This window comes from Pseudorca crassidens, chromosome 16, assembly GCF_039906515.1.
Source record: "Pseudorca crassidens isolate mPseCra1 chromosome 16, mPseCra1.hap1, whole genome shotgun sequence".
Classification (NCBI taxonomy): domain Eukaryota; kingdom Metazoa; phylum Chordata; class Mammalia; order Artiodactyla; family Delphinidae; genus Pseudorca; species Pseudorca crassidens.
Genome location: NC_090311.1, coordinates 71,840,194 through 72,382,467, shown reverse-complemented (window position 1 = coordinate 72,382,467; position 542,274 = coordinate 71,840,194). Strand labels below are relative to the sequence as shown.

General features: G+C 40.8%; 1 protein-coding gene, 1 non-coding gene and 2 pseudogenes across 16 annotated transcripts; 1 reads left to right on the top strand and 3 right to left on the bottom strand.

Moving 5' to 3' along the window:
- The first annotated feature begins 3,534 nt into the window (after nucleotides 1–3,534).
- On the top strand, nucleotides 3,535–3,607 carry TRNAD-GUC (transfer RNA aspartic acid (anticodon GUC)). The gene has a single exon. It is a non-coding gene; the product is annotated as a tRNA-Asp (tRNA).
- A 109,321-nt stretch (nucleotides 3,608–112,928) lies between these two features.
- ANK3 (ankyrin 3) lies at nucleotides 112,929–445,359 on the bottom strand. 15 transcript variants are annotated; one of them, XM_067710879.1, is made up of 49 exons: nucleotides 444,667–445,357; nucleotides 337,160–337,261; nucleotides 336,591–336,689; nucleotides 336,284–336,382; nucleotides 328,434–328,532; nucleotides 322,722–322,907; nucleotides 322,036–322,059; nucleotides 320,761–320,859; nucleotides 298,486–298,584; nucleotides 277,413–277,511; nucleotides 272,210–272,407; nucleotides 270,251–270,349; nucleotides 267,656–267,754; nucleotides 264,928–265,026; nucleotides 261,678–261,875; nucleotides 259,993–260,091; nucleotides 259,608–259,706; nucleotides 253,672–253,869; nucleotides 248,864–248,962; nucleotides 241,333–241,431; nucleotides 241,147–241,245; nucleotides 240,311–240,406; nucleotides 236,237–236,309; nucleotides 236,013–236,075; nucleotides 216,729–216,852; nucleotides 211,490–211,592; nucleotides 195,985–196,091; nucleotides 190,449–190,673; nucleotides 187,575–187,729; nucleotides 171,501–171,712; nucleotides 169,539–169,746; nucleotides 168,161–168,257; nucleotides 167,326–167,554; nucleotides 166,525–166,650; nucleotides 165,634–165,756; nucleotides 165,168–165,194; nucleotides 164,011–164,092; nucleotides 151,970–159,769; nucleotides 151,267–151,341; nucleotides 147,614–147,745; nucleotides 146,548–146,691; nucleotides 143,227–143,317; nucleotides 140,370–140,748; nucleotides 138,536–138,586; nucleotides 136,475–136,561; nucleotides 129,861–129,944; nucleotides 129,677–129,736; nucleotides 128,161–128,251; nucleotides 112,929–114,346 (listed from the first exon to the last, which is right to left on the bottom strand). In XM_067710879.1, the coding sequence occupies exons 1-48, from the start codon at nucleotides 444,778–444,780 to the stop codon at nucleotides 128,183–128,185; spliced, it is 13,428 nt and encodes a 4,475-aa protein (XP_067566980.1). In that variant the 5' UTR covers nucleotides 444,781–445,357; the 3' UTR covers nucleotides 112,929–114,346; nucleotides 128,161–128,182. The 15 variants fall into 15 exon arrangements, with proteins under 15 accessions (XP_067566980.1, XP_067566984.1, XP_067566981.1 ...); XM_067710883.1 differs by lacking the exon at nucleotides 129,677–129,736 and having other exon boundaries at nucleotides 128,174–128,251; nucleotides 444,667–445,359; XM_067710880.1 differs by lacking the exon at nucleotides 129,677–129,736.
- Nucleotides 117,600–123,180, bottom strand: LOC137209324 (non-histone chromosomal protein HMG-17 pseudogene; annotated as a pseudogene).
- Nucleotides 317,834–320,183, bottom strand: LOC137209483 (SWI/SNF-related matrix-associated actin-dependent regulator of chromatin subfamily D member 2-like; annotated as a pseudogene).
- Nucleotides 445,360–542,274: the final 96,915 nt, after the last annotated feature.

Genomic DNA, 542,274 nt, shown 5'->3' with positions numbered 1-542,274 from the left:
AGGGTGGGCCTCCCAGCCCCCTGACCTAAGCCCGAGGCCGCCCATCCTCTTCCGGGCTCAAGCCAGCTCCTGGGAGAAGGAAACCTAACGCCCCACTAGCCTCGCAGGTGCTGGGGACACGTGGAAAGGTCAGCCCGGCTCTGGCATCCAGCCCCGGCCGAGCCCGTGGCCCCATCTTCCGGCGACAGTGTGTGCTCCTGTCTCCCTCTGTCTGTTTCAGACATACACGCAGCCCTTTTAGTTTGATCTCTGTGAGCTTGCCTGGGAAGCTTCGGATAGCGCTCACAGAACAGAAAGTTACCCTGCAAGGAGCCGAGTAGGGCGAGGCGACAGCAGCCACAGGTTAACCTCGTTAAGAAAAAATTTGCAGAAGAGACACGCCGCCCTCTCTACTCCTCCTCCTCCTAATCTGGTAAAGCACACTGCGCGCAATTGTTTAAACAAGGTGCAATTTTTTTTCTCTCTCTGCATCTTGCAGACAATGCCAGGACCTGTAGCGCAATAGGATTAAGACAGTAACATTTATCTAATCCCAAAAGAAAAAAAGAGAAACACTTTCTGTGGATTAAAACATCTCTTTTAAGTGCCAATTTTCCAAAGTAACTGCAGACAGAGCATTCGGCTATACTAATAGTGGTGATTAAGTGGGAATACAACATAACCATCATTCTTCTTTACGATCATTTAGCCCACTTCTAGGAAAGTTTAGTAGGTCAAAAATAAAACAGAGTAATTATGCTACTGTGGTCTAATTCAGGGTTCTAGTTTTGAAAAGCATAAGAAATTCAAAATCAAAACTTGTATTTCCCCTCTCCCCTCCCAAACAAAGGCTTACAGGAAATTGGCCCAGCAGGTGAGATGATTCTAAACACTTTACACGGTTGACACAAAACAGCTTTCACTTATGTATAAAAATCAGAAAATGAAACTGACCAGACTAGTTTTATTATCCAAGCTTAGCCAACGGAAGAACAAACACATGGAAACAAAAAATAGGAAAAAATAAAGTGTAAAACTTTTTCTATTGCTTTGAACTCTGGGGAAAGTTTATAAAGTGTTAGGAAGAATAAAGAAGTGGCTTTAATGATTTTTATTCCAACTCCTCCATTATCTTTAAACCTAAACTTGACTTAATGATTACACTGTTATTCAATGGCTAATGAAAACTGGTACCCGGGAGTAAACTGAAACCTCCAAGTGTTCCAAATGACATCGTCTTTTACCAAGATGGCTGCTTCTAGCAGACAGCTCCAAAATGCCAACTGCAATTAAGCCCCCAATTTCTCCTAATTATTTTTTAGTTTAGTACTAGAGGACTTCTGGACTTAGTCACTGTTGCTGTAGCAGGAACAAAAAGAAAACTAGAGAGCTGGCTTTACTCTTCAGAAGCATACAACCAATGTAAATAATTCTGTTAGAAGTGATCCAGTTTAATTTTCACTGAAACTGACTCCTCTCGCTGACTTTTCCTTTTGGGGATCTGCTACATGAGACAAGCAGCTCGTTAAATTGGAAACGGCTTCTGGAAAACTCACTTGCTGGGTGAAATGGAGGAGCAATGCTAGCAGGGAGCAGTGCCACAAGGCGAAACTCAGACTTAACAGCATTCTTTCCACTTTATCCAGCACCATGATAGAATCTTAAGAGCCAGTCTGGCTTCCATACTTCACAAGTTTCCATTGTTCCCTATCCCACAGTATCTTAAAGCTTCCACTTTTCAAGCGTACTTAGAAACATTCCTTCCAGGCAAAGCAGGGGGCAAGCTGGCTCTCAGCTTTATCACCAACTGCCTCAGAAAGAGAACCTACTGCTACAAGTCAGCAGAGGGGTGGGGTTTAAAGTGCCTGACTTTCTTAAAGGGCCCACGGTTATGGTAACTTAAAATGGATTGGTCTTGAACAGGATCTGGAGGAAAACAGCATTCTGACCTGGTACTCACAGGCAGTAACTGTGTTTAGAAGACTTTAGGGAGAAAGCCATCTTCTAAAGCTTCCCTGCTGATACAGATGGGAATAAACTGGAGAATATTTTTTCACTGTGCTTTTTTATTGTTATTGCAAAGCAGAAGCGTGTCTAATTTTCTACTTGTAGAAGTGGTTCCCCTTATAAACAGACCATTTATCACAACACTGGTTCAGTAATAGCATTACAATGAAAACACTAGTTAGAAAACCAATAATATCATAAAACTTCTTCCCAGCTTTCCAGGGGAAATGAATCAGAAGACTAAATGGTAGTCTGTGTTGCCTGGAGGAAGAAGAGACAAATGTAGATCGTCACGTCCATTGGAGAAATAACAAAATTTTCTTTTGTCCTAAATTCAAGCTGCAAAAATATGACAACAAAGATAAAGAATACCTATAGTCTAATTACAAAGCACAACATCGAAATCTGTCCGAGTCCATTTGTGCGGCTGATTTACTCCATGGCCTTGGAACTTTCAATAATAAAGTTAAAATAAGGGCATAAATCATAGGCGATTTTTGTTGTTTAATTTTTAGTGGCTCTAAATAAATTGCTGTACGTATCTAATTACATTAGTGTGAGATACAAGTGATTTCATTCAAACTCTGAAAGGATTTAGTGGTTGCAGAACCCACCATTGCAGTTTTAAAAAGAACTGGAGTAAGCCAAGTATGAGATGGTTATCACAGATTATCAGAATTTGGATAGAATCGTAGAATGTGCCACTGGGGTGCTATCATTTCTTGAAAGGTAATTGATAGTGTTTATTTAAATATATCTTGATTTAGAGGCTAAGTCTAGTCCCTAAGTCTGGTACAGAGTTTCTCACCCTCAGCACTATTAACACTTGGAGCCAGAAAATTCTTTTTTTTTAAATTGAAGTATAGTTGATTTACAATGTCATGTTACTTTCAGGTGTACAGCACAGTGATTCAGTTATATATATATATATATATATATATATATATATATATATTCTTTTTCAGATTCTTTTCCCATATGGGTTATTACAAAATAGTATAGTTCCCTGTGCTATTGCTCTACAGTAGGTCCTTGTTTGTTATCTATTTTACATATACTAATGTGTGTCTGTTAATCCCATCCTCCTAATTTCTCCCTCCCCACCTTCCCCTTGAGTTACCATAAATTTGTTTCCTATGTCTGTGGGTCTATTTCTGTTTTGTAAATAAGTTCATTTGTATCCTTTTTTTTTCAGATTCTACATATAAGTGATATCATATGATATTTGTCTTTTTCCATCTGGCTTACTTCACTTAGTATGATAATCTCTAGGTCCATTGGAAAATTCTTCACTGGGGGCATGGGTAGAGGGGCTGTCCCGTGCATTCCCAGCCTCTACCCACTAGACACCAATAGCGTGCTGACCAAGTGTCTCCAGAAGTTGCAAAATTGCCCAAGGTTGAGAACCACTGATCTAGTAGAACAATTACTTTTGCAGGGCAAAAGCAGGCCCACTTTGGAGTGGCTCTTCAGGCAACATATTGATAACATACCAGTGAGCCATTAAGAGAGGCTCCCTCTCATTTCAGATTCCCAGTGTCTGGGTATTCCCTGGTGGTCCAGTGGTTAGGACTCTGTGCTGTCACTGCCGAGGGCCCAGGTTCAGTCCCTGGTTGGGGAACTAAGATCCCACAAGCCGCATGGCGCTACAGAAAAAAAAAAAAAAAAAACGAACCAATTCCCAGTGTCAACTAGCCAGGAGATCCTGGACCCAAACAGTCACATCCACACTTACACTTCTTACTATTGTTTGTCTTCAATCACCCATTTCTTTAACATGCCTTTTCAATATTTACACTGATTAACATTTAACTACCCTTGCATATGCAGTATCCAACCCAGGCAAGAGATAAAGCCTACAAGATTAATTACATATCTCATCTCTACCCTCCCACATGTGTTTGCTCACTATTTGTTTACAGGAATCAAAACCATTTCTACCAACAGCAGTCTGAAGAACTGTCATCAGTAAATCAAGTGAGAATCAAGATTTTCAACAAAAAATGAAATATATGACTTACATGTCTGAAAATCTGGCAGTCTGAAAAACCTAAAACATATCTTGACACAGATCATACAGAACTGCTGAGCAGGAAATGCTTTTTAAATCCTACTAAATACACAGCAGAGCTTGAAAGAAAGAAAGGGAAATCCCAGGCTCCAAAAGCAAAGAGGAAAGCTGGAAACAAACCAAATGTCCACCTACAATATAAATCCTGTTATATTCATGCAGTGAAATAATATACAACAATGAGAATAAACAAACTACAACTCCAAGAAACAATACGAGTGAACCTCAGAAATACAATGATAAGCAAAGGAAGCCAGATTCAAAAGGATGTATGCTGTGATTGCATTTATACAAAGTTCAAAGGTAGGCAAAATTAATCTATGATGCTAGAAGTCAGAATAATGATTCTTCTTGGGAGGAAATAGTGTTTGGAAAGGATATTAGGAGATTTCTAGTAATGTTCTTTTTCTTTATCTGGGTACATGTTACATAGGTATGTTCACTTGTGAAAAGATATTGAGTTATATATTTATAATCTGTGTGCTTTTCTATATGTATGTTATACTTCAATAAAATGTATGAATCAAAAAGGGAAGGGGCAGCGTACTAGAAACCAGAGCAGTAACCTGGTAGCTGAAACAGGAGCAGTAGACTTGTGAGTCTTCCTAACCATGACATTTGAGTTTAATGCCCACCAGGGACAGGACTTTGAGGCCTTGGGGCCATATAAGGCAGGAAGATGTATCTAAGATACCTACAAAATACCAGACTGTCAAAGAGCTACACCACACTGAAAGGCTGGATTGGAGGGGAATGTCTTCCTACCAGTAAACAGGAAGATAACAAGAAAGATTGTTTTCCTTAAACTGGGTTCAGAGTTTAAAAGAAAATCTCTTTGGAAAAGTTACAATCTAGACCCAACCCTCATGGTGTTAAGGGCTTCACATATATACCTCATACTAGCTACCTGGTCCAGACATCCCCAAAATGATATAATATCTTAAAAGTTGGGCTGGCATGGGAACTCTTTGGGTGATGCAGTGTTCTATATCTTGACTGTGGTGATGGTTCCACAAATGTATACATTTGTCAGATCTCATCAAACATACTTTAAAAGGGTGTTTGTACTCTGTGTAAAATCCAACTAAAAAAATAAACTGACAAAAAATAGTTGGCATAGGGATGGTAATATCCCTAGTGCACCTGGCAGAAACAAATACAAATTTACTCTGGAAGCAGTCTCAAAATGAAGATGGGATTACAACTGAAAATTATAAAACACACAGAGAAAGAATCCACCTTGAACAAAAATTAGCAAACAATAAACAACAGGATGGTATCACTATCCCTAGAACTTTAATTAAGACCAGTGTTGGACAGAGTTGGATTGGATAAAATTAAGTATGTTTAAAATAACTAGAGCCACAAAGGAAGGAATAGAAAGCATAAGACAGAAAAAAACACAATCAGAATTGAAGACAGAACAATCAGAATCACAAAATTATTAAATAGAACATTTAGAACTTAAAAACATCGTATGGTAAAACCCATTAACCAAAGACTAGGAACACACCTGCAGTCAAAAAAAACTAGCTTCATCTAGCTTGCTATAGCAAAGGAGAATGTACACCAGAGCAGTTGTTGGAGGGCTTTATTATAGAATTTGTACTTGAACTTGGTGAACTAAGCAGGGTTTAAGAAAGCAGGTGTTGGTTCTATATCTGATGTTGTTGAGGAGCGGAGGAAATCTGGTGATTGAATATCTTGATAATTTTTATGTAAAAAGCAGGAGTATTAAAGCATGGCTGGAGTTATAATTGTCAAAGAAGCAGTAGTCACTCACATTAGTTAAGGGTACTATGTTTAATTATTCTTATGGCTGCAGAGTGTACTTCTTTCTGTCTTGTTCCAAACACCTAGATGGAGGGGTGTTATCTGGTCATTGTTTTTACTCTGTTAGCATTGTCGTTTTTCAATTATAAACACCTGAACGTCCACCTGATCAGTTTTTTATTTTATTAAGTGATTAACTTTTAAAACCCTCAAGGAGTTAAATTATTTAGCAGATTGATATAGCTGAAGAGAGAATTAGCAAAGTAGAAAATAAATCTGAGGATATTAGAATGCAGCATAGAGACATACAGTGTCATACAGACATACAGAGCAGATAGGAGACTTAGAGGATAGAATGACAAGGTCTAGCATACATACTATAGATATTTAGGATGGAGATGCAATATTCAAAGTGATAATAGCTGAGAACTTTCCATAATTGTTAGAAAATACGAATGGTCATATTCAGGAGGTAAAATGATAATGGCATAGGATAAATAAAAATAAAGCTATATCAAGAGAAATTCACACATATACTAGTAAAAATTCTGGAGACCAAGTGCAAAAAAAATAAAAACGATCTTATGTAAAACCAGAGAGAAAAAAGAAAACAGGGATTACCTATAAAGGACAACTACCTAAAATTAGAGTGTCAACATATTTCTGGGTTCTTTTCTTTTCTGTTTTTTGGGCCATGCTGCACAGCTTGCAGGATCTTAGTTCCCTGACCAGGGATCAAACCCAGGCCCCCGCAGTGAAAGCGCCAAATCCTAAACACTGGACCACCAGGGAATTCCCGTCAACAGATTTCTTAATAGCAACAATAAAATACAGAAGACAGTACAATAATAACATCAAAACGCTAAGAGAAAATAACTGTACTATGATTCTATGCACAGCTATACAGCTATCTAACAATAAGACTCAATTAAAGACACTTTAAGGCAAATACAATACCACTAACAAAGTCCAGCTGAAAGAATTTCTAGGTGTTCTACTGGAAGGAACAAGATACAAGAAAGATCCATGAGCAAAGAAACCTGGAAGGAAGTGGATAAATTTAAATAAATACTATCTACACAAATATATAATAATAATAATGATGAATAATGGGAGTTAAAAAACCAACAATAATAATAATTACTATTTTAGGGAGAACTAAAATACTGGACAACAACAACAAATTAGTAGAGAGGAATTAGAGTTAAGGCGTTCTAAAAACTTAATGTTTAACAGGAGAGTAGAGATAATGACTCATGTTTTTGTTAAGTTGAATAATGCATGTAAAAAATTTAAAGTAAACCATTAAAGGAATAGAAATGGAATTTTTAACTTCCAAATCAATCAAGGGGAATAAAAGAGAACAGCAAATGCTGATCAATCCACTAGGAGGTTTAAAAAAATAAAAGGAGGGCTTCCCTGGCGGCACAGTGGTTGACAGTCCGCCTGCCAATGCAGGGGACACGGGTTCGTGCCCCGGTCCGGGAAGATCCCACATGCCGCGGAGCGGCTGGGCCCGTGAGCCATGGCCGCTGAGCCTGCGCGTCCAGAGCCTGTGCTCCGCAACGGGAGAGGCCACAGCAGTGAGAAGCCCGCGTACCGCAAAATAAATAAATAAATAAATAAATATAAATAAAAGGAGAAAAGAGAACAGAGAAAATCAGAATGAATAGAAATCACACACATGAACACAAAAATTAGAGAAATTTATGCAAACATATGAGAAAGCATGATAACTGTAATTGACCCTACCTATAAAAACGTAGCAATAATCAGATTGGGAAAAAAGAAAGAAAAATTCAGCCTTTTTAAAATAAGACATTAAAACTAAGGAGTTAAAAATATTAAAAGAATGAAAAAAGGTATATTATACAAAAACTTACCAAAACTGAAGAAACCATATTAAAATAAGCCCCTCAAAGAACTCAAAAGCGCTATAAGCAGTATAAACTATAACAGAAAGGAGACACCTAATAACTAAAGAAACAAATAGAAAGGAAAATTTAACAAAGTGTTAATGCACCTAGTAATATAGCCTCATGTACGTGTATTAAAAATTAACAGATTATAAATATAAATTGACAAATCCACCATCATTGTATGTGATCATAGCACATATCTCTGTTGTAAGATTAAGCAAATGAAAAATTAAAAAGAATGTGGAAGATTTGAACACAATTAACAACCTTGATCAAATGTGTGTGTGTGTGTGTGTGTGTGTGTGTGTATACCTGCACCTGACATTAATAGAACAAACATTCTATTCAGGCACACAATTTACCAAAACTGACAATAAACTAGGTCTCAAAGCAAGTCTCAACACATAATATCTCATATTTATTAGGCGCTTACTCTGTGCGAGGCACTGGCTAAATGCTTCAGTGCTTCACACGTATTAACTTGTTTAACCCTCACAATAACCCTACTGGAGTAGGTATTATTATTATCCCCATGTTAAAGATGAGGAAACTCAGGATAAAAAGAAATAAAGAAAATTGCCTGAACTCATCAACTGATAAATTGGACTGCTGTTCAAACTAATGTCGTCTGCAGATATGCACTTTTTTTTTGTTCAGAGAGAAAGTTTTAAAAGATAGGTGCAAGTACATGTTCTAATCACCCTGAATTGATAAGTTTTGGCATTTGGTCATATATCTTCTAGTATTTTCCTTTTTTCAAAAAGACATAGAACCCTTATAGTTAAGTCCCCTTTAACAACCATTAACAGTTCGATTTCCAACCTCTTCTCCATGATATATATGAATCCTCCCAGTTTTATGTGTACTTTATATATTTATAACAGCCAATGTGTCACCATTAAAAATGTTTAATATTGGTATTGGTGACCATGTATGTGCAAATGTGCACATATACATGGACATCAATTTTAACAGTTACATGGAGAAGGTACAGCAGGGCATCCTGAGTGGGAAAAAAAAAAAATAGCTTATCCTGTAGGAAATACATCAGAACTGTTGTCTTTTTCTTTCTAAGGAGGAGGTGTTTATCCTAAAGTAAAACAGAGACATCATAATGCTTCACTCCAAATAATTTTCCTACATACCACAAAACAATGATTATCCCTAATAAAATTAACTGTGATTCCCTTAATATCATATAATACTGTATCAATATCAAAATTTCCCAGTTGTCTCCAGCATGTCATTTACTGCTGGCTTATTCAAATTAAGATTTAATCAAAGATCACACATTGCATTGCACTTGGGGCTTTTCTGTCTCTTCAGTCTCTTTTATCTTAATAAAGGCCTCCCATCACTTTTTCGTGTCATTAAAATACTGAAGATAATTGTAGAGTATCCCACTTCTAGGTTTGCCCAATTTTTTCTTTAGATATTGTTTTAACTTTTTTCTCTGCCCTTTGTATATCCTGTAAACCAGAATTTAGGTCTAAAGCTTGTTTAGATTCAGGCTAAATATTTTTAGTGCGAATACTTCATACGTGAGTCTATGTGCTTCACATCACAATACATTAGGAAGCGCATAATGTCTGATTGTTGACTAAAAATGGATGGTAAGATTAATAACTGAGTTAAAGAGATGACACTCAGGTTCCACCATTGCAGTGCTATGGTTTACCTTTTTTTCCCAGCAAATAGTTGGTGGGGTGGTATTTTGGCAATGGGTACGTTGTCATCCTGTCTCCCATCATCACTTGACCTAATGGTTTCAACATTCATGGATGACCTAGGTTCAAAGAGTCATTTCTTTAAGGGTTCCAAAATGGTTATTTTCCAGTTCTGTCCTTTCTTCTACATCTATATTAGCTGTCATTCTTTTTTTTTTTTTAATTCATTTTTGGCTGCGTTGGGTCTTCGTTGCTGCCCAGGCTTTCTCTAGTTGTGGCGAGCAGGGGCTACTCTTCATTGCAGTGCGTGTGCTTGTGGCTTCTCTTGTTGCGGCGCACAGGCTCTAGGTGCGCGGACTTCAGCAGTTGTGGCGCACAGGTTTAGTTGCTCTGTGGCCTGTGAGATCTTCCTGGACCAGGGATCGAACCCGTGTCCCCTGCATTAAGCGGGCGGATTCTTAACCACTGTGCCACCAGGGAAGCCCAAGGGCATATACTCTTAACAGCCATGATCTCTTGCTTCTCCAAAGAATCAGTAGCAAGGTTTCTGATCATAATGCAATTAAAAGAGAATTATTAATAAAATATGATGAAAATAATATGTATATTTAGAAATTTAAAATAGTTTCTAAATAATTGTGGGTCAGAAGTGAATTAAATGTAAAAATTAAGACATTTATAACAATGATAACTTAAAATCTACCCATCAAACATGTGGGATGCTGTTAAGGCCGCAAAATAACAGAGGAACAGATAGTAAGATTCAGCAAGGAAAAAAGATAAGGGGCAAATACCTATAAGCAATTTTATGGCAAGAAATAAAAAATTTAGACAAAAGGTACATTTTTGTAGGAAAAAAATAGCTTGCCAAGAACAAATAGAAAACCTGAATGTAAACATTTAACAAATTGAGTCAGAAGTTTAAAATGTTCCCCCCAGAAAACTCTCCCCTGTCGTCTGAAAGGTTTATAAGAAAATGCTACCAATCAAAGAACAAATAAGCCCTGTCTTATACAAAGTGTTCCAGAAAGTAGAAAAACAAGGAAACAACCCACAACTATTTTATGAGGATTATAAACCTGATACTAAAACCAGACGAGGGTAGTACATAAAAAAAAAAAGAAAGAAAGAAAGTGAAATGCTATTAGACTGCTAAGTATTCACCAAAATTGTTCATATCTCCCAACTTCCCTTGCAGTTAGGTGTAGGTATATGACAATGTTCCCGAAGTGGAATATAAGTGTAAGTGATATATGCCACCACCACATGGAGACTTAAAAATTTCAAGCACAAGCTTTCATGTTTTTTTCCTTTATGACTAACTGTAATGATGACCTCCAGGTCTACCGTAAAGAACACAAATTCAAGATGGCAGAGCCCCTGTCAGCCTCCATCCCTGAAAGACTACATATAGCAGATAAGATATTTGCATCTCATATGCAAAGGATTAGTATCAGAATACAGAAACAACTCCTATAAGTGGATAAGAAAAAGACAAACAATCCATTAAGAAAAAAAAGGCAAAAGCTATTGATCGGACAATTCAGCAGAAGTACAAAACCAAATTGCCAATAAACAAAGGACAAAATGCTCAATCTCACTAGTAATAAGTGAAATCCGAAATAATATTACAGTAAGATACCCTTGCATAACCTTCAAATTGGCAACAAAATTTAAATCTAACAATAGCAAGCGTTGGTGAGAACATGAGGCAGTGACAACTGTCTCATTCATTGCTGACAGAAGCATAAAAAGGAGAAAAATTTGGGAATAACCAATCAAGTTGAAAATGCACATTTCTTATAATCCACCAATTCCATTCCTTAATATACATTCTAGAAAACAATTGCATGCAAACACAAAGAGACATTAACAGAATCTTTGCAAAGAGCAAAGAGCTCTTTGTGAAAGAGCAAAACATAAGAATAAATAAATGTTCATCAGCAGGAAAGATGAACGCATTCTATGCAGCAAGAAAACTAAATTCTCTAGGACAATATGTATCAACAAGGATAATTCTCCAAAACATGTTAAGGGGAAACAAAACAAGTAGCAGAGACATAGTACATATGATATGATTTACATACAATTCAAAAGTAGGCAAAACAATGACCATTTGTGAATACTTACATATGTAGTAAATATAAACAGTAAATATACAAAAGCTATATATAATGATAAACACCAAATTCAGGATAGTGGTTGCCTCTAGGAAGGGAGAGAAAATAACAGAGGGCTTCAACTGTGTCTGTAATAATTTATTTCCTTAAAAAAAAAGTATAGAAAGGATTAGATGTAAATGTAAGAAAATGTTAAGATTTGATAGATCCTGCGTGCCAGGCTGCTCAATATTTTTCTGTACATTTAAAATACAATTGACCATATGCTTATGAATTTGCCTACTCCCTAAAATTTATCTGTAATTCCCAGATCAATACACACATGGGGCTTTTTTGGTCACTGGAAGGCATGCACAGTGTCAAACAACTTGAGTCACTTGATACCCATATTCCCAGCTGCGGCAGAAGGCAGCACTGCCTTACAAAGTCCTTTTTGTGGTCTGTTTAGTGTTTCGTGTTTTGCATTTTTGTGGTTTTTGTTGATGGTTTCACTACTTAAAATGGCCCTCAAGTGTATAAGAAAGCTGTGCGGCCTAGTGTGTTAGATTTGGTGCCTGCAGGCATGTTATATATAGTGGTGTTGGCCCTGAGTTCAGTGTTAGTGAATGAACAATTATATATTGTTCATTAAACGAGGTGTCTTTAAAAAGAAGCACACATAGGGCTTCCCTGGTGGCGCAGTGGTTGAGAGTCCGCCTGCTGATGCAGGGGACACGGATTCGTGCCCCTGTCCGGGAAGATCCCACATGCCGCAGAGCAGCTGGGCCCATGAGCCATGGCCGCTGAGCCTGCGCGTCCGGAGCCTGTGCTCCACAACGGGAGAGGCCACAGCGGTGAGAGGCCCGCGTACCGCAAAAAAAAAAAAAAAAGAAAAAAAAAAAGAAAAAAGAAAAGAAACACAGAGCAAGCTTATGTATTGATAGGTTGATGAAAAATTGTGACCAGAAATTCACAGGAACCTAACCTTGTTCTTGTGAAGCAATGACTCATAATTCAATGTTTGCTAATTTGCTATGTCGGGGACAGGGAAATTTCCCTCCTACCTCCCTTGAGTTCTTCCGACTGATTTAATAATTAAATTGACACAAGACAGATAAACAGGAAAACAAACAAACAAACAAACTGGAGAGCTCATAGAAATGGGAGTCCTGAACTGACCAAAGCAGGCTGTCTATATATCATTTTTAGATAATTATTTGTGAAGATTTAATAAAGGTCCTTGTGCTTAGGGTAGCAGACTAATGAAGAAGTAACAAAGTTTGTTTATACATCTTTCTTAGTCTTGAATTCCATAACTCTGGTAATAAGGATACTTTCTATCCTCCTGTTATAGGAAAGATACTTTCGCATGGGAGATTTATTTCCTGCTTTCAGGGAGAAAGAGTGGGGTCAGGATGTTTTTCTATATCAATTTTTTTCCACCAGCTGTTTCTCAAGTAACTTTAAATCAAAATAATCAATATACTATTGGGCCGTATCTTGGGGTGATCTGCTCTGAGCCCCAACAGCTGATTATTCAGCATTTGCAGAGAGAGTATAGACCATAATTACCATGAATAACAAGAATCAACTGTATTTAATTTAAAATATTACAGCATATATTTCCATGAAAGGTGCAAGCTGTGGTATCTCCCTGCAATTCCACTCCTAGGCGTACACCCAAAAGGACTGAAAATATACGTTCCTACAGAAATGTGGATGCAAATGTTCGCAGCAACATTATTCACAATGGCCAGAAATAACCCAAATGTCTATGAACTGATAAATGGATAAATTAATGTGATATACTCATACAATGAATATCATTCAGCCATTAGAAGGAATAAGACAGGCTACAACATACATGAACCTTGAAAACTTTATGCTGAGTGAAAGAAGCCGGACATAAAAGGCACATTGTATGACTCCATTTTCATGAAATGTCCAGAATAGAGAGATCTATAGAGACAGACAGTAAATTAGTGGCTTCCAAGGACTTGGGGAAGGGAGATATGAGGGTTGACTGCTAATGGGTATTGTTCAAGGCTACATACACAAAAAGGAAGGCTTCACAGTTCATTAGTTTTTAAAATGCATGTTCTCATATGATGAACCAGTGATCACAAAGCAGGGTCTGCTGAGCCTGAATGACCATCTCATCCAGGTTTGTTATTCTTTTCTTTCCTTCCTTCCTCTGTCCCTCCCTTCCTTCCTTCCATTTTGAACTTTCCACTGTGGAAGTTTTACCACAGGTTCAAAATAGACTCTATAATGGACTTCCTATTCATTTAGAGAGTATAGTGGAGGGTCAGACAGATCCATCACCTACCCTCAACAATTATTACATGGCCGATTTTTTTTAAATCTACAGCCCCATTTGTTCTTGTGTTAGGTTTGGTACTCTGACAAATAACTGTGAAGACGGGATAAAATGACCAAAAGATTTACTGGGGAAAATACTTGAGGGAAAAGGGGAAGAGAGCCAGAGAAGGCTAGGAGAGCTGCCAGACTGCAGCACAAGCAGTGGCACTGTGGAGAAGAGAAAGGAGGTGGGGTAGGAAAAGTCTTAGACCTCAGTGCAATTTTAAGAAATTTTCAGCAAAGTGAATTTTTGAGCCAAGGTGACATGTCAGATGAGTCCCCATCTCCTAGGAATGGGCCTGCCTTAGATCTCTGCTGCACTCAGTCATTGGCCAGGAATAGTTCATGAGAAGCATGGCCTTAGTGTAAACTGGTAATGTCAGAGTACAGTTCAGCTGGGTGCAGTTTCCTACATTCACCTAATGTTTTCACAGACAAAATTGCACATAAATTCAAAGTTTGCATTATGCTCAATAATTTCTTAATAAATCAATTGCATGGAATATTGCATGGAAAATTCTCATTTTCAATACAAGTGTTACAGTAAAACTGACAGAATGGCAAAGGGTATTTCCACGTCCCCTTCAAGTAACACTGAAAACATACATTGAAAAAAAAGGGGAGGGCTTCCCTGGTGGCGCAGTGGTTGACAGTCCGCCTGCCGATGCAGGGGACACGGGTTCGTGCCCCGGTCCGGTCCTGGAAGATCCCACATGCCGCGGAGTGGCTGGGCCCGTGAGCCATGGCCGCTGAGCCTGCACGTCCGAAGCCTGTGCGCCGCAACAGGAGAGGCCACAGTGAGAGGCCCGCGTACCGCCAAAAAAAAAAAAAAAAGAAAAGAAAAAAATGGGGAGCCTGGCAGGTCACCAACTCACTTCCACTCCAGAAAAATTATGGGCTGGAGTTCAATCTTATATCTTTGATGTGCATGTATTTATTTCTACATGTTTGTCAGAAAGAATGAGGTATACTCAAACATGCATTTGAAACTATTTGGAGACATTTATATATCACCTGGAGAATTACCTTTAATCCTTTGATTTTTCAGGTTGTTCACTGTGAACACGTTATTTTTTCTTTCCTTTCTCTTTCCCCCAAAGTTTGTCAATTTTAAAAGAAATTTTTCTTTTAAAGTTTCTCTGAATGGTTCACCACTTAGGAATATATTTCTTTTGTCCAGAAAAGTACTAATTAAAAATTTTAAGGGGCTTCCTTGAATTCCCTATTCCCCAGAGGCAAAAAAAAAAAATAATGAAACATATGATGTTGGCAATATCAGTACAGTAACAAATTTATAAGGAAAGTTTTCTTCATATTTCTGTAATTTGGGAACGAATGGGGCAGTAGAAGAAATGATATCAAATGGATATAGGAGATTGAGTTACATAGGTTTTGTTTTTATTTTACTGTGATATATTCATAATTCCAATCCCCACAACATTCTCTGGAATGACTATTTATTGGAGCCTACTCAAAAATAAATTTTATTTTTAAATTCTCCCAAGTTCTCCCTTTTCCATGTTAAACAGTTATGGTTCCTCCAGCCATTTCTCATTTGGTACAATTTTAAGTTCTTTCACTACCATCTTTGTATTTCTTTTGGAGAAGCTTCTGTGCCTTAGTGGCCCAGAGCTCCTCAGTCTTGGAACTATTAACATTTTAAATCAGATAATTCTCTGCTGTGGGAGACTGTTCTGTGCTCCACACGTAGTATAGCAGCATCCCTGGCCTTTAAGAACTAGATGCCAGTCATACAACCCCTCCCTCCCCTAGTTGTGACAAACAACATTGTCTACAAATGTTCCCTGGGGACAAAATTGCCCTTGGTTGAGAACTACTGGTCTAGCCATTGAAGAACAAAGAAGAAATTCCGAATGTAACAAAGACTTTACACTTTCTATTTGAAAAACAAAAGGCCCTCGCACTTTGGGAGGAGCAGATCGCTCTCCAGAGTAAAGAAGTATTATTTGTAGTTTAGAAAGGACAGGATGAGGAGAGCAGGGAGAAGAAGCTCACCCCTGGGAAAGTCTTAATGTTTTCCTGCCTGAAGGCATGTCAGTATAGAAATGTCTCATATGTGATTATACCATGCTTACTCTGTTACAGATCTCCGTAAATTTTACTATATCCTGGAAAGCTTTGGGTCAGATTGTATGATTTGTGAACTTAAGAAAGGGACTCAGTTCCTCATCTGGGTTGATCTAGTGCAAAATACAAATACTTTGTGCGCAATAGGAGCCTGGAGACTGTGGAATCTACAGAACTCTCCTTTGACCTTCCTTGAGATGTGGACTCAAATTTTATCAGGTTCTTAAGAACCTGTTCAATTCCAGCTGACATCTGTGTATTATGTGCATCTTAACCATCAGAGCAGAAGAGGTCTGTAAGCTCTCTTGTTTTGGACACCTATTAATATGAAACTGAAACAGGAGGGAAGGGGGCAGGGCATCACCTTTAAAAGAATGACTTAGCTGTTGAGGACACGACATAAACTGGTTAGAATCAACTAGGTCCAAGATGGTGGGAGATTCAACTTCCAGTGGACCTTGAGCCTCATTATACGCTCATTGTAATACAATAGCTAAATGACTCACCCACAGGTGCCACGACACTTCTGAGGCCAACCATAAAAGGCCAAGAAGTAGACGTGGGCAGTGGTCCAATTCCTGGAAATTCCCTCACTTTTCCTGAAATAGTTGGAATAATTCGCCCACTCATTAGCCTATGAAATTACCCAGCCCATAAAAGCTAACCACCCCGTATTTCAGGGCCTCTTGCTTTCTGAGATGGCCCACACTCTGCCTGTAGAGTGTGTTTCTCCCATGCCACTCTCACTTTCCGAGATGACCCCGTGCCCTGGGGCCACTCTCGCCTTTTGAGACGGACCACATTCTGTCTATGGAATCTGTCTCTCTCTAAATAAATCCGGTTCTTACCTCTCGCTTTGTCTCTCACCGAATTCATTCTGTGCTGAGACATAAAGAACCTGAACTTCAGTAGGTCTTGAGACCAGGTGTGTAATTATAATTAAAAGACAGTGGGTTCAAATCCCAGTCTGGGTTTTAGCTGGGTTCGGGTCCCAGCCTGTGGGTTCAAGTCCCATCTTAGTTGTGCAGTTTCAAAACCAAGTGCCTCTGCCAAGTTCATGATTAACCTCTCTATCCAGAACGCTGTTCCCTTTCTGGTTCCACACGTGTTGCCCTCAGGACCGAGGAGTATCAAAGAAAGGAGGGGATTGAAACTGAGCAGCACCCTGTGCGGCCCTCCTGGGCACAAAAGCCTTACCATGTCCCCCATTTCTTTATTTTTTAAGTTAATTAATTAATTTATTTATTTTTGGCTGCGTGGGGTCTTCGTTACCACGCCCGGGCTTTCTCTAGCTGTGGCGAGCGGGGACTTCTCTTGCTGCGGAGCACGGGCTCTAGGCACGCGGGCCTCTGTAGCTGTGGCACGTGGGCTCAGTAGTGGCTCGTGGGCTCTAGGGCACAGGCTCAGTAGTTGTGGCACATGGGCTTACTTGCTCTGCCGCATGTGGGATCGTCCCAGACCAGGGATCGAACCTGTGTCCCCTGCATTTGGCAGGCGGATTCTTAACCACTGCACCACCAAGGAAGTTCATCCCCCATTTCTTGTTTGTAGGAAAAAGGTTTCAGCCTCCTAGACTTTCACTGAGTTCCTAAGGGCAGATTCAAATAGTTACTAATTAGCAGAGTGAGGGAATGCAGGAACAGAGGAAAGGCAGTCAAGAAACAATAGTGCAGCAATGGGGCAGCATCCTGGTTCCTCAAGGGATACACATAACAATCGGATACATCTCTGAGCTCTTCTATAGGAACTAAGGCCCCCAGACAGGCTGGAACCAGAAGACTAATGACTGAAAATTCCTGGAGCACCACCTTGTTACCTCCTCACCAAGCAATCAGAGGAAGGTCACATGCCCTGCAGACCTCTCCCCACATTTTACCTATAAAAACTCTTCCCCTAAACCTATTGAGGAGTTAGGAGTTTTTTCTTTGCATTACGCGGGCCTCTACACTGTTGTGGCCTCTCCCGTTGCGGAGCACAGGCTCCAGACGCGCAGGCTCAGCGGCCATGGCTCACGGGCCCAGCCGATCTGCGGCATGTGGGATCTTCCCGGACCGGGGCACGAACCCGTGTCCCCTGCATCGGCAGGCGGACTCCCAACCGCTGCGCCACCAGGGAAGCCCTATCTGCACTTTTCTTCACCACAACCCCGTGTCAGTAGATTGGCTTTATTGTGCACAGGTGTGTGGACCTAGTTTGGTTTGGTGACAAATATACTCTAGTATTTTTCTCCCAGACACATTGCAGTGATGATTGCTTTATATGTGTGTGTGTGTGTGTGTGTGTGAAGTATTATTTAGAAGCTAAGAGCATTGACTCTAGAGTTGGACTCCTTGAATTCAAATCATGGCATTGTCACTTTACCTCTACCACTATGCTATGCTGTCTTTAAACTTCAATGTCCTCGCACTCCAAAATAGGGATAATAATATTATTTGTCTCATGGGGCTACTTGAGAGGATTAAATGAGCTTGTGTGCAGAGCACGTAGCAGAATCTGAAAAGGTGTTAGCCTTTGACAAATGTTGGCTAGAATTATTTATTCCTAACTCACCTTTATATACGTTTTCTTTCATAGGTGCTAACTCTCATAATTGTCCCATCATGGGCTTATGTCTTTGTTGTTGCTTGGCTCTAAGTGCAGGAATTTACATTCATCTCTCATTAATCTCATCTTGATGACAGCATGGCACTCAGAATCAGATAACTTTGGTTTCGATTTCAACTCTACTTACATCTTACCAGAATTATGAAAATTAAATCAAAACTGTATGTGGCGGGCTTCCCTGGTGGCGCAGTGGTTGAGAGTCCGCCTGCCGATGCAGGGGACACGGGTTCGTGCCCCGGTCCGGGAAGATCCCACATGCCGCGGAGCGGCTGGGCCCGTGAGCCATGGCCGCTGAGCCTGCGCGTCCGGAGCCTGTGCTCCTCAACGGGAGAGGCCATAGCAGTGAGAGGCCCGCGTACTGCAAAAAAAAAGAAAAAAAGAAAGAAAGAAAGAAAACAATATGTGGCAAAAGACTAAATCAGTGGTTCTTAACCAGGGGTGATTTTTGCCTCCCAGGTGACACTTGGTGTTGCCGAAATTTGGCCTCTGTACACCTGTGCCGGATTAAATCTCGCAGACAGAGTTTTGGGTGAAGTAGGAAGAAATAGCTTTATTGCTTTGCCAGGCAAAGGGGGCCACAGGAGGCTAATGCCCTCCAAACTGTGTGTCCCACCCTGGAGGGGGCAGTGAGGAGTCTTATAGTGTTCAGGGAGTAGGGCGTGATCAGCTCGTGGACATTCTTCTGATTGGTTGGTGGTGAGGTAATTGGGAGTCAGCATCACCAACTTTCTGATTCCAACTGGTCTGGGGTCCACGTGCTGTGGGCAGCATACAGTTAATTTCTTCCAGCTGGTGGGGTTTTTAGTATCTGCAAAACAGCTCAAAAAACATAGCTCAGAATATTATCTACAGCCCTTGAGGAAAAATTAAAGGTCTTTGACTTTGTTTAATGGCTCAAGTTTTATTATTTTGTCTTGCTTGACTGTTTTCGTTTCTTTCTGCATTTTCTCACTTCTCTGATTAAATTTATTCTTTGACTAAAGTTTTTCTACAGACAAAAGGCAGTCGGAGGACATGGGTTGGGGTACTGTGGGAAGGTCTCATAGGGTCCTGCTCAGTTACATTGGCAGTGTTTGGAGACATTTTTGGTTGTCACAACTGGAGGCTCTTACTAGCATGTAGTGGGTAGAGGCCAGGGATGCTGCTACACCACTGCTACACATCTTATAGTGCGCAGGACAGATCCTCGCAACAAACAATTATCCAGTTCCAAATGTTAACAGCACTGAGGTTGAAAAGCCCTGCATCAAACTGAAAATGTCAGCTGTTATCTCTTCTAGCACCAACAAAATCTGTTGAAATAACTTTGAACCCCGACGACCTTTCTAAAACTTTAGCTCCTCCTCCCTGCTTTAGATTATGCTTAAATTTGATCAGTACACCATCTATACCTTTATCCAAAAAAATTTTTTTCTTTTTTGGCTGCACTGCACAGCTTGTGGAATCTTAGTTCCCCAACCAGGGATTGAATCCCAGCTTTCAGCAGTGAGAGCTTGGAGTCCTAACAATTGGACCGCCAGGGAATTCCTGTATCCAAATTATTAATAAAAATTGATAGTGTATAAGGATGGAGTGCTCCAGTTGCGTTACTGTTGAGGCAGCATGCATGGGAGTTAAGTGCACTGATAGGAATTTGTTAGTGTTCAATTCCCATCTCTATTGGTTACTAGCTGTGTGACTGTGGAAGTTATTTAACTCATGTGTGCCTCAGCTTCCTAATTTGTAAAACAGAGAAAGAATAATAAACCCACAGGGTCTCAGGGAGGATTAAATGGGATTAAAGCAGGTAAAGCATCAGGTGACGAGCCCATAGGAAGTATTCAGTGTTAACCAATCCCCATCTGCTAACTGAGTATCCTTCAGGTGCACTTGTTCAAGGAGTTATATATTCCGTGCTCTGTACCCCAGTCCACACCACATTCATCATTTTGTCAAAATAACATTATGATAATATTTATACGATTTGTTGACATCCTCTCATCATACACATTTTATAAAGATATTAGCTCCAATGAACGTCCTTCCTTCTTTCCTTCACTCCCTCCCTCTCCATCTCTCTCTCTTTTTTCTAAGACCACTGTTAGTATTGCAGAAACCTGAGCTCTGATTACCATAAATTCTCCCTTTGAAATCAGTTAAAAATTTATTTATTTGGTTGTGTTGGGTCTTCGTTACTGCGCGTGGGCTTTTCTCTAGTTGTGGTGATCAGGAGCCACTCTTCCTCACAGTGCACGCGGTCTTCTCATTGCGGTGGCTTCTCTTGTTGCAGTGCACAGGCTCTAGGTGCACAGGCTTCAGTAGTTGTGGCACGCGGGCTCGGTAGCTGTGGCTCTTGGGCTCTAGAGCACAGGCTCAGTAGTTGTGGTGCACGGGCTTAGTTGCTCCGCGGCACGTGGGATCTTCCCGGACCCGGGCTCGAACCCGTGTCCTCTGCATCAGCAGGCAGATTCTTTTTTTTTTTTTTTTGCGTTACGCGGGCCTCTCACTGTTGTGGCCTCTCCCGTTGCGGAGCACAGGCTCCAGACGCGCAGGCGCAGCGGCCATGGCTCACGGGCCCAGCCGCTCCGCGGCATGCGGGATCCTCCCAGACCGCTGCACGAACCCGTGTCCCCTGCACCCGCAGGCGGACTCCCAATCACCGCGCCACCAGGGAAGCCCAGCAGGCGGATTCTTAACCACTGCGCCACCAGGGAAGTCTCGATGTAGATGCTTTCTAATTTGTTAGTTAAAATTCTGTTACAAATTTAATGAGACAATGCATGTAAATCACTTATCGCCATGCTTGCCACATCCAAAGCTCTAAAAAATGTTAAGAGTCCTTTATGAAAGCAGCCAGGGAATCCAAGGCGAGGCTAAGGTGATGGAGGGGAAGGGCCCTTATCAAGGAATGGGGTTTGGATGATGTAGAAAGATGGGGCTGGCCTCGGTGCCCTGGGGCCTAAATTAGGAGGCCTAGGCAATATAAGAAAAGAGAGAGGCCCACGCCAGAGCAAGATTACAAGAGGCGTCCTCTGGATCCCGCTGGAGGCATAGTGGTACCAGTGAGGCAGGGCAGAGAGCCGCGCAGGCGCAGTGCAAAGTGGGACGACCTCTCCCAGAAGGCACCGCCTCTCCCAGAAGGCACCGCAACTGAGAGGACGCCGGGAAGGAAGCCTTTGCTCCTGCAGGCTCCAGTGTTCCACAGGCGACCTGCTTGCTTTCTCCTGGCTGCTGGGTCAGAAATGGTGAGTCAATACATGAATGAATGTGTGTACAAGTAAATAAACACGCAGGGCTCATACTCAAAGTCCAGGCACATCCCCTGAGGCCGTGCAGAGAGGGGCGTGGCTGGCCTCAGGCCACTGACTCTGCCCACCTGGATCTCTGAGGTGCAGGTGGGATTTGGGGCCTGGGCAGTGGAAGCCTCCGGGCCCTGTGAAGTTTACATGCCTCGTTCTAGCTGCTTGAAGAGCCCAATTTGTGTATGTATGTACGTACATATATATATATGTATTTATTTATTTATTTTTTCGGTACGCGGGCCTCTCACTGCTGCGGCCTCTCCCGTTGCGGAGCACAGGCTCCGGACGCTCAGGCTCAGCAGCCATGGCTCACAGGCCCAGCCGCTCCGCGGCATGTGGGATCTTCCCGGACCGGGGCACGAACCCGTGTCCCCTGCATCGGCAGGCGGACTCTCAACCACTGCGCCACCAGGGAAGCCCTATATATATATATTTTTTTTTTTTCCAATTTGTATTTTATTTTTTTATTGTGGGAAAATACACATGACATAAAACTTACCTTTCTAACCGCTTTAAAGCGTACATTTCAGTGTCATTAAGTATATTTACCACCAATTTTCATTTGTGACAATCAACTTTAATAACAAAGAGCATTTCTTGAACTCTTACCATGTTGTAGTGCAGCACTAAGAATAAAATTCAGAGTTCTTATTGTGGCCGACAGGTGAGTTGCTTTGACCTTCAGGAAGGATTGGATGCAGTCGTTCTTTAAGTAATTATATACGTTGATCACCAGTTGGTCTAAGTGCGACGGGGAGCATATCAGTCAGCCCAGGGGAAGGATGAGAGTGCCTTTTTACAAAGGACAGTTCCATCTCATCAGGTAGAAGTCACTAGATGGAAGTTCCCATCCACATAGTTATACATGGATGAGTAGCTGAGGGGCGAACAGTGCGGACCTTTAAAACTATGACTCAGCAGCCAGTTTGTAGAAAACTCAAAGGGCTGATTATTTCATTCTTGCCATATGTTGGTAATCAGCGAAACCAGGCTGTAGGAAACTCTATAAAGACCTGAGGGAGACAGGGAACATGCTTGCCAGGGGGAATATCCTGGGGGATGGGGGTGGGGGAGCACGCCTTCCAGGCAGAGGAAACAAATGCAGAGGCTCCAAGACAGGAACATCCTGATGTTTTTGAGAGATAGCTAGGAGATAATGTGACAGGAGAGGGTAGAGGGGTGAGGGAGACTGAGAACCCTTGAATGCCACCGAGAGGAGTTTGGATTTTATTTTGAATAAGATAGGATGGCACTGGGGGGGTTGAATGAGCGTTCCAGTGTTGGGGAGAGAAAATGGATGGTGATCAAGATGGAACAAGAAGGGCCGTGCAGGGCTTCCCTGGTGGCGCAGTGATTGAGAGTCTGCCTGCCGATGCAGGGGACACGGGTTCATGCCCCAGTCCGGGAAGATCCCACATGCCGCGGAGCGGCTGGGCTCGTGAGCCATGGCCGCTGAGCCTGCGCGTCCGGAGCCTGTGTTCCACAATGGGAGAGGCCTCAGCAGTGAGAGGCCCGCGTACCCAAAAAAAAAAAGAACGGCCGTGCATTGAAAACTGTTGAAGCTGAGTAGGTTCGGGGTTACATTATGCTGTTCTCCCTTTTGCATTTGTTGAAAACTTTCCATAATGAAAAATAAAACAAACAAGAACCCTTCAGCTGCTGTTTAATAAGTAGTTGGAAGGGGGCAAATGTAGAAGCAAAGGGGATCAGTTAGAAGGCTCCTATACTTGCCGAGGAGAGAACCGATGGTGGCTTTGGATGGTTACCGTGAAGGTAATGAGAAGTGGTGGGTTCTGGATATGTTATTAAGGGAGATTAGAAAGGATTGGTTAATGGATTTGGATGTGGAGTGAGAGAGAAACAAGAATCAAGGATGACTGAACAAGTGGAAAAAAGTTGTTATCAACTGAGATGGAAAAGGATGAGGGATGCGAGGAAGACCAAAGTTCAGTTTTAGTCTTGTAAAGTTTTAGATGCATTATTAAAGTGTAGATAAAGAGTTGGATATAAGAATCTGAGGTTCAGGGAGAGGTCAGGGCTAGAGATATGAATTTGGAACTAGCAATGTATAGACAGCATTTAAAGCCATGAGGCTGGATGAGATCACCAAATCTAATTCTCTAATATTCTGGGATTCTTCTGGAAAACAGACCTTTCTCCTACAAAGCTCACACGCTCGCAGGTTGGTTCTCTGAATGTAGAAACAAACAGACTATCTGAAAAATGACTGTACTCAGAACTCTGAGTGCACATATATTAATCACTTTTGTGAGGCCTTCCAAGTGTCATTTAATAAATTGTATGGTCCTCGGCCACACTAAGTGGAGTCCACTTGTTCTGGCAGCATGAAAAGAAATAATTTTACATCTTGAAGCGTACAATGGAAGATAAATTAAGTCATTCTCTTTTTCAATGTCAGTAATCTCAGTGGTTTTATTGAATATAAATTGTTTAGTTTATTAATATGCTAGTCACCCTTCTAATAATCTGTCAGTGAAAGTGCCAATAATTATTTAAGCCAGAAACCCTGTGTGAGGGGTAAAGGAGTAAGATTGTGGTTTCTCAGGGAACACTCTTGCACTGCTGGTGGGAATGTGAATTGGTACAGCCACTATGGAGAACAGTATGGAGGTTCCTTAAAAAACTACAAATAGAACTACCATATGACCCAGCCATCCCACTACTGGGCATATACCCTGAGAAAACCATAATTCAAAAAGAGTCATGTACCAAAATGTTCGCTGCAGCTCTGTTTACAGTAGCCCGGAGATGGAAGCAACCTAGGTGTCCATCATTGGATGAATGGATGGAGAGGATGTGGCACATATATACAATGGAATATTACTCAGCCATAAAAAGAAACGAAATTGAGTTATTTGTAATGAGGTGGATGGACCTAGAGTCTGTCATACAGAGTGAAGTAAGTCAGAAAGAGAAGGACAAATACCGTATGCTAACACATATATATGGAATTTAAGAAAAAAAAATGTCATGAAGAACCTAGGGGTAAGACAGGAATAAAGACACAGACCTACTAGAGCATGGACTTGAGGATATGGGGAGGGGGAAGGGTAAGCTGTGACAAAGCGAGAGAGTGGCATGGACATATATACACTACCAAATGTAAAATAGATAGCTAGTAGGAAGCAGCCGCATAGCACAGGGAGATCAGCTCGGTGCTTTGTGACCACCTAGAGGGGTGGGATAGGGAGGGTGGGAGAGAAGGAGACGCAAGAGGGAAGAGATATGGGAACATATGTATATGTATAACTGATTCACTTTGTTATAAAGCAGAAACTAACACACCATTGTAAAAAAATAAAAATAATTAATTAATTAAAAAAAAAAAGATTGTGGTTTCTCAGTCCAGGCCTGCTAAGCATCGTGTTCCATGGGTATTCTAGGTTATTCCCCACAGATATTTATAGTGTTTTCCAAACTGGCTGATCATTGTAATCACTGGAGGTGATTTTTGGGCCCAGCCCTTAGGTTCTCTGAGTCAATATGTCTGGGGTGGAGCTCAGGAATTTGTATATTTAACTAGTGCCCACGTTTGGGAAATACAGTACTTCTAAGCAAACAGTTACAAGAAGCATTTGATTTCTTCTTACTCTACAAATGTGCTTCCCATGCCCCATTTTCCTGCCTTAATATAATGTATTTTTAATATCTGCTTCCCTTTTGCAGTTGGCCGCAGGGAACCAGCCTCTGGGGTGTGTTGCAGTAGACTGTGGATGTGCTGGGTTCAAGTTGTGGGGACTCTTCTTACCCTGACCCCAAAGTCACTCTCAATCTGGTCACTTTACCTACGGCGGGGTTTGTCTTTGAATCTGAGCCTTTTAAGTTAGTAGGCCTCCAGCAGGGATTAGATTTAAACACTATCTTAAGGGGAAAACCAGCAAAGGAAGAACCTGCCTATGAGGTTGGGAATCCTGCGACTATGGCACTCCGAAACCAGAGAGGATATTTCAAAAAGAAGAATTGGAGGATAGACAAAATAGAGCCGTTTTGAGATTTTTACTTCTTTAAGTGGCTGGGCCAGGTAGTTTTCTCCCATTCAAGGTAACGAACCCCCTGAATTGTATTTGTGGACTTCTTGGGAGTGTGTCTGGACCTCTTCACCTCTTATTGGGAATCTTTGCTCTTAGTGTTCTCCACGGTGAAGCCAGATTAAAAATTTAGAACATACAGATCAAACCTGTTAAAACCCTTCAGCATCTTCCTGCTCTTTAAGGCCAAATTCTTTTGACATCCTTCTTCCCCAAAGCCCTCCACGATGTGTCCCAGGCCCATGGCTTCAACGGCATCTCCTAACTCTCTACCTCTCACCATGCTATAAGAGCCACACTGGCCTTCTTTCTGTATTCGTTTAAGGGTTTGTTTGGGTTTTTTTTCCCTACTCTTCTCTGTACTTGCAGTATCTTCCCTCAGTCTTCACTGGGCTGATTTTATCTTCACAGTTTAATCTCAGGTATAATATTGCCCTCTTTTTTTCTGTATAACATTTATTACTAGCTAGTGTTTTTCTATTTATCGATTTGTTTACTGTTTTATTGTGGGTCTTCTTTCACTACAGTGTAACCCATGGAAACAGAGATCTTATCAGATTTAAATACCAGTGAAACAGCTATGTTTAGAATAGTGCCTGGCCCAAGATGCCCACTCGGTAGATATTTGCTGAATCAGTAAATGAATAAGCAAGAGAGAAATTGGCAGGGCTGATGAGGACCAAATCCATAAAGGTGGTTGTCTCAGGGGAGGGGTTGTTGAGATTGGAGGCAGGGAGGAAAAGGCTTGCGTGTTTTACTTTATACTCTTTCCCACCGTAAAAGGAGAAAAATGACTATGGGTAATTTTAAGTTTCCCTTTTGTGTTTTTATGTTTTTTTCAAATTTTCTAAAATAAACATGTTTTACTTAGAAATCAGAAAAGTGACATAAACCATAAATAGTGATTATAGTTACTTGCCAAGATTTGCACTTTCAGGGAACCCTGGCCTCCACATTCTTGCATAAACACCATTGCTTTTGTTTTCTACAGAGGACCTAGTCATCTATTGGTGTAAAGCCATATATTCGAATATTTTCTGAAAAGGTATTCTGTCTGGGTTTTCTTGGACATCACTAAGGAAAAGCATGAATTAGAGGGTCTCCATGGTAACTAATTCAGAGCCAAGACTGATCCTTGAGGATAACAGCAATGGATGTCCTAGCACTAGAAAATGTTTTGGATGTCCCCCAGGTTGGGTAGCACCTTGTGTTTTTAGTTATCTGAGTACCAGTCTCAGGAACCTTCTTTAGCCAAAGACTTTCCTTTACAAATGTGATCTGAACACAAACTGGGAAAGAGCCTTCTGGGTTGAAGCTGCTTCCTCTGTCTGTAAGATCCTGCCCCCACTATACAGGTCTCCTCCTGTCACAATCTTACTCATCCCTTACTGCTCAGGTAAAAAGTTATCTCCTGGATGAAGTGAAACTTGAATCCTGTATACCCATCATTAGCCCTATTTTATTCTGCTTTATAAATATGATCTTTACATGTCTATTCTTCTGAAATATTGATGGCAAAGACCAACACAGACAGGCAAACGTTAATTAATATGATAGTTAACTTTATGTGTCAACTTGATTGGGCCACAGGGTGCCCAGGTATTTGGTTAAACATTATTTGGGTGTTTCTGTGAGGGTGTTTTTGCATGACTTTAACAGTTGAATGGTAAACTGAGTAACGCAGATTACTGTCTCTAATGTGGGTGGACCTCATTCTATCAGTTGAAGGCCCAAATAGAACTGAGTGAGAGGGAACTCCTCCTCCCTGAGGGCTTTCAAGGTAGTATATCCATTCTTTCCTGTCTTTAGACTTAAATTGAAACATGGCTCTTCCTGGGTTTTAAGCCTGTTGGCATTTGGTTTAGAGCGATGTATGTCTTGGTCCTTCTTAGGCTTCTGGACTCCACCATCAGCTTTCCTGTCTGCAGCTATGTAGGTGTGTGTGTGAGTGTGGGTGTATGTATGTATGTATGTAGATATAGCTATAGATACAGATATAAATAGATATAGCTATATTCCTATTGGTTCTGCTTCAATGGAGACTCCTGACTAATATAAATAAGATCCTATTATGTGTCAGGTCCTGGGCTAGGATTTGGGTTCCCCAGCTCTCCAGCTTAAAAGAGATGATAGACTAACTTCAATATGATAAGTGATCTAGTTGAGTTACATACCTACAAAATGCTGTGAGACCAGAAAAGGAGCACCTAATGGCATAAGGAGTTAAGAGGGATTCACTTAAGAGTTGACATGATCAGGGTTGTGAAAAATGACACCAGATTAGAAGATTGAAGAAATTGAACTACTGGTGTATCCAACAACATAGATGAATCTCACAGTCATAATTTTTAGTGGAATAAAAACCAGACAACAAAAGAGGGCATATGAATAAAGGTTCTGTGGACATCCTTAAAAAACAAGCTCTTTGACAATGAACTTGGGAGGAAAATATCCAATATCTCATTGTTCAGTGTGGTGGTAACAGTGCTAAGGGTATATGACACCCCAAGAGGATCATTTGTTAATGTCCCTCTCCTCTCTATGACAAAATTATTTTCAACAATAATAATGAAATAATTAGTAAAAATAATTATTTTCTTGATTTGTTGTTTAGGTTAAAAACAATGAGCAGTTAAAAAAGAATACATTTCAGTTTTATAGATATTATTAAAATTCAGCAAAATATTTCACAAATGAACTAAAATTTACTCTTAAAATCTTTACACTGAACAGTTCACACTATTTCATGGTTTTAAATTTTAAACAAACAAAAGCTCCACGTGGTCACATAGAATTACAGAATTGAAGTAACTTGAGTTCTGTTTGTCTTTATGATCACTATTCTGTCATTTTATTTTGAATCCACTGTTTGAAAGTAGGAATGTGTAGTGCTACAGGAGTGGAGATAAGAACTATGCATGAAGTAAGCTTGAATGATTCTGAATTGAGAATTTACTCTCTGAAATGGATGCATGTAGCTGAGTCTGTGTGTAGTGAGCTAACTGTAAGAAGTGAAGTTCTTTGAATGAACTTCCACACAGAATAAATGCTTGTTACAGAGAAAGTAATAAAGATGTGCTAATTTGATCCTTAAATGTATTACTAAAATTCAACAATAATAGCAGCAGTTGTTTAGAACAGCAGTGCTCAGACCTTTTAGTCTCAGGACTTCACTGCACTCTTACAAATTTTTGAGCTCTTTGCTTTTGTTTATGTGAGTTATATCTATTGATATTTACCTTATTAGAAATTAAAACAGAAAAAATTATTTTAAAAGCAAATTTCCATCTTAAAATTACATGATCAATTCATTGAATATTAACATACATAATAAACATTTATAAAAGTAATTAATTTTCCAAAACAAAGGAAAATTTAATGATGAGAGTGACATCATTTTACATTTATGAAGCTGGAGTCTCATAGATGCTTCTGAATCCAATCTGTTGCAATATGTTAAAGTATATGAAAAGTATATGAAAAGAATATGAAAAAGTTAAAGTATATGAAAAGAATCTGGCCTTAAAAAAAAATATGTAGTTAGAAAAGAGGGCATTTTAATACGCTTTAAAAATAGTGTAGGTATTCTTCTTCGATACTGTACCAAAACTTGACAAAGGAAGTAGTTTCTTACAGGTTAGTTGTGTGTTCTGAAACCACATAAATGAACTTTTCATACTCTGTTATGTTAAAACCTGTTGGTCTTCCTTACATTCTGAATAAATCTTTTTACTCATGCTTGACTTTGTAGCATTATGTGTTGGTGATTTGGAAAATATTACTTCCCAGGGTTAATGCAACTTTTCTAAATGTTCACACATTAAGGTTTTTTTTGGACACATTTAGTTTTATAATAGCAAAAACATTGTTTGTTAATCTCACCACTGATCTTATCAGGAGAGTCTGTAAATGCACAGAAGCTTTCAAGCTCACAGTGTTTCTGACATTCAGTTTTGGTTTGAAAGCTCAAATTTTAGGTAGCAAATATTTAAATTGTTTTCCCTGAAATGCCAGCTCACTTTGTTCATTTTCGAGAAAATGCCTGCTGAATAACCAGGTCTGAATAACTATAGTCTTTCAGTTGTTTTTTCAAGTCAGAATGGTGTTTTCATTAAAAAGGTGGATAGATCAGCTCACAATTCAAATAATCACTAAAGTGCTTTCCCTTCAGATAGCAGAAATGCTTTATTTTCCATTTCATTACCCAAAAAATATGGGTGCTCAAGGGTTGAGATTTAGTAAAATGTTTACTGTTTTATTAGGGATATTTTTCAGTAAGGCTAGGTTTCTGTTATTGTTGTTAATTGTGTGTAGCGGTAAAGAATACAGTGTGTACCGGTACAATCTGTGCCCCTGCCCTGACTCATGCTCCCGGGTGCGCAGTTTTACTCACTATTGTTTCTGGACCATCAGTGCACATACTTAACAAAGTGAGAAAGCAAATAATGTTTTATATTATTATGACAATATGTTTACCCCATAGACTCTCTGAAAAGATCTTAGGTTACTCCAGGTCTTTGGATCATACTTTAAGTTCAGAACTTACACCCACAAAAGATGTTTTCTCTAGATGAGTATTTTATGATGACATTGTTTGGAATTTCCAGTGCATGGTAATAATGTGTAGACCGACTTTTAGTCAGTTTAATTATTGCTTTTACATTCTCCACAGACAATATGCCATTTTATTGTCTGTACCCAGGGCAGACTTTTCCACTGCTCTGCCCATGGTATACCACTGGATGTTTTTTATATATACACACATACGTGTGTTTTATATACGTCTATATGGTAGGTATATATATATGTATTTTTTTAAAGAATTGAGTTCTTTATTAGATGTATTTATTGCAGATATTTTTTCCCAGTCAGTGTTTTGTCTTTTCCTTCCCTCAATGGTATCTTTTTTTTTAAAATGGTGTCTTTTGATGAACAGAAATTAAAATAAAAATGTTCAATTTTAGAATGGCTGTAGATTTACAGAAAAGTTGTACAGCTAGTACAGAGAGTCCCTGTATATCTCTCACCCAGGTTCCCCTAACACTAACATCTCACATTGCCATGGTGAGTTTGTCACAACTGGCAAACCAACATCGATACGTTACAATTAACTAAATTCCAGAATCATTCAAATTTCAATCATTTTTCCACTAATGTCTTTTATTCTGTTTCAGAATTCCATTCAGGATACCCAATTGCATTTAGTCATCCTGTCTCCTGGTACCCTCTGTTCCATGACAATTTCTTAGTCTTTCTGTGTTTTGGATGACTGACAGTTTTGAGGAATACTAATCAGATATTTTGTAGACTGTCATTCAATTTCAGATTGTATGATGTTTTTCTCATAGATTGGAGTTATGGGTTTGATGAGGAAGGTCACAAAGGTGAAGTGCCCTTCTCATCACATCATACCAGGGCTATATGATATCAGCATGATTTATCAATGGTGATGTTAACCTTGATCACTGGGCGAGGTAGTATTGCCAGGTTAAAATTACTCAATGGTGTATTTATACATTTGTAGTATGGTCAGTTCTTGCTTTGTACATTTCTTTATATATTTCATGTCATGCGTACAGTATTGAGATTATTGTATCTTCCTAATTAATTGAACCTTTTGTCATTACATAGTAACTATTTCTAGCGATCTTTAAAAATTTTAAATTTATATGTTTGCTATTAATGTCAGTACACTGGTTTTTATTAGGGCTAGTTTATTTCCCCATAGTACATCTTTTCATTGTTTGTTTTTCGTCTTTTTTAGTGTTTTTGTTTTAATTGAGCTATAATTGACATATAACATTATGTTAGTTTCAGGTGTACAGCATAATGATAGGATATTTTTATATGTTGCAAAACGAGCACCACAATAAATCTAGTTAATATCCATTAACATACATGGTTACAGTTTTTTTTCTTGTGATGAGAACTTTTAAGATCTACTCTCTTAGCAACTTTCAAATATACAGTACAGTGTTATTAACTATACCCGCCATGCTGTAAAACATACAGCAGGACTTACATACATCCCTATGACTTATTTTATAACTGGAAGTTTGTACCTTTTGACCCTCTTCACCCATTTTGCCCCCCTCCCTAACCACCACCTCTGGCAGCCACCAGTCAGTTTTCTGTATCTATATGTATAAGCTTGGTGGGTTTTAAAATTTTTTTATTTTTTAAAATTTAGATTCCACATATAAGTGAGATGATACAGTATTTGTCTTTCTCTGTCTGACTTATTTCACTTAGGATAATGCCCTCAAGGTCCAAACATGTTGTCACAAATGGCAAGATTTTCTTTATCCGTTCTTCCATTGACGGATCCCTGGGTTGTTTCCATATCTTGGCTATTGTAAATAATGCTGCAGTGAACCTGAGAGTGCAGATATCTCTTCTAGTTAGTGTTTTCATTTTCTTTGAATAAATACCGAGAGGCTGGATCATGTGGATTTGTATCCTGGTCATTTTTCATTTTCTGAGGAACCTCCATACTGTTTCCCGTAGTGGCTGCACCAGTTTACATTCCCACCAACAGTGCACAAAGGTTCCCTTTTCTCTACATCCTTGCCACAATTGTTATTTCTTTTTTCTACAGAAATTCTTTAATTTTAGTGGTCTAATTTAAGTCTTTTATAGTTTGTGCTTTTTATGCTTATTCCAAGATTACATTCCTGGCATAAATTCCACTTGGTCATAATATATTATCCTTTTTACATAAAGGAGAAAACCCATATAATCATCTCAACAGAGGCAGAAAAATATTTTTGATACAATTTAACAATTCTTCATAAACTCTCAGTAATCCAGTGATAGAATGAAGCTCCAAGGTTATGCTAATCTTATAAAATGAGTTGGAGAATATTCCTCTTCTCTAGTCTCTGGGCGAGTTTATTTTTGTTTGTTTTTTTGTAAGATTGGTTTTATTTTTTTCCTTAAAAGTGTTCTGAAGAATTTACCACAAGCTGTTTTGAAGTTTTCTTTCTGGGAAGGTTTTTTCTTAAGGATGTATGTCATTGATATTTAATTTCATTCAGATTTTCTATTTCTTCTTTTTTTAAGATTTTTATTTATTTTATTTAAGTATAGTTGATTTACAATGTTGTGCCATCTCTGCTGGAAAGTGACTCAGTGATACACATATAGACATTCCTTTTTTTATATACTTTTCCATTATGGTTTGTCACAGGATATTGAATATAGTTCCCTGTGCTATACAGTAGGACCTCGTCGTTTATCCATGCTGTATATAATAGTTTACATCTGCTAACCCCAAACTCCCAGTTCATCCCTCTCTCACCTCACTCCCCCTTGGCAACCACAAGTCTGTTCTCTATGTTTGTGAGTCTGTTTCTGTTTTCTAGATAGGTTCATTTGTGCCATATTTCAGATTGCACATATAAGAGATATCATATGGTATTTGTCTTTCTTTTTCTGACTTACTTCACATAGTTTGATAACCTCTAGGTGCATCTGTGTTGCCACAAATGGCGTTATTTCGTTCTTTTTTTATGACTGAGTAGTATTCCGTTGTATATATGTATCACATCTTCTTTATCCATTCACCTGTCGATGGACATTTAGGTTGTCTCCATGTTTTGGCTATTGTGAATAGTGCTACTATGAACGTAGGGGTGCACGTATCTTTTTGAATTATAGTTTTGTCCGGGTATACACCCGGATTGCTGGATCATATGGCAATTCTATTTTTAGTTTTCTGAGGTACCTCCATACTGTTTTCCATAGTGGCTGCACCAATTTACATTCCTACCAACAGTGTAGCAGGGATCCCTTTTCTCCACACCCTCTCCAACATTTATTTATAGACTTTTTAATAATGGCCATTATGACTGGTGTGAGGTGGTACCTCACTGTAGTTTTGATTGGCATTTCTCTAATAATTACATATATTGAGCATCTTTTCATGTGCCTACTGGCCATCTGTATGTCTTCTTTGGAGAAATGTCTATTAAGGTCTTCTGCCCATTTTTCCATTGGGTTGTTTGTTTTTTGTTGTTGAATTGCATGTGCTGTTTGTATATTTTGGAGATTAAGCCCTTGTCTGTAGCATCATTTGCAAATATTTTCTCCCATTCTGTAGGTTGTCTTTTCATTTTTTTATGGTTTCCTTTACTGTGCAAATGCTTGTAAGTTTGATTAGGTCCCATTTGTTTGTTTTTGTTTTTACTTTTATATTGCCTTGGGAGACTGACCTAAGAAAACATTGGTACAATTTATGTCAGAAAATGTTTTGTCTATGCTTTCTTCTAGGAGTTTTATGGTGTCATGTTTTAAGATTAAGTGTTTAAGCCATTTTGAGTTTTTTTTTTTACATGGTGTGAGGGTGTGTTCTAACTTTATTGATTTACATGCAGCTGTCCAATTTTCCCAGCACCACCTGCTGAAGAGACTGTCTCTTTCCCATTTTATATTCTTACCTCCTGTAAGAAGGTGGTAATTGACTGTAGGTGTGTGAGTTTATTCCTGGGCTCTCTATTCTGTTCCATTGATCTGTATGTCTGTTTTTGTACCAATACCACACTGTTTTGTTTTGTTTTGTTTTCTACATATTTATTGGAGCACAATTGCTTCACAATGGTGTGTTAGTTTCCGCTTTACAACAAAGTGAATCAGTTATACATATACATATGTTCCCATATCTCTTCCCTCTTGCGTCTCCCTCCCTCCCACCCTCCCTATCCCACCTTTCTAGGTGGTCACAAAGCACCAAATTGATCTCCCTGTGCTATGCGGCTGCTTCCCACTAGCTATCTATTTTACGTTTGGTAGTGTATATATGTCCATGCCACTCTCTCACTTTGTCACATCTTACCCTTCCCCCTCCCCATATCCTCAAGTCCATTCTCTAGTAGGTCTGTGTCTTTATTCCTGTCTTACCCCTAGGTTCTTCATGACATTTTTTTTCCTTAAATTCCATATATATGTGTTAGCATACGGTATTTGTCCTTCTGTTTCTGAGTTACTTCACACTGTATGACAGACTCTAGGTCCATCCACCTCACTACAAATAACTCAATTTCGTTTCTTTTTATGGCTGAGTAATATTCCATTGTATATATTGTGCCACATCTTCTTTATCCTTTCATCCGATGATGGACACTTAGGTTGTTTCCATCTCCTGGCTATTGTAAACAGAGCTGCAGTGAACATTTTGGTACATGACTCTTTTTGAATTATGGTTTTCTCAGGGTATATGCCCAGTAGTGGGATGGCTGGGTCATATGGTAGTTCTATTTGTAGTTTTTTAAGGAACCTCCATACTGTTCTCCATAGTGGCTGTACTAATTCACATTCCTACCAGCAATGCAAGAGTGTTCCCTTTTCACCACACCCTATCCAGCATTTATTGTTTCTAGATTTTTTGATGATGGCCATTCTGACTGGTGTGAGATGATATCTCATTGTAGTTTTGATTTGCATTTCTCTAATGATTAATGATGTTGAGCATTCTTACATGTGTTTGTTGGCAGTCTGTATATCTTCTTTGGAGAAATGTCTATTTAGGTTTTCTGCCCATTATTGGATTGGGTTATTTGTTTTCTTGTTATTGAGCTGCATGAGCTGCTTGTAAATTTTGGAGATTAATTCTTTGTCAGTTGCCTCATTTGCAAATATTTTCTCCCATTCTGAGGGTTGTCTTTTGGTCTTGTTTATGGTTTCCTGTGCTGTGCAAAAGCTTTGAAGTTTCATTAGGTCCCATTTGTTTATTTTCGTTTTTATTTCCATATCTCTAGGAGGTGGGTCAAAAAGGATCTTGCTGCGATTTCTGTCATAGAGTGTTCTGCCTAAGTTTTCCTCTAAGAGTTTGATAGTTTCTGGCCTTACATTTAGGTCTTTAATCCATTTTGAGCTTATTTTTGTGTATGGTGTTAGGGAGTGTTCTAATCTCATACTTTTACATGTACCTGTCCAGTTTTCCCAGCACCACTTATTGAAGAGGCTGTCCTTTCTCCACTGTACATTCCTGCCTTCTTTATCAAAGATAAGGTGACCATATGTGCATGGGTTTATCTCTGGGCTTTCTATCCTATTCCATTGATCTATATTTCTGTTTTTGTGCGAGTACCATACTGTCTTGATTACTGTAGCTTTGTAGTATAGTCTGAAGTCAGGACTCCTGATTCTTCCAGCTCAGTTTTTTGTTCTCAAGATTGCTTTGGCTATTCGGGTTCTTTTGTGTTTCCATACAAATTGTGAAATTTTTGTTCTAGTTCTGTGGAAAATGCCAGTGGTAGTTTGATAGGGATTGCATTGAATCTGTAGATTGCTTTGGGCAGTAGAGTCATTTTCACAATGTTGATTCTTCCAATTCAAGAACATGGTATATCTCTCCATCTCTTTGTATTGTCTTTAATTTCTTTCATCAGTGTCTTATAATTTTCTGCATACAGGTCTTTTGTCTCCGTAGGTAGGTTTATTCCTAGATATTTTATTCTTTTTGTTGCAATGGTAAATGGGAGTATTTTCTTGATTTCACTTTCAGATTTTTCTTCATTAGTGTATAGGCATGCCAGAGATTTCTATGCATTAATTTTGTATCCTGCTACTTTACCAAATTCATTGATTAGCTCTAGTAGTTTTCTGGTGGCATCTTTAGGATTCTCTATGTATAGTATCATCTCATCTGCAAACAGTGACAGCTTTACTTCTCCTTTTCCAATTTGGATTCCTTTTCTTCTCTGATTGCTGTGGCTAAAACTTCCAAAACTATGTTGAATAAGAGTGGTGAGAGTGGGCAACCTTGTCTTGGTCCTGATCTTAGTGGAAATGCTTTCAGTTTTTCACATTGAGGACGATGTTGGCTGTGGGTTTGTCATATATGGCCTTTATTATGTTGAGGAAAGTTCCCTCTATGCCTACTTTCTGGAGGGTTTTTATCATAAATGGGTGTTGAATTTTGTCGAAAGCTTTCTCTGCATCTATTGAGATGACCACATGGTTTTTCTCCTTCAATTTGTTAATATGGTGTATCACACTGATTGATTTGCATATATTGAAGAATCCTTGCATTCCTGGAATAAACCCCACTTGATCATGGTGTATGATCCTTTTAATGTGCTGTTGGATTCTGTTTGCTAGTATTTTGTTGAGGATTTTTGCATCTATGTTCATCAGTGATATTGGCCTGTAGTTTTCTTTCTTTGTGACATCCTTGTCTGGTTTTGGTATCAGGGTGATGGTGGCCTCGTAGAATGAGTTTGGGAGTGTTCCTCCCTCTGCTATATTTTGGAAGAGTTTGAGAAGGATAGGTGTTAGCTCTTCTCTAAATGTTTGATAGAATTCGCCAGTGAAGCCATCTGGTCCTGGGCTTTTGTTTGTTGGAAGATTTTTAATCACAGTTTCAATTTCAGTGCTTGTGATTGATCTGTTCATATTTTCTATTTCTTCCTGATTCAGTCTTGGCAGGTTTTGCATTTCTAAGAATTTGTCCATTTCTTCCAGATTGTCCATTTTATTGGCATAGAGTTGCTTGTAGTAATCGCTCATGATCTTTTGTATTTCTGCAGTGTCAGTTGTTACTTCTCCCTTTTCATTTCTAATTGTATTGATTTGAGTCTTCTCCCTTTTTTTCTTGATGAGTCTGGCTATTGGTTTATCAATTTTGTTTAGCTTCTCAAAGAACCAGCTTTTAGTTTTGTTGATCTTTGCTATCGTTTCCTTTATTTCTTTTTCATTTATTTCTGATCTGATCTTTATGATTTCTCTCCTTCTGCTAACATTGGGTTTTTTTTGTTCTTCTTTCTCTAATTGCTTTAGGTGCAAGGTTAGGTTGTTTATTTAAGATGTTTCCTGTTTCTTAAGGTAGGATTGTATTGCTATAAACTTCCCTCTTAGAACTGCTTTTGCTGCATCCCATAGGTTTTGGGTCATTGTGTCTCCATTGTCATTTGTTTCTAGGTATTTTTTGATTTCCTCTTTGATTTATTCAGTGATCACTTCGTTATTAAGTAGTGTATTGTTTAGCCTCTGTGTGTTTGTATTTTTTACAGATCTTTTCCTGTAATTGATATCTAGTCTCATAGTGTTGTGGTCCGAAAAGATACTTGATACAATTTCTATTTTCTTAAATTTACCAAGGCTTGATTTGTGATCCATGATATGATCTATCCTGGAGAATGTTCCATGAGCACTTGAGAAAAATGTATATTCTGTTGTTTTTGGATGGAATGTCCTATAAATATCAAGTCCATCTTGTTTAATGTATCATTTAAAGCTTGTGTTTTGTTATTTATTTTCATTTTGGATGATCTGTCCATTGGTGAAAGTGAGGTGTTAAAGTCCCCTACTATGAATGTGTTCCTGTCGATTTCCCCTTTTATGGCTGTTAGTATTTGCCTTATGTATTGAGGTGCTCCTATGTTGGGTGCATAAATATTTACAATTGTTATATCTTCTTCTTGGATTGATCCCTTTATCATTATGTAGTGTCCTTCTTTGTCTCTTCTAATAGTCTTTATTTTAAAGTCTATTTTGTCTGATATGAGAATTGCTACTCCAGCTTTCTTTTGGTTTCCATTTGCATGGAATATCCTTTTCCTTCCCCTCACTTTCAGTCTGTATGTGTCTCCAGGTCTGAAGTGGGTCTCTTGTACACAGCATATATATGGGTCTTGTTTTTGTATCATTCAGCCAGTCTGTGTCTTTTGGTTGGAGCATTTAATCCATTTACATTTAAGGTAATTATTGATATGTATGTTCCCATTCCCATTTTCTTAATTGTTTTTTGTTTGTTATTGTAGGTCTTTTCCTTCTCTTGGCGTTTCTTGCCTAGAGAAGATCCTTTAGCATTTGTTGTAAAGCTGGTTTGGTGGTGCTGAACTCTCTCAGCTTTTGCTTGTCTGTAAAGGTTTTAATTTCTCCATCAAATCTGAATGAGATCCTTGCTGGGTAGAGTAATCTTGGTTGTAGGTTTTTCTCCTTCATCACTTTAAATATGTCCTGCCAGTCCCTTCTGGCTTGCAGAATTCTGCTGAAAGATCAGCTGTTAACCTTACGGGGATTCCCTTGTGTGTTATTTGTTGTTTTTCCCTTGCTGCTTTTAATATGTTTTCTTTGTATTTAATTTTTGACAGTTTAATTAATATGTGTCTTGGCGTGTTTCTCCTTGGATTTACCCTGTATGGGACTCTCTGTGCTTCCTGGACTTGATTAACTATTTCCTTTTCCATATTAGGGAAGTTTTCAACTATAATCTCTTCAAAAATTTTTTCAGTCCCTTTCTTTTTCTCTTCTTCTTCTGGAACCCCTATAATTCAAATGTTGGTGCGTTTAATGTTGTCCCAGAAGTGTGTGAGACTGTCCTCAGTTCTTTTCATTTCTTTTCTTTATTCTGCTCTGCAGTAGTTGTTTCCACTATTTTATCTTCCAGGTCACTTATCCGTTCTTCTGCCTCAGTTATGCTATTGATCCCTTCTAGAGTACTTTTAATTTCATTTATTGTGTTGTTCATCGTTGCTTGTTTCATCTTTAGTTCTTCTAGGTCCTTGTTAAATGTTTCTTGCATTTTGTCTATTCTATTTCCAAGATTTTGGATCATCTTTATTATCATTATTCTGAATTCTTTTTCAGGTATTTCCTCTTCATTTGTTAGGTCTGGTGGGTTTTTATCTTGCTCCTTCATCTGCTGTGTGCTTTTCTGTCTTCTCATTTTGCTTATCTTACTGTGTTTGGGGTCTCCTTTTTTCAGGCTGCAGGTTCGTAGTTCCCATTGTTTCTTGTGTCTCTCCCCAGTGGCTAAAGTTGGTTCAGTGGGTTGTGTAGGCTTCCTGGTGGAGGGGACTAGTGCCTGTGTTCTGGTGGATGGGGCTGGATCTTGTCTCTCTGGTGGGCAGGTCCAAGTCTGGTGGTGTGTTTTGGAGTGTCTGTGGACTTATTATGATTTTAGGTATCCTCTCTGCTAATGGGTGGGGTTGTGTTCCTGTCTCGCTAGTTGTTTGGCATAGGGTGTCCAGCACTGTAGCTTGCTGGTCATTGAGTGAAGCTGGGTGTTGGTGTTGAGATGGAGATCTCTGGGAGATTTTTGCCGTTTGATATTACGTGGAGCTGGGATGTCTCTTGTGGACCAGTGTCCTGAAGTTGGCTCTCCCATCTCAGAGGCACAGCCCTGACTCCTGGCTGCAGCGCCAAGAGCCTTTCATCCACAGGGCTCAGAAAAAAAGGGACAAAAAGTAGAAAGAAAGAAAGAAAGAAAGAGGATAAAAGAAAATAAAATAAGATAAAGTTATTAAAATAAAAAATAATTATTAACAAAAAAATTTTTTTTAAGTAAAGAAAAAGAAAACGGACGGATAGAACCCTAGGACAAATGGTGAAAGCAAAGCTATGCAGACAAAATCTCACACAGAAGCATAACCATACACACTCACAAAAAGAGGAAAAGGGGAAAAATTAATGAATCTTGCTCAATTTGGGATGATTCATTGTCTATTCAGGTATTCCACAGATGCAGGGTACATCAGGTTGATTGTGTAGATTTAATCCGCTGCTCCTGAGGCTGCTGGGAGAGATTTCCCTTTCTCTTCTTTGTTCGCACAGCTCCCAGGGGCTCAGCTTTGGGTTTGGCCCCGCCTCTGAGTGTAGGTCGCTGGAGGGCATCTGTTCTTCGCTCAGACAGGACGGGGTTAAAGGAGCCGCTGATTCAGAGGCTCTGGCTCACTCAGGCCGGGGGGAGGGAGGGGTACGGATGCGCGGCGAGCCTGCGGCAGCAGAGGCCAACGTGACGTTGCACCAGCCTGAGGCGCGCTGTGCGTTCTTCCGGGGAAGTTGTCCCTGGATCCCGGGACCCTGGCAGTGGTGGGCTGCACAGGCTCCCCGGAAGGGAGGTGTGGATAGTGACCTGTGTTTGCACGCTGGCTTCTTGGTGGCGGCAGCAGCAGTCTTAGCGTCTCAGGCCCGTGTCTGGGGTCCGCGCTGTTAGCCGTGGCTCGCACCCGTCTCTGGAGCTCCTTTAAGTAGCGCTCTTAATCCCCTCTTCTCGAGCACCAGGAAACAGAGGGAAGAAAAAGTCTCTTGCCTCTTCGGCAGGTCCAGACTTTTTCCTGGACTCCCTCCCGGCTACCTGTGGTGCACTAACGTCTTCAGGCTGTGTTCACGCTGCCAGTCCTCTCCCTGCGCTCCCACCCCGAGCCTCAGCTCCCAGCCCCGCCCGCCCCGGCGGGTGAGCAGACAAGCCTCTCGGGCTGGTGAGTGCTGGTCGGCACTGATCCTCTGTGAGGGAATCTCTCCGCTTTGCCCTCCACACCCCTGCTGCTGCGCTCTCCTCCGCGGCTCTGAAGCTTCCGCGCTCCGCCACCCACAATCTCCACCCATGAAGGGGCTTCCTAGTGTGTGGAAACCTTTCCTCCTTCACAGCTCCCTCCCACTGGTGCAGGTCCCGTCCCTATTTTTTTGGTCTCTGTTTATTCTTTTTTCTTTTGCCCTACACAGGTACTTGGGGGAGTTTCTTGCCTTTTGGGAGGTCTCAGGTCTTCTGCCAGTGTTCAGTAGGTGTTCTGTAGGAGTTGTTCCACGTGTAGATGTATTTCTGATGTATCTCAGAGCGGCTGCGCTACCGTGGGCCTGCTCGGTGGACACTGCAACCGCGCCGGCTCCTCCATCACCTTGTTTTGATTACTGTAGCTTTGTAGTATTGTCTGAAGTCTGGGAGAGTTATGCCTCCTGCTTTGTTTCTTTTCCTTTGGATTGCTTTGGCAATTCTGGATCATTTATGGTTCCATATACATTTTTGGATTATTTTTTCTAGTTTTTTGGAAAATTTCATGGGTATTTTGATAAGGATCACATTAATTCTGTAGATTGCTTTGGTTAGTATGGGCATTTTAACAAGATTAATTCTTCCACTCCAAGAGCATGGGATATCTTTCCACTTCTTTGAATCCTCTTTAATTTTCTCTTTAATTAATAAAATGTGTTATAGTTCTCAAACTATAAGTCTTTCACCTCCTTGGTCAGGTTTATTCGTAGGTATTTTATTTTTGGGGGGGGTGCTATTTTATTTTTATTATTTATTTAAGAAGAATATTGCTATTTTAAAAATATTTATTTGGCTGTGTTGGGTCTTAGTTGCGGCACGTGGGATCTTCACTGCTGTGTGCAGGATCTTCATTGCCACGTGCGGGATCTTTAGTGGCGGCGTGTGGGATATTTTAGTTGTGGCATGTGAACTCTTAATTGTGGCATTTGGGATCTAGTTCCCTGACCAGGGATCAAACCTGGGCCACCTCTGTTGGGAATGTGGAGTCTTAGCCACTGGACCACCAGGGAAGTCCCTGGGATGCTATTTTAAAAGGTATTATTTCTTTACATTCCCTTTCTGATATTCATTGTTAGTGTAAAGAAATGCAACCGATTTTTGAATGTTAATCTCGTATCCTGCTACTTTGCTGAATTAACTTACTAGATCTAGTAGTTTTTGTGTGGAGTCCTTAGGGTTTTCTATATATAGTGTTATGTCATCTGCGTATAGTAACAATTTTGTGTATTAGAGTTGGTAAGTTGCCTTTTTCAAGGAATTTATCCATTTCATCTGTATTTTTCACAACTTTATTGAGATTATAATTAACATGCCATAAAATTCTCCCATTTAAAGCGTGTAATTTTTTTAAAAGTATATTCTCAAAGTTGTGCAACTATTACCACAGTCTAATTTTAGAACATTTCCATTACTCCAAAGAGAAGTTTCATGCCTATTTGCAAGCACTCCCATTTCCATCCCCAGGCCTAGGTAACCACTAATTTACTTTCTGCCTCCAAAGATTTGCCTTTTCAAAATATTTCATATAAATGGAATTAAATAATGTGTGGTGTTTTATGTATGACTTCTTTCAGTGTAATTTTTTTTTTTCGCGGTACACAGAACTCTTACTGTTGTGGCCTCGCCCGTTGCGGTGCACAGGCTCCAGATGCGCAGGCTCAGTAGCCATGGCTCACGGGCCCAGCCGCTCCGCGGCATGTGGCATCTTCCCAGACCGGGACACGAACCCGTGTCCCCTGCATCGGCAGGCGGACTCTCAACCACTGCGCCACCAGGGAAGCCCAGTGTATTTTTTTTTGACTGCTGTCTTTTATTTTTTTAATAAATTTATTTATTTGTTTTTGGCTGCATTGGGTCTTCATTGCTGTGTGCAGGCTTTCTCTAGTTGTGGCGAGAGGGGGCTACTCTTCATTGTGGTGCGCGGGCTTCTCATTGTGGTGGCTTCTCTTGTGGCAGAGCATGGACTCTAGGTGCGCAGGCTTCAGTAATTGTGGCAGGCAGGTTCAGTAGTTGTGGCTCGCGGGCTCTGGAGTGCAGGCTCAGTAGTTGTGGTGCACAGGCTTAGTTGCTCCATAGCATGTGGGATCTTCCTGGACCAGGGCTCGAACCTGTGTCCCCTGCATTGGCAGCTGGATTCTTAACCACTGCGCCACCAGGGAAATCCCAACAGTGTATTTTTTAAAAGATTTTATTTTTTAGAGGAAGTTTTAGGTTCACAACATAACCGAGAGGAAGATAGAGTTTTCCCATATACCTCTCACCCCCATACATGCCTAGCTTCCCCCCATTATCAACATTACTCACCAGAATGGTACATTGTTACCAAGGATAGACCTACATTGACGCATAATCACCCATAGCCCTTAGTTTACCTTATAGGTTCACTTTTGGTGCTGTACGTTCTGTGGGTTTGGACAAATGTATACTGACATATATCCATCATTATAATATCATTCAGAGAATTTTCACTGCCCTAAAAATCTACTTTTTCCTTATTACTGCTGAATGGTGTTTTATTGTGTAGATATATGCTGCGTTTTGTTTATCCATTCACCAGTTGATAGGCATTTGGATTGTTTTCACTTTTTGGCTATTATGAATAACGCTGCTGTGAGCAAATTTAAGTACAAGTCTTTGTATGGAACATTCATGTCTCTTGTGTTGATACCTAGGAATGGAATTGCTGAGTCATATAGAAACTCTACATTTAACGTTTTGTGAATCTGTTTTCAAAAGTGGCTTGTACCATTTTACATTGCTCCTAGCAATATATGATGGCTCTAATTTCTCAAGAATTTTGCCCACGCTTGTTATTTTGTTATTATTATTTTTTAAATTTTAGCCATCCTAGCATTTGTGAAGTGGTATCCCATTGCAGTTTTGATTTGTGTTTCCTTAATCACTAATGATGTTGAGCATTTTTTTGTGTTTATTAACTATTTGCATGTTCTTCTTTGGAGAAATGTCTGTTGAAATCTGTTCCCTATTTTCTTTTTCTAATTTCTCAAAGTGAATTGATTAGATCTCTTGGTTGCATATGACAGAAAGCACCTCTACCTATCTTAAATAAAAGAACAGAATTTATTTTGAGGATGGTGTGGGGGAGAGAGATTCCTCGTATCCAAGGGCAGCAATACAGTGAAGCACAGCAAAGACTGGACACAAACACTGGATACTGTAGAACACCCAGGAAATCCCCTATACTCTGTTAATATCTCCTTCTTAGTGGCTTCATTCTTACTGCTCATCAAGTTCTGGTCTTCCATTTTCAGGCCACATGGCAGGACACAGTTACTGCTGATTATTCTTAGGTTCCCTCTCTTCATTTTAAAAAAGCAATCAGATATTTCTTAGTCATATTCTAATTTCCTATGGAAAACATTCTGCTTGTCACAACTTGGGTTATATACCCACCTCGAGACCAAATATTGTGGCCAAAGGAGTGGTAACCCATATGATAACCGTGTAGATCCAGGACAGATATTGGCAACTATGGCCCTCCAGCACACAGACCATTGAGCAAAGAATGTTTTTTGCATTTGTAAAGAACTGAAAAAAAAAATAGCAAAAAAAGAAGAATGTGTGATAGGGACGTATATGGCCAGAAAAGTAAAATATTTATTCTCTGACCCTTTACAGAAGAAGGTTGGTTATCCCGATCTAGGGGGAGGGGGAGCAGTTCCTGCAAAAGAAGGGTGAGATGAACTGGTGTGGCACTGTAAAAGAAATCTGCAGATCACCAACTCTACAGGATATTAACAAATGACCCCATACTCAATATGCTTGGGGAGCTGGATGGAAAATGTAAAAGGACTTCTGTATTGAAGGATTTCTCAAGTATTTGATATGCTAGAAAACAGTGGGAATCTTCAAGAATCTTTAAGAGGAAGATATAGTACGTTCTGTTTCTCAAACTTATTTGACCACAGAACTGTATTTCCTCCCACCTCCAAGGAAGTACCATTTCGTGGAACACACTTTGGGAAGACTGTTATATGTGAGCTCTCACATATAACTAATATGGGCTTTATTTCCAGTCTTCCTTGAAATTGAATTCAGCAATGACTATGTGCCAGGCTTGTGGTGCTATGTGTAATAGAGGCCCACAATGAATAAAACAAATCTCTGTCTTCAGGGAGTTTTAAATCTGGTGAGGGAGACCAATTTAAAAAAACAACAGCAAGCTGTTATAAGGGTATGACCAATGATGTAAAGGGTAACATATCGAATCAAGAAACACAGAGAAGGAACACCTCGTCAGCTTTGTGGGGTAGGAGTGGAAACATCAAGGAAGGCTTTCATGAAGACATGATGCCTGAACCTTAAAGGTCAACCAGTAGAAGTTAGCCAGGTGAAAAGCGAGAACAAAAGATGAACTTTTGCATAGAAGCACATAGAGGAGTGGCATTGTGGATCATTCTGAGTGTAACTGAAGTAGGACTCAGTGATTGGATATAGGAGATGAGAGAGGAGAAGGGACAGAAGATAACTCTCGAGATTATGAGTTGGACAATTTGATGGGGCCCCATAATCAATTTGGGATCTATACGTTTCTTTGTCCCACAGGATATCCTACTGGAGGTGTCCTGCAAGGTTGGACATACGAGGCTCAAAAGAGTGATCTGGACTGGAGATACAGATGAAAGGAGTCATTATCATACAGAAGGTAGTTGAAACTGTTCGCCTACTTTTAAATTCGATTATTTGTCTTCTTAATATTGAGTTATAAGATTTCTTTATGTTTTCTGGATACAAGCCCCTTATCAGATATAGTTTTGCAAATATTTTCTCCCAGTCTGTGAATTCTATTTCACTTTCTTTAATGGTGTTGTTTGAAGCCCCAAACCAGATTTCTGTGGTTTCTATGAGTCTGGCTAATGCTATTTCTATTATCTACTGTATGATTCTGTGTAATTTTGAAATTTAAGGAGGTTAAGTTCCTTTAATGGGCCCATGGCAAAATGCTTGCTACTGGCTCCTGGATTCCTGGTAAGGGTTCTTATTTTTGCTCCTCTGCTCTATGTTTTGTGGACAGAACCGGTGGGAAGTAATTTTATATTAGGAAGAGTTTTATAGTCCATCTTAGCTTTTTGTTGGAATAGGAACAACTTTAAAGTCATAGCTGTTTATATGCAGATTATGCCCGGATTTATACATCCAGTATTTACTGTTCATCAAAATCAGCTGGGGATTCTCGCAAGCCCTAATGTCAAGGCTGCAGCCAAAACCAATTTAATCAGAACAGCGGGGAAGGAGAGGGTGTAACCCAGGCATCAGTGGCTTTGAAAGCTATCCAGATGAGTTCAGTATTTAGTTAAAGTTGAGAACCGTGGTGGTTAGAGTCTCCTGCTGGACTTCACTTCATTTATTCATTAATTCAATGAATATTACTTGAAAGCTGGCTGTGTTCTAGGCACACTGGCAGTCAGGGGCTGGGTATTTAGTGATCAGTAAGAAAAATAAGTTCTGTTCAAAATCTAGCTGAGAAAGGCAGATGCTAAACAAAACATTATGTAAGTATTTATTTAATTGCAGTTGTGAGCTCAGTGCCTAGTAGATACCTCCATGCAGATTTCCTCAAGTTCATTGTTTCAAAAACTGAACTCTTAATCACTCCCACCAAATCATTTCATCCTTCCATAATTTCTAAGTTGGTTAATGGCCATTTCAGTCATCTAAGCCTTGTTGTTTGCCTTACTCCTTTATGTTTCCCATCTAATCAGTAACTAGGCATCCTGTTTCTGCCCACACATAATGTCCTGTCACTGCTCTTTCCTCTCAGTCCCCATTGTTGTTGTCTCAGGGCAGGTCCTCGTCATCTCTTGCCTAGATTACTGCAGTTATCTATGACTGGTAACTCTCATTCTGGACTGGTTCCCTTCTAATCCAGTCTCCATAATACTGTCGGAATGATTGTTCAAGAGTGCAAGTATTTAATGGTCCCTCAAGACTAATTAGATAAAAATCCAAGCTCTTTACGTGGCCCTCCAGGATCTGCCAATTTTTCTAGTTTTATGTCCCAACGTGAAACTCACTCTCCTCCAATGGGAAGTATTTTGATTATCTGTTGCTACATAACAAATCATCTCAAAACTTAGTGGCATAAAACAACAACCATTTATGACCTAAGAACCCCAGAACATCATTTCTGTTGCATTTTATTGATTAGACAAGTCACGAAGGCCAGTCCATGGGAGAGGCATTAGACCCCACCTCTCACTAGGATGAGTAGGAAAGAATGTGTGTGTGTCTCTAATTTACCACACCAAGTAGACCACATCTGTTGAACCATAGGTCTAGTTTCTTTCTAGTATCGATACTATCCCATTTGCATCTTCTGCACATCCTTGGCTTGGCGGCTTCAGGCTCTGCTAGACTTAACTCCGGTGTCACAAAGCCTAGCTTGAGTAGGAGGGCAACTGCATGCTGTTTTTTTCTGTGACTTAGCATTTACTGAATGCCCTAAAAAAGAATAACCCAAGCTCTGGCTGATGGGCTAGGAACCATCCAAGCAGAGTTGATCATTCTCTCTTTTGTGCTGTGACTGTATATTGTATTTATGCCTACATTATGTTTTTGCAGTTATTTGTGCATATGATTGCTCCGCTACTAAATTGACCTCATATCCTCTGATTTCATCTAAATTCTCTCAGTTGCAGGTGGCTAAAATCAGTGTAAGAGAAAACGAAAAGTGTGCGTGGGAGGAGGGCAAGATTTATTGCCTCAAGATCATGTGATTTAAAAAAAATTTTTTTTAATTAATTATTTATTTATTTTGGCTGCACCGGGTCTTAGTTGCGGCACGTGGGATCTTTAGTTGCAGCATGCATGCTGGCTCTAGTTCCCTGACGAGACATCAAACCTGGACCCTCTGCACTGGGAGTGCAGAGTCTTACCCACTGGACCACCAGGGAAATCCCAAGATCATGTGATTTTAAAAGAGCAGGGGCAGTACTGATGTTTAGCATGACCGGCAGCAAACAATGCCCAGTGGTCTCCCTCTTACCCTCCTTCCACTCCCTCTCTCTCCTCCTCTGCTTTCCTCCCTCCCTTTGCTTCAGTCTTTGTGCTGCCTTCCTTCACTCCCACTGCAGACATTGTTTCTCCACAAGATGGATAATTTGGCCATCATGGTACTAGGCTTCCAGAAAGGTGTCCCCAGAGGCAAATGGCAGTCTTTCCTATTCGTCCCAGATAAAAATTCCTGAGAGGATGGCCTCTGACTGAGGCCAGGGGCATGGAGCCCTGTGGTTGGCCAACCCTGCAGTTCTGGGGAAGGGTTTGTCTGTTATCAGAAAGGTGGTGGGGAATTGTCCCAGGTCAAAAACCATAGGATACACTGTATTTGTCTGTTTCCCCATACCTCTCCTGAGTTACTGGCACATTACAGGAACTTCCTAAATGTTTATTAAAGGAAATGAATGAATGATGAATCTTTTTTTTTTTCTTTTTTTTTTTTTCCTTTTTTCCTTTTTCTCCTTTGCGGCGTGCGGGCCCCTCACTGCTGTGGCCTCTCCCGTTGTGGGGCACAGGCTCCGGACGCGCAGGCCCAGCGGCCATGGCCCATGGGCCCAGCCGCTCCGCGGCATGTGGGATCCTCCCAGACCGGGGCACGAACCCGCGTCCTCTGCATTGGCAGGCGGACTCCCAACCACTGTGCCACCAGGGAAGCCCAATGATGAATCTTTGCCGTGAAATGTCTCCCTCTCCACGCAGAAGTCCTGACCCTATGACGCTCAAACATTTCTCACTGACTACAGAAGTCAGGGATTTTGCTGTTTGACTACTTCATGGCCACTCTTTGTGAGTCTACCTTAAAGTACTGACACATGAAAACATGATTCAAATGCTAAATCCCTACGCTTTTTGGTTTCATCTTCAGTCTGGGTTAGGCCAAGAAAGGTTTAGTAAGTATGGGTGTCCTCGTGAAAGATCTTTCAGGAAGTCAGAGAGCTTCAAGGTGAGTTAGTGCTGAAATGCAGATTCGAGTCTCAGCAGCTCCTCATTACCGGCAGCCTGGGCTTGCCTTGAAAGCTCTGTTAGTTTTTATGGACTTTAACCCTTAACGCAGGCAGTGGTTAATCCACAATTCCTCCCAAAGGCTGGTCAGTGAGCGGAAAAGCTTTGTGAAGAATTTTCCTGAGATCTTTCATTCACATTCAGTGTGTTCAGAGAGATGAGAGAATTTCAAAGACCCTCCATCATTTCATTCTCACCAGCGGTTATTTCTTTTGTCATCGGTAAGAAGAAACAGTCAGAATCTTATGGAGAAAGAGAAAGAAAGGCTAAATGATTTTTGCAGCTCTCACACCTTCCCAGAGTAATTCTAAGCCCATCAGCCAGGGCTTAGTTCGTTCCCTTTTAAGATTTGTTCAGTCATAGAAAAAACATGTAATACTCTCCTATTCAAAGAAACACTGTACCACTGTCACTGCCACTGGGTTATCACCCCAAGGGATCATTCAGGACACTAGATAGTGATAAATAAACCAAGCTTCTGAATTTAGTGACCTTTTTTTTCTGATGGAGGACACAATCAAACTTAAAAACAAATACTTGGAAACAAATAGTTTCAGTTTATGGTAAATGTTATAAATGTTTCTTACAATGTGTTAAATGTGACAGGATTTAGGATAGATTTTAGGGATGCTGGCTAAAGAAGCCTCTCTGCAGAGGTGAAATTTGAGCAGAAACCTGAATGAGAAGAAGGAGTTGATTATGTAAGGATCCATGGAAGAGGGATCAGCAAATACCAGAGAGAGTGAACCTGGTGTATTTGAGGCACTCACTGGATTTGACTTGTGGCTGGAGTGTATTGAACTAGGGAGAGAAGGCAGGCAGGGCCCAGGCCATGAGGGACCTTGTGGGCCAGGCAGGGAATTTGTATTTTATTTAACTGCAGTGGAAGATTTCAAGCAGATAAATTGTGTGATTCTACTAGTGTTATTTATCTGTGCTGTCCAATATGGTAGCCCCTAGTGTCATACGGCTCCTCAAGTTTAAATTAATTAAAATTAACTAAAATTTAATTCCTCAGTTGCACCAGACAAATTTCAAATAGCTACATATGGCTAATGGCAACCATATTGGACAGCGTACATATGCAATGTTTCCAGGACTGCAGAAAGTTCTGTTGGACAGTATTACTATAGACAGTGGAGGCAGAGAGACCAGTTCTAGTTCAAGTGAGAGACAAGGGGCTGTCGCAGTAGAGATGGTGAGAAGTGTTTGCACTTAGGGTAGAGTTTGAAGGCAAGGGCAAACAGGACTTGCTGATGAATTGTTCATGAGGGAATGAAGGAAAGAGATGCATTAGTTATGTTTGCAGTTCTACTTCTGGGAGGTAGAAGGATTAGAAGTGTTTACGCGCAGAAGAAATAGATCTCTGTTGGCTCAATGGGATAGAACGCATCCTTTACCTGTAAAAGAGCAAGAAACTTTAAAAATAACTGAGATACATTCATGACCAAAAAAATGCCTGCAGGAGTTGGTGGGGAACTGGTAGATTGGGGAACTTGTAAATACCTGTGATTGACAGGTCAGTGGAGGTCTATCACTAAAAGGTGGTGGGAATCATTCTGAGAAAATTTTGGTCACTGCTGAATCAGGCACATGGATACCCCGCCAGTCTCATTTCTGATGTCACAGAGAAGGTCATCTTTTTCAAGTCTCCTCCAAGGAAACTATTTTCTTTGTCATTAAAAAAAATTACTTTTTCTCAAGTTGACATGTTCAGCTTGAATCTGCAGGTACTGAAGGTTATCAACAGGAAAGACTTGGGCACTGGGAGGCTGATTGTGCACTTTGGTGGGAAGTTGGTAATTTGAAAACTTCATCTGGAGCAAATATTCCACTGTTGTCCCTTGCTCCTGTTCATGAACGGATTTACTTGGGGAAAATAGTTGTGCATTGGAGAACGATTCACAAGGTCGAATCTTAAATGCTCAGTTGACTCCTTAGGGACTCTTGTGATATTGGACAAACCATTTACCATCTCTGGGCCTTCAGTTCCTCATCTGTGAAATGAGATTAGAAATCCCTGCTCTGGCTGCCTTATATAAATATTTTGAGCTTTAAACTAGATGAAGATAATAATGATAACACCATTTGCCATTTATTAAGTACTTATTAGGTGCCAGGCACTGTGCTAAGTAGTATGATGAAGCTAAGACAGATGCTGGGCTACACTTAGTGACTTAAAACAACAACCATTTTATTTACTCACCATTCTGTGAGTTAGCAATTTGGGCTCATCTCATCTGGATGGCTTTTCTGCTTTTCTTGCCTGTGGTCATGCATGTGGCTGCAAATTATCTGGCCGCTCTAATGGCCTAAGTTGTCCCCTTTCGTGTGTCTGGCACTTGGTGGTAGCTGTTAGCTGGTCAGTGTAAGGGGTCCTCAACTGGGACAGCTTGTGTCTTCTCCATTGACCTTTCATCCTCTAGTAGGCTAGCCCGGGCTTCTTCACATGGGATTTTCAGGGAAGAATTCCAAGTGGTGAGAGCAGAAGCCACAAGGCTGGTTAAGTTCTAGGCTTAGAAGTCCCAACATCACTTCTACCGTATTCTATTGGTCAAAGCAAGTCATAGGTACAACCCAGATCCAAGGGCAGGGAAATAAACTTTACCTTTTTATGGGAAGAGTGGAAAAATCACATTGCAGATGGGCAGGTGCACAAGGATAGGTTATCATGGTCATTGTGTGAGCACTTTTTGTGCTTATCAGTGTATAATCTCACCTAATCTGCACAGAAACCTTGTTATCCTCATTGGACAGGAGAGGAAACGGAGGCACAATGAAGTAGAATAACTTGCTCAAAGTCATATAGTCAGTAAGTGTCTAAGCTGGGATATGAACTCAGGCAGCCTGTGTTCTAGAGGCCATGCTCTTTTCTTATGGTCTTCAAAGTGGAAATCACATTATGATAGAGGTTAATTGCATTTGCTATGTCCAGTTCTCTCCTTGTGAGGCACTTCCCACCCCTTGCAGTTTAGTTGGGGCCATGTAACTGGTTCTGGGTCGATGGAGGTGTTTAACAGCAGGTGTAAATTCCTCATTCTCTTTCATCCCCTACCTCTGTGACCCTAGAAACGGAGGGTTGAAATGATGGAACTCTAAGATAGAAGTAGACTTGATTGCTGAGTTACCATTCAAAAGGAAACTTTCCTGTAGAGCTGCCAGATCTCCAGCAGAAAAGAAATATAAGAGCATGTGTTAAACCACTGAGATTTGGGGATTTGTTATTGTAGTGAAGCCAGTTCTCTCCTGATTAATACACTGTATTTTTCTACTTACAAAGTGAATTAATACACTGATTAATACACTGTATTTTTCTACCTACAAAGTGAATTCATAATCTTATAAAGTTTTTAATTAAACTTTAATTAGAAAGAATAAAGAAAAATTTTAAAATCACTCCAAATCCTACAATCCAGGGTCAACAATTCTAAGTCTTTTGGTGAATATCATGCCAGGTAATTCTCTGTGTTTAAAAATGCACACATAGTTCGTGTAAATAGGTTCACACTCTCCAGATTTGCTGGTAGCGTCGTTTTGTCGTCAAACAATATAGTTTCAAAATCATTCTAGGGCAAGTAAATAGAGACCTATGTAGGAAGCGCTTTGACATATATAATATATAAAAGGAAGGTTTTTGAGAACATACAGTAGAGGTGTTAAGAATATGGGTTCTGCATCTGAGTACTTGAATTCAAATCCTCACCCCATCACTGACTTTGAGAAAGTTACCTAATCTTTTTATGCCTCTATTTCTTCAACTGTAAAAGGGGGATAATGATAGTACTTACTTCACAGTAAGGATTAAATAAAATAAGGTTTAAAGCACTTTGGAGGGCAGACAGCAGAAGCAAGAAGAACTACAATTCTGCAGCCTGTGGAAGCAAAACCACATTCACAGAAAGATAGACAAAATGAAAAGTCAGAGGACTTTGTACCAAATGAAGGAACAAGATAAAACCCCAGAAAAACAACTACATGAAGTGGAGATAGGCAACCTTCCAGAAAAAGAATTCAGAATAATGATAGTGAAGATGATCCAGGACCTTGGAAAAAGCATGGAGGCAAAGATCGAGAAGATACAAGAAATGTTTAACAAAGACCTAGAAGAATTAAAGAACAAACAAACAGAGATGAACAATACAATAACTGAAATGAAAAATACAGTAGAAAGAATCAATAGCAGAATAACTGAGGCAGAAGAACGGATAAGTGACGTGGAAGACAGAACGGTGAAATTCACTGCCGCGGAACAGAATAAAGAAAAAAGAATGAAAAGAAATGAAGACAGCCTAAGAGACCTCTGGGACAACATTAAAAGCAACAACATTCACATTATAGGGGTCCAAGAAGGAGGAGAGAGAGAAACGACCCGAGAAAATATTTGAAGAGATTATAGTCGAAAACTTCCCTAACATGGGAAAGGAAATAGCCATCCAAGTCCAGGAAGCGCAGAGAGTCCCAGGTAGGATAAACCAAAGGAGAAACATGCCAAGACACATAGTAATCAAATTGACAAAAATTAACGACAAAGAAAAATTATTGAAAGCAACAAGGGAAAAACGACAAATAACATACAAGGGAACTCCCATAAGGTTAACAGCTGATTTCTCCGCAGAAACTCTACGAGCTAGAAGGGAGTGGCAGGATATACTTAAAGTGATGAAAGGGAAGAACCTACAACCAAGATTACTCTAACCGGCAAGGATCTCATTCAGATTCGACGGAGAAATCAAAAGTGTTACAGACAAGCAAAAATTAAGAGAATTCAGCACCACCAAACCAGCTCTACAACAAATGCTAAAGGCACTTCTCTAAGTGTGAAACACAAGAGAAGAAAAGGACATACAAAAACAAATCCGTAAGAATTAAGAAAATGGTAAAAGGAACATACATATCAATAATTACCTTAAATGTAAATGGATTAAATGCTCCAACCAAAAGACACAGGCTCGCTGAATGGATACAAAAACAAGACCCACATATATGCTGTCTACAAGAGACCCACTTCAGACCTAGGGACACACACAGACTGAAAGGGAGGGGATGGAAAAAGATACTCCATGCAAATGGAAATCAAAAGAAAGCTGGAGTAGCAATACTCATATCAGATAAAATAGACTTTAAAATAAAGAATGTTACAAGAGACAAGGAAGGACACTACATAATGATCAAGGGATCAATCCAAGAAGAAGATATAACAATTATAAATATATGTGCACTCAACATAGGAGCACCTCAGTGCATAAGGCAACTGGTAACAGCTATAAAAGAGGAAATTGACGGTAACACAATAATAGTGGGAGACTTTAACACCTCACTTACACCAATGGACAGGTTATCCAGACAGAAAATTAATAAGAAAACACAAGCTTTAAATGACATAATAGACCAGATAAATTTTCTTTTAAATTTTCTTTTATTTATTGTTTTTACAGCAGGCTCTTATTAGTTATCTATTTTATACATATTAGTGTATATATGTCAATCCCAGTCTCCCAATTCATCACACCACCACCACCCCTGCCACTTTCCCCCCTTGGTGTCCATATGTTTGTTCTCTACATCTGTGTCTCTATTTCTGCCCTGCAAACCCGTTCATAGACCAGATAGATTTAATTGATATTTATAGGACATTCCATCCAAAAACAGCAGATTACACTTTCTTCTCAAGTGCACATAGAACATTCTCCAGGATAGATCATATCTTGGGTCACAAATCAAGCCTCGGTAAATTTAAGAAAATTGAAATCATATCAAGCATTTTTTCTGACCACAACGCTATAGAGATTAGAAATCAATTACAGGGAAAAAAACATAAAAAACACAAACACATGGAGGCTAAACAATACATTTCTAAATAACCAAGAGATCACTGAAGAAATCAAAGAGGAAATCAAAAAATACCTAGAGACAAATTACAATGAAAACACAATGACCCGAAACCTATGGGATGCAGCAAAAGCAGTCCTAAGAGGGAAGTTTATAGCAATAAAAGGCTACCTCAAGAAACAAGAAGAATCTTAAACAATCTAACATTTCACCTAAAGGAACTAGAGAAAGAAGAACAAACAAAAAGCAAAGTTAGTAGAAGGAAAGAAATCATAAAGATCAGAGCAGAAATAAATGAAATAGAAACAAAGAAAACGATAAAAAAGATCAATAAAACTAACAGCTGGTTCTTTGAGCTTTTGCTAAAAGCTTGATAAAAGCTTGATAAGATTTTGATAAAAGCTGATCAATAAAAATTGATAAAACTTTAACCAGGGCTTCCCTGGTGGCGCAGTGGTTGAGAGTCCGCCTGCTGATGCAGGGGACACGGGTTCGTGCCCCGGTCTGGGAAGATCCCACATGCTGCGGAGCGGCTGGGCCCATGAGCCATGGCCACTGAGCCTGTGCGTCCAGAGCCTGAGCTCCACAGCAGGAGAGGCCGCAGCAGTGAGAGGCCTGTGTAACGCAAAAAAAACAAAAACAAAAACAAAAAACTTTAACCAGACTCATCAAGAAAAAGAGGGGTAGGACTCAAATCAATGAAATTAGAAATGAAAAAGGAGAAGTTACAACAGACACTGCAGAAATACAAAGCATCCTAAGAGACTACTACAAGCAACTCTTTGCCAGTAAAATGGACAACCTGGAAGAAATGGACAAATTGTTAGAAAGGTATAACCTTCCAAGAGTGAACCAGGAAGAAATAGAAAATATGAACAGACTGATCACAAGTAATGAAATTGAAACTGTGATTAAAAATCTTCCAACAAACAAAAGTCCAGGACCAGATGGCTTCACAGGTGAATTCTATCAAACATTTAGAGAAGAGCTAACACCCATCCTTCTCAAACTCTTCCGAAGAATTGCAGAGGAAGGAACACTCCCAAACTCATTCTATGAGGCCACCATCACCCTGATACCAAAACCAGACAAAGATACTACAAAAAAAAGAAAACTACAGACCAATATCACTGATGAATATAGATGCAGAAATACTCAACAAAATACTAGCAAACAGAATCCAACAACACATTAAAAGGATCATCCACCATGATCAAGTGGGATTTATCCCAGGGATGCAAGGATTCTTCAATATACGCAAATCAGTCAAGGTGATACACCATATTAACAAATTGAAGAATATAAACCATTGATCATCTCCATAGATGCAGAAAAAGCTTTTGACAAAATTCAACACCCATTTATGAAAAAAACTCTCCAGAAAGTGGGCATAGAGGGAACCTACCTCAACATAATAAAGGCCACATATGACAAACCCACAGCCAACATCGTCCTCAATGGTGAAAAACTGAGAGCATTTCCTCTAAAATGAGGAACAAGACAAGGATGTCCACTCTCACCACTATTATTCAGCATAGTTTTGGAAGTCGTAGCTATGGCAGTCAGAAAAGAAAAAGAAATAAAAGGAATCCAAGTTGGAAAAGCAGAAGTAAAACTGTCACTGTTTGCAATTGACATCATACTATACATAGAGAATCCTAAAGGTGCCACCAGAAAACTACTAGAGCTAATCAATGAATTTGGTAAAGTTGCAGAATACAAAATTAATGCACAGAAATCTCTTGCATTCCTGTACACTAACAACAAAAGATCAGAAAGAGAAATTAAGGAAACAATCCCATTCACCATTGCAACAAAAAGAATAAAATACCTAATAAACCTACCTAAGGAGGTAAAAGACCTGTACTCAGAAAACTATAAGATGCTGATGAAAGAAATTAAAGATGACACAAACAGATGGAGAGATATACCATGTTCTTGGATTGGAAGAATCAATTTTGTGAAAATGACTGTACTACAGAAAGCAATGTACAGATTCAATGCAATGCTTATCAAATTACCAGTGGCATTTTTTATACAACTAGAACAAAAAATTTTAAAATTTGTATAGAGACACAAAAGACCCCAAATATCCAAAGCAGTCTTGAGGGAAAAAAAACGGAGCTGGAGGAATCAGACTCCCTGATTTCAAACTATACTACAAAGTTACAGTCATCAAGACAATATGGTACTGGCACAAAAACAGAAATACAGATCAATGGAACAGGATAGAAAGTCCAGAGATAAACCCACGCATCTATGGTCAACTAATCTATGACAAAGGAGGCAAGGACATACAATGCAGAAAAGACAATTTCTTCAGTAAGTGGTGCTGGGAAGACTGGGCAGATACATGGAAAAGAATGAAATTAGAGCACTCCCTAACACCATGCACAAAAATAAACTCAAAATGGGTTAGAGACCCAAATGTAATACCAGACACTATAAAACTCTTAGAGGAAAATACAGGAAGAACACTCTTTGGCATAAATCACAGCAAGATCTTTTTTGATCCACCTCCTAGAGTAATGGAAATAAAAACAAAAATAAAGAAATGGGACCTAATGAAACTTAAAAGCTTTTGCAAAGCAAAGGAAACTACAAACAAGACGAAAAGACAACCCTCAGAATGGGAGAAAATATTTGCAAATGAATCAACAGACAAAGGATTAATCTCCAAAATATATAAACAGCTCATGCAGCTCAATATTAAAAAAAAAACCCAATCAAAAAATGGGCAGAAGACCTAAATAGATATTTCTCCAAAGAAGACATACAGATGGCCAAGAAGCACATGAAAAGCTGCTCAACATCACTAATTATTAGAGAAATGGAAATCAAAACTACAATGAGGGATCACCTCACACCAGTTAGAATGGCATCATCAGAAAATCTACAAACAGCAAATGCTGGAGAGGGTGTGGAGAAAAGGGAACTCTCTTGCACTGTTGGTGGGAATGTAAATTGATACAACCACTATGGAGAACTGTATGGAGGTTCCTTAAAAAACTAAAAATAGGGCTTCCCTGGTGGCGCAGTTGTTGAGAGTCCGCCTGCCGATGCAGGGGACACGGGTTCGTGCCCCGGTCCGGGAAGATCCCACATGCCGCAGAGCGACTGGGCCCGGGAGCCATAGCCGCTGAGCCTGCGCATCCGGAGCCTGTGCTCCGCAACGGGAGAAGTCACAACAGTGGGAAGCCCGCATACCGCAAAAAAAAAAAAAAAAAAAAAAAAAAAAAACTAAAAATAGAATTACCATATGACCCAGCAATCCCACTACTGGGCATATACCCAGAGAAAACCATAATTCAAAAAGATACATGCGGCCTCCCTGGCTCAGTAGTTAAGAATCCGCCTGCCAATGCAGGGGACACAGGTTCGAGCCCTGGTCCAGGAAGATCCTACATGCTGAGAAGCAACTAAGCCCGTGTGCCAGAACTACTGAAGCCTGCATGCCTAGAGCCCATGCTCTGCAACAAGAGAAGCCACCGCAATGAGAAGCCTGCTCACCGCAACGAAGAGTGGCCCCCACTTGCCGAAAGCCCTCGTGCAGCAACGAACACCCAATGTGGCCAAAAAATGAACAAATAAATCAGTAAAAAAAAAAAAACAAATTAGAGGGAGTTCCCTGGTGGCGCAGTGGTTAAGAATCCACCTGCCAATGCAGGTGACATGGGTTTGAGCCCTGGTCCAGGGAGAGCCCCCATGCTGCAGAGCAACAAAACCCGTGTGCCACAACTGCTGAGCCTGTGCTCTAGAGCCCACGAGCCACAACTACTGAGCACACGTGCCGGAACTACTGAAGCCCCCATGCCTAGAGCCCATGCTCTGCAACGAGAGAAGGCACCGCAATGAGAAGCCTGCGCACCGCAACAAAGAGTAGCCCCGCTCACTGCAACCAGAGAAAGCCCACACGCAGCAATGAAGACCCAATGTAGCCAAAAATAAATTAAAAAAAAAAAAAACCACATGTGTCCCAATGTTCATTGCAGCACTATTTACAATAGCCAGGTCATGGAAGCAACCTAATTGCCATTGACAGACACATGGATAAAGAAGTTGTTGTACATATATACAATGGAATATTACTCAGCCATAAAAAGGAACGAAATTGGGTCATTTGTAGAGACGTGGATGGACCTAGAGACTGTCATACAGAGTGAAGTAAGTCAGAAAGAGAAAAACAAATATTGTATATTAATGCACATATGTGGAACCTAGAAAAATGGTATAGATGAACCGTTTTGCAGTGCAGAAATAGAGACACAGATGTAGAGAACAGACGTATGGACACCAAGAGGGAAGTGGTGGGTTGGGTGGTGGTGGTGGTGTGATGAATCGGGAGATTTTGATTGACATGTATACACTAATATGTATAAAATAGATAATAAGAACCTGCTGTATAAAAATAAAATAAAATTCAAAAAAATAAAACACTTTGCACAGTACCAGGCATGTAGTAACACTCAAATGTTAGCTACAATACCAAGGTAGCAAATATATACATTCTACCAGATGTGCAAAGAAAATGGAGCTTCTTTACATCCTATAAGTGATCTCTTAAAACCCCTTGCTAAACAGCAGAGGACTGCTCTTGGGGGTGGCGGGGGGAGAAACCATGTTACCTTCTGGTTTTAAAACACTACTAAGGAAATATTGTCAGTCGAAAGTCTATCTTCATAATGGGGCAGTTGGCCCCTGCCCTTATCTTTTTCCCCAAAGATGGTGTAAAGAAAACCTCAGTCTTCCTCCTATGTAGTATCTCTTTTATTCTCATGACACTTTTTTTTTTTTTAATATTTATTTACTTATTTGGTTGCATTGGGTCGTAGTTGAGGCAGGTGGACTCCTTAGTTTCGGTTCGCCAGCTTCTTAGTTGTGATACGTGAACTCTTAGTTGCGGCGTGCATGTGGGATCTAGTTCCCAGACCAGGGACCGAACTCAGGCCCCTACATTGGGAGCACAGAGTCTTACCACTGAGCCACAGGGAAGTCCCTACTCTCACAACACTTCTGACAACAGATGTGTGTGGATTTTCCCCCACCAAGCAATTGTCTGCAACATCATATGGGTGTCCTACAATTCTATCATCATCTACCTGGAGATAGCATCAGATCCTACAGGTTAAGGGCTCAGCCCCACAAGACTGTGCTCACCTTACTTTAGATGCCAGTTGCAAGTCCAGGTTGTCACCTGTGCTTCTGTCCTATCGGCTATAAATCAGAGGTTCTTGTGACTCCTTTTTTTGGTTTGATTAATTTGGAAGAGTGGCTCACAGGAACCAGGAAAAGAGTTTACTTGCTGCTTACCAGTTTATTGTAAAAGGATATGATGAAGGGTACAGGTGAACGTCCATATGGGAGAGATGCACGAGTAAGGCAAGGTGTGTGGGAAGGGCACAGAGCTTCCACGCCCTCTCTAGCCTGCTACTCTCCCAGCACCTTCATGTGTTCACCAACATGGAAACTCTCTGAACTCCATACTTTTGAGATTTCTATGGAGGCTTCATCTTGTAGGCAATGATCAATCATTAACTCCATTTCCAGCCACTCTCCCCCTTGGAGAGTGGGAGTTGGGACTGAAAATTCCAAGCTTCTCATAATGGCTTGGTCTTTCTGGTGACCAGCTTCCATTCAGGGACCCACTTAGAGTCACCTCATTAGGAGAAAAGACACTGCTATCACCCGGAAAATTCCAGGGGATTTAGGAGCCCTGTGTCAGGAGCTGGGGTCAGAAACCAATATATAATTTTTCTATTATCTCACAGATGGGTTTCTCTGTGTAGGGGAAAAGCTTATGAGGTCTCCTGGTGACAGAGGAAGTTTATATGTTATCTGTCTTAACTTGTCTTGCCGTGGGGTGGGTGGTTTAGTCTGCACTGACATCCATTGCAGGAAAACTAGTTCCATTTGACCTTTTGGTGAACAGTGGTATCCACTGCTGTCTGTTGGTAACTTGACATTGCCGCCTGTCATTGAAGGTCTTTTCCCAACTCCAGGCCTCTGCCAGTCTCACGGTCCTTCCAGCCTCTCTCCAGACCCTCACCAGGGCACACGGGAGCTTCCTGTGCACACTGCGCACAGGCCATAGGGAGCAAAGGGCACTGCCTCTCTTCCTTTTGCCCAGCCCGTTCACCCTAACCTCTCACCAGTGGCTGGCAGAGTTCCTTGCATAGATGCCTCATTCCAGGATCCCAGACGGGGAGTGGGTCAAAACCTCCTCTGATTTTGGTCTTTTATTCAAACCTATGTAATAATCCTCTGCCCTGTTCATCAGTCAGTTCATGTGTCAGACAGCTTACTTCCCCTCTTCTCCCTAACCCTGCCTAACCATGATTTCCAGGTGCCGAATGGGGCAGGTTTTCTCCTTCATCTTGTCCGCACGGGCTTCTCTTATACCAGTAAACTTCATTGCTCAACTTTAATGACAGAGAGGTAAAAATCTCTACGCGAGAAAGAAACTACATGGCTCTTGATATGAGAGCTACAAGTCAATTAGGAACTAGAGTTAACCATAAATACAAATACATTTATTTAATCTTCTCAGATGTTGGCTCATTATAGTATATAATCATTATTATTATCATCAGCATGTAGGAAGTGCTTATTTCTCCCTCAGTGCCCCTCCACCTTTCTCTTGGATGTACATTGCTAGATTCAGGAATTCCTAGCAGCTTTGCCTGTTAAAAGGCAGTGGGAAGGCAGTCCACCTGCCCTTTGCCTAGCATGCAGGAAATGAGCATCATATCATATGGGCTCTTCAACACCCACCTGAGCCACAAGGAGCAGATCCTCTGGCAGCTGTGGGCCAGGCACCGCGGGGGTGGCTGCTTTGCTTGGGAATAATGCATTTAAAAAATCTTTTTAGGGCTTCCCTGGTGGCGCAGTGGTTGAGAGTCCGCCTGCCAATGCAGGGGACACGGGTTCGTGCCCCGGTCTGGGCAGATCCCACATGCCGCGGAGCGGCTGGGCCCGTGAGCCATGGCCGCTGAGCCTGCGCGTCTGGAGCCTGTGCTCCGCAATGGGAGAGGCCACAACAGTGAGAGGCCCGCGTACCGCAAAAAAAAAAAAAAAAAAATCTTTTTAATTACATTTTTGTCCCACTGATACAAAATTAAATTTTTGGTCTTTCTATTGTCTATAAACTGACCTGGGATCTCTCTCCCTCTCTGTCTGATTGTCCATTCTACACATAGCCTACAGATGACCAATACATGTTATGTCAGTGGCAGCTGCATAATTAACACTGTCAACCAGCAGAGCTAACCTTACGTAGAGTGAATAAAAGACCTGTCTAGGTGTGAGGGCAGAGGCTGCCACTAAGACCTCTCCTAACTATGTGCTAAAGCCCCAAACATCACATTTTGGTGTTTATTTCTTTGAATTTAGACACTGTTTTTGTACCTTTATGTCAACGGATTTATCAGACCATATAAGAACTCAACGGGTCTGGGTGAATCTTACTTTTAACCAGCACGGCAGGTAATTAATATGATCAACTTCAACTGCAATTCTTTCTTGATGACTGCATATTATTTAAAAACAAAAACGAAACTTGTTATTCATTTGCTTCTTCTTTCAGGTTAAATGATCTCAGGTGAGTCCAGTTAAGGAGCCCTCATGTGGTATCCCTTTAAGCTGTGGCTGACAAGATCCAACAAGGTCCTATGGCATTTTTGAGCTCTTTTCCCTGACTTAACTGTATTTGAAGTTTTGCCAAAATAAAAAAATTAGGCCCTGTGCCTTGGGGCAGAGCTATAGAACTAGAACATGACTCTTGGTTTTCATTTAAGAAGGCCTGAACTTCCCTGGAGGTCCGGTGGTTAAGATTCCGTGGTTCCAATGCAGGGGGTATGGGTTCAATCCCTCGTCTGGGAACTAGGATCCCACATGCCCCTCTGAGGGGGACAAATAAACGGAAATCAATGTATGCCTGCCCTCACGCATGAATTAAGCACACAGGTGGGAGTGCGTGGGCAGCACAGGGAACTTGCCCCTCCTCCTCGCCCTGCAATCCCAGGTGAGATGTGTTTTGCTGGTGTGATCCCCACTGCTGGGATTTCTGCGTCTCTCCTCCGGGACTTGAAGAGAGCTGCCTCAGGATGCAAGTTCCAAGATAGGATTTATCTACTTTCTTTTAAATTGGTGAGGACTGTATTGAGAACTGGAGTTAGACTGTTTCTGACTTCAGGAGAGCCAGTTCTGCACTGTCCATGTTGATAGCGAACGTGGATACTGACTTTCCATGGAGGAAAATCAACAAAAACAGCGGTGCTGGAGACAGTGCTTTGGCTTAAACACGCGTGAGTGCTGATACTACTTTCTTACCCTTAAGTTTTTCTCTGTGTTTAAAGTCAGCTATTCCTTCTTTCAAATGGTGCTTGTGCAGTAGTTTTTTGGTTACTATGTTATGAGAGATGAACATGGTGATTGGAAAACAAGTGTCAAGCTGCAGTTCCAATAACCAAGTCTCATTTGGGGCTGCTAGCAATGCCTCTGCTGTGCAGTTTATTTTTTAATTTTTATTTATTTTTAACATCTTTATTGGAGTATAATTGCTTTACAATGGTGTGTTAGTTTCTGCTCTATAACAAAGTGAATCAGCTATACATATACATATATCCCCGTATCTCCTCCCTGTTGCATCTCCCTCCCTCCCACCCTCCCTATCCCACCCCTCTAGGTGGTCACAAAGCACAGAGCTGATCTCCCTGTGCTATGTGGCTGCTTCCCACTAGCTATCTGTTTCACCTTTGGTAGTGTGTGTATGTCCATGCCACTCTCTCACTTCGTCCCAGCTTACCCTTCCCCCTCCCCGTGTCCTCAAGTCCATTCTCTACATCTGCGTCTTTATTCCTGTCCTGCCCCTAGGTTCTTCAGAACCTTTTTTTTTTTTTTTTTGAAGCAGGGGCTTCTAACCTCATAATGTTAAGCCAAGTCTTGGGGTCATCAGAAAAGAGGAGTGAGTATGTGTGACTGTGTTTGCGCATGTAGGGAGGGGAAGTGTCTCCCTCTACTCCTCTCCAGTTCTGCTGGCCGGACTAGTAAACTGGACTCATAGATTGACACAGACAGATTAACAGGAGAAAAAGAAACATTTTAATTTGTGAGCATAGAGGCCTCATAGAAATAAGACCCAGGAAGTGGCCAGAGAGGCAGCTTTTATATTTTTTAGGCAAAGAAACAATGAATTTGTGAAGAATTGAGGGGACAAAGAAACTAATTGAGCTTTGAGTGCTCAATTAGTGAAGCATCTAAACAGAATTTAGACTTTGGGTGGAAAATTCAAGAAGTAACAAGGTTTGTTTATACAGGCTTCTGGGCCTCAATTCCCCAGCTCTGGCGATAAGAGTGTCCTTCTACCTGCAGATGCAGGGAGTGTGCCTTTCGCATGACAGATTTATTTCCAGCTTTCAGGGAGACAGAAAGGAGGGTCAGAGTGTCCCTCTGGCATTGGCTGTTTCTTAAGTAACTTTCATTGAAAATAACCACTCTGCCATTGTGGCATATTTTGGAGCGGCCTGCCCTGAGCCCCAGCAGGGCATTGTGGCAGCTCTAGACTGGCAGAGGCTAGAGGAAGAACAAAACGATAGATGCTGCAAAGTGCAAAGAGCTGTTTCTTTCTTTTTTTAAAAATTAATTTTTATTGGAGTATAGTTGATTTACAATGTTGTGTTAGTTTTAGGTGTACAGCAAAGTGAATCAGTTATACATATACATATATCCACTCTTTTTTTAGATTCTTTCCCCATATAGGCCATTACAGAGTACTGAGTAGAGTACCCTGTGCTATACAGTAGGTTCTTATTAGTTTTTGGTTTTGTATATAGTAATGTGTATATGTCAATCCCAGTCTCCCAATTTATCCCCCCCCCACCCCTTTCCCCCTTGGTAACCGTAAGTTCAAAGAGGCATTTCTTGTTTAAAGTCTCCCCACCTCCTCAAGTTTGTCATTCTCCATCTCAGTTCCTTGTGTGTTTCTTCAGGGACTTAATGTAATTTTCTATTATTACATTCATTATATATATTAGTTTAATTTAATTAACTGTTTATTAGTCTGTCCCGTCTTGTTCCACTTCTGAAAGTGTATGTTCCCAGAGAGGGCAAGGACCTCACTTATCTTTATTCACCACTGAATTTCTAACTCCTAACAGGTGCTCAATAAAAATTTGCTGAATGAATGGTGGGTTGAATGCACTCAGCCCTTCACATATATTACCTCTCCATAACCTACGGTGTAGAATAATTTGAACTGGAAATAGTTTTGCTTTTTTAACCTGCCATTTTTTTTTTGTTGCTGTTTTATATACTTAACAAGAAAAACCTGTGGGTGAATAGTTTAAATCCAGGAGTTTATAGTTATATGATCATTATATCACTAGGTATGTGGCACCTTTCCATTACTTTTATGAAGTCTACATACATTTCTCTGATAAGTAAGCAAGGAGTTGGAAACCGTCCCTCAAGTTTGCATCCAGTCTATTTTAGGACTGCTGGTCTCTGCAGTCTGACCACACTGTTTAACGTGTCTGTCATTTCACTCTTCATTGTCCTAAGTCTAGCCCAGAGCTGCTTCTCATTCTTGGCAGAATTCCAAAGTTAAAGAGGGTTCCGGAGCCCACGTCAAGGGCCACATAGCCCTCCTCAGCCTGTTAGCTGCTTCCGCAGTAACGCACCCTGGAGTTTTACAGCTTGGATACAAGGTTCAAACCTTGGAAGAGAGAAGGTAGTGCATCAAGCATCAGAAACACATGGGATATTTTTAGATAATATCGGTTCATAAATTTTTGAATCCCTCTTCTATGTAACTCAGTAAAACCTCTCAAAGGAAATGTCTAGGTTTTTCCCTCTCTGATGTTCATTTTCTGTTACAGTTTTGTCTTTTATAAAGTACACCCTCCATTTTTGGAAGAGTATAAAATGACAAATTTGCATCCTTGTTTTAATACCCTGTGAAACCAGAGTCCTTATTGGTAAGATAGCACGTCCATGCAAAATTACATTCTCCTGTATAGGTTATGGTGTCTAAAAGAGGGAAAGGAATTATAAATAGTGTAGGTTAATAATGTTAATTTTCAAGAGATTTAGAAATAGAAAATCTACATATTTACAAGGTTTTATTTTTGTCTCCTTTCTTTGGTCTTAATTATTCTCTTTCTGAAATTCAGATTTTAATTTATATGGTGTCCACTAAGTGGTAACATGCTATACATGTTACATAAGAAAAGAAAAATAAGATAATACCAAAGACAGGATTTCCTATATTATAAGGAAACGTCCATACACATATGCCCACACTTGCTGACGGTGGGGTAACTCAGGAAAATTCTTTGGGTTATTTTACATAAAACACAGCAAGAGCTGTTCATAGATTTTTGACCCAGAAATCCCACTTTTCATTGTAGCACTATTCATAATATATTTGGGAAAAAAATGTCCAACAACTGGAGAATATAAATTAGGTGTATCATGTAAGTTATATATCTACTGGAAGGAATAGAATGATTAAATTAAATTTATGTGTATAGTTATATACATACCTATTAAATTATATTAATATTTATGAAGATCAAGCATCGAGAAAAACTTTTTATTAATATAAGTGAAAAACAAAAAGATAAAGTTACATCACTGTGATTTCACCTGTGGAAAAATATGAATACATTAGATACAAACTGGAAGGAAATACTTGTTTTAGAAAGGTAGAATTAAACAAGGTCTTTTTAAAAATATAGTTTTTTCCCTTTTGTAATACAATGTAAAAAAAATTGGGAAGATCATGCAATTTCTAGGAAATGCCAATTGAAATAAAATGGGCAAAAGTCTTAACTAAAAACCTGAAATGAAACAAACAAATGCTCACTGGTTACACAAAATATTCCACTGTTCAACTTCACTTACTCTACCAAAGCAAATATTAGCAACCCAGCTTTTGTGACCTTCACAGTGTATCTCTGCTATTTTCAAAAGCTACTAAAAAATATTTGGAATTATATTTAGTACAGTTCAAGGTGTATCCAGCAACACGGAAGGAAAATGAGGCCCAGTTACACAACTAGTAAGGGGTGCTGCATTTACCCCTCATAGGCCAACTCCAGAGAGAGAAACTAATCCGGGGACACTGGCCAGTGTCACTCCTGGAGTTGCCCTTGGGACAAAGCCTTGGGGTAGAGTGGTCAAAACTCAAGGAAACCAGGTGGAAATATGCTGAGTGATCAGGGAGAAGACAATGAGCAAACACATCTGGGAGCGGGTCAGCGACTGAAGCTGTATTAGGGCTCTTGTTTATAAGGGACAGACCCCCCACAATTCAGAGTATATTAAACACAAGGAGACTGGCTTATATAACTAGGAAGTATATAACTTCTAGGAGCTCAAATGACTTCATCAGAATCCCCCCCACCCCGCTCTATTTCATTGTCCATCTTTCAAATCAGCTTCTCTTTCAGTGTTGGCCTCCCTCTCTCCTACTTCAATTGGCCTTCCTCCAGGGCTCAGGCTTTGCTACTGACTGTCTCAGGCATACGTCATCCATCATAGAGGTGGATGCGAACGGTGGCTAGGGTCTCGTACACGTGGTGGCTGTGAATTGTGCTTACAAGTTAATGTGTCTTGCTGAGGATGCTGTGCCTAGGATGCTGACTACCCGTCATGGTTGATGAAGTCAGAGCACCTTTCTGTCTCTGATTAAAATGCTGATATTAAGAATCATATCATTATTGAAAAATTAGCCCGAAAGTAATAGAGTATTATTGCCAAAGCTCCCGTTAGAAGTAGTTGTCTTTTTCAAAAGTCCTGCTTGCTAATCGTGGCCCTCCAAAATTCTAAAATCAGGCAGTAATACAGAGTTCATGCTTGGGAAGACAAGCTGTTCTTTTCTCAGTTTCTTCCCTTTTATTTTGAACCCCCTGATTTTCTAAAACCTTCAGTTTTCTTTCCCCATTCCTGCCCCTAGTGGTTTCCATGGCAATAGCAGCTTGCTGGGTTGGGGCTGGGGAAGGGAAGTGGTGTGTGTCTGGGTCATTTGTAAGCAGAGTGTTTATAAGGTGGGAACTGTCTGTACTGCATTAGTCATTTGTATCTCAGGTTTTAAGTAGGTCAGCTGTCTCTTCTCTAATGAGGAAGTATGCGTTCTCTTAACATTCTGGCAAGCTTGTTTGTTTATTCTCTTTCTCATCCAAGACATATAGATGAATATGTCCTAGGCTTTTGCTTCTCAGGAAGTATATGGAGTGAAAGGAAACCTTGTGGATAGAAAAGGGGAACAAGTGGGAGTAGCAAGAGTAGCCAGTGTCTGTAAGAATGTTAGTAATTCTGAAACGATTCAGTGATGCAGGGTAAACTGTCATGACAGTGAGCATTATCCACCCCTCAGTCAGGTTCTGTATGAAAGAACAAACATCTGATGGCCCACTCTACTAAAAGTTCTTCCCGTCAGACTGTCAGTGGGCCTTGACACCCTCATTAGTTGTATTCCTTGGGATAAGGCACGGACGATTTCTTTTTGAAAAGGCAAAAGTACAGGGTGGAGGTCACATTTGATTCATTTTCGTATCTCCTACACCAGCTCCAGTGCACAATAAATATTTAGTACATGACATGACCAACGTGATCTTCTAAGAATGGTTCACATTCAATATTTTTAGCAGATTAATTCCAGTCATTCATTTAATCGTCTGTGTAGCACATATTTTCTAATGATGAAGATAATAAAATGTGCATGTACCATAAGTTAGGCAATGAGCTAAGTGTTTTATGTTCATTATGTAAATAATCATAACAGCCCTATGAGATAAATTACCATTTTACAAGTAAGGAAGCCTAAGCTTGACTATATGTCTCTCTGATACTTAAAGTCTGTACTTTATCCCAATGCTGTTGAGTGTTAGGGGATAATTCTCTATGGTTATCTTGCATTTTCTTCTTGAAATTTCTTTGTTAAAGAAACTGGGATGTTTGTCCTGTAAATCCGGAGTCTGGGTTTTCTGATTGCATTCCTGAGATATCATTTAATGTTTTCATCTTTCTTCTTTATTTTTTGTGAACTGGTAGTTGGTTGTAGAAGCTTGATCAGATTGAAGCTCAAAGTTTTGGGCAGACCTGCTAAAATCAGCGTTGTCGTCTTCTTCCATGTGCCAGAAGACATGTAACACGATTGTCTCTCTATAATTTTAGCAGCCATTCATATTGAATATCTGGTTCAACTAGTTTTTTAGAGGTTGCAAAATAGTGATTTTCTATTATATTGATTATATATATGTGTATATGTAGAGTGTGTTTGTGTTTGTAAACCTCTTATTGGCTAGGATACTTCTGTAAAGAGTATTCTCATCCATTATTTGGTTATTTAACAGTATACTTTGTTCAGGATGAATGTTTGAATCTTTCCCTTATACATTTTCAAAATAATGAGTTGGTTCCCAAGCGTCTTCCATGGTGATCAGTTAATTGTTTTTATTATGATTATGGACTCACAAATTTAAATACGTTTGATGTTTTTTTAATCCATTGCAGTTGTTCTTGTTGTTGATAAAATCATTGCACGTTATCTGTCTGAACTTCTTCAAGTTTCTCCTGAGTCATCTGATACTACCTTCAGTAGTCTTTGGTAACTTCTTTCCTATCTTGTATGAAAAGATGTTCCAGCTCATCTTTTAAAATTGCCTGCCCAAACTTGGAATTGTCTGTTTCTCCAAAGAATCCTGGTTTTCCTAAGTGGAAAATGATATCTGGAGACTCCTGGATTTTACATTGGTGACTAATATTTTTTAAAAAAAGTCTCCTGCCTGGATTCAGCTTGTGGATAGTCTATTGCTTACCTCTGGCCAGATGTAAGCAATACAGTGAGAATTAAGAGAAAAGGTGGATGATGGTGGTTTTTTCCCCCCAATTTTTTATTGTGATAAAGTACACATAACATAAAATTTACTGTCTTAACTATTTTTAAAGTGTACAGTTCAGTGGTATTAAGTACATTAATAATGTGTTGTGTACCCATATATCCATAAATAATAACTCCCCATTCCTCCCGCTCTCCTGCCCTTGACAGCCACCATTCTACTTTATATCTGTATGATTTTGACTAATTTACTTATAAGTGGAATCATGCAGTATGGCAGTATTTGTCTGTTTGTGACTGGTTTATTGCACTTAGTATAGTGTCCTCAAGGTTCATCCATGTCGTAGCGTATGTCAGAATTTTCTTCATTTTTAAAGCTGAATAATATTCCATTGTGTGTGTTATATCACATCTTGCTTATCCATTCGTCCTTCAGTGGACACTTGGGTTGCTTCCACATTTTAGCTATTGTGAGTAATTCTGCTGTGAGTGTGAGACTACCAATATCTCTTTGAGACCCTGATTTCAGTCCTTTTGGGTATATACCTGGAAGTGGAATTGCTGGGTCATATGATAATTCTATTTTTAACTTTTTGAGGAATCTTCATACAGTTTTCCACAGTGGCTGTACTGTTTTATATTGCCACCAAGAATGCAGAAGGGTCCCATTTCTCCACATCCACACCAATACTTATTTTATTTTTTGGCCGTGCCACGTGGCGTGCAGACTCTTAGATTCCTGACCAGGGATATAACCTGTGCCCCATGCAGTGGAAGGGCGGACTCCTAACCACTGGACCGCCAGGGAATTCCCAACACTTGTTGTTTTTGTTTGTTTGTTTTTGGATAGTAGCCAAAAAGTATTGACAGAGTGAGATGGTTTCTTATTGTACTTTTGATGTGAATATCCCTCATGATTAGTGATGTTGAACATCTTTTCGTGTGCTTATTGGTCATTTTTTATATCTTCCTTGGAGAAATGTCTATTCAAGGCCTTTGCCCATTTTTAAATGGGATCATTTTTGTTATTAAGGTTTAGGAGTTCTCTATATATTCTGGAAATTAATCCCTTAGCAGATATATAATTTGCAAACGTTCTCTTGTTCTGTGGGTTGCCTTTATACTCTGTTCATATTGTCTTTTGATGCATAACATTTAAAAATTTTTAAGTTCAGTTTATTTCTCCTTTCTGCCTGTGCCTTTGGTGTCATATCCAAGAAATCATTGCTACATCCAATGTCATGAAGCTTTTCCCCTGTGTTTTATTCTAAGAGTTTGATAGTCTTAGGTCTTACATTTAGGTCTTTGATTCATTTTGAGTTAATTTTTGTATATGTTGTTGGGTTGAGGGACCAGCTTCATTGTTTGGCATGTGGCTATCAAGTTTTTCAGCACCCATTTCTTGAAAAGATTGTCCTTTCCCCATTGAATGCTCTTGACATCCTTGTCAAAAAGCATATAATCATACATGCAAGAGTTTATTTCTGGGCTCTTTATTCTATTGGTGTGTGTGCACTGTTTTGATTACTTTAGCCTTGTAGTAAGTTTTGAAATCCAGAAGTAGGGGTCCTCAAGCCTTGTTCTTTTTGATTATTTTGGCCATTAGGAGTCCCTTGAAATTCTTACGAATTTTAGGATGGGTTTTTCTATTTTTGTAAAAAATACAGTTGAGATTTTGGTAGGGGTTGCATTGAATCTATAGATTGCTTTGGCTATTATTGACATATTAACAATATTAAGTCTTCCAATACATGAACGTGTGATGTATTTCCATTTATCTTTGTCTTGTTCAATGAAATGTTTTGTAATTTGCATTGTTCAAATTTTTCACGTCTTTGGTTAATTCCTAAGTATTTTATTCTTTTTGATGCTATTTCAAGTGGAATTATTTTTGTATTTCCTTTTTAGATTTTTCACTGTTAGTGTAAAGAAATGCAACTGACTTACGTGTTGGCTTTATTTCCTACTTTGCTGAATTCATTTATTAGTTGTAAGAATTTTTTTGTGAAATCTTTAGGTTTTTAATTTTTTTAACATATAAGATCATGTCATCTGTGAACAGAGATCATTTTACTTCTTATTTTCCCATTTGGATGCCTTTTATTTCTATTTCTTGCCTAATTGCTTTGCGTAGAACTGCCAGTACTATGTTGAATAGAAGTGGCTAAAGTGGCAATCAAAGTCTTTTACTGATAGTAGAGGAAAAGTTTTCAGTCTTTCCCCATTGATGTTTGCTCTGGGTTTTTCAAATATGGGTTTTATTATGTTGAGGTAGTTCCCTTCTATTCCTAATGTTTTGAGTGTTTTTTTAAATTTTTATTTATTTTTGGCCACATCACATGGCATGTAGGATCTTAATCCCCTGAGCAAGGATCATACCCTTGCCTCCTGCAATGGAAGCATGGAGTCTTAACCACTGGACCACCAGGAAAATCCTTGAGTGTTTTTTAAAATTTGATTTTTATTTTATATTGGAGTATAGTTGGCTTACAGTGTTGTGTTAGGTTCAGGTGTACAGCAAAGTGATTCAGTTATACACATACATATATCCATTCTTTTTCAGATTCTTTTCCCATATAGGTTATTACAGAATATTGAGTAGAGCTCCTGGTGCTATACAGTAGGTCCTTGTTGATTATCTATTTTATATATAGTAGTGTGTATCTGTTAATCCCAACTTGTTAATTTATCCCTCCCCCAACAACCTTTCCCTATCAGTAACCAGAACTTTGTTTTCAAAGTCTGTGAGTCAGTTTCTGTTTGTAAATAAGTTCATTTGTATCATTTTTAAAGATTCCACATATAAGTGATATCATATGATATTTGTCTTTCTCTGTCTGACTTACTTCACTTAGTATGATAATCTCTAGATCCATCTATGTTACTGCAAATGGCATTATTTCATTCTTTTTTTATGGCTGAGTAATACTTCATTGTATATATGTACCATACCCTCTTTATCCATTCATCTGTTGATGGACATTTAGGTTGCTTCCATGGCTTGGCTATTGTTAGTGCTGCAGTGAACATTGGGGTGCATGTATCTTTTTTTTTTTTAACATTAACTCAAACTATATTTAAACTGCTTATAAATAATCCCAGATCAATTGACAAGTAAACAATATAGAATATAGAAAACATATAGAAAAATAATTCCATGACGTTGAGGTATACAAAGATTTCTTATACAGTGAACAAAAAACTAACCATAAAATAATTTGGAAATAGGATTTCTTGAAAATTAAGATGTTTTGTTCATCAAAAGATGCCATTAAGAGACTTAAAGATAAGCCATAGACTGGAAGAAAATATTTGTGTTACATATCTTTGGCATATTACTCAAAATCAGAATATAAAAAGAACTTCTACTAATTAACACTGGGGAACAAGTACAACAACAAAAAGATGTGTAAAAACTCATGGAAAAAGCTATCAACATAGATTTTACACAGTTGAAAGCATGCTTAACATTGTTAGCCAATTAAAATCCTAGTAAAATACCACCATACATACTAAAGAAAGGTTCAAATTAAAATGCTTGGTAAAATCAAGTCTTAGTGAGGATGTGGAGCAATTGGCGCTCCCTTCATACATTCTTATGGGAGTGTAAATTGGTACAACCCCTATGGAAAACTTTTTAGAGGATCTGATATACTATGAAAATGCTTTTCCTGTGACCCAACAATTCTAGTTTGATGTGTATGACACAGGTAAATGACCACCAAAAGATTGGTGCAGAAATAATCACAGCAGCTTTAGCGTGTATCTTTTTGAATTACGGTTTTCTCCAGATATATGCCCAGGAGTGGGATTGCTGGGTCATATGGTAGCCCTATTTTTAGTTTTCTTGAGGAGCCTCCATACTGTTCTCCATAGTGGCTGCACCAACTTACATTCCCACCAAAAGTGTAGGAGGGTTCCCTTCTCTCCACACCCTCACCAGCATTTATTGTTTGTAGACTTTTCCATGATGGCCATTCTAACTGGTGTGAGGTTATACCTCATTGTAGTTTTGATTTGCATTTTTCTAATAATTAGTGATGTTGATCATCTTTTCATGTGCCACTTGGCCATCTGTATGTCTTCTTTGCAGAAATGTTTATTTAGGTCTTCTGCTCATTTTTTGATTGGGTTTTTTTTGCTTTTTGTTTAGCTATTCAGCCGTATGAATTGTTTGTAAATTTTGGAGATTAATCCCTTGTCGCTCACATCATTTGCAAATATTTTCTCCCATTCTGTGGGTTGTCTTTTGCTTTTGTTTATGGTTCCCTTTGCTGTGCAAAAGCTTTTAAGTTTAGTTAGGTTCCATTTGTTTATTTTTGTTTTCATTTTCATTGCTCTAGGAGGTGGATCCAAAAAGATACTGCTGCGATTTACGTCAAAGAGTGTTCTGCCTGTTTCCCTCTAAGGGTTTTATAGTATCCGGTCTTACATATAGGTCTTTAATCCATTTTGAGTTTATTTTTGTGTATGGTATTAGAGAATGTTCTAATTTCATTCTTTTTTTTAAAAATTTATTTTTGGCTGCATTGGATCCTCATTGCTGTGTGGGCTTTCTCCAGTTGTGGCGAGCGGGGGGGCCGCTCTTCCTTGCAGTGCACAGGCTTCTCATTGCAGTGGCTTCTCTTGTTGCAGAGCACGGGCTCGAGGCACGCAGGCCTCAGCAGCCATGGCACGTGGGCTTCAGTAGCTGTGGCTCGCGGGCTCTAGAGTGCAGGCTCAGCAGCTGTGGCGCACGGGCCTAGCTGCTCTGTGGCATGTGGAATCCTCCCAGAAAGGGCTCGAACCCGTGTCCCCTGCATTGGCAGGCGGATTCCCAACCACTGCACCACGAGGGAAGCCCCTAATTTCATTATTTTGCATGTAGCTGTCCAGTTTTCTGAGCACCACTTGTTGAAGAGACTGTCTTTTCTTTGTTGTATATTCTTGCCTCCTTTGTCATAGATTCAGTGACCACAGGTGTGTGGGTTTATTTTTCTGGGCTTTCTATCCTGTTCCATTGATTTATATTTCTGTTTTTGTGCCAGTACCATACCATTTTCATGGCTGTAGCTTTGTAGTATAGTCTGAAGTCAGGGAACCTGATTCTTCCAGCTCCCTTTTTCTTTCTCAGGATTGCTTTGGCTATTTGGGTTTTTTTATGTTTACAGAGAAATTAAAAATTTTTTTGTTCTCGTTCTGTGAAAAATGCCATTGATAATTTGATAGGGATTGCATTGTACCTGTAGATTGCCTAGGGTAGTCTAGTAATTTTGACAATATTGATTCTTCCAATCCAAGAATATGGTATATCTTTCCATCTGTTTGTATCATCTTTGATTTCTTTCAGCAGCATCTTATAGTTTTCAGAGTACAGGTCTTTTGCCTCTTTAGATAGGTTTATTCCTAGGTATTTTATTCTTTTTGATACCATGGTAATTGGGATTATTTCCTTAATATCGCTTTCTGATCTTTCATTGTTATTGTATAGGCATGCAAGAGATTTCTGTGTATTAATTTTGTATCCTGCAACTTTACCAGATTCATTAATGAGCTCTAGTAGTTTTCTGGTAGCATCTGTAGGATTCTCCATGTATAATATCATGTCATCTGCAAACAGTGACAGTTTTACTTCTTCTTTTCCAACTCGGATTCCTTTTATTTCTTTTTCTTCTCTGATTGCCGTGGCTAGGACTTCCAAAACTATGTTGAAAGTGGCAAGAGTGGACATCCTGGTCTTGTTTCTGATCTTAGAGGGAATGTTTTCAGCTTTTCACCATTGAGTATGATATTAGCTGTGGCTTTGTCATATATGGCCTTTATTTTGTTGAGGTAGGTTCCCTCTATGCCCACTTTCAGGAGAGTTTTTATCATAAATGGGTGTTGAATTTTGTCAAAAGTTTTTTCTGGGCTTCCCTGCTGGCGCAGTGGTTGAGAGTCCGTCTGCCAATGCAGGGGACACAGGTTCATGCCCCGGTCTGGGAAGATCCCACATGCTGCGAAGCGGCTAGGCCCATGAGCCATGGCCGCTGAGCCTGCACCTCCGGAGCCTGTGCTCCACAACGGGAGAGGCCACAACAGTGAGAGGTCTGCGTACCGCAAAAAAAAAAAAAAAAAAAGTTTTTTCTGCATCTGTTGAGATGATCATATGGTTTTTATTCTTCAATTTGTTAATGTGGTGTATCACGCTGATTGATTTGCAGATATTGAAAAATCCTTGCATCTCTGGGACAAATCCCAGTTGATCAAGGTGTATGAGCCTTTTAATGTATTGTTGGATTTGGTTTGCTAGCATTTTGTTGATGATTTTTGTGTCTATGTTCATCAGTGGTATTGCCTGTAGTTTTCCTCTTTTTTATTTTTGGTATCTTTGGCTGGTTTTGGTATCCGGGTGATGGTAGCCTCATGGAATGAGTTTGGGAGTGTTCCTTCCTTTACAATTTTTTGGAATAGTTTCAAAAGGATAGGTGTTAACTCTTCTTTAAATATTTGATAGAATTCGCCTCTGAAGCCATCTGGTCCTGGACTTCTGTTTGTTGGAAGTTTTTAAATCACTGTTTTCAATTTAGTACTTGTGATTGGTCTCTTTGTCTTTTCTATTTCTTCCTGATTGTCTTGGAAGATTGTACCATTCTAAGAATTTGTCCATTTCTTCTAGAGTGTCCATTTTACTGGCGTATAGTTGCTTGTAGTAGTCTCCTATGATCCTTTGCATTTCTGTGGCATCATTTGTAACTTCTCATTTTTCATTGATAATTTTATTGATTGGAGCCCTCTCCTTTTCTTTCTTGATGAGTCTGGCTAAAGGTTTCTCAATTTTATCTTTTCAAAGAACGAGCTTTTAGTTTCATTGATCTTTTCTGTTGTTTTCTTTGTCTCTATTTCATTAATTTCTCCTCTGATCTTTATGATTTCTTTCCTTCTACTAACATTGGGTTTTGTTTGTTCTTCTTTCTCTACTTGCTTTAGGTGTGTGGTTAGGTTATTTGAGATCTTTCTTGTTTCCTAAGTTAAGATTGTATTGCTATAAATTTCCCTCTTAGAACTGCTTTTGCTGCATCCCATAGGTTTTGGATCATCATGTTTTCATTGTCAACTGTCTCTAGGTAATTTTTGATTTCCTCTTTCATTTCTTCAGTGATCCATTGGTTGTTTAGTATCATGTTGTTTAGCCTACACATGTTTGTGTTTTTTAGGTTTTTTTTTTTTTTTTGTAGTTGATTTCTAATCTCATAGCATTGTGGTCAGCAAAGATGCTTGATATGATTTCAGTTTTCTTAAATTTACCAAGGCTTGATTTGTGGCCCAGTATGTGATCTATCCTGGAGAATCTTCCATGTGCTCTTGAAAGGAAAGAGTATTCTGCTGCTTTGGGATGGAATGTTTTGTAAATATCAATTAAGTCCATCTGGTCTAATGTGTCATTTAAGGCCTGTGTTTTCTTATTGATTTTCTGTCTGGATGATCTGTCCATTGATGAAAGTGGGGTATTAATGTCCCCCACTATTATTGTGTTACTGTCAATTTCTCCTTTTATGGCTCTTAATATTTGTCTTATATATTGAGGTGCTCCTATTTTGGGTGCATACATATTTACAATTGTTATATCTTCTTCTTGGGTTGATCCCTTGATCATTATGTGGTGTCCTTCTTTGTCTCTTGTAACAGTCTTTACTTGAAAGTCTATTTTGTCTGATATGAGTATTGCTACTCCAGGTTTCTTTTGATTTCCATTTGCATGGAATATCTTTTTCCATCCCCTCACTTTCAGTCTGTATGTGTCCCTAGGTCTGAAGTGGGTTTCTTGTAGATAGCATATATGTGGGTCTTGTTTTTGTATACATTCAGTGAGCCTGTGTCTTTTGGTTGGAGCATTTAATCCGTTTACATTACAAGGTAATTACTGATATGTATGTTCTTACTGCCATTTTGTGAATTGTTTTCAATTTTTCTTTTAGGTCTTTTTTCTTTCCTTCCTCTTTTGTCCTCTTCTCTTGTGATTTGATGACCATATTTAATGTTGTGTTTGGATTGCTTTTTCTTTTTTTTTTTTTGTCTCTATTGTAGATTTTTGGTTTTCAGTTCCCATGAGGTTTTGATATAGCAGTCTGTTATATAAAGCCTTGTTTTAAGTTGCTGGTCTCTTAATTTCAAATGCATTTCCAGTATCCTGCGTTTGTACTGTCCTTTTCTCAAGATTGCTAGTTTTGATATAATTGTTTTCAGGTGATTTCCTTCCTTTACTGTATGTTTGCCTTTACCAGTGAGCTTTCCCATTTGTAATTTTCTTATTTTTACTTGTGGTCTTTTCTTTTCTGCCTAGAGAAGTTCCTTTAGCATTTGTTGTAAATCTGGTTCAGTGGTGCTGAATTCTCTTAGCTTTTGCTTCTCTGTAAAGCTTTTATTTCTGTGTCTAATCTGAATGAGAGCCTTGTTCAGTGGAGTATTCTTGGTTGTAGCTTTTCCCCTTTCATCACTTTAAATATATCGTGGCATTCCCTTTTGGTCTGCAGAGTTCCTCCTGAAAAGTCAGCTGATAACCTTATGGGGATTCTGTTGTATGTTATTTGTTGTTTTTCCCTTGTTGCTTTTAATATTTTCTCTTTGTCTTTAATTTTTGTCAATTTGATTAACATGTGTCTTGGCCTGTTCCTCCTTGGGTTTATCCTGCATGGGGCTCTCTGTGTTTCTTAGAGTTAGGTGACTGTTTCCTTTCCCATGTTAGGGACATTTTCAGATATTATCTCTTCAAATATTTCCTCAGGCCCTTTCTCTCTCTCTCTTCTTCTGGGATCCCTATAATGTGAATGTTGGTGCATTTAATGTTGTCCCAGAAATCTCTTAGACTGTCCTCACTTCATTCTTTATTCTATTCCGTGGCAGTGATTTCCACCAATCTGTCTTCCAGTTAACTTAGTTGTTCTGCCTCATTATCCTGCTGTTGATTCCTTCTAGTGTATTTTTTCATGTCAGTTATTGTATTGTTCATCTCTGTTTGTTTGTTCTTTAAATCTTCTAGCTCTTTGTTAAACATTTCTTGTATCTTTTGATCTGTGCCTCCATTCTTTTTCTGAGATCTTGGATCATCTTTACTGTCATTACTCTGAATTCTTTTTCATGCAGATTGCCTGTCTCCACTTCACTTAATTCTTGTGAGGTTTTATCTTGTTTCTTTATCTGGAACATACTTCTCTGCTGTCTTATTTTGTCTAACTTCCTGTGTTTGTGGTCTCTGTTCCACAGGCTGAAGGGTTGTAGTTCCTTTTGCTTCTGGTGTCTCCTCCCTGGTGGGTGAGGTTGATCCAGAGACTTGCACAGGCCTCCTGATGGGAGGGACTGGTGCCTGCCCACTGGTTGGTGGAGCTGTGTATTGTCCGTCTGGTGGGAAGGGCCATGTTAACTAGTGTGCTTAGAGGGCTGTGGGCTCAGGAAGACTTTAGGCAGCCTGTCTGATGATGAGTGGGGCTCTGTTCCCACTCTGTTGGTTGTTTCACCTGAGGCATCTCAACACTGGAGCCTGTAGGTTCCTGGGTGGGGCCAGGTCTCGATGCCATGATGACCTCCAGGAGAGCTCATGCCAATGGATATTCCCTCAGGACTCTGCCACCAGTGTCCTTGTCCCTCAGCGAGCAACAGCTGACCCCTGCCTCCCCAGGAGACACACAGATTGTTTTGGCCCAGGCTCCTATGGAATCACTGCTTTGCCCTGGCTTCCAGTGCATGTGAAACCTATGTGCACCCTACAGGAATGGAGTCCTCATTTGCTCAGTCCTGCAGAGCTCCTGCACTCAAGCCCTGCTGGCCTTCAAAGCCAAATGCTCTGGGAGCTCCTTCTCCTGATGCCAAATATCCAGGATGGGGAGCCTCACATGGGGCTCAAAACTCTCACTCCTGTGGGAGAACCTCTGAGATATAATTATTTTCGTGTTTGTGGGTCTCCCACGTGGAGGGTATGGGGTTTGATTATATTGCAAAAGCGCCACTCATACCATCTTGTTGTGGCTGCTTCTTTGTCTTTGGACGTAGAATATCTTTTTTTTCCACTAGTTTCCAGTCTCTTTTGTCGATGTTTGTTCAGCAATTAGTTCTCATTTTGGTGTTTTTGTGAGGGGAGGTGAGCTCAAGTTCTTCTACTTCGCCATCTTGTCTCCTCCATAAGTTTTTTAGTGTTTTTAATTGTAAAATGGTGTTGAATTTTGTCAAATGCTTTTTCTGCATCAGTAGAGGTGATTATGTAGTTTTTTTTCAAATTTATTTATTTATGCTGCGTTGGGTCTTTGTTGCTGCACGTGGGCTTTCTCTAGTTGCAGTGAGTGGGGGCTGCTCTTTGTTGCAGTGCACAGGCTTCTCATTGCGGTGGCTTCTCTTATTGTGGAGCATGGGCTCTAGGTGTGTGGGCTTCAGTAGTTGCAGCACGTGGGCTCAGTAGTTGCGGCACGTGGGCTCTAGTGTGTGCGGGTTTCAGTCACTGTGGCATGCGGGCTCAGTAGTTGTGGCTCGCAGGTTCTAGAGCGCAGGCTCAGCACTTGTGACACACGAGCTTAGTTGCTCTGTGACACGTTGGATTTTCCTGGATCAGGGATTGAACTCGTGTCTCCTGCATTGGCAGGTGGATTCTTAACCATTGTGTCACCCGGGAAGTCCCAATCATGTAGTTTTTCCATCTACTCTGTTAATATGGTGTATTACATTGATTGAGTTTTGTATGTTGAACCATCTTTGCATTCCAGGAATACATCTCACTTGATCATGGTACATAGTCCCTTCAATATGCTGCTGAATTTCATTTGCCAGTATTTTATTGAGGATTTTTGCCTCAGTGTTTATAAGAGATATTAGTCTATATTTTTTGTACTTATTATTTCTTGTAGTGTCTTTGGTATCAGAGTAATTCTGGTCTCATAGAATGAGTTAGGGAGTATTCTTTCTTTTTTAATTTTTTGGGAATTTGAGAAGGATTGGTGTTAGTTCTTCTTTAAATATTTGGTAGAATTCATCATGAAGCCATCAGGTTCATGGCTTTTTTATTGTTGTTGGGAGATTTTTGAGTACTGACTGAATCTCCTTACTAGTTATAGGTCAATTCAGATTTTCTGTTTCTTTGTGATTAGTCTGGATAGGTTTGTGTTTCCAGGAATTTGTCCATTTCATCTGGGTTATCAAATTTGTTGGCATACAGTTGTTCATAGCACTTTCTTATCATTTTTATTTCTGAAGAATTGGTAATGTCCTCACTTTCATTTCTGATTCTAATCATTTGAGTCTTCTCTTTTCCTTAGTCCATCTGGCTAAAAGTTTATCGATTTTGTTGATCTTTTCAAAGAACCTAGTTTTGATTCTCAATGATTTTCTGTATATTTCATTCTGTTTCATTTATCTCTGCTCTAATCTTTATTTCCTTCCTTCTACTACCTTTGGGTTTAGTTTGTTCTTTTTCTAGTTTCTTAAGTCAGATTGTTAACTTTAGATTATTAATTTGAACAAAAAATTTTTGAAATGTAAGCTTTTATAGCTATGAATTTCCTCTTTAACACTACTTTTGCTGCATCATATAAGTTTTGGTATGTTCTGTTTTTGTTTTCATTAGTCTCTCAGTATATTCTTATATCCTTTGATATTTTTTCTTTGATCCATTGGTTGTTCGTGTTGTTCAGTTCCCACAAATTTGTAAATTTGCCAGATTTGCTTCTGTTCCTGAATTCTAATTTCATCTGTTGTAGTCAGAAACTATACTCTTTATGATAGCTGTCTTTTAAAATCTATTGAGACTTAATTTGTGGCCTCATGTATAGAGTCTTCTGGAAAAATGTTCCATGTGCACTTGAGAAGAATAGGTATGCTGTTGTTGTTGGGGAGAGTGCTATGTCTGTCAGATCAGGTTTTTTTTTTTTTTTTTTTTTTTTTGTGGTACGCGGGCCTCTCACTGCTGCAGCCTCTCCCGTTGCGGAGCACAGGCTCCGGACGTGCAGGCTCAGCGGCCATGGCTCAAGGGCCCAGCCACTCCACGGCATGTAGGACCGGGGCACGAACCCGTGTCCCCTGCATCGGCAGGTGGACTCTCAACCACTGCGCCACTAGGGAAGCCCGTCAGGTTGGTTTTTATCTTGTTTAAGTTATCTGTTTTCTTATTTATCTTCTGTCTGGTTGTTCTATTTATTGCTCACATTGGAGTGTTGAAGTCTCTATTATTGTAGAATGGTCTATCTCTCCCTTTAATTCTGTCAGTTTTTGCTCCATATAATTTGATTGTTTGTTGTTTGTTGTGTACATGTTTATAATTGTTATGTCTTCTTGCTGTATTGAAGCTTTTCATAACATATAATGTCCTCCTTTGTCTCATGTAAACTGTTTTGACTTAATGTCTGTTTTGTCTAATATTAGTGTAGCCACTCCTTCTCTCTACTGTTTACATGGAATATCTTTTTCTATTTTTTCACTTTCAATATATTTTTGTCTTTGGCTGTAATATGAGTTTCTTGTAGACAGCATATAATTAGATTATATGTTTTATATTCATTCTGCCAATCTTTTTTTTCATAGGAGAGTTTAATCCATTTACATTTTCCATAATTACTCATAAAGAAAGACTTCTGTCACTTTGTTTTCTATTTGCCTTATAGCTTTTTTGTTCCTTATTTCCTTCATTACTGTCTTCTTTTTGTAGTTGGTTTTTTTTTTTGTAGTGAAATTCCTTTCCCATTTCTCTAGTTACTTTCTTTGTGGTTACCATGGGGATATTATTGTAGTGAAATTCTTTTCCCATTTCTCTAGTTATTTTCTTTGTGGTTACTGTGGGATTCCATTTAACATCCTAATGTTGTAACACTCTAATTTGAATTTAAACCAGCTTAACTTTAATAACGTATAAAATCTCTGTTCTTTTACGGCTCTCACCCCCACCTCATTCAGTTGTTGATGTCACAGAATTACATGTTTACACATGTATGCCCCAAAACATAAACTGGTAATTCTTTTTTTAAAAATAAATTTACTTATTTATTTATTTGTTTATTTATGGCTGTGTTGGGTCTTCGTTGCTGCATGCAGGCTTTCTCTAGTTGTGGTGAGCAGGGGCTACTCTTCATTGCAGTGTGTGGGCTTCTCATTGCAGTGGCTTCTCTTGTTGTGGGCCATGGACTCTAGGGACATGGGCTTCAGTAATTGTGGCCCGCGGGCTCAGTAGTTGTGGGTCACAGGCTCTAGAATGCAGGCTCAGTAGTTGTGGCGCATGGGCTTAGTTGTTCTGCGGCATGTGGGGTCTTCCTGGACCAGGTATTGAACCCATGTCCCCTGCATTGGCAGGTGGACTCTTAACCACGGCGCCACCAGGAAGGTCCCTAAACTGGTAATTCTTTTAAATGCTTTAATCACTTAAATTATGTAGAAAACAAAATGTGGGTTACAAACCAAAGTTACAATAATATTAGCTTTTATAATTGCCCATGTATTTACCTTTGTTGAGATCTTTATTTTTTCATACTGCTTCAGGTTACTGTCTAGTGTCCTTTCATTTTATTTTGCAGGAGTCCCTTGAGCATATCTTACTGGGCAGCTCTGGTGATAACAAACACCCTCAAGTTTTGTTTACCTGTGAAAGTCTTAATTTCTCCTTCACTTTTGAAGGGCAGTTTTCCCAGATATTGGATTTTTGGTTGACTTTTTTTTTTTTCAAGCACTTTGAATATATCAGCTCACTGCCTCCTGGCCGCCAAAGTTTCTGATAATAAATCTGTTGATAATCGTATAGAGGATCGCTTGTATGTGATGGGTTGCTTCTCTCTTGCTGATTTCAAGGTTCTCTCTGTCTTTGTTTTCTCAAAGTTCAGTTATAATATGTCTCAGTGAGAGTCTCTTTGAGTTTATCTTATTTGGAGTTCATTAAACTCTTGGATGTTTATATTCATTCATTTCATCAAATTTGGGAAGTTTTCAGCTGTTATTTTTTGAGATATTCTCTCTGCCTTTTTCTCTGTCTTCTTCTTCTGGCTCTCCCACAATACACACGTTAGTTTGTTGGTGGTGTCCAAAAGGTCCTTCGGGTTCTGTTTGCTTTTCTTTAAACCTTTTTGTTTCTGTGATCATTTCCATTGCTGTATCTTCAAGTTCACTGATACTTTCTTCTGACTGCTCAGATCTGCCTTTGAATCCCTCTAGTTTTGTTTTTTTTTTACTTCAGTTATCATACTTTTCAACTGCAGAATTTCTGTTTCATTTCATCTTAGGTTTTCTCTTTATTGATATTTCCATTTAATTCATTTTCGTCATTTACATCACATTCTTGACTTTCTCCATGTCTTCCTTTAGCTGTTTAAGCATCTTGTAGACAGCTCTTTTAAAGTCTTTGTCTAGTAGATCAGCTGTCAGGTCTTTTTCAGGGAGAGTTTCTGTTGATGTTTATTTTTCCTTTGAATGGGCCATACTCCCCTGGTTTTTGTTGTTGTTTGTATGCCTTGTGTGCGTGTGTGTGTGTGTGTGTGTGTGGAAAACTGGACATTTGAATCTAATAATGTGGTGACTCTGAAAATCAGATGCTCCCTCTTCCCCAAAGCTTGCTGTTTTTGTCATTGTTTTTGTTGTTTTGATTGTTGTAGGCTCTCTTTGTGCCAAGGATCCATCTGAGGTATAAACTTAAGAAGGTCTTTCTGACCCTGTACCTTTTGCTGGGCATGTGCAGTCACTTTCTAATTTTCTCTATATATGCTATTGTTTTTGAATGTCCTTATCTTCAGTGTCTGCCTCCCAAAAGAGGAAAAAGAAAAAAAATGAAGGGGAGGGGAAAGTGTGCCAGCCCTTTAAATTTGCTGGCTGTCATTTCATCTAAGGGGGAGAGGCTTGCAACAATGGAGAAAGGTACAACAACAATTCTCACTTGCCTCTTTGTCTACTCTTCTGTGGTATGAAACAGCAGTCAGTGTTTAGAGCACAGATCCCTGATCGTTGGAGAACAGGATCCTTTATGTCCACCCTGACTCCTGAAAGCTGTGTGCAAGCTGTTCTGGGAACACGTGCATGGCTCCCTGCCATGGGTAGCTGCTACTGTGGTAGCAGCTACTGTGGTAGCAGCTGAAATTGACCAAAATTACCATAATTTACAGTTTAAGCCTTCCCCTTGAAATTGCAAGTCTTCGATAGGATCCAGAGTCCCAGAATTGTTACATCAGACAAATTCTGCCAGCACAATTGTTGTCTAGGTGGGGAGACAGATTTCTGATGCTTCCTACTCTGCCATCTTCCCAGAATCCTCTGATAAAGATATTTTGCATTTGGATATGTGGGAAGGAAAGCACATTCAATGTTTCAAATGAGAAGATTCTGGTTTTTGTTAAAGCTATCATTGCTTGAACCTTAAGATGTGTACTTAATGCATTACATACACTATTTAATTTAATCCTTGTAATAACATTGAAAGAGAGGTATTATTATTCATTTTAATAGGTGAAAAAATTGGGCAGAGAGCAGAGGAGTTCTGTCTGTGTAGTATGTCACTTCTGAAGAGGTCTTCTTATACTTTCTCTTCTTGCCCATACTACTTAGAATATTGGTTTGACTATAGAGTCAAAATATCAGAGGCTCAATCAGGATTAACATTTCTTTCTCTTTCTCTGTGATACAGTGGTAGGCCTATGGTCCTGGGTTTGTAGGCAGTTTTGTTCCTTGAGGACATCCAGAGACCCAAGTTCCTTCTATTTTGTTGTTCCTCCATTCCCTGGGGTTTTACCCTCATCCATATATTTGAAACTGGCTTACCAGCACCCATGGAAGGGGAAAATGGAAGGGAGACCAAGTGACTCGTTTTAAGAAGTGAAGATGTTTTGAGAAGTTGCATACATCACTCCTGCTCATATCCTATCTGCCAGTACTTTGCTCAGTCACATGGCCATGGTGAGGTGGAAGGAATGCTCTGGTCTGTAATCTATAGCTGGGCAGAGGAGTTATATTACAAAAATACAGAGAGAGCAAATGGTTATTGGGGAGATATTTAGCAATATCTTTCACTCTTCCAATTCACACCTCTCCCCTCTCAAAAACATGTCATAGCATTCTCTCTACTTTAAGGGAGAAGTGAATCTTTTTTGAACAAAAACAGAGAGCCACATCAGACTCTGCAGGGAGGCAGTGTTGGTCGTCGTGGTGTAGTTTTGATGGTGAACTTCCTTGGAACAGTACGTCACTCCTAGGAACATACCTGGAGGCAGGGAAGGTAGGTAAGCTGGAGAGGTACTGACAGCAAAATTTGGCTGCTTTACAAAGCATTGCCAAGGGTAAATGCTTTGTCTCAGCCCTGGTTTAACTGACTTTAGGCCTAAAAACTATTCTGCCAAAACCCTTTTTGTTTTCTTTCTAAGATTATAAACACTTGAAGTCAGTGCAAATGTCCTTATGATGCAGGGATGAGTGCATTTTTTACAGATGACGTTGTTACTTGGAAAGCAAGTTCTACTCCAATGTCTGCCTAAGTAAATAGTTCAGTTATTAGAAATAAAGAGCCAGTATATCTCACCTTTAAGTGAAGTAAGCTGAAATTCCTTTGTTCTTGCCAGGACACTGATGTACTTTCAACTGCTTTTCTGTGCTCTTGATATTAGTGTGTGCAAGTCTTCAAACTTGTTTACTCTTGCCAGTGAAATCTGAAGCAATCAGGCACATTAGTCTTCTGTATTAATCTTTCACATATGGGGAGAGCAAGATATCTAGTGAACATTTTTACTTCCTGGGAGCTTTATTTCTAGATTCCTTTTGTTCTGTCTGAATGAATGGTCTTTGGTTTCCTCTCCATCAAAAAGAACCAAAGCAAGAAGTTTTGTAAAGGATTTAAATGCTACTGAAGCTGTGTTTTTGGCCTGCAAAAAGGGGAAATAGCACTCACTGGCCTGTGTTTGATTCTGACTTTGCTGCTTAGTAATTGTGTAAATTTGGGTTAATCACTTGAGCTCTTTGACGCCTATATTCCTTGTCCAAAAAGTAGGGAAAATTCTCTGTACCCCATTGCATTATTATTAGAATTAGATCATAGTTACACTACTTACTAACTGTATGGCCTTAGTCAAGTTACTAAAACTTCCTGTGTCTCAATTTCTTCATCTGTAAAATGGGGTAATAATAGTAACTACTATATAGGGTTTTTGAGAAGTAACATGCTTAGAATAGTGCCTGGCACCACAGTAAACTCTATGTAAATGGTAGCTGTTGTGGCTGTTCTATGAATATGTAATAGCCTCCTGTGTTCATTGGCCTTGGTTGGGACATTGACAAGATAGAAAAAGGAGTCAGTCTCCAGCCTGGTTGTCCAGTGCAGTCTGGTATTCTTATGAGCTCCTGTATTTGCAGGGAGCAGTATAGAGCCTGCTCAGAGGCCAAAACTATGCTAACCTTTTAAAACTGCTGGGGATGCATCTGAGAGAACCTAGTACCACATGGTTTTGCTGAAAAAGGGAAAAAAAAAATCTTAAAATGAAAATGTCTTCTTAGGGGCAAAATGCCATAAATGTGTAAATGGGAGCAATCCCAGAAATAGATTGTGGTGAAATCCATTCAGTGATAAATTTTATTTCTTTAAAAAAACTCTTTAATTATTTTATTTGAGTTTTATTTCTTGTAATCCTTAGTAATATGAGCTCCATCCTCCTCCTCGTGTGCATGATTTATTTTCCTTTATCTATGAAAACCCTTCTGTGATGATATTACAGTGATGTAGTTCTGTGTGTTAACAGAGTATAGCAGATAAAATATTTCATAGGGAACTCTTATCAAAGAGTCTACCTCAGGAAGATTCCACTCAATAGGCTGCCCAGATATGCTCAGTTCTTCTACTCACTCCCAACCCTATTTCCCCTACTTTTCAAATTAGGCGTTTTCAAGGACGTTGATTTCAAGAAATGGGGGCAGCATCTGATTTTGGAAAACATACATTTTTAGCTCACAAAATGTGTTGTCATTTCCATTTTAGCTTTCTGTAGCTCCTTCCTTGATCCTTGAAGAAGGTGGAGATTTACAGTCACATTTTATTGGTACTTTTCTCCATCACACAGATGATAAATTATTGAGAAGCCATTTGGTCTATAAAAATGAAATACACAGCCCATCCTCTTCCAGCATGCTGCTTGGACTGACTCCAGCTGCTGTGAACGGCTAGGGCTCTGTATTCAGAAAAGCAAAGCAAATCCCTTATACATTTTGGGCTTGCTCCTTTGTTGGTGGATAGAGAGGGACAATGACCTGATGGATTATTGGCTCTCTGGATGTTACTAAGGGCCACAGACAGAGTCAGCTCTTTTATTGCTCCAGAAAGATCCTTTGTGCTGATTGTTGGCATTCAGAGATTTTGTACCTATATTTTTGCTAGTTCTTGTTTTGGACTGCAGTCAAAGATGGTCAGAGCTTCCAGTAATGGACAGGGTTTAAATGTTTTTCTCATACTTTACTACAATTAATCTTAACCCTTGTTTGGGTCACATACTGCTTTGAGAATCTGATATCATAAACTCCCTTTCCTCTCCTCCCACCAACTGCACTTATGCACAAACACAGAAAAGACTTCAGAGTGCTTATGAACCCCCGACCACCAACTGTTCAACTCTTTACAGTTCCGTGAATCTCTCTTTTGAGATTAAAATTTCTCTGTGGTTTTCAAAAGCATATGTTTGATAATATTATAATTTATTTTTCTCTAGAAATAGAAGGTTCATTATTTCACTGTGACCTTGTTTTTTGTGTGATTGTAAAATCAGCTGAAGTTTTAACTTTAATTTTATTGTTTTTCAGTAAATGATTCATTTATTTGATGAAAATTGCATAGCTGTTATAATTATTTTCAGAAAACTTCTCAAGATAAAATGTTAAAAACAGTAATAAAAACTGTATCTTTATTTTTTTAAAAAGTCAGTGCAATGGGCTTCCCTGGTGGCGCAGTGGTTAAGAATCCACCTGCCAATACAGGAGACACAGGTTCGAGCCCTGGTCTGGAAAGATCCCAGATGTCGTGGAGCAGCTAAGCCTGTGCGCCACAACTACTGAGCCTGCACTCTAGAGCCTGCGAGCCACAACTATTGAAGCCCGCGCAAGTAGAGCCTGTGCTCCACAACAAGAGAAGCCACTGCAACGAGAATCCTGTGCACTGCAATGAAGAGTAGCCCCTGCTCACTGCAACTAGAGAAAGCCCGCACACAGCAATGAAGACCCAATGCAGCCAAAAAGAAAATAAATAAAATAAATTTATAAAAAAATAGAAGCAAGTGGAATAAGCGAAAATCACCATTTTTATTATATTTATTTAAATATAGATAAATTTGATCACAGTAAAAATGATTAATAGTATTTTATTTATTTACTTTTAAATTTTATGGAGTGTAGTTGATTTACAATGTTGTGTTAGGCTCAGGTGTGCAGCAAAGTGATTCAGTTATACATATACATATATTCATTCTTTTTCAGGTTCTTTTCTCATATAGGTTATCACAGAATATTGAGTAGAGTTCTCTGTGCTATACAGTAGGTCCTTGTTTGTTATCTATCTTATGTATAGTAGTGTGTGTATGTTAATCCCAAGCTCTTGATTTATTCCTTCCCCCACCACATTTCCCCTTTGGTAACCATGAGTTTTTTTTGATATCAGTAAGTCTGTCTCTGTTTTGTAAATAGGTTCATTTGTAACATTTAAAAAATTAGGGGACTTCCCTTGGGCGCAGCAGTTAAGAATCTGCCTGCCAATGCAGGGGACACGGGTTTGAGCCCTGGTCCAGGAAGATCCCACATGCCGTGGAGCAACTAAGCCTGCGAGCCACAACTACTGAGCCCACGTGCCACAGCTGCTGAAGCCTGTGCACCCTAGAGCCCGCGAACCACAACTGCTGAGCCCTTGTGCTGCAACTACCAAAGCCCGCATGCCTAGAGCCTGTGCTCCGCAACAAGAGAAGCCACCACAATGAGAAGCCCTCACACCACAACGAAGAGTAGCCCCCACTCGCTGCAACTAGAGGAAGCCCACGCGCAGCAATGAAGACCCAACGCAGCCAAAAATAAATAAATAAATTTATTTTAAAAAAGAAGAAAAAAAGAGTAGCCTCCACTAGCCACAATTAGAGAGAAAAAACTGCCTGCAGCAATGAAGACCCAACACAGCCAAAACATTAATAAATAAATAAATAAAATGAAAAATAAAATTATCATATATTAGGGAAAAAATTTAGATTCCTCATATGAGTGATATTGTATGATATTTGTCTTTGTCTGAATTACTTCACTTAGTATGATAATCTCTAGGTCCATCCATGTTATGGAAAATGGCATTACTTCATTCCTTTTTATGGCTGAGTAATAATATTCCATTGTATATATGTACCACATCTTCTTCTTCTTTTTTTTCAATATTTATTTATTTAGGCTGCACTGGGTCTTAGTTGCGGCAGGTGGAATCTTTGTTGCAGCATGTGGGATCTTTAGTTGAGGGACGCAGGCTTCTTAGTTGTGGCATGCAGACTCTTAGTTGCGGCATGTGAACTCTTTGTTGCGGCATGCAGGTGGGATCTAGTTCCCTGACCAGGGATTGAACCCAAGTCCCCTGCATTAGGGGTGCAGAATCTTACCCACTGGACAACGAGGGAAGTCTCTGTACCACATCTTCTTTATCCACTCCTCTGCTGATGGACATTTAGTTGCTTCCATGTCTTGGCTATTGTAAATAGTGCCACAGTGAACATTGGAGTGCATGTATCTTTTTGAATTATGGTTTTCTCTGGATATATGTCCAGGATTAGGATTGTTGGATCATGTGGTGGTTCTATTTTTAGTTTTTTAAGGCAACTCTATACTGTTCTCCATAGTGGTTGTACCAATTTACATTCCCGCTAATAGTGTAGGAGGGTTCCCTTTTCTTCACACCCTCTGCAGCATTTATTGATTGTAGACTTTTTCATGATGGCCATTCTGACTGGTGTGAGATTATACAACTACCATTGTAGTTTTTTTAAAGATTTTCTTTTGATGTGGACCATTTTTAGAGTCTTTACTGAATTTGTTACAATATTGCTTCTGTTTTATATTTTTTTCTTTGTCTTTTGGCCACGAGGCATGTGGGATCTTAACTCCCCAACCAGGGATCGAACCCACACCCCCTGCATTGGAAGGCGAAGGCTTAACCACTGGACCGCCAGGGAAGCCCCACCACCAGGGAAGCCCCACCACCATTGTAGTTTTGATGTGCATTTCTCTGATAATTAGTGATGTTGAGCATCTTTTCATGTGCTTTTTGGCCATCTCTGTGTCTTCTTTGGAGAAATGTCTATTTAGATCTTCTGCCCATTTTTTGATTGGGTTATTTCTTTTGTTGATATTGAGCTGCATGTGCTGTTTGTATATTTTGGAGATTAATCCCTTGTCAGTGACTTCATTTACAAATATTTTCTCCCATTCTGTGGCTTGTCTTTTGGTTTTGTTTATGGTTTCCTTTGCTGTGCAGACACTTAAGTTTAATTAGGTCCCATTTGTTTATTTTTATTTTCATTACTCTAGGGAGTGGATCAAGGAAGATTTGCTGCAATTTATGTCAAAGAGTGTTCTGCTTGTATTTTTCTCTAAGAGTTTTATAGTGTCCAGCCTTACTTTTAGGCCCTTGATCCATTTTGAGTTTATTTTTGTATATGGTGTTAGGGAATGTTCTAGTTTCATTCCTTTACATGTAGCTGTCCAGTTTTCTGAGCACCACTTACTGAAGAGACTGTCTTTTCTCCATTGTATATTCTTACCTCCTTTGTCATAGATTAGGTGACCATAGATGAGTGGGTTTATCTCTGGATTTTCTATCCTGTTCCATTGATCTATATTTTTGTTTTTGTGCCAGTACCATACTGTTTTCATGACTGTAGCTTTGTAGTATAGTCTGAAGTCAGGAAGCCTGATTCTTCCAGCTCCCTTTTTCTTTCTCAAGATTGCTTTGGCTATTCGGGTTCTTTTGTGTTTCTGTACAAAATGTAAGAATTTTTTGTTCTAATTCTGTGAAAAATGCTATTGATAATTCAATAGGGACTACATTGAATCTGTAGATTACTTTGGGTAATATAGTCATTTTGACAATATTGATTCTTCCAGCTGTAACACCAAATAATTCTCGGTATTAAGCTCACGTTACCTCTCTTGCTGGGTTATTCTAGGATTAGAGAGAGTATCTGTAAAACACATGTTCATTACTTAATAAATGGTAACTGTTCTTGCTATGACCTTCTAGCCATAATCCATATCTCTGAAAAGCTAAAGGGAACCAAAGGTTTTTCTGTTTGATTTGCATAGATGTAAACTAGCAGAATATTTGATGTTGGGCTGGGAGAGCCTGTCATGGTAAGTGAGACAGAAAGAAGACAAGGGCCGGTGCCAACTGCAAATGCAGTTCTCATTTTAGAACAGTGCCTCCTTGGAAGTGCACAGTATAGACTTCTAAAACATAGATCATCCAAGGTGAAAGCTTCTGTTACTTAGAAAAAAATTCAGGTAACGTGAGGAGATCATTAGCTACAAGTAGGAATTCTCACTGGTTTAAAAGAAACAAACAACTCCAATCAAATTGTACCTGTGAGTGCAAATAGATCGCCTATGGTAATTACAGTAAGGGAGAAGATTATTTTTTAATATTTTGCAGCTTTACAGAAGACTTAAGAAAGATGGATATTTAGTTTTAAGGAGTTAAAAAAAAAAACAACGTAATACTGTTATCTCAGTGTTGCTCTAATTGAGGTTTAGGTGAATTACTTGGTCCTTGAGACCCTACTCTGCTTTGGGGAGATAGAAACAATTTCTGTACTTCTCACATGAGCTTGATTATAGCAAAGACCTGTGTCTAGGCCTCGTTGACACACTGTTCATATCTTGAAGGGTAGACTCAATATCAGGCCTTGGAAAGATTTTGGGCATTTCTTATCTGAAGTTGCATATGAGCAAGCTGTGTGAACCTGTTTTTACTGTGTCGCATGTCTGGAAGAGAAAGGGGCACCGTGGAATCTGAGGGTTTAAAAAAGCCTCTAAACTCTGACTCTGCTGCACATTTAAATTAGGTCTACCTGGTTTTTAATATAAATTGGCTCAATAACACTATTGCCAAAAATCTAGGTGCCTTCTTGAGGAACAGCTGTTTTATTTGGTGTTTGCTTAACTTAGTCCCCTTGGGAAGGAGAATGGTACAGGGGCTCAGACCGGGATGGACTGTTGAGTTAACCTTGACAGGGAACCCTTCCCCACACTCAGTTCAGAGGACCAGGACAAGGTGGTTTCACACAGGCAGCTCAGCTCATTTCTGAACAACTGAAATGCTAAGGGCTTTTGCTGTCCAAGCTATTGCAAATGGCTTCTTTCATTCTCAGCCTGCTCTGTAGCTGACAAAGGTGCAAAGCCTTTCTGTAATTAAGAGTCCAGGATGCCAATGTCAATTAGCTCATTAGTGAGTATCTGCCAGGATCTTTGCATATGGCTATGCAGGTTGAACAGTGTTTGCTGCCCTTGGAGTTGAGTGCTGCATGGCTTGTACGACTGTGATAAAGGAGCCCTGATCACCCATTTTGAATGCAGAGTGGCAGGGGTTTGGAATTCCCTTTCTTATGGGTAATTGCTTTTCCAGCATTGGCTTCTTTGGCAGAGAAGGGTGGTCTGGTCCGTGAGCTCCTGCTGAATAGCAGCAGTCAGGAGTCCTGGCTCTAAGAATTCTAGGAAATGTACTATATCTCTTTCTTCAGTGCTGGGTTCCAGAAACCTTGTTCCATCAGTAATAGTATGGTCCAGACTCAGGACGAACTGCTCCTCAATGAACCTGCAGGAGTTGGATGATAAGGCCTCCAAAGTACGAGCTGATGGAGGGGCGGATGAAGCTTACTTGGAGATCTGTGATCAGAGCTGGCCCCAGGCAAGGCTGTGCTGGAACTGGCTTGCTTCCAACACCTCTCCACCTGCTGTTTCACATGGGGCTCTTTAGGTTAGAGGAGACAGAAAACCACCTTAAGTGGATTAAATAAAAATAAACAGGCTCTATTGGCTCATTTTACTGAAAAGTGTGTGAGTATAGTTGGCTTCAGGTGATCAAATGATGACTTTAGAATCTAGTCTCTTTCTCTCTCTCTCTCCTCCCCTGTCCCTCTCTGCATCTCTCAGTTCTCCTTTCCTTTGTGTTGGCCTTGTCCCTAGGCAGGCTTTCTGCATTTGATGATCTCCAGCATCTCCAGGCATATATCCCACAGGCTTAGTAGTTCCGGAAGAAAGGAGCCCCAAAGCTCTAAAACAAGCAAATAAACAAGCACACCCAACTGACACCAAACCAAACCAAAAATGTAAAAACAAGACCAGACACACAAAAACAGCAATGCACTGTGTCTCCATGTTCTAGTTTGTGTTATGGGTAATGTCTGAATCAGTTGCTGTAGCCAAGGGACTGGAACCCTCTGATTGACCAGGCTAGGGTCATGTGTTCATACAGCTTAGGGAATGCCCACCCTCAGCCAGGTAGGTTCTGGGAGATGGAGGATTAGTTCTCCAAAGAAAAATCAAGGTGATGTCATTAGGAGGAGGAGGAGTGTTTGGGTGGCAAAACAAGAGCCATCAGATAGGCCTTTTCACCTCTCCCTTCCTGCATCTACCGTACAGGGCTGTGGGGCTAGGCTCTTCACAATGGCCTTACTTTTCTGAGATGTATTTATTTCTCTGTTTTGGTGTAACCCTTAACATTTATTAAAACTGCTTATACTGCATTTACCAAAATGTCTAAAAGCCTTAGAGACATCAAACCTTTACAAAAATGTTTCTATTCCTGACTTACATAGCTTTTCGTAACATTTTAATCTGTTGACATCCATTTCTGTTTAAAACTGTCTCCTCTGTCCACCTTTATGACACTGTGGCCTCCTTGTTCTCTTCCTACCTCCCTGATCCTCAGAGATCTCTTTCAGTGGCAACACACTAGGTTAATGCACAGATTTCTTAAACCACTAACATTTCTCTGCCCTACTTCCTGGGTAGTCCTTCAATCTAGCATCTCTCCATCTTCACGGTCCCTTCAGTTAGGGCCTCCTCATCTCTCATCTGTGATGCTGCCATCCCTTCTCCTAACTCTCTTTGCTTGCAGTTTTATACTTCTCAAATCTGTCCACCTGACTCCTTCCAGATCCTCCCTGTTCACTGTTTGAATCCCCTGTGTTGTTTCCCACTTGCCCATAGATGGTCACAAGAGGCCCTCCATTCATTGTCCCTAGCGCCTGGCTCTAGTCTTCATTTCTTTCTTGATTCCCTCTGGATTTCCATCACTTCAAACGTCTTGTGGATCCCATTATGCACTGAATGTTTCAGTCCTGCATACTTTTCCACATGATATTAACTTTGCCTGAGATGCCCTTCTCCCAACTAATCTGCCTGGGAATCTCCTATTGGTCTTTCAAAACCCTCTTCAGGCATCATGTTCTCTTGGAAACTTTCTGTAATACCCTTACCACCCCACGCTTGGCAGAACAAATCACTTTCAATTCTGTATTAATATGTACATACTTTATTGCATTCAGTGTCCTGTATTTTGCTTATTTATTTATATTCATGCCTTTTTTTTTTTTTTTAACGTTTTGGTTTTGTTGGCCATGAGGCATGTGGGACCTTAGCTCCCTGACCAGAGATCGCACCCGCAACCCCCTGCATTGGAAGGCGAAGTCTTAACCACTGGACTGCCAGGGAAGTCCCGCCTTCTTTTTTAAATAAACAGACTGAATGCCTTTTTTCTTTGGAATCACCTTTAATAAACATCTTTGGTAGGTTCTGTAGTAACTGTGCTCACAGGATGAGGCAACATTTTTCTGTTATCCTTGTATGCATTTTGAAAACAATTACAAAACAACCTAGAAGTCAAATCAAGATAGAAAAGGTACACAGAAAATTTGCGCCTGATTCTCCACAGTGTAATTTGTATACAAGTCAATATTTATACAAGCTGTATTGTTACATGGGTATATTATTTGATCCTGAATATTTTATCATGATTCTGAAGTCTTCTCAACGGCAAATGATAAAACATATGAAAAGTATTTGGGGCCAAAGAATTTATCATTATGACATTATGTACTGACCAGAGTCCTGAAACAGTGTTTTTTGAAGGCCTAATTCGAGGACTTAGGTGTCTTGTGCACATTTATATTGACAATAGCACTCCTTAAAATAAAGTAAAAATAAGTTTACAAATATTCCCTTTTCTTAGTGCTGGGTTTCTTAGATTAGGTGACCCATACCAACCTTTTAATCATTATGGTAAACATTCCTGGGATGCCCTTAGAAGAATTTTTTAAATTTTTATTTTATATTGGAGTATAGTTGATTAACAATGTTGTTTGTTTCAGGTGTACACCAAAGTGATTCAGTTACACATATACATGTATCTATTCTTTTTCGAATTCTTTTCTCATTTAGGTTATTACAGAATATTGAGCAGAGTTCCCTGTGCTATACAGTAGGTCCTTGTTGTTTATCTATCTTATATACTAGTGTGTACATGTCAGTCCCAAACTCCCAGTCTATCCCTTCCTACCACCCTTCCTGCTGCTAACCATAAGTTCGTAAATTTGGTCTCTAAGTCTGAGTGTCTGTTTCTGTTTTGTAAATAAGTTCATTTGTATCATTTTTTTCCGACTCTGCATATAGGCGATATCGTATGATATTTGTCTTTCCTCTGTCTTACTTATTTCACTTAGTATGATAATCTCCAGGTCCATCTATGTTGCTGCCAATGGCATTATTTCATTCTTTTTTATGACTGAGTACTTTTCCATTATATATGTGTACCACATCTTTATCCATTCATCTGTCAATGGACATTTAGGTTTCTTCTATGTCTTGGCTATTGTAAACAGCACTGCAGTGAACATTGCGTGCATGTATCCTTTCGAACCATGTTTTTCTCTGGATATATGCCCAGGAGTGGGATTGCTGGATCACATACTAGTTCTAGTTTTAGTTTCTTAAGGAACCTCCATACTGTTCTCCATAGTGGCTACACCAATTTACATTCCTACCAACAGTATAGGAGGGTTCCCTTCTCTCCACACCCTCACCAGCATTTATTGTTTGTAGACTTTTTCATGATGGCCGTTCTCACTGGTGTGAGGTGATACCTCATTGTAGTTTTGATTTGCATTTCTCTAATAATTAGTGATGTTGAGCATCTTTTCATGTGCCTCTTGGCCATCTGTATGTCTTCTTTGCAGAAATGTCTATTTAGGTCTTCTGCTCATTTTTTGATTGGGTTTTGTTGTTGTTGTTTGTTTTTGGGTTTTTTTGCTGTACGCGGGCGTCTCACTGTTGTGGCCTCTCCCATTGCAGAGCACAGGCTCCGGATGCACAGGCTTAGCGGCCATGGCTCACGGGCCCAGCCGCTCCGCGGCATGTGGGATCTTCCCGGACCGGGGCATGAACCCGTATCCCCTGCATTGGCAGGCGGACTCTCAAGCATTGCGCCACCAGGGAAGCCCTGTTTTTTGTTTTGATATTCAGCCGCATGAGTTGTTTGTAAATTTTGGAGATTAATCCCTTGTCGGTCACATCATTTGCAAATATTTTCTCCCATTCTGTGGGTTGTCTTTTGGTTTTGTTTATGGTTCCGTTTGCTGTGCAAAAGTTTTTAAGTTTAATTAGGATCCATTTGTTTATTTTTGTTTTTATTTTCATTGCTCTAGGAGGTGGATCCAAAAAGATACTGCTGTGATTTATGGCAAAGAGTGTTCCGCCTATGTTTCCCTCTAAGAATTTTATAGTATCTGGTCTTACATGTAGGTCTTTAATCCATTTTGAGTTTATTTTTGTGTATGGTATTAGAGAATGTTCTAATTTCATTCTTTTGCATGTAGCTGTCCAGTTTTCCAAGCACCACTTGTTGAAGAGACTGTCTTTTCTTCATTGTATATTCTTGCCTCCTTTGTCATAGATTAGGTGACCATAGGTGCGTGGGTTTATTTTTCTGGGCTTTCTATCCTGTTCCATTGATCTATATTTCTGTTTTTGTGCAAGTACCATACTGTTTTCATGGCTGTAGCTTTGTAGTATAGTCTGAAGTCAGGGAGCCTGATTCCTTTAGCTCCTTTTTCTTTCTCAGGATTGCTTTGGCTATTTGGGGTCTTTTATGTTTACAGAGAAATTTAAAATTTTTTTGTTCTCATTCTGTGAAAAATGCCATTGATAATTTGATAGGGATTGCATCGTATCTGTAGATTGCCCTGGGTAGTATAGTAATTTTGACAATATTGATTCTTCCAATCCAAGAATATGGTATATCTTTCCATCTGTTTGTGTCATCTTCGATTTCTTCCGTCACCGTTTTATAGTTTTCGAAGTACAGGTCTTTTGCCTCCTTAGGTAGGTTTATTTCTAGATATTATGTTCTTTTCAATGTGGTGGTAAATGTGATTGTTTCTTTAATATCTCTTTCTGATCTTTCATTGTTAATGTATAGAAATGCAATAGATTTCTCTGTGTTTCAGACTGAATGCCTTTGGGTAGGACTTGCACACAGCCAGTCTCCATCCCACAACACTGTTAGAAAAATGGCTGTTTCACAATTTCTGTTACTTTCCTGGCCACTGAAGGCATTTGAGTTTCTGTCCAAACCATAAATACACTTTTAGTATATAAACTTCAGGGTAGTAACCTTTGTGTCTTATTCACTATGATTATCACACAGTAAGTTCTCAGTGAATAAATAGATGGATGAATGGATAAACAAATCCATAGGGTTGTTCAGAAGCACTTCAGCTTTCGTGTGTATAGTCTCTGTCACTGCAGCTGCTCTGAGCACTGAGATGGATGTTAGGTGGTTTCCTGTGGTCATCTCACCTCTAAGGCAAAACCTTGGACTAGAATATGGTTTTTTTCCATGACTCAGGCTTAGGCTTATCTCATCATAGCACTCGAACTCAGTCACTCATCATTTTTTGGAGAGATTCGGAGAATTTTTCTTTTAAAACTGTGGCCAGTAACATGATAAGATTTCAACATCGTATACTAGTAATCCTTTATGTCTAAATCTCAAACAAATCCAGGATAACTGAAGAACAAGTTCTAGAAATCCTATGGATTGGGAGAGGCTTTTTATACCTTTTCACACTACTGAGAATGAAAGAAATTGCATAGGAGGAGGAAGAGAGAAAAACATAGGAAGAATGTAAGGGAAAAGAGTAACAGAAATAATAGAAACCATTTTTTTCTTTCTACTTCTAGCACCTCTTTGCCCCAATCTCCTGTGGCCTTTCTGGTCTTTTTCCATGGCTTCTAAATTCCTGTCCTTTTTTTCTTTTCCCCACACATCCATTGAATCTGTGCCTTTTATCGTTAGCCTCTTTAGGTGTTTTCTGAAGGTAGAGTATATAAACCATGAACACAAAAGAATACTTCTGTGGGGAACCTTTATGTTTTGGGGGCGCTACCCGATATCCAAGCCTCCTCCTGTTTGATGAGGCTGGTAGGAGGTGGAAAACGCCAATTGTGGAAATTGAAAAGGCCGTATCCTTTTGACTCCTGGGCACTAGGACCACCTGAGCTCAGCCTATCTGATCATCCCATGCAAGACTTTGTGTCTGGAGTGAGTGTCACAAAGAAGCAAAGACAGTTTTGGGTCCAAGCCACTGCCAGCAGTGGTGGCTTTGAGTGTCCTTGACAAGTTGCAGGGTCTCCCTAAGCAGGCTTCTCTTGTGACATGACATTGGCTCCAGTTCCAGCCTCCCAGCTTCCCTTGATTTGTGTTCATTTTTCCAAAGCTCTAACCTTTCCCTGGATTCTGTGAGCTGCTTGACATTCTTTCAGTAAACTCCTTTTTGCTCAAGTTAGCCAGGTGGATTTCCTTCGTTTTCAACTAAGAACCCTGACTGGTAACCTTTCCTTATCAGCATTAGAAAAGTACAGAGAAGAAATATGCAGGGAGTCCCCTGGTGGTCTAGTGGTTAGGATTCGGTACTTTCACTGCAGTGGCCGGGGTTCAATCCCTAGTCAGGGAATTAAGATCCCACCAGCAGCACAGCTTGGCCAAAATTAAAAAAAAAAAAAAAAATGCAGTCTTATTGTGTGACAGTTCTTACCTAAGTCCCCCTCACTCTTTGATTTTATTCTTTTTTTTTTTATCCTTCTCTTTCTTCTTGTCATTCCATAGCTATCAATGCCTCCTTTCAACTCTATTTCAGTTCAAGCTAGTGGATTAATCATGCCAGATGCTTGTGTTATATCTGAATCCTGAATAATCAGCTTTCTTCTGTGTGAGATTGGCAAGTGTGAAAAATACTGGAAATCTCTTTGTATAGAATACAAACACACCTAATATTTGATGGTCAGGGAATGTATTTCCATGACAACAGGATACTTAGGATTTTAGACAAATAAAGGGATGCAAATGTACTTAAAACCATTTTCCCCCCTACATACAGGCAATAAGCATAACTCTGATCTAATACTGGCCTGTAGAACTCATTTTAGAAGTCAAGAAAATGTGCTTATTAACAAGGTATCTTAATCATTATACATTTTCTAAGACAAAAACAAATTTCTCTCTTTTTTCTCCCCTCTTTGGGGGAGGAGGTAAAGGTAGACATTTTCAATTCTATCTGTCAAGAATTGAAAGATCGCTCTCTTTTTTTTTTAATAATTCATTTTCTCCATAAACAATGTGAAACATATGTCTTTAGTACAGTTTTCAGAGCAATTACAATGAGACACATTTAAAGATAGAGCATGTTTTTGACTCACGATCCGTTTACTTCCTGCCCCTCACGTACCGCTTCCTTTCATTCCTACCCAACCATGCTGTGCTCCTGCCACAGCACAAAGAACCTTTAAAATGACTCATTTGCTATGTCTGCAGTGTTCAGCTGGATTCTCTTAGTGCCCTGGTAACTTAATTCCTGGTCAACATTTTGCTGTGATTAAAATGATAATAGCTACCATTACTGGACAAGGACTTATACATAAACGATCTTAAATCCTTAAACACCCTTGCCAGGAGGGGTTAGTATCCCATCTGCACATAGAAAGATAATTTGCCCAAGATCACAGAGTGAGAATGTGAACCCAGGTCTGTCACACTGAGAAGCCTGTGCCTCTACCACTTCTGCATTTTGTCTCTTCTCGCTTGATGTCTTCAGGAGAATTTTTTTGGAGATATAATTGACAGAAAACATTACACTAGTTTCAGGTGTACAGCATAATGATTTAATATTTGTATATATTGCAAAATGGTTGTAATAAGTCTAGTAAACATCCATCACCACACGTAGTTACAAATTTTTTTTTCTTGTGAGAAGAACTTTTTAAGATGTATTCTTTTAGCAACTTTCAAATATACATACAGTATTGTTTAACTATAGTCTCCATGCTGTATACTACATCCCCAGGACTTATTTTATAACTGGAAGTTTGTACCTTTTGACCCCTTTCACCCATTTTGCCCATGCCGCTCCCCCCCGACCTCTGTCAACTGCCAGTCTATTCTCTATTTATGAGTTTGTTTTTTCTTTCTTTTTAAAGATTTCACATATATTTGAAATCATATGATATTTATCTTTCTCCTTCCTTCATGCTCCATCCATGCTGTCACAAATGGCAGGATTTCCTTCTTTTTTCTGGCTGAATAATACTCCATTGTATATATACCATGTTTTCTTCACCATTCATCCATCAGTGGACACTTAGGTTATTTCCATATCTTGGCTATTATAAACAATGCTGCAATGAAGATGAGTACAGATATCTTTTTGAGTTAGTGTTTTCATTTTTTTTTTTCAGTTAAATGCCCAGAAGTGGGATTGCTGGATCATATGGTAGTTCTATTTTTAATTTTCTGAGGAACCTCTATACTGTTGTCCATAGTGGTTGTACCCATTTACAGTCCTACCAACAGTGCATGAGGGTTTCCTTTTCTCCACATTCTCACCAGCCCTTGTTAGCTCGTTTTTTTGTTAATTAGCCATTCTAACAGTTGTGAGGTGATGTCTCATTGTGGTTTTGATTTGCATTTCCCTGATAGGTAGTGATGTTGAGCTCATTTTTATGTACCTATCAGCCGTTTGTATGTCGTCTTTGGAAAATGTCTGTTCAGATCTGACCATTTTAAAATTGGATTGTGTTTTTGCTGTTGAATTACATGATTTCTTTATATATTTTGGATATTAACCCTGTATCAGATATATGAATTGCAAATATTTTCTGATATTCCTTAGGTCGTCTTTTTTTTAAATTTATTTATTTATTTTAACATCTTTATTGGAGTATAATTGCTTTACAATGGTGTGTTAGTTTCTGCTTTATAACAAAGTGAATCAGTTATACATATACATATATCCCCATATCTCTTCCCTCTTGCGTCTCCCTCCCTCCCTCCCACCCTCCCTATCCCACCCCTCTAGGTGGTCACAAAGCACCAAGCTGATCTCCCTGTGCTATGCGGCTGCTTCCCACTAGCTATCTGTTTTACATTTGGTGGTGTATATATGTCCATGCCACTCTCTCACTTTGTCCCACCTTCCCCTTCCCCCTCCCCGTATCCTCAAGCCCATTCTCTAGTAGGTCTGTGTCTTTATTCCCCTCTTGCCCCTAGGTTCTTCATGACCATTTTTTTTTTTTTAGATTCCATATATATGTGTTAGCGTACAGTATTTGTTTTTCTCTTTCTGACTTATTTCATTCTGTATGACAGACTCTAGGTCCATCCACCTCACTACAAATAACTCAGTTTCATTTCTTTTTATGACTGAGTAATATTCCATTGTATATTTGTGCCACATCTTCTTTATCCATTCATCTGTTGATGGACACTTAGGTTGCTTCCATGTCCTGGCTATGGTAAACAGAGCTACAATGAACATTGTGGTATATGACTCTTTTCCTTAGGTCATCTTTTCATTTTGTTGATGGTTTCCTTTGCTGTGCAGGAGAATTTTATGACAAAAGGACAAGTTCCCTTTAACTAGTACTTACATTTTATCACTCTGCTGCCTTTTTTTTTTTTTTTTTTTTTTGTGGTACGCGGGCCCCTCACTGTTGTGGCCTCTCCCGTTGTGGAGCACAGGCTCCGGATGTGCAGGCTCAGCAGCCATGGCTCACGGGCCTAGCTGCTCCGTGGTATGCAGGATCCTCCCAGACCGGGGCACGAACCCATGTCCCCTGCATTGGCAGGTGGACTCCCAACCACTGCGCCACCAGGGAAGCCCTGCTGCTTTTAAACAGACTAAAAAACAAGGAAAATTTACAATACCTGGAAAGCTAGAGAAATCAGGAGAAAATAAGTCTTTAGAGCCTAGTGCTTTCTTGTTCCTGTTGGCTACACAGGAGCAAAGAAATAAAAGCAACAATGCCTTGAAATTAAGAATGCCTCCTCCCTGGGCCAAGATAATAGAACAGACACTTGTGAAAAGCAAATAGGCTCTGAATGATTTCTGATGAATCAGCCACCGTTCAGTGTTCACTAGCAATACCATTGAAAACAACCTGTGTTGCTGAGGTACTTTGTACTTTGCAAGGGACTTGTGTCTGAAGCGTGTGGTGCCTTTAAGTTGCCTCTGGATCGAAAGCTGCCACATTTGAAGGTGGTGTAACAGAAATAGGCTCAGGTAACAGGGAAGGCATTAGACAACAATCCTGAATCCGGTTTTTCCTGACTCACCTTCTATCCCAACTGCTTGGTTGCCAAACTCAGCTTGGCCTCTAGGTTATTGCTTTCAACAGCCTCCCAGTGTCCTCATGAGAACGTGCATCTCCAGTCCTGACTGTGGCCCTGACTTTGGACCCGTGATCCTGGATCCTTAGTGTGGCATTGTCTCTCATACCTGGAAGTCATCATGCTTCCATTGTGGACCCCTGCCCAGGCTGTACACAGTAGAGGCAGCTCTCCATTTGAATATCTGATTTGCTTTTGGCAGGGAGTTCACTCTCATTATGACTTGGTAAGCTGTGAACTTTAGTACTATTTTGGATGATCAAGAGGTAGTTAAATCATCCAAGCATCAGAATCTTTTCATTTTAATCTTTTGGTGTAATTGTGGGCCCAACTCATAAAAAATCGTGTCTGGTTACAAGTGTCCCATGAGTCCGCCTTCACTCCTCACCCCAGATACCCACACATTTTACGCCTCTGTGAACAACAACAGAAAAACACTTCTCTTTTCTTGTGGTGTAGAGGAAATGGATTTGGAGAAACAAGAATGAGACTGGAGAGCTTCCCTGGTGGCGCAGTGGTTGAGAGTCCGCCTGCCGATGCAGGGGACACGGGTTCGTGCCCCAGTCCGCGAAGATCCCACATGCCGCGGAGCGGCTGGGCCCGTGAGCCATGGCCACTGAGCCTGTGCGTCCGGAGCCTGTGCTCCGCAACGGGAGAGGCCACAGCAGTGAGAGGCCCACATACCGCAAAAAAAAAAAAAAAAAAAAAAGAAGAATGAGACTGGAGACTATTGTGTCAAGAGTGGACCTTCCTTCTTTCAAGAAGGAGTTAGTGACTAACTTTAGAGAGGGGTGGGGCTGCGTGGTGGGGACAGAGTGGGTGTTTCTAGCAGGATGCTCCCTTCTGGCCTCTGAGCTGGGTACGCAGGCCCATTTGTCCAGGGGCAAGGGTGGGAGCGAGGGGACTGCTGGAGCCCTGAGGCCTTGGTAGGCAGTGGGGAAGGGCTGGATTATAAGTCCCTGAATGGACGTCCCCTGGCCTCTGTAGCAGCGGGTAGCATCCTAGAGCGTAAAAGATTGTGTCACAGGTCTCATATCAGCACCACTGCTCACCAACCGGAGAGGCCCAAGTCAGGCACTTCCTTCTGTTTTACCTCTCCATATATAATAAACCACCACAAGTCACAACAAGTAGGCTTCCCAGATGAAGAAATATAAAGGTTAAGTGTAATGCCCAAGGTCATTATAACTAGTACAGCATGATGTAAACTACATAAAAGCATGTATGCACATGAAACTCTGTTCCCTGTTTTAAATACCTAAAATTTGGGCCTGCTTTTGAAAACTAGTTTCACTTTTGGCTGAGTAGTCATTTATGCAATCTAGAAGGCTGTGCAGAGCAGGCTTTACATGGAGTTCAAGCGTCTACTGTGATCCACCTGGTGTCTTGAGTAGCATTCAAGGCTGTCCATAGTGAGTTGCTCTTTCCATCCTTGCCTCCTGTTCTTTCTCCTGAAGTTCTGACCAGAACAGAGTTTGTGCATGCTTTTGGATGCCTTTATCCTTCTAGCTTCTTTGTTCCTTTTGCCTAGGCCTCCTTTCTTCACAATGTTAAAATCCTTCTTATTTCTCAAGTCCCAGCTCAAATGCTGCTCTTTCACCAAGCATTCATTCATTCAGCTAGTGTTTATTAAATACCTAATATGTGCAAGACTCTCAGCTAGGCCTTCTCCAGTTCACTGTGTCAGGAGTAATCCTGAGATCATGATTGTAATACAATCAACAATGGTAGCCAACACATGTAGGATTTACTTTGTGTCAGGACTGTTTTGTGCTTTATACACATAGACTTATTTAATACACAGCACTCCCCATATTGTCTTATGTTCTATTTATTTAAGAGCATGTCTTGGTTTTCTGATAAGATTAAAGCTTTTCGAGTCCATGAGTCTCAGCTCTTATTCCTTTTTACTTTTAATAAACAGCTGTGTCTAGGACATATATACATGCCTAGGACAGTGACTTGGACATAGTATGAACTAAATAAATAGCATTTGAGTTGAATTTTATGTATATCCATACTCATCTGCATCCATACCCCACCTTCATCCCTTCTTACAGATTTCCAGTGTCTCTTGAAAAATCAGAAGAGCTGACAATTTCTGGGCTTGCATTCTTGCATTATAATATTTTGTTAGAGCTAGCTAACCACTGTGGTTTTAGTTGAGGCACATGCTCTCAGGTTTTCCACAGTCCCTACTACTCTTTAATGCCTTGCACCAGGCCCTGTACCATCTGATTTTTGACTCTTGTGAAGCCAAAGGAGAATTTAGATTCCAGCTGCAGGTTGCCCCCTCAGTGTAGGAAGAGTTGCAGCAATTATACAATGTAGCCACTTAGTCTCTCTGTTCTGTTAGTAGTCCACCAGCAAGATTTTTGTTTCAGCCAGAAAGATGGCTCTTTTTTTTTTTGCGGTACGCGGGCCTCTCACTGTTGTGGCCCCTCCCGTTGCGGAGCACGGGCTCTGGACGCGCAGGCTCAGTGGCCAAGGCTCACGGGCCCAGCCGCTCCGCGGCATGTGGGATCTGCTCAGACTGGGGCATGAACCCGTGTCCCCTGCATCGGCAGGCAGACTCTCAACCACTGCGCCCCCAGAGAAGCCCAAGATGGCTCATATTTTAAGCACCAGTTTAGCAGGGGCTGGGCTGCCTTTGGGTGATTCAAAGAGTCATTTGAAGCTCTGCTGTGACACATACCAGATGATTTTAACAACCTTCCCATCACGTGGCCTCGGTGCAAGATGGAAAAACACCACAATGATACCTGACAGTCAGTAACAAAGCTCTCGCAGGAGGCTGTGGAGGGGGAGTTGCATTCTAAAGCTCTTCTCAGCAAGTCTGCACCGGGGGTGGGAGCTCAGCAGCCCTCCCAGGAAAATGAAATCTTTTTGATAGTTGACAATGAGTCACTGAAGATGTTGCTGTTCTTCCTTGGCGTTCACAGATATGTGGCCTAAGCCATACTTGTCTGTGCTTTCCTCCACCCCTCATTCATTTGTTCAACAAATGCGGAGTGCCTACTAGTACCAGGCCTGTGCTAGAGGCTTTGGATATAGCAGTGAATAAGGAGGAGAGTAAACGAGTGTACAAATAAACAAAAAGGATGATTCTAGTGATAAATGCTATGAAGCGAATAAGTAAAGTGGTGTGACAGAGAATTCTAGGGGTGGGTGTCAGGCTGCTTTGGAGAGGGTGTGCCGGGAAGGCCTGAGGAGGGGACATTTGGAGATTGAGATGAGAGTTCCTCTGGCAGAGGGTAAGTACAAATAGGAATGAGATGAGGAGGAACTTGGCATTATTTGAGGAACACAAAGGAAGCTAGTATGGCTACAACTGTGCTATGCAGAGTTCTGCACAAGATAAGGAACAGTCTGCGACAGGATAAGGAGCTTGCACCAGATTGTAAGTCTGTGCACCCTTTCCTTCTCAAGAAAGACTTACTATATTAAAAAAAAAAGTTAAATAAAGAACATGCTTAGTAACACAGTTGCTTTAAAATCCGGATCAGGTTTTTTTTTTTAAAATTTATTTGTTTTTGGCTGCGTTGGTTCTAAGTTGCTGCGCATAGGCTTTCTCTAGTTGCGGCAAGCGGGAGGTATTCTTCGTTGCGGTGCTCGGGCTTCTCATTGCAGTGGCTTTTCTTGTTTTGGAGCACAGGCTCTAGGCACGTGGGCTTCAGTAGTTGTGGTGCACAGGCTCAGTAGTTATGGCTCGCGGGCTCTAGAGCGCAGGATCAGTAGTTGTGGCGCATGGGCTTAGTTGCTCCACAGCATGTGGGATCTTCCCGGACCAGGGATCAAACCCATGCCCCCTGCATCGGCAGGCGGATTCTTAACCCCTGCGCCACCAGGGAAGTCCCTGGGTCAGGTTTTTTATCTCATTGCAACAGGCAACAAAAAAATCCTCAGACTAAGACCAGTCCATGGACTACACTTTATCACTGGTTTGGAGTGTAGTGAGAGAGAAGGGCAGCATGGGAGGGTTTGGTTATAGAGGTGGGCAGAGCCACATTAGGCCCAGGTGGACAAGTGAAGGTCAACTCTTCACTAAAATGCAATAAAATGCATGTAAAAAAGTCAAGTGACTTCTTCAGACACTTAATGAGAGTTTCAGCGTTTGAAATGGTACTTAGAGAACAACCACGCTGTCATCCATCAGCTGACTCAGGAATTCAGACATTTGCTTATGCATGCCAGCTTCAGACTGTGTAATTCAGAATCACATCTCAGGAGGTGTGTATAGCATGATCCAGGCGTGTGTGCATTCTGCAAATGCCAAGAGCCAGTGGCTGAGGTGGAACACCAGTAGCCCATGTTTTGTTTGATCCACACAACATTACTGGGTAAAAAAATCAAATTAACTGCCAACGTTTAAAAAACTTGACAGCTGGGCTTGTATTCCCACAAGGGAGACTCTTAGAAGGGGAATGGGCTTACCCAGTACCTGCCACCACTTCGTATCTTCTGCCTGACTTGTATGTTAATTGTGGGTTATGCTATACTAACGAATGACTGAAGAATCTCAGTGGCTGACTAGAAAGGTTCATTTCTGGCTCACACTGCATGCCCAGTGTGGGTCGACTGAGGTTCGTCTTCACTGCAGGCCAGGGAGCATTCCCTCTGTGGAGCAACTCTGGTGTTGAAGTAAGAGGAAAGGGAGCATGAAGAAAAGTACACTATCTACATGGCCTTGAATGGGTTACAGTTTCACAGGCTTTTCCTTAGATGCTCATTATTTACTTGCTTTCAGCTCCACCTGGCAAGGCGCACCAACCACGACGGCAGCGTTAGTGAGCCAGGCTGGGAGGCAGCTCTAGCACTGCTCTTTATTGCACTCAAGCATTGACTTCCAGAGGGTGGGATGTATGCCCAGACTGCGCATCAGTGTGTATTGCAGCATCACTGGGTTCTGGCAAGACGACCATAAAGAACAATAAGTGATGAGGCCTGTGAAAGGTATTTATTATACCCTCTATGCATCCAGCTTTGCTCTTGGGACTGTGGAAAACACAGTCCTTGTTCTTGGAAGTGCCAGATGCCCAGAGGAACCATCAAGGATGTAGACTCAATGAGTGCTGGGTACTCACGGGGTACTCGTTTAGTTCACCTGAGCTACCAGCGTGGGTTGGCATCAGCGGGGGAGGCTTGGTGAGGCCGTCAGAATTAGGGGGGACTTGACGTAGGGAAGGTAAAGAACACGGAACATGAGTTGAAAGTTTCAACTGTTTTCACCTAAATTTAGAATCTTTGGAAGCAAGATGGCTTGTATTCTCTTGTAGAGTTTTAAAAATACCTTTGAAATGTTTTAAAGTTTTCTACCGAAATTGATACTTTTGTCAGGCTGGAGTCTCACTTAACTGTGAAGAGCAGGTGTGCGCAGGGGCTGCCTGAGCAGCATGGGCCGTTCCTCTCCATCCGTCACGGCCTGCCCTGTTCTCCGGCATGCACTGTTGCGGAGGGGCTGCTAGGAGTTTTGTTTCCACAAGTCATTCCAGGGCTTCCTTTCCCGAGGAGCCCTAGATTTAGATTTCACACAGAAGCTACTTATGTCCTCCTCATTTTGAAGGCAGTGGGCAGGAAATTGATGTATCCTGTCCCCAGGAGAGCACCTGAAAAGTGGCAGGCAGTGACTACACGTTGTTGAATGAGATGGATGGGTGGATTTGGAGAAGCACATGATTCATCTTCCTCTTCCCAGTCACTCAGTCTTCTATTCCATCTTCTTATTGGCCCTGAGACAGGATGAAAATGAGGTAGATGTTTGGCTTGCCGTAAAGAAGGAAGAATTTAAACAGGCTCTCATCAATTTGCCTTCTTCTCCTTCCTCCCATTAGCTCAGAGACTGGGGATAGAAATGAATAAAGTAGATTGAGTTTTAGAAGCTATAGGGTAAGGAGGGACGGTGGTGAACAGTAAAACACAGGTTGTCCAAAGGAGGCAGGCGTGGTTCAGCTCTACCTGGTTGTTGTCCTAAGGCATTTCAGGAACAGCATTGTCACTTCTTCAGATCTTAAAAAGAAGCTGAAATCCCCTTTTCATCTACAGTCTCCTGATTTTTTAAAAATGTTGGTTTTTTTCAAACTCTTTGTGGTCCAAACAAAGCATTGCTGTAGGCTGGATTTGGTCCAGGGGCTTCTAGGGTGTCATTTCTGGACCTCCGGTCCTTTACGGGCCTAACGCTTAGCAACGCTGAGGTGGAGCTCTTGAGGTGGTCAGACTTTTTAAAACTTTTGGATATTATGTCTGAAAGAGAGGAGGCTCAGCTGACTTTTTTAATAGAGACGAGGGTTCATGATGGGTTCTCCACTCTCTCGCCTGGTTTCTCAGTGGCCTGTCAGTGAGGAGGACTAAAGCCCGTGGCCGTGGGAGAGATGCTAATTCAGCAGTGTGTCGGACATGCTGTTTGCTTACGAGGTAAACCCAGGTATTTAAGACTTTGTGGCTAACAAGGGGATTGTGCACCTGGAAAGGGCTAGTGCAGGACGGTGACACAAGTCAGTCCTTGGTGAGTTAAGTCATTAGAATCAACAACAGTGTTTTCTTTTGATTCACAGCTTGCTTGAACCTGTAAAGGAAGTGGTGCACAAGATGGTGCCCAGAGTAACATTTCCCATTTACTGTTCCTTGCCCTTTGACATTCGTCGATGGATTCATTCATGTACTCAGTGCGTGTTTTTTGAGTACCTATGTATGAGGTGTCAGGCAGTATTCTAGGTTTTGTGGATACAGCAGAGAACAAAACAAAGTCCCTCCCTTCAGAGTGCTGTGCAGTGTGGTGTGAGGACCTGGTGGTGTGCCTCACATGCTGGAACTCTTTTGAAAAGCTGGCAAATCATCATTCCTTCCCAGCTCTCAGAATTACGCCCTTGCTTGAGTTAGATGTCAGGAGAAAAGTGGCAGTTGAGGATGGCGGGGGAAATTAGGCCAGGAGATCACCTGTTTTTCTGGATGTCTACAAGATGTTCTAAGGTGGTCCTGGAGAAAAAGCCCTAATAGTCCTTGCGTCTGGGGTGCCTCCTGTGGCCCAGTGGTTCCTCACTCCTTTCGAACCCCCTGAGGGTATTCATCTCTGCTGTGCTTGGGAACACCTCTGGAATTGGTGAGGAGTCTCAGGATGTCCTGTTGGAAATGCAGCCCTCAGGGTGTTTATTCCTTAACACAGGAAGCACCAAGGGATAATTTCTTCACTGCAGGTTCACCTAGTTGTCGTTATCATTCGTAGCCGTCAGTCATTGAGTGTAGCAGATATAATGGCAAATTTCTTTTTGCTCCTATGTTGAACTGTCTGCATTTAATTCTCTTGAAAAAAGGGAAAGCTATTGGGCCTGTTACTAAGAATGCTCGTCCGAGACCACTCTGTTATTTATTGACTGATTTTGTATTGGTGCATGGTTAGCCGGATAACCTTTTGTCTCTGTTATTGAAAGAACTCTTGTAAAGTTGGCCTCGAATCCCAGGGTTGGAAATGTTTACTTATGGCCTGTTTGATGATTAATTCGTGAAAGAGAAGCAGTACCATATGACCAGGAAACCACACACCTTTTAATATGCCAGGGCCTCTTTAACAGATCAAGAGCATCCACAAGCAGACAACTTTCTCTGTTTGTTTATTTGCCCTGGAAAAAAACACGTCTTGATGGGATCCCAGGATGGTACCAAAATGAACATGGTGGAACATCAGGAGGCCAAGGCAGAATTTATTAATAGAAGGCTGGCTGCTTGTGTGTTCAGTGAAGTAGATCCCTCTTAGAAATGGTGAAATAACCCTGCACAGTATATTGCCATAACTTGGCAATACAATAATGATAATACCTTTAAATGTAAGAAACTCAGGAGTTTGGTAGGATTATAAAATTGAAAAACACAGCAAATATCAGAATCTGTCAATCACAGTTCATTTTTTTTAACAGCAATGTAAATCAAGGAAAGCTAAAATACATTTTCATAAGCTAGCAGGCTGAAGACTGTATACAACGCATGCCCGCATTCAGTCCATGCACACATATATAAATATATACATATACCTATGTATATGCAAATAAAATCGTGATTATCCTACTTTGGATACTTCCCTTTTTGAGTAAATTTATGAACTTTTTGCTTGGCCTGAAGTTTAGCCCATCACGTGTCCCTAAAGTCAAATTTTCAGGTATATAAACATAACAACCATTTAATACCCAAACAAGTACACTTCACTGAATTTCTAGTTCAGGGTAAATACCTTTCTGTCAAGGACTGTGAGTCAGAAATTCATAACACTTAGATGGGAAGTTAGGATACCTGGATTTTAAAAAATCTTCCTGGGGTCTCGGTTTGCTCATCATAAGATGATTTTGATGCTGGGCTGAGGGCGCCCAATGAATATCTTTTTATTGGGGATGCCGTGCAAATGCAGTCTAGCCCCATTCTTTACGCACAGTGGATTCCCTATACATGTGTTCTGCATTGATACTGAAACCTGACTGGGAACAACTTGTCCCGTTTGGCAATAATCCTAAATGACAGAAAACCTGTGACATTGCTGGATGGCTCTAAGCACCCACTGAATATTTATACAGGGACGATTACTATCAAAGACAGTATCTACTTCATAAAGTTGTTATGAGGACTGAGTTAATAAACGCAACATACTTAGAATCGTCTGGCATTCTGTGAGCATTCCAGTTGCAGCAATGGTGATGACAGTTGCTCCTACCACCATGACTATATGCCAGGCTCTGGGCTAGAATAAAAATGAAAACAGACACGGTCTCCGCCTTGTTGAGTTCATCATGTAGTGTGTGATCACAGACTCCAGCACCTACAGGCCAGCCAGGGCATCACAGTGTGAGAAGTGGGGACGGGACTGGGTGCCTGGAGACCCCAGGCCTGGCTGGAGCGGGCAGGGGCAGTGTGGCCCAGCAGGTTGGGCCTTCTGGCAGTGAGACTTGTGGTTGCTAAATCTTGCTTTTCAAGAGAAGTTAGAAATTTGGGTTATTATGTGAAATCTCCCAGCTCACAAGCACGGACAGTGAATGTCAATTTAAAAACGATTGCTTTATGGGCTACAGACAACTGCTGTCTGAATGGTTCCTGGAAGTGCTCTTTTACAACTTCTGTACGTGCCAGCTGTTACAGCCCCAATTCTCCACGTTTTGGGGGGGCAGCTCATACCAGCTGTGGGCAAAGATCACTTGTCAGTCAGTCTGTAATTGTTGGCTTCTCAATGAAATGCACAGAATTTGTGTTAAGTTGGGAGTTGGCAGGGCAGGACTGAATGTTGGGGACTATCTCTTTAGTGACCACAGAGGCAGAGGCACGAAACGGGCTGGTGAGGAAGACGGCTGCGGCCAAGTGACAAGCAGTTAAAACAATTACCTTTTGCCAGAGAACACAAGGACACTGTAGAGCACAGATAGGTGAAGAGTTTAACACAATTTATTTTATGCTTAAATAATCGACTAGGTCATCCAGTGTATGGTTTCTCATACATATGTCATTAGAGCTATGTGTCAATAAATGCTGATTTTATATGAATATAATCAACAAATTAAAGAATTTCACCAAAACCCAAATAAAAATGCCCTTTAAAACACAGCAGCCTTATTAACCTAATATGACATGGCTAGAATGGTTACAAATGATTGGCTTACTGAAAGGTGTCTACATCTTACAGCCAGTACACGATACAGGAATAAGTTTACAGCGTGCTGCCATTCTACTAGCTAAGAATTTCTGTGCAGTCCACTGAAAATACCCCTGACAGGGGCCTCTTATGAGCACCATCCACCTCTAAAGCGGCAAGCATTACCCTTTTAAGCACTACCAGCACCCCCCTCCCCCTAAAGCAACTACCGTATAGGGTTTTTTTTTCATTTTTAGGTCATTTCATTGAAAAATTGGCAATAGCAACAAATATTAGATGAAGGGCTTTGTGTTTACAGATAAAATCTTCTGTGTTGCAGTATACTGTAGTGTTTGCAAAATTGGAAAAGATTTAATCAAAATAAGGTGATACACATGCATCAAAATATTAGTATTCTGAAGAAAAATTTTTTTCACAGAACTACAGAATTCCTCATTTTGGGAATTATTTAAATTTGCAGCAGATTTTAAAGATTTGTTTTTTTAAAATCAAGCTAGCAGTTTTGCGTATACAAACATTATAATTGCTAATATACAAGAATCGGTGAAGATCCCCCTACCCATCACCCCTCCTCCTTCTTTTGGGGTGAAGTCACTTGAGACCCCCGTTATGTTAAATGCATCTGCAATATTCTCTTTGTGTTCTAAGAGGCAGTGCCTTATTGACATTTATTCCATTTTTTCTGTTAGAATTTATACAGTGTTATTATTTACAGCAAAACTATAGATGTTTTAAAAAAGAAACAAATAGTGTTTATACCCTGACAGTTTGGGTCCAAGAAAAATAAGGCGAGCTGTTGTGGATTTTTAGTAATTTTAGTGTTTCTCCATGATTTGATCATTCCATCTCCTTCTGTCTCTTCTGGCGGCAGGAATTTCTTCCTTTTGTAAATGACACCAAATTACTTGAGATAAACTGGTAACAGCATGGCTTCTCGTATATACACTGCATTGCTAATTGCACACGTGCCAATCCTGGGAATGAAAGTGAATTTTCATGCTCTGTAAATTGGCTCATGCTAAATTAAAATGTGGGTGGTTTTCTTTTCCTTTTTTTCTTTGTGCATAAAAAAAAAATCATGCCATTAATGTGTGGAAGCAGCAAACACACACACCCTTCTCCGTAAATTTTTACTTCCTGCTGACTTATCTTCCATGAATTTCTCAATACTGGCAATAAAAACAATATGATCCTGTGGATAGAGAAACAATAGGTGGTGAGTTTAGCTTTTTCCCCCCCTTCCTTTTATTTATTTATTTATTTTAAAGAACTTGCCAAAATCTTCCTTGCCATTCAGCAGAAATGCCTCAGAGAATGGGGGCCCTCAATTTCTTAATGGCGTGGTTTAACATACTTTTGACTGAGGCGATTTGCTAGATGCCTCAGGGAACAAAGCCCTGAAGTGTGCTAGAAAGCTCTTGGAAGGCAATGACCTTCTCTGGGTGACCCTGTCCCCTCCACAGAAGATCGTTTCCCGTATTAGGGGTTTCAGGGATGGAGTCGGAAAGATCCTCTTCTAGTTCTGAAGTCTCTGACGCTCAGGTCACTCACTCAGGTACTGGGGAAAGCCATTTGCAGACCTCTGGGCCTCAGTCTTATCTGTGAAGTAAGGAGGCTGACAAAGGTGCTCTGAGATTTCCATCCAAATGTCTGGGGTTTTCAAGGGCACACGGGGCCAGGGGTACGGAGTCAGGATGCAGCATCTCGGTCATGCCTCTGTGTTGTATAATAAACCTCTCACCCTGCAAAATGCAGCCTTTCAAGAAGGGAGAACAGTGTCCTTACTTCATTTACTATGAAATTGCTTTTCCATATGCAAATTCAAATGAAAGACTATCTTCTGCCATTGCAAAGAATACCTTCCCTTCTCCTGCCTCATGTCAGTCATGACAGGATAAATCAATTTTATTTGAGCTTTTTCATGGACACTCCACTAAGAACATCTTGCCCTACTGGATAATACCTGCATAAAGTTATCAGTGTTTCAGAGCCAGTCTTAATAAGTCAAAATAAATCAACATCCTTTGGCAGAGGTTTTCATACTCTTGTGCAGTATTGTTCTTGGTAGGAACTCCTCCTCCATAAAACAAAGTTCTTCCTTCGTATGTCCCTTCCTCCCCAGCAGTGTGAAAGGGTGACACCTGAATGCCTGCCCGAGAACAAGACATAGGCCCTAGAGAAAAGGCGAGTCAGGCAAGATGAATTTTGGGAACAACCCTGTTCACTCCCATACATGCAACAGACTATTTTTGCAGGTCCAGGAGAACCTCTAGAATTCTGCTTCTGTTGGGGCCTAAAAGTGTTCTCAGTGACCTTGAGGTTGCTTACTTACCCCAGACAAGTTTCTTTCCCTTTAGGTGGGTCACCCAGGCTACCTTGGCTTCTGTAAACATGTTAGTACAGCACTTCCTCTGTCTGCCCCACCGTGGTCCTGCCTTCCTTTTTTGTATTAAAAGTGGCACTGACCTCCATGCCCCAGGTCACTAAAGCTTGGAGCCAAGAATATCAAAGTATCAATTCCTTCTGGGGTGATTTCAACACCTGCCCCACTCCCATGACTCTGCAGAGGTTCCAGAGAAGGAAAGTGACTCATTTGGGCAGGCCATGTCCCAGAGAATGTGCAAATCCGAGTAAGAAGATCAGGATTTTCTCACCTCTGCTTTCACCATCTATTCCTAACCTTCCAGGCACCAGGCTTCTCAGACGCTCCTATGATAATGTTACCCTGGTGATCTCACTTTGTTTTCTTAGCGAGAATTCTTAGCAATTTTTTTCTAATTGACCCTCCCCCCAACTTTTTACAGCTTAACTGATACATCATTTATATACCATATCATTCATCTATTATATATAGCTTGATAATTTTTAGTAAATGTATATAGATGTGCAGTCATCACTACAGCCCAGTTGAACTTTTTTTGTTTTGCTTCATCTTCCAAAAACCAGTCCAGCTTCCCAATTAATCTTGCAATAAGAAGCAAGGTCTTTCTCTTAGCACCTCAATGCACGCGAACATTATCTTTCTAGAAATAGTGGATATGTTTCTATAATTAAAAAAAACTATTATGCCCATTTATATTCAGGTATAATGTGGGTGATAGTTTAAAAGGTTGGGTGTTACTTGCCCTTATAAATCTCTCTTGTTCTTGGTCACGCAATCAGGGTGTGTAGGCCCCAGCTACACGGGGTGCAGGAAGGTTATTCACTGGGCAAAAGCCTATACCAAGTACAGTGTTGCACAAAAAGCATGAGCGCTTTGGCTGACTGGCTGTGGACCTGTTACAGAATACTGACAGTGTATAAACTGTGATGAGATTGCCATCTGATGGAAAGGTGCAAGGGCAGGATCCATCAAGATGACATTTCAGAAATAGAATTTGAGTCATCTTCTCTTTCCGGGTTTAGACAGTGGATCTGAGAGAGAAGCATTTGCATGGAGGAATCTGTCTGTCCTTGGGTTTTCATGCTTTTCAAACCCAAATGTAGTGGAAAACAAGGCAGAAAACCAATCGTTCCATTTAGTCATTTCACTATACATTTTTTAAAATTTTAAGAAACATTTAAAATATAGAAAAACAGCTATTCATCGGATTCTCATGGTTATATTTCAGGTTATATTTCACAGATGAATGTTGTACTTTCCATGTCACATTTTCAAGTCAGGAATATATTTAGGTTAAAACCAACCTTTCCTCTATAGGTTCACATACTGGTGGTATTTAGCCCCTAGTGGCTAGCTAAAACAAACCCACCAACAACCCCCCCCCCCCGCTCCACACACACCCCCTTACGCCTTTAGCGCTCTGCAGTTCATCCCAATAAACCTTTTCATGCTTAATGACCATACTCTCCACTGAAAAGCACTGTTTGACAATCTCCACTGCTTCTCAAACTTGGGTACACATTAGAATTATCTGGGGAGATTTAAAAAATCCCAGTGTCCAGGCCACTTCCCTTACCAGTTTATTTAGAATTTCTTGGGGTGGTGCCCAGCATCAAACACTTAAAAAAGAAAACCAAAAAACCTCTGTAGATGATTCCGATGTTCGGCCAAGATTAAGGGCCAGTGATACATTCTGGAGCAGCACTTCCCAAAGCTTAAAGTGCATACGTATCACCCCGGGATCTTCAAATGTGGATGCTGGTCGAGGAGTCAGGGTGAGCCCAGAGATGCTGCGTTTCTAACAAGACTCCCAGGTGATGGCGATACTGCTGGTCCACAGACCATACTGGAGGGTCTAGAGGATCTAGACTACAGGCCAGTCATCAGCCCGTTGGTTTCTAACTTCCTTTTCTTTGCTCATGATTTCATTATCCACTTATAATCCCCTGCTGTCATCTTCATTTACCTCTAACTTCTCTTTACTCTTCAGGTGTGTTTCAAATGCCATCTCCTTGAAAGTGTGGTCTATCTTCTCCCTAGTGAGATCCACCTTTGCAGGCTCTTTTTTTTTTTTTTAATATTTATTTATTTATTTGGCTGTACTGGCATGCAGGATCTTTAGTTGCATGCAGCATGTGGGCTCTACTTCCCTGACCAGAGATCAAACCCAGTCCCCCTGCATTGGGAGCGCAGAGTCTTAGCCACTGGACCACCAGGGAAGTCCCTGTAGGCTCACTCTTACTCATCTTTAAAGACTTAGCTGTGTTATGCCCTAAGGAAAGTCTTTTCTGATATGCCTTCCCTATAGCCCACTGAGAACAGAGAATTTGTTATTCTAGTTCTCTTCCTAACCCACCTCTCTCTTTCCTTTCCTTCTCCTTTTCTCTCTCTCTTCTTAAGGAAGTCATGGAGCTAAAAACATTTTTTCCTAAGCATTAATTCTAACTACTTTATGTAATCATAATAAACTACTGCACCATTTAAAAATAATTCCCAGTTTGTGTAGATTTGTTCTTCAACTAATACCAATAAGTGGGACTTAATTTTTGTTTGTTCTTTTCTAGTGACTTGTGATTAAAAAAATATCTGAGGTCACAGGGCCAGTTTTACAAAAATGAAAAGTAATTACTGGTAAAGTACTGATGTACATGTTGGCTATAGAAGAAAAATATAACCCTAATAAAGTATAGTTAACTTAGTAGTACAACTAATAATGTTGTTATTATTAACAGGCACTGTTCTAAGGTGGAACTCATTTAATCCTAATAACAGCGAGGTACTATCTCTTCCATTTTACAAATAAGAAAATAGAGCCATACAGCTATTATACTGGTGGCACATTTAGTACATGGGCGAGCCAGAATTGGAAGTCAAGCCACCTGGCTCTAGACCCCTGCTTTTGGTTAATTAGGGATTTTTTTAAAGGGAAAGAAAAATGAAAAACGCTACATAAAAACATTATCTACTTCAGATGGATTCTGGAAAAGATTCTGGAGGGCAGGGTCCTGAATCTGGAGTGAAGCAATGCAGACCATAGTTCTGACTTCCTGGAAGCAGAATCAGGAGGTCTAGGTCACAAACCGAACATGTCATTTATTAACTATAGCTTCGGCGATTTTGCTCTCTCTCCTTAGTAAAGAGGAATGAGAATACCTATTTTAATGATTTCCCAGGGCTACTGTGAGAAACGAGTCATAGGAAATAATTGAAAGTGTTCTGAATTATAAACCGACGTGACACGCAGAGGACTTCAGCGATGCTGCTGTCCCGACCTCTCCCACTGTTGTGCTCTAGCACACCTGGCGGCTGCTGCTCTGTCCACTGGCCTCCTGAATCCAGGCTCTTCGGGTGCTAGTCTCGGCTCTTGTCTCACCTCTCTCTTTTTAAAAAATCTACATCATTTTTAAAGAATTGAAGTAGAGTTGATTTACAATCTTGTGTCAGTTTCACGTGTACAGCACAGTGATTCAGTTATATATACACATATATTCTTTTTCAGATTCTCTTCCATTGCAGGTTATGACAAGCTATTAAGTAGAGTTCCCTGTGCTATGCAGTAGGTCCTTGTTGTTTACCTGTTTTATATACAGTGGTGTGTATATGTTCATCCCAAGCTCCTGATTTATCTTCCTGCCCCCACCTCTTAGCACTACTAATAATAGCTGAATTTACTGAGGGCTTACTATGGGCTTGCCAGTCACTGTTAAGTGATTTACATGGATTCACTTGTTTAATTCTAACGACAGTTCTGTGAGATATGTTACTCTTATCCTAATAGAGGTGAGGAAATTAAGGCACAGAAGTGAAATAAGCTGGCTAAGCTTACACAGCTAGTAAGCGTGTGATTTACGTTCACTCAGGCCACTTCTGTAACCACGTTAAGATTGCTAGCCCAGATTTCTCTTCCTCATCACTGACAAATATTTAAGGCACTACAGATTGACCTATTTCAGTCCCGAATTTTGTTTTCCTTTTCTTAGCTTCTATATTTTTGTTAGTAGTTACACACAGGATCACAACCCTCACTCCCTCTGTGGAATTAATCTGGTTGTTATACTTCTGAAATGTCCCTCACATCAGCCCTCTCCTTTCTGTCGTCTCTGCCCAGGATCAGGCCCTCATCCTGTCTCATAACTGGGGTCCTCGTGTTCAAACTCTCCTCACCACTAACTCCCTCTCCTACCACTAGGGTTACCTAAATCCCAACTGACTGTATTATTCTCCTTCGACAACACTTCCAGTGGTACCTTACTGTCTCTGGGATAAAGGCCAAACTCCTGAGCATAGCACATATCACACTGCCCAGTCTTAAATCCTACCCTTTCTTCAAAAGCCAGTTCAAATATGCACTTCAAGAAGCTTTGCAAGATCTCCTCCATTGGTGTTTACTACATCTTCCAGTGGATTCTCCTAGCGATATTTTTATATCTTTTATCATAGCTCTGTGCTTTGATTTGTGTAACTTACTATCATGTTTGCCTCTTGGACTAGACTGTACAGTTATATACCCTCAAGTGAGTGGTGATGCTGGGGATAATGTCTTTTTTTTTTTTTTAATATATTTTTAAAAATTGAAGTAGAGTTGATTAACAATGTTGTGTTAGATTCAGGTGTACAGCAAAGTGATTTAGTTATATGTATATGTATTCTTCTTCAGATTCTCTTCCCTTATAGGTTATTACAAAATATTGAGTATAGTTCCAGGTTCTATACAGTAGGTCCTTGTTGATTATCTATTTTATATCCAGTAGTGTGTATATATCAATCCCAACCTCCTAATTTGTCCCTCCCCCTCTCCTCCCTTTGGTAACCATATGCTTGTTTTCTATGTCTGTGAGTCTCTGTCTTGGAAATAAGTTCATTTGTATCTTTTTTTTTTTTTTTTTTAAGAGTTCACATGTAAGTGATATCATATGATATTTATCTTTGTCTGGCTTACTTCACTTAATATGATCATCTCTAGGTCCATCCATGTTGCTGCAAATGGCATTATTTCATTCTTTTTTTAATGGCTGAGTAATATTAGGATAATGTCTTCAATGCTGGACTCCCCCGACCACCTACACAGTGTGTGTCACAAACTAAGAAGTAAAGGGGCTCTAAATGTGCATGGTCAGTTATTTACAAAAGCTTATCAGCTAATCTGCATTATAGGAAAGTTTCTTTCATCCACTGATACTAAACTGCATGGATTAAAATATTTTGGGTAAAACCAAACAAATATACTAGAGGACCAGGGGCACAGGGGAAAAAATGAGCAAGAACCAGCAGAAACAGTCCTGCACTGGGTTCCAATTTAGAATTATTATACACAGAATATGAGAGAACTACATTTATAATGCATAAAGGAATAAAAGTAAGATTAGAAATATCTTCAGAAAAGAATATGCTATGAAAAAAATTTAAAAGTATATACTAGAGGGCCGAGGCTGAATATGATTATAGATTAGAGGAGCTAGCACAGCTTGGAGATCTCTAGGAAGGAAGAGGTCAGAGGCAACCCTTTACAGCTCTCTATTCCTCTTCAAAATGTTGTTCTTTGGGGCTCGATCCTGAGCCCCTTCTTTGCTCACTTTCACTTTCTCCCTAGGTAATCACACCTATTCTCTGGTGTTCCCTTTCTCTGATATTCAGTATTCACCTCTTTAGTGATAACACTCACATTTTTATACGCCTAGTCCAACCTTTCCTCAAAGCTCCAGACTTGTGTATCGACAAAAGCCTGAGTGCTTGATATTCTTCTTAAAACCCATCCTGTTTCTTTTTCCACCGCCCACCTGCTTACCCTTGAAACCTTGAGTCAAGGCATCATCCTTGACTCAACCCTTCTTCTCCATCCTAACCCCAAGCCATCAGATACTGTTGACTTTCCTAAAACTGCTGCCCAGGTCCTAGCCCTGCCACCATGGTGGCCTAGCTGGACTACAGCAATAACCTCCTAGCTCACCTCCTTCAGTTTATTCTTGTTTTCCCTCCAATCCTTCTCTACATAGCTGGTGTGCTTAAAAAAATAAGTAAAACATCAGGTCAGACTCTTGCTTGAAATCTTTCAAAGGCTTCACATTTTTTTTAGAATGAAATCCAAATCCTATATTCTGGCCTATGATGAGGCATTTCTCACTTCATCATGGGCCTGCCTCACCCCCCACCAGCTCATCAGGCTCTGTTACACTAATCTTCTTTCATTTCCTCAAACGTGTTAGGCCTTTTCCTGCCTCAGGGCTCTTGCACACTTTGTACTCTCTGCTGGAGTCCTCTTCTCCTTCTCCCCATTCTTTACATTGTTGGCACCACCTACGAGGTCTTAGCATAAATGTCATGACTTCCGAGGGACTTTCCCCAGCCCCCAAGTCTAAATATGTTTCTGTGCTACTCTTCCATTGGATCTTGGAGTTTGCATTTTTAGCCCTTAAACAATTCATGTTCCATCTCTTTCCCCCTTGCATGCTGAGAGATGCAGAAGGGCAGGGGCCGTGGAGGTTTTATTCACCACTGTATATTATTACTAGCCTTTTCGCTCTAAACAAGGTGGAAGGTCAAGTCCTTTTTTTTTTTCCAAACTGTATCCAGCTTTATTAAAGATACTTTTCATAAACAATCGTGGTATTTCAGGCAGGACATGGGCAGACAATCGTTAACAGTATACAACAACTTTCAAACTCCCTTTTGCAATGGACTACCAAAATCAGAAAGCCACTATAAAACCCCATGAAGTCTTCATGTGATGCTCTGAACAGGGAAAGTTTAGAGTGAGGGTTGACACTTCACATTTAGTATGTTGTTTAACAACTTTTCACAAGCCGACCCTGACTTTCAGGAAATGGAAATGAAAATGGCAAAAGTATCAATCTGAAGATCCACAATCTAAAGAAGGAGCCGCTGCTCTTTTGAGGGACGCTATCTCAGTGGTGACAATGCAAAGTCCAGATTGCCTGACATACTGGTAACCAACTTTGGGAGGTCAGGTTCCAACAGGTCTCTGGGTTTAAGAGAGTCAAGTCTATGCTGAAGGTGGAGAGGGAGAAGAGGACATAAAAACTAATTTTAGTTTTTCCACACCACAAGGCGTTTGTGCCAAGGTGGCTACTGTGTGTCAACATCAAGGAACCCCTCCTTCCTGGGAACCAGGAGGAAGTCTCTCAAAACCAGATGGGAAAGGTGTTTCTTTCCCATGTCAATCCAGCTTCAGAGACAATCTATTAGTGACATGTGCTCTTCCCCCAAAAAACAACAACGAAGTGTTCTGTATGCTAACAACATAGCTTAAAAGAAAAAAAAGTAAAACAAAATTCTGCATTTTTATAAAACTTGATTAAAAAATAGTATTTCAAACTGTACAGTCACCAGAAGTACACAGTTGTCAAAAATGCACACTTGGCCTCTCCAGCACCCTCAGCTTTCTGTGCCTGGTCTGTTTTGGCATCTCCGTTTTCTGCAGGGTTATTCCCATCCTTGCCAGCATCAGCTTTCCCCCTTTTCCTTTTGGGTACTTTCTCTCCCTTCTTTGCAGGGGTCTTTTTAGGCTTGGGCTCTGGCTTTGGAGGAGCAGGTTTAGCAGATAACCTTGCAGGTCTTCTCTGTGGTTCATCCTTCACCTTGGTTTTATCTCGTTTAGCATCCCCTTCAGCCTTTCTCTTGGGCATGGTGGTGACGGCGGCGGGACGTAGGTGCTGGACACGGGGATGCAGTGGCGCGCGGCTTTGGCCAGTGCAGGGGTCGCTCTCGCCTCTTCTTCACACTGCTGGCCAAGTCCTTTTTAGAAGGCGTGAATGAAATGAGTCAACTTTTTGGCCTCAGATAAAGTGTTTCCCCCGGCAAGCCTCGTGCTGTTGCTGCTGCTCTTGGCTTCCATGTGGCTGTGAGATCCTGAGCATTTCCCTAAAAGAGGTTTACAATACAGCTGTTCCAGTCTTTTCCAACGTGTGTCTGGGGTACCTCCGTTGTCACAGCCTCACTAATCAGCTAATGGTATTTTTGAAGGTTATGGCTATGAAGTTTTGCTTTATTTAAAAAAACTAAACCAAAAAACTGAGTACTTTCACTGTGTATTGTATGAAGAAATTAACTACAGTTTGCGTTTGTACGTACATTTGATTCAAAATTTGCTTTTAGGTTTCTGATAATCATCAAGTACTATTCAACTATTAATATGAGTAATAGTTAAGAGCTAGGCTCTGGTTAAGTTAAAATTTTATCCTTTTGCTCATTAACTATAGGACCTTGGGTAACTCATTTAATTCTTCTAAGCTTCAGTTTCCTTGTTTATTAAAAAAGAGATAATAGTACTTACGTTATAGCATTGTTTTGGGGACTATATGAGGTAATGTATGTAATGATCTTACCTAGTACCTGGCATACAGTAATCTTTTATAGAATATGACTATTATTATTATTATTCTAACTAATTTTAGAAAGACAGCTTAGTGGAATCGGACACTAGGTGAAGTGTCAATAATCTTGAGGCCAAGTCCTAGTTCTTCCAGTCACAGCTGTTTGAAAGAAGAAATGTCAGATGACCTCTCCAAGCCATAGTATCCTCATCTGTAAAAGGTAGCAATCAAAATCGGTCTCCTCTTCCTGGAGGCTTGTTTGAAGGATTAAATAAGACAAAAATGTAAATGCGTTTTATAAACTATAAATCACTATATATTACGTATAAATTTTATACTTATTTTAAGCCATCAGCTTTTCCCTTACATTAAAAATAGGATGGCTGTGACTCAGTATTAAAGAAAAGCAGGTATAGGGTTCAGATAGCTCAAAATTCAACTGGTTACAAAATGCAGAATAAAAATTTTGATGTCACCATCTGAGACTCAGTGAAACTGGGTCACATTCCATGTGCTTAGTTGTTCTTTAAAAAAAAAAGACAGCAGGGCCATAAGAACTTTCAATATACTTGCAAATTGATTTTTCCAGAGCACACATTCAGTGTCCTGGAATTCCAGGCAGTCTTCTTGGACTCATTTCCTAAATTCACTTATGAAAGGCAAATACCACCCTGGAGAGTAAAATGAGGCTTGCAGTCAAATCGCTGTTCTTTCCATCTGACACATTAAGTTTGCTTTATGCTGAAGCTATTTTCACATTCATATGAATTCTCCTAGTGAGTTTCTCTGTCCTTTGAGTGGTGTAGCAAGTGAGCCAAGGCCCTGCCAACTGCTTTACAGGGTGGATTATTTATCATCTTAAAGTCTCTTGTACATTTAGTGACCTAGTCATTTCTGTATTAATTCACTCTAAAGGCCCCTGGAAGCACAGCACTGTCATATATTTTTTGGTATCATTTATTCATAGATATTAGGTATATATTACTCTAGAAAAATGGCTCAGCTGGTGTCAATAACCTTTTTGGTTCTGTCCCACCCAGAGTCTGAGTCTATTACTGAACAAGTTGCTAAACTTTTAGGGGCATACTAAAGCTGACTGAAGTCTCTTCTAGGTTTTTTTTTTTTTTTTTTTGCGTTATGCAGGCCTCTCACTGTTGTGGCCTCTCCCATTGCGGAGCACAGGCTCTGGATGTGCAGGCTCAGCGGCCATGGCTCACGGGCCTAGCCGCTCTGTGGCGTGTGGGATCTTCCCGGACCAGGGCACGAACCCGTGTCCCCTGCATTGGCAGGTGGACTCTCAACTACTGCGCCACCAGGGAAGCCCTCTTCTAGTTTAATTTATCAGAATTGCTTAAACAGCAATTTAAGACTGCAAAATCATGCTTAGTGTTTTATTAATCTGCTGTATAGCCAAAGCAGTCTTGAGAAAGAAGGACAGAGCTAGAGTTATCATGCTCCCTGACCAGACTATACTACAAAGCTACAGTAATCAAAACAGTATGGAACTGGCACAAAAACAGACACATGGATCAATGCAACAGAATAGAGACCCCAGAAATAAACCCACACACTTATGCTCAGTTAATCTATGACAAAGCAGGCAAGAATATACAATGGAGAAAAGACAGTCTCTTCAATAAATGATGTTGGTAAAACTGGACAGCTACATGTAAAAGAATAATATTAGAACATTTTCTCACAACATATTAAAAAAAAACCCTAAAAATAGATTAAAGACCTAAAAGTAAGACTGGAAACCATAAAAGTCCTAGAAGAAAATATAGAATACTCTTTGACATAAATTGTAGCAATAGTTTTTTGGATCTGTCTCCTAAGGCAGAGGAAACAAAAGCAAAAATAAACAAATGGAACAGAGGAGTGGATAAAAAAAGATGTGGTACATATATACAATGGAATATTACTCAGCCATTAAAAATGAAATTCTGCCATTTTCAACAACATGGATGGACCTGGAGGGTATTATGCTTAGTGAAAGAAGTCAGAGAAAGACAAATACTCTGTTATTACTTATATGTAGAATCTAAAACATATCCAAATGAATATAACAAAACAGAAATAGACTCACAGATATAGAGAACAAACCAGTGGTTAACCAGTGGGGAGAGGGAAGGCAGGAGGGGCAAGACACGGGTAGGGGATTAAGAGGTGCAAACTACTATGTATAAAATAAATAAGCTACAAGCATATATTGTATAGCACAGGGAAATATAGCCAATATTTTATAACAACTTTAAATGGAGTATAATCTATAAAAATTTTGAATCACTGTGTTGTACATCTGAAACTAATATTATAAATCGTCTACACCTCAATTTAAAAAAAATCTTGTATATGTCTTTTACCAGATTCAGCTGTAAGACACGCATAATGGGTGGGTTCATTCTAGATATTGCTACACTGATGTCATCCTTAATTTTCTCATCTCTCACCCTTGTCATCTGACAAAAAGCAATTCATGTCGCTATCTCTCGAGTCAGCCTACCTCTTACCATCCTTACTGCCCAAGCCAGCATCTTCAGTAGTTTAATAGGTTTTCTGCTCATCCATTATTGCCACCTCCAATTCATTCTGTGCCCTGCAGCTAGAGTGTGTGATGAGAACCTAAACTTTTAGTGAAAAAAGGCTTATGAGGCCCGGATATTCCGATTTTTCCTACCTCTCCAGACACAATGACAAAACCTTCTGCAGGCTACACCGACCTGTTCTCCTTTCTTGTTTCTTCCCAGTTCTGGCCTTTGCAGAACGCTAGAGCCTGTGCCTAGGAGGCTACCCCAAACACCATCAAATTTCCTCCCCTTCATCCAGATGAATCCTGTTCATCCTTTAAAACTAATCTCAAGCATCATTTTCTTAAGGAAACCTTCCCTGTCACCCTCAGACCAGGTCAGATCTCCAGTTAACAGGGTTGAGTGTGTGGGCTCCAGAGGCAGCCTGTTAGGGTTTGTATCCTGTTTCTGCCACTTTTTATTTAGGTGACCTTGGGCAATTTGGGGCCTGTTAAATGGGGATGATAAAGGCACCGATCCAAGTGAATTAAATGAAGAGTACACCTGAAACACTGGAAGAGTACGTATGGATAGCAAATACTGTTACTTCCAGAGCACTCTGCAGTTCTTAGGAGTTTTCTCAATGCCTTAAATACTGAAGTGACTGACTACCGTTAAATCTCCAAAACGTAAGGTCAGCGAGGGCCAGTACCTCCCTAGTGCTGTTTACCAATGATTTCCCAGTGCCTAGGCAGAAAGCGTCACAGAGAGGAAGGGAAATAAATCTTTAAGTGAATAAATAAAGAAGAAGCTGTTTTTGGAGGTGGAGGGATTAAGAATTTCTTTGGGCCTTAGTTACAGTTACCTTGCATACAAAATTTGGGGCAGTGAGACTCCGTGATTTCTCAATTCCTTACAGCAGCACTCCAAGTACCAGGATTCTGGTAACTGGGGAACAGTTGATGAGTGAAAGTGGAAACTGGGATCTGTTTGCTTTGTTACTTGGGGCTAGGAGAACTGTTGGTGAGCAGCCCTAAAGGACTCATCCTGCTTTACCTCACAGACTTACACAGAGCTTTTCAAAGCTCTATCAATGGGCTTTTGAATTGTAGCTACATAGAAAGAAACAGCACAAAGTTCAGAAAACAGTGTTAGAGGAAAATATCCTTCTCCGTGAAGAAAAGTTCAGACAACCTTAAACAAAGCTCACTAAACATTTTAACTTAGAAAACATAGTAGTGCCATTAACCTCCTATTTCATTTGCTTTGGTTTATACAGAATATCTGAAGTAGGATATAGGGATTTTGCTCATTTAAGCTTGGCAACCACTGTATTTCAACCAAAATTATATTCTTAGGTGCTGTTGTGGTAAAATGGTGAAAAGCTGGTCAATACAAATCTCCAAATACATTTGTATGAACTGTTTGTTGCCAAATAGTCTTCCTGTTAGAGTGAATAATGTTACTGCACTTCATACTGAGCCTTCGCTCTTAAGAGAAGACTCAAGATCACTATTTACATTTGCTTCTGCAACCATCATTTATATTTAAATTCCTAATTTGTGAAGAGGTTTATGGACTGTGAGCTAGAGGCCTTGGTTTTCGTGTGCAGATGTACGTGTACATGAGCATGAAAATGACCACCAACTGCTTGTTGGATATTCAAAGCTGCAATTCAGTGAAAAAGAGAGGAAGGGGGTGGCGGGGGGATGGAATCACTTATTTGGTGAAATTAGAAGTTTCACAGGAAGTTACGTCTTACTGTTGTTGATAAGAGCACACTTACCACCTTGACTGACCATTTACTGTTATGAGTGACTCTTCTTTTCCACATGCCGGATTTCTTTCTTCGTCTTCATCTTATAACCTTCTCCCTGCTTTGAAAGGAGTGTACACGTTAAGATTTCATGGTGAAAGGGTTTTCGTTAAAAAGCAGTTTCCATTCTGGTCCCTTGAGGCTGGATTAGGATAAGCGAAACACAGTTTCAAGTACTTTGTCACTTCACGTCCCCAGATATAATCTATTTGCCTCAACCACACAGCTCAGCAGCATCAGGGCGAGTGGGAGAGCACCGTCAGAAGGAATACGTAACTGTACTTCACAATAATTCAGTAGGTTAGTGATCAGTCAAACAACTGGACAGCCTGTCCAGTTCCTGTAAAACTAGAAGAAATCATCACTAAAACTCTCAAGGCACTCAAACCCCAATTATAAAAATATTAGTAAGTTATAATTTATGCCTTTTTAAGCCAGCAGAATGTTAAATAATCTGTTGTAATGAGACTGAAATTTCTCAGTAAAGCACTAATCATGAACTAAAGACCATGGAAATGCTGTTGAGCTGAGAGACTTTTTCTTTTTTAATTTGTGGAATTACCAAGCCTGTCCTCTTACTCCAGACCAAGCAGGCATCCCTTTTCCATAAAATAAGACCTGTCTTCACCAAGCACCAAGGACACACTTCTCTGAGAGCAAAGTGGTTCCACAGATACTCAGCTTTTACCCTTTACCCTCTTTATAATGGAAAACACAGTAGCCTTTCCAATTTTCTGATTTACTCCTTCTGAGAAATTTTCAGTTTACTTTTTTCTTATGTAAACACTGGCTATTGAAGTTTCTGTTTTTTAAATGAAAAGGGTAAAGGTCTGAGAAAGGGAAAGAAATGAAAAATAACCAGAGATGTTTTCTGTGGGAGCTAGAGATTCACTTGCTGAGTTACACTGCTCAGTGATGACTTTAGTTCTTTAACTGGCACATTGGAAATGGGCTGTTATTAACCCAGAGAGGAGAATCCTCCTCAGGTTAAGATGGGGGAATTCACATTTCCCTGTAGAATATACTGGAAAGAGAAAATGTATAGATTAGATGTAAGGATTTTGAGACGAGCTTTTTGTCATTCTAACTTTTAATTAAACCCTGTGCATTGGCTGGAAACAAGTGCTCTCTCTCTGGGTCCGAAGTAGGCTGCAGGTAAAGCACTGGGCAGGGGTGGGGCATGGCCGAGGGGTTTGGTGGTGGCAGAGGGTTTTAAATTTTGTCTCCCATGCTCGAACCGGCATGTTGCAACCTCCATGAATGAAATGATCTCTGTGAAAACTCTGAAGATAGTAAGAGTATATACTGTTAAAGAATGTTAGGAAGGAAAATCTTTTTCTTTGACCCTGATCAAATGCACAAGATGTCAAAAGCAGCAAATGCTTCAAGCTGCCACACTGCAGACGCCAGCCTGTTAGCAGCCTATTCTAGAGAGTTCACAAAGCTTTTATTCTCTACTTTCTTTACGACAGTCCCTCTCCATTACCACGTCATCATATTTTCTCTCTTGTGGGATAACAATTCGTCTTAGTACTTTCCGAGTGATCTGTAGGAAGCAATAGTGAAAAGGAGAGATTTTCCTGTTTTCTATTTTAAGAGGTGACACTACAGCAAACAAATAGTAGAAAATCTAAACCCCAAGAGAAGCATGAAACCCCAGTGATGATTACTTTTCTGGTGATGAGGTTGCCTTCTTCATCAGTAAACTGTTCTTCTGTGACTGATTCACCAGGAAGGTTTTTTGCTTCCTCTCCCTAAAGGATGTGGCATAGAGATTAGCAACATACTAGATGGATAGATCTCCACATCACTCCATACACCACACACATGCTCTGTGGCATTTTAGAAAAAGAAAGTATAAACTCTACTTGCAATTCCAGGGCCAGGGGAAAAGGCTGACTCCATGGATGGTTATTTAGCAGTCAACAACATTCAAAGCATTAAACCTCAAGTATGTACAAGAATGATGGTTAGCAACAAACTCCAAGAAGGAAGAATTTGAAAATATGTAATCACAGAATACAGTTATACATAGACAGACAAACAAAAAGGTTTCATTTGTTGAAAAAAGATTTAGCTAACCATTAGAGCTCTAATTAGATCATTTCACTTTGGATAATGTTTCTTCATTAGTCCTACGAAATCTCTCATTTTGGTGGATTTCCTTTTGTCTGATTTGAATTGAGGTAGCACCTTAGTTGGGGTGTTAATCACCCTTTGTTAGTTTGTTAAATTTAAAAATTCCTTACTAAAGGCAATATTTTTTCAAATACTATGAGAAAAGTTCAGAGTACAGAGAAAACCTTATTTTTTTCAGACTGAGCCTTTCATAAGTTGTAAATGAGAATAATTAATGTCTGATGAAGTACATAGTTTCAGAATATTATCAAGTGAATGAGTCTTATGTGATGACTGATTAATTACTAAAGGAATGTAAGACGACAGCCTTTCAGTTAGTGACTGCTATCTGATTTAGAAGGGGAAACTGTCAAGGATCTTCCTCTGGTGAGTTAACAAAAAAATGGGATAAATTCTTAACTTGCCAAGTGGCATCATATTTTCCTGCTAATAGGCAGGTCAGTAGATTTAGATGGCTCCTTAATGTCTATTAGCTCTATGATTGTAGGATAAGAAAAACCACTGAGAGAGCAGACATAGGGCTTTATTTGTAACACATTACCTTCTTCACTGGTGTCAACTTTAGGTCAGTCTCACTTACAGTTTTGGGGAACAAGGACAAACATCTTAAGTGCAGACCCATTCTAGAGACCTACTGACTTGTTAGTCATACTTCTTTTGTTGAAGAGGTGAACTGTACAGTGCTATAGTACTGTGTACTATAGTTACTGTACACCTGTAGGTTTTTTAGGAAAAATGGCAAATCACAAAGAAGACAGCTGCATTTCTGGGAGAGCCAGGATTCTAACCCTTTCAGTGTTATCGTCATGGGAAAGGTAGTAGCTCTGTTAATTTTGTCAGTGCCAGCCAATGGTGAGAAAATTCTATGATTGTTTTATGTCACAACCAGTAGAAAGGCAGTTGTGGTTTAAAATAACAGAGTAGAGACTGAAACACTACCTTGTTTTGCTAACAAAATTCTGTTTTTGTTCTTTTTTCTTTCTACAAAGTGACTTTGTATTCTTATAGATTGTGGGCTCATAGGTCCTGGGTGGGATATTTGACTCATTTTACCTCACTGTGGTATAAAGATGAGATGAAAATAAAACACGATGTTTCTCGCTGCTCTTGTTTGCTTCAAGGTTCACCTTGAACCTTGCCTATGATTAGTTTCAATTAGCACAGTTAAGCGAGGGAAGGAAATTGGAAAAATGTAGAGGTCTCCTGCCTGAATGCACTAAAATCTGCAACACGTTCTTATGGGAGTGTTATTTATGTTTCCTATGGTTGATTTCATATACCTGGAAAAGAAATAATTTCATTTTATTTTACAAGTAAAGGCTTAAAGACAGCAGAAAAGCCAAAAAAAGGGTCATGAAAAGTTTCACTATAGTTTAAACATGTATAAGTGAGATATGTTTGAACTAACTCTTGCACATGTCTAGCTCTTTGAGTGTTAAGACAATTCCAGGATCCCAGGAAAATCCATTAAAATAGCATACTATTACGAATGTTATAAATTGACCCTTTGGTGGGGAAAGATGCCAATTAATTTGCAGACAGTCTCTGAAATGTGAAGTAGGTATTTTTATAAGCATAGCGAATACATTTAAGTACATTGATTTATATTACTAGCCTTAGAAAAAAGCAAAGCCCTAGTTATAAATAACAAGCCATATAGGTTGTTGAGATCTGCTGTGGTATGTGGGCATTTTCATTATTTCCTACTGAAAATTCATACTGCTTATGTATAATTAAAGGTGAAGATACTTCTCTTAGTCTTAATGGGCACTAACTATAGTCAACTAGTGCTTTACATAAGGTCAAAATAAGATATATGATTATGTAGAAACTCACTAAACTGAGGGAGTGGATTAGATAGTAGTTGACTGGATAGATAGGAAAGTTCGTAAGGAGTCACAAAGTACATTAAAAAAAATTTCATCCATCTTTAATTCTGTCAGGTACATTGGAGATCAGGTGTTACCAAGGAGAGGTCTTTAGGGCCTCTCTTTAATGAGAGAAAATAATCTCTAATTAGTTTCTAAGGTTCTTGAAAACCTTTGTACTTTTAAGTAAATAAAATTTCCCCGCTAGTTTTGGTGATGGTATTATTTTTGGCAACACCTACCCGCACTTTTTTTCTTTCCTATTTCAAAGGAAAATTACAGTACGTATGGTGTCACAGTATCATTCCTGGTGGCCACCTTTGTGAAGACTACTGTACTTTTCCTTTGGACCCCTGCTGGAAACATAGCATTTTATAATTTTTATTCCTCTCTCCTTCTTGAATAAAATGAAAAAATAACATGAAATGTACCAATTTCCTTCGATGTACACAACATTAAAACTTGAACTTTCAAAAAAATGAGATGAGAGAAACTATATACATAAACTTAGCAGATTACTAAGCAATATGTATTCTGAGAAACCCACTTGCTGGGGATGTATGTGTATATGTATATAGCACATGTATATTCTATATACACATACATATTGGTATATGTATATAAAACGATCTGAAGCTTGTGAACAATAGTTACCTTGTTCCATAACAATGGTTATCTGAAGCTTGTGAACAATGGGAAGTGGAATGGATAGATTGAACTTTTTGTACTTTTGAGTTGTTTGATGGGGGGAAACATACACGTAAACCCTTATTTTGAAAGTCAGTAAAAACGCTCAAAAGTAGAAATAAAAATATAGTTGAGGGCTTCCCTGGTGGCACAGTGGTTGAGAGTCTGCCTGCCGATGCAGGGGACACGGGTTCGTGCCCCGGTCCGGGAAGATCCCACATGCCGCGGAGCGGCTAGGCCCGTGAGCCATGGCCGCTGAGCCTGCGCGTCCGGAGCCTGTGCTCCACAACGGGAGAGGCCACAACAGTGAGAGGCCCGTGTACCGCAAAAAAAAAAAAAAAAAAAATATATATATATATAGTTGAACTATATAGTAAAAATTCAGTTATTTGAATCTAATCAAACTTCACAATGGTTTGAGTTAGTTTAAAGTTTTTACCTTTGTAATCACTGCATTTGCTAAGCAAATAATGTAAACAAGCTCATAGGGACTGGTCAATTTAAACTGCTTCCAAGCATTTGAAACCACTGTGATATTATCATATTATATAGACATAAATGAATATGCTTATAAAATTTAAAAATACGCAAGCAAATGGGAGAGTTTGTTAACTTGACTCATTTCTTAAAGGACTTGAAAATATTAAATGTAAAAATATAAAAACATAAAAAAGAATGAATCCACATGTGAAATTAAAGAGAAAAATCATAAAATTCTACTTTCACTCCATTTATTATACTAGTTGAATGGCTAAGAACACAGATTTGCCTAGACTTGTGATAATGGAATCCTGAATATATCTACTGCTTTCATTGACATTTCCTGGCCAAAGCTAGCTCTGGGAAGGATGGAATAACCACCAAATAGTTTTCTGCTCTAGGATTCTAAGTGCTAGGGGAATTACTGTGGCTGGTTCAGTGCAAGGCTGGACAGCCTCCATGAAGTAGGTCAAATTCCTAGCATTCTAGCCCCATCAAATAGTTTCCAGGAAAGATAGCTCAATGCTGCCTTCTCCTATGCCACCGGAAAAGTCTCAATGGCCAAGTGCCTAATTTAGTCCAGGAAAAGTTATTCCTTTTTAGTTTGTTCTGGACGAGACGGAATACAGTATCGTGGAAAACGCAGGTAGAAGGCACTCCTCTAGAGGACCAGGGGTTAGGTTCTGGTCTCAGAACTGTTACTGCCCAGCTGTGTGGTTTTGGGAAAATCAATTCATCTCCTATCCTTGGTTTTTGTCATCTAGGAAAAGAAGTAATTTTAGTCTCAATGACTCCTTTAGGTCCTAACACTCTCATTTTATGTGTTTTGACAGAGATGGATCCCATGTCACATTTACCGCGTAGTACTGCAGTCTCGAGCTCTTTTACATTAAAAAGGTACCAACATATGGAATAAAGAGAAAAGGCAACAGAAATGTGATCTTTTTCAACTGCCCCCAAAATCTGAACAGAAAAATATTAACCAGAAAGACTTCTATGTATGTAATTGACAAAGATTTTTTCTTACACCTATAGCTTCCAATTATAATTGTAGCTATCCTTTAGCTTTTGGTTTCTCTGTCACATACGAAAGACATTTCTCAAAGCTTGTTTAAGTGATTCCATTGTTTATACAATGCCCTCCCCACTTATGAAACCCGTTCTCTGATGATTCCACTCAGCCTCCCTAAAATTACACTGACTTCAAGTGAAGATTTGAAGAGAACACAGTCTCCTCTGTTTTATGAAGCCTATAACATCAGTGTATTTCAGTCTTTTAAACTTAAGCTCTTAATAAAAATGTTAATATATATAATTATATGTTAAGCTTAAATATATAAATAACTCATTCTAACAAAATTACTTTAAAGCTAACTTGCTAATGCATGTTCTAGAATTATAGGAGACCAAAAGATATAACCCTCATTGACCTAGGGAGGGGGTTGATGCTTCTGCTGTTTTGTTTTAGTATTCCCCAGAGTAAAACTTCTCTACGCTTTCTCCCACTGCCTATGCAGGATTATGTTTATTTTCTTCTGTCATATACAGAGGAGTCAACTTCTACACTGGGCGGCTATTAGAAAGAAATGAGGTGAAGTTGATGCAACATGAGTATGTCATATGTTAAGCATAAAAAGCAAGTTGCAAGACAGTATGTCTGGTGTGCTTTTTCTAGATGTTTCACTTTAGTGTCTTCAAGAAGTAATATTTTAATCATGGGACTAGCAAAGCCTGAACAGAGTTTGGCTTTAACATGTTCAGAAAAACCAAATTAAAGATTTCTTCCCCCTAATCCCAGCAAATGTGTGGGAGGTGACTGATTATGAGGACTTCATAAATAGGCCAAATGCTTGCAAATATGCTAGATAACAGTAAGTAATGTGGATTGCCCATGTGGAATTTTCAAAGTGATTCATACTTTTTTTTCATGGCCCCTATTGAGCTTAAGGTTGATTTGTGGATAATTTAGGATTTAGACAAGGACTTATTTTCTTCCCTAATGTTTCCAGAGTCTTAGAAAAACTATACTAGAGCAGATTTGGCAGATTTTCTTCTCTTCTTTCATCTGATCTACAAGAAAAGTACAAGCAGCAGGATTAAGAAGTTTTGGATACCTAAGCCAACTTCCCTACATCTCTGGTTTGGTGTCCTGACACTTTGGAAATGGGTGATAAGTTTGATAAATGGTTTTCAATAGATATTTCCTTTCCTTTCTTTCTCTTCAGAACTGCCAACCAAGGAGCCTCAGGTTATTTGGACCACATTCAAAGGACTGTGTATTGAAAATGGCTTCCTAGTTCTCTGCACTCAATTATTCCAACATCAAGAAAGATCTCTCTAAAGGCAGAGTAATGGAGACAAGCAGCAGACTGCAAGAAGCAGTCCGTAGGACCTCCCATACGTCAGGTCGGTGCTTCAAAAGGCCTTTGTGGGGGAAATCAGGATTTATTCATAGTATTCAACTGTGCTGTAACAGGGGAGAATTACATTTTTCACTTCCAGTAAGAGTTGCTTCCTCTAGTTAAAAATACAGCCTTAGAAAAAACCAGCCTGATTTTTTGTATGTCAGTCAAGTTAAAAACCTATTTCAGAAGTTTTTGCTTGGTTTGCATTATGTCATATACATCCATGCCAGGCTATAACACTGAATTCTTAGTCATTGATTGATAATGAAAAACTGGTTTTCACTTAAAAACTGTTAAGGCTGAGAAGGGAGCCTTTTAATTCTTTCACTCTCTTTCGTCTTTATCTTACCTCATACTTCATTACAGCCTCTGGGGTTTCAGTTGAACATTTCATTGGATATGAACTATTCTCTCACCAAGGTAGAATCTTTGTTCACACATAGAACACTTCTCCAAGGAAAGCAGTATACAAATGCCAAGAATTCTCGGGTAAAATTACAACTGCCACATGTCAAACACAGGCCTAGACAGCATACTCACTACCATGCAACGTGAGTTTTTCCTCTGGTGGTTGTTTTTATAAGTTTTCAAATGTGCAAAGAAACATACAGAGCCATTTAGTTACCAAGCATGCTGAATTTTCCAAACCACAAGAAAGGTTCTAATAATACAGCGTTGCCCCATACTGATCTGGCTTCGGGATACCTTTATAATCAAACGCCGGCGAATAACTCGGGTAGTGACTCTCCGTTCTTCCTCTGAGCTTGAATCACTCTCACTGCCTTTCAAGTCCTGAGTAAATGCATTTTTAGTAGAATTTTACCATCACATTTAAAATAAAAGACATTCTGAGAAGGGAAATCAAGAAAGAATTTTTTACTTGCTGGTTCCCCGCACTTAAGGAAAATCATGATGTATATTTGCGGAAATCTTAAAAAAAATTTAAGTGGAAGAAAGTTTTGAGCAGAATTCTAAATGAAATTACTCTGTATTTATATGTATATATGTGTATATAAATATATATAAATTATACATAAATAATATATATAATTACCTTGATCTTTACCTGCATATGTATATGCATATATATACTTATGTGTATATATAAATGCAATGCATATGTAAATGCATAAGTATATATATGCAGGTAAAGATCAAGACAATAAAATTGTAAATTATTAAAAATAACAATGGTGGAGACTTTGGCATCAGAAACTACATACATGCTACTAATTATTAGTTTGGGGAAATAATATAGATTTAAAGCTAGTTTAAAAATAAATATTATACATTTGACATGAATGTATAACCTTACAGTTACAGGCCATCTTTCACTTGATCTACAGAAAGAGGCACAGTATTTCTGACTTATATGATATTTTGGTCAGATTTGACAACTTTATCAAAAGCTATTTTGAACTTTATGAAAAGTATACAGTTTATATCAGCATAATTTGCCAGGAGATTTTTATCAGCATAATTCATACCTAATACATAATTGGAACTCAGTAGGAGTTTATTCAAATGAGGAATGTAGAAGATTTGAAAGCCTGAGGTCTTATTTTAAAGAACTGATATGAAATTAGAATAGAAACAACATTGCACAGACAAGAATATAGTACAGGTAAGAATACAGTAATTACACAAAGTATTACTTTTTAGGAAATAAGGATAGGAATAAGGAAAAACTACCAAGTGATAAACAGTTCATAAGTCAAAGGGAAAATTATCTTCAGCTTCTACTTAAATATCATGGTCAAGAGTATACACTGAATAATTTCATTTCTAAATTTTAGTGGTGGAGTTCTGAAAACAATTCTAGTATTTTATTTTCTAAGTGTACTAGTTACCCCAAATCTGACAGTCCCAGAGATAGAAACTGTAGTTAATATCCATTGGAAAAATCAATGGCAGAATTGGTAAAAATAGGAAAAAAAAAAGGTAAAATTGTTACAGGAGGTGTAAGTGTTAGCAAAAATTATTAATGAAATGTTAGTCAAATAGATAATAAAGTAGGCCATTCTTCACCAAAGGTAAACTTACCAAATATTTTTAAATGTTATAGTAATATCAACCTTAACTTTGTAGGAAATTTCATCTGAACAAAATGCCTTACTGAATAATATGGTATCAAAAGGAAATAGTTTTCAAGTTTCTTACTCCTTGCAAAGATACTGGCTACTAAATTCCCCATTACTTTAAAATTTTTTTAGAAAAGGACCATAAATTCAGGACACTTAGAATGACCTAAATATTGTGAAAGGAGGCCCTACAATGGCTCAGAAAAGCAGAAAAAAGTAAGACGAATTCAGATTGCAAAAGAACTACTAATCAGCATTTAGCAATTAATAGATTAGATGAGGCAGAAGAGAAAATTCAATCTGAATTATCCATACCCAGAATCTTAGACTGGGGAAAGTTTTTCACTTGAAACATTTAAAAGCAGAAGAACATATGTAATGCAAACACTGACAACAAACCTAGATGTCAATTATAATCCTATCAAGAATCATCTGAGACCAGCCCCTCACATAAAGAAAAAGTGGCCATTTGGCTAATGTTTGTTTCCATTTTCTCCATGGAGTCTCGCCAGTCTTAAGGTGAAGGGTAGAGAGAAGATGGTAGCAGAATCTCGACCAGGATTCCTTTTAGAGAATTCTCTTTGCAATGGCACAGAGGGTAACTAGGAGACCAAATGGAATTTTCTCAGTACTTCTTGCCATGGGTTGCGGCATGTAAAGAGGTGGAAAGCAGCAGGATTTTTACCTTGTAACAGCAGGCAGTCATCCGTTTAAGAGCTGCACCCGGACTTTTGACCTGATTTTTCAGGGGACAAAAAGGGGGCTGTTTTCTGAGATCATACATCCGACGACCTAGTTGATTACTATTGTACTATGGTCTAGCCATACATCCTGGACATCTTCGAATTTCTTGTGAGGTCAGACTTTTATGTTCCAGAAGCTTTAACTTCACTATGAATTGCTATGCTCCTGAAGCCTTTATGCATTTGAGTAGGACCAGTGACCAATGCGAAAGGCACAAACTCATTTATAAGAAATCTCGAAAACATTTTCTAACAACTAATTATTTTCCATTACTGATGAATTCAGCTGCATTTCCATTCAGGGTTAAGACTTTCTTTTTCAAATCCTCTTTATGCCTTCTCCAAGCTTCCCCAATGGGCAATATGTAGGCACATGTATGCCGTCGAAATGCTTACTTACATATTTCAGAACTTCCCTATCGATTTTTAATAGGTTTTTGCACAATACATTTTCATAGTTAAAACATCACTATGTTACTGCTCCTCCCTATATTTTGCAGGCTCATTTTAAAAGGGAACATTCCACCCAAAGTCATATTGCTTAAACATGCTAGGAGTTAACTAAAAGGCAGAAAGCAATACTCAAAACAGACTTGTCGGGAAGGAAATGAAAGAGAGTCCTGAGGATTTTATTTCCTCTCACTTTCCCTCCTAACAAGCAGGAAAGTGATCCAAAAAATAGCCTGCAGGAGGGAAAAGGAAAGGATATGATTAGTTAATAAGCTGATAATTAGCTCCTGAGGGATTAGGAGTTTACTAAATTTTCCTAAACCTCAAATTAGTCACGGGCTCATTATTTTACAAAAGATTTGTTTCTTTTTTTTTTCTACCCAAAACACTGTAGAAGAGCTTAAGTAAACTAGATGCTTTAGGGAAAACTTCAAGTACTACTATTCCAAAGATGTATAACTCTCAGTCTATTTCTACTGCATAGTTCATGAAAAGACACAAAAATTGAGAGAGCAAAAAGCAGTCAAAAATATAGGAAACAGAACTGATCTTAATTTTCTTATATCCATCTATGAATCATAATTTCAATTAAAAATTTTTTAATATCTAAAAATGTTTACCCTCAAAGAATAATGAAATCTATTAGATGGTAGCACAAAAACATATAAGTACAAAAAGCAAGCAAATAATTATATGACAGTAAGGTTTTTTAAATTATTAAAAACAAATATTAAGATAATTATCAACTTAGATATAAAAATAATTAAAATGATACTTTTAATGTTGCATTTCTAAATGCCGTCAACCAACAGTAGTATACCCACCTCATTTTAGGCTTGGGAACTGTGTTTCTTCAATTTTTAAAACACCCTTTCAGGCAACAGACCTTATAGGATAGAACTCTTAGATGGGTCAATGCTAGTGACTCTTTAAATTGTGCAAAGGAACCAGAAAGGGTCAGGATAATTATCCTCCATCCTCAAGAAAGAAGACTAGGTTGGGAGTGAGGAAACCTAAATCCCAGACCAAATTAAAACTGGACCTTAAGCTACTTACTTAACATCGCTGTATTCTTTTCCCTCCTGAAAAACGGCTAAGAAGATGTTTATTCCTTTTTTCTACCCAATGAAAGAAGGGATGACAAATAGCATATATTTTACTCATTACTTTCTTTACCCCCATTATTAGTATTACAATTTTCAATCACACATTGATAATCTGGAAGTAGTAACGAACACTGGGCCCAGTGCTACAAGATTATAAAAGAATCGAAGCGTCAGTACTTTCAGCTTAAATGACAGCACAGTGGAAAACTAGATGACGTACCTTTTGCTCAGACCCATTGGATCCCTCTTCTTCATGGAGGTTAAGCCTTGGCTTGCCATCTGCAGGAGTAGTCCTACTCATCTTTTTCATACTGACAGGCACACAGGGTTTAGGCTCTTCTATGACAAACTTGCTGGTTTCTTCTAGAGCTTTCTGATATGCCGCTAGTGATGATGCTGGTTCATCAACACGACCAGAACCTTGTATTTTTGGTTTCAGAGTTTCCTTTGTACTCTGTTTCCCTATATCATTTTGGGATTCTGAAAAGTAAGATTTTGTCTTTGCTTCTGGAGTGACTTCTGCATGGCTTCCATTTGCTTCAAATCTTCCAGGTTCCCCTTTGAGATACGAGGTAATGGAATCTCTACACTGGTCAGGGCTGCAATAGAGAAGATGTGGAAATTTATAATGGTAACATATGGCTGCAAATGGGCTTCAGAAGCTCTAAATTTTCAACAGCCGTGTTTTTAACTACTTTTAAAGACATACAGTAGAAACGCATGAAAAACCTGGTCATCAGATTTCAAACTGTGAGGGCCTGTTATGGGTGTGGGTGTGGGGTGAGGAGATGATACACAGGCTCCAGGCATCCTCTTCACTCCAGCTCCCAAACTAGCTGGCTGGCTATGCTGTCACTGTTTTTCTTTTGTTTTGTTTAATTGTACTGATACAGTTCCTTGGATTCTGTATCTTTTAAAAAGTAATCCTGAGAGGTTCATGGACATACCCAGAGTTCCAGACCCACCAATCTAAAAGAGGAGGAGATCTCAAAATGCTTTTCTAGTGCCAGTGAAAAAACTGATGACAAAGAACAAAATGAATTCCTGTGATGAGAGCTCTGGCATCCTCAAGAACCCTACGTTCCAGTCTTTGGATGTGTTTCCAATCGTGAATCCTACCGTCATGCTTTTCCCACCGTGGAAGAACCGTGAGAACCTTCCTTGGGTTCTCATCTTTCTCCACTCCTGCCCTCTGCTGACTCTCTCTGGTGATAAGGGTATGGATGCTCACCTGCTGCTTCTACTACCTGTGAGGACTGTTTTCCTTTTGACTCTTAAAAACCTTTCTCTTCCATTACTTTCTTTTAAATTGGTCTCTAATTTTTACTAGTTTCAATATAGACTTTTACTTTATTTTATAGTTTGTATATTGGGTTTTTTTGTATATTGTTTTTATTAGCACCTTTGCTTATTACCTGTAGAATTCCGAAGGCAATGAAACTAGTGCAATGTTTTCTATGTACAATATATGTACTATGTATATGTATGTGCGTATCCTTATAAATCAAATTTTGATTAAACACCTTTATCAAAAAATATTAATAGCACATCCTATTCCAGATGTTTAAGGACAAACAGTCCCAGCATACTGTGAAGACCCTGTACGATAACTATAACTCCTAGCTATATCTAATTTCCTGTTATGCAACTATAAATTATGCGATTCTATCTGAACCTAGACATCAAAATTAGTACTATTTCTTGTCTCCATACTCTATTCTGTAGGCTGAACATAGAATTCACTGATGCTCCCATTCTTCAAAGGGAGTTTTGTGAACTCTTTGCAAATGTTGTCACCTCCCTCTTTGGGAATTTTCATTGAGCAAGAAGCTTATCAGCAATATGAAAATATTAAACATGGTTATAAAATAAGTTGTATGAAAAGAACTGAGGTTTATCACTAGTTACCACTGAAGTAAAATATATTTTATGTGTGCATAAATAAAATAATGCCAGCTATCACTGAGATACTGTTTGTACCAGTCATTGGGTAGGCATGCTACAGGCTTTCTTTTTCAATCTATAAACCTGTTTGAAGAAAGTAGTAGTATTCTTATTTTTAAAGGCAATTACAGTGGCATCCTTAGAGCTTAGAAATTAATCAAGTCGAAAAGTGCAAACCTAATGGTGGTGGGGTTTGAACCAGTGTCTCAAGGACACTAGCTCTTACCCTCCTAGAGGAAGATCACTGTAAAAAGAACCAGATTCATGATTAGGGAATTATTTTGGTTATAAACAAATTTCTATCATGCCCATATTATTTGGGGGTAAAGAATTACATATGCCATATTGCAAATTATATAAAATATTCATGTAGAAAAAAGGAAGGATATATAAAGTGTTAGTTGTTTTTCTTAGTATGATAAGGATAGATGACTTTTTTGCTTCTCTGCATTTTTCTGTGACATTTAAAAACACGTATGTAAAAGAAATTCACCAGAATTTTAGTGGTGGTTATTGCTAGATGATGGCATTGTATTGATTTTTTAAATCTGTATTTTAAAATTTTGTATAATAAGCACATTTATGTTTGAAGTCAGGAAATAATAGAAATGCTTATATTTCTAAACGACAGAATTATATTTATTACATTATTTTAAATGAGCATTAATTTCTGGCTATGTGAAAAGAATACTACTACAGGTAATAAAGTAGAAAAGAGTAACCTTCTAAAGTAAAGAAAATGTATTAATCTTTAGCATGTGTATAACTTTTTGCATTTTACTTCAGCTAATTATCAGTAGTTTTAAGAATTATATTTGAGTTTAATGTAACTTTCCCTCTCCAGATTAGCAGAATGAACTAACCTTTAAAGCATGTATTATCCTGAAATTGGAATGGTAATTTAGAAAAACAGTAATTGCTAAAAAGCATATATTTAAAACAAACTAGTGGAATTCCCTGGCAGTCCAGTGGTTAGGACTCCATGCTTTCACTGCCAAGGGCCCAGGTTCGATCCCTGGTCTGGGAACTAAGATCCCACAAGCTGTGTGGCGCAGCCAAAAAATAAAGAAAGAAAACAAACTATTAACATGTAACCTGCATTTCACGTTCCTTTTTCTGACCCAGAGCCATACCTGTCATCCAGTCGATCTAGTAACCCACCAGTTATTCTTCGAGCTTGAGCAGGGGACTCTAGGTTTCCACTTGATGTCTCATTCTGCCAACCTGTAATTGAAGACATTTCCAGTTCTGCTTGCTGAACACGTTTAAGAATAGCCTGTACTTTTTCTTCTGTCATCTCCTCAGACTCTACTCCTTCTTCAAGTTGAATATCCTCAAATAGAGATTTGAGTTTTTCTTCCGTCATCTCCTCATCAGGACCAGATTTTCCTTTCTCTTGCTGCTCAGGGCTCACTCCTACTTTTCTAGTCTGTTCCAATGGCTCTGCTGGTTTAACATCTTTTGGGACCCCAGCCATCCTTCCGAGGTATTGAGGATACTCACTCAGACATACATTCTCCAACTGGCTCTCATGTACATCCACTGCTTCAGGTATTTCTGTCAAAGGCATTGAGTCTTCAAGTCTGCTCTCTTCCAAGGACGTGTCTTCTGCAGTTACGACTGGAGGTCCGTCTGCTGAATGCTCTACGTTTCCCTGGGAAGGCACTACCCCATCACTCAGTCTACTGGGGGTTCTAAGGGGAGATTCTATGCTAGAGAGATCACTAAAATAATCATCTTGCTGGAAAGGGGTGGGTGGTGTGTACTGCAACCCTGTGGGAGTTTCCAGTTCCACTTGAAGGGGAGGATAACCTATGGAAGACAGTACATTTGGACTGACTGGAATGAATTAGAGCACATCAAACAAAAACACATGGAATGACTTAAATTATATTAGGTATGAAAATGTGTGATGAATTACAGAATAATGTTGATAAATTTATTGGTGTAGTTCAAGTATATGTAATACAATGAAATAAAAGACTAGTGCAAACTACAATAAAATAGAATACTAGTTAATTAAGATATAAATTGTTTATCGATTTTGGTAATTTTAATACAGTAACTTAAATACACAAGTTTGATCCAATATAAAGTTAGCTGTCATTACGTAAGATACATTTATTGCATGGCCAAATTAATATCTTTCTACTTTTAGCATGCAAAATCCACACTGTGGTGGACTGAATACAGCAAGCCACAAGAAACCAATTTTTATAATTAATTACTTATAACTTATTTTAAGAACCGTACATAAGAGTGATGCTACCCAACTCTTAATTCTTAACTTATTTCACTTGAAATTTACAGCAAAGAAAAATGAATTTAATCTTTGGAAAGAAATGACCATTAGATTTTAGAGCAGTAGTACTGGGAAAAAAATCTAAAAAGATGTTAGGAAAAGGATTTAAAAAGCAGATAAAGTAGAAAAGACTCCATGTAAACTCTTCAGGTGTCATAATGTGACAGAGATGAAAGGGTTGTGTACGCATGAAAGTCTTGGTGAACTTGGTGGTAGGGGTCCACTCAGAAGCATGAATCAAATAAAGAGAAAAAAGAAATGATACACAACAGAGACGGGAGGAAGGCCATTCACAGAGAGCTCTCTGAATAGTCATGACAGTGCTATGAGACAGCAGAAGTTTACTAACCAGCCTACACAAAGGGGAAGGAGGGAGAAATTGCCTCGTTTTAAACTTTGCTGCGTGGACTAAGGGAGTTATTTTTCTCCTTCAGCAGAGAGAAAAGTCAACAATGGTCTGGTCATGGTGAGGAAAGGAAGTTTCACAAAAGTTCAACGAAGAGGAGAGACCGGAACAAAAAGGCAACCAGGCACACTTTCTGACTTATTGGTCTAAAAAACTAAAGCCTAATTTTTCCATCAGTCCAAGATAAATACCAACTTAGCTTTGGTTGTAAATTCAAATTACTATAGGTACGTGAACATTTTTCTGTTATGGTCACCCATAAACCAGAATGTTGAAAATTTGTCTAAGACTACATGAGGTTTATAATCTGCACAAGTAAAATTTACTTCATAAACATAAATTTCCCTAAGAATTTTAAAAATAGAGAATATAAAATATTAAGATGTAGCAACAAAAAGCCCTTGTGGATTTATTTAATGATACTCTGATTTTAAAATGTTAAATGAAACTTTCAATTCCATTGACTACTTCCATTCCTTTCTGATCATCTTGTTTGTTAAAACTACTTTTCTTAAAAAAGTTTCCCAGTAAAGAATATTAAAATATTCTATAAACTTGGCAAAAACCCAAAATTTGATATAATAGTGGTCTGTCTTTATCTTGTGCACAGAGAGTTTGGTCATCAATATATGGCCTCACATATAAGACAGGGCCTTGAAGAGAGCATTTTTCCAGGTTCTGTGATACTTATAAGCTTAAAAAGAAACCACTTTTGACATTATTACCCACATGTTTATGTTATGGGGATAACAAGGTACACTTTAAATTTTCTGTTGACTTTAGTAAGCAGAAACTTTCTAAGAATTTGAGATGTTTTGTCACATATGCAGAATTATAAGTTATTGATTATTGGTGGTCTAACTTTGCTGTTTAAAAATAGAAAAAAAATCACCATATTTAAAAAAAATTGAAATAGTAGAAAAATATCCCTAGCTCCTCTTCTTGCCTCCATAGCATCAACATTTTTGTACTCAAAATTCATTATAGGAATAAATTTCCATTTATGAACATCTTGAAAAACATAGTAAGATATTTGTCATACTTTTCTTAATACTTTGTTGAAAAAAGCCCCAATTTACATAATGAAGGAAAAATGACACCATTATCATATAAATTAAGCTAATGTAAAAGAGGAATTATTATATTAGTGACATGTATGCTCATTGAATTAGAAATTATGCTACCTTTTATATACGATGGGTCAAGTAGTGTTTTTCCAAACAAAAAAATGGCAGCATATGAAGTTAAAATAATGCTAAATAACGAAAACACCTGTTTGAGTGATACATTCGTCTCTTTCAGTACATGCTTAAATACTTGTTCTCAAAACAGTAATTAACCATTTTACTTAACAATTTGTATAATAGCCCACAATTTGGTTTTACCTAAATAGGAATAAAAGAGTTCCCTAGTTTTTTAGGTTAATATAAAAATGACAAAAGCAACGTATTCTCTAGATATTAAATTTTCTTCCATTTGGTCATATAAAACATTTGAGATACCAACTCTTTCAGTTAACTTATGCCTTTATATACTTCATTATCTGTATTTTATATAACAGAGACATTTATCAAGTTTGTTCTATCAGGGTGTTTGTTGGCAGACTCTGGCAGAGAATATGCCGTGAAAATGAGAAATTAAGTCAAGCAAATCATAATTTAGTTGGTTTTACGTGACTGCCTTGTCCTACTGCACTTTCAAATTTTATCAAATGATTAAGTAAATATGAACACTAAATTCAGTTACCATCCACAGGGTCATGGAAAACACTGTTCTCATCTGCAAAACTTCTGGTGCCTGAAATATTTCCATAATCAAATATTGGTCCTTCTAGCAGAGTCACTATATCTATTCGATTAATTTTTGTCAAGACCGCAGTTAAGGCATCAGCTGAAAGAGGAGGGAAAAAAAAAGGTTGAAAACCCAATTAAATGATTTTCTTCTAAGTCATCACAATACCCACACAAAGGCATGGCTCTCTTGACCCTCCTAGCGTCTTAGTCCCGCCTCACTGCACCTCTGCAACATTCACTACCCAGAGGGCTCAGAAAGCTCGCTGCTCCAGGGAAGATACGTTAGGGTCTTAAGAATCATTTTGTGAAGCCCTGTGTGATGACAGCCACATTCGTTCCGTCTCTGTAAGGCGCAGAGCAGATAGGCCTCAAGACAGCGAGACTCCCGTTAGTTATAAGGGGATCTAATAAACACATTCCTCTCCTGTTAGACTGTCAAAATATATATATATGTCACCCTTATATTTGATGCTTAGCATTAATGACTTACTAAGGTCAGGCCGACCCAGGCAAACCCCCAGTAACTGATTCCACATCGTTATGGGTTGGCATTTGTCACAGTATAGCACCACTCCCCTACCACCACCTAAACCACACAAAACCCAGGAGTACTGGGGAGTGCTCTGCCATCACAGACCAGGCTGGATAAAATGGTTTGATCTTATCCTTTTCTCTATTATCTCCCTGCACATCCATTTCTGGCCATAGCAGTAACTTCACATTGTTTCCCACTACCGCCCCATGACTGAACAGCTAGAATTATATTTTCATTTTTGATGGTCACAGAGAAAAATGCAAAAAATGCAAATATAGACAAAATGCCCAAAAGCCCCTACTACTTGCTTCCTAAAAAGCTTCCTAAAGACAGAAATTTAGAATATTAGCACAAAATTAAACAAGTATAACTTCAAAAGGCTTGTCATTACTTTATGATCACTGTGATTTTATTAACAGTAGGCTTATCTGAAATATTAGACATATGCAATTTTGCAAGTTAAAGTAATATAATTTCAGCATACTTGTAGCATTTTTTCCATCTCTGGTAACCCATTTTTTTAATAACATGAAGCTTTGAGAAATTAAAGAATTTGGATTTTCCACACGTATTTGATTGATTTCATCCACTGAAAAATTCAGTTCCCTTGCCAGTTCTGTAGAAAAGAAAAGGAGTTACTAAGATTTCATATTGTAATTTTATCACATATATTTCATAAAAGTAATGCTCAACTGCCCCCCCCCCCCCCATAAAAGGGAAAGGATTTTATAGTAAAACCCAGGTACAGCCTTGGGCATTAATCTTTATATACTTGATTTCACAGGAAAATACTGATAATATACAAGCTGTGACTTATCTCTCCTAAGATAATTCCTTGGTTATAATCAGATTCCCTTTGGAGATTATTTTATAAAGATTCTTGCTCTGTTCAAAGAGGATGTTGCTAGGTTCTTTTAACTCAGCCAAATTATTGTCTGCAATTTGAGCAAACTTCATACAAGATAGGTAGGGATATACAATTCATAAACATGGCACAAGAGGAGCCGGTAGAGTTTTCTCTCGGCAACCTCCATGAAGTAGATCTTTTACTCACATAATACTCTATTCTATATGCCTTCAAGTTTCATCAGAGCCACTTGGGAGGTTAAATGATGACTCCAAGCCAGATCATTGTCTATGAGATGCTGTCACTTGTGTAAAAAATAAAAGGGAGATAAGCTTTCTGTCCAGCTAAGTGTTCTATAACCACACACTCAATCTTGTAAGTGCAGAGTGTGTCTTTGGAAGGATACATATGATATGCGTAGTTGCCTTGGGAGAGTTAAACTTGGGAGTCAAAGGTGAGAAGGAGACTTACTTTTCACTGTATATTTTTTGTACATTTAAAAAAGATGTGTCAGGTGTTTATTACCTTAAATGATTATAAAAAGTAAGAAATGGGAAAAAAATCCATGGAAAAGGAATTGGACGATTCTATCCTCCTTAAGTACCATTTCCAGCAGTTTGGCAAAATATATTCAGAGGCTCAAAAAAGTCTGTATCCTTTGACCAACTGATTTCACTCCTAGAAATCTATGGTGACAGTACACAGGGTTGTACACAATTATTTACATACATGAATGCTCACTGTAGGCTTGTACTACTGAAAAATTGAAAACAAAGCATGTGTTGAACAAAAGGAGAGAAGTTAATGTAATGCAGTGGCTGGCAAAGTGATCACAGCCCACAGTTAGAAATACATTGTATATCGTGATGCTTATATAAATGAAACCACATCTTTATGGAGCAAAACAACCTTACTATATGTCATAGACATTTTCTTTTCCCTTTAAAAACAAAAACAAAGCATGAATTGATTTCATGACTCACTAGTGCATTGTGACCAACAGCAAAACACCATTGTAAAGTATGGCTATTGGATGTTATTTGTCCATTAAAACCAAGATCAGAAAGTAAATAAAAAAGCAGAAAATTACATTGTGTATATAACATTTTACAAGCTTTTTATTTTAAAAAAAAAAACCAAAGTACATTAAGTTGCTTGTTAACAGCGGTTCTGAGGGATGGATTTAAATTTTGTTTTTCTAAATGCTAATTTTCCTAATAATCTTCATTGAGCATATAGTAATTCGAATTAGAAAAGTTAATTTTTTTTAAGTGCCTTATCTCTTTGTGTTTTAAGGGCAGTAATCCTTCCTGCCCTCGTGACCAAACCATATCCTTTGTCTAGAGACTCAGTGAAGAGCAAAGACACATTGTCACTAAGAATTTTACAGTTGTATGACTTTGTCTCGCTATTCTTTTTTTTTTTCCGGTACGCGGGCCTCTCACTGTTGTGGCCGCTCCCATTGCGGAGCACAGGCTCCGGACGCGCAGGCTCAGCGGCCATGGCTCACGGGCCCAGCCGCTCCGTGGCATGTGGGAACCTCCCTGACCGGGGCACGAACCCGTGTTCCCTGCATCGGCAGGAGGACTCTCAACCACTGCGCCACCAGGGAAGCCCTCTCGCTATTCTTATGTCACATATTCTCCAAGAGTTTACTCTGACAAACTAAGGACTGGTTTTGCTTAAAGAAAATAATCCAATAGTTATGGGTAAATAATACACAAAATCAACATTAGCTCCAGGCTATTTTCAGATTACAGTGTCCACTGTTAAAATATAATACTATTATTAATTTTATGTGCAGAAATACTTATACATAATGAATTACTGTTAACTCTCAACAGTCTGCAAAGGATTACTCAGACCCACTGTTTCTTAAGAGCTCCACTAGGCCAGGTCAGTAGCAGTGTGCCTGAGGGCAGGGCTGGGCGGAAGGAGAGAGGAGGCCTTAATACGGAGGGTGGGGAAGGCCTGGGATTCAGGGCATTCGAAGGAAATAAATGTAAATGACCTTTTGTGCCATGATCTAGTTTCATGTTGTCCATTTTGATAGCCTAGGTAATTGTTTCCCTGAGTAGAGAATGTATGTCGCTGATAGTACGCAAGATGACTTTAAATAGGACAATAATTAACGTTTATTTATATTTAACTGTTGTTTTTTGGCTGTGCATTAAAAAAAAATACACTCAACCTATAAAACTTAAAATTTCTCTGATTCATGTGAAGTAGGATTTGGGGGGCCCAGTTAACATCAAAACTACAAAGCAGGGGCTTCCCTGGTGGCGCAGTGGTTGAGAGTCCGCCTGCCAATGCAGGGGATACGGGTTCGTGCCCCGGTCCGGGGGGATCCCACATGCCGCGGAGTGGCTAGGCCTGTGAGCCATGGCCGCTGAGCCTGCACGTCCGGAGACTGTGCTCCACAACGGGAGAGGGAGGCCACAACAGTGAGAGGCCCGCGTTCCGCAAAAAAAACCAAAAAAAAACTACAAAGCAGTATTGTCCAGTTGACACAGAGCCTTATCTTCATCTTTAATGAAGTGAAATCAAGCCCCAAATTCCTCTTCTACACCCTGATTATAAAAAGTATCATTCATTTCACAGAGCTCCACTATTTTTGTAAATTGAATAGATTCATTCACCTGTATCCTATTTTTTCAATTTTAATTCAAAATTTAAGCTTAACGCTCATCCTTTGTTTTCTTGTTTATATAGTTATTGAACATGATCCTTGTTTTCCATTATCAAAATGACGTAAGATTTCCTTTTAAATAAATCTTTGAGCGTAAAAGTGAGCCCGCTTAAAAGTATCAGCTCAATAAGCATGCAAATAATACGTGTATATCGTAAAAATTGTGACAGTGACTCATGAATGATTAAGATTTTTGAAACCTAGGCATGGATTAGTTGGACTATTGCCTAAGAGAGCTGATCTAAGGGCATAAACCATAGCTAAAATTTTTGGATTATTTGAAAACCATAGGCCCTAGCTACGTTTTCCTATATGCCACAAAATAAATTTGCTATTAGGTAAAAGGTTATCCCATATTACCAGAAATGGCATTGTGAAGAAAGTGCTTAAATTTAAGGTAAAATAAGATTTAAATGTCTATTCTTTAGGGTATGTGCCTAGAAAAGTTTTGAAAAACACAGTATACTATAATTAACTCTGGGTAGATAGAATTACAAGTGATAAAAATGTTTTTTACTCATTGCTTTTTGTTTTTAATAATAAACTGCTTGTGAAAAAGACAAATTAAGAAACTGTTTCATTCAGGTGTATACACACTTACCTGTCCAACTAAGTCCCAGGTGGTCGGCTACTATTGCCATCCTGATATCTGTCCGTTCACATGGACTCTGTGGACCTACGATTTACAATTTCTTAATTAAAATAATCATCAAGAAAGACACGATACTGGAAAATTGCTTTTAGCAGTATTCAGATTTTACAGAGAGACTACTGCTAACACTGTACACTTAAATGTGTCCTAATCACCTACATGAACACTGCTCTTTTCACATGACTCACTTGATTTTCACCTGCATCAGGCCAAATGTCAGACTACATGGATGCTCAATGTAATGGAATTCAACATGCCGACAAGCTAGCTACTTTAAGTAGTTACAGAAGTGTCGTGTTGGTGAAAACACCACGATGGCATTTCAACATCTGTGCTTTTACTTTGACAGAATCATATCCATTAGCACACTGAAAAAAAAAAAAAAGTTGCTCATCTTGAATGACACCGATATCTTCAGCATGCTTCCCTAGCTGTCTACAGTGTCGTTGGGTTAAGAGGAAGAAAGAAGAGTATATAGACAGCACGTACAGATGACAATGACAGAATGAGAAACTACGGTTAAGTCACTCCACAGGCAATCACAACAGTTCATGCACTAGGGTCTACGAGTTGGAAAGTGTTTACAAACTATGCTCGTTCTCCAGGATGTGAGCAAAGAGTGCTCGAGAGACCTGACTGCCTTCATTCTCACCAGTCCTCCTACTGCTCCATTTCTCACTGCCGGCCTTTTCACTCTTTGATTTTAAAGGTGCTGCCTCTGTTTTCTTATCTCTAGCAGACTTCGCTGTAACCGAAGGCTGGCCACCCCGGGAAGTCTCGGACAACGACGTGTTTCTCGAGGTACTGTCTTCCTCATCGGACAACTCGGACTGCATCTTTTTGTCTTCTTCCGAGAGGCGGTCCACAAGCTTTAAGGTCTCACCACTAATTCCCTTAAAATATTCAATGGAGTGTTTACATACTTCCTTAAGCTGACTTTTCCTAACTTTAACTGTGGTGGTGGTGGTGGTGGTGGTGACGGTGGTGACACAGGTGGATCTTACCTTTACTGGCAACTTGGATGGAAGCTGTTTGGCCTTGCCTCTGTCTGGCTGCCCCTGCTTTTGTGTAGCACACGGTTTTCTAACTGAACCTGTGTTTTCCCTGTGTGTATTCTTCACTGGAATTCTGGACTTTACATCTACACGTGAAGAAGCAGTAAGGGTTTTGGTTTTCTCAGATTGACTAACCTGCTTCATTTTACTCACATGAATGTTTGGCATATGATCTGGTGGGAAGAGATCTTTTGGTGAAGTGGCCTTTATGGGAAGTTTGGATTTTCGCCTAATCCCTATTGATTCCTTTGTCTTTTGCTGCTCTCCGAGAACTTTCTGTTTCTCTCTCACACAGTGTCCTTGCAGTACCCCTGTCCTTTTTCCTGATGAGCTTTTCACTGGGTTAGCTCTCTCTGTGGTACAAGTGGGTGCAGAATGTTCTGTCAGAACTACGTGACTTGTAATGTTATCTGTCTGTATAGTGGAAGAATCCAAATTGTTGTTGTTATTAAAGTTATCTTTTTGAAAATCATGTTTTTCTTGGGGCCTAACGCCCATGTGGCTATCGGCTGTATTTGAAATCACTGTTACAGGTTCATTCTCTAATCCCTGACCACTGGTCATCACAGCTTCTATCTTATCTGTCACTTCTCCAGGGCCTTCTTTCTTCAAGGTCATGGTGGACGCAGAAATTCCCATCTTTATAGGCGTGCGCAACTTGGGGTCAAGTTTAGAGGTGTTAGTGGCCGCTGCTGCTGCTTTCTCCTGGGAGCCGCTACCGGATGTGCCTTCCTGACACTCTCCGCTGGTCGGGATGCTGGGGTTAGGTTCCACTGTAGGTGCCTCTACATTTCCCTCTAGATTGGTTTCTACAGTGGTGTCCCCTGCCTGTGGCTGTGGTATGGCAGTGACTGTACTTTTATCCCCTTCCCCCGGGTCCCCTGACTTCCCTTCAGAAGTATGCTCACCAATCTGGAAAAATTGGAGCCTCTCTTCCACAAAATCCCTCTTGCTCATGTCAATTGCACCACTGCGAGTCATCTCAAACATTTTTCCTTCATGAAATGGGAAGGGGTTAGGCTCACTAGTAGGGGTACTTTCGTCAGTTGGCGTTCGGGCTGGCGTTGTATCAGGGGTGGTGGCTGGAGAGCGGTCTTCCACAGCCAGACCAAATGGCTTAGTTTCGTCTTCCCGTGATTTACTGTCATAAACGTCATCATCCCCTCGGTTATTAGACCAGGGGTCAAAATCTAGACCTTTGGTAGCTACCGTCTTAAAAGGAGTGGCAAATTCTTCATCTACTTTGTAACTGAAATAAGTATCAGGAAACACTGATCTGTCAGGATGTCTGCCTTCTAGTGTGAAAAACTGGGCCCCCGACTTCTGATCAGTCTTAGCGGGAGTCTTTTCAGATGAAGGGCTTTTGGAAGGTGGCTTCTCTTCATCTGGCCCCACCCTTCCCTCCTCCTCCTGGATAACTTCCAACTTGCTTTGGCTAAAGGAGCGATCAGCTGGCTTCAGAATGCCCTCCGTGTTCCAGACATCTTTCTTCAGCTCCAGGGTTTGACTTGGGAATTTAGAATCACTCTCTGTCAAGCCGTCATCTTCATCTTGCAGGTCGTAGCCGTCCAGAGAGTCGATCTCTGTGGCATCTGTATCGTGAGAAAACTCTGCCGTGGTGGCAATGGAACACTCTGTGATGGACTGGTCGTTGTTCCCATTCTGGGCCGTTTCATTCTGAGGTGAATCAAGGCCAAGGCCAAATTCAGTATCTTTTCCAGATCCATTCATTTCTGATTCTCTCTGGGTGGAAGCCTTTTCAGCGGAGGCTTTGGATTTTGTCACTTCTTTTTGTTCGTCGTCGACCTCTTTTAACTTGAAGGTGTATTTTTTGACCGGGACTGGTTGATAAAGGGATTCGTCATCGCTGGAGTCACTGATGTCCGCCCCAGGAGGAACTGGGGAAGGCGGCTGCACCCTGATGACTGGTTCCGCCAGCCGGTACTTGTCATGCTCGTCTTGCAGACTGACTTCAATCATGTCAACCTCTCTTTCAGGGAGGTAAGGATGTTTCTTATCGGACTCCATCTGGTCTGCATCCAGCGGTGGAGGAGGGGGAAATTCAATGTAGGCAACCCTGTTAGCTCTGAGTCTTTGGTTAGAGTCTGTGCTCACACTGCTAGGCGTGTGGCGCCCGACTGCTGCCGTCTCCTCCACTGCAGTCTGCTGTAAGGAGGCTGACCTGGCCTGTCCCTCCTCCTCAGATTCCTCCGAAACCTCGGGAATTGGGCTGGGTTTGCCTGGTATATAAGCTATAAGCGAGTCGGGTGTCTTAGATGTAAATTCATAACTCACTTCCTCTGAACTGGGCGTCTCTGGGGTTAAAGGGCTTTTCCCAGAGCTGTCTAGAAAGGACACTTGCTCTAGAGTATCATCTTCGGGACTAGCCTGGGGAGAAGGGGGTTGCTTTTGCTGTCTAGTTGTATAAAAGGTCCCCCTGGTCTCTTGTACCGTCTTACATTCCTGACTTATGATTTTTTTTACACCTCCTTGTTGTATCTCCTTTTCATACTGCTTCCCCACCTGTACAAAACTGACATAAACAGGTAAAGTTTTTATCTCTTTCCCTCCCTCCGTCTGGGCCAGTGGTGCAACTTTTTCCAATCCATCAATGGGACTGTGGTCGAGTACATCACTAGAGGGCGATTCCTTTCCTGGGCTAAACTCTAGAGAATCAGGAGACTTGGTCGGGGAGAGCTCGGTTTCATTGAGAGGCGGGCATAAGCCTACGTAACTCTGACGTTTGGAAACTTTGCTGATTTCTGAATAGGTAACTTTTTCATCTTCTGTAGCATTAAAGTGCTGTGTCTCAGCTGTCTCTTTACTCATACTTGAGTGGGATAACTTTTGTGATAGTTCATGTTTTGGAAATGTCGACTGCTTGCAAAAACCATCGAGAATGTCAGAAGACGGCGTCCTCCTTTCCTCCGCAGCCCTGACTGGGATGTGCGACACTGCCGAGCTCTCACTTCTCCTGGAAGGTTGGTCAAGAGATCCACCTGGATGTTCCCCGTCTTTAACACCGTATTCCCTGTATAAGACTTTTTTGGAGGGAGATTTTACAGTCATTTCCTTAATTTCTGAGAGAGAGCCATTTGTTAACAATTTGTGTTCTCTCTCAGTCACAGACAGAAATTCATCCCTCTGATCAACAGTTTTACTCTCAGGGTGACCAACGTGATTCTCTCTTACATCATGAACAAGTACATGCGAAAGTTTCTCTTTCTGCGACTTATTGTTAGTGGCTCCAGGACTTTCCCACGTTCTAAAGACCTTTTTGTCCCATGGTCCCTTGGTTGCTAATTCTGCGGTTACGTGACATGCCAAGTCCTTAGGCTGTTGCTCAGAAAAATAGTCAGGCATTGCTTTACTTGAGATTTCAGTTCTCTGTTTTTTCACATCATCAGAGCCAAAATCATTTACAACCGTTTCATGGCTCTGAACATGCTCATCTTTAGCTCTGAATACCGTAAGATCTTTTTGCATAGGGACACTTTCATCCAAAGGGTCTATGGCCTTCTGCTGTTTCTCTCTAGTGAACACTTGGTAGACAGGTAGCTTGCTCTCCTGGATTTTTTTAACTGGGATTCTGGATTGGCCATCCGGCTTTGTGTCTTCTTGAGAAACGTCCTTACTTTTGGCCTGCGCGCCTTGTTCAAATTTTAATCTAATGGAACTGAGTTTCGATTGTTTGAGCTGAAACCCAGACTGGGGCCCTTCTGATTCTTTGCTCTGTGAACGACTTCCTTTGGCTTCCTCTGTGGACTTGCTATCCTCAGTCTGTTGGGAAGGAACCACCTCCGGGCTGCTGGGCAGACTGGCTGTGTCCTTCTCGTCGGCTCTGGGGAAGCCTTGTCTGTCACAGCCACGCTGCCTCGCCTTGACCCACTCGTCACTGTTGGCCAGCAGTTCTGTCAGCAGTGCTTTCTCAGGGCTGCTACCGGTAGAGCTTTGAGATGAGTATTCTTTGCCATTCCTAGGGTGTGGCTTTTTCTCTGGGGACTGCAGTTCATCATTGAGCTTTTCGGTTCTGTCACGAAAAAACTGTGACACTTCAGTCAGTTTTTCTTCAGCTTCCTTCACGGTCCTGTCCACCCTATCTTCGTATATCAACTTCTCTCTACCTCTGTCTAATCTGTCCTCAGCAAAGCGCATCCACATGGCATGTTTTGGACTACTAACATCGCCAGAATAGTGCAACACTGTCACTTTATCAAAATGCTCATCCTTAGACACTTTACCTACACCATTTTCAGACACATCTTTATAGATTTTGGAGAGAATTTCTTTTTTGGGGGCAGTGACTACTTTTTCTCTGGCCCGCTTATCAGACCCCTGTAACTCTGAGCTAGGGGGTCCCGCATGGTCTGTAACTGATTCCTCGGTATCAGAATGAGACACATCTAGCTTTTCTGACAGAAGCATTTTCTCAGCAAACCTGTAAGATTCCCCTCTTAGTTCTGACAACTCATCGTCATGGTATTCTATTGAGTGCTGACTCCAAAGCTTCAGTGTTTTATAAGAGTCATCAGATATGAGCTGAGCAGAACTAGGGCGACTATCTTCTTCTTGGGACACGGGAGTGTTTACTCTGGAAGACTCCAGATAAGAAGGCAACGACTCTTCAGCAGTGAGTTCTTCTTCTTCTTGCTGACCCTGTTCCTCTGAACAAGGAAAAGCATCGTGTTTTTCTGGCAGAAAATCTTTTAGGTTAATATCTCCCCGGGATAAGTCTTTCTGATATACATACATTTCCTTTTCGGGATGCTTTTTGGTTTCTCTAATAATGACTTCAGTGGGCTCAGCTTGGTTACCTTTTTCGATGTGGACTTCTATTATACGCTCCAGTTTGGGTTTCATTTGGTTGTCCTTCTCTGCGTGCTGGGCTGAGGTTTCAGCAGCAGACTTGTGAACGTCTGGGGACACTGCCGACTTATGTTCAAACAGACCTGCCAGCTCTTTGGAAGGGTCTCGCCCGGACTGAAAGGCCTTCATGATGTCGTGGACTGACATGGTTTCTTCAATTCTCTCAGAGGCGCCTTCACTGCCTGGTGGAGAATGATAAACCATTCTGGTGGTCGTGGTTATGTGAGTCTCTTCTTTAACACGCATGCCTTTGCCCAGAACGTGACTGTGGTCGTCTTCTTCGCTACTGGTTTTCATTTGAAACGCTTTGACTTTTTCTTTAATACTAGAAGCGGTGGGCTTTGGTTCCAGCTCCATAAACGTAGGTGACGGTTTGGGTGACATGGGCTCCTCTGGTTGGGACGGGGGAGCCTCTCCAGCTGAGGGCTCATAGCTCCTGATAACGTGAACCACTTCAGTTCTCGTTTCTGTAATGACCGGAGGGATGGGGACTTCCTGAAAAAGTGGTTTGGGACCAGTGCTTTCAGCGCTTTGTGGGGCTGAAGGTGTTTTCTCACTTCTTGTTTCAAAGCCACTGTCAGACAAGGGACTTTTATCTTGGTCATGTTGAGAAAAGTCATCTGGAGACTCTAAAATAGTATCTGTTCCAAAGAAGGAATCGGCCATCTTACATAACTCCTTCTCGGAGGTGGAAGACCTCATGGAGGCTGGAGGCATTTTGAGTTTGTGTTCCTGCAGGGCGATTGCTGGTTTTAAAATTCGTTTCTGTCTCTCTTCACCATCCTTCTTGGCATCCTCAAACTTGTACTTGAAGTTCGTCAGTGAACTACTCCCGATATCATTTGTTAGGTAATCGATAACTTGGGTCAAGTTATAATCCTTGTCGGAGGCAGCCTTTGCCTTAACTTGCGCTCTCTCTGGCGGAGATGGAGAATGGCTCGCAGCAGCCTGTTGTCTTGCCTCTCTTATTTCTTCTGAACTGAATTCTGTCCAGTCGTCTTCGGGAGAATGTCCGTTGTCACTCTTTGGTGATTTGGGTGGTCCCTTGTTATCCACACAGACATCCTTTTTAAGGATTTCACTAACTTTCACTAAGTCTTCCTTCACTTTCTCGACAATTTTGAAAGGTTCTTCGTCGTCGATTCTCCCTTCTTTGGGGAGCTCAGGTTGGAATGGCTTCTCCTCAGGCACGTCTGTTTGGAGTATTGCAGTCATCCGCATTAGGTCCTCCTTCATTTCAGCCACGTCTTTTAGTATCTCCTGACTGGAAGACAGAGAAGATGGCGTAGACAGCTTGAGGGCAGATGGTGCAAGGAACAAAGATGACTTAACTGGAGATGAAGTTCGATTGAAATGGGGCTGAGGAAGTGTCTCCGTAGTCAATGTTTTAATGGGCGACAGCAAGGCTGCTGCTGATTTTGTAAGTGAATTAGAGTCTGGAAGTTTCTTTAATGCTGGTTCCGGCAAAACATTGACTACAGAGTATACTGGCACTGTTATTACTGATGAAGTTACAGATGAGGTAGTTGCAGATATCGACGACCCGAGGGATGTATAGAGTGCACTTGCAGAAGGAGTTCTTAGAGACTGAAAAGCTGATGGTGCTGGAGAAACATATGACCTGAGTGGGGAAAACGGCATTGCTGTGGTGGTCGGGAACACTTTCTCAACTGCATCAGTGGCTCCATTAACCACAGAGCTCACAGAGTGTGTAGCTGTAGCAATTTTTTCCTGTAACGTGGCAGTGGCTTTGCATCCGTTAATTAAAGTTGAAGATGATGGGTATTTCAGAGGGGAAATAGATCCGTTGACTAATGCTACCTCTGCGTGTCCAGGCATCTGTTTCACGGGTGATGAGAGAGAAGAGGCCATCGTAACTTTAGCTGATGAAATGATATCAGCTGTTGATTTAGCTGGAGACACCACTGACATTAAAGGTGAAGATATTAGCGGTGCTGTGGATGTGATAATTGACTTAAATGGCAGACTCGAGGAATACATATTAATGTTTGATTTGGGGGAAGCAGGGGGTGTCATGGTAATGGACGACCTCTCCAAAAGAGATCCTGCTGTAGTCACCGGGGACGTTCGAGAGGAAAACGTAGAATTGGATGCCAGCCCCTTTAAAGGCGAGGCCTCCGTGACTGTGGGAGCTCTAACCAGGGTACCAGAGGAAACTTGGATATTGTATGGAGACTGTGACACCACTGTTTTTATTGGCGAAGAAATTGTCCGAAAGGATCTAATTGGAGATGCCACATCACTAATGGATTTAACCGAAGATGTAGTTGATGCGCCTAACGTGGATTTGATTGGAGAAGGAGTCGAAACAGACCATATTGATTTTAATGGAGAAGCTGATGGTGTATTAGAGGAGGAACTTGATAAGGAAGTGAAGCCTGACGTGGCCGGCCCGGGCACTGTCATCGGAGCTGCTGTGCAGGACTGGTATGCTCTTGCAGAAAAGAATGGCTTGTATGAGTAAGTGGTGGGGAGGGATCTCGTTGGTCCTGCGCTCCGTTCAACTGTTTCTTAAATTTTAAAATGAAATCAAACACAAAAATCAACAAAAATGGTTGAGAAACAGAGAGACCAGAGAAAAAAATTGGTCAGTAAACTTTGAAATATTACAAAAGCAAGTACAATTGTTTGCATGATTTAGAATGGAAGAGGCAAAAGGAACAATTAAGAGGAAAAAAAAATTGCTACAGACATAACTAATCCAAAGTTAAAAACAAAACTAAGTAAAACACAGAGCAGTGTGAAATGAAAAGACAGAAAAAGCACGTTGCAACCAAATAGGCCAACAGTGAAAAAAAACAAAGAAAACAAAAAACACAAGGAAACGATGATGAGAAAAATAACCACAATGGAAAAACTATTCCCTTACTTCCTATTGACTTTCTTATGTGCTGGTTTTGAAATATCAGTAGCCGTTCTGTTTTGCCCGTATAGGTACATGTTTGTTTCGTGCAACCATGTAACTCTCATTTTAGTAAGTTCTAATGTTCCATCTCCTTGGACCTCTCGGTGATACAGATTGCACCTACTTAGAACCACATCAATGTGCGTAGCTATACATGAAATGTCTAAAACTCTTATTTTAGAAAACCACTCAAGCCTATTTCATGCAGGATCCAAAATAACTTTTAAGTGACAGGCAACTGATGTGCAAACTGTGAAGCCACTGGATTTTAAATCTGTATCTTCCATGCACAACTCGGTTATGCTTCACACCCGTAAAAAGCCAATAAGAGCAAGAAGTTTTCTGAGTCAGAATTTTAAAAGAAAAAAAAAAACAAAAGGAATGTTTGCATTTATCTTTTCCATGCAGTATATTCCTTTTGGTGAGGAAAAAAGGAACGTAACATGAAATGATTTTAGAATGCATGTGTACGCACACACAAAGGGGGGAAAGAAAACCAGAAATATGGTTCATGGTTACCATAAGCAAGCAAAGCAACTGAAAACATTTTCTCATGCGCGATATATCACGGCAAACGAGCCAAAGAAGTAATACAATTTTTATGCCATATTATGCACAATGTGTAAACTTTAAAAACACTTTCACAAGAGTATTTAGAAAGAAGAGTACACTTTTTCCATGAGATGTGAAGTCTTGGTACCTTTTGAGATTTTTTTTTTTTTTTTTTTTTGGCCGCCCCTCGCAACTTGTGGGATCTTTAGTTCCCTGACCAGGGATCAAACTCGTGCCCCGTAAAGTGGAAGTGCGGAGTCTTTTAACCATAGGACCGCCAGGGAAGTCCCCTTTTGAGATTTTTTAGGAAAATATTTAATACTGCATATGAAAAATCCATCTGCAACTGAATATATCCATGTCTGGTGTTGTCTTCATTACAGATAAAAGCACATAGTTTATCTCAGATATTTTTCCTAATCCATTTACTTCTAATTCTCAAAAGGTATCATGGGGGAAATCTTAAAAGCAGTCATATTTTTAACACCCCCTATTTAACTCTCTACAGTAGGATACGGTATATATCCGTGTATATATTTTATCGATAGCAAAGGGACCAATTCTGGTTCCTTCCCAGAATATTCATGGGACTCATGGATACCTCGAACACTGGCGCAACCATGAGGCAGACCTACCACCAGGAAGGATGGATTTAGTACCAGCATTCTTCTGGCAATGGGATAAGAAACATACGAATGAGGTAAGCACCCTCGCTGGGGGAGAGCAAGCACACACTGAGTCCTCTCTACTTCTACAGTTCTAGGAAACAAACTGAGCTGGTCACAGAGGTTCGGAATGCCTGCCAAGGGCTAACGTTCTATGTCAAAGTTGAGTAGAGTTTCGCTTCCAGAAAGCACTGGTGTTCAGAATAAGAGTGAAACTCGAAGAGGAAATGAGAATCTGCTTCATCTTTACGCTCTTCATGCTGTGCTCGTGCCATTGCTACAATCCAGTCCTTGGATTAACAGCGACTCCCACAAGGGTGAAGATTTTCATTCCTGGTGTACATTTAAATTCAAACATTCAGAACATATCCTTTTCTAGGCTTACATATTATTCTAAAGAAAAGTGGAAGAACTAAGGAAAAAACTCACCCATTCATTACCCCTCCTAGTCACAATTCTCCACATTGGCTTAATTTTGGAAACACCACACTGCAAATGGAAGGTTTGGGGATTCCTTCAATTCAGTGATTTGGGCTCCGTTTAATGGCTCAAGAGAACTTATTTTTATAACTACCAGAAACTGGCAAAGCATCTCTCCTTTACCACTGAAGTCTGGCTTCACCAAGCAGAACAGTCTTCTGAACCACATCTAGGGTTTTATACTTTGCACGAAGCAACCCATTTACTGATTAGTTACATATTTTATGCTTTAATGATACATATTTTGTGATACCCTTTATAACAAAGGGAATTCTGGGTGTCAGGCACTGAATTACAGCAGAATCTTTTTTCTGGAGGGGGGCGTCGGAAAGGACAGGGTAGTACAGGAAAAGCTGCCTTCACTTGGAGTTCTAACACCAATTCAGGGGCCATAACATTTCCTTAGGTTTTCTTTTAGTCCTTTCTTAGTTCTTCCCATTCTTCTGTCCACCATTATGCTCCCTCTCGTAAAACAGAGAGAAAAGTACCCTCTTCCTTCTATCAAAAGTCAAGGAAGACAAACTACATTTACCTTAACTGAAGCTAACCAAGAAGTAGCAACCCTTTCAGAGGTGGGAAAAATTCAATTGTCTCAGCACACACACCTGACCTTACAACTCATATATTCCTCAAACAAATACCTTAGGGACCAAAATCGGATAGGAGCTTGCCTGCCCAGAGGTACCCCAACCTCAAGTAGCTGGTCCATGGAGACTGTCCAAAGCTCAAGGCTACTGCCTGGCAGTGCCAAGCATCCACACCATGAGAACCTTAGCTTTGGGGCAAAAGAGTATCCCAAGGAAAACTTCCACCCAGGAGATTCAGTTGTATAGAAAAACCATCTAGTTACATACACACATACGTTCCCTGCTTTGTAGCATAATGGGAGTTAATTTCAGCTCTTATGGTTTTGGAAAGATTTAGACATTTATGCTAGAGGAAAAAAGAGATCTGGAAGAACATTCATGAGAGTGGTTGGGTTTCCTTTCTCTTATGCTCCCCATTTGGTGTCTGAATATAAAAGCTTCCCTAGTATGTACTCCAGGAGCTAGACTGCAACAGATTATGCTAAGACCACCTGAGCGAAGTAGTAGAGTAGTTTCCTGCTGCACATTTAATATGCTATGTTGGCCCACAGAAACAAGAATTCAGGAAAGATGGGAAAAACCAGAGTTGTGGTTCTTACTGGTAAATTTCCAATCCTCCCTGAATTCAAGTAATTGTGAGTAATGGGAAGCAGCTAGAAATGATTCACTAATTTAAAAATAATTTTTGTATAAATCCTCCTCTGATGGTTCAAGTGGCACCATGCTACATCGGTCAAACACACTGCTGCTCTCAGCACTCTTAGTTCCTGTTGGTGGAGAGGATTATCTTGAAGGCAGTGATCACCAGAGGTGATAAACATAAGGATGAGGGAAACACAGGGAGGGGGGAGGGAGACAGAGAGAACGAACGAATATGACTGAATGAACCTATGCCTTGATACTTGCAAGCCAGTTAACAATGGACCAAAACAATCACTGAGAGAAGAAAAGGGTTTAACCCGTCTAGTGAAGGCCAGCCTTAGAGCTGATATTTAATAAAGAGCAGAGGGAAGGGGAGAGAGAGAGGGAGGGAGGAAACATAAATCAGTAAACAAGTGCTACCTCAAGAAGGTAGGAAAATATAATTCTTGCCAACTGGGACAAAAAGGAATCAGGACTAAGATATAATGACCTACATATATTAAGAAAAATGAGATGACCAGAGTTACTTTATCATCCTTTATACTGTCCCACATGGATGAAAGTAAATATTTTCTCTTTTGAGCACGGATTTAAAGCAACCTTGGTACAACATTATCTCCTAACACAGTTAACTACCAAGGTAAAATCAAGGTTTTCAAATTCAAGTGATAGATGTTTCTAATTTAAAAAAAAATAGCTACTGGCTTAAAAACACTTTTAAAGCTACGATCTGGGGGTGTTTGTACCTCACATCTCCAACTATATACAATATATTACTTAGATCTCATGATAAAGTTTTCCCACCGGCAATTTTCTTCTGCCATTGGGTTTTCACATGACCCCAAAGTTCAGTTAGTATAGAAAAAATGTCTCTTCTTATAAAAATCCACATAGATTAGTAAGTGTGTTAGGAAACTCACTCATTCCAGGCTCAGTCAAGTAGCTGTAGCGCTTACGTAAAGCCAACGATGCAAAGCTCTGTCGTCTATCCGTTTTCTCGTTCTGGAAAAGAAAAAAAAGAGGAAGATTATGTTCCACTTCCTTGTGACATTTTCATCATTTTGAAACATTCTGTAGAATGGCATGTTGATATCTTGTTTATCCTTATTTTTCTTCTTACGGATTTTCCTCAGGGAAATGCTAATTTCCTACTGTGGTTCTACAACCCCACCCCAATTCTTAGCCAAATAACCATCATTTAGCAAAATATAAGAGCACCAACACAGCAGACTACAGGGAACTACAAATAAAAGACAAGCACTACAGAGACTTCTGATGCTGAGCAGTAAATTTTCCCAAATTTGTTCGTATTGAAAGCACATATATCATGATGTACACTCACTCGTTGTGAGTACATTCAAGGAAAAAAAGGCACACAAAGTTTATTATTATGATTACTGCTGTTGTTTCTATATGTTAATAGGCATAAAATGTAGACGAGGAGATTAAAAAGAGGTTAATGGTTTTACTGAAGTAATGTTACTGAGTCTTAAGGCTACTGATTCTATTTATTATTACTGAGGTGTGAGTTTTAAAAATCCAGTGGTCTGATAACTTGGAGAAATACTAGGAGATAACTTATAAGAAAAAGTTTATTTAAAATTTAATTGAACAATTATACTCTTAAAAAATGGCCAAGATAAATTTCTTTAAATAGAATATCAAATATTTGTCAATAGCCACTGAGCGCATATTTTATAGTACATAAAACATGTAAAATGTCATACATTATCATCATCTTTGATTTAAAAGTTATAACAGTGGATACTAGGTGAAAATATGCACAAACGTATATTTATCCATGCCAATCTATCACATTTAAAAAATGCTTAAAGAACTTTAGCTCCTCTTTTTAAGTCATTAGCTGGATTTTAATTCTATTGATTGTACTAAAGTACTCTTCTGTACATGTGGAAGAGTAAATTATTCTTTAAGGAAAAGTATGCTTTACCTCATTTAAGCTAAGATCTGCAAAAATATAATACATTTCCCACACTTCAGCCCTCTGCAACTTCTTTTATACAGTTCCATTTCTATTCTATCTCCGGTAGAGTAAAAGCAGAAGTGTTCATATTACCTCATCCTCTTGATCTGACTCTGTCTCCTTTTGGTTCCAAGATGCATTGCAGAGACAAGGAATATTATAATGGACAGCAGGGAAAAGAATATCAGGATATGAAAAGGACTGAGTAGGGAGCACAAAATGCAAGCTGCTTTAGAAAGCAAAGCAAACCAAAAGAAGCCAACAAAAAATATCAAAGCTATACATCCATGGCAAATTAATGTGTGACATTATTTGAAAACAAACAAAATCTATGAACTACCAGCAGAAGCAGAAGCAATAAACAGAGGACTCAATCGTACAAACCATAAGAATCTGACACCACAGTTACAAGACTTAGTCAGTCTACACAAAGAGACTAATAAAACTTGAGTTTCAAGAGCTTTAATCATGTTACAAAGCATTCCTTAATTGCATACCAAGGGCCCCCTTCTTCAAGGCCAGGGAAAGAAAGTTAAAATAAGCCAGTATTAAAAGATACCTTTTTATGTGCGGGCAGAGTGATGTTTAAGTTGCAAACAGCTGTTTGAGGCAGTCCTTTTGTTGTCTTTGGTTCTTTCAGAAAAGACAGACGACCGCAGGGCTCTTGGCTGGTGTCTCTAATCTAGAAGAATTTAGGTAGTTGACAGTTACAGAAAGAGACTTTTCTGAGGATTGCCCATCTGCACAAGAGTTAAGCGTGTTTGTTTTATGGAGCCCTTCGAGAACCAGGAATAGTAAACGGAAAAGGTGATAACAATTACAGCTCAGCCGACATAGTCACATTTAAACCTGGCAAGATTTAGAATGCCCAATTCCTAGTCCAAACACAGGAATGTTACGTCTGCTGGTCTCATCCTGACAATCCAGTGTATAGTCTGAGTTATATGTATTTTCTTCCTGTCTAATCATTTCTTTCTTTCAAAGCCTCAGTTTTAGCAACCATAACAGCAGCAAATAGTAATAACAATAAAACAATTCTCCTGTGTCCTCTGGTTCTCTGAGGAGGAAGACGGTCTCTCCAGAATGTCCCCGGGTTCCACCAGAAATAAAGATGAAACTTGAACAATCAATTTGGATTTCATCCATTATTTGATTACTGGGCAGTCCAGATAGGATGCATTTTGTTATTCTAGATTGCTTGGTCTCACAAACATTTGCCTACATATAAATGATCATTTAGCTGTTTAAAAGGTAGAGACTCTTTTTACTAATTATAAAGCTTTCCTGGCTCTAAAGTACACTCAGGTAGAACTAGGACAAAAATCTGACTTTCTTCCTATGAATTTAAGTTTGGTGGGATATTTCCAACTGAATAAATCATTAGAATCTTTTTTATTCTTTAAGAGCATTTAAAAGAAAATCCACAGAGTCTCTCTTGAAGGTGATTTACCTTGATGGAGAATGGCAGTCTATTTTCTTTGAAAGCATAAAAGTTAAAAACAAGTTGCTGTCCTCCTTTGGTAAGTGCGGCCAGGTTTCCATAACAATCAACATAAATAGGCTTTCCTTCCAGAACCTTTTGGAGTAAAAGAAATACATAATTTAATGGTAAATGGAAAGAATTCTGAGATTTTAAGTCATATAACCTTAAAAGACCGACATGTTTCTATGTCACGTTTGTCTTGTAATTGGGAAATTACTTCTGGTGGTGCTATTTGCCACAAAAATAACTCTATCGGTTCACAATTAGTAACTGCGATTGGAAACTGCAACATGGACATGTACAAGACAGAATTATAGATTTATTTCTATTCTACCAAATATAAATCTAGATTTATTTCTATTCTACCAACTTTAAACATATTTGAGAAAGTGCCTGATATCAACCACTTACCCATAGAGTTTGAAAGTTTTTTTGGACTCTTAGATACTTATCCAGTGATTGAAAAAGGAAAATCATGGTGATGTGTCTAGACAGTGAACATGAAAATAACTCAAGTGGCCACAGGAAAATCGCAACCATGACCTAGATTCGTTGGTACTACATTTTAACCAACTAAGATAACCTCGAAGACATTTAAAATCATTTGAGAGTGAATCTGTATCACATTTTAAAACAAAAACTAAAATCAATAATGTATTTGATATTTATAGTACATGCTGTATTAGGACCTCAAAAGAAAACTCAATGTCTGGAGAATGTAACCGAAAGTGCTGTAACTGTTTACAGCACTTGCTGTAAACAAGGTACCTCAATATCTTTGCTTCTTGCAACTTCCTCAAAATTCTCTTGCTGCTCTAAAGTTTTGTCCACTTTATCATCTGTCATGCAGAAACATCGCAGAGAGGATTCTACAGGATCATTCATTTTGGCAAAAACAACAAACTTGGCCATATATGGAACACATATTAATTCTCTGTACAGTTGTGTGGCTAACCCCACAGTTTCTAAAACTTGATGGCAGTCTGCAAGCCAAAATCTGAGGGAGACAAAAACAAAATATCCAAAGTATAAAAATAAGGAGATGTCAAAGCCAAATCTTAAAAAGATTCACCATTAAAACAAAGAGTATATAAAGGAACTAAACCAAAACATTAACTTGTTCATTTGAACAAACAGCAAAGATATTTACTCTGTTTATAAAATACAGAAACCCTACTTTTATTACTTGTTATGCTTTTGCTAAGAAAATGCTAAGAATTTTTCTCCTCTATTTTCTTTTCCATAAAATTCTTTTTCCCCTCTTAACACATAACCCACGACAAGCCTTCCTTTCTACTCCTGCTTCAGAGTTTATTACTTCACCTCTGGAAGGAACAAGAATTTTATGGGGGAAAATGGGAGAGAAAGGAAGATCCTATCCGTTTTTATGAATTGCTAAGAAGCAAGTTTACTACCTTATAGGCTCCCTGTGAGAACCGGATAAAATGACATCCAAGTGAATTTAAAATTTCTGAGTTAGGCCCAACTTCACCATCAGCATTTTACAGAACAATTATACTGGTATTAAGCACAACAATTTTTACTTTCCAAAAGGTAATAAAAATAATTCCTAGTACTTTTTGGAATCCTTTTATTTCCATACCTGGCAGAAACATTGGTTGTAAAAGAGACACAATCCTTTATAAACGTCAAAGGAGTAGTTCCTGTGATGTCTTCCCACTGAGCAGGCGATGTGCCCCCTGAGAGAACAACACCAGATATGTGACTTTATTATGGGAGATGCTCCTTGTAAAATTTTTAATGTCATCCTGTTCTTTCTGTATAGCCAGTAACTCGCAAAACTTCAGCACTTTCATTAATGACACGTACGAAAGACAGTTCTCCTCTCTACTCTCCTTTCATACTTTGACCAGCCTATAGTGACCTCCTTGTAAGATAATATTAGGTTAGGAAAAAAATCACCTTTCTGTTTGTCTGGATACTAATGAATGGCTTAAACTTGGGGCACACAAGTTTAAGCCATTCATTTTAAGCCACAATTTACATGTGCAAAGATTTGTTGTTGCAGATAGTATAATTCTTTTATTTTTTATTTATTATTATTATTATTTTTTTTGGCAGTACGCGGGCCTCTCACTGCTGTGGCCTCTCCCGTTGCGGAGCACAGGCTCCGGACACGCAGGCTCAGGGGCCGTGGCTCACGGGCCCAGCCGCTCTGCGGCATGTGGGATCCTCCCAGACCGGGGCACGAACCCGCATCCCCTGCATCAGCAGGCGGACTCTCAACCACTGCGCCACCAGGGAAGCCCATTCTTTTATTTTTTAAAGAAGTCAAGAACTATCAGGAAAGTTAAAATGAAAGTCATTTTATACTTCCTGAATCATTTAACTTTCCAGGCTATAAGGGGAACCAGCCATTAAAAATACTCTTCAGAAAAAACAAACAAACAGGAAAACCTATCTTTAAGTTATAAACTCAGGTTAATCAAATGATGAATTAGCTCTGGACTCCGGGTGCTTATCACAAAATGTGTTCACCTAAGTCCTGCATATTTAGTCTATTGGATTACACTTGTGAATAGAGTAGGTGAGAAGAATCATATACTCACTTGGCTCTTCCCTACTCCTGGCGCTCTGTGGGAGCCTCTGTTTCCCCCAAAGTCCATGCAATTTCCTATAGCCTAAAGGGTGTTGCTAGGTCTGTTACCTCAGTCACCGAGAGATTACCTAGATGCTCCAGTAGATTCAATAATACCTCAATCACCTTAAAAACGCACTACTATTAACACTAAACTTAATAGGAAAAATGATACCACTGAAAAATGTCATGCTATCAGCATCTTAAAGAAATAATTACAGGGATAATAGAGAAGAGGTGATGGACAAGTAAAATGTTTTATTCTTTTTTTTTTGCTACTCTTATAATGTTGGCAGGGATGTTCAAAGGCTTTCCATCTTTGTACAGAATCATTGCGAATGCTAGAGCATTAATAGCAAAAACAGCAACAACTTAACCAAACCTGTAATGCTACAGAGAAGGCGCAGATTGGGTGTGGTGTCTCCCTTGTACCCATTGGAGACACCTTCTCCGGAGGCCGGGGGCACTGGAATGGTCATTGTGATAGGCTTATGGAATTTCCTTCTTCTGGGTTCCACAGTGACAATTGGGCTAAATGTTGCTTTGTTTCCAAGGATCTTTTTCACAGTTTCATCTGGAACAGGCTGGGCCTAGAGACAAGAGAAAGGACCTTAAATGAAAGTGGACATTTTGCTCTTATCAGAAAGTGGACTTTTTAACTGAGGAGAAAAAACCCAAAAACGACCACCAAAAAAATGTCTTTCTTCTGCTATTAACATTCTTGTGTATGCCTTCTGATGGCCACATGTATGGGTTTCTGGTAGTTATATATCTAAGAGCCAAATTGCTATTTGGTACACATATGACCACCATTACGACATAATTGCCAAAATGTTTTCCAAAATGCTCGTTGCGGTACCAGTTTTTATTCTCATCAGCAGATGTGAGTGTCCTAGTTGTTCTTCTACGTATTTGCCAACACTTGGTATTTTCAGTCTTTTTTTATGTTAGATATTTTATTGAGTCAAGTTTAACATTTTAATATGTTTATCAGTATTTGGAAATGGAAGAGAACATAACTTTCCAGAAATTTTGTTATTTTAAAGAAATCTTTTAAAAAATTTTATGGGGCAAAAAAAAAATCGTTCTTTTTCATCCTTTCTCACTATTTCAGGAAGGCATAAAGCAAAAACAAAAACAACCTAACACTGTAGCAGGACCTACAGCTAGAGTATGTTCCCAGTAGAACACAGACGGCATGGGCTTGCATGAAAGAGACAGGATGTCAGATCTCATGGCAGAGAAACCGCTCAGTCTAATCCAAAGGACAACAAATATTGAGTCCAGTATTTTTTTTTTTTTTTTTGCGGTATGCGGGCCTCTCACTGTTGTGGCCTCTCCCGTTGTGGAGCACAGGCTCCGGACGCGCAGGCTCAGCGGCCATGGCTCACGGGCCCAGCCACTCCGCGGCATGTGGGATCCTCCCGGACCGGGGCACGAACCCGCGTCCCCTGCATCTGCAGGCGGACCCTCAAACACTGCGCCACCAGGGAAGCCCGAGTCCAGTATTTTTTAAATCTATGCAGGGCGTTCAGTAAAACGTTACAAAGGCAACTTGTACCCTCAATTTTTATTGAGGTTTCTAGAGTTAAGTAACAAAAAGGCGTACAAGATTTCAAAGGATATCAGTTCTAGTCTAACAATTCTTTTCATTTCTTTGCAATTTGGTAGAATATTCAATGTGGGAGACAGTTGCAGGGAACGTCATACTACTGAAATGTAAGGTGGTATCTTTAGCTCCAAATGTTTACTGAACTTTCAGTTAAACTATTAATTACTATATTAAGTAACAACACAAATTAAGTTATTTCAGGTTATTTTCCTTATTCAATAAGAAAAAAAAGTACTGGTTAAGTTCTAACAGAAATGAATAAATGGAAGAAAGACCATTCTTGCCAAGATTTTCAGCCAGCTTTCCAAACCAAAACAAGTTCCAACTGGTTTGGTTAAAACCCAGCATTTATGATTTACTTGAACTAAAATCTGAAAGCTTGCAAGTTTCACTATTATAGATTTTTATGATGTGGCATATTATAAACCAAATCTAATATACTTTGTTTCTTTAATGGTATATGTGCTGTTTGGTGCTTTGTTGCTCCACACACTGAGACCAATAACCTGTGGTTAAAAAAACCCTAAAATATGTCCCTTTTTTCTATAAGCCAGTACGCTAACTTCATACGTAATACTTTTTATTTAAAACAGGTTAATCATTCCCAAAATGGCCCAAATGCTTCGATTAGCAATATATCATAAGGATGAGTCATGACAACAGTTTTCAGAGCAGAACATGCTCACATGCTCTCTCCACGTACCAAGGAGAACAACTTTTTGTGAACATTACCTGGAGGCCCACTCGAATTCTTTTGGTTAAAGCACCCTCTGGGAAAGAAGCTTGGACGAGGGGCACGGTGGTACTGCTCAGAATTCCACCTTCAGGACCAATCTGATTGCTTTCCTGCTTAATCCGTGAAACCACTGCGAAGTACTGGGGGAAATCCTTAGTGATAATCCTGCAGATACGCTTTTTCCCTAACTCTTCTGGGCTATCAAGTTCTGAAAAGAAAAAAGAATGAAAAAGCCATGAGAATAAGCCTATCTACCCAATACCTTGAGACAAACTGATGTGTAATATTGACAGTTAAAATTATTTAGATTCAGTAGTATAAACAGTTTTATGATAAAGAGAAAACTATAGTGACCTTAAAATAATACCAAGCTTTGCAAAAATATTATAAAGCTATTCATGCACAGTATTTGTAGAAAAATATTTCTACTGCAGAGGAATAAACATTTTCAAAAACTGGCATTTTACCACATATGGACAAATTTCTACTCTTCGAGAAGGGATACCTTAATTCTGTGCTTCTTTACAATAACCTGCCCTCAAGATGCCCAAAGTGAGAATGAGTCAGAAAAAAGTAAGGCCTCATAAGACAGTAAGGAAAAAAAAAAAAGAAGAAAGTAAGCACTTCAGTATGTGTGAAAGGCTCTAGAACTTTATTTGAAAACCTCTTTAAAATATTTTAAAATTACCCAAATGATTTGTATCATCATCACCAATTTCTGTCTGCTCATCAATGGCCCTCATACATCAAGCTCAACCTATTTACAAGTGGACACATCTTCTTCCCTTCTGTCCACCTGCAGACCTACTTCTTGCCTTGTAGTCCTAACTCTGGTCGATTTATTTTACACTTTGCCCAGTCCTCCAGTCCAATAGCTTTGACTGACTGACTTTACACTTCACATCCAAAGGTCAAAGTCCCGTTGATTCTGTCTTGGAAAGGGCTTGCTCTCCTGCCACCCCTCGTTCAGACGCCGTTTCGACTTGCGTAGATTACCGGCACCACCGCTTAGCCTGTCTCCCTGTCACTCGCCTCCCCTTTGCTCCAGTCTACCTCCCGTGGTGCAGCCAGATGGGTTTCTTTCAAAAGCCCAGCTTTATGCAGAATTCTGGTAGGTTTAATTGAAATAAACCATTAAAAAAAATCGTATGCAATAATATTTGAGAGTAACCGAGAGTATTTTGGAAAAGTAGATTTGTGAGGGGGAATTTATAAGATTTGAAAACTTAACCTATAAGTATCACAATAAAACAGATATAGAGAGAAATATAAGAATATAAGAAATAGATAATAATAGACAAATAGGTCAGGGGGACAAAAACAGAGAATCAAGAAATAGATTCAACTTTATCAGGACTTCTCTGGTGGCGCAGTGGTTAAGAATCCGCCTGCCAGTGCAGGGGACGTGGGTTCAAACCCTGGTCTTGGAAGTACCCACTTAGTTGCTTAGCAAAGCAACTAAGCCCGTGCGTCACAACTGCTGAGCCTGCGCTCTAGAGCCTGCGAGCCACAACTACTGAAGCCCGTGCGCCTAGAGCCCGTGCTCCGCAACGAGAAGCAAGTGCACTGCAATGAAGAGTAGCCCCTGCTCACCGCAACTAGAGAAACGCCCACGAAGACCCAACGTGCCCAAAATAAATAATTTTTTAAAAAGAAATTCAACTTTATATATGTGTATACATAAACACATATACATATATATAGTATATGTGTAAGTCATATATATGTACTTTTATATATATATTATGTATTTAGTATATTTAAATCAAAGTCATATTTAAACTTCAGTTCAGTGGGGGAAAGATAGTTTATTTAAAGGACAGTGTTAACATAATCAAACATCTATGTGGAAGAACAACGCTAAATCACTATATATCTTATCGTATATTAATACAAATTCCAGCTGGACAAGAGACTTAACTACTTAAAAAATTAAAATATTATCAAAAAAATCAAGAGAATACCTTTTAGCCTTCAATAGGAGAAACTTTCCTACTCAAAACTGGATACCCAGAGGCCTAAAAGTCAGTTCTGACTATATAAAAATGTAAAGCTTTCTATGACAAGAATAATAAACTTGAATGACAAAAGGTAGACTGGGAAAGGTAATAGCCACACGTGACAAATGAAGAACTAATATGCTCAATATCAACGGCAGCTACAAGTTGATAAGATGACAGAGAAGCCAACGGAAACTAGCAAAATGTTATAAACAGGCGATTCACAGAAAACGGCCAATAAACTTTGTTACAATATTCAAACTCGGTAATTTACGTGGAAATACCAATTCCAACAAGATACAATCTCCTGCTACAAACAAGATACAATCTCCTGCTACAGAGAAAACTGGGGGAAAACAGATGCTTTTAGTCATTGCTGGTGGGTGTGAATGGCAATAATCTTTTGACAGTGTAACTGGGCATCTTCTACTCAAAATGAAAACGCATCTACCCTTGGACCCAGCAATCCCATTCTCTGACGTCTTTCTTACAAAAGCACAGGCAAAGCGGCATTGCTTGTAATGACTAAAGCTTGAAAGAGCCTGCGTGCCCATCAGTAAGGGCTTGGTTAGATAGGTCACGGTTCATTCACACTTGCAGCACTCCTGCAACGAGTGACGAGGAGGATTCAGATTCGTCCATTTACCAAATATTTACTGAGGACCCACTATGTGCAGGCACTCGTCTAGTCACCAGGGATACAGCAGAGAGCAAACTAAAGTCACCGCTTACAGGGAGATTACATTCTAATGGGGGGAAGGGGGGAAGGGCACACACCACTGAGCACATAGGAAGAAAAAAAAATCAAGGGGAGGAAATAGAATGTGATGGGGGGGGTGGGGGTGGGGGTGGGGAGGGTCAGGAAACACCTCTCTGAGGAGGTGACAGGAAAGGTGAGCTCGGAGGGAGGGAGGGAGCCAGGCAGGTAGTGGTTGACATGTATAAAGTCAGGAAGGAAGCAGCAGGCAGAGCAACGTGCACAGTGTGATCCTTTTTAGAGGAAAAGTGTAATCTGTATGTTTATATATATATATTTTTAAATTTATTTATTTTAGGCTGCGTTGGGTCTTCGTTGCTGCGCACGGGCTTTCTCTAGTTGCGGCAAGCGGGGGCTACTCTTCGTTGCGGTGCGCGGGCTTCTCATCCTTTTTAGAGGAAAAGTGTAATCTGTATGTTTGTGTATATATATGTTTTAATTTATTTATTTAATTTATTTTAGGCTGTGTTGGGTCTTCGTTGCTGCACATGGGCTTTCTCTAATTGCGGCAAGCGGGGGCTACTCTTTGTTGCAGTGCGCAGGCTTCTCATTGTGGTGGCTTCTCTTGTTGTGGAGCACGGGCTCTAGGCACTCAGGCTTCAGTAGTTGTGGCACGCGGGCTCAGTAGTTGTGGCACGCAGGCTCTAGAGTGCAGGCTCAGTAGTTGTGGCACACAGGCTTAGTTGCTCCGCGGCACGTGGGATCTTCCAGGACCAGGGCTCGAACTCGTGTCCCCAGCATTGGCAGGTGGATTCTTAACCACTGCACCACCAGGGAAGTCCCTGTTTGTATGTTTTTATAAGAGAAATTTGCAGAAGAAACCTTCTACGCTATTAACACTGAGAACTGGAGTTGGAGGTGAGAATAGGGTGGGAAATAATACAGCATTACCTTTGGGTTTATGTAGCTGGGGTGGTTTTAGTTGCTACAAAACAAAGGGGAGATTTCCACACTTCAAGGAGGGGTGTTGGTTTTACTTTTGTTGTTTGCTACTCACAGAAGCCTCTTTTCATTCCTCTGATACCTACAGCACATGCCTACCGTCCCTCCACTACGAACACGTTTGCCGCCTCTGTTAGACACAGGGCTGAGATAGCGGCATATTCCACACAGAAATGTGCAGAATGGTAAAATGGATGGTTAGCTAATTGGATCAGAGACATCTTCTCATTTTACAGATTAACCACCACCAAATTAATTGTCAACTAGGAGAGAAATAGGGTTCACCCCAGATCAAATATGGAACTGGAATCTTGGTCCTTTTTGTTTTCTAACCATCTCCTTCCCCCCTGCTCTGTCAAAACCTAAATACTGAGTCTCTAGTGAAGGAAAAGAAAACAAAGGTAAAGAATTAAAAAAAAAACAAAAAAGCTAGTATAGAAAAACAGGAAGAAATCAAAGTTTGCTCAGGAAAATATTCTGGGGAAGTTTTCACCTATTCACCAATTGATAAAGAATAAAAGTTTTCCATACAGAGCAGGTATATTTCCTTTCCCATGATTTGGCTTATTTTAAAAAGTCTGGGGCTTCCCTGGTGGCACAGTGGTTGAGAATCTGCCTGCCAGTGCAGGGGACACGGGTTCGAGCCCTGGTCTGGGAAGATCCCACATGCCGCGGAGCAACTAGGCCCGTGAGCCACAACTACTGAGCCTGCGCGTCTGGAGCCTGTGCTCCGCAACAAGAGAGACCGCGACAGTGAGAGGCCCGTGCACCGCGATGAAGAGTGGCCCCCGCTCGCCACAACTAGAGAAAGCCCTTGCACAGAAACGAAGACCCAACACAGCCAAAAATAAATAAATAAAATTTAAAATGTAGTGTCAAATCAGTTTATTAAAAAAAAAAAAAAAGTCTGAATTTCCGAAGTTCATAACTCATGCTGCAACTGAAAAAGTTCTGATAATTTGTAACTGCTGTGCAACTCATCACCATCAGCTAAGTAGATACTTTTTTAATTTCAGCTGCAAACCTGTGATTATGTTCTCCTTTAGAAAAGACTTAGGACTCCACACAGTGCAAGCAGTTTACATGGACTCTGCCATGAAATTATACCCTTCAACCAAGACAGATTTCCTAACTCTGCCTGTAACAAGCGTGTATCCTGTGAGTATTAAGTTTACTCAAGATTATTCTGGACGTACCGGTGGGAGTGAGGCATCTTTCGGAGGAATTGTGATAATGTGCACTTCTCAGCTGCTTGTGTGTGTGTTTGGGTGTGTGCACATACATCTGTGCGGAGTTAAGGTAGAGACAGATGTCTCACCCCTGGAAACTAACAGCAGTGGATTGGGAAGAACTACAGTTGGCGTAGTAGAGGTCGCTTGGCCACACTTATGCCGTCTTACCTTGGATGAAGCATTAAGGCCACCCCACACAGAAGGTGAGGGGGTACCCCTCAGATGCAGCAGATGAGTGGTAAATGGAGAAGCTCAGATTTCTAAGTCCACACTGAATTTCTGACGTCTTTCAGGATTTGCCAGTGACTCAGGGACCCTCTGTGTTGTACTCTATTTTGAAGCTTTTAGCAATTCCTCTGTCACCATTAAAACTTGCATAATTATTGACCTTCAATGTGTATTTTAACGGGTACTTTAAAGATAAGGCTTAACGTAGTGGAATAACTAACGTGTGGATATCAGGCACTGGCGTCTCCATGCCCCATTTTTTAAGTAGAATCATACACCTTCTTGAATTACTCATATTCCCAGGCCTCTGCATGATGAAATGGAGAAAAGATATCTTCCCTTAACCAGATTACATTCTGTATGTATGTCTACTTAAAATATTTTTAACTTTTTTCCTCTGAGAATAAAAGTTAATAGAAGTATAAAAATACTAATACTAAATATTGGTTTATAATCTTTTCAAGAGCTACAGTTGAAGGCTGGGCCATTACACTCTAGGATATCTGCACAAATAAGAAAGTAAATGATGTGGATAAGTAGGTAAATGTGAGGAGGGAAGAGGAAGAGGTGAAACCAGTAAAGTCACTACAGGATGCTTACGGCCTGGACGCCTACCACAAGATTTTATTGGCTATCGTAGAACAGAAGTTAGATAAATTATGATATATTCATACTACGGTATACTGTGCTATATTGCTATTTGTAAACTAAAAAGGCGTATCAAAAAAAGTCAGATTTCCAGGCAAATAGGAATGAAGTTTGATCATGTAAAAACGAACAACGCCACTGTTCTGTCCAGGACTGAATTTAATCGGAGTTTAAAATGGTCTATTACTTAGACCAGAGAAGCAGGAAGATATTACCAAGAATCTTTGCTTTGTTCCCACCCTTTACATACAGAGATAAACTCAACCAAGTAATGCGCACCACAAACATGGTGCCTGGATCATATTCCTACCCACAGAGAACCTAGCTCCCAGAGGAGTGTGCCCCAGACTGGCCAGATCAGAAGCAACACCGGTGCTACCTATTAAAAGCAGAGATTCCTAGCCTTCTCTCATGGAGATTCTGAGTTGGTAGGCCAGGGGTGGAACCTGAAATTTCCATACTCAACTCAGGTGACTTTATGACTTGACACATTTGAGAAGCGAGGTCTTAGTAGACTCTCACCCTGTATCTGTCCTTAAAAATCCAGAACCCAAATTATTAAAAATATGACAACAGGATCCCATGAAAAACAACTCAAGGATGTTTCAATATGAGAAGAGGAGCTTATGGGGCAACAATAAATATCTACTAGTTTAAAATAGTTTTATTTTTAAAAGGATATACTAAACCACTCCATAGCTATAGAATTAAAGGAGGCAAGGGCATAAAAAAATATTAAGAGCTTTTTACCTTTCAGGGTGATTCATAGTGCGTAGACTATGAAAGAACCCTGGATCCCTCTCTCTTTCTCTTTTTAATTTGTTACTAGCAAAGTTTCCTCTCTCTCTCTCTCTCTCACACACACACACATCACAGGGAAAAGAGAGAGGTGAGTTCTGAAATAGGTTTGGCCAGGAAGAAGGTTAAAATTTACACTTACTGCATGTCTACTTTGTGGCGGGTCAATTACTATTTTGCCCACATAGCATTTTGGTAAAGTAAGTGTCTGAAATTCAGAGAGGTTAAGTGACTTACCCAAACTGACTTAGCTGGTCTGCTTTAGAGCTGAGATTAGAACCTAAGACCAGGCTGGGGGAACGGATGAAATCACACAGACATGGACTCCAACCACCGTTTAACACAGTGTCTTTGCAGACTACCTGGCATGTGTGTAGTGGTTGATAAACAGATGAGTAATGGATGGATGTGCAAACACCCTGGTCCAAAAGGTGACATGACTTCGTACTGGCCCCACTCCAGGAGCACAAAGCTCTCATGATAGTGGCGCTTTCTGCTGCATAAGAAATGGAAGCTGATGTTCTGCAGCATTCTTGCCTCGCTGATGAATGATAAATGTCTTAAGTACCTTGTAACTCCTTTAGTTTATTTGTAAAAGCTGGGACAGCATTCTCTGTAACAGGTTTTGCAACAGAGCAAGAAGGATCATAAAATGCTTTGCAAATATGAATGGGTGTGAAGGTCATAATACAGTGAATCCTAAATAACAGGATTGAAATCATGTTCCCACAAAATGAGTTTTTCTTAAAGCATTCAAATGATCACAGTGATTAGTTCTGCCTCACTCTTACATGCACTAAATGTCTTGATAACATGGTCCAATGGGGCCATGACTCTCTTTCCTGTATGGAATTTGTTTTCTGAAGGCTGTTTGTGATCTGGTCAGGTTTGAGTGTGAACAGTCTATAGAAGGAATACAACCTCGAGTTTTCACAAAGGATGATTTCTTTTTTTTTTTTCTTTTTTTTTTTGCGGTACACGGGCCTCTCACTGTTGTGGCCTCTCCCGTTGCGGAGCACAGGCTCCGACGCGCAGGCCCAGCGGCCATGGCTCACGGGCCCAGCCGCTCCGCGGCATGTGGGATCTTCCCGGACCGGGGCACGAACCCGCGTCCCCTGCATCGGCAGGCGGACTCTCAACCACTGTGCCACCAGGGAAGCCCAGGATAATTTCTTTATCTAGGGTTTCATTTCGGGTCATGTGAATGTTCTCTCAGCTTGCTCTTCTACGAATGGAGTACTTGATACTGAGCGGTGGGAAAAAACGGGAGTCTTAGAATGTCAGAATTCAAAACGGCATGCTAGCTAGTATGGGTCTGTGGAAAGTCTTTGTAGACAGGTACCTTCGGTTCAAATCCAGTTCTCAAACCAGTGAGCTTGGATCTTGGAGGAGTTCCTTAACGCTGAGCCCTATGTAACTTGTTTATAAGATCAGGATAAGAAAAGTTACCTCTGGGGTGGATATGACAAATAAATGATACAAATCCGCCAGCACAGATCTGTTGACATAATAATTTAGATTACGTATTCTTTCCAAGGTCATACAACCTTGGAGATAGAGGAGAGCCATAGAGCCAGCCTGTGGCAGATCTAAGGTTGGACTGTTTTTTTTAAAATCACACTGTCTCTGTTTTGCATCTCTACAAGTATATAAATCGGAACTGCTATCATTTTAATTTCATTCAATTTTTAAGGGAAAACATCACCAATCATAGAAAATTAAGTAGCAGATAAATTGGGGGAAATGAAGGCAACAAAAGATAAATTTATAATATTTAACTCTGGCTGTAGAATATGTGGAACAATAGAAGAGTTGTAATATATTCACTGAAATATTTCAGAAAATTATAGACATTCATTTCTTTGGAATTAAAGTTCAGCTCCACCTAAAATGCAACTTTTGGAACAAGCCCACCCGTGGATGTTACAGGAAAAAACCCTCAAATGGTATACTTGACCCTTCTTCCTCAACATAAACACAGCAGGAAACTTTTCAATTTTTACTTTGAAATAATTAGATTCATGGAAAGTTGCAAAGACAGTACAGAAAGGTCCCATCATTTTAGTAATTTAACTCATATTCTTATTGAATTCTGGCATCTGCTATATGTGTGTCTGGATCAGCATTATTTTACATCTTTAACTACCCAAGGTAGGGACCTTCTTTGTTATTCAGATTTGCACAAATAACTGAGTGCTAATGATGCAGAATGTCTGGAAACAATGATATACCTGTTTGTTTTTCCCTCCAGTTTTTGCAATCCGTATAATTGCTGACAATCATATATCTTAAAGTTATTTTTAGAAAACTAATTCCTAATCATTATGTGCCCTTCTCCGGCTTCCCAGACCTCCTCTCCCCATTTGTTTGTGGCATCTGTTCTTTTAGAAAGTTGCTTCCTGTCTTGGGTATGGGTCACTGAATTACTGAGGAAATGTATTGTCAAGAGTGGCAGCACATGCCGGGATACAACTCATTCATTTCTTCATTTCTTCAACAAATTACGATGAAGTGACAACACTGCTAAGGGCTGTTATATTCATTGGGCATAATGACTGTCACCAGTCAGAGCCATTCCTTGCCCTCATGGACTTTACAGTCCACTAAGGAAGAGAGCAAAGTTCAAAACTGCTTGTTACAGAAGACGACAGGCGAGGTGCGATAGAAGTATTTACCAAGTGTATCTAACTTAGACTGGGGTTTAGGGAAGGCTTCCTGGAAACAGAGAAGTGAGAAGAGGGTGTGTTTGGCCATGCTGGAATAATCATTCTAAGGTTTTCCTCCATGATTGCAGAAGCCTTGTATTCTTTGCATCTGCTTCTCTCTGTTATTTTCCAGAAGAATGTTCTTCCACATCTGCTTACTTTTCCACTTGTGCAAATGAAAAGGCTTTCAGGCAATTAGCCCCCTTACAAACTTTCTTCAACCCTTCGTTTAACCATCGGTACTATATCCAGACAAGAAACAATTTATATAATCCTATCTTCAAAATCAGGATCGTATATAATGTCTTAAAGCTAAACACCATCGATCCGTAACCCGGCCTATGCAGCAAACACAGAAGCGCACTGAGCTCTAAGGGGCCTAGACCTGCCGTGTCTGGCACATGGGCCTCTATTCACATCGACACTAAAGGTGACGGAAGCTAACACCCGGTCTCTCAGACCCCTTCACTGTCCCTGGAGCGCACAGAGCTCCACTCTGTCTGACACATGGGACAGGGTGTCTCATGTCATTTTTTGACCCACTAATGTTTCATAAAGACATGTAATTGCAAGAAGTACATTACACAGACATATATAAAACCTGGCATTATTAATGTTCATCTGCTTCGGTCCCATTTTCATTTCCTGACTAGTAGGCGTGAGGGAACTGTTCTGGCCCAGTTATGCACCGGGTGGGCATCGCTGAATCCACTTAAAAGTAAGTTTTCTGGCAGTGGACTGAAAGCAGATTAGCATCTTGTTATGGTTTAATTAATAGTTTGGGGCTTTTTCGCTTTTTCTCTTTTTTTCTTACACCCCAACCACAGTCCTGATTTGGTTAAGTTCAATTTTTCCTTTTTCCTCCAGAATTTTTCAAAATTGTTAATCGATTTCCCCAACAGATGGTGCTGTGTACAACGTGAAACTACATATTTCACTTTTCAGTGCTCAACTACTTCTATAAGCAGTTCTTAAGATCTCAAAGGAGGAAGGATTCTTCTACTAGTAAATAGCATATTCTTTTCCATGATGGCTTATCATAGGATATTGAATATGGTTCCATGTGCTATACAGTAGGACCTCATTGTTTATCTGTTCTATGTATAGTAGTTTGTATCTGCTAATCCCAAACTCCCAATCCAACCCTCCCCCGTCCCCGTTTCCCCCCCGCCCCCGGCAGGCACAATTTTAAACATGTTGAACTGAACTTTGTGAGTTTAACTCAAGTAAGGTTTTAATTAAACTTACAAAGTGGATTCAATTTGGTGCATTTTAAAGATGATGTTTTTGTGGGGAGCAGAATGAGTATTTTTTTGTTTTGCGATATCTTTCTCTCCTGAGAAAACACGAACGAACAAGTGCTAGAACAAGATCTATGTCTGCTGCCAAAGAGAAAAGTTGCTCCTGCCACATGATACCTCAGTGGTAACAACAGGTTCTTCACACCCAGACCAACTGTCCTCTGTGTAATTCTAGCCTGTTATTTCAATAGAGCTGCTCTAACACACCTGCTTCATTAGCATAACCACTGATGCCTTTATCTCTGAGGTTGCTAGTGCCACAAATAACTCTTGATTCTACCCTATTCTGCAATGAGTTTTTCCTGAATACATGCCATGTCCTTTGGAGTCATACAAGAACTAGGAGGGTACCTTGATTCATAATGGAAAATTTAAGTAGCAGCTGACATTCATGTCACCTTTTGTTCCACACAAAGCACTTTCATAGGCATCCTTCATTTGAGAAGATACAGAGGCAAGGGAGTATTGTAGAAAAAGGACTAGATTTGGAGTCAGAAGTCTAGATTTTGGAGGTCTAGATCTGTCTGCTTACTATTTCCTGACTGGGTGGTAGTCATGGGGTAATCATCATCAACTGTGACCAGGGATTCCACTAGCCCTGGAGGTGTCCTCGTGGGATCTGGAAAAGCGTCCATGTGGAGTGGACACAGCCCTGTAGGCAACTAGAGAGTCGCTTTGAAAACATTAGATAAAGGTGCCCCTTTGTCCTGAAGGCCAGTGTCAGAGCAGATGGCTTGGAAAGTGGAATAGGCAAGATGTCTGCCCCCCCCCCCCCCCCCCCCGCTCTCCTGCACAGCTGTACGTGGCAGCCGTGGCTATGGCTGACTTTGAGAGTGGTTCTCATGTGTCAGACATCATGCTGAGAAATTCATACATATTAGCTCGTCTATTTCCCATTAGTTCTCTATGAGCTTAGAGAGATCAAGGGCTTTCTTGGAGTCGCACAGCTAGTAAGCCGTGGAGCCAGGATGGGAATTCCAGTCTGTGTGACATCCACAGGTCGTGATCCTCACGACCACACCACGTTGGGCAAACTATCCTCCTCCTTGGACTTGTCTTTCCCTGGAGTTACAATTTGTTTTTTTGTTTGTTTGTTTTTGGCGGTACGCGGGCCTCTCACTGCTGTGGCCTCTCCCGCTGCGGAGCACAGGCTCCGGACGCGCAGGCTCAGCGGCCATGGCTCACGGGCCCAGCCGCTCCGTGGCATGTGGGATCTTCCCGGAGCGGGGCGCGAACCCGTGTCCCCTGAATCGGCAGGCGGACTCTTAACCACTGCGCCACCAGGGAAGCCCTGGAGTTACAATTTGATTGTGCACATGGAAAGGCTTTGCAAGTTTTAAAATACTATAGAACCATAGTCTAATCTTTACAATTGTGTTGTTCAGTAAAAAAATCACTGATCAAAATACTGGCTAAGATGCTTTCTAAACACTTGGGTTTTAAGATTTTCAGAGAAGACGGTACAACAGGACTAGTTATGAAAGTAGAATACAGATTACTTATAAAGTAACACATTGAGTTCATTTACGGAAAAGAGGGTTAAAATGAGACATTTATAATAAGACAGGTATTATCAAGGGTCACTTGCCATAGATGGCAGATAAGGCTTAATTGTTATGAACTGGGTAAACCGATACGGTAAATAAAATAATAGTAGAATGATTTATTTCTCTTTTTCTTTAAGGAAGTCTTGAGTGATCTGGTCACTGGCTTATTTTATGTACTATTTTTATCTTGCTAATTAACAGCTATCCAGGGGCACAGAGTGGTGAGGGTAGAAATAACATGAAACCTCCTAAACCATGCTTATGCTTCTCTCCCCACAAGAAGTTTGACTGGTTGGACCTTGAAGGAAAAAGAAGGGTTGGATTTTTAGAGACAGATTGATTTTTATTTTTGCCTGTCTGCTTTTAGAGGAGGGATGTTCCAATAAGAGCTAAGTTTCTCTGGGGACAGGACAAGAGTGGTGGTTAGTGGTGCTTGAGCTTGGCGTGAAATCTGATTAACTGAGCTTCAGTTATAAAATGTGTGTCTTGGTTCCTTCATTATCATTGCTTTTATAGATTTAATATATGAAGAAAACCATGGTGCCTTGAAAATTTAGTCCTCAGTTTTCCTTTTGTGGCCTCCAGTGCTTGATTCTTTAAACTTGGAAGTATTTGCATTTCCTTTTAATTGTCTAAAATGGAACCAAACTTTATCTGGTCTTAAAAAATGCAGCAAAGAAACTCTATCCACTATTTCCAAGATAACATGTAGAATCCAGGATAGGGCTATATCATCATTTCTTTAAAACATCGGACAGATGCCCCTAGTGTGGCAGTGTCTGGGGCATCATTTGTCTAAGCAAAGATAGGACTAACTTCCTATTTGAAAATTGGCTTATTAAAAACAAAATGAAAGAAAAAAACCCAAAAAAACAAACAAACAAAAAACCCCAAAATAAAGACATGTCAGTATGAAATCATGGAAATCCATTCCATAAATAAACCTTAAAATTAAAAAAAAATCTGCCTGTGCCTGATACTATAATCTGTGCTCAAAAATGAAGAACATATTATTAGAATGCAGTGTTTTTGTCAGAACTGCGGTGTCTAATGAGATGGCCACTGGCCACAGGTGACTATTTGAAATTAATTATACAAAATTAAAAATTACCTTCCTCGCTTGCACTAGTCACATTTCAAGTGCTCAAGAGTCTCCGGTGACTAGTGATGGCTGTTGGACCACACAGGTATGGAATATTTCCATCACCATAGAAAGTGCTATTGGACAACACTCTCTTAGAATATTCAGTATTCTTCCTAAAACATTAATGAAGTCTGGGGGAGAAGAAACAGACTAACAAGAGCTTTCTTCCAGACAGCTATATATTATTTTTTTAATTTGAATTTTATTTTATTCATTTATTTTTATGCAGCAGGTTCTTATTAGTTATCTATTTTGTCCATATTAGTGTATATATGTCAATCCCAATCTCCCAGTTCATCCCCCCACCCCCCCCAGAGCTATATATTATCATGAGGTTCCTCCTTCTGCCTACTCTCCAGGATTGGGTGAGTGTCCGAATCAGCACTGTGCCCGATACTGGTGACTCAAAAGCGATTAAGACACGTACTCTGCCCTCAGCTACTTACAATATCAAGGTAGCTATTGGTTAAAAAAAAAAAGAAATCCTTGTGGAGAGGATGCTGCATTAAAAAACTAGTAATCTACAATAGTATTTAAGAAATACTGGATACATGAAAATATCTTTATACCTTATTTTCCTTAAAACAGGAAAAAAAAACCTATCCTCTGGAAAACCCATTTATCTTATTCTCTCTATTTTATATTCTCAATCATCCATATTCTTTTACTCTTTTCAAAATGCGAATTCAGTTCTTTCCCTTAGGATTTATTCATTTTAAAACTTTTGATTATGTTTTCTTATAAATTTCCTTATAAAAAACTATATTTCATGCTTTATAATAAATTAAGGTAATAACAATTAGAAATCTAAATTGCCAGTGGAAGTTCCCATCCATCAGAAATTATCTGAAGTTCTGGATGGTACGGGATATACATGTCAGTATTATGTATAAACATTTAATGTATACTCATTACATGTATAACATTTAAAATGACTCTTCTGGATCTTGAAATCTAGAGGTTTGTAGGAATTTTCTTCTCTAGGTTTATTTTCTTCTCCACAGGACACATATTTCTAAAGTAAGTGGGATAGTTAAAAGTTTTTGAGAACAGGTAGAACGAGATTTCAGCCCCTGTGCTGCTACTGAGTTGGGGGTAACCTTTTGACTTGTTTGAACTTCAGTTCCCCCATCTATAAAGTGGGATTAAAACTACCTACTTCGCAGTACTATGCTTTCATTTTAAATTTCCATACATAGAGGCATTTATCAGTGCCTCACGAATGCTAGACTCTCAGCAATGATTAGGTTCCCCCTACCCTGCTGTAAAGACATCTTTAAATCCTTGGTTGGCTGTGATTCGCTGTGTCTTATACAATACCTTTGGCATGACAGTTTTTTCTATGGAATGAATATAATAGTGGATATTTATCAAGGGCTTAATTTGTAACAAGGGCTGTCTCTGAAAAGCGCCTCACATAATGACTTTATTTCTTCTCAACAGCAACCCTATGAAGTGAGGAAGGTAATCTCCATTTTATAGAAGTAACAGAGGCTCACGGGGATCCAAGAGCTTGTCCGAGGTCGTCCCTCAAACACCCTCGAGTCTGTCTAGCTCCTTTGTCCACACTTCACAACCAGTAGAGACTATGCTAGATGCATTCCAAAAGCTGGTGAGCTAAATGCTAAGAGAGTGAATTTTATGGTATGTGAATAATTTCTCCAGTAAAGCTGTTATATAAAACAGTTGCTGGGCTTCCCTGGTGGCGCAGTGGTTGAGAGTCCGCCTGCCGATGCAGGGGACATGGGTTCGAGCCCTGGTCTGGGAAGATCCCACATGCCGCGGAGCAACTGGGCCCGTGAGCCACAATTACTGAGCCTGCGCCGAGCCTGTGCTCCGCAACAAGAGAGGCCGCGATACTGAGAGGCCCGCGCACCGCGCACCGCGATGAAGAGTGGCCCCCGCTTGCCACAACTAGAGAAAGCCCTCGCACAGAAACAAAGACCCAACACAGCCATAAATAAATAAATAAAATAAAAACAAAAACAAAAAACAGTTGCTGGATTTGTAGTGATTAGCAACTCAGTATAAAGATTAGCTTTATTTTATGATGAGCTCGCTCTCTTTTTTTTTTTTTTTACATTTTTAAAGGAAAACGCTGCACCACGTACCCACTCTCAAAACAAGTCTATTCCCAATATCTACCAAGAAAAACAGCTACGACTCTAAGGGTCAGACAGCCTGAAGAAGGTGTGTATGAGAGAGTGACATGCTCGCTATAGGCCAGTCTTACCAGGTCAAAGAATAAGACACTGGAAGCACCACAGACTCCCCAATCATTAGCCTGAAACCTATTTTTTAAAAAAACTGATTAGAACCCAGGAGAAATTAAAAATCCATAAGAATACTGAAATAATCTGCGAGAAGACTGAGATAAAAGAAGGGGCACGAAAATAATGATTCCAAAAATAAAAAGTGAACATATTTTCTTAAAAATGCTCTGCATGCTTTGCATACCTTGCATTATTATTTCACTCCCTCCTTACACATTTTTGACTTAGAAAACTTTCTTAAGCTTTGGAAAGATTGATACAGTTGATTTAAGACAGAGAAATATCAGAAGGTTTATACATTAATATGGGGGGGCGGAGTTTGTTAGATTAAATGGAACTTCATGCCTTAGACGCAGAAAACAATAAATGCTGAGGAACCCGATTCCCAGTTTCAAATACAAACGTGTGAAATTCAAGTACTGTTTCCTTTAGTCTAGCCATCCCTTTGATTTCTTCCTGCAGACATTCAGAGAAACAGGGAGTCACTGTAATTACCTTCATCCATGCCATTAAGTAATTCGGTTAAATCTTCACTTTTACTGTCAAATTGATGCTCCTTCCACGTTTCACCATTTTCACTTCGAAGAACAATGAGTTCTCTCTCTTTTCCTCTCATAGACCCAAAGTGAGGGATTTCCACTATGACAGGGCTGGAAAAAAAAAGCCACATTATTTTGGTATCAAAGGAAATAGGTTTATAGTTTCATACTTTTAAAAGTGTTTCATTGACAGTATTCATTTGAAAATCAGAGGTGCCACTAAGGTTGGGAATGATTTCAAAGCTGCAGAATCATTTGCTAATTAAATAATATATTAGAAACCTGAAAACATGCCATCATTCATTCATTCACAAACAATTCTTGGGGGCCTATCATATGTTAGGCATTTGATTGAATAGGGGGAAAATATTCAGCACACATAAGTAATCGAGGAATTGAAAGTTATTAAAATAGACCATAAGAAAGAAAGTTGGTCCATTTTTTAAAACACAATAGTGTATTGTATTATACAAAATGCTCATGATTTAAAAGGACACAGTCGTTTCTTTAAAAAAGAAATTCTGTAAATTGCCTATTTTGAAAGATTACTGACTTTTTTTCCCTTAGCAAGAAAACAATCTAACAATCCACTCCTTCCAACGGTCAGTTTTCATAACTTTCATGGCCTGTATAGTCAAGACATTACTTTGATTTTTACGTCGTGAAATGGGCAGCGTAATTTCCTAGCTCTCGTAGGACTGCATAGGAATTAGACTTTCTGAAAAAGCATTACTGGTTTGAAACTGTCATATAATGATCTAGTAATTTTTGACAGTGTCCTTTTGCAAAAGAAGGCGAAAAAATGGCTGCAGATTGAAGACAGCCAATCAAGCACAGGAATAATTTTGTTAAATTTTGAAGTAGGATAAATGCTAAAAAGGATGAATGGGAGTAAGCAGACCACAATCACACACAGTTTATGGAGTTGGATTGTGCAGCTTTATTTTATGACATTTAAGTAGACAGTATCATTATTCTCCTACAGAGGTTGTATATAACCTCACCTCTTAGCCTGTGTGTTTTTATGTACGTGTGGTGACAGAAGATACAGGCTTAAATAGGTAATGGCATGAAAAAGGAGAGTAGTTGTAATGACCAAACGACATAAATAAAAACATTAATATTTGATTTATTACAAAAGCATTCACTTAAAACGGGATGATAAATATGAAAATTTTACTTTGGGCAAAATAATTATAATTAATTCAAATTAAGGGTTTGAAAAATTTTTTATAATCCCTTTATTTTTCAGTGGGTAAGAACAAAATCAACTATTCCTAATAGTGTTAGTAATTTCAAGAGTTAGTAAGATGTTCACCTTAGTTTTTAACCACACCTGGTGATCAGACATTAAATTTTTCTTTTTTTGAAAACTAGATACAATCTTTGCAGGTTAATGCATCAGATACTGTCACTCTAAATATTTCAGGAATGTGGCTTTGTGTATGACATTCAACAGTATTGGAGAGGAGAAATGAACAAGGGTCTGGGACCAAGGTGAAAGCCAAGCATAACTTTTCATAACAGGTTTCTTCATGCAGACTGCCAATGCAAACACACCAATCAGAGAGATAAGCAGACAGACAAATACCAACACATTTCAGCTTAAACAGAACAAAACAAAACAATTTAATAACTTTAGTAGAATATGCTACCTGCTGCCTATTGGATTTTCTTTAAATATCTTGTATTCCCAACATTTTTTCAAAATCAGTTTACTTATTGATGACTTGTCCTTCTCACAGCCCATAAGTACTTTTTTAAAAAAATGCAACTCCACACACATACATATATATATACAGGTGTATATATATATATATACACATATATATCATTTACAGCAAATGTTGATTCAAAGCCTGCATATATCTTCTTTTACACTGGGTTAAAATTAGACTATCAGTCTGTCTTAAAAACTATCAGCGTCAGTTGAAACATTTCAAATTAAAGCAAGGTTTACAGAAGCACAGAGTTATGAAAGCAGAATGCTCGCAGTGAATTCCACATGCTTGAAAAGCACAAGAGAGGTAGCGGTGCTGCATTACGTCAAGCCACTATGATTTTTTTTTCTTCTTTCAGTGACACACATCAACTGAAAGCATTAAAAACCAAAAATAAAATTAAGACAAGAATAAGACCATGGGTGTGACAGAAAAAAATTGAAAATGGAAAAAGAATTGTAGACATTCTGTATCTTGTCTATAAAGATCCTACCCAATAAATTTTGTTCCTTGAGGCCCAAGCTGCAGGATTCGGCTAACCAAGCTCTCACCCTCATTTACAGGGGGAGGATTGGTAGGAAGATGCAGTTTACTGAATAACATCCATGCAGCAGGAAGAGAAACAAGAAGGGGAAACTGTGAACAAACTGTCCGTCACGACAGAGCCTGCCTGATTTGCACCCAAGTGCCACCTCAGAAAATAAATGCATTTTTTCCTTTTGTAAAATACAATATCACAATGGATTGTTCCCCAAAAAATGATCATTAAAAAGACATGTACCCAAAATAGCCATTTATTCAACGTGGGATATATAAGAGTGGTGCCTTGACTTCCACAGGGGCCGCTGGGGTTCCGTGCACTCACTGAGCAGAGAACATGCTTCTCGGTTAGTAAAACCTTTGGCCAGCAAACTGAGTTAAGGAAGTACCAGCCTACCAGCTTTTCAGAGAATTACACAGCTTTGTGACCTCTGATACTACATGAAGGCTGTACTGGACTGAAATGGTCCAACTCAACAGATTTAACTGTTAACTACTTGAGCTGACAAGGGTAAAGAAAATCAGAGATGTGGTACGAGGGCCAAGATGAAAACTGACAAATGACTTACCCTAAAAACTGTGCCCCTGCAGGACCCATTTCTACCAGCCTACTGGCTAATCCCTCTCCTTCCACCATGGGGGGTGGGTTGGCCAGTTTATGTCTCTTTACCAAACGGCAGGTGATACGGGTGGGGGCAGTGCACTTGCGAGGAGGAATGATGATTCTCATCCCGTGGTGCCGGCTTCCCCTCATGGAGCCGCCTCTTGCATCCACCATAAAGCTAACCAGAAACCTGCAGGGGGGAAGATCAGAGGCCAAATCAAGGAGAGACAGAAGCCGTTTTCACAGCAAGTTTGGAAACTGAATGTTAAAGTGACAGACAAGGTAGCTATCATTCCCCCTCTTTAAGAATACATTGGAAGTAAATACAGTGGAGTCACATCAAACATGCATTTGACTTGTGAACTGAGCAAAAAAGTACAACACGACACTTTATTTTTTGATGGCTCGTGGCCTCCGAACAGAAGCCAACCACCGTCAGATGCTCAAACTGAAGGAAGAGTGACTGTTTCAAAGTTGGGATAAAAACTGGCTATTAAACGACTGTCTTGCATTTAAAAACAAACCCACCATATGTGGTCCCTGTGGGTGGTTTAAGTTTACATTCAAGGGTCATTTTAACTATCAATGGTTTTAGCCATGTGCTGACTATGGAATCTCTCCCCCTCAACAAGTAAGATGAAACTCCACAGTATGTCTTAAACATGTACAACTCATAAAATGAATGTATCTTTAATCATACCAACACTCTAATTTTTACTATTCTCACAAAGCAGAAAATAAGAATAAAAGCAGAAGGTGACTAAAGTTTTACTAAGGCAATTTTGATGGAAAGGGGTTTAATCTTTTCAATATCAATTTGGCTTAAAAACTGTTTAAAATAGCCTACATTTGAGTATCTGTATAGCAATACAAAAATGATTGAACAGACTTTTTAGAAAATATCTCTAAGTTATATAATTCTGTCATTGGCTGTTACATTAAAGCTAGGGAGGAAAAATTATTTGTCTGCATGTAGCTATGAAGATGTAAAGAATTAACTGTGTCATATTTGGGTAATATCTTTTAAAAAAATTTTATTGACGTATAGTTGATTTACAATGTTGCATAAATTTCTGCTGTATAGCAAACTGATTCAGTTATACATATATATATTCTTTTTCATATTCTTTTCCATTATGGTTTATTACAGGATATTAAATATAGTTCCCTGTGTTATACAGTAGGTAGGACCTTGTTGTTCATCCCTCCCATGTATAACAGTTTGCATCTGCTAACCCCAAACTTATTTGGGTAATATCTTGATTCCTATCATGTGTTCATGAAAAAAAGACCTCCGTGACTCCTCCCACCACTGTCACCGTGTTGTAAAGCACTCTGATGAATGTAAACCAATGAGCCCAACATATGGAAGAGTGCAAGTCAGAGACTGGGGAACAGAAACATGTATTTTTGCATTCTAATTTTCACATGTGAAAATATGCTTATTAGTGGAAGAGCACCAAATGTTGATATTTAGAAAATTGAATACCTACAGGATTTGAGCGGGGGTGGGGGGGGCGCGGAAGGGGGATAATCCCATCCATCAAAATCCTCTACTATTTACTCTTCTAAAAAACAGTTCTAACATCCTACAAATAGATTTCAGACCTTGCTTGGCGGTCCTAGCTGGAGACCCTTTCCTAAAGAGTGATGCCTCCTGACCTCGGAACAGTAACCTCTTCAACAAAGCAAATGGACCCACCATCCCCATGGAGAGAATCAAGAGCATGGGGATCACTTTTCGGCCTATCAGATTTTCAGAACCAACTCTGGTCATCAGTGAGGTGGAATCAACTTCACACCCTTTTGCTCATTTTGGATTTAGCTGTTCTCCTCTGGATTAATTAATGGTTTCATACGTTTTTGATATCATTATACATACTTTGAGAGACCAGAACTACTAGGATATTCAAAGTATGAGGGCAAGAGACTGAATCTCTCAAAAACAAAACAAAACAAAAATCACTCCTCCCTAGTGAAAGACAAAGATACTTGTTCACTTGTACAAGTGTCCAGATGAATTGTCTCCAGTGTTGAATGATAAAAGGGTCACTTGAAACTGCTTTGGGGAGCCTATACTTTTTTAGACATATACATACTTAACAACTACTTTTATTCAGTAATAAAGACAATGTGGCATATTATAAGGAAGCCCAACACAAAAATCTCATCTTTCCCAGCTTCCAGTAGTTAAAAATCAACTCGTGCTTGGGACTAAGAGTAACAGAATGAATTACAAATGATTCAAGATAAACTCTGGGTTTGAAAATGCAGTTGTATTAGTATTGATACAGATAAACACTGGAGTGTTTACACTGAGAGGGCTGTGTTTGCCCTGGCAACAAACAGCTGAGTCTCACTAATACAGATAATAATTCAGATCAGGTTTTGTCTCGTTCACTGCTTAACCTACAGAGCTGAGCACAGTTCCCATACATAAACAGCACACAGTAAATGTTTATTGAATAAACCAATGAACAAAACCATTTTGTTAAGTGTGCTCAGAAACTGCCTAGGTCAGACTCGGTTACTAACACTGAAAAAAAATATATACATATATAAATATTATATATATATAAAGTCTATATATATAAAGTGAAGGTAGTGTAAGAAGGTTACCAGTGTCAATATAAAAATATCCCAGCTACAAAGAATATCAGAACCAAATGGAAAAACCATGGCTTAGAAGATTTTAATAAAATTGGAAGAATCTCTTTGTGTTCTGTGTAGCAACCAGTGCATAGTTGGTGATCATTACTGATTATTTGTTGTTCTATGGTTTTCAGTTTTATAGAGCGAAAAGACTGAGGAAAGATGGGAGTAGATGTTTAAGCCTGATATTGAGTCCTGTTACTCAACAGCATTATGAAATACAGTGATTTGTTTTCTAAACTCATCCCTTACATATTGTATGCAAAATAAAATTTCATGCAATATAATTTATAGAAACAAATGAAAAGGTGATATTTAATCATATTCATTGTATCTTATTAACATTTAAACTAAAGCAGGAATTCTACAAATGATCCTAAAACTAACACATGAATGAATGTTTCTAGCTTTAGGAACAGCAGGATGACAAATGCTGATACACTACAGACACTGACACAATCTAACTGTGGGAAAAATTCACATAAATTAAAAATACAAAAAGGGATGGTTCACATAAAAGACACAGTTATCACCTTGAATCATACTGAGGAAGTGGAGAAGAATAGCTGCAAAATAATTTAGAAAGCAAATGGGAAAAATTAATGTAAGATAATTAGAAGCAAGCAACAGAAAATGTCAATGATAAGCAAAGGAAAAATAAAAACCATCAGAAAATGAAACCAAGGCATTTGGCATTTGTGGGACAACTTGGAAAAAGATTTGCCTTAAATGGCTATATATAAGCTACACCATAGACCTGGCATTAGTGAACTATTTCCAAGTGTATACCAAGTGTATATTTTCCTTTTCAAATAAGCCCAATTAGCTGCCATTACTTTTCCTTTCCTGCAAAAGTCTACTGTCTTCAGTGAATTCAGAGGGAAGGAGACATTAGTTGCCTATTCACATACTACACTGCCTCCAGTGCAGGGGAAAGCTCGTTTCTGATTTTCTTATCCTATGATCCCTCACCTTCTCAATTTACTAAATTAAACCCTAGTGCTTTTCTTTCCTATGTAGACTACGAAGTGCTGGTTCTAGATTGTTGTCACATGGTGGCAATTCACCAAGTTTGGTTCAAAAAACTCTTCAGTATGTTTGCCCACTTAATGAATGTATTCTGGGTGTTTTTGTTTTTTAATTTATTTAATTAATTAATTTATCTTTGGCTGCGTTGGGTCTTCGTTGCTGTGCGTGGGCTTTCTCTAGTTGCGGGGAGCAGGGGCTACTCTTCACTGCGGTGCATGAACTTCTCATTTCAGTGGCTTCCCTTGCTGTGGAGCACAGGCTCTAGGTGCGCGGGCTTCAGTAGTTGTGGCACACAGGCTCAGTAGTTGTGGCTTGTGGACTCTAGAGCATAGGCTCAGCAGTTGTGGCGCATGGGCTTAGTTGCTCCGCAGCATGTGGGATCTTCCCGGACCAGGGCTTGAACCCGTGTCCCCTGCAATGGCAGGTGGATTCTTAACCACTGTACCACTAGGGAAGCCCTGTTCTGGGTGTTTTATATTTTCCTTCTCAACTTTTTTTTTTTTGGTTTGTTTTTTGCTCTTGCAATTTTAGACCCAAATACATCTACTATAAATCGTGTAACTATTTTAAGCAGTTTAAAATGTAATATTACTATAATTAAAGCTTTTTCTAACTGAATTAAAGAAATGTAATATTAATGATTCAAAGACCACCATGTAGTTTATAGTTTATAAGGCACTTTCATGTGAATTATTTCCATTTAAATGACATTGCAGTGACTTGTTTTTCACAATTGTGGTGTTACAAGCCACAATTGTGTAAGAATACTTTAAATAACCTGCAGCATTACTTGGAGTCTAGGACTTTTCCTCTGTAAAATGGGGATAATGAGTAAAGCCTATCTCAGTGTCATTTTAAGGTTCAAATAAATATTAAATAAGATAATACATGTAAAAGATTTAGCACAATGCCAGATACATGAAAAGCACTAGGTAGGTTAGCCATTACAATTTATTGTAATTAAAAGCAGCAAAAAATACTTCATAAAATATATAAGGCACTTCACAAATGTTAATTATTGTTAATTTATTTAATTCAGAATTAAATAAATTGAATCTGCACTTGTCCTGGATCACAACTAATTTATGGCCTAAATGTCAATTTCAGAGGTGAAAATACTTTGAAATTTTTATCATCTTAATGAATTATTTCGATTCCATTTGTATGCGAATCAATTATCCCACGTTTAATTACCTATAATAGGCTAAGAATCCAATATCTAAAAATACAATAATTATCAATTCAGCAATTGAAGCAGGTCACCTTTTAGCTGCCTGCCTCAAATTTGCTGACTAACAGGGCAGCAACAAGGAGCCTGTTTGATGTGGTTTTTACTATAGCACTTCCAGGGTACACACATTGGTACATTCACTTTTTCTTTTCTTTTAAAAATTCATTTATTTAAAAAAATTTTTAATTTAATACAGCTTCATTATAATTTTATTTCAGGAAAATCAGATACTCAGAAAAAAACTTCATTTGAATAAAGTAAAATTAAGAGAAATGACTATATTAAAATTTTTTTTATTGAAAAGGAAAATTAGAGAGCTAAAAGTAGTGCCAGAATAGCCAGGAAATGGTTGTGCACCTTATTAACTTCCTTTCTAACACGGTGCTTTTACCAATAAAAATAGAAATGCAGATTTGTTTAGCAAAAATATTTACTAATGACTTACAAATATATACCACATATACTCACTAATGAAGTCCTTTAGAAGATCAATATCTCATACATGTGGAGCTTGTCAATATGAATTTATAACTGCAAATAGTAAGTGCAATGTTAATTTAATAGGAAAAGTGACTTTTTGGTTACTTACCCAGAATGAACAGGACTTGAGACAAGATTGACATTGTCCAAGGTGTCTGCAGCCCAGCTGTAATGTCTAAGAGAATCTGAATCAAATTCTCTTGTGAATGTTAGATGCTGAAAAATAAAACGATATATTGTGTCAACAACCCATCCAAGACAGTGGTTTCTCTGTACGTACAAAATACACCTGTATGTCTCCATAGTCCAGATAGTCTAACATTCAAAGTAAGCATATATATATATATATATATTTTTACAGTTGCCCCTTCGTATCCTCGGGTGATCAGTTCCAGGACACCCCCCGCCCACCCATCCCCGTGGATACCAAAATCCGGAGATGCTCAAGTACCTCATATAAAATAACTAGTGTCATTGGCCCTCTGCATCCATGGGCCTGACTGTACATTCCTCCACAGGTCTACATTGAAGTTTCAAGAATTAGAAATAAAGTTCATTGATATGCTGTATTATCTCAATCTTTTAAGAAACCATCTTGAGTAACTGGCATGGCACAAGGAATATCACAGAAGTAATGCTAATCATGATTTTAAGTACTTCAACAATCTCTAAATTAATCTGACAATTGTAAATTTCTTTTCCGAATCTCAAAATAAAAATAAAAAAATTCAGTCTTGATGACTTCTGTTTCCAAGTGGGGTGGAGAAGCCAGCAGCAGCCTAGTGCTGTGCTAAGCACAACAGATAAGTGTGGAAATCATCTCTGCGGGCAGCAGAGAACAACTGAGGTGCAAAACTGAGGAGCTATATTTGGAGAGGTGGTTACCTGGAAGAGTTGAGTTTTTTGTTGCCATTTTTAACTTGGGGGCATTTGTCAATTACCAGTGCAGACAGAATTTGGGCTTTGTGCCTACAGGGGCTACCTGCTGGGGAACAGAAAAACCAAGGGAGTTTTGGTGGAGAGTTGGGTGGCCTCAGGCATGTTACAGATTTCCATTCAGAACATTTGCTAAATGCTGGGGCTGGGGCTTCCCTGGTGGCCCAGTGGTTAAGAATCTGCCTGTCAGTGCAGGGGACATGGGTTCAAGCCCTGGTCCGGGAAGATCCCACGTGCCACGGAGCAACTAACCCCGCGAGCCACAACTACTGAGCCCGCGAGCCACAACTACTGAAGCCCGCGCGCCTAGAGCCCACGCTCCACAACAAGAGAAGCCACCGCAATGAGAAGCCCATGCACCGAAACGAAGAGTAGCCCCCGCTCGCTGTAACTAGAGAAAACCTGAGTGCAGCAACGAACGAAGACCCAACACAGCCAAAAATTAAAATAAATAAATAAAATTAAACTAAAAATAAATAAACAAACTCTGGAGCTGTGCAGAACAGGAAGCTAAAAAACTAACCAGAAAATCTCTGTAAAGCATAACAGAGCTTTTGGGCAGTTTCATGAGAAAAAGATTTAGAGTGTGAGACTTGGAAGGGGAGGGGACCCGAAGATCATACCAGAATTTCAAATAAGGACCCTGAAGGGCCAGGGACAGACCAGAGGTAGCCTGAGATTTACCAGGGCTGCGAACCAGCCTCATTTCAGCAAAATCTTGATTGGATGAGAAGAATCAGCCACCACTCTTTGCCTGGCAGAGGGATGGTGAATCCTCTTTGAAGGAATATTATCATCACTGGGTGTGGCGTGTCTACAAACTTGTTTTTATACATCATGTCCAGCATGCAATGAAAGCATGGCCAGAGCACGTGAGCAAAAACAAAAACAAAACAAACCCAGATACTATAAACAGACTCCCAAGTGATCCTACATTTTGAAGGAAGTTAATAAGAACTTTGATTATAGTTATCATAATAACTATGATTAGTATGTTTAAGAAAATAGGAAAAAAGATAGAGAAGAGAAATGAAAAGGTGGATGATTCAACAGAGGACTGGAACATACGTAAGAAAATCAAATGGGCCTTTGTTCAGTTCTAAGTATAATGTCAGTTCTTAAACACAATAGGAAAACAGGGTTAATATATGGAAGTGTTAATGGAAAAATATAAAAAATGAAGGGCAGATTTAAAAAAAATTTTTGTTTTATATTGGACTATAGTTGATTAACAATGTTGTGCTAGTTTCAGGTGTACGGCAAAGTGATTCAGTTATACGTGTACATATATCCATTCTTTTTCAAATTCTTTTCCCATTTAGGTTGCTACAGAATACTGAGCAGAGTTCCCTGTGCTCTACAGTAGGTCCTTCCTGGTTATCCATTTTAAATATAGTGGTGTGTATATGTCAAGCGTAGATTTTTTTAAAGAATGGAAAATACAGAAAATAGTATGAGACGTAGAACACAGTGAAAGGTTTTAACGTGTGTGTAACTGGACTCTCGGAAGTAGAAGAGGAGAATAAGGTAGGGGCTATGTTTGAAGAGAGAATGGCTAAGAACGTTCCAAATCTGATGAGAGATGTTGGCTCACACACCAAAAACGAAATCAATCTCAATTTTCGTCCTTCTAAAGATCTGCTTTCTACTGAAACCCCAGTAAAATGACAGTCAAGAATTCACACACACACACACACACACACACACACACACACACACAGGCAAAGAGAATAAGAGAAGACATCAACAGAAAAACAAGGATTGGTTGAAAGTCTCTCTAAAAAGGGATCTGATCTCCATAATCCCCTCACTGATTTATCAATTGCCAAATAACTTACCCCCCATCAACCCTGGCAGAAATCTAGAGGCACAGAAACCAGAGGCAGAAGATTAGAGGGTCAGAGGCACCATAATGAAAATGGAGATTAACTGAAAGTTTATGTAATGAATGTTCAGACCCAGCCTTCTACCTTTACTGGTCTCCCAGACAGACAGTTAGGGACAGAGCCTTGAGGCAGAAAATGGGGAGTCTTCTCTGGGATTTTCCAGTGAAACGTCCCAGACTTATTACTTCAGTGGAAATCACAGGTGCTAAGCCCTGAACCATGCAGAGAGCATCCCATAAGCTTAGTACTCAGTCATCAAAAGCTACCCCGAGCAATTGTCTCTGGAGAGGAGAAGTTGGGGGCTGAAGGTGTACGTGGGGATGCTCTTTTTAATCCTATTGAGTATGTCTTGTAAAAGAACATGACTTTTTTTGTTTCTTTCCCAAATGGAGAAGGACCTTTATTTGAACGGTTAATTCTCACGTGTTGCAACAGCCAAAGATCACCCGGCAAAGAATATTCTTTGCCCAGAGTGTTGCAGACAGGGGAAATCTTCATGTGCCTCTTTCCTTTTAAACACCAGATCCTATGGCCAGGCCAAGATATTTGGAAGCAAATTGTGAGCCCGTGTGCCAGCTGGGGGCCTGCTGAGACAAAGGGAAGATGCTCGCTGGCCAGAAGACCCTTAATCCAGTCGGAGCGACTTTAACACATTCATTTCCACGCTGCTTGGATCTTTCCTTGAAGATGCTACTCCAAAAAGATCTTTCCTGCTTGCTATCAGCTTAGTCACAGTTTTAGATTGAGCTATAGCTCATAGGTTGTATAAATCTAGGCCAGCTGAGGGGAGAATCTCCACAGGGTTCCGTCTAAGGTATAAATAAAGAGGTGATGACTTTTTATTCGTGTGTGTAAGGTTCATAATAAGAAAACTTAAATTTTAAAAATTACTGTGAATTACAAAGATTAAAAAAATAGCCCTGGGCTTCCCTGGTGGCGCAGTGGTTGAGAGTCTGCCTGCCGATGCGGGGGACACGGGTTCGTGCCCCGGTCTGGGAAGATCCCACATGCCGCGGAGCGGCTGGGCCCGTGAGCCATGGCCACTGGGCCTGCGCGTCCGGAGCCTGTGTTCCGCAATGGGAGAGGCCACGGCAGTGAGAGGCCCGCGTACCACAAAAAAAAAAAAAAAGCCCTGAGATCAAATGGAACAATAATTTGCAGAGCACTTATGTGTAAGTCACTGTCCTGCCTAGATCCTAGGAAAATGCGAAAATGAATGAGGAGCAGCCGTCTGTGCCTTCGGTGAGAGAGGACACATCTGGTGGATGGGTATGCGATCAATGGCGTTAACAAGAGTTTACAGAACTAGGGTCCTAACCCCCAAAGATGAATACGTCACTTCAGAAAGTTCCCAAATTCTTTATGGGTTAACCAAAGATTAGGTGTTGGTTTCATCTGGCCTTATTTACCAATTTTACTGACTTTTTTTTTTTTTTTTTGCGGTACGCGGGCCTCTCACTGCTGTGGCCTCTCCCGTTGCGGAGCACAGGCTCCAGACGCGCAGGCTCAGCGGCCATGGCTCACGGGCCCAGCCGCTCCGCAGCATGTGGGATCTTCCCGGACTGGGGCACGAACCCGTGTCCCCTGCATCGGCAGGCGGACTCTCAACCACTGTGCCACTAGGGAAGCCCCCAATTTTACTGACTTTTAAAGACCCCAACCAACCCACCCTCAGAGTGGGGCAAAATATGTAATATAAAGTAGGCGGTGCTGCTCACTTTATTTTTCAGCAAACTGCAATTCCTCCATTTGGGGCAGCCCTAAGGCTATTTTCCAAAAGACCTATTCTTTTTCAAGTTCTAAGCAATAAATAATATCACTCCTCTTTGGTAATTACAGTAAATTATTTACCTTTGGTGCTCTTAGAAACATGCACTGGCGACATTAATTATTGAAACAATGAATTGTATCCCACAAAAAGGTATGGTCGCCGTCATGTAATATTTATCGAGGCTGGGGTGTGCCAGCACATGGGGATCCCTTTGACTCCTTTCTAACTCCCCGACTCTCACACCTCCTAGTCACTCACAGGAACTTTGTCATAACACAAATGAGCAAATGTAGAATCCATTAAAAGACTTGTTCAAAGCAATGAGCCATAGGTCCCGATATTTGTCCCAGTTTTTCTTTTTTTCCATAGAGTTTTGCAGAGGCTGATGGGCAGGCCTAGCAATTTTAATAACCTAAATATAGACAAATAAAATGCTCTTCCTACAATGCATCCACCGAGACACAAAAATAAGGCACTCCATCTGAGCCTATGATCTTTAGAGAGATGAAGTGGTAGCTTCGTTTGCAAGCTACCTGTCTCTGAACACTCTTTTCTACAGACTAATGTTTACTTAAAACAGAAACGTGCCGTTTGAACTGCTTACTTATTGTAGTCAACAATATGAATTTCAAGATGTTGTGACACGTCATTGTACCTGGTACCATGGTACCAGGAGAAGCTCTTCTTCTGTTTGGTTACTGAACCAATAGACATTTAAAATGATAAAAAGGTCACTACGTGTGATGATGGTTAAAAAAGATGAACTAGAGATGGCTCTTAAACTTCCCACAGCAAGTAGGGGTGCTCCCAGGGCTTCATGGAAAAGACTGGCTTTAGACCTGAGGCAAAGACTTGGATTTGAAAACTGCCTTTGCCATTTGTGAATAGAGAGCACTTCTTTCCCACTCCTAAGCTTTCCATCTTAGAAAGGCAACTCAATTGTGTCACTGTGGGCCTCGCCCTGTCCCTTAATGTTCAGGAAATGTGATTTCTTTATCTAAGTGGTAGATTTGGGAAAGGTAGCTGGGAAGGCTCCTCTCAGATCCAATTTTCACTCTCACGGGCCTGAGCTTGGTCACAGAGGGCAGACATCCCCCTTCTGCTCCCCTAAACAGACCTCCGTGAGGGGGCTGCCTGCCCTGGGTCACTGATGCTGGCCACTGGGTAGGGGGTCTGCTCACTTCAGGGGTTCAGTTACCAAGCCCACTTGGCTCAGACACTCAGCCAGCCCTCAACCTGGCCTCCATCAGGAATAAAGGAGGTATTTTGCCTTTGACTGTTCTTTTTCTTTATGTATTAAAAGCCCCCTTGGAGATGCCCCAACATTACTTACTGCTTTTATGATCCTTAGAATGTCTCTTAACTTTTCTCAGTCTCAGTTTCCTCATTTTCAAATTGATGATTGGTTGATAGGAAGATTAAATGAGAACGTACACCAGAAGTCTGGCACCACGGCCAGGGCTGGCAGGCTGTGGTCGCTTCTACTTTTCAAAGGATTTTCAAAGGACATAAGTATGATCGCTTCTATTTTTCTTTTTTTTTTTTTCAGTGGCTCCTACTTTTCAAAGGACTTTTATTTATGTGAGCTCATTTGTTAAAATCTGATAATTTGTGGAGAAAGCAGAGCAAAAACAAACATATCCAGGGCCAGCACTGGTCCTTTACAGTTATATACACAGGATGCCTATATGAAATCAACACAGCCCGTTCAGTTAGAAGGACGCACCTTCTAAATGCCTAAGTCTTATTTATTGACTCAAAACCATTTAAATGTCTATATTAACAGCAATACTGCAACCTACTCTGTCAACTCAATGTCAGGGACTATCCTAGGCCTTTACATTACTTTGTTCTTTGACTCTTCAGGACGGAGTGGCCTTGGGAGATAATATACCATTTTACAAATGAGGAAACTGAAGTTCAGAGAGAGACTTGAAACATTTGACAACACAAAGTGAATACCCGGTGCTGCGTGGCTTTAGTAGGACACTACGTTAAGGAAAAGTTCACACTGACTTAAGAAGACCTTTTACTCCCAAGTCAAAAATGATTATGAATAAGCACATCATTTTTCATCTTGGAAGTGATATCAAGGATACTATTAAAATCAAAATGCACATTACTCAATAGAGTCCAACGCCTGACTAATGATGATATCACTGTCTCCAAGAGGTTCATACTTTCCCAAAATAGTTTCTCACTAGCCCTGTTCATCAGAGAAAAGAGGAGAGCAAGTACACACTGACCTCACCAATGAGGACACACCCAAATGCCCAGGACTGGAAATAAATGTCCAGGCACAGAAGAAAAGAGGTAGAAGGCAAGAAAGTACTTGCAAGGAAAAGAAAAAGAAATCCAGTTCATTCCAGTATCAGCTAATTCTCCAGGCTGCTGACTGTCAACCTCCAGTGCTGGATGACACCAGTTAAGGTCCTTGTCTGTCCGCTTGGCTACCCCTGGCAGAAGGTGGTCCTGCGGATGAACTGGTGGTCTTGATATTGCTAATGTTACCGGCCCCAGGTAAAACTCACAGCAACAGGTCCCACGGAGAATGAAGTGCATCTAATCTGAAAAACTGTAAACACGATCTAGTTGGGAAACAGCTGGATGATGTAACCAGACTGGGAGCCCAGGAGAGCAAAGGCTTCTCAAAGTCAATACCCAGCACTCGGTGGCTTTAGTAGTTATCCTTGTCAAGGATAACTTGAGCCTGTGGCCACACATCGGACAGGGCCAGGGCAGGGGGACCCATGTGGGTGTCAGATCCCCTAGACAGTTGGGCTGCATCACTTCATAGACCAGTGACTGGAAGGTCAAAAAACCTCACTGAAAAAAACCTCATTTCTGCATATGAGTAATGGGTGGATAATGTTAACTGCCCCAACTCACCATAAGAATGGAATGACCCAAGGAATATGAAAATTCTAAATTGCTATGCAAACAGAATCACAGATAATAATAATAATCTTGACGCTCCCAGATGTTTTATAATTGAACTTATTTCTTAAATTTATATAACACTGTGGCCCCGTATATAGCTTTTTAGGATGGTGTATGTTTGATCAGAGTATAGGGAGTAGCCTGCTGGATTAACAAATGATAGTGGCCTTTTGGCCGTGACAAAATACTTGTCTAAACGCTGACTCTTCCAGCTGAATATGCTTCACTCAGGCTGCCGTACTTTGCTTATGAGAGTGGCACTGCAGCCTAGGGCAGCAGCAGAATGGGTTCAAGCAGCCATCAGACCTAAGTTTTATTCTCAGCTGCACCACCAAATGTCACCTAATGTGACAATGGACAAGTAAAACACTCGGTCCCAGGCTCTTTTGTCTGTGAAGTGGTACTGATAATACCTAGTCCGTAAGGTGGCTGAAAGCACAGAGTGAGATGATCCGTTTAATAAAATGTATGACAGGTGCTGCCCTGAGTACTATAATTATCATGATCTATAGCAGATACTGAGTGAAATGGCAAACTGCTGCTGAAATAGACAGTAGGTCTGTCTGGACATCCACCACAACTATCTGGAAATATTCTTTTAAGAAATGGATTCCATCTTAAAAGAAAAAAAAGTCTAATTCATAGTAACAGAGAATAGAATGGTGGTTACCGTAGGCTGGGGGGTGGAGGAAAAGAGGAGATATGGATCAAAGGGGACACACTTTCAGTTATAAGATGAAGAAATTCTGGAAACCTGATGCACGGCACGGTGACTGCAATGAATAAAAATGTATTCTATACTTGCAATTTGCTAAGAGAGTAGATCTCAAGTGTTCTCACTACACTCCCAAAAATGGTAATTATGGGAGGTGACTGATGTGTTAGTTAGCTTGACCATGGACATAATTTCACAATGAAGACATATTTCAAAACATCATGTGTACCTTAAATTCCATAAAAGAAAACCTCATTCAAGTAGCAAAATAAAATACAAATTAAGAGCTTACTAAAGCAGGTCTTTTCTTCCCCTAAAGTATTTCTTTTCTTGAAATCAACTCTTATAACCCCCAAGACTTATTTGAGACCAGAATACAAACCAAAATGAAGTTACGTTCTGGAGATTTCCAAATCGGATTGATTTCAAGATAATTTAGCTACTAACTTCAACAAGAGAAGGTGAATCAAGGTCAGCATAGAAGCTGAGAGCGTTAACACATCAGCATCCGGCTCAAGACATCCACACGAACTGTACTACCTTAAGTTACAACACAAACCTCTCTGCATTTAAAAAAAAAAAAAAAAAAATCTGTAATCTTGATGACCAATCTGTGAGAGGTGTTGAGTGGATCACCTAAGTAATGCTGGCAAAGCACCTTGAAGAGGAAAAAGCAGGATATTAAATATCACTAGTCAAAGGTGCTTATCTTCCAAGCGACTATCTCTAGAAAATCTTTAATCCCAGGCTGGTGACCTTCTGCCACCATGCACATTTCTGAGAGCCCTTTAGAAATTAGCTTCAAGGAAAGAAAAAGGAAAGTTAATCTGCCGATGGAGGGGGAAGGGGGCGGGCAGGGGTGGAACGGGGTTGGCAGGGACAGGAGGAAGGATTATTAGCATAACCAGCCTGTTGGGTTGTTCATTCCTCTCCTTTTCTATTACTGAGGTCATGGGAAAGGGCGGGTCTTGAAAAAATAAACATGAATTTCTCCCAAAGAGCTCTCCAATTTGCACATTCCTTGCTAATATACCAAGTATTAGTACACAGCACAATACGTAAGTAAATATACATGAGAGCATCCTTAGCCTGCCAAAAGGCCAAGTCCAGCCCAAAGGATCTGGAATCCTAGACTGGGAGATAAATGCGAAGAGTTAGGGGTGGTAACAGTTAGGGGTAACAGCTGCTTGAGGTACAGGGAGGCCATCAAGAGGCCTCCACTACTGGCTCCAGAATGATCTCCACTATTACCCAAGAGCCAGTGCAACTGTTCACACACTAGTTTAGTTACATCTTCCAAACTGGTCACCGTTGGAAGCCCCGCGACTAGTCCCCTTAGGCACAAACCACGTGGGCGAATCTGTTCCGAAAAGGGAAGTCTGAAAGATGAAAGCAACCTAACGAGAGAGGGACAGGGCCCCACAGCTGCCCCGTTTTCTCTCTTTTTGTAGACACATGGCATGTATGTCAACAGAACTGAAAGGCAATGGAAGATCCTCATTCCTTAGTGATCAACTGGTAAAGAATGCCTTTCTAGATATTTTTGCTGGGAAACACCCAGGTTGCTAGCTATTAAATCACAGCTCATTTTTTAAAATATATTATTTTTCTTTATTCTTTTTTTTTTTTTGAGCTGTGCCACACAGCTTGCGGGATCTTAGTTCCCTGACCAGGGATCAAACCCGGGAGCCCAGCAGTGGAAGCATGGAGTTCTAACCACTGGACTGCCAGGGAGTTCCCTCATTTTCTTTGTATTTAGGTAAAATTAGATTTATTCCTAGAGAGAAAGCATAAACTTACAGAATCTCAAGGTTGAACTGTACTTTGAGATTCTAGAAGACTTTCTACATTGCCCTTGATAGGTGGTTGTTCAGGCCAGGTTTGACCACCACCAAGAACAAGCATATTAGTGAGGACAGAAGCCCAAATTAAACTGGCTTAAGACACCCCAGGGGTGGGGGCAGGTTGAGATTAATGTACTGGCTTATATAGTGGGAAAGTCTGGGGGGTGCAACTTCAGGCATGGCTGCATCCAGCCATGGCTCAGAGATGGTAGGAATTCTTTGTCTTCATGCTCTATCCCCAGGAGCTTTGGGTTTACATCACCTTTACAGCTTAGCAACCCCGAAGGCTAGACAAAATCTCATTAGGCTGGCTGAGATTTTATATCTCACCTCAATGTAATCACTATAACCCAGGACAAGGAATCCTCTGAATGGCCAGGTTTGAGGCCCATCCTTGGGGAAGAGGAGAGGGAGGGGTTCAGCCCCTTCTAAACTACACTGACTTGAGAAAAGAGTGGGTGTAGGGGTTTGCGCATCAGATCCTGTCACTGCCACCTAAAGAAGGTGGGATGGGTGTCTGCAGGTGAAAACCCAGGTCCCTAAGTGATTTCTGCTCTTCTCCCATCTTTGAGTAACTGCCAGAAATGATACTGAATTAAATGTTTCTGCCCACAGTACACATCCCAATGACTTGTGGGGTCATACAAGGGAAGTGTAATTAACTGGGTAGCCTGCACAGTATTTTTAGAGCCCCAGTACACCTTCTACTTCATATCTATGTAAAGGCCAACTATTTCCACTCCTTTAAAGATGGCTTCTATGCCATAATTTTTAGTGTAATAATTTTCTCCATGATTTTCATAACTTGCTGCTGAATATAAGCTGTAACTGTTGTCAGTTCCTTTTAAAGCACATTCAATAAGAACTTAGAAACAAGCATAATGAAGAACATGTGTCTAAATATAAGCTTTCATGCTAACAAAAGGGATACAGAGGATGGTACCGCCCCATGTTAAGAATACTAACAAGCCTGAGATCCTGGAGGGCAGAGTGTGAAGTTCTCCGCTGGCTCCCTTCTCACGCTGAATCATGCAGATAGAGAGTGGAGTGGTGTGAAAATATACATGTATAACTGAGTCACGCTGCTCTACAGAAGACATTAACACAACGTTGTAAAGCAGCTATACTTCAATAAAATTTTTTTAAAAAAGGAGGCAAAAAGGAGGCCACCTAGAGCCATATGGCCAGTGATTACCTGCCACTTACCAGCTGTGTCCCCTGGGGTGAGTTACTTCAGCTGTCTGTACCTCAGTTTCTTCATCTTTTTAATGGAGCAGAGAAATTATCTCATAGGGGTTTTTGTGCAACGTAAATGAGTTCATTCTAAACTATGCAGTACTAATTCTAAAACACTTAGAATAGTGCCTGGCACATAGTAGGAGCTGTTTTCAGCACCATCACCACAAGCATCACCACCTTATCTCCCGATGCCACGGCATCTAATGAACAGTATTCCATTTATGTCAATGGGGACTGACTGACCTGGATCATAACACGGCAATTACAAGAGCCACACCAGACAGTTGCTTTCAATAGTTATGTCAGAAGAAATGAAAGAACCTGTCTATTATACTCATCCTCGACAACCAGACTTCACTTGAGAGTAAACCCTGTTCTTTATTACCTCCTATCGGGAAAGGAATGTTTCTTAGAGCAACAGATGTTACTCTAAGACATCCTGACACACACAAATCTCAGCTTATAAAACAAATACGTTAGAGGTTGACTGACCAATATACAAAAAGATCCCAGCCACAGTTGCTTTCAGGCAGTGGTTCCTAACTAAAGGTGCATCCCAGTATCATCTGTGGAATTCTGAAAAACACATGTGCCCAAGAACCCAGCCAGGGAGACTCCAATTCGGTGCACATCTTAATCTCCAAAGAGCCACTTGGGGATTCCAATGTGTGCCCTCAACTAAGAACTCTGACTAGGAATCAGGGGCTTTCGACTCTGGGTGCATTTAAAAATTTCATGACAAGGCCCCCAGGGCCCCGGAATGAGGAACTGAACAATCATGACCTTAAAGGTTCTCTGGGTGGTTCTTGGGAGCAATTGGGGCTGAGTGTTCCTGCCTTAAATAATAAAACCTTCTGACAAATGCAAGACATGATTTGTTTACGTACACATTTTCAGAAGCACATCTACAGGTGATTCCTGATTACAAGGTAAAGGGAAGGTAAAGGGAAACAGAGTTCATGGATAATCCAATGTCACAGTACAAACATGTCAACTCTTAATATCCATGGGGGAATTAAGTAGTTTACAAACTAATCATGACTAAGGCCCAGCAAGGAATGGGGATGGGCTTCCTTCTCTCAGCCTTACTCCCCAGCTCTGGCCTCCACACCTCTGGCCTCCACACCGGCCTTCAAACCAGCACAGGTTCTTAGGAACATGGGGGTGGCAGGCCTAACCACCCTGGACCTCAACTGTACTTTAACTGTGGTTAATGTGCAAACGGATTAATCAGAAGCAGAATAATAAAGAGGCAACTCTGCTTTGTATGGGTGAACTCTACTCTTGTTAAAAAAAAAAACAAGACTCACGCTAAGTTAATTTTTATTCATTTTTCACCTTTTCTTGTCAAAGCAACTTTAACTGGGCAATGACAAGGCAGTTTTAAATCGGACAGTAAGTCATATATCATTGCTAAATTTAGGAATTTTAAATATTTCAGATTTCTTGCATGCTTTCAGACAAAATCAATACTGCGGACAAACTCCATTTTGAAATTTATCCATGCAGATTTTGAGACATGATAGACATCAACTAATAATTTTTTGTCACTTAATTCTAACATAAAGTGTTTAAATGCACTTCTGAAATAAATGCTTCTCATGAGTCATGCCCAGTGTAACTAGACTCTTCCCTCTTAAAGCCTCTCTTTTGAGGAATTAGCCTTTTTGCTCTCTTCTATGATAAATGAGATATGGGATGAAATAAGTTAATACACCTCTTTCAGAATTTGTTTTCCCCTTTCCTCCAAGTTTTAATTTTAATTTAATTTAACACAAAATAAAAAAGTTGAAAAAGCTGTATATGGAATATTCATATACACTCAGCCTAGATTCAACAATTAACATTTGGCCATATTTGATTTTTTTCTCTCACTCCATGCATACACTTCTGGCTGAACCATCTGAAAATAAATAGCTGACAGAGATTACTTCATTCCTGAAAAATTCAGCATGCATACCCCTGGAAGAGAGATATTCCCTGTATACCTTCAATACTATTATCACTGTTCGGAAGATGAACAATAATTTCCTAACAGTATAGCTTGTACATTTTCAAATGCCCCCCAACTGTCCCTAAAATGTCTTTATGATAGTCGTATCTTTTTTCCCAAGTCTCCGGTGAATTTATCATGGAGTCATGCGATGTGCTCATTAAACGTGCTCGTTCCATGAGAAATGCCTGTCAGACCACGGATTCTCTGTGGCCATTAAAGAAAGCAGCTTCCTGCTTCTGCAGTTATCAACTTAAGATTTATCTGTACAGCTTTCAAGGTGTCCTAAGCTCTCCTTTCTTCTGACTGGCCTACGGAGGGTTTGTGATGTCCACAGAGGTATTTTTGAAATTGGAGCAGGAACAAACTATACAAAAGAACATCAGCTTTACCTCAGACGTTCTCTCTAGCCTTCATTTCTTTTCACGAATCCTTCATTCTGAGTAAACATTGCCCTGCCATTCTACCTGAGTAAGTAGGTCTCGGCGGTAGCTGACAGGTAATGGTGTGAGAACGCTCAGAAGCCTGTTTGTAACCTTGTAGCATCGCAAGCGTGTATATTTTACTTTAAGGTGGGTGTGCAGAAATCGAGAGGCTGCGTAACTATGGTGGTAAACGTGGTGGAGATGGTGGTGCAGGTGATGGTGGCAGTGGAGGTGAGGTCACGGCGATAATGGTGGTGGCGGCCTCCATTTCAGGCCCTTGCCCCCCAAACAAGTATATATTCAGAAATATAAACCATGATTAGGGTCAACTGACAATCTGCTACTCCATTACAATAATAGCAGAATGTTCAAGGAATCTCCTTTTACTTGCAGGTGTGTAAGTTTTGTGGGGTTCCCTTAGAGCACAGAGAATTTCACGTATTTCTACACTTTTAAGTGTTAGCAATATATCCACTAACACTTCATTTCAGTTGGGAACATAAAGAGATCAGGATTACCCAAATGGGATAATGACCACGGCCAACCAAGCGGAGAGTTCCTCAGAAAATCTCAACCAATACCTGGGCAACACTTTACACCCAAGAACTTAGCTTCATCATTTGAGATAAGTGCTTTCTCTGGTGCTAACCCCCATTTAAACCACGGCATGTACCTATAATCATTCTACAGAGGGTGTTTTTTGACCAAACACTGAAGAGTCACTGCAGTCAGCTCTGTAAGAGCTGCTTGCTAAGAATGTTCCAGAGAGTATAAAGCATTAACATACGTATTGTAGGTCCTTACGAAGTACAACATACATCTGTGTGTCTGGAAGTCGGCATCTCCAGACAGATGGGAACCCTCAAGGTGTGACGACCCACGGCTTAACCTCTAACCTGGTGATGATAAGTGTTCATCACTTATTCATCTGCCCCAATTTACCTTCATTATGTAGTGAATCAATAAGTCCAGCATAATTTCACCATTTACATTGTTTAAATATTATAGGCCACTTTCAAAATTAGTTTTATGGTCCAGTTTCATCCATCACCAGCTCCTGACTGTGCACATTTAACAGCAGGTATTGTGTGAATCTAGAATAATGACCCATCCTGAGCCCCTACGCAGCAGGACTCTGTTACTGCGTCTTCCTGTAACAAACCAGTATCTATTCAACCACAGTTAACGGAAAGAAGAAATTGCATAAACACCAAATGAACCTAGCAGAGGTTCTAGTAGAAAGCAAAACGCTGGCACGCCTTGAGAAGGCCCATCCCAGGCAGCTTTGAAGCTAAGGGACCAAAAACATGACCAATCTAATCTTTAACTTGCTAAAAACAATTTCAGCAAATTCCAACATGCATACGTAGTCTGTTGAGCAAAACCTAACCTTCATGTGGATAATGTCAGCAACTTTAGCTACCAATTACTATTACCTCTCTTTTATTTACTTATTTATTTTTGGCCTCGCTGCACGGCTTGTGGGATCTTAGTTCCCTGGCCAGGGGTTGAAGCTGGGCCCTCAGCAGTGAGAGTGCGGAGTCCTAACCACTGGACCCCCAGGGAATTCCCATAACTGTCTTTTTTAAAAACTGCAAGATTTGGCCAAGAAATGAGAAAGGTATCCATGCCTTTCCTAGAACTTTTCTAAGTTCCTCTTTGTGGGATGAGATTGATATGCAGAAGAGAGGGATATTTCGATTTATGGTACAATTGATTTTTTCTTTAACTGGCAGTACAGGAAGACTTACAAATGCAAAACCAAACATGCAGAAACAGAGTTTCTGTCATGCGACAAAGAACGTGATTCCATCATACAAATGAAAGTTTAATGACGGAAGAAGATTTGACAAAAGAACGCATACCTGCTCTTTGGACGGCACCAGGAGTTCTTCAATCGTCATGCTGTCCCGCGCGAAGGAGCTTCTGTTCAAGGTGTAAGACCTATCCGAACTGAAGGAGCGGAGGCTGTTGTAGTTACAGTTAACCATTCAAGAGTGGGAGATGACGATGAGATGGATAAAAGAACGTTAATGCATGCAACTTGAAGAACAGGCAAGATGGCCAAAAACATCAACCAAAGTCGTTCTTGAAAAGACATCATCAAAAATAAAATCCCTTATACTTTAGGAAATTTCTTAAGCTTAGACAACCTCACGATGAGGTTTTGTTTAAAATTAGGCGGGTTGGTGTTCAATCTTTGAGAAGGTGAAATGTGTGAAAACTTGGATATTTCACTATGACAGTCAGACCAACATGACTCCAGATGACTGCAGATAATTTGATAACTAGAGAGATTTTTCTTGGTTAAGACTTTCTTTTAGAGTCTCCTCCCTTTCTGGTCCATATTTGTCTATCTCGCACTACTGAATGGAATTATGGTGCTGTAAATGTATCCGTTAATAAGGCTTTGGGAACTAGATGTGAATTTAACCTATTGAGAGCTCTGGTTTATAGTGGCTTCTCATGGAAAACGTGAAGAGGGAAGGAGGGTTATGAATACACCTTACATTATCTTCATTGCCATCTCTCTGGCCTGGAAAAATTCAAATTCCATGTATGGTTATCTTGTCTTTCCTTACTGTATGCTTTTTTTCTTTGCTTCTTCTCTTCTCCTTTCTAGCCTCTCTCAGATCCTCTACACAGGCTTTGAACTTCCCAGAATGCAGGAGTCCTGACGTCCTGAAGTACCACTCACCACCTTGACCTCTAAACTAAATACCAAGAGGGCTTGGGGGATGGGCAAAACGGGTGAAGGTGGTCAAAACGTATAACCTTCCAGTTATAAAATGTGAATACTTCACATTTAGTTACTTGCTTATTTTCATTTTCTCAAATCACATTTTATTTTACGTGACTTCCAGTTGTAAGTCCTGAGGATTTAATGTACAGCATGCTGCCCATCGTTTATAATACTGTTTTGTATGTTTGAAAGTTGCTAAGAGAGATTTTTGTTTTGGCCGTGCCACGCAGCATGTGGGATCTTAGTTCCCCGACCAGGGATCGAACCCGTGGCCCCTGCAGTGGAAGTGCAGAGTCTCAACCATGGGACCGCCAGGGAATTCCCGAGAGTAAATCTTAAAAGTTCTCATCATAATAAAAAAAAAAAGTGTAATTATGAATGGTGATGAATGTTAACTAGACTTATTGTGATGACAGTTTTGCAATATATATGTATATTGAATCATGTTATGTACCTGAAACTAACATAATGTTATATGTCAATTATATCTCAATTTAAAAAAAAAGAGACCAATAGAGTCAGGGACGCTGGTAACCCTGCAGATATCCACAAAGGGCACACAGGCAGGCTGGAGTGGCAGCTCATCTGAGCCTTGGCGGAACCCCCGTGATCCTTCAAGAACAAAGAGGACGGAGGCTGGTGAGCTGCTCCGAGGCCATCTTCCACTCGCCTCCCTACCAGGTAGGCTGTCGTGAGGTAGCTTTTCACTGCCTCCCATTTTGAAAGAGGTCTGAGGCTTCCTGCCATGCCCTCCTTGGAAGAGAGCGGTCTGGAATTGGCTCCTTAGCAATGGGGCAGCCCACAGCTAGTGTGGTAGACACACAGCCCCTTTGGTTTTGGTGTCATCCTCTCTGGTGTGGAAGACAAGGGCCACAGGAAGTTAGCCCCGCCTAGGAAGTAATCAACTGTCTGAATTTAAACGTGGCTGCTCGAATCTTCACCAGCCGAATCTGGCAGACTTTGGCCTGGCCGTGCCTTTGTCTGTGCTTGACAGGGGAGAGAGCAAAGGAGAGGTAACTAAGGAATGATTCTGTGCTTGCACAAAATGATTTCTTCCCCCACTGCCTACATTAAAGGCATATATGGATATATTTTAGAGACACCAAAGAGTATCCAAAAGTGGGGATTTTTATATCAAGATACAGAGGCCCCCAAATGACAGACATAATTCTAAGTGTCTACACAAATGGCTAGGTACATGCTTCTAGGATGAGAGCCTTACTTTCTCCAAAATAACCATCATTCTACAGAGTCATTATCTGATGTATTAAGCAAATACTTACTAAGTGACTATTATGAGAGGGACACAATATCAGAAAATGGATATAGAAGCAAAAAAAAAAGAGCATTATCCCTGCATAGAGCTTACCCAGTAAGCCATGTGACTCTGACCTCTTGCACCGTTGGGCCTCCAGTGCCCAATCATGTATGACCCATCACTCTTTTTTTTTTTCCTATTTTTGTTGCAAACTTTTGTTACTCCTGTTTCTAGCCCCATCCCTTCTCTCAGATGCAATATAAGCTTCCTAAAAGCAGGAATTCTCTTTCTACTTTCTAACTCAACACCATCCAACAGAACTTTCTTTTCCAACAGAATGATGGACACGTACTCCATCTGCTCTGTCCAATACACTGAGCACCTGAAGTGCGGCTAGCGTGACAGAAGAGCTGCATTTAATTTTATTTAATTTTAATTCATTTTAATTTAGATAATCCTATGTGCCTGGCAGCTAGACCATTAGATAGTGCAACTTCTACGTACTCATAGCAAGACTCCATTTTGCCCCCGTGATGTGATTTGAGAGGCACAGGAAGTTCCACACTCTGCATCAGATATTCATTTCTTCAAATTTTGGTTCCCATGGCACGTGGTAATATTGGTGGTACGTGAGAACAGTTGTTTTATTGTATATGTGAACAAACACAAGTTTTTTTAAAATGATGACATTCATTTTAACTTTAGTTTTTAAACATATCTAAGATGTGTTTTGTTTTTTTTTTAAAACATCCTTTCTTTCTTTTAACTTACGTAGGAGTGCCAACGAAAGAACAGAGCCTAGAATTGGGAGCTACCAATGGAAAAGTCTAAAGATGTCCTCATTTTACATAATGTCACTTGACATAATTCCTACTCCTGACTAATTTACATTAGGCAGAGGGAGCTGATTAACGGCATCGAGCTGCACTCTGAATCCTTAATATATTGAAGTATTGATACTTTCAGCTACTAAAATGAGAGATTATTTGCATGGGGGTCTGGAAGGCATTAAGTTGTTTTTCCCTGAGGTCAACGATATTATTTGCAGCCATCAGTATACCCTAAGTGTTAAACAGGGGAAATGTTAGAAAAACACATGCTTCAGGTTTCTGAAGTTATACTGAAGTACCTAGCACAGCTTAGAACAGAACCCAGCAAACAAACAGCCCTTCCGATCAAGACTTTTCCTTTAAACCCAGTGCAATTTCTCCAGTTACTTCATGCACTATACAACTTCGTTAAGAGAAATAAATTCCTCACGTATTCAGTCAACTTTGCGTAAGTAAACATTACTTGTCATACATTTAGTTACTTGCTTATTTTCTCAAATCACAAAACCGATTTTCTAAAGCTGAGCAGAGAAATAAAAAAGAAAAAGCACATGGCAGCACAGCATAGCACAGCACGATGCTGGAGAAAATAAAGATGAGAAAATGAGTCAAGGAAGAGCAGAGAAACACTGTCAAGGTGCCGTATTTTCTTACCTGATCTTGGGACTATTTTTAAGTATTTTTAGAAAAAACAGAAGAAGTAGAAAGCAAAAAAATCAGACAGGGAAAAAAAGAAAAATAAATGTTATGGTTGAATGAGTTACACATTTAATGTATCCCTTTTTAAATGTTACACTCAGAATATTATACTTGGTAACAGTTTAACAGTACTTTAAGAAACATATCGGCTTTATAGATAATTCGCCTCTGAGCATAACATCAGTTGCAATGTAAAAAAATGAGTTACATATAATAGCAACAAATAAGAATGGTGCAATCCAAACTACAAGTATGGAAGCCTCAGAAATGTCTGGTGGAAAATTTATAAGAGACAATATACTGGTTTCAACTCTCACTGGAGGTCAGCTGCTACAATTCCCTATATACAAATGATTGAGTCATGAAATGTAGCTTTTATATATTATCTGAGGAAGAGAATCAGCTAGTTATTGGATTACAAAAGCTCTTCAATCTCTAAATAGACTTTTCCCTTGAGGTCCCTTAAGATTCTGCAATATTTTCAGTTGTAACTTGTTATCTGTGATTACCTGAAATAAGACATGTTTTTAAAAACTTATTTTCCCCTTCTTATTAATGACACCTGCTACAATAAGATTTTAAGGCCTTTTATAAATATATATATAAAGCCAAAATTCTAATAAGTTACATGAGGCTCCAAATTCTATTAAACAAAAAAAGATTAACTCAAAGAAAAATCAATTCAGTGTCTAAACTGGCCACATCAACAGAGCTGAGAATAAACTCCCAGGTTTACTTTGAGGGAAGTGCTGTTTACTATTAGACAATGAAACTTTTAACAACAGATCCTTAAACTATAGGAAAATGTCCCCAGGGCGCTAGCTTAGAAGGTTTAATTATTAGCTTAAAATAACTTGACTGTCAGCAAACAGGCTGTTAACCCAACCAGGGAAAAGAAGTCCCCAAATTCTGGACAAGGTTCTGTTTCTTTCAACCAGTGTCAGGCTGGAGCCAAAGCTTTCCACATACAAAAGCTGTAGCTTCAGTTTTCAGAGCTGAATTTGCTACCATTCTACCTGTAACTTTTGGTTAAGTCACTATTTCACTCTTAACATGTCCCTTCTAAACAAAGTAATGGCATACTTTTCAAAGAGATACTCAGTTGACAGACAATTCCAATAAACAATACATCATTTTTTCCCAAGAATGCTCTTTTAAGTCTCAATCATAAATTGTTCTTTCAGTCACGAAGAGAGAATAGTGAACAATCAACACAATATTTCTTACTTATTGGAAAAGAGGATCTTTCTTTCACTATGGAACAAAACTTAATTTTAAAACATGTGGCCTAGATTGGTTCTCTCCGTTTTGCCAGTGAGCTCTTTTGCTATTATGCTTGAAGCACTACTGCCACGTGGGGGAAAAAAGAACAAACGATTAACACATTCAATTGCATAAAATTAAGGACTGAAAACCACAAAAGAAGACAGCAGAGCATGTGTGCATTTCACCAAATTCACATCCTTATCCAAAGAGCAAACTTGGGGATAATGTGAAAAATGAAAATGATTTCGGTTTATGACACATCATGGTTGTTTTAAATTAACTGTGAGAAAAGAGCAACGATAAAATACCTGGCAGAGCGGGCCCCCAGACTGAAGCCCACGTAGCCCTCTGCGGGCAGAGAATCATCGCCCAATTCCTTAAGGTCTTGTGGCCCAAGATACTTGTCCGTGTCGCCTGTCATTGCATCTTCACCTGCGGATGCACAAAGCAAGCCCAAATCAGAAGCTTCCCTTTTGAAAATGTGTCTGTTGGGGAGAAACCTGTTCCTCCGGTCATTGGCCAATCACCCATTTCTCTCATGTTCATTTCCCCTCATCCCCCCCGGATAATATTTGAAACTGCCATTAGAAGGAAAAAGTATAGGTAGAGGTTAGTTCATCACTTCAATAGTGAATTTATTGTGACCACCTAGAGGGGTGGGATACGGAGGGTGGGAGGGAGACGCAAGAGGGAGGCGATATAGGGATATAAGTATATGTATAGCTGATCCACTTTGTTATAAAGCAGACACTAACACACCATTGTAAAGCAATTATACTCCAATAAAGATGTTAAAAAAAAATAGTGAATTTAAGCAGCAGAAAGAGCTCCTGGCATTAGGTACCAATTTTAAACCATTTCTGTATCTCCTTCCTCCCTGCCTCAAGCCCCAGCTGACTAGAAAGGTTGATCTCTTCTGTCAGCTAGAGTTTTCCTGGCGCAACCATGATGAGGGCAGCTTGTTTGAATGGACCTGGATTGCAAAATAAGAGGCATCTCTTCATTACTGTTCTGCAAATTGTATGTGGGAAGGGAACCGACTTTATTTTAAATGTTCTTCTCACACCCAGGATTTCAATTTGGGGTTTATGTAAAAAACTAGCAAGTTATTTAATCTGAAACTACAACTGCTCAACTGGGGAACCTTGAAACACATCCATTTTGAACTGTTTCAAAATCTATCAAATTAACAACTCAGTCCAGCTGCCCCAGTGCTTGAACCCTGCTTGGAAAGCAGCTCTACCTTCAATAGAGATCAAATGGGGGCTTCAGTAGTTGTAAAGAAGGATGAAATAAATTGCTCTTGAACCACCTATACAAAGAGTTAATTGCCTAAAATACTTTTACTAGCTACACACGTACAACATGACCTCACACGGGAATAAACCACATTCCAGGGGTGACAGGGCAGGTTTTCCAGATGGCTTTTGCCCTCTGGGACATTTCCCATCCTTCTCAAAATGCAGCACGGGCTGTGGAAAAGTTCCTTTCACAAACAGGCAAACCCTATCTCCTTTTTCTGACTCTTGTTCTACTGGATACAAGCGTGGCTGGCCGAGCCAGATTTCAAAGGAGTACATGTTATGTTTTCTCAAAGGTAAGCGATTTCACCCACTCCAGCTCTATTTTCCAGTCCTTCATTCAGCACTGTTTATAATTGCCATTCATTTAAACTCGGGAAACCACAAGAGCTCAGCTTTTAAGCTACCAATCAAGTCTAAAAATCCAATAGCAACTACTGTTTTCGCCAGTGTAAAAACCAAACAGATCAACTTTCCATAGCTACCCGGCTACCCGGTACCAAGAGATTATTTTCAGTAACTATTTACAGCTGGGCTGCTTGCACACTCACTACATAGGAAACAAAAACAGCACAGGCCAAGTGCGACTTAAAGAAAGATCTTACTCTGTGGCAAAGCCATTTCCACCGGGCTGGGCTGATCAAATGTTTTCCTGATGTTTCCGGGAATCCCTGAAGCAGCGATTTGGGCTCTAGCTCCAAATCAGCCCAAACCAGTCCCTGGGTTGGATCCACTGTCTTCACCACTTCCTCCAAGTTCCTCTCAGCATCTTCGTCTCCTCGCCAGCCACTGAAGAATTACACATCTTTTCCTGCCCATCAGTGTTCAAAGATTTTCAATATTTTAGATGAAAAAAAAACAAACCAAACCCCCAATCTGGCTACATTTCATTGAGATCAAGATCCTTTTTGATCACTCCGCAGACATCCTTTTAAAACTCCTTCTGATTGGATTAAAAACTGCTCTGGCAAGCCTCTAGCAGGATCGAATGGTGACAGAAATGCAAGCCCCTGAGTTATTTGTATGTTAATATGAGGACTGCTCCAGTGTAGACTTTCGGTAATTTGATACCGATGCCCGGTGCCTAACCGGGTAGCCGAGGCAGCCTGAAATCTAGGGAGGGCCGGCGAGTGAGCCACTGCATTTAATTAGGAGGCGACTCTTCTCCAACCTGAAGGAAGAAACGGCCAACCCAGGTAGAGAGGAAAAACAGGAGAAGAAAACAAAGACGCGGCCCAGGCAGGGAGTGGCAGAGAGCTCCAGGCAAACTTTAACTTTGTTCTCAGCTGGGAGCCTGGGTTATTTATGGTCCCTGTCAGGTGGAAGGAGGGGAAAAAAAAAAGAGAGAGAGGGAGGAAGGGAGGGAGGGAGGGAGGGCGGACCTGCCCTCGGGTTGAGGTTGGGAAACTGTGGGGCAGAGGGAAGCGGCCGGGATCCTCAGAACTCTCCCAGAAGCCCTGGAGAACGAGCCCATCACCGCTGCTTTCGATCCAGGCTGCAGGAAAGGAGAAGGGAGACCAGCCGGGAAAATGGAGTGGATATTGTCTTAACTTCAGCACAAGCTCTTTCAACTCTCTGATCCGATTAAAGTCACTAACTGGTCCTCCCTCCTTGAGGGGTCCCTGGCGAGGGGGAGAGGAGGAGGAACCGGGGTTGGCTGGGGAGGTCTCGGCTGCGAGGGGCTGCAGGCGGCCAAGGAGGCGCTTCTGTCACTGCGCTGTTCCGCTGCTTCCCTCTCTCTGGGGCTCCTGGCCTCCCTTCCCAGCTGTTCCACCCTGTTTTTGTTGGCAGTAGAGGGAAAAGCTAGCCGGACTTCTGCATCCTCCATCTGGGTACACAGGAGAGGCAATTTCAATTGCTTTTTCTCAGAAGAGCTGGAGCGTCGGCCTAGAAAGGGTCAAGGGTTTGGACATGATCTTGAAGGAAGTGGTCTGCAGCACTTTTGCATATATTGCATCTATCTCTTCGACTGTTACCTAAATATACAGAAATGTGAATCTGTAGAACTGAGGAGGTGGGGTACAGATTTGTGGTTCCTGGATCAATGCATAAATAATGACTCATCTAATATTCAGACGATACGACACCTGGTGCTTTAATTTGATCCGCCCGGCTATAATCGACACTGAAAATACCCAGAAAGTGAAGGGAAGCCATTTATACTGCCTGGTACATATGGAAAAATATTCCCCCCAATAATAATATAAACAAAAAGAATCATTTCCAACTCTTTAAAGAATGGAAGGGGAAGTCATGGGTGACATGGAGAAAATGTCTGAAGGTCAATCTGTTTTCCACAAGTGCACTTAAAATCCAAACTACTGGGACTTCCCTGGCGTCCAGTGGTTAAGACTCCGCGCTTCCACTGCAGGGGGCACGGGTTTGATCCCTGGTCGGGGAACTGAGATCCCGCATGCCACATGGTACGGCCAAAGAAAAGAAAAGAAAAGAAAAATCCGGGCTTCCCTGGTGGCGCAGTGGTTGAGAATCTGTCTGCTAATGCAGGGGACACCGGTTCGAGCCCTGGTCTGGGAGGATCCCACATGCCACGGAGCAACTAGGCCCGTGAGCCACAACTACTGAGCCTGCGCGTCTGGAGCCTGTGCTCCGCAACAAGAGAGGCCGCGACAGTGAGAGGCCCGCGCACAGCGACGAAGAGCGGCCCCCGCTTGCCACAACTAGAGAAAGCCCTCACACAGAAACGAAGACCCAACACAGCAAAAATTAATTAATTAATTAATAAACTCCTACCCCAACATCTAAAAAAAAAAACAAAAAAAACCACAGATGCGATGCCTCAATCAAATATATGAATGAAAAAAAAGAAAAGAAAAGAAAAATCCAAACTACTTAGCAAAGCCTGATTCAACGGTGCTCGCTCATTCAAGCTTCCTAACAAGACCTGCAAAGAAAGGTTCCTTCCTCATGACTTCTTGGCCAGCTTCTCTCCGGCCACGCCTACACACCCATCCTGCCCTTCTGTTACATATAATTCTTTCAGTCCCTAGAATTCCTGAAACTCTTTAGACTTTGAACCACTACATAGGGTGTACTCCCTTGATGGAATCTTTACCCCTCTTCTTCTCCTGAGTAGTTTCTCCAATCTTGGACTCTTTCTAGAACACCTCCCATCCTCTACTCACCATCCTAAGTTCGGTGTCCCTCATGTGGGCTTCCCATATCAGAGTGTATTGGCGGGAAAAACACCTGCTTGGTCCCTCCCATGGAAGAGTGAGATGAGAACCCCAAAACCAGAACCCAGGTTTTCCTGGACCTGCCATATTGTAAGTGCCCCATCAGTATCTTTGGAATTCATGATTGCTTTTATTAAAGAGGTTGGTGGTTTTGCTTTTTTTCCCATCTACATGCCACAGCAACTTCGTATTCATTTGGCATGCCAAGCTTGACGACTGGTATACAGTAAAATTTCAATAAAATTAAGTTTCTATTCTTTCTCTATATATCCTTCTTAGACTTCAGAAATGGTCTCTATGAAACCAGAAGAAGCCCAGAGTTGGGATGGGGTTGGGAGGTGTTAATACATTTGGCCAAAGATTAAAGCAGTCTTATGACTATTAAGTAATAGTAATTAAGTAATTATGCATTTACCATTTTAGAATGATGAAAACATTTCTTACAAGGCACGGAATTTAGAGGTAAAGGCAATGGTCTTATTTTAATGCAATTTTGCATAGTAGGCGGTGCCTGGATTCAACTTCAAGCTTCATCACTTACTGATTAGGTGAACTCTGGGATACTGTTTACTCTGAGTCATAGTTTCAACCTCTACCAAACTGGGATAACAACTCTGCCTCTATCCTAAGACCTCTTGGGGGGATTAAATGAAATAATGCACAAAGAAAGGGTTTAGTCAGCACTAACTGTGAGTAGTATTCAGTAACACAGCTTTCTCTAGTGTTCAAACATCTGAATGCATGAACTCATATAGTTAGCATTTAAAATGCTACTATTCATACTGCTTGGGGCAAAATCTAACCATAGCACCAAGCCTCCCTGCTCTGCATTGCCTAACACAGGGCCAGGTTCATCATAGATACTCAACAAATACCTGTTGATTGAATGAATGGAGGAACAATATTAATACAACTAACTCTCATTTCAATAAACAAAATATTCTATAATTATTGTATAGTACGACACACTAATATACCAAAGATTAGAAAGGAATGAGATGAACTCTATTGAGTATCTTGTTAACTGCCTCTAATCCATTCTATAATCCCAAAGTATTTTGATTAGTAACAGCTTCTGACCAACAGGTACAAATAATTATATCTGTAATATAACAAAAGTAATATTTCTATGAATGAACAACACTGATACAATATCAGATATATTTAGTTACAATATATGTATTACCAGAACCCACAAATTTTCACTTACTAAATACTCGTGTGGGTTTGTGTTTCCTAGAAGCGTTTGGTGCAGTGGCATAACCGTTGTGTTGAAGATAAATCTGACTATTTTCTAGCAAAGAAGGTGTGGTAGCTAGTGTTTAAAAACGCCCTCTCTACCCCATCCAATGAACCAACTCTCCTTGTATCCATGCCTGTGTACTGCCCTTGTTTACATCTGAACTGGCTCAATCTTTGAACACTAAAATGCAGGGGAAGTGATGTTACATGACTTTGGACTTTGAGTTCAAGGATACCTTGCAGTTTCTGCCTGAGTCTCTTTGGAGTACTTGTTCCAAAGGGGAAGTGATTCCGAAGGCAAGAAATTTGACGACCATGAGGCCACCTCGTGTAAAGGTGTAAAGAAAGTCAAGGTAGCCAAGTGGAGAGAGATGCCAGTCAGCTCTCAGCTGTTCCAGCCATCCCGGCCGAGGTGACAGACCCTCGAACGATGACGTCACATTGAACGTCTGGCCATGTGACTCCCACCTTAGCTACCGTCTGACTGCAAACTCCTGAAGGCTGTCTAGAGCCCAGTTGAGCCCTGTTAACTCACACGACCACGGGAGACGATGATAATAAATTAAACCACTGAGCTCAGAGGTAGTAAGTAGTGGGAACAGAGGGGAATGAAAAATAACAAGGTCCAAAGGTAAGGCAAAGTGGTCACAGACAGGGTGCCTAATGCACCCCTAATCAATTAGAGTGAGCTCTGCAGTGCGTTCTACGATTAGTGTATACAAAGTCTGGGGGAAGCACACGGGTGAGTGCCACCAGAGGAGGCCTCACCTATATGGAAGGGACTTTATACCTTTCAAAATCGTGAGCACTGATGTTTTTACTAATCCATTTCTGACAATAAAATACCAGAGGCTGGAAAATGCTTAAAGAAAAACCCAAGGCTGCCCTGGTGGCGCAGTGGTTGGGAGTCCGCCTGCTGATGCAGGGGACGTGGGTTCGTGCCCCGGTCCGGGAGGATCCCACATGCCGCGGAGCAGCTGGGCCCGTGAGCCATGGCCGCTGAGCCTGCGCGTCCGGAGCCTGTGCTCCGCAACGGGAGAGGCCACAACAGTGAAAGGCCCGCGTACCGCAAAAAAAAAAAAAAAAAGAAAAACCCAAACACCCCAAATCTACCTTGATCTCACCATTCCCCAAATAATAAAAGCTGTTCAGAGGCATTTCACTTCAATTTCGCAGCTACCCCTTCCTCCCAGTCCTATGATGACTAGGTTCAGAGAACAGGTTTCCTGTACTACAGTCAATCCTCCAAAGATTCATACACTCTGTCTACGAGGAAATAATACCAAATAGAATCAGGGGCAAAGGAGAGAAAGAGAATATATTAAATGGTTATCAGGACTGTGGGTGGTCACGTAGCTGTGCCTCATTCCCTTTTAGAATTCAACTCACTGGTCCAGAATCAGTACATGGGGGAATATACCTAACCCAACTTCCTTGCAATCTTTCATTATGCCCGCTAATGATTTTTCATGGTGAATAAATGAAACAGTTCTTGTCTTATTATTTAAGTGTTTTCATGCCCTAGGAGTTCTTCTCTTCTCTTTCTTTTTTTTTTTTTTTGCATGTAATTTTCTTCTATTCTTTTCCATCTTAAAACCACTACCGAGGAATACTTTTGTTGCTTTTCCAGCGGTTGAAAGTTGATTTCCCATCTGGCTGGAGACTAGAATCACAAAGAATATTCCTTAACATAACTATATCAAATTATATTGTCAGAAACTTTGCTCAGAAGTGTTTAATCCCTCTGATGCAAAATGCAGAATCTCCCCAAGGAATGTACTTTGTAACATTATGAAGCTGAAAATAATGGTACAAAACACCTCCAAATGAAATAATAGAAAATCTCCAAATTACATGGGATTTTAAAAAAAGCTAGATTAAAAAGAATAGAGGAACACAGTCTCTATGCTCTAGTGACTGATTAGGAGTTGATTACTTCATAGAACTCAGTAAATAGCCTAACTGAGAAGCAGTTAATGATCAGAATTGAGAAGACAAATTTACTGTGCTTGTTCTGAAAAAAGTGTGTTTTTTGATCATCACATAGCAAAGAGAGGAAATGTAAGCTACTGGGAAAATAAATCCTTTAGCCATTTCTAGTCTACGTTATAGAACAGTAGAATGAGATCACATCATTATAATCAACATCTATATTTATTGAGCATTTACTATGTTCTAGGCACTGTTTGGTGCTTTATAAGTATTATCTCAAGTAATTCTCACAACAACCTTATAGATTAGAATTGTTATCTCCATTTCAAGATAAAGAAAACCCAGTTCACAGTGGTAGAATAAACAGCTAAGATTACTTAGAACATGGGGAAAATTGGATTCAAAATTAGTTGGTTTGACTACAGAGCCCTACTTTTAACTACTGCCAAACTCTATGCTATTGAACAAATACAATAAGAAATCAGTAACCAAAACATCAGCTCCATGGAGGCAGGGGTTTTTGTCTTCTCCTTCCATATCCAGTGCCCAGAACAATGCCTGGCACATATTAGGTGCTCAATAAATGTGTGAGATGAAAGGTCAGTGATTGCTGTTGGAGAAAGGAACTCTATTACTGGAGCAAGAAGGAGGGAGACTTACTTTTCACCGTAAACTCTTGTACCTTGGGAATTTTATACCATGTGCGTCTATCACCTATTCAAAAAATGAATAAAATTAACAAAATAAAACAAAATACAGGGACTGCAGATAAGTCATCTGTGTGTTCCATACACCAGAAAAGGTATTTTGACAAATGTCAGTCTGCCAGGTAGACATTAAGATGTGTATGTGCACCAGCAAGTATCCGGCAAAGAGGAAACGATACGTACGACATTTGACCTTACTTGTCTCTTTAAGACATGGAAGAGAAGAAATGAAATGAAACAAGGCAGGAAGAAGGGGATGCACGATATTAATGTGGTACTTCTGGTAGCTTCCCGGGGTTCTAAAGCAGTGGTTCCCAACCTGAAGGATGCATTAGAATCACCTGAAAACTCGCATTTCTGACAAGTTCCCAAGTGAATCCGATGTTGCTGGTCCAGGGACCACACTTTGAGAACCACGGGTCTCAAAGGTCCTTACAAATGACAGTGATCTAATGGCAGTACTGATTCTATAGCACTCAGTGTCTGTTTTCCTAGTGGCTATTATGAGTATAATTAAAGTACCAGCTCAGCAAGTGAATTGAAGGAATGAGCGCAGTGTTTCTCAAATTTCAAGGGATGTATTTTATCAGCTGGGGACCTTGTGAAAATGCAGATGCTGATTCCACAGGTCTAGGGTAGGCCCTGAGATTCTGCATGGGTAACAAGTCCCCAGGTGACCTGCTCTACTGTGTAACCACTTTGAGACGGCAGACAGTGGAGCGCTGGGCTAGGACCTATGTTAGGAGTAAAGCCAACTACTGCCTTTGAGGCATTTAGCCTCTAGTAAAGAAGCTGACACCAGGACACAAACCATGATACAAATACTGTACTCCTAATGCTGCTGGTTCCTACTGAGATCATGCCTTGTATGTGCTACAGGCTGTGCTTGCTAACTGAGCACTTTACATGCACGTCTCGCTTAATCCGCAACCCTGGGAAGCAGGTACTAGTATTTCCAGTTTATAGATGAAGAAACAGATTCAGAGTTATTTGTCAAAACTCACACATCTAGTTAGCGGAGGAGCCTGGATTAGAACCCAGGCAGTCGGGTTGCAGAGACCAGGCGCTTCCCCACCTCGCCACCAGGACAGAAGGTGTGTGCGTGGTTACAAAGTATTACAAGAGCACAAAGGAAGAGGGCAGCACGTGGGACTGTAGACGTGGCGGATGCTGAACGGAGAGTGTGTGAGTACAGGCAGGGAGAGAGGGGTGGAAACGGGAAGTTGGCCATCCCAGGCCACAGGATGCAGCCCAGAGGGACAGAACGGGAATGCTGGAGACCAGCGAGCAGCCGGCTTTACTGAAGTTACAGGCAACTGACTTGTAGGAAATGGGCCGGTTGGGTTGGATTTTTAGGGCCCTTGAAATTGGATTATAGACTAACCATTGCCATCCGAGTGACAAGCACCCCCCCATTAGTGGGGGGCAATGCAATGACTTTGTCGCCCCACATTGCTTTCGTTTTTGTTTTAACTGAAGACTTAAACACTCAAAGCGCTCTCTCTTCCTCTCGTGCTGTCCTGGCCTAATTCTAATCCTAGAGCAGGAAACAGGATACATAGACAGTCGAATCCATCTGATTAAGGAAAAGGAAGGACAGCCATTTTTTGAGCATCTACTGTACGCTGGTCACTGTTCTAAGTGCTTTATGTGTATATTATTTCTTTTCATCATCTCAGCAACTCCATGGTATTATTAACCTGTTTAGAGACAAATAAAGGCAAATAAGACTCAGCCTATTTTATTTTTTGGAAGGTTCAAATAAGGAACATAAAAATCCGGATAATTTTGAAGAGAAAATCTTTTCCATAAATTCAAAACTTTATGTCTAGCTCCCCTAATGTTTAGACAGTAAGTTTTCATCATGAAGAATCCAAATGACTCTATTTGCTCATGTCTTTTCCCTCAATCTTCCGATATTTGCATTGTCAGAAGAGCAAGGAAGCAAGAGTAAGAGGGAGGGGCTTCCCTGGTGGCGCAGTGGTTGGGAGTCCGCCTGCCAATGCAGGGGACGCGGGTTCGTGCCCTGGTCCGGGAAGATCCCACATGCCGCGGAGCGGCTGGGCCCGTGAGCCATGGCCGCTGCGCCTGCGCGTCCGGAGCCTGTGCTCCACAACGGGAGAGGCCACAACAGTGAGAGGCCCGCGTACCGCAAAAAACAAACAACAACAAAAAAAGAGGAAGAGGGAAGAGGAATATGATAGTATGAGGATGCTGACCCGCTCAAACTTTAGTTCCTTCTTTTCTTTTCTTTTTTTTTGGTTGCACCGCGTGGCTTGTGGGATCTTAGTTCCTGGACCAGGGACCGAACCCATGCCCCCTGCAGTGGAAGCACAGAGTCTTAACTACTGGACCGCCAGGGAATTCCCAAACTTTAGTTCTAAAAGTCTAATTCTAACCTAGAGTCACACAATAAATAAGGGAAAAGTTACTTAGGTTCCAGATGCTCATGCATTTCACTTTTCGTTTTGCAGTTTGCAAGGACTCCTCTTCTGAGAGGCTGATAAAAGGAAGGAGATGGCGTGTCGACAGTGGAGGGGCTATGCCACCCACTTCCCGAGGTCCCCGTGTGTGGCACAGGCACTTCTGGGTCAGGCTGGAGGACTAGTGGATGCTTGGGACTCCATTATCTTCTGGGATGGAAGGAGGCTCAGGGCGAGGCTGCCCAAGCCCAAGGTAGAGAATGCGGTGAGCTCTCTCTCCTGCACCCTCCCCTCCCCAGCTGCCTCCTCCGTCAGGAAGGAGCAGATGCTGGGTCTTTTGCTTCAACCTTTTGTTTTCCAGCATCTTCTAGCAGCAGTGGTTGTCCTTTCAAATCAGAAAGTAAGTTCTAGAATATACTGTTTTCTTGCTTTCCTTCTCAAAAGATGTGAGAGCAATGGGGTAAGTTGAGACAATGGTTAGATGAGCAATGGGTGACATAGGTGGTCTTAAGAAGTGCGTGTCGGGCTTCCCTGGTGGCGCAGTGGTTAAGAATCCACCTGCCGATGCAGGGGACACGGGTTCGAGCCCTGGTCCGGGAAGATCCCACATGCCGCGGAGCAACGAAGCCCGTACACCACAACTACTGAGCCTGCGCGCCACAACTACTGAGCCCACGGGCACAACTACTGGAGCCTGGGCTCTGCAACAAGAGAGGCCACCGCAATGAGAAGCCCGCACACCGCAACAAACAGTAGCCCCTGCTCGCTGCAACTAGAGAGAGCTCATGCGCAGCAATGAAGACCCAACATGCACCCCCCCAAAAAAAGAAGTGCGTATCATTTTAAGGGATTCGTGTATCTCTCACGGGAGGGCCACCCACTGTCTTCTTTCTTTATTTCCCTAACTCCAGGTGCCGGTAAGATCCTGGCTTCATAGATGGTCAAAAAGGAATCAGACTTAAACAGCAAAGTCTGCACATCTCTTAAGCAACGACAAGAACAAGTAGCCGTTATCCCACAGAACAAATGACTCTTTTCTGCTCAGGATGATTTTTTTTTTTTTAAGAGTTCAAAGTCAATTTGACTCTTTCCTCTTAAACATTATTCTGTTCTTCGTGGCTGGATGTACCTCTTTTTAAAAACTGTATTGCAGTTTACTATTCCTTAATCCAGGCTAGATATAGTTTCTAAAGTAAGCACGCATGACTCAGTGTTGGAACCTTTCCAGATGTAGCAATGAAAAACGTCCCCTGTGATCTTGGTTGGGTTAATAAACAAACCATCCCAGAAAGGAAAAAGAATTCTGTGTCTTTCCTGTAAAGAGCCAGAAAAAGACAGTGTTGGGACAGACACTGTAATTTTTTCCTATTTTTATCAGTACTCCTTAACCCTAATCCAGAAATTACCCTCAGTCACCTAAGTAAGATTAGATGTTATACTGACTTGGTCAAACAGACACCGAAGAAGAGAGATGGAATGCAGGTGGGAAAGTTACTTGCACTGTTCTCATTACCTAAAACCTATGCCCCTTTTAAAGAAGACTAGAAAATGAATAAATTACTAGCCACAAACTAGCCCTGTGAAATCAGGCACTAAAATGGTTCTTATGTACAGAGAAATTCGGTTGCTACATTCAGAGTGGCCGTGTCATGCCCTTTGGTTCCTTCTGTTCAGTCTTTCTCAGCTATTTGTCTAGACTCAACCCCACATCCAGAGCTCACTGGTCTTGGCTCTTCATTACTTGGGTGTATGAGGACCGTGTGTGCAAAACAGGAAGACGCTCACTGCCCCCAGGTATAAAGCAGTGCCTGCATCATGTGCCTGTTGTGCGCAAGGATCTGGCCTCTTCCTTCTCTTACACCCAAAGTGCTTTTTTTTTAAAAAAAAATTTTATTTATTTATTTATTTTGGGGGGGCTGCATTCGGTCTTTGTTGCTGCATGCGGGCTTTCTCTAGTTGCGGCGAGCGGGGGCTACTCTTCATTGCGGTGCGCAGGCTTCTCATTGCTGCAGAGCACAGGCTCTAGGCACATGGGCTTCAGTAGTTGTGACACGTGGGCTCAGTAGTTGCAGCTCGCGGGCTCTAGGTGCGCGGGCTTCAGTAGTTGTGGCGTGTGGGCTCTAGATCGCAGGCTCAGTAGTTGTGGTGCACGGGCTTAGTTGCTCCGTGGCATGTCGGATCTTCCTGGACCCGGGCTCGAACCCGCGTCCCCTGCACTGGCAGGCGGATTCTTAACCACTGCGCCACCAGGGAAGCCCCACCCAAACTGCTTTTCACCATGCAGGGCAACAAGCACCTGTTATTGGTTTGTTTTCTGTCTCCTACCTCTACCTACAGGGTGTGCACATACAAGGTAAAGACAGGCCAGGCCTGTTGTCAACTCTCATCCTCAGTGCGCTTCTGGCCCAGGTGCTCGGACCACCCCTTCCCATGTGTTCACATCTTCCCTTGGTTCTCTAACCCCTCCTGTTCCAGACCCTCTGCCCACCATCCTGCCTGCCCCCAGCCAATCATTTTCGGTGCTGATGTTCCGTGGTGTCACCCTCCACTCTCTTCTTTCTCTGTAGTAAGAATCCCAGTGTCGGGGGCGGGGGTACGGGTGGCCAGGTGAGATCCCACTTCCCCATGAAGCAGGTCAAACGTTCTGGGTAGATGGGCAGGGACTAAAAGAACTGGGGGTGTGGGGGAAATTTTATTCAAAATTACAACTTGTTGGGCTTCGCTGGTGGCGCAGTGGTTGAGAATCCACCTGCCGATGCAGGGGACACGGGTTTGAGCCCGGGTCCGGGAAAGTCCCACATGCCGCGGACCAACGAAGCCCGTGCACCACAACTACTGAGCCCGTGTGTCACAGCTACTGTAGCCCACGTGTCTCAGAGCCCGTGCTCCACAAGACAAGCCACCACAATGAGAAGCCCACGTGCCGCAACTAGAGAAAAGCCCACGCGCAGCAACGAAGACCCAATGCAGCCAAAAATAAATAAATTTATTAAAAAAACAAAATTACAACCTGTTTTGGGCAAATGAAGAAACCACCTATTGACCTTAGTCAATAAACATGCTAATTCCCTGACAGCTCTTCAACAATTCCTGTTCCCCCTCGTGCCACAGGCTGCTACAGCTGCTCATCTGTCACAGCTTCTTGAGGAGAAAAAAATACACTACATGAGAGCTACTTATTCTGGGTCTGAATCCACGAAGTCCTGGACGTGGCAGTTGCTGAGGTCAGCAGGGATTCCCAAATGGCCTGTGCTCATCTGACTGGACCTTCCCAGGCAAGTTTCTCCCAGGGCGTCTGCTGGAACTCACTCGTCTGGTTTCTCTCTCCATTGTTCACCACTCTCTCTCCATATCCTCTGGCACTCCTCTTCCTCTTTTTTTTTTTTTTTTTGTGGTACGCGGGCCTCTCACTGGTGTGGCCTCTCCCATTGCGGAGCACAGGCTCCGGACGCGCAGGCTCAGCGGCCATGGCTCACGGGCGCAGCCGCTCTGCGGCATGTGGGATCTTCCCGGACCGGGGCACGAACCCGTGTCCCCCCCATCGGCAGGCGGACTCTCAACCACTGTGCTACCAGGGAAGCCCGAGCTGGAAATTCTTTTAAATTCACCAACTATTCTTTGAGATGCAGACACCCCTTGGGAGAGTCATTAGAAAGCTGTTTATCGAGTCAATACGTAGCCTAGGGCTGTCTCAGTGAGAAGGGGTATAACGGCAGGAAAAGGGAGCAAGGAAGCAAATTCTCTCCATCTTGCCTGTTCTCAGAAACCTGCAAGACTATCCTTTCCTTTCAGTCTCCCTCCTCTTGGACACAGCTGTGCAAACACATATTGAAGAGCTGCTGTGTGCAAGGTCCTGTACTAGGTTCTGGGGATACACCAGAGACTAAGATTAGGTCTGTGCGTCTGGTATTTCATTTTGACTTTATGCCGAGAGTAGCACGCAACTATGTAATGTCTGTTTGAAAGGTCAATTGTAAGCAGAGAGATATCAGGCAAAAGGCTGGCTGGATGTTAGGATTTAACAGGTATTTGTAAAATGATAAAATTTCAGGTGAACGACATATTCTGCGTAACAGTCACTGCTCCCTTGGAGGACCTGGAGGCAAGGTAATCTCCAAGGCTTCTTTCCAGATCCGTAAAGCTAAAAACATAATAGTCCAATTTATTTATTATGATGACCAGAAGATCAGGATAGTCCAAAGCATTCGGTGAGAAGAGGTCCTATAGGACATTTCCCCCAATAAAAAAAATTCACTCTTGGGTTCTATATATAAGAACACAGGTCACGTTCAAGTAGCTATGAAAGAGGTGACCTAATTCCACAGACTTTCACATCTGTCTTCTTGTCCCACTCTGCCACTAACCTGGTTGGGGAAGTCACTCAACATTTATTTGGGCTTTACTTTCTCATCAGGATAATGGAGAGCTTGGACTACAGGTTCCTAACCTGCCCTTTGAGTTCTCTAAAATCTGTGGATTTCACTTTGCTGGGGCTTCCATTAGGCACAGATTTGGGTACAAAGCTGAGGTGAGCTTGACTCTCTCAAGATATCTGATGAAACGTTAGTGCTTTATTATACCTCAAACCTATACCTACTGACAATTTTAATTTTTTTAGAATTTTTAAAATACGTTTTTATAAATAATGTATCCGAAGATTTTGACCCACTACATAAAGTAAGAATCTCACTCTTTAAGAAAAATACACAGATTTTGATGAAGAATTTAAATTCTGAGAGGCTCAGGCCTTAAGATTTCTACCGCTCCAATTCCAAAGGACCTGTGGATAGCAATCTTAGTGCACATAATTAGTTTTTTCCTGGGTCAGACAGCTTTTTTCCGCTTCATTAACCCCTTCTGTGCTCCTTGATGGGTACTGGAATCTGGTTTCCAGATTTTGGGATTTCCTTTCATAGGAAACTTCACAATCTGGTAGACTGTGGTATACCTAACTGACAGTTATATCTAAGTGTACTTAGACTCTTACTTTTTTCTTTTAATATTTAGTGTCTACATTTGATCCTGAAAGAGCTTCTATAGTCCTATCAGAATTGTAAGAAGCTAAGAATTAAATAATTCTTCCCAGCAAGGGTTGTGTCACCCAGTTATTTCGTAAACCTGTTCAGTGGAGTCCTATTTCACAGAGCTGCCTTTTGGGTTTTTACTTTCCATGGCTTAATTCCAGTTCTCATTATGTCCCATCTATAGTTCTTTAAATCTATTACTATAACCCAATCCACTAGAATCCTGCAAGCTAAAATAACAGTATTATACATTTTTTTAATTGACAAAATACATTTTATAGGAATTTACAATGTAAAATCATTGTTGAACCAAAGCCAGTGGTGAAGTCCCCTGGGAGGGAGACTCAAATTAGAAGACAACTAGAATCTTAATCGCAATTTTCTTCTCTTTTTCCTTTTTTCCTTCCTCCCGCTCTCCCTCCTTTCTCTCTCCCTTCTCCTTCTTCCCTCCCTCCCTCCCTCTGCTCTCTCCCAATTTCCTTGTTTCTTTCTTTTTAGTTACAAACTGAATTGCAAAACGTAAGACTCTAAGCGGTACTAGAATCAACAATAATTTTGCATGTGTATTAATTTTATATGCGTGTCACATACTTTCTGGGAAAGAAGAAAGTAGAGCATTAAGGTATTTGCGAATCAGTCTGGCCCTCTGAGGAGCTCTGTTTACCCCTTACCTGTAGAACATGCGGCCTTACCACCTGCTTTATCTCTGCTGTGCTGACACTTCAACCTCTGTTCTACTCTGTAACTTGGCTCCATTGTTCCCTTAGGCCATTAACTGACAACATTTTTAGCCTTATTTTTCTGAAAATTATTTTTTGAGAAATTAATCTAAGTGTTTTTTTTACCTGTACTAATTTCTCATAGTGGATCAGAGAGAAGAGAAGGAGAAAGCAAAGATAAAAGAAAAGAGGAAGGAGGAGGAAAAGAGACTGCCTTTGGCACTCTTCTCCTAATATTCCACTCAACTTTTATAATTTAGGATTAAAATTACATTTTCCCATGTTACAAACTCATTCTTCTTTTCTTAAGAAAAATCGGCAGCATATATTGCTTATTATTTTTATTTGCTTTTAAAAGCCGCTGATGTTCTTAGCACCTGGGATACCTCAAGAACTTACTAGTTCGTATGTAGAGAGATTCACAACATGCCGTGGTTTCACAGAAATAAACATTCGCCTCCGTCCATAAGGGCTTAATGAAACAGGAAGCAAACAGCCTACAGTGGCAAAGCCCCGGCAAGACTAAAGTTGTAGGGATCCTTTTAGAATTTCACTTTCAAAATGATTTGTTGCAGGATTTGGAGTAAAACAGAAATGCTAGTTCATGCAGCAGAGAATGATACAAATATGTGATAAAGGGCTACTGTGGCTTACTAGACCTCATGAAAGCAAAACTTAGGGACATTAGCCGATGATAATATTAATAGGAGTCAATTAAGTATATATTATAACCCTGGAAATAGCTTCATCTTCAATCATAGATTTTTAGTATTTATCATCTACGGACAAAGCAATAGCCCTGTATACTCTGCTTTGCTCAGACTATACCTCGAACATGGTGTTCGGCTCTGGCCGCCTCAGTGTGAGATGGATACAGACACGATGAAATGTACATAGGAGATTGACCACGATGGTATGGGAACAGGGGAAGGAAGTGTCAATAGTACGCCCAGAGGAAGAAACACTGAGAAGAAATACGAAAAGCATTTTTAAATATCAGAAGTATTGTTACATGAATGAGGCAGATTTTGTTGTCAATAGTGCTAAAGAAAAAAAAAAGAAAAAAAAAATAGTGCTAAAGAGATCAGAGCCTGGATCACTGAGTTAAAGCCTGAATCGGTGACAAGGATGCTCCCTAAAATGAAGAATTTTTAAAGTCAGAGTTGTTCACATGGAATAGGCAGTCTGGGAATTAGGCAATTCCCATCATGGAGGCATTTGGGCACAGGATCTCGTAACAGAGGTAATTCCAGCACTGGGTGACGGTTGTTCAGACTGAGTGACCTTTAACCAACTCCCTTTCAACATTAAACGCTACAACGTTATGAAGTCAAGAGCCCTTTTCTTCCAACAGCCCCCGGACACATCCATAAAGCAAGGGCTGAGTTTAAAGAAAGATGGATAAAATGAGAATGAAAATTTGCTTATTCATTTCAAATTCCCAAGCTGAGATCAATCTAAAGGAAATGATGGTCATTTCCAGTTAAACAGCTAAATGAAATATCTTCAAATGAAGAGATTCAAAATTTCTTCTTTTTGGAAATGAGTTATCCACATGTATAAGGTTGTTACATGGTCCATTCAAACTTGGCCTCTCATCAATGCAGCTATTTGGGGATATCCTGTTAGACACTAGCAAATTTTTAGGTCTGTGACTGTCATATTATATCTCATAATAATTTCATTTGACACCATATTTTGTGAGTGTATGCATCTTTGTGAGACCATCATTTTCCTTTTATCTTCTGCACAGGTGAAATTACTCTGAAAATGTTGCATAAGAAAGCAGCGAAATATAATATGACAGTAAGGCATGTTACTCGTAGAGTCCTAACGATGATGCAAATATTATCCACTGGGGGATAAACAGAGGTAAACATATAGTTGATGGTTTACAGAAAAAGAAAGAAAAATGATGAGTAGAAGCCTTTCATATTTATCAAAACAACATTTACAAACAATGAGACAGGTACTTTCAGGTCCCTGAATGACCAACAAGACATTAGCTCTCCTAGGCGGGCAATCCTTGGCTACAACGCACTTACACTTGGCAGTCACTGGAACTGAAAAAGCTAAAGTGACTTTGGATCAGGGAGGCTTTCCCACTATTTAGGTTTCCAACGAAATCCGGACAAATCAAAGAAGGAACCGGTAATTACAAAAGAGACAACCCAGAGGCAGAGAAAGACTAGCTGCACGAAGACTGACCCGAGAGAAAAATACAACATGAGAGACGGAAAACGGAGAAGCAATCAGGACACTGGGAGAGTCAAGTGACGCAGAAAAGAAACATAAATATAATATAAATTCTACTCTAAACATTTCATTATTGCAGTAAAAAGGCCAAAAATCTGCCATCTTTGTCATATTTATTTACTGTCAAAATGCTAGTTTTCCAAAGAACAATACGGATGTCATTCATTAATATAACTCCATAACATGACCTGGTCATACGCACTGATTTTTTAAGTAAGGCAGAAAACTAGTAGTTTCTTTTAAGCACATGAAGGATAGTGACAGTCATCTATAATTTGTCTCTTTCATGAAATCAATATTGAAAACTTACATTTTGAAAGCAGTTTTGTTCGGGTTGAGGTTTCATTATGAGTTCAAGTTCAAAAGCAACTTTCACTGCAAAGCTTAGAGTACATCTTAGAATGGGCATTTGATCCCTTCCCTTATAAACCCTCTCTTATTAAAAAAAATATTTTCGATATGAATATTAATCAGATTTTACTTTCTAGGTTTTCAAATGTAAACAATAAAAACAATTTTTATGCTTAATAGAAACAAATAGTAAGAAAGTAATCCAGATAGTTAGTAACACTTGCATTTTCAAATTGAAAAATGCGTTCAAGGAGAGGGGATTCAAAGAGACTAAAAGAAGACAGTCAGTGATACCAAATACATGTTGTTTAAATGATACATTAATTAATAATTGCAAGATAAAATGAAAAGTTAGTAACTCAAGGAAGGGTTACATTTCAAAGATAAGAAATGGAAGATAAAGCTGGTAGTTAAATTTTATCACAATAAAAATTCACAAATACCTTCTTCAACATCTGAGATATATTCGCCATCACTGAGCATCTCAGGGGCGTTGGCTTTACGAACTGCATGATTTAAGTGAACAATGTAAGTGTGAAAAATGCATGCTCTTGACACTACAACGAAACATATTAATGCTTCTAAAAACATTTTGCAGTGAATTTTCTTCAGGAAAAAAATACAAAGTCACTCTTCGTTACTACGAACTCAAAGGAGGTTTTCATACCTTCATCATCAGACATGTCAAGAACTTCATTCATCGTTTCTGGAACATTCATTTTGTGCTTCTCTATGACAGTCTAGTAACAAAGAAAGCAGTCATTTTAGTATGAGCAGACAGGACATTTTACTGAGACTATTCATTGCTTCCTAAATTAATCTGTTGGTTTACTGTGGGATTTGTGTGTTGAATATCTTGAAGGCCCCCTCATACAAAATGACATCAAAATTATGCCTTCACAGCACTAAGTTCCTCATCATATACATGGCAGAGAACGAATACAAGGTGAAAGAATTCTAGTGGCCAAAGCGCACCAGCTTAAAAGCTTTAGGTCCGCAATAAAGCTTTTCAAAGGAAAAAAAGGAGAGAGATACTGCCTCCTTTAGTTCATTGCTATACTTCTTCACGGTCTTCATGGATCTGCCACCCCGTTCCACTAAAAGTCTTAGCTGATGATAAGGCAAATGATTGGCAAGAAGCCTGTCTTTATTGCTTGTGCCAAGCCAGCCCCTTCTCGTTTTCCCTTCCTAGGTGTATGTTTCAATTTCTAGAATAAATCACAATATTGAGATTCCAATAACTTTTACAACCATGTGTTTGCAGAAAATATTTTAGAGGTAATGCATTTGCAGGATAATTTTAACTGCCACAGAATTTTCAAGAATGGTATACAGTATGACAGAGCAAAGGCTATACTGAATCTTTTAATTGCTCTTTGATGACTTTTCGCCTAGATAAATTGTATCCATCCAAAGAACACTGACAGTATTACTTGTTTGAAAATATTAATGACTTAATATGTTTTAGTTTTAAAATGAATCCTCTTTTAATCTGAGCGTATAAAAGACTAATGGTACAAGTCATGTTGAAGTAAAGCATTATTTTGCATTTTTTCCAGCATGTAATACTGTAATTGAACATTTACCAAAAATAAATATTTTATATTAGAACAGTTTTAGATTTACAGAAAAATTGCGAGGATAGTAGAGAGTGTTCACCCAGTTTTCCCTATGATTAACACATATTAGCATGGTACCTTTGTCACAATTCATGAACCAATATTGATTTATTATTATTAATTAAAGTTATATTCGATTCAGATATCCTCAGCTTTTGCCCAATATCCTTTTTCAGTGCTAGCATCCCATCCAGGGTACCGTGTTATCTTTTGTTGTCAATCTCCTTAGGCCCCTATGGCTAAGTTTCTCAGACTTTCCTTGTTTTTAGTGACCTTGACAGTTTTGGGGTGAACTGGTCAGGTATTTTGTAGAATGTCCCTTAATTGAGATTCGTCTCATGTTTTTCTCATTGATTAGACTGGGGTTATATGTTTTGGGGAGGAAGACCACTGCGGTAAAATGTCATTTTCGTTACATCACATCAAGGGCATATACTGTCAACATGATTCACCAGGGTTGACGCTGTACTCGGTCATGTGGCTGAAGCAGTGTTGGTCAGCTTTCTCCCGTAATCTACTCTATTTCCCCTGCTCTCCACACTGTTTTCTTGCGAGGGAAGTTACTACACTCAGACACACTTGAGCAATGGGGAATCGTGAGCCACCTCTTGGAGGGGAAAGTATTTTCATAAATTATTCGGAATTCTTTTGCCTGAGAAATCTGCCTCTTCCTCCATAGTCATTCAATCATTTATCCGTATCAGTAATGAACTCATGGATATATATTTTATACTTTGCACTATACCCCGATACTATTTTATTTCTTTTGTTCAAATTGTTCTGGCTTTGGCCATTGGGAAGTCTTTCAGTGGCTTCCCGTGTCCCTTTAACACGTCCCATCATTTTGTGTATGTATGTTTATTTATTTATTTACGGGGAGGGCCTTACTTTTTGGCACTACCAGAGGTTGCAGGCTCATCTTGTGTATTTCCTGCCCCAGTTGTAGATTTTGTCATTTCTCCAAGGAGCCCTGGTTCCCTCCATTAGAGAAGGCTGTTAGAAACCAACATCTGAGTGATAGAAGTACTCTGCTCGTTGCTACTGAGGGAATTTTAAACAATGCAATTTAAATAGCTTAATGCGTATCTTTTGGATATCCGCTTCTAGCCACTCAGTTTCCTACTCTGCCGTGATTGTAATGTCATTAACTAAAGCATCTTTCTCCGAATTGCCATATCCAATAAGGCACTCCTAGCAAAGATGCAGTATTCTTTTTAAGGCTGCTGAAGGCTCTTTTTAAGAGCCTTAAGGAGACAATGGTCGCTGGGGCTTCCATAACATCTGAACAGAGACCCACCTGCGGGCTGCTGCAATGTGCTTAGTTAGCTTAAGGGCACACACCCCACCCTGAATCCCGTCAGTCCTCTCTGAGCTAGATGACAGGCAACTGCAAAGGCAGGGCTGACAAGGTGGTGTCTCAGCTTGAAATAAAGTCTCAAATACCACAGGGCTGGACTAGGTCTTAGGGACTTCAGTGGCCTCTTTTCCAGTCAATGTGAGCGTTTCATTTGGCGGAAGCCTCATTTACTTCACCAGGCAAACTGGACCTTCCTGTTAGCATGAGTAATCTTTTCTCTCTGGCAGAAAGTCACCTACCAAGTCAGCTGATGATGTTGAGTGAGAAATGGCATGACTGCCGTGCACATTCTTTCACTAGGAGCTGGAGCCCTAAAACCCTTTTCTCTGTCCATTTCCCGAGGCTGTAACTGCACTTCCCCGTCTGTAACTTTGTCTCCTCCTAAAGCTCTTTCTCTTTTGATATCAAAGAAACATTTTGCACTTTCCTAACAGGTGAGAAAATCATTGACATTTAATCAAATAAGATTTATACTTTGAACCATTATACCATCTTCAATTCCCTAACATTGAAACAGAAGTTTCACATATTTATTTCAGTGACTTCAAGTCTTTTATAGCATGGTGACACTTGCTTGTTATTTAATACCTTGTCCTCTCCTTTCCTACTCTCAAGAGAGTTACATGGCGTATCTATAAAATTAAGGTTAATAAACATTACTTATTTAAACTCTTTTCTCGAGAATTTAATGATAGATTTTAAGATGATGAAATACTCAAGAGGTATATGAAAGCAACAGGTAGGAATTTATTTCTATTCCAGCTATATCTTAAAGTTAGAAACGTGCCCTGGTTGACAACCATTGCTCTAGTCCATTAAAGCTACTGTTTCCGCTTTTGCAAATTACAACATTTCTCTTTTGTGATCAGCAGGCTGAAGTTTTAGTTTCTAAAACCTGTACACAGCCAAATAACTCAACCGGCAGGTAGCAACAGAGTCCTTCAAGCCATGGTGTTTTGTACGAAGCACTGTATATCCAGACTGCAGACGTGAACTATGCCTTCTTCGTGTTGGAAGGTGGCATATGAGAAAAGGAAGCACAGCTGATACTTCCAAGTGCTGCAGAGTCCTAAACTGACACTGTACGGACTCAATCTCAGGCCTGTGTGTTGAGTCATGCAGTCAGGAATAACTCAAGTAAACCTCTGACATGGGGCAATATCTGCTATTGATTCCAAAGTTACCAAATCCTGATGGAGTTCAAAGGCACCAGACGGGGTTCCAAAGAAGTGATTGTTTTTCCTAGGAAAACTCCAATAGGTGAATGGAAGAGAAGCGAGCGTGGTGGGAAAAACTGACTTGGAACCCACCTCTAATGTTTCTCTAACAAGGCAAAAATATTTTTACAATAATGATGACAATGTACCCATTATCATTTGTGAGTTAAAATATTTTAAAGAACCAACTTAGAGTTTTCATCTTTCTTGCACTGTCAAAGAAGGATGTCAAAACATCTCATTAAAAAAATTTTTTATATCAAAATAAAGAAATACATTCAGCTTTCTATGGGACTAAAATCTCTGTAGCTTTTTGAAAGGTATAACTTTTGAAAAGGTATTTTTAGTGTTTTGAATTTTTCTTCCCATCAGAAATGAGAGTTTTGCTTTGCTGACTGCCATTAAGGAGGTGACAGCATTTGGAAATACGGTGCTTAGTTTCTGAATGGAGGAAAAAAGGTTCATCTCCCCAAAGCCTGGAAAAATCTACAATCTGAGAACTGGCTCTTGGGGTAATGGGGTTACAAGGTCTGGCATCCACTACTCACAGTTGTGGTCACAGTCTCTTCAGTTACCACCTTCAGGGTGTCCACCACTGAGATGTAGCCAAGCCTCCGGGCAATGGCCAGGGCAGTGTTCCCATTCTGGGAAGAGGGAAACATGGTCAAGGAATTACAGGTCATTCCACGTGTCTCAGCGCCTGTGTGTTTCCACACGTTTGCCTTTACAAACGTAAGGTGAGTGTCTCACCAGTCCTTTCCCACTGTCACACCCAAAACGCTGTTTCATTAAAGACATACCTTGCACAAAACACACCTAACCTGTCCCTACTCGTACAGCAGAGTCTGGGCTGCTACACATGGAACCCGAGAGGCTTTTTAATGTTTTATGTAATCAAGGAAACAAACACGTGCTTCTTCTTATGTTTGTACTCCCTACTGGGTAGCAGTGGGTTTGTAGGTTTTTTTTTTTTCTTTCCTGTACGCGGGCCTCTCACTGCTGTGGCCTCTCCCGCTGCGGAGCACAGGCTCCGGACGCGCAGGCTCAGCGGCCATGGCTCACGGGCCCAGCCGCTCCGCGGCATGTGGGATCTTCCAGGACCGGGGCACGAACCCACGTCCCCTGCATCGGCAGGTGGACTCTCAACCACTGCGCCACCAGGGAAGCCCGGTTTGTAGTTTTTAAGTGGGAAACATTAATCACATCTCTCTCTCTGGACAACTCGCAACAATACAGTTATTGTCCTTTTCCCTTCATTCTACTGAATGCTCTGTTTATGCCTACTAAACACAGAACGTCAAAAAGTAACCCTGTCCAATAAAAATGTAAGAAGACACCAGCACCCAGCTCCCACCTCATCATTTAGCTGGCCCTTTGCTCTTACCACAGTGAGTTCATTGGGGGAGGCATTGTTCTGAAGCAAGACATTGATTATATGCGTGTGTCCCTGTTGAGCTGCTTGGTGTAACGGCGTATACCCATTCTGTAGAAGGAAGATGGAAGAAAAGACTCTTACTTCCTTGGACACGAGATCAATGACTTGGTAGATACAAAGGAGAAAGGAGTTTACCTTTGTTTTGGCATTCACTTTTGCAGAATGCTGGAGCAGGAAGTTAACAATCTTGATGTTTCCATAGTGGCAGCCCACATGTAGCGGTGTGTATCCCATCTGTAATTATATATATATATATATATATATATATAAACTTTATTAAGAAATAATCTTTCTTAACGAGGCAGAAAGAGTTTTTTTTCCCCTATATAAAACAAATGCCATTGATAATTCTCAGAGCTAATCTAAGGTATAAATAACAATACCACCTCACATGGAGATAGTTACTAAACGTCCCAAAGTGCTCGCTCTAGCATCGGCTCATTTTATTTCCGTAACAACTTTTCAAGATAGGACGAAAGGATGGAACAACAGACAGCCTAGACAGAAGGATCCAGTGGCTTCTCGCAGAGGGTCAGAAGCGTGCTCAATGGACAGACTTGGACTAGCATTTATTCAACGCTCTACTCTCTCAAAGCATAAAATTGAGGTTAAAAATGTGAAGTGGTTAAGTGATCACGAAAGCGGTAGATGATGATCAGAATGCGTGACGGAGATACGAAGGACAGAAACACTGAAGCGGGAGAGGCTGGTGTGAGTTCAGGAGGTCTGCGATGTATGAACTTGACCTAGGAATAGATGCTCTCGTTAAAGTCTTCTGCCTACCTAGCTACAGCCCCACACTTTGAAAACCACTCATTTAGACAAAGCAATGGATTTCTTCTCCAATTAATATCCACTGACCCTTGAGGGGCTATAAATTCCATCTATTAAAAAATATATCGTGTGTGTATGTATGTGTATGTATATATAGATACACACACACACATATATTCTAGATAATTATTTTTTTAAAAAAGGATATTCCAGGTATTTTTTCTAGATGGCCATAATGTAACAGACTCCACCACACAATTTCAGTGTCCATGGCCAATCTCTGTTTATGATGACACTGGCAGCACCAGAACACTGAAAGGGAGAGCACAGACTTTTAATATTTCTAAATGGGCATGGGTCAGGGGTCCATGTTTTCAAGTGTCTGCATCTCATATGTGATGGCATTAATGTGTCTTTATGGTGACTCTGTGCTACAGACTGAATGTTTGTATCCCCTAAAAGTTGTCTGCTGAAACCCTAATCCCAGTGTAATGGTATTTAGAGATGGAACCTTTGGCAGGTAATTTGGTCATGAGGGTGGAGCCCTCATGAATGGGATTAGTGCCCTTATAAGAAGAGAAAGGAGACAGCCTGACTCTTCTCTTTTCTACCTGCTACCAGCACCGTGATCTTGGACTTCCCAACCTCCAGAACTCTGAGAAAAAAAGGTTTGTCCAGGCTATAGTATTCTTGTTATAGCAGCCTAAACTAACTAAGACACTCCAGCAAATGGGTGTATTTGAATTTGAAAAGGGGACGTCCAGAACACAGCCGATTGTGGAAGGTGAAGACACCTCAGCAGGGATGTGCTGCCCTAAAGAACTGACTCTGGTTAGATTCTATTCCATGACCTGAACTGTAAGTGCAGCCACACTGACCAGACCCTGCTGATAAGCTCACCGTAACCACATGTATATGAGTCTGACTTAGGACCCCTAAAGCTGCTTCATGCACGATGAAGGGTATCCCATTTTGGGGACCAGAATTCACCTGCCTGCTTTGCAGGGTTCTTTCTTGGTACTGAGGAACTCAGGATACTGTGTTAGGAATCAGAATGCTGCTTAGGGAGGGAGGCATGAAAACAGTTTTCTCCTACCAGTTCTCAGTACAATTAGCTTAATCGACTGAAGTAACATTATTCCCAGTGTTAGTGGCAGAGGACTGATCCCAAACCAAAAGATTACGGAAAATATTTTAAAATTTTAAATATTAAGGAACTCTTCAAGTTTCTGGTCAACATGCCTAAGCAATGATGCAACACTTTCCAATGGCTACTGTGCTACTGTATTGATCAGATTTTTAAAAGAAATTGAATTATTCTAAGTACCTTAATGTACAGTTTCTTCTCATCCTCATAGCTTCACTGTCACTCCTAGTAAAACCCTAAGTCATTACAGTGGACTGTTAGGACACGGTTGGTCTGGACCCTGCTCTCCGCCTCCCATCTATTACATCTCTGAGCTCGTCTCCTACAAGTCTCTCCCTTGTTCACGCTGCTCTAAGACATTGGTCTTCTTGCTGCTCCACAAATACTACAGTATTTTCTTAAAAATACATATGCATGCCAGGAAGATTTAGTTTTCATCCAGAGAAACCAAAATTGGGGCTCCTCCATTCATTGAGGGCCACAAAGTTCCCATGGTAAATGGCACCTTGCACATGCCCAGAGAGATGTGATTTGGGAAATTCCCTTCAACTAGTGGCAATACATTTTGGAAAGACCAACTCTTCTTTCTTTAATAACTAAGGAACAGTCATAGTTCAGATAACTGAGCAGTCTTTGCTTGCTTTTTTCACTGTTGCCTACTTATACCATCATTATAAGCTGAAGTTAAGTCATCTTCTTTAGGCAATACTGAAAGGGTGTATTTGTGTAGGAAGAGCAAACAGGTACAGATGGAATATTCAGGCTGCTGTTTCTGATCTATGGTACGTGAGCATAAGATCTTACTGAGCAGTAGTTAGGTGCCTCCCTATGCAACATGGTTTGAGAAAGCGGGAGCAGGAAATCCACACTATTTCCTCACCTCCTAAACCTGTGCTCTCTCGGGTCTGTCTTTGGCCTTCCTTGCACTTGTCATAGTCTTCCTCAGTGAACACACCCACTCACAACTACAATTATTCCCTGATTTTATTTCAGTTAAATTTTTTGTTTTCAAATTTTTTTATGTTGATACTATTGTTTTAGGGAATACCTTTCTCTTGTCACATGTTACACTAAATATTACTTAATAATATGGCAGGCTGTAAGATATTTCTATAAATAGCTTTTTCATAATTTTACTTCAATAAAACTGATTGAGATTGAAAAGTTGCATTTAGTAACAGACAGAGATTTTTCCTTTAGAAAACAAACTCTAAAAATAAACTCTCAGTATCTCATTTCCTGAAGGTGCTACAGTTGAACGTCTTAGCACGCTAAAAAGGGAAAAAAAGTTGAGAAAATTTCTCCTGTGAATTTTTTACTTTATTGTTCACCTCCAAAATTAGTGTGGGGTTAAAATGGAAAACAAAACAAAGATCCTCTCAGGGACTACAGAAGAGTCAAAGATTATGAAAGAGTATTTCCGTAATGATAGAAGAAAAATAAGGCAATTTTCATCTCCATCCCTAACACAGCCTATCCCACTTCTGACATCCCTTATAACTTCTTTGACCATTTCTCTTTCTACTGGCACCTTCCTCTTAGCCTACTAACATACTGCCATACTTCCAAACTTGGAAACAATAATCACTCCTTTCAAATATTTCTCTCCTTTCCTGGGTCTATATTCTCTTAAAGCTTCTTGAAAAAAAAAAAAAAACCCATTTTTATTCACCATTCCCTTCCATTTTCCCCATATCTCACCACCTCCACTACTCCAGTGAAACTGCCTTCTAATAACCCCGGTGCCACTCCAGTGCACGTGTTTTAGTGTTTTCTCTTCTGTGTCACACTCTCCTTGACAGTCTTCAGTTACTTGGCATCCATGTCATATTCTTTCCTGATTTCCCTCCTGCCCTCAGTCAGGCCTGCTTCCTTCCACCTCCTCCAACCACTTTAAAATATCGTTGATCCTAGGGATTTTGTCTTTGATTTCCTCCACACTGTTCCTCAACGATCACGTCCACATTCACAGTTTCAACGGATACATTTATTCTGACCACGTCCAAATCGGTATCTTTAGTCCAGACGCCCCTCCTGTATCCCAGACCAAAGCTTTAGTCATTTACTAGCTGTCTCTACCTAGAGAGCCCCTAGGTCATGTAAGACTCAACACACCCAATACAGAACTCAGGGTGCTGTTTCTCCAACCAGCTTCTTCTCCTTCACTTCCTGTCTCACTGAATGGGACTTGTGATCACCTGGTTACAGGGCCACATCCTCAGATTCGTCCTGAATTTCTCACTTTTCCTTAGTCCCTATATACACATGGTCTCAAGTCTTATTGTTTGTACTTGTTAAGTATTTCTTCAATTTCTCTCTTGTTTACCAACATCCCATCCGCCCCTTACTTGAGGCCTTCTCTATTCTTCATCTGGACCTCAGCAATTGCCTTCTAACGGCCCCTGCTCCAAGCTCTTTTACCAACTCGTTCTTTGCATTGTCTCCTAGGATCTTTCTAAACCAGATATCTGATCTTATCATCTTCTGTTTACAACCTCTCAAGGCTTCCCAGTACAAACTGGATTAAAAACTTAAGCGTGGCACATCAAGGCCCTCTGAGATCATCTTAATTATCTAGCAGTATCTTGGGGTGTGCCCCCAATTTTTTCTCATGTTCCTGTGATGCTGAACCAGCTACAGACCCCTTCTATACTCCCACCTTTGTAAATAACTCAGTTAACGCCAATAACTCTGAATTTATTTATTTATACATGGGGTCAAAATCAGGCTTTGGACCAGCTAGCTATGTTACCTTACATGAGCAATTCCTTTTCTGTGCCTCAGTTTCTGTAGAATAGGGATACTAATTTTACCAACCTTATAAGATAGTCATAAGGATTCAACAAATTAATGAGGGTAAATGCTTAGAACAGTATCTGACACAGAGAAAATGAGTAGTAAGTTTTGCTATTATTATTACATTTTTATTGTTGTGTCTCCCTCTCTAGACTGTGAATCCTGTGAGGACACGGAACGTATCACTCAGGTAAGAATCGAACAACTAGAAAGAGCTCTAGAAACAAATGTGAAGAGTATGTATCAAATAAACGTTTTTCATGATTTTACACACATTAAAAGAAAGCTAATTTAACTATTTACTTGCTAATCAGTACCTCCGAGAATCAGTGCTTTGGTGTGCTTTGGGGTGGTCTAAATAAAATGCTTCCAGAGATTCTCCTTTTAAAAAGCAAAACAGGGCTTCCCTGGTGGCGCAGTGGTTGAGAGTCCGCCTGCCGATGCAGGGGACACGGGTTCGTGCCCCGGTCTGGGAAGATCCCACGTGCCGCGGAGCGGCTGGGCCCGTGAGCCATGGCCGCTGAGCCTGCACGTCCGGAGCCTGTGCTCCGCAACGGGAGAGACCACAACAGTGAGAGGCCCACGCACCGCAAAAAAAAAAAAAAAAAAAAAAGCGAAAGAAGTGGCTTCATTTCAGCTGTACGACACTGAGCATTAGACCCCGTGGCCAGCCACACAATTTAGTCTGAACTGATTTGGTGAACTTCAAATACAAAGTGAGGTGGAGATATGGTGGGTCAGCAGGCCAGTGGGAAGGCTGCACGGCTGTAACCAGGATGTTCTGGTCTCTTCCCCACAAGAGAAAAGAGCTCCTGATAATTTAATTATTACTATTTTAAAATTGAAGCCAGTGACTCAAATGGTACCATACATTCTACCTGTCGGCTGCTTGGGGATGTCATCTTTACCAGGAAGAGTTTGGAAGCTCATGGGATACAATCAACTCCTTACTTTCAAGGCTAGGAAGCAAATCCAAGCAACCCACGTCTTTGCACTCCTGCTCTACTCAACTACGGGACAATCATAGCCTCACTTCTTTTTGGTGCTGTGATCTTTGCTGAGAAGAAAAAGGATGAGAGAGTGATTTTTTTTTGTCTCTAATTTTTTTAAGAGACAGAGAGATGCTTTCTGAACTACATCACTTGTAAAGGGCAGGAAAAGGTACATGCTTCAGAAATATTATACTGAGTACAAAAATGATTACAGACTGTGACCTGAGTTGGACAGGGTTAGAAGGAAACCCTGGTGGAGACCCAATACTCTTAAACCGTGGGGTAGCTTTTGCAAATCTAGAACAGAAGCCTCATGGTACCATTTCTTGTCCTCCCAACCTGCCCTTGAGAATCACTGCCTTAATCCCTGACTGAATTTTGCTGGTGTATATGTTGGATGTGTTGAGATAAAAAGTACTGAGAAACAGAACCCTGTTATTGCCTTCTCAAATTTTTAATTTATAAAGGGAGAGGGAACCAAATAAAATGTTTATAGGTCCGTGTGTGTATGTGTGTGTGTGTGTCAACAGAACAACACAGGGTGAATCTACTTACCATGAAGTTGCAAATTTCTAAAGTAAAGATTTCTTTTCTGATGAAAGTGTACAAGCACAGTAAAGAATATAAGCTAAATCCAGTCTGAGCTTTTCAGATTGAAAAATGCTTGTATTTTCATGGAAAGTAACAAGAAACCATTCAGCCACTACTGTTGCCTTTACTGGTTTCTCTGTTAAACATTCAGCTATCTAGGAAGGCATTCGGGGCTAAAGGGTTCTTTTAGAATGAAAAATTTGGAAAGAAACAGAATAGAGGGAACTGGGCACTTAGGCTACCAAAGAGGCCATGGGGACTCGAAGGGCACGAGGCATTTCAGAAACGGGAGTGAGGGAGGCTACCTGGGTCACAGCTCTATCTAAGACTACCCCAGCCAGGGACCATTATATTTGCTTCACTATTTTAATACAGAGTTTAAAAAGCATAAAGGATCTTGCCTGGTCACGTCTCTTTTGGGCAGATTCTTTCTCATAGAATGCAGTATGGGTGGAGAAGCCACAGCCCTAGAGGGTCAGAACACGGTGCAAAGGGTGTAGTCTACTCAGGGCTGCCTCCTGTGCTCGTCCCGTAAATCCAGCCTGACTCTGGCGTCTGCAATACCTTTTTACCTGGCTAATTCCTGGTGACCCTTCTATGTTATTAATATCTTCAACATCTGTCCACACACCTCAGAATCCATCTATATTATACACAGAAATGTTCGTATTCACAGTATAATAGGTAACAAGTATTCATTTTTGTGTCAAAAATGTGACACACAGAAACAAAGTTACATTTTGAAGTAGACACAAGTTTGATATGAAGAGTAACAAAATTAAGTGCTGAAAGAAAATATCCAGAGAAAGACTGATATGAAGTCCTATCTTTGATGATGACACAAAACACCCATGCGTCTTATGTGAGTTTGAAATGGTGGCATTCTATGAGATTAATCAGAAATTTCTTTTTGAAAAGATAACTATTTTGGCTGAGAAAGGGAAGGAGTTGCTAGCGATCATATACACCATAAGAAATTTAGCAAGTGAGTAGTAGTTGAATAAAACTTAATGTATCCTCGACAACTTTTTCGGTATGCATTTCTTAAAACTCAGTCACAAAAATTAAAAAAGGTACAAGTTTCACACTCTGCCCTTGATGGGCAGATGTGTTGTAACAAGGATTAATAAACTGCATTAACACAGGAGGCAGCAATATGCAGCTACATAAAGTATTCAGGCCAGTAAAGGTCAAAGCACCTGGGACACCACAACCAGAGACACTGGTGTCCCTTGTACAGATACACGTTTGAAATAACGAGTACAAAAGATATGACGGAAGATTTATTTTTGCCCCTAGAGAATTGTACTTGTTCCATACAAGGAGTCACAATGACACTCCGGATGGGCACCATCTTTTTGTGTACCTTTGTCTGGACGTCCACGTGTGCCCCCTGGTTTACTAGGACTTCGGCCACATTCACTCTGTCTTCTTGAGCAGCCAGATGGAGTGGGGTCAGGCCACTCTGCAAAAGATGAAAGTGGTCATCTCACAGGAGGGATGGAGGACACACAGGCGTGCTGGAGAAACAATTTAGGACTTCAAGAAGAGTAAGTCTACAATTTCTATGTTTAAAAAATTCTATAGGGGCTTCCCTGGTGGCGCAGTGGCTGAGGGTCCGCCTGCCGATGCAGGGGACACGGGTTCGTGCCCCAGTCAGGGAAGATCCCACGTGCCGCGGAGCGGCTGGGCCCGTGAGCCATGGCTGCTGAGCCTGCGCGTCTGGAGCCTGTGCTCCGCAACGGGAGAGGCCACAACAGTGAGAGGCCCGCGTACCGCAAAAAAAAAAAAAAAAATTCTATAGAGTAAGTTTATATACTAGCATGTGACAACATGGTTATCTGCAGGCTTAATGAAAAATTTCAAACATCCTCAAAAGTGGAGGGAATGGGCTGAACCTTGTGTACTGATCACAGATGCAGCAATTATCAAGGTTTTCCTCCGTTTGCTTCATCCAGCCCTACCTCCTGTTTGTTCTTTGCTTTGCGGAAGTATTTTAAAGCAAATCCCAGACATTATATCATTTTCCTCTTATGTATTTCAGTGTTCACTTTTTTAAAATAGAGTCTTTTTATTTTTTTACAAAATTATGCAAGAGTTCTAACGCACTACCAACGCATGACTAGCTTTAGAAAAATTTATTAAAATAAAAACTGTTAATAAATTGAATACTGACATACGATGATATCATTTTCTCCATTAAATATTAATACCCAAGGCTGACAAATATTTTCTTTATGTTGCTTCTGGGTAGGAAAAATGGTCTGTGAAATGTTATATAAATGCTGTCTCATGAGAATGTAATATGAAGGCTATCTCGTGAAAATTTCCAGGTCATTTAATGAGACCAGATACTTGAAATTGACTCTACCACAGAATGGACAGGCGATGTGGTTATCCCAATGGCCAAGAAAAGAATCACCAAGACTGCACCCTGGTTTAAAAGTCCTCTGTAGCTGCATTTTTCATAAATAACATTTAAGAGAACGTAAGCTGGTGTAAGTGCGTCCAGATTCTTTTCTTTCATCCATTATGAGCATACAAGTTAATGTCCTGAGTCCTAACGGCCTCTTTCTCCTCCTCTGCATCTGCGTAGCAAGGCCATCAACCTGTCCTATTTGTCAGAGGAAAGGCGTGAACCAAAAGCAGCACCAGGAAGGGCACAGAACCCTCGAGATGCTGAACAGTATTCATTTAGGAGCTGCTATTCCATCAAACTAATGACAGGACTCAGGAAGAGTCATTCACTCTTGACTTTCTAATACTCTTTACAGACTTTCGGAAGAAGCTCACCCAAACTGGATAAAAGGGGAAACAGGAAAAGGAGGACTGGTGCCTTCACTTGAAATCCAAGAAAAATAAGCCTGGGGCCAAAACTGCCACCACCCAAACACTGACAGAATCATAGAACAATGTTCCACGTTCCACTTTAGAGGCACAGATATTTGCAGCTGTAACATTCTGTAAAAGTGTCACAATCCCCTACTCTAAGTTTGAGACTTTCCAAACCTTCTGAAGAACTTTACTGAGTGGTTCTCAGCACAGCTGGGGGAATGTACTGTGGCTGGTGCCCTACTTTCTCGCGTTCCCCCGTGGACATTCGTGCTGTCCACTCTACCTTTGGCCTGGAGTCACCTCCAGCTTTCCTGGGCTTCCCTCTCTCTCCCTTGGTCTCGAAAAAGGCTTCACTGTTATTATTTATGTGCGAACCACCTGCGTGCTCAGTTCTGTCGAGAGCATCATAATCCCGCATTTAAACTCTCTTCTCGTCTGTATTCCTCAAACCACCGTGAGCTTCTTGAGGCAACTACTGTACCTTTAATCCTTGTATAACCAGTCGAGTATCTAGCGTTTAATCCACCCACTAATCGACTGAGTCAGAGGAAAAAGCAAGCATCTTTCGGTAACATAGTATAAATTAAATGAAGAAAAAATTATTTTTACATTCGTGATTTAAAAAACAAAATGTGATGGTTAAAACAGCCCTGTGTGAGTTCAGAAGTTATCTGTTAACCTTTGATAAAGGTTTTGAGCATTGGCTCATTTTAAAAGTGGCATTTATTGGGCACAGAGAGAACACCACCAACTTGGAAGAGCAACAGCTCTGCTTCGTATTCTATTGGCTGTGTAAAGAAATACAGCTACTTGTGGTCTGCAGAATTCGTGTGGGAAAGTGGGAACGTCAAAAGCAAAATTGCACCAGATCAAACGCTAGTACTTCGGCAGGAACGTAGGTTCATGGGCTCTTTTTCTTAAAAACCCGGGAACTGCTGGTGAATAGCAGGAAGAGAAATAAGTGAAAACCATCAAGTGTTTGGTTCAATCATACTTTTCACGAAAGCTAAATCTTTCTTTTAATATTCATTGTTTAGCAAGTGTGAAATGGGGAAGCGGGATGGGGAAGGGGGAAGGGGTGGAGGGAGAGTAACTGATGTTTAAAACTCTGGCAGCTCAGGAAACATGGACAGAAAACCTGTCAGAGTCCTTATTGAATAGAGCTCTGCGGATTTTCTCTTTTCACACTGGAACTTATTTAATACTTGATACAGAAAATGACTCCTGAGAAAGGAAGCAAAGACTTACAAATGCCTTCTTATTAGACCATTTCTAGGTACTGTGAAGTGCTTGAAAGTTCCTTAAGCGCAGTGTGCTAATGGGAATTTCCTTGGTGATATATTTGCTCATGTAGAGTTTGTCAGGAAGGTGGCTGGGCATTTCCAGGCTTTCTTCCTTTGCTATGTCTTTTGGTCCTCAGAATTCCCTTGGCTGATCTAGCCTACCGAAGCAGACACTGGGAAATTCTTTCTGAAGTGTTCTCAGCCTAAATTTTTTAAAAATGATTTTAAGGTGGATTCAAGGCTAAATACGTATATTGCCACGGGTTAGCTAAAGGAATTTAAAGGAAAAAAAATGTTTATTACACAGTACTTTGGTGTCAGACCTATAGAAAATGTTCACCTGTTAACCAATTGTTCAGGTCTGTATTGTCTCTGGGAGAATTAATGAGATATAATATTCTGGGCTCCTGAGAATAAATACACTGATGGATGCCAGAATGTGCTTCAATTTGAGAAGGCCACGTCCTCCATCTCATTAAGACAGGTTGAATTTTCCAGCAAACTATTATAAGGCTGGTCTATATATTAGTGTATGAACCTTAGAAATACAACAGCTCAAACAAATCCTGATTATAATGACTACTTGAAATTGCTTCGTGATTCCCATTAATGCCGAGGCATACATTCCAAAGGGATGTTTAAAAAGAAAGATATGAGAAAAGCAAATCAGTACACGAGAAAAAAAAAAGAAAATTGTGTTTGGTTTGCAATGATCACAAAGGATTTTCAAGATACTAAAACTGAAAAAGGTTTTCCTATTCTTTTACGTATGTCTTTTGGTTCATAGAATTTGTTAAATTACCACCTTGGGAATTCAGATTAGTGCAGAGTAACCTTTTCCCCAAACTGTGAAAAGTCTAAAATTAAGACAACTATTCTTTTTCCACTTAGAAGAAGGTGCTGAATGTTAGTCATCTTCCTGACATTTCTGGGAAGTAAAGACTGTTGTCTTTGTTTATTAGAGAATGAAAGTGAGGCTCAGAGATGTCATATAACTTGTCCAATCAAGTTACACGTCAAGTAGGAGTCAGATTTCGGATTCATACCCAGGAAATTCAAAGCCTCTGTGATCACAAAACACAGGCCACATATATTAAAATATTTAAACTATTTATTATTCATTGCCATAAAACTACTGCTATCTTGAAACTCTACTCCAATATCTGAGCTATGGCTGAGAAATGTCATAGCTGTGCCATCACCACCCTGTAGAGGAGAAGCTAAATAACAGGGAGTTTGGATTATCGGGAATTTGGGGACACTCTTGCAGGTTTTTTTAAATCTGAAGACTAAGGAATATCTGTCTTGTATTTTGGGCAGATCTCAGACTCAGGTATTAATAAGCAGGTCAGCAAACCCAAATTCTCTGCTATACACAGTGGAGGCAGTGACCTCCTTAACATGTCTCTGGGTAACTGTGGGCTGGACTTTCACAGAGCTCTTCACTAACCATGGGGATGTCGAATGTGAGGTCAGGGGAGTCTGAAGACTTCTGGGAACAGAGACTTAAAAAGTTCCCTGGCACTGCCAGTTTACCTACAGAGACTAACCTTTTGCTCTATGGAGTAAGACACCTACTCTAAATTTCTGTTATTAAAATGAACTCTCTGAAGGCAGACCTGTTTCCAGTTTCTTTTTGTAACCTAGGACTTAAAACTGGGACAGGCAGTAGGTACCCCCCAAATATCTGTGGCATAGATCAACTTACAACTTTTTATTTACAACCTACAACTTCTTATTTACTATGTTCTGGTTGCCCTTTGACTTTACATTATAACAAAACTTCACGTTACTAGAACAATTTTGTGGACCTCATGTTTATGGCTCTGTTACTCACCAGTATGACTTTGCAGTTATTGACTTAACATTCTCTTATTGTTTAAACGGATTGTTTTCAAGGTCTTCCTACGATAAATGACATGTTGGTACATACTTCTGTGCATACTACACTTTGCACTCTCTATTTGACCTGAATTTTTCATGACTTCTTAGCGATCTTTTGAAGGTGAGGTTTTGTTGCGCTGGATGCTTCGCAGAGGAAAAGAAAGAAGGTTACCTTATTGCTCAGGTTCACGTTAGCATTCCTGCTGAGGAGCAGTGACACCATGTCCACATGTCCTTCCTGAGCTGCAAGATGGACAGAAGCAATTCCTTGCCGGGTAACTGCGTTTGCATCAGCACCATATTCCAGCAGAGTTGTCGCTATGTCCATCTGGTTCTTTTTGGCAGTAATGTGCAGTGGTGTATAACCATTCTGTCAACAGAAATCACTTGGTCACATGCCCAGTCACAAGATAAAAATGTGTGCAGGGCATTTTCAAATAGTATGCTTCCCTTTCTAGTGATTTTCTTTGATGGTTTAAAAAAATCATTAGCAAGTAAGCAAACACTGAGGAATCAAGAAGTGCTAGTAACATAGTGCCCTCATACCTCCCACTTTCCTAAATAGGGGAAACGTACTATAGAGAGTGTAATGCAAAAGAGTCAGAGTACCAGTGGTTTTACAAATGGATGGTAGCTCCCTAGCACAGGTAGTTGTGTTAGTAGGTGCTCAATAATTACTTGCCTTATATATCAGGAATGAGAGGAAACCCAACTAGGAAACAAACAAATGGTACCACCGGGGCAGGTTCAGAGCCATTAGTCAACCTTTAAAATCCCTTTACTAGCCTATTGCTTACAAGTGGAAATTTTTAATTTTCATGGTAGTCAAGATACTGTAATCTACTCCCATTTGCCATTCTGATTGCCTCTTTTATGAAACTCCAGTCATGCTTCAGCTAGACTGGTCCCCAAACAACATATGGCTCATGTTTCTGTCTTGCCTTACTCTACCAAGAATGCTTTTCTCCAACATGCCCTTGGGACCAGCATCTTTCATTTGAAGGTTCAGCTCAAGGGTCACACCCCCATGAAGTGTTTCACCTCCCCTTCCACTCTTTTTTTTTTTTGCGGTACGCGGGCCTCTCACGGTTGTGGCCTCTCCCGTTGCGGAGCACAGGCTCCGGAGGCGCAGGCTCAGCGGCCATGGCTCACGGGCCCAGCCGCTCCGCGGCATGTGGGATCTTCCCGGACCGGGGCACGAACCCGTGTCCCCTGCATCGGCAGGCAGACTCTCAACCACTGTGCCACCAGGGAAGCCCCTCCCCTTCCACTCTTATACCTGCCCCTCACCTGGCTGACTCCAGTCAAAATCCTGGAGATGTTTAGTGGCACTCTTCTTCATATATCTGTCTCCTCCTACTAAAATGCAGATTTGTTAAGGGCAAGTACTGTGCCACATTTGTCTTTGTATCTCTATAGCCGGGCAATGACTGGCAAATCCTTAGATTTGAGTCAAGCTTACTAGAGCTTTCAGAACATTCTGGGATCCTTCTCTTGGTTGACTTCTGATGCTCAGAGGTGGAAGGAACAAAAATCCCTTTGACAAATTGTTAATGAGCTGCTTCAGGAGCCCTTGTCCTAAGAAAAAAGGTCCCCTGCCTTAGGGAACCCTGTCCTGACTCACAGTCATTTAAGAGGAATGCAAGATTACATTTTGACATGGGCCTGAATCTAATTACATAAAAAATGCCAATGAAAAACTAGAATTTTTTTTTTTTTTTGGTATAGACAAGAGGATTTAGAGAAAGAAAAAAGAATAATTAGAATTTATAAAATACAAATAGGATTTAGATTTGGGAATATGATCCAAATCTGGACAACAGATCAGTCACAATCTTTCCAAGCCATAAGGATGGGTCAGAAACAACTCAGAGGGCAGTGGGGGGCTACTGGTCGACCAGCCTACTGTAATTAACCCTCATGTTTATGTCAGTGGTATGTTCTACTGTGACAGCATTGCTCCCTTGACAAACATTCTTTCTATATCTCATTCTAGAAGATTTAAGGTTGCTGGATATCAACTGAAGAAAGTGCAAATGCCACTTCTAGACTCTTATGAAACCAGCCTCTGCTGAACAGGATGGGCCAGGGTAGAAGATTTTACGTTCCTATTTTTAGTTTTGACCTATTGCCATCTGGAAACCCCAGCTGACCTCAGAAGCATTTGGCCCTCTGCTCAGACACACCCTAAAGAGATCGTCTTCAGAGCCTAATGTAGCTCTCTGGATTGAGCCCGACTCTACAGTGAGTGACAGGAGGGGGTGATCTGTTTTACTACCATCCCCACCCCTGAATAAAAGGGAAAATTCACAAAGCAGTGCTAGGAAACCTGATTAGTCAAGACTCTTAACACGAACTAATTAGAGTGGTAAAGGCAAGATAAAGTCAGAGCAGCTTCTAATCATGCATCTTATCAGTCAGGAACTTCTCAACCTCTAAAGGTAAGTCAGTATCCTCTGAGAGGTGACAATCCTCTCGATTACTTTTAATTCCACCAAGAAATCACTGACTCTTAAAAAACAGAGAAGCTCTGACATCTGTGTAATGCATGCCAATTCCAGACAAGCTACTCATTATCACTGAGGGGTTTATTCTGAGCTCCTTACCTGAGATACAAAGGAAAGTATAAAGCAAGGGAAAAACAATTTAGGGTATTATTTTAGAATGGCTAGTTCATCTCAGAAAGGCTTAAGAAATATTTCGAATAAGAAACAAGTAGTTTATCTTGAGACCTATGATAAAATTTTCTAAATTTCCTAACTTCTTTCTAATTTCTAGAAAGTTAAAGGATTCTTACTTGCCATACAAAAGGAGACAGATACATTTATCAGAAGAGACATAAAGTAGTGAGAGACTGAACTAGAGAATAATCTCAATCAACACTTTTTTCCTCTTGATGTAGAGGACAAAGTGCATGCCATGTGTCCTTTTGCATTTCAAGATTAAAAACAAGAGCAGATGTAATTTTAAATGATTAAAAGTAATATATTTACACTGTACTTTATGTTTTTCCCCCAAACCTTCACAATCTCTACTGATCCATGCCAACAGATATACTGTACAGCTTATGAAAGAGAAATCTGACAACTAGTAAGTTAAGGCTCACTAACCCTTCCACAACCTGTGCCCAGGTTATTCCTGAACTCAAGCCAATCCTCTTTCCAGCACAGTGTCCTGCCTCAGGAAATAGATCTGGCTAAAATGGATTAGAGAAGCCCATCTAGTTTTTCAGCGCCCTCCTTCCTCTTCCATTAGCTCAAGTCACATCGTGTTTCTAGGGCACATGTGGGTAAGAAAATATGCCCTCAATTCTACAAAAGGGAAGAAAGGGCAACAAGAAAGCATCATGTACTCCAAGAAGAAAGGATGTGAATAAGGAAGAGGTAGCATGGAAAGCACGGCTGTCTGTCATATCCATATGCATGCTTAGCTCTGTTGAGTTTCTGTCCCTCCTTTCTCACCACTACCTGAATTCAGAAATGCTGTAGCCTCCCTAGAGGAAAGAAGGTTATTTGCCTAGCCTATATCCATTCGCCTTCCTTCCTTAATAAAAGAACCTTTGGTGTTGTGCCCTGCTGAAAACTACATTTCCCAGCTTCCCTTGCAGAAAGAAGTGGCCAATGAGATGTAAGGAGAAATGGCTGGGTGGAGCTTCTGGCAATGCCCTGCTGTCGGACTTTCTTTCTTCTTCTTCTTTCTTTATTTTTTTAATGTTGTGTTTTCTCAATCCATCCTACTGGTGATTAGGGTACTTAATACCACGTTATGAGGGCACATTTATCAGTCTGCTTTTCAAATGTTACTCTTCTACCTTCTTCCAACCCACTGTTCCTCTTTTGCGATGTCCTATTCAGTTTAAAGAAATCAGAAAAAAATGACAAAACAAATTTAATTTTGTTTAAAAAAGTTTAGTCCCTATGAAAACCCATCCTACCTATATGTGACAGGCCCTCCAAGGGGGCCTGCCTGAACAGTAAGAGCTGCCCCTGTGGGCTACCTGTGTCTGACTTTCTTTACTACCTGGCAGCCTGAGCAACAAGAGCTGGAAGAAAGACCCAGAAAAATCACAGGAAATTTTCTTTACACTCTGGAAACACTGAACCAGCGACAACACCTGCCTACCTCCAGACTGGTTATGACAAGAGAACAAACAGAACCTCATCAGTTTAATCCACCATAGCTACGTCTTTTTTCTACCAGGTGAACCAAACCCTAACTGATAGAACTGGCTTTGCTCAGGATCAAAGACTAGAAAAAGCTCCTGACCAGGACCACAGCCTCAGAAAGTGGGGATGGTTGGACATGTGTCAGACATGGCATACAGAGACTCTTACGGAGGCAACTGCACTATGGGAGTGTGAATGAATGTCCTCTTAGAAAAGCCTGTGTTCAGTTGACTGTAAAAGATATGCTGAAGGCTAAAGGGCTGTTAAAGAACTGCTTTTCGACTCTTTGTCAAAGATGTTTTGCAGATAGGGAACCGTGAAGTCTTGTTGGACAAATACGAAGCTGAAAATCAACTACAAATAGATCAACTATTGGCCTTTTTCAGAGTTATTTGTGGATGAAAAGGTGGACTGGACTCATTTTGTTTCACTTATTTATGACTTTTGTCAATTCTAAACTACTTAGCACTAGTTATGACAAAATTATTACTCTCATGTGAGGAATGAATAGTTCACTTATTAATTATTTACTGGTTGCCTGCCATGAGCCTGAGGGTGCTTATAACAGAAGAAAAGTGGCCCAGGCTTAAAGGGATAGGAAAATAAACAAATGAAGTGGACAACTATTAAATTTCATTGTAAATTTTTCTCAGTTTAAAACTTGTGGTAAAATATACATTACATAAAACTTGGCATTTAAGTGTACAGTCAGTGGCGTGAAGTACATTCACAATGTTCTCTGTTCATTGCCACCATCCATCTCTAAACTGAAACTCTACCCATTCAACACTAACTCCCCATTCTTTCCTTCACTCGGCCCCTGGCAACCAGCTTTCTACACTGTGTTTCCACAGGAACTCATACAGTATTTGTCCTTTGATGGCTTATGTCATTCAGCATAGTATCTCTGAGGTTCATTTATGTCGTAGCACGTGTCAGAATTCCCTTCCTTTTTAAGACTGAATAATATTCCATTGCATGTATAGACTGCATTTGGTTTATCCATTCATGCTTCCATGGACACGTGGGTTGCTTCTACACTTTGGCTATTGTGAATAATGCTGCTATTCCTTTTTTTTTAAATAAAGTTTTTTCAAAAGTCAAGGGATGGCTTTATGATAGAAAGAATGTCAGGGCTAGAAATTATGGGAAAAAGCTGCTCTTAGATGAAAAGCAAGTTTGGGGGCTTGATTTTGAATTGTAGATTTCACTGGGTACAATTCTGAAGATGATGGGGCAGGAGATGACTGAGAAATACAGGAAAAAAGGTTCTGAAGAGAAATAACTTTCAAAGATCACATACTCTCTAAATGGAGAAAGTACCTGAAAACTTTATCTCTGAAAGTATCCAAAGTAACTTAGAATAGCCCAAATTCTTTGATTTGTGTGTACAAGAGATTTGATCTAAACACTAAGTTTAAAGGAGAACACTACAGCTGCCCCCAAATGGAAGAGCTAAACAAATATAAAAAGCCGGAGGGATGCTAAAAGTTCCTTCAACCAACGGTATTTAGGAAAAGAATGGGAAAGCATTTTAAATTGTGCTCTGTATCATTCCAGTGTTCTCTGATCATAACTACCTGCTCAACAATAGCGAACTCATTAAACCAACAGCACTATGCTAACCTATCTTTAAATAAACTCTTTATGATTTGCTTCTCAAGTCGGAATACCAGAGTCATAAGAAAGCCATTCACTCTAAGTACCTCTTTTCTGAGAAATCTGTTATCTACCGGTCAAAAATGACCTAACGGGGCTTCCCTGGTGGCGCAGTGGTTGAGAGTCCACCTGCCGATGCAGGGCACATGGGCTCGTGCCCCGGTCCGGGAAGATCCCATCTTTAAGGGATGCCTAAACTAGGAGGGTGATACAGACGAAGCCAAAGTAAATATACATATAGAGACTGCCCGTCAGTCTCCTCATGCTGTCACAGTACAGGTACCTTTGCAGCCGCGTGGGGTGAGGCTCCTTGGTCCAGAAGCAGAAGGGCCACTTTCTGATTATCGTAATGTGCAGCTACATGCAGTGGAGTTAGCCCGCTCTGAAAACACGTGCAGAAACAACAACCAGTGTCAAAGCGCCTTAACGTCAGAGGCCTAGATTTAGGAGATGGGATTACATTGGATACAACACACATGTAGTTTACATTCCAGTTTCCACAACACTTGGACCCCAGCTTTCACCTCCTATTTCTGCAGTCATCTTCATCCTATGAGACCTAAATATGGATTAGTTATAATTTAGGTGGCTGTTGGTGAATGTTAGCAAGCGCTAGTTTTTTGTTGCCATGGGAGTGGCCTGTTACAAGTTGGCCGATGACCCCATACCTTCCCAGCAGCATCCGGAGATGCACTTTTCTGTAGCAGGAGACTGGCTACTTCAAGCTTCCCGTACTTTGCTGCCACATGAAGGGGAGTAAATCCTTTCTGAAACGATAAACATAAAAATAATGAGTAATAGAAACGATACAAAGGCATCACTCTTCTAGAACTGAGGCATTATTCTAATGGTGAAGAGCAGTTAAGCCTGTACTTAAGGACCAAGACTGGTAGATAACAGTTAAAGAGTCCCCTTTTCAACAGATGAGCAGCATATTTAATCTTTCTCTTTCTGTTGGCTCGGCCACGAGACACTAATCCTGGGGACTAGTCAGGTACCTGACGAGGATGAAGTTGGAAAGCTGGATCTGGGGCTTATTCTAGGGCCATTTGGGGATTTCACATTGTGGGAAGAATAGGTTATAGGGTCCAGGCCCAATTTGGATTTGGAGGGCTTGGAAAAATCTAGGACAAGTCTGGACCTCCCATAACCTCCCACAGCACCAGACTGGAGCCTTTCTCTTCCCCTTTCTTTATTGCCACACGTATACACACGTCTGTATGTGTGACCCAGTCCTTAGGGGTAGGAGTCAGAGATTCTCACACTTTAGCCACCACAGGTGAACTGAACAATAACACAGGGTTCTATCTCAATAAATAGGCGAGAGTTGGATACTGAGAGTTGAGCAGCTCCTTCTTCTTGCTTCCAACTCTTACAAGGATCTGGGTATCGACTGGTCAGTCACCATGCACAGCTAGGGCCCCAAGCACGAGGCAGGGATTAGAGGGCTGTCAACATATTTGACCCCACGGGACTATAGCCAGTTAGAGTAAGTGGGCAGCTCGTATGGTGGAAAGGCCAGGACACTCAAAACCCTATCACCCATTCCTCTGTTTAACATGTTAAATGAGATCCAGGAACTTGCATGTCTACTGAGGAGCCTAGAGAATCGCAGGGGTCGAATTCTGAGAAAGTCATCATTTGTTCAGATAGTTTCCCAAGTATTTGTAATCACTGTAATTATCTTCTGCATTGATTACACATGAATGCTTCTTCTCTGCATCTCAAAAAGGGTGTAACACCAATTTCTAGCTTTCTAAGACATGCCGTGGGCCAGTTCATCTTGCTATCACACTTGCTAGTTTATGTAGGATCCAAGAAAAATGAGCTCTAAATTTTGCATTCTGCACTTGAAAAGCAACTGGGTGGTGGGTCATTACTGTAAGGCATCAGAGCTGAGATTAAAAAACAAAAACCTATAAATCAGAAAAGAAAGCAACAACAAAAAAAGCAGCATCAACAAACCAAGAAAAAAAATACACCTCCTGCTTTGTAAGTATTATAAACGCATTAACCAACTGAGCTTTGATAAAGTGGTTTGTATACCTGGCCTCAGCAACAGAAATCTGTGGCTGTGTTTTTCAAGCACCCTTTAAATATGTCAAACAACTTGCAAGAAATATCTGACTCCAGACATCAATAAGGTTTCATCAGAAGATAATGTACTGAGAAACGTAAGATATACACACACACCAAATCACCCTGCCCCACCCCAGGGCTTTGCGGGCCAAGTTAATCCTGGGATCCAAGTAGAGTTGCTGTTGTACACCTTTTGTACCTATTACCTCGCAGGAAACTGTAAAGAGAATGTTTTTTGGGGGACACAGCAGGATTCTAAGACTGGCTTTCATACCTTTGTTGTTATAGATAAAGATGCGCCATGATCCAAAAGGAAGGCGGCTACGTCCTCATGCCCCTCTCGGGCTGCAAGGTGGAGTGGGGTGTACCCAGAAGTCGTGGCTGCATTTGGAGATGCTCCTTGCTGTAACAGCTGTTGTACTATATCTGCTTTCCCCAATCGCGCAGAAATGTGGAGTGGGGTTTGGTCATCCTATAGGACAAGTAAAAGTTCAGGGCTGATGAGCTGAGGACAATGGTGCCACTGTGAAAAATACAGGAAACTTCACTGCTTGGTATCAGAGGCTACATTCAACTCTTTGATTCAATACTAAAAAGAACCTCATTTATCTTTTTCTTTAAGTTTCAGAAAGGTGGGGATGGCAGATCTAAGCACCTTAAACAGCCTGTGAGTAACCTATCAGCATGAGAATTGTGAAAGGCAGTTCTATCTAGAAATTATCCCCACTCCGTCCTGCTATACTTTAGCAATTTTTAAACCTCTGATGACTCCTTTTTGGGGGAGATAAGGGAATGTATCCTGGGAAAACGGAAATACCTGGGAGGGATATTATACCTCCACATGAGTACATGAGTTCTCATGTACTCATATGTAATGAATTATTGTATTGGTGCTGCCTTCCCACAGTCAAAAGTGGGAGGAGGGGAGAGGGCAGTGTAGGATGGTTGAGGAAGGTTCCCAGCTAAGATGGGGGCTGACAGCCAGCCCATCCTCTGCTTGCCGAGCTGTCATCCAGGCTGCATCTGCCTGGAGTGGAAGGCACCTTATGACAGTTCACCCAAGGACACAAGGCACTCCTAAGTCCTGCACCCTGAGGGCCTTATCCCCACGTTGGAGAGGTATCTTTTCCTTGTTTGCCCAAAGATGCCCTCTGGAGAGAAATCCCCTACCGAGATGTGAAAAAGTCCAGGTAAATACTTTATGTAGGGCAAGTAGAGAGAAGAGGCTGGAGCACAGGGCACTGCTGTGCAAAGGTCAAGATCAAAGCAAGAGGGTCTGTGTAACTAGTAGGAAGTGTGAGAAGTTAGGGGAGATGCCACTGGCTATGGAAGTCAGACTCTTAACAATGACACATACTATCTCTTTAATGAGATAACTATACATCTTATGGTCAATTTCAGCTTGTGGGTGAAACCATTTCCTAGATGAAATGCTTCTTATGTAACAACACTCAAAAATGTGAGGTTTCTTGTAATGGTAGAGTACAGCCTCTCTTAACCAATCTACTTAACTGATTAACCAACATCCTCTAGATCAGGGATCAGAACAGTAAAATCCAGGGGCCAAATCCAGCTGCCACCTGTGTTTGCAAATGAAGTTTTATTGGAACACAGTCATGTCCATTTGCTGATGTATTAAATTATGTACTATTGCTGTTTTCACTCTGTAATGACAGAGCTGAGAGTTTGTGGACAAAGACAGTATCCTGTGAAGCCTAAAATACTGATGATCAGGCCCTTTCCAGAAAACGTTTGCGGAGCTCTGTTTCTAGGTCCTCTGTAAAATCTACCAGCTGGTACCACGATACACCGGACACTTAAGGTTTACAGTCTGCTGACTAGAATGTTACCACTACCTTTGTACCCACCTGTGGATTTTATGTTTACAAAGACCTAGTTGTGTTTGTTCCCACACTAATGTGTTTATACTAGTACTTTTCTAGCTTGTACTATGTTTACACTAATTATATGACATAATATGTTAACAGGTAAAATATGAATACCGAAGGAAAGGCTTTAAGGACACTGTTAAAAGCCTTGGAGAGCCTTGGTAGACGGTGATGAAAAACCAACTATGGGGGCTTCCCTGGTGGTGCAGTGGTTGAGAGTCGCCTGCCGATGCAGGGGATGCGGGTTCGTGCCCCGGTCCGGGAGGATCCCACATGCCGCGGAGCGGCTGGGCCCGTGAGCCACGGCTGCTGAACCTGCGCGTCCGGAGCCTGCGCTCCGCAACGGGAGAGGCCACAGCAGTGAGAGGCCCGCGTACCGCAAAAAAAAAACAAAAAACAAAAAACAACTATGGGACTTCCCCGGTGGTCCAGTGGTTAAGACTGCATGCTTCCAATGCAGGGGGCACAAGTTCAATCCCTGCTTGGGGAAGTTCTGAATGCCACACAGCCAAAAAAGAAAAAAAAGAGAAAAAAAAACAAAACCAAAAAGCCAACTATGGTCAAACTACATATGGGTAGGAGAGCTGAATAGACTGGGGGAAAATTATAAAAGTTGAGAAATATCCTGTACTCAAACTGCTTTGCAAATGCCTCAGTCTTCTCTTCTTTTAACCCTAAACTAGAAACTACAAAGTATGTAATTAAATGACAAATAAATGTACATTTGTATATTGAAGGGCTAAAATTAAATGGTTGAGGTATTTACATATCTATTTACGATTCTTGACCTAAACTGCCATTTAAAAAAAAAAATTGGTAAATTATAGTTTATTCATGCACTGAAAAAAAATCATTAAAAAAAAGCTAAACATCACTAAATAAACAACAAATTTTAAACTGCCATTTTGATAACCAGACCAACTACCATCAAGACGGTGACAGATAGTGAGTCTCTTCTGGAGGGTAAATGCCAGGCAGAGAATGACGCATTCAGACTCAGCCCTTGGACTTCCCCAGCTGTCCAGTGGTTAAGGCTCCACCTTCCAATGCAGGGAGCGTGGGTTCGAACCCTGGTCTGGGAACTAAGATCCCACATGCCGCAAGGGGCGGCCCCAAACAAACAAACAGACAAACGAGCTCATCCCTGACGTTCTTCTATATTCTATGTTCCATGAACAACTCTGACCAAGTCTCAGGGTTTATGGTCTCACAACTTGCAGAGAAAAAGTTCAAACTCCCTTTTTCCTTTTGTGGCTCTGACAGCTGACATCTAGGTCAACCAAAAGAACTCAATTATGCTTCCAAACTGTGCTTGTTTTAGAAGCTTTGTGCATGAGCCCTTCTCCATAGAGTGCAAACAACTGTGGGCCAATTCTAGGTTTGTTTCCTAAGCCACTGGGATGAGCAATGTGCCAAGGACACAAAGTTCTTGTTCTATTTCATTTTGTTAAATAATTGAGTAGATACACATACAGGGAAGGGATGTTTTCAATATCCCTTGGGTAGAGACTTTTGTCATTGGTGGTGGTTCATTACTTTAAAAGAGTGATCCTGGAAGAAAGCATGCCTATGTTTAAAGGTTTTATTGAAATCATTTCTTCTCTCGAAGCAAACACTTCCACGCTCGGCACATACCTTAGCTTTAGCTTCTACCTGAGCGCCGTCTTGCACCAGATACCGCACGACTTCGGCCTGGCCGGACCGAGCTGCCATGTGCAGCGCTGTTTCTCCTCTCTGGGGAACAGGAGCCGTTAGGTAACTTAAGGTAACTTAACGGCAGCTCTAAAGAAGACTGGCCTATTTGCTTTGCATACAGTTGATGATGGAGGGTTTTTTTTTTTTTAAATAAAAAGTAGTTCCAAGCACTTCCTTATTGAAAATAGGAAAGATAGGAAATCAAACACACAAGAATTTCCCAGGAACCTGGTCCATGATGGAAGACATCAGTGTAAGCCCAGAGCGCACGGCAGGATCAGAAGCCGTGCTCAATAATCTACAGTGTAGCCTCACTGGGGGTTCAAAGGCAAATGCTATGGGGCCAAGCAGGAGGGTAGGCGAGTGAAGCGGGCAGGTGGGGGAATGCTCCTGGAGACAGGCCAGGCCTTCTCCTGGCTGGGGGAGGCGCTGCTAGCTGGCGTCAGCGGGCTACTCCAGTAACTCTTTGCAATGCCAGCCGTATCATGCCATACCTTCCTATTTTTCAAACACAGCGGCAGTTTGGATATTTGTGGATATTTCTTGAATGCTGGTCAAAAAATCAAGAGTTCAAAACAAAAGAAAACCAAAAATGCTGCACAGGCAACACAAAACACACCCAAGGGCCAGACGTGGCTTGCCCTTGGTTTGCATTTCCTGCTTTATCTCAACAGGTCATTATCCTTTGGGGCATTATCCCAAGGGGTTATTTTCTTTGCCACTGGACTTCCCCCGCCTCTGCTGCTTTTCACCAAATGGACTTTAATTCAGATGATCTTTTCGTTTATGTAATAATAAAAAAAGGAAAACAACATAGAAAACACATATGGATTGAAATGTAAAAAGTGATAAAAATCAAATATATTCTCCCCCACACAAGTGATGCCCACCTTTATTTTTTATTTTAAAATTATATATTTATTTATTTATTTTTGGCTGCGTTGGGTCTTCGTTGCTGTGCACAGGCTTTCTCTAGGTGTGGCGAGCAGGGGTTACTCTTTGTTGCGGAGCGCGGGCTTCTCATTGTGGTGGCGTCTCTTGTTGTGGAGCATGGGCTCTAGGCATGTGGGCTTCAGTAGCTGTGGTGCGCGGGTTTCAGTAGTCGTGGCTCGTGGGCTCTAGAGCACAGGCTCAGTAGTTGTGGCGCACGGGCTTAGCTGCTCCGCGGCATGTGGGGTCTTCCCGGACCAGGGCTCGAACCCATGTCCCCTGCATCGGCAGGTGGATTCTTAACCACTGCGCCACCAGGGAAGTGCCAGTGCCCACCTTTAAATTACTTTTTATAGATATCGCTTTGCTTTATAGGACATCCACCTCCATGGAAGGATATGCAGAGATACAGTTCACACGAAACTTGTTGCTATGTTTCCTGGAAAGGTGCTGAGGACGTAGGTGACCATGTTACCCAGTGTTCTCTTTGTAAAGGAAAACCTTCTCTCCTGGCGTTAGTACCAGGAAAGACTGCATTTCAGCTGAGAGCTGGTCTGACGTGGATATGCTGACTCAAGCTGTTGGAAGACACAGAGTCTTTCGGGGGCCTACCCTCAGGGTGAGGACGCAGGACCTTATGGTTTGCCCTTTCTGTGCCAGAATGTTCCTTGTTTTATTTTTATTTCTTTGGTGCTCATGAGTCCAACAAGTGTTCTTATGCTTGTGGTCTGGGTGCTAAGATTGTTATGCTGCTAAACTTAAAATTCTGTAAAGCAATGTCAAAGGCCACATGCGGATGGAGGGTGGTAAGTTACTCCTCTGACATTTACTATGAAGTGGGTCTCATGGTTCTGCAGAGCAATGCTCAGTGTGGGAAAACAACAACATCCAATAATGAACTGAGTTCCATGGGTTTGTGATAACATTGTCAAGCACACTGAAGAGAAATTACTTTGAAGTTACTTGAAATCACAATAAGGAGAGTGTTGGAACCACCTTCTCAACATGCAACACTTATTTTTAAAAAGATTTTATTCAAGTATAGTTGATTTACAATGTTGTGTTAATTTCTGCTATATAGCTAAGGGACTCAGTTATACATATATATTCATTTTCATATTCTTTTCCATTATGGTTTATCACAGGATATTGAATATAGTTCCCTGTGCTACACAGTAAGACCTTGTTGTTTATCCATCCTCTATATACTAGTTAGCATCTGCTAATCCCAAACTCCCAATCCATTCCTCCCCCAACCCCCTCCCCCTTGGCAACCACAAGTCTGTTCTCTATGTCTGTGAGTCTGTTTCTGTTTTGTAGATAAGTTCATTTGTGTCACATTTTAGATTCCACATGTAAGCGATATCATACAGCATTTTTTTCTTTCTGCCTTACTTTGCTTAGTATGATAATCTCTAGGTCCATCATGCATGCAACATAATGCTTCTGTTGAAAAAAAACTCTCCCCGTCCACAAAACTTTATTTTCTAAAGCATAATATTCAGTAGTAATATACACAGTCCCTAAGTCTCAGCAATCTGTGACCAGCTAGTGATCGAATGGATCTTGCCTTTGAAATAAAGGAAACCACAGGTATTTTCAAAATTCTGCCCTTTTCTAAGTACTCAAGTTAAATGGGAATTAATGTACCTATAACAAAAATAAGTAGATTGAGAGCAATCGTTTCCAGTTTCATAAATGCTCACAATTAGACCTAGTTTGTTCAAAGGATACTTACCACGTTGGTGGTATTTGGTGAGGCTCCATGATGCATTAGTTGTGACACGATATTTACATGCCCCATGAAGGCAGCAACATGGATTGGGGTAAGGCCCGACTGGGGAAAAAGAGAGAGATGTCAGTTTGTTGGCTTATTTTAAAAAGGGTTTGTCTGCCTGCCCGCCTGCCTACTTGCCATCCACCCATCCAGGCTAAGATAACCAATTTATTGATCAGATCAGAAAACATCAAGACATCACCATGATGTCATAGATTTTATAAGGCAAACGTATCAATATTCATCATGTCTCTAAAGCACATTCCGTGATTATGAAAGGCCTATGTCATAACCATTAAAGAAGAAAGATTTATTTCACACATTCTATATAGCTCTATAAAAAATATTTAGAGAAATACCTTGAAGGTTCTTTCCCTTTGCTACTAAGCCTTCCTTATCCATATGACTCTGTGTGTGTGTGTGTGTGTGTGTGTGTGTGTGTGTGTGTGTGTAGGGGGGACACTTGTGTGATTACATACACAATAGCAAAAATTCAACTTGTATTTCAGATCCTGTTCTGGCCTTTTAATAAGGACTCCCATGCTCTCAGAATCACTGATTATATTACACGTGAAAGAGCAGGGTGGAAATACAAAGCCATCCCTCTAAGAAATGAGCAGATCAGCATTAACTGTCCCAATCATTAAATTTTTATCTTTCTGCCTATTATAAATCAAGGTGATATAATTAAGGCAAATAGAACAATGGTCACTAGACCTTAATTTTCATGTGTGCTTCAAAGTCCCCCTCACACACCCCCCCCCACCACCACTGGTACTTCTGGCATAAAATGATTGCATTTTCAATTTTTAAGAATTTAATCCCACTTATACCATGAACATCATAATTTGGAAAAAAATACTTAATATGGCTAGAAAAAGCTGAGAGAGAAGGAGACAACTAATTTCAACAGAAATTTGAGTAATGTCAAAAAATTTGTTAAAGGAATTCTATACAATGAAAGTAAGAAAGAAAACAGAAGAGGTAGAATTTTGGTTGCCCAGACTTCAAATAGTGGGAACTGAGGAAAACAGGGGGAAGGAGAATTTTGTTATAATTCGGCACCTTTTCCCATCAGCAGGGGGAGTTGTGAGGACATGGTCTGCGCTGCCTTTCCGAGGGAGTACAGGGCTGGCCGTGGCAACTTCCCATCACAGGCTGGCATCTCTGGACACTTATTCAGACGCCAGTGAAAAATCTTTGATTTCAGAGCCCATTTTGATCTTTAAAAAGGGCTGCCACGCACTGAGAATAAACTTACTATTTTATAATGAAAATAACTGGATGCCTACCATAAAGCCAGAAGACTCAGAAAAGAGCAAATCGGTATTAATATTTTCTATCATTTAGTATTTCGAAGTTGTAAGTGTTAGAAGTCAAGGCAAATATTTCATGTGCAGATGAGAAACTGAGGCAAAGCAACAATGACTGGACTAGACCTTAGTTTTTACGTTAGCTTCGAATCCTAGAGTCTTCATGGTTGCATTCAACAAAACTACTGAAGGATCTAACTATGGCATCTACTGTGTTGCGGGTATATTAACACCAGTAAGACTCTGGCCTGCCTTGGTGGAGCCTGTAGGTTTGGGGCGGGGTGGAGGGGAGTGGCTGGGTCATAAGTAAGCCAGCTGGACAAGAGCTTTGACGGAAATATGCACGGGATGTGCCAATGGTCCCAAGGAGGAGCTCCTGGCCCAGGCCGAGGGTTACGGGAGGATTCCCGGAGAAGGCAGCCCCAGATCTGGTCCTGAAAGACATACAGGACTAGCCTGGAAAGGGAGGGACGTGACGCGTGGAGGGTGTAGAGATATGGAGTAAACCAAAGGGAGTGCAGCCCAAGGAAGTGGATGCCAGGCTTGGTTTGAGTGTTGCAGGCTCAGCCCTGATCCCAATAAGTCACTTCTCTGAGTTCTATGTCAGTTTGCACGAAAGAAACCGAGAGCTACCCTTTTCCTAACTTCAGCAACTCTGTGCTCCGTTAATTCTGTTTCCTGAGAGCAATCCTCACTTCATCAGTATGCAGAGGTTATGTCGTGCAGGGGTTCTCAACCGTGGCACACGTGACATTTTGAGCCAGTTAATTCTTTGTTGTTGGAGGCTGGGCTGTACGCCGTAGAATGTTTAGTAGCATCTCTGGCCTCTGTCCACTAGATGCCAGTAGCACCATCCAGTTGTGACAACTAGAAATACTTCCAGACACGAACAAATGCCTCGCAGCGGGCAAAACCACCCCTAAGCACCGCATTACAGGATTTGAGGAGCAGAGCATGAATGGATTTCATGTAAATTACGCTTGGAGTGATGGCATCCCCCGTCCCCCCGCCTGCCTTGAGCACGACACACGTGTTTGGGTTATGCTTCTCGTCATGGTGATGTATTTGCACTCTCCTCCCACTCTCGTCTGCTCTCCTAAGCACTGGCAGCCCCTCGGGTGAAGGGTTCAGAAAGTAGCAGGACACCCGCACACAGCAAAACTAGCTGGTCGTCAGGGAGGGCACCGGGCCTCTGCCTGCTGAGGCTATCCACGGGGAACCCCAGAAATCCTCCTCTTCTCACCTCGGTTACAGCTTGGATGGACGCACCATGTTTCAGAAGGAGTTCCATTACTTTAATTCGATTCTTCTTGCAGGCGATGTGGAGAGGGGTAAAGCCATTCTGCAAGGGAAAGAGACGCAGACCTACTGGATTACGTTCCGTTGAGATCTACTTCCACTGTGTATGGTAAAATATTTTTGCCAAAGTGACGTTGTGTAAAGATTTGGAGATGAGCGGCAACAGCGAGGGGTTAAACCGAATACAGATTCTTTTCTGGAAGCACAGGTAGTCTCCCTGCTCCCAGGAACCCAAGGTGCCCTGCTAATCACGAACAGGAAGCAAATTTTTGTCATAATCTCCTGGTAGTTAAGGCAAAACGGTCATGCGTCTTCTTAGACTATTTTATTCTGGAATTTATTTTCCAAATATGTCCCTCCTCTACCTCATTTCAAAGACAGACTAAAAACATCTCGGCCAAAATTGGTCCTCACAGCCATAACTTCACCACTGCCCACTGTGACTTCTCTGCTGCATTTAAAAACAACTTCAAGACCTGTTCTGAAATGTTTTTATTTCTTCCAAGTTTTAAGATTCAAGTAGGTGCTTACTCCAAGGAAGCAGAAAGTTAAACAACCCAACATTAGTTGGATCATTTGGTTTCATATTTAATCTAGTACAAGAACCTGCTTTTTAAACAAATTACTTACCAAACTGTACTGCCCGCTAAGTGAGAGAGACCACGGAGCACATTTTTGTCGCCACAGAGAACTACAGAATATCAGGGCCCACCATGCAAGCTTAGGTCAGAGTCACCGCGAGTGCTTCTATGGAGGTTTTGAGACCATTTACCAGGCCTTAGTCCATCCAGGGGTGACTGCCCACAACCTCCAGAACCTCCTAATGTTGTGAAATCTTCAGTCAGAGGAAAATGAGGATGAGAGCCCACACCCTGTCGTAAGGCTTTTTTTCTTGTGTGGAAAAATAAGTCATGACTGCTCATTTCTTTTCCTCCCTTCTCAGAATTCAAAGATATGCTTGCTATCTTGGGCCAGTCAACAGCTCCTTAAAATGCTGCTCCAGGAAAAGCATTTAGAATTACGATGGTGATGGAGCTGCCTGGGGTCTGGAGGGCTCCTCTCTGCCCATCCGTTACTGCCCACTCCAAATCTCAGGGCCCACAGAGTGCCAGAGGTGACCATATGAGCCACAAGGGAACAGAGACCCTTCCTAAAATGGTTGATCAGATGACAGCCTTTACTGCAAAATTGCTAGTAAACGCACACGTTTTCCCTAGCACTTGGTGACATATTTTTTTTCCTAAACATGAGTGCTTCTTCTGAGCTAAATTTAAACAGCTTACTAACTTGGGATCATTTATTTTTCTAAAGACAACAAACACCATCTCCTTGTGAAAACCAAACTATATAGCAAAGCTCAAGGTTAAAGCAGCATGGCATTCTAGGAGTTAAGACTACAAACTAGACCAAATTTTTGATTTGCAACTTGAGGAAACAATGACAGGTGATATTTCATTACCTTACATGGTTAACATCCTCACATCGAATTTCTGCTCACAAATTCCTAGACCTTTCATGTTTAAGATGAAGTTTTCTGATCATTTTGCCTCGTATTTTTAGATCTCACAAAAAACTTTTAATTCACAGTTATCACTTTACCTACCAGAAGATAAGCTGACCAGCTCAGTCCTTTTGTACTTGTACAGTCTTTGGGTTTATTTATGTAAGAGAATCATGAGTGTGACCATAAAGAAGTTAATGATTTAGCCTCACCAGTCTTGCTAATGTTGGAAATAGAAGGGTTTACAGATTTTCCAGAAGGCCATTTGAAGGTTGACAAGAAGTACACTTTACTTAACTAGACCTTCCATTTTCACCTCCTGAAAAGGAATCCCTTTACATGCAGGGGTAGCACGTGGTCAGCAAGACAACACAGGCTGGACTTGTGAGCTAAGCTACTCACCAGGGCTTTGGCGTTGGGGTTAGCCTTCTTGTCCAAGAGAACCTTGGCGACTTTGTAATGGCCACAGTGGGCAGCCACGTGCAGGGCAGTCAGGTAGTCATTGGTGACGTCGTCCACAGGCACGTTATGCTGGAGGAGAAGCTGGACGCAGTTTAAATGATCCCCCTGTGTAGCCATGTGCAGTGGAGACAATCCATTCTGGAACACAGAAGACAAGCAGAGTTTATTGTTTTACCTTTCAAATGCGAATATGCCCAACATAAAATACAGTACAAATGTGAACAGATGAAAACCCTAGATCTGCACACGGAAATGCCTTCTCTTTTTAAAAGGTTTTGTGGCAACTGTTTTGAACTGCAGCTACTTTCCAAACTAGTCCTCCTACTTCTTAAATCAATCAAAAATAAATTTTCAACGATAATTTCTTTTTCTGATTTAAAAAACAGTGTGAATTGCACCAAGGTCCACAACTGATTGCATTTCCAGTGAATCTGAATTCTTAACACTTAAGACTGAAAACTGGAAATCAACTACACTTCAATAAAAAAAGTACTGATAACAACAACAAAAGACTGAAAAGGATAAAACACAGGCAGAAACAGAATGGTATTCACTAGACGGGTTTTTATTTTGTGCTCCTGTGTTATTAATGCTTGATACTGAATATTATATTGATCAATTTTTAGAAAAAAGGTCTGAATACAACACGTTTCATCTCACATCAACGTAGAAAGGAAAACGTTGCCCTTTTCCATCAATCTGGTGCCCCCGTGTGTCTATGGCGAGGAAAGGCAAGACTGTGACGAACTCATTAACTAATTAATGCTTGCCTCAGTCTAAATCAATTGGGCTCAATGACAGGTCCTCATCTGCAATACGGATAAGTAAGAAATTCATTTAGAGAGCTGAGAGAAGGCATGAGTGGGGTCAAAGGTAACTAAAACCATTAAGAAGATTGGAGTGACATTTAGCATTCAACACACGTTTTCTAATGAAGGCAAAAACAAGGTATTAAGATATCAGTCTTTCCAGGCACGCTTCCTTTAAATATGCAGACAAAGTGTTGGAGCCTGGGAAGTTCCTAGAGAATCCAGTTATCAAGAGAGGCTCTAGTAATTACTGTAACCTAGTTTAACCTACGTGGGAGGGAAAAGTGATGGTAAATTCAGTTTCCAAAAAAATCAACATCACTGAACTTTGAAAATAATGATATACTAAGTACACACCAAGGAACTAGGCATTTCTGAATCCTCCGGGCCAAGTTAAATTCCCCTAATTTATCTGAATGACATAAAACAAGAGTTCAAGGGGGGAAAATAGCAAGCCTTCCTTTGGCCACTTTCATGGCATCATTCACTCACCATGTCATGTATTTCAGCTATTTTTGTTTCTTGAAAACAGGAGGTTCATGGGTTATAATTTCCCCATATTGCCCAGCAGAGAGCCTTGTATATATAGAAAGAGCTCCATAAATAATTATGTAAATTTAAAGCCTTCATACACTGCCACTCAAGCAGAATATTTCTGCCTAAAAAATGCCACTCTAACATTTTGCACCAAAGTAGAAACTAAGGTGCAGGAAAGGAGGGGAACATTTCTCATTTGAGATACTGCCACCCACTAGCATATGCACTTGTTTATTTCCTGCCAAAACATTCCTCCGCTTTATGTTTTGATACAGTCTTAGAGGAAAACACAAAGTAAACAAAGAAACAAAATGTGAGAGAACAAATGACTCAGTGGAGAGTAGAAATGGGAGGCTGTGTCAATAAAAGAAGGAGATTCTCTAATGATACACAAAACAACCACATATGAGTGGGTAACTTATAGGTCACTGGGGAAGGACCAGAAGAAAGGAAAGATTATCTGCCGTGTGGCGAGGGGTTATATTATGTACGGCATTGTCATCAAGCTAAAAACATGAATCCCGTGTGACGGCTCTTCTTAGCTCAGAAAGATGAAAGTCTTGAAGAATTAGACAGACGGTCTTAAAGTTCAGAATGCCTTCATTCGCTTACTATTCATTCAGGAAGGTCTCCTATGTGCCAGGTGCTGATTTAGGTCCTTGGGGTACTGCCCTGAATAAGACAAAGTTCTTGTTTTCATTTCACTGAAGAGACAGCAAACAGGTAAAGAAACTAAGAAGGCCTCTCTGAGAAGATGACATTTGAGTTGAGAAACGTGTGAAGACTGCAGAGCTCTGGGACAGACTGAGAGAGGTCAGTCTGAGGGAATGGGAAATGAGAACAAACTTGGTGTATTCTAGGAAGTGAAAGGAGGCTGCTCGGCTAGAAGAAGGTAAGGACCAGAAGGAGAGATGAGGCAGAGAGGTGGTCAGATTCTGGTAAGGAATTCTCAGTGCAGTGGGCGGGGCAACTTCCAGATAAACATGGTAGATGTGACATGCGTGTTTATCCATCCTTTCACAAACGCCACTAAAAAACATGAACGGAATTGAAAAGGTAAAACCCACAGGGCATGCACACCCACACACTCACACAACATGGCAAAGGAAACAAAAACAGATGTGTGATGTCTATAAACTTTGGAATATGAGAAAAGATTTTAAGTGTTACCTCATCCAGCAGAGAGGAAAAGGCTGACACCTAAGTGCCTGTTGGGGGGTATAATCCGTGGTGTGCTGGTAAATGTTTCACAATAGCTCTTTAAAGAACAGCCCTGAGATATGGCACTTGCCAATTTCCAAGGTGTAAAGACCTCTATGCTATGACCGATTTCAAGCTATCAACATGATGTTACTGAATATGGAACTGGAAAGAGATGTACACAACAGGCTCCAGTATATCACGGGGTATAATACAGAAAACGGATTTACCTCTCAGATGCCCCAAAGGCAGACAATATGGAAACATAGTACCTTGGAGGATAAAGATGAAGCTTGGGGCCAAAAGCAGGATTGGTTTAGCTGCCTATGGAGTGGTCAGGTCTCCAAGCCCTTCCAACCCGGCAAAGCCAGATGACTGCCCCCTCATAACTTGCAGGAAACCAGGAATTTAATTTCTGGAGATTCTGGATGTGGAGGCTGGGGCAGAGCGGAGGGCAGTGGTTAGGCTCTGGACTGAGAACAGGTGTTCACAGAAGAAGGAAGGACAGCATAGGTGTTAAGAGTAGGATCTCTAGACTAAGACTGCCTGGGTTCAAATCCTTGGTCTGCCACTAGCTGAGACATCTCGAGAAAGTTACTTTCTCTCTTCGGATCTCAGTTTCCTCATCTATAAAAAGGGCATAATAGTAAAATCAGTACCTCATCGAGTTGTTGTGGGGAGTAACTGGGTTAATATATGTGAAGTGCTTAGAGCCTGGTATGTAGTAAACACTATGTAAATGTTGTTATCATTGTTATGATTAAGGTATGCACAGAGGACCAGGAGAATGACAGCTCCTTTTCCTTTTCCCTACTCAATGTATTCATCTGGATGTACACGGCAAAAGGTGAGAGGACTCATCCCTCAAAAAAAACCGAACCTTCCAGAGAAAAGGGCAATTTATCCTGACGTTAGGGACGCCTCCAACCCACCACCACCTGATACACCTGAGAGAAGCCCTGCCCACACTCTCACGGAGCTTCCACTCAAAGGTGAGTGCTTGACACGGTCAGGTACAGACATTCGTGGGCAACCCCCATCATGAGAAAGAGAGCCAAAGCCAACAAAGAGAAAAAAAGGAAATCTGAGGAGTTAGGGACAGATGAGGGGCAGAAAGAATTTTAAAGAAATGTCACCTTGAATGTTCTCCAAAAGGCAACAGGATGTATAGCATCCATAAAACAAGAACTGGATGCTTTGAGAAAAGAAGCTCTCAGAGGACAAGAAAATGTTCTTGCATATTAAAAGCATCAAAGAAAAAAGTCAAGGAGATTTCTCAGGAAAAAAAGCCAAATAGATACTGAGATGAACACTAGGAGAAGAATGACGAGACAATGATTTGCTTTTAATTGTGCTTATACTGCTTTGATAAAATAAAAATTAATTTTAAAGAGAACGACGGGAATTACTTGGAGGCTTTTTAGGCAAGAGGTTGACATGATGTGGTTGACAGTTTATATGGCCACTCTGACTGCAAAATGGGAACTGGATTGGAAAGGAGCAGGTGAGGAAGTGGGGGACCAGTAAGGAAGTGATTATGATGGTTCAGGAAGATGATGTAGCTCAAAGATAGCAGGGGGATGGAGAGAAGATAGATATGGACTATGTGAAAGGAAGAATAACAAATAGAATGGTTTAGATGAGAAGCATTCAAAAGTCCAAGATGTCATCATGTGCAATGAAAAATGGTGGCTGCTTAATTCTGTTGGATAACATCTCCACCAGCTCACCGATCTAAACCTGCGTTTCAAATGAGTGATGGAATTGTTCAGACCACCTTGACCCTGTCCATCTTCACTAGAGCTGTTGAGTAAACACCGATCAGAGTACAAACAGGAGTACTACGTGCTTTTGGGGGTTTTTTTGGTTAATATTTAGAAATTAGGGCTCCTGATAAAGCTTAACATAGCTTCAAAAAATCACTGGTTTGATTTAAAAAAAAACAGTAATGACTCTGAGGTAGTTTTTATATGTCCCCAAATTTATTCACAAATATTCTCTTTTTCAAATACTGTCAAATGGTTTTATCATTTAAAAATCCAGAAGACACTTAGTAAAACATTATTTTTTTTCAGGCCATCATCATGTATTCCCTTCACATATGTCAACTTTTCCAAAGGCCCAAGCAAGGTATAGTCTTTCCAAAGTTTCCAGTCTTTTTCAGTTAAATGATATCTTGGCCCTTTTAATAGTCTGTGAACTCTCAAAAAATAAACTGAAGGGCTGGAGAAAGTGCACCAGCACCCAGACTTTAGACTGTAGATCTTTCAGTCTTTCTTTCCCCAACAAGCAATCATTTCTGAGCTATGAAAGTTTCATACAATAAAATCAAGCAGTAAGTGTTCCTGAAACAAAACAAAATAAAAACAAAAGCAACACACGCGCAAATGACTTGGTGATAGAGGGCATGCATCTGAAGGCCTCATAAACCCAAACTGAATCTTGAGGGTCACCAAAGATTGGGTGCACAGAGCCACGCTAATTGCTAAATTCAAACTATGGCATTTTCTATGTGATTGAAAGGCTGGGTGAAATAACCAGTCAAGGGATTCAAAGCTCAATACAGTGTGATGACCAAACACCTGGGGAGAAATTACCTTGGTTTTTGAGAGAATGGGGGCAGCTCGATCAAGCAGCATCTCCACCACCTGCTCATGGCCACTCCTCGCTCCACAGTGCAGTGGCGTCAGCCCATCCTATCAAACAAGGCAACATCTTCAGTCACAGTTGATGGGAAATTCTATAAATGAGTGCATTTGGTCAAGAGTCGGCGCGGCATCCAATGTGCTGTGGGCCAGCGAGCTTCAAACGTTTACACATGTATCTCATAAAACAATTTTATATTTTCAACTAGAGGACAGAATTTTTCATAAGTTTAAGTAGTTGCCAAGTGTGTGATTCCACACAAAACTGACATTTAAAAATATAACTGTCCCACTACCCTTTCGACTATTCAATGGAATCTAAACACTATAAGTAATTTGATATCCACCACTTAAAAAAATACACAAGTCTTTAAAATAGGAATTTGTAACAGAAATTTTACATTGGTCCTTTTTGCTCCTGCGTGTCTATTTCCATTCCACTTCCCCCATATAATTTTATCTTCATGTAATATAATTTTATGCTTGAGTGTTTTTTATTGATTATGGTATCATATTTCCCTGCTGCAAAAATACATACATTTACTTTTTAAAAAGGTTTAACGATTTCCTGAGAACATAAGCCTTTATTTAAGGATCAAAAATAAATCTCCTGATTGGCATTATAATTATTCAAACACAATGGATCAAAACAGCAAAAATATATTACACATTTTATGATTATTAAGCAAGAGTAACAATTTATTAAAAATTCCTCTCTGCATGAGATGTATTTTTTTCACAACTAGTTCATGGATCTGCTAATGAGTATTATTTATTGCTAGGATGAGACAGGGTTCAGCATCAATACTTCCCTCATTTTTGTTTTTATAAATGCTAGCGCTAAGACATCTTGCCTGCATAAATAAGTAGCTGGACTTTTGTTTGGGCAGTGCCGCTAATTCTCTAAACGCCTGAATGACATGCCAAAAGTCACTTAATAAACTTTCATCAAAGATGTCTTCCCATGATCCATCATAAGACATAAGGACCATTAGGTCCTTCCTTGTTGTTGGGAGCAATAGGACTTCTAAGCATTTGATATGCAGAGGATTGCTTATCTAATCACCAGACTCATGAGTTCTTAATAGGACACCAGGATTTTCAACTCTTCCCTTTTCCCCCTCTCCATCTCCCCTTCCCCTCAGAGGTTTTGCTCCCTGGGGCCTTGTCGCTCAGAGTTAGACTCAGGCCTTTCCTTCGGAATAGCGAACTAGCGAGAAGGGCTATTGTATTACAACATAGGTGGGATAGCAGAATTAACAGGGAGATGAAGAAGTGGAAATTTATTCACTTAAAACTATCTAAGTGGCTCCAAATCGTATGGAGAAGTGTTCACACACCCTGGCTTATGTGTTCCCCGACTTGAAGATTCCTGCCGTTGACACTTAATACCTACCCTAAGGATGGTCACATTTTACAATACATCAAAAGTTGATTTAATGTATTCAAATCACTTTCTAGATTGTGTGAGCAGATCTTGAAAGTAAGCCTAATTATCCTAATATATAATCAATAAGGTCCAATCTCATTTCTAAACTACTAGCTAAATCTCAGTAGAATTAAAATTCCTTGAAAAATGAGATATGAATTGCAAATATGACATGAGCTGGTTTGTATATTTTGAGCGTGTTTAAATATTCTACCTTTTATGTTGATTTAAAACATTTGCTCTTCTAAAGCAAGGTTAAGCAATATAACTGTCTTTCAAGTGGAAACAGCATTTTCTTAATAAAATAGAATAAAATAAAATCTGAGAATAAATGAAAAGTATACCCTGAAGGCCAAATGTCTTCCCAGTAATGTAAAACCTGAAAATATCTGAAGGAGAAATAATACAATCATCGCATCTACCTTGCAACACACAAAAAATGTCACATTCTCCGAATGTGATTGCCTTTTATGAACTAAAAGGTCAACTTTAATTCTCTCATTTTCGCATAAGTAGACTCTACGATATAAGGGGTGACAATATGTATAGGCATTTTCAAACTATGGTCACAGACATAAAATTATTTATCTTTGAAAACTCATTCATCTTTGAAAATGATCTTCCCCCAAGCAAAATCCTACATACTGAATAACAAAGTGCTTGGCTATCTAAGAGTAAAATCTATCTCAACTCCTTAATCCTTTGAAGTACACTGTTCCTTACAGACATATATTTTTGCTGACTTCATCTTTTTAAAAAAGTTTTGATTATGAAAAACTTCAAACATATTTCAGACTAAAGTAGACTGTACAGTGTAATGAACGTCTAGGTACCTGGTGGACAGCATCGATACATGTCACCTTAGGATCCACCTTGATTCATCTATATCCTGACCTCTTCTCCTTTCTTATATTGTTTTGAGGCAAATCCACAATATTCGATCACTGTATTCTCACAACTACCTTTATACGGAAGGTACAATCTTCTTTTTGTAAATGAAGACTCTGAGGCTCAGAGAGGTTAAATGACTCATCCAGGGTTCCACGGGCTGAACTCAGAATGAGGCCACTGCTGACTGCAGGGCAAATAAGGCATATCTTGGGAGGAGTTATTAAGACAAAGCCCCTCTGCTCAAACTTTTAGCCACTCAGCGCCTTCTTCTCCCTACATTCTGCAGCTGCTACCTCTGATCTCTGGTGTTTATTTATTAAAAACTTATAGAATCTGGAGACTCAGCCAGGAAAGGTGACTTTTTCCTGCAGTGTCAGAGCTGGGAAGGGCTTTCCATTCTAGCCACTCCTCCTTTCATCACCTCATTTCAATGATACAGTCCGCGAGTTCCCCAAGAAAGGCCTCATCATCCTTGCTCAACTGCAAAGAACTCCCTGAAGCATAGCTCTTTCCATTGGAGTTTTACTTGCAGTGTTTTAAACACTGATTGCAAATGGCTGACTCCTTCAGATCTTCTGCAAATTTGCTTTGAAACTTTTCAAAGGTGCGTGGCTCTTCAAATAGCCAGAAGCCTGGCAGGAGAGAGCCCTTCCAGCAGGAAGCTCTACGAGATGTCACGACTATCTGGTTGCACAGACAGTGCCAGCCTGGCTGCTGGGACAGTCACAGGTCAGTGGAAAACTAGTGCCTAGAGTTAATGTAAGATCTTTAATTAGCACCACAGTTTCTACAGTCACGAAGACCAACACAACCAGCTAAACCACAGGGAGCTGGAAAAGGATCTGCCATTCACAGTTCAGTTAAAAAAAAAAAAAGCAGGCACTGACATTACTTAATACCAATTTTGTGGGTGGGGGGGAAGTAAACATTTAAATTTCGAACTAATTTCTTTGGCTTTGAAATAGGTGTGGCTTACCATTCATGTTCCTGATGGACTGTTCTGATCATGATACCCCTGTGTTCAACAAGATCTTTCATAACTGTCATCATTCCTCAGTCAAGTCTGAATTCCTCAGGTTAGCATTCAAAGCCTTCCAGTCAGTCGCTGCTACACTTGACTCTCCCCTAATTCCCTTCTCTTCTACCTCAGTTAAACTCTTCGCAGTTCTTGGAGAAAGCCTCTCATATTCTACTTTCTCTGCTTTGCACACACTACTTCATGTACCTTGAAGTTCCCTTTCTACTTTTGCCAAGATCCAAATCCTTATCGTTTAAAGTACAGTTTTTCGTTGAAGACTTTCCCAAAGCTAGACATACCCATTCTACCATCAGGATTCCCCTCATATTTTATCTGAACCTCTTTGGGGGAACCTAAGACTTTTTACTTGGTATTTTAGTCTTTGTGAGCTTGAATTATCATTCCAATGAGTCTGTTTCTGACGACAAAGTGACTAGCTTAAAAGGGGTACTTGAATCTCACAGATACAGTAACTCAGTATCATGTTGGTGAAAGTTGCTTACTAAAAATGACTGAGTGAATGAATGAATGAGTGGGCGAATGAATGGGTTTTGGGGCTAGTCTTCTAAAAACGTTTTCTAGTTAGTTGCTTAATAATTCCTTTCCTTCTTATCCTTTATGTTTAAGACTAGACTGATTTTGTGTGTCAGAAGTGCTATTATAATACCTTATTGTCCCAGAAAAAATAAAATGTTCAATAGATAAGTGACTTATAAATTGGAATTACACTGAAGAATATGCCTCAGTCTTCTTAGCACTAAGAATAAGAAAGTAAGACAATAAAAAAAGAACGACATAATGCCATTTGCAGCAACATGCATGGAACTCGAGACTATCATTCTAAGTGAAGTAAGTCAGAAAGAGAAAGACAAATACCTTATGATATCACTTATACGTGGAATCTAAAATACAATACAAAGGAACTCATCTACGAGATAGAAAGAGACTCACAGACATAGAGAACAGACTTGTGGTTGCCAAGGGCGAGGAGGGGTGGGGGAGGGATGGAGTGGGGGTTTGAGATTAGCAGCTGCAAACTATCATATATAGAATGAATAAACAACAAAGCCCTACTGTATAGCACAGGGAACAATATTCAATATCCTGTGATAAACCATAATGGAGAAGAATGTGAAAAAGAATATATATATAGAATATATATATTATATATAAACTGAATCACTTGGCTGTAGAGCAGAAATTAACACAACACTGAAATCAACTATACTTCAATAAAAAAAGAATACGAAAGTAAGAGAAATATGAGAATACTTGCTCTAAGATTTTTTCCTCTTTGTAATTCAGAACATTGTAAGCTTAAAAAAGCTATTGTGGATATTGTGTTTTGCAACAGTAGTGAACTGGTTTACATAGCAGAGAACTCCTTTCCTTAAAATTAGAGGAATGCTTTTTCCAATACAAAATAAGGATTCTTACCTGCTCCCAATTCCTGGAAATTTACAATTAATGTACAGTGTCACTTTGAATGGGTCCTAGGCTAAAAAGCAGTTCTTCAACCATATAGGACAGTATATAGCTTTGACCTCCAGTTGAAAAATGCTTGACAAAGGCAATTCTTGAGGCTCTAGGGAGGCTGCCTCAAGAAAGGCAGCATATGCAGTTGGACAGGAGAGAAGGAGAGAGGATGTGGAGTTGCCATAGTAACATTATGGGAAGGAAATGAAACTGCATGGGGTTAGTGATTTTTTTTTTTTTTTCCAATTCCCCTGATTTCTAAAGCGCTAACATAATGAACAAGTATTCCCTTGGGCAGAATTCTGAAGCAACACAAACTGGTGAGTCTAGATCTCATATTTCATTTCAGTGACAGTAATCTTATTAGTGAGGTGGGGAACTGCACTTTATTGGCTGGAAAAAAGGCTCTTTTGCACAAAGAGCAAAATCCTGCACACTCGAAGGTCAAAAAGATTTTCTTTCGAGCCTGGTTTTTCTGAAAAGCATGGAGCGGGACATTAAACCATCATACTTAGGAATAATGAACCCAGAATACGTCCTTAACAGGTTGAATTTGCCCGAAGCCAATACTGAAATGACACAAATTCATGACTTGGGAAATACTTTCAGAAAGAAACATAGTTTATTTTGATTACTATCCTCTAGATTTCTTTCTATTCTTCCTTTTAAGCAAAAAACATACTCAATAGAAGGAAAAGGAAATCAAGCAGAGAGAACTCTGTGGATATATACTTTTTTCTATGTCATGGATACAAAACAGGATGTGATATTTAACTGAAGATTGAAAACAATGAAAGAGAAGGCAGGTAGTGCTCACAAGACGACAGTTATAATGATAGCCAGAGATCAATTAAAAGGCACCAATTACGTTCAATAGCAAAGCTATTCTCATGTCTGCATTTTTCTCTAAAAATTCTGTGTCCCCATTTTGTGCATGTTCGGTAATTGTAGATTTGGCCTGAGAGAAAGTGAAATAACATTTTGAAACCCCTCTGCTGTCACAGGCACTTTGTATTTGTGATCTTAGTGAATTTTTATAACAACTCATGAGAAAGGCATCAGAAGTTCCATTTATAGATGAGACTGCTGCTCCACAGGATTAACGTAACTACCCAAGGTCACAGGCAAGTTAATGGTTCGCATTAGAACTGACACTCAGGGTTGCCTCTGTCAGAGGGACTGGATTTCTTCTACTCTACCAAGCAATCTCCTTTTAAGATCAAGAATTCATTTCTGCCATTTATACATAGGAGAGAAAAAAATCTCTTTCTAATGCTCTTCCTTGCTGTCATGCCATACATTCTACATGTTTTGAGTTAAACTAAAATAAGGTAAAATCCTTCTGTTGTTCTTTCTCCTTGGAAAACTAGAGCTTTCTCTCTGAGCCTAGAACACACCTGTATACTATTTGTTGTGTATTTCTCCAGTCTGCTCTTTGTGTTTTTTTTTTTGTTTTGTTTTGTTTTTGCTGTATGCGGGCCTCTCATTGTTGTGGCCTCTCCCGTTGCGGAGCACAGGCTCCGGACACGCAGGCTCAGCGGCCATGGCTCACGGGCACAGCCGCTCCGCAGCACGTGGGATCCTCCCGGACCGGGGCACGAACCCATGTCCCCTGCATCGGCAGGTAGACTCTCAACCACTGCGCCACCAGGGAAGACCCCTCTTTGTGTTTTTTGATCCTTCTTTCTTATCTTCTTTTGGGTTAACTGAGTATTATTTAGTATTCTAGTGATTGATTCATCATATATATCATTGACTATCTCTTCCTTTGGCTTTTTAACTAAACTCTTTTTTCTTTTCTTTCCTTTTTTTCTCTAGTGGTGGTTCTAGAGATTAAAATATGTATCCTTGGACTTCCCTGGTGGCACAGTAGTTAAGAATCTGCCTGCCAATACAGGGGACCCGGGTTCGAGCCCTGGTCTGGGAAGATCCCACATGCTGCAGAGCAACTAAGCCCGTGTGCCACAACTACTGAGCCTGCACGCCACAACTACTGAGCCCGCGTGCCACAACTACTGAAGCCCGTGCACCTACAGCCCGTGCACCCCAACAAGAGAAGCTACCACCATGAGAAGCCCACACACTGCGGCAAAGAGTAGCCCCCGCTCGCCACAACTAGAGAAAGCCCACGAGCAGCAAAGAAGACCCAACGCAGCCAAAAATAAATAAATAAATAAATTTATATTAAAAAAAATGTATCCTTATCACAGTCTAAATAATATTATTAATTATATAGTTACAGTATTTATATATTATGTATTGAACCGATACTATTCTCATGCATGAGAATTCTGCAATAATTCCATTTACATTAGTAGTTTCATCTTTTGTGCTATAAAGATATATTTAACTTTTACATGGATTATAAACCTCATAACAGCTATTACTTAAACAATCAACTTTTTAAAAATTTAAGAAAAGAATTCTTAATCTGTTTATGACTTCTAACTCATCTCTACTTTATTTAGATCCACATTTCCACCTAGTATCATTTCCCTTCAGAATGAAGAACTTCCTTTAGTATTTCTTTTAGTATGGGTTTGATGGTAACAAGTTATCTCAGCTTTTGTTTACCTGAAACTGTCTTTATTTTATTTTTATTATGGAAATATACTTGTACTGGATATAAATTCTAGGTTAACAGATATTTTTTATTCAGCACCTTAAAGATATTTCACTGTCTTCTGACCCCCAGTGTTTCTGATAAGGAGTCAGATAACATCCTCATCATTGTTTTGCCATTTATAAAGCATCTTTTCCTCTGGCTGCTTAAAAAATTTCCTATTTTTGACATCCAGCAGTTTCAGTATGATGTACCTCTTGTGTGGTTTTCTTTGGATTTATCCTCCTTGGTTTGCTAAGTTTCCTGGGTTTGCAGTTTATGATTTAATTTGGAGATATATATATATATATATATTTTTTTCTTTCCTACCCCATTCTCTTTCTCCTCTACCTCTTAGACTCTATTGTATGTATTTAGTTGGCTTGCTATTATTCCACAGATTGTTGATATGGTGTTAATTTGATGTTTAATCTTTTTGCTTTCTCTTCTTCAGTTTGGATGATTTTTATGGCTTGTCTTCATATTCACCGACGCTTTCTTTCTTTATACTCAATCAGCTGTTTATCTCATCCGATGACTTAAAAAAATTCAGATATTGTGTTTTTCTATTGTAGGATTTCTATCTGATTCTTCTTAAATTTTCTTAAAGGTTTCCTTATTTCTCCTGAAATTCTTCTTTTCTTCACCCATTATATCTTTTTCCTTCAGATTATTTAACATGTTTAATGTATAATAATTTTTTTTTTTTTTTTTTTTGCGGTACGCGGGCCTCTCCCATTGCAGAGCACAGGCTCCGGACGCGCAGGCTCAGCGGCCATGGCTCACAGGCCCAGCCGCTCTGTGGCATGTGGGATCTTCCCGGACTGGAGCACGAACCCATGTCCCCTGCAGCGGCAGGCGGACTCTCAACCACTGCGCCACCAGGGAAGCCCTATAATAATTTTAAAATTATATACTGGGTATTGTGAATTGTATGTTATAGCAACTCTGGAACTTGTGGTGACTTGCATTTTGGCTTTCAACAATAGGTCTATTTCAGTTTTGTCCTTATTCCCAGAGTGATTCCTTTAGTCCTGGGCCAAAGATGTTTAGCAAGCCTCTCTGATGTGGTAATTCTGTCTCCTGTGTAGCAGGTAGCTGCTGAAGTTTCTTTGAAGGTTTCAATCTTTTAGCTGTTATTTTCCTCTGACCACCTTGGAGTTTTACCCTGCACATGCATAGTTCAGGGGTCAACCAAGGATTGTGGAGAGTTACATGTTGATTTCCCCTCCTTTGTGGTTTCCTTCTTTCAGGGATTTCCCCACTAAATGTCCAGCCACTCTTATAGCCCCAAACTTGACCCTCTGTCCTCAAGACAATAAAACTGACTTTCTCCATGAACTGTCATAGTACGCTGTACTGAATAGTGAGGGCTGCCATGTAAATACAGATCTCCTCCTGTGTTATTTAGTTCTTTCAAAAGTTGAATTCACTCCAATTTATTCCTGCTGTCGATGCTTTTCAATGTCTCCAAACATGTTTCTTTTATTTTTATTATTTTTTTATAAATTTATTTATTTATTTGTTTTTGTCTGCGTTGGGTCTTCGTTGCTGAGTGCGGGCTTTCTCTAGTTGTGGCGAGCGGGGGCTACTCTTTGTTCTGATGCGTGGGCTTCTCATTGCGGTGGCTTCTCTTGTTGCAGAGCACAGGCTCTAGATGCGCGGGCTTCAGTAGTTGTGGCGCACAGGCTTAGCTGCTCTGCAGCATGTGGGATCTTCCCGGACCAGGGCTCAAACCTGTGTCCCCTGCATTGGCAGGTGGATTCTTAACCACTGTGCCACCAGGGAAGCCCTCCAAACATGTTTCTTAAAAATATTTTTCCAGGGACTTCCCTGGTGGCGCAGTGGTTAAGAATCTGCCTGTGAATCTACAGATTCAATACAATACCTGTCAAACTACCAATGGCGTTTTTCACAGAACTAGAACAAAAAATTTCACAATTTGTATGGAAACACAAAAGACCCCGAGTAGCCAAAGCAATCTTGAGAAACAAAAACAGAGCTGGAGGAATCAGGCTCCCGGACTTCAGACAATACTACAAAGCTACAGTAATCAAGATAGTATGGTACTGGCACAAAAACAGAAATATAGATCAATGCAACAGGATAGAAAGCCCACAGATAAACCCACACACATATGGTCACCTTATTTTTGATAACGGAGGCAAGCATATACAATGGAGAAAAGACAGCCTCTTCCATAAGTGGTGCTGGGAAAACTGGACAGCTACATGTAAAAGAATGAAATTAGAACACTCCCTAACACCAGACACAAAAATAAACTCAAAATGGATTAAAGACCTAAATGTAAGGCCAGACACTATAAAACTCTTAGAGGAATACATAGGCAGAACACTCTATGACATAAATCACAGCAAGATCCTTTTAGACCCACCTCCTAGAGAAATGGAAATAGAAACAAAAATAAACAAATGGGACCTAATGAAACTTCAAAGATTTTGCACAGCAAAGGAAACCATAGACAAGACAAAAACACAACCCTCAGAATGGGAGAAAATATTTGCAAATGAAGCAACTGACAAAGGATTAATCTCCAAAGTTTATAAGCAGCTCATGCAGCTCAATATCAAAAAAAACAAATAACCCAATTCAAAAATGGGCAGAAGACCTAAATAGACATTTCTGCAAAGAAGACATACAGTAGGCCAGGAAGCACATGAAAGGATGCTCAACATCACTAATCATCAGAGAAATGCAAATCAAAACTACAATGAGGTATCACCTTACACCAGTCAGAATGGCCATCATCAAAAAATCTAGAAACAATAAATGCTGGAGAGGGTGTGGAGAAAAGGAAACCCTCTTCACTGTTGGTGGGAATGTAAATTGATACAGCCACTATGGAGAACAGGATGGAGGTTCCTTAAAAAACTAAAAATAGAACTACCACATGACCTAGCAATCCCACTACTGGGCCTATACCCTGAGAAAACCATAATTCAAAAAGAGTCACGTACCACAATGTTCACTGCAGCTCTATTTACAATAGCCAGGACATAGAAGCAACCTAAGTGTCCATCGACAGATGAATGGATAAAGAAGATGTGGCACATATATACAGTGGAATATTACTCAGCCATGAAAAGAAATGAAATAGAGTTATTTGTAGTGAGGTGGATGGATATAGAGTCTGTCACACAGAGTGAAGTAAGTCACAAAGAGAAAAACAAATACCGTATGCTAACACATATATATGGAATCTAAAAAAAAAAAAAAAAAAAAAAAAAGGTTAAGAAGAACCTAGGGGCAGGACAGGAATAAAGACGCAGATGTAGAGAATGGACTTGAGGACACAGGGAGGGGGAAGTGTAAGCTGGGACAAAGTGAGAGAGTGGCATGGACATACATACAATACCAAGTGTAAAATAGATAGCCAGTGGGAATCATCTGCATAACACAGGGAGACCAGCTCGGTGCTTTGTGACCACCTAGAGGGGTGGGATACGGAGGATGGAAGGGAGACGCAAGAGGGAGGACATATGGGGGTATATGTATATGTATAGCTGATTCACTTTGTTATAAAGCAGAAACTAACACATCATTGTAAAGCAATTATACTTCAATAAAGATGTTATTAAAAAAAAAAACGAACCTGCCTGCCAATGCAGGGGATGCGGGTTCGATCCCTGGTCCAGGAAGATCCCACATGCCTCGGAGCAACTAAGCCCATGTGCTACAACTACTGAGCCTTGCTCTAGAGCCCATGAGCCACAACTACTGAGCCCACACGCCGCAACTACTGAAGCCCACACACCTAGAGCCCATGCTCTGCAACAAGAGAAGCCACTGCAGTGAGAAGCCCGTGCACCGCAATGAAGAGTAGCCCCTGCTCGCCACAACTGGAAAGTCCATGCACAGCAACAAAGGCCCAATGCAGACAAAAATTAAAAAAAATAAATAAATCAATAAATATTTTTCCAGAGTTTATGATTTTTATCAGCATGAGGCTCAGTTGAATACAAACTACTCTATCATTATTTAAAGTCAGAACTTTGCATTTGAGAAAAAACATGAATATGTGGCTTCTACACACTATACTATCAGAGTTTGTTTTTGTTTTGATCATACACTACTTCAGGAATATTCCTTCTATATAGATGAGAGAATTCTTGAATTTTCAGTAAACAGAAACTGAATAACTGATTATAAAATATAATTTTAAATATGTAAAGTTGCTTTTTATAAAGTTCTTAGAAGATGTTACATGGGGAAAAAAACAATTCAAATTAAGATTCCCAATTTTAAAAAACCCCAATCATGACATTTATTGTATCTCTCCATTAAGGAAGGAAGGTAACTGGAAGACGTTTATAGTGGATAACTGTAGAGTGCTTGTGTGCCTAATAGATATAGAGTTATTTAAAAGAAATAGGATGTGAACATTACCAACATACATCCAGGGAAAACAGGAGAAATAGTAGATTACTTTCTGAGCACCAGCACTCGGAACCATATAGCAGTTAACTAAAATAATAACTGTCCTGGGCTTCCCTGGTGGCGCAGTGGTTAAGAATCCGCCTGCCAATGCAGAGGACATGGGTTGGAGCCCTGGCCCGAGAAGATCCCACATGCTGCAGAGCAACTAAGCCCGTGTGCCACAACTGCTGAGCCTGTGCTCTAGAGCCTGTGAGCCACAACTACTGAGCCCGTGCTCCGCAACAGGGGAAGCCACCGCAATGAGAAGCCCTCGCACCACAACGAAGAGTGGCTCCCGCTCGCCGCAACTAGAGAAAGCCCGCGCGCAGCAATGAAGACCCAACGCAGCCAAAAATAAATAAATAAATTAATTAAATAAATTTATAAAAAAATATAAAATAAAATAATAACTGTCCTGAGGCTGCTTTGTAGATTCTTCAAGAGAGCCAGGCTTCAGTGGCACACGGAAGTTATCCAATTCTTTCAGGTCTCTAATTTGGTAAGGCAAATGAGGGTTCCAACATGGTGTAAAATCATTAGGAAAGAGAGAAAGGGAAGAAAAAAGATGCCTCTGTCATGTTCTCAGAACTCTTTGCAACTCTCAAAAACATTCTTTCCTTCAAAGAGATTTTCATGTTTGGAAGCTAAGAGAATTTCATGATTACTTGTTCGTTCTTTATTTTTTTATTAAGACTTTATTTTTCTTAGAGCAATTTAAGTTTTATAGCACAATTTGAGGAGGGTGCCCTTGTCTTTCTGTGAATCCAAATAAATACTTTCAATTAACTTTTAATATTTATGATATAAAAATTAAAAATGAATGTAGTTTTGAATGACATAAAGAAATATTTTCAAATTAGTCTTGACTAATGTAGAAACCCAGAGTCTTCTGCATTATTTCAAATGTTCTTGTCAACATGTCTATGTTAGAACTCAAGGAGCAAGTATTGTAGTAGAATTTTCTCTTTGACAGAGATTATTTTATGACTATGAAATATTTAATATTTTCTTTAAGGATTTATTTTTAACCAAGGCAATCACACTCTGCAAATACAATAAAAGCAAAACTCAATACCAATATTTATTTTTCCTTCATATTTAACCTGAGAAATATAACCAGTTGCACTTCTGGGAAAAGATAAGCTAAAACTACAGGACATCTAAGTGACTCCTGACACCTTCCCAGAACAGTAAAAATTTAACAACTGACAGATTTGGGATACTCTGAAAACACTTTATCTACCTTTGCACACATACCTTTATTCTTATAAAACCACTGGATGCCATTAACTTCAGGGAGCAAAATTACATTATCGCAGGACCAATATAAAGTCAAATAAAGTAAGACCTTTTGGCAAATGTAACATTAAGAAGTGTGTCTTATTTATATACTCAGCAAATATGTATTAAACATCTAGTATGTGCCAGGAGGTGTGCTAAGTGCTAGAGATATTAAGATGGATGTGTGCTGCTGGGTGTTAGGGTGTAGCTTTGGATGTAATATTGTAGTAATGGGATTCTATGGGGATGTGGGCAGCGGCACCTTGCTAGAAAGGCTGGAAGTTGGAAGAGGAATGGTTAGAGCAGCGTTCTGGGAATCAGAGTAGTATTATTAGGAACTCTACCTGGAACTCCTGAATGTTCTCTGAAGCACTAAATAAAAGCACAGCTGCCTTTATTATTGGATGGAGAAGAGTCAGTGAAAGGAGATGGAGAACTCAGAAGTTGTCACAAAGTCTTAACCTGGTTCTAATTTAGGGTCCATACTGAGCCTCTGATTTGGCTGTGAATTGATGCAAATAATCAATAAAGGAGAATAAAAACGACAAGAGACCACTCATTGCAAAGTATCTTCCTTCAAAAAGGATACAAATACACATGCTAGCTTTGCAGAGAGAGAGTTAAATTGGAAGAAATAGCGGCTACCGTAAGTAGTCATTCTTATCAAAGCATTTCTATAAAGAAACAAACTAGGATGCTGCATATAGACCAGATTGAAGCATTTGCCTTGACGTGTGTATATATCTTGGCACATTTGCCACCACTATTGCCTCATAAATTATGTTGTTATGGTGAAAATATGAAAGCTCTGCTCTCACAGCAACGTTCGAGTGTACAATACAGTATCATTAAGGGTACAATACAGTAGTGTTAACTACAGTCACCATGATGTACCTTAGATCCTTGAACCTATTCATCTTATAACTGATATTCTGTATGGTCTGACCAACGTTTCCCTATTTCCCCCATCTCTCAGCCCCTGGCGACCATTCCATTCTCTGTTCTATGAGTTCCATGGTTTCAGATTCCACATCTAAGTGATATCACAGAGTGGTTGTCCTTCTCTGTCTGACTTATTTCACTCAGCATAACGCTCTCAAGGCCCATCCATGTGGTTGCAAACGGCAGGCTGGATTTCCTTTCATTTTTATGGTTGAGTAACATTCCATATATATTGACCACTGATGTCATGGATGGATACTTAGGTTGTTTCCATGTCTAGGCAATTGTGAATAATGTTGCAATGAACATGGGAGTGCAGGTATCTCTTCAAGATAGTGATTTCATTTCCTTTGGATATATACCCCGAAGTGGGATTGCTGACCTTTATTGAAATGTTCCAAAATACCTTTTGGAAATGCAAATGCTATATTGAAGCTTTATCAGTTAATCAATAAAGCTCTAGTGGGTTTTTTTCCCCATAAAACCAGTGGGTGTTTTAATAATTTAAAAAACCCCTCCAATTCCTATATTTCAGGCGCACCACCTTCTTTGTCTAGTCTCCTCCCCTGCTGACTCCCAATAACTTCCCAGATTTGAGGGTGGTGTCATCAATCTAATTTACTGATTAAGTCATCCGTGATTCTCTCTCTTCTTCTGGGACTCTCATGATGGGTAGATTGTTTTCACTTAATAGTGTCCTGTAAGTCCTGTAGGTTTTCTTCATTCCTTTTTTAAAAAAATATTTATTTATTTATTTCGGCTGCGTCAGGTCTTAGTTGTGGCATGCGGGATCTTCATTGCAGCATGTGGGATCTTTAGTTGTGGCATGCAGACTCTTTAGTTGTAGCATGCAAACTCTTAGTTGTGGCATGCAGGGCCTAGTTCTCCAAACAGGGTTCGAACCCAGGCCCCCTGCATTGGGAGTGCGGAGTCTTACCCACTGGCCCACCAGGGAAGTCCCTTCTTCATTCCTTTTTATTCCTTTTTCTTTGGTTCTTCTGATTGGATAGGTTCAGATGTTCTTTCTTCTACTTGGTCCAGTCTGCTGTTGAAGCTCTCTACTGGATTCTTCATTTCAGTCACTATAATCTCTAGCTCCAAAATTTCTGTTTGGTTGTTTTTTTATGTTTTCTATCTCTGTATCGGACTTCTCATTTTGTTCTTGTATTTTTCCCGATTTTGTTGAACTGTTTACCTGTGTTTTCTTGCAGCTCTCTGAGCATCTTAAGAACAGTTATTTTGAATCCTTTGTTAGGCAATCCTAATATCTCCATTTCTCCATTTCTCTCGGTTGCTGAGAGCTTACTGCGTTCCTTTGGCGGTGTCATGTTCCCCTGATCCTTTACGATCCTTGCAGCCTTGAACAGATGCTGTGCATTTAAAGAAGCAGTCGCCTCTTCCAGACTTCATGGGTTGACTTTGGTATGGAAAGACCTTCACCTGCAGGTGGGAGCATGCTCTGACCTTGGGTCTACTGGTGCGGGGTGCCAAATGCAGAATTGGGCAGTGGGGGTGATGTCTCATCCGCTCAGGCCACTGGGGTCCACAGCACTGACCACAGTGACTGCAAGGGCTGTTGGAGACCTCAGTGGCACCACAGGTCCAGTGGCTTGGGATTTGGGCAGGCACTGGTGGTGGCTGGAATTGGTGGTGTGTACAGACTCGGTTGCAGGGGCCAACTGCAGGTACCTATGTAGTGCCAAGTGCTCGTTTAAGACACACACATAGAGACGGGGGCGAGCGCCAGCTGCGAGGGTCTGGGCTAACCGCAGGCCCACTGGCAGCCGTGGGGGCCCTTGGCTGTCAGCATTCATTACTGTGGCTGCAAGATCACACCATGGGTGCACTGCAGTGGAGGCTGGTATCGGGAGTCAGGCTGGAGGCATGCAGGTACACAGCTGGAGGGGCCCACTGTAGGTGAGCCTGGTGGTGCAGGCCAGTAACAGGAGATAGAGCCAGGTCTGGCCCAGAAGAGCCATGGGGGCCCTGGCTATTGGTGTGCACTCCTGTGGCTTCAGGGTCTCCCCAGGGGAGTGCATGGCAGCGGAGGCACGAGGGTCTGGTCGGGAGCATGCAGGTGCACAGCTGGGGGGTTAGCTGCACACGTGCTAAGTGGTGGAGGCCAGTGACCAGAGCCAGAGCCAAGTTCAGGTCCACGAGCAGCTGCGAGGGCCTTGGTAGTTGGCCTGCCCTTCCGTGGCTGCAGGGTCTCGCCACGGGTGTGCTCACAGCCGTAGAAGCCTGTGATGAGGGTCAGGCCGGCAGTGTGCAAGGGCACAGCTGGAGGGGCCTGCCCCAAGCACATGCACAGAAGTGAGGGTCACCCACGGGGGTCCAGGCTGGCGTCTTGTACTTGTGCGGCTGCAGAGGCCTGGGCTGGCTGCTGGTGGGGATGCTGGGCCCCAGCAGGGCAGTGGGAGGTAAAGAACAGGGAGGGGCCCAGGTGGCTGGTGTCTGCGAATGTGAGTGTCTGTGGGGCAAAAACCAGTGACATCTGCAGGGGCTCTGTGGCCGCTGTGCTGGCCATCAGTTACTTTGGCGGCAAAAGGTGCTGGGGTCTGCAGAGCACGTCACAGGGAACCACAGTCATTTCTGCTACGTGGCTGACGCTGGGAGCCCTGGCTCTTTTTCCTTGTTTCTCCCCATCTCTATTCATCTCAGCTTTGCCAGTCTCTGGGTGGGTCCTTTGCTCAGTGCCCCAAAAGGCTGGGGAAGCTGGCGGTTCACCCCACTGTCCCTTTCTTGGTGAGGGGAACTCCTTCTAACTGGGGAGGCTCACTCTTGGCCCTGAGCAGTGCTGGCCTGGGGGATGGGATGACGCAGGCAAAATGAAGCCCTTCTTCCTTCCCTTTTTGTGCAGTATTCTCAGGTTTTTTGCTCCACTGTGTTGCTGGAGTTTCTTAAATGGACTCCTGAGCTCTCTTTGATCGTGGATCACTGTCTAATTGTTGATCTTCCTGGGTGATGGGGGCTGGGGTCTCCTACTTCGCCATCTTGGTCACATCACCCCAACATACACCACCATCTTGACTTTCACTATAACTAATTATTCTTAAAGTTGCAGCATCCAGTGCCCCAGTAGCTGGGAGAGCTTGGGAAATCACTGGGAACAACCCACTAACTGTACTGAGATGGAAACTAAGACTCAGGAGGACCAACTTTCCTCAGTTCATGATCTCACTTGCTAGTCACACTTAAGACTAGAGATCAGGCACTAGGGTAAAAAAAAAATTCACTCTCATCCTGCTTTTCCAGCTGGTCAGATCCCACTTAAATTACTCTGACCACAATTCACATTTATTTCGCTGATTGAAAGGGCACTAAGAAGCATCTGCTTTTAAACTGAATCCTTTATTAGGTCGGTAAGGCGTGCAAGGGGACAGAGCAAGCCAACAAGGTCCCTTCGAGCGTGCTGGCCCCTCAGGTGAAACCCAGATTCGTTTTCCTGTCCCTAAACCCAAGGGGATCGGTGTGCAGCAGGTCAGATGGCTGATGCAACAAGGTAGCTACAAAAGTAGGAAGTACCTGGCAGGAGGTAGATGGGTAGAGAACAATATTTATTTTCTAAAGAGCTACTGGATTGAGTCATTAGAACTTGCATTTATAAAAAAATTTGCTTTCCATTTTGAGGCTTGTTCCCAGGCTTTCTGACACTTTATGGCTCTCTCCCTTTCACCCACAAACCCAGTCACTACTCAGCAAGAGAGCAGGGAAGCTCTGATGGGGAGAACATAAAATAGCTGACATATGTGGGGTATGTACTATGCTTTCTTCCATAGGGTCTGCCAGGAATTCAGTCTGTGCCCGAGTGACACCCCCCACCCCGTGCAGGACAACAATAGAAGAATGACAGGCTTTTCTGTTCTCGGTTTTCTAAGGCTCCTTCACATCCACGTGGCACTCATATAACACAGAAGAAAAGTAACGCCACGTTGAAACCGAATGGATGGTGAAAAGAAGTCTACATCTTGTTTAACATAAGACAGCCTTTCAGAACAGGGAGGCAAAAAGGGCAGAGAAACTAAGTGTATACTGAATTCGCCTATGTCCAGTATTCCGTAGGTCTGATGCTTTGACCCAGAAGTGCTTGTATGTTTTCACCCTGGTCCGCCCCTGTGACACCACGTGCCCCTTTAAGATGGGACCTGAATCTCCTATATGCTGTCCTCCTCCCGCTGTACCAAATACAGCAAGTAAGTGTTTGATAAACGATGCAAGATGACTGACAGGCAATTTTGCTGTGCTGGTGATTGATGATTGTATCAAAAGAGGGAGAAATAAGGTCATTTCTAATCCACACACTCAGTTAAACCCCAGCTGGATATCCAGGTACAGCCCCCCAAGCTTCTCTGTTTGCCTTGGCTCGAGTACCCCTCTTTGCTCGTCACAAAAATTCTCCCTATTCACAAGTGACCCGTTAGCTCTATTGGTAACCAAGTGGCATAAGCAACGATTCTCTAACTTTTATTGTTACAACTACTTTAAGCAGCCTGTACTCAGTGGAAGACCCCTGCCATTTAAAACAACAGTTCTAGCATACCGGCGATGGTTTCTTAGCAAATAATACCAAGACAATGCAATGAGACCTCTCTTCAATTTACTTCCCCGGTCAGACAGTCTTGCATGGGGTCAACCTTCAACTTCCTTCATTCCTCCTCTCCAGGAAGCTTGTTTCTTTTACACTACATACATGTTTTTCAGGTTTAATAGTTACCAAGAAAAAGAAGTCCGGGTCTCCTGCTAAATACTCATGGCTGGGCTGTCTTTGGGTCACAGCACACAGCAGACAAATTACCCATCGGCTTCACGAGGGTAGGGGAAGCGTCTTGCTGTCTTGCTCTGTTAATCAGCTATGTCTGGCCCACAGTGGGCACTCAATAATCATTTACTGATTGAGGGAATACATGCAGGGGATAATAAAGTAGTGAATCCAGGAGCTACGGGAATCAAGTTCAGGTGACTGGGCCGGTTTTAGAAACATGGAGATCAGGATTCTTGGAAAGAGGAACCAGAGGATTGTGGGAGATACAATTACAGGACAGGGAAAACTCTTCGAAACCCTTAGAGAGGAGGATGTTTATGAGACCACATTTTGCTCTTACATGAAATGCTGAAAAAGAAAATCCCTGGCTAGAAGTTTAATGTTAATTGGAGCTCTGAGTTATACAGGCACACCTCATTTTATTGTTCTTCGCTTTATTGCTCTTTGCAGATATTGCTTTTTTTTTTTTTACAAATTGAAGACCGGTGGCAACCCTGCATCAGGCAAGACTATTGGCACCATTTTTCCAACAGCCTTTGCTCACTTTGTGTCTCTGTGTCACATTTTGGTAATTCTCGCAACATTTCAAACTTTTTCATTATTGTTTTATTTGTTATGGTGATCTCTGGTCAGTGATTTTTACGTTACTATTGCAAAAAGATTATGACTTGCTAAAGGCTCAGATGATGGTTAGCATTTTTAAGCAGTGAAGTATTTTTTAAATTTAAAGTATGTACATTTAAAAGAGGTAATGCTGTTGCACACTTAATGGACTATAGTATAAACATAACTTTTATATATACTGGGAAACAAAAAAATTCCTGTGACTCACATTTTCAATATTCGCTTTATTGCAGGGATCTAGAACTGAACCTGCAATATATCTGAGGTGTGCCTCTACTAGTAATGGCTGAGATTATTTCTGGTCTACTTTACGTCAACACAGTTTACAAACAATAGCTTGATCACTGCAACAACCCTTCAAGGTGGCCATTGATTGTATTTTCAGATAGAGAAATTACATGCAGAAGGTTACATCGCCGACCTAAGTCAACCAGCTAAGCTCACCATCCGGGATTCCCACTTGATTCTAAGTTTCACTTCTTTCCCCTCCCCACACAGTGCATCACACAGAACAAGCAACATGTCAAACACCAGGCTAGACTGATCTGTGTTTAAAAAAAATTTTTTTTTAAATTGTGGTAAAAAAAACACACTGTAAAATTTACTTTCTTAACCACTTTTAAGTGTACAGTTTAGTGGTGTTAACTGTATTCACACTGTTGTGTAACATCTCTAGAACTTTCATCTTGCAATATTACACTCTATCCCATTAAACAACAACTCCTCATTTCCCTGTCCCCCAAACCTCAGGCAACCACCATTCTACTTCTATTCTACTTCTATGATTGTCTACTCTTGATACCTCCTGTAAGTGGGATCATACAGTATTTGTTCTTTCGTGTCTGGCTTCCGTCACTTAGCTTAATGTCCTCAAGACTCATTCATGTTGCAGAATGTGACAGGATTTTCTTATAAGGCTGAATGATATTCCACTGTACATACACGGCACATTTTCTTTATCCATTTATCTGTCGATGGATAGGTGGGTTGCTTCCACCTCTTAGCTATTGGGAATAATGCTTCAATGAACCTGGTTGTGCAAATATGGCTTCAAGATACTGCTTTCAATTCTTTGGGGGTATATACCCCAAAGTAGAATTGCTGGATCATACAGTAGCTCTATTTTTACTTTTCTGAGGAACCTCCTTACTGTTTTCCATAGTGGCTGCACAATTTTACATTCCCACCAGCAATGTGCAAAGGGGTACAGATTTGTTTTTAAATAGAATAACCGTCAGTCTTAATATCAAACTGGCCCAACAGCCCTGCCTGCAATATCAAGTAGTGATTAACTGCTTAAAAATTTAACTCAACTAAAACTCTGGACATAGGTCTCAGTTTCTATAATTAAAGCCAGGTACTATTTAAACGTGTATTAAAGATTTATAAATAAGGATCATTATCCCATTGTACGAAGAATCAACTTAGCAGTCATTTTTTAAAGAGACTACAACAAAGGACATAAAGACTTAAGCCAGGGCTGCACTAGCAACAAAAGTACTAGGAGAAGTATTCCTGCTTCCTGAAAATAAGCGTAAGCAGGCACATAAGTTGCACTCTTACCCTTGTTTTGGCATCAATTTTAGCTCCTCGATCAAGCAATAGTTTTACCATATTGGCGTTTCCTCGTTTTGATGCAACATGTAAAGGAGTGATGTCATTCTGTGGAAGAACAGAGAAAAAAGTACAGTGTTACCTGAGTTTAACCAAAACGTTGCTTCCTAAACCTTCCCCAACACATCCTCACACTTTTCTTACCTTTTTAAAAAAATATCCATCGTGAATAGAATACTTCCCAACGTCTCTATCTGACGGTAATTTTACTCAGAAGGAGACCTCAAAAAGGGATGAATTTTAAGGGACACACTCTGTGGCGTAGGGTCCAAGTTTATTTCATTTGATTGACATTATTGATGGATGACATGGTGATAGTTTTTGTTCTAACGTCCTGCACATTTAAGTCAACATGTTTTCCTATCACTGTGTGTGATGCACACTGGCTACTGAATGGTTGACTCAGTGGCTGATTAGTCAGCTGAGACTTACTGAAAGGAGTGTCATGTTACTCAGAGCCTGCTCTGGGTCATCTGAGTACAAGTTGTCAAGGAGAGACAAGAGGAACTCAAACTGGGAAGTCTGTCAGTGCCCTACCCGGTCACAGGGCTTCCCATGCGCGATGGGCTAAAAAGCGTTCACAGGCATTTATTAGCAATTGCACAGAAAAATGACTGTGTTGCTTTTCTTTTTTTTTAAACTACTGTTGAGGGCTTCCCTGGTGGCGCGGTGGTTGAGAGTCTGCCTGCCGATGCAGGGGACACAGGTTCGTGCCCCGGTCCGGGAAGATCCCACATGCCGCGGAGCGGCTGGGCCCGTGAGCCATGGCCGCTGGGCCTGCGCATCCGGAGCCTGTGCTCCGCAACGGGAGAGGCCACAACAGTGAGAGGCCCGCGTACCAAAAAAAAAAAAAAAAAAAATTACTGTTGAGGAATAGACATATGGTCAGGACAATCTGACATTCCAATCAAGATCCCCTGGATACCACAGTCCTTTCCTCCACTCATCTGACAGGTGCTGTGATTATGTCCAGACTGTCAAGGAAATACGTGCACATAGTGAAAACAGTCTCTATTTTGGCTCCTTCTTCTTGTGTAGCAACAACATGGGTTTAAGGTCTGCAGTTCACAAAAGTCAATTACACGATAAACGAACGAGGCTCATGAGGGGTTACATTCTTGCCATGTGACGGCAGATACAATATAACAGCTACCGCGTATTGATTCACGTCCTGTGAGTTACGCTGCACTGCCTTAAACTCTTTACTATCTCACTTAGTTTTCACAATCCTCACAATGTCACGTACAATCTGAATCACGATGACCATCTTACAGGTTAGAAACAGCAGGCAAAACCAAGATTCAAATTAAAATATGACTCTTAAACTTATGCTTTTGACAAAAACGCTTTCAAATGAAAATTTTCAAACAGACACAAAGTTTGAGAGAAAGCCATAATGAGCTTCACGTACTCATCACTCTGGTTCAATAATTGTCAAACCTTGCCAATATCATTTCTTCTATACTCCCTACTATTTTTTCTGCCTGCAGAAGTTTAAGAGGAGAAGGAAAATCCTAGGCACCATATTATTTCACCCCCAATTACTGCAACTTAATTATCTCTAACAGATAAGGATATTTGTAAACAAATAATAACAATATCATTAATTTTATCTAAGTAAAAATAATTCTTTCAAAAAGCCAAGATCTGTCAGTGTTTTTACATTCTCCCATTATCCCCAATTTTCTCAGTACAGTGGTTCAGATTAGAATATCCACAACTTGCATTAGGTTGAAATGTCCCTTAAATCTCTTTTAAAATCTCCACAGATGCCCTATTCCACCTTCTTTTTTCCATGCCCATATATTTATTGATTAAACTGGGGAATTTACTGTGTAGTTGCATCCTCATGGAGAGCTGTTTAACACATTCTTTTGTGTTTTCTATAAGCTTTTCTAGTTAAATGCTTTTAGTCATTATACATTCTCCCATGTGAACAACTCTTTACCTCATTATTCTTAGGTGCTAAAGTATAAATCAGTCCCACAATAATTAGTTCGTTAAGTCAAAGAAGGAGAAAGAGATCTGAGTAAAAGAGATATGCCTTAGTCATGCTGGTGGGGAGTGGACAGGGCTAGTATCATTGCTCTAGACCAAGTGGTAGGCATACTTTTTCTGCAAAGGGCCAGATATCAAGTATTTCTGGCTTTGCAGGCCATACCATCTTCATTGCAATTTGTCAGTGCTGCCTTTGTAGCGATAAAGCAGCCCCACGTGACATGCACAGAAACGGGAGTGTCTGTGTTCCAATAAAACTTTATTTACAAAAACAGCTGGTGGGCTGGATTTGGCCTGTGGGCAGTAGTTGGTTGATCTCTGCTCTAGACCTATCAGCTTGTGGCTGATGGTTTCAACGGTGTGTAACAGGTGACAAAAGAGGAATTAAAACTATAGAGGCTGTGCATTGTATATGCTTTGGCCCTCTTTGGGGTGGATGATTTTGCGTATGAATGAAAGCTGGCAGAAAGAAACTTTCTGATGGTCTTGCTTGTCTCCGTTGTCTGAGTGCAAGTATGTAAATGAGCCAAGCAGCACTACGGATGAATTCTAGGCCTGAGACAGCAGATGCAGCATCAGATTAGGTCTATAGGAAACACAGTCCAACAGGAGAGCTTACCGAGCTCAGAGTGGGATACGACACAAAGACCTCATCACTCCCCAGCGTGAGTCAGGGCTGCCATGCTATTTCCCTTTAAAGATGTGCTCTTGCCTGGTGGAGAAGGACTTAATTAACCTTTATCACAAGTAGGCTAATTTTAGTGAGAGGAAAGAGCTCCATTTCTAATTTTGCTCTCTTCCATATTCATGGACTCTATCTTACGGTGATGTGTAGATGTCAAAAGAGTGCCTTGAAATTCAAACTCCCACATTTTTCTACACCGCTCTGACCCCTCCTAGAGTACTACTTTCTATTTCTACAGCACTTAATAAGTGTTGTAAATTACTTATGTAATTTCATTTTATCTTCACAACAATCTACTGAAGTAAGATATATATCATTAATCCCATTTGATCAATCAACTAAGGGATAGAACTGATCAGTAATCTGTATATTAAGAGACAACTAATGAGAGGCAGAATCAGCATCAGAATTCAGTTTTCTAGATCCTCGGGGTAGGGGGTGTGTGTGTGGTATTTCCAGTCAGGGATCATAAAGGCTTTGCCTAAAGACTAGGCTTCTCATGTTCGTCAAATGGAGCTTCTGAGTGAAACACATACTTTTGTATTCCCGAATCAGGTAGCGACTGCTTCCATCAATTAGGAAGAAGTCAAAATCAAAGTGGGACCTTTGGACCGGTCAACAGGACATTTCTATTTAGATTCCTCAGTTAACCAATAAAAATCTTTTATGCTCTACTAGGTACCAGGTCCACTGCTGCATTTCCATTATACAAGCGGGTCACAAAATTATGGAATCCCACCGAATCAAGAGTCCAATGATGTTAAAGACAAAAAGGCTTGTTTAGGAGAACCTCATTAGCCGCTCAGGACGCGCAAATGTGTGTCTGCTTTCTGGGATGCAGTTTGGCAGTATATATGAGGAACCTCCAAATCTACAACTGAGACAGGAGATAGATGGGCCCCAGGCTGGGCAGCTGGAGTTTGTCCCCTGTGGATAGATACTCCAAGATGAACATAATACAGGAGGGAGGAGAACCTGAGCCATGCCCAGGTAAAAGAGACCACATATTCCTCATTCTTGAGGTCAAGGAGACCTTCCCAACTACACGTGTGCAGAAAGCCTCCTAGGGGACCAAAAAGGGAGGGGGCACATCAGAGTAGGTGATGTCAACCTTCCCACAGGCCTCTGGGCTAATATCCAACTTGGCTAACAGATGCATGCGCACATAGGGTAGGACCCTGAGTTAAACCCAATACAGACTCAGAGCCAGGAAAAGCAAGATGCTTGGCCAGAGGAAACCCGGCAGAAATGCCCCATAAAAGTGATACAAACTACCACAAAGGCACGACTCTCTCTCTGAGTCTGCCCATGTGTGTCTATTCACACGTACTCTTTTTCCTCCTAATATGCAATTGACTTGTTTCACTACTTTCCGTCTCTCTGTGGAAACTCCTTTCTACAAAGCTGATGGGCCAGGGCCTTGTCATTGGCTACTGGCCCTCGTGACCTAGCGGCTAGGGTCCAGCACGCTCACTGCCGCGGCCTGACTTCAATCTCTGCCCAGATTGAAGTCCGGCTTCAAGCCGCTGCAGGCCGAGGCCACCCGAGATCACAACCACGTATACCAGGCAGAGGTTGGCTGCCGTGGTAGAAAGGGCGAGAGTGCTGAGACAGACCCAGATCCGAGGCCTAGGCATACTCCCTACGACTGAAGCGGATCCAGAATGAAAGACCCCTCAGCCCCAGCCTAACGTAACAAGCAACTGTAGCCGGCTCCTGAGGTCGGGCAGGAGCTTGGTGAGAGAGAGACTCTGTGCTACAGGGATACAGGTAGAGCTGAGCGGGGGAAGCGCACCAACCAGGGAGAATCTCTGACGGCTGGCCCTCACCCTCAGCGTAAGGCGGTGCAGCCCCGTCTAGAGGAACGTGAAACCTGTGCTGCAAACAAAATGGAAACTCAGCTCAGCTCTGGACTCAACCGGCTTGGGCTTCCACATGTACAGCCTGACAGGAGAAGAAAGACACATGCCGCTTCCAAGCAGGGATACTATTTTCCTCAGTGTCTGCAGTCTATCTAGTGGAACAGGGGAACGACATGCAACAAAGGTTAGGGAGTTTAGGTCAAACGGAAACACTTGATAAGAAAACCACACTGTCAGAAATGAAGCATTCCCAACCTAAATGTCTGTCAACAGAGGAATGGATAAAGAAGATGTGGTACATATATACAATGGAGTATTACTCAGCCATAAGAAAATGAAGTAATGCATTTGCAGCAACATGGATGGACCTAGAGATTATCATACTAAGTGAAATCAGACAAAGACAAATATCATATGATATCAGTTATACGTGGAATTAAAAAAATTGATATAAATGAACTTACTTACAAAACAGAAACAGACTCACAGACATAGAAAACAAACTTATGATTACCAAAGGGGAAAGGTTGGGGGGAGGGATAAATTAGGAGTTTGGGATTAACATATATACACTACTGTATATAAAATAGATAATCAACAAGGACCTAATGCATAGCACAGGGAAGTCTACTCAATATTCTGTAATAACCTATATAAGAAAAGAATCTGAAAAAGAGGGAATATATATATATATGTATAACTGAATCACTTTGCTGTACACTTGAAACTATCACAATATTGTAAATCAACTATACTCCAATATAAAATAAAAATTAAATAAAAATATAAAGTAAAAGTGAAAAAAAAACGAAATGAAGCATTCCTTTGATGGGCTCATCAGTAGACTTCACAGAGCTGAGGAGAGAATCAGTGAACTGAAAGATACACCAGTATGAATGATCCAAACTGAAACACAAAGAAAAAAGAAAAAAGAATGGAAAGAAAGAACAGAGCACCCAAGAGCTGTGGGATGATATAAAATAGCTGATTGGAGATGCATAAGCAAAAGAGAGAAAATAGGGCAGAAGAAATATTTGAAGAGATCATGGTAGGGAATTATCTCAAAATAGTGAAATATACCAAACCACACCTCTATGGACTTATATTCTCATCTGTATAATGGACATAATACCTCCAGTGCCTCCATCACAGGACTGCCAAGGGGAGAGATGAGATTAATTCAAAAAGAGAAAGGAAACTCACAGGCATTCCGTAACTCTTATCTCATTTAACCCACTCAACAACCCTAATAAGGGGTACTATCTATTTTCTTTCTTTATGTTACAGATGAGGAGAGTAAAACTCAAACAAATCAAAATAACTTGTTGGGCTTCCCTGGTGGCGCAGTGGTTGAGAGTCCGCCTGCCGATGCAGGGGACACGGGTTCGTGCCCCGGTCCGGGAGGATCCCACATGCCGCGGAGCGGCTGGGCCCGTGAGCCATGGCTGCTGGGCCTGCATGTCCGGAGCCTGTGCTCCGCAACGGGAGAGGCCACAACAGTGAGAGGCCCGCGTACCGCCAAAAAAAAAAAAAAAAAAAAAATTTAATTATTTAAAATGAGTTAATCTAATGATATAGATTTCCTGTAATCTTTCTAATGAATGCTGTAACTTTAATAACAGTCTATATTTTTTCTAACAGTCTACTAGTAAAATTCCTTACAAACAAAAAAATGAAGGTGGTTTATAGTTATAAATTTTCCACACTCATATCATTTCTAATAAATCTGAAATTAAATTAATCTCTGTGCTGAATACTTTTCTTTCCCCTCCAGAAAATAAATCATTCTTTCAGGCTTTGGAGATGTCAGTGAACTTGAAACTGTTAGTCTCTCAAGTATCCTACCCTCACTTGGCCTTCCAATAAATTAGATTCTTGCTGAAGTTTCAAACACGTCAAAAATGAAAATAATGTCTTTGAAGTTTCTAAAGAAAGATGGTTTGGAAAGAAATAAAGCCAGTCTAGTGCAAATGGCTTTATCTGTGTGCAGTATACTCGTTCTAAGGAGATGGAGCTCCTCCAGGGACCAGCAAGACCACAGCTACCCAGGGGCCAACATCCCGGCCTCAGCTTCCATCTGGCACTGCTGCTGGGGGCTGACGGTCACACACTGAGACATAAAAAATGAGTTAGAGGGTCTGGACGCACATCCTTGTTCTTCCATCTTACTCTCAGTAGGATCTGGGACAAAGGACTTCTTGGGATCTCAGTTCTCATCTGTAAAACTATCTATTCTTGTGGGTCTCAAATGATGCACTGTACATAAAAGTATTCTGTAAGCCAGGGGTCCCCAACCCCCGAGATCTGATGCCTGATGATCTGAGGAGGAGCTGATGTAATAATAATAGAAATAAAGTGCACAATAAATGTAATGCTCTTGAATCATCCCCAAACCATACCCCCCCCCGCCGCCCCCAAGTCCGTGGAAAAACTATCTTCCACGAAACCAGTCCCTGGTGCCAAAAAGGGTGGGGACCGCTGCTGTAAGCTGTAGATATGCTGTAAATTCAAGGTTATATTATTATGGGCTTATAAACATAAAGGTAGTTTTTACAAGCAAAAAACTTTTTGCGATTTCTGTGACTCAACTTTAGACAATTTATATGGAGACAAGATTTTCATAGCACGGCCTCAGTCAATGTTTTCTAATAGGCTCGATCAGAAGAATCACCTGAGGAACTTGTTAAAAAAACACAGATTGCGAGGCCCCATCCCTGAAGCACTGAATCCCGGTCCAGGGGAATGGGAAGATGCTGGCCAGCTAGGGAAAACCGGCTGCAAGGCCGGTTGGAGGCTATGAGAAAATGGTTTTTCATTTTCAAACTCAGAGGGACGTGCTCCTTGGACAAGCCTGCCTTGTATTTCTTACCAGAAAACGTACATGATACCTTTTCGTCATAAAGCCATTACGTTTCTAAATATCGAGAGTCCATTTCAAAGCATGATCGTTAGGGGTTCAAAAATGCAGGACTGATAGAGATAATAAATAACATGTAGTGGCAATATGAATGCATTGCCTTTTAGAATGAATTTGATCATGTGTCAGTTTTTTTAAGTTTGCTCATCTTTCAATTAAAACGTCCTTAAATGCGAGATGGGATTTCGTAGTGAGTTAAAAACAAAGAAACCTTTAAAATCTTGAAAAATGTATTTAATTCATTTTGCAACTGGTGCAGGCAGCAAACGAGTAGCCAGCTGGTCGAAGAGAGACTACTGGCAGTTCTGGTTTTCCTGGGATGACCCTGGATTAAGTCCAAAGCCCGGTACACACTCCCTCTGACGTTAGAATATCATGAACTACACAGTCTGAATGTCGTTTATTTTACGTGCTTGTTTTTATTGTCTTATTTTACTTGACTGATTTACTTTGCTGTTCTTAGCTCAAGCTCTGCCACCTTGAAGCCGTACAGTTTAATTGAAACACAAGTTATTTAACTTCTCGCTCCCTGGTGTAAAATGGAACTCATACCCACATCTCACGGGATAACTGTGAAGAATAAAGGAAATAATGTATAGGAAACTTACTGGAGTACGTAGTCATAAATGAAAGCCATTTCCTAAATTAGTTTGAATTTTGGATAAGTTTTTTCCACCTCCTATTTCAAAGTCTCAGTAGTAAGAGCGGAAAGGACCCTCAGGGTCTTCCAGTCCAACCAACTCTGAGGGGTGCATCATGGGGGAAGCTTGCTGCCCGCTGCAGAGCAGTCCCAGAGTGAACACGAACTGCCCGGCCCTTCTTTCCCATCTGGGGACGTTCCCATCTCTCCATCTCTTGGCTGTAAAGAGATGATCAATCCAGCAATGCTGTCTCAGAGGGGGCACCACTGGCATTCTGGTTGGGACACTGTCACTGGCATGAGGATGTCCCACGCACTGAAGGGGGTTTAGCTATCCCAGCCCTGCCCCATTACATGCCAGCCATCATTCCACTTCTCCATTTAAAGACCTGTAAGAACAGAGAGTCGAATGGCGGTGACCAGGGGCTGCGGGGTAGTGGATGAGTTGGGGAGATGTCGTTTAGGGGTACAAACTTGCAAATAGTAGATAAATAAGTTGTGGAGATCTAATCTACAGCATAATGATTATAGTCAACAAGACTGTATTATCAACTTCAAAGTTGCTAAGAGACTAGATCTTAACCTTTCTCACCCCAAAAAAGAAATGATAATTATATATGTTAGAGTTATTAGCTAACAAAAACTGTAGTAATCATATTGCAATATACAAATATATCAAACCAACACACTGTATACCTCAAACTTATACAGTGTATCATGTCAATTACCTCAAAAACAAACAAACAAACCAAAAATGCTGCAATTACTCCCTTCTACCTGCAGGATCCAGGCCAGTGCCCTCAGCCCAGCCAGGGGTTCGGGGAGTCCCTCCCCACAGGCTTGGACTCGCCATTCATCTCCAGCCTCATTTCACATGTGCAAATGGGCCTCAGCCTCCACTTCCTGGAGCTGAGTCTAATCCTTTCATGTCCATCACAGCTTAGCTTTTCAATTTTTTTTTTCAACTATGATAGTCCATGCTGATCTCCTCCCTGAACTTGTTTTCTTGGAACCTACCGCTTTGACTTGTGAGAGAGCCAATAAAGGATCGCGCATGTGTCCCCAATTCACCTCTCTGCAACGTTTGGTTCTTCAAAGTCCTAAACGCTTCGCTCTAGGTGCCCCTTCGCCCTTCCTGTATATGCTTCAAACCACCAGAGGAACAAGAGCAAGATTTTCTCATGAAAGAACTAAGATGCCCAGGAGGGGACCAGGGTGCATCTGAGCTCATCCAAGTGCACCTTCTGACAACAGGAAGTGTGAACAATGGTCCGAATGTTCAGTGGAGGGCCGCAGTGGAGGAAATGAAAATTCTACAGCTAATGAATTATTCCCTTTTAAAGTGCAAATGAATAAAGCGAGCACTGCCAACTCCTAACTTAATAGAACTTTATTTCACGGAATTTCAAAATAGGATTTATTCGGGTCATTTAAACATGTTCTCAGAGCAACAATTCTAGAGCTGTACTGCAGGAAGCAGGGCATATATTCAAAGACGAAAAGTGAAACAAAGGGAAATATGTACCTTCCAATTTCTATGATCTTTTTTTACTGGCGTTCTTACTGTCTCAAACAACGTCATGTTAATCATTTGGTAAAGGCTGCCCTTCTCATGCTGACAGACACAACACAAACACTGTAACTCCAACATTCTGGGACGCACCATGTCTGACCAGCTCCAGAAGTACTCTCGAGAGCTGACGTGATGCCACTTGCTTGACATGTGTCACGCTTGACAGGTGACTGTGTCTTACACTGATGGGTCTCCTCCCAGATGTAAGCATTAATCACCACCACCAGCACAAACATGGCTAGGACCCTGGCCCACACGCTAAGCAATTCATATGGACTATTTCGTGCGGTCACAATGATGCTATGCATTGGGTACTATTTTCGGACCCATTTTACGGGTGACAAAGCTGAAGAAGCATGAATAACTTGCCCAGGAGCACAGAAAGTAAGCCACAGTACCAGTGTGGAACTCCAGCAGCCTGACTGCCTTGCTGTTTGCTTTGACACTGTACTATACCTACTCTCTTCTGCGAAAGGCCTCCATCCCTGTCAGATAAGGTGGTCAGGCAGAAGGGAAGGGCTTGTGGTTGATTGATCTCTCTCCTATCTGGCTAATAAGAAAAACGCAGGGCTTCGCTGGTGGCGCAGTGGTTAAGAATCCGTCTGCCGATGCAGGGGACGTGGGTTCGAGCCCTGGTCCGGGAAGATCCCACATGCCGCGGAGCAACTAAGCCCATGCACCACAACTACTGAGCCCGCGTGCTGCAACTACTGAAGTCCACATGCCTAGAGCCCGTGCTCCGCAACAAGAGAAACCACCGCAATGAGAAGCCCGTGCACTGCAAGGAAGAGTAGCCCCCGCTCGCCACAACTAGAGAAGGTCCATGTGCAGCAATGAAGGCCCAACACAGCCAAAAATAAATAAATAAAATAAATAAATTTTTTAAAAAAAAGAAAAGAAAAATGCAGCCTACATGATGAAGAGGCTTGCCCTGGACCACATCAGTGATCGATGACACAGCCAGGATGAGAGCCAGGGCTCCAGCATGCATCTGAGAACTTTCCTCCTCAGTCTAGGCTGCTACAGCTTAGAAACTTCAGCTCCTCAGACAACAACACACATCCCATACCACAGGGTAGGATGTTAATAAGCTCCAATGTACTCATGGGTTTAAGACAAAAACATTCCCTTAAAAAATTATATAGGAGATTCTCCTTTGATGTGGCATTCAGGGGATTAAATGAAAAAGGCAGGAACAAGATTGCATGGCATGCAGAGAGCAATTCTCTAGAAAAGGTCTATCTCTCACCACTCTGGCCTCCGCTTACTTACTGGTTTTGTTCTTCCTGAGATGTTAATATCACCATGGTAACAAGAATATGGGTAATGCAGTAACCACACTGAGACTTCTCCATAACTCACATTTCTTTGCTAAAGGCTCCCAAATCTCCATTTTCATTCCAAAGGAGGTTTATATAACCCATTAAAAATGTCTTTACAGGAATAAAGACATAGACCTACTAGAGAACGGACTTGAGGATATGAGGAGGGGGAAGGGTAAGCTGTGACAAAGCGAGAGAGAGGCATGGACATATATACACTACCAAACGTAAGGTAGATAGCTAGTGGGAAGCAGCCGCATGGCACAGGGAGATCAGCTCGGTGCTTTGTGACCGCCTGGAGGGGTGGGATAGGGAGGGTGGGAGGGAGGGAGACGCAAGAGGGAAGAGATATGGGAACACATGTATACGTATAACTGTTTCACTTTGTTATAAAGCAGAAACTAACACACCATTGTAAAGCAATTATACTCCAATAAAGATGTAAAAAAAAGTGTCTTTAATGCTGTTGAACCTATACTAGGAGATAAACATAACTTATTTTATATTTGAAAACACGTATCAATAAAAATGAATGAGTACGTGTGTGTGTGCGTGTGTGTGTGTATGTGTGTGTGTGTTTGGGCTTTATAAGGACAGACATCTAAACGTTAACAAAATAGGACCCTTATGGGCGGTTTTTCTTTTCTTTCTTTTGCTTTGTTGTATTTTATTTTAAAAATAAATTGTATAATGCAGGGAAAATATTTTTTTTTAATGTGTTTGCAATGGCATCGCCACACAAACTACAGTAGCGTCTCCGGAAGCCCTGGACCCTTATGAAAACACTACAAAAGTCACCCTCCTGCTGAAGCGATGCTCACCTCTTCTCCACGTTTGAGTGGCTGATGATCTAGCACTGGCTGGTGGTGGCCTTGATTGGGCTTTGATAGCTCAGAAACGGAGGCTCTGCTTCAAACACCCTTAACTGAACGAAGCCGGGCAGCAGACCTTGGTGACTAGCCCTTTGTTCTAGGCGTGTCTTCCAAGGTCCGCTACGCTGCTGAATCGCAAGACTCGTGGCTGCTCAAATCAACTTGCCTCTCAGCGTCTGACATTCAATACTTGGGTTCGGTGCACTTGCCTCTACCCCTCTAACAGAATCCTGTGGATTTCCCATCCCCCTTCATGCAGCTCACATCAGTTTGGGAAGTGGGTCCCTAACACCAAGTGAGGCTCAGCCTGAAATTCTGATAGACCAGGGAGAGGACTGGGGCTTGAGGAAAGCAGGTTTGAATAGGTACTGGGTGCCCAGGAATAGTGGATAAGGAGGCCTGGAAGTTATCTGTTGATTCATTCTTGAATTCAACAAATATATATCGAGTCCTTCCCAGTGCTAGGTAGTGGGTTACACTCCAGGGATCCCCAAATGTGTAATAACACGTAGGTCTGCCCTCGAGGAACTCAGAGTCCTGCAGGGGAGGTGAAGCACAGGGTGTGTGGGGCGTATTTCACGACACCTCTACTTTAGCCTGAATAGGACTGTTCCGCTCATGCACGCACAATGCTTAACAAGGAAGCTGGGACTTACTAAACACTCAAATCACGACTATTTTATATCATGATTACTACACATTTTTACCTACAGAAGAAAGGAAGAAAATGAGCATCTGCTGAGCACTTATTCTGCAGCAGGCAACGTCCTGGATGCTTTCATGGTACCACCCTCTGGCTTAATGGAATGCAGCTCCGTCAGTACGTGAAAGGTACCACTCAGGGAGGCAGATCAAGGGCTGCCAGGCAGCAAAAATACAGGTCCTGCCTGCCCCCAGTACCTTGAGGAATGGTTCTCTGAAATAAAATGCCTACCTCTCTTACAAAATCTACATGGCAAGAGACACATTCTCCACGGCTGAGTCCTTCACCGGAGGATTGAAAAGAAGAAGTTCACGTTAAAGTCATTATCACAGAGGCAGGAATGTGGTAAGCATTTGGAAAGAGGATATTTACCAGGTGAGGAAAGATGTCCCGTGGAGGAGCTGGGGATAGAGGGTGAATAAGGCATCTCAGCCTGCAAGGGGCTTAGGTAATAAACACAGTGTGCAAGACAAACACTCGCACAGAATTAAGTTTCAAGGCCAATCACGGGACAGGACCAACAGGGCACGATGAGCACACACACTGGGGCAAGGAGGGGAGTGACCTATTGTAGGGGGTCAGAGAAAGCGTCTTTGAGGAACGGGATACAAGCATCTTTTACCCAGATTAAAAAACAGAGGCTCACAGAAGTAACTGCGGCATTAATCTCTGGCAATTGGAGACCTCTCTTGAGACCTATCTCAATCTCTGATATTTCTGAACTCTCCATGGCATGAACTGGGGAGAAATGACTATGTTCAAGTTGCCAGCAGTATTTTTAGTCCTCTTTGGAAGAAGATTTCAGTTTTATTGCTGTTGGTGGTCACGGCGGTCTCTGCTTACATGATGGGAAAGGCGGCAATCTGCTTTTGGAGCCGAAAGGGGCGAGTCTATTAGGAGTAAAACTGCTCCTGCTGAAAGCATCACTTTCCTTGGAGGGGAAGGTGGCATTTAGAGATAATTATGACGCCGAAGGGAAGGAGGCCTGAGCCTGATGGTGTCTCAGCTCTGCTCGAAAGAACTTTCTGTGATGATGGAAATGTTACGTATACAGTGTTAATACAATGGCTGCTAGCCACACGTGGAAACTGGGCACCCGAAATGTGGTTCTGGGGAATGAGGCATAGAAGTTTACATTTAATTTAAATGAAAGTTAGTACTCAGTTGTTAGTGGCTACTGAATTAAGAGAGCCCAGGTGTAGAGGAAATGGGGTTCCCCCTCTCTCTGGGACCAGAGACTAGGTTAAGGGGCTTAGACTCTGACCAGAAGAGACATAGTGTTTGGTAAAAGGGGTTCTCGCTAAGGGAAGTAAGAGAGACTCTCCAACACAGTGGCTTCAGGGGGCTCACAAGGGAGCCCTTTCTTGAGGAAGGGGTCATAGCCCACGGACTTTGGGGACAGTGTTATCCAGAACAGGTCCTTCAGCTCTGCCTTTTTTTTTAAATCTCATTTTTAAAAATTAATTTTTACTGGCATATAGTTTCTTTACAATGTTGTGTTAGTTTCTGCCTACAGCAAAGTGAATCAGTTACACGTATACATATATCCACTCTTTTTAAAATTTCCTTTCCACTTAGGTCACCAGAGAGCACTGAGTTCCCTGTGCTATACAGTAGATTCTCATTAGTTATCTATTTTATATATAATAGTGTATATATGTCAATCCTAATCACCCATTTCATCCCTCCCCCTCCCCCCCGTAACCATAAGTTTCTGCTCTACGTCTGTGACTCTATTTCTGCTTTGCAAATAAGTTCATCTGTACCATTTTTCTAGAGTCCACATATATGTGATTATTATATGATACTTGCTTTTCTCTTTCTGACTTACTTCACTCTGTATGACAATCTCCAGGTCCATCCATGTCTCTGCAAATGGCACTATTTCATTCCTTTATATGCCTGAGTAATAAGCTCTGCCTTTCTGTTCTGAACTCCCTTCATCAATCCCAAAGTTTTTAGAGAAGTCTTGTTGGGTACTAGAGCCAAGACTTAGTTGTGCTTTGGGGAATTAAGAGAGAGAGACTTTTTGGTATGGTTGAGCACATGGGGGCCTCAACAAATTAGTAGCGTCAGGTCAGTGGCTTACTTGAGTCTGGACTTCCAGGTCTAGCTTACAGGGGAAGTTCTTTAATATTTGCTAGAATGAATTTAACTGAGAAAGGAAGTCTCCAGATAATGTTTATCCATGGACGTCGTTTTGCTTATGCATGTGCTGACCCCGTGTCGACCTCTTATTTGGGCAGAACGTAAAACCTGACACTTGTATGTTTCCATCAACAGGTTTAGGAGTTCAACTGTCTAAAAACACTGCTCTCCCTTTAACAAAAAGAACTTTAGATAAAGTAGCCTTTATCTAAGAACTTTAGATAAAGTAGCCTTTCTTATGACATAATTGAGTTCCAAATGTGGCCGAGCCCCTGCTAAAGCTTTGTTCAAAACAACTGCTATTTGAGAAAGGCAGTCCAGTTGCACATGTTAACTAGTCACAGATCTGTGGCACACGTGCCAAGTTCTATCACACGCAATTAGAGCATCACACAGCTAAGTACCTGGGCCATAGTGTCTCTGCCTCCCTGGGCAAGGCGCCTTCACAGATGGAGACTTAGGCAGTATGGGGTAGTAGGAATGGAACCTTTTGAAATGTAGCTATTAAAGATACTGTCAACTATGAAACTGTTCTTTTTTTTTCTTTTTTTCATTAAAGTGTAGTTAATTTACAACGTTATGCTAATTTCTGCTGTATAGCAACGTGACTCAGTTATACACATATATACATTCTTTTTCTATATTCTTTTCCATTATGGTTTATCCCAGGAGATTGGATATAGTTTCCTGTGCTATACGGTAGGACCTTGTTGTTTTTCCATTTTAAATTTCATAGTTTGCATCTGCTAACCCCAAACTCCCAGTCCATCCCTCTCCCTCCCCCACTCCCACCTGGCAACCACAAGTCTGTTCTCTATGTCTGTGGAAACTCACTGCTCTTAATACAATGATTCACATGATATAAAAATCACATGTGAATTATTTCACACACAAAAAAACCTGTCTCTATAGATAACTAAGATTTCCTTTGTCAAAAAGTGAAAACTATATAACCCGTGCTTCCTTTTCTACTACATGTATAAAAGCCCTTAAAGCCTAAATTTAAGGGCTTTGTATTCACTAGCTCTTTCCAGTTGCTTAGTAACATTTACTTTTTCTGCTTCATCCTTACATGTTTTACTTTGTATATTTTAATCTGTAAACCTCCTGAAATCCTTTTGGAAACAAATGAGTTATAGCACTCAAACACATAAATCCGTAATCCTTTCAGAGATCAGAACAAAAAAGTACTACATACCAAGACCAATAGAAGGATATTTTACTCAATTATCTTCCCCAGATGGGAAGTTAAATAATAATTTACAAGAGAAAGGTTAATGACCAGAGTGCAGATTAAGTTAGGTGGTCCACTGTATTTGATGAAAAAATGTCTTAGCTAGCAAAGCATTCATCTATCTTCTTCAATGAAGGGAATTTTGCAGGCATCCAATAATATAATTTGGCCTTTACCTACTCCAGGGCATCAATGCTCCTTACTGGAAAGTGAATCAGGAGCAGCTCTGGTGTGTCTTACTTACATTCTCTTCCCCAAGAGAGCCAGGATGACTTGCTAAGAGAGCAAGGGTCACGCATAAATTCAGATGGTGTCAAGGCCATCTCAGCAGACACAATTCAGAGAATGCAGCATGCTGACACTGCACTGCAGTCTTCAGCAGCTATTCTATTAACTCCCTGCTGTGGACGCTTGAGGCTGAACAGGTCTGGATAATCCGAAAGGAAATATTTAAGAAGTCAGACAGGAGATCTTATGCAATACATAAACACGGCAAACACAAAAATCAAAATTCACATTATAATAAAAATCTAAGGAAAGGTGTTAATAGAACCAGTAAGTATCCTATAAATCAGTCACCATCACTGCTGCTCGGGGGTATACATTCACCACTGGCTACGATCTGTTTTCTTGCTGCCTGAATTAGCCAGCACTACAAAGAAGCATAGAAACAATCCATTCTACTGTGTTCTCTCTTTAGTCACACCGCGTTTGGTTCTGCCTCGTACCTGCCTCGTATCTGCACATGCACTACACGCAGGAAATGATTCCAGAAGGGTTATCCCTACTCCTATCCCCAGCTCTCTTCACCAGCAGGTAGCTATTCTTGAGGTCACGCCCTCAGCCCACAAAGAACTACAAGACTGTATCCGCCTTTCTTCAATGCTCTGTCCCAGCCAGGAAGCAGAAATCACAGAGGTTGCTGCTGTCATTTTGTAACTTGACCTCTAACCTTCGAATCGATACCTCTATCTCAACCCAGTTCCTGAAGCATACGATTTATGGTTATGATTTGCGCCTAGTTCTTTGCAACTGAGGCTTCATGATCCTTCCTTTATTGTTTTGACCAGGCAAAATCTGATCCCATCTGTGTTCTAGGGCATCTTACTTTCACCTGCTGCATCCCTGAGAGAACTCTGACCTAGAAGGACCCCACTCGAGTTGGGAAGGGCGAGGTCTCTGTAATACAAAAGGCTAAACGCTGGATTGTTACATAACAAAATGACTGGAGATTTGGAACCTACAGTGGGTTTCTGGAGGCAACTAGCAGTTGCCTCCAATTAAGCTTTTCATGAAGACCAGTTCTGCTCAGACATCCTACTGCAAGCCATCCATCACGTATGGAGGGAAGCATGTGTCGTAGGGTGTAAGCAACAGTACAGGCCTCCTAGTAAGTATGATTAACTTCCACCACAGCCTTCAGTTCAGAATGCTATGAGGCCTCGTTAATGAGGAATGTCTGGAGAAAATGCTTTTCCAAATCAGCAAAAAAGTCTGAATTTTAACATATTTTAAACAAAAGCACACTGTGACTTTTAAATCACATATGGTAATTCAGACAAGGTTAACAAGGTAACAACGTGGGTCTGAGGTCTCCACTTTTTTTTTTTAAACATCTTTATTGGAGTATAATTGCTTTACAATGGTGTGTTAGTTTCTGCTGTATAACAAAGTGAATCAGCTATACATATACATATAACCTCATATCCCCTCCCTCTTGCGTCTCCCTCCCACCCTCCCTATCCCACCCCTCTAGGGGGTCACAAAGCATGGAGCTGATCTCCCTGTGCTATGCGGCTGCTTCCCAGTAGCTATGGATTTTACCTTTGGTAGTGTATATATGTCCATGCCACTTGCTCACTTCGTCCCAGCTTCCCCTTCCCCCTCCCCGTGTCCTCAAGTCCATTCTCTATGTCTGTGTCTTTATTCCTGTCCTGCCCCTAGGTTCTTCAGAACCCTTTCTTGTGTGTGTTTTTTTTTAGCTTCCATAGTGTCCACTCATCTTTAATCAATAAATTAGCATCATTTGTAATTACCATAGTCATTGTTTTAATGTAAATTGATGCTTTGGAATTGTTTGAAGGAGTCTGAAAATACTGCAATTTGTCCTCTTAAATTGCTTAAACATGACCCCAATCTCCTTATTTTCAGCAGCATCAGGAAATTTCTGAACAATGGCACAAAGACAAAACTTCAGACACTACCCTGACATGAATTTTCCAAATGTCCTAATTAGAAGATGTGACTTAATGAGGTTTCCTGTGAGTTAGAGATATAAAACCAGAAGGATGCATCTTACAGACACGAGCTTCAGTTTTCACATCGGCGTGCCCTGTATATACATGACTTAAAGAAGTACTTAACTTTGTCCTTCAAAATGTCACACTAGGCCTCGGGTCTGCCATGTTGCTGAAACCCAAGGATGCTGTTCGTGCAATAAGAACATGGCTCTAGAGTGACATGAGCTGCCTCATTTCAACTGATAAAGGCTTTTAGCAGGCTGATGACAATAGGATAGGAAATAGGGTTTGTTTTTTTTTTTTGCCACCAATAAACAAAGATTTATTTGGAAATTTCCAAACCTGCCAGAAGTGGCACTTGTCAAGCCCTAGGCCCACTCTCCTCCCCAAGCTCCAAAGGGGAACAACAGTCCTCGCCACCGCCACCGCTTCCCTGCCCTCCCCCTGCCCTCCCCCAGCACGCTCACCCATGCCTCAGGCCCCGCCAGAGAACTAGCGTGCCCTCCCTCTAGGAGGAGTTACCCCTGGGCCCAAGAGCTGGGGGTGGCAGCCCTCTGGCCTCTCAGGAGATGATGGCGGCCAGAGCCGCTTGCACAGACTGAGAAAAGAAAATAAGGAAGGAGATACCGAGTAGGGCTCCCCGAAAAACCCCAGCTTACTCCTGTACAAAAAACGTGGCTCCCGCATAGAAAAACCTGCTCCACGAATAGTGCAAATACCCAAAGGAAAGGAAAAAAAAACCAGCAGCAAGGCTGGGCTGGTAGGAATGGCAAAGAACTTTGGTTTGGAAAGGCTACAGGAAGAGTGTGAGCTGTGCCCCTTTTCCTCGCCCAGCTGCCCAGAGCCAGCGCTGACACTCGCTCCAAGGGGGTCTGTAAACAAACAAAGCCAGGGGCCTTTGCGATGTCAAAGCACAGCCTCCAGGTCCTACTCGGGCCTGCCTGCAGGGGGCAAAGGAGGCCTCTGCTGTGAATCCAATTAAAGCCAACGTGTAAGTAGTAAGGCTTTGGGGACTAAGCAACACGGAATCCTCTCACTACACTTATGAAACTAAAGCTGGGGAGCAGAAGGTGACAGGAGACACCGCTCACCCCCTCCTTGACCTACGTGTCTGTGCCCCAGAGGGTGGTCCCCTTCCAGGCTGAGGAGGGGGGTGCTCCAGGGCTGGGAAGAAAGGAAGGGATCCCCGAGCCTGCGGTCAGGCGGATTCCCGGCACCTCTTCCAGTTCCTGCCTTTGCTGCTGCACCTTGGCAAAGATGCACCTCCCCACTGCTTCCTGGGCCCAGGGCTGGTGGTAGAAAGCAGCTCGTCTCTCCTCCTCAGGATTCCCAATCACATCAGTGATGATCTTGGGAACGGAGCCATGCCTGGATGAAGTCCTGGGGGTCAGTGCTAAAATTGAGCATGAGATCCCTCTGGGTCTTCAGCTGGTTGATGGACTCAGCGGTCTCATGGAGCTTGATATCAAGGGCGGCGATCTGCTGATGGGTGGTAGAGGCCGGACAATTGCTCATCTGGGCCTTGAGTGGGTCATCCACCTCCACATCCATGTCATAACAGCCTGTCTTCTTCTGGTCGTTAGGGTCCACGCTAATGACATGGTTGATGACAATGGGGTCTGGATGCTGCAACAACCCGGCCAGCTTCATGGGAATCTCAGAGAAACGGAGTCGGCCGCAGCTGAAGATCCGGCGGAATTACCAGTTGCAGTTGACGTACTCCCGCTCGTGGCCGTCCTGCAGCTGGTTGTGTTTGGCCTGCATGGTGGCAGCCCTCGTGTGTGTGTGCACCCCCAGCAGCCTCGCCAGTCGGGGGTCCGACTCGTACTGGGGAGGCTGGTGACCCAGCATGAGCAGGCGGGTGCACCTGACGATGAGGTCTCGGGCCGTTTCACCTGGAGGCCATCTGTCTCCTGGGTGGTGGGCATCCGGTGCCACTCCAGCAGGTGGTTCAGGCCCGTACAGTTCCTTGTCCAGCTCAATGACGAGGTTCTTAAAGACTGAAGAAAACTTCCTCTTCCGTTTCCTAGGATCACCCAACCATTTTCCCTCTACTCAGAGTTCCCAGGAAGCCACCTGGTCCCCTGCGGGGTTTCCCCCCGGGGGTCCCTGCGGTTCCTGCACTATCACCCTCTGCCTTGCTGAGACTGAACGTACTAGAAATATCGATCCACAGCTTTTGTTTTTGCGTCAGAGGCTTTCTGATGGCCTCCTGGATCTCCATCCGCTTTCGAGCAACGGTCTGGTCCAGCTTCCGCTCAAAAGGCAAGAGATCCATGTACGCCTGAGGCTCTGGGACAAGCTCCCGAATTCGCTGAGGTAGAACTTTATCTGCCACCTTCCTCCTCTTTAACCCCTGGCGCTGGGCAGGCGTCGGGGGCTGGGCCTGGGGCACAAGCAGGCGTTTTCGGAATGGGTCCATCACGGTGGGTGGCATGCCAGGTCGAAGTGGAGCAGCTGTGCCAAATGGGGAGCCTGCAGGGGTTCCCACCTGCAAGCCAGCCATGGGCATCTGGCTCCCTGATGACCCGCCAGGCCTCTGGTAGTGCGTCACAGGGCCCCGGGGCCCCCCATGCCTCTAGCCGGCCCGGGCCCCCTGAGCGCCGGTCTGGGCAGCACGCCGGGTCCCGATGGCAGAGGCGGAGCTCCCAGGGCCGCGGCCAGACATCGCTCTGTCCCTGGAAATAGCTTTTATATTAGCCTATTCTGAGTTCGTATTAATTTTTATAGAACTAATGAATTATAAGAAGGAAAAGAAAAATGAACCCTTAACATCAGCAGAGGGAGGCGGAAGACTGGAGGGGTGAAGAGCTTTGGGGCTGAAATTCTGCCATTTCTCATTTGCTAGCTCTGCGATCTGGACCAGCTATTTCTTATCTCTAGGCCTTGGTTTCCCCTTCTGTAACACAAGGATAAGTAACACTTTTCTTGATATAAGAATAAATGAGGTAAAAATGCTCAGCTTGGCATCTGCTTCAAAGATGGTATTACTTTTACTACTACTACAACTACTGCTGGCACTAGTATTATGATTGTTCTCTCTACCGGGTCTATTGCCACTTCTCCCCTAACAAGTGAGGTTTTTAGCAAAAATAATGCTTCAAACGCTATGTGCAAAATCACAGCGCTGCTGGTGCTGATGTGTCCGGCGCCGCGCTAGGTGCTCTGGGTATGCTCACTCCTACTTCTCAGTGACCCAGTACAGGAGTGTTGTTATTATTTTTTTTTATCATATTTAATTTCATAATCCATATTAACTTCATCTTACCAATGAGGAAACTGATGGACACAGAAAGAAAAGTTAAATCCAAAACTGGAACCCGGGGAGTCTGAATCCTGAGTCCCCACATCCAGCCACTTCTCTGTTCTGCTTCCCACCTTGTTTCTACTTCTGATGATGCTTTTGCTGACGATCAGGCCTAGAGCTAGACCAGCTTTTACATTCAGGGCCATATTACTCGGGATGTCTGAGTGGCTGTCCAGGAGTACCCATGACACAGTAATTCCTTTCCCTATGATTATGAGCTTACTCAGGTTACAGAATCGTGTTACTCATTCTGAAAGTTTATAGGGGACAGAAGTTAAGAGCAAAAGGTGGCCTCTATTATTTGGGTTCTAAAGTCTGGGCCTTATCCAGACATTCCAACCCATTCCCACCTGGAAGATCGAGACCCTGATTTCTAGAGCACTGTTAGTGCCATCCGACCCATTTCTACAGTCTCAGAAATTTCAACTTGGGGGACAGCGTGTAGTCTCCAGTCATCAGTATTTAAATCACATTTTCTATATATTCACTTAGATATTTATCACCCATCCCTACTCCCGACCCCGATCTTGGTTTTCTTTTCCTCCTAGGAAATAGGCACACCTGTATGCAAGAAAACGCACTAGTATAAGGAGACATCACACCTTCCACTGACTGGGAGGACCCTTGGCGGTCAACTCTCTTGACCTCCTCCTCATGGTGGGGAAGGAGGGTTAAGAATCGTTTCAAATGCTTGAGGCGCACATCAGACCGCAGCACTCTTACCCGCGCGGTGAAGTCCACGGCTGCCGCTCGGTTTAACAGCAACGTGGCTACGTTGATATTTCCATAGTGAGCAGCTATGTGGAGCGGAGTGAAGCCACTCTGGAAAGAAAACAGAGCAGACGTTCAGCTGATTCCTGCCGGCCCCTTGCCTGACATGTTAATACCATAACCCTGCCCAGATAAAAACGGGGAAGCAAGATACGCTGAGGTCCACATTCCATTCTGTACTAGGTTTCTTTCCATTAGTGCCAATTGCTCATAGGATTTCAAAGAGATGCCAAACTCACAGGCAGAGGAATAGCCAGGGAGGAACCAAGGGTGGAGACTGAGCCATTTTAGTAATCCAGTAACAGAACTACACAGAAGCCAATGTTTCCAAAAGTTAAAATAGGGATGACAAGAAATATCTTGACAGCTCAAAGAAAGTTCGATCAGTACCACTGTTTTATCGTTCATAGAATCGTCCATTGAAACTCTGTCAAAATTTAACTTGTTTTATATATTCAATGTAGAGTCAAATGAACAAACGGTAAAAGCCAATTTTAACGATGAAAGCAATTTGGGGGGAAGAGGTACTATTACACATCGGTCTTGAATCGTGGTGAATGCATTTCATGAAGAAATGGACAAGCTGGTCTCTTTAGTAGCAAATGCCTACTCGATAACACATTTTTCTGGATTATTCATACCGAGGTCATTTTACTTCCTTAAAAAAAGTGCTAAAACATGCAGCGATTCACTTAGTCCCCAAAGATTGAAACCTTATAGGAACTAGATGCATTTCTGAATTGTTAGCAAGCTTCTCAGCCATGCTAGCGATCTGACTGACTCTTGTCAAGGGTGGGTCATATGTGTGCCCTTCTGGGGTAACTTCCCTCTTGCTGACACCACTGAGGGTAAGTGTCATGCAGAACTCTAGAGAACCAATCCTAGATGAGTAGAATGACAGGGTTGTCTGCAGCTTTAGGTACAGCTGGTAAGTTTCTCAAGTGCCAAAACGCTTCGTGTCACAGAACGCTATTGAAATACCCTTAAGTTTCAAGGCTTCCTCATACTTCCTTTCAAACACCAGGTTCAGCTGCAGAAAGCCCTGGTAATCAAACTACTATCTTCTCTGGTACATGCTACTTTGAGGGCGGGGGTATAAAGCAGGTATCTAGCCTACAGAAGGCGATGCAAAGAAGAAGGGAAAGAAATGAGGTAGCAGCTCTAAGAAATGGGAAAATGATGATGCAGATATAGATCATATGTACACGTATATATATGTATATATACCTCTGTTGTTCTATTCACCACCAGCTAGGTTAACACATTTGGAAGCAAGGAGGAGGAAAAAATGAACGGTTAGTTTGCTGTCGGTGATCATGGATGGCAGAAAGCTCATGACAGCTAAGTGACGAGGGTGAAAGCTCTGATGGAAGCACGACAGGCACAGAAAGAAAGCTAGACTGAATGAAGGGCTATGTGACGGCCTATTCCAAATGCCACATTTCCTCCACCGAGACTTGGGAGTTGTTGGCTGGGACCCTGGCTGCTCGCATGGTTTCCACAGCTGATCAATACTCAGTGCATTGCCTACCGTCTGAGATAGCAACCAAAGGTTGACTTTGTGCACACCGTGGCTAGCATTTTGTAATTTTTCACCTTGATGTTTGAGCTGACGTGTTAACGACATTAAAAATACACGTTCAAAGGAAGGACACTGTTGGGTACGTATCGATTGATTTCTTTTGAGGTGGCCTCCATGTTAGCACACATAGGGCAGCACCCACAGTTCCCTCCCAGCTTTAGATGCCAAGGGCAGGGGATGTGCCTTCGGCTGGATGACTTGGGCGCTTGATTTTATTCCTTTCAGGGCAGTTAAGTGTTTGGCATAAGCTCCAAAGGGAGCCCAGGCATTCTTCACATTTGGGTGCCTAACACAGGATGCTGCACGAGGGGCTCGTCTCCCAGGTCCTCACCTTCGACTCTACATCTGCATTGTTGTCATTCTGCAGCAGCAGGGCGGCAGCTTTCGTGTCATCTTTCCTGGCAGCGATGTGAAGAGCTGGAAGACGCACTTTTCCTTTCGTGTCGTTTTCTAGCAGGAGTGACACTACTTGATCGTGACCTTGTTGCAAAGCTACTGCCAACGGTGTGAAGCCATCCTGCGAACAGATGGATGGGTCAAGACTGGTCCCTATGGATATTTTCTTCTTCATTAACGAATAAGAAGGTGACCGAGTGACCAAATGTCAAGTTTTGTTCGGGGTTATTAAAGCTGACGTACTCAAGTAGACATATGTGGAAAGAAATTTAAAACTACACATATACCAAAGCAGGAAATAATTTAAAAATCTGTAATAAGTTTATGGGTTTCTTTCTGTGGAAAAAGTGGGTAAATTTCGAAAGTCCTACCTAAACAAGAAAAAGACGGCAGAATTTCCGTATCCATAAAATAATCTCAGTGAAAACAATTACCTCTCGGGTTAAATCCAGGCAAATTTTTCAAAGGCGTTCATTTAAATAAGCTGTAAACATTTCCACTGATAATTTAAAACTGTTTTATCCAGTACCTTGTTGCCTAGCATATCCTGTCTGCTTCATCACTGTACCTTGTTGCCTAGCGTATATCTGGTGCTCAATTTGTATATGTGAATTAATGAACTATACTCACTGCTGTTTTAAGAAAGATATACATGAAAGACTCGTGGTTTCTCTGACCAATGAAAGAAGGGATCATACAAAATGTGACTAAAGGCAATTCAGAAATACACACACATCTGTAATTTGAGTCTTCCCGCCGTATGGCCCCGGGACTTGACAAAGAGAAGACAGCTACAGATTTCACTGTGGTTAATTAATTTGTGGATGGTCTGCTGACTGTAGAACACATAGTACAGAGCAGAACATCCCAGGACTGGCTCCCAAATTTTAATTCTGCAATGCTTTCATTATCACACACTCAAAAGAACATTTCAAAATTATTTTTACTAGACAATTGGCAAGTAAGTTACTTATTATTTTATTCGGGTCATGATATTTTATATCTGTAGTCCCTGTGGCACATATCGAGGGCTGCTCTGATGGAGGAGTGCTTATAAGGGAGAAAGAAAAATCAGAGTTACTTGCATACTCATGTCTTGTTGGTTTTCCTAAAAGACCACTTTCACCATTGTATTCCTTGCTGGAAAACACCTACCACTCCTACCACTCATTTGGCTGAATGCAAATCAGCACATTTATACTCAAGGATGTGTAAAATATTGGCGCCAAGCGCCTAAGTGACAGTATTGCCCAGGCTCTTCTCGTACAAATCATCTCCATTCTCCTTACTAACTGTGGACATGCGGACCATCTCCACCCTGGCTTCTAATCTCAGGCTATTTGCTGCACCCTGAAATGTCCTCCTTGTTCCACGTACACAAATTCTATCTATGCTCCAAGCCTCAAGATCTGGCTGAAGTTCCACTTGCCGCTTTCAACTTTTTCCAAGAAGACCCAAATAAGGAAGAGGATGAGCACTGACGCAGCTGGAAGGACATTCCCTGCAACCATATGTAAGATAATGGAGAAAGGCTGCATACAACCTGGACGTCATCAAAATGACATCACAGGTTACACCGAGGGACATAAAGTATAGAGTGTAATTTAATGTTATGGGAAAAGGAATCTACATAACCATGTAAATATATGATCTCATTTTCATTAAGATAAATGTGTGCGTTGTGAATATGGACAAAAAAATCTGGATGAATAAACAGAATATTATCTCTAGGGAAAATTAAACATGGCTTTTTCTTCTTTTTGCTTTTTATTGTACTTTCTCATTTATTTAATATATTACTTTTGAAAAAAAAAGAGAAAAATACATTTAAAAAAATGGAATGGTGAAAGGAAAATTGTGTATTAAGAGTTAACGTTGCATCTCACTTTTAAAACCTGAGCAAAACCTAAGGGGTAAAAATGACAGCTCACTTCTGTTCTGCAGCAAAATGAAATGCCTACATTTCCACTGATAGGAATTTTTCAATCCACAGGGCCTATACATAAAGGAAACTACCTTGTACCAGAAAATCAACTGCAGCTGAGACATTAGCACTGACAAGAATGTGCTTCCTGCACAAACCAATTAAAGACACAAAGTACCAGCCCTAAGGTGTTAACAGCTAAAATTAGCAGCTCTAGATTTTGTTTCCAAACCAAGTTTAAACGGTTTGGTTTGCTCTGTAGGGTTATTCTTAAGAGAAAAATACAAGCCGGAAGGAAACGTGATAGGAGCTCCTTGAGAAACTTCACTGCCTTGTGGACTGTCTGGCACATACTAGGTGCTTGATAATTACTTGTGCCATATAAGTGAACAAATAAATGTACCTCATGCTTCCAAATTTTGATTAGCGAAAGAAGGAAGATATCCATGGAAAAGAAGGAAGATATCCATGGAAAAGATATAAATGTAGTACACAGTAATACAGGAAAGGTTTCGAAAACCACAACCATGCCAAAGACTCGATACATATATACAAGGTACATATGGAAGAAAAAATGTATTGATGGACCTTGGCAATATCACATCATATAATAAATTAAAAATCCTATTAAAATGTTTCTATCTAAGGAATCCTTTCATTGCCACTACTGTTCATTCTGTAAATACAGACTTCTGTATAAATGATACCAATATCATTGCAGTTAGAACATTGTGTGAATGAAACATCTTATTTCTTGCTGTTCTTTTTAGTCTCTAGTAATAATAATCCAAAAGAAGAGCTAAAAATTCAGTCAAAGCTTCAAAAAGCTCTAGATAATCAATAGATGTTGTTTATATAGTGATGTACTAGCACCCTCATGAAGACATGGATGTGATTTGTTCTTAGAACATTCATTCATTCATTTATTTTTTAAAGCTACCAACCCCCCCCAAAACCTCTTGAAATTAATATAAAGGAGTAAAAAAAATCTATCTGCATTATCTCTCTATCTATCTACATATCTATCTATATATCTATCATCTAAATATCTATCTACATATATATCATCTACATATCTACCTACCTACCTGTCTACATATCTATCTACCTACCTATCTATGTACATATATATCTATCTACATATCTCTATCTATCTACATATCTATCATCTACATATCTATCTACATGTCATCTACATATCTATCTACATTATCTATCTATCTATCTACCTACCTACCTACCTATCTACCTACCTATCTTCTTGCTAAAAGACTGAATTAGTTGTTTAAGGATCTCATATAATATTTCTTTTCTTTTTTTTTTTTTTTTTTTTGTGGCCTCTTCCGTTGAGGAGCACAGGCTCTGGATGCGCAGGCTCAACGGCCATGGCTCACGGGCCCAGCCGCTCCGCGGCATGTGGGATCTTCCCGGACCGGGGCACGAACCTGCGTCCCCTGCATCGGCAGGCGGACGCTCAACCACTGCGCCACCAGGGAAGCCCCAATATTTCTTTTTACTTGGTTGTAGCGCCTCTTTTGGGGCCTTGAAAGCTTAAAAAAAATTGGAGAACTCAGTGAGTTACTGATAATTAGCTGACAAGTTAACTCTAATCTATTAGCAGTTAATGGGGTTTATATTCGCTTCTAAAGGAGAGATCCTTGATGCTCTGTCCATCGCAGCCTGAAAAAGAATACTACCTGTCCTTCACAGACGAAAACAGTACTAAGGAATTGCTGTCATCAGGACATTCATATTATTTCGTATTTCCATCCAAAAATGCGAATGGGTTTCCTCTTCTACAACAACCTCTGCTGCCCATTCTCCCTGCAAAGCGTGATGAGACCTGCGCTTCTTCGTCCTTGAGGGACTCACTCAGGCTACTTCCTCCCAGTGTGAGGATGGGCCCTGCTCGACGTCTACAAATGTTGGTTCCTTTGTTATTTCTTACCGAGCTCTAAGGATATTATTGTTTAAAAATACATTCTCAAGATAAAAATCACCAAGAGAACTGAAGGGTATGAAGTGAAAAGTAAGGCTCCCTCCGAATTTTCAGAATAAACCATTGGTGACAATACACTACGGACATTTTCCTGTATCAGTACATAGAGTCTTGTCTCCTTGCTAATAGTGCAGAAGAGCATTCTACTGTCTAAGTAGAGCCGTATTTATCCAATGACTTCCCTATTTGTCCTTCCTAGTTTTTTAAAAATTGTCATTAGTAATCATATTGTTGAGCTTCTTATATAATAACTATTTTTTTGCATTATCTTCTAATATATGTGATAGAAATTCTTTGAAGTGGAATTGCTACGTAAGAAGGTGTATAAATACTAATTTTGATAGTTACTGCTTCTGCAAAAGTGTTGCAACCAATTGTCAACTTCACCAATAGGGTAGTTAACTTCCAATTTTTTCTACCCCTTGAATTTCTTCCTCATCCCATGGGCAAAAGACTGGATCTCATTCTTTATCTGATTAATAAATTAATACTTCTTTGACTATGAGGGAGGGTGAGGTATTTTAAACATTTATAGTCATTTGTATTTCTTTTTGTGTGAACTGCCTCTTCATTTACTTAGTGGCTTCCCCTGAAGGCATAATCTCAAAAAAACCGGTGAGGTTATATGCAATCCCTGTATTGTCATCTTTCTTGTGCCATTCAGGAAATACTTCAGAATGAAAGTCAGAGGAGTGGTATTATGACAAGGATAACCCTACATCTGTTCTAATTCATTGTTTTGTTAAAAATAAAGAATACCCAAATGTTGGTCTTTTATTATTAGCAATAGATTTCTAGTGATACACTTTACAAGGGATTATAATCTTCCATCCAGATTAGTTTAAAAAATAAACTGTATTACCTAAAACAGTACCAGTGACTTAAATAACTTTTTATTTTTAAATAACTCCTCTATTCCTGACTGCAAACGTTTTTTTTTTTTTTAATTAATTTATTTATTTATTTTTGGCTGTGTTGGGTCTTCATTTCTGTGCGAGGGCTTTCTCTAGTTGTGGCAAGCGGGGGCCACTCTTCATCGCGGTGCGCGGGCCTCTCACTGTCGCGGCCTCTCTTGTTGCGGAGCACAGGCTCCAGACGCCCAGGCTCAGTAGCTGTGGCTCACGGGCTTAGTTGCTCCGCGGCATGTGGGATCCTCCCAGACCAGGGCTCGAACCCGTGTCCCCTGCATTGGCAGGCGGACTCTCAACCACTGCGCCACCAGGGAAGCCCCCGTTTTTTTTTTAAATACCACTTTTATCTAGTATTTAAAAATGTGTACTAGTTTTGTTTAGAAGTGTGAGTTTAATTAGTTTACTTTAGAAATATATAAATCCAATCATTATAATTATGCTAGCTTAAATTTGGAAAAAACCAGATTTAAAACTTATGTTTTATCACAAAAATATTTCAAAACAGTGGCTGCTTTTGAGGGAAAATTGTTAAGAAGCAGATAAGTGTCCTCAAGCAAATATGTAAATAGTAAATAAACAGCTCAGTTATAGGGTAGAGTCAGGCATTTAAGAGCAGAGAGGGTATCTCTGCAATGGAAGATTCTTGAAAGACTAGAGTTTTCTAATATATTTCATAAAACCTTGCGAGCCCACACGTTAATATACAACTGCAATGACATACCAGTGAGACAAATTCTCAATTTACAGCTTCAGGTTGATAAAATGCCCTATAAACACGTGAACTTACCCATGGAAAGAACCAAAGTGTCTTACCTCCGTGGCCAGGCTCTGGCTTGCACCATTGTCAAGGAGAAACTTGACAACTTCCAGGTGGTTCTCCTGGGCCGCCATATACAATGGTGTGAAACCATTCTGCAAAATAAGAATTAAAATGTTTGTGGCTTTTTAAAGCAAATCTATCTTTCCACTGTACTGATGATATCATATATTCCAGGAAATCTCACACGTAATAATTTTAATAATACTTTAATATATTCATATTTATTAGAACACCTAAGCACCATGATTTAAGCAGAATGTAGAATTCACAATTATACTTCCTAATTCATAGTTCGAGTGTGGTTCATTGCTACTTGTCTAAGTATAATTCATACCAATATATCCACTTTAGATAAATATGTACCTTCATTTAACCATCGACTACTTACTGTTTACCACGAGTAAAGGATTTTACTAGACGCCATGAGAATAGGCATAAAAATACATTTGGTCATCGTCTCAATGAATCTTTTTTTATCCCAAGCGATAATTATGTATCTTAAATAAAATATGTAATACTTTTACATAAACTTAAACACCTGAAATAGCTCCTACTTTGGAAAGAATTTATATTAATTTTCTACAGCTTCAAACTTACCCCAGACGGGGTGACTTAGAAGAAAGGAAAGAACAGCAATTGGAAAAGGGTATATCTTCAACTTTAAAGTCGAATTCTATTAGTAGTCTACTCTTTATAAGTATCCTTCCTTGCATTTTTTGCAAAGACGTGCTCAGAATACATACACACACATTCATATATTATATATTCTATTGTGCATCTTTGTCTGAAATGTGCCCAACTGCCAAGGAACTTGGAAGCAAATGAATACATCCATCTTAAGCTTCTTAGTACAAATACGTTGCATGTATGTCTGTTCTCTAAAACAATGTATTTCACATCTATGAAATACTGTAATATTTTTAAAAACTTATTGTAAGCTATATACACCAAAACAGGTATTTTTCAAACTATAATAAATTCTCTTTGAATACGATTTTCAGAATTCAGTCCTATCTAACTGAATGATCTGGAAATTTTGTTGTTTACATTATGCAATCTCAAAGAATAAATGTAAATACATTCTAAATTAAATGTTACCAAACATTACTCAAAACTTTGTGATTCAAAAGGTTTAGGTTAATTACTATAAGTATTAATTACTATATGATGAAGAACGTAATTCAGCCTCTGGTAACCTCACTTTTTTGGCTTCTACCTCAGAATTAGGAAGTAAGTTAAAAATATTCTTGATAAAAGTATTATCACGTAAAAAATCTACCATAGCATATATACTTTATTCGTCAGAGAGTTCCTCTATTCTACTTATTCTATTTTACACATAAATGTAATAAACTAGGTTATTTGGTTGCCAAGCTCAAGATTAGAGACACCAAATTAGAGGCAGTGGAATATGACACAGTAGTCAAGCTTCTTCCTTTTAAATTATTTACCTAGTAACATCACTAAGTTCACTGCTGCTTTGTTCTGTTATGAAAGATTTTATCAATTTTAAACACGAAACCTAGAAAAACTGCAACCCAATGTGTGTGTGTGTGTGTGTGTGTGTGTGTGTGTGTGTGTGTGTGTGTGTGTCTGCGTGGGTTTCATCTCTGTCATTCTTCCCAGAGCTATGAAAGAACCTGAAAGCTGTTTAGGATACCCTTTATCATACTGCTATTTTCTCATTTTCTTATCTGACCAAAATGAAAGATTGTTTAATCCTTGGCTGATTTAAATATCTCTTAACCAAAAAAAAGGAAAAATATTAAAAATATTAAAAAGAAAAGAAAGGTGAAAACCAACGTGGATTTTTATCACTTTATGAACTGAGTATATATCTTTCCACATCACCCAAAATTTCCAGATGGAAGATTCAGATTTTAGGAGTAAAGTTCTTAAGGAAAAATTCCAAAATGGATGTCATTCTCTCGGACATAAATATCAAGTAGATAATATATGTCAGTGAATCCTCGACTTCAGGGCAGAGGTCTGCTGTAGTTCAAGTTACCTAAGAAACGCTGGTTCACCTACAAACGCCTGGTTTCTAGCCCAGTGTACCTGCCCTGTTCTGGAGGAAACCTGCCAGAACCAAGCAAACATTGCATGACCCCTGAAGGAAACCCCAAACTAGGCACTGAGGTTTAGGAGATGCTGTTCTTACAGACCTAGAGCTTCCAAAGAGTGGTTCTTAAGAAATACAACTTTTAGATCACTCCGTGTGCCCTTTCCACAATGGCAGAGAGTGAAATGTGTACAACTGGAATTTCTCAGAAATAATACGTAGACACGGGTCACAGTAAGATGGGGCTCTGTAGTGAATAGTTCCCACAATAGCTTTTCTTCTTGTTTTTTGAGTGCTTGCCATTGTACCGCTATTACCCGAAAGCTGGTCATTTTCTGAATGGTCACACTCTTTCATATTGTTTCATTTTTATATATTTTTATGGATATATAATTCACACACCAAAAACCTCACTCTTTCAAAGTGTAAACTTTAGTGTTTTTTTAAGTCTGTTCACAAAGTTGAGCAACCATCCCCACCATCTAACTCCAGAACATTCCATCACCTCATAAAGGAACCCTGGACCATTAGTATTCATTCCTCATTTGCCCCTCCTCATGTCCTCTGGCAACCACTCATCTGCCTCCCATCTCGATGAATTGGTCTGTAGTAAAAATTTCATGTAAATGGAATCATCCAGTATATGACTTTGAATGGTCTCATTCTACTTCTGCTGACCATATTGACAAAATGGTTTTGGTGAGGCCTCCATAATGGAAATTTCAATTTTACACTGGGTATTTGAGTGTGTGTGTGTGTGTGTGTGTGTGTGTGTGTGTGTTTATTTTGGTCCCTTCCTTTGGCAGTATTGTTTCTGTTTTCTTTAGAGGAACGACATCTTCAGGGATGTGTAGGTAGGACTTGTCTTGGTTGGACTTTGAAGTAAACTGGCCTGCCCTTCTTCAACCACAGGGTGGACGCACGTGCGGCACAGCTCTGCTTGCTCTTCCACGTCTATTCTATGTCCTTCTCAATTCTCTTTTCTACCAAACCTCCCCTCCCCACCCTCGAATGGCCTGTAGGGACTGTATCAAAGGGCAACCTTACCCTTTAGCTTCTGATGAGGTTCTCTCACTCCGACTACCTAGTTTCCAAAGCTTTCTGAAAGCTTCTTTAGCCTTCTATTCTATGGGTTCCTCATACAATTCCAAATTGCTGAAGTTATTTGGATTAAAGCAATAGAAACTAACACGAATTAATACAAATTTTGTTTATTGGGAAAGGATCAACAAGGCGTGAGAACACATACACACTAGTTATGGTTCTAGGAAGATAATTATAAGCATCTTTTTGAAAGAGTGAATAAAAATATTACCATTACTCTCTAGTACAAAGAGGGTTAAGGCACAAGTAATCCAGTGTGGATGACCTAGAGCTGTAATGATTTTTCATGAAATAGTACCTGGATTGGGAAGATGGTAATATTTCAGAAAGAATGTGATTTTTCTCCTAAGAGAAAAAAGTACATCACTGGTTTTATATTAATTTCCTAACTTAGGAAATTTCCAAAACAAAGAGCTGACCAAAAAGGAACATATGGGTGGCCCAATTTACATTTGCTTTTCTGTAGCAACAATACACTGAATTCTCAAAAGGCTCAAGACTGAGTATGCTTTTTGATGTCTGATTTTATCCAATATCTTCAGTACCTTCTGCTCTGATTATGCTGTTATTGTAAGTATTGTAAGTATTGTGGAGTTATCATAAGTATGCAAAGTTGCAGACTTATAGTTTTATAGACCGTACTGAGGCATGCTACCTAATACCCACTAAAATAAAACAAAATAAAATAAAATAAAAATGAAATGAAACAATATAAATAAGGGCTTAAATTTCATCCATGCAATTTTATCCATCCTAGTTTCCTCCAACCAAGCCTTTGTATATCATAAAGTGCTGTTATTAATTAAAATGTCAAGGGCATGGTGATATATTTGTACTGATTTACATATGGTACTAATGTTTGTGAAGGTTGTTTCCATCAGAGGTGTGCTATTAGTTTAAAGGTCAGAAAGGCTCTATCTGGACCACACCCATTGTCTGACTTCATCAGGACCTGACTGCCCCCCACCCATAGGAAACATTAAAAAACCCAGAAAGGGGCTTCTCTGGTGGTGCAGTGGTTGAGAGTCTGCCTGCCGATGCAGGGGACATGGGTTCGTGTCCCGGTCCGGGAGGATCCCACATGCCGCGGAGCGGCTGGTCCCGTGAGACATGGCCGCTGAGCCTGCGCGTCGGGACCCTGTGCTCCGCAACGGGAGAGGCCACAACAGTGAGAGGCTCGCGTACTGCAAAAAAAAAAAAAAAAAAAAAAAAAAAAAAAAAAAAACCCAGAAAGACAAAGGAAGCATTGGTTTAATTAAAGGGTCTTGTCTTTGTAAAACCACTGTGAAAACCTGTCAATTTAGAATACTTTGATAGTTAAAATATCATATGAAATAGACTTTGCTTCTTTATAAACATAGTTGGTACCTTATATTATGGAATAAAGACAGAGAAGGAGAAAAGCGTAAGGGATGTCATTTGACATGGCAGTGTGAGATTTTTCAAGAGCAAACACTGTTAATCATTGTTGTCCTTCATATAAAGTATTAAGAACTTAGTAGAGTTAAGAAGTTAGGAATCGTAGTAGAGTTCTTTAAAATCACAATTTAGTTATCTAACCCAATTTCTTTCTTAGGGTAGGCCTAAATGATTCCTGGAATGTTAAGTAATATAAGAAAGAGTTAACTAACTTATTAAGACCTAAGATCAAGGCAATGACAAAAATTATTACGAGAATATCCACAAATTCCTAGTGTATAGAGCCTCAGTTCATCAGAACTTGATACTGTCCCATGCCATTTTTATTTTCAAGGAGAATTTTTATATTTGAGGAAGGTGAGGGGCTCTCTTTATGCTGTTTCTTGTTGGCTATTAAATATTGTCTATAGGGTAAAATTTGACTTAGATAGGGATACACTTTCTTGAATAATAATATTCCTGGGATGTTTTAGGTTCTGCCACCAAATGGAATTTCACGGCATTTCAAGGCATTATTGCTTGCTGTTCTTTAAAGTTCCTTTTGAAAAGTTGCTACCAGGAATTATCTTTGAAACTCCATTCTGCTGCATGGTGATCTCATTACTTATTCTGTCCACAGAACGATGCAGTTCAGAAAGCTTCTGGGGGCAGATGTCCAGAGGAAAGGGGGGCAGGTTTTCTGTCAAGTGGGTGGCTGGGTATTCCAAGCACAGCTGCAAGGAACAGAGAATTTCACAGCCCACGTTCTCCTTCCACACTTCATCATCAGGAGAGGATGTGTATACACTGAAATCAAATATGGTTAGGATTTTATTTCGACTACAGCTTCTCCCAGACATTTCAGAGAAGGTTTAAAACCACGCCTCCTCTGAACATTAGTCATGAATGTGCATAATGTTTAAAAGAAGGGAAGGTTAATTTTTCCCTCCCTTGGGGGGAAAATAGGAAAATGAAAATGGACTAAAGAGTTTTCCCACTATCTCAGAGCTTAACGCTAGCTATTTTCTAAGTAAAAAATTACAGGGCCATTTAAAAATAATTGGTTGAAAACCACAGTGCTCCTCTTGTGGTCAGCTGGTCTGTATTTCTCTTCAAGTACCATACCTGTCAATATTCAACTTTATATCACTCCTTTCTGGAAAAGCTTTATTACTGTAAGTGAGCTATCAAAGGGAATCAGCACAGGTGGCATAGACCATGTAACAAATGTCCAACCATAGGGAACTAGAGGTTAGACCAATTATACAAGAAATCATGTGGTTGGAAGTACAGTGCCGTTTCTTCTCCACGACACTGTTATTCAATGGCATCAGAGCTTTCATCGCTACAGTGGGAGTAACAAGGGAGAGAATCACTACAATTCTGTGGACCCATAAAATATAAGAGGCTCCTGTTACCCAAACATAATCAGTACTGGAAAAGACTGAGGAAATCAAGTGCATTTAAAGTGGAGATCAAAAGGCCGCAGTAAATAATGAAAAAAGTTAGACTGAGACTTCATCTTGAAAGAAAAAAACAGACTTTGTAAAAATGACTTTATATGATTTAACAAAAGGTAGGTTACAACTGCATTCATGTACAGGTTCTCAGAGTGAATGAAGACTAAACCAACTATGATGTTGGGGGAAAATATGTATGATGTTCTTGCAACAAAATTATATGTCAGCTTGACATCCTTCACTTTTTATTTTCAGAGCATAAGCAAAAAGATAGTCCTTTTGCAAAAACTACTTGGGAACCAAAGCCCTCACCTAATTTTTTTTCTTCATTTAATCTTTTGATTTTCAAATCATTCGAGTTTGAAACACTGTCAGGAAATCATCCAAATTCTTCACACAGTCTGGGCAGCAACTGCCAGAAAGTCACGACACCACAGCAGTCCTCCAGCATCACTCTCCCTGACTTCATGAAATCCTACATCTTTTGCAAAACTTGCAGCTTTGTTCTACAGTCAATTGGTTCAAAATCTAATACCCTGGGGTAGATACTGACGAACCAGGATAGATGTCAGCCTTCAGCTGGAAGGAATGTTTGAGTAGGGACCAGTTTTAACAACGGTCAGGTCCTTAGAGATGATCACACTAAGTGAAGTAAGTCAGAAAGAGAGAGACAAACACCATATGATGTCACTTATATGCGGAATCTAAAATACGACACAAATGAACCTATCTACGAATCAGACTGAGGTTCATTTGTGTCGTATTTTAGATTCCGCATATAAGTGACATCATATGGTGTTTGTCTCTCTCTTTCTGACTTACTTCACTTAGTGTGATCAATACTCTTGATAAACCATAATGGAAAAGAATGTGAAAAAGAATGTGTGTGTATATGTGTGTGTGTGTATATATATATATATATATATATATATATATATATATAAAAACTGAATCACTTTGCTGCACAGCAGAAATTAAAACACTGTAAATCAACTATACTTCAAAAAAATGGTCAGGTCCTAAGTGGATATTTGTATGTTATGATGGTGTTTGCTCTTCTACACAAGCTCACATCTGTGGGGACATGAATAGTAATGAATAATTTGGATAATAAGGACCTATATTTTTAGAAAAATAAAGTGAACTTAATTTTTTTATACTCAAAGTCTGCCAAATGATAATCTATTGGTATTTTCCTTAGAACTTCATGGAAGATTCTGAGAGCTTGTAGGAGGATCTTCTGGATGAATTATCAGTGTATATTCATTACTAACAATCTGGAAATTTTAAACTTTGGGGATTTTAAAGTTTCTTCTGCTTGTTTTTTTCTTTTTAATCTGTTTCAGGGAACAACGATGATGCCTGAGTTAGTAAACAGGAATTAACTAGTGTCTTCCCTTTTTTAACTAGATAAAGCACCGATATATTCTGAACTTCTAAGGGTATTTCCTCTTTTATAGGCCTCCTCATTTCCTTTGTCTGTGAGTAAATACTGAGACTGGATCTGAGCTAACATCATAAAACAGAATAAGTCTCTACATTACAGAGGTCCTCTAATCATTTGTGTCTATGACTACTAGCCATACATACCAGTTTTACAGATGGATGCCTTTTAAAAACCTCTACATCTCACACGAAGAGTACTGCAAATGAGGATATATATGAAATTGAATAATCCAGAATAATCTGGTTCTTCATGGGATATAGCTCTTAAGTATTATATTCTTAGAAGATACATGAACCAAGCAAGCACCTGACCCAGAACATTGTTTGTGAATCATTATAACAACATTTCTTGGCAGTAGAGCCGTAGGCTTACCTGGGATTGGGCATTGACATTGGCTCCATTTGTAACCAAGACCTTTACTACCTCTGCTTGCCCTGCCAAAGACGCTATATGCAACGCTGTGTTTCCTTTCTGTAAAACAAAAGGCAAGATACATGAGCTCACCCATCTTTCTCTCTACTTTCAACATTTTACAAAATATCAAATCCCTCTATAAGTTCCCCAAAGAGAACAAGGTTGACAGGTATCTCATGAGAAGCGTGCCCCAATTCTTACCGAGGGCTGAATTCTCACTGAATTGGGCAATTGATATAAAAAGCACAAGATGTGTCATACTGACCTTTGTAGCTGCATCCACGTTGGCTTCTCTCTGTAGCAGCTCAGAAACAACTTCTACATGGCCTTCTTTGGAAGCAAGATGGAGAGCATTCAACCCATTCTGAAGTGAAGGGAAAGCTTTACTCAGCAGGTTGAAAACTGAAGAGTAAACAGTCAACCAAGAACTCCCACCAACAACCACTTGTATGTGTTTAGTGTAGGAACTTGAATTAGGAATAAAAGTACTCATGGCAATTAGATAGGTTGTTCTGATGTCATTACGTACTAAATTTTAGGAATTAGTTATTAAAGGATACATATCTACATTTCTGAATGCTTCTCTAACAAAGCAGACAATAACTTGATAATTCAAGCTGGAGACATTTAATAGAAAACACTGACAAAAAAGAGAAAGTCTTGGTAATATCTAACAAAAGATTTAAGGAGTTGGAAGTCTGGATTTTTAAAATTTTATCTAAAAACTTAAATAACCATTGTAAAGCAATTATACTCCAATAAAGATGTTAAAAAATAAAAAATAAAATAAATAAAATAAAAACTTAAATAACAACAACAATCACCACAACTAACCTGATTGCAAATGTTGATGTCGACTCCATTTTTTATGTAGTCAAGGGCCTTTTCTAAGTGTCCGGCTCGAGCTGCTCTTAAGTAACTTGCATTGGCATCCGACTGAATAAAAAAGAAAAAACATGTTGATGAAAAAAGGAAACTAATACGCATGTTGCTAACTACCCAGAATTATTGTCCAAACTAAAAAGAAAGTAAAACTGAGATTTTTTTCAATTGAACTATTTTATTTCTAACGTGAAAACACTAATAAAAGGTCTTCATAAAGTCACCAGGAAAAGTACAAATTCTTCCAAAGTTAGTTTCAAGTGTATAAAGGTACCCCTTCTGTGATGTCATAACTGATTCTGAACCGAAAGAGAAAATTTCCATGATGTGTAGGTACGTTAAATCAACATACAATTTCATGAAAGTTAAGAAAAATCCTGTAACTTTCTGGTAGTTACATTATTATAAACCTCACTGTTCTCATTAATCAGAAATTTAATTATACAGATGTTGAACTATAAGGCTACACCTGAAACTCATATAATTAAAAAAAAAAGAAATTTAACATCTACTCCATTCTTTTGTACCTCTCCAACTTTTCAATTAATAGCTTCACGAATACATTTAATGTCACACTAGTTTAACAGGAATTTGTGGGTAATGATGTTCTCTTGAATTTTCCTGCAGGACACTGCCATGTGTTGGAACACAGACTATCTGAAAAGCATTCATTTATAAATGTCTACACAGTCTGTGAAGCATACTTTCCATATATTTTCAAGCCAGCTAAATCTACAGCGTGCAGAAAACTTTGTCAGAAGCAGTAGCAGGTTCAAACAAAGAAATATATACACATTTTTAAAACAACAAAAGCCAAGTCTGTAATTCATTCACTGAAAGCATACAACTCTGAACTACTGCTAAACTCTGTTACCTACAATTACGCAGCTGAAATCATCTACTACTGAAATTTTTAATAGAAAGAAGGTGATGAGAAGAAAGTCTGCAAAGTTGAGTCTGTACAATTTGTAAAGGAAACTTGCTCCACGTAAAACAACACAGAAGCAGATTTTCTTGAAAGGGCCGCCCAAAACATCACTGGTTATAAATGCAATCATGCAGGGTATGGCTTAAAAGAGGAAAGTGTCTTCCTTCAGCCATTTGCCAACTACGTCCTTCAAACTCCCATTCACTTACCACCTCATCTGTAAAGGCTTCCCAGACTACCAGGCACAGCTTAATTGCTCACTGTTCCCAAGGCACTGATTTCATTGAGCCCTCTCGGTATTTATGACCCAGTATCATAGTTTTTGGTATACCTGTCCTTCTTCCTCCCTAAACTGAAAGCCCTTTAAGAACAAGCAGAGGCAGATTTAAGGGGTAGGCAACTTAAAAAAGTTAGTCACCAAGATGCCAATCTTTGAGGAATACTAATTGAACCCTGGAAATGTACCTGAGATGAAGGAAAGGATCCATCCCTCAGAAGGATCTTTGGTTCTGGTGCGGGTCAATTCAGCTGAGTTGACTTGATCAAGACCTCAAAGAAAAAGGGCACTGTCTTCAGGGTCTCCTCCCTCCCCATGTTCAGCAGTGTGCCTCTCTCTGAAGGAGTACTGCTTCTTCTAAATTAGGGCTTCTTAATCTCAGCACTATTGGCATTTTGATCCAGATAATTCTCTGATATGGGGACAGTCCTGGTCAGTGTCTATGTTCACCAGTATTTCCAGCATCTACCAACCAGGTAGAATCTCCTATTTGTGACAACCAAAAATGTCTTCATGTCTCCAAGTTTGCCGGGGTGAAGGGTAAAACCGCCCCTGTTGAGAACCATTGCTCTAAATAAATGGTAAACCAATTTGCTGAAAGACTGTAGGTTTCAAAAGTCTTAAATCTTTGGCCTCCCTGCATTGCCATATGCCTTGACCTAGCACAAGGCAGTGACTCTATGTACAACATCCATCTTTCTCTTTCCTCTGCAGCTGGAAGCATCCCTGGCACACAGCAGGTGCCTATAAATGTTCTGTGAATGAATGAATCAACAAATAAGTAAATTACGTGGAAATAACTGATTATTTCCTAGAATAATACAGGAGGCTTTATTAACAACAACAATAGCAGTTACTTAAGTTACTATGATACAAAGCTGAACAGCAGAGAGCATAAACTGAGCCATGAGTTGGGTATCTGGGAACACACGTAGGTGCTGCTAAAGCAAAATTGGGATTTGAGCCAAGCACGCAGATCATTGAATCAGGGCAGAGAGTTCAGTAAGAGGAAGACAACAGGTTTGGTTCAAATCAGACAAAGAACAAACCAAAGTTTCCAGAAATGTAAAGAAAAATAAAATTCTGTCTTTAAACAGCTTGGGTACTTGGAGAAGGTTAGTTTTTGTTTGGTTTGTAAGTTCAGTTAGAAATAAATTAGCTGTGCAAAGATGGGTCATTGTACCATAAAATACCATCTTCTTTGTGCCAGCTCAGTGACTTACCAGGGAATTTGCCCAGAAGGGCTCTGATGCTGTTCTGAAAACAAATGACATGAGTCTGCCTGGATATTTCAACAGCCAAAGATAATAACTGTGAGTTAAGTAAGCACCCCAAACCCTGACTTTGAGTACACAAAAACAGCAGCTAAAGAAGTTCAAAAAGAGGTGTCAGAATTCGAGGAAAGCCCCTGAATTGATTCCAGATCTGAAAAGGTTTGGCATTGCTATATACTGTCATTTTTCTCCCACATTTTCTCATAATTTTCCTACCAGAAATTCTAAAGCAAAACAAAATACAGACAATATAAACCAAATCTTCTAATTCAGTGGTTTCCTACCTATCTGGAGCTCAGATTCTTTAGAGACTAACAAAAGTTAACGAATAAATTCCTTTCCTTCGGCCTTCCCTGGTGGCGCAGTGGTCGAGAGTCCGCCTGCCGATCAGGGAACATGGGTTCGTGCCCCGGTCCGGGAAGGTCCCACATGCCGCGGAGCGGCTGGGCCCGTGAGCCACGGCCGCTGAGACTGCGCGTCCAGAGTCTGTGCTCCGCAACGGGAGAGGCCACAACAGTGAGAGGCCCGCATACCGCAAAAAAAAAAAAAAAAAAAAAAAAAATTCCTTTCCTTCAACAATTGCACATATATGCATACACATACCAAATCTGCATACACACATCAAATCTGCATACACACATCAAACATGCATACACACATCAAATCTGCATACACACATCAAACATGCATATGCAAACACAACTTCCACGCTATTTCATACGGCTCAGGATTGCTAAGCCTGCTCACAGATTTAGGTTTAAGAACACCTGCTCTAATGATAAAGAATTCTCTGGTGGATACCCTCCCTATATCTATTTCAGCCAATAACCCTGGTATCAAATAATTCTCTGAGGTAGCTAATTTATCACCTGAGAACTTTAGGAAGAAGAAAAAGGACAAAGATTTATTTTCTTCATTTCTCCCGGCCCTCTGTTACGTGCAGACATGTCCAATACACCAATAAATAATAATCAGCCACTGCTTGTACTTCAAAGAAGAAGTCTAGGGAGAGAAAGAGGAAAATACAAAGAAAAAGCAGGAAGAGGGAAATGAAGACTGCCTTGAAGAAACATGACAACTGAGGAAATGCAATTATTACAGCCCACAGACAAAGAACCAAGATCTTCCTTCCACAAATATTTGTTGAACATCAATTTTGAACTAGTCATGCCAACATCTGGCTGTATGGTGGGGAACAAAACAGATGTGGTACCAATGAACACTCGCTGGCCTTCATCTCACCCTTACACTTTCCCAAACTGTGCTGCTTTACTGGCAGGATAAATAATGGAGTCTTCATTTTTTTCTTTTTTCAGATTTGCCTGTAGTACCTATATACTGTTGTTTATTTCCTTAACGTTAAAAATATATACAGTATTTTGTATTAGGCTTAATATCAATGTGTTGCATCTCTTAGCTATCATTCCATCAAGTAACTAGGGGTTACTCTTAACACAGGCTACAGCCTGTTTTTAATCTGGAACATTCTATCCAAACAATGTCTCTTTTAAGCCAATGGTAGACAAATTACTATGGAAGGAAATTAGGTCCCATGAGAGGCTGAGCGCTGTCACATGGAAAGTCATACTGAGGAGACCATTGCCTACAGAGTTAGTTGGTACAAAATGAATATGAGTAAGTTGGTCATCATTTCATTTCCCCCCCGAGATGATGAAAATCTGAAGGAAGGACTTGGAAAACGAAAGTGTCTTTCGCCACTTTGATGTCTTGTCTACTTAGCAATTTTACTAGACAGGAAAGAAATATGAACCTTGTGTGTTTTTCAAGGAAAGTTTCTCAAGGATAGAATCAAACATCATTATAAATTAACCTACTAACTCAGAATTTTCACCTGTACTGAGTATTGGTATTATTCAGCAAAAAGCAGTGATTGGAAAAAAATAAGCATTTCTTGAGTGCCAACCTCAGGAATAACTAATACTTCATACCTCTGACTATGTGCTACATACTATTACAAGCAGTTAGATTAACTTAATTATATTATTGGCACTTGATTATATCATTAGTCACTTAATATAATATGTAATAATTGTATAAGTACTTATATTAACTTAGTCCTTATAATATTTCCATGAAGTAGTATAGTGGGGTCGAATCATGCTGCCCGCCCCCCCAAATTCATGTCTACTTAGAACTACAGAACATGACCTTATTTGGAAATAGGACCTTTACAGACATAATTCTTTAAGATGAGGTCATACTGGATTAGAATGGGCCCTAAATCCAATGACTGATGTCCTAATAACAAGAGAAGATATACAAATATAGAATCATTATGTTGTACACCTGAAAATAATATAGTGCTACATAGCAATTATATCTCAATTACAAAAAAAGAGGAGGAGACACAGACACATAAGAGAAACCATGTTAAGGGCTTCCCTGGTGGCGCAGTGGTTGAGAGTCCGCCTGCCGATGCAGGGGACACGGGTTCGTGCCCCGGTCCGGGAAGATCCCACATGCCGCGGAGCAGCTGGGCCCGTGAGCCATGGCCGCTGAGCCTGCGCGTCCGGAGCCTGTGCTCCGCAACGGGAGAGGCCACAGCAGTGAGAGGCCGGCGTACCGCAAAAAAAAAAAAAAAAAAAAAAAAAAAAAAAAAAAAGAGGAGGAGACACAGACACGTAAGAGAAACCATGTTAAAATGGAGGAAGAGACTGGAGTATTGTTGCCTCGAGACAAGGTCTGCCAGGAACCACCAGGAGCTGGAAAAGACAAGGAAGAATCATCCCCTAGAGCCTTTGGAGGGAGTGTGGCACTGAGGACACCTTGATTCTGGACCTCTGGCCTCCAGAACTGTGAAAGATTGATTATTTATTTATTTAAAGATGTTTTTCATGTGGACCATTTTTTAAGTTTTTATTAAAGTTACAATATTGCAACAATATTGCTTCTGTTTAATGTTTTGGTTCTTTGGCTGCAAGGCACGTGGGATCTTAGCTCCCCGACCAGGGATAGAACCTGAACCCACTGCACTGGAAGGCTAAGTCTTAACCACTGGACCACCAGGGAAGTCCCCTATTTATTTATGTGCTGTGGCCGGTGCAGCTTGCGGGATCTTAGTTCCCTAACCGGGGACTGAACCTGGGCCACAGCAGTGGAAGCATCGAGTCCTAACCACTGGACTGCCAGGGAATTCTGAGAATACATTCCATTGTTTTAAGCCACTTAGTTTGTGATGGCTTGTTATGGAAGCCCTAAGAAACCAATGCAAGTAAGCACGACTAGCTCCATTTTATAGATGAGGAAACCGGGCTATAGAATGAATGCCTTTTGCAGAGACACACAGCTTGTGAGTGGCAGGGAATACATTCAGAGAGTCTGACTCCAGAGTCTAGGCTGTTAATCACTACTTTAAGAAAGGGCTTAATAAATATTTGGTCAATAGTCTATGCCCAGTAACTCTTGGTTAATTAGTTCATTCATCTTCCATCAATCAATCCGTCCGTCTGTTCATTCATCCATCGAATTAACTATCTAGGCAATACTTCAGGTACATCCTCGCTGGAGCACAATCCCTTCACTGAGTTCAAGGCTCAAGATCAGGCTAAGAGTAGCTCGCCAGAAGACATGCAGACTGGCGACTCAGTGATACATAACAGAGCTTTGCTCCACTGCCTCTAAACAGCAGGGAGCAGTCTCTGAGGCCTAATAATACCTGATCAACCAATTCTCCAATCCTTTTCCTACATCTCATCTTCCCAACTATCTGGGAACCATGTGAAGCGAAGATGACCCTTCCTGTAAGCTTCAGGTTCTTTTTTTCTACTGGTGTCCTGTTCCCTGCCTACCAACATACTCAGGTGTTTCTTAAACCTAAAGCAAACAAACAAACAAACAAACTACACACATACAATCCAAAAGCCCCTTTCCTTCCAGTCTTCTACCTAGCACCCATGCAAGGCATGTCTGTTTCTCAGTGTGCTAGACTGGTTAATTGGTCTGTATCCCAACAACTCCACTTACTAGCAGTGCTACCTGTGGCAAGTGTCTTAACATATGTGTGCTTCAGTTTTCTCAGCTGTCAAATGGTGATAAACTAATCTACTATTAGAATGAAATTAGTTCATGTAGGGTAATTAACAGGGTGAGTGCACAGCAAGCACTCAATAAATGATTATTATATTATTTTAAAATCATTCTGTGAATATCAAACGTTTTGAAGGATTGGTTTAGGTTAGTCCCACTGCTTCTATATCTTAATACTATTGATAACTCATCTTTGAGTCCCTAGCAATATGGCGTCTCGCACTAATCAATAAAGTCTCTGTATGCAATCACCAATGACCTTGCAATCCTCAAATCCCATTACTTAATTATACTTCTCTCCTCTGAATGTTGAATCATTGGACAGTACTGATCACCTTCTCTTTTCTTCAACATCTTCCCTTTAGCTTCTCTCAACTCTTTGTTCACACCTTTGTGTTCCTCACTGCCTCAACCCATCATTGAAAAATGCGCCTTTTCCATTTTCAGATCTCACATTTCTTTCCTTCCTGTTCTCTTTCCCAAAGTGATTTCATCACTATCATGACTTCCACAATTCTTTTTACGCCTAACACTCTATATCTACATTGTGCCCATCTGTATCTATCCTAAAACATTTCCCTTTCCATGTCTCACAATTTCCTCACCTCAACAGCAACAACAAACATTTACTGAGAACACATTTCTGTCACTGCAACTAAGTACTCATGGCAGAGATGTGAGTAATAAACTCCCTTGATCTCCTTATTTCGATTTAAAGGTCCCAAGATTATCCTAACCCCTCAGGCATGCAACTTTGGTGTCAATCGTTTTTATTTTAATTGAGGTATAACTGACATATAACATTATATTAGTTTCAGGTATACAATGACTTCTTATTTGTATATATTGAGAATGATCACCATAATAAGTTTAGTTAACATCCATCACTGTACATGGTTATAATTTTATTTTTCTTGTGTTGAGAGGCGTGAATCCTCAATTACGTCTTCCTTCTTCCCCTCAAACCCGCCCAGAAAGTTACACACGTGAATCCTATCAAATATTCTGTCACTGAGGGCTTTTACAGTTTCCATCTTCCTTTTAAAAAGTGCTTATCAGAATGTGTATCATACACACAAAAGACGGCATAAAACATACACGAACAGTTTAAAGAAAAATCGTAAAAGCAATACCCACATACCTGGTCAGCTCAAGAATCAAAGTTACAAGCAGCTTTGTAGACCTCCAGTGAGCCCTTCCTTAACTGGCTCTCCAAAGGCATCTTCTGTTCTAGTTAATCATTCTCATGACTTTCTTTATAGTTTTAACATCTACATAAACCTTGATAAGCCAAATATGATATAATTGGCTACCTTAGCACTCTCTATAAGTAGAATCATACATTATGATGTATATGATGTATACATTAGGATATATATACACATTATATATAATACATTATATACAATCATACATTATATATCTTTCTGTGACATGTTTCTTTTGTCTAATGCTGTATTAGAGTCATCCTTGTTGACACGTGTAACTGCAGTAGATTTGTCACTGCTGCTGCAGAAGATATCGTTATGTGACTGTAACAGAATCCGTCCACTGTGGAGCTGTTAACTGTGCTGCTCCTGTCTACTATGAACGGTGCTGCCATGAACATTATAGCACCAGTTCTGGTACACACAGGCAAGATACTAAGGTATATACCTAGGACCATAAATGCTGGGTCATTGGGTATGTGCACATTCAACTTACCCAGTTAATGACAAATCATTTTCCAAAGTGATGGTACCAATTTACACTCTCTGTAGTTTGTGATGATTGACTGTGAGCTCATACTCCTTAGAAACTAATCTTTGGGAATACTTTAAGGTTTGGGTTTGCCATCTGCCAAAGAGGAATTTTAGATTGTGTCTGCCAGTTGCCTAGAGGCACTATCAACCCAAGATTATTTCTGAAATAAATGCTTGCCTTGAGGGCTTTTTGTTTTTGTTTTAAAGACAAAAACAAAAATAGATAAATTTTGACCTCAAACTGGTATGGATATGAGGGATTCCTTGTGGTTACAAATTCTCAGGGGAGATTTTTTTCTTTCTATCTGGTAACCAATTGAGACAGGCAAGCTTTTGCTCTATTCTTCTATGCGGTGGGTTTACTTCCTGGCCACCTTTTATATTGGGAGCTACACCCTTTGGGGTCCAGCTTATTGGAAGGCTCACACTAGACTGTCCACCTTGGTCTCCCGTGTCCTGTGTCTATGCGGCCAAGTAAAACTGGTCCTTGATTTCATGTCATTTTTCACCTCTAAAGATCCCTTACCTTTGTGCCAGTTCACAGTACTCTTCAAAAGACTTATTTTTATCATTACCTTAACATCTTCACATTTTTTACAGCTGGAAATACACTTAATCTTTTTTTTTTTTTAAATTCACCCTGCTACTTGTCCAGTTTGGGCCCTAGCCATGTGACGCCCAGATCCGTCTAAAAACCTCCAGGAGGTAGTAGCCAGCTCGCTGTCTCTAGCTGAATATTCCAGAAGCACTGAACACTATTCAAGAAAGTGTGAGGAGCCACTGAGAGCTCTGAGAAAATTATGACAAGGATGATAGCTGCATATTAATAAGGGTCTATTACAGGTCAGGGACTTTACTGAGCATTATATATATATTATTTTGTATCGTTATACATGCTTTATTATTATTTATTTCTTAACAATTCAATCAAGATAGGAATCTTCATTACAAATGTGAAAAACTGAGTTTCCTAAAAGGTAAGTGACTTGCCCAAGGTCATGCAGCTAATAAGTAGGCAGCAAGAACTGAAACCCATAACTGCTTGATAATAAGCCCAGGCTCTTTCCTCGACAGCAGAGGTTCTGTGGAGCCCTAGGGTTCACGAATCCTGAGGTCCAAGAGTAAGGCTGAGTATAGAACTAACATATGATTCAGCAATCCCACTCCTGAGCATATATCTGGAGAAAACCATACTTTGAAAAAATACATGCACCCCAATGTTCATTGCAGCACTATTTACAATAGCCAGGACATGGAAGAAACCTAAATGTCCATCAATAGATGAATGGATAAAGAAAATGTGGTACATATGTACAATGGAATATTACTCAGCCATAAAAAAGAATGAAATAATGCCACTTGGAGGAACATGGATGGACCTAGAGATTATCATACTATGTGAAGTCAGAAAGAAAGACAAATATCATATGATATCACCCATATGTAGAATCTAACTAAAAAAAAAATGATACAAAGGAACTTATTTACAAAACAAACAGACTCACAGCTTTCAAAAACAAATTTATGGTTACCAAAGGGGAAACATGGGTGGGAGGGATAAATTAGGAGCTTGGGATTAACATACACACACTACTGTATATAAGATAATCAACAAGGACCTATTGTTTTGTGCAGGGAACTCTACTCAATATTCTGTAATAACCTACATGGGTAAAGAATCTGAAAAAGAATGAATATATGTATATATAAAACTGAATCACTTTGCTGCACACCTAAAACTAACACAACATTGTAAATCAACTGTACTCCGAAAAAATTAAAAAAAAAAAAAAAAGGAAAGAAAAAAAGAGTAAGGCCAGGTAAGCAGAGTTCAATGTCAGCCCAAGTAGATCTACTTTCATCTGGTTTCTATATTAATGTTTGATGACATGCTTCATTTGTAAAAATGTTTCTGCTTTTAAACCGTAGCATTCAATCAATTCCTACGGCATAGTCTCTAAGGCCCTCGAAAACCTGCCCCCAACACTTCCAGCCTGAATGAAAACACAAATACTGATCTTGAGGGCAATCTAGACAGCTGACCATCCCACAAAGGCTTATGATTTCTCAACAGGCTCCGTAATTCCCCGGCACTGTGACATCACCCACGCATCCCTTCAGCAGTCATGCTCACCGCCACCCCTCGCTCCCCTCCCCCACCGAGAGATTCATCCACTCTACCCTAGATCCAGCTCCAATGTCACTGCATCTTTGCTATTTTCCCTGATAAACACCAGACAGGACCCCTTCTCTCTCCAGACTCCTAAAGCACTTGGTTCAGCTGAGATGCCAGCTGTCGCCTCAAGATGGACTCTATTCTCTTTTAGGCTAAGTCCACGTCCTGCGCAGAGCTGAGTTCTGCGTGACAGACTCTCAGGAAACGCTAAATGAAGACATGCTCATCTCTTGCAGAGTCCAGTGCTCTAACTGTTCCTTGAGAAAGAAAAACCTACACTAACTTAATTGGGAAGAAAAAAAGTCTATTTCGTATCCTCTCTAGTCTCTTGCAAAGAAAGAGTCTAGCGACAGAATTAGAAGTTCCTCCAAAATTGAAGAGAAGAAGGAGTGGGTCTGAGTTTATTCTGGTTTCTTCATTCACGTTGGGCACATGGCCTGATTTGTAATATGCCTGCTGGGATCACCAATGGAGCAACGTTTTTGTTTTAGGCGTAACTGTCAGAGAGAATCTGCAGGTAAAGTCAGAAAGAGAAAGACAAATACCGTATGATATCACTTGTATGTGGAATCTAAAATATGACACAAATGAACCTATCTACGAAACAGAAACAGACTCACAGACACAAAGATCAGACTTGTGGTTGCCAAGGGGGCAGGAGGTAGGGGAGGGATGGATTGGGAGTTTGGGATTAGCAGATGTAAACTATTATATATGGGATGGATAAACAGCAAGGTCCTACTGTATAGCACAGGGAACTATATTCAATATCCTGTGACAAACCATAATGGAAAAGAATATGAGATCTGAATCGATTTGCTGTACACCAGAAACTACCACAACATTGTAAATCAACTATACTTCAATAAAATGAATTTTTTTAAAAAAAGAAAGAATGTGCAGGTGAAGTCTGCATTCTGTTGGCCTAATGAATCACAAGGCATTTAAGTGTCCTGTATCTAACAATATGGTAACGTAACTAACAATCACTGGGCACTTATAACACACAAGGCATGTTCATTGATTGCCACATATTTATTCTCAGTGGTCTGTGAAGTCTGTGCCATTATCACCCACATTTTACAGACTAGAAAAGTCAGGTTAGGCAACTTTTCCAAAGGGCATTCTTCTAAAAACTGGCAGAGCCAGGATTAGAACTCATGCCCTCCTGGTTTTAGAGCTCTGGCCTTAACCCCTAGTATCTAACGCCATCCTTGGCTAAATGTTCCAGACGTATCAAAGAGCAAAAAGGAACTTAGATTCACTAAGATAAGAAGGAAAGAAACAGCAGCAACATTTATTTAGAGTCACAGGAGAGGCAGGCAAGCGCTCGGCTAGACACTGCTCATGGATGAACTTATTTCAGGATCCTGAACATCTGATACTTCTGTGCTTTCAAGGAGAAGATAGAAGCTCAAGAAACTGCATAATCTTCCCCAGCCACACAGCACTGGAATGAGAATTCAGATTCAGGTCTGTGTGATGTCACATCCAGGGAAGTACAGCTAGAGCGTGGGAACTGTTCTTTTAACCAGCCTCCCTCGCTCACCATTCCTTCTGTCCAACAGGACCGATGCCCAAGCACAGGAGACCTTTCCCACACCCACCTGCTCCTACAATTAAGTCGATTGTGTTTTTTTCCTCTACCATGTTTATGTCAGTTGTTCTGGATGTTATCAACATGTAACTTAATTAGGTATTATTTAAGCTGTGAAACAGTATATAGAGAAAGAGTATTTTTATGCAAACGAAATTAAATGCTTTGGAAAGACTCATTAGAAAGACGTTCCTAAAAATGTCGCTGCTGAGTCAGATATAGATGACATGACTGGAAAGGAGGATAATACAAATCAGAAAAATTCGGAAAAACTCTGAAGTCAGATTACATTAGTTTCTAGCTTTCCTTTAAAGACAGCGAATCTGAGACTCGCAGAAAAAGTGTGGGGAGTCATGGGAGGACAACCTCCCAGTCAGCGGCTCTGCGCTCAGAGAACAGTCCTCATCTTCACCTCCCACATTTGGCAAATGGATGTATTGATACATTTATGTGGCTTAAGGTAAAAATCAAATGTTTAACGAATATGAATAACTTTACGATTCCTGGCTACTAACCATTTAAAAAAATTAACCCAAGAACTACTGCTATATAAAAAGGCCTTCTAAACAAACTTACGGCTACCAAAGGTGAAAGGGTTGGGGGAGGGATAAATTGGAGATTGGGATTGACATATACACGCTACTATATATAAATTAGATACTAATAAGGACCTGCTGTATAGCACAGGGAACTCTACTCAGTACTCTGTAATGGCCTATATGGGAAAAGAATCTAAAAAAGAGTGGATATATGTATATGTGTAACGGATTCACTTTGCTGTACAGCAGAAACTAACACAACAGTGTAAATCAACTACACTGCAATAAAAAAATTAAAAAATGACATCTGCTTCCCCAAAATAAAAAGATTCTTTTATCTTAGAAAATGAAAGGCCTTCTCTTTGACCATGCTTTCTACTTCTCAAGAAGATTCTAAGACACCTCTAATAAAGCTTCTTCCAATAAAAATCTCCATAAGTAATAATCTCTTATCTAGGTGACCAGATCCAACAGACCACATTGCCTGGTTTCTCATCACACATCAGAAAATATGGCCCAGGAAGAGCACACTTTTCCAAACTTCTCATATTGGATGTACTAATATAAATGTGAATGGCAGTACCAGTGTATTTATGCAGACATACCTAGAAAGTCAGTCAATCTGTTTTCTTAAATCCACATGGTTTAACCTCACTGGGAGGTTGTGCTGAAAGCGAAATCCACAAGTCTGGGTCTTGAAGTCATAAATATCTTTACCATTAAAACACATCTTCAAAGCGACTGTTCCATCGTTTATTCCATCACCAGGATTAAGAGTCCATACGCAATAAAGGGTTCAATACCCAGCGGTTAAGGATTAATGCCTACTCGGCCTCTACCTTAAGGATGCAGTTATGGCTTTCAGTGATCTGGAGGCAGCAGGTGGAATGAGAATTCATAGAAGAAACTGCACCAGATGATAAAGCCCGTAGAACCTCCCTGAGAAAAGCATTTCTGCATCCTGGATACAGGTGGGAAAAGAGGTAAGAGGAGGCGGCAGGACTTCAACAGGGGACTTAGTCCGTGGAGACGAGAAGGAGGGAGCAGTGGCCAGAGATTCAGAAATGGAATGGTTGAAAGAATGGTGAGTAGATGATCTCTACTGAAAAGGTCAGTCAGTCCCCTGAGGAGAATAGCCAAGGCAAGGTTCACAGAAGGTTTGGAATGGCAGAAAAATCTGACTTAACTTCACCCTAAAGATACCAGGAGAGAAGGAGGGTTTTAGAGAGTGAAAAGGAGTCATTAAATCTATCTTTTAGCCCAACAAGATGGCAGATTAGAGTGTGGTGGGGGAAATGAAGACAAAAAGGCCTGTAGGTCGATGGTTGTCAATCCACCGCGCTTCAAGGATCTCCAGGGGAAGATGAAAAAGAAACAGTCCGACCACGTAGGCCCCAACCATCTCCAGGGGAAGACGAAAAAGAAACAGTCCGACCACGTAGGCCCCAACCAGAGGTTCAACTGTCTGAGATGGACATTTTGATAGACACAACTCAAGTGATTCTAATACCCAGATGGAGGCGAGCGCCACTGAATTAGGCTGCTGTAAAAATACGGCTCTATTGATTTGGAGATCTGGGGGAGGGGACAGCAGATAGGACGGAAAAGAAGGGAGTGCTATGAGAGGCCTTTTGAAGGTCTGCTGACCAGCTTTTAATTTCATATAAAAGATTAAATTCTCAACGCTGAATTTGTAAATTTTGGCTTTCATGTTTGCCTCTTGCCCCCTTTTTCTTACTCTTCTGTGGCCCCCCTTTTTAAAGCAAACTTTTACAGGCAGAAATGAAAGCTATGAAGCTTTTCTTGGCTTCAATTAGCAGTGATTTTTGATGGATAAAGTAATACAGATCTGCAAATTCTTCTCAGTCAGGAAGGAGACTTACACAGTGTTGGGGCCTGCTTATCAAGAACCCCAAATCCTCTATGGCATTGCTCCTTAATTAGTGATTTCAGCGTCAGTTACAGTTTTGAAATAGACAAGGAGCTGTTTTGTGTAACTTCTCAAAATCCAAACCCAGTGTGTTTACCTGGAATAAAACCATGTTCAATGGAAACAAACCGAGTGACTTGAGAGTCACATCCTTCTGCGTTTCAGGCTTTGAGATCAGATATGGGGTCATGGTGCTTCCAAGCACATGAGGTGGGGAGAGAGTGACAAGGGATGGATTTTTTTCTCACTAGATTAGAGCAGCATCACTGCTTATACCCTGGATGATAGCCATTCAGATAGTACCCATTCAAAGTTTCCAGTGACTTTAGAGTATGATATTATATGCTGATATTTCATAAGTATTTTACACAGTGATCTAATTTCTGACCAGTTTCAAAAGAATGCGACCAATTGCGCAACTTACAACAACTGTGACTTTCATGCAACAGTCTGCCTCCTGTCAATAAAAACCTCAGACTTTTGGGAGACTGGTTTTTCCTTTTTTCCCCCCAAAGGGGTATTATGCCAGCAAATAGATCCGTTTTAGGTGTGTGTTTGGAGGTGGGGTATAGGGATATTAAACAAAGGGAAATTATATGTGTGTCTTTTGCACGGCAAGTATTTGGAAAAACTTGAAACCTTTTATTTAGGGAAGACCTGTGGTTATTAAGATTTCATTCTTTTTTGGGAATTTGCTGGTGGTCCAGTGGTTAGGGCTCTGAGTTTCCACTGCAGGGGGCACGGGTTCGATCCCCGGTCAGGGAACTAAGATCCTGCATGCCACACAGCCAAAAAAAAAAAAAGAAGTTTTCATTCTTTGTTATTTAACTGCTACCTAGTTATTGGAAATAAACCAGCATTTTCCATCCATAAAGCGGGAAGAGGAGGAATACAAGGGGCTGGGGGCTTACCCAGTAAGGAAAACGCTCCTAAAGGCTATCTACATTTGTAATCACCACTATCAAAACGACCCCAAGTGCAAGGGGCTGCCTCCACAGATTCCTCTGATTGCTACAAGGCTGCCTTTGTTTGTAGGGATTTTGCTTGGAAGTAAAGTCAGTTCATCCCTGAAAATGAGGTCACTGTCCCCTAACACATGTTAGGCATGGTTAGCGTCTTTTCACTGGGACCTCTGCCAGGGAGGCCCCTGCTGTTGTACATTTCAAACCTGCCAGGGCGTCTGCACACAGCAGCCCCTCTGAAACTGAAAGGCAAAACAGCATTCCTACCTTTATCTTTAGGTAGAGGGGAATGGGAATCCTTTAAAAAAATAAATGCAGTGCCGGCAGGCTTTTGTTTTTATGAAGGCAGTGGGTTTTTTTGTTTGTTTTTTTTTTTACAGATTTACCTTGCCGTGCCGAAAAATCCACTCTCATCAAGTGTGTCTCTTACGATCTGGTTTACATCAAGAAGACCCAGAATACAGGCCCCTTATGATATCTTTTCTCACCCAGAATTCAGAGCCCTAAAAATTCTCCTGGAGACTGATGAGAAATGAAAATAAATACAGAGAGGAAAGATGTTTCTCAGAGACAAGAAGCAGCACATCAGTTATCGGTGGGGGGCGAGTGGGTACTTCCAATATTCCTCAACGGAAGCTTGATTCTATTCAGCTGCAGAACAGGATTTATTTCAGTTTGTCTGAAATTTTCTGAGAATACAAAGTAGGATTTAAAGAGCCAGTTTCACCTGCCTCCCAAGGGATAGAAAACCATATGTGTCAGGGGAGGAGAGTTTTCCATGTCTTCATAACATGAGGGCAATACAGTAATCTTTTGTCCTGATTTGTACTAGCTTGGGGCCGAATTTCAAATCATTTGGACTTAAAACTTTCATTGAAATAAATTTCCTCACACAGTAGAAGCTGTACGTTCTCTTAGTGTGCTGCAGACGCAGATTATGTCCTAACACTATTATGTGTTAGGTAGAAACCATAAATAATGTTAGGAAATTGATAGAGTAGAATGATTTGACTAAATGATAGGTGAGTCCCCACTTTCCCTAAAAGCTCCCTGATACTACATGATGTGAAAGCACTCTTACAGCTCATGGTAAATAAATGGTTTATTTCCTCCGCGAACAAAAATGGAAAAGTGTTCATGAAAGTTCTATTGTAGCCAGAATACTTCACACAAGTGTTCTTGTGTGAAGAACACTTCACACAAGAACTTGTGTCTTCACACAAGTTGTGGAACGAGGTGCAGCTCTTTATCCAAAATACTTCTGAAGTTTTAAACGCAAACCAAATGAACTCTTCATTCCATTCAAGGACGCTGTAGGACAGGGTGAGTCAGTCTTGACTCACATCAGAGTGAAGGTATACCACAGGGATATGTTACCTTAAGATTTAAAATATTTATCTTTGGTTATTCTGAAACAATAAACATCCAAATAAATAAGTAAGCCTGGGAAATAGCCACAGATGGAAAAATAATTTCTGCAAAGTCTGTTTGCATTACCAGGCTTGTTTGATATCTCTGCTATGTTTAGACATGTTTCTGGTTATCCCTTGGGACGAAGAAGCACTAGAGAAACGGTAACACATTGTTTGGAAAAAAACAAGTCTATCCGCAGCTCTCTCAGTGCTCAGCGGCTCAGAATATAGAACAGCCCTGGAGAATTTTCTTTTTTTTTTTTCCTGTATTCATTCACAAAGATGGAACATTACTATGAGGAAGATTTAGTCCTTTTGGAAATTTTAATCATCTTATTTCAGGGAATTATTTTCCCCATTGACTTAAAACAAGAATGCAATGGAAGATTGCATAAAATAGTTAGCTGTTCCTGTTGGTTTGTAACATGTCCGTTTTGTAGATGTCAGCCTCTCTAAAGTATGACCAAATGCCGTTTTCCATTTGTTAGGCAGAAAGTGAGTGCTGAATAAAAAGTATAGAGCCACTCGGGCTCTTAAAATTTCTTATTATCAGTCATTCCTTCTTCCTTTCTTGCTGTGCTTGATCTAGTTCGTCTGTCTCAATTATTTCCCATGCGAACCTGTCTTTTAAGAAATTCGTTTTTGCTCTCCCATGAGTGAGGCTGCCTATAAAATACTCGATGCATAATGTGTACTTCATTGTTCATTTTGGGAAGTGGCCGTCTTACACGAGCAGGCTGCGCCACCCCGGGGAAGATCAGTTGACGTGTATCTCATTGCGCCTTCGTTCACAATTGTGTTACAGCATGAGCGTCGTTTATGTACGTGCCCTTGACTGACCTCAACAATATTTACTAATTCTCAGGACACGTAGCCCTGAACTAGTACACTGGTAAGCAAAGATTTAATATATGGATGATTAAATCTTAGTCTTAAGAAATAGCTTTGCTTTGTATTAACAATAACCACAAAAAAGGTACATTTCTGTTGTTGTTATTTTTTGCACACGTCTTGTTTTTTTGCGTTAGGTAGAGGTCACCGTATCATCTCTACTGTATAAAGAGGAAGCTGAAGCAAAAGCAGGCACGATTTGCTTAATTAGTTAGAAAATTGCTGAAAATAGAATTTAAGATTTCTGAATTTAATGTTCTCCCCATTACCTCATGGTTCAAGAGCAAGAATGAATTCGTGCACAGTTTTATGGTTTGAACTACAGGGAAAAGACTTGGCTGAAGATTTTCCTGCCAGACTCCTAAGATGAATGGGATTTCCAAGGTCACCTGGTCTAACCTCTCCATCCCCAGCCTCCCACCCACATTGCAGCTCTCCCTACACAGCCATCCTGAGGATGCTATCAGGTACAACAGTGCATCTCACCAGTGTGACCCCACGCCTCACAGACAAAGAGGGCTAAAAACAACAGACAACTCTGTCTCTTTAGACGTCAGATGAAGCTGCTCTATGACCCAGTGGTATAGTATTATGCAGTTAAAATCTGGGAGTCTGTGGGCACCTTTATTTACAAAACAAATACCAGGTTGTTGCACACCTTGGCTAAACAACAATGATGATGACAAATTGCAGAGTCCCTTAGAAACGCACCTTGTAATACTAAGATATCGCCGCTTACCATTTAGGAAACACAGAGCAGTTACTTCTGGCATCACACGTGGTGGATTATATAAAATACATCAAATGTTTGGGAGTTTTCCATTTATTTGGTATGTTATGAATCAGAACGAGGATGTCAGGGCTTCATACCTAAGGATCCTCATTATGTAGGAGGTATTGGCACAAGTCCTGAAATATTTAATCCAGGGAGCTAGTCACATTTTAAATACAGCAACTGAAAACAGTGATAAGCAAATATTGGTCTAGGTATCAGGAGAAAAGAGAAAGTATTTACCGAGGAGATGAACATTTTCCCGACAGTTTTTTGTTGTTGTTGTTTTTTGGAGATCAGGAAATAAATCGCTCGGTTTTTAGTGTGGATAGACAATGTTGCCAACATAACTATTTTCTTCCAGTGCATAAATGTACTTTATATGGAGGGCATCAGCCAGGAAGTCACAATATGCTGGACTTTGCTTCCCGGTCAGATAATTAGAGGCCTGGGGTTGAAAGCCCAGAGGAATTGAAGGATGAGGCCCAGAACACCAGAGGGAGAGGAGGCGTTAGCTAGTGAGAGGAAGGGTTCTTGAATTTAGCATCCTAAAATGTTGCGTACCAGCTGGTGCAGCTGGAACCTTGCTGGTATGTGAAACTATCTGCCTTTTTTCAGGATCCTCGCAGGGAGGATGTTTCATACTGATTCTTTTTAAAACCAATATACTGAAATGCTATTGTTCTTTTCCATTTTAACTTTTCATTTCTACTTGAGTCTATGATCAACAAAGACAGCTAACTAAGTTCTTATATGAATGAATAAAATTTAAAAATAAGGTTAAGTCACTAGTGAAGTCTAAGCTAGCTAGCTGGCGAGATAGATAGAGTTGGGATTCTTAAATATTCTTCAAGTGACATTTACTTTTTTCCAGGACAAGATTTGAATTAAAAGACGTAACATCTTTACACTGAATGCAATAAAAGGGAAGAGAGAGAGAAAGCAAGTGGTGCTCGGATGTCCCAAAGATCTTTTTAAAAGTACAACGAAAACACATGGTAAAGACAAAGAAGGATTTTTTTTTTTTTTTTACTATATAAAGTGAAACATGTAAGAATAGACTTTATTCCAAAGTTAAGTACCCAATGGAATGTGTAGTCATAAGTAGTTACAACATGGTACGAGACTTTAAAATGTCTCCTACCAACATTATATATAACATTATATATAATGTTATATATTAATATAATATTATAATATAATATATAATATAATAATAATATAATATAACCTTATATATAATGTTATATTATAATCTAACAGCTAAGACATACTACATGGATCCTGGGAAGCATGGCTCATGTTTAAGGAGCTGCCCTTCACGTAGAAGATAAAGGTACTAAGTCAGGGATGGCATGTCATACGTGTTTTTTAAGCGTTTGGAGTGAGATCTAACCTAATTCATCCCTTCCTATCAACAAGTCAATATATTTTGATGATTTCAGAATTCAGACTCCGGAGCCAAAATGCCTCAGTTCTGAATCTGGCTCTACAATGTACAAACAGTGTGACACTGGATGAGATACTTAAACACACTGTCACTCAGTTTCCTCATCTATAAAATGAGAATAGCAATAAAATTTAACTTGTAGGGCTGTCGGTAAGATTAAGGGAGATGATATATGCAAAGCCATTAGAAATAGCCTGGCACACAGATGGCCCCCAATTAATGTTATCCACAATTACCATTTGAAAAGTTTTTTAAAGTTAAGTTTTTAGCTTGCTTGACCATGGCTATGACCATGAGAGCCAAGTGAACATAACTGGTCACAAAGGAACTAAACTCATAAATTGACCTGATTTGATCAATGCCTCAGCAACTCAGCTAAGCGTACAAACCAGGCCAGAGAATGTCCACAGTGCCTTCTGCCTACAGTAGTGCTTATCAAACTGGTTTGTCTCTGGGTCCCTTCCCACTCTTAAATATTATTGAGAATCCCAAAGAGCTTTTGACTAATAGGGCTATAACTTATACTACTGACCATATTAGAAGATAAAACTGAGAAACAAATGTTTACTAATTTTATTTCGAAAGGACACATTTCTTACCTGGTCACATAAAATATATACCTCATGAAAAGTACCTAGACTTTCCAAAACAAACCAAAAGGTGAGAAGACTGGTAGTGTTTTGCAGTTTTGCAAATCTCTTTAATGTCTGACAATAGAAGACAGATTCTTATATCTACTTCAGCATTCAATCTTTGGCCATGTGTTGTTTTGGTTAAAGTATGCAAAGGAAATCTGGCCTCAAAGAATAATGTAGTTAGAAAAGGAGGGACCTCATAGGTGCTCTTCTGGAAGGGTGCAGGGACACCCAGGGGTTCCTGGACCAACTTTGAGAATGGCGGGTCTATGGCTAAGTTGTCAAAGACTTACTTCATGGTACCAAGGACTACCACCTCCTAACAGGATAATATAGGCAAGAGCCACGAATGGGCAGGGAGGCAAAGCTTAAATAAATTCAGCGCTGCTATTTTCACAAAGTACAGACCGGGATCACTCTAATCGCTGCCTATTTATTGCCTTTCGGCTACCTTACTTCACCCCTCTTCCTAGATAGGGTCTTTCCAAGGGGCCACTGTCCACACACTCCAAATACTTTGATGCTACTACACTTTCTCAGTGGATAACACAGTCCTCAGAATGTCAACTTAACATTGTTGGAAGCGACACGTGAGAAACAACACATCCTATTGCACGTGGTACCACCATATCAGAACGACAGTGTGAAAATTCTTTATAGAAGCTTTGTCCTCGTGTAAGTGCAGCTCTAGATACCAATCCTGTATTCTGGGAAACTTCTGGACTGGAAAAAACAGTCTCATTTTGGTCACTAAGATGGAAAGTTAACTAGTACACTTTTCTGCTTAAAATATTGAAATAGCTAAGAAAATTGCCCTTATTATAAGACTAAACGGTGGCTAGAAGGCCAAACATTATTTTAAATCTAATTTATGAAAAATTTCTGGCTCCTTTTCAGCTATGTAACTAATACCAAGTTTACTTTCAATTTAATTCAATATTCTTTTGAAGAGAAGCTACACTCTTCAGAGATGAAGAATTGTTTACAAAATTCTAACAAGTTATTTATTGAGCGTTTAATATGTGTTGAACTCTGGGGAATCAAAAGATGAGTAAGACAGTCTGTTTAAAAAGTTACAGTGTTTAAAAAAAAAGTTAGTGTTATTTAAAGTATAAGTTATCTTTGTGCTTTCTTAGTGCTTTCAAAATATGACAGAATAATCATTGAATTACGGAGCCTTGCAAATCAATAATATATCAGGATGATGCTGAGTTAGAACATAATATAATCAAGAATTCAGGACTAAAGAAAACTGAAGCATACACCCAGATTTTACAAAGCAGGATTTAACATTATTGACTTTTTCTACTTTTTAAATGGTCACATCACTCACTTGCCACTTGGCCAAAGAAAAATGGCATTAATTTCCCAGTATCATTCTCTGGAAATAAGTGTCTCTCTTGAACATCGACACACATCTATACCTTCATTTCATAGAATGGTAAAAAGGGGCTGCTAAAACAAAGAAGTTAAATTCTTTATAGATTTTTATGCTTAAAAATGATTACTTAGTAATTGTAGATGTGTCCCTGATATATTCTGAAATTTGTTATATAATCTAATGATATATTTATCAACAGTCTAATTAGATGGTATAGTTTAATTTTTATTACTAGCTTTTGCAATATATTCTGGGGACCATAATAAAAAGAAAATATAACAAATAAATATTTGCATTAGGATAAAAGAGTTGGCAAATGTATTTTGCTTTGTGACTAAAAAGGCCTTAACATTATAAAGAGAACGACTGTTTAAAAAGACATGACAGTTAGATTTTAAATTCTTTTGTTTAATAAATGTTGCTTAAACTTGGTTATTGCCCAAATTTATAAGTGAGAAGTAGTATCTCTGTATCATCACACAGAAGAAAACAAATTTATTTGATAAGTAAATATCATACTTACTACATAACTAGAAGTTTTCAATTTGACATAAGAAACTATATAGTCTCAGCAGTAAAAAGATAGGTTTTGTGATTCCTTTTTTGAGTTTGATTATATAAATTTTCCTACTTGCCCCCAAATTCCTAAAGTGAAAATCATCAACAATAAAGTTAGGGATTCTCCTAATAGATCAATCTGTATTTATTAATGGATTACTGAAAACCAGATATACGAAATAGAACACATCCAAGTTGGAAGATGGAAAATAAAATAATACCAAGAATTTCTATAAAGTACCTTTATAGGATTTAAAAATAATTCACAGCTATTGAAAGACCTTATCATTAACTGCCTCTAAAATGTACAATAAAATTGTATTAAATTTGAGCTTTGCTCAATATTAGAATCTAGATTTTTTTTTTTGGCACGAGCATTATTTAAGAGTTAAAGTTTAAGAGTTAATTTTTCATCAATCATTTATGGCAAAATTAGTTCTTCCATAAAGGCCTGATTATTAGCAACCCATGAGAATGTCTAAACTTGATAAATGTACACATACATCTACATTTTTAAAAGTTTTGTGCTGCAAATGTTTTACAATAAGAAATTGTCAAATCCCTGGAAGTTTCTTCTAAAACACGACTAAGCCATCTTGTAGAAAATATCTAAATAGTACTACAGAAACTATAAGCCAAACAGAAGGAGCAAAAGAGGTGTTAATGATCATCTGGGAAAAATGTAATTATCTACTATACCCTTTTTGCAAGGATTTGATCCATAGTTCAGCTCATGCAGATGAACTGTTCAGTCTTCAAGTCAGAGATGAAACCAGGAGATGAATAATTCTTATTCACTGTCCAACTAAGCCCAGTCCAGCAAGAGTACATGCTACTCTATTGTGATGGGACTTCTGTGTGATCTCTATCAGGTCAGCAGCCTTCCAGAGTCACTGCTTAGGGCAGGGTAATTTCAAATTCAGCCTGTCATTTTATTACACGTTTTTTTCAACAGCATGCCCACCGAAACAGAAAATGCTGCACATATGGGCTGAGATCAAATGCTTTCACCATTCAGTTGATATATTCTGATATGAGGCAGAAAAAAGATGGTCTGCTTTTATTGATTTTTTTCCTTTCAGATCTCAGATCTTTGTTTTTTAAATTAACTTATTAATTAATTCACAAAAGGCCCAAGTTTTTCAGGTACGTGCTTTAAGATCTGTTATATTTGCACTGGGCTCAGAGCTTCCTCGCAATTAGCATTCCTCAAAGCCGAGTCCCGCTAGGTAATTGGCAAATGTCATTATGATTATATGTAAAGTTTTCAGTTTCACAACTAATGGAACAGAATGCATATAGAAAATTCAACCTTCAATATAGCTCATCATTTTTGATGGGTGAGTGGATTATTTTTAAAAAAATTTTTTATTGGAGTATAATTGCTTTACAATGTTGTGTTAGTTTCTGCTGTCAAACGAAGTGAGTCACCTATATGTATACATATATACCCCTCCCTCTTGGACCTCACTCCCCCGGGCCCATCCCACCCATCTAGGTCATCACAAAGCACCGAGCTGAGCCTCCTTTGCTATACAGCAGGTTCCCACTAGCTATCTATTTTACACATGGTAGTGTATATATGTCAATCCTAATCTCCCAATTCATACCACCCTCCCCTTCCCCCTCTGTGTCTACCCGTCCATCCTCTATGTCTGTGTCTCTCTTCCTGCCCTGCAAATAGGTTCATCTGTACCATTTTTCTAGATTCTACATATATGCGTAAATATACGATGAGCTGATTATTTTTAGAGTGACATAACAGGATTTTTAGGACTCACCTGCCAATATGCTTATATTACTAGTAAATGACAATTGATGCCAGGAATGCATGAACAGCATTTATATCTTTATTCTGAATCTCAGTGTTTAATCTAGAAAGGCCTTTCTGTGAGGCACACAGAATGTTTGCAAAGTCTCACTCAAATTAAAATCTCATAAATGTCTACTCTGGAATACAGTGACATTCCATAAAGATCATAAACGAATACTCTTTTCTAAAAGATTAATCTATCTTTAAGAATACCAAGATTCAAACTGAATCCATTTAAAATAATGTTCCAAGTTGTGAGAGACTTCTCTGAATTGCTTTTTGTAGCACTAAGAAATGACAGTTCTTTTCTCAAAACCATTAGCATGTCTGTCTACCTGAGGTTGGATCTAGCATCAATGTCCTCATTTTCATGATTTCTTCTTCTAGTCATTATGAGTATTTTATACAAAATGCTCATCTTATGCTCAGGATTTAATATATCGTATTAATAGTAAATACTTCTCCCTTCTATTCATAGTACATGTGTATTCTCATGGTTAAACTGGCACTAACTGAAAAGACACAGGTAGAAACAAGAGATCACATGAAATCCTGAACTCTGCCATAATCTAAAAAGAATTTTACGAATCCCTCAGAATCAAGTACGTCAAAATTTTATAAACATAAACCAAACATCAACCCCCTTCTCCCATATAGTATACCGTAAGGGGAAATGGCTTACTACGCTAATTCTTTAAAATTAAATGAGATGACTTATTTACACCTATGTGCAATTCTATTAAAAAACAATAAAATTACATTTCCAACCTCCAAATGACATCCTCCATCTACTATTTACATGCGTTTCAAAAACAGACTTTAACTCCATCATGTTTCTCCCCCGACTGTAAAAGACCATCCTTCCCCTTGTAATTAATACACCAGTAAAGGCTGAGTTTCAAAGCTCTCAGATTTCTCTTGAGAAAAGTCTGACAATTTAAACCTTCTTACATTCTTGGGTCCACTACGCCCTTCCTGCACCCCGAATCGCCCACCAGCTTTTTGCATTTCAATAAGCATCCTCTTAAGACGGACCTGAGCTGAGCACACTCCAAGTTATATCAGAGGCAAAACATACCTAGAATCCAGACCTCAGCAAAACAGAAAGAAAGGACAGCCCATTGCCCCACACATGGAACTCAGGCAATCCACAGTGCAGAGAGGCAAGCTTCCTTCCTATCTGCCAGCAAACATTTTGTAAAAAGGCACAACCATTCCGGCCCAAACGACACTTCTGTAAAGAAAATGCATTTCATTCGGAAACCGTATATGCTTACTTGTTCTGGGAAGCTCTCTCCCTCTTCCACTGCCATTCTCTGTGGCCAAGTATGAAACCTGATAACTCAATTAGTTAACACTTGGGACAGAGCATCGCGTCTAAAAATACCTGCCTTGGGAAAGGTAAAGATTTCCCCTACCTCCTAGTAAGGAGGCCGGAGCTGGTCAGAATACTCTGAACTATAGAAATGAAGGGTGGGCGGAGGAGAGAATGGATGATGTCTTGGTCCTTACGAACAATCTAGTACCTCCCAGCATTCCTCACGGACTTACCATATCTGTGGCTTGCAGTCGAGCTGCGTGTATTTAGTCATGATATGGGGATACCGAAAATAGCAGGGCAATCAGCTGGGAGTGTACCCTGGCTGCTGGGAATCACTCATGAAACCAGCTTTTGTCATTCTGCTTATCAGCACTTTCCTCTGCAGGCAGGCTGCTCTGACATTCCTTCTAAAGACAATACCACCATTTTCTCCTCCTCTGGGATTCACTCAGGCCTGCCCTTTGCTATTGGGCTTTTTAAACTTTTCATTTCTTTGGCCGCATTAGCTTCACTCTTGAATATGTGGATGAGTGTACACACACACACACACACAGTGAGAGCATACTGTACTGCCAAGGAGAGTTATCTTCCAAATGTAATTAATTTCCTTCTGTCTAAGGACAAATACAATCGATTATCTTTTTAAAAATATAGCACTCTACAAAGCTCATGTGTATCATCAGGAAAAAAAAAATACTGCTGTGTACCTGAAACGAACACGACATTTTAAATCAACTATACTCCAGTAAAAAGAAAATGAAAATGAAAAAAATACTCATTGAATGCTTCTGGTCAAGCGTTTTCAATTTAGGTTTTTTTTTTTTTTTAAATAAATGAATTTTCAGATTTGGGGCACGTAATACTTGGGCAACATTTTACTAGTCTTACCCTTGAGCTCAAGAGTCAAAGCCCCAAAAAACCATCATCCTAAGAACTTGCATTTATGTTTTACTTAGAATTGTTCTCATCAATGCGTCCCTCAAACCAGTCAGACTTGAAGGAAAAAGCCTCCATGGTGGACTGAATTCAATTTTGCGAAGGCCAGGGTGTAAGTCTATTCATTCCCTGCCTGTTTACAGAGAGCCTACTACGTGTCAGACACTCCTCTAGGTGCTGGGGTGGTGTGGGCAGAGAAAAACAATGAGCAAAACAGAAAAAAATCCCTGCCTTAATAAAGCTTATATACCAGCAGGGGGCGGGTAGACAGACTCTAAGTCATAAACATAATAAACAAGCTATTGAGTTTGGTCAGCAGGACAGGTACTGTGGAAAAACAAGAGTAAAAAAGGGGGATCATTGGTATGTGTTTAGGGAGTGGGTGTGTAAGCTTAATATTAATAATAATGATAAAATAATAATGTATACAGGGTAGGATTTTTATCTTGATAATATAATTATCAGTATAATTGAATTATACTCTATAAAATTAATAACCGCATGGAATTGCCAGTTTTGTAGGTCGCATCCATGTACATACCAGCAATTTCATATGGTTTAATCTAATAATAATATAATCATGGCCATCACTGTCATTATCATTTAATAGTAATTAAGGACTCTGCAGGCAAGGCACTATGTTAATTTCTTACAGATCACTACACTGCAAAGCACTCTCTCTCTACAATTGTGAGCGAGACACTAGAGTTCAGAGAGGTTAAGGAACTTGCCAAGGACGCCAGCTAGCAAGTAGCCAGGATTTGCATCTAATTCTATAGGGTTCTAAAGGGAAGGTCACATACTGGCAGCAAATAGCAAATGCATGTTTTCTTGGCTCTCAGTGTGTTTTTAAAAATATTTTCAGTTGTCAACACTTAAAAATTGGGATGTTTCATATCCAAAAGTAGAGTTCCTGTTTAGAAAAATAAGTAATGCAAGGATCTGGCAAGTCTGGGCGCACGTTTCTGTTGGGCCGTGTCTCTACATGTCGAGTGATGGCTTCCCGCCTCTGCCCGCAGGACTCCCTGCAGTCTGACCACGGTCTGCTTCACTGCTTGACTTTAGGGGCCTGGCTGCCCAGAGGCATGTCGAGGTGGGCCCCTGTTCTAAAGCCTGTGCTTCTGACCATAGCGCTAGCGATTCCCAAGGGAGTGTGTCATCCCAGAAGGGCTCAGGGCCCCCAAGAGGGGCATGACCCCCTTGGGAGGGTCAGGGGTCAGGCACTGCTGCTCTGAAATGCCTGGAGGAGCCTGCCGACTGCACACCTCTGTCGTCCCCCCTTCCCACATCCAATCACTTGTGCAGTCACCCCATGGGAGGTGAGCACCTGATGCGTGCTAGCAACGACGCCTTGGCAGAGAAAACCAGGAAAACCCTCGCTTGCTCTGTGCCTCTTTCTGGACTGACACACAGGGAAGCAGAGCCACAGTCAGCCCTGGAACATCGCGGGTCTGATCCTCCTGCTGTAGACCCGAGGTGGGTGGGAGACAGGGCCAGGAAGGGGAAAGGTCCCTCACCCTCCCCAGGCCAGGTGTTGCCCGACTGAGGACAAACTATTCTTCTATCAAACTCTAGGCTGCATCCCCAAGCCCTGCTCTTTCCTCTGGAGCTGCAGGTTTCCTTCCAAATACATTGGCTGTGTTTCTCTCCTCTTCGAAGCCTCCCTTGATGTCTGTGTTAACACACCCTTGATGTCTGTGTTAATACGCCTGGTTTATCAGAATGCTGGGGGCCTGGGAGTGCAGGTCTGTGGATCTGCCCCTGGGATCCTACAGGCCACCCCTCACGTTCACAACGGAAATCAGACAGGAAGACTTCCGCCTCCAGACAGGTGTCAAAACTCCTGTCTATCCAGACCTCCCCTAAGGAACTCGCTTCGGGGCATAATCACGCTCACTAGCAAGGCATTCTTCCTTGCATCTAATTGAGTGAGATCCCTTCTGCCAATTTCTTCATCTCCTGTCTCCAGTGAGAAGACAGAACAGTTGGTTATCATCTTCCAAATACTCAAAACTGTTACTGAGTTATCCCCCCCCCCCCCCACCGCTCCGGTCTTCTCACCCCTAGGGATAAAGAATCCCAACGGATTCAACCTTTCCGTGGAGCTCTCCAGAGAAGAACACTCTATAATTACACTAAATAAGAAGAGCCATAATTCCCATCATGGTCTCTTTCAACCCACCCCCTGGCCAGGACATTTTGTTTCCCCTGTGATCAATGGTCATCTCACAGGTACCGTAGCTGCAAAAGGAGAAGCAAAGACAGAAGGTAACTTCCCCGAACAGTGAGCATGGGCCGACGTGGGAGGCTGGTGGAGCCTGAACTGGGAGGCCGGTGGGTCTATGGAAAAACTAAATGTTCCATAATGAGATATGATGGTCACATTTTCTATCATTTTCTTTTTTTTTTACACCTTTACTGGAGTATAATTGCTTTACAATTGTGTGTTAGTTTCTGCTTTATAACAAAGTGAATCAGTTATACATATACATATGTTCCCATATCTCTTTTTCTGAAATCAACTGCATACTACCTCAAGGAAACCCAATCGTTAAAAATATTTTTCTCACAAAAGATAAAGAGTAGAGTTAATCACACAAACTTGGAGCTCATTTACTCAAAACGCATCGTTTGAAAGATAAAGAAATGGAAGGCCAAGGGGTTCCACGAGGGTACACTGTGAATCGATGCTATCGCTGTGCCTAGAATTCATAATGGATTCCGGCAACAAGCACCAAGACGTAGGTTTTTACCGAGTGATTTAATGTCCAAAATGGGATTCAACTTGTGATTTTTTAAGGGACACTGATACTGCTCATGAAGAATAATGTTACCCGCATCCTTCAGGTATCTGTCATTTGGAGGCTCAGACGAAGGGGCAGAAACTTGCATCAGGCTGTGTAAGGAAGAGCCCCTGGCTTAAAGCAAAGTCTGGTGATACTTTTCTACATGGATCTGTGAAGTACAGAGCATCTTAGAAGTTACGGCCTTTTACATCAATCCAGGCTCCCCTCTAGGAACCAAGGATCCAGGGTCCACTCATGTCAAGCCACTCTGAATCGCGAGTCACTCAGCTGGGACTGGCCGGGGAAGTTTTGTCTGTGAGCGAGCGGAGGATGGGGGCGGGGCCGGCGGAGGGCTGGGGGCGGGGCTGCTTCTCGCCGCACCTCCCTTCCAGCTGCTCATCCGACGTGTGAGATCCTCCGCTCACTTCTCCGACCCTGCCTACAGGCTGTGAGTGCTCTGTGCTATCTGGGTCTTATGTCACCAAGCCCCCAATCAGGGGTTCCTCTGTGTGCTCCCAACGGACATTTCAGGAAGGTGAGAGGAGGCAGAGAAGAACTGGGGAGAGGTCGGTAGCATCCGCAGAGCTAGTGGATTTTGGGGATAATCCCCAAGGTCAGAAACCATTCCAAAGAAGAGGAAGAGGGGTTTTGTGCCTGTGCTGAAATCATTCCTGAAATCCCACTGCTTCACAAATCCTTTCAAGACCCAAAAGGCAAATGTCTGGAGAGCTGCCCCTCCCTCATCCTGTCCATTCTAGACGTGGGCCTCCCACATCCCGGCTTTTTCATTGGGAAGGTCGGTTTGTCCGGAGATGTCGCTAGTATCTAGGTCAGGGGGTCTCTGAACTATGATCTGAGGGCCCAAACTGACCCTGTTTCTTTTTCTTTTTTTTTTCGCGGTACGCAGGCCTCTCACTGTTGTGGCCTCTCCCGTCGCGGAGCACAGGCTCCAGACGCGCAGGCTCAGCGGCCATAGCTCACGGGCGCAGCCGCTCCGCGGCATGTGGGATCTTGCCGGACCGGGGCACGAACCCGTGTCCCCTGCATCAGCAGGCGGACTCTCAACCACTGCGCCACCAGGGAAGCCCTGACCCTGTTTCTTGCTGCCCGTGAACTATAACTGGCTTTTACATTTTTACATGGCGGAAGTAAATTAGAAGAATAACACTGTTCTGTGACACGTGGAAATAAGAGGCAATGCAAATTTCCGTGTTCACAAATAAAGTTCTGTTGGAACTTGTGGGAGGCTGTATGGCCAACAAAACCTAAAACACATACTTTCTGCCTCCTTTCAGAGAACGCTCGCTAACCCCTGATCTACCTCCAGGGGGTTGGAGGTTGCATCCCTATGACACCTTTTTGAAAGGCAGTGGAGTGTCCTGAATACTTAGAATGCTGTCTGGTCTTTGAGGTTGAAAATGGCAGAAACCCCACAAGACCCCAGTAGGACGCATTCACCCACTAGCTTTATGTGACAGAAAACATCACTGTCTTTTCACTCAATAATTTGAAGTATTAATATACTCTCTATCCTCTCTTTGTGTGTCACACACAAAATATTGAGCATTAGGACCTAGATCCTATGTAATTTTCTCTGTCCAATATTCAGACAAAACAAAATGTGTTTTGAAAGGAAAACAAAATGATGCCAGTATTGACATCACTGATGTGACTCTTGAAAACTTGTAGTAACAAAGTGTGTTCTCTCTTCTCCTTGTTTTCCCCCTTCTTTCCAGTTGAGACCAGGACACGGGCACCATTCACAGGAACACATGGAAAAAGCAGCTCATTGAGCTTCTAAGAGGGCAAATGATCTAATCTACAAGGGAGCTTTTAAGAGCAGAGGAATCCGGATTGGCCATATTCAGTATTTTTCATATCTTCATCAGGGCATATTCTACTCTCCTTTATCAGCAGCAAAACACTCAAGATGAAGGATAAAAGAAAAGTTTAGGGATTCAGATGGGACAGGAGCCCCTTGACTTTGGAAGGAGACTGGTTTGGGACGGCTCCTGTGGGAACCATAGGGGAGGGTGGAGAAGAGAAGCCCAGTGGTCAAGAAGGAGACACGCCCCTCCCCTACCTCTCCATTCCCAGGGCCCCAAGCCCTCACCGTCCAAAATCCAGTGACGTGTCATCCAGGCGGGAACACACAACAGCTATCTCACAGGTTACTGTTACGAAAACAACCGATTCTAAGGTGAAAATGACCAATTCATCAAACCCTCAGGAGGCTTGGTTTATCCCCAACAGAAAGTAGCCACAAATTCCTCTTGCACTGGATGTCTGGGACACTTTTTCCTTCAGGGGCTAATCCTCCACTTTCACAGCTTCCTACTCTTATCCAAACATTTCCCTACTCCCCAAGCCCCACTACCACACTCCCTTAAAATCTTGTATTCCAGGAGAAATGCAATGGATGGACTCAGCAGAGCTTCTCTCTTCTTCCTTCCTTTTGCACATGGCTCTGTATGCAAATGAGGCCATAGGCACACAAAGATACAAGAGAAGAAACGACATGTGGTAACCTATGTTGTCTTCAGCACTTCATGTATGTGTGATCTCAATACCTGCACACTTTACTGCTAACAGATTACAAAAGGTACCTCCACTAATGAAGAGGGAACACTGGTTTTTATGAGCCTGCATTGCAGGAAGAAAGCCAGGTTATTTCTGGACTACCAAAGCTGTGTTCAGTGTAGCCTGAAGAAACAGAATGGCAAGATAGCTATGCATTATTTCATAGGCTCTTGAATATATAAAGACGAAGCATGCAAACTTCAGAACAGACTGTGAAATGGTCACTCCCCCCAGCTCCAAGGGGCTCCACTGAATGTACATATTCTCAGATGAAACTGTTTCTATGGTTGTGCACGATCAGGGCTTGGGAGTCTGAAAGCGTGATGAAATCTGGGGGTCCGACCGGCTTAAGAACAACACCTTTAGAGATGATCAACTTACAGTTGTGCATTCTCAACACTGACACATTACTCGAGGTGGATGTCCAGAAAATGTGACACGCATTCACATTTCCGAAGGTGAACCAGAAGGCTGGAATAACATACTCTGTTCAATGCTTGTGAGTAAAGGAAAAACACCTGCAGAAATATACCAACCGTTTAAAATTTCTCTCTATTTAAACCATCAGAAAGGAAGAAACCAAAGGTGAGAAAGAGAGGAATTGGACTTAGGTGCAAAAATCAACCACGCATGTAGTTTTCTAAATTGTTTTATCAGAAATCAGTGTACGCAGTTTCTTTAAATATCTTATGGCATAGAGTTAAAATGTGCGTGTGCACGCGCGTGTGCATATAAAATGACCTAGGTTTCCAGGAATCTTCTAATGGTTCTTCAGCTCTAATTGCAATGCTCTCATTCTGACTTATGGCTGACAGATTTTCATCCACAAGTGAAATGAAGAAATTAAGATCCTTGTTCCAGATACTGCCTTTGTTACAAATACATACACACACACACACACACACACACACACACACACACACACACATTATGTGAGATATAGTAAATGTGGATAATTCTTTGACAAAAGCTGGTTGTCTTTTTTCTTTTTTTGGACGCACTGCACAGCATTTGGGATCTTAGTTCCCTGACCAGGGATCGAACCCATGTCCCCTGCACTGGATGCATGGAGTCTTAACTGCTGGACCAGCAGGGACGTCCCTGGTTGTCTTTTATAAATGGAAAACACTAACTATTAATCCAGAAAATTATTCCTTAGAAAAAAAATTATGCATGATTTGCACAGATTAAGGAAAAGAGAAAATAAAAGTTTAATAGGAGGAACTAAAAATGCACTTATCAACATAAATTCAGGAGCCGTAACAATTTTTTTTTTAACATCTTTATTGGAGTATAATTGCTTTACAATGGAGTGTTAGTTTCTGCTGTATAACAAAGTGAATCAGCTATACGTATACATATATCCCCATATCCCCTCACTCTTGTGTCTCCCTCCCACCCTCCCTATCCCACCCCTCTAGGGGGTCACAAAGCACGGAGCTGATCTCCCTGTGCTATGCAGCTGCTTCCCACTAGCTATTGATTTTACATTTGGTAGTGTATATATGTCATTGCTACTCTCTCACTTCATCCCAGCTTACCCTTAGGAGCCGAAACAATTTAATAGGTCATCATGACTTATAAAGAAGCAAGTCTGGACTCAGCAGCCCTGATGCCTTCCCCAAACAGACCTGCAATCGGACAGCTATCAAGATGAGCCCCAGATTCTAACACAAGCAACTCCCAATGTCTAAAATATGTAGAAACGATAGAACCATGAAAGCTATTTCCTTTTTACTGAAAGTACATTTTCCCCAGAAATTCAACAAGGGGGAGAACTAAATACTAAATATCTTCACACATCATCCTATCTGCACTGTCCTTTTCCTCAAGTCTGGAACTGAAAAGGTCAAGTGGCACAAGTCACATGATGGCCCGCTGCTGGGCAGAAAGGAACGGCGTGTGTCATGTGTTGTGTTCTAAGGGGTGAGAACACTTGATGACTCCAGCCCACATTCCGACCATCTTTCATCTCTCCCAGGCAGCAGGGCACGAGGGGGTGGCGGGGGGAAGCAGCAGTCAGTTATCAGAGAAGGCCAAAGACCTCCTCCTTTCCCCAAAGTGCCAGACTCGGGGGAGAAAGGCCATCTTGGGGTGGTAGCTGTTCAACTACAAAGACTTGTGTTAAGGTCCCTGCTTCTTTATCTCCTAAACCAGATGGAGGTCTGCTGGCCACTGGCTCCAAAGACACATGCAGTCAAAACAGCACATGGATAAACTAGGAAGAAAGGGAAGATCGTATGTACTCATTTGGGTACTGCTGAAACAGCACCTGGACAAGAATGTCCCCCCTGCACACCTCCTAGGCTATGAGATGTACCCCATAGTGAATATTTCTAAATCAAACCACTCTGAACTGTAACTCCCCTTTGCCACACTAAAGGATAAGTTCTTCATATTCAGTCAATTAACTGATTATTATTATTATTATTATTAATAATAATTAACAATATTAACTGAGGAACTGGGTACTACAGAGGACCAAAAAAAAGATAGATTTAGTCCTCTTCCCTTTAAGGAAATTAGACTCTAATTGAGGGAAAAGAAAGCTTATTTGCATAAAATAATTTTAAAACAATCTATATGTAAACAAATTCTCTGAGATCACTTATTATCTCTACACTCTCACCCCACCCACCCCGAATTTATGCTGACGCTGCACAGGTTTCTTCTTTTTTTTTATTTGGCTGTGTTGTGTCTTTGTTGCTGTGCGTGGACTTTTCTCTAGTTGCAGAGAGCGGGGGCTACTCTTCGTTGCCGTATGCGCGGGCTTCTCATTGTGGTGGCTTCTCTTGTTGTGGAGCACGGGCTCCAGGCACGCGGGCTTCAGTAGTTGTAGCGCCGCGGGCTCAGTAACTGTGGCTCGCGGGCTCTAGAGCGCAGGCTCAGTAGTTGTGGTACACGGGCTTAGTTGCTCCATGGCATGTGGGATCTTCCCGGACCAGGGCTCGAACCCATATCCCCTGCATTGGCAGGCAGATTCTTAACCACTGTCTCACCAGGGAAGTCCCACAGGCTTCTTTTACATCCTTCCAAATGCTAATTTTGTTCCTGCCCCAGGGCCTTAGCACTGGCTGTTTTCTCTACCTAGAATGCTCCTTTCCCCTAGATCTTCCAGGGCTGCTGGTTCCTTCTTATCAATGAGGACAATGAATAAATAGCCTTTCCCCAGATGGGCCTTTCCTGGCCCTCAGTCTACAGTAGCCCTAATATAACTACCATGATACCATTATTTTCTATGTAGCACTATTTGATAAAGTGTTCATTTATTAGTTCACAGTTTGTTTCTTCCTTCCCACCCAACCCCCACAGAATTTTAGTTTGTGAAAGCAGGGCCTTGTCTGTCTTGTTCACTGATAGAACAAGATCAGGAACATAGCAGATGCTCAATAAATACTTGTAAGAGAATGAGAACAACCAGAGTTCAGAGATCGTGGGCAGGAATGAAAGAGGACAGGCTTGAACTGTCTTTTGAGGGCGATTACAATTGCTAAAGGAAGATGAGCATATCCTAGCTGAAGGGAAAAGTCAAGCAGAGTGAGTTCTGGAAGTATCCTCCATGGGGACAGCCTCAGTGAAGCAGGAGAGGGATGGTAACAATTACTGAGCCCTTATTCTGAGCCCAGCATTGGGCTGAGTGCCCTGCATTTCAGAGTTGGAAAGAATAAAAATCTCTTTATCCACATAAGGAAGCTGAAAGGATGGTGCCTGGCACAGGGCTTGGCACAGAGAAAGCCCTCAATGTCTGTTAAATGTTGAAAGCATCTATTCCCTATATTTCTAGTGGCCCAGAAAGGTAGGCGTGTTGGATGCTTTGTTCCTGCAATAAAGGGGGCCTGTATAGGCAAGGTGGGCACAGTCCCATTACCTCCTGACCTTGTCATGTCATAGCTATTTGATTGTGATCTCCAACTGGCAAACACTGAATCTTAGACCTCGAAGGAGCCTCACAGACAACGGGACCCAATTTCCCCCATAAGAAACCCTTATGGGATTAATGACTTGTCCAAAGTCACACTGCTCGTTAGTGGGTTCCACATTTTCCTTCATTAAAAACCTCATTAAGGCCCTAACATTAAAAAAAAAATTCTAATTATTGCCAACTTCAAAAATAAGGATATTTCTCATAAAAAGTCAGATATCTGCCTCTTCTTAAAAAATCAAAAAAAAAAAAATCAAAAAAAAAAAAAATCAAATGCTTTGGCAAAACCAGCCCTTCATTTCCATGTGGCAATGACTAATTGCGGTTGAGCCAAAGCTATGACCTTTAGCTGGGCAACTGCTCTGCAGTTTGCTCCAGTGCCTCGGCATGGCCTCACTAGATAGTAGACTTCGCAGCTCCGGGGTTGAAAGCCATCAACGAGGCCCACCTGAGAACAACTGGATCCTCCCAAGGGTACAGAACACACATGGCGGGGCTCTTGCCAGGAACATTGGACTTGGTAGCGGTTCAACTCCAGAGAAGGTGCTCCATTCCCCTTTGCACCTCTTTTAATTATCACAGTACCCGAGACCTGAACCGAGCACGCCCAGTTTGGAAACGGCCCTCCCTGCAGGGCCAGGAGGATGACAGGAGATGCGGTTTTGTTAGATTCAATACACAATTGGAGAAAGAGCCTCCAGAGATTTTGGAGTTCCGAAGTTACAGGAAGCCAGTGGCTTTTGAGTAATATGTGAGTCATAGGAAAAGGAATGGACACGTTTCTTGTAAAAACTGTATGAACATAATACCCTAAAACAGAGTCAAGACTGAAAAAATGAACTTCACTTGACTCAGGTGGATAATGTCCTTTACAGAGAGAAGGGAAAAGTGCTGACTTCACTGTATCGTTAGTTATCTTTACCGCAGGAAATGGTAAGCTGGGATATATAAGTTTTCTCCTGCTATCCTACGCTTATCTCTCCACCTGTCCTCTGGGGCCACTCATTTCCCCCTGAACTTCTTTAACCATCAATCACTTGATTTTCTGGAATCTTCAAGTTGCCCTTGGCTCTCCCCCTGCAACTCAGCACCTCCATAAAATATTCCTTCCTCTGGTTTCAAACCATGCTCATTAAACTTAGCTATCATGACATGTTCCATATTTACAGAAATAGTTCTGCAAGAAGTTTCAAATGAACCAAAGAATAAATAGTTCAACAGATGACACTGTAAGAAGTTTATAAATCACTTCTAATTTTTTTTTTTTTTGCGGTATGCAGACCTCTCACTGTTGAATCACTTCTAATTTTGATCACAGCATCTCAGATGTTACCTTGTCACAGACGACTATGGTAAACATTTTAGCTAAAAATAGCACCTCCAGCCCTCCCCACTCATTACTCTAGCTCCTGATTCTGTCTTACTTTTCTTATTGGCTCTTATCTCTATATGAATTAATATGTATCTCTATCATTTTATTGTCTATCTCCCTGCTAGAGTTTAAGCTTCTCCCGGACAGGAGGCTGTTGGTTAACACAGTTGGTTGGTTAACACAGTATCCCTCATATCTAGAACAGTGCCTAACAGCCAGTACATAATTTTTTTTTTTTTTTGTGGTACGCGGGCCTCTCACTGTTGTGGCCTCTCCCGTTGCGGAGCACAGACTCTGGACGCGCAGCCTCAGCCGCCGTGGCTCACGGGCCCAGCCACTCCGTGGCATGTGGGATCTTCCCGGACCACGGCACGAACCCGTGTCCCTGCATCGGCAGGAGGACTCTCAACCACTGCGCCACCAGGGAAGCCCAGTACATAATTTTTTAGTGCTTGAATAAATAACAGTTACTTCAGTGGAGAGTCTGATTAGAAGAATACTTGGAGAGAATCAAGTTAAAAAGTCAAAAATTTTCAATTACATAGATTGCATCAAATGATATCACTGATGAACACAGATGCAAAAATCCTCAACAAAATAATAGCAAACTAATCCAACAATACATTAAAAGGATCATGCATCATGATCAAGTGGAATTTATCCCAGGGATGGAAGGATTTTTCAACATCTGCAAATCAATCAATGTGATACATCACATTAACATAATGAAGAATAAAAACCATATGATCATCTCAATAGATGGAGAAAAATGGTTTTGATAAAATTCAACATCCATTTATGATAAAAACTCTCCAGAAAATGGGCAAAGAGGGTACCAACCTCAACATAATAAAGGCCATATGTGACAAACCCACAGCTTATATCATATTGAACAGTGAAAAGCTAAAAGCATTTCTTCTACGATCAGGAACGAGACAAGGATGCCCACTCTTACCACTTTTATTCAACATAGTTTTGCAAGTCCTAGCCACAGCAATCAGAGGAGAAAAACAAATAAAAGGAATCCAGATTGGAAAGGAAGACGTAAAACTGTCAATGTTTGCAGATGACATGATACTATGCATAGAAAATCCTAAAGATACCACCAGAAAACTACTGGAGCTCATCAATGAATTTGGTAAAGTTGCAGGATACAAAATTAATCTAGAGAAATCTGTTGCATTTCTATACACTAACAATGAAACATCAGAAAGAGAAATTAAGGAAATAATCCCATTTGCCATCTCATCGAAAAGAATAAAATACCTAGGAATAAACCTACCTAAGGGGGCAAAAGACCTGTACTCCAAAAACTAAGACACAGATGAAAGAAACTGAAGACCACATAAACAGATGGAAAGATATACCATGTTCTTGGATTGGAAGAATTAATATTGTTAAAATGACCATACTCCCCAAGGCAACCTACAGATTCAATGCAATCCCTGTCAAATTACCAATGGCATTTCTTACAGAACTGGAATAAAAAAATTGTAAATTTTTACGGAAACACAAAACAATTGAGAAAGAAAACAGAGCTGGAGGAATCATGCTCCCTGATTATACTATAGTATAGTCAGACTATACTATAGTATAGTCCAGATTCAGACTACACTATGAAGCTACAGTAATCAAAACAGTATGGTACTGGCACAAAAACAGACACATAGATCAACAGAACAGGACAGAAAGCCCAGAAATAAGCCCATACGCATATGGTCAATTAGTCTATGACAAAGAAGGCAAGAATATACAATGAAGAAAAGACAGTCTCTTCAAAAAGTGGCGCTGGGAAAACTGAAGAGCTACATGTAAAAGAATGAAATTAGAACATTCTCTAACACCATATACAAAAATAAACTCAAAATAGATTAAAGCCCTAAACATAAGACTGGATACTATAAAACTCCTAGAGGAATTGACATAAACTGCAGCAATATCTTTTTTGGATCTGTCTCCTAGAGTAATGGAAACAAAAACAAAAATAAACAAACGGGACCTAATTAAACTTAAAAGCTTTTGTGCAGCAAAGGAAACCATAAACAAAACGAAAGACAACCTATGGAATGCAGGAAACATTTGCAAATGGTGCAACCGACAAGGGATTAATTTCCAAAATAAACAAACAGCTCATACAACTCAATATCAAAAAAACAAACAACCCAATCAAAAAATGGGCAGAAGACCTAAATAGACATTTCTCCAAAGAAGACATACAGATGGCCAACAGGCACATGAAAAGATGCTCAACATTGCTCATTATTAGGGACATGCAAATCAAAACCACAATGAGGTATTACCTCACACCGGTCAGAATGGCCATTATCAAAAGGTCTACAAATAATAAATACTGGAGAGGGTGCCTCCTACACTGTTGGTGGGAATATAAATTGGTGCAGTCACTGTGGAGAACAGCATGGAGCTTCCTTAAAAAACTGAAAGTAGGGTTACCATATGATCCAGCAATCCCACTCCTGGGCATATATCTGGAGGAAACCATGGTTTGAAAAGATACATGCACCCCAATGTTCACAGCAGCACTATTTACAACAGCCAAGATATGGAAGCAACCTAAATGTCCATCGACAGATGAATGGATAAAGAAGATGTGGTATATATACAATGGAATATTACTTAGCCATAAAAAGAAACGAAATTGAGTTATTTGTAGTGAGGTGGAGGGACCTAGAGATTAACATACAAAGTGAAATAAATCGAAGACAAATATTATATCACTTATATGTGGAATCTAAAAAAAATGATACAAATGAACTTATTTACAAAGCAGAAATAGACTCACAGACAGGAAAAAAACTTACGGTTACCAAAGGGGAATGGGGAGGAGGGATAAATTTGGAATTTGGAATTAACTACTATATATGAAATGGATAAACAACGAGAACCTGCTGTATAGCACAGGAACCTATATTCAATATCTTGTAATAACCTATAATGGAAAAGAATCTGAAAAAGAATATATATACATATCTATCTATATAGGTGCATATATATACACCTGAAACATTGTAAATCAACTATACTTCAATAAAAAATAAAAAAATTAAATTATATAGCTTTCATCAAATGATACCCAGTTAATGTGATCAATATAAGCAGAAATATGTACTGTTAGTGATATTAATTGAACATTTATGATATATTTCAGGCCCTTCAATAAGCATTGTGCATTCATCTTCCTATTAATTTTCATAACGCCATAAGAAGTCACTGTTCCTCAATCTATAAGTGAATTGTGAAAGGTCTCTTTATTATTGTGTTATACTGGAGAGAATATGCAGAGCAGTAACCCCAACAGAAGGGAACCAAATTAACCCTTCGAATAACAATTTTTCAATCGTGTTATGTAAATAGAGCCAAGTCTGGGTCAGGCAAGAAATGTAAATGAGGACACAGACCTGGGAATATGTGTCTTAGGAGTAATACGTGCCTCACCAGAAAAGGAATAACCGTATTTCTGTGGAGCAGCCCCATGAATATGAAACTGTAAAAGCACAATCAGGACTGAAAACATGATCCTCACTTCCCTTGGATGAATAATATTTTATGCAGGAGTGCGGGGCATGCTGACAGAAGGCCCAGGCTGGTTTTACTGAACTGAGAGTGAGCTGGCCCCATTTATCATCATCCTCCCCTTAACTACCATGTTAAGTGTTTGTTTTAGGTGTTCCGACATGATTTTACCAATGGATACTATGAGTTCAAAAGTGATCATTCAGAATGGTCCGATGGTTATATTTCAGGAGTATATGAACCCTCCCCCAGCTTTCAAACTATGCGTTGAGGCTAATTCTGATGGAAATGTTAAAGAACAGCTTTTGATTTTCTGGTTTACTCAAGTCAGCACAGAAGATAGGATTTCCAGAGACCCAGGGCTCCCTCAGCAACAAAAGACTGCTGAAACCAAGGTTCCCATGTCGCAGCTTCTATGGAAAGAGACAGGGAGGACTGGAGAACTCCCAGAGCTTGGCGAGCCATGAGGAGATGCTTACGAACCTGTGGATTCTTCTGAGCTGCCATCAAGGCAGGCTCTAGGGCAGCCTGATACTTGAGCCTATGAAAAGTGTTAACTGTCGGGAACAGAAACAGGATAAGAAAATCTAAGTGAAGTTATGGTTCCTTAGCAAACTAGATGTCCTCATAAAAACATAGTGGCAGCGAGTGTCATGGTTCAGTAGGTAAGTTCAAGGGCCAACTACCTGGCTTTAAAATGTGCTCTGCCCCTTCTTCGCTCTTAATCTTGAACAAGTTACTCGGCCTTTTATTTCTCAGTTTTCTTATTTTTTTCTTTTTTGCGGTACGCGGGCCTCTTGTGGCTTCTCCCGTTGCGGAGCACAGGCTCCGGACGCGCAGGCTCAGCGGCCATGGCTCACGGGCCCAGCCGCTCCGCGGCATGTGGGATCTTCCCGGACCGGGGCACGAACCCGTGTCCCCTGCATCGGCAGGCGGACTCTCAACCACTGCGCCACCAGGGAAGCCTTCAGTTTTCTTATTTTTAAAATGAGGATAATAACAGTTTTACTTCATAGGGCATTTACAGGGAATAAATAAGTTAATGTATGCAACTATATGTAACATACAAAGAGGTTACTTAATATATGTACAGTAGGTATTCAAAAATGGTAGTTGTAATTACCTTATTAATGTTTATAAAAAGGAAGAGAAAGTGCTTTAAAAAATATCCTATTAAAATCAATATAGTTCTATGACCTCACTTTTATGTGGAATCTAAAAACAAAACAAACCCAAGCTCACAGATAGAACAGATTGGTGGTTGCCAGAAGCTGGGGGCGGGGTGGGCAAAATACGTGAAGGAGTCAAAAGGCACAAACTTCTAGTTATAAGATACGTAGGTCCTGGGGATGTAATGTACAGCATGGCGACTAGAGTTAATAATACTCTCTTGTATATTAGAAAGCAGCTAGAAGGGTAGATCTTAAAGTTCTCATCACATGAAAACACAAATTCTGTAGCTATACATGGTGATGGATTTTAGCTAAACTTATTATGGTGATAATTTGGTAACTATCAACTCATATATTGTACACATAAAACTAATATAATGTTGCATGTGAAATATACCTCAACAAAAAAAGTCTGTATAAAAATAGAGACCAAGCATGAAAAAAACCCCAAACCTAATACATACAGTCCTGTATTGTATATATCCATATCGCAGAGGTAGTTTATCCATCCATCCATCTCTCCACCTCCATGTATTATATGGATTTGCACATTAAAGAAAAGTTTGCACATAAAGGAAAGGTTGTCCCTTCCCTGCTCTGCCCCCTTTCAAAACGCTATCTCTTGATGCTAATAGTGATCTGATACTTAAATGTCTGGTTTAGAAAATTACAAAATACTAATTTTGGAAGAAAACTTTCCTCAGCCTAAGAAACCCTGACAATTACCCCCAAGTGCCCGTGGCATTTAAGATCAGTGTGAACCTAAGTACCAAGCCATTTAATGACACCAAGTTCTCAAGAACACTTCATTCATCAGCAACGCGGCCTCACAGAGTCTCGGGTACTTGGTAATCAAGGCTCCCACTCTCGCTCACTCACTGCGGAAGAGTGGTGAGCTCGTGTTCTTATTACAAACGATTACTGATTTCTTCAAAGTATTGCCAGATTATATAGTAAATTAAACTTTAAAAACACCATACCTAGACTGTTATAATAGTTATGTATTTGCAAAAGGATGTTTATAGTTTCCAAGGTTGTGTTACATGTATTATTTCATTTGACCACCACTAGTACTTGAGATATGAGGTACTCTGACCAGGTCCTATAATCCTCCTTTAATAGACCAGGAAACCAATGTTCAGTTTAACAGCCTTTCCCCAAATCAGGTGGTGGATGGGATCTAGGTGGACTAGAATTTGGACTAGAACTAGGTCTTTTAATTTCTAACATATTAACATATGTTAGGCATATCAACACAGCCTCCCTTCATTGGAACGGAAACAGAAAACAATGCAAAAATGCCAGATTGAGGAAAAACAAGTGGACGGCACTGTAGAATCTGTTACAGTGAAATATGTCTTCTATTCTGTATATTAATATGTATTTTAATATATATTTTGGGTAAGCTTCCAGCTTGCTCTAAAGCACTTTCACTTATTCATTTCTTTTCATCATGTATATGACGATCACTAACCAGGCATCAGGAACCATGCTCGGTGCTGGGCTACACAGTGAACGAGGCCTTGCTTCCAAGGAGCTGACGTCCTTGGGGGGTATATGTATTCCACCCAGTTAATGGGCATAGTCTTTGGAGATAACAGCTATGCTATGAAGAAATCTTTCTCTATTTGGCTACAAAAAGCCATTATGTTCAGATTTTGAAAAAAAAAGTCTACATTGAGTAGCCTGAGAGTTCTAACTCTATCTTGTCCATAAACCACGCCTATTCATTCAATCACCTGATGATGATTATTCGCAACCTAAAAACTTTTCTACGGTCTCTTCCCCATTCACTCCAGCTTCCCCCTCACAACCCTAGATCAGTGTTTCTCAAACTGGTGCTCCAGAGAATTCCTGGAGGAAATGGACACGATTTTCCCTCAGCCTTCAGTGCTTCTCCTTCACACCTATGATGTCTTCCTAAGCCAGGCTCTCCTTCCTCAAATGCCTTCAAGTGACTTCTTTCTGCTTCCAGTCACTTTCTTTTCTGGAGTAGCCAAGGAGCCGGGCTCTGTGTCTACGTTCGTGGCAATAGCCCTACTACCACCTGTGAATGTCCCCTGAGAGTGGCCTGGAACCACGTGCATGACTTCATGTCGACTCTGCCCCGACCTGTTGCCCACTTTGTAGAGTGACAAAATCCTCCCAGCCAGCTCCTTTGCGATGTCCACAGCCGTGAGGAAAATACTATTATAGGGAAACTTTCTGTGACTCCTTAGTAAATTCAAGATCATTATACCTACTCTTCTGATTACAGAGGTGCTATTTTGAACGTGAAATGTACAAAGCATGAAAAACGGTGGAAAGCATTACACAAACAGAATCATGATGCTATGAGAAAGCCCAGCTCATGTCTTGGAACTTACAGTGTGGTCTGGGACATACGACAGGTAAAAACAGAAACCAACCGGAGAAGGGTATTTCACACTTACTCAGGGTTTACTCTGTGCCAAGCATTCTGCTCTGAATACTGCATGTATTAGCTCACTTAATCCTCACAATAACCTCATTAAACAGGCACCGCTGTGTCTCACCATCTTCTTAACATAGCATCTTACCGTGGTCAGACCCTATGGTGTAATCCCCAGAGGATTTTTTTTCCCCGTTACGCAAGTGCATACGCCGAAGTTAAAGAGGCCACATAACCTTGCCCGTGGTCATGTCACTAGTGAGCCACAAAGCTAGGACAGAAATCAGCAGGCTAACTTCAGAGCCCAGGGCCTTAACCTCTAGGCCACCCTGCCTCCTTGGTTGCCTTTTGTTCATCAGAAGGGTCATGATGCCAGTTCATTTACTGACCCTGGGAGTAATTCACCTATTCGAAGTGATCCCGGCAGTTGCAAATTTTTTCTCAAAATACCTACACGAATAGGTGTGTTCCTGTAACGATGAACATATAAACTACTCGGTGGTGGAGGGAAGAGGAGACAGGCTGCATTATTAAAAATGATTCGTTACCATAAAAGAGCGGATATGTGTCTATGCATAACTGCTTCACTTTGCTGTACACCTGAAACTAACACAACATTGTCAGTCAACTCTACTCCAATAAAATTGTTAAAAAATGATTCATTAGTCATTTGATCTCACCACCTTCGTAACATAGCATCTTACCACGGTCAGACCCTATAGTGTAACCCCCAGAGGATTTTTTTTCTAACTGTACCAATATTTCAATAACAAACAGAGAAGTGTGTTCTGGAAAAAAAAAAAAAAAAGCTGCATTTAACATCTTTAAGCATTCTAAGTAGCGTTTTTTTACCCTTTCATCCCCAAAGCATTTTCTCATGAATGAGTTTTTTCAGGATCTATGCAACACATTCAGCAAATATTTGAGTGTTCGCTGTGTTTCAGACTCTCTTATGGCCACGGAATATAAAACAGTAAAAAAACACATGAATATTTCTTTCCTTGTGGAATTATATTTAATTGTCTGGAGACAAACAATCTTTTTGTTTTTTTAATCTATTTATTTATTTAGTTTTGGCTGCATTGGGTCTTTGTTGCTGCTACTCTTGTTTTGGGCTACTCTTCATTGCGGTGCGCAGGCCTGTCACCGTGGTGGCCTCTCCTGCTGCAGAGCACGGGCTCTAGGCGGCAGGCTTCGGTAGTTGTGGAGCATGGGGTTAGCTGCTCCGCGACATGTGGGATCTTCCCGGACCAGGGCTCGAACCCGTGTCCCCCCGCGTTGGCAGACGGACTCCTAACCACTGCGCCACCAGGGAAGCCCGAGAGCATATTTTTTTTTTTTGATGAAAGGAGACATGACACATGCAAATGCTAATGGGAAATACCCACAAAGGAGAGAAAACTTGTAACAGAAAGAAAAGAGACAGAAATGCTGGAATGGTGACCTGGAGTGGGTAAGCGCAGAGGGATCTAGTGTCCACGTCAAGTGTATGGCCTTCGGGAGGAGGACGGACAATTTGGGCGGGGACAGAAGACAGCGTACAGGTGGTGGGTGAGCAGATGTGGTGGTCGGGCCTCCTGAGTTCGCTCACAGAGTTTTCACCTGGCTCCTGGGTATAGAATTCCACTCAAGGTAACCTATGGGGCCCTCTGTTGCCAAGATGAAATGTTTCCTCCCTGGTGATAACGTTGCTCAAGTTGTCTCATGCCAGGTCTCTGTTACCCAAGGACAACTTTACTTTATTGGACCCTCATTAATTCAATGAACTTTGGAGCTGGAAGGAACCGAAGCAAAGGTTGTTTTGTCTCTCCCTCTCACATCATATAAATATTATAATTATATGTAATATTTATAATATTATTAAGATAAACGTATATAAATATAATATAAATGTTCTAACGTTTGCAATAAATGGCCAGTCAGCGTCAGTTTGGAATCGTATGGGAATGAGGAACACAAAGACCCTTAAGGGCTTCCCTGGTGGCGCAGTGGTGGAGTCCGCCTGCCGATGCAGGGGACACGGGTTCGTGCCCCGGTCCGGGAAGATCCCACATGCTGTGGAGCGGCTGGGCCCGTGAGCCATGGCCGCTGGGCCTGCGCGTCCGGAGCCTGTGCTCCCCAACGGGAGAGGTCACAGCAGTGAGAGGCCCGCGTACCGCAAAAAAAAAAAAAAAAAAAAAAAAGACCCTTAAGCTTTTTAAAACCATTTATTTTTGAGAGCTCTCACTTTGGCTGCCCAGACCATATGATCTTTTCCTATTCCTGCAATTCCAGAATATTCTTCGCACCAGCAACCAATCCAGCAAGCACGATTATCTGACCACTGAAACGGTAAGCTGAGCGAGAGGGAAGACTGTGTCTGCTGTGCTCATTGCTCTAATCCATGGTTCTCAGAAGAGCACGTAGCAGATGCCCCATAAATGCTCAGTGAACACTGAGAAGAGAAGCTTCCCGGTGCCTCTCAACTGAGGTAGATACTTCTGCTGTTTAACAAACACGCCCTATTCATACGCTGGGCTGCTGCACCTCGATTCCCTTTGAATTCACCTTTTACCCGTCGTCACTGCCCATCATGTGCCCGGCTACCCAGGTAAGACGGGAAGCGATGCAACCCAGTCAGGCCAGTCGGACGTTTCCTCCCTGACATGTGACTCTTAGAGACAACAGTCTGGACTATTGTTGGGCTTCACCATCCCAACAGAAGCACCCAGATAAGACCACCCAAGACAAGGCTCCTGGCGTTCCTGCTTCCTGGGCTTTGCCTCCTGCCCACCACAGAGGCACCGGAGGTGCCCCTCTATCTGGCTTTCCTCACTCTCTGTGCTTTTGGGAGGATACCCTCTCTTTGCACTTGGGAGGAGACAAATGACTAATTTTGGCCAATGGGTTGTGGGTGGAAATGACACGTCATTTTCTGGATGGAGCATTTAATTTTCAGGATAACCCTCCAGGGCTTTCTTCCCCCGCTGCAACGAAACGTAAACATGAGTAAGATGCTTTCGAAGAACTCTGGGGAGCGGATTTTCACTTTCCCCACCCCCGACAGGTAGCATGCACAATCAACTTTTCTGGATTCTCTGCTGTTTTCCAAGCCGGAGTCGCCTCCTAGCAGAGAGCTCCAATAGTTTTCCGTAAGTCACCTTTTGCTTAAGAAAGCCACAGCTGGTGTCCATTTGCTGCATTGCAAAAGCTTCCATACTGTCCTTACACTCAAGTTCAATGGTGAAGCTCTGATTATTGTCTTGAAAAGTTTCCACCAGGAGCCTGTCCCTTATCTACCCACTTTTGTTTCCAAAGCCTTCTCTATCCTTATGTGGGTATCCATCCTTGCTTTCCCCCCCTCCTTGCTTCCCCCCCTCCCCTAAGTATCTGGACTTGAGAAAGCATTTTCCCCTCCAGTTTCTAATATCACACCCCTTCTCTCCTTTCAATCACAGACAGGGCTCCCAGAAGCAGTCTCCTACCTCTACCACATGATCTCTGAGGATCCCAGGACCACCTCCCTCCCCCGACCCTTCTGCTGATGCTGTTCAGTTGTTTATATGAACAGGTAGATATGGATGGCTTGCTTATCTTCTCTCCCTTATTAAAAAGTAAGTAGGCTTCGTTGGGATTAGCAGATGTAGCCTTTTATATATGGAATGGATAAACAACAAGGTCCTACAGTATAGCACAGCGAACTATATTCAGTGATAAACCATAATGGAAAAGGATATAAAAAAAAGAATGCATATATATGCATAACTGAATCACTTTGCTGTACAGCAGAAATTAACCCAACATTGGAAATCAACTATACTTCAATAAAAAAATACTGATAAAAAAAGTAAGCTTCAACATGGCAGGGACTGGATATATTTATTTTTATCTGAGCATGGAGCGTTCATACACATATTCACGGAATGGGGAGGGAAAAAGCCAGGAGCCAGATCAATTGATTTAGTTGTAGGATTAATGGAGTGTAAGACGTCAAGTCATGATCACTCTCACTGCTATGTCTATCCTTTAACATGTGCCTAGGGCTGCTTACAGTCAGTACATGCAGTGAGTTCAGTAAATAAATATTCAAGGAGATCTTCCTCTCTCTTTTGAGATAGGGAGGGGGCAAATAATTTTCTCTTAGGTAGGATACCAAGCTATGTTTTTTTGTTTGTTTGTTCTTTATAAGCAGATAGATACAATACACATTAACGTGTAAATTTTGAACAGTGGGATGGTGAATCCTGCCCTATACGAAAACTTTTTTGGGGGGTAACGACTCCCACATTCTAATCTTTTTTTCTCCTTATAATGAAGCAGAATAGTCCGTAAGAATTACACAGTCTTCTAGATCCAGAGTCCCTCATTGCGGCTTTTAACGGTCTAGAAAAGAACAAGATATGGGGAGGGGGAAGGGTAAACTGTGACAAAGCGATAGAGAGGCATGGACATATATACACTACCAAACGTAAGGCAGATAGCTAGTGGGAAGCAGCCGCATAGCACAGGGAGATCAGCTCGGTGCTTTGTGACCACCTGGAGGGGTGGGATAGGGAGGGTGGGAGGGAGGGAGACGCAAGCGGGAAGAGATATGGGAACATATGTATATATATAACTGATTCAGTTTGTTATAAAGCAGAAACTAACACACCATTGTAAAGCAATTATATTCCAATAAAAAAAAGAAAAAGAAAAAAAAGAACAGGGCTCAGGATATGGGAGAGTGCCGTGGGATTTCTTAGAAATAAAATAGAGGCTTAAAGGCTGTGACGCCTTAACTCGTAGAGTCTCCTGGCTCTTCCAAGACTCCTTCCTTTTGTTTGATGTCTTTCTAAAACTAAAAAGCATCATAGGATAAAGGCTACAAGATGCCCGTGGCCCTACAGCTCTCCAATCTGGCTGATCTTCAGAATCAAATGATCGGATTTAAAAAATACCAGTTCTCCAGGACCACCCCTCAGGTATTTTGACTTAGTGGTCCTAGTAAATTGTATCGTTAAGACATTCTTCGGGTAACTGGACCCGCAGCCAGGTTTGCAAAAACTACTTTGCAGCCCAAACGGTTTATTTTCAGAAAGGTGTGCATGCACTAAAGTTTACTGAATTCAGTTATATTTTAAACACACTTGGGTTGGTACCAATTAAATGAACTCTTGAGTGAATCTTTTCTTTAAAAAGAATCCTTTCTATAAGGTGTGCAATCATCTTCAAATTTGTTTTGTCTATTAAAATTTAGGCTTGATTCATTTAAAGTAGATATTTCCAAGAGAAAAACCTGACGTCAATGTAGCTGGTGATACTTCTGAGAGAGAACAGTTGATATAACAATATAAGTGAATACAACAAGAAATAAAAGTCTCAGTGACACTGAAACTGAGCCAGACCCTATGTCCCTTCCCTGGCATGTCCCTTCCCTGGCATGTCCTCAGCCGGCCTCTTGTCTGCAGAAAAACTTTATCCAAAGAATAAGTTTAATCAGAGAAATGAGAAATACCGAAGCAAAGAAAAGCACTCAAACAGGACAAAATGATAATAGTTTACTCATGAAACAAAATCAGGGACCCTTTAGTTCCTCCTCAAGGGCTACAGATAATATTCTGAGGCACATCCTTTGAGCTGTCTTGCTGATACTGAAACCCCCAGCAGGTGGAAAACGTTAACTACATGATGACCAGAGTGTAACCATGACATAAGCTGCCACAATTCCTAGAACTGGCCTCAACGAAATGGGAACAAATCCACCCTGGAACTGAAGATTAACTGTACTCAAAACAATCAAGGTGACGCCGATCAGGCCGCCCCAGGACCAACTTCAAGACGCTGTGAGAGCCGGCTGTGCTGTTTCTGCACAAGGCCCCTTCCCTCCACCTATTCACCCCTGAAACGCCCATTTCAAAGTTCTTGCCCACTGATTGTCAGTGGGGAGTTCACCTTGGAACATGAGTCTGCCCTCTCCCCCGGTTGCCAGCCTCTGACGTAAAGCAGACTTTCCTTTCCACCAACCTCTTGCCTCTCAAGTTTTGGCTCAAGAGGCAAGCAGCGAGACTCCACTTTCGGTAACAACATTTTTAACGCCACGTATCTCTTCTATAGACTTACGTAGGCTTGAAATCAATTTTAAGGTGGTGTCGATTTTAGATCATGGGACAAAGATGGAGTTGAAAGTGTTATTGCTAAAGATATAATATTACATGTGGATGAGGATTTACCAGTAAATGTTCATTGCAACATTATTTATAAATAAGGAAAAAGGAGAAGCACTGTTGAACAATCAAGTAGTGGTTAAATAGAAGGGTTATATCCTTGTGGTAGAGGGACTTCCCTGGTAGGTCCAGTGGGTAAGACTCCGTGCTCCCAATGCAGGGGGCCCAGGTTCGATCCCTGGTTGGGGAACTAGACCCTGCATGCATGCCACAACTAAGAGTCCACATGCCGTAACTAAGAGTCCATATGCCACAACTAAAAGATGCCGCAGGTCGCAATGAAGATCCTGTGTGCTGCACCTAAGACCCGGGGCAGCCAAAATAAATAAATAAGTAATAAATAAATAAATAAATATACCCCTGTGGAATATCTTGCAGACATTAAATCAATATTTACAAAAATGAGAATGATTACTTCTATATGTTTCGTAAAAGTTAAGATGTCATTAAAGTAGAAAGAAGTAGAGGAAAACCTTGAAACTACCATGATGTTAAACCAGCCTCATTTAAAAAAAAAAAAAAAGGTTGCTATAGCTACCATCCAGGTCATCTATCAATCCTGCTTGTGATTCAGAATCTAGTTTCCACTCATCTTTCTTCCACTGTGAACCCACACAGGTCATTCTTTTTGATAAACACATTAGCCTGTCCTTGAGTTACCACAGGCTAATAAATACACCAAATTTATTCTTCCAGGAGATTTAAAAAATGAGAGTTCACAATCTAAATTAAAATATACTATTTTATCACAAGTGGCAATCAATTAAAACTGAAGTGACCTAACTGCCTTCAGATATGAATATTAAACGCAGTTCACTTCTGCAGAGAAACTATTTTAAAGATAGTAAATCATAAAAGAAGAAAGGCATTGGCTCATCTCTCCCGAGGACAGGGTCACTACCTTTTTTTAAAAAATAAACTACAGATCTGGTCTCTGAATAACTCATTTGAACAACTCACAACATCAGGAAATTGATCCATGTAGGTAACACAAGTTCTTTTGTTGCAGTCTAAGCCCATTTTCTATTGTGCTAAGCTCAGCACAAATGCACATCATCTAGTTACCATTCCCCTCATGATGAAAACTAATTAAGACACTCCTCTCTCTCTGCTATTATAAGTGCATGCAAATGGACACATTTCCTTAATGTCTGCTCCTAAATTGAGAAACGTATAAAGAAGCAACTCAGGGCTTTATTCAGAAAGATTAGAGAGTTCCTGTTGAAGACATATGCAGCTTAATTACATGCAAAATATGTTAATACAATGTGGAGAGCAAATGATACCCAGTGATTTTCCTTTAGAAGCTAATCTTAAATCTAGTACGAATTCACCTAATGCAAGTATGAATTTCTCAGGGCTGTGTCTGCAGATGTTGGTTCCACTGCTCTGATGTAAGCATCTACCTAGTGCACAGAGTGTGTGTTCTTTTCTAACTTTAGAATGATATTTACTAATTTCTGCTGGTGGTACCTCTCCGTAGTCACCTCATTGTTGGCCCAGCTAGAGGGACACATGGAGGGGGAACAGAAGGGAATGGCAAGGCTGCTTCAAGTAGCAACTGTCAGTATTGCCACATTTGCTTGGCAGGAGCTGCTGAGGGGAGAAAAGAAGGAACACAGGCAGACACTCAGAAAAGGCAAAAACCAAATACATAAATAAAAGCACCTGATTCTAAATTCTAAACCATATTAAATAACGGCATCATTCTATTTTGATAATTGCCTTCTGCAACCATGAGTCTGAGGCTGTGTGCTGCCTCTGGGGTTTCTGGGATGCTATTTAATTTCCACTCTTTCGAGAGAAACCGTGCCTTAAGGTAGTTATCAGAGAAATCACTGAGCTGTGAAAAGTGATTACAACACAAAGAGAATGGATCCGTTGAAAGGATAAAGAGAAATAAGAATCAATTGCACTGTTCAAATGTTATAACTCTGAGCAAATTTTAGACTTATTTGGCAAGGACCATTTAAAGTGTGTATATACAACTACAGATCCGATAAAGTCTCTTTAATCTTTTAATTCTGATAAAGAAGTCTAAAATGGGTCACGTGGATATACATCTGCAGTCCCCAAATCTCCATAGTATATTTAAAGTGATTTTAATTTTCTTTTCTACATAAAAGATGAAACAAGGCACCTATAGTCTGCTATTCTGAATCCTGGATTAATTTCTAATTATATCATTCTTTTCTTTATTTCCATCAATAATCCACTAATGATGTATAATACATTTCAGCTATGTTTTGTTTCATTTCCTAGCTAAATGCTCACTAGAGTTTCAAGAGAGCAGAGATTAAACTTTTTTAAAAGGTTAAAAAAACCCAGGTGACAACAATTAGGTAAATTTCTGTTAGTATGCACAACCCTTACACAATGTTTGCAGTCTTGGTTATGTTGGGTACCAATTATCTTGTACTTTATTACCTAATAAAGATTTTTACCAACACTTAACACAATGAACAGAGCTTCACATATTTACAGTCTGACCACATTAAATAATCTTTAAGATTTGTTAAATTTGCAAGTGTACTTCAATGAAAAATGTTCCCTTGCTAGCATTTTATGGATATAGAAATAATTATCTAAACTCGAGGTTTTTATTTATTAACTTGGATTCCATGGGCCAACATGTCAGGAAATTCACGAACCCCACCAAAAGTATGTGCCTACCAGGTGTTAATGTAATCTGGGGGGGGGGGGATGGTGGAGTCTATTGCTCTCATGAGATACTCAGAGGTTAAATTCCCACTATCACTGTCACTCTCCAGGAGGCACTTGGATTTTTATTAAAGATAAGGTCCTAGGGATTAGTCCTTTAGGAAGACTTATGCCACTTTGAGAAAATGGGACTTTAGCAAGCGCGTGCTCATGTGTGTGTATGTGTGTGTGTCTGAGAATTGTTAAAGAGAAAGAGTGCATTCCAGGGTGCAGGATGCTTTCCAGGTTGGTAGTAGGGGTCCCTGGGAACCAGGAACAAGCATGAGTTGTGGGTATTGGGGGAAGTGAAGGCTACAAATAGGAGTCTTAAGGACAAACTTGTCTACTTTACTTTAGCCAAACTCTAGGCAGCTTAAAAAAAAGAGTTTTTGTTTTCTCAAGGAACAATGTTTTCTCGGAGGAATATATATATACAAAAAATACATACACAATACATACATCTATATTATATGGATATATTAGAGCAAATAATTTCTGCATAGAGGAGGGAAGGTGTTTTGGTAGCACTTAACCTGAATGTTGTTCTCTTACAGGTAATTAATCTAGAAAATTCTGTCCCCTGCCAAGGAGAAAAGTTAGAACTGATCCATTCCTGTTGTTCAGCAGGAAAGTTGTTGCACCTAAATTCCAGACTTTACAAACAGCTGTAGAATAGCAAATAAAGGCAAAGAGTCAAGGCTATATAAATGCAGGCAATGAAGACAGTTCTTGGAACGGAGAATTTTGAGCAACTATGCATGGAGTGATCAGAATTTTAATGAACCCATCAGTCTTGATTCAAAACCTAGCCCGCATGGAACCAGCAGGTATGGGAGAACATCATCTACACGATCACGAGCATTATTTTTTCAGTAGTGTTCTAAGTAATTTGTAACTTTCAGTTCATTTGATCCTTATAAAAATCCTATGCCGTAGGTTCTATTATTATCTCTAATTTACAGATGAGGCAAACAAAGCACAGAGAGGTTGAGACACTTGACCAAAGTTGCACAGCCTCCTCTAGGTGGCAACCCGGGCTTAATTTAGATTGCAAGAGAACTGAGCATATTTGCAGGGAGACGTGAAGGAACTTGAGAAGAAGAAACGTTTAAAATGCAAGAGTGAGAGGGAACACATGAAAACCTGGGGTCTCACTTTCTCATACTGTATCCTTCAATTCAATAAATTACAGTACTGATAGCTCACAACGGAGCATACGAACTACGGGACCGACATACTTTCCCACCGATGCATTTTCCTGAAGGAATGTGTTCACTTTTGCTAGGATGCAAACACATATACACACCAGAAAATGTCATGCCGAGACGATAATTATTTCTGGTTTGGTGGGATTTAGAGAAATCATAATTGTTCTTTTTTGCTTACTTATATTTTCTAAAATTAACAAGCATTTGAAGGAAAAAAGTAACAGCAAACTATCAAAAACAAAATAAAACATGTGTTGAGCTGATGACAACCGTAAATGAGTAGCTGACGTATCTACTGATAGCAGCTGATACATTTGACCCTGTATCACAGGGCCCACTGAAGCCCTGGAATTGGCTGAGAGCATCCCCAAAGCACAGGACATGTATTCAGTGAGAAAAGGATCCAACCCCGAAACAAAGAGAAGGAATCCTTCCTTGGACCACTTTGCCATCAGAGGCAGCCAGGTAGATGGGCGACGGCTCCTGATGGAAGCTCTGACCCTGGAGCCCGCTGGCTCTTCCGTCTTGGTTTTTAGGGACAGATTAACAAGACTGAAGAAAGGGATTGCTGCTCAGTGGCTTGTCATCCAGAGAGAGCCTCTAAAACCAGCTGAAGAGGAACGATTTCCATTGCCAAGGACCGAAATATCCAGCAGAGGCTCTCAGGGAAGACGGTGGGGCAGCTACGGGGCGTGGACAGCTTAATTGTGTGAGTTGGACTTTGATGAAACAATAAGGCAACGATGAACTTTGAAGCCCTTAAGTCTAGCTGATCAGATAAAATTCTCATCCCCACCCCCTCCTCCACGCTTTTCATCTTCTTTCCTACCGCTCACGGTGTTCTCGTACCTTCCATCCCGTCTTTCCTCTGCCACTGCCACCTCGCTCCATTCTGTTGTCTGAATGCTCTATTCTTGTCAAATGCTATAATCTGAGTTCCCCTCTTCATACGCGATGCTTTCTGTTTTTCTCCAAACATCGCATTTCCCTTCCGTCTCCTTCCCTTTTGCAATCACAGACTCATACTTCCAACCACAGCATTTTCTCTTATCAGGCTCCCACCGAATATTCTCCTTATTAAGTGCCATGCTTCCCCTCGGACCCCACAATCTCTTAAGCTTTTCCCAAGTTTGTGTTCTTTGCCTGTTCCCCTTTCATGCTCGGTGATATCCTACTTGGCAAGCGAGCTGCTCTCCCCACACCAGAAGCGTTTGCGTCAGTTCAACAGGTACCCGTTGAGCACCTAATACGTGTGAGTCAGGTACTAAAGGATACCAAAAAGGAATAAAGCATGGATTCCCTGCCTTCACGGAGTTATGGACATAAGTTAACCAGTAATCGCCATACATCATGGTTAGGGCTACAGCAGAAATACATATTCCTGGAGTGGTATAGTAGTTAAAAGCAGATTGTACCTAACTGTCAATAGAGTGGCCCCGAATTTAACCTGTTACCTGCTTTTCTATTTGACTTTCCAGATGACATCTTTTGTCTTGCCCCATTTTGTAATTTCAGTTCTACAGTTCAAAAATGCTCGAACTGCTGCTGTGAACTATTAGGAAGAAGGCTGATGCCTGAACTGTTTCAACTGTGTACTAAGATCCGTGTACCTGGTCCCTTGTTTCCCTCTCCATCCCTGATTTTTTCCTGAGTCTTGGGTTCCACTTCTCTGCACACTGAAGTGCAGTACAGCGCAAAGCAGAGCACTGACTGCCAAATACAATGAAGCGTGATTAACTAGTAAGACGACCGGAGAAGAGGCTAGAATAAACCTCCACCCACCCAGGAGGCACTCAAATAGAACTCAGGCTAATTCAACACTTTAGCCAGTACTTAGACCCATGGTGCTCAAATGTCCATGTGCACCAGAATCACCTGGAGGCCTTGTTTAAAACGCAGATTACTGGGCCCCTGTCTCAGAGGTTATGGATTCAGGAAATTTGGATTAGGGCTTAAGAATGTGCATTTCTAACAAGTTCCCAGATGCTGCTGAGATGCTGGTCCAGGGACCACACTTAGAGAATTTGTATTGAAGGAAAGAAGGGCAATAAACAAACTCATTTCTCAAGTTGAATATCCTAAAGAATCTTTTTGGTATTGTTGTTCTGTAATGTCAATGGCACCTGGGCCCGTCCATGATACGTCACCACGTGCCAAGCAATGGGAATACAATGGTGCACTCCTAGCCCTTATGGGGTCGACTGCTACTCCAGTTTTCACTGCGTACTATGATGAGTTTATAAGGTAGAGAACACTGGACTAAATGTTCCCTATCCTTTGGTTAAACTCTTTACATGGATTTTCTAAATAAATCCATGAAACAGGCTTGTTCTCTGCTTCTTCCTAGAAAAAAAATTCCCCAGAAAAGTTTAACGTAGAAAAATTTGAGGGTTTTGTTTGTTTGGGTGTTTGTCTCCAAATAAATGGGAGTCATATTTAAGTCTGGAAGACATCAAGTCTGGGGGAAAAGCTTCACAGATGTTTGGGGACTTTCCAAAGAGAGAATCAGAATATACTCCAAGAGCAGAGTGCGACAGAATGAATGTGTGCTCGGTTCTTTGCTTTGTTGGTACAAAAATAGATTTGTGTTTATTTGCTAGAAAAAAATTTTCTAGCGTGATTAAAAGGTTCAAAAACAAAAAAAGGTTCAGACATTAAGTGGTACATTTTGAAAGTGCTGCATAGCTATATGGCTTCCATTAACATCTGTGGGAGTTCAATCCTCCACGTTGCTATGAAAATGTAGTCTACTCAGAGGCCAAGAATATTTCTGGGCTGTGGAATAACAGGAAAATATTAGCAAAGAGATAAAACATCAGTGAGACTTCTTCACATCCCATGACTTCTCTCTCAGGAAAAGAGAGGCTCTAGCCTATGACCTCTACCTGCCTGTGTTGATGGGAATTCCTGGACAGCCACACTTAGATAATGAACATGTCACCATTTCACATTAACATAGTTTTTTTTTTTTTAAGATTTTTTTTGATGTGGACCATTTTTAAAGTCTTTATTGAATTTGTTGCAATGTTGCTTCTGTTTTATGTTTTGGTTTTTTGGCCACAAGGCACGTGGGATCTTAGCTCCCCAACCAGGGATCGAACCCATACCCCCTGCATTGGAAAGCGAAGTCTTAACCACTAGGCCGCCAGGGAAGACCCTACATTCATATAGTTATATGACCATAATCCTCTCACATGAGTTTTGAGTCAGTTCTGCCTGTCATTGAAAGCAAGGATGGGCATTTCATCTAGATATTAACAGTATGTGTTAATGGGGTAAAAAAACAAAACAAAACAGACAGACCTGGGTTTATATTCCAGCTCTATCTTTTTATTGCTTAGGGGTCATGGGCCTTTCATCAAGAAAGGAAACATTTTCTTCTTTTATAAAATGCAAAACGCAATATTTAGCCTGCACAGTTTTACAAATACTAAATGAAATAATAAAACCAGAGTAGCTCTTCTGACTTGTCCAGACAACTTCCTCCTCCTAGGGCAGAGCTGAGGCTTTTGGAAGCAAGCAACGTGAGCAGAGGTAGAACGAAAAATACTAGGGGTTCTAGAGGTGGTAACAGTAGTAGCAGCATTAGTACTAGCTAGAGTTGACTGTGCGCTCACTGCTAACCAACATGACGACTTTGTGCAAACGGTGGAAAGATCTCCTTCCTCAAGAAAATGTACTCATCACTGCGTGTATCTATGATGACCATGAGGGGATTGATTCCCTCTGGAGATGTGCAAAGCATAAATCAGATGATGGTAAGCTGCATCCCTGGAGAAGCATCTTACATGCTTCTCTCCTCAAATTCTCACCCAGAAAGTCTATGGGGAGTTACTATTACTATCCTTTATACAGATCAGGGAGGAGACTGTAGAGGTAATAGTAAGAATGGAAGCAGCACTGAGCAGCCAGCATCGACTAAGCACTTAGTCTGTGCAAGCCCTATTTTATGCACTTCCTGTGCAGTATTTTTTATCTTCACAATGACCCTCTACATTCTGTAGTCATTCCCATTTTACTGATATGAAAACTGAGGCCTAGGAGATTAAGAACCTTGCTCAAGGCTTCAAAATGAGCCAAGTAGTAGATCTTGGGACTCAAATCCAATAATAACTGAGAACAGAAACTCTCAATCATTAGTCTATTCTGTCTGCCTCTTAGTCTTTCTTGCATCTGCTCAAAACCCCTCAAAGCCTAACCACTTCCTTAGTAACTCTGCTCCTGAGAATTCTGACCTTTATATTCTCTCCAACCTTGACATGGGCTGCTCAGCTCTACACAGTTATTACGTCTATTATTAAGCATCTGGGACATTCCCATTTCTTGAGAAAGTGTAAGAGACCAATGGAATCCAGGAGCGAGGGCTTTTGAAATGCAAATCTACGTATCTGGGATTAATCACGTTCTGCCTTATAACAGCTCATACACCTCTTGGCTTACTTACATTGGTTACCTCTTCTATCACTGCCTACATTTTTACATCCGTGGCTTGTCTCCTGAGCAAGTGTTTCAAGGACACAAACCAGGTTTTATGTTTCTTTATATTCTTCCCAGCATCTACTAGTTAGGATGCATCATCCGTTGATATGACTGGATAACATCAGAGGTTCCATGAAAATAACCTATGTATGTTCAGAGAATTCCCCATCTCCAAAAAAAACTGGGTTTGTCGTCCTGTTACATGCATGCCTCTGCTTTGCATTTTATGTATTTGTGCACGTCTAATGTTCCCACTCAAAGAGTGGTCATGTAAGGGTTAGGATAACGTCTTGTTCATCTTTGTGGGCTGCCCTATGCTTGTCTTTAAACAGTGCTTTAAATATAGTGCTTAAAATCTAGTGCTTTAAACAGAGGAGTCACTGAGTGACTGGTTTCTGGATGATTGGTTATGCAAAATACTCAATTTAGTCAAAGGAAATAGGAAGTGCTACTTTTAGGTTAAAAATATCTAGATTGGTTTTTAAGTATCCCATGACTGGGTTAATCCACATGAGGGCCTGGGTTTCACTTGGCAATGTCAGGTTCTAGGATACGACGGTCGGGTTTACGAAACAAAGTGGCTCAAAGGAGGCTCAGCTGGGGATACTTTCCAGAAAGATAAATATGAACCTGCTCCTTCCGACTGACAAATTATACATTTATGAGAAAGGGGAAAAAACAAACAAAAAACCCTGAATTTGTAGGAGCAAAGGAAGGCAGCTTTCATTCTGGTAAAATTGATTAATAAATAATTTTATTAAAATCTACTCTGTGTCCATTTACTGTGCTCTCCTAGATTCTGCAATATGACAAGGCCCATGTCCTCAAGAATGGTCTAATTTATTCTTGAATAAATCATGAATAAAGCATGAATCAGACTGAGATGAAATGTTCTCCTATATTGTCATATTTCAGAACAGTGTTTTCCAACATAAAGGACCTTTTTATTTAAGTAGATAAGAATTCAGATATTGAAATCTAAGAACTGAAAATGTACTTCAGGGGTTTTCTCATTATTAAACGAGTCCATTAATTATTAAATGGCTCTGTTTTTCAGAAAGAAAATCTCTTCAGAGGAGGAGGTTGGTTAAGGTCATTATCTCTAGGAGAAGTTGGAGGAAAACAAGAGAAACCAAGCCTTTAGGAAGCATGCAAATCACAGTCATATTATCTGATACAAGAAAAGCAGTGGCCAAGTATTTGGAAAGAGGTCAAATGGTGCTGGCAGTACTCGACTACATCATAGGTCATACACATGTGGCTCTTAGAAGCTATTATGGTAGCTGAGGAGAAAAGAACTTTCTTGGTCCAAGTCAGAGCTAGGATCTCAGTCAACAATGGTTCACTAAATCTGAACACTGACCCAACAGGCAGTACGCAGAGTCCAGGTGGAAAGGAAGCCTTCTGGATCGGAGGACCCACAAATTCCAGAGGGCAGCACTTCGCACAATGAGTTGCACATCAGACTAACTCCTTGAGACGCCTGTGAAACAGGGGTTCCACTTGAGAAATGCTATATGCCAATCCCTCTCTTGAAGATTCATAATTTTTATTAGAAATGAAGAGGCTCTGAGCCTGCCCCAGAGTTCCTGTTAGAAATGTAGGCTCTGAAGAGTCCTACAGTAGTAGGTTTAAGTTTGTTTGGGCTTTTCGCAAACTCACTTAGCCACTTAGCTTTTTGCTTCACCCCTACAGAAAACACTTCGGGATGTGTTGTCGTGGAATAATCTAAGGCTGTGGACCAAACCCAGGCAGCAGGCAAGCACAGGAGGACACACACCAGGGGGACGAGGCATTAAGTCAAAGACCTTCATTCTGCAGCCAATAATACTGGCATCACCATTCTATTGCAAACACTATTTCCAATTTTCAGCAGCAACGTATAAACTAATTACCAAGTGATTTATCATAATAAAATAGGAACGTCGACGGCCTAAAATTATCGGAAAGAGGGAAGGGAAAGGAGAAGGTGGGGCAGTGAATGCCAATTTCTTCACTTTACATAGTACTAAGTTCAACGGTGAAGACTTAAGAATTGAAGTAGATCACTGAAAGTTATAAAGGTCATCTCTGGAAGAACCAAAAATTAGAAAAAAATGTACATGATAAAAAATTCAGAGGAGGCAGGGAAAAGGGAAGGGAGTATAAGGAAACTAAATCCTTAGTTCTCAAAGAAGGTAGCAATAAATACTTTTACATAAAGAAGAATAAATCTTAGAGTAGGGGAAGCACTGCTAATATATCTACAAACAAAAATGATGAAAATGGCTCCTCTGAGGACTGAGGGCGGAGGTGGATGTGTGCCTCCCCCTAAAGTTTGAACTCATTGGATCTTATGAATTACGCAGTCGTAAGTAAAGACGATGGTGGTAAGAATGTGCTTGTGGGTTAAGTTTCTGTTCTTGTAATGGTCATGGTTGTTAAACTTGAGTGTCCGTCACGATTACCTGGAGGGCTTGCTGAAACACTCTCTGCTGAGCCTGCCCCAGAGTTCCTGATTCAGTGGGAATCTGTATTTCTAGCAAGTCCCCAGGTGATGCTGTTGCTGCTGTCCAGGGACCACACTTTGAGAACCACTGTTCTAGGGCAAATGCCGTCCTGATAATCCAGGGACCTGAGCTCTTATTTTTGGAGTGGCTGCTCATGGTTGAATGTGTGAAGGGCAGAAGCAGAAGCACATCCTAATAACCACTTAGTTTTAAACCAACTCCATAAAAGCAGACCCTGCTTGTCCTTCACTGACATTTCCACTTAAATGACCTGTTTTCAACATCCAAATTCCAACAGGTGACTCTTTGTACAGGTGCAAAGAGAGCATTCAGAGCAATCTGTGAACTGATTTCAGGTGTCTGATATCATGTCCACGGCTTCATTATTCCCCATGGAAGCCAAGACCAATGTCATCAAGAAAGGTTCTCCTATGGGAGTAGAAAACTGAAGAATAAACTGAAACATAGCTATTGAGCTTGTCCTGATGCCAAAGATGCTCTGTGAGAATCTAGATTTGATGAGGGATGTGAGGAAGAGAGATAACAGCTCAACAGGTACAGTTTGAGGAACGAAGCAAAGACACACAGGAAATAGGTCAAAGTGGTCTACCCCATGGTATTCTCTAGGATACAGCCCATTACAAAGAATGCTCCTCTTAAAAATGTCAACATTCCACCGCCCCCCCCCCCACCAAAATATCTTAGATCTTCTACATTTGCTATTGGTACGAAATACAGAACTTCAAAACTCTTTTAAAACGTTTTAGATCAGAAATATACAGTGACGCTATTTGACCAAGAGTGAGATGTTACTAAGTGTATACAACTTGGAAAACAGAGTTCAGAAATGGAGAATCCGTGGGCGGTAGTTCATTCCCTCTTATTTCACAGCCACCAAAGAATCTACAGATGAAGTGCGAGCAATCAAATGGACTGTGTGATTTGTGATTTCAAAATAAATGTTCAGTTAACTCTGAAAGATGAAAGGGATTTAAATAAACGGGTTGTGTGTGCACACAAAGGTTAGAAAATATACATCTCTTTTGGACTTCCTTATTCTCTAAAGGCTGGCAGAACTTTCGACATTTGTACAGGTGGGTCTTCAACAATTTACCCTGACTACAGATGTCATTTTGTTTCACCCATTTCTCGCTGCATAAAGCTCAGAATGTTGGATCAGCAATCAGTACTGTAAAGCAATGCCCAATTACACGTGCCTGTGCCTCAATGAAGCACTAAATTAGATTTACGGTGCTATTCATTTTACGACAGAAGCAAAAAGCTAGCGTTATAAACATCTGGAAAAGAGTAGGTAGCGAACTTTCCCAGCACAACTGATCATTTAGCTGTTGCTCATTCTAGCCTTTCACTATAAGTGGTTTTTACAGTTGGTATACTATATCCTGATTTATGCTTTTTAATTACTGTTTTCAGTAACTGATCTTATTGGCCATTTTGGTTCCTTGCTATCAAGATATTTATGATATGAAGAGTGCTATAACGAGAATTTTTATACATGCAATTTCCCCCTTCCTTTTTGATTTTTTTTTCCTTTGGAGAGATCCTTAGAAGTTTTACTGGGTCAAAGACTATGACAACTTTTACGGCTTTTGACACATTGTACCAAATTCAAAACAGCTGAACCATATCCATTTAGGTGTACTGCTTCTTTATCTAGATGAAATACGTTAATCCTTTAGAAAGTGAAAAGCAGACATAATATGACGATACCAAATTACCAATTCATTCATTCAATTTATTGAGAATCTATTCTTCTCTACGCGCTGCTCCATAATCTCATGCGTCTCACATTCTTGGAGAATATATCATTAAAAATCATGAACCCTATTATCATTGTATGATTATATTTATTATACTATTATATTCTCGATGCACGTACCCTTTAATAGTGTTTATATCTCTCTCCTTTTCTATAAAGTGTACTGGAGGCAGTATTCACAGGAAGCAAGTGTGGTCCTTTATTAACTAGAAATCCATTCTAGGACTACAGACTAAACTGGGGAAGATGCCAGGAAGTCTTAAAACTGGTTTAAAAATAATGAAATCACTCAAGTAAAACTGAGAGTTCAATATACAATAGAGGTGGCATCTGAAGTCAGTGAGTTATGTATGATGATTGGGTCTACAGTACTTGGTTGGTCATTGGAAGAAAAAAATGAAGTTAGGTCTCTCGCTCACTCTTTATACTACATAAAATTTAGATTTCTTTAAAGAGTGTGTAGAAAATAATACCATAGAACTAGTTGAAAACACGGGTGAGTATTTTTAAGAGTTTTGCAGCAAGGAATTCCAAGTAGGAAACAAAATCCACAAGTCATAGAGAACAGAGTTTGTAAACTTGTGTACGTAAAAATGCAATACTTATATATGGTACACACAAAGCATTAAGGTCAAAAAGAGGACAAGAGGAAGAAATACATGCAACTCATACAACAAAGGGCTGCCATCCATGTAGTACAAAGAATTCTTACAAATAAGGAAACCCTCCAATGAAAGATAACAGGCAAATGAAATTAAAGATAAAATAAGCACATGAAAAATTACTTAAACTTGTAAAGCTTTAAATATAAACAAGTAAAACGTTATTTTACTATTAAATTGGTAGAGACTTAAGAGTACTGATAATAAACATATTATCAGTCATGAAGAAGATAAGGTTATCATATTTTGTTAAAGAAAGTACAACTACATCCATCCATTCCGGGAGCAGTTTAGCAACTACTGTTGGATTTGACTTGTGCATAGCCACTCTCACAAATTGGAAATATACATATGCAGATCTGTGCATACACGTGTACACACACACTCTCTCTCCCTTCCTCCCCCATATCCCTCCACTCCACACACACACACACACACACACACAGACATACACAGACACACAGACAGGCAGACACACACTCACTCACTCACTCACTCACTCACTCACTCACTCACTCACTCACAGTAAGCTATGCCTCATGCCTCTGCCCCAGGCCCAGAATGACAAACTTCAATGTACTGATTATATAGACTTATTCTCCTGTAAAACACTGGTGGGTGGAACGACCATCACTGATCTCATCCTTTATTCAACCACGGTTGCATCATATTACTTAAGCCCTGACATTCTATCTTTTATTGTTTTCTAATGATTTCATACAAAGATTCTTTCAAGCGACTTGAAACCATCTATTATTATTGTTATTTGTTTTTAGCTTCTACCCAGTACCTAATGCAGTACTGAACACACTAGATATATGTTTACTGAATGAGTGTGCATACTAGCAGGTGTCTAAAACATCATGGATTTAAAATTTAACTATTTACACAGTGTTCCAAGATCATGAACTGCAGACAAGAAGACTGCATGTTTCGTCTCTTTACCATACCTCTTTTTGAGAAGGGCTTATGTGGGTATTTTTAAGGGAACCTTCACTTGCCTAAGTCCCTGGAGGCTGAAAAGGTTAATTTCACTACCATGAAAGCATATAGACGTAGTAGGGTTTCTCATTTTTGCTGTGTATCCGTTTTCCTGCTTGACTGTGAGCTCCCTGGGATGCAGCATCTTGTCTAATTCTCACAGCGCATGTCCAAAAACTTGGTTCAAATCCCAAGATGGCTGTGTGCTGTTGGACAAGTCACCTAATATCTCTAAACTTCTGTTTCCTCAACTGTAAAACGGGGATAAAGAACATCCCACAGGGTTATTATAAGGATGAAATCAACTGCCATGTGTCAGAGTCCTTGGCAAGAATAAATGAACAGTTAAGTTCCAGACAGGTGAATTGATACTATTAGAAACCGGGCCCTTTTGCTTGTTTCATTAGACTTATTTGCAATGATGAACAAAGGCATACCTTAAACCAGCGGTTGTCACATTTACAGCGCATCAGAATTTCCTTGTAAAAACATAGACTGGGCTTCCCTGGGGGCGCAGTGGTTGGGAGTCCGCCTGCCGATGCAGGGGACACGGGTTCGTGCCCCGGTCCGGGAAGATCCCACATGCCGCGGAGCAGCTGGGCCCGTGAGCCACGGCCGCTGGGCCTGCGCGTCCGGAGCCTGTGCTCCGCAATGGGAGAGGCCACGACAGTGAGAGGCCCACGTACCGCAAAAAAAACCAAAAACAAAAACAACATAGACTGCTGGGACCCACCCCCGAATTTCTGATTTAGTGGATGTGGGGTAGGGCCTGAGAATTTGTATTTTCATCAAAAGCTGATGCTAATTCTGCTGACCTGGGGAACAAGCTTGAAGAACCACCACCTTAAACACTTAATAATGTGTGACCATTCTGAAACACAGCTTCTTTTTATTTTTAGCCTAAGTGAAAAAGGCTCTGAGATTTCAGGTGTGACCTTGAACTCGTAAGCCCTGTTCCCTCACCATCACCATGTTCTCCCTTGCTTGCTACCCTTGCACTGGAGGTGTCAGCCAGGAACTGGCTTTGTTTCCTACATGTTCCTACACATTGCCTCATCAGCAACAGAGCAAGGATGGCTAACAAATTCTTTGAAGGGCAGAAGGGGCCCCTGCATCTGGCTTTGCTGCTCTTCCCCAAGCAAACTCACGTTGAGTGTTAAGTCTCTGTCACCCCAGCTAGCCCGATCCGAGTCTGGGTGGTACAGAAACCTGGGTCCTTGGGGTTTTTTTTGTTTTTTGCGGTACGCGGGCCTCTCACTGTTGTGGCCTCTCCCGTTGCGGAGCACAGGCTCCGGACGCGCAGGCTCAGCGGCCATGGCTCACGGGCCCAGCCGCTCCGCGGCATGTGGGATCTTCCTGGACCGGGGCACGAACCCGTGTCCCCTGCATCGGCAGGCGGACTCTCAACCACTGCGCCACCAGTGAAGCCCAAGGGTCCTTGGGTTTTAATTACTCATGTACCTGTCTTACCTGTTGCATGAAAGAAAACCCCAGAACTACATGGAACTTTCTGGCTCTTTCAGGATATATGGCACTTGACAACCTCCAGGGAAAGTAGGAGGAAGTGACTAAGGACACAGGCTTAGGGGTAAAACAGGCTTAGGTTTGAACTCCAGCTCTGAAACACATTAGCCATGGGACCCAGGACAAGTAATTTAACCTCTGTGAACCTCAGGCTTCCCAGCTGTTAAACAGAGATAAATACCCATTTCAGAGGGCTAAGAAGTTTAAATGGGATGTTATACCTCAAGGATGCATAACAGAACGTAAGACCCCTACACTTGGTAGGTGCCAACAGTAGTAGCAGTAGCAGTAGTCGCAGTTTCATAACTCATGAGATACTATATTTCTATTTTACAGAAGGGGTTCCTCTAAAAAAATGTGATTTCATAAGCCATACAAACAATCAATTGACAGGTGTTCCGTACAGACTATAGGCCCACAGCGCCTGGTACAGCACGACATGCACATGGCAGGTTCTCACTAATTGTATGGTCAGTGAAGAGGAACATATCCATTATCTGCTAAGAGCTTAGACTACAACGTCTAAAGACAGAAGGGATGCTAACGCAACGTGCATATCTCCCCCACATATTTACAGCCCTCTATTGCCGTTTCGGTCTCCCAGGCATGCACGGGTTTCTGAGGAAGGCTTGCTCCAGGACTGAGTAAGTGGTGACAGTACAGGCTCATGAGAGAAACAAAGAAAGAAGAAAACATCAACACAACTTAGCAGAGCTAAGTAGTTGCTTTTTTTTTTTTTTTTTTTAAGTAGTTGCTTTAAATAGAGAAATGCAGAACATTTTTGGTGCAAGCTGTTTGGTGTTACAACTTGGCCTTTTATTTGCTACTTGAACTCCGACCTTTCGTTTAACTTGTGATCTCATGAATTCAACCAGAGAAATCAGAAAAAGATCTTGTTCTGCAAGATGTCTCTGCAGATCGTCTGAATGCTGGATTTCATTGACTACTGGAAAAGAAGTACAAAGACCTCGTGTGTTATAGCTTTGGCAGGCAATTCAAAACTGAAGGAAATGTCCTTCAGTTCTCATGAAAATAGTAAACAAAGATTAGTTGGGGATAACCGTTTGAGGCTAAGGAAGGTAACTGCTCAATAAGTAAATCCACGAAATATTCAGTGCGTCTAAAATCCACCCCCATATCCCCCCTTCTTAAAACACCAAAAAAACCCTAAAATATCTGAAAATCTTAATCCTTCTTCTTCACATAAATCCATGCTTCACATATAGATGGCCTCAAAATAACTCAAGTTCCTTGGATACAAATAACTCGGCTCATTTGCTAAAATCCCGCGTGAATCTTATTTTTTCTAAACACAATGAAAGAGAGGAGAAAATTAAAAAACAGTAGCAATCATTGGAACAGGAGCTAGAATGAGGTTAAAAGTAGAGATTCTCACCCTCTCTGCTCTCCCTCCTAATTGACACAAATATTCATGGAAAGAAAAGAAGCTTATGAGCACTGACTCTCTGGACAAGTCACGTCTTCGAGAGGTAAGTTGAGACTTAGAGGAACATGTGATAAGATCACAGCAGGAGACCGGGATAAAAAGAACCCTATCCAGTTAGTAAGCACTTTCCTAGAAACAAATGGAATAGCACACAGTGGTGCAGAGTACACACCTAATAACTAACATATCTATCATTTACATTTTTTTCAAATCGATTGAAAACCATAGTGCCGGCCACGTTTATTCAGTACGCAGTATGTACTATGTATAAGACGCCATACTAGGCAGAGTCAAAGATGGCTAATGACTTGTCTTTAAGGAATTTACAATCTAGTAGGGGACATAAGACAATGTGTATAGATTAAGACAAATGTCGATAATATAATATGCATAGTAAGGTACACAGTAAATAGCCAATAAATGTAGGCTAATTAATTATGAGCTCAGATGGCAGCTGAAGGTTCTGGCTTTCAGAAGAGACTGAATGGGTATGAGGGAGGGGGAATAAAATAGGCAGGGAGCAGCCTAAAGGAATAGAAGCAAAAAAACCAAAGGAGTGCCCTGGCTTTAAATGAATGTGATTAAAAAGCTTCAGAGGATGAAAAGATCTTTACCATACGGTGATCAAGCAAGACGGGATCCTCTAGCTCTTGGCAAGTTACAGACGAGGGGAGACAGGAAGATATTAAGTAATTTGCAGGAGCTATTCCAGGTTTGTCTCCATAGATGAAGGAGGCCCCTTCGGTTGCTCAGGCCAATCCTCTCAATCCTACTTCTCCAGGAAAGAGACTTCAGAAATCTAACCCAGAGAGTCTCTTAAACCCCAGCTCAAATCTCTCAAGGAGAAGCAGCTGTGGAAAGCTACAAATGGAACTGTTACCGAGACAAAAGAGAAGGTTGGAGCAACAGGAAAAGGAGAAACGTTACAGTGAGAACTTTAGGTCAGTGACCAAAATGGGGCCCCTGGGTGCGTGTGCTGGAAAAACTGAACTGGGTTCCTCGGGGCCTTTATGGTTCCAACAGCCCCTCACTCACCAGGTGGGAGAAGATAGCAATGCTGACGCCGCTGCCCCACCTTTGAGTTCCCTGTGCCCTTCCATGCTTCCCAGGCCTTTGACCTGATGGGGTTCTGGGGAGAAAAGTTTAGCTCCAATTACTTAAGCTGCTTTATTGGTTTCACATAAACAATTCCCTGAGTCCACTTTCACAAAAGCGAACAATGCCACTCGAGAGAGCACCAATGTACCTCCTCAAATACTTTCCTTTTAGAAAACAATTAGAATGTAAGCAATGAAAGAGGCCAGGCTTACTTCCCTTAATTCAGTGGGAAACCTCCAATCCAAAAGCTTCCTACAGTTAACAGGACCACAGACATTTAAATAGAAAGAGGTTCAGTTAGGGATTCCGACTCCGAAGGTTTTTCTTTGAGGACAATTGCTCAGAAGATAAAACGGCGAGGAGGGAACTCCTCCACTCCCTTTCCTTCGCCATCCCCCAACCCCAAATCTGCCAGTAACCAGTAAATAACTCCCCAGATGCATGCTAATGGCAGCTACCCAGAACGTACATCTGCTGCGTTTATGAGACTTGCTTTGACATATAACTGCCAAATATAGAATTATTCACTTCAGTGCTAACATAGATTGCTCCATCCAAGGGCAGGAGCATTTGGGAAGTTCCCTATTTGAAGAGACGAAACAAAAGACCACTCATTTGCATCTTTCGGTCCAGGTTCTCTTACTAAAATATGCAAAAACTACAGACGCCGTCAAGATGTTAATTTTTATTTTGAATCTTATTGCCTTGAGATTTTAGGGGAAAACTGTAAGGCAGGATGAGGAAAGGAGGCAGCTACCTACAATTCAGGCTCCTGAAAGATGAAGGTGAGTCACAGGGAACTTAGAGGGGGGCGGGGGCAGTCAGAGATGGGCAGGCGACAGCTGCTCCGGCCAGCAGGGTTCCACTGAACAGCTTAGCAAGCATCCGAATGAAAAGGTACATCCTTATTACTTTAAAAATTGCTTTCTAACAAGGATTATAAAACAAAAAGCTTAGCTCCAGTGCATTGAAAACATCCAGAAATTGCATTTAAAATGAAAAGAAAAATAATCCTACTTTAAATTTAAAATATAGGTGTGCAATGGCGACGTATTTCTCATGTCTATTTGAATTATCAATGAAAATAAGCAGCAAATTGAAAAACAGAGCCTGAGTAAAAAACCCTCCCACTTCTGATAATAAAGCCCTTGCTGAAGGTCTGCCTTCGGACCTCACTCACGCCCCTACACAAACACAGATACTTGTGAACCGGCTAAAGAGTCCACACCTAAACAAATACAGACAGTTTCACTTCATAGTAACTGCACAACTTAGAAGTTCAAGTTGATGAACAGCTGAGCAGGTAGATCCCAGGAACCCGTGGTGCCTGACATTTACTGATTAAAATGAAGCCCCAAGAGCACAGGTGAGAACCTTCTTCCGGGGGTATTCTTATGAAATGACCCCAGTACCTTTGGACGGCTCCTTCAATGCTTTCAACATTTGTTTCTCCCTCCTTCCTTCTCTTTCCAGAAGAAGAGAGGGTGGGGTGATCAACAAAGAGAAAATAAAAGTTTCTGAACCATTTACTTTCCTATTCCACTAACGTTTCTAAGTTTCAGAGACAGCATCGACACCATGTGGCTGTAGGTACATACGCAGAGTGCAGCTGCATGAGGCTCCTAGTCAGCTTAAGTAAAGCAAACTGGGTTCTCTTGGTGGGAGGAGAAGAGGCACAAAGGGATGGAGAGAGAGAGAGAAAGAACATGAATAAGTGAATGAACAATAAAAACTGAATCTTAAATCCTAAGTTCCTTTAGTTCATACGAGTCCCCCATAACTATTACAGCATGCACTGTAACAAGCCAGGATTGGAACATCATCTAATTAAAAATCTATTTATTTCAATATAAACTCCTTTGTAAAAATTTCCTTGATGACCCTTGCCCAGTATATTTCTGGATTCTCATACTGTTCACGGTCTACAGGATTTCTGGCCACACAATCTCCCTTTCATTATTAAATCTGCTGATTGATTAATATAAACTGAGACTATATCTATTTGGAAGATGCTATGGGTGACTGAGACCTTTGGTCCACTGGCCCCAGTTGAGCACCCAGGCAGAATATGACAGGCCCCATCCCTCATTCCAGTCCCTGCACGGGCCCTTGCCTGTCCTGGGGGAAGGGGAGGTTGGGAACATTCAACAACCACTCCAAGAATATGAAGATCACTGGGGCGAACTTTAGAATGAAGACCGATTCACAAATAAACACCGTCTCAGAAACCTACTATTTCTCCCCCATGAACCTCTGCACTTATGGTCTCTTAGGATTTCCCAGGGAGATCCCAGCCTGTTAACAGCAGCTGTCAGCAGGCAGGGCCAGGAGAGCCACATGTACTGTCATCATCAGCGCAGCCTGTGACCAGGCACGAAGTGGCTGTGCTTGGCTGGGGCGTCTCCGTGCCCACACGCAGTCCATGATGTCATGGGGACTGTGCTGTCCCCTGCAGAGTACTGTATACCCTCTATCGACATCTAAAGAAAAGCCCAGTTTTCAGTTCCATCCCACCTTCTACAATCAGCTAGACTCGATCACAGAAGACTCTGTGAATTGTGAATTGTTCAATGATGGTGGAAATAAAGCATTAGGATTTAAGCCATTCTCCCCCTCCCCCAAGAGAGATGGCCTATTTGTTAGAATAAATGTGAGAGAAGATCTGAGAATTTTTTTTTTTTCAGAGAGGTTTTTTTTTTTAACATCTTTATTGGAGTATAATTGCTTTACAATGGTGTGTTAATTTCTGCTTTATAACAAAGTGAATCAGTTATACATACACATATGTCCCCATATCTCTTCCCTCTTGCGTCTCCCTCCCTCCCACCCTCCCTATCCCACCCCTCTAGGTGGTCACAAAGCACCGAGCTGATCTCCCCGTGCCATGCGGCTGCTTCCCACTAGCTATCTACCTTACGTTTGGTAGTGTATATATGTACATGCCACTCTCTCACTTCATCCCAGCTTACCCTTCCCCCTCCCCATATCCTCAAGTCCATGCTCTAGTAGGTCTGTGCCTTTATTCCCGTCTTAACCCTATGTTCTTCATGGCCTTTCTTTTTTCTTAGATTCCATATATATGTGTTAGCATACGGTATTTATTTTTCTCTTTCTGACTTACTTCACTCTGTATGACAGACTCTAGGCCCATCCACCTCACTACAAATAACTCAGTTTCATTCCCTTTTATGGCTGAGTAATATTCCATTGTATATATGTGCCACAGCTTCTTTATCCATTCATCTGTTGATGGACACTTAGGTTGCTTCCATGTCCTGGCTCTTGTAAATAGAGCTGCAGTGAACATTGTGGTACATGACTCTTTTTGAATTATGGTTTTCTCAGGGTATAGGCCCAGTAGTGGGATTGCTGGGTCATGTGGTAGTTCTATTTTTAGTTTTTTAAGGAACCTTCAAACTGTTCTCCTTAGTGGCTGTATCAATTTACATTCCCACCAACAGTGCAAGAGGGTTCCCTTTTCTCCACACCCTCTCCAGCATTTATTATTTGTAGATTTTTTGATGATGGCCATTCTGACTGGTATGAGGTGATACCTCATTGTAGTTTTGACTTGCATTTCTCTAATGATTAATGACGTGGAGCATCCTTTCATGTATTTGTTGGCAATCTGAGAATTTAAGTGAGAGTGCTTCAAGCCTTTCAGACAGCTAAGTGATTATCCCGGAATTACAGGTTTCCTTAAAGACGAGAGATGGCATGCATCTTCACTTGCTGGAAAAACTCTTCTCGGGAGTGAACCGCTTTTATTACCACAAAAAAGGGCAGACACTATCTTCAAACTCAATAGAAAATTGAATTTGACATTGGTAAATCCATAATGAAAAAATAACTAGAACCCATATTACCTTAAAATAACACCTTCCAAATAAACTAGAGTTAAGAACAGCAGTCAGGAAACTCTTTGCCATCATTTTTTTTCCTGCAAATCCAAGAAATAAAGAACATAAAGCATAAAAATAGCTCCTTGCCCTAGTTCTTCTTGGCTCTTGCTTAGATACTGATTGAGAGAAAGGACTGTGATCGAAATTGTTAATGTTAATTCTTTGCTTTTATCCTATTTTAAGGAAGTTCCCCCCCACCAAAATGTGGCTGTATAAAAAGTGGAAACTTTTATTGTAATACAAGTTTATCATATGCTTATGGGTTTTAAAATTAAAGATACCATTCCTTTTGTATTAATTTTTAGATATTGATAGTTTTGTATTCTATAAAGAGAGAATTCCACGTTCAATATTTCTGCTAAAGAAGATCTGGGAGGGATAAATTAGGAGTTTGGGATTAAGAGACACACACTACTATATACAAAATAGATAAACAATAAAGACCTACTGTATAGCACAGGGAACTATATTCAGTATCTTACAAAACCTATAATGGAAAAAAATCTGAAAAAGAATATGTACTTATATGTGTAACTGAATCACCTTGCTGTACACCTGAAACTAACACAACACTGCAAATCAACCATACTTCAGTACAAAAAACAAGTAAAAATAAAAATAAACAGAAAAAAGAAATAGCCCTGAATCCAATAATCTTCATAATTAATTTTAGGACTCTAAGATCTTATATTTTGTGGCTTAATCTAAGAACAGATTTCAAATTTATTTTATCAAGACTGTTTACAGAATATAACTTAGCTACTTAAAAATATAGGACATCGAAAAAAAGACTAGAAGGTAATACACTGCATTATTAATAAGAGTTAATCCTGGGTGTTGAGACTATTTCTGATTGCTTTTTTTCTTCATATAGTCTGTATTTTTCACAGCTTTCAAGAATTGTAATTTTCAAGAATTCTTTAAAAATAAGCAAAAAACAACCACTCTCTCCAAAAAGTTTAACTGAAGGCAAACCTAGTCAAGAAGTCAATGTATTTGCTTTCCCCTCAAAGACAGTGAAGAGGCAAAAATCAATGATCAAATTTTTTTATTCAAGTTTGACTTTTATGCCACTGTCTTGAGCAGCCTGTTTCATCAGGGCCCTTTTGTGGCCTAACTAGTCCTTATGGTTATCACTGTTCATGACCTCAGAGAGGAAGACTTTGTCAAATGGAGCCTAGGTCTGGGGTAAGGTCTTTGCTACAATTTTATCATATTTATTCTCTGCGAGACATTCGAGGCCAAACACATTTCCGAAAACACGTCTCTAATTGAGAAAAAAACCAAGCTGGATGAACAACTCCCTTATAGGCTCCATCTTCTCCTTGCTCACACAAAAATCTTAAAGTACCCTTTCACCTCCATAGTCATAGTATAATATTTCTTTGTTCACATATGAAAGCTGTATTTTAAGACACTTTCCAACATCTTTCTCCTGGCTCCTTTTCTTCATATGCCTAAATGTAGTCCGTACCATCTTGCCCTCTGATCACTTTGAAGAAAGTTCTACATTTCGGACACAAGTGCAAAGTGAGACCAGTAAGGGTCCTCGCCCTTCTTTCGTTTCTCCTTCCTGTCTTCTCACATTGGCTTTCCTGCCCTCCCAGAAAGGACAAGGGAGGACCAGAGATGACACACTTCCAAGCGCCTGTCAGGCAGTGTGATATGGAGATGAAGATATGATTTCAGGCACAGTCCTGCTTTCCAAGATCTTACAGTCTAGTCATTGCAATACATACATAAAAAGTTCACAAGAAAGAATGAAACATGTGCTTGGCTGACTATGTGGGAGCCCAGGGAAGGAGCAGTGAGTAGAATGTACTTTTCCAATAAAAATGGCCTCAAGGATGATGGGCACTGTAGCCTCCTTAGATTTCTGGTTTATCCACCTTGTGTGTGAAATGTCTTCATGGACTCCCCTGAGAATCTGACACCCTGCACTGTTACAACACAGCGTTCCCAGGAAATACATTCTGAGTTCATATACTTATAATTTATAAATCTCTGAAATGATCGGGGAGTTGAGTCCTCACGCTCAGCTTCCTAGCATGTGTTTATCTACTGGCTCCACTCTACACTCAATAGTCAGTGGTACTCCCACTGCCACTGGAAAGATGAGATGCCCAGAGATTTCCTCTGGCTGCGTGAGCATCTACGGTAGATGCAGGCATGGCATCTATTGGCCTGAGGGAAACTACTCTCCCGGTTCCTCTCTTGGGTACCCCGGGCTCAGGAAGCTGCCTAACAGAGCAGTTCCCTGAAGAAGTCTCTGTCCGCTCACCATGTCTAGTGGCTTGAGGACGGAACAGCTATGAGGTGGCCCCAGCTAAGTGCTCTGAAATCTGTCGGGTGACACCTTTCCTCTGAGAGATTTCTAGGTGCAGTCCCACCCTACCTAATATCCAACAGCCCCTTGGTCCCTATCAGAAGTCCAGGCATCCCAGACACACACTGCATCTTCTCCTTGGCCTGTTACGCTAGCAGAAATGGGCTGGCTTCCTTGGATGGGTCTGTCATCCTTTCATGTGTCTGTTTTACTTCCATGCCTCCCACAGTTCAGGGCCTGGGGTGGGAGTGGGCATCCTTTTTGCTCTCTTTTGCAGCTTGCAAACCATTTCTCCTCCCTCCTCCTTCAAAAACTCAGATCGTCTGAAACATTAACCCGTCACCTCTTAGTCTTCCTTGCTGCATTCATCCACTGATGACGGCATCCTGTGGCCCAACAGCTTTTTCTCCATCACCGCTCCTAGCAGATTTCTTAGCAGCTTCAACATTCACAAAGCTATTCCCAAGGCTCTGATCTCTCAAGTCCTTGACCTCCTTTACTCCAGTCCATTTCAGCCGTGCACTCACATGGCCATACACTGCACCTTATAACCTCCAGCGGCATCACCTCCAAAATACACACTGTGAGCCTCACAATCTCTTGGTTCTAGGACCCCACTCCATTCAGCCCTTTCCACTTTTCCTCTAGCCAACACCTCCATCTTATCTTCAATTTCTTCCCTATTAGCTTATATTTCACATCCTAGCGTGAGTAGCCAACCACTCCCTTTATACACTATGCCCTGGGCATTTCAACCACACCCTCCTGGAAACTCCCCTGTACATGTATAAGCAAATCCAGTTGCACCTGGATCTGACTGCTTGAACAATTCCAGAGAAAATCATCTGAGCTCACAGACTGGACTGACTTCAAATTTGTTGCCATAAATCGTGAATGAACACTCCATAGTGCCAGATGGTCTGATAAAACTTCCCTGGCACATGATTTCCCAACCAAACAAAGCAATGATTTCACCCCTAGTCTTCTCTCTTCATTCTCCAAAACCTCCTTCACCACCCCCACCCCACTTCCTGCTGCCTCATACTTTAGGGAGGAAACAGACACATTAGGATGAGCACGACGTCATCTTCTGACCGGCAATCCCACCAACCTTCCCGAATCTGTTCTAGGTCCTCTGCTTTCCTTCTCTCTGCAACAGAAGTGTCCCCGCTTTTTCCTCAGGCCAACCCTTCCATGTGGACACTGGCTCCCTCACATCATCCAGGGCTCCTCTTGACTTAAGCACTTAGCTCCTGCCATTATCCCCTCTCTCTTTTGTACCGTCAGTTTCTTCACCTCTACAATCTCCTTCCCATCAATGAGATGCTTTTCTCATCCTCCCCAAGCTTAAAAACCAAACCAACCAAACCTCTCCCATGGCCCCACTTCTCCTCTATCTACCACCCCATTTCTCTTCTCTCCTTCACCATAAAATGTCTCAATATAAGGTCCTCCCACTTCTTTTTTTCCCTTCTCTTGAACTCCCTTAGTAAGATCACCAGTAGCCTACACCTTACGAAGTCAGTTGCCAACTCTGTTTAACACCCTCCTTCGTAAGTTACTTTCCTCCGTAGACAATCGGGCAGGCTTACCTGGTCTTCTTCCCACCTCACTGGGTGGTCCTTCTCAGTCTCTTTTTCGGTTCCTCCTCTTCTAAATATTAAGGTGCCCCAGAGCTCTGTGCTCTGTCACCCTCTGTTCTTTAGTTACCCCCTCATCAAGTTCCATTGGTTTAAAATCACCCAACACATTCACAGATGACTGTCTCATATTTCAGGTTTGGACCCCTGTCTGTCATCCATCATTCAGACTTACATATCTGACTGTCTTGCTGATGGGGCTACAGTTGGCTACAGAGCAGGCATATCAGGGTTCAATTCAACCAGACTTTCTACCGCTCTTCTTTTGTATGCTTTACTCTTGGAACTTTGGCCACCTTTTGGAGCTTAGGACATTCAGCTATGATCCGCCCCCAGGGCCTTTTAATGATTCAGAGCAGAACTCAAGCGACATTTCCTCTGAGTGGCCTCCTCTGACCATCCTAAATAAAGCAGTTCTCCTAGTCACTCCCTGGGTTAAATTTGCCTTCTTTGTGGCATGTATTTGGACCTGCAATTGTCTTATTGGCCTATTTGTCTGCATGTTTATTAACTCCCTCCACTAGATACAAGCTCTATCCTTGGAGGGTCTCAGGCTGCCTCAGTCAGTGATGTATCCCTGGTACTTAGAAAGGTGTCTGCCACAAGGGAAGTGCTCAGGGCATATCTGACGTTTGACTACTTGCTGTGTCTACATAAATGGTAACAAGGATTAATATCAGTCAGTAAACTGTTCTGACTATATACTCTTTATATAAGCACCTGTTATCCTCACTTTCACAACTGGGTTGACACTCAGTGATACCAGTGGCCTCAATGGCACTCTCTCTAGCTTGAGCCTATGTAACACCTTGATTGAAAGTACTGATCAGAACAGTGTCCTTAGAATAATTTCTCTCTGCAAATATATACCAAGCTTTAATGTAGTAAAGAGCTAATAGATAATCTCATCAAATCATATTCAAAGGAGCTACTACATTTTGTTAAAGCACCCGATCATGTCAGTTTGACGTTCTCTGAAACCTCTGTCACGTGTATTCTTAACCCCCAAGTTTATTCCATTTGTGTGCTTTGCACTTTCCTTAGAGTAATTCAATCGAAGTCCTTATCAATTGGCCCGCTGAAGATTCCTTTTAAAACAAAGCTGACTTAAATCACGTGCCAGTTTGAATTGAAAGAGTTCAGACATGCTACCTGAAACTTTAAAATTCACGACCGTAACACCAGGAAATCTAATTTTGACCAAATTTAGAAGGTTAAGCACAGCTCTACTAGTCATTTCTAAGATTTCTAACGTTTGGTATCATTAATTCTCTCCACACCTCGCAACTATGACAAAGGGACAAAAAAACGACCTGACTCTGAAAAAACTTTAAAACACCCTTTTTTCGCCCAGAATCCAAGCAACAGTTCTGATAGTTATAGTTTTTAACCACAGGTTTACATTTCAACGCGTTTGGTACTGTGTATGTGCATGTTTCCGTGTGTGTGTGTGTGTGTGTGTGTGTGTGTGTGCGCGCGCACATGGAAGGGCAAGTGACAACTGCACCTTCAGGCTTCCTGCATTCACCTGTTTTGACCAAGACTTTAAGGAATTAAGTACAGATTTAACTTTATTTACATTTTATTAATTTTAATTTTATTTATTGGTTTTTATTAATAAAACTTGTTTTATTCCAGGGAGCCAAATGAACAAGACTACTCAGCTAAAAATTCAAGACACTTGGGGGCTTCCCTGGTGGCACAGTGGTTAAGAATCCACCTGCCAACGCAGAGGACACGGGTTCGAGTCCTGGTCCGGGAAGATCCCACATGCCGTGGAGCAACTAACCCATGCGCCACAACTACTGAAGCCCGCACACCTAGAGCCCGTGCTACGCAGCAAGAGAAGCCACCGCAATGAGTAGCCCGCGCACTGCAACGAAGAGTAGCCCCTGCTCGCTGCAACTAGAGAAAGCCCGCGTGCAGCAACAAAGACCCAACGCAGCCAAAATATTGAAAATAATTAATTTTTAAAAAGTCAAGAAACTTGGAGTGTGATATTTGTTTCATTTTGTTTTAATAAAGTAGACATGAAATATTTCTCACCACATAAGGAGCAAATGAAGGGTAGTACCTAAAATACTCTCTTTTCCTTTCTAGTGACAGGAGATTTAAGGAGACAGGTAACTGGATTTATTGAAGGCAAAAGATATTTTGGATGAAAAATCACTTTTAACTTTTGATTCTAATACTGCAAAACCTTTACCTAAAAATGGAAACTCGGAATTATTTTTCTTGGTTTCTACCTATGATTTATTCATAAAAGAAAAAGGAAGTTGACATTACAAAGAAGGATTCTTTGTAAGAGTTTCTTTCTAAGAAAGACGGATGAAAATAAAAAATAATACACCTTCTTAAACTATTAATGAAAAACACAAGTCCAGATGGATCTATTTTATTAAGTAATACGACATTAAATCTTTAGTCTTTAGCCTGAAAACTCTACATTTGTATGCAAGCTTATATCAACAAGATGATGAGTGATATCAAACAGGGTCTAGAATCAAGACATTAGATCAATTCTGTTTTTCGAAATCTTTCTTCTGGAGCCTTCTTCTCATTCTCAACCACCTAAGGAATCTATTCAGTATTCCACAGTGCTGACGTGTATCCTCATCTTTTCTAACACATTTTGCATTTGAGTCAATCAGAGTTTTTGCCACTAATAATTAAGCTACATAGAAAAAACAAAACAATAGAATATAAGTGATCTGCTCTTGGAAGTTTTCACTTATCCTTGTGGTCTTTAGTATTACTGACATATTGGAATTCCAAACGGGAATTTTAAACCACTTCTGGTGAATGGTTTATTAATTGGAATGTTGGGGGAATGGAATTGTGAATTTAATTTTTGTTCAATTAAAAACTTTTCAGAAAATACTCTTTTGTTTAGCCCTTGATGTTGAAAATGTTTCATAAATGCCCTAGTCCACTTGTGTTTCATATAGTTCAGCTACTTTATTGAGTAAGAAAGGAACCTGCAGGAGTTCACAGTCATGAATATTATTCACTGTAGGAGAATAAGTTATTGAGGGGAACGGAAGAGATACATTCCAAGACATAGTCTGAAAACCATTATTTACAATATATTCCTGGTTACAGATCATTTTGTTCTCGTTTCCCACTCTTGTGAACATAAAGTAAAGATAAAAAGATCTGTTCATTCGAGTTTATTGTCAGTTTGGTTCTAGTCAGTAGAAGTTTCACGTATGGTACCTCATACTACTTTTAAACAAGTATATTTTTGTGAAAATTATTTATGAAAATTATATTGTCTGATTGTAAAACATATGCACACACATTGTTTTAAAAATTAAACAATGCAGAAAAACTTAAAGTAAAAAAATATCATGCCCTAGAGACAGTCATTGTCTACCTTTTCTGGTGAAAATGCATAATCTCAGCTTTGTAAACCCGTATGGGATCATGCCTCACATCCACATAGCCTACTTGATACAACCAGCAACATTTCTGTGCTGTTAGGATAACCTACATGATCATTTTTAATCCTTCCATAGTGTTCCATTATCTACTTAACCCAAATCCTAGTGATGAGTTGGAATGTTTCCAAATTTTATTATAAAGCACTGCTATAAAAATCCCCCAAACTTTGCACATATATCTTTGCACACTTGTTTAATTATCTGTTTAGGACAAATTCCGAAAGTATAAACTATATGCCTATTCAGGTACAACCAAGAATATTTCCTACGAATAGATTATTTTGTATATTTTGTCATTTTGCAGAACTGTACACTGATTGCTATGCTGAGTTCAAATCTGTATCAAGAGACCAAATGACCATCACTACTTAAACCTGTGTATAAAAATTCTAGGAAAGCAGAAAGTCTACTGTCCCAAACAAGAATGATTCTATCACACGTGAGCCAGCAGTGCTTTGGCAAAAAGCTCCCCATAGTACCTTAATGAATACAAGTGGTCAGGGTTGTGGTTTCGCATTTCATCAGGGGAATATCCCCTGGCCCAGGATGGCATGTCAGGTGGAAGGGAGATTTCCTCATTCAGCACTCTCTGATTACCTCCAGCAGCTGGCTTTGGGCAACATCCAGGGGATCTGTACACCTACACATTAATTCATTCTTCCAGCAGCCCTCACTGGGCACCGTGTATGGTCATGTGGTCCTTGTTCAGGGAGCATTCTCTGTCTAGCTGATGACAAGTGCAGGACCAGTAGGTGCATAGGGAAAACCTCTGCTTGAGCAATTCACTGAAGTCTTCACACAAGGGACATTAGAGCTGGTCTTGGGAGGGTGAATGGGTTGGATTACCTTGGACAGTGGTAGACTTGTTCTCTGGTCTTTTATTGGATGACTCGCCCCACCCTCTTTGTTTGCTACCTCCATAGTAGAAAGGCTAACTACTCCCTTTGCCAGCCTCCCTTGCAGCTAGAAGCCCGTGCACAGCAATGAAGAGTAGCCCCCACTCACCACAACTAAAGAAAGCCCACGCGCAGCAATGAATACCCAATACAGCCAAAAATAAATAAATAAATTTATATTAAAGAAAGTACCAAAAACAAAAGATAACCCAAACATGAATTATAGAACCAAAGGGTAAATATAATGTAAGAATCAAAAGTGAGAGTGAAATCAACTATACTTCAATAAAATACATTAATAAAACAAGTGAGAGTGAAAAAGGCAGTGGAACCAGGCAAAAGGAATGTATGTGTATAGTGTCCTTTCTATATCCTGTCTTCTTCTGGTAGAAACATTAAATGTTTAAATGAAAATATAAGGCCAGTTTTTTTTTGGTTTTTCTTTTTAAAGCTAACAACCAAGTACTACCAGCCCACTGGAGTTAAATGAGAGAAAGTGATTGTTTTTTAACTTTAAGAGAAAAGCAAACAACAGCCTCTAGACTATCATGTATCTTGGTCACCTGAACGGTCAAAAAGTAAGATTATTCAAGGCTGCTCAAGGGATCTAGACATGATGTAAAGAGGCATCTCAGGAGAAGAAAGAACTAATGATAAACATGTATATAAGCTGTTAGAAAAATAAGACAATGGGGGCTTCCCTGGTGGTGCAATGGTGGAGAGTCCGCCTGCCGATGCAGGGGACACGGGTTTGTGCCCCGGTCCGGGAAGATCCCACATGCCGCGGAGCGGCTGGGCCCGTGAGCCATGGCCGCTGAGCCTGCACGTCCGGAGCCTGTGCTCCGCAACGGGAGAGGCCACAACAGTGAGAGGCCCGCGTACCGCAAAAAAAAAAAAAAAAAAAAAAAAAAAAGACAAAGAATATGCAGACTGTTGTCATAACAAATCGTATGTCCTAGTAAACTGTTTCCCAAGGTAATGGGAAAATACAGCAATTATTTTTAATATGGACAATTTATACAATCATAAATAACTAAGAGGAAACACATATTTTAAAGAAAACAATAACAACAAAAACAATGAAATCTAAACAGAGACGTTTCCTACATTCCCAAAGGATGAGAGACAATATCCTAACAGGTGCTATTTTGTGGCTCTGTTTCTCTGAGAAATAACCAAATAACCAAAAATCACCACACATTTGAGTGTGAACTAGAAGATGTGTAATAGACTTGTAGGTGTGAAAAAACATAGACTTTAAAATCTAAGAGAGTAAGGCACTGACCACTATTTCCCAGCATCTTGCACAGAGCCTGACAAACAGGTGCTAAAATATTTGTTGAAAAAAAGGGGAAAATAGAAGGAAAGGAGAGAAGAGGAAAATGGAAAACTTCCCACGTGAAGAAAATGTTCTTTATAAAGGACTTAGTTTTTTCAAGTCACAGAAATATCATTCAGTATAAGATATACATAAGTTGCAAAATGGTATTAATGAAATCAAAACCAACAGTGGATACATTCTTATGAAGCAGGTTATGGATGAAAATGTTTTGAAGATCACTCTCAAATTCCGTTCTCAATTCTATTAATCAAAACCTGATAGATAATATCTATCATCATTTCCTCTGAATGATTCTCAAGCAATCTCTAAAACAACAAAGGGCAATCTGCTCTGAGAGGGGAAGATCGAATTATATTATATCGAATGAGGTTACAAGTATTTCTCACTTGTCAGAAGCATTTCTCTCTTGGTTGCCTAATGTTGAAGAAATACATCCTGGTGCCTGATAATGAGAAACTTATCTATAAGATTCTCAAACAAGATTTAATCTGAAGTATGTTCTTTACTGGGACAATAAGAAAGCATCAGAGATTTATTTAGCCCTTCCAAATGTCATGCTAAGGTTATGCTGACCATTTTAGGAAATTTTCCCAACCATCCCCTCAAGACAGAGATTACTGCTGTCTTCATTTTATTGATGAGCAGACAGACTTTGTGAGGTTAAGGAACAAATCCAAGTCCACACAGTTAGCTAAAGCAACGGAGACAGGAGTACCACGCAGAGAACCTGGGAATCTGACTACAGAGCTGACTTCTCATCACCGTGATCAACTACAATGGTGTCAGTGAGAGTGACAGTGATAATAATAATTGGTAATAATACTACTAATAAATTACCATACACAACAGTCGCTGGAGCAACTTCATGCATACTTAATCTTTTTTTCTTTGCGGTACGCGGGCCTCTCACCGCTGTGGCCTCTGCCGTTGCGGAGCACACGCTCCGGACGCGCAGGCTCAGCGGCCATGGCTCACGGGCCCAGCTGCTCCGCGGCATGTGGGATCTTCCCGGGCCGGGGCATGAACCCGTGTCCCCTGCATCGGCAGGCGGACTCTCAACCACTGTGCCACCAGGGAAGCCCCATACTTAATCTTTGTAAGATATATCAAATCTCAGTTGTCCCTCTGCTGCCAAGGGCAAGATACTTCTTTTTTAGGACTAAAGTATTAAATCACTCTACTTGAAAATTCTTGATCAAAAACGAACTGTTCTGCCTCCCTTTTAACCTTGGTGCTATTGACCTTGCCAGGAGAGGAAACACTTTTAACATCTCCTCCAGGCCTCTAGGATACTATCTAGACAGGGGTAGACCTTTCTTCACTGCTCTTCCTGCGGTTACAAGCCTGAAGTTGTCCCACGCCTGAAGCGGCCGCTCTGGCAGACGCAGAGAGTAGGTACTAGATTCTTCAGTTCTTTGGTGCCAGACAGAAAATGAACAGCTATGCTGAGTGCACACTTCAGAGATATTATCTCGGTTTTCTAATATTATAAAGTATGTGGAAACAACAAACTAGATGTGTTCGTTCACTTGGCTTAAACAAATTCTGGGAACTGCTATTCATAGCAGGTTATGCCATGGTCCTAACTTGGCCTTGTTTATCCTATCTGAAATATCAAAAATCGGTACCTTCTGAGTTTCTGTATTTCTAGTTCCTTGATCAGGGTATTCGCTATTTAAAAATAGACCTCAGCTTTAATGTTTTATGTTGATACCAACTCAATCTCTACATGTTTATGGCATGTCACAGTAATCTTAGAACCGCATGAACTGGCCTTCCTAGTTACTTCTGAACGGAAAGACAGGGATTAACATAAAAAGTAAAAACGAACAACTGCAGGAGACGTGAGTTATGTGAGCAGGCAACCTGTCAACGAGAAATGCAAATGGCTAGCAAACCCATGGAACAATACTCATTTGCACTAATAATGAAGTATTACAAACTGAAACAACGATGACATGAAGAATGTTCAACTATGGAGCCGGCAAAGGATAAAAAGTTAACACTCAATGTAGTGAGGTCAACACATGGCAGAAGAGTATACTGGTTTAACTGGTATAGAAAACAATCTGATGGCTTGCTTTATCACCGAGCATAAAACTCTCCCTGAATCTCCAGTTTTAGTCCCACGTAGGAGATAAACACACAGACACACACACACACACACACAATATTTACATTTTAAATTTGAGCTCAAATACCACTCCTGTGTCTCAAGGCTTAAACTATTCTCAAGAGAAACACTGGAGCCTAAGGATGCCTGGCCCAGGACGCCCATATTCAGAAGAGAACATTTTATGCTCTCACATGTTGAAAGGAGGAAAGAAGGAAGGAGGGAGGGAGGGAGGGAGAAAATCATTCAGGATTCAAAGTAACCTGGTAGCTAATGGACCTTGAGCTAGTAAAAGAACTTCTTGAGTATGAGAATATCCTTTTCACAGAGTTACAAGGATCAAATGTGATAATGGAGGTGAAAGTCCTTTGTCAATAACAAGTCAATACACATGTTTTGAGATTCCTAAACTTTGATTTTTCACAGCTTCTCTGTTCAGTGTCCTTAGAAGTCCCTCTCAAAGCACTGCAGTACCCTATCACTTCAGCCAGTGGGCAAACCTCCTCTGACATGTTTTTTATTCTTACTAAATTTCCATGATTGTACCAGTTACATTGAATTTTACTCTCTGGGATAAGGATACCCGCAAACCCAAACCCCACCCTGGCCAATGCTATTCCAGCAGAGTAACATTAAAATGTTCTATTGCATGTAAGTTATCCAAGGCAGAATGCCCATGAACATGAAGTCTTCAGGGAGAGACAAACCAGCACGAGAGTCTTGGACTCACGAGAGAGGTCTATTATTTAGAGAGATGGCACAGAGCACCTTACGTAACCATTCCTACCAAAGCGGAACTTGGCGTGACACCTGACAGAGGCTTGCTCCTAAAGAGTGTATTTAAAATTTTCATCAGACCGCCTTTATAAAAAATTGAAACAGAATATTCTCCAAGTGAGGGAACAGTTTGCTAAAAAGAAGATTAAAATTTACAATTACCTTTTGAACCACCTTTTCAGGACTCTCTGCTTTCTAGGCCTGAAGTGTCAAGCAAGTGTTTGGCTTTGAAATTAGCAAGAGTAATAGTGAACTTTCCCGGTAGCCCAAGAAGGAGGTTTTCACTTTGCTCGGCTTTTAATAAGGGCAAGTTCCCATTATCAGAAGCCTTTGTCCTTCAGGCAATGGCAAAAAATGTGCTAAAATGACCGTGCGCGCTTCACTTCTGGACTAAGCATCAGTACACTGTGTCAAAATGCCTTTTGTTTTCCTTCTCAAGGTGATTAGGCTGGTGACGTGATGAAAGCAGAAGTACAGCAGAACTGCCAAGCCGGGAGCCCATTCATTTCCCTCTGCTGCACTGCAGATTCTTTTCGACCCAACTCCCATGTCCTCAGTGACACCCTTTGAAACGGATGCAGTAATCCAAAGGGCAGATGAGGAGAGCCACTGCTTCCATAAATTAAATATTATAATTCTGTTGGTCTCCAATATTAAAATGTTTCAGTCCTGGGTGTTTTAGAGAGAAGGGGTTATGTCAGAGGGTGGGAGCCTGCTGTGAGTGCAGATGGACATTTTATTGCTTGTCTAATGCTTGTCTATTTTAATAAAGAGAATTACAATGGCAGTGCAATTTCATTCTATATGCCATGGGTTGCAATACTGAAGGAAAAGTAGCCCTCCATCCTGGAATCTTTTCTCTCTCTGCGTTGTTCAGTCTATTCTAACCCTGTCCCTGAAATTTATTTATCAAGAAGAGCACATTAGCTAAAAGGAGAGAAAAGAAAATCTCTAGGGGAAATATGGAACGCTCTCTCTCTCTCTCTCCCCCCATTCCCGTACCCCAGGGGAGAGAACAGAAGTACTCTTTGTCTGGTCACTATGAGAACCAAATGATAAAGCCTCACCTTTGAAGCAATGGTACATACTCATGGAGAAGAAATAGATGTGAAGAATATTTTACTTATTCTCCTATTACCCCACAGAGGCTGAGAGGATACCAGGCAAACACTGCTTCTCTACATTTGGGGGGCGTTAACTGAGCTTGTCAGCTTCATCCATGACATTTACCGATCATTCGTACTAAATTCCCACTGATGGATCATTTATCCCACCCCACACAAGGGTGTACACACCACACAAGGTTAAGGTGACAACCACAAAGCATTGCTGGCAATCTTTACCAGACTGGGAATTAAAACAGAGCCAGATTTTAAAATGCAATGAGAAATAAAATGCCTTGAAATCTTTTTGACAGTCTGGAAATGGACCTGTTCCTCTTCTAGTAACAACTGAACACTTAGGATGCTTGCATGTGTTTTAGAAGCAATCCATTGAAATTCTATATAGCTAAGTTTTTGATCCTTATTCTTGGTCAATGCATGTACTTTTGGATGATTCCCTAAGGGGGAAGTATTCCTTAAAAAGAAAACATAATTTTAAAGATCCTTCTTTGATCTTTGATCAGCAATGCTCCTGGAAATCCTAACACTGGCTGCTTCAAGTGGATGAGGGATGCTGACTGGGAAATGGCACAGAGGAACTTTCAGAGGCGATGAAATGTAACACCTTGTTGGATGAATGGCTTAAACAACTATGCATTTGTCAAAACTGAGTAAATATATATTTAGCATCACTGCATTTGACTAAAGTGAATTATAAGTTGATTTAAAAAAATTCTCCTGGAAACATTAAAAAACAATAAGATTCGATGCACAGAGTTCCTTTCAGAATTTTCCAGACATACAATTGCAAGGCAAATCAGAAAGAACGCCTTTTGCTGTAAGTTCACAGAAAAGACGAGGCATTCCTGGTGCCACACGTCTCTGCGTTGGTGCCACAATTTACTAAGACATTACCATGAACGGTTTGCTGTTATGATGAAAGTAAATATTGCTGAGAATGCAATTAAAAGTGTTACATTAAATTGCAAGTTCAAGCTAGAATTCTGGGCTAGGCATTCCTGCCACATTCCCCATTACGACATGAGGGACCTTGGGACTCCCCAGCCATATCTGAAGTAAATTTCCCAGCTGTGGTCTAGAGCACAAAACACTGAGGCTAGGAAGGCCTCTCTTCATAAACTGTGTGCCTCATTTATGATAATTGGATAGTGAACCTCAAAGACAGATACATCAAGACACAATTATCCTAATATAAAAGGACTCCTTTAAATTGTCAAGGGCCAACATGTATTTTGCAATATTCTATCCAGGGGAACTTCCTGTTTAACATAACTATCTATTACATTGAGCCATAGATATGTTTTATCTTTAAAAAAACAAACTGTGCACTGTTTTCTCTAGTATTATCTGTGTTGACTCTCAACTAAGCTAAACTCAGATTAGATGTCTGTTCATTTCTGCTAGAACTAATAACTGCAAATACTGATATGCAGTTGTCAAGCTAATGAATTTAAAAATACAGATATACAAACAGACACAAACACAACCACACAAGAATTAGGAAAAAATTAATCTCATGAATTTGGGGGGTAATGACATTCCTTATGGGTATTTGGGCTTTAATACTCAAGCAACATTTTTCATCAGAATGCTATGTACATTTCCCAGAAGTGGTTTATAAAAGGTCAGCCGAGCACACTTGATTTTTTTTTTTTTTTGCAGAAGTCTTTAAAATGCAGCTTCAAACTTGAACTATTCTTTCAGTAAAAGTAGCACATTTCAGAAAAGTGAAATCTAGTGCGTGTTACTAGAATCAGTTTGGCAAACTTTCAGAGCGCTTTTATTTTTCAAGTGAGATCAAGCCCATTTTTGTTAATGAAGGTATTTGTTGGAAAAAACTGTTCTCCTATTAAATTGTTTTTCAGGATATTTTCTTTTTCATTTCTCTAAACTTCTGAAAATTAAACATTTAAAGATGGTTTGTGAAAGAAATGGATTGATCATGTAGTTTATTGTGGGCGATTTTCTTCGATTTTTCTACTTCTTTTTAAAAAATCACTATAAATACATTGTTCGCAAAATGGAAGGATACATTAAAGCGTGTCACGGTTATAAAGAGTTGATTGTGAATATAACAAATGCTTACAGTATATGGCTGGACACGAATATAACATCACAGTTCTCACCATGAGGGTTGTCACAATCTAAAGTTAGGAAGCCTTTTCACTAGCATTTCTAAATTCATCATGTCCAATGAATAACAGCCTAGACCAAAAGCAATGGCTTCAACATGTCTCAAAATAATTCAGTAATTGTTCTCTAGGTTTCTAATTGATCAGCTGAGTGGATTTCTCTGCTCTCGGGTGGTCCAAGTACAGAACTTCAATATCTCTGAGCTAATACTGAAAACCCAAGTTAAAAGTCACCATACAATAACATTTTTTACTTTGCAAAAATAGTAACGGTTGACAGGAGTAAGGGAAAGCAGGAAGATGGGAGGGGGCACATCCTGCATAAATGTAAGCCAAACCCTCCGCATTCCCACACAGCCTGCGGGAATCTTAGTTCCCCGACCAGGGGATTGAACCCGGGCCCTCAGCAGTGAAAGCGCAGAGTCCTAACCACTGCGCCACCAGGAAAGTCCCTGCATGCCTATCTTAATACAAGGTGTACCAGCCTCTCAGATGCCCCATCTGACATCTCTAACCCATCCTTCTTGGCTCCTTTCTTTTCCACCCCAATTAAGCCATCACGCCCGATCCATCCTACTTCTGAGAGTCTTTCTAGCTGTGTTCTCTCTACGTCATCTGCCCACACTTCTGTCTTCAGGAGCCACTTCAATGGCTGCACCTCTCTGCCCTCTGTCCTGAGAGACCTGCCCCTTCCTACGACCTCCATTCACTTTATACATTTTCTATATCAACTAGGAGACTATTTCAAGTCTTTTAAACTTGTCTCCTTTACGAAACTACGAGTTCCCAAAGAACTGCAAGCACGTCTTGTTTCTCTTTGTATTCCCAAGGCAGGTATGTTGAACTGAAATGTTTCTGAATCAAAACAATATGTATATTTCACAGTCACTGGACCATAACAAATTACTTCAGAATTTTATTCTTTTTATGCCCTTATTAGTGGCTAATTTTTCTGTCAGAATAATTCCACATGGCTTAGTTTCTAAGGAATCAGTTCATAAAAGTTAGTCTCTAAGAAGCCAAGTGTTTACCTATTAAATTGGTTAATCTGAAATATATGAAAAATCAACCTTTGATAAAGTTTACCACATTACACAGTTTGTTCCTCTCTGGTATCCAACTGATAAATGAAGTATTTCCATCTGTTCTAGTGCATTCTAGTAAATGTTTTTACGATAAAGAAGATAAGAAAAAACAAAATGGAAGGGCAGAAGCCAAGCAGGAAAAAGGAGAGAAAGAACCATGCAGGACATATGGTTGGTACTTAATAATCACTTAGAAAATCATTACTAAGTATGAGGGATAAAGTAATGGGAGATATTACAATGGCAGATACAGAGGATAAAGTATTAGAAGGAACAAAGCTTTTCCATCTTTATAAATCTATTTTTAGGTACTGTTTATAAGTGTTCCAACGTATTCACCAGTCAGCCAAACGTATACACTGCATTTTAGTGCCAACCAGAAGGCCAAACTGAAAGTTAAGAAGGAAGGATAAAATCCATATGCAAAACGGAAACAAAGTTCCCATGAAAAGGGACTGAACAGGCTCTCAACTGTCTTCTCCCTAAAAGGACTGTGACCTTGGCCCCTTTTACAAATTAGTGGCAACAGCTGAGGCTGTGCTATATCAACGTCCACATGCCAACTACTATGTCAATTCAGGGTACTACATGATTCCTAAGTGGGGATCCTTAGGATTCCTTGATGAATTAATGCACCTAATTCCTAAATGGGGAATTAACGGGTCTTGCAACCGTCTCATGAGCGCCGGCTAAAGGAACAAAGAACACGGAGCTTGGAGGGAAGAAGCAACATGGGCACACCACTCTCTCCGTCTCTGTAAAGAGCTGGCATATGGGTGGACATAACAGGGTGCTAGATTTAGTCTCAAAATGAGAGTATATTCTAACATTTAGAACCGTCCGGAAACAGTGTGGGCTACGTTTAGAGGCAGGATGCTTGGACTCACAGGCAATTCACACACTGAGACTGACAGGCAATTCGTAGACTGTGTCGAGCAGAGGCAAGCTCTGCAGAGGGCAGCTCGGCGACCTCAGAGGCTCCTCTCACCTCTAACGTTGCACAGCTCTAGACACTCTGCGGGGACTTTCCACACTACTGTGCCCTTCAAGACCCATGTATTTGCCCTTGACCTAAGTCCTATAGGTTCAAATTTAGATTTCCACAGTAGCTCTTCATTGAATTGAAATGAAATGAAATCATTTACTCCTTCTAATGAAGTGAAGTGATTGAATCATATATTTTAATCTACAGTCCAAAAGAGTCACTTCTAATCCATTATATATGATTTGAGTGATTGGTATGAAAATGGAGGCACGATAAATGAATTTTTAAGCTCAGTACTTCAACTTGTTGTAAACAGTCCCGTTTGTTACCTTAATCATGTAAATCACAGGACAATGTGAATCTCCTACACGTGTAACATTTATGGCGATCCACAGCGGCCCCCATCTAAACATTTCCTAAAAAAGCAATGGTAGCTTCCCTCTGACTAGGATGTGAAACTCTAAACCAGAGTTAAATTGAAAAGTAGTCAAGTTCTTTCTTTCTGTGTCAATGCCCCATTACATGGTGGAAAGTGGCAACCGGGCCAGGGCTTCTCCAGGGATGAGACTGCTGGCAGGTTGGGGTGTCCTTCCCTGGGCTCAGGTGGGCGGGGGAGGAGACAGCTTTGGCAAGTCAGAGTTGGGAACGCTCCGAACAAGAAGGTGAGTTCAATACACGATCCAGGGAGTTAAAGAGGCAGAGGGAGAAAAGCCAAGCACACGCGATTGGGTCCTAGATGAGACGCTGTATGATGAAAGCACGAGTTGTTTCCCCAAGCTCAATTTTATGTACTTTCCTATACTTGCTCTGGCGTACATAGCATGTGGAATGGTCCACTGTGCTTAGACAATCAGGAGATGGCAGAAAATTCAGGAAGAAATAATGCCCACTGAAGACACCGGAAATGAAAAAATGGGAACGTGACTCCAGAGGAGAAAGTGACGTCATAATTATAGATGGAAGGCAAGACCCTCAGAGGAAGCAAGGCTGAGAGGGTTTTAGAGACAGGGGGCACCGAGGACCTCCCCCTTGCTCTACTATTAGACCCCCACCCCCTCCCCAGCCACGTTCTATCAATTCTAATACACCCTTGGGGAGACGGGCAGGGCTGTCCCAATTTCAGCACTGAAAGTCCTACACGCTGGGGAACCCCTCGGTCCTGGACAAAACAGGCTGGTTGGTCACACTATCCCAAGGTGAAAGGTGACATGGCCTCTTCTCTGGCCAGTTAAGAGCCATGGGCCTAAGAACTTTCGACTGAAGGCTGGAGGAAGGGCACAGAGCCCTGGGCAGAGAGCTGTGTGGTCACTGCCATTTATTCATTTAACAGGACAAGGCCAAGGGGGCCTGGGGAGGACGTGCTATCCATCAGTAATGGTCTGGATCCAAGGAATTTGTAGTCCAGCAGGGGCGTGAGAGAACGCTGGGAGCTGGGAAGGCCTCCCCATAGCACTGTGCCACGGGCCTCAATATGAAATGCAAGGAAAGGGCTTCCCTGGTGGCGCAGTGGTTGAGAGTCCGCCTGCCGATGCAGGGGACATGGGTTCGTGCCCCAGTCCGGGAGGATCCCACATGCCGCGGAGCGGCTGGGCCCGTGAGCCATGGCCACTGAGCCTGCGCATCCGGAGCCTGTGCTCCGCAAGGGGAGGGGCCACAACAGTGAGAGGCCCGCGTACTGCTAAAAAAAAAAAAAAAAATCTTTTTAAATGCAAGGAAAAAGCAGCTGAAGTTGCAAACTTATGGGCCTTGCCAAGATTCAAAATCAAGACTTGTAACTTTTCATCGAGAGGTATTCATTTACGAAAGACTGTAATTTCATGGAGAGTATCTTAGGTTCCCTAAGAGGTACAAAGAGTTGTAATAGTTAAGAGGAAAGAGACGACTTCCAGCTGGTGAACCAGTGTCCCAGGAAGAAGGTGGGTTTGGAGATGAGCCCTGGCACTTGGAAGGGGAAGGGGGGAAGGAGATAGTGCAGGCAGAGCGACATGAAGATCCGTGGTGGGAAATAGGAACATGCTCTGGGGAGCGGGAAAGAGAGTCATTCCAGCTAGAACTAGGCTTAACTAGTGGATCTGTGGAAAATGACGTTGCAGATGCTGGCTCTGGTTGGAGAACGGAGGGCCCTGAATGTGATGCTAAGGAACCACCAGAAATAAGAAGAACCGAAAATGAGATCACTGTGGTTTCAGGAAAAGACGAAGCTGCACTGTCCTTTGTGCCATTTTTCATAATAACAAAAATTGAAATGAACTCAATATAGTAAAAAAAGAGATCAGTTGGATACGATGTGGTACATCCATTAAGTAGGATACTATACAGAGCCACTGAAAGCTTACAGAAATATATTTATTGACATGAACATACGTTCATATTGTATTGTTCAGTGAGAAAAAAATGAGGTCACAAAATAGGAGATACCGCTATTGCCTCATTTCTATTAATTCTGGGGAAAAAGGGCAAGAGAAGGAAAGGAAGAAAAGGGAAAGAAAGAGGAAAGAAGACACTAAGTATATCCACGCATAGAAAAAGCCTGGGAAGACATATTTCAAAAAGGTCCCAGTAATGCACTCAGGGTGATCTTGGCCTCCCTGTGTGGAATGTCGTGTTTACAATGGACAGCAATGATTTACACGGTAAGAATAACTAAAAGGACTCAGAGAACATCCTAGGAGATGACAAGTAATACAGCAGGGGGTAAAAGTGGCACAACAGGCATTAAATACTGTCAAAGGCTCTCAAACAAGTCTTCTGTTATTGGACAGTAATATTTAGCAAGACACCCTGTCTGTCCGTCGTTTGCCTACATCTCTTTCTTTGTCCCTGGGAAACGTGTATCAGAGACAGGCTCTGACACACTTAGAGGAGAGTCGCTAAAACTGAACTTGCACTGGCTGCTTTCCTCCAGGTGGATTTCACTCCGGGAGCCAAGGAGCAGCTACCAGTGCGAGACCTTTAACGGGAGGGCAAAGGTAAACCCACGAAGGCCGACCCAGGGAAAAGGACTGGGTTCTCACTCAGCCTGGCAAGTCTACCAAGCAGACGGAGACACCTGCGTTGGATGTTGGGTGCCCCGTGCTGAGTGATCTTGGGAAAGCCCTGCGCCTCCCAAGGACCCCAGTGTCCCACACCACCTTCACTGACCACCTTCAATGCTCTAGCCACAAACCACATTTCTTCCTAATGGAAACTAATGAAATCTGGCTCCGGGTTTAACTGTCCTCTGTGGAATCTGTCTACCTATGGAAATGAATATATATATATATATGAAATGCATACGTATAGAGAGAATATATAATATAGATGTAAATATAAAATTATTATTACAGGGCTTCCCTGGTGGCGCAGTGGTTGAGAGTCCACCTGCCGATGCAGGGGACACGGGTTCGTGCCCCGGTCCGGGAAGATCCCACATGCCGCGGAGTGGCTGGGCCCGTGAGCCGTGGCCATTGAACCTGCGCGTCCGGAGCCTGTGCTCCGCAACGGGAGAGGCCACACCAGTGAGAGGCCCGCGTACAGCAAAAAAAAAAAAAAAAAATTATTATTACATTTTATATAAATATCTATTTTTTCTCTACATACACATATACTCTTTACTTTTTACCCCCTGCTTTATAATTAACTTCAGCAAACTTAAGTTCCCCATTTTAACTGACAACTCTCACTAAATATGCCCAGGCTAGAACAAGACTCTCATTTCTTCCAAGTGGACCAGGGAAAGAGGAAAGGAGTGGGGAAGTGGGAGGAATTAACATTCGTTGAATCACCGCTCTGTGCCAGATACTTCATGATCACTTTAATTTTGTCTTCATAACCTCTCTTTGCACTAGGTGTTATTAAGGAAGAGGGCACGGAGGCTCAGAGAGGTTAAGTCACCACCTTGAGACTACTCAGCAAAGAAGTGACAGTGGTGACATTCAAATCCAAGCCTGTGTGACTCCACAGCTCACAACCAGACCATTCGCTCTGTCCACAGAAAATCAGTTTTCCTATTATTTCAGAGATCCCCAACAGCACTTAAAAAAAAAAAAAAAAAAAGAGGCTGGATTAAGCACTATAGGCAGACACAGCACAGATCGTATTAATCATTTAGGTTCCACTAAAGCTGAAATGAAGCTCTAGGAAAGCAGGTCAAAGCCCAGAATGCCGAATGCACCTAAGAACACTCTCCCTTCCTGACACTGCAAACCAAATCCTAACTAATCCACCAGAAAATAAAAAGGTCATGCTCCTCAAAGGCCAAATGGATGGCTACATAATTATTTTAATCTTATCCCACAGAGAATCCACTAAAACGTGTTATGTAAACTCCAATGACAACAGCCAGGGAAGACAAGGCTCCTCCATGGAAAGCTCGGAAAAAGACCAGGATCTGGACCCACACGCAGAGGAACAAGAGAAAGCCCGGCTGTCCTAACCACACCAAACGTCTGCAGAGAATCTCCGCCAGGGCTCACATTAACCAGGTCATAACACAGTCACCAGGGAAAATACCTATTTTCAAGGTATTCATGGTCACCCTCAAAGATCCCATTTCAGCTAAGACAAGGCACAAGCAAAACCTTCTGAAACGAACCACAGACTGGAAATGAGAAGGAGGATGGTGATCACTAATGAAGACAAGCGAATATGTGCATTTCACATGCCTGAATTACCAGTATGAATGCATTAATTCCATTTGGAATGAATGTGGATGGAATCAATGTGCATAACGAAACCATTTATTTTTAGATGGCAAAGAACGACGCCAGCGAAGAGGCCTAGTAAAGCGAGGTTCGTTAACAATGGCCATTCTTCAAAGGGAAGAAATTAACTGCATTCAGCATTTTTTTTTTTTTTGCGTTGCGCGGGCCTCTCACTGCTGTGGCCTCTCCTGTTGCGGAGCACAGGCTCCGGATGTGCAGGCTCAGCGGCCATGGCTCACGGGGCCCAACCGCTCCGCGGCACGTGGGATCTTCCCGGACCGGGGCACAAACCCGTGCCCTCCGCATCGGCAGGCGGACCCTCAACCACTGTGCCACCAGGGAAGCCCTGTATTCAGCATTTTTAAACATCAGTATGGTTATCCTCCTGTTACTTTAGGGCGGGCAGATATATTCTGAGTGTTGACGGAGCTAAGTAAATATACTCAGGATGTTGCTGAATTAGGCGGCCGTGACCGAGCCGCTTGCACACAGGGACAGCAGGTCTTCACAGGAGAGGGAGGGAGCAGTGGGCAGTGTGGGGTTCAGTGACCTCAGAACCTTCCAGCACATCCTCTCTCCTTCACCTCTCAGCAGCCAGGTAGCAGGAATGTAGCCGGGAATTATGAGACTGGACATGTTGAGGATTTACTAATAGAAAACAAAATGCACTGTTCAAGGTCATGGCTTGGACAAATGCTGCTTCCCTGGACTATTGGAAATCCATGGTGCGAATGTCAGTTATGATCTTTTTGTACCTGATTCAAAATTGCTGTGCTTTGCAATAATACTTAAAGTCCCCGTGTAACACTGGAAGGTAAAAACATAGAGCTTAAGTCATGCATCATTATTTAAAAAGCACTTCTTATCTAGTACTTAGCACATAAAACAAACGAATGATAACATTGGCGACAGGGAGGCATAAAAATGATTTAGAAACTGATTAGAAAGTAAAATAACGAAAAATGAAAGTAAAAGACTTCTCCAAATGCGAGAAGGTTATATGACTGGTGAATAATCTGTAGGCAGAACAGTGAACGAGGGGTGGGGGAAGGCCTTCGAGTCTGACAGCCATGGTTCAGGTTCTGCCTCTCCTTTTTGCTCTCTGTTACTCATAAATTCAATGTCTGAGCCTCATTCCCTGATCTGCAAAATGAGAATAAAGCCACCTAACTCAGAGGGTTCATGTAAGTAGTAACAGAGATAACAGCCTTTGGCACCTACCAATTAGTTTACTGTAAACGGAACCTAACTTTTTATTTTATACTGGAGTATAGCCGATTAACAATGTTGTGATAGTTTCAGTTGCACAGCAAAGTGACTCAGCCATACCTATACATGTATCCGTTCTCCCCCAAACTCCCCTCCCATCCACGCTGCCACAAAACATTGAGCAGAGTTCCCTGTGCTATACCGCAGGACCTTGTTGGAACCTAACTTTTGCTAGTGAGTTTCCTGTTGATTCACTCTGAGGCTCGCTAGTAAAGCCTAAAATCATCTATTCTAACTAATACAATTTTTGGAGACTCCGATTTTTACCAACTCCCCTCCCCAAATTAAAGTTTTTTACCCATTGTTCTTATTGTCAAGGACAAAAAGGAGTATCACGTCATAAGGCCTAAGAGACCTTTTCTCTCCTGATGATGACAAAAGAATCTGGCAAAGCAATGGTGACTCAAATTCTAACATTTTGTCTATGTCATCAGCTGAAGTAGATTTTTGATGTTGGTGTTAATTTCTTACCATCCTACAAACCGTATTTTAATTTTTAATCTCTGAAATTTCATCTGTTTTGAGGCCCCGAGTGGGTTATTTAAAGCCAGCTTCTTCCACAGTTTTCTTATTAAAAAAATGATAAGCATGAGATGGAAGGCATCAGCAAACACGTGGGAATATACTCATTTCAAAACCCAAGAAATTAGCCGACACAAAATGATTTCACTGCTTATCTTGGAAAATACCAACATTTGGGAATTCATTATATTTACATTACTTTATTGTACCATTAGCACGATTATGATTTTGTTAAGGTAGGATGCATTTCAAGTCAATGTGTGAAGTGAAAGTGTCTTGAAGTTATGTAAATTGATTTATCACATTCAATATTACCAGCCTCCCATGCTCCATGCCCCATTTTGTACTTTTCTTTTGGTGGGGGAAGAGATAAATCAGAAGAAGCATCCTATTAGGAATTTTCTAGGGGGCAGAAACCCCAGCAAGGCATCCCATAGCCCAGGAAAGACTGATTTCGGTATTCCGGGAAAATTGTGATCAGGCTGATCTGGGTTTGAACTCGAGCTTTATACTTGCCAATTGTGCAAGCCTGGGCTTGCTGAAACTTTCAGAGTGTAACTCCCCTAATACAGAGAATGAGGATAATACCACCCATGCATGAGGATTCAATACGATACTCAAAGCACTTGATAGACTGCCCGGCCCACGGTAGTTCCTCAGTGAATTATAGCTCGATAAATGAAAGGGTAAATTATATTCCATATACTTTTGCTGTTCAGTATCTCACTATACAGTCCTCTTCAAAAAGTGAAAAAAAATCACACAGAGTCTTTAATAAAAATGTCTTAGGAGAGAAGTCCAGGTTTCAGGTCCGGTTTTTCTATTTGGTTTAGGGTGAAGGAGAGAGTTTAAACACACAGGTAATTCTTAGTGGCAGATACTGAACTGGGCCAATCTGGTCCGAGGCAGGGTAACATGCTGTGTCTGACTGAAAATGGTAGAGGCCCTTCCCGGTGGCAGTGTGCGAAAGCAGGGAGAAGAGAATGTGCTGGAAAAGAAAGACAGTCCACAGGCCGCTTTGGGTTCTGAAACCAGGTATAGAAGGTGATGGCTTTATACTGGCCAGATTATCCACTCTTCCTTCGGTCCCCAGCTATCCTGCAACTCTCTTTAATGGCCATGCTCCCTAAAAGGGGTGATCATTTACTTGGTAATGAAATACAGTATATGTATCTTATAGACATATTGCACAGGTAACGTTTTGTTTCTTCTCATTAATTATAATGTATAAACTCTCCAGTGGAGATTGTTTCATTCAGCCCAATTAAGTACTTTCCCTCTATAAATATTTCAACCTTCATGCCCAAATCTGCAAAATAAAGTTCATTTGCTAAAAGAATTATCTGATACCTCTATCTGTACATACGGTTCTTAAGCTTTCTTTAATATCTACCTAGGCTATCATTTAACTACTGAGAGAAGCTAATTAATAATAGTGTTAATGAATGGAAAATGTATTTAACATATGAGTCTTTGGGAGGATTTCTCAAAATGACAGATGTCAACTCCCTGAGGGCTACAGAAAAGTTTGCAAAGAGCTGAACTGCAGGACTCAAATGACTGTTTGAGGATACAAGTCTATGAGTAAAATTTCATTCATCAAATAATTTGAGTACTTCCTGGGTGTAAAGCTTCTTCAAAACATTCCCCCTTTTTTTTTCTCAGTTCCTCTGCCCGCTTCTTGGCTACAGTCACTTGATTACATTTGAGAGCCCACACTATAAGGGAAGCTAGGAGACCTTGTAAGGGCTCCCTTTATGCCAGGAACTTGGCAAAACGCCTTTACGGTATTTCTACTCTTAATGATACGTATGCAAGTAAAGGATTAATAGCCCCATTTGACCAAGGTAGAAACTGAAGCCCAAAGAAATTTAGTTTAAGGCCACACAGCTAATCAGAAGTGGCTGCCATGTGAACTCACATCTAGCCCCAAAGTGCATTCCTTCCGGAACCATGAACTGTAGTACTTCGCCCTCTCCCCACATCTTTCTCCTTATTGCTTGCCTGCTTTATTTGTTTTTAATCCTCTACTAAACAAAATTGACCATTTACCTCTTCCACTGTCTAGAGTTCTTACAAAATTATCTTTCATTAGGATAAAAGAATGCTGTTTATATTAACATCACAAGGGTCTTGGGCATCTACATGTAAATTATAAATGTTTCCATGTCACTGACTTCCAGTCACTAGAAAATCTTGGGCTTCTTTCCATCCAACCCTCGCTAGCCAACCCCTCTCTCCCAGTCCTTTTCCACGCAATCCGCATATCCTTCTCATATGGTGATGGTGCGAGTTGCCTTTTGTTCTGCCTAAAGGCAAGCCCCAGAGCTGGCAGATATGAACATTAGTCTCTACCCATTCTCATGGGCTTCATCTAAATTCAAACGGAACTGGTGACACGATCCTCATTAGTGGAAGGCCACCTAAGACTGAGAAATAATTCACTGGAACCAACTAAATCTAAATTGAAATCTACACGTTTTATAGGCAGCTCCTATATTTGGCAATGATGGACTTTTCTAGTTCATGACACCACTTTGGGTCCAGGAAAGCATAATCTTGAGTGAATGGGATAAGCGCCAGAAAAATGTGATTTATATGTAAAAGATTCAAGCTTGATTTCCATTGCTTTGCTTTCAACTCTTCTGCTTTTCATTTGTACCAACTAGAAACAACAATTTGGGTAAAATTAGAGCAGACTGCTTGTTTCCAAATGCTACCTTTCTATAGAAATATCTCTAGAATAAAGTTTGGATTATGTAACTGACAGTGTAACATTGTATTTAGACATTCTCTTTCAATATTTAACCTATGTATTAGTCAAGAGGTATAAGCTAATGATTCTTTTTATTTCCAGTGACTGAATTTCCCTTAAAAATTCTTTCAAATGTAGAATTACACTAACTTAAGTGTAATGGTTTACACAACATTTAGACTTTGCAGTTAAATTTAAATGATTAATTTATAAAAATCCCAATTACTAAATAACTTTTAACATTTCAAAGGTGATAACTCTTCTCTTGACATAAGAATTCACCATAGATGTCTATGAATAAGAACCTCCCTTAAAATAATCTCTTCTGTAGAGGTTCTGATGGCCCAAGCAAGGGACTTACAACCACAGAGACCCTGGCCTTAAGCCCAGCTATTTCTGTAACTGAGGCAAGTTACATAACAAACTTAAGCTTAGGCTAATACCTCTGTACATGTGGATAACATTATGGAATAGTATTGACATAAATTCAGATAAGATGAGGAATGCAAGAGGCACTCAGCACATTGGAGGCCCACTAAAAAAATACTCATTTTCTACTTCAGTCCTTCATCCCGACCTGTGTAGAGTAATACAAGCAGAATCCCAAAGAGAGCAAGCAGATGGACCTACAGCTTCCATCCTTTATCTTACCAGTTCCCCGTACAGGGACAGGCACAATGGACGTGCACAATACATTTGTATTAAATGAACAGATGCAGGTAAAATGTGATATGACTGATGCAAACTTTTCTTATAACTGTAAAGAACTTAAAACACTGCCAAATCCTCATTTTCCTCAAGCATACCTATGAAAAGGTAACACTTTTCCACATTGAAATTCAATAAAACACACATACACACACAATAATATACCATCATGCCAAAGGAAAATTAAAAGACAGAAAAGATCAAGGGCCTGGAGAGTGAGGAAGAAACAGTTCAATCGCTGCAGTATGTCGGTGACAAAACTAACAAAAAGAACTTTAAAATAACATATTTGGACATTAATAAATGTAGAATTTATCCCTAACGTGATCCTGTACTGGTTATAAAGGTAATTGATCAAGAGCAAGCCCGTGTCTTAAGTCTTGGGCTTTATTGGGGAGGAGTATTATATACATTTATTTTGTAGTACTAGGTTATAAGCAATCATTTCGAAGCCATAATTAATCACATTATGATACACTGCTATAAAATCATTCCTGATCTATGTTCAGCATAAAGGTATGAGTTATTCTGGCTCTAATCTAATAGCATTAAGTTTTTTTGTTTTTTTTTTAACGAACAGATGACTTTAATGAGGAAAAAAATTGTACCGTGATGCTAACAGAGTACAGAGAACCAGTCGGCTGACAAGTCTTACTGAACTGCCTCCCGACGCCTAAATCTCTGGCAGACCAAAGGACAAAGGTTTACAGCCTTGCCTATGAGAGAAGAAGCTAAGCCTTCTTCCATCCATCCCTTTCTAAATGGGGAAGAGTGAAGACAGGGCAGCAGCCCGATGTGCTCCTATAGGGAGCTTACCTGCCCTGCTTCAGTGAGCTGACTTGTTGGCACAATCCTTCTTGAAGCCTCAGGTTGGAAACAGTCCATTCATTCTTCCGTTTATGTGTCTGTTCATTATGAACAGACACAACAACTACCACTCTACGACTCTTACTTTGTGCCAAGCGCTGTTCCAATACTAATTCACTGACATCTTATTACAGCCCTGTGGCTAAGTACATACTATTATTGTTTTCATTTTGCAGGTGAAGAGACTAAGGTTAAATAAATCCCCCAAGAACACAGCAGCTAAGTGAGAGCACCAGCACCTGAACTCAGTCTGACCCTACAGTCCACGTTCCGAAGCATGATACTGCCTCTCACCCACGCACCCGTCCTGCCAGCCACCCAGCCACCTTCCTCCCTCCCTCCCTTCCCTTCCCCCCACCCCTCACTGAACCACCTACTCTGCAAGCCTCAGTTTGGCAGTAGGTGAGTACGATACCACCTCTGCCCTCAAGGAGCTCATAGTTTCCTGGGCAGGACACACATGTAAACACACAATTACAGTGCAGAGTGTCAAGTATGTTGAGAGAGAAACCGGGCTCCCTAGATGTCTGGAGTCTACGGACTCAGCAAAGCAGGAAACAGACTAGGTTCCCTTTGTCCATACAATCCTCTTCCCCAAAGTCCAGGTGCTGCAGTAAATACCTCACCTCGCCCGGCATCTCACATCACGGGTGCCACAGGTCCCTAGGTAACCAGGCACGGGAGAGCCTGTAAGATGTCAGGAGGCACCAAGCTTCTGTGGCAAGAGATCACACTCAGTAGTTCAGCTCTCCCGAAATCTGTTCTCAAATCCTTCACTTGCTTTAACTCTTAAAGAGACTGAGAGAGTTTCATTACAATAAAACCAGACTGACAGATTCCAAAGTCCTAGGACCCAAGTTTAAGTCTAGGCCCTTCAGTTACTAGCCACATGACCTCAGGCAAGTTACTTAGTCTCTTTAAGCCGTGGTTTTAGCTATGAAAAATGGGGATGAAAATAATACCTGCCTCATAGAAAAGTTGTGAGAAAAAAAATAGGATGACCCATGGGACTCACTCTGCACACTGCCTGGTATACAGCTGGCGCCTAAGACACTGTTATGTTTTTACAGCAACATGTCTTTGAGGATTTGATATCCTGGTGTTGGTAATTTTTCACTTTAGTTTTCAAAATTAAAAAAAAAGAAACTCATAAGGTAGAACATTAAAATCTATTTCAGAGGGTAAGAAAAAGAGACTTACTATGATACTAGATTACTTAGAGATATAAAGCCTGTTAGTCAAAGTTCCAGATGTTTAGAAAATAGCTTATCTTTTAGAAGATTCCCTGACTCAAGCCCACTTTGCTGTGGAGCTGTGAAATATTAACTACATACACTGTATAGTGTAGTAGTTAAGAACACCACCTGGAGAGTTAGGCTACCGAAATTGCCATCTCAGCTCTACCATGAATTAGGGCGGAGACTTTGAGGAACAGCTTAAAGGCTCATGCCTCAGTTTTCTCATCTGTAAAATGGGGATAATAGAAATACTTTCTTCGCAGGGTTGTTGTGAAGATTAAATGAGCCTCCACCTAAAAAAGCAATTTAATAACACCCTACCTGGTGCATTTTTTAAGAGGTCAAGAAATGTCCTGGGAGAAAAGAAATGAATCTGGGAAATTTAATTCTTCATCTTCCGCTTCAAGCCAGAAACTTGGCAGTTACCCTAGAATCCGATCTCTCCCTCTCACATCCTACACACAACCCACTGCCAAGTTCTACTGAGTCTTCCTCTAAATATCTCTCGTACGCAACACCCGCTTCTCCACTGGCATCATCTCTGCCCTGGTTCAGACCCTCAGCATCTCTCATGCCTGCATCACCATCGGTGCTTCCTGACGGCTTTCCCAGCTGCTGTCTACAACACTGATGCTTGAGGGATGGTTCTAAACTCAGAAAATTCTTTGGTCTCCTCTCCCTACCATCACCACCAAAGGTGATTTAAGTCCATCTCTCCTTTGAGCAGGTTAATTTCCAATCCCGTAAGATGGCAAACAAAGACTTTCGTGATCTGGCCCCTGACTACTTCTCCAGCCATTTTTCCTGCCATATACTCATGTCCCCTTTTCTCCAAAATATCGTTCGTTTCTCACACACCTGAATGTTCTCTCATACTTGAACAGCTGTGGGCCTGGGATTCCTGTCCTTCTGCTTGTCTATCTCGCTCACTCCTCCTCCAAGGTTCAGCTCTGCTGAGAACCTTCTGTGAGCCCAATCGAGTTGAACTGGGGGTCTCACTGTGGCTCCTTATCTGTAGGGTATTTAATGGTGCTCTTCTCTTCCTCCCCGCTCTGCAGGGAGCTACCATACCGCTGCCACTCTGCCTTGTTTAGCTTTGTCTCCAATGGGGAATGCAACGCCTGATGCCAGAAATCCCTCAATAAATATTTACTGAATGAATGCACGAATGCAGAAATGAAGCCGTGAAAGTCACTCCTGCTTTGCCACTGAACAGCTCTATGAGTGACACCAATATCAGAAAGGATATTAATCACAGAATTAACTGCTACTTCATCCTGGTATATTCCTGTGTCAGTCATACAGAGAGAGAAGGGAATTCCATAAATGTTTCTTTTTTTTAGTATAAATTTTCATGGGTCACCTCAAAGTTGTTGTTTTTTTTTTTTTTGACAGGATGTATTAAGTACATACAAGCCTACCTAAAAAATACTGAATAAATAAAGGTCGATTCTCCTAATACTCCTCAATATTGAAATGTATGTTACAGCTCATGTGGAGAGAGGGCAAACCATGTAGGTAATATGGCACCCAAAGCCAACAGCAACAAGGAAAATATGGGGCAGAAGAGCGTTTGTGAGTCTAACCCTTGTGGGTTCATGGTGGCTTGGACCCTCTACTGACCACCACCTGTGCGCCAGGGACCTGCTGGGTGCAGGAGATACAGAGTTCCTCCCTGCAAGTTGCTCAGTGAGGGCATAGATCCAATACGGACCCGCCCAAAGGTGCTGTCTACCTCTGTCATGCCTCCCACTTGCTGCCAAACTAAGTCCCTCAGGAGAGAAGGAGGATGAAGGGGAACATACATCAGGGAAGGGTAGTGTGGGTAAGGAACTTTTATACTAGACACGCATTGAAACTTTTTTTTTTTTTGCTTAAAGTCAGAAAACTTGATGATAAATGATTAAGGGGTTCATCTATCTAGACGAATTTCCTTTCAACAAACGAAGATTTTCTTTTTCTTGACACGAAAGTTGTGATGCCAAGAAGAAAATATATCATTATTAAAATTCAACTAATTATAAATTCCTAGAAGTTTCCTACTTTTTGACAGCTAATCACTTATTCATGGTTCTCAATATTCAAAATATCCAAATGTGCAACTCACTGGGTTTAAAAACACTGATGAAACCTGAATCCTATGTTCATTTGACACGTGTATTATGATTTGATTATAATGCTTAGTAACGTCCCGTACTGTAGGATTCTGTGTCACAGAGATATAATCAAGAAACGTTCACCTTCGGCTTGCTCAAACCTGAACTGCAGGGGTACCATGAGTCAAATTCCTTATTTTATAAACTAGATACTCTTGAAGTTTTTCTTCTGTGTTTGGTGATTTTATGAGAGTGCTCACTCTTCCCTTATGTAATTAAAAGATCCTAGAGGATATTTCTGCATATGAGGAAGAGCAGTGATTCCCATAGCAACCCACAACGTATTTAAAAGCAGCTTTTCCGATTGACATGGGGCTGACAACATGCAACAAAGTAGCCCAGAAGCCTGAATTAGGATTTTAGGAAAAGGTAGGAAAAAGAAACTCAAAGTTGAAACAATTCACTCTGGAGAGAGTAAGTGTTACATATGCTATGTCACGGAAGGAGATCTAGATTGTGTCTTCAAAGTCGTTTAATCTTAACTTTGCAAATTAGAAGCAGTCCATGCGATCATTTGACTAGGAATACTAAACCTTCTGTAATACAGGTACCTTTGATAGGGAGTATACACACTATATTGTGTTATGAATTAACAAGCGCAACAGCAATGAAAGTGTTATCCACCAGCCCCTTTCTGGATCTCCTCTGTGAGTGCCCCGAGAACAAAACGTTTAAATCTGCCTGCACGTTGACAATAGCGATATTGATATTTCTCCATGTTCCCTTCTGGTTGCTAAGAGATTTACATTGCACAGACTCTTGTACTCATAACAAAGCATTTTGGTCCACAAAGCATTTGCTTCAGCTCAGTGACCCCAGAAACTCCCTTTGCCTCACCCCTCCCCTCTTTTGCTTCCAAGTCAAATAGGGGACGAGGCACAAGCAACAGACCTGTCACTGCTCCCACAGGAAACTGCTATCCATAAGCCTGGCTTGGCTAATAACTCTTAAGTACACTGTCGACATCAATGATGAAACTGTATCTTTATACAGATGTATGTTCCTGGCCTCGTGTTTCTCAGAAGCTAGCTTACCATGGAGTTGGGGTGGGGGGGGGAGGAGATGTGCAGAGAGGGGTCAAAACTACAGTGACCAACCCACAGACAAACCTAACTTCAGCAAAATTAGACCAGAACCTAGCAAACCACGGCGATCTCACAACAGCTCTGCTGTGCGAGGCGTTGAAATACACTTGCGGAGAATTTCCTCACTTAAGCTTGTACTTCCATGAAAACACGTTCAAGAAGTTTATTTACAAGAACCCTGAAGCAGGAACCATCTATATTTAACATCTTGCAGCAGAACCACTGCAGCCCTCCAAACTCAGTCTCAGAAAGTCTGCCAAGTAACAAAAGGCAGAGGGGCTTCTTCTCTAGATCCACACTTGGAAGAAAATGGCAAAGGCACCGAAAATATTCATGCTCACTCCTGAGAAAAGGGGCATGTGGCGGATGAAATCTGCATGTCGTTTGCAAAGCACAGGCATCACTGCTCAAAGCAAATGAAGATGATCTTTCCTTTGGGAACTCTCACAAAGAGACATAAAAATGCTTTATGACCTATTCAGGTCACAGAGTTTTAGTCAATTTTTATTAATTGTCAAGGAAGAAAAGTGCTTTGGGGCCTCACTCCCCCGGTCGCTTTCTAGGAGTCATATTTAAGGGCACAACCACCAAACAGTAAGCACTCCCAGGCTGTAATAAAACACAACTGATCTAGAATAGTCCTCCTATTTGCTCCCTTGCATTGGAACATCAGTAGAGGAGGATCGATGCCCATGCTTTGATCTAAAGCAATCAGTGTTGAAGGCTGCAAGTCCCTGCCCTGTCACGGGAATTCCTGCCTTCAGGATAATCGCTCTCAGCCAGCAGAGAAAGACCAGCCTCTCTGGGTTTCGCTGCACTTAACAAAAGAAAGTTATTTCCAGCAGTTTATGACCATTGCACAATCTACCTAAAAGTACCTTATAGAAAGGAGAGGCAGAAGGAGAGAAGAAACAAACAAACCAAAAAAAAAAAACAAAGCAGGAAGTGACTTTCCTGCCACATCTTTAAGGTCACAGATCCGCCTGAGAAATGCACACACGTGACACACTTCTAGCACAAAAGCTCCTTTTCCACGAGACAGAACTGTAAGAAGTAAAAAGGCTGGTTCTCCAGCCTCTCCCTCAATCCTAAGCCACCGCAGTGCATTCCACCTTGACCAGGCTGGAAAGAAACTCCTTTTAACTCCCTTGCAACTCCTTTCTGTGTCATGGAAGCGTGCCCGTGCCTGTGTAAAGTGCAAGGCTTCCGCATGAGCACTGCAATCATCCCCACACAGGAGAAAATCTTCCCTTGTCTTGCCCACCCTACACCGGTTGTCCGCCATAGGGTTTCTATCATCTGTTCCCGACTTACACACCCAACTTACACACCCAATTTACACTCCACACAGCATGTAAAAATAGCCCCAAATGCTTCTAACGGATGCCAAGAGGAGATTAAAACAAAAAGGATCCAGGCAAGATCTAGGCGCTGGCATACATAGCTACCTTTTTCTTCCGATCCCGGGACCGTTTGCGGTGTTTCCTTTTTTTCTCAGTCTCTTCTTCAGCATTGATTTCTAAATCCCTGTTTTTCTTTAATTGTGAGGCTGCATGAGCCATAATGCATTGAAAAAGATCCTCTCAAGCACGCAGGGCTTCCTGGTAGAAGGTGATATCTTCAGGCACCTTTAATCAGGCTTCCAGCAGCATTTCAATCAGTGGAGAGAAAGCTTGGACCCGAAGCAGGAAGCCATTCAAAATGCCAAGATGCTGGGGAAGCTGAAGCCTTAAAAACCCCAACGGCGGTCTCCAGACTTAATCCTACACCTCCCTCTACCTGAACCTTTACACGAGAGTGCAGCCATCGTAATGCATTTAGCGTAGTGAAAAAGACAGCTGGGACAGAGGAAGCTGTATTATGGCTGTATCCCCTGCCACCAGCTGGAAGTGTCTAAGTGATTCCTCGGAAGGGGGAATGCTGCAAAGGAGGCTTCTCCGAAAGGAAAAAATCAAGAGTCACCACACATGCAGGAGCAAAAATCCAGCACTAATTCTGAAAACCTATTTTAGAATCCTTCGAAAAAAAGACAGGGCTGCAATTTATACATCACCACTAGGTCTGCACAGAGCAGAATTTAACCCATAATAGAATGGAGCAGTTCCTACTTTAGCGTAACTGCTGATGGTGACAAAATATATAAAATAAGATTTTACGGAAGACACTCGATTTTGCTATGGAGATCCTGACTGCATGATGGGGAAAACAATGCATGCATTGCCCGTCTCAACAGGGTGTCCTTTATGCTGAACTATCAGCCTAAATGCATTTTATGGGGGAGGATGCACAGAAGGGCCTGTTGTCTTTTAAAAACAACATCATACAGCAAGCCGTGAGCATGTTGGTGTATGGAACAGATGCCCGATTCAGAGGAGTCCCCAGGACCCCCCTCTCCTGAGGTCCGAGGGTCAGAGAATGGGAAATCTGTGCTGTAGTCAGGGGTTCTGAGTCGCTGAAATGTGGACTTGGCGTTCATGTCAGGGTGTGCTTCCATCACCTTACTATTTTTGCCACCTGAGTCCTCAATGACTGCAGCCTCTGAATATTCATGATGTGAAATAAAGTAGCAGCAGTGCTCAAGGCCTGCTGGGCTATCTTCCGCTAGGATGGACACACGCACTGGAAGAAATTTACTCAGTCGGGAACCGTTCACACACACAAACACATGGCACCCACACAGCTTTAGCAAGAAATGGCTGAGATGTCAGGCCGGACCTAAAACTTTTTAGGTCCTGGTGAGAAAACCTAAATCCACCCAGAAAATGAGCAGGAAGAAAAAAGATGATGCTTCATTGAAAAGACTTCATGTGTGTGCTTCTAACACTCAAAGCCCTTGACTTTGGAGATCAGTGCGTTTGACTTTGCAGGACTGACTGTTAAAAGGGGTGGAGACTGAAGCACAAGTGCAGAGGTGTTGTGTGAGGATGTGGTTGGGGGGTCTCTGGAGCTGCTGCCCACCTGCTTCATTAAGGGCCCCAAGTGTGAATTCCTGCCAACGACTACTCACTGTATGTCTGATTTGGAGATCAAGGACCTTCCTCCTTCCTCCCTTGTAGGGGGTCTTATTTTCCGCTGGGCAGTGATAGAAAATGGAAGGGAAAGGAGGACCATGGCCATGACCTTCCACTACAAGGGGACTGCATGCTCCTCTCGGGCCTCACTGCAAACCACATGAAAACCACTCTGGTCCAACATTCCCGAGGGCCTGCTGCGTGCACTGACGCTCACGCGCTTGCCTTCCCACAGAAACTCTCTACATGAGGGAAGCATTCTGGAAAGGTCCTCCACTGCCTACAAAACCAACATCTGACAAAAGGGGGAGGGGGAGGAAGGTGGGGGACGAAATGTGACTCAGATCCAAAAGTGATAAACTCTATTTGGATCTTCATAATAAAAAATAAGTGTATTTTTTGTCAGAAGGATTTTTATTGTAATAGTAATAGGCGAGGCGGAGAAAAGAATAAAAAGTAAAACTTTTGTAAGCTTTCTCCTGATAGAAATCATTCTGGACGCGTGAAGAGCATTGGTACAATTTCCTTTCCTTATTTTCAGTAAGCTGAAGTGGACAGTCAGCTTAAAAACTGGCTGATTTCCTACTGGCTCCAGGACCTTCCTTTTCTTCTTCCTTTATAGACACTGATGATACTTTCAAATATATTTATAAGCACCCTTGACCTTCTCCATCTAAGGCTGGCAAAGCTATACTTTCCCATTGATCTCTACCAGTAAAAGCATAGCTGGAAATTAGGAAAACAGGCTCAGGTATTTTTCACCTGGAATAATTCCTTGCTTTCCCCCACATGTTCAGAAGTTGAGAATCTGTCACAACTTTTATGCTACCATAATATGAATTTGTTACATTGGATTTTGTGGTAAGTGACTGACCCACCAAAAATAAATTCTAAGACATAGCTTGTTTAGATTTTCTTCCTTAAAGAAAATATGGGCTTTTGTCCACCATTTCTAAACTAGATGAACTTTAAACAGCATCACTGCCAAGGAGGGCAGCCCTGCGGGTCCTAGATTTGATGGTAATATTACTAAAACCTTAGTCACCTTCTCCCTACCCAGCACACACCCTGGCAGGTAACTCTCATGCTCCTGGAGTACTTACTCTCAGCACAAAGGCACTTACCCAAGACTGTCACAAATATTAGCTTTTATTCCTCCCAAACTGAATTGACAGTTCTGTCAATAATTCTAGAAAGCAAGACCTTATGATAGCTGAAACAAACAAGAAAAGAAGAAAACTTCATTCTTTGGCTGAAGTTTCATAAAACGTTTCCACTTCAGTCTCAAGAGACTGTTGTCTTCTGGGTGATGAGCAAATTAGTATGAATCTTCAAAGTAAAACTGTGCAGCTGGGGCTTCTCTGGTGGCGCAGTGGTTGAGAGTCCGCCTGCCGATGCCGGGGACACAGGTTCGTGCCCCGGTCTGGGAGGATCCCACATGCTGCGGAGCGGCTGGGCCCGTGAGCCATGGCCGCTGAGCCTGCGTGACCGGAGCCTGTGCTCCGCAGCGGGAAAGGCCGCAACAGTGAGAGGCCCGCGAACCACAAAAAAAAAAGTTTCCTCATCATCTTGTTCAAAATAATTCCTGATTTCTTACCAGCACTGACATGTTTCATCGAGCGTTATTCTTGTCCATGCGTTATTAGAGCATAAAACTAGCACAAAAAAGTAAAAATCACTTTCCAGTTTGGCATCTCGAGTAATGGTTATACCCCCCCAAATAAATTCTAATCCAGGAATCAAAACACTGTGATTAAATATGCCAATGAAAATAAAACCAAATCAATACACTAGACATTTTCCTGCTGCCAGGGGACTGTTTTCCCCTTAGTTCCGGCAAACTCCTTGCCAGGATTCCAAGACAAGCTTTGACTATTCTTCAGCCAATATATAGCTTTGACTATTTGTCAGCCAATTATACTACTCTTGGTTGTCATTTTATACTGTGTCTCCACATGGCTGAGCTGACACACAAACAACAATGTATTTGATTTCTGTGGAGGTGATACTGTCACTTGGTGATCTCGAAGTTCCAATCGTTTCAAAGTGCACTTTGAAAAAAAATATGACATAGCGATGTGGAGAAGTGGAGGGTGGGTAGTATACCGAAGAATGGGAAATGCGAACAGGAAAAAAATGAAAAAGAGCGATTCTTGCAGTCACCAGGGAGGCTGCAGCATCCCAACCCTGTCCCCGGCTCCTGATAACGAGGAAAGTGCATGTTTTGATAGGCTGAGAACTATTTCGTGCTGCACCCACTCCAGTTTTCTTAGAAGCAGACCAGCCTCACCATAAGAGAGTCAAAATATTTTTCCTTCAGAAAGAAAAATGGATCCATTGTCATTGCATTAATTTTGGCACCCTAGATAAAGATGATGTCAAGAGAGCTTGAGCGGGTTCTGAACAACGTGGGGAACAAGAAAGAAAAGTACTAAACCTGTCAGTGGTTATAAATGACAGAAAGGCACCCTAGGAAATGCTTAATTCGTAGTCACAGACGATTCTTCATTTTCAGATGAGACACATGAAAAAAGAAAAAAGGCGGTGACTAAATCACACTGAGGGATTGGTGTCCTTTCCACACTCCTTGTAGGAGCAGCACCTTTGGATAAATGAGCGCTGGCCTTGGTTCCATCTGTCTTTGCACTCGGTCTGCCCTCCGTCCCTGGAGCAGGCTGTCTGTCCAACTCACCAGCATGACCTCAGCCTGGAGCCAGCCAGCTGGTCCAAGCTGCCAGCTGCCTCTGCCACCTCCCATGGGCGGCAGGGGTAGGCGGCCGGGGACGGCTCCCCTGGGGTCCACTGGCTGGCAGAGAAAAGGGAATCCCTGGCTGTGCACGGAAGATCCCCTGCAGGCACAGGCCCCGGACTCTATCCCTCCCAAAGGAGGGAGCTGGCAGTGCCTGGTGGAGGAGTGAGGGAAAAGCCGGCACTGAGAGCTGTGGACAATCGTACTGGACAAGCCACTTCCTCTCTGCGCCCCTGGTCCTACAGGAGGAGCAAGTGGGACCAGATGACCACAAAGACACCCACTCCGGAACGCAACATGCAGTGATCTGAAGTGGTAGAAGGTGGTGGGGGTTTGAAAATAAAGGAAGATATATAGAAAAGGTTTATTTAAGAGGAGTTTACACTATTATATGTACAGGATAAATAATGAGGTCCCACTGTATAGCACAGGGAACTATAGTCAATATCTTGTGATACACCGTAATGAAAAAGAATATGAAAAAGAATATATGTACAACTGAGTCACTATGCTGTACAGCAAAAATTAACACATTATAAATCAGCTATACTTCAATAAAATTTTTAAAAAAGGAAAGAGTTTATAAGCTGGGCTGGCCAAAACAGTAGCCACCAGCCATATTTAGTGACTGGCAATAAAATAGTACTAGTGTGACTATAGAACTGAGTTTCTAAATTTTATTTAATTAAGAAATTTAAATTTAAAAACATTCTCCATTCAGATACTGGAACAAATTTAAGTGTTGGAACAATTTGGATATGTGAATCTACTATTTCAACTTTCAATTTTATGAAATAAAATACAGATCAAGTATTCCTGATGATAATTTAGGACCCACATTGAGATATAAAATACACACTGGATTTCAAGACGGTATGAAAAAAAGCAATGTAAAATATCTCAGTAATAATTTTATATATTGGTTCATGCTGAAGTGAGAATATTTGGGTATGTTCAGTTAAATAAAATATATTAAAATTAACTTCACTTTTTAAAAAGTTTTTTTTTAAAATATTTATTTATTTATTTTTGGCTGCTTGGGTCTTCGTTGCTGCGCACGGGCTTTCTTTAGTTGCAGCGAGCACGGGTTACTCTTCGATGCGGTGCAAGGACTTCTCATCGCAGTGACTTCTCTTGCTGCGGAGCACAGGCTCTAGGTGTGCGGGCTTCAGTAGTTGGAGCACATAGGCTCAGTCGTTGCGGCATGCGGGCTCTAGGGCACAGGCTCAGTAGTTGTGGCACACGGGCTTAGTTGCTCCGCGGCATGTGGGATCTTCCTGGACCAGGGATCAAATCCATGTCCCATTCATTGGCAGGCGGATTCTTAACCACTGCGCCACCAGGGAAGTCCCTAAGAAGCTTTTTAAATGTGGTGATTTGAAATTTAAAATTACATGTGTGGCTCACACTACATTTCTACTGGACAGGGACAGTCTACATAAAGAGCTTATCTTAACAAAAGGAGCTCAACTTGCAAGCAAGTATTTTCCTGAAGGCAGGTATTGCTCCAAACAAGTATTAAAAGACACTTAGCAGTCAGTCATTACGCTTTCTACGTGAAAAGGTAAAGCACAAAGATACAGTATGTTCTCAGGCACTTGGGCTAAAAGCCGCATGCGCGTACTCACGGACTCACTCACTCACTCTGCTGGTCACTGCATTTAGCATCTGGGACATATAGGTGAATGGGACTTGGTCCTATCCCTCAAGTCATCAATGGGAGAGAGAGAGAGAGACAAGGAAACCGACAATTACAACACACGTACGGGTACTGTGGAAGCAGGGGTGGGGACATTGAACAAAGACCCAAGAGGTCAGCATGCAGAATGACGCTTTCGAGGTCAGTTATGAAGACTCTCTTCCCCATCCATAGACTTTACAACCTCACAGTTCAACACTTCACACTCTAGTCAACATGGCCAACTGCTCCTGCTTGAGCAGGTAATATGGAATTCCTTTCAGAGCCCAGGCGCTGTCATAGGTGCTGGTGATACAATGGTGAATAAGACAGACGAGGCCACCTTTCTGCAGCTTCCATTCTTGGCAGTATGGGACAGGGGAGTAAACCAGTCAACAAATCAACGAAGAAGAAAATTTCAGATAGTCACAAGTGTCAGGAAGAAAATAAAGCATATGACTGGAATGAACGTGTCAAGATAAGGAACAACTGTTCAACTCTACTTCTTTCCATTTTTAGATTCTCTAGGAAAAAATAAATCAAGATAGTGAAGAGCCAGTTGAGTTGAGTCTTCCACTCTATTAGGGTAGTAATTCCCCCCCAAATAGCCCCCTCAACCAACAAACTGACTGCAGTGACTGATAATGAATGGGAATGGTTTCTCAAGTAATAGGCTCAGTTCAAATATATTTATTACTGAAGATAAAGAATAAATATGCTTTTGTATTACTTTTCTCCTAAACTATCTGGATAATTATAGCTTCTGTCACCTTCTATTATCTTATCGTTTAATAACTATTCCAAAAAGGTTGACGTAATATATCCCCCAAGTAATTTTCCTACGTATCCATGGAATCAAGTCTCACTGTTTCACAGCCAAACAGAACATATTCTACGAACAGATATTCTTGTGACATTTCACTGAACCCTTGTAATTTAATGTTTATATCAGAATCACACTTAAGGTGGCCCAAAAGGAAGATAACGCAAACAAACAAGGAAGGCAAAAAAGCTCTTCTCCCAAGTTTGCTACAAGTAACTGTAAGACCTTAGAGAAGTCCCTCATCCTTCCTGAGTCCCTGGTTCCGTATCTGTAGGGATGGAAAGGAATTCTACAGTCTCTCTGCCGGCACACACATTCTGTGATGCTGAAATACCATTACGGTAGGATGCAATGATCGACTTATGCATGCTTCCTCTGCTGGTGTATTCTGATTGAGATACAAGGACAGTGAGTTCACTTTCAACACATTTCTTTTAAAAGACAACTAAAAAGGCAAAGGTATGAAGAAGGAGGTGGGATTTGAAGATGCAGGAAACTTCTGGCCTACTCAGTGACCATTTGCTGACCCCGAATATGAGAGAGTGGTGCACAAAAGAAAGCAAAGACTCTTAGTTTTAGAGAATGAAGTATCTAATTAGTTGATTCATGAGGTCACATTATAGTGGCCACGGGGAGGATAACAACTAAACACTATGCCAGATGCCACAGAGGAAATCACACTAAATAGTCAAGGATTCACATGAAAACTCAGGTAATAATTCTTTACCATACTGCGGACCACATCCACCATGCAGAGATTTGTGTGTGGCAAAAAAGGAAAAAAAACCTGCATTCTCTTGTATCTGGTACTGATTTGCTGCCATAGAAAGAGCTACATGCAGAGTTTACCGCCACTTCCTTCTGGAATGGAAATAACGGTATGTGCTTCTTACCAGTATGTTCCAATAGCTAATGTTTATGAAACAACATGGTCACAAAAGTCAAAAACAGTGCACATACACACAAGGCGTTATCAAGTCGGGGCAGACTGTAATACCGACGGATACTCAGGGTCCCGAAATGCATCTGTGATTCCCCCTCTTCCTTCCTGTCCTACAAACTTGGTAAGCCTTGGTAGGTTTTCTCTTCCATGTTGATCCTTAAGGCAAATTGTAAATCAGACTAAACTTTCTGTTATATGTTCCACCACTCGGCACCTCCTGATTTGTCCTTCCGTTATATCACGCCAGGATATAATCACAAGAGTAACTACTGGGACATAAAGTGATGTTTGGGAAAAAAAAGTTATGAGGCCCTTTTGAAAACAATAAAAGTTGACAACAATTTTCTTATTCTTTTCTAATTTCTCCTAAAAGAAAGGGTGAATTGGGGAAATATTTTCTCAAATATTGTGAGGTGTGGCTTCAGCCAGGTAGATTTCATCCTACTCATTTTTTTTTTTTTTTTTTGCGTTACGCGGGCCTCTCACTGTTGTGGCCTCTCCCGTTGCGGAACGCAGGCTCCGGACGCGCAGGCTCAGCGGCCATGGCTCACGGGCCCAGCCGCTCCGCGGCATGTGGGATCTTCCCGGACCGGGGCACAAACCCGTATCCCCTGCATCGGCAGGCGGACTCTCAACCACTGCGCCACCAGGGAAGCCCATCCTACTCATTTTTTGTATCTTCTAAGGTAGGGATCAGCAAACCTTTTTGTAGAGGGCCAGATAGCAAGTATTTGGGTTTCTGCAGTCCAGCTGGCCTCTCTCACACCTGCTCGACTTCCCTGCCATAGCGCAAAAGCAGCCAGAGACAGTAGGTAAATGAACGAATATGGTTGGGATCCAATAAAACTTTATTTGCGCACGCTGAAATTGGAACTTGAGGTCATGTTCATGTGTCACCCAGTAATATTCTTTTGATTTGTTTTCAACCATTTTAAAAAGCAAATACCATTCTCAGCTGGCCGGCTGTATAAAATGAGACTGTCTCCTCTTCTAGGGTCTCACAATGCTGGGGACGTACCATGGTGAGGGGCTCTGAGAAAGAGGGTGAACAGACAGTAGGGTCAAAACCGGATGCGAAGAATGTTTATGTGTATATACATGTATGTGTGCATACATGTAAGTACACACAGATGTGAGCGAGTGTGAATTTATGTAATACCCACGGAAATCTATCCTTTTCATTTGAACATAGTAACTGTCATTGGAGTGACGGAAAGACAGAGTATGGGCATTTTCTATACTGTATACACACACACTTTCTTTATGAGCTCCCTCATTTATGAATATTTATTGGGCACCTCCTTTATTGAAGTCGCAAAATCCTACACGTGTATTTAAGACACCCAAAACCTTACCAAGCACTCAGGAGAGTGAGAGTGAGTGAGAGCAACTTGCAGTTGTACAGCTGATCCCATCTGCCATTCCATTCAATGGCCATCTGCCCTGGAGTGAGCCTCCAACAGGTCCACAGCCATGCTGTTCTCTGTGCAATGCACGGGACAGACACGTGGTTCTCTATGTCCTGTTTCCTCCCCTGGGGTGGGGGCAGGGCAGAAGGAGCTCTGAAGCCTTCTATTTTATTAGGCACTTGCTATTATAGTCTATGTATTTCCTACTAAATTACTTCAGTTCCTTTGCAGAGCAAGGCGTGGGAATAAACTAATATTTATGGAGTATCTCCCATATTTCTAACAGTGCGCTAAACCTAGTGGAACATTAAAGGGACAACACATAACCTTTTAAAAAATATAGCAGAATCACGATTGCAGGCTTACATGCTTCCTTTTGCATTATTTCATTACAAGAACGAAACTTGGAGGTTTGTCAATAGTTAATGAACGGTGCGAATTTCCAACAACGATCTGACAATTGAAGATGGGGAAGCTATGGAAAGAACAAGCTTAAGTCTCGGACCTACAAGAAACTCTATCTGCTCTGAAGGAAAGTGGACCGTCCTTTAAGAAATGTAAGATCGGTTTGCTCCCCCCCTTCCTCTGCCCCCAGCTTCCTCCCTCCCTCCCCACATAAACTAAACTGTTATTCAGAGAAAGGGAAAGCGAGATGGTTTTGGGGATTAGCAGTGAGGAAAGGCCCAAATTTCACCTCAAGGTTATTAAATTCTAGTGCGGATTGGCAGCGATACAGAATTTGGGCCATCTGAGAGCTCTTTGGGAGTCTTGGTCCGGTTCCTAATGAACAGGTGCTGACACGGAAAAGGCTGACTGTACATCGACGCTGCAGGCACGGAGCGCTGCGGGCTCCTGGGTGTTACCTGGGTGTCGCCCCATCTTCCCCAAGACCTCCTCCCGCCCCAGGAAACCGTGCACCCAACTCTGCACACCCAGTCACGTTCTGTTCCTTCTGGCAGCAACCCCAATAAAATAAATCAATCAAACGTTTTAAAGTGTTGACTATTCTGCACATGTGGTGATTTCACAACACTTTACCCCACTTCTAAAAATCCTCTCCAGCACAATCCAATTTCATTTGGGTCCCGGAAAGTTTCAACACGCCCTTGAAGATGCGCTTGTTCATTACAGATGACACACTACATTAACCATGTCTTAGATGGAAACTGGCCTAAACAGTCTATTCAGTGACAATGAAACAGACATCAAAACCTCTAATACAGGGTTCGGTTTTGTTTTGTAGCCATGGTAAAATCTAGTAGAATTTGGCCAAAGTCTATATTCCACCAGTGATAAGAGTGATAATGGCGAAATTTACTAAATAGAAACACCACTGTATACAGATGTGTAACGTATGCCACCCTGTCAGGGAGCTTATCAACTAGACTGGCAAGAAAAGCACAGAATCATGCCTGGCATTTTAACACAGAAGCAATACCTGTGTCTACTTTTAACAGTAATTTTCTAGCCAACAGATTTTTTTTTAAAGACTCTGGATCCTACAATTATTCAAGTTATAAGAAAGAAATAAGAATGCTGATTCTGCTTCCAACCCAAACTTTTACAAGACTTTTTTACAATGGTGATGTTTTAAAATAAAAACATGATGCTTATTAGAGAAAATTTTCCCTGGTCTTTATGAGTTCTTGCAAATGTTAACAGCAAAACAAAAACCCTAAAGGAACTACTGCATCTCACGATGCCATGTTCTATTAGGGTGGCAATAAAACCAGTCTTTGGCCGTATCACGTCACTTGCAGGATCTCAGTTTCCGGACCAGGGACTGAACCTGGGCCGTGGCACTGAAAGCGCCGAATCCTAACCACTAGACCACTGGGGAAGTCCCAGTTCTGTAGATTTTATAAAGCTTAAAAGCTCTTATTACATAGAGAGGAGCAACAAAAAATACAAATAATTCTGAAATTGTGGCTCTGTAGGGCTTTATAAAAAGTAATTTTTATTTACTTTTCCCATATCTTTCATACATATTCATTCCAAAAATTTCATATCATGGATTTATAAACAGGAAAATAAAAACCACTTTGCCATCATGGCTTTTCACCTGTTAGAATGGCTACTACCAAAAACACAATTCTACTTCTGTGTATATATAATAAGTGTTGGCAAGGATGTGGAAAAGGGGGAACCTCGTGCACTGTTGATGGGAATGTAAATTAGAAAACAGTATGGAAGTTCTTCAAAAAACTAAAAATAGAACTACCATATGATCCAGCACTTCTATTTCTGGGTATATAGCTGAAGGAAACGAAATCACTATCTCAGAAAGATATCTGCACCCCCACGTTCACTGCAGCATTATTTACAACAGTGAAGACATGGAAACAACCTAAGTGTCTATCAACAGATGAATGGATAAAGAAAATTTTATACTTACACACGCACACACACACACAAATGGAATATTATTCAGCCATTAAAAAAGGAAATTCTGCCGTTTGTGACAACAATGGGTAGATCTTGAGGGTATTACGCTAAGTAAAATAAGTCAGAGAAAGACAAATACTGTATGATCTCACTTATATGTGGAATCTAAAAAAAAGAAATCAAACTTATAGATACAGAAAGCAGATTGGTGGTTGCCACAGGTAGTGGGTGGAGGGTGGGTGAAATGGATGAAGGTGGTCAAAAGGTACAAACTTCCATTTATAAGACAAATAAGTTCTGGAAATCTAATATACAGCATGGTAGCTAACGTTAATAACAGTGTATCATATATTTGAAAGTCGCTAAGAGAATAGACCTTAAAAATGCTCATCACAAGAAAAAGAATTTGCAACTATGTGAGGTGATGATGTTAACTAAACTTACTGTGGTGATCATTTTGCTATAAACACATATATCCAATCATGTTGTACACCTAAAACTCATACAATGTTATATGTCAATTATATCTCAATAAAACTATAAAAAATCATATTGCCATCATTCAGAAATAACCACCATTAAAATCCTCTTGTATATTCTTCCAAGCCTTTCTTTTTGCATACATGTATTTATATATAATTATCTACCCAAAATGTAATCATACAAGTAGAAACAAAGTCTGCTTTTAAGTGTATATGTCAACTATATATAATGAACATCCATGCAGCTCACTAAATACTCTTCTATAACTTTTAAATAGTTGTGTATATTCCACGTGATGAATATGCCATATTTTAAAAAAAATCAATCCCCTTTTATTAGACATTTAGATTGCCTTTAAGTTTTCCATGAGAGAAACAATGCTGTAAGTGACCTTACTCATCACCAGATGAGTTCACACAACCATAGGTAACTTAGGATAAATTTCTAGAGGTAGATTTCTGGAAAGGTAAAACAAATTTGACTTAATGGATAGGCTTAACTGTATATTTTAGGGACTGATAAAAATTCAGTTTAATTCTATCATCCCATTCCCAACTCGACTTTTATTTTCTGTGTCCAAGAATTTCTCTATTGACATGCTGAGAAACCTAGAGAAATATATTACCTATGCTACCTAAAAAAGCTATGCTTTCTTTTTACTTATAATTTACCCACAGATGAGAATTACTTAAGACCCAGATTGTTTCTTAAGCCCAAAGTCAACACATCTATGATCATTTTTACCAATGCCAGATTTTGAATTCCGAAAGTATTATGGACCAAAAAACAGCTTGAATCTCTAACGGTTTGAGGCTGTATAGACAAACAAAATATATACTGACTTATAAAACAAAAACCTGTAAACAATCAAAATCTTCCTAAGTATTAATAGGAAAAATGGGGTTTCTTTTGATGTAACACCAAAGAACTTAATGTTCTGTATAATCCAGAAAGACGCAGGAAGACTGTTGTATCACAATATTGGTTAAGACCAGAGTATTTACACAAAATTGCTGAATTGATAACAGTTGTTCTATAACAATGTACCTGAATACGTGAAAGATTGCCAAAATGGTGTTAATTCTCCCCTCCCCACACTCACAGTTGTTTGGAATTGGTGGTAGGTCTGTTTCTCCACCTTATAAATCTGAGTTGTTCTTGTGACTTACTTTGGTCAAAAGAATGTGCAAAAAGAGCAATTACAGTCCTACACCTAAACCTTAAGAGGACTTTCATACCTCCATTCTCTCCAGGGACACTGCTGACTCATCATGCCAGCAAGACTGGGTCAGCCTAAACGATGAGGCGACACATGGGCCTGCCACCCTCATTGCCCCAGCCAAAGCCACCCAAGCCCCAGAAGCAGAGGCACCTAACTGACAAGCAGCTGTCCAAAGACTCCTGCGTGAACCTGCTGGACCCTAAGAACTGCCTAGCTGATCCTAGCCCAAACGGCCTACCCACAGTGAAATAAATGGTTACTATTTTAACTCATTAAGTTTGAGGTGGTTTGCTACACAGCACAACTGATGCCTTCAGAGTCAGAGAATACAAATACTAAGAATCAAAGAGGGATTATCACTACAAAGCCTACAGACATTAAAAAGATAAGAATATTATAAATGACTTTATGCCAATACATTGAAAATTTAGATGAAATGGAAAAATTTCTCAAAAAAATACAACTCATCAAAATGTACACAAGATTAAAAACTAAAAGCAGAGTTGCCACATGATCCAGCCATTCCACTCCTGGGCATATACCAGACAAAACTATAATTCGAAAAGATACATGCACCTCTATGTTCATAACAGCACTATTTACAATAACCAAGATATGGAAATAACCTAAATGTCCATCGACAGATGAATGGATAAAGAAGATGTGGCATGTATACACACAATGGAATACTACTCAGCCATAAAAAGAATGAAACAATGCCATTTGCAGCAACATGGATGGACCTAGAGATTATCACACTAAGTGAAATAAGTCAGAAAGAGAAAGAGAAATGCCATATGATACCACTTATATGTGGAATCTAAAACATGGCACAAATGAATATATATACGAAACAGAAACAGACTCACAGACGTAGAGAATAGACTTGTGGTTTCCAAGGGGGTGAAGCGGGGTAGGGGAGGGAAGGATTAGGAGCTTGGGATTAAAAGATGCAAACTAGTATACATAGGATGGATAAAAAACAAGGTCCTACTGTATAGCACACATAACTATATTCAATATCCTGTGATAAACCATAATGGAAAATAATATATATAACTGAGTCACTTTGCTGTACAGCAGAAATTAATACAACATTGTAAATCAACTGTACTTCAATAAAATTTTAAAAAAAACTTACACAAGATGAAGAGGAAAATCTTAATGGGCTTTTTTGTTGTTGTTGTTGTTGTAAAGAAACTGAAATCACATAAAATCATCCCACAAGGGAAACTCCACACACATATGGTTTCTCTAGTGAGTTCCATCTAACATTTAGGGAAGAAATATCAATATTATACCAACTCTTTGAGAAAATAGTGGAGGTAGAGACTCAACTCATTTTACAAGGCTTGCATAACCTTAATACCAAAACCTGACAAAGAAATTAACAACAAAAAATAATACAGAATTATCGCTCTCATGAAGATAAATGCAAAAATGCCTTAGAAAATATTAGCAAAATTGAATTTAGCAGTGAAGTGGGGTTTATTCCAAAAATGCAAACTTGATTTAACAAGTCAAAAAACATCAAGGAGGACAATGTATCACAATAACTAATAAAGGAAAAAAATCTGTATGATCATTTCAACAGGTGCAGACGATTCTTTTAACAAAATTCCAACCACTTACGATATTAAAACAAACCTCACCAAGATAGAAACAGAAGGAAATTTCCTCAGTATGATTTTTATAAAAGTCTATCAAAGACCTACAAAAGCTATTATTATACATAATAGTGATCTATCGAATACTTTCCTACTAAGGGTAAGAACAAGGTAAGTCTGTCCACTCTCACCACTTCTATTCAATATTATACAGGAGATCTTAGCAGTGTAAGAATAAGGCAAAGAAAAGAAATAAAGTCTTAAAGATTGGAAAGGCAGAGTAAACCTGACTCTTCACAGATGACATGATTATTTATATAGAAAAATGCTAAGGAATTTACAAAACAATTTCTAAAACCAATAAGTGAATTTAGCTTGGTTTCAGAATACAAGATCAATACACAAAAATCACATACACTGGCTGTAAACAATTGGAAAATGAAATTTAAAAAAAGAAACCCACTTAAAAAAATGAATTTATTTGTTTATCTATTTTTGGCTGCGTTGGGTCTTAGTTGCTGCGCGCAGGCTTTCTCTAGTTGCAGTGAGCGGGGGCTACTCTTTGTTGTGGTGCGCGGACTTCTCACTGCGGTGGCTTCTCTTGTTGCAGAGCATGGGCTCTAGGCGCACGGGCTTCAGTAGTTGTGGCACGTGGGCTCAGTAGTTGTGGTTCGTGGGCTTTAGAGCGCAGGCTCAGTAGTTGTGGCGCATGGGCTTAGCTGCTCCGTGGCATGTGGGATCTTCCTGGACCAGGGCTCGAACCCGTGTCCCCTACACTGACAGGCGGATTCTTAACCACTGCACCACCAGGGAAGTCCCAAGAAACCCACTCTTGAAAGCACCAGAATCCATAAAATACTTAGCAATAAATCTAATGAAAGACACGCAAGACCTCCACATTGAAACTACATTGAAATCATTGCTGAGAGAAATTAAAGATCTAAATAAACGTAGAGATATCCCCCATTCATGGACTGGAAGTCCCAACATTGTAAAATATCAATTTTCCTCAGATCTATAGAGTCAATGAAATTCCAGTCATAACTCCACCAGGTTTCTTTTAAATAGACAGGCTTATTCAAAAATTTGTATCAGAATGTAAAGGACCTTTAGAATATCTAAAGTAATCTCGAAAAATAAAAACAAATTTGGAAGACTTACACTACCTGAACGTAAGACTTACTGTAAACCCACAGTGATCAAGAGATTACAGTACTGGTGTTAAGAGAGACAAATAGATCATTGGAACAGAAATAGACCTGCACTGATACCTTTGATTTATTTATAATAAAGGCACAAAGCAATTCAACAGGGAATCAATGTCTTTTAAACAAACTGAGTAAAACAACCGCGTACGCATATGGATAATAATAACTTCTACCCCCACTTCACACTATACACTAAAAGGAATTCAATTTCACCAGACACTTACAAAGGTCCAACCGACAAAACATTGCTCATCATCGTTAGTCATCAGGGAAATAAATTAAATCCACCATGAGATACCACTATCATCTACCAGAAGGCTAAAATTAAAAAGACTGACACCATCAAATGTTGGCAAGAATGTGCAACAACCAGACCTCTAATACATTGTTAGTAGGGGTGTGAAATTGTACAACCACTTTGGAAACAAAGATTTCCCAGTTTCTGACCTTCTGACCTAACAACTCTACTCCCAGGTGTTTACACAAGAGACAAAAAAGCACGTGTCCACCCAAGACCTGTGTAAGAATGTTCAAAGTAGATTTATTCACAATAACTTAAAAATGGAGACAGCCCAAGTGTCCATCAACAGGTGACTGGATAAACTATGGTGCGTTCATAAAGTTAATATTCCTCAGCAACAAAGAGCAACATACTACTGTTATACACAACATCACAACACCACAGTGAGTCTCCGACACATAATGCTGAGTGAAAAAGATCAGAACAGTAGTTGCCTCTGGGAGTGGCTGAGAAGGGGCACGAGGGAATTTTCTGGGGTGACAGTAATGGTTGACATCTCAACAAGGCTCACTTGTAAAAATTCATCGAATGGTACATTTGCATTTTCACACTCCACTGCGTGTACATCTTACCTAAAAAAAGTAAACACTGATCTCCAGTTAGTTATACTGATGTCAACACCTTACTTTGGAATGCATAAATAAAAAATAAGATGGATTGATGGGTGGATAGAGAAACTGGTAGATGGATATATAGGTAATAAAACAAATACAGCAAAATGTTAATTGTTGAGTCTAGATGGTGGGTAAATAGGTGTTCATTGTACAATGTTTCAACTTTTTTATATATTTGAAAATTGTCTTAATAGCATGTTGGAGAAAAAGTAACTGATGCTACACAGCAGACAACTTTTGTTTCCATATAATTTTCACATGCAAGAGGTTACTTTCTTACAATCCTGTAAGATACACAAGGCTGGCATCATTAATTTTGTTTTACAGCTGAAAACACTGTCTCATAAAGTACCTGTTTAAAGTGTCAGGGCGGTAAGTAGAAAAGTAGTGGTTTAGAGGATGTCAAATATTTTTGCAAAGGGTCAGATAGGAAATATCTTAGGCCATACAGTCACTGTCACAACTACTGAACTCTGTTTTTGTAGCATGAAAGCAGCCATGGACAATTTGGAAATAAAAAGACATGGCTGTGTTCCAATAAAACTTTATTTACAAAACTAGGCAGAGGCCAGGTTTGGCCCATAAGTTATAGTTTTCTGATTGCTAGGATAGTTCAAGTTCTCTCATTACAGAGGGTATAGATAAAAGGATTGATTTTAAAGCCAGACTGACCTGTGTTCTACTTACTACATGGGATTATTATAACAATTAAATTAGAAAACGCTTATGAAGTAACTAGCATAGTGCCAGTTTTATAGTGCATATTCAATAAATGTTGGTTTTTTTCATGACCTTGCCTTTTTCTTATTCATTATTTTTGCCACTACCCCTCAGGGCCTGGATAAATTATAATAAGAAAACAAGCTGCTTAATGTTGCTCGACCGAACTAATCAAGCATAGTAGACCTTTTATTTAGGAAATCTATACCAGTTGCACTGTCAGTGGAAATGCATCCTTTTTCCTGCATTTTCTAGGATAACCTTCACACAAAAATGCACTGAGAGCCCCTCAGGTTTTCTGCTCTGTTTAAACACATGGAAGTCCCACTTACCACCCCTCACTTCATATCTGAGTGAGTTAAGTTGGTTGAGTTTCTCTCAGGCCGTTTCTCCAACCTGCTTGATTTCACTTACTTCTTGTTGCCCAGCTGTGTTATTTGTACCCAAAATCCCACTGAAAATCAAGTTTTCCCTTAAGCGCCTGGTGCCTCTACATTCTTCGATCTTTGGCCTCTCTCCAAACACCTTGAATCAATTGAGGCAGCAAAACGCTAGTGATACTTGTAACGTATTCCCGTCTACAGAACTGTGCAGGTGCAAATTATCCAACCGTGTCTTAATTATTTAGCCTATCAATGGGCAAAGCTGCAGGAGTATAGCCAAGCATCAGGTTACAAGCGAAGAGCCACCTTCTGCCTTCTTTAAAATGCTTACAAAATATTGTAACACCATCAAAACAATAACAGATCTATTCAGTGAGCATTTACTACGTGCCAGGCACATTGTTAACCATTTCATTCTTCCATTCATTCATTCCTTCATCAACATGTAGGAAATACCTACTATGTGCCAGGATTTACATAATCTAATGAATCCAAACCCAAATTCTATAAGGTAGGTAGTATTATTCCTGTCTTACAAATTGTGTAAACTGAGGCTAAAAGTAATTAAATTACTTTCCCAAGGTCCCAGGGCTGGGCATGAGAGAGCCACTATCTAGCACAGATGGAACATTCTGGAGACTTTCAGTAACTACTGCAAATGTGCATTTAATATCGCTTGTTTCCCGTGTTTCTGTAATTGCTTTGCCCTTTTCTCATACATCTGTCCTGTATCTGCCACTTTATTAGCTCGGTGAAGGACTGGGCCAGGAGGCTCCCTTCCCATGCCCATCCTCCAAATCTCCCACACTGCTCTGTGTGCAGCCCAAGGTCAATAACGTCTGTGAGGCTAGCCCTCATCCGCCACCACCATCTGTGCAGCTCACTTTCCAGCATGGGCCCCACCTGATATTTTCTCATTTTATTCCCAGCTTCTCTAGAATTAAACTGTGGAAGGCGATAGAGTCAGGGACTCCCGCTCCTCTGAAACACTTTAAACACGTTGAGCGTGGCCCATGATACTTGAACAGTCAAGTACACTGCTCAAGTTTTCTCATTGTAACAAAGAATGACTGCAAGAGTGAGTGAAAAGGAATGAACACATCGGTCTATAAACTTTAAAGAGTGTGCAATTTCAAGAGATACTTCCTCCCAGTGGATAAGTACCAAACACACTGGTCCCTGCAGCCTCTTGCTGAAGCATTCCTCCTGGACCTGAGGTTTCTTCTCCTTCTTTCTTTGCTTTCTTCCCCTAGCCAGGCTTTTATACCAACTCAGAGCCTTCTGGGTAAAGACTCCACCTTCTCAGATGTGCTTCTGAGATCAGCTAATAACACTGGGAACGTGAACTAATTAACAACAGTAAGGGGTTCAGAAAACAAACATGCGCACGGAGCAATGCTATTATTATGTGGCTTCTGCCCGACACTCCAGTCCTCGTTAAGCAAGCAGCAATGTCAATATATCTAGGAAAGAAGGCAAAGTAAAATTTGTGCTGCAAGTTGCCAGCTGGGTTCAAATTCCTCTTTCCTGAGATGACAGACGTAGCTACTGCGGCAGTGAGGGTTGCCGCTGATTTCTCCTTTTAGTTGGATGTTTTCTGAAGTGTCGGATGGTAACTAGACTTGTTACGGTGATTGTTTATGCAATGTATACAAATATCAAATCACTGTGCTGTACACCTGAGACTAGTACAATGTTATGTCAATTACGCCTCAATAAGAAAATTAAAATTAAAAAAAGTCTCCCTTTACTGCCCTAGCCAGGCAGTCTCATTTTGCATTGCTTGAAAGTTTGGTTCATGAAGCTTCTCACCAACCCAAATGGCACCTTCTCCAGTTCCAGGACGACTAAAAGAAAATGACAGTATTATTTTCCCCTTTCTCATCAACTGGTATTAGTGGCTCCTTTCTGAAATGAATTTACTACAAACATCCTTGCATATATCACCTTGTCGAGAATATCCGTCTATTTGTGTGCTACTTGTTCAAAACGAAACAAAAGTGAGTTCTTTTCTGATTAAGTATATAAAGGCTTTGGCCTGACTTACTTTCCATTGGTTAGCTATTGAAACTGAAGTTTAGGAAGTAGCTTTTGTAAAGGAGTTTGGCCCCCTCTCTGTCCCCTTTGCAGACCCAGCCTGCTTTCCCATGGAATATCAGAGTCCTTCCATCCTGAGCCTTCTCCTCGTCCCACTCTAGATCATCTCATCCACACCCACTGCTTCAACTATCACCTACATTAGATGACGCCCAGCCCAGACCCCTCCTCTGAGCTCCCAATCCCCAAACTCAACTGCCTATTTGACACCTTCCCCTGGATGTCTCAAACTAATAACATACAAGAGTAAACACATGATGTGCCTCCCCTAAGTCTACCACTGTTCCTTTGCTCAGACAATGGCACCATCATCCATAAGACAGAAGCTACTGCCACCTCCCTTAGGTCTTGGGCCATGTGGTCTAACCCTCACCCAGCTTCCAGCTTCACCTCACACATGCGCTCTTCACTCCTCAGCCCTCCTTCAGGTGTCAGCTCAAATACTACATCCTTGATATCCTGACCAAGCCAACTCCTTTCCTCGTAGGTTTTATAGTATCACCTCCCTTCAAAGCACGAGTCAGAGATGCACGTTTCCTTTTTGTGCGTATTTGATTAATGTCTGAATTCTTTACACCAGGTTGTTAGCTCCACAAACAAGGGGGGAAGGGACAATGTCTGTTTTTGTTCAACTTGTAATTCCGTAGAGCTCAGAGGGCTTGACACTCACTAGGAGCGTCTCATTAAACATCTGTTGGAAGGAAGGCAGGGAGGGAGGAAGGATGGAAAAAACCAATGAGAATATTTGTGTTTATCAAACTTTTCTTGGTATAGCAGATACCACCTAGATGGTATTTTCCATTTTCCTGCTGAGTGCATATCTTGACTACCTTTCCTGTCTCCTTGCAGCTGGGCGAAGCCATGTGACTGAGGATGGAAAAGGATGAAGACTGATGTGACATATGGCAACTCCAGGCCTGGCCCTTTGCAACTTCCCACACAGTCCTTGCCCTCCTACCTCCCTCTCTTCTGGTGGCTGTTGGCCAGCTACCAAGGATCCACTGATGGACTCCAAGGGCCTGGGTGATGGGATCCCAAGCTGTTCTGCAAGTAACTGCACAGCCCCTGCACCAAGCCCCCCTGGACTGGGAAGTGGACCAGAAAGAGTCCCTTACTGTATTAGATTTCAGGTGGTTTGTTTAGCCGTGAGGCTATGCCAATTCATAGAGTTCAGAAGAGACAAGATAAAGCCATTCTCACCCTCTGTCTGTGAATTTCCTTATGTAGACTATTTTGCTTTTCTCACTTGGAGAAAAGTTATGCTAAGTATACGGTTCAGAAGGTAAATATGTTTCAATGTGAAATATACAACTGGTTAGCAATAACTGTACTTTCTGGTCAGGGCAACCTTAACAGAGAAATGTTAAAATCCTCTCTGCCAGATAAAGTTGGGCTATTAAGGATAAAGACATTCTGTTTTCTTGCTGGTTCTTTTGTGTTTATGAGATAAGAACAACAACTAAAGAAGCAGTACTTCTAACAGAGCCATCTTGGGGAGAAGGGACCAGTTTAGAGGTGGTCTGCTTCTAATAATCAGGAGGGGTGGGTATGGGGAACACTGGAACGGAGCTGGACCCTAGCTGGGGGTGAGGCACCTTTGTGCAAGTCTTACCAACCTTGCGACATCTGAATGTGAATGAAGATGCGGAAGTTGTTCAGAGAGTAGATCATAAAAGTTTTCATCACAGGAAAAAACAATTGTAACTACATTTGACCCCTGAACGTGGGTTTTTGCATGGGTCCACTTATACATGGATTTTTTTTTTTTTCAGTATTAAGTACTACAATACTACACAATCCATGGTTGGTTGAATCTGCAGATGCAAAACCACAGACACAGAAGGCTGACTATAAGTTACAAGCTAATTTTTGACTTTGGGGAGGGTCAGTACCCCTAACACCCACATTGTTCAAGGGTCAACCGTATATGAGATGATCGATGATAACTTATTGTGGCAGTCATCCTGCCATATATACAGACATCAAATCATCACTCAGTACACCTTCAACTGACACAAAGTTATGTGCCAATTATATCTCAACAAAATTGGGGTTGGGGGTAGAAGCCACAGCATACTAGAGATGAACCCAGATTCCAGAACCAGGCTCCTGGGCTTGAAGCCCAGAGCTACCACTAACTAGAAGAATGGCTTCAGACGCATGACTTCACCTCTCTGTGGCTGTTTCCACATTTCTAAAATGTGGAAATGAAGATATAGAAGAAACTACTCATAGTGTCTTTATGGAGATAAAATGAGTTAGTATTTGTAAAGCACTTATCCCAGTAAGTGCTACGTATGTGTGAGAAAAAAAAAAAAAAAGACTGAGAGGCGGGGCAATGAATCTCAACTATGTACCGTCTACTTATAATGGGTCCTAGAGTTTTTCTGGAAGAGAAACTAATACTTCTGAATCTCTCAAAGGCTTCTGAGCACCACGGAAGAACCAAGAGAGGGGGATTCCTCACTGACTGCTAGTTAGGAAGCATTTGGGGAGATGCTGATAGCCACCAGGCAGATAAATGATGCAAATGTTTAAAACTCTCACCGTCAATTATTACCCAGCTATTGGGAAGACTGAGCCATACCAGCTCCCTGAGAGCTGATACTGTCTCTTATTTTCCCCATGGTACCCCCAGTGCTGACTATTGCACCTCCACAGAGAAGATCTGTAACAAACATTTAACTGATTGGTTTTGTCTCTCTGATGACATCAAAACTTTCTATTGAGGAGTATGATTATTTTAATGTGCCTACCTTCTCTCTCTCTCAAGTCACTTGAATGCAGTGACTTCATACCTCATCTATCTTTTCATTCTCACTTAGCACAATGTCTGGTACATAATAGAGACTCAAAATACAATGTGAAAGAATTAATGAATCAATAAAGCGATGGAGCATCCACTGTCAACTCATTAATAGTCTTCCTCTGCCATCTGTGAAATTGTAACATCTGAGTTTATAAAACTGAACGGCGAAGTACGAAATAATCACCGCTTTCTAGGACACCAAGCTTGAGCCCTTTTATGAAGGGGATTGTGGCAATTCTAGCCACTTCTTTCTCCCTAGAGTTTTATGACCTTGAATGAAAACTTAATTTTAGCCAATTTACTAGAAGGCATACTAGTTCAAAAAAGAAGTCTATTTCCTCTTCTGAAGTTATGCCACACAGCACACAGGTAATGAATTCATGATACGTGAAAGCAGTGGCTACCATGTTGCTTTAGGTCTGTATCTGTAATACTCCCATGCCAAGTTCCTAAGCTGAAGCTCTAAAGAACAAGTTTTGAACAGATGATAGATAAAATCTTTATTATATTGACAAGCTTCTCATCTAGCTCCCAGGGTCATTGTTAAGTGACTCCCCTTTTCTTTGGAGACAGTATAAAAATCTGTAAGACTCATCACTTGAATTCCAAAACAACATCGTTCACCAGCAAATATCACCCTAACTTTGGGGAAATCTAGGAGAGCTTGCAAAATAAAATAAAGGACGTGATTCTGCAAAAGTATGGAAGAAAAGCAATTTTATTTCCAAAAAAGGAGCTGAAATGTTTTATTCAGAATGACAGACTATTTAATAAATATTTAATAAATGGAATAAGATATACTCAAGTGCTAATAATTCATAATGAAAATTGAGCACCAAAGGAAAAATTGGCTTTATATAGGCACTATTATTTTGTCCCAAATCTTTAAAATCTTTGTATTTTGAGAAAGAAAAGATGGTTTCTATTCTTCTCACAACACAGAAAATATGTCATTTTAACTTAGGAACATTTCCATTCATCATGTAAAACATGCCAACAAGAGATGTGTTCTGTTGAGTAGATTCAATCCTATTCTCAGCAAGTCCCCAAACATACCTCCTGCTGGGCAGGGACACACTGAACTGTAGCCTCTTTGCATTCAGCCACTGAATGCATTTCCCACCCTCACGGGGAGTAGACTCCAGAATGTAACGGGAATCCACAAATCCTCAAGTATTTCTCAGAAGTGTACAAGGTTATTTATTTAATAGACATTGATCTTCAGTGCAATTTAGCAAACACAAGCCATATCCACAAGTAACTACAGTAAAAGACAAGACCTCATAAGTAATTACAAAAAGAAAAGGTGGTACAAACAAGGGAGATCACCTTTGAAGATCAGAGAAGGAAGCCACCGTGAAGGAATGGGCTTTGGAGGGTGGGTAGGGCTTATGTTAATATACCTTCTCTCCCACATGCAGTGGACCACTGCGGAAAGACCGATGGTGTAATAATGCTGGCAGAGATCGTACGCATCAAAATTGTGTATGTTCAACAGGATGGTGAATGAGACTGCTTCAATATGCCCCCAGCCAGGAGAAAACGTCACTGGCAACCATGTCCACCCTTGGAAGTGAGGTGTTAGAGACCTAAGCAGCGTTTGTAAAGGGAGTGTCTGAGAGCCAGTTCTGACGTCCTGGTTTACTTCTCGCCTCTAGACCGTAAGAGACTAGAAAGGCTGAGAGGAGACAGTTGAAGATCAGAGGGGATTCTTTGGAGAGCTCACTATGCTCTGAGTTTCCCGACGCCCACCCACCAATGACCGGGACAGCAGAACTGCCTTGCAAGTCTGAAGCATCAGGGGCCGGGTGAGCCTCCACGCACACGGCTGTGACTGTGGATGGAGGACGCAGGCAGGGAAAGAACCAAGCTGCACTGGCCGCTGCCCACAATCCCCTGGTCCCACCTGCAGCAGAGCCCAGGCGTTTCTGGTGATTAGTTGTGGGCCACGGGGATGAAAAGACTCAGCCCAGAGCTACTGAAAATCCAGTGCAAGAGGGCTCCTGGAAGAAGCTGCAGGCCTCCGGTAGTCCCAGAGGAGAAGGCAGGCAAAATGAGAGCCCAGCCCGGGGCATGGGAAGTGCAGTTGAACGTTTTCAAAGGGGACCCCCTAAATACTCCAAACAGAGGCAGCCCTGATCATCTGCAAAGCTTTTCAAAGAGAAGACCCTTTAAACTCCTGGTAAACAGCCAGAGGGAACCACTGCCAGATTTCATCAGGGGTGATGCCTCTTCTCCTTCCGTGTGCGACCTGGGGAGGGGAGGCTGGAGAGACTGGGAACCAAACCCGCTTTCACTCAGGCTGGAGCCGGAAGGAGGGAAGGGCTTTCACTTCCAGCGAAGCTGCAAGGTTTTAAATTATTACTGTATTTGAATGAACCTATTACTTTCCTAAATGGGAGTATTCCTGTCATAGAGAGTGACCCAAAAGAGTCATGGGGTTTGTCCTAATCTTTTACCCAAGCAGCAAAGGAAATAGCACCTAAGAAAAGACTTCACTGGGCAAGTAGGGGCACTGAATAGAGTTGTTTCCGATTCATGATTCCTGCTCATTCAGATACCGGCCATACTCCATCGACAGATGAATGGATAAAGAAGATGTGGTACATATATACAACGGAATACTACTCAGCTATAAAAAAGAATGAAATAATGTCATTTGCAGAAACATGAATGCAACTGAGGTTATCATGCTAAGTCAGAAAGACAAATAGCACACGATATCACTTATATGTGGAATCTAAAATATGACACAAATGAAGCTATCTACGAAACAGAAACAGACTCACGGACATAGAGGACAGACTGGTGATTGCCAAGGGGGAGGGGGTTGGGGGAGGGATGAAGTGGGAGGTTGGGGTTAGCAGATGTCAACTTTTACATAGAGAATGGATAAACAACAAGGTCCTAGTGTACAGCACAGGGAACTATATACAATGTCCTATGATAAACCATGATGGAAAAGATTTAAAAAGAATATATATATATAAAACTCAATCACTTTGCTATACAGCAGAAACTAACACAACATTGTAAATCGACTATACTTCAGTAAAAGAAATAAATTTCGGAAAAAATACTGTACACACATGTAGCTTGGGCTACAGTCATCGTAATTTATATTTTGGTTTTCTTTTAAGATAGAAAATACATAAAAATGACCACCTACCCTTGCGTGCCATCACACAGGTAAATCTTACAAAATATTATGTTAAGTGAAAGAAGCCAGATGCACGCATATCTGTGAATACACTGACAACCACTGCATTGTACATTTTCAATGGGTACATTGTGCGGTGTGTGAGTCATATTTCAAAAAAGCTGTTTGTAAAAGCTGGACGTAAAAGAGGACAAACAATATATGAGTCTAAGTTCTAAAGCAAGAAAATTCCGTATCGGGGGTGCTTAGTGACCAGGCATGGGGGATTGACTGGAAAGAGGCATTAGGAACATTTGGATGTGATGGAAAAGTTCTCTATCTGGGCTGCATATCAGATAGCCATATTTTAAATGTATTTAATTTTTTTTAAAATTAAATTCATTAAAATTTAAATTTATTTAAAATTTTAATTAACTAAAAGTTCAATGCCTCAGCCACACTATCTCCACTTCAAATGCTCAGCAGCAACTCATGGCTAGTGGCTACTGTATTGGAAAACACAGAATAGAATTTTTTTATCATTGCCGAAAGCGTAATTGGGCAGCAACATTGTATACCTTGATTTCACTGGCAGTTGTGTGGGTCTCATATGTCACAGCTCAGCAAACTCAACGCTTAAAATGGGTTATTTTAACATGTGTGTGTGTGTGTGTTAATTATACCATAATAAAGTTAACTTAAAGATACTTTTTGAGAGAAAACGACCCTGACAGAGTAACTATGAAGGGAAGTAGATGCAGTTACAGAAAGGATGTCTTTGAGAAGTGACAAGGTAGGGAAGGTCTTTTGAGAAGGCAGGAAGATTTGTGTAGGACATTTTGCAGGATACAGCAGACTGAAAACGACGTCATTTCCTGAACAGAGGTGAGCGGGCAAGGAGGAGTCTGAGACCTAGAAGAGGCCTTTGGAGAATATGCATATTCAGGGGAACAGTAGGTCCTGGAAGAGAGCTGCTGGACATAAAGGTTCTGGAAAGTGTCTTGAACAAAAAATGAATCACTAGGCTGAGATCTGGGTGGTTTGAGAGCAACTTCCCTGGGGCCAGCAGAGAAAACTGAGTGCCTCAAAGGTTACAGAAAATGTCATCGACACAGCCAGGGTCTGAAACATGGAACAAAGACACCTGTAGAAGTTGATCTGTTTGTCAGGCTAGTTTAACAGTACAGGCCTGATTCCTGGGAGCACAAGCATTCTGGACAGGGTTGGTGTTTTGAATAATTGTTTTGAACTCAAAAGCAGATGTCTGGGCAGGCATCGTTTGGAGGAGGTTGTGGCTCCAATGGATCCAGAAAAAAGACGTAAGTGAAAGAGCGATGCGCCACCTATGACGTGGTCAGCATCCTGCAGATAGAGTGATGAAAACCTACGTGAACTTCGGTGGTTTTCATGGAAAGCTTGCTGGTACTATAGGGCGGGGGCATTGGGCAGACAATATGGCGAGTGGATGATGCCACAACAAAAACTAACAGAAATAAATCAGATCCTCCTCCCTTTAGAGAACTTTGGGGGAAGGAATTTTGAGAAAATGAGCACCAGTGTCTTTTTCTTGAATACCCTTAGACCATTTTCACCTGCCTGGTAAACAGGCATTCATGGATGTATATCAAGATAATCACTCAAAAGAAAACTCAAGCATTTATTAACTAGTGGAAAGGGTCTTGTAAAACTTGTAGATACTTTGATGGCACGTTGCAATCCTGTTGCCCTGAAGTGAAAACACCTGTCTAGTTATCACCTGCTACTTGTGGGCCCACAGCTAAGGAACAAGCAAGGACTGGTGATTTTCTCTCTGGAGTGTTTGTGTGGTCTGTTCCTTCTCCTTCAGTGACCACAGCCTTAGTTCTGACTCATCATTTGCAAGGTGGACATGTGCAAGGTGGTCAGTAGCCTCCAAGCTGACCTTCTTGCATCCAATCCCACCCTCCTGAAAAGCAGCTTCCAATCACACCACAGCAGTCTGTCTGAAGCATGATTCTGACCACACTTAAAGCTCTGGCCACTCTTGGACCCTCACCAGGTCCTCAACACACACACACACACACACACTGCTGATTCACACCTCTTAGCTTTCACTCTTCCCATTGCTTCTGCCTGGACCACTCTTTCTACGTCTCATCCCGTGGTTAACTTTCCCTCATCTGTTAAACCTGAGCCCGGATATCATTTCCTGGGGAAGCCTTCCCTGAACCACTAGGCTGGCCAGGTACCCTTTTTCTTTGCTTCCATAGCTGCACTTAATGCAATATTAGCATGATCTGTTTAGGTCTGCTCTAAACTTCTTAAAGGAAAAATGTATTTTATCCATTTAAAAAAAAAATAAATTTATTTACTTATTTTTGGCTGCATCGGGTCTTCGTTGCTGCACACAGGCTTTGCATTGTGGTGGCTTCTCTTGCTGCGGAGCACGGGCTCTAGGCACGTGGGCTTCAGTAGTTGTGGCTCTCTGGCTTCAGTAGCTGTGGCTTGCGGGCTCTAGAGCACAGACTCACTAGTTGTGGTGCACGGGCTTAGTTGCTCCGCGGCATGTGGGATCTTCCCGGACCAGGGCTCGAACCCGTGTCCGCTGCATTGGCGGGAGGATTCCTAACCACTGTGCCGCCACCAGGGACGCCCTGTATCTTATGTATTTTGTACTTAGCACCTAAACTACTGATGATCTAGATATAATTTAAAAATCTAAAAGTACAGTAATATTGTCAAAAATTATAATAAAAACAAGGTTGCCAAATTTAGCAAATAACTTACGGGACTCCCAGTTAAATTTGAGTATCAGATAAACAACAAATAAATATTTTGTATAAGTATGTGCCAAATAATGCACGGACATGCTTATACTGGAGAATATGATGTTTTAACTGAAATTCAAATGTAACTGGGTGTTCTGTAGTGTACACGGGCCACTCTAAATAGAAATTTTCAGAGAACTGAAAACATTATTTTAGTGCTCTTTATTTAGGGTGAGCTTTTCAGAAGTATGAAGTACCCTGAGTTTCATAACGTTCCATCTTCTTAAACCGATCAAAACCCATGCTCTAAATCCACATTTTTGTTAAGTCTTTCAAAGGTAAAAATGTTAGAGCTGTATTTATCATCTCTACCAGGGGAAAAGAATCCTCTCCTAAGTGTTTTTAATCTGAAAAATAAAGTACATCATTTATTATGTAATTTAATTTTAAATTAAAACTAAAATTCTCAATTTGATTATTTCAAAGAGCTAATGTGTGAATTCAATCTTCTACTGAATACAAACATCTGTGTTCTCAAACTAAGTTTAAAGTTTTGGAAACATTTATCAATGTCCCACAAGCTCTAAAACACATCCTTTGAAAAGAGATGAATTTCATAGAAAAAGTACTGGGCCAGGAGTTTGGAAGTCATAGTTCAGGCTCACCTCGGTCATTAGCTTGAAATGTGAACCTGGGCATGGCACGTACCCCATTCTCTCCATCTATGAAATGAAGAGGGATTTGTAAATGATTCCAAAAGCCCCCTTCTCCAAATCTACCAGTCTATAACTGGAGGAAGCCAATGCCATGAGACCTGGTAGGAAGGAATGAGCACAGACTGTGAGTCCGCAGACCTGGGCTACTCCTGAGTCTGCTGGGAAACTTTCACATATAAAGTACACCTGCCCTCCAGGACTGGCAGGAAGTCTCCACGCACCCTAGTCCTTACGTCACTGAGCTGCCATTCCCTCTTGGGCTCGTCGCCCTTTTCAAATACAACATCACCGAAAACAAGGGACCACTGGAAGCAGAGTCTGCGTCAAGATGGCGGGTGCCCTCTTGGTGTGTTCCATGCAGGGGGAAACAGAGTCCCTTCTGCCTACCACGGCCTACTTTCTGATTTCAGATTTTTGGTTCAGCCACCTGCCCCTTTTAGAGACAGACTTCTGGAAGGAACCCCTACCCTCTGGGAAGGTACTCTGCCTACTTTCACAATGAGGTAGGCCTCAGGAAAATCGCAATATCAGAATACAACATAATAACCCCAGTGTTCTTCTGTGAAGGTCATTCTGTTACATCTCCCCTCGCTGAGCCTTGTTTTTCTCTATACATCTTAGCATGTATCTTCTAACAGCCATTATCCCTGCTTTGCCATTAGGATTTCAGCCTCAGCTGCAGGAAATCACTCAATGGCGTCCCGCCACCAAAACCGAGCATCTTACCCGGATCGTCTCTGACTAACATGTCCACCTTGACACCACTGAGCAGAATGTCGGACCAGGGCAGCTCTGTTCAGACATCGCAGGGAAGACCTAGTGAGCAGACTCAGAAAGGCGCCCAAAGTGGGTTGATTCTCTAAACACCACAGAGGCATATTTTATCACCCAATGTATTAAATGTCCACATGAGGCTATGTGAAGGCGGAATAAAATGCTATACAAATCACTCGTATATTCACCAGCATTTTACCGTGAAAACACCATGTTCGAGGAGCCCGGAACACAGAGAGCATCTGTCCTCAAGATGAAAAGCATCGGAGAGAGAAGAAACTTTATGAACAAGCATCAAAAGAGAGGAAATGACCCCAACCTTATTACTACTGTCTTTCCTCTTCAGAGCGTGCATGGTACAAGCTAGCGGTGCAATTACTGGTCAGCCTAGTGTAAGGATACAGTGAACACCCAGAGCAGAGGAAACAGGTGTTCTGTGAAGTAAGCACGTAGGAGGAAAACTTTTTTTTTTTTTTTTTTTTTGCGGTACACGGGCCTCTCACTGCTGTGGCCTCTCCCGTTGCAGAGCACAGGCTCCGGACGTGCAGGCTCAGCGGCCATGGCTCACGGGCCCAGCCGCTCCGCGGCATGTAGGATCTTCCCGGACCGGGGCACGAACCCGCGTCCCCTGCATCGGCAGGCGGACTCCCAACCACTGCGCCACCAGGGAAGCCCAGGAGGAAAACTTTTGCAGGACAATATTGTGCCCTGTATTAGTCTGGATCAAAAGGAACTGTTATCTGAATCTGACATTCCTTCCCCCCTCTAAATGAGCAGTTATTTACACATAAGGCACAGATTCTGAGGTATAAATAAAACTATAGAAAGCTTTAATAATGTACCTGGCCATCTCCTGACTTGGTGAGAGAAGGAGATGATCTCTTTCCCAAAAGGGAATAAAAGGTTATAGTTTGATGGTTCCTCAAAAAGTTAAACACAGAGTTACCAGATGACCCAGCAATTCCACCACTAGGATTTCACCCCTAAAGAAGTGAAAACATGGATTCAAACAGATGCTTGTATGTGAAATGTTCCTTGCAGCATTATCCACAATAGCCAAAAGGTGGAAACAACCCAAGTGCCCATCAACTGATAAATGGATAAACAAAATGCGGTACAGACATGCAATGGAATACTATTCTGCTATAAAAAGGAATGAAATTCTGGTTCGTGCTACAATACGGATGAACCTTGAAAACATTATGCTCAGTGACATAAGCCACGTTCAAAAAGATAAGCATAGTACGATTTCACTTACATGAAATATCTAACATAGGCAGATTCATGAATATAGAAAGTAGATTAGAGGTTAGGGGCTAGAGAGAGAGGGCAATAGGGAATTATTGCTTGATGGGCACAGAGTTTATGTTTGGAGTAATGTAGGGGTTTTAGAAACAGATAGTGGGATTACTTTTACAACATTGTGAATATAATTAATGCCACCGAATTGTACACTTAAGGTTACAATGGCAAATTTTATGTTTTAGGTATTTTATCACAAGTTTTAAAACGGGGGGGGGGCTCTTCTTTAATAATATGGGCCTGGCAAAGCGGGTTGGGGCGTGGTTAAAACCTCAGCACTCCATGCGATTTAGTGACACAGGTGGAGAGCGAAGAGGGGCATTTGCGCCACCTACTGGCCGTTGGGATTAGAGAAATCAGGTCTTGATTTCTCAAGGGAAAATTCAGTAGGGCGGGGCCCTGACAGAGGAAGTGCAGTTATACCGGGGGGTGGGAATCTCTGCAGATGCAACAGTGGCATGGTCCTGTGACCTCACCTTTCTCTTGGGTAGCACCCCTCAAGCCCTCACTCTAAGGGGATAGTTAAGTGAAACCCTGTCGCTTATGCTGAGCAGACACTCAAGGAGTATGCTAAACAGGCACAAGTCATCCCAAGAGACTTTAAAAAATTTATTGTTAAAATCCAACCTCACTCTCACATTGTAAACATAGCACCTGTGCCGAAATTAAAACTTGGTTGTTGTAATCAAGTTGCATCAGTCAGCTCTATATTTAAAACCCACAAACATCAATTAATTTAGGGGGCACACCGGTGGCCAAAAGGAGAGTTTGTTGAAATGTGGCTTTTGTTTAGAGGGTCCAGATCCCAAAGTGGGTTGTTAGAACTAGAGAATAGGAAAATATAGAAGGGCTTGGACAAAAATTCATTGTGGATATTACGGAGCAGGGTTTTGGAAACGGGCTGGGTTTTGGTGATGAAGAAGACATCCACTTTCAGGCTCTGATCACTGCTTGGAATATTTTTTAAATGTTGACTTTGTCTTGCTTTTCATTTTGAATAACTTCTACCAAAGCCCCCGCCCCCCAACAATTCTCCCTTTGATAACTTTTGACTATGGTTTAGAGCCATAGAAGTCTGGCTACTAAAAAGCCACAAGGAACTTTCTCTTTCTTGTTCGCTCTCTTTCTTATCTGTTGACCATCTACTACCTACAGAATTATTCTGTTTTCACCTGTGATTAGCAATATGAATTTTAATTGAGAAAGACTGCTCTAAACTTTGGGTGATTTGCCAAGAGATCCAGACCCTATATGCTATCCAAGTGAGTTGAAATAATCATAGATATCTGCTTAAAATCCATGATTAGGGGCAAGAGGTAGAACATCTTTTTATAAGATTCTTATCTTTTGTATTTCACTTCTATTTGAATTTAGTAACAGATTATTTTACTCATTTCTAAGTCACAAAGCTTGAGCAAAACATTTTCCTTTCGCCTTTCCTTAATTTGCTTCATAAATATCATTTCTTTTTTTCCCCTCCTAATCTGTAATGGCTTTTGTACAGCTGTTGCAATAAGGGAAGTTTTTAAAATGCAAATAGGCAGTAGGTATATTGCACAAGCTAATAGAGAGAGCTTTGCCAAACATTAAAAAAAAAAAATCTCAATTAATCACACTGACTAACAGAATATAAAAAGCTTACCCTGGAGTGATCTTCAGTGACTTTGTTTCACCTCTCATACATAAGGAAAAACAGAATATATACTCTCCAAATCAGACCAGTATACGCTTTCCAAGGCATTTCACAACGGGGCACCACGGACATTGGGGAAGGGTGATTTTTATTGTGCAGGACAATTGTGTGTAGTGAAGGATGCTCACTACCCATGACCTCCACGCACTAACGTCAACGGCGTCACTCCAGTCACTGTGACAATCAAAACAGCCCTAAATAATTCCTAAAGCCCTCTAGGGAGGTAGTATTAGTCCAGATGAAAGCCAATCTAGTGAAATTCTCCAAAGGTTCATGTCCTAAATACCTCTGTAGGGCAAGAGGAGAACAGAAGAAGATAAACTTGAGTCTGAAAAACTTGTGGTCTATTTCCAGCTCAAGTACCTGCACATGACCTTTCCTTTATTACTGACCAAGTCGGTTTACAAAAGAGAGAGAGAAAAACAAACACGTCCACAGCTGCCTCTCAGTCAAAAAAAAAAAAAAAAAAACCTTAATACAATGTGGGGTAGAGCAAGATGAAATTCCTACTCTGCAAGAGCACTCCCCAATCTTTCTGTTTGCACAGCACACTCCAGTATTTTATCACCAGAACTTTTAGTAACCATAGCGACACACTGGCTCACAGTGTCTATAACAGCATCTGAGGTTGTCCCAATCTTCATACGGAGACCCTTCATGCTGAGTGACTATTGGAGGACAGCTGCTTTGACTGTATCTCTTACGTACCATCAAAGCACAGTTCTTGCATCTTCCAGGAAAAACACCTTCTCTTTGCCAGCGGCTTCATGTTGCCAAACATTTCCTCTCTTAACTCAGAGCAAGTTGGTCCTGCCTCTCCACTGCGTCTCATGACCCATTACGTCAGTGAGGATGCCACGCCGCAGGCATTCTAGTAAAGACATGAAGACCCACGATATACATTTTACACGATGATCCAAATTCGGCAGTATTCCCAGGAAAGGCTTATGGGATACTACAGTTCTAAAGCACGGCTATGGACAAACTCTCCTACTACCCATTCATAAAATTTACCTCTAATGGTGGTTTTCAAGAACAATAAAGTTTGAAGTTCATACAAGCATATTAACACTAGCAAGTACATATTACTTCTTTGGCCATTTCTGATTTCCTCTAGGAATTTTACAGTTTGAGAATATGTGCTAGAAGACCAGAGCTTTTCTACAATATGAGAAACTCAGAAGACGATACAGTGTGATTTAAGGATTTGCTCAAAAGCTTTGTATTGTCTCTCCTGTTGGTGATTTCATTATACTTAGGGTGACCACACATCCTGGTTTGCCCAGGAAAGTTCCACTCCCATCTGTTCTCTTGATGTAATTATTAATAGCGCTCCCTTTCATCCTTCAAAGTTTGATCAATTATGTAGTCATCCTCATTATATTCAGAGTCACTGGGAGATAGATGACAATGTCACCAAAAAAAGGATCTAGAAAACTAATATTAGGGGAAAAAAACAAGTCCTTTTTCAATGTCCGTTGGCTGTACCATAGTTTGAATAGTGACTATTCACTCTTGGAACATACAGTATATATTCAAAGGTAAAGATGGCCTCTATCTCTAGAATAAAAATAATCAAAAGGGGTATAGGAAGGGAATTCAGGTCAATCTCAATGACCATTATTGGGCATCTACTAAATTAATATGCTGGGCTGCAGGGAATGAGAAAAAAAGCTATCATTCGTGTACTTGGGAACCTTAAATTCTGTCCATACAGTTTGGTGCAGTAGGTAGAAATTCAAGCAGAATTTTGATGTGCAGTGTGGTACAGTGGTTAGCTCTCCCACTTCCTAGTTGTGAACACTGGGAAAGTCACTGAATCACTTTGAAAATGAGTTTTATCAAAGGAAAAGTTAGATAATCCTCTCTCATAGGTTCATTGATTCTATTCCACAAGCCTTTCCTGACTGCCTCCTTCCTGCCAAGTATGAGGCAGTGACAGGGAGGAAAGAGACATCGGCACAGTGGTGGTGCATGGTAAGCAATGAAGTTTAAAGACATTATTAGTATTTCAGGTATTCAGTGTATTATTTCAATTACTGAACAGTACACACTCACAGATAACTCCTAACTAGGGGCTCCTAGGCCAACTAGGGATGGGAAAGACGTACAGTTCAGGGCTGAGCTCTGAGGAGAGGTAGAGCTGAACCTTGAAGGATGAGGAATAGTCAGTCACGTTAATAAGAGAGATGAAAGCTATCCAGGTAGACAGAACAAAAGAAGTAAAGATATGAGAAGGTGTTGTTTCATAGGGAGCTTGTGGAAATACCAGCAATGTGGTGATACATTTCAAAGTAGGTGAGTGACAGAAAGGGATGCTGGGGGGCTGCATGGAGGCCAAATGCTGGGGTCTTTGTATATCCAGCTGAGGACGCTGGCTTGTTCCTTTAGGCCAATGAGGAGCTACTAAAGGGTTTTTGTAGGTAAATGACACAGGCAGGTTGTACACCACTATCTCTGGCAGTGTTGGAAAGACAGATGTGAGTTCAGAGGACAGTAACACAGGCAGGCAAAAGAGTTTGGAGGCTATTGGTGACACTGTAAAGTAAGCATTGGGAAGTCATATTGGAATATGCAGTGATTGTTTCCCCTCCCACATCTATTTTCAAGTCCTGTGGGTTTAAATTACAGATGCCTTGCAGCAGCTATGGCTATTAGCAAGTAGGAAAGGTTCTGCCTTTCATTTCACCTCTGGAAGCCACGCTTGTTCAACACTGTTCTTCATCACATGCCTTTCGTCTTGGCCAAAGCCCTTGCTGAAATAAACAGCCAATCCCAATGAGAGAGTCATACTCTGAATTTAAGTTTTTGTTCCGAGGCAGGCTGTTGCCTCGGTTAAAATATATACAGTAAGCAGGTCATGAAAGATTAATGCAGTTAAGGGGGGCCCCTCCGGCATGCAAGGGAAGGACTGAGCGAAGTCAGCAAATGCCACAGAAAGGACCGGGTCTTGGCCATCATCTCAAATAGGCTCAGAGATAAAAGAGGAAGAAGAGGAAGTAGAACAATGAATGTGAGTTTCCAGAAAATCGGGAGATATTAGGTTTGTTTAGTCTTTACTACTAATCATATGACCTTGAGAAAGCTCCGTATCTTTCCTGAGCCTTAGTTTTCCCATCTAAAATGGGTAGAGTACTAATCACCCTATCTTTCAGGTCTGTGGAGAGGAAAAGAACAGTGGACTCTCGTTGGACTAAAAACCAACCTTAGAGATTATAGAGGGAAGTAAAAACACTTGAAAAGGCTTGAGGTGGTGTGCAAATGTATACCAATTTTAAACTGATTTTCTTCCTCTTCAGTTGATTTGTATTTTTACCTTTGCAGCCCACCACATTCTCTCACCTTCTCCCTTGGTCTATTCTTGCTTCCCGCGGCCTGCAAAACTCTGGCTGTGTCACTGATGCCTCAGTGTCGATCATAACCCTGGTTCTCTCTCCTCCCGTCTCCTTGCTTTAGCAGAAGTCTATGCTCCACCCCATTTGCTCCTGCAGCTGCGTGGCGTCACATTCAGCCGCTAACTCCAGTTGTAATTACCATCTTCCACTTTGCATAATGTAGTGACCTCTACAAAGCCTCCTGATGGTCTCTTTCTTGTCTCATAATGGTCCATCGCATTGTAACCGTGAGTCAAAAGCCAGGATGTTGCCTTATAATTTTTTAAATCCCAATAACTTAGATTTTAGTTTGTAGGCAGGACACGTAGTGCGTCACTCAACAAAGCCTTGATCAAAGTTTTGTTGAATCCCTTGGATGATCAACAGATTGTTTCTGTAGCTCCCCAAGGATGCTGAATGTAAGTGTGTTAATATGTAAGAGGTGCTTTCGGCTCTTTTAAGAATGAAACTATCTATCCAAGAGATTATTATTTCAGCTGAAAGGCCATCAAGCATCTTCCCACAATTACTGACTTATAGCTTTAGGAGCTTTTAGCAAAGCAGAAATCAGCATGCTTAATTAGGTCACCCAAGTTCTACATTTATGAAGTATAGAAGCCCGTATGTAAAGAACAGCTGATGGCAACAGATCCTATGAAAAACTGTAGGTGTCATAGAACCATATCAAGAGGGAGGCCTTGGCTTGAGCAAAATCGAAATGACTGACACTCAAAGAGGCGCAGTTGTAGAGAACTTGTTGACTCAGTTTTCTATTCTATGAGAGCTAGAGGGTTGAGTCTGATGCCCTGAGTTCCTGTTCAGCTCTGATGTTCTACGCAACCAGGCCGGCAAAATAAGTGATAAAGGATGTGCTACCATAAGGAAAACTAACAGAACATTTGATGAAGGTAGTTCTGAGAATAACCCATGGACTCAGGACAATACTGACACCCAACCATCCAATGCAGTTAACCAAGTCAGCAAAACGTTACATCTAAATCAAGTAAGCAATCAGAGATGATCAAAGAAGATGGCAGTAAACATGTCTTTCCGGTACAAATTAACTCCCGAAATGTATTGAGAGACAGACACATTCTGACCCTCTGATGGGAAGTTCATACCCAGAATAAAGTGAACAATGAAGTGAGCTTTCCTGATTTTGTCGATGAACCAGGGAGAGAAGAAAAACCACGTGGTGGTTCTTTTAGAAGCACTTTTGTGTCAGTAGGTCTCAGGATGCAGAATGTGGGGGTTTCAGAGCCCTCAGAAACCTCCCAGATTTAAACTTGGGAAGTGAAAGAAATGGCATAGCAGGATCAAGTCTGTGAAACGTCTTTCAAAAATAACATATTCAGTACGATACTGTTTTGATTGTAGGCACCACGGGCATTCTGTGATTTTAAAGAACTGCAAGGGCATGAAATTTTAATGACTTTAAAAGGGTTCATGGGTTCATAAAAAGAAAAAGGGTGGAAAAATACTCGTGCATCCAATCTTCATGCTCAGGGAAGCCAAGTGACTTTCCCAAGGTCACCAGGTTAGTTGGTGGCTTAGATGTAGAGCCAGACTGGAGCCCAGATTTTCTGCAGGTACACAGACTACGTGAGCACCACCAAGTTCCTTCTGGAAGGAACACATCTATACCAGCAGTTAGACAGCACGGAGCCTGGTGAGCATCCGAGGGCTCCACTCATCCAGGAAGTCTTGTTTTGAAGAAAAAAAAAGGGAACTTTCCTGGTGGCACAGTGGTTAAGAATCCACCTGCCAGCGCAGGAGACACAGGTTTGAACCCTGGTCTGGGAAGATCCCACATGCCGTGGAGCAACTAAGCCCGTGGGCCACAACTACTGAGCCCGCGCTCCAGAGCCTATGAGCCACAACTACTGAGCCCACACACGGCAACTACTGAAGCCCGCACGCCCTAGGGCCTGCGTGCCGCAACTACTGAGCCTGCGTGCTGCAACTGCTGAAGCCCGCGCACCTAGAGCCCGTGCTCCGCAACAACAGAAGACACTGCAATGAGAAGCCCACGCACTGCAATGAAGAGTAGTCCCTGCTCGCCACAACTAGAGAAAGCCCGTGCACAGCCATGAAGACCCAATGCAGCCAACAAAATAAAAAAATAATTTTAAAAAAATGGAGGCAGACAGCATCTAGCGCAGAAGACAGTCAGCAGTGCTGTGTCTCACCCAAGCCAGAGCCCCCGGCAGCAGTAACCGGCTCCACCACTTCTCCCAACTGCTTCGTTTCCTCCAATACCCAATTCTGAATGGCTAATCCAATTGCATTTTCATGCAGTGAGTCTAGGCGGTGAACTCGCGGCTGTTTATGAAGTCCCTGCAAAGCCTGTTTGGACCATCACTGAATTAAACAAGCATATCGAACAATCAAGTGCCAACCGTGAGGCCGTCTGAAACACTACCAAGCATGAGGAGTGCAGTTCTAGCAAATGCTAAGAATGTGCTGCCACTCCTAGACTCTGTGCTCAGCATTCCTTTCAAACGTGGTTAGCTTCTGCAGACACAGCTCATCAGTTTTCAGGGTGCTGTGCCTTCTTTAGTGGCTCAGGCCATAAGAAGCCATTTCCCCAAATAAGCTGCTCCCCGCAGTTTTCATGCCCCTCACAGTTCACTTTCAAGGGATCTAATTGCTTCACCACTGTCCTGAGACGTTTCCAGGGGTGCCAGAGGTGTAAGAAGGACACCACAACCCTGAACGTGGACTGACTGGCAAAACCACGCGACACTTGTGATAGGGACAGAGTAAAGGGACAAAGCAGTTGACTGAACAGTTAATAAATAGATTACTTATAATCCCCTACTGGGGAACTATTTAAAGAAAATAATACGGGAGACCCCTGTAAGTTAATGATCACTCAAGAAAACAGGTTTGCTTAACCACAAAACCAAGCAGGCTTGCTTCGCAACAAAACCATGTGACAGAGGGAAGAGACGTGCCCCCAAACAATAAAATAATGGTGGAATGAGACACATATCTCGCCCAGTGAGGTCAATAAGTTAATGATTCCTAGGACATGCTCCTCTGCACACAGTAAAAACAAAAATGTAAGGAAAAGGTGACATTATACTGAAACCTGAGATGATTTACAATATTTTAGTATATGTTACTGCCTTTTGCTCATTTCCATTGTGCCATGGTAGTCCTAGTTTGACCATGTAGGCTTAGGGACAAGAAAAAACTCCCCCACCTGATGTGGAGGAGGGACGGATGATGGAAGCGTGACGTCTACTCAAGAATGAGGAAGAAGGTGGTCTTCTCCCCCTCCCCATTCTTCCTTTGATTATACAACTGTAACCCACTAAGTTCTCGGGGTGGCACTCCCTTGCCTGCTTGCTTGTAAATCTCACAAGCGTCCTACGCTAATAAACTCTTTCCTTACCTGTTACTCTGCCTCTTGCTGAATTCTTTCTGCAACGAGACAGAAGAACCTATGCTCTACCAAGTCCCTAAACGCGTTCTATGGTTTCACTTGTTTCCAGAAACTCCAACAGCGTCGCAATCACATCCTAAGACTTCAAAAGAGCCTGGACCTGAGACATGTTCAGTTTCCCTGGATCAATCAGTACGATCCTCTCCCTTCTAAGTTCGGTAAAAGAGCTGGGTGGTTTCCAACCTGGTTTCCACGGGTAGAGAATGGGCTATGACATTTTAACAACTGCATCAACTTGTACCAAATATGCACAAAGGAGAAACTCTAACAGGCAGGTTTTCTCTGTTTGATAGAAAGAAGACATGTCTTAACTTGCCTTCCATGTTTTGAGAAAGGCAATTCAATTTCAATTTCTATCCAATTCCCAGGAAGAAGCACTTCTCTTTATTTGAGACTTCTACATATTTTATTGAATAATATTACCAACAAATGCATTTGGCAACCCAAAAGTTCAGCATTAAATTCTGGCTGTAATTCCACTGCCAAATATTAATGTGATTATAGACCCCAGGGCCCCATCTTCAGATATGAAGTCATGTGGTTTTGAAGTTATGATCCTGAATCCCTGTAGCCCATCAGATCCAACTAACTGACAATTGTTAGTCACTTGTAAACAACGTAACTTGAGAAGCATTTTTCTTTTTCTGTTTCTTTTCCCAAGCAGAGTACCTACTTCTCTAAAAAGCTAGAGGACGTAACAGAGGAGGTGAAAAATTTATGTAATGAGACGTTGAATAGGAGGGAAACACAAGGGAGAAAGAAAGTACAACCACTCCAAACAGAAAAGGGTAACCCACTCCAAACCGAGTGGCCATCATTTTCTCTAGAAAATTGTTTATGCATCAGTATTTTATTTTTGGAGGAAAAAAACAAGAAGTGAATATAACCAAAGCAAGCATGATTTTTAAGCTTTTCAGTGAACATGCAGATGAAATGGAAATGAACAGTCAAGGCTTTCCATGGTTTGGTGGAAGAGGCTTTGTCGGGGAGTTCCCAGTTTGGGCCTTAGCTTTACTTGCAAGCGACAGAAAGTCACTTAGCCTCTCCCCAGCTCAGGTGCTTCCTCTATAAAAATAAAATTTCCTGCCCTACTTTAATCCCAGGAGCGCCGGAGGATCAAGTAAGGTAATAGATGCAAAATTGCTTTGAAAAACCAGAGCAGTATATGCAAATATGTTATTAATAGCATACATTATTCAATATTTCATCACTTTTGAGTTAAAATATGGGCTGAGGTGAAAGTAAAAGAAAAAAACAAAAACATTACCTTGATCCTCATACTCTTTTTCTCAAGGGCAAAACAAAGTTTGGAAACTGCTGGTCCTACTTAACTGTGGTGCATAAGACGATCTGCTTATCCTATGTGGTTCCAGAATTGCTTATGGACAAGTGATCAACAATCGTATGATGTGGTATTTCTGGAAATTTTACTGAAGCATCTCATCTCGTCCATCAGAGTACAATGTTCATTAGAGGAGGCATTATTGAAAGTTTTTCTGACTCGTGCATTTGACTAGCACCCTTGACTGGATCCGGAGTGGTCACTGCCTCGCAGCCTTGGAAGTCTGGACAGAAAGTTCTGACACTTCCATAAGGCTGACTGCCAAGAAAATCAAGAAGGGAGATTGAGGTGTTTGGATACAGGGAGTGCAAGGGAACACCAGCCCGAATTTACTGATCTGCAGTGTATAATATCTAGACTCCAAACAGTCCAAAGACAAAAAGCTGTCATTCCTCTAAAGATGCCTGAAGTGGACTGGGGTACGTAGTCCACAGGAAAGCAAGAGAGATGGGTAGCCCTCTGCTCACAGACTCCCAACTGACAGGTCTTTTCTCTGCTCAGATCTGCTCTGGCAGAAATGTGGAGATTATATATAGGATGACCTTATAATTTGTTGTTCCTGAACAACTGAAAGGGAAAGGGTTTGCTCCCAATAATTACACCAAGGCAACGGATATGAACAGAGTTTGTCCCAGGCAATCCATGAGTATAGTCATCTTAGTTACACGTATTGTTTTGTTATGGAATGGATATTTATGTCCCCATAAAACTCATTTATTGAAATCTAAACACCATTGTGATGGTATATGGAGGTGGGATCTTTGGGAGGTAATTAGGTCATGAGGGTGGAGTCCTCATGAACGGGATTAGTGCCCTTGTAAGAAGGGCCAGAGAGCTAGCTAGTTCTCTTTCTGCCATGTAAGGACACAGTGAGAAGTCAGAAGGCTGAAACCTGGAAGACAGGCCTCCCCAAAATGCAACACCTTCCTGGCACCCTGATATCAGGCTTCCAGCCTCCACAAGTATGAGAAATACGTTTTTGTTTATAAGTCGCCCAGTCTCTGGTACTTCATTATGACAGCCTGAATGAAGACATGGTTTTTTCCAGAGAATTTATTAGAATAGAATATAGTCAATCAGCTTGGGGGAAATGAGGGGAAAAAAATGAACTCCTGTTCCCTCATTTCCTGAAGAATCAGTTTTATAGTTTCAAAAGCATTTTTCATAAGTCAAAATCTTAACTTTGGAATCAAAGATTTGGAATTGAATTCTAACTCTACTACATCCTAGCTGGGTGACCTTAGGCTAAAGAAACAACCTCTCTGAGCCCTAGTATCCTCATCTATAAATACAGGGAAAGAAATGTGTGCCTTATAGGTTTAAGTATTAAATGAGCTAATGCTTATAGGGGATTTATCAAAGGGCCTAGAACATACCAAATGCTAAGTTACACCATTATGGTCATTAAAATGTAAATTCTAGAACAATGTCTGGCACAAAAATGTCCCATGTCCAACCATATACTTCTCAATGATTCTTCACTTCCTGTGTCTTTGCCCTTCTGACTCATTCTTACCCATCTGCCTTTAGCCTGTTTTCCAAGCCACCTGGACCACAAACTGTCTCTATGTCATACTCCATCCTACGTATTCATGGATTGAAGGAAAAATTCATAATGTTCAAAGAAGCTTAAAATATGTCTAGGGCTTCCCTGGTGGCGCAGTGGTTGAGAGTCCGCCTGCCAATGCAGGGGACACAGGTTCGTGCCCCGGTCTGGGAAGATCCCACATGCCGCGGAGCGGCTGGGCCCGTGAGCCATGGCCGCTGAGCCTGCGCATCCGGAGCCTGTGCTCCGCAACGGGAGAGGCCACAGCAGTGAGAGGCCCGTGTACCGCAAAAACAAACAAACAAACAAACCAAAAAACAAACGTCTAAAGAGGTGATCAATAAACACTGTTCTGATGGCTATTTGCAAAGTAGATATAACTATCATCACAGCAAGCAGGCCTAATGTGTAGGGCTCCGGGCTGCCATCTTCACAAATGGAGAAATAATTCAGTGATTACTATTACGTATGAAGCTGATTTTTCTTTCCTCAAATCAGATTTCCTCTAGTTTTATATGAGGGCCTTGAGAGTGAAGTGTCCTGACTGCCCAGAAATAAGACAGTCTACGAGGTGTTTTGTATTTTCTTGGGGATAAACTTTCAGAAAGTCGACCCAAAGGTCTTCTCTGAGGGCATTAGGCTGACAGGATCTAATGTCCTATAACCGAGACTTCCTAGGTCCTGCTCTGATTCCAGGTGGCACTGAGAGTAGTACACCTGCTAACGCTTGTAAAGTTAAGCATCTTCATTGCACTCTTCATTCAAACACATCCATTTATTCCTTACTAACCCCAGGAAGTGACTAGACATAGAGGAATATGGCATCTCCCTTCTTAAAAAATGATGACAAAATAATAAAAATGGACAGCTTATAAAACCTCTGAGCTGCATTTGAAAAAGCTGAACAAGCATGAGACCGCATACTGCAGTTCTTATATATTAAGGTGGGAGCCTGGGAGAGGCCCTGCATGAGGTCAGGAATAAAGCGTTGATCAGCATTATTCTAAGATCTCACAGTAATGAGGAGAGTACAGCAAGTTCTTGCCAAGTGAAATTACCCCAGTGTGGCTCCACCACCATTCTGAGAAAGTCACGTACAGAATGAACTATTACAGTTTCATAATTAAGTTGAAAACTTTGCCCCCGGGCCTTTCTTCCTGCATTAGGCCACGGCATCAAAAATCCTCCTCTTTTTCCAGCTTCGGCCAATAGTTGGCCATGGAGATGGAGCTATCTTTGAGACAGTGTGATAATGACAACTGAAATGCCAATGCTCTGTAAAAAAAAATTACCCCACTTGGAAGGCTGTGTGTATCTGGGGGCAGACAGTGTGTGGGAAATCTCTACATTCCACTCAATTTTGCTGTGAAACTAAAACTGCTCTAAAAAAAAAAATCATAAATTTAAAAAAAATGCTCCATTTCAGGTGCTCATCACAGCCTAAATGGCTAGAAATTGTAGACAAAAATTAACATTAAAAAAACGCAAACGAGGGGCTTCCCTGGTGGCTCAGTGGTCGAGAGTCCGCCTGCCGATGCAGGGGACACGGGTTCGAGCCCTGGTCTGGGAACATCCCACATGCCGTGGAGCAACTAGGCCCACGCACCACAACTACTGAGCCTGCGCTCTAGAGCCCACCTGCCACAACTACTGAGCCAGCACACCTATAGCCCATGCTCTGCAATAAGAGGCCGCGACAGTGAGAGGCCCACGCACCGCGATGAAGAGTGGCCCCCGCTCGCCGCAACCAGAGAAAGCCCTTGCCCAGCCAAAAATAATAAATTAATTTAAAAAAATGCAAACGAGAAAGAACACTGAAAAGGGAAATGTAAATAGCAGAAATGATCCTTAAGTAACCTGGGGGTGGGGGAGTGAGGGTGGTGGAAGGAGGGAGGTGCAGGGCAGAGATAGGATCAGGAAACAGGAAAAAGGCCTGAAATTACTTGATCATGCTTACGGACTGTTTTAGAAAAACATTCTTACTACATCACTGATACAATCCCCCAGAGTAATCCAGGTTCTTGATCTGTTTCCACATCCTGAGCACACATCAAATGCAGCTCAGATAAACATTGCTTTCCTTGTTGAATCCTGCCAGCAGGATTGGGATTGGCACGGGCTGCAGAGTAATTCTCAGTCTCTCTTACTATGCATTGTCCCAGCTGGTAAAACTTTCTAGACTTGATATGTATCGAACGGGCTTTGTAGAAAGTCACAGCAAGTATCAGCTACATTTATTGTTCATTAACTCAAAAAAAAGTCAAATGTTTCATAAAAGTGAGGCAGAGAGAGTGAACAAGCAAGTGATTTAAAAATATGTTTAAAGCTATGTACAGGGCTTCCCTGGTGGAGCAGTGGTTGGGACTCCGCCTGCCGATGCAGGGGACGCGGGTCCGTGCCCCCGTCCGGGAGGATCCCACATGCGGCGGGGCGGCTGGGCCCCTGAGCCATGGCCGCTGAGCCTGCGCATCCGGAGCCTGTGCTCCACAGCGGGAGAGGCCACAACAGTGAGAGGCCCGCATACCGCAAAAAAAAAAAAAAAAAGCTATGTACAATAAGGAAGGTTTTGGTTAAACATTCAAAATCTCTATGGAATATCAAAAAAATACTCTTGTGATCTCTCCTATTTCTGATTAAATAACATGGCTTTACCTTAACTTGTGTGTATTCATCCTGATTTCAACACAATACGCAGGTATGTGGAAGAGCTTACAACTAGTTTTCAAGTTTATTTTTATATGTGAGACTATCTCAGCCCACATTTGCAATATTTGGAAGCAATCTAGTCTAATTACTGTGCTATGGGGTTACTGGCATGTGGCATGTAAATCCAATCACATGTTGAATATTGTACATGAACTCATGTGTCAAGAATTGTGGGTTTTTTAAAAAAATAGCCAAAAAATTTGCAATGGGAATCATTTTCCACCTTGTGTTTTATTTTTAAAATCTAATCCAGTTTATCACCAAATTAGGAGTCAAAGTTCAGAAAACAGGCTTTTGTAGGCAGGGAGCCTCACATTCTTTAGCAGGCCCTGTTAGTGTACCAGAATGTTCACTTTGAATAGACTTTTTAACCAGTCTATGGCTTTCCTGCACTGCCCCCCTGTGGAATATTTTGAGAAGACAGTTAGACTTGAAAGATTATTAGGAATACCACAAAACCATGCCTCCCCGGAGCACTCCACTTTTTGTTATTTACTACTGTACATGCATTTTTGTAGAAGCTCAGATCAAATGACTTCAGAATTTATATATCTACAAGGACTTTATACTACAGAATTTCTCACTGACCCCTCTCCAAATAACTAAAAACTCACTGACGTCCCATTTTTGATTAATGTAACAATTTCTGTTTCATGTGAATGGGAGTTCCTTTTAAGTATGTTCACTTTTTTTCTGAATAAGATTTTACATGTAAAGCTCTGTGAAAATGTCCAATAGTAATAACTGAGGGAGTTCATGAGGCAATGAGCTATAATAGTTAAATCTTACTGAAAAGATACTTGTGATCACCTGAATACTGCATCTATTCCTGTGGTCCAACCTCATTCCTGAGAACTATGAAAGGGTTATTACAATAGTGATAACAGGAATAGCACAGGAAAAAGTGCTTTTCATCAGAGGTCATATGTTTTGCCCACGATTTTAATATACTTTTTTCTGGTATTATAAGACATTACAGAATTATGAGTTGATATTTGATTTTCATGTTGGTTATCGGAATGTTTGTTTTTGAACGTCTGTATATAAATTTTCTTTTCCTGTTGGTTTGATATAAATGACGTCTTACATTAGAGATAACAACCCATCTATCAAAAAAAATACATAATTAATGCCTGATAAACAAGTATGTTTCTGTCTCCCTATTAATTTTTCTTACTTTCAAGCACATTATCTTTCCTTATAAAATCTTTTCTGTAGATGAGTTCTAATCACCATAGAGGGCTTTCTCAAAAATCTTCCTCGGGTAAAAATTCTAGAATATGTAAAAAAGATTCTTACAACTCAATAATTAAAAGATAAATAACCCACTTTTTAAAATGAGCAAAGAATATGAATGGACAATTTTCCAAAGAATACATACAAATAGCACACAAGTATATTAAAGATGCTTCGCATAATTAGCTGAGGCAAATGTCATCAAAACCACAATGAGATAGTACTTCACCCTGACTAGGGTGGCTGTAATTAAAAAGATTTACAAAACAAGTGTTGATAGGATGTGGAGAAAATGGAACCATCACACATGGCTGGCAGAAATGTAACATGGTGCAGTGCTTTGGAAAACAATTTGGCGGTTCCTAAAAAAAAATTAACAGAGTTACCATACGGCCCAGAAATTCCACCCCTAGGTATATTCCCAAAAGAATTAAAAACATACTTCCACATATGGAAAACAGTATGGAGGTTCCTCCAAAAACTAAAAATAGACTTGGCATATGATCCAGCAATCCCACTCCTGGGCATATATCCAGACAGAACTATAATTCCAAAAGATACATGCACCCTTATGTTCATAGCAGCACTACTTACAATAGCTAGGACATGCATGGAAGCAACCTAAATGTCTGTCAACGGATGAATGGGTAAAGAAGATGTGCTACATATAAACAACGGAATACTACTCAGCCATATAAAAGAATGAAATAATGCCACTTGCAGCAACATGGATGCAACTAGAGATTAAGTGAAGTTAAGTCAGAGAGAGAAACACAAACCCCATATGATATCACTTATATGTGGAATGTAAAGTATGGCACAAATGAACCTATCTACAAAACAGACTCACAGACATAAAGAACAGACTTGTGGTTGTCAAGGGAGAGAGGGGTGGAGGCGGGAAGGATTGGGAGCTTGGGGTTAGCAGATGCACACTATTATATAGAGGATGGATAAACAACTAGGTCCTACTGTACAGCACAGGGAACTATATTCAATATCCTGTGATAAACCATAATGGAAAAGAGTATGAAAAAGAGTATATATATGATGAACTGAGTCACTTTGATGTACAGCAGAAATTAACACAACACTGTAAATCAACTACATTTAAATAACATTAAAAAAATACTTCCACACCAAAATTTGTTCACAAATGTTCATAGCATAATTATTCAGAGTAGCCAAGAAGTGGGAAAATTGAACCATCCATCAACCAATGAATGGATAAACAGAATGTGATCTATTCATACAATGGAATATTCTTTGGCCATTAAGAAGAACAGAATACTGATACATGCTACAACATGGATGAACCAGCAAGATGTAAAGCACAAATGCTGTATGGTTCCATTTATATGACATAGGAAGGAAGGGGGGAAGTGGGGGTGACTGCTAACAGGCATGGGATTTTTTTTTGGAGTGATGAAGACGTTCTGGAATTAGATGATGGTGATGACTGCACAGCTTTGGAAATATACTACAGACTCTTTGTCAAATGATTTGCAAATATATCTCCCCCTCTGTGGCTCTTTCAACTTTCTTGATGGTGTCCCTTGAAGCACGTAAGTTTTTAATTTGGTAAGTCCAATCTATTTTTTTCCCCTTTTGATTGCTTCTGTTTTTGCTGTCATAACGATACGATCTATCTTAATCCACAAATCCTGTGGTGGATTTAAACAGAAACAGAACAAGAATAGACCTAAGCTTGGCACTGCAGAGAGTGTGTTATCAAACAATGTCCGTCTTATCTTTATTCGGTCAGATGAAGACTGGGGTCAGAGTGTACCATTCTCATCAGTACCCTCTGCTCAGAGATTCCGCCCTTAGCACATGTTGTTCCTTCCTGTCACCCGGAACACTGTCCCTTGTAACAAAGGCTCTGTTTCACAGGGCTACAACCGACTTCAGAGTGTGTTCAGACGTATGTTTACACACCAAAAATTACCAATTACTATGTAAAACTGGTTGAAAGCAAAGGCAGTCTTCAGATGCATCATGCCCGGCAGACAGACCTAATCAGAGGAAGTTATCAATAGAGTCCACGAAGACTCAGTATTAGCCCAACAGCAGATGGGACAGGATTTCTGGGGGCCGTGTTTTAAGGAAAATAAAATATTGAAATATAACCAGTTGCTGGTGGACAGGAGAGGGAAGGGGCTGGCGAACACAGAAGACATTTCTTCGAAGAAAAGAGGCATGAAAGACATAAGGATTGTTCGTACTGAGCCAAAGGTTGCTACGTTGGAACCCCGCATTGGTGCAGAGACCAGAAGGGGCTCCCGAGGACAGAGGTTCCAGGGAGATCAACTCGGGATTCCATATAAAGAAAAGCTAGACTTCAAGCACAGGGCCTGGTACCGAGGAGGGGTTCAATTGCTATTACTGAACAAAAGAATGCGTGAACAGACTCAAGCTTCCCAGTTATGCAAATGGCTATCCACGGAATTCATGAATTCCTTGTCCCTGGAAATACTCAAGCAGAAGGAGATGGTGGAACAGAGAGATGAATGCATTACTCTCTTGACCCAGAACAAGTACTCATTACAGCTTCTGTGTTCCATCTCTTCATTCTCATTGTCCTGTCCGATGAAGAAACAGACTTGAAAGGATGAAGTCTGTTATCTGGGACTACCTCTCTCTCTGCACAGTGAGATTTGATGTTTGTCTCCAGAAGGCCTCTCTTTCCCTTGCCTCACACGGTGAGTTAGCACCGAAGTTCTTACAAACTCCAAGATTCTGTGCTTCTATCAAAATTTTGACCATTATTATACAACAGAAAGGCACTATTTACTAATTTTTCCCTATGGAGAACCTGAGTTGTCTACTAAAACTGGGAGGAGGCTGGACACTCCCTAAGGGACATTCACTCTGAGCCCTGGATGGGATCACTGCGCGTGCTTCTCTGTTCCCAATTCCTAGATCGACTAGTGCCTTCCGAACATACCTAGCTCACAGGTAACTCTCCATATACCAGGTTGTTCTCCTCCAAAGTTGCACACAAGCCTGTGGGTCTGAGGAGTGAGGCTGGGATGGGTGAGAGGACAGGCATCAAAAACCCAGGACTCGGGCTTCCCTGGTGGCGCAGTGGTTGAGAGTCCGCCTGCCGATGCAGGGGACGTGGGTTCGTGCCCCGGTCTGGGAGGATCCCACATGCCGCGGAGCGGCTGGGCCCGTGAGCCATGGCCGCTGAGCCTGCGCGTCTGGAGCCTGTGCTCCGCAACGGGAGAGGCCACAGCAGTGAGAGGCCCGCATACCGCAAAACATACAAAAAAACAAAAAACAAAAACCCAATACTCTGCTTCCTGAGATAACAGCTCTGCAACCCTGCCTGCTACCAGGTCTCCATTGAAAGAAGGGAAAATGAAGCTCCTACTGAAATTTATTCCCGCAATTTCCCCCTCCTCTGCTGTATCCCTTTCAGCATCTACCTAGTTCCAGACATTTCAACCTCTGGCGCTCTATTTCTTGAGTTAAAGCAGTAAAAAGCCTAGTTTCCAATTCAAGGACGGGGAGGAATCAGGCAAACGTGAAGGTATAAGCCACCTTCAGCCACCGATGACCTCATAATAATCAGTCTGACTGGTCATTAGATTAAGGGGGGAAAGTGCATTTAAGAGAAGAAGACTGAGTCTGCGCCTGGTACAATACCTGCATATAGTCCCTGAGCAGCCAGCAATCACTGTGCAAGGAAGGAGCTGGGAGAGGATACGGACTCTGCTCTCTGTAATTCACCACAAGGGAAAACGCATCAGAGCTGTGGGGTCTTTCCCCTCATCACATCTTGCTTCTGTTCCCCCAAGAGCTCGTGAGTTGGTCCTTGGCTCTGGGAGTGAGCGAGCCACAACTATAAAGACATGGAAAATTCCTCTGGCCGTTCCACAGAACGAGCATATGTTCCCCAAGCCCCGAATCAGGTGAGCAGAGTCTGTCGTGCCCTCAGAAAGTCTCAGGATCTCCAGGACATGGGAGCCCCTGTGATTCTCGTGTTCAGATGACTGTTTTTCCTAACACCATCCTCAAACACAAACCAACCAATTCAACCAAAGAAACAAAGATCTATTCCAAAGCTGGAAGATACGTTGGTGTTGTTAAAATTACTGATGACACATTACTAAGAGCTTTTCAAGGCTAATTTTGATATGCCCTGACTCTTAGACCCTGGCCACCGAATGGGCTCCGACTCCACTGTAAGTAAGACTCAGTGTGGTGGTTTAGTGTAGCTACTTCTACAAACTGCGAGGGAAGGGAAAATTTTATTTATCAAATATGCTATCAGCTTGGTGCTTTGTGACCGCCTGGAGGGGTGGGATAGGGAGGGTGGGAGGGAGGGAGACGCAAGAGGGAGGGGATACGGGAACATATGTATATATATAACTGATTCATTTTGTTGTAAAGCAGAAACTAACACATCATTGTAAAGCAATTATACTCCAATAAAAAAAAGTTTAAAAAAACATGCTACATTCAACAGAGTCCTATAGGAGAGACTGGCATACAAGTTCTTTAAACATCACACAATAGACCTTGTTTGAGAACTTCTGTCTGGGGTTGGGAAACTCTGGAACCAGGTACCACAGTGGGTATTAAATACTAAACCCTTGGGAGCCTCAGGGATGCATCCAATCCTGGGTAAGAACAAACTCTAGACAGAGGAGGCAGTACTCAGAGGGAAGAACTAAGCCCTGGCTCTGACTCTGACCATAACTTGCTGTGCAGTCTTGGGCAAGACATCTCACCTTTCTGGGTTTTAGTCCCCTTTTCCATGAAACAAGAACATTGATTCCAGGAACCTCTGAAGTCCCTGCAGGTCTGACAATTCACAATTGTACTTGAAGGTTTTCCTCAATTCCCACCCACCTCGACATCTTCCTTCTAGGAGCTGAAAAACCTGTGTGAAAACCTAAACAATTTGTAGCAAATTCCATTTCATGGGGAAAAAAAAATTAGTTAATTAACACATCCTGTACACTGAGTTTTTCGATCTGTACAAAGTACATTTCAATATGTCCTTCCCCGCTGAGTGCCCCCCAGCAACCGTCCATGTCACACAGAACACTCAAGCTGCTGGTAGGTATTCACAACCTTGGATGCTCCAACAATTTATGCAAAAACAAAAACAAACAAAAAAACCGGGGGCTTCCCTGTTGGCGCAGCGGTTGAGAGTCCGCCTGCCGATGCAGGGGACACAGGTTCGTGCCCCGGTCCGGGAAGATCCCACATGCCGCGGAGCGGCTGGGCCCGTGAGCCATGGCCGCTGAGCCTGCGCGTCCGGAGCCTGTGCTCCGCAACGGGAGAGGCCACAACAGTGAGAGGCCCCCGTACCGCAAAAAAAAAAAACCCAACGGGGTGAGCGTGGGAGAAAGAGAGAATAACAACTGAAATAATGTTCATCTGCTTGTCCTTGGTGATATGTGGAGTGTTTCAAAATACAGGCTTGAGACTAGCTGTCCCCAGTCCCCTGGGGGTATGGGCAGTCTGGGACGCAGGCATTCCTGAGATGCTCACCAGAAGACCCACCAGCTGAGGATCTCCAGGACTGAGTAACAGAAATTGCTCCCTGGGTGATTCCTCTGCAGTTTGAGAGTTTCCAATGTGGAGAGACTTATGTGGCAGAAGGTACATCAGTTTTATCCAAAAGCCTAAATAAATGGAGGAGGTCCAGTGCGTTAGTCCACAGACCACCTCAACGCCTGGAACTGACATTTGAGGCACTGCATATGGAGAACTAAAAAGAGGTGGTTTTCCATAAACCCATCTTCAAATGACATGGAGCCTGACGAGCTTGTGGGACCTTCGAGTGGCTCTCAGGAGACACGTCTGAGCCAGCAATATTGATTCAAGGGTTTCTGCTTACAGGCAGGAGGATGGCAGCAAAGGGACAGGGGAAGAAACAGAAGGTAGGAAAATGTGTAGAAAGATATCCACCAAAGCATTAACCATGGTCATGTCTGGGTAGTAACATGGGCTGTGGGTGATTTCTACTTTCTTTGTAATACCATTCTTCTTGTGTTGTTTGGATTTGCTTTTCAATGCGCTTTCCTACTTTTACAACCATTAATCAAAATATCATTCCATGGCTGATATAATAGAGAGTAGAAAATTGTTATAAATAGCCTGAGAACAAACCTCTTGAGAATTGAAAATCTAAAGAAAAATCTAAGTAAAATGTTACTTTTCTTACTATGTAGTAAATTAATATAATATACAATGACGCCTCTAATTCACGTTATCAAAAGCTATAAATTTTCCTTTGGCTCTTTTGCTAATAAGTAAAATTTCTCCAGCTTAATTTCTGCTTCCTAAATTTAGCATTTTCCTCTCAGAAATGCTGTATGCAGGTCCTACACATATACAACAGCAATTGCATGAGAAGAATTCCTAAGAAAATCTGTTCAGTGCTTAAATAACTTACTCAGGTTTAGAAAATGTTTATATCCAACATAATAAATAATAAAATTAAATATAGTTTTATATTTATAGTAAATACAATAAGATCTCTTAATTCTTACCTATTTGTGTTCATTTGCTGTTTACAACACTTCCCCCTAGTATCCAAGTGAAGGAAAGGCATAGAGGTGGGGAAACAAAGGACTTGATTAGAACACAAAGTGTGTGTGTGTGTGAGCATGCGTGAATGCAGGGGAGGTGGGTAAGGATGGATCATCCTTGTCTTATGACCTAGATGAAATGCTTAGCTTTCTCTGCCCTGTATCTGATTCCTTACTGGGTCCCTGAGACAACGATGAAAGGGAAAAAAGATTCTGCACAAGCCTTGCAAAACCAGCAAACCACAAATTTCCAAAATTTCCCTATCACATCTTTCAATGCTCACTCCGAACCTTATCTTGATTCCAGGAGCCCCATTCCCTCTCACCCAATTTACTTCAAATTCAAACATTATTCCTTCTGGGAATTGCACTGAAGAGTAGATTAAAAATAAAAGCCTTTGAAATCTCAAGGAGAGTGCCGGACTGTGACACCAACAGAGGCTTGGGGGCAATCAGAGCACGCTGTGGATCTTGGTCTAGTATCATCACGAAGCCCTGCTCCACTCCACATTCTTTCCGCCCTTCAAAGCTTGTCTCAGCTGTGCACTGCTTCCTTCATTCTTTCAGCAGACCAATCTGCCCCCCTGGCAGGTACCAGGCAAGATGGCAGCCAGTGCCTGGGGGACCCACGTGCATCTCAGAAGTACTCGGATCAGAACATACACAGCCCTATATATTTTCCTGAGGTGTCTTAAGCCCTTGAACTCACTTTCATTTAACCGGGGGCCACCCCATCGCTGCTTAGGCACTGACATGAAGCATGAAAATGTTAGCTTTTCATTTAAAAAAATGAGAGAAGATACAGATCTACCTCAAAAGTCAACGACGATGTTTCTGAGGAATGAGACGGAACTGTTTATTTTCTTCTTTGGGTTTCTTTATTGCTCCTACCTCCACCTTATATCCATTTACTGTGCATCACTAGTACTGAAATTCTGGCAAAGTGATATAGTATCAGAACTAGAATATTTAACCCCAGCTAAAAAACAAAACTGAATGTTACTAAAGTTAAAAATTGTGAAAGAATTCCACATCATCCTCCAAGATTTTACATTTAAACCCGTTCACATGACATACTGCTTCTCAAAAAAAAAAAGCTAGTATTATGAAAGTAAAGGCTTAATAAAGGAATGGAGAGAGAGACTAGACAGGGAGTGGCTATTAACACTTAAAAACACAGAGTGAAGGCTTTCCACACACCCATTTTTCCATATTTCAATCTCTGTTGATTTCAGCCATAAATCATGTTTCATCTGAAACACAGGGTTTTTTATTTTTTGGTCCAGGATTTAGAATTTTAACCCAATCTCATTTTGTTGCTAATATATAATTTGTCACTAGAGGGAGCAGTTGTTCTTTTCTTTTTAAGTTTTTAAATGGCTAAGAAAAACATTCTTATTTTTGTTCTTTAATATGCTCAACATATATTTAAGGACTGAAATGTGAATAGGTCGTAAAGGTCATGGATGGCCATGTGGTATCTGGAGGACCTTCTAATTTTCTGTGTTGCTTTGGTTACAATTTTGTAGCACCTCCAGCTGAATCCAGCACAATCTTGATGCTGATAAATTAAATCTCGGACACATTCTTTTTTGCATTTCCATCATTTTGAAAACGAATCCCTTCTGCCAGCATCACAATTATATAGCTGTAAAAGTACAAGTAACAAGCAAAAGTCACTGTTCTGAGAGCCAATTTTATGCTTTAAGGAACTTGATTTTGAAGCAATTCTGAAGCCCAAATTAATGCAATGTTCCAGGTCACAAGAAGAAAATCATTTGAAATTCCGTGTTCAGGAAAAAGAGAAAACATGATTACGGGCACGCACTGGGATCACAATAAATACTTACTAAGCTGTCAACACTGATTTAAAAGAAAATTTCAGGGGTCCAGGGTTAGTCCGCCTCTAGTCTATTCCCCTCCATCTTCCATCTTATTGTAAAATGAGAAGTGAAATTCAGATGTAAATACCATTCCTGGTTTCACAAATCTCACTATCAAATGCAGGTTTCCCACACCATCGGCAAACAAGATTTCCTAAGTAACTGTAATAAGAGCTTCAAACAAGAATTTCTGGATAACTCCCAATCAGAATAGTAACCTAAACAATGCGCCATAGTTCTCCAGCTTTTCAGCCCATCCAGGTTCATCAGAGAGTTTTTTGAAGGAGCTGATGCAGGGTTATATCTTGTCTCCCAGGACGTCATGAGAACATCAATCAATGACAAAAAACCAGACACTGACGGTAGACAAAGGCTCTCTCATGTGATCATGGGCCATGAAGGAAAGCATGCAGATCCAGGGAGCTAGAGTGTTTTCTCCCTGCCCAGTGCAGCCTCTGACGTTTATCATCAACATGTGTCTCCATTAACGCTGTTTTTAAAATTATAACCCGTGAGTTCAAAGAGCCAGAAGGAAGGGAAAGCAGAGGCGATCTCTGGCCTGCTATCAACACCCAGTGCCTGCGTGCTTTGATGCCTTGGTACTTTCGACAATGGCCAGCCACTTGGAATTTGAAACCATGAAGGGTTTTGTGCTTCCCAATCATGGAGAGGTATATTTTAAAGAGCCATTTTTCTTGCCTGCAGTGAAGGAAAACACTCCCACGAAGCAAATATCTCATCCACCAGAACAAAATGCACCCATCCAGGGCCAACAGGGTTTGAGAAAATTGCATCTCAGGGCATGTTCCATAATGCCTTGGGAACTGATTCATCTCCAAGGCTTAAGCCGCTTGACTTGGGATCAATTAATATGAATTCTGGGTAGCATCTGATAGGCTCGGCGTGCTCGCCTATGCTCTTCGTCTCTTAATTCCTAAAATTAGCATAAATTAGTATGAGTTTTCATTTTAGAGATGGATTAGAGATTTAGAGAGTTTTTGGCGACTTCTTTGGGTTCAGAATAACATTCAGACGTTTGGATTCTGAAGGAAAGCCAGAATGACATAGAAAACAAAGTATTTTATTCCCTCTTCTCTCTCTCCTTGTTTGTTCCAGCGTTTCTATACAGCCAAGGGCAAATAACAAGCACAAGCTATTGAGCCTGACACTGTTTTGTTTTGTTTTGTTTCAAATAGCAATGCCATTGGGTGTTTTAAAAGCAGTTCCCACTTCAAAGGTTAATTTGGGGTTGTATCTATGGGAAAGAGACCAGGATACTGCAAGGTATTTTGATATCATTCAGACCAATTAAGCCTTACGCCAAACTACCACAACCAATGAAAATACCTTTGGAAAAAATAATATGGCATCCAAGAGGTATGTGGAAGTAGAGTGCCACTGGAGATTAATTTACTTGACCATTTACTCATTCCGTTTGATCCTGAGATCAGCCTGTGTCTTGGGTATGAGAAATGCTCCGGAAGCCGGAAGTGTCTGCTTAAAATACGAACCTTCACGGGTTAGCAAGGGTAACAGGAAAGAAATTCCACAAGTGACAGGAAATATCAGTGGAGTGTGAGAACGGGCACTTTCCCAGGGCCACCTGCTTTGCCAAGTGCCACGTAACCACATCACAGGCGCCAGTGCACCGTCACACATACTTCGGGGAAAAGGAGACGTGTGTTTAAGGAAGACCAGAGGGCTCCCCGCAGGGAAGAGAAAACTACCAGGAACATGAGGCATTTCACTTTGAAGCACTGTGAAAACGTCACAGCCTGTGTGTGACAAGCGGGGAATCAGGACAAAGGGAGGGTGGGGATTAAGTATCATCACTGAATGTGGTGAGAAGTATGGTGATGGTTCAGGAAAAAGGCAAAAGTAGGAGCATTTCCATTGCTGCTCGAGAGGGTGATTCTCCCCAAGGAAACACACTTCAGGAAGGATACTAAATTCACTATTTTCCCCTGTTGAACAAGAAGGAGAGGGACCTTTGCTGTTCCAGTAAAAGCGTCTCAGTACTTGTCACCTATATTTACTGAAACAAATGATGTCCACTACGAAACAGATGCAGCCGGGAACCCCCAATTCATTGTGAGACTAGGTGTTCCCTGTGTCACAGATTTCCACATTTAATGACCCCAAGTGACAGTCACTTAGTCCTGACCTTGATTTAAAACTAGGCTCATGGGGCTTCCCTGCTGGCGCAGTGGTTAAGAATCCGCCTGCCAATGCAGGGGACACGGGTTCGAGTCCTGGTCCAGGAAGATCCCACATGCCGCAGAGCAACTAAGCCCATGTGCCACAACTACTGAGCCTGTGCTCTAGAGCCCACGAGCCACAACTACTGAGCCTGCGTGCCGCAACTACTGAGCCCGTGTGCCACAACTACTGAAGCCCACACGCCTAGAGCCCATGCTCTGCAACGAGAAGCCACCGCAGTGAGAAGCCCACGCACCACAATGAAGAGTAGCCCCTGCTCGCCGCAACTAGAGAAAGCCTGCACGCAGCAACAAAGACCCAATGCAGCCTAAAAACGAAACAAAACACAAAAAACTAGGCTCATGCCATTCAGCTTATTCCTGTGGATGAAATGAGGACTTAGAGAGTGCATGGTGACATGTGAGGACCTTCCATGGTGGGGAAAGGGCCGGGCTAGCAGTCAGAAGACCCAGATTATGTGACCCTGTGTAAATGATTTAACCTCGCTGGGTCACTTCCTTTAAAAATTAGGGGGTGACACTAGATGATTTTAAGAATCTTTACCATCTGTAAAGCTCTATGTTTTTTTTTCTTTTTAGAGGAATGGTCTTAATATATATAGGGACCCTTGAAGTTAACAGTGTTCTGTAAATGAAGGAGCAGCAGATGGGCACCCCCCGCCAGATGAAATTCCCCCTGACATCGCCTACAAAGCCCTTTCATTCCCAGCATAGGAGTTTAGCTAGGACTCGGTCCCAAGCACCTGGGAAATCCAGAGAAGAAATGGCAGGAAACACATCCTGCAGCATTCTGCCACTGTTCAGAGACCACCATAAATGCCACAGCCTAGGCACAAACGTCTAGGCTCAGTGTCTGCAAAATTGGGGAGATTCATGATGTTCCTAGGGGTTGACAATCAGAGAAACTTAGAGCACTGAAAAAAAATCTGAAATAATTACATGAAACTACAGCACCCTGGAGAAACATAAAATGTCATCATAGCACTTTTGCAATTTATTTCTTCATTAGAAAGGCAGGAAAACTAGGGCTCCCACAACTTTCATTCCTTTTGACTCCAACTGGAGTGTACGAGTGCTCCCCTGGCATAGAAACAGAAAAGCAGGGAGGCTGATGGTTCATTTCCTGACATTGATTGGTACTCCATTTTCTGTTTTCCAAAAGATTTGAACTATTTATACAAATCATACATCTTCTTCCCTTACTATGGGCCTCTTGTGATAACCTGGTGGGGATAGAATGGCTAACCCTTACTTACCGGCTTTGTGTATTTTCTCTACTCAGCTGTTTGAAAGTGATGACTCATCCGCATGACCTCAACCTGCTAGTTGTGGACAGCTGTGGTATTCTAGCAGGGCCAATGCTGTGCTTACTGGAAGCAGCTTCCTGCCCTAGAGGAAGCGAGGAATCGATTACTAATTCCTTTGAAATATCTTCTTTTCAGCTGTGGCTCCCATCAGCTGAGCATACGCTCAGTTCTAACTCTTGTAACATATTCACAGATTATTCAGAGATAACATTTTGGCCAGTGGCCCAACCTTCTTCCATGATTCCCTGGTTGCCTGACCTTTTCACAAGATGCCAATCTGACTGAAGCACTGACCTTTATCCTTTTATCCACAACAAAATGCCTAGTCTCAAAGGGTCAGTGAAATGCCCAAAAGGCAGATTTCAGAGGAAGCCAGGGACGTGTGAGAGAGTCTCTGAATTGTCATGTCTTAGCCCTACATGAAAGGTAGATCTCTTTGGATATACGAAGGCTAGTAAATAATGCAACCGTCAGGGTACTGCTCCAGGTCCTAGGAAACAGCAGTCTATGCTCCTATAGAAACATAACAGAGCCACATGTGTTCTTTCAATTTTCTAGTAGCCACAATAAAAAGGTAAAAGCTACTATATTTTATTTAACCCAATATATATAAAATATTACTCTTTTACCATTTCAGTATTTGCATTCATTTTCTTCACACTATCTTTGAAATCCAGTATGTGTCTTACACATCTCAATTCAGATTAGCCACATTTCAAGGGCTCCATTGCCACAATGTAGCTAGCGGCTACTCTACTGAATGGCGGAGGTCTGGGATAGGACATTTCATCTTATTCAAGAAAAATTTAATGTATTTAAGAATTTTGGTTTGTTCGTAGCAGCCCTATTTACAATAGCCCAGACACGGAAACAACCAAAATGTCCATCGACAGATGAGTGGATAAAGAAGATGTGGTATGTATGTGTGTGTATACGTATATAGAAACAATGGAATATTAACTCAGCCATAAAAGAGAATGAAATAATGCCATTTGAAGCAACATGGATACAATTAGAGATTGTCATACTAAGTGAAGTGAGGCAGAGAAAGACAAATATTGTATGATACCACTTATGAGTGGAACTAAAATACAAACAAATGAACATATCTGTGAAACAACAACCAACTCACAGAGTACAGATTTGTGGTTGCCAAGGGGGCGGGGGGTGGGGGAAGATTGGGAGTTTGGGATTAGCAGATGCAAACTATTACATATATGATGGATAAATGACAAGGTCCTACTGTATAGCACAGGGAACTATAATACATTCAATATCCTGTGATAAAACATAATGGAAAAGAATATATATATGTATATCTGAATCACTTTGCTGTACAGCAGAAATTAACACAACATTGTAAATCTATTTCAATAAAATTAAAAAGAATAAACAAACAAACAAAAAGAACTTCGGCTATGCAGTCAGACTATGGGCTCAACTACTAGCTTTGTGACCTTGGGCAATCTACTCACCTTTTGTTTGCTTGTTTTGTTTTTTCTATACTGCAGGTTCTTATTAGTCATCCATTTTATACACATCAATCCCAATCGCCCAATTCATCACATCACCATCCTCACCTCACCGCAGTTTTCCCCCATTGGTGTCCATATGTTTGTTCTCTACATCTGTGTCTCAACTTCTGCCCTGCAAACCGGTTCATCTATACCATTTTTCTAGGTTCCACCTACATGCGTTAATATATGATATTTGTTTTTCTCTTTCTGACTTAATTCACTCTGTGTGACGGTCTCTAGATCCATCCATGTCTCAACAAATGACTCAATTTCGTTCCTTTTTATGGCTGAGTAATATTCCATTGTATATATGTACCACAACTTCTTTATCCATTCGTCTGTCAATGGGCATTTAGGTTGCTTCCATGACCTGGCTATTGTAAATAGTGCTGCAATGAACTCTGGGGTGCATGTGTCTTTTTTGTTTGTTTGTTTGTTTGTTTTTTGCGGTACGCGGGCCTCTCACTGTTGTGGCCTCTCCCGTTGCAGAGCACAGGCTCCAGACACGCAGGCTCAGCGGCCATGGCTCATGGGCCCAGCCGTTCTGCGGCATGTGGGATCTTCCCGGACCTGGGCACGAACCCGTGTCCCCTGCATCGGCAGGCGGACTCTCAACCACTGCGCCACCAGTGAAGCCCGCATGTCTCTTTTTGAATTATGGTTTTCCCTGGGTATATGCCCAGTAGTGGGATGCTGGGTCATATGGTAATTCTATTCTTAGTTTTTTAAGGAACCTCCATACTGTTCTCCATAGTGGCTGTATCCATTTACATTCCCACCAACAGTGCAAGAGGGTTCCCTTTTCTCCACACCCTCTCCAGCATTTGTTGTTTGTAGATTTTCTGATGATGCCCATTCTAACTGGTGTGAGGTGATACCTCATTGTAGATTTGATTTGCATTTCTCTAATAATTAGTGATGTTGAGCAGCTTTTCATGTGATTCTTGGCCATCTGTATGTCTTCTTTGGAGAAATGTCTATTTAGGTCTTCTGCCCATTTTTGGATTGGGTTGTTTGTTTCTTTAATATTGAGCTGCATGAGCTGTTTATATATTTTGGAGATTAATCCTTTGTCCATTGATTTGTTTGCAAATATTTTCTCCCATTCTGAGGGTTGTCTTTTCATCTTGTTTATGGTATCCTTTGCTGAGCAAAAGCTTTTAAGTTTCATTAGGTCCCATTGGTTTATTTTTGTTTTTATTTCCATTACTCTAGGAGGTGGATCAAAAAAGATCTTGCTGTAATTTATGTCAAAGAGTGTTCTTCATATGTTTTCTTCTAGGAGTTTTATAGTGTCTGGTCTTACATTTAGGTTTCAAATCCATTTTGAGTTCATTTTTGTGTATGGTATTAGGGGGTGTTCTAATTTCATTCTTTTACATGTATCCGTCCAGATTTCCCAGCACCACTTATTGAAGAGACTGTCTTTTCTCCATTGTATATCTTTGCTTCCTTTGTCATAGATTAGTTGCCCATAGGTGCGTGGGTTTATCTCTGGGCTTTCTATCTTGTTCCATTGATCTATATTTCTGTTTTTGTGCCAGTACCATATTGTCTTGATTACTGTAGCTTTGTAGTATAGTCTGAAGTCAGGGAGTCTGATATCTCCAGCTCCGTTTTTTCCCTCAAGACTGCTTTGGCTATTCAGGGTCTTTTGTGTCTCCATACAAATTTTAACGTGATTTGTTCTAGTTTCGTAAAAAATGCCATTGGTAATTTGATAGCGATTGCATTGAATCCGTAGATTGCTTTGGGTAGTAGAGTCATTTTCACAATATTGATTCTTCCAATCCAAGAACATGGTATATCTCTCCATCTGTTGGTATCATGTTTAATTTCTTTCATCAGTGTCTCATAGTTTTCTGCATACAGGTCTTTTGTCTCCCTAGGTAGGTTTATTCCTAGGTATTTTATTCTTTTTGTTGCAATGGTAAATGAGAGTGTTTCCTTAATTTCTCTTTCAGATTTTTCATCATTAGTGTATAGGAATGCAAGAGATTTCTGTGCATTAATTTTGTATCCTGCAACTTTACCAAATTCATTGATTAGTTCTAGTAGTTTTCTGGTGGCATTTTTAGGATTCTCTATGTATACTATCATGTCATCTGCAAACAGTGATAGTTTTACTTCTTCTTTTCCAATTTGTATTCCTTTTATTTCTTTTTCTTCAGTGATTTCCGTGGCTAGGACTTCCAAAACTATGTTGAATAATAGTGGTGAGAGTGGACATCCTTGTCTTGTTCCTGATCTTAGAGGAAATTCTTTCAGTTTTTCACCATTGAGAATGATGTTTGCTGTGGGTTTGTCATATATGGCCTTTGTTATGTTGAGGTAGGTTCCCTCTATGCCCACTTTCTGGAGAGCTTTTATCATAAATGGGTGTTGAATTTTATCAAAAGCTTTTTCTGCATCTATTGAGATGATCATATGGTTTTTATTCTTCAATTTTTTAATATGGTGTATCACATTGATTGATTTGTGTATATTGAAGAATCCTTGCATCCCTGGGATAAATCCCAGTTGATCGTGGTGTATGATCCTTTCAATGTGTTGTTGGATTCTGTTTGCTAGTATTTTGTTGAGGATTTTTGCATCTATATTCATCAGTGATACTGGTCTGTAATTTTCTTTTTTTGTAGTATCTTTGTCTGGTTTTGGTATCAGGGTGATGGTGGCCTCATAGAATGAGTTTGGGAGTGTTCCTTCCTCTGCAATTTTTTGGAAGAGTTTGAGAAGGATGGGTGTTAGCTCTTCTCTAAATGTTTGATAGAATTCACCTGTGAAGCCATCTGGTCCTGGACTTTTGTTTGTTGGAAAATTTTTAATCACAGTTTCAATATCATTACTTGTGATTGGTCTGTTCGTAGTTTCTGTTTCTTCCTGGTTCAGTCTTTCTAAGAATTTGTCCATTTCTTCCAGGTTGTCCATTTTATTGGCATAGAGTTGCCTGTAGTAGTCTCTTAGGATGCTTTGTATTTCTGTGGTGTCTGTTGTAACTTCTTTTTCATTTCTAACTTTATTGATTTGAGTCCTCTCCCTCTTTGTCTTGATGAGTCTGGCTAATGTTTATCAATTTTGTTTATCTTCTCAAAGAACCAGCTGTTCGTTTTATTGATCTTTGCTGTTCTTTTCTTTGTTTATATTTCATTTATTTCCGCGCTGGTCTTTATGATTTCTTTCCTTCTCTTAACTTGGGGTTTTGTTCATTTTTCTCTAGTTCTTTTAGGTGTAACATTAGATTGTTTACTTGAGATTTTTCTTGTTTCTTGAGGTAGGCTTGTATAGCTATCAACTTCCCTCTTAGAACTGCTTTTGCTGCATCCCATAGGTTTTGGATAGTCGTGTTTTCATTGTCATTTCTCTCTAGGTATTATTTGATTTCCTCTTTGATTTCTTCAGTGATCTCTTAGTTATTTAGTAACGTACTGTTTAGCCTCCACGTGTTTGTGTTTTTACGTTTTTTTCCCTGTAATTGATCTCTAATCTCATAGCGTTGTGGTCAGAAAAGATGCTTGATACGATTTCAATTTTCTTAAATTTACTGAGGCTTGATTTGTGACCCAAGATGTGATCTATCCTGGAGAATGTTCCATGCGCACTTGAGAAGAAAGTGTAATCTGCTGTTTTTGGATGGAATGTCCTATAAGTATCAATTAAATCTATCTGGTCTGTTGTGTCATTTAAAGCTTCTGTTTCCATATTAATTTTCTGTTTGGATGATCTGTCTATTGGTGTAAGTGATGTGTTAAAGTCCCCCACTATTACTGTGTTACGGTCGATTTCGTCTTTTATAGCTGTTAGCAGTTGCCTTATGTATTGAGGTGCTCCTATGTTGGGTGCATATATATTTATAATTGTTATATCTTCTTCTTGGATTGATCCCTTGATCATTACGTAGTGTCCTTCCTTGTCTCTGGTAACATTCTTTATTTCAAAGTCTATTTTATCTGATATGAGTACTGCTACTCCAGCTTTCTTTTGACTTCCATTTGCATGGAATATCTTTTTCCATCCCTTCACTTTCAGTCCGTATGTGTCCCTAGGTCTGAAGTGGATCTCTTATAGACAGCATATACATGGGTTTTCTTTTTGTATCCATTCAGCGAGTCTGTGTCTTTTGGTTGGAGTATTTAATCCATTCACGTTTAAGGTAATTATCGATATGTATGTTCCTATGACCATTTTCTTAATTGTTTAGGGTTTGTTTTTTTAGGTGCTTTTCTTCTCTTGTGTTTCCCACTTAGAGAAGTTCCTTTAGCATTTGTTGTAGAGCTGGTTTGGTGGTGCTGAATTCTCTTAGCTTTTGCTTGTCTGTAAAGCTTTTGATTTCTCCATCGAATCTGAATAAGATCCTTGCCGGGTAGAGTAACCTTGGTTGTAGGTTCTTCCCTTTCATCACTGTAAGTATATCATGCCACTCCCTTCTTGCTTGTAGAGTTTCTGCTGAGAAATCAGCTGTTAACCTTATGGGAGTTCCCTTGTACGTTACTTTTCGTTTTTCCCTTGCTGCTTTCAATAATTTTTCTTTGTCTTTAATTTTTGCCGATTTGATTACCATGTGTCTCGGTGTGTTTCTCCTTGGGTTTATCCTGTATGTGACTTGCTGTGCTTCCTGGACTTGGGTGGCTATTTCCTTTCCCATGTTAGGGAAGTTTTCGACTATAATCTCTTCAAATATTTTCTTGCGTCCTTTCTCTCTCTATTCTCCTTCTGGGGCCCCTATAATGTGAATGTTGTTGCGTTTAATGTTGTCCCAGAGGTCTCTTAGGCTGTCTTCATTTCTTTTCATTCTTTTTTCTTTAGTCTGTTCCACAGCAGTGAATTCCACCATTCTGTCTTCCAGGTCACTTACCCGTTCTTCTGCCTCAGTTATTCTGCTATTGATTCCTCCTAGTGTAGTCTTCTTTTCAGTTATTGTATTGTTCACCTCTGTTTGTTTGTTTTTTAATTCTTCTAGGTCTTTGTTATCTTGCATCTTCTCAATCTTTGCCTCCATTCTTTTTCCGAGGTCCTGGATCATCTTCACTATCATTATTCTGAATTCTTTTTCTGGAAGGTTAGTTGTTTTTCTCGATCTTTGCCTCCATTCTTTTTCCGAGGTCCTGGATCATCTTCACTATCATTATTCTGAATTCTTTTTCTGGAAGGTTAGTTGTTTTTCTGGGGTTTTATCTTGTTCCTTCATGTGGTATATAGCCCTCTATCTTTTCATCTTTTCTATCTTTCTGTGAATGTGGTTTTTGTTCCACAGGCTGCAGGATTGTAGTTCTTCTTCCTACTCATCTTTTTAAGTTTCAGTTATCGTCTGTCAAATGGGTCTAGTAATAGTACTGTACACAGCTGCTGTCACAGAGAGAGGGCTCTGTAAATGTTATTATTCTTCATACCTGCATCCTACTTAATTGAATAAACATATAATATATTGGGCATTTTGTATGTACCAGGTGCTATATTAGTCTGCTTGGGCTACTATAACAAAATACTACCGACTGGGTGGCTTCAACAACAGACATTTATTTCTCACAGCTATAGAGGTTGAGAAGTCCAAGATCAAGGTGCCAGCCAATTAGGTTTCTGGTGAGGGCTCTCTTCCTGGCTTATAGATGGCTGCCTTCTTGATGTGTCCTCACATAGAGAGAAAACAAACTCACCCTCTGGTATCTCTTCTTATAAGGACACTAATACTATTATTATCAGGGTCCCATGCATATGACCTCATCTAACTATAGTTCCTCCTTGTAGCCCCTATCTCCAAACACAGCCACCTTGGGGGTTAAGCCTTCAACATATGGATTAGGAGGTGGGAGGGACACCAGCAAGTCCATAGCAAGTGCTATGGGATACAAGACAGCCCTACAGAACAAAGAATACTCCTTTGGCCTCAAGGAACTCTATCAGAAATGATGGCTATTTACATAGTAAGAATAGCATATAATGTTTAAAACGCTAAAATAGAGATAAAAACAAAGTGGTATGGAGGTGCAGAGGAGGGAAAAATTCAGGGGTGTGCTGGGAGAAAAAAAGGGAGAGAGACAAAGAAGGAAAAAGAGAAGGAGGGAGGGAGGAAGGAGGAAGGGAAGGAGGGAGGAAGGAGGAAGGGCAGGAGGGAGGGGCTTTCATTTGTACAGACTGCCCATTTCCATGATGTAAATACTCCCTGCATGGCTAATTTTAAGCTGCTGATGTATCACTGAATATTTAACAATCAGCATTCAGCTCTGATCGGTGTCAGCTAGTTCCAGCACACTCCTGGAAAAATTTCAACTCAGGGGAAGAATAGTTGGTCAAAAGTGGGGTATCAGCCCAGGCTTGAAAGATAAGTAGGAGAGGAAAGAGAGCTCATAGTAAGGTGGAAGAATACATGGGAAAAGCCAGGAGGATGAAAGTACATGATGATTCAAAGTACAAGTCATCTCTTTGGGCTGGACTAAATACCTTAGGGAATACAACAGGAAATGAACCCAGCAAGATAGCTTAGGATCAGATGATAACGGAAATGGAGTACAAGAACAGTGAGAGGCTTTCTTCCATAAAAAGAGGAACTTACAAAGGCCTCCAAGTTGGAGAAGACAAAGATACAACATAGCACTTGAGCCTTCACAAAACGCATGTGCCTTAGCGCACGTTTTCCTTACACGGACCCGTGCAGTAGGCTGAGCAGAGAGCACCGTGCCTGCAGTGGGTTGAATACAACAAACGTATGTCCACTTGGACTTTCAGAAGGTAACCTCATTTGGAATAAGGGTCTTTGCAGACATAATTAAGGTAAGGCGCTCAAGAAGAGATCATCCTGGATTAGGGCAGACCTTGAATCTGATGTCCTTGTAAGAGACAGAAAAGGAGAGACAGGGAGATACACAGAAGGAAAGGCCATGTGACAATGGAGACAGAGATTAGAATGATGTAACTGTGAGCCAAGGCACACCAAGGAGGGCCAACCACCACCAGAAGCTGGGGGAGAGGATTCGAATGGATTCTCCCTCAGAGCCTCCAAGGAGCCAACCTGGCCTCCACTTTTTTTTTTTTTTTTTTTGGTGGGATCTTCCCGGACCGGGGCACGAACCCATGTCCCCTGCATGAGCAGGTGGACTCTCAACCACTGCGCCACCAGGGAAGCCCCTGGCCTCCACTTTTACTGAGGACTTCTTGCCTCCAGAAGTGCGAGAGAATCCATTTTTGTTGTTTAAGCCACCCAGTTTGTGGTCGTTTGTTACGGGGGCTTTAGGAAACTCCTAAAACCTCTAAAAAGATAAGCATTAAATAAAGGCTTCAGAGAGGTGAAATTATCTGTTTAAAACCACTGGTCTAGAACTTGGTGAGGCTGGAACTGAAACCAAGTCTCTTGGCAGTTGGTCCGGTGCTCTATCTAGTATTCCACACGGCCTTGCCTTTCCAAGAACAGGAGCTGCACGAGGCTGCCTCAGGATGGGAAAAAGCAAGACGTAACCTTCACTTCCCACCAAGAATATGGAATCATGCTTTTTAACCTGTCTTTTCCTTATAGCCCCGATTGCCTGTACCATGATCGTGTGTGTGAGCACCCGGACCAGGCTGCTGGTCCCTGGGCAGGGTGAGCTGGCCTCATGGTAGTGCTGGGCCTCTGGGCAGCTCCAGAGGCAGCCGTCTCTGGGCTGTTTGCTCTCGTGATTCACAGTCTGCTGGTGTGTGTGGCGCCAACCTTTGGCCTGGCCCGAGAGAGAAAAGTCACTTAAGGAACTGAGTGATTTTTGCCATCACTGAAGGATCTGACAAGTGTATCCCAGGGGTTTCTGCCATCTTCTAGGACACTGGAAGCCCTGTAGCAAGGTCACATCTAAAACCAGAGAGGAATCTCACCAGCACATGGGTGTCAGGCACTCTCCATGACCTACTCCGTAAACTCTGAAGTGCTTTGCCTTCTAGGGGAAAGAAACAAACCCAGAACACCACATTCCTGCAAACTCGCTGACGATGTTACTTTTAAACTTACAGAAACCTTGACCATCCCGGGGGGTAAGAGAGGTGACATCCACCCCGTAGAAGAGAGCATGGTACCAACCAGCAGAGTGGATTGATCACCCGGGGAACACTTTAAGCCACTTCCTTTGCCAGGGACAAACCTCAAGGAACTGTTGCTCTGCCCTCCACGCTGCCGGAAATGTGCCCCCATTGATCTCAGTGTGACCACCATTGCTACAGGTACCCTCAGCACCGACAGTTCTTCTCTTAGCGACGAGCATGGTCGATCTGGGATGAAAATCTGGCAGGATCCAGAACGGCAGCTCGCGATCAAGACCAACAGCTGCCTTGCTCTTCCAAAGAGACCTCTGATGAGCAATGGAAGTAACACCAGGAGCCCAGAGTTTCTTCTCACTGTGGATGAGAGTCTCCTACAGACATCTGTATTCTGAGAAAGGTGCTAACCAGAAGGGTGACCTCGCAGAGAGAAATGCAGGAACGGCAGAGCCAGCCCAAAAGAGTGAAGCCATGGCCAGAGTCCCAGGCAGTATTCTCTGCTGGATCTTCCAAAAGGAAGAAAAATCACCTACTATACTCTTTTAGTATTCTTGATACTCTATACCTGGTGAAACAAAGACAGACCTTAGAGAATATTCTTTTGGCCAGCAATGTCTTAAAAGTCTCAAGAGGGGGGCAAGCCCTTGTAAGGAGCCTGCGTAACATCTCCAAGGAGTAATGAATGCCAAACACAGTCCACAAAGTGAGTCTTCTCATCTTAAATCCTTCAGAATTTTGTAAAGCTACCTAGAAATTCCAGCTTCATCCAATTACGAGGCTTTGTATTTTTTCAATGAGGTTTCCAAAGACTATACTTCTGATCTAAATTGTATACAGGTTGCCTGTAGAATTTGGCAAGCAGCTCTGCTCACCACTGTACCACCAATACTGCACTGCCTATAGAACTTGGATGTCTCTTCTCATTTAATTTCTCCTTTTATAGCTCTGTGGGGAAGATTTATTGTTTTGTGACTATTGGAAAGTTTCACGTAAGCTGAATTCAAAGAATTCAGGTGTGAGCAGCTTTTGGAGAAGGATGTCATCACATACACCTGGACACAGACCATCCTGGACCCACTTCTGTGGTACCCAGGGAACTGCTGACCGTGTTGGTAAGATGTCTGCTCTGTTTCACACAGCAGCAGGGGGGCTGAAAGAAACTCTGCAAGTCCAGTTTGTTGTTTGCTTCAAAGAAAACTAAACATATGGAAATTATCTCTAAGGGAAGCAGCACAGCGAGTGGCTGAAGAACTTAGCTTTTAGAAACGTGAAGACTTGAATTTGAATCTTCACTGCAGCATTTCTTAGCTGTGAAAACTTGGGTAACTTGCTTAACCTCTGAGCTAGTTTACTCTCCTATAAAGTATCAAGGATAATACGCAATCTGCAAACTGGTTGGGAATTCTGAAGGTACGCAACCCTGGCACAATGCCCAACTAGGCATTCTCTCTCCCTCTTTCACAGCTCTGTCCCCAGATGCTTTCTGGAAAATAAAATCCCATGACCTACTTCCATAATCCATTCCAATTCCTTCAAGTTAAGAACTCTTTGTTTAATTAAATACATTTTCCAGTCATTTAAATTGTTCTCGTGGTGTTCTGTTCTCAGAGGAAATTAAAATATGTCTCAGGTTTATCTCCCTCTGTGTGTAGCTATCAAATTCTCTGTGTCTTAGAGACTTCAAAGCTAAACAGTAAATGACCTTGGGATTTGGACAGGATCTAGAAGACACACAAGAGAAAGAACGGTTTAACAACGGTTTGAGAAAGTTAAACTCCGCTTGACATTTTTCCTTGTTTTCCCCTTTATTCCAACTGAAGATGGAACTTTTGTGACACCAGAACCCAAGCAACAAGAAACAGCCAAAGAAAATATAGCTACGTGGGAACTTCCCGGGTTGTGATTACTTCCGAAGTTGTTGCGATATCCTCATTTTTCAAATCTTTTGTCTAAATATTAGCCATCATCCTGGATGCTCCCATTAGCACTGATTTCTGAGAATCTGCTTACTGTGGGTAACCAGACACTGAAAACAAGTGGAAAATAAATTTTACAGCCAGACTGAAAAGGACTGGTTTACAGGTGTCTCATCATTTAAGTTTAACAATGAATCAAACAGCTGGCATGTTTTCTTTGTTATATGCAAATTAGGTCTTTTAAAAATCATTTTTATCCACCACTCTTCGGAAAGGGTGGATATCAATGCACAAGGAACTGAATGCTTCCTTTGCATTCTGTTCCATCTACATAATCACATGCGTGGTTGGAATTCTGACGACTCAACTGTCATGCTGCTTCAGAGAAGGACACTCTCAAGGACCACATCTTCTAATGGTACGTGAAAATGTATTGTTTTATATATGCTGGAAAGTGAGGGGGGGAAAAAAACACAATCCACGGAAAGTCAGCAGAGGGAAAGTACAATCTAGAGTGCCACTGTTCCTTCTCTTTTCCTACCCACAGACTGCCCTCTGGCTTTTTCCTTCAGTTTCCATTAGTGGCCGCCCAGCCATGTGTCTCGTGGCTTCGGAGCCCCATGAAATGGTAACCTCAACATTGATAAGGACAGGAAGAGCGCTTCCTTTCCAACAGGGAAGAAGGCCAGGGAGGTCAGTTTACAGGATGCCCCCTGCCAAAGACAAGCCCCATTCAATGCTCTAGGATGAAAATAGGCCACCCTTGGCTCCGCCTGAAGTAGGACAACCTGGGATGATGTTTTTACTACAGACACAAAACGTTCCTCTGTTCAACCTGCTTCTACTTGAAAATCAAGGATAAAACAATCTCTCTCCCTACTTGAAGGCGTTGTAGTTCACAAATAAGCTTTTTGGGCCTGAATCACTTATTGAATGAGTTACTACCAAGAAAATTCTCATGGGAAGACAGTAAAAGCTTATACAGCATGCTCTCCTCTGTTTTTTTTTTTTAAATCACTCGAAACAAGTTGAACAAGTGGGAAAAATAAGAACACATTCTTAAATTTGAAAAAGTTGTCAATTATTGTGAAAACTGCATTTCTCCATCATAATATACAGCAATAAGTACCATTCTTTAGTGTGGTGTGTCCAAACATCTGTTTTGTTGTTGTTAAAATGTTTTTAAAGCAAGGTAACCATTCTCAAAATCTTAAGAAACCTTTAATGCACAGAACAGATAAAAGATGTTTTAAGCATGAAAAGTTTTAGAAAATCTCATTTTACTACTAAATTTACTCATTATATAAGGGTAATTAGGGAGAATAATGAGGTTGCTCTGATTGACTTCCCAAATTTCAAACTGAGCATTATAGATAATATTACTTGTTTCAGCATTCACATTACGTCTGTTTTCTTTTGGGTTGCCCAGTACTCAAAAATGCCTAATTAATACAGAATCATTATGGAACCACTATTAGTAACTATTAATAACGAATAAAGAATAGTTTTTAATTTTTTACCCTGCTGTTCAATTAAACAGAGATGATGTTACAAGCTTTATTCAGAGTATATACAAAATATTTCGACCAGGCCACAAAAGTTAATACACTAGAGGGCTTCAGTGTGCCAACATCTTTTATTTCATTATAGTTTTTAAATGGTTTATAACTGGTCACTTTAGAACTATTATCTTTATTGCTTGATAAACACAGTTTAAAATTTATTTCGCCTATAAATAGAAATCGTTTGTCCATATCACACTCAAAAATTACTTTAATACAAGAGTTAACTCTGTATAACTTTAATTATGTGCCTGTCTCCTCATTATAGATCGTAATTTCCTACATTCGAGGCACTATGATCCCATCAACAGGCTGAGCTCTGACACCCCTCTTTGCCTTCATAGGCAATGGCAACTCAGTCCTGGCTGCTGGTCTGAAAATGAATCTTTCCTAGGTCTTAATGGTGTCAATCCTCTTTCCACTAACTTCAAGAGTCACTCCTTTTGGGAAACATGATAATATGGGTGAAAACATCTGCAATGAGATTTTTAAACAGTACCCTCCTCAATCTATCCAAACAAGTCCTTTTTGGCCCAAGGCGAATCTATCTTACGAGTGGCCCAGGCAGGGAATGCTTGGCTTTCATAGCTGGTTTGGCTCAGCATGTCATCTTTTTTTTTGTTTTTCCTGTACGCGGGCCTCTTACCACTGTGGTCTCTCCCGTTGCGGAGCACAGGCTCCGGACGCGCAGGCTCAGCGGCCATGGCTCACGGGCCCAGCCGCTCCGCGGCATGTGGGATCTTCCCGGACCGGGGCACGAACCCGTGTCCCCTGCATCGGCAGGCGGACTCTCAACCACTGCGTCACCAGGGAAGCCCAGCATGTCATCTTTTTAAAATGTCAAGCATGCCACATAATTTGGAGGTCCACCTATTGTAAAAAGCCTCAATCAATTATCCCCAAATCAGTGGAGGATACCTGCCAGGGGTTCCTTCTGAAAGCACACTCTTCTTCCCTGCCTCTGACCAGGGAAATAACATGCCCGTGAGAGCTGGCCAAAAATCCAGTTAGGAGCCAGGCCACCAGTGCCCCTTTTGGATACACAAAAATAGCTCACCTTCCCAGGAGATTGTAATTTACTTCCTTGGGAGTGAATCACTTAATTTCCTACCACTAGCCAAAAAGACCCACGGACCTTTAGTTTCTACACTTTGCATTACAAAAATAATAGGTCTGTTGATACCCTGAGTAAAAAAAAAATTATACACTAATCAATATTTTTTTTCCAAACTACCTACCTGCTAGCCTGATGGCACAGAGAAAGGAAATACACGCTTTCCAGCATTTCTCCCATATGCCGGATGTCTCCCAACACTGCTCACCTAACCAAACTAAGCAGGGATCAATACGGTAACAATATGGTAACACGAGACCGAAACTGAACATTGTGATTTCGTTTACGTGTGTGTCTCCTCACCATGTATCCTCACTTCCTACATGTGAGGCACTGGGATCATGAACAGGATGACCCTGTCGCAGGTGCTGGACCACCTTTGACCTTCATCGACCAACATTAATTCAGACTTAGCTGCTGGTCTTGCTTTGATCCCTACCCAAGTTTTCTCCAAAACTCAAGCCTTGCCTTGTGAGAGTCAACTCAGGGATTGACTTATGACTCCTGCACCCCCATTTCCAAAACTCGGTCTCTGCTTCCTGCTGTCAGGTTCCTAATGTTGACCAACATTTACCTCCTATCTGATTGCCCTCTACCACTCAAGAGGGTTCCTCTTCCCCTCTATCCTGAGCCTGGGTCTTGTGCTAATCTTCCTGCCTAGAATTTCAACTAATCCACACCATTTGGGAGTTCTCTTCTAGCCAACAGGCCAGACGTTGGTGGGTTTCCACTTCTGGCGTCCATCATTTGAGGAAGAAGCAACTCTCTTAAGAAGCTGGACCAGTCAGACAGCCTCAAATAAGAGACAAGGAGGACCTCTCTACCTTGGCCTTAATCATGGTTTGTCACAAACGAGAAGGGGCTCCTGAGCAGAAAGTGACAGCACCCTACACGTAGAAAGCAGCTAAACACGTGCAAAGCGAGAGCTGAACTGTGGCTACCAGAAAGGGGTGCAATGATGAGCACGGCCATTACAAAAGGCCTACAAATTCACATGTGCAACAAACATTGTCTGTGCACTAAGTAAGTAAACTTGTCCTCATGATGGGAAAAACCATTAGGACTCACCATGGTAACACATGGATATGGAAGGAAATGAGCACAAGAAAGAGATCTGCCAGTCCTGGTAGAAGGTGAAATCAGGTGAAACAGAAGCCTGGCATTTGTAGCCTGGATTGCTAACATGGTCTAAAGTTGTGTTTATAGCAGTTTTGTTCTCCCTTGGCATTTAGCAAGTTCCGGTCGTCTCTGCTACATTCATGGAGCCAAAGAAGGGGATCGTCCCATACTACCCCGTAAGTCCTAGGGTAAAGAGATCGCCAGTCTCCCTGGGGCAGGGTGGTGGCTGGGTAACAGGAAGAGAAGGAGCCTCACGGGGAAGGTGAAACGTGAAACGGAGGGAGAGAGAGAGGGGAGAGGGGAGAGAGGGGAGAGAGGGGAGAGAGGGGAGAGAGGGGAGAGAGGGGAGAGAGGGGAGAGAGGGGAGAGAGGGGAGAGAGGGGAGAGAGGGGAGAGAGGGGAGAGGGAGAGGGAGAGGGAGAGAGAGACAGAGAGAGAGAGGGAGGGAGGGAGGGGGGAGGGGGAGGGGGAGAGGGGAGAGGGGAGGGGAGAGGGGAGGGGAGGGGGAGGGGAGGGGGAGGGGAGGGGGAGGGGAGAGAGGAGAGAGGGAGAGGGGAGAGAGGAGAGAGAGAGAGGAGAGAGAGAGAGGAGAGAGAGAGAGGAGAGAGAGAGAGGAGAGAGAGAGAGAGAGGAGAGAGAGAGAGGAGAAAGAGAGAGAGGAGAAAGAGAGAGAGGAGAGAGAGAGAAGAGAGAGGGGGAGGGGGGGAGAGAGGAGAGAGGGAGAGTTAGGGCCTCATGGTCTCCTTGAAAAGAACCTCCTTGAAGGTTTTGGGTTCTGTACTCTTATTAAAGGAAGCATCTCTCCCTCCACACCCAGAGAATCTCTGGATCCTCACTGTTCCTCGTCTGGTGTAAAGTGCCAGTAACCAATTGATTCTGAGGGCGGATCAGTGGTAACGTGCGGGGGGAGGATGTACAGTACAGAGTTAAGAGAAGATGTGATCTGGATCGGAAACAGGCTCAGTCACGGCTCTGTTATGCTATATCCAAAGTGGCCTTGGTGAAGTTAATTAACCTCCCTCTACAAATTCTCACTTACTGAGGAATGTACTATCTTTTTAATAGGGTTACTGTTAAGCATTAAAATAGGGAAGGGATGGAAAGAACCCTTAGCATATCTAGCACAGAGCAGGAACAGAAACTGTTGGCTGCTATTATTATTTTCCACTTGTAAAAATATTCCAGTGTGCTATTCTGTGCAAAAACCATCTTCTCGGAATTGGCATCCTTACAAGCAAGGAAGGAAATTGCTGAGAAATGGAAGTACAGTCTCTCCTGTCACGTTTTTCTGTTTGAAACTAGCTCCTTTCAATGATCTCATGTTGCCACCAAAGTCAATTGAGGAAATGAAATTCGCTAGCGGCCCAGGTGTTGTGTATTCCCTAAGGGTGGTTCATAATTCCCCTTAAAGGAAGGTACAATTGAACATTTCCTAGGGTCCTACCTTGTATCTGCTATAGCTTGGGCCCCTGTGATGAATAATGATAAGACATCCATCCCCCCCCAAAACAGGAGTTCACAATGCAGAGAAACGAACGGACAAATGCCGGCTGATTGTGACATTACACACAAGAGCTGTATGTTACAACAGCTGTACTGAGAGAATTCAACAGGAACGTAAGGGAGGTAACGCCAGAACGCTGGTTCTGTCCTTTGGGAGAAGAGGAGATTAAAGCAGAAAGGCTATTTTTCCGTGCGAACTTGCAATATTCCTTTGAGGAGATGAAAGGGCAACAAAAAAATAAGCTTAAGTGAAAATACCCACCACCTAGCAATGAGTTGTCTAAGGGAATGGACGCAAACAAAGTTACTAACGTGACCCAGAGTTACACAAGGCTCCCGATCATTTCCTGGGAGCTTTGCCTGCATGAAGATGAGAAAATCAGGCTCATGTTTTAGGGTCTATAAATAATGTAGGGAAAGTAGGGAACCTGTTATTCATACCCCAGAAACCACAAGGAGTTTATGGACATGCATCTCCTTTACCAAAGAGAATTGGATTGGCCTTAATGCTACTGGTAAAAACAAATATGTAGATGACGTCTTTATTCTATTTATGGGTGGGGTTTTTTATACGAAATAAAAAGCAAACTAAAAAGCACCACAAAATCCAGTACATCAAAATGAGTGAACGAGCATGTATCACAAAGAACCTCAAGTGAAAAGCACCCAGCGTTACCTTGGGACAATCTGTTTACAAGGAACAAATCTACTTCCTCTTCAATAGATAGATGCGCTATAGCAACAACAATAGGAGATTCTATTCCTGCGACATTTCATAGGTCTCTTGGTCTGAGAGTCAGACCTTTTGCCAGTATTTTCAGTTTTCCTTCATCTAAAAATTGTCTGCATCATCTGTAATAAGCAGCACATCTATAGGTCTCTTTTACCATATCCCTCCCTTCAAACCTCCCTAAGACCTGGCAGGTCTGAGAAGCCACCGCTGGGTCCTGTACTAACTAGAAACTTCAACCGGAATCACACACCTGGCTGAGATGTGTGAGGCACCGTGGACTTTTCCAGATCCCGAAGCCTTACTTGTTTCTGCACTTGCTTGGGAACCTCTTCTATCCAATTTTAATCATCTGCTTTCAACGCTAAAGCACGATTCTCGGTCTTTTCTCCTTCTGACTGCTTCTTTTGTCAGCTTTAATTAATGATGCATGACAGTGTTTAAAACTATTTTCTTAAGCTTTCACAGCTTTTATCACCCAGAAAGTAAAATGCAGCCCCTTTTTGGAATATGGCCTTAATTAACCCAAGTGATCTCTGATCAATCACCCCAAATTTCTTCAACAGACTGTCCAGGTGAGGACATCTCCAGTAATCCACTGCTTTTAGAAAGCTACACACACTGTTAGAAATGCTGTCCAATTGCTCTTTGTCAAACTTGTTGTGCACGTCTCTGAAATATACAAGAGCTCCGGTGGCAGCAGCTTCGAAAGTCAAGTCGAGAGCATGAGACACAAGACTGAGAGTGGGAACCAACACCTCAGCTCAAAAGAGCAGATGGCACACCTTCCTTCTAATGCTGGGAACAAGGGCTGAAGACAAAACCCGTGCAGAACCTGTCACCAATTCCTTTGAGCACGTTCACCACGCCATCCCCTAGTCCCGAGCTTAGCTGCACACTTGCTCTGCAAAAACTGATTTATCTAGAGAGAAGCCAAACAGCAAAAACACCTGAGCTGCGAATATGCCGGTGATCACTGCTTGCCAGGAGTGACTCCTCTGGGAAATAGCAGCACGTCTCCCAGAGACATAGACAGTGATTCAGCAAAACTCAAGGAGCCAGAAAAGCAGTATCTAAGAGAGCAAAAATCGTTAGGAACTCAGGGAGAAAATACAACTTTGCATGGTACTGACCTAAGCAATGTGAAGGCACAGAAAGAAGATGGCCAGAAAGTACTATGTTAGAATAAATAAACCCAGACCATCTAGAAAATGTATGGTCTTAGAGAATTACTTTAAAACATCACCATCACCACCAAAAAAAAAAAAAAGAAAAAAAACACAACCACCATCTGGGTTATTTGGTCAGTGGTCCTAACTGGCTATGATCAATGTGCAAATTCTTATTTTCCCAGAATTAAAATTGTTAGCTGCAAGGGGTGGGGTACGGACCTATTGTTCAAGACACAGCAGAAATTGCACAGCTCCCCCAGGCAGATCATTTCATTGTTCTTATGTCTCTTGATCATTTCTTAAAAAGCTGACACGTTGTCTTCCGTGGTACAGTTAGACTGGCTGGTGTTCCCACGGCTTTCTGAAGGGCAGTGTTCAAACTTCATGCTCCTGGGTTATCTATTTTGTATCATTTTATACCTGTATTTATGTTAAATTTGTATCATCACTAATATTTTGAACTCTCTAAGAACTTGAGGGGAAGATGTCTTAGTTCTCCTGATTTTGAAAGTATTACCCCCCCAAAAAACTGTACCTCAAAGTTCTTATGACCCATAATCCTAAGAATTCTTTTTATTCTCATCATTTCTGTGTAAAGATGTCAACAACAATATGTAAGCAGAACTGCAAGTTTGAAAGTAGGGATGAACATCGCAATTACTACTAAATCTTATGAAGATACAATTCTGATACTATATACAAATGAGGTATGGTTTTATAATTATCATACCAAAATTACAACATATAATACCATACCATGTAACTGTAGACCTAATACCAGTTTTTGAGGAAGAAGAGATTTTAGAATTATTTAGATCAAATACTCTCACTTTCTAGAGAAAGATATCAAAGCCCATAATTTGTGACCTCTAGTCAATGACTGGCTACAGGCAGGGGTCTGAGCACAGGTCACAGAGCTTTCATTGCACACCCACTTTTAATTGTGCACCAATGTATCCTGGATGGTCCCGCTGGCGTTTATCGTATGGCCTCTCCATAGCATCACATCCTATCACAGGCTGCTAACATTTCATTAAAAGGAAGGCCCTCGTTTCCGACCCACTCCCTCATGGAGCAAGCATCCTTTCCCTGACACTGAGACTGAGGGAGAAACGTTTTTCTCACACTTCAACAATTAATGAATGCTAATACTTCCCGGGCCACTTCATTACACTACCAAATAGTAACGTCAGAATTAAAATAACACGTTACTAACTAATGCTTCACAGTTACTACAATAGACTCACCATAAAATAACCAGACCAAAATGATCATTTCGATGCATAGACTGATTGTGAACGAGTAGCAACGTCCAGACATCTGTTATGGAGAATTTCTCCTGCCGATGTTGCAGATACATCAATAAATGAGGGAAAGTAAAACCTGTCAGCCAGGATGGGTTCAATACTACACTGGCTGAAAGTGAATTCAAGGCACATAAGACACACTTGGGGGGACTTTCTAGTCGAGGTATATGCCCTGCCCCCAATAGCCTATCAAAAATCACAGCAAAACTGTCATCAGGAAAAGTCAATCAGTAACTTGAGGACCAGTTTGCAACAGGGCAAGTATAACAAGTCTTCAAATGGCTCAGTATCAGCTCAAGTGTTTGCAATGACTCCCTCGCAAGCTCAGATTGGGCCAGGTCAAACGTCACGCCATCAAATATAAACTCACACATTTCAGTTCTGACAGAGTAAAGGGACTGAAGTGAAAATAGCCTCCTCTCACACTATTCCCCGTTCTGTCATCAGCAAGCCAGCCTCAGCTGCCTGCCTACCTCAAAGTGGAGAGAAAGGGGAGGTTCTTCATAATACTTCTCAGATGGGAGAGAAGCACCCAGCAATTTGGGTGCCCAAGGGAACCAGAAGATGAACAGAGGAAGCGCACGCTTAGTGTTGTGAGATTTGTGCTCCAAAAAGGAAACTAAATAAAGAGATTTATCACCCTATTTAAAACAAGGTGTGGGAAATGGGAAGATCTGGTCAAGGACTGGTAGCAATGAGTACTTTTCCATGACTGGACAGCCAGGGTTCTATATTCTAGACTAGTCTGTTGACAAAGTTAACATACACACACGTATTGATATATACACACTACTATATTTAAAGTAGATAACCAACAAGGACCTACTGTATGGCGCAGGCAACTCTGCTCAGTACTCTGTAATAACCTAAATGGGAAAAGAATTTGAAAAAGAATGGATATGTGTATAACTGAATCACTTTGCTGTACACCTGAAACACAACATTGTAAATCAACTATAGTTCAATATAAACAAAAATTTTAAAAAATTTCACAGCTGATTATGTTACCTTTTATTCTGCTACCATAATGAAGTCTTTGGTGACTTACCTAAAGATTGATTTAAAACCTGAATTTAGGAATATATTATTATCTTTGAAACAATCAAAAAAATACCAGAAGGGTTGATACATAGGTACAACCCCAAACTGTCAAAGACTTGTCAAAATGACTTGTTTTAATGAGGCTCCTATTTCTAACAAGAAATTCTCTGTAATATTCTGATTCTTTGTAGACAATCTAGCCTAATATTTTTTGTAACATCCCCAGAATAATAACCCAGAAGCTTTTCCTTGATAAACCTGAGTATAAAGGTAAGCACACCGAGATCTCTTCTTTAAAGATGTTTACTGCCTTACGTTTATATTAGCCAGGTAAGCATTCGCAATTTTCTACACAGTTCTCAGACAAGACCCTTCAATCACTTCACCATTTTCACTTTGTTCTTCCTGAGTACGTCTCCCGTTCCATACAACAGCCTAAATGCGGTCTGATTATTTAAGAAAAAAATTAGCTTTTGTAAAGAGGTAGACAGTGACATCCTACTGTTACTTCCTTATTGCATTTATCCACAAAAGAAAATCAGCAGTTTTCTAGCATGGATGCACAATAAAATCATCTGGGGAGATTTTTAAACATACCTGGGCCTCACCCCCAGAGATTCTGACTTAATTGGCTGGAGTGGTACCCAGGTATTGGCATTTTTTAAAAGCTCCCAGGTACCCACGCATGTGATTCTAGTGTATAACCAAAACCGAGAATTTCTGTCCTGTATTCTTCCCCTTAGGTTTAATAGCTAAGAATTTCTTGTGGACTTGTTCCATAGATTTTCTTGACTCTTACATGTATCCCTATGAAGAATCATCTCTTTGATCTACTTTCCCAGATCGTTACCGTCTTTTTGTCAGTCAATATATTTCCTGCCCTCCCAGATTTGAGGGGATGTGCATCACAGAAGCATTTTGCCTACGTTTCATCCTGGCCACTGACAAAAATAATGGCTTGGTCAAGGCCTAAGACAGAATCGTGTGGCAGGTGCTTTTTGTTTGTTTGTTTGTTTTTAATAAACCCTGTCATCTTTAGGTAGGATCATTCAACTATTTACCATTCTCTCTCTTCCTGGCATTTCTCCATCCTTTCCATAAGAAAATCAAAAGCGAACTTCACAAGCATTGAAATTCCCTTATCAACCAGGTTAGCAACCCTGTCAAAGCTAAGGGAAGTCTGACGTGGCAGAACTGCTTCATTTCATTCTCAGCTGTCACAGTTTAATAATCGTGCTTTTTAGAAAATGAAATATGCAAGAATTTTCCAGATTTGAGAGGGTTGATATTCTTTGCAAATACTTTCCATTTTTTTCTAGCCTAATTTAATGAACAAACATAATAAAATTGACTCGACTCCTCCTCTAGGAAGAGTGTATATTTATCTGGAGGAGAGAAGCTCTACATGTATACAGGGCTCCATGAGGACCGATGGCTTCATTCCATCAACAAGACATTTTAATTCTCTGCTGAGGAACTCAAGCTTCTTTCTTCTTTGCCAAGAAACGCACTCCTCTAAGACTCTGAAAAGGTCCAGCAGCACAGGAAGACAAGTGTTGTTTAACATGGAGAATTTATCTCCACACTGTATTAAAAGTCCACCTCCCTTCTGGGGACCCTAGGCACACACATTAAGGAAGAAACACCTACAAGTCTACTGGGAGATGCTAATGCCAGAGGTTGGGTGTGCTAATTGGTGCTTTTGTCACCATTCATTAGAGCAGCTTATATCATGGCGCTAATCAAGCCGTGAGCACAATATGAATTACCTATGCAGGAAAGAAACATTCTACTTACGAGATCACTGGGGGGGTTTTCCTTCTGTTTTTACATTTTTAAACAACATTTTTGTTCATTTCTCACTTTAAAATGTGGTGCTTCAAATGAACAAATCTTTTTGTAACAAACAATTTTTTGGTAAACTAGATAACAGTGGACAAAGAAATAACCTAATTATTTCAACGTTTCTGCCATAATTGGTCAAAGATTTACAAAACAAAAACAGACTCACAGATTTCGAACACAAACTTATGGTTACAAAGGGGAAACATGGGGGGTGGGTAAATCAGGAGCTTGGGGTGAACATTCACACACTACTATACATAATAGATAACCAACAAGGACCTGCTGTGTAGCACAGGGAACTCTACTCAATACTCTCTAATAACCTATATGGGAAAAGAATCTGAAGAATAGTGCATATATGTATATGTACAACTGAATCACTTTGCTGTACACCTGAAACTAACACAACATTGTAAATCAAATATACTCCAATAAAATTAAAATAAAAAAAAAGACGACGGGGAGATAGGTGATCTTTACAAGAGTATTCTTCAACTAAAAACTCTTAAACATTATCTAACCAAAAGTTGTCCATAAGCAGAGAACATCCTGACATAATATACTGAGGAGCTACTGTTTGCCAAAGTGTCTGTTTCTCTTCTTTAGCATTTGAAGGTAGAACATTTTTGCTGTATTTCAAAATATACTAAGTTATTTAGTGTATGAAGTTATACTAAATTATTATAATGATACTAAGTTATACTTATAGTAATTTATTCAAAATATACTAAGTTAAGTCTTCAAAAACTGAGTATATTAAGCTTAACTTGATTTGGTATGCCCCAGTGTCAATTTGCCTCATGGCAGATACTCAACAACAAAACTGTAACACAAATGCCACTTGTAATTGCAATGTTGTAGAACTAATTCTATACACATGATACTTAGAAATGCAAAATATATACTCTAAACATTTGAAAAGTAATGCTTATAAGAACATTTCCTTCACTTTCTGCAGCTCATTCTTTATCTATAAATCAATGGGCCACATCCTCCATCTGTTAGGCTCTCCAAAGCAAAGGGTACAGCGTTCTATTTTCTTACCTTGTTTCTACGATAGATGAGCTTCTCATGAAAACCTAATTTACTACTGAGACCTGTAGAGTTCTGCCAGTGAGTTACCAAATTCCAGGAAGCATTTGGAGGAATATTTCCCTTGGGTCTAACAAGGAAGAAACTCCAGATTGCTGGACCTTATTTGGGCCATGAAAATTCCTATGTACCATGCACAAAATTGTGGAGCGATCTTTATGGTTTCCAAGTTCCTTAGAATAACATAAATCCATATCTACCCATTCAATGTCCAGCTAAAGGGGATATATTCCTGATCAGCCCTCATTTATTGTGCTCATAAGGCAGGAAACCAAGTGCAGAAGAAAGGAAAGACATTCCTCGAGGAGAATCTTGGAACATCATTAACCAAACTCAAATGAGCAAGGGCGTAGGATCAGAGGAAGAAGCTAGGCTGCCTCTGCCACCTCGGCTGAACATTCTAGGATACTTCTTTGTATTAGGAGGCAGGGATATCTATCCTTAAATGATTTCTGAGTTTTTGGAATTCAGTAGTAAAACCTGATGAAATGCTCCCCAGCATTGCAAGATCTAATGGGAACAACGCTTTTCAGTCAGAAAAAAAAAAAAAAAAAGACGATGACTTAGGAGAAAGGCTTAAGGTATTTCGCTGGGAAAAGTCAGGCTATTTATAAAGTTAAGCTACTTTTCTGGCTATATTAGAGCTGGAAGCAGCCTAGAGATCATCTTGTCTGAGTCCTTACTTTATAGATGCATGAAGTAACTGTTCAATGACTCATAGTGGCAGAGATGGGAGTAGATTCTACACAAGAGTCCTTACCCCTTCATTGCACTGAGGGTCACACCAGCCACTCCTTGGTCCTCCTGAACACTCCCATAATTATAGAAGAAAGACTATGTGGGTCTATGTATGTACAAGGTACAGCTAATCGGGATAAGGTTGAACTTGTTAAAGCCAAACCTTGGATAAAGAGGTTATCATAACTACCTTCCAGAATCTGAAGGGCTAGCTTTGGGAGATGCAGTCAATTCATTCTGTTTCTCCTCAGTCGGATTCCCGCGGCTCCAGGTTTTGGCTCAAGATAGAAGAGGTCTTTCTAATGATGACAAACCAATGAAGGGAACATTTAGTGAGCCCTTACTATGTGCCCACACCACCCTAACCACTTGACCATAGGTTGTCTTATTTAATCTTCCCAACAATGGTGAAACAGGTTTCATTATTCCTATTGTAAAGATATGAGAATCCTCATACACGGTACAGCTGCTTTGGAAGGAAAACAGTCTGGGAGTCTCTCAAAAGATTAAATATAGAGTTACCATATGACCTAGCCATTCTACTCGTAGGTATATACCCAAAATAATTGAGAACATAGGTCCACACAAAACTTGTACATCAAAGTTCACAGCAATAGTCTTTCCAAAAAGTGGAAATACGCCAAACATCCGTCAATTGATGAACAGATAAATAAATGTAGCATATCCCTATGAAGATATTTATTCAGCCATTAAAAGGATGAAGTACTGATACATGCTACAAGATGGATGAAATTTGAAAACATTATGCTAAGTAAAAGAAGTCAGTCACAAAGGACCATATAAATATGATTCCATTTACGTGAAATGTCCAGAATAGGCCAATCTAGAGTCAGGAATTAGATCAGTGGTTGCCTAAGGGGTGGAGTGGAGGAGAATTGGTGGGTAATGGACAATGCCTGCTAATAGGAAGGGGGCTTCCTTTTTTTTGCAGGGGGGCAGGTGATGAAAATGTTCTAGAGTTAGTACTGATGACTATACCACAGTGAATAAACTAAAAAATACTGAGTATTAGACTTTAAATGGGTGAATTATCATGTAAAGTCTATCTCAACAAAGCTATTAAAAAGATATGGTTAATGAAGCTCAGGGAATATATGCAATTTATCCAAGATGAAAAATGTATTAACTGACTAAAAGCCAATTACTTGGCAATTTAATGTGTTATTGCAGCCCTATTACTTGACATAAAAACAACAAACTTTCATAGGAGAAAAGAACGAACTCAAATATCACCGTGGAGCCGTTTCTTATGCTTCGACTCAAGCATTTCATTCATGTATATTAACTCTTCCTCTCCCTATGTAGCCACTGCACAAGTTTCATTTCATTTTGATAAGATTATCCCACCAACATTTATCACCGTTATCCTGAATTCATTTTTAACAGGATGTGGGAACCATCACAAGATCTGTGGAGAAGTATGGCTGCATTACTTACAAAAGATTTCAAAAGTAATTGGCAAACAATTTTGTGTTTATTACTTTTTTTTTTTTTTGTGGTACGCGGGCCTCTCACTGTTGTGGGCCTCTCCTGTTGCGGAGCACAGGTTCCGGACGCGCAGGCTCAGCGGCCATGGCTCACGGGCCCAGCCGCTCCGCGGCATGTGGGATCTTCCCAGACGGGGGCACAAACCCGTGTCCCCTGCATCGTCAGGCGGACTCTCAACCACTGCGCCACCAGGGAAGCCTGTGCTTATTACATCTAAATGTCAAAATTATTAACGAATGTATATTTAGTCACAGCCTGGCATTGTTCATCTTTCATGAGAACATTTTTCACCTAAATCTTTATAAGAAACACTTAAAACACATCTTATATTCAAGTTTTTCATAATTTAAGAGTAAAATTGGTTAAACTGTATTTTTTTAAACCAAAAATAATTCCCAGTATATCATGTAAACTATCTATTCATACTGTTTCCTCATGGCAGAGAAGAACATGTAATTAAATGAAGAGGAAACCAGTTTAAAAGCACAAAAAACAAAAAATAATTTTATTCCATAGAATTCTTAGACTATACAAAAGTTGGGGAAAACTAATCAACAGAGTTGCAGATCAAAGAAAGATAAACTAATTGAATTCACATACACACAACGTTGAAATTAGTAACTAATACAAAATTAAACTTAATTGTATTTATCGATAAAATGGAAAAAAATAAATTTTACATATTTATGTGATCCAACACCATTCACACTTAAAATATATAATGCCCCTAAGTTGTAAGGAAACTTTCATTGGCGAATTAAGCAAAACAGATTTTTGTACAGCATATTTCTGAAAGACAAAGGAACAGCTATAATTAGGCTAGAGTCATATTTAAGTATGACTATCTGATATTCCACAAACCTACATTTCAACTAAAATTGCAAAATCCCATTATGAAGATCAGTAGTCTCTTCCTATTCCATCCCCAATGGTCTCCAAACCAACCTGTTTTTTACTCTGGTTATCGGTTCATCCGTAAGTGTATTCTACACTGGTTTCAAACCCCAGCTCTGCCACTTACTAGCTGGGTGAACTTTGGTAGGTTAACTTTCCTTTAAAATGGAGCTGATGGAAAAGCCAATATTAAGGTGAGAATAAATGACATGCTGCAACTAAAGCACTTCATCATAATACCTTACATGTTTCAGTAAACACAGGTTAGTATTTGTTATTCTGTGCCATACATTAATTAAAAGATAATGCTAAAATGAAATACTAAGACAGCATTGTCTTGATCAATATTCTTTTCAATATTTCTTTGCGGTCATCATCCTATAGACCACTTGGAATTCACATTGAACATGAACTGAACATGGTCTTTTTTTTTTTTTTTTTGCTGTACGCGGGCCCCTCACTGTTGTGGTCTCTCCGGTTGCGGAGCACAGGCTCCGGACGCGCAGGCTCAGCGGCCATGGCTCACGGGCCCAGCCGCTCCGCGGCATGTGGGATCTTCCCAGACCGGGGCACGAACCCGCGTCCTCTGCACCGGCAGGCGGACTCTCAACCACTGTGCCACCAGGGAAGCCCCTACAGTTGTGTACTTTTGTTAGTATTTAAAATGCAGCTATCAACACATTATCAGTAAGTCACACCCTTTCATTTACCATGTTGGAAAATCAACCTGTTCCAATGTAACCAATTCTCTCACCAAATCAACTGTGACACACAGATGGAACTCAGGATCACAGACATTGAGCTTTAGAGGCGAGATCGAATACTCACAGATGAATTCAATGATAACCTATTTATTTGTGTGTAATTTCTTTCCTCAAGCTCTTAACTTTAGACCCAGTGATACAGAAAAGCCAATGGAGACCAGAATCAGAGTTAAATGCTGTCTTCCTCGTATAGATAAGCAACTATTTATAATAATTCTCCACATTGGTGTGCAAAGTACTTCGGATTTTCTTTGGTTTACCAGCTAGTCAAGTCAGAAAAATCACAGTAACAGCGGGGTATTAAGCTTTCGAGCTTTGAGAAACCCACAGTATCACAAGGGGATGTGCATTTTACAGCTGGATGTTGTTTAATTGGGTAGATATTAGTCCATTGGGTACCTGTGTAGGTCTCAGCTGTTCAATTATATGATTACAAGTAGGGGGCTGTGTTTGGTAAATTAAGTTAGATAATCATGACACTAAATAAACCACCATGGTTTCTTGCAAGTCAATATTTTCTTCTACTAGGCAATACTTCATTTTCCCATCATATCAATGAAGTATCATGCTTAAGCAATTTCATAACCATTTTCGGGGGAAAAAAAATCCAGCAAGCACTGTCTCCTCCTACAAGGCTAGACAACATCAGAACCAGTTGATGTAATACGGAAAAGGAAGTTCAGAGGTTAGGATAAGGGAAGACATCAACTGTGTGTGTGGCCAGTGGCAAGTGCATGATCAATGCTAAGGTCGTCCTGGTCCCAACACCCAAATCCCCGCTCTTCACTGCAACCGTAACCTGACAAGAGAACAACAAAAAGCCACCTGGACCAAGGATGGGCATCAGGAGAAAATAACAGCACAGAGATGGAGTTCAGTGCTAGAAGCTGAAGAATAAGGTAGAAACGCAACTGCAAGAGAGTAAGATAGACAGAGAGAATAAAACTTAAAAGGGAAGAAAATGTAGTTGGTGAAGTTTTAAAAAGCCACTCTTTCCCACATTTCCCAAACAAATCTTCCTTTTCATATCTTTTCCCTGGTTTCCACTCCTCTGACTCTCCATGGTATATTACGTTTCATCTCCTCTGGCCCTTACTATTTCTTTCTTTCTTTTTTTTTTTTTTTTTTTTCTGGTACGCGGGCCTCTCACCATTGCGGCCTCTCACGCTGCGGAGCACAGGCTCCGGACGCGCAGGCTCAGCGGCCATGGCTCACGGGCCCAGCCGCTCTGCGGCATGTGGGATCTTCCCGGACCGCAGCACGAACCCGTGTCCCCTGCATCAGCAGGTGGACTCTCAATCACTGCGCCACCAGGGAAGCCCCGGCCCTTACTATTTCTGAATGACACTGATTTTTTCAAAATCATATTGAAATATCAATGGAATACTGCTCTAGGCTTTTTTTTTTTTTTAACATGTGTTATCTCATTTAATATTAGAAAAAAAATCATACAGATAACCCCATTGACAAAAAAAAAATGAAATGTTAGGAATTTCAAATACAAAAAAATATAAAAGGCAAAATACAAGCTAGTAAGCCCCTATGCCTAAAGTAAACAAAACTTGTGCATAGTCCTTGGGAAAAAATCCTATATACATACATATACACACGTGTGTATTTGTGCGTTTGTGTTACAAAAGTTTAACAGTTTTTGTTAGCGTTCATTTTAAAGAAGAGGTACCATTCTGTATAAGCCTCTTGGCGTTTTGCTTTTATCAACTTATTATTACACGTTAGAGATCTTCTCATGCAGATATGTTTATACGTTTTAATGGCTGCCTGGTATTCAATTACATGGATGTAATGACATTCATTTAATACCTTACAGGAAGACAAAGCTGAAATGACTATCCTTGTACATTACCTTGGGAGCTTCTTTTTATGAGGATTTTAACTGGATAAATTCCTAGCAGTTAAATTGTTCAAAGATTAAAGATATTTTAACTACTGAAAAAATTGTCAACTTGCCTTCTGACAACATTAGGATAATTTAAAACTCCCAGCGATACGATAAAAAACTACCAATTTTCCCATACTTTCTATGCCTTAATATACATTTTTCCCCATAGACTGACAAGAGGATACATTTCAGAAACACTGTACACGCGTACCTCATTTTATTGTGCTCTGCTTTATTGCACTTCTTATAAATTGAAGGTTTGTGGCAACATTGCATCAAGCAACTCTATACGCACCCTTTTTCCAATAGTATTTTAATTGAAGTAGCATTATTTTTAATTAAGGTATGTATGTTGTTGAAGACATCATGTTATTGCACACTAAACAGACTACAGTATAGTGAAAACGTAACTTTAAATGCACTGAGCAAAATTCACATGACTAGTTTTACTGAGAAATTCGCTTTATGGTGGTGGTCTGGAACCAAACCTACAGTATCTCTGAGGTATGCCTGTGCCAGAAAACACTACGGACCCCAAATAATAAGTCATCTGAGATGGAAATATGAATTATCAACACCCGTCAAAACTGCTTTCATTTAACGGTGCTACCACTGGAGACTGGATGCTTGCTGTACTGTTAATAAAGGTTCCCAAGAGTTACACGTAGGAGCCAAGAGCAGAGCAGATTTAAAATATCACTAATATTCGATAAGGAGTCATCAGAGAAAGCCCTTGCATTCTCAGAATGTATTTCAGAGAACCTGAATAGAAACACTTTTAGAGAAGGAGGCAAGATCTTACCAGATCAAGCGGCTTCTAATTTAGCATTTCAAGTCATGCTCTGACAGATGTCAAATAATGGACTTGGAAAGAGAGGTCTTCAGGGGTTCAAGGCAGAGGCTAATTGAACTGTCTGTAAGCAGACGTACATGGCTAAGCGCCACTGCAATCTTCTTCACAATTATGAAGCAGTACTGAAATCTCAGGATGAAGTGTTGGCATTGATGTCCTTAGGCTGTTATTTGAGACTAACTCAAGACAAGGGACCGTGTCCACTGGTAATTTATATCACCACATTGATTTTTCCAGTAACAATCCCACCTCCGACCTAAATTTAAACCTGAAATGTTTCGTAAATATACAAAAACAATAAAAATTCTGTGGCGCTAAATAATTCACGGTATTGGTTAGGAGAATTTGGGAGAATCCTAGTGTGTTGGGGTAAATATTTTGGTGATAAATTCAGGAAATACTTGATTTAATAAAACTAATTTTTTTTTTTCTGCAAGACTTTTTTTGAGACTTAGTAAGCTCTATGAGTCTGTAAGAGTGAGATAGAGTTGCAGCATTTTGCAAACGTATCAGACCAATGAATATTTCTCCCCCTGAAATACTCACTCACGTCTTAAGGATCAGCACTGCTACTTTGAGCAGAGATTCACTCCTACGACTGCACATTCCCGAGGATGGAACCACGTCTTCCTCTTTCCCTGACGCGCATACATTCCCTGGCACATGGTGGAAACTCACGAAGTGTGTGGTCAACGAATAACTCAGCATCACCGAGAAAAACTGAGGTTTTTAATTTACCCCACATTTGCACACTCACTGCTGGTGAGAGCCTTTTCCCTTCCACACTGTGCCTGTGGAGCTTCTGGAGAGCACCTTGAAAACCCTGATGACAGGAGCGATAACCATTTACCAAACCGAGAACCTACCTTCCACGATGTCCCCACCCCCTCCCCACACACATATTAAGGTAGGTATGATCTAATGTACAAGTAATAGAGTGCACAACTGAGAATATTTTTACGACAACTTAAGAATACTGAATGATACCAACAAATGCTCACAATATCAACTAAAAAGAGCAGGATACAAAATTGGATGTAATACACGATTCCCAGTTTGTAAATACCCACAGACACGTCTACATTCACCCACAAACATTCACACTCATATCTGAGTGGAAAAAAATACTGGAAGGAAATGCCTAAAAAAAGTGATTTTTATCTGAGTGACTGATTTTCTCTTCATATTTCTATGTTCTACATTTTTACAAATATCTACAGTAGGAGCCTGTATTTATTCATTTTAAAAAACAGGATATAAAACTACTATATATAAAATAGATAAACAACAAGGTCCTACTGTATAGCACAGGGAACTATATTCAATATCTTGTAATAAATCATAATGGAAAAGAGTATGAAGAAGAAGAATCACTTATAACTTCTTACTTACACGTAAGAAGAATCACACATATAACTGAATCACTTTGCTATAGACCAGAAAGTAACACAACACTGTAAATCAACTATACGTCAATAAAAAAATTTTTTAAGTAAAAACAGATGCAAATCTTCTTTCCAATCCTTCAAAATTTCCAGAAACCTAAGTATTCCTTGTCTACATATTAATTCTATATTCAAATACACAAATATAACAACTTCAGGGTTTTCTATTTACTAAGATGATTTAGAAAACACTGAGGCAGTCATGCCCGTCTCCAGTGTGATCTTATGACAAAACTAACAATAAGGTGAGGGTGAAGGTCCCCTTGAGAAAGGCACCACCTTCCATCGTGTTCATGTAGGAACACTGGGTGATGTGCTTCGCTGAACAAATGACTTCAGCGGATTCTTAGCCTCATGGACACATGCTGGAGGTGAGAAGGTTGGAAGATGAAAACCTATGGAAAACCGTGGATATCTTCCAGGAGTGCCTTTTAACAACCTAGGGAGGAGTGGGTGGTAATGGCTTGACCCACTACCCTTTGATCAAAACAAATGCTGTCTTATGATAGAATAGAAGGCCAACAGACAACCAACAAGGACCTACTGTATAGCACAGGGAACTCTACTCAATATTCTGTGATAACCTATATGAGAAGAGAATCTGAAAAAGAATGAATATATGTATTATGTATAACTGAATTACTTTGCTGTACACCAGAAAGTAATACAACATTGTAAATCAACTATACTCCAATAAAATTTTTCAAAAATTGAAGAGTATGAACTTCAAAAAAAAAAAAAAAGAACAGAAGGCCAGTATAGTACAGGGAACTTTTCTCAATACTGTGTAATGACCTATATGGGAAAAAAATCTAAAAAAAGAGTGGACATATGTATATGTATAATTGAATTGCTTTGCTGTACAGCAGGAACTAACATGGTAAATCAAATATACTCCAATAAAAATTAAAAAAATAAAAGGCCAAGTTTACATGAATTTCCAAAATAAGAGGAAATTTTTCCAAAGTTTCCAATGGAATTTCAAGCTTGCTACAGTTTGTGATGGCTATCAATTCACTGTCCTTTAGGAGTTTTTCCAAAAAGTTTGGGGAATGCAGGAAAGGGAGGCGAATACGTACCCAGAGAGGAGGGCAATGTGCAGACTTCTTTATGCAGACAGTGCTCCCCTGGACCCCCAAGCATACACAGAGTTAGAGACCTTTTGGGGGTTCTAATGGCAGAGGAGGGCCAAATTTCCTTTCGACTGTTAACGTCACTCCAAAGAAAAGGCAGCCAACAAGAAAGAGGGGATCTGGGAAGCCCCTGGCAGTCCAGTGGTTAGGACTCGGCACTCTCACTGTGGGGACTCTGGTTCAATCCCTGGTCAGGGAACTAAGATCCTACGAGCCACAGGGTGCAGCCCCAAAAAATTAAAAATAAAAAAAAAATAAGAAAGAGGGGACTCAAGACTCAGTGTGGCTTTGCTTCTCTCTGAAAGCAGGAGAGTCAGTGACAGGAGCAGCAGGTGTGATCAAATGCAACACACATTGCCCAGCTTTATATTAGAACCTTCAGGGATGTGCAGTAGAATAGTAAGGCTGGACAATTTCAGGATCTGTGTTCATAATTTGGCCTCCAGCAATTATGGGCTTTCAAAGGACTTAGCCCTGAATTTTTCTTCTGGTTAAGAAAGAATATGACTTAATGAGAGGCTCTGTGGGCTTTTCGGGGGTTTTCCAGTGTGAACCTAAAATCTAATTATTATGCATACAATTGCACTATTTTAAAATATTCCATGCTCGTTTTGAAAGAAACACACTTGTGTGTGTATGCTTTTTTAGCACATATATACTACTATGCGATTAGTAGCTATATTTCTAAAAGGGGGAATATGAGAGATTTTTGCTTTCTTTTTCTTTTTCTGCATTTAAATTTTTTTCTCTAAGGTTTTTATAACTAGACGAGAAATCATATATATATATATACATACACACACATGTATTATACATATGTACTTGTATAATGTCAATATTATTTTGCTAAATAACCCCAAACCTTCATTGACTTACCTACTGAAATTATATGTGCCATTCAGGAGCCACCATTCAAATCCAATTAGAAATTCAAATTAAAAATTCATAAAGCTTGATGGCAGCATTGACTCATTCAAAAATATTTAAACACACATACCACTATATACTAATGCGGAATGAAAAAGAAACCTTGAATACAAACCTCAGCTTTTTTTTAAATAAAGGCAAATGGACCCACTGATAACCCAATCTACCAACCCTAATCCTTACTGGAAACACACATGTGGGATAAACCATGACAAGACAACCGTTACCATCTCTGCATTTCATATAAAGCCAATTGAAAATCATCACCCTGTAACTATGGTAACCAACTGTAGACAAAACAAATGCATTCCCCGTTTACCGTGTCCATAAATTTTGGCTTCTGTTTGTTACATCAGCTCTACAAACATGTTTTAGTTCTATTTCAAAACTGACAGAACTCAGATTTTACCTATTCAAGACAGAAAGTATATTTCTATGTTATACATTTTTCCTGGCCCAAACAAATGCATCTGAAAAACTGTTTTTCACAAGGAGACTATATAGTTTAATTCTGAAGTAGTCTATTAGCTTTGTTAACAAAACCCAGTCATCAAGTTTAAAATGTTTTTTCTCATCAAAGAAAGAAAAAGTAAGCCATCAATCCCAATTATACACAGACGCATTCTGACTAAGTAAAGAGCCCACCTCAAAGACCGACCGTATCACACCAGTGCATCTGTCCGTCTTGCCACCACATTTACTTTGGCCTTACGGTATGCAATTGCTTTTTTAAAAAATCTAGTTCCATAGTAGTCAAGGAGCACCGAAGCACAGCATGCCAGGAGATACTCCAGCTCAACCTAAAAGGAGGCACTTTAAAAGTAAGCATCCTTGTAAAAAAATAAAAAATCAAAGTAAGCATTCATAACCCCAAACGTATCATCTCTGACCGATGTGCAGAGAGGACAAGTACTAAAAGGAAATTTTTCAATTAAAAAAAACAAATAGGACTCCATATCTTCACAGTTTGTTGTTGTTGTGTTAATATTTTGTCTTCAGTTGTGAGGCCAGAAGCTAAGAGAAGGAATAGGATACTTAGAAGTTTGTTATGAATTTGGTAACGAGGATCTCAGAATGAAATTAAGCATTCTAAAAAGGAGTTGAATGGAGGAAAGAAAAAGAACGCAGAGTCTTAAATGTGCTCTCCAGAAGAGTCTTCATGATGAAGAGGGAAGGAGGTAGTACACGTCAAGGAACAAAAGCAGTAACTTTAAGACCCATCTACATTCCGAATGTATGACAGCCCACACACGAGTTGATAATGTAAATTGTATATTTAGGAGATAAGCAGTAATGTAATTTCTCTAGGCATAGCTGATTATAACATTCTTCTTTAAATGATTTCTTCTTGTTCAAGAAACAATAAAAAGTTTTGCCCCAACTAACAAAGGACTTTATATAAAACTACAAGCTCCTAAGGGTAGTTACTCTGCTATTTTAAACTATCTTATGCAATGCCAAAAATTATATGTAGACACTCACCATATGCTCTTTTTTTTTTTTTTTTTTGCGTTATGCCGGCCTCTCACTGTTGTGGCCTCTCCCGTTGCGGAGCACAGGATCCGGAAGCGCAGGCTCAGCGGCCATGGCCCATGGGCCCAGCTGCTCCGCGGTATGTGGGATCTTCCCGGACCAGGGTACGAACCCGTGTTCCCTGCATCGGCAGGCGGACTCTCAACCACTGCGCCACCAGGGAAGCCCACCATATGCTCTTGATGAAGTTAATGGGGGCAATTTCCAAAATCAGAGCTCTACTTTCATGGTGAGAATACTACATTTATATGCAAAAGTCTGGATTTGAATCCTGGCTCTGTTATTTACAGGCTGTATCAACCTGACCCAGTCAATGTATCTCTGGAGACTCAGTTCTTTCATCTGTAAAATGAGGTCCTCACTTAAACATTAGAGTATGAATACAAAATGAAAAATAACAATCATAGCTGAGACATGGAAGTTACCTAAGTGTCTATCAACAGATAAATGGAGAAAGACACACACACACACACACACACACACACACACACACACACACACACTGCAATGTTACTCAGGCATAACAAAGAATGAAATTTTGCTCTTTGCAACAACATGGATGAACCTGGAGGGCATTATGCTAAGTGAAGTAAGTCAGAGAAAGACAAATACTGTATATCACCTATATGTGGAATCTAAAAAAGACAACAACAAATGAATATAACAAAACACAAACAGACTCTCAGATACAGAAAATAAACTAGTAGATACATGAGAGGAGAAGAAGGGCAGAGGGGCAAGATAGGCACAGGGAATTAAGAGGTAGAAACTACTATATATTAAAATAAATAAGCTACAAAGATATATCGTACAGCACAGAGAATAGAGCCAATGTTTTGTAACTTTAAGTGGAGTATAACCTATAAAAATATTGAATTACTATGCTGTACACCTGAAGCTAATATAACATTGTAAATCAACTACACTTCAGTAAAAAAAAAGAAAACCAACAGCTATGTGTTTTCCAACTCTAGTTGAAAACTTACTACCGTGAATGGATAGAATATTTCTTCTCCTAAGCTTATATGAAAGATTGTTGATGAGCATCTTTCAGCTTCAAGACCGCTACAGGTAGCACACTCAAGGCAATCAGGCCTGCAAGCAATCTTTTAGAACACTCACCAAAAAAGGTCACTTTACTCTCCAAGTGAGCCCCCTTTATAAAACAATACCGTAATTCTGCATGTCACAGAAAATTACTAGTTAAAATACACATTTTAATTTTAAGAATGGGAAGTGTGGATTGGGTGGGTAACAGAGGGCCTTTGATGCTACCGACTTTGAAAATAAAAATAAACTTTTCCCCTGGAGACTTCATAATTACAGGATTTAACTGGCAGGGAATAAGTATGGCAACAAATGAGAAGCATAAGGGGAATGGCCAATTTCTGTTTGAAAAAAGGAAAGCAACTTATATTCAATTGGACCTGGAATAAGGTCTTGGCCTTACAAGGCCAAATTGGAGTAAGGTCTTTGGCCTTACAAGGCCAAATTCCCGAATTATACAGAATGAGCAGCAAAGTGCAACAAGGAAAGTAAGTCCAACAGTCACAGAAACCATTTTTCTATATTATTAGGTCCTGAATTACGTTTTAACTTCTGAAGGGAGAAAAAGAGATCTTGGGACACAAAGTGCAGGTGAATGCAAAGCAAAATTTAAGTACACACACACACGGAGGAGAATGAAGAATAGCAGAAAATACCAAGTGCTACTCCAGGGCTATTGCAACCAACCAGAGCAGTAAGATTGAATACTGGTTCCGGTTTGGTTGCTTCAATCTGAAAAAAATTCATATATGTTGAGAGCTTTCAGAGAGCTCAGGAAACTCCCACATTAAACGTCAAAATGACAGAGAAAATAGGTAAGCAAAAAAAGATGGTAGCGTCATTCTGAAAACCATTTAGGGAACTTGAAGTGTATGTCCCCATTCTTTCTATAGTGCACGAGCAGTAAGATTTAAAAAGAGGTTGCAAATAGACAAGTTGAAGCAACTTCATGGAATCTGTAACTATCCCAGAGGAAGGACATCCTGGGATAACGAAGGCAGGTAAGCTTGGAAAGTGTAAAATTCATACTTGATAATTATGTAAGAAGTCAATTACCAATACCCACTAAATAAGATGTTCTTTCAATGAGAAAAGAGAGACCATCTTCATTTGGGGAAAAGGATGGGGGAGAATGAATTCATCATTAATCCCCCAAAATTTCAGCTTCTCTACTGGGACATAACATTCAGGACAGATTTTTCCAAAGAGTCCTCTGTGAAACAGCCAACAATCAACATTTTGAGCAAACGAATCCGGGTAGGTTATTAGTCTGACCAAATGGGGTCCTTTTCATGGACTTATTAAAAGTTCAAATTAAAAACTTTTTAAAAAGGCATTCCCCATACTTTGATTCTCTTCATAAGAGTCAAACATTTTCAGTAACGCTCAAAAAAATTCTGGAGCTCTATAGTGGGTTATATGGTAGAGGATTCTATACAACGATAAAAATAAAAACCAAACGGAATGAAGAGTAAGTAATGGCACGATGTGAAATTACCAGTATAGCTCTACATTTCAACTCTGACAGCAATACTTAAAGACAATTGACGATGAAATCTGTGGTACTTCTTTCAAATAGATACAGATCATTTTTAACAATACGATCACATCAGTTGAGAATGTGGGAACACCGTACCAGAATATAAGTCTTTGATACCTTAATTCACCTTGACAAATAATTTTGTTAGTCTAATAAGTATAAGAAAGTGAGAGGAGAAAATGATGTTTTTCAGCTAATCAGAGTCATTGACGGAACCACTCTTGTTTAAAAAAAAAAAAGCAAAATTTGATAAATATATTTCATTAACACACATCACAGAAATGAAATGTCAACATGTTAGTGGTTAAGAGCACAGGCTTTAGGATCAGAAGGCCTGGGTTAGGGTCAGAAGAACCTCTCTGAAACTTAATTTCCTCATTTATAAAAATAAGAATTATTATACCTATCTTGTAGGATGGTTAGGAAGTCTGA

Bases quoted from the DNA above. Each gene is read 5' to 3' on its own strand.
- ANK3 (XM_067710879.1), bottom strand. From the start codon at position 444,780: ATGGCTCATGCAGCCTCACAATTAAAGAAAAACAGGGATTTAGAAATC. The intron at 322,908-328,433 runs GTAAGACACTTT...ATCTGTTCGCAG, and splicing joins GCCAGAGCCTGGCCACGGAG to GATGGCTTCACACCGTTGGC. The intron at 136,562-138,535 runs GTAAAAATCCTG...GCATTTACTCAG, and splicing joins TGACTGCCTGCTGTTACAAG to GACTTGAAAGGCAGTGAGAG.